This window comes from Colias eurytheme, chromosome 13 (assembly GCF_061535395.1).
Source record: "Colias eurytheme isolate Ceu_HAF_F1 chromosome 13, ilColEury1 Martin Lab GWU primary, whole genome shotgun sequence".
Taxonomy (NCBI): domain Eukaryota; kingdom Metazoa; phylum Arthropoda; class Insecta; order Lepidoptera; family Pieridae; genus Colias; species Colias eurytheme.
Window position 1 is genome coordinate 6,102,677 of NC_142992.1, and position 548,924 is coordinate 6,651,600.

The following is a 548,924-nucleotide window of genomic DNA, read 5'->3' on the forward strand; positions in this document are numbered from 1 at the left end:
ACATAGAAAGATTTAACATTTCCTACAGCAACAGTATTTTGTATCCCAAATCTTTTTTTGTATTTTATCAACGCAATGTTTGAATTGTTATGTATGTATACGTAGAATTTAGTCCTTCAAGACCTTTGTAGATTAATCTGAATCTTTAAGTCCTTTGATTAGCGCATGAGTCAGAGAGCTACTTAATGTTAATATTATACATATATGTATTTGAATTACTTGCTGACTATTTATCTATCCTACTAATGTTATAAATGCGAAAGTTTGTGAGAATGGATGTATGTGTATGTGTAGGTGTGTATTTTTGTTGCTCTTTCACAAAAAAAAACTACTGAACCGATTACAATAAAATTAAGCACACAAATATAGAGGGTAACTTGATTTAACACATAGGATAGGTTTTATCCCGGAAATTCTATGGGAACGGTAACTTTGCGGGTTTTTCCATGAAAACGAGGGCGAAGCCGTTGGCGGAAAGCTAGTATTATAATAAAATACATAACAACACTATATATAATGCTGTGACCTAAATAACGCTTGTCTAGATTTTCAATAGTTCACAAATACGTAATCTGTTAATGTGTGTCACTGTGTGTGTCACATTCTTGGTCACATTTGATTGAATTACAAATACATAATAACACACTATATTGAAACTCAACGAAACGTTACATACAGGCACACCTTACCCTAACCTTTGCTGATGATGATAATATTTAATATTTCATTAATATTGAACAATAGAGCGTACAAAAAAAATACTTATAAATAAATGAAAGTAGAGCTAATGAATTATGTGTTTATTTATTTATAAAACCTATGTAAAATGCAGTTTGATCAAGAGGTTATATTAGGTATAAATTGTATATTAAATGATAGCATGTTGTTTGGAATACGTTTGTATCTACTAAGTATTCGCTGCTAGAGCGAGCTTTCAAGGCAACTCAATAAATTCACTATGTTTTGTGACTTTATCTAATATCTATAAAATTCAAATTCAAATTCAAATTCAAATTGCTTTATTTGCAGAATGTAGAATTACAAAGATGTTTGTAGATACAGATAATATAGATCCTTAAACATTCTGCTCGTAATTGAGCGTGCAAATATATTATAAACTACATTAAATACAATATTATATCCCACAACACTTATATGATCGTTTATTTTAAACTCAAGTTTTATATAATATCACAGTAACTTGTATTTAAATTATAATTAAAGACAACAGTAGAAGAAAGAAGTGGGTAAGACTCGTAATAAGCTTATAAAAAAGCTTCGATCTGGCAGAACATTGAGGACCGACTACGTTCTACATAAAAAGTTAAAAATAATTGTTACTCATATTCAATTAATGATTTATTATATTATAACGATTAATTATACAATTTTTAATTGAGTAGGTTAAAATAATAATAAAGTATCGCTATATTCCTCTGGTAGATAATAATTATGCGCAACCAATTCAAATAAACGAAGAATATTTATTTTTATGCAGAATCTATAGTAGTAGATGATTAGTTTCAGCGCAGCATCTGAAATAAAATAAGAAATCTAGGTTAATGTCAAGAAAAAGGCATTCAAAGTTCATTAAAGAAATGCATTGAGAAAAATATTTCATAAAATTCTCCTAAAATGGTTTACGTGCAACTACCGAAAGTACTGTGACCAAAAAAATCATGCGAGATCCAAATTAATGACGGACCAAGTCTTTATCACCTAAAATCTGGCTGCATTTTTAGTCGCACTGTTTAAGAGACCACTAGCGCCCATTGGTCAACCAATTTAAATTTATTTCGTGCCTGCCACATCGTTAAGTCAAGGGCTTGCTTAGTGCCAGCGGCCATTAACTTAATATATGGGCATGAACAAACTTTTTGTTGTCCGAGTCGGCCGCTTTGCTCCTCTTATTAAATGTTAATGGTTCATATTACACCAATTACTAGTCATATTTATGGGGAACGGTTAGCTTTCGACCTCTGTGCGTTGTTTTACGTGGATAGATTGATTTAAATTGTTAAATAAAAAAGTACGCACTTAGGAGATTTTATGGTTTTTGTGAAGGCATTTATTAAAGAATACACTTACCTAATATAATTTGTTAAATGTAAAATTTTTGTTTGTTTCATAAACGCGAAAATGTGTTTCCATTGATGTATTCATTCAGACATTGCAACATATGCATACAAGCTAACTACCATTAATACATTTAAATATTTGAGTTTTAACGCGTTTTTTAACGAATCGTAAATATTTGTTGTAGATTGATTGCATCTACCCTTTTCACAATATAATGGTTATGTAAATTTCAAACAAGCCTTTTCGATCACACGGATGCGTCCAATTCGATAGTGGAATGGTTTTGAAATTGGAAAAATTGCTCCGAGCTATGTGTATTTTAGACCGTGGCAGCGTCTTTACCCTTAGTTGAATTTGTAATGCATTTAGTGACAAAGGCAAGCTATTTGTAGAACTGTTGTTTAGTAATTTTAATTTGTTTTGTGATAAAATTAAATTATTTATTTGAATTGTAATAGCAAGTCTAATTTAAAAGATTTATGAAGTTTATGTACCTTGTAATAATAAGTTGTTATCTGGTATAATATTGTTAGTGATCGTTATGTCTTTCACCAATTTATTTTAATAGGTACCTGTCCAAAATAAACATGTTTTTTAATTATTATCGCTCTAATGTAAATTAATATCTATACTTAATTAGGTTTAAGATTGACTTTCTATTAGAAATTCTAAGGCAATAAGAAATTTCCAAGAATGCAATGCAAAATATTTCAAATGTGTTTATGTTGCTAAAAGATACAATATGTTAATAAAATATCAATATACATAGATACTTTAGGGGCGAAAATGAGCCATCTACTACTAATCATAAAAACACACGACACCACACATTCAAATGTAAAATTTTATCACATTATCTTCCGTTTTATAAATAATTTATACGTTACGGAATAAGGAGTGAAATATTCATGTAGATAGTCAATTTCGCTGGCAGCTTTTTGCTATCGCTCGTACTCGAATCGGATTTTATTTTCTATCGCGAGCTGATGGAGTAACATCAGCTTGACTGGCGGTGTGGAACGGCATGTTAAAGTTAGTAGTTATAGGTGAAAGATCCATGGAACATTCGAGAATGTATGATGATAAACGGTGTTTAATGTTGTAGAATGTAGGGTATGTTTGTTAAATGTGACTTAACATTTATTTAATTCGGTGCTGTAGAACAGATAAATATTCTAATTACATTTTGGAGCACGATGGGCATTTTAACACAATTTAGAGAAGATTTTTCTTATTATAATACAGAAAAGACTAAAGCAATTGGTTCTTATAAGTTTCTTAACAATTTTTAAAATAAGGTCAACCCAAAGCCTTACATTAAACCATGTATTTTGTTTCGGTCAAAGACCTCCTATAGCGTGATATATTATGTCCTTCCTCCGGGTTTAAGCCGTCGCTATATATTTGAAAATTAGTTCTGCGTCTTCGCTTAGAGTAAGAAAGACAAAGGTGAAAATAATTTTCTGATAAATTGAATTCTGGTATAGTAAATCACTTGCTGGGATGTTATGAAAGGAAAATGTTGTTTAACACAACTATTTACCAGTAATAAATGAAGGGATTCACGACAGGTTCAAGAAATGTAAAAAGTCACATGTCACATGTACACATTCGTTAGAATAATTACTTAGACTTAAGTCAAGATTTTTTGTGCAATCTTTCAAGAAATAGAAAATACATTATTATCATACCTTTTTTGTATCAGTAGATAGGTATTATATTTAAAGTACCAAAACTTAATACTATTAGTAATGGATACGCTTAACGTTCATTTACCCTGTCGAAAAAATTACCATGGCATTACCTTAAAGCTCATTCATCGAAGCCTTACATTTAAGGGGTTGCCTGGTAACTTAAACTGTTCACCTCACCGCTTACATAAATTCACATATGAATCCTTATAAAGATTTGTGATTAACTATAAAACTGTCAACTAACTTTAGTTACCTAGTTAATTATTAAGTGACTGACATTTTTTAATGTTTCCTAAATATCTAAAAGTTATCCAAAGTTAATTGGTTGTTTTAGAGTTACATTTATTTTGTTAATCACAAAGTTTATACGGAAGAAGAGGAACATCAATTGGTAAGGTCCTTTATTTTTCTGGAGGAAATTTCAAAATTCTTCATCATGATTCAATAAGCCTTGAGCCAATATTTGAATTAAAGTTTTAAAAGTATTTGAAAACAAAACACGACCCATGTTACTCTATTGCCCCTCCATCGCATAGCGAGCGTCCAACGTAGCATGTCACGCGGCACGGTGTTTTTTTTGTTTTTAATTCACATTGTCATGAAAAATATATTCTATTCTCTATTTTACCTTTCTTAAAAGGTAAAGGTACGATAAAAGTATCCAATTGTTCTCCAAGCTTCCATCAATTTATAGGTGGTAGTGACAAAATCAACTGAGTGTGAGAACAGACGTACATAAGAAGTTATAACGTTATTAATCTTCACTAAATTCATGGAAAGGATTCTAGCCTACTACTACTTATTATTGGTTATATAAATGTTCGTCTTTTTTGCCGAAACTTTCAAATTAAACTTGCCGCTGCAAGCTTTAGCTAACACACGAAGTGGCTTCGTGGTATTGTAAGTTTGATAACTTTGCCGTGTTTATTGAATACACAATTACGTTTAAAAGGAAAAAGTAATTTAAACTCACATCTGCATCTTCATACGAGTGGCATGTAGCGCCATCTAGTTAGCCTTAATTTAATTTGGAAAATGTTTTCTTTATGGACTGTATATTGTTAAAAGTTAGCGGGAACTTTTAGCTAACTTGCTAGACAAAAAGTGTTAACGCGGAAGTTATTTTTTTTGCTGAAACTTTGCAAGTGTACCAGGAGTGCTAAATTAACTTTAAATTAGTTTCTTGAGAAATTTTCCTCGCGTATTAACTAACGTCAATCATGATTGACATAATTGATTTTTCTGTGTGGTAAGGAATTTTCTATAGAAATGGGAAGTAATTAATGTTACTATAATATTTTCAACAAATTGAATATCTAAAATAAAAATATTGTAGCAATATTGTGTTCCCTAGATCAATGAAGTATAATAATAGGTTTTTTAATACCAACTCCCAAGTAATATTTATAGAATGTATGTTCAAATTATCAAATAGGTACCTATCGTATCGGCTTACTATATTTATTATTTATTATTTATTTATACTCTTTATTGTGCTGCCAAAATACATAAAATACAAACAAAACTTATTCTAAGAGAAAAACAGCACAGAAGGCGGCCTTATCACTTAAGAGTGATCTCTTCCAGGCAACCAACTGATAGAAAGGATAAATAATAAACTAGAAATAGGAGGTAGGTAGGTAGAAAGTATACGCAAAGATAAATAAATAATAATGTTATACAAAGATAACAAAATACTATTAAATAAAGATTATAGATAAACTAAACACTATAAAATAAACACATACATAAACAAAAATAAACATAACATAAGTAAAAAAATATATACCTATATATATATATATATATATACATTTACATACATATGAATACATATACATATAAAATAATAAAAGACAAAGGACAAGGAGTCATTAAAGAAATAATATACATATTATAATACATATAATGAGATAAATATGCTATACCGAGTCAAAAGCCAAATTTAAATAGTGATTTCGGACGAGATTTTTAAAACAAGCAAGGGATTGGGCTTGTCTGATGTTTATCGGCAGTTCATTCCATAGGTTTATAGCAGAGACTGTAAAGGAATTACCAAAGTAATGAGTGCGACGAAAAGGAGTAGACAGAACAAGCCTATCGACCGAACGAAGAGAATAGCTTTCACAATGCAGGAAGTTGAATTTCGTTTTAAGATAGGAGGGGGTCTTAGGGTCAAAAAGGATACGGTACAGGAGAAGCAAATAATGCACATTCCGGCGAAGACGAATTGGGAGCCACTTGAGTTTCTTGCGGAAAGAGGAGACGTGGTCGTATTTACGGAGACCAAATACGAACCGAATACCGTAATTCTGAAGTCGCTCAAGTTTGTCTAGTTGCTCAACTGTTAAATCAGGAAAGCATGCATCAGCGTAATCAATAATGGGAAGGAGTAGGGACTGTGCTAACATAATTTTTGTCGGTATGGGTAAGAAGTTACGCAGACGTCGTAGAGAACTAGACGCGGCGTAAAATTTCCGACCAAGTTCTTGAATCTGGTGAGACCAAGATAAAGTTTGATCTAAGTGAATACCTAAGTTTTTAACATGCTTACTAAAAGGTATTATAACACCGTTAATATGTACAGCAGGCAATATACCCCAGTCAACCTCAGATATTTGGTAAGGACTACCAACTACAATAACCTGGCTTTTTGCGGGGTTGATCTTAAGGCCGAATTGATCGCACCAAATGACAATTTTAGCCAGTTCATTGTTAATAAAATGAACAGCATTTGGTAGTTCATCGAGCGTAGAATGGGTATAAATTTGTAAGTCGTCAGCAAACATATGGTAGGGAGAAGTTAATTGAGAAGTGAGATTATTTATGAAAATGGCAAAGAGAAGAGGTGACAAGACGCCACCCTGAGGCACACCGGCGGAAACTGCGCACCAAGTTGACTGTTTTTCATCCAACAAAACACGCTGCCGCCGATCGCCCAGGTAACTTGAAAACCAATCAAGAACTGTCGATGAAAAGTTAATGAGACGAAGCAAACTCAGCAGAATATCATGATTTACCATGTTGAAGGCATTGCTAAAATCAAGAAGTGCTAAAACTGTGAGTTGCTTGCTATCCATACCGTAACGAATGTCATCTGTAACTTTAACAAGTGCAGTGGTCGTACTATGACCAGGACGGAAACCAGACTGATAAGGACTAAGGATATTATTAATGTTAAGGAAAGTGCTAAGCTGGGAATGGATAAGGCGCTCGAGTACTTTGGACAAAAATGGTAGGATGGAAATAGGACGGAAATCGGATAAGTTTGATGGATTAGGTTTTTTGGGGAGGGGAATGATGTGAGCATCCTTCCAGGAGCTAGGAAAAGTTCCGGAGATGATTGAAAAATTTAGGATATGGGTAATGACGGGAATAATGATATCAAGGATAGGAATGATCATATTACGACTGATAAGATCAGTACCGATGGCATTCGACGATATGGACAGGATAGCCCTCTTAACTTCATCAACAGAACTTTGTTTAAAAATAAACGGAGGAAAATCAGGAGTAGAAGCGGTAGAAAGATTATTAAGGGTAGAGTTAATTTTTACAGTGGCGTTAAGTGAAGATGAAGAAGCAAAGTGAGAATTTAAATTATCCAGGTTGATGTTACATGAAGGGAAGGTATGGGAAGATTTACCAACTCCTAGAGATTTTAAAAATTTCCATATTTTAACAGGGTCGCCGTTCTCGACCGACTTGTGAATATGACGTCTTTGTGCATCCCTACACAATACGTTGCAACGATTACGTATAGTTTTATATTTGTCCTGCATCTCAGTGGATTTGGCCATCTTCAGTTTGGTCTTAGCACGATGTTTTTTACTAAGAAGGGATTTTATTTCTGGAGACAGCCACGGAGCAGGTGTGTGTTTTTTCCTAACAGGTCTTAAAGGAGCATGTTTATCATACAGTGCGAGCATAATATCGTTGAATAAGTTCACTTTGAGATCGATTGTATCTGCGTCAAAAACTGTTTGCCAATCACACTCAGAAGCATCAAGTCGAAGTTGGTCGTGATCCATACCGGCAAAATTACGCAGCAGGATAGATGAAGGTTTGAGCTTAGGAGGACGGAGTTTATAGGATAAGAAGATGAGGTCGTGATAGGAAAATTCATCAGCAGAGCACTGACCATGTTTGGATACGGAAAGGGGAGAGGAGACAATGATGAGATCAAGAAGGGAAGGGGAGCAGCCAGGAGAAAAATGTGTAGGATTAAGCGGCAGTATATGGAGATTATGTGAATTTAGGAGAGAGTATAATTTCTTACTTCGGTGGTCATTCTTAAGTAAGCATGTATTAAAGTCGCCCATGAGAATAAGATGATTATACTCAGGAGTAAGGTCATCAAGGAGAAGGTCAAAGGAAGAGAAATAGTTATTGGTCAAAGAAGGACTATAGAAGACGCCGAGGAGAATTTTGGAATGAGGAAGTTGGACTTCTATAAGGAGATGTTCGGTAGTATTGCTTGGAGGGGGTTGGGAGGAAGATTGGATCATTTTGAAGGGGATATGAGTCCGAAGATAAATTGCTACTCCACCACCACCTCTGCCAATACGATCGTTTCGGATAAGATGGAAACCGGGAAGGGAATAATTGGCTGAAGGAAGGGAAGGCTTGAGCCATGATTCGGAAACCAGGATAGCGTGGATATTATTGGATACGAATGATGCAAGCATATCAGGAAAGTGAGCCGGAATGCTCTGTGCATTAATGTGAACGACATTAAAATTTTTCTGAAGATTATTAAACAGAGTAGGGAGAGCAAGGGAGAGGGGAGAGGAAGCACTATGAAAACTATTCTCATCGCTGCTTAAAGAATCCGGTGACGTTGTTTGACTGCAATCATGATACTCGGAATGTTCAGAACTGATATTTAACATTATAAAAAATATAAAGATTAATAATAATAATAATATACTACTTATATAATAAAAAATAAAAATAAAATAATATTTAAAAAAACAGAATAGATAACTAATATCAGCTAAAAAAAAATAAATAAAAATAAACGTATTTATACTTTACACCTCGTACTCTCCGGAATTTATCTATAAATTAAACAAGTATACAAGCCAAAAAGTAATAAAATAAAAAAAAAACGAAACTTAAAGGTAAATGACAATTCCAAGAGCTAATTTACAAATGGCAACATTATCTTAAAATAAGAATTTGACATTTGACAGACTTACATTGACAATAAATTGACACTTGACAGTTGACAACTTTTAACAGAATACAAATTGTAAAACGTAAACAAATAAAAGTAAACGCAGTTAATTAAAAAGAAGGTAGTAAAACATAATTTAATATAGCAGAAGGTAGATAGACGTTGAATATTTATATAGTAGTATCAAATGGTGGAACTAACATATAAAGACAATTGATAAAAACGGTAATAACTAATAATACATAATAGAAGAAACGGAAACATTGAAAAGGATGATCATTTGAACAATGTACATAATAAATATTATATTATTTGGTACTATTGTTATTTGGTGCCTTTAACAAGCCTTTTTGAGCGAACGACTATCTTACTATCTTTGGTGGAAATATGGGATGAAGCAGAGGTACCTGGATTGGGTTTGTCTTGTGATGCAGATATAGGCTTAAAATCAGCGATACTCTCCACGCGATGGCGAACACCTCCGGATCCGATGACAAATATGTGGCCATTTCTTGTCCAGCATTTAGTGACACCAAAATGTTCCCGAGCAGCCATAAAAACCTCATGTCTGCTTTTGGTAAGAAACTCCGAGAGAGTGATTCCCGTACCCTTGAGACTTATTTTGGATGACCAGATGAGCTCCTTGTCGGACAAGTTACGGAGTTTACAGAGAATTGGTCGTGGTTTGTTCTCTTTGGGGCTTCCCAACCTATGGCAGCGACTCACTCCATTGCTTGACAAATTAGGCAATTTTAAGTGGGTGGATAATACATTCAAAGTTTCAGAGGTCACATTTTCATCTTTGTGCTCCGGAACACCATGCAGCAATAAAATCTTCCTTCTACTTCTCATCTCCTGATTGTCATATAACTTATAAAGGCAATCAACCTGAGTCTGTAGACATTGCAGGGATGTTATAACGAAGGAGCGGAAAGCTGTAAAATCGGATGCCAACCTAGTCGGGGGACTGGCCAACGAAGTGGTAGTGGATGTTTTTTTAAGATCCTCTTGGAATTCCAGCATTCTTTTGTTAAACATCTCCGACATCTGTGCCATGGATTCTTTAATTGACAATAAATCTGTGTTTTCATTCATTGTACAGTTTGTAAAAGTGAAGTCCAGAGAGGTTATGAATGACAAAGTAAAAAAAAAAAAGTAGTGAAATTGTTGGTTTATACTATGAGTTTGAGTGTTAATTTTGTGGGAAAATGGTCCGGTAAGTACGTAGGTGGTTTATAGCATTATTTATTATACTTTTAAAAATAAATACCAATTAAATAGCATGGAGTAAATTAATTGTGTGTGTACTTTTTTACGCCTACCGCCCAAAAAGCTACCCGCTATATTTTGCTTCTACTACAAAAAAATAAAGCTTATTAAATTCAAACTCAAAAAAGTAAGTTAAAAATAACTTCTTACATTAACTTCTCGCTGTATTTAATATTAATTTAAAAATAATTAAAGAACCAAAGACATGAATACCATAGGAAGGATCAGTTGTCGGCGTGTGGCCGCCCGCCCTGCACCACGCTTCACTTACCGTACATTATACTGCTAAGTGCAGACTATAGTTGCTTTTAAGAGCTAAATATTGTAAGTATTTACTGGATAAATTGCAAGAGATTATAAAAGTTTAAGTTTGGTGAGTACTGATTGTCTTGTATTAAACTAGAAATCCACTACCAATTCAAACCATAATTTATGACCATATTATAATTCATTTTTTTTTATTTGAGAGAGCTAAACATATTTTGGCTTCAATAGGATTGCTCACATCTTTAACTAACTATTACTTAACATTAGCTTGAAAGATAAAAAAAATATGTCATAAAATGAAAATACATGGTCGTGCAAAATTATGCACCGCATCTTAGATCTCTTATCATTCTTGCTCTATGTATATCATCAAAACAAAGTATAACCATAACCTATACTATTATATTATCTGTAGTATAACTCAGTCTGTAAAATAACACTAGTATGTTCTTACCTTAGTGCAAATTCAATAAAAGAAAAAAAAAGCGTTCGTTATGACATGACAGCTTTAATTTATAGCGTGGCGTGGCGTGCGTATCCGGGATCGTGTGCGGTGCGCCTGCGACGATACGCGTTATTACATCGAGAAATTAGTAGGCATTTTGAATAATTACTTATTAGAATTGACCGCTTGTTAGGTTTTAGCGAGAATTAGTGTATTTCAGATCTGATAGAAATTTGCTGCTGCATTGAAGTTCTAGGAACGAATGTATTTGTGTTAATTAATTTAATTTGCACAGTTATTCCCGGATTAACGTTTATTACTTTATTAAAAGACACGTGAAACACTGGCAATAAATGAAAACTAACAAATCTAATGTATTATTGTTATTATTGTACCCGAAGACTTATTTACAGAAAAGGTGTCAGTTACAAATAAAATGTGAATTGAGAATATTATATTGTTCTTTAGAACATTGCCTAAAATTAACTTGTAAATGATTCAGTTTTAAAAACGGTTTGAAAACAACAACAAAGATAGGATTTGGATCAAACCATCCAACCGATTAAACTTAGGCTTTACGTCCTCAGCTTACATTTTAAGTCATTCTACAATATCTCAAAAAACATTATACTTAATGATAAACGACCGTTACCTTATTATATTATAATTTTAGAGCATTTTTATACAATAACATACAACGTATTCCCACTCGATTTCGTAAAGAATAAAAATACGTTGATATTTTTACGAATCCAATACCGTGTTTGACCTTTATCAGCAACAGGAGGATCGAAAAAATGATATTAACGTAACACCCACTACTAGAACCAATACCTATATCCGATCGATGCCGGAAGCCACCAGTCGCCAGCAAAAGGAACCGATGCTGAATAAAATTAAATTTATTTTATGACAACCGTGTGCTCGAATGAATTGCCGTTATGAGACCCTCTTTCCATTATAAGATACTATTACGATCGCTTTAACAATTTCACGATATTTTCTTGTTATCGCAAACGCTCATGTAAATGTAATGAATTTATGTTTTGGAGTTTTCCTCGGTTCGTTTTCGTTTTATTGCTAAATAGAAATATGCGTATGTTAGACGAGTGTAGGTAATAATGTATTATTTTTACAAGCATAGATAAACAGAGCTATTGAGTCAATAATGTTTGAATAAGTTTTTGAGAAATAAATAGATTGTACTTTCAACATAGATGTAACAAGTTTAATAATATAGAAAATCTACGTCTTGGTATTTTTTTTCCTTTATGTGTCATTTAATTGCAATTTTCTTATATCATCATAAAATATTAGAAATATTTTTATCTCCTTTTAGATTTTTGCTTACATATAATTGAAACTTTTTGTCAATATTTGAATTGGTATATTACAGTTCTCGGTTTATAAAAAATATACTCGATATTTATAACAGCTATAAGATAAAAAGCTTATTAAATTTAAATGCTTTCAATATAAAAATGAAAATATATGTATTTTTTACCAACCGTTAACTGCTTACAGATATTAAAATTTAAACAGGTATTTCATAAATCACATGAATTTCTGTTTAAAGTTAAAGCCAATAACAAAATCCATTACAAACTCCATTACTTTGTGCATATTTACATGCATTTTCATTATTAAAAACTGCCCGAATTTTATAGAGCTGGATTAAAGCATTTCACATGACTGACTACTCTTATATGTGTTTATAATCTCTTTATGAATGATGAAAAGTAAAATCAGAAGAAGTTAATGACTTCAATAGACTACGAAATATTATTGTTGAGTTTAATATAGCACTTTGAAATAAAATTAAAAAAAATCCCAAATAAACATTTTAAAAAGTTTATTTCTATTCTAGTTCTATTTAAAAATAAACACAAAATAAACAAACAAATTTAACTACATTTTTCGTAGTTTAACAAAACAGTCACTTTATTTTTTACACATTAAAACATTTCTATCTACAAGAACCCGAGTCTAGACGATGGTATGGATAAAAGCAAAGTCTAGTCACCGTCGATTAGAAAAGGGTTACAGTTAGTGCCATATCACACTAGCGGATTGCGAGCGGTTTCAAAGCGGAGCGGGTGCGCAACGAATACGTTGCGGGCGCGCAACGAACACGCCGCGGTTGCGCAGCGAATTCGTTGCGGACGCGTCATTTTGTATACTCTCGCACAAAAGCCAGCCCTTCCGCCTTGCCTAACTTCCATTCAATATTTCCATCGTTTCTGTAGCACTCAATTTTTTAACCGTACTGTGGAAATGCACTTACTTAACAGTTAACTAAAGATGTAATAACAACTGGAGTTGTTAAAAAAAGGTGCTATAAAATTGAATTACTAGGACTTTTAGAATGTACCATACATTCCAAAAGTATGTAACGACTGACCAGTATAATCTCTCCCATAGCAACGTATGTTATAAAGAGATTTTGTGAACCTAATTATGAGCAAAGTGATAGTGAGTTGCTGGTTGCTTGATAAAATTTTCTATTCACTGCTATTTATCTAATAATAAGATAGCCCTGTTTTAGTTAAGGAGCTTTAACATTTATTTCACTAATGAACTTTCTTAATGAGCAATTAAGTTATCTGATTGCATTTCGACCAAGATTTAATAGATAAAACAATACCCTAAACATTAACATGTTATGAAACTCGTAAAAAATAATGATCTCATAATTATTATACTATCACAAGTTATAAGTAACAACCAGCACGGATTCCATTTTGTTAATGAGTGTACATGACTGCGACGTAAACGTTGCGCATCTGCCACGCGTCCGCAACGAATTCGCTGCGCAACCGCAACGTATTCGTTGCGCACCCGCTCCGCTTTGAAACCGCTCGCAATCCGCTAGTGTGATATGTCACTTATTTGGCAATTACTTTAATACGTTATACGCAGTGTTCACAAATTTACAGGGAATTTATTGCGCCCTTTATTTTCAAGTGGAACTTAATTTAATTAAACGTAGGTACTCTATAAAACTGTTAGGTTGTTAACAAAAAATCTATATCATGTAGACTTACACGAATAATTTGAAAATTAACACTGATACTATTTGCACTTTGTAAATAATATTATTGTGAGTAGATTTAGTATCTATGTATGTAATAAATATAAAAGCACATGCAATTTTAACAATTGTTCATTAACTACATGGTACTTGATTAATGCGAAAAATAGTTAATGTAGACGTTATTATAATTTTACAGACATGTAAAAAATTAATGCGATTAAAAATATTTATAAATTTTCTCCATAATGACGTTCACAGTTTGATGCTCATTAAAACTTATGCTGGTCTGAGGAGGGGAAACTTTCCAAACGTGGTTCGATGCGTACTTGACCGTTTTCATTATTATTTGGCCTTGAGTCCCTCGTAACAATTGGATAAAAGGAGCTTCTTGAGCGGAATCCCTTTCAGGCCGTTCTTTGCTTTCGACTTTGCGAACCCAACGACACTCCACAAATATTAAAGTATGTTACATGCTCTGAATATTAAAAAACCTCTGTAACTTTTTCCATGTAGTATTTGATATACTTAATATTACGGCTCTTTGATGCTACCTATCAGAGCTGGGCTTTTAAAGGAATGTTTCCTTATTCCGAATGTCATATCCACGAATAGGGGACCCGGAGAAAGGAGCTCTATGTTGTTAGTATACGGTCAGTTTTCGCAGTGGAGACGGGGATTGTTATGATTATTAAGGTTGAATTTAATAGAGCTAAGTGTCGGAAAATGAGGTGCGACATTTGGGACGAGGAGTGTCTGGCAATACAGACCACCGCTTGACCCAAATTTCAGCGCCCACTCGGCCACTTTTATGTTAAAGAAGTGGATTTTGTACAGAGGTACAAAGAAAATGCTCCTCTCATGAATGTCTGCTACTTGCTGAATAATTTAATTAAAAAGAGAATTCACTTTGAAATAAGTCTTTTCTGCAGGATTTAAGTCTTTTGTACCATAATTATGGTCCTTTTAGCCATGAAGTTAATTTAATCGTTTGAATGGCGAAGTAAACTATTTGTCATATCACACTTTAAATTTAATAAAATAATCTCGGAATAACGATCTCAAAACTCAAACACTAAACAATTATCTATAAATTCGAATTCGCAAGTTCGAATGTTCTAGGTACTCCAATCCTCATAAACGCTCCAATTACAGTTCGTGAATTAATTATTACCACTGTTTTACGAACTTAGACGTGATTTTGATATTCCCTGTCGTGGGTGGTGTCTGTTAGATTACATTCTCCGCCAGTTTAATATTTACCCTCCTCTTGGCTTCTGAGGGAATATTTTCAAACACGCTATCAAAGTTCTGTTACAAACCCTTGCTAATGACGTGATAACATCGTACCAATTATTAAGTGGTAAGTCCCTGGAGATCTCCGTTTCGAATGTTGAAATTAGAACCGTCTTGTCAAGATTAATTTGCTGGATATAATGAGGGTGAATTGTTTACATAATTACCGCGTCCTTTTATTTAGAGCATTAAATCAATATTTTGTACAATGTGATATCGGCCTTGAATAACATCAAATAGATTTATAGCTTCTTTTAATTGAAACTTAGTTTGAAAATAGCAGCACATATTTTAATCCCGAAAAACTTCGCTGTCAACTCTTCTCTACAAATATATCTACAATTCAGTAAACCCACAAAAATCCCTTCATATGTTTGTCATATATTTCGTCAGTCTTTTTTAGAATATTCACAGGAACGCGTTGGGCAAATAGAAAAAAAGGAATTCAGATCACGTATTTGAAATCAATCTTTACCTCACTCTGAGCAAACTTGCTCGTCACATATTCCCTGAAATACCTTAAATTTATGTCTCTTCTCATTTCGTTCTACCTTACCAGAGCTATTTGCTCTGGCATCAAGCCAGCAATATCTAGCTGTACGGACCAACTAGGCATCGAATTTTTACAACCTAGATAAGTTTCACGTCAATATTTTTTTTTAGATTTTTACTTCATAGCATTTTAAAGGCAGCACTTCAAGTATATTTTATAGTAAGTGTTAATAATACTTATAATGAAATCTTTAGAAGAACATAAAAGAAGTAGGTAGAAGATTAATAGGATTAGTACAGCGTTGAATATGATTATAATTATCTACTGAATGCGTTTGGAATACTTGACTCTGATTTTGTCACGGATTTTTTCTAAATTTGGTATTATACAAAAATGAAAATTTAAAAATATTATATTAGGTATTTTACTATGTAGGATTTATTCGTTCATTTACTCGATTTTTATTTGAACTAAAGCAACATCTTAAGATAGTATGCATATTGCCTATGCATTCAGTTCGAGAAAGTTCTAGAATTTCAGAGTCTGCATATCACCGTTATATTGATATGCCTGCGGCCCTACATTCACCAATATTGTGAGGTGCGAACCAAATATATTTGTTGTTTAGAGCTAGGTCAGGAAGAAATACAGAACGGTACATAGTTCCTTTGATTTATATATCACAGAACTTTGAAAACAAGTTGTTATCCGAAAGTGATTGCTGTATGATAAAAACAACACTTTAATAAACAATAAAATATGTTAAACAACAGTATTTTCATTTATATAATTATAAGCGGGCTAATTTCTATTAGCGCTAGATCTGTTAAGTACTTTTTCTTACTTTTTAATAATCTATTGCTGAAGATGATTGTCAAAAGAAAGTAAAACAAAATTTTCCACAGCTCATTTCGATACCTATTAAGTTTTTGAAGTGAAACTTCTAGGCGCGTAGAGACTAGAGAGTAAAATTTCAAGGTCGCGTCATGGCAATACCGTCACGTCATGGAGTAAGGCGACGTTTTTTGTATCTTTGAGTCTTGCCAAAGAAATTTCACTTCTGACACGTGTGCTCGGCACACACGCTATTTTTTATTTAAATAAAACCAGATAATAATATTATGATATTATTTTATCATCCGAGTGGCTTTTGGACACATCAAGTGATAATTAACGAAAGATCTCTTCAGTTAATTATAGCCTTTGGTTGAAAACTGCATTAATGCGCCCTTATATTATGTAGTATATTATAAGCTATTCCATTGTACTCATTTTGTATGCATTGCATGTATAAAGGTCAATTAGCTTATTGAAGATTGCACTTGAGAGGTTGCCTAGGCGTATAATCAAATTTTAATATATTACTGAAAAATCACGAATGTAAGATTTAGATCTATTTTTAGGTTTCGCAAACTACATTTTATTTATCATCTTATATTTATTATGTTACATTCCGTATACTTAAAAGCAAAATTTCAACTGATGATGGAGCGAAGTGATTGTATCTATTTATCCCTTTTTTATGTTTCTATTTGTAGGTATAGATTATTCGAACAAATTTAATTTGTGTTCGATTATAATTAGTTAAAATTAACCATATTCCAAGTTGATATAAAACAAATATTTACAATTTTTGCAAAAGGTTAATAAAACTATTCAACAGTTAACCTTTCAAACCTTCATATTATTTTACAATTCTTCTCAAATATAGACAACGAAGAAATCTCACGTTGAAACTTAAAGCATCAGTATGTAACACTAAAAAACTGTACCATGAATAATTCAAAATGACAACTAAATGGAGTTATACTGAAAGGAAAGCGGGATGCCAATACAATGAACCGACGCTAACTTTCTTCGCATTTTAGCAACTAGAGAAATACCGTACGTTTTATATTAAAAAAATTTATGATGCACGTATCATCAATTCATGACTATAATAATTAATATAGTATAAAACAAAGTCACTTTCTCTGTCCCAATGTCCCAATTTTAATGCGGTTTTTTTTAATAGATAGAGTGATTCAAGAGGAAGGTTTTATAATATAATTTTTTAGGTTTTATACAAAGCGGGCGAAGCCGCGGGTGGAAAGCTAGTACGTAATGTAATATACGATGGATAAGTTAGATACCTTATTTCTTGTTTATTGTTGTGTTTATTTATAATAATAAGTTATTATAGTTCGATTTGGATAAAAAGATTACGAGCAATTAATATTCCAAATTATGCTTTTACAAAAGTAACTTATAACATTCTTGCACTGTATAGTTTATTTATTTACAACTAGCAGTGTCCCGCGGGATGTCTGTGTTTAAGTTTATAAACAGTCGGATATACTTACCAAGATTATAAGTAGCTTATGCGATAATCCTGGATATTCGCTGTTTCCATGCCAATTTCTTCAATATATGTTGAACTGCTCATGTGGGATGTATCTACAAAGATCACACACACAAACACATGTCTATTACTGAAAAATAATGGTGAAATCATTTTGAGCATTCTAGACTAGCTTTCCGCCCGCGGCATCAACCGATCCCGATCCCGTGAGAATTTCGGGATAAATCTTATCTTATGTCTTTTATCAGCTCTTAAGCTACATCTTTATGAAATTTTATCAAAATCTATTCAGTAGTTTACGCGTGAAGATGAGACAGACAGAGAGGCAGTGTCACATTCATGTATGAGTTGGGATTTTATGCCAGCCTGTAAAAGCATTAATCAAAGCTTTTTAGTATGTTGCGTAAGTATAGAGTGTCATGTGTATTTCGCCAGATATAATTATAGATTTCAGAAGTCGTGATAAATGAGGCATATTCTAGTACCCCCAGTTTCTGTATACAAACGTTAATTTTACGTAATTAGTTTGAATGCACGTATTCACAGTAATTGGCCCCGGTTGGTTAGATTTATAGCTCTTCACTATGCACATTTGAGGACTCATATAAAAGGTCATATATACGTGATATGCTTATTTGAGGACTTGTATCAAAGGTCATATAATATACATGATCGCGTATTTACGTAATTAAGTAGCGACGCACTTTTTTGAAACCTAAATAGTAGGAGTAAGTGTTTGTGCATTACCGGTTGATAGAGTAGATTTTTCGAACAAATTAAAGTAGGTTTGACTTTCATTAATTACTTTACTCTATATTGAACACAAGAATGGTTGTAATTTGATTTCTATATGGTTTGTAACAACTCATGAGATTTTACGCACAAAACATAATAAGCGAGCAAGAGGATATGAATGTTTTCTTAATTTAATTAAAAATATTGAATGGAACTCATTTTTTTATTAAATACTAGCAAACCCGGCGAACTCCGTTTCGCCACCAGAGACACATTTTCTTTGCTATAAAACTCACGGAGCCCGAGACCTTTCCAACGAATGCAAAACCGTGGAAATCGGTTCGTGTGTTCTGGAGTTATATCGTCAGGAAGGAAAACCCGACTTATTTTTATATAGAAGACATACGCCATAAAGTGACTAAAGAGAAGATATCTAATGAAAATAGACAATATTATTATACACGATTGAGCGAACATAATTCAACTAAATATTCATCCATTGACCAAATCAATCACGTAAATACATCGCTAATTTATTCGCAATCGTATCTCTATAACAAGATTATCTTCATGCCATTCAAAACGCCTTGAACCTAAAAGAGGACCGAATTCAGTCGTCATGAAACAATTTTCATTAGAGCATATTACGTGACTGTGTTACTAAGAACATGACCGTTCTCGCCTTCGAAACTTTTCCATTATGTTTTACAAAATTATACTTGCATTCAAACTTAGTTGTTGCGAAACATGATTTTAATGTGATTCCTTTTCCATTTGCATTCGCTGTTATGTTTTGACTGTGAAATTAAATTATTTTCTCTACATTGCTAGGACGTTTTACAAGTAAAACGAACGTTTTGTTACGAGCAGTGTACAGTGTACTAATGGTGGGTAAGATATTAAGGATTTGCAGCAGATGGACAGAATTGTACTCGTCTGTCGATAAATGCACTTTCCGAAAAAAGCATGTTAATTTTTAAAATATAGTACAATAGGACTATGGACACTAAGATGGTTTTATTTTCTGTATATCTTTGATGTTTCAGGATTATAGAAGTATTTATTTTACGGTAAAAATTTCCGTGAAATTTTATTTCTTAATTTATAAAGTTTAAATCCCTTGAAATAGTGACAAATACATCTACACGCAAGTATAAAACAATATAAAGAAAATAACCGCGTCCCGGTAAAATCCGCGTAAATTCAACAATTATTTTTAAATGATATATCACCAAGGTCACACCATTAAAATCTGATGAATTTTATCAGTCGCCTTGTCCCTTGATGACCTCTGCCTCATAAAACATATTTCTTATTCTACGTAAATCCTTTTTTGGGTATTTATTTGACTAATAATGAATGATTTCACAGTAAACATTCAAATTCAAATTCAAATTCAAATTGCTTTATTTGCAGAATGTAGAATTACAAAGATGTTTGTAGATACAAATAATATAGATCCTTAAACATTCTGCTCGTAATTGAGCGTGCAAATATATTATAAACTACATTAAATACAATATTATATCCCACAACACTGATAGATCCCAATACAGTAGCAGAAAAAGATTAAAATATTAATTTATGTCCCGATATGATATCCATTAATTTTATATTACTATTTTTGATTTGTCAAGTCACTTATATCATAGAATTGTTTTGTGATTAGCCAGTTTACTAACCTCGTCCGGAATATATGTACAGGTAATTCTTTGAAATCGTCTGGTATTTTATTGAATATTGTAATGCTTCTAAAAATTATACTATTTTTCGCAGTATTTATTCTACACGTCGGAAAATAAAGTTTGTTTTGAAATCTGGTCATAAATTGAGTATTGATTTCTCCTTTTTTCGTGTAATACTCGGGATGCTTTCTTACAAATAAGCATACATCTCTAATATAAATACATGTCAATGTTAATATACGAAGCTTAGCAAATATGGGTCTACAGCTGTCTCTTTGTCTCAATCCTACTATGGCCCGTACGCATTTTTTTTGCGCTATAAACACCTTTTGTCTATCACAAGATTGCCCCCATAATATAAGTCCATATGAGAGAATTGATGACACATATGCATGGTAAGCATTTAGGGCCGCCTCCATGGACACTGTGTTCCTTAGTCGTCTTATGACATAAACAAATCGGTTTATCTTGTCACATATGTATTCAATGTGCACATTCCATTTTAAATTTTCGTCCAAATGGATACCTAGAAACTTGTGGCTTTTTTACCTGTTCTATGGTTTTGTTTTCATAATCAACTTTTAATTCGAATTGTCGACTATTTTTAGTGCAAAATTGGATCATTTTAGTTTTGTCAAAGTTGATTTGGAGGTTATTACTTTTTAACCACCCTACTATATCACATAATGCTTTACCTATTTCTAATTTGTAAGAAGTATTTCTTGCATTGCCTTTCACAATAAGTGTGGTATCATCAGCGAATAAAACTGCTTTATGTTTGGTTATGTGTGGCAGGTCGTTTATATACATGAGAAATAGAAATGGACATTGCATGTAATATTTAATGAAATAGCTTATGAATTTTTAATTGTACGTGCAAAACATTGTTAAAAGTTAAACAAACGAAACAAAATAAAGCGACTAAATAACGAGCAACAATTAACAAAGGCTTAGTATTTTATCCGAAAATTTCAAGAGGCTTCTGCTTTAGTGAAAAATTCAGACTGGAAATGTATTTGCAAAGAATTTTCAGGCATTACCGTAACCTAATACGAGAGGATATTTTTCATTCATTGAGAAACAAATACCTGTGAAGTTTTAGAAACGCATCCATTATAAATTTATAAATTTATAAAGAATAGAAAAAATTCGATCACGAGGCGGGACTCGAACCCGCATCCTTCGCGCCATTCCGGGGCGGATGCCTTACCAACTCAGCCACTCGTGACCCGCCAGAGCAATCGAATTTATTCTATTCTTTCAGTTTTATGTGTCTGAAGGGACACACCGCGCGCCATCTATTGAGATGATTAACAACCATTTCAATGTTGGAATGGCGCGAAGGATGCGGGTTCGAGTCCCGCCTCGTGATCGAATTTTTTCTATTCTTTATAAATTTATATTTATAAAGCATTTGAATGCCATAAAACCAAAAATATAAATTCAACGCATCCATTATCAAGAAAAGCTGTGCATTAAATTAGTAAATACCGTTTCTGTTTGTTTTATTTTACAAATTTTAAACAGATTAAAAATAATTATAAAGAATAGGTAGGATATTACATTAAAATAAAGTATTAAATCCAGTTCTTGTGAATGTATAAAAATACAAGAAAGAAACAATTCAGATTACAAAAATATTACAAACATAGTTAACAGTACAGTGAAGTATTCTGTATAATTAAAATTAAACATAGCGTCTTTCTCTTTCTTTACAAACTACAATACTAACTTTTACTCAAGTTTGTTGTCCTACTTCTAAATTGTATCTTAATATTATTAAATCCATGAAACTTCGCGAAAATGTTTGTATATTTTGGTTTGATTTCAAGATCAAGGGTAAACGACTATATACAGTCACTGTTCTATAAAGTTAACTAGGTGTTACATAGAACATACTAATATACTAAAAAATTGGCGGTTAACATTGTAGAAAAACCTAATCATAGTCATTATATTGTGTGTATTAATCCGTATAAATCCTACATACATAATGTAAAGAACAAAACATCAAGGTACCTTAATTTGAAATATCAGATTACGTCTTGAATTGAAGCCCGCTATAATCAAGGCACATCTAAACTCGGCTCAAACTTGTCCCTAATAAAACCTGACTAAATTTTACTAAAAGAAAATAAACTGGACCGAATTCTGTTTCAAAGAAAAATAATGAAGTTTTGCTAAACATTTCAATAGGTTTTCTTAAAAAAATGTCTAAAACTTACAATACGATTGCTGAATCTGGAAACAAAGGATTTTTATTTATTTGTTAACTGGATATTTTACAGGGCTAATAAGATGTGCTTGGAATACTCAGATCTAAAGTACTCTTTACCTCCTGGCAGAGCCCTGAGGGTTGTTCCCACTCAATGATCATCATCAACTCGTTTGCCACTCGAGGTACTAACAAGGGTTCAAACTTACTCCACCACCACTATTATAGTAATATTTTTATCAGGAAGAATCTTCAAATTTCATATTTGTTAATTAGCTTTTTAGGGGTTTATAAAAGCTGTCCTTTGTTTTGACTAACCTCTAAAAATCTAAACGGATTGAACATAACATAGTTGAAAAAAGTAGCTACTTCTTTATATAAGCTTATTTTGTCAAAAAATGTAAAAACGGTCGTCGCAAAATTTAATTAATCCCATACAACAACAAGTATATCTAATTTTAGTTCCAACACATCCTATTAAAACACGCCCAAGCTAACTAATAGAAGGAAAATTCAATAACAAGAACAAATGCCTGTAGCGTTTATTGTTACAAGCCCGTTCATTATTATTATAATTATATAATACATAGCCATAGGTATGGTGGTTGTATTAATTTTGTTTCGTGGTTTTCGGACAGCCCCCGTCGGCTTATGCTAATGCCCAGAAGCTGTTGTCTGTTTATTAATCTCTTGTGTTTATATTTACCTCGTTCCGAACAAGCCTTCCTTCCTTGTCTTAATTTTATACGGTATTTTTCCTCGAGGAACGAATTATGCTTGAATAAACTTTTGTTTAGCGCAATTAACATTTTATTTGAATGTGTTTCATTTTTTGGAAGAGTTTGTGAAACATACTGATATTTTTTGGAAGAAAATGTTCTTTATTTTTTTCTCTGTAATCATTTTTTTATGAAATGCACCTTGTACTATTAGTCTAATTATAAGGTATTATTATTGCTAGTACATAAAGGTAGGTTATTTTGGAAAATAAAATTATTGTTTATTATTTATTACATCCACTAGTACATAATGACAAAAATACCTTCTTATTTTTGTCATTATGATTGTAACTTATATATGCTTTTTTGAAAGATAGAAGCCTTTTTCACATAGTAAATTTTCACACATAAATTCATTGTACGTGAGTAAAACGTAAAATCGTCTGCAATAAAATTGACTTTTGTACTGAAAGCGCAGTTTTAATTATACAAATCATAGATTTAGTCACAATAATTAATAATATTATTAAACACAAAACCAGCGGTCAAATTGTTAAAATAAATGAAATAATTAATTAGCAAAATTACCAATAACAGAGCGTCTGCATAAAGCTTAATCAAACAGTTCTAGTTATTCAATATCGGTTAATATACATACAATATGATGCACTGTCTGTACGTCAATCCACAGAGACCGCCACATATTTGACTCTAATTTATTGAACATTCGCTATTCGTTTGAATAGTTCAAACAATGCGATCCAAGGTATAAAGCTAGTATCACATAGACATAGCGATAATGTGTCGCACTTAAAAAGCTCCGATATTGGAAGAAAAATCCTACAGTAAAAACTGTAAGTTACCGCGACTTATCTACATCTGGTTTGTGATTTAGTGAGTCATCAAATACAATCTTTATGTAGGTATGTTAGTTTTCGTACTAATATGTCCGTTATTTTATCACTTTTTTGTTCAAAATAAGATATGGTAATAAACGTGCAGAAAAACATTCATTCCTTAATACTTTTCTTATTACTGCCTAACACACATAATCATTATCACAATGACAAACTTTAATCTTCGTTTTCGTCGTAGAACCTTAATTTGCATTTATTTTCGGTATACCAATAGAGCATATTGTTTGAGAATATAAAATTGTCTATTACATATTACATATATGGTTTTGTAGCAAACAGTAGACCACAATACCTACTAAAAACTAGCTATCGCCTAGCATCATCCACCAATCCGTCCTATCCCACCACGTTATGCTACAATCCGTGCGCGCTATATTGATATTAATTGGACGACACAGAGACCGCTCGGATGGGAACGAATAACAGATTAAAGCCGATCACAATTGCAGGAATTTCCTTTGTGAAGTGAGGTATGCGCGTGTCAAATAAATCCCAACGATGAGCACAGGTCGGAAGATGAAAAAGTAATATGAATTGTTTGTGTCGTACGGGCTTATGATGAATAATTGGGGACATTTTGTTTACTCTTTCGTTTCGTATTTTTATTTGCAGGCGCTTGTCTATATCGCTTGGAGTATTAGGGAGGACTAATTACATTGTATTACGATTCAAAGAGTTAAATCGAAACATGTCTCTTGTACTAGTATTGGCCCAAACCAATTATCTTTGTTCTCTTTATCATTTAAAGTTACAGTAATAAATGCAAGTCTTACAACGTATAATAAATTAAATTACATTCAAAAATAAAAATGAAAGTCGCATTTTCCGAAGCCCGTATTTGGTATGCACTAGGGATGTAACGATACCGATACAGATACCGATATATCGGCCGATATATCGGCAAGCCGATATATCGGTATCGCCGATAATAAATCAACCGATACCGATATTTTTTTATTAAATTCTTTCTTTTCTTTTACGTTTTTGCATTGTATTCATTCATATTGTTTTATTTCTGTTTCTGTAATAGTGTTAAGGAAGAGCGGAACCTCCTGACACAAGCATTTTATTTGCTTACTAGGAGTGTTCCAAATTCCAATCACAAATTTGTTTATGTAAAGGAAAGAAATAAATAATTTTGAATTTTTTTAATTTTTAACGTGATAACGTTTTTAAAATCGTTTTAGTCGGGTGACATGTTCATAAACTTGTGTCACACCAAAACCTCACGAACGCGATCGCAGGTATAACGAGAGAGAGATGGACCGATCTCCCGTTTCATCTCGAGCGCTGCCACTGCATTATGTTATCACGTAAACATCTCGATCGTAAACCTACTTTACAAACAACCAATTTTTTTGATATCAAATAATTCAAAAAATCCGCGCCCAATGAACGATGCGGGAGGCCGCCCGCGCGTGCGCATTTTGTTTTCTGAAAAAACTCTACCAATACTGCCGTCCTTTAACTAAAAAGCCGTTAACCATCAAATGGTCAATTTTCAGTTTTAAATGTAGGGTGATAGAGTTCAGAATTCTCTATCTTTCTGTCTAAGAATCATTAATAGTTATAAATATATGAAAATATTGTAAGCCGTTAAGTAACACAATTTTCAGCGATTCCATAACTTGAAAGCGTCTAACCAACACTACTTCGCTAAATTTCCTTTAAAGTACCTTAACCGCCAGATTTAATAATTATTTTTTAGCTTTTTACTTGACTAAAAGTACGTTATCAGATTATACTTGACTATAGGGACGCAAAAGGACTATAACTGCTTTATGATATGCTTTCATATAACGATTCCAATGGAAATCCTTACCTTATTTGCAGTTACTCGCCCTTAACGCTTTTTTAGTTAAGTAATTTTATTTAGGAAAAAATCTAATAACACTTTTTTGCTTAGCTACAAAGCAGCTAACCCTCATTTTTTAGCTAAAAGGCAGTTATCCGATTCTGGTGATGCATCAGTTTTGGGGATGAGAGTGATGATGAAATAATGTCGCTCCCAAGCAGAGTACCGATTGTTTTTGATTTTCTTTTACAAGACGTATTGTTTCTGATCAGGTTTACTAAGTTTTAAACAATCTAGCAGCTAAATTACGGAAAATATAAAAAGTCAAAGTTACGAAAATTTGGTAGGTAATGGTTACGACAGTGCAAACTTTCAATTGTACTTCTCTGTTTAGACTCTGATTTGTCACTGTAACCGAGAAAGAGAAGAAAGACAGTCTGTACTATTTAATTTTTAACCTCCTGGGGCCTGCGGTCATATAGGTATATATTACATAAACAATAAAAAAATATTGCAACGCCATCTTTTGCGTATATGCGGGAATAATACCTCAAATCGATGTAGTGGTATGTCATCCGCCATACAAAACGGTTTTTGGTTTTATAAGTGACAGTGATTTCAAGTATTCTCATTTCAAAGTTGACGGTGGCTGTGCGACGGCAAACACGTGGTCAGTAATCTTACATTTCTAGTGGAACCATTAGTATATTGCAGTATATCTTTGTATATCTAATTAGAATAGATATTATTTCTGCAACCGCAATAGTTATTTGGTAAGATAAATCTAAAACTTGTGAAAAATATGAATGTTTTCTTTTATGTCATACTGGTACATTTGGTCTCAATTCTTGCCAAATTGGTATAGGTTACAAGGGCCCCATGTATTACCTATATGACAATTTTTAGTTTACGTTACAGATTTTATTATAATTTTCAAGGATTATAAGAAAATGAGATCTACCAACACCTGGATGAGTCAAATATTGACCTATATGATGGACCTATGGAGTTTCTTGCCGGTTCTTCTCCATAGATACTACTTTCCGAATCGGTGGTAAATGTTAATACAGTTATGACGATTCAAAAGTGCTTTTAGAAGAAGTCTAATTGAATAAATAAATGTTTGAGATGAAGATAATCCCCCAAATGATACCGATGAAGCCACCCAAACACCAGAAAATGATTCTTCTTCCATTCGTCCAATGAGTATGAGTCACGTCAGAACAGAATCGTCACTATGTATGTCATCTTCAGTTGTTGGCTGACCATTTCGGGGACGCACATGACGTGGACCAAGCATTAGAGGAGGCTGACCGAGAGGATGGATTAAAATAAGACCTAGGAGTGGACGTGACAATATAAATACACCGCCGCGCCGGTCCAAAATACTTGAACTGGTCGTTTCTCACCCTTAAAAATACCTATCTTTGAACCAAGTTACAAAAAATAGACACAGAACGATGGATAGAATAATAAATATTTAGATTCAAGTTTAAAAATATATAATAACTAAAAAAACATGTAGTTTTTCTTCATTTTCATAAACTTATTACACTTGGAACTGGGACCCCCTGTAATATATATATGACATAAAGAAAATCCAAGTTTTCCACGAAAGATTTTTTTTTCCATTTTTTTGAATAACTATAATTGCATTAGAACAGATACAGCTAATTTTTATTAAAAAAGAAAGAAAAAAAAATCCTGGGTCTCAGGAGGTTAAAACTATTTATTAATTATGTAATTTACCCCTTGGGTGGAATTAGTAATCGACTGTCAAGCAATGTACTAGAGATGGTGATACAAAAATTGTTAGGAGTACACTACCTTTGACCCGCTGACGGGGAGTCCATTTTGCAACTATTGCTATTTTTACTTATCTTTATATGTATTAGATTATTAAGATTTGTATTTTTTACATTGTAGCAAATAAAAAGTTTTCTACCTCCTGCTATTTTCCACATATTCTGGTATATTATATTTTCTGAATGTGGATGAAAGAGTCTTCTAATCATTTGATAAGCGGTTCTACATTATTTATTAAGAGCATCCCACATGTAAGAGCTTGAAGCCCTATTGAAACCAGGGTGTATTTTTTCAAAAACCTTGTGCACAAGTCTTAATTTTTTTTTTCAGGAAACGATTTATGTTTACATTGTTTGTGGTTCTATATGTACTCAATATCCGTGACTCGTATGATGGCTTCGCAGAAGAATATTTATAAAATAACGTTAAAATTGCAATTCTAAATGAATATACGGTTCCAAAAAAGAAAAGCGAGAAGATTTATCTCAATCTTAACCCATTAATGAGCCACTGTAATGAAATAAACGTGAACATGACGAGAAATAAAGGTTAATTTTATCGAAAACTTAAAAGAGTCATTTAGTAAAAGAGTTTAAAATACTTGTTACTCACAATAAGACGCTAAAACCATTAATTTAGATAGTGTTTAAATCCTTAATACTTAAACCTAAACGCTTTTGATCCTTTTCCTTTCCATTGGTTGACCTAGAGGATGTGATTCCCGAGAGCAAAGCCTCAGACAGCAGCAAATTTTTAACATTATTAAGATTAAAATTTAGTACAACTATATAGAATCATAGTACAAAAGCATCCAAAAGCCCTTAAACGCTGATTATAAAGTTTTTGAAATTTAAATTAAAACGAAAGTCATAGCTTAAAAGTAGTTATAGTAGCTTAACGACGTTTTAGGTAAGCATTTTATTAATAAATAAAAAAAATCACAAAATGAAAATAAAAATACTAAATTACTTAGCTAAAAAGTCGCTATGGTATGTGAACGGCCGTCTTGTCCAGTAAATAGTTAAAATTTTCAGATTATATAAGGATGTATGTGTTTGTAAGGATGTATGGATGTATGGATGTTTGTTACTCTTTCACGTAAAAACTACTGAACCCATTACAATGAAATTTAGCACACATATAGAGGGTAACTTGGATTAACACATAGGATAGTTTTTATCCCGGAAATCCCACGGGAACGGGAACTATGCGGGTTTTCCTTTGCAAACGCGGGCGAAGCCGCGGGTGGAAATCTAGTGCTGAACTAAACGAGAAAAAGTGAATTTAAAAATAAATTATAACAGTTTCTGGGTAAAAACTAATATTTATATATAATATAATTAAAGGTCGATCGATGTATCTCACAATAATTATTATTGTAAGTGTCATAATTTTTAAGAAATAACGATTTCCGTGTTTTTTGCCATTTACTCGAAACTCACTTCGTGGGCTTAACGGCTTTCTAGTTAAAGGACGGCAGAATAGTAAACTTTTATTAGGTACTGATTGTATGTGTATTACTTAAAGTTTAACTGACTTCGTAAAATAATAATACCTACTAAAATAAATGGTTTTGTTGTTTTTTGATTTGGCATTTTTATTTAAAAGAATACGATTAACAGTTGTCTCTGTTAAATGTTGGTAACTTTTTATGCATAATTCACTATTTATTTTTCTACCAAGCCATCGATATCGGTATCGGTATCGGTATCGCCGATACATTACTACAAATATCGGTATCGGTATCGTATCGGCAAAATCATGTATCGTTACATCCCTAGTATGCACGTTCAAATCTAAAACACAGCCAATTTAACCTTGATAGGCTACTTTTAAGCTTGCAAATATTCCTTTGTACATAAAGCAGCTGTACATTCATCGAATTCTCGGCTGAATAGCTTCGATTTTTATTTTTATTGGTAATTAAACAATTAAGCCAGTCGAAGGTACAAAGGGCCTCTTTCCGATCCCCTTTCAGAGGGAGAAATTTTATCCCCATTGTAGGCATTGTGGTGTATTTTAGGTCGTCTATTCATCAGTACAAACATGAAAGCTTTGGCACTATAAACCGAGCTGCACCTTTATTTGCCAGAAAATAAAACGCGGCCAGCGCTAAAGTGTCTTCCGTTGATGACGAAGCGTGATGTACTTGTCTTTTTCAGTGATTGAATGGTTATAAAGCCAAATCAATAGATGGTCGAATGTATAGGGACACTTTTTTAATATACTTAATTGAATTAAGGTCAATGCTCGCAGTTTGTAAGCGTGTAAAGTTTTCCTGTTCAGCAGTATTGACATAAATGATTTTGGGTAAAAATATACAATAATGTTATGGCCGTGTTATAAAAGTAGAACAGAGTTTCAAACAAAATATTATCTAGTATTTGTTTAATATTCATAAATGATTATTAAGTATTCAATCGAATCCGAGTATAAACGGTCACACATAAAAAATGGAATGTGTATGAAATAAACATAATTACTTCGATAAAATAATTAAAATACGTATAAATATTTTGTAAAGTCTTGTTCACAAAGTTTAGTTTGCGAAATTATCTTAATTTCATTTGAGTGTCTAATCTAAATCAACTCGAGGATGAGTCGATCTACAAAATACGAACGCCTGGAAAATTACGTAATTGGGAGTTTTGGTTAAAATAAAGTTAATTTCGAGGGATGTTAATTGATAGGTTTCTAATAACTAGAATCTCTTAACTGGTTCAAGTTCAATTATTACCTCGGTAAAATTGTAGTTATTACCCTGAAACTGTAATTTTGTTTGCTAAGTAATAACATTAAATTTCATGTTACATAGAGAAAACACGAGGAGCTAAATCATCTTTATATTTTATTAGTAAAAAAGGTTTATAATTGTGGTAGGATAAAGCTTTGGAATACGGAGATATCCTTGTTCAAAATTAAGCCATTAGATCAGCAGTTGGGCTAAATGCTTCCTAAGTCGTATCTATTATTTTCAATTCACGAAGACATTTGCTTGTGAGTATGTATCACTAGATTCCAATAAATACCTATTTATTATCCAACGAAAATATTTAACAAAACGAAGGAAGTGTATTGTGCAGGGTGGATTTGCGAAACGGGTCATTAAATGTTATTAGTACTTATTAATGTCATTTTCTTCAGAGCCACCTTCATGTAGCAAAAAATTGAGAGTAAGTTTACTCCTAATATATTTTAGTGTTCAACACATTTGCAGCAGCTAATTATAAACTTATGTTCGTTAAACACAAACAAACTATAACAAATTGAAAGCAATATTGCTGGAATGCGGTCTATCCTGTGATAGATATGCAAATAGCCATCATCGTTAGTAACAGGTTAATCGTTAGATAAGATTGATTGATATTAATTTATATTATCGACGACTAGTTTAACCGGCAACGTTATGTATAACGCTTAAGATCTGTCTACGGTGTTTATCAACTGATTATATAATATATACCTAATGGTTAATGTACTTGGCTATATTGGTTATCTATACTGACTACAACAAATATGTATAGTTGACTTGTTTTCAATTTATTTCCAAAGCATACAGCGTGCATATTGCATGATGTGGATATCTAAAATGTGGAGAATAAAGTATAAAAATGTGAGCTTTATATAGCTTTATAGAGCATATGTCGGTCAACTAAATACTTGTAACTGCCCAGTTATCATATTAGGCTAAGTTATCCATTTTGATATAAGCTATGATAGATATGATAAATGGTGTTCAATCGATATAAAAAAGCGACTATTCTAGGTTCGAATAATTTTAAGGTATGTTTACTGATTCCTCCCACAAATGTTAAATGATTTGAAAAAAGTTTTCGTTATTCGCAAGCATAAATTTATGAATATCTAAGGTAGTTTTTCTTCTTTTTGCCTGTTTTATCAATCCACTTTAAGAATATATTTCTACGTAGGCTATAAGTTATATAACAAACTAGAAAGTTTACCAAATGGATAGAAATTTTTTGCTTTTCCTCTGTAAAAGCAATAAAACGTATTCTCAAAAATTTATGATATTACGACATTGATTAAAATATAAACTACTTTTATCAAAGTATTGAGCTCGGTCGCTTGTATAGCTTTAGGCTAAAATTAGCCTTCATTATGATACAGCGATTAATCTACTTTAAAAATAGACTATAGCGAGTAATTTCTGCGATAAAATTTTGTGTATAGAAATATAAATACCTGCTTAATTTTCAGAAGCGTAAGTCCTCTTAATCATAATTTACTAAATTAAAAGCACTGAATCATTTACCTGTCACATAAAAATTATAATATAAGGAAATGCCATTTACCTAGAATACATGTATTTTTCGTAGAGCGGGAAAATTTTGTAGGTATGATTAATAAAACATTTTCTATATTTTTATTCTGAGACACTTTCATTCACAAAGCAATTCATTTTGATGCTTTTTCCTTTGATGATATTCAACCTCTTTGACTCTTACGTCATGAACATTCAGCCTGTGTTTTGTGATAAATTAATGCTTGATTCATGAAATTTTCAAATGACTACAAAAAAGGGAAGAGGTTCAAAATTCGACTGTAATTTTTTGGGTTTGTCACCTCAGATCTTTTTACTCTGTGAACCGATTTTGATGTTTTTTTATTTATTTGGAAGCATTTCAACTTTTTCTAGGTTCGAAAATCTGGTTAAGGTTTTTGTTAAAAATAATTATTAAAATTATTAGTAACAATAACTTCGACTCATGCACCGAGATAACCGTAGCATCAATTCTGAGGGACTTATTTTAGAGGAACAAATATTTTCAGTTATTTCTATTTCACTCGGTAGTATTTGCATATTCCTTGATTGATTTTCTATCGAGTCGAAAATTATGAAAACACAATAGAATATATTTTGTATTAGCTGCTTGTCTCTGCTTCGAAGATTGACCTGGAAAAAATTCAGATTTCAGAGAGAAGAAGAATTTGTAAAATCGGTTTGTAGTTTTTGAATTCATTCATTAAACAAATAAACTGTCCTGGGTTTTTCAATTTGATAATGTTGGTTTACAATTTATACAATTTGCTTTGCTGTTTATAGAATTTGTCAGTACAACTGTTAAATGTACGAATAAAAAGTATTCTAATTATAATAAAGTCAAAGTCTAAATTAAAATCAGGCATCTAAAGGTCGGTTTGAAAAATGGTTTCAGCTTGTTAGCCGGCCTCTTTTCTGTGAATCGACTTCAGATATCAAGTTAAATTAATACTTTAATATATCCGATATTCTCATTACACGAAGTTTTGATGAAGGTTTTATATTACGTTATTTTATTCCCTAAATAATTTTTGTAATTTAACTCTTATAGTTCTAAATAAAGCTTTGGAAGCTGTATGATATGGGTTATTTTAAAAATTTTCTTTTTTTTAACAAAAATTTGCACAGGTTTAAAAGCAGTTACTAGCAAAAATTAATGATTTTTAGTTTTTAACATTATCTACCTGTAAATGATACGTATAAGGGTACGTGAATAAAGGTAACAATTAAAACAAAACAAATTGATTTTTAATGTTTATTTAATAAAAATCTCTTTTGACTTGAACACGATCACTAATTACAGACAAAAATTTTCGTGTAACATTGATTATTATTTATGTAATATCAGTCGAGTTACTTACGATACGTACAAAATTAATAACTCGCTGATTAAAACAAATATAAATATTAATATTTACAATAATTTACGAAAAGCGTGTTGGAGTATAAATGAATGTATAATATATACAAATCTCCTAGATTACTTTTTATTTAAAACATTTCATTGTTAAGTGCTCTTTTCTAATCCACACGAATAATTAAGGCAGTTAGCCAGCTTGTGATGGTCTGTATTAAAATGCATTTATTATCCAAATAATTGATTACATTTACACTACATGTGATTATTTGTTATTTACAAAAACATTTAATGTAATAAATGTGTGCACCATTTCTATTTATATTTACAAAATATACAAATAATGTAACAAATATTAACAATGCTCAATACGTGAAAGAATAACTTAGCACTCCTCTTAGGGCTTTATTACAAGTTTTATAAATAATGGGTTGGACCATGAGATTCATTACATGTGCAAGAGTATAATATTTCGACTAAGATTTATCTATTATTTTGATAGTACTAAGCACCAAAACATAGGTCGACTGTTGTACAAAAATTAGCGCCAAAAAATAGTGAAGTGATTTGCCTGTTTACATGTTTATTTACATTTATAGAAAATATCACTATGTAATTAAGTAGATTTGTGAGTAAAAAGCCATTTTACTTTTAAATAAATAGCAATTTAGTAATTTCTTACGCTTTCTGTGCTAATTTAACTAAAAAAGGTGAAGTACAAAACGTCATTGTTCAGCCTTTTCTTGTACCCTAATATCATCTAAAAATTGATAAGTAACAACAACATCCTCTCTATGTTTCTATGAAACTTGATGTAACAATGCAAAATATCATTTAGGCTATCATTTCAACGTATACTCGCCTTTTAGTTTTATTTACAATTTTTACACGATGTTCGTCCTAACCTTCAAGATGCGTCTTTAAGACCCATTGAGGTGCACATAATATTCATATTGTTACTCATATAATATGTATCGTTTGGAATGTTATTTCTAAGCAAACACATATAATACATCTAACACAAATAAATTTACATTAAAGACGTAATGTATTCTGGACAGTCGATGTCTCTGAGATTGATAAGATCCATGGTAGAGATGGAGGCGGGCGTGACGAGTTGTTTCCTCACTCCCTTAGCTTTGTGCTAGGGAATCCAGCGGCACCACCAATTTTCCGTTGGAGTAGCTAAAACAAACAAAAAATTAAAGCAACAACACGAATTAAACTCTACACATACTACTAGAGGGCCTACTTCTACATTGGTTCTAAAACAATTAGTGCATCAATAAAATATTTCGTGCTAAAACCTCAGGTGAATTAAGAAAATATTAACCTGTATGGTATAGTAGCAGTTCTGGATTTAGCTCTGCTTGGCCTACAGGCTTCATCTGTAACCAATAGATAATTCTATTTGAGTGATCGAGCTTCGCGTTTAACAAAAATAACACTCAAAACATAGTCAACTAAAGAGATTCAAAAATAATAAAATAGTGTTGCTTGGTAGAACTGAAGTTTACTTTCGACATGTTCAAAAGTTCGTATCTATTTAACCTTGTGTAAAGTTTTGCCTGTTCATAGTAAATGCGTATCGATGAGGATTAATTAAGTGGAAGTGCATGCTGTTGTCGAGTGTTGCAGAACAATACTTAAAGCAAAGTTCGAAAGTAATATCTACGATACCTTAATGAGATAACTTTGTATGGACTTTGTTAACGGATCTTCCTACCGCATCCTTGTTTGTTAGAGATTCACTTGATTTCGGAACTTCGGCGTACATAGATGTACTTTAATGTAATATATACCTATCCTGGTTTTAAAATAAAACTTTGTAAAGGTTGTGGAAATGAAAAAGAATGGACGAGAAAATGAAATTTCTCGTTGAAGGAAAGAAAAATGTAATGGACGCGCTTTTAACTACATTGAAACTAAAAATAACAACGCAATTAAAGTTCTAGATATAATTTTTCGAGATAGGAAACCTACTGTCCCTAGATATCAATCTCATTTTATGAAGGTGTGTTTTAAGACTGTCTTAGGGCGCATTTAAAAGGCATTAGCTTTGATAATTTTATTCTCAAGTGATGTATATTTGTATGTAAGTGAGCCTTACCATAGATCGGCTAACATCGTTGGGAGAGGCACGCATCGCATTTGACGGGCTCAGGTCTTCGCTTGCCTTGAGAGCCCTGCGAGCCGGACTTACGCCGGAAAGTGTACCTAACGAGTAGACCTGCAATGAAACGGCGCACCGTTAATATCTCCCCAAGACCCTATTCAATCTAGGAATTAATGGAACGTATATGTTTTCTCTTCTTTCTCCTAATCCATCCACAGGTCTCGAACCCGAGATGCTACTTGTAAATCAATTGCTCTACTTCTACTGGATAAGGAGGCAGTTAACAAAATAAACAAAAATAACATTGCTAGCGCGTCCATCTGAAATACGCCCTTGGGCAGACGAAAGCGGGCAAAAAAAACAAGATTTCATGACTCGATACCGCTCGGATTCATTTGCGTTCATGTGGGAATGTAATGTATGTCGAATTTTTAAAGTAAATAGGAGAGATTTAATGTCTAAAAAAGTATAAAATTAAAATTTGAGCTAAATTCAGAATGTGAACATAAGCAAGATGAGATGGGAGTTTTTTGAAAGTAACTGTGGCTTATGATTTTTAAAAAGATAAATAAATAAAAATAATAAAAAAACAGCCCAACATTGTAGGTAACTCACCAGTTAAGCCAGCTTTGTTGATGCTATTGGAACTTGAAAAACCAGAAATTTTTTTCCACGCTTTCTTATTCCAGAAACCGCTTGACTTTGCATCGCCACAACTGGAACTTCGAGGTGACGGAACATCTCTAGGGCAACGTAAATTACATTCATCAGCACCCAAAATACGCACTCCAGCGCCGCGCGTTCCATACGCAACTGCTGGCAAATGTGGAACTGACCCTGTCGGTTTTCTCCTCAAACTGCCTACGTAACTAGCACCGCTACTACTTCCACTAAAACCGCTGTCTAAATCTGGAGGATTACAACTTGCAGGGGATAATAATTCATCAGTTGGACCCACCCTTAATAGTTCTTCAATGTTATCCCGATCCTCCGCTCGTTCTGAATCTGGCGATTCACATTCGGGCATGAGCATTGCTTCAACGCTTAGATTTAACTCTCCTAATATCCGTTTATGTCTTGATTCTACTCGACGTACTTCTTCTTCAACGCCACTTCTGTCGAGTGAAATAAGAGATTGTCTCGGAGCATGTCGATGTTTGGGGCATGTCCTAGAGCCATCAGTTATTTCCTCATAAATATTTTCCTCTGTTCCATATCTAGTTACGTAATTGTGTCGAGCTGATCGATCTCGTGGTAATCCCCGTCCGCGTTGTCGATTAGCCTTTCTCGACGACGAAGGCATGGATAAATGATGGTCATAATATGCGTACGAATAATCGACAGGCTCAAATCGCTCCATAGTAGCGGCAATATTACTTCGGTTCCATGATTGAGATGGTTGATCACGTGATAAATTCATGCCAGCTAGCCGTGCGGGTAAAATTTCGTCGAGATCTCGAGCACATCGCTCATCAAGGGATTGAGCACCATCATCTTCTTCCCGTCTATGTTTTCTATAAGGTCGACGGCTGGTTTGACTTCGAGGGTGTCCCCTATCACTATCTGATCCATGCTCATGATAGTCTGGAGTATGACTACGGTGAAATTCTGAACGATGTTTATTGCAGTCCACCGTGTGATGAAAATTGTGTCTTAAACTATAACTTGAGTTTCCCTCATAATCAGAGCGGTCATAGCATGGGCTATCATCTGGGTTACTGCTGTGAGCGTGTGGACAGTCTGCTGCAATACCAGATTCTGAAGAAGGGTAATCATGTACTTCGGCCGTGGTGAAAACTCTTTCGTCCGTTCGTGCAGGCTCTGATACCGCATGACGATGGTGAGGTCGGGGCCTGGTGGTTTCCCTGCAGCTCGCAAAGGCCCTCTGGAGAGATGGTTGGTGAGGATATCGACCACAACGAGAATCGAACACCGCCTCCCCTGTTTCGTCGGGGCTCGGCGGCGCACTGCGTGATTCCATGGCTCATCGTCTCATAACCACGTAAGTACCTGAAAATAAACAAACAACAAAATTAATGTAATCTACAGAAGAACAAAAATACTTTATTTTTACATAAAAAATGTAATATAAAAGACGAAAGCCCGAGGGCATTGAATCCGAAATTACATGCCCGTGATAAGGGTAGGGTAAGTGACGATCAACACAGCAGCCGACGTCGATATATCATCATCAGTCGCCGCGTAATAAATTGGGGCTTCACGTCGTGTTTATTGTTGCATTTTATACTTGTAGCAATAATTTTATGTGAATTAAAAATATTTCAACAAATATGCGAATACCTAAGTAGTAAATAAACATGAATAGTAAGAATATACAGATCACTGCAATTCTACCAGGTACCCAATTAAAAGCAGCAATCTTTAAAAGACTATTTGTGTAATTAAAAAAACGTTTCAATTGTTTCTCATATTGCTCTTTAATAGCAATGGGAGCGTATGAAACATTCAAGCGAAGCACAATAATTACAATAAATCATATTTTATCATAGCGAAATTCCACATCGCAATTTTATTGCGATCTCGCTTAAAGTTATTGCACGCATTCCAGACCAATTTATTACGATAACGATAATAAGTGTCCGTGAACTAGACGCCGAGGGAGCGAGGTTTACCCTCTAGCTCGTGTCCCGTTGCTATGACAACCGATCTGTTCCCGCGGTTTATCGTTGCGCTTCCGCCCGATATTCCTTGCATCTAAATCATCATCAACGCTGGGAATCGCTCGTAAAGGGCCCGTTGACCGTCCGGCAATGACTATAATTTGTTGTCCTATTGCAGCGTCCTGAGATTTCTCGGCCCCAATTGGGTATAAAGATGTCCTATCAACACTCTTCACGATTCTTTCTGTAGTTTGGGGGAAATTGTTAACGTCCGACTTAATAGCTCCTTGTTTGTTTTTGCGTCTATATAGGCATGAAGCCAGAGCCAATTCTATTAATCTAATTTTATTGCTTTGATCACGATGGCATAAAATTGTAATTTATAGCTTGTTTTTATGCGGACTTTATGAGACGATGTTTGCAAATTTTTAAAAGCGCAATCGTAGTATAAAATGAATAATTCAGTATTGCTAATATTTTGTGTATCTAAAAAACACAAAATACATTATTTAAATTGCGATATCAGCACATTTGGCTCCCCTATCCACCCTTGCCATATAGACAAGTTATGAGTGGGGTTTGGAATAAAAATATGCAATATTGCTTTTAGAGTCACATTCGCTACCAAATATATTATTTTGAATTAGTCTTTAACTTTCTCCTTTCTGTAAAAAATATAGGTATGCATAAATACGTTTTTCATGTAATGTTTGTTTCAATTTTACAACTATATTCTTAAATTTCATGGAGTTATAATTCCATGTCTATTTTAATAATTATTACACAATATGTGCTGAGATAGGTACAAAGAAGTTATATTATTTATTTTAATCTAAAAATTAATAAACATTAATTTCAACAACTCGAGAATAATTGTTTCGATTTAAATAATAAAAACTTTACCAAAGACTAATTGTCTCGATTTAAATAATAAAAACAAATTAATAACAATCCATAAATCGTACAGATATAATTCTGTAATTACTTAAGCTTTAACCCATGTGAAAGGAAGCAATTACTCTTTATTATAATAAAAGAATCATCCATCATTGTATGATAAGATAATAAGTGTTTTATATTTGTATGCACCCTCCGTTTATTTTATTCTTCAGGAATAATGAGTTTGTGGCATGGTGCCATGGTGACATTGACGGCTTTTCACTATTTTAGTTATTTAAAGTTCGCGTGGAATAAATGTTATTTTTTGTTTTATATGTGTATACTGAACGTGTTAAAATTTCCTCTATTTAATTAGTTGGAATGAACAACTTATACGTCCTTCTTCAGGGTATCAAAATACGTCATAGTGGAAAACAGAGACGTTGAACAGTATGAAAATAGTAATCATATATTTTATTAGATGTGGATTTTCTTTATAAAGACCAAACGTTTCAAATTTTCACTATATTGCACTAACAAAGTATCTCTTCAACTTGATGCAAATATATTGTAGAAGATAGAGGTACCTATAATCCGTTACCAAGCGTATTTTCTGTTAATTTCACAGACTTAGCAGCATGAACACAAATAATTCATACCAATATTAACGCCAGATTAATAAAAAATCTTATTATTAGGTGGTAAATTACATGACACGGTCAAGAATTGTATTTTTTACAATAGCTCTATAATGAGAGCGTGCGTGACGAATTCCAAGTTAAGAGCTTGCTGAGTCATTCTATGATCGTGATTCTTTATACGTGACAGCTTTTGTTGTTCATTGGTCTATATTTGATAGCTATTATTATAGAATATCGTCGGCATTTGGTATCGAGTGGCATGGGAATGGGGTAATTAAATATTATTATTAGAGTTGTATTGGCAGTTTATTTTATACTTTTTAAAGGATGTTATTTAAAAATTTATAAAAATCAAATCACTGTTTGCATATTTTGCATAATAATTAATTCTGTAGCTCATATATCGTTATAATTCATAAGAAATCGACAAGGGTCAATCCGTAATACCTAAGTACATGTAGGGCAGTTACTAGATACTTACCTACTTAAATACTGGGAAATAAAATATTTTTTAAGTTTGTTTGTGAACGAACTTCTGATCGATATTGTCAGTATTTAAAAAGCATTTAAATGAAAACTATACGAAAGACATTTCCGAATTCCTAACACCACATTTTCTATTGTTTACAGTTTCTTTATTGATAGCAGTATAGAAACCATAAATACGAGATAAAACAAAATACAAATGCGGTTAGTTAAAAGCCTAATAAACTATTTCCGACAAGGGTTACAGGGAACCAGTTAATTTTAGCACTAAAACTGCTATTTGAGGAACGCAGTAGAAATGGTTTAGAGGCACTTATGTAGATATAATATAATGTTTTACTACTTATTTGTCTCAAATATAAGGAAATATGAATAATGAAATGATTGTTTATGTTCCAAATAAATCCATTTGATCACTTAATAAATACATAGATTGTCATTTAAATAGTACCCATTTATTGTTAAATTAAATGTTACATTAGTTTATAATAGCAATATATCGGATTATTATTAAAATGACAAGCAAACATCTCGTTTTATTCTAATTATACAAACAATTATAATTATTTTCATGTATTATTATTTACATTAAAAATAATTTGTTTTGCTACTGAGAGAGTGAGCCAAATAGAAATATCAAATATCTACTTAGAATTAAATATATTTATTTAACTGAGAGCGTGCAAAGATAGAATCGTAATATTTTATACAATAATCAATATTTATATGAAGTTTAGTTATCGTTAACTATTACTAACACCCGTTGTAATACCCTGATTAGGACAAGTCGTAATTCAGTTACTACGTTCCAGTATTTTTTTTTTTTTTTTTATACTTGATAGGCAGGCGTTTGACCACTATCCCACTACACACAGTATCCAAATTTAGAGTCACACTCACAAGAAAATCGGTCCAAATTGAAAAGGCACACATAAAATGGGTACATATTATAAAATCATTCGTTCGTTTTACGGCTTAGGTCTCCGTCGAGTCTAAATATCCGTCTATCTTGGTAAGCCCGGCTCAGGTCACAAATAGAAAATTTATATCACTTGGCTTGAACATTGATGCGATTTTTTATACTGGAAATTTTATTTATAGTACGGAGTTTTAAATCACATATTGGAAGAATATGTTTTACAATCACAAATTGGAAGTATGCTTAGAATTTATGGCGCGAAACGTGATGGTTACTTAGTGGCAAATGTATTTTCTTCTAATTCGTAGTGTTTTTAATTATAATTTTAATTTGCCTATGATTAAAAACATATTATGGCTGTATTGTATATAATTAATATCAACAATCAACAACTTTTATGCAGCAAACGATAAATAAATAATTAAAGGCACATACAGATCACATAGAACTAATATGTCCAAATTGGTATTAAAAAAACCCAACAGAAAAAAGCACTTTAAACTTGGAGTGACATCTCTCCAATAGCGTCATGCTAATTTTACCAAGCGTTTAATCAATCTAGGTTCTGTGGAGTAACTTTATTTTAAGACCTGTATTCTATATTCTACTTTCATCCTTTCCAAAGCTAATATTATCATAGGTTACCTATTTGTAAGTGTCCCGAAAGTGAAGTTGTGTTGAGTTTTTTGTTTATGTAAAGTTCTTTTCAATATTCACAATATTTTTGACCGTTTAAACTTAATTTGTTCATTCACGAATATACACTATACACATTCCACATAAAAACTCACACGTGACACACAACTCAATTTTTTATACACCTACCCACCTTTAAAAGTATATAAAGTAAGTATAATATTATAAGAGAACAATGTATGGTTATAAAAAGTACCCATGATACCATTGTTTAGAAAATAATTACCTTTTCCACTATAAACATTAAGCATATCAAAGTGAAAATTTGACGGCAGTTCCAAGGAAACGGACCAACAAATAGTCCGAGCCATAAAATGTAATGTCACATTCATTTGCAATTCAACAGTCCTCACTCTGTATTATGCCTAATAAAATTAACATATTTAAATTAAACAACGATATAACAAGGTACTCAAGCATCACGGCCCGAGATTATCTGAATATCATTCATTTTGTGCCATTATTGTAACCGTTTAACGAAAATTGGGTATGAACAAAATTGTTTTATATTAACATTTTATAGTAATAAACAAATAATGTATGACGACGTACCTATTTCACTAAAGGTAACTAACTTCTTTCTTCTAAAAATAGTTGACCCATCTAATTTAATTAATGTTGAAGATAAATTAATACTTAACTGTTGTACATTGTATCAAATTTCTAGATTATTTGAAAGGTCCTGTTTGACACAGTTTTTTAAACATTTGCAAATAAAGTATCAAACAAATTAAATTAAAATATCTTTACATAAATACTATCCGGTACAATTGTAGCATAAAATAATACAAACTATTCTGATTGCATTCCAATATCTGGGCCTATAGTTTTAGGAGACAGAGTTTCTGTAGAGTTAATTATTAAACTAATCGATAGTAATTTCTCTCTAAAACCAAAGCGAAGAGAGATAGAATCGCACATAATTGTAACTAAAAATAAACAGTGACCGAACAGTGTTATTGAAAATGATTCACCAACAACCAATCATCGTAATGATAAGCTAAGAGCTATTGATAAAGCAGTGCGCATCAGCTGATGTGACCTTTGACTCTAATCAGTCTGCTATACGATAATACTGTGATTCAAATGCCTTTGACATGACCATATATGTATTTCTTGTAAAAGCAAATAGGCTTTTTATGAGTATTAAATAATAAGGTGCGTATTATTTTGTCTTAGTAAGTTTTACGTTGCATTTATTGAGGCTAAATTATTTTTGAAAATGATCTTACACTATGAATTTGAAACATTATACATTTTAAACTAAATGACTTACTTACTTAATTCACTTTATTTTCATTTTATTACAATATATAATCTCGGTTGGTTTTTAAATAAAACTGATATTACAGATGAAAGTTGAAGCTTCAATTACCATACAATTTTGTTTTAAATTGTATGTCAAAATAAACTGGCAGATATAAACTCAGCTTTACATGATTTCTATTATGCGTTATCTAGTTCATACTAAATCAAAACGTTTGAATTGTGGCACACATATGCGCTAGAATAATTCAAAATTCCAGTTTATTTCAATAGAAATTAGAGCTTCAGTTTTTAACAATGAACTGGTAAATAGCAATGAGTATTTTGGCTGTAGAATTAACAATTCTATAATACTAGAATTTATCCAAAAATAAGTCAATTATCATTCATAATAATTTCATAATAATAATTTATAGACATAATGCGTTCAAAAGATAACAATATAAATCAACATATTCGGCACAAAAGGCATGCATATTATGTCAGCTCTACGTAATTATATAATAATAAAGGATAGTAATTCATATCACTTATTTAATGTTAATGAGTATGATATATATCATATGATATCTATACAAATGATTGTTTTATTCATAAAGATATCTATTACTTACCTAATTAAACTAGTCACGAAAAGGTCGTCGTATTTGTAATCACTACATAGTATAAAACAAAGTCGCTTTCTCGCTGTCCCTTTGTCCCTATGTCCCTTTGTACGCTTAAATCTTTAAAACTACGCAACGGATTTTGATGCGGTTTTTTTTTAATAGATAGAGTGCTTCAAGAGGTAGGTTTTAGTATATCATTAATTAGGTTTTAGACAAAGCGGGTGAAGCCGCGGGTGGTAAGCTAGTTTAATATAAAGCGGATTCTAATCATAAAATATAATATTAAATTAATAATCTATTCACGAATTTAATTCGACGTAGAAGCTAAATATAGTTTTCGCGTTGGTGTTCAAATCAGCACAGACAGCATTAAGCCTTACAACGTCAAAGATGAGTGGCACTTGATTATTTGGCTGTTATTTTACATTAAATTCCAGTAATTTTGTTAATAAAAGTTATTCTTTTTAGCTTATTTACAGAAAAGAGATTAATGTACTATTTATTATAGACAAATTTTAGTTTATCACTACTGGGAGTGAGATGTGATAATAGCTTACGTATGAATGGCCTTTTCTGATATTTGTGCAAAGTTCGTTCTTTTCAATACATAATATATATTTCTATAGAATAGGGAATATTAACCTATACTGATTATTAACTAATACAAATTTAGCATCAACCGAGCATGTTCCATTGCGAATTGGGTAGCATTGCCGCGACCACACCTACAGCTCAGCAGATTGACGTCATGGAATAGAATAATTAGGCAGTACTAGATTTAGGCTGCGTCATTTGCAAGATTTTTCGATATAAATAACAGTAGACCCGTAAAGTTAGTAAGTACAATCAATGTTTGGATGTATCTTTTTGCGTTTGCAAACTTTCAGAAATGTGTTGATTCTAAATTATTTAGCGACAGAAGATGAACTTTGTCTTTAATAAAATATTCCAGTGTAATTAATATATATTATATTTTTTTTAGTATTTAATTGGTACATTATTTGAGAATTATTATGTCGTTTTTATTACTATTGCTCTTCAATGATTAAAGGTAGGATGATATAAAGATAGAAGACAATTCATTGCCAACAACAAATTGCAGTTGCCACATCAAAACAAAAGTACCACGTGACATGTAATTTTTTTTTTAAACAAATAGATTTAATCACGTAGCAAGTACTTAGGGTCGAGTGGAACCATTAGCCAGGTGACTTGCAGTAAGACCGTGTGTCATTGGACACACCCCGTACAGGTGAGCACCCTTGTTTACAACCTTTGGACCTAAATGCATTAGTCTGATTACGTGAGTCAATATTTACTTTTTCGTTTAATGACCCGTTCGTTTTAGCTGGTGTTTCGGAAATTGGTAGTTTTTTGTGGATTTTAAGGTAGGATTAAGTTTTTGAGACAAATAAAAAACCTATCTTCGTGTAGATACGCTTAAAGCTTAATAATTTTATTAAGCTGTATAAAAAATACATACAGTAATTATAAGACTATTTGTCTACATTTACATCTATTTATTTAGGTACATCTATTTATTTTTATTTCAGACGTATAGGTAATTGAAGCATATAATATAGAAATTATTATGAATAGCCCTTTCACGGACAGTATATTAGAAACACGTTTCAGACTAAGACTGAAACGTGTTTAATAAACACGCTATTCACAAAAACAATAATCTTTCAAAACCGATGCAATATTCGCGAAGGACATGAAGTAATATAATTTTGGCTCCCAAGGGCTCTTACCAAAAGGGCTACACAAAGTTGCACTGAATTCAGGTCAACTTTGTCATTTCTTGGTAAGGTAACACGGAGATTTTATGACAAGTGGGTGTAAGTAGGCTCTTACCTTTCGAATTGCTGTCTTATTAAAGGGACAGAATATTAGTTCCAGCTTCACACATTTATGCGGAAATGTTATTCAAGTATTGTTTAACGAATTATTATTATTTTGTTTATTTATGTATGTATCTATTCATATAAAAACGCAAAAATGACTGACTAGCTGAAATTTTGTATGCAGATAGTCTATGATGTAGGCATCCGCTAAGAAAGGATTATGATAAATTCTAACACCATTGGGATAAAAAAGCAGATGAAAGTTTGTTGGGCAGCAACTAGTAATGATATAAGTCTAAATATTATTGTCAATAATTATACAAGAATGTTATGCATACGTGCCGTGGAAAACTACTTAATCAAAACATTTCAATTGCCATATCATTAAGCCACACTACCTAAATGCGCGTAATAAATTCCTCCAACTTTCATTTTATAACCTTTGCTTCTATTTATTACCCCAGTTTACACTTTGCTTTACAAACGTTACGATCACGAAAGGTTAATACAGTATAAGGTAATGAGCGCAAATGAACTGTATAATAGTCTACCTACGCTTAGTGAATCAATTTTACTACATTCATCACAATGTGCGATAATAAAAGTGAATATGACTTAACGTAGTACATTGCTCTTTTTACACGAGTTTTACGGCATATGCTAACGGATTTTCTAATTTAAAAAGCAATGTACTGCCTCTTTGTTTGCAGCAAGACTAAATCACGTCGAGCTTATCCATTAGGGCTACATGCCACACCGTCAACTCGGTCGAATGCAAGTCACTAAACTAATGAAGGCGGTTTTTCCTGATGGGCACCTTTGTCTATTTTCTTTGTCAGTTCATTGATTAAAGGAATATTTACATTTACTTTTTGTTTATTCGTTCAGCTTTTGTTGCTGTGTTGTTATTTTCGGTTCCTTCTTTATACACTTCGTAATAAATGTTCAAAAAAGTATTCAATTTATTTATAAATTTTTCTTCTAGTATAAGTATTTACAAAAACGTTTAAGGGCTTGGTCTAGTAGTGCAAACAAATGCATCCTGTCATCCTATATGTAAATAATACAAATGTACTAAGGGAAAGTTGCTCCACTTAATTTTTAAAAATTAAATCATTCGTATGCATAATTTAATATTCGTAATAAGTACCAAAAATGACAATTTGAAACAATTTTCGTGAAAATTACACCGGGTGATTTTTTTTTATCAGTACACAATATTTGCGAATACTTTCTATTGATATCTTCAACTTCATGTTTATATAACTGATCAACTTTTACAAGGAAATTTGGACGAAATATAAAAAAAATAAGCTTTCCATACAAAATGCAGAACTCTATACATTTTTTTCGACCTAAGTTTCTTAGTGAAAGTTGTTCAGTTTAACTAATACGGATAACAAATTTTGTATATAATAAAAAAAATGTAATGTTTGTGTTAAATGAAAACAAAAGATATTTATTTCTGACTAGCTTCCGCCCGCGACTCCGTCCGCGCGGATGTCAGTCTTCGCGTCTTCTACAGATTTATTATATTATGTGTAATATATATTTTATTGACGACGCGGTTGGCGCAGTGGTAAAGTAACTACCTACTGAGCCGACGGTCCCGGGTTCGATCCCCGGTCAGGGCAAATATTTGTGTGATGAACTCAATTATTTGTTCTTGGGTCTGGGTGTTATTATCTATATATGTATTTATTAAATATTATATTTATCGTCGCCTAGTACCCACAACACAAGCCTTAATTGAGCTTACTGTGGGACTAGGTCGATTTGTGTAATAATGTCCTATAATATTTATTTATTTATTTATTTATTTATATTGATAAACCTAATAAATCTTTTGCTAGCATTCTGATGCTTTATCGGTTGCACTGGATTTATCTCTTTTTTTTCAATCGCTTGAATGATATAGGATGGGTCCTTGATGGGCATCGAATGCTGAAGTCTCGAATCAATCAATTCTGACAGTAGGCAATTTATGTAAAATCTTGATAATGGTCCATCATTTTATTTTGCCTAAACGTTACATACTTTTTTATATATTCTATTTTTAACGAATTATTCACTCCAGTCCAAACAGCAAATAAGCAGACTTCTGCTTCTGCAACGTTTAGTTGTCCCTGAATTTAGAAAAAATAGTCATGATTCTTATCTATGACAAAAGTGTTATTTTTTGCATTGTATTTCAAATATTAAATTTTTTTTAACCGCATCTTCCGCATTCATGTCTTTTGCCGGAATTAGACATTTAACTTCTACTAGTCCCATTTCCCCTTTTTGATATGGGAGTGTATAAAGTAAATTTTTTAGATATTTCTCGTTATACTTTTAAAAAGTTATTATTGTCATTTTGCTCATTAGGTAAAGTAATTTCGATATCAGTTTTAAGTTTTTTGATACCTGCAATAATAACGTCATAATCGCCTGCACATACTTATCGATTACACCCTGTATACAATCCACCATCCACATTCATAATGTTTTCCTGTCCTCCTCTCCTTTACGCTGTTCACCGATACATTTGAAATGAGTAAATCTGCTACCTCTGAAGGATGTTTCATTGTGATCAGCAAATTTTCACCACTGTTGTCGATTATTTTTTTTTTCATTTTTAATCAGCAATTGGGAATCATCAGTTTTGTTTTTTGCAGATTGGTGGTGTACCCTAACAATACGTCGAAAAGGGAAAGCATCAACGAATTATCGTTTTCGTCCTCTTTTTTTATTTTTCGCGTCTCTGTTACTTCTGTTTGTTTAGTTCTCAACACCCACTGAATTTTCTATGTTATTGTGATCTTCCATTACATCTGAGTTTTGATGATGTGATGATAATCCATTCGTTTTAATATTGGTACATAGAGTTGGTAGACTAAACTAGAAATGGCGGACTAAATTTGTCAGCGCGTCTGTAAGATCAGAATATAAAACCAACATCCTGTATTTAAGTTACAAAATTAATAATCAAACAACATGCCGCTACGTTGAAAATGACTAGAAGAAAAAATTAAAACACCTCGGATCAATTTTGGAGTAAACAAATCATTTTCCCCGTATGGGGATTTCCCCGGATGAACTTGGGAAGTTCAAGTTCTCAATACAAGTTTATATTATATTTCGTATTTCTCAAACCAAAAATAAACATTTTTGGTACTTCAAAAAAATTATATTATAAGAAAATTTATGAGCTTACTTTAGTTTTAAAGAAATATACATCCCTTTACTGACACCCCGTAAAATAAAGAAATTGTTGCCAATCACCTTTGCAATCTATTTGGTTTCATTAACTTTATGTTCGAAGATAATTTTTTTTCTAGTATGTAGTTACAAGCGTATTTTTTTCGTTTATTTTCCATATCGAAATCAAATGTTAAAAAATACGAATATTTGCACAAAACTAAGATAAAAATAATCAATTAACAAAAATATTAAATTTAATGAAGTAGAGCAACTTTCACTTCGGTATGAAGGAAAATCGAGCGTAGAGCACACGTCAGAACGCTCCGGCCCAAGGAGCGCGACTAAAGAAATTCGCTAGAATTTTTCCTAATTATTTTAAATATTTTTTTAATATTTAAAGAATTATCAAAATTCAAAAAAAATGTTTTTTAAAGGATTAATACTCATTGGTCTTCAACCAACTCGAATAAATTAATGGAAAAAATAACTTTTAGCAGTATTTATCAATAGATTTTGTAAGGCAAAAAATGGGAAATTTAATGAATTTATAACGTTCTAATTAAGAAAATCATAAGTTTTTCGGCAATTGTATTCAGCAGTTTTTAATAACGACTATATAAGGATAATAATGTGCTGATCAGATTGTGTAAATTGTAATCGGTTGCAACGTAGTGAGTGCACAAACTTAGCTCGAAATGTCTTTGGGGGAAAGAGACTTATCTTGAAGGCCTGATTAAGGTAACATAAAGTAACTTTATAAATGTGAAAAAAATCACGCGCATTGCGTATATAACACTAATTGATAAACAAGAAAAAAAAATTCAGTTTATCATTTCATTAGCCGGGAAAAAATTGTCAAATAACTTGTTGAAAACGCAATTTTGCTAGACTGCAGCCTTAACAGATGGATTATTCAATTTATGTGAATCAAAAAATTAGATTAAAAACGTTATTAATAATGATTTCTGTAAATTCGGCCGATTTGAATGAAGCAATACAGGTAAATAAATTAAATTTTATCATATCATTGCCATCATGTCATTTGTATTATATTAATTAATTTTAAAATAAACTAACAGTACATTACATTGTGCACCTTACTTTTACATCTCGATTAAAATTAACACCATTGAACATGCACTCGAGCTCCTCAGTGTACACTACAGTCTACAATGCAGTGAGCATTTAACTCATTTTATTCAATTACCCTTGCTATGTTGCTATTTATGGGACACAGAAGTTACTGCATCAATCATTTTCTCATCCACTTTATGTCAACATCAAATTTTGATAGGGACGTGATTGATTGCCCATTTCACGTCGAGGAGTAACCCTTGGCTTCATGAATTTGATCATCAACTTCAACTATCCTCAAGAAATTTGCGATTTGCAAAAGTAAACACAATTTCCAGCACCGCTTTCGGCCATTAACATATAAATCAACGTTCATAAGTCGCAGACTTTGCTTTACGATGTAAAAACAAAAGTGGAGTGGACCGCCGTCAGTTTCCGTCGGCAACTACTGTAAAAGGAAGAAATAATATCGCCGTACAAGAAACACTAAAGACCCGAGGTCGAAGCACGCTGTTTAGAAAAAAATTAACGGTACACATTATCATATAATCGATACGATTATTATCGCAAACTAAGCGGATAATTCGAAACTGTCAAATTCGATTTCACAATTTGTTCCATTCGACTTACTTTTAGCTTTAGTTGCGATTAATTTTGATAGCGTCCATCCATTGGATTGGAAAATTCAATTTTATTCGTCGTAAACAGTTATTATATGCTTATTACAACATGTTTCCACGTTACGAGCTCTCTGTAAACTAATTAGGAAGAGCTATAGCATGTTACTGGATAAGTTTAGTGGAAATGGTTTTGAAGAAGTTACTAACAACACTTCAAATCTAGAATAGATCGGTTTCTTGAATAGCTTTCTATATAAAAGTTAGAGCATCAAATTATTATAATCCAAAATTACGCAAATGAATAAATGATACTGTATTCTGCATATTTAATTCACAGTTAGAAACATGAAGGTACCAACCACATTTAAATGTTGGCCAACAACGCTTATTATTTAAACAATTCAGTCATGCAACGCATGTATTTGTTTGATAAACACATTCCTACGACAAGCACATATCAAATCGATATCTCTGGTACGTAGCCAATACATCCAAAGTATAAAATGGTCAATTACCACGAGATAGTCGACCACAGCGACGCGCGTGAACGGTCACGCCTTTCCGGAAAAATGAACTTCTCATGAAATTTAATGTGGAAATGTCTTGAAACGAAGCCAAACCTACGTCTGAATTATTTATGTGGCACTATTTTAATAGCGTCCTCGTTCATTCATTACAGTAGAAGTGTTTCTTAATTTTATATGCAAACGCGCCACTTCAGACTCTATGCTGTCATTAAAATGAATAATGAACAGTCGATTATGTAGTCTTTGTTTTGTCTGGTAAATTTAGTTTTAAAAGACTATGAGCCGATTTTTCAATGCTTGGATACTTCTTGGATAAAACTTATCCGTCCAATAAAGTATTACACGATATTATTAAAATGTCACGTAAACTGTCAAATACGGGCAATTAGAATACGTTTTTAAAATGGTAGTTTTGTACATTATTCGACGAATAAGTTTTATCCAAGCATTGAAAAATCGGCGCTATGAGAATCAGTATTATGACAAAGTTTATTCTAACACACAACAGTCGACTTATTTCGATAAAGATATTTAATCAATGCTTAACAAAAATCGTATGATTCGACAGATTATATTGTTTACCCATAAACCCCGTTTTATTGATCTTGCATCTTAAAAAACGTAAGCATTTTATTTGAAAACTGATATCTGGAGTAAAGTTTCACGGTAATCCTTAGTTCAAACCTTCGCCTACTTACATACAAGCAATAAACAACGTTCAATAGCATATTGTTCGCTGAAATTTATGATCACACATAAAACTTATGTTAGCAATATCTGTGAATACTGGCAGTAGTAAATAAATGTTGATGTAGGTAACACGAAGGGCTGCGTAGGTAAGCTGGCGATCTATCGATGTAAATCAATCGCCTACGCGCAAGGATGCGTATGCGCATTCTGTCATACTATAAATACGGCGCCGACGTGATCGCACATATCAAACTGTGAATTATTTGCCCATATAAATTGTGTAGATATTTAACTGTGAACTTGCTAGTGTTTGTAGAGAACAAATTGCATTCTTGGAACTGTTTTGAGATTATATATTTGCATCATATAATCGTTAAAGTGAATATTTGTAGAAAATATTACGTCAACATTGGTCACTTTCACTTAGAAACTAACTAATTTACTAACGTTGCTAATATTACAAATGAAGCATTTTTTTAAAGATTGAATTTTGAAGATTTTTTTGAAGAAAATACTTCAGCTTTGTTCTGTAAATTTTGTATCTTTTGCAACTTCAGCATGCCACATAAAGTAATAAACTATTAAACGAATTGTGCCCAAACGACCGCGGACACAAACCACCCATAAAAGTTATCAAGGGCTTTGAAGCGGTGCCAGGCCATGTTTCTGATGCCGCTTTCAAGCCACTCTTTTTCTCTATGAATGATCCCTTGACCTAAATCACGTATAAGTGTGAAAACATAGTAGTAAGTGGCCGAAATAATAGGAAATATAAACCACACTAAAAGAGGTATTGTGCCTTTAATTGCTGTAATTTTCTTCAGAGCTTATTACTTGGTCGGAAATTAAGGGGCGAAATGTATTAGCTTAATTATATATCAGGGCAGATTTACGTTTAGTACTGTTTGTTTTCTTTTATGAACCTGAAAGTACTAATTATAAATATGTAATTTGTTTTCTAATCATACGAACCTTTAACGTACACAATATAATTTAAATCAAACTATAGAAAAAACAATTCAATTCCAATTATTAAAACACAAAAATGCGACACAATCACAGCTCATATATTGTTCATTTCAAGAAAAGGTAACACGATAGCATACCCAATATAGATTCAGTAAATAATTCGAGGTCCGAAGAAATATCGGCAAGTCAACGTGGCAAACACTGGGACGAAAATGTTATGTAAACAAAGTATCTCTGCCCTGGCCTGGGGTCGTCCTACTGAATAAATAACGTTGTAGCGAAAGCAAACTCAAACAAAAGTAAATTTATTCACCAAATACGACGATTAATACTCGATCTCGGGACAGACTTATTATTTTGCTCCGTATTTACTTGTGTATATGTTTGACAAATTACATGTGAATATACATACTTTGAACGAAGTCAGTCAACCTGTTATATTCTACCAAGACGCTCATATGATTGTCTCCTTAGTACAGTATCGCTTAACCCTTGGTCAGATATCTATGCTAGTCTTTCTGCTCGAATTCCCGGCGAAAATACAAGTGTCATTCCGGTGATAGGTTCATAAAACTAATTAAAAGTAGGTCTGGTAGAGTTCACTGAACTTTACATTTACACTATTGTCAAGAAAAAAGTATATCAAATTTCGAAGAACCAGCTTAATTGTGTACATATGTAATTCTAGTAACCGAGTCTATTCCAATTCTAGATACTACAATATAACTATTTATTAAACACGCTTTTAGACGGCCGCAGCGTCTTAAATTTATCAACAGGTGGGCTCTTTAAAAATGTATTTATCTTATTATATAAAAATGCCTTATTTCCTGCGGCAGAACGCACAGAATTATTTTATTGTGGAAACAAATTTAATTCTTTGTTTCCATGTTTCACGGTTAACTTTGAAGTCTCCGCATCTGATTATTTATTCTTCCCGTTGTCTTGGTTATTTCATTTGTGTTTTGCTTTTACCTACTGCCCAAGGATATGAGATAATATAAGAACGACAAATAATAAAGAAATGTATTTTTATAGGGTTCTTCAAAAGACAATGTATACGGTAACGTTTATAAGTACATACAATCTGTTATTTTGAAGAAAATTAAAGCAGTATGTAAACGTATATAATATTTATAGTCAATTGTAACAAAAAGCTTTGTTTTTATTGCTTTCAAAATATCTTAATTTGTATTTTGATTGGTACAAAATACGTGAATATATTAGTTTATTCAAAGATAAACATCCAATGAATTACCATTTCCATTTACATACAAATATAGTCTCGATTATTATATATTAAAGAGAATTGAGCGAGTGAATGAATGAATGAATGAATGAATGAATGAATGAATGAATGAATGAAAGCTTTATTGTACACACCAAAATAATGAAATAACAATAAGTAAAATATACATCAAATTGCACAATAGGCGACCTTATGGCTACAGAGCCATCTCTTCCAGGTAACCCAACCAAGGAAAACAGTAACAAAGAAAGAATACAAGTAGGTGGTGCATACCAAAGCAATATATATAATAATAATATAGTAATACTAAGAAAGTAGGAATATAAATAAGACATAATTTACAACAATAAAGAAAATAATATATATAATATATAATAAAATAAATAAATACAGATAAGAGAAAGAATATATAAAGTCATCACTTAATTAAGGACATGTGGTAATCAAAGAGCATGTTTTTGAAAACATCAATGGATCTAGCTTTGCGTATGGCTATTGGTAATTGATTCCATAGTCTAATAGCTTTGACAGTGAATGAGGTGTTAACAAATTTTGTTTTATGTATAGGTACATTAAGGAGGCAAGTATCGTTCGATCTCAAATTCAACCCATGATTACGAGCGTATTCAAAATTATTTTTTAAATAGGGCGGGGTTCTGGGATCGAATAAAATTCCAAACAATAGATGCAGCACATGAGCATCCCGGCGATATCTGATAGGCAGCCATTTCAGCCTGTGACGATAAGCGGAGACGTGGTCAAACTTGCGCAATCCAAAGATAAAACGGATGCACAAGTTCTGAAATCGCTCAAGCTTGTCAAGCTGGATTCCAGTTAGGTCACAGAAACTGACATCAGCGTAGTCGAGGATGGGAAGAAGGAGTGATTGCGCTAACAAAATTTTGGTCGGAATCGGAAGAAAGTTTCGTAATCGCTTAAGGGAGTGGTATGCCGCAAATAACTTTTTACTAACATGTTTCATGTGCTCATGCCAGGAAAGTGTAGAATCTATATGGACACCTAGGTTTTTAACAGACTGACTGAAAGGGATTTTAGTGTCGTCAACGTAAACAGATGGTAAATTATCCCATACAATTTTAGACATAAACTGCGGACTTCCAATAATAATAGTTTGCGTTTTGTGGGGATTAATTTTAAGGCCATACAGCTTGCTCCACCTAACGATAAAATCGAGATCAGTATTAGTTGAGTGAATGGCTGCAGGCAAATCCGACAAAGGAGAATGTGTGTAAATCTGGAGATCATCAGCATACATGTGGTACCGGGATGAAATGTTGCTCGTAATGGAGTTAATGAAAAGTGAGAAAAGAAGAGGAGAGAGGACACCGCCTTGTGGTACACCTGCAGTCAGATAACTCCAAGATGAGATAGACTCGTCTAGCTTTATCCTCTGCCGGCGACCATGCAAAAAGCTACGAAACCACTCTAACACCGACGCAGATATGTTAATAGAACGCAGCACACTCAAAAGTACGTCATAGTCAATACAATTAAATGCATTACTAAAATCTAGTAATGTTAGTATCGTGAGCTGCTTATTATCCATACCTAACCGAATGTCATCAGTTATTTTTACTAAAGCAGTAGCCGTACTATGCCCGGGGCGGAAACCGGATTGTAGAGGATTGAGTATGGAGTTGGAGTTTAGGAAAATACTTAATTGGTGATGGATAAGTTTTTCGAGAACTTTGGAGAGGAAAGGGAGAATGGATATAGGACGGTAATCAGACAGTGAGCTAGCATTCGATTTCTTTGGAAGTGGGATAACATTGGCGTCTTTCCAAACTTCAGGGAATGTGCTGGATGAAATAGAGTGGTTAAGGATGTTGGTGATTGTAGGAAGGATGATGTCAAGGATAGGAACGATCATAGCACGGCTAATATTGTCACAACCGACAGCTTTAGAAGATATGGATAATATGTTCTTCTTAACATCGCATTCGGTGAAAGGTGAGATGTTAAAAGGGTTTACAGGAGAATAAGGTAAGGATGAAAGGAAATTAAGGGTAGCCTGTTTATCGACACTGTCAAATAGGACAGGAGGAGTGGAAAAGTGTGCATTTAACTGGTCGATATTCATGTTCGTAGATGACACTTTAGGTTGTTTGCCTACTCCAATCGTTTTAAGAAATTTCCACACAAAACATGGATCACCATTTTCAATGGATGAATGAATATGGCGGCGCTGTGCATCCCGGCACACAGTATTGCAACGATTCCTCAGTCTTACATACCTCTCCCTCGCCTCATCAGAAGGACACGATTTTAAATGAGATTTGGCTTGGTTTTTTAAATTCAGTTGCGATTTAATTTCCTCAGTGAGCCAAGGTGCAGGCAAGTGTTTTAGCTTCACCGGGCGTGCTGGAGCGTGAATGTCGTAGAGCTGCGTAAGAAAGGAGTTAAATAGCATTACTTTTTCGTTAAGGTTTTCACAGCATTGTACTGCATTCCAATCCATCTTAATCGCATCAGCACAGAGACCTTCATGATTCATACGACCAAAATTTCGCTGCATAGCAATTTGGGGCTTGGATTTAGGGGGACGGAGTTTGTAGGAAAGGAAAATAAGATTGTGATAGGAGAAGGCATCTGCTGCACACTGTCCATGCTTAGAGATAAAGTCTAAGTTGGATACGATCATAAGGTCAAGCAAGGAAGGTGCACAGTTAGGGAAATAATGCGTGGGATTAAGAGGGAGGATGTGAAGATTATAGGAGTCCACAATAGATAATAGTTTATTAGAGCGAGAGTCATTTTTTAGCAAGCAGGTATTGAAGTCACCCATAATTATGGTGTGACTGTAAGAAGGAGAAAGATTAAGAAGGAGATCTTCAAAGGTAGGAAAATAGTCTATTGAAGAGGAAGGACTATAGATAACGCCTAATAGAATTTTTGTGTGGGAAATGCAGACCTCTAGGAAAAGGTATTCGACCGTGGCTGCAGGTGTGGGTTCTGGCGAAGAGCTGATAATAGTGAACGGCATGTGATTGCGTAGATAGATAGCGACACCTCCTCCGCCCCTGCAGGCACGATCGTTACGTATCAGATGGAAACCGGGTAAAGAGTAACAGGAGGAAGGTAAGGAGGGCTTCAGCCAGGTTTCGGATACAAGGATAGCTTGGACATTACTCGACTCGAATGAGGCTAAAAAATCAGTATAATGTGCCGGAATGCTCTGTGCGTTAATATGTACCACATTAAAAGTTTTAGAGGTTGAAGGAAAATTATTATTAAGTGTCGTATTAAGAGGAATATAGGACGTACTGCTGAGAAAACTTTCCATTGAACAGTCAGAGACAGATGGTAATGACACGAACTCGTCGCTCATAATGCTCTCGTTGGATGACATTATTATATATTACAAACCTATCAATAATAATAATTATATAAAAAAAGAACAAATTAGATTAATTTTAAATAAATAAAAATAGACTACGGTCTACGATTAAATATATGCAGTATAATTAAATCAGTAAAAATGTATATTAAGCAATAATACGTACTAATAAAAAGTATAAGTATTACTATATAGTTTTAACAAATTAATATAATAATAAAATAATCAATAAATATTATGTATGCAATTTACCATAAACACCTTCCAGTATTTTTATACAGTGGTAACACCAAGATACAAAAGCACGAATTGAAATGACATATGACAAGTAATAAGTGACAGAAGATATATTAGTTTGTTTACAAGTTTAAATAAATTAGAAGGTAGTCTAAAGATAAATTAATATAATAAATATACGAAGGTACTGCGTAAGATATTCCATTATTATTTAATAAAGTATTGTACTATACGAAGACACAAAATAAAACTACACTTGTCTGTCACTTATCATAGCATATGTCGGCGAAACAAAAGCATAATTTAAACACAAATTAAAGATAGAAAAACAGAACAAATGGCGAGAATACATTATGAATTAAATGAAATATGAATTATATGAATGAAGAAATACATGATGATGAATAGAGACAAAGGAAAGAAAAAAAAAAATATATTTACAGTATGCAAAAGTTATCGTACCAAACACCAACAATTTAAGACCATACACCATCATTGAATAAGCGAAGAAAATAGAAAAAGTTTGTAATAAAAAATAAAAATATAAAACTACTTATGCTTGGGAATTCTTCTGGATCTTGCCGTTTGTTGTGAAGAGGTCTTCTGATTATTGCCAATAGTAGCAGCAGGAGGTTGCATCTCAGTATCAATAGTATCAGGTTTTATTGAGTCTAAGTCAGCAATGGAATTAATCTGGTTGCGAACTCCATCAGATCCAATGACAAAAATAAAACCATTCCTTGTCCAGCACTTGGATATACCGAACCGTTTCCTTGCTGCTATGAAGAGGGCATGGCGAGCCTTTGTAAGGAATTCAGATACGGTAATATTAGTACCCTTGAATGCAGTCTTGGCTTGCCACACCTGGCTCCGTACCTGGATATCCTTAAATTTGACAAGAAGTGGCCGTGGTTTGTCTTCCTTCATCATCCCCATTCTATGGCATTGGCTAAACATTTGTGAAGTAACCTCAGGCATTTTAAGATGATCGGATATAACTTTGGAAACAACAACGCTTGAATTTTCATTCTTGGATTCTGGAATACCATGAATCAAAAGGTGTTTGCGCCTGCTCCGCATTTCTAGTTGGTCGTGCATTTGGGTTAGCAGCTGAATTTGAGATGTAAGGCAACTTAACGATGACAGCACAAATGTTCGAAAAACAGCAAAATCTGAAGAAATCTTACTGGTGGGACTTCCAGAGCCATTATTGCTACTTTGCAGCTCACGTTGAAATTCCTCCATTCTATATTTAAACATTTCGCTCATATCTGCTACAGTTTGTGCAATAGTTTCCATTTTGGAGGTTATGTTTAAACTTCTGAGTTGTATTTTCAATAGGTCTTGGTGAAAAGTGAAAGTGATTTTGTGAGACACTTACTGGATGGCAAAGGTAATTTTTAAAGCATATTATTTATGTAAACAACAATCGGAAACAAATTATTCATAAAACAAATCAAGAGCAAGAAAAAAGACGTATGCACTTTACACTACCCTCGAGTTGAAAACGAGTATGTCCTCGTTACAAATGTAATGAGAATTTACCATGAATATGGAAAAATAAGTTGATTCATCCATTACTTATGAGTGTGGCTTGAATTATTTATTTACACATTAACATTTGTGTATACAATCGCGTGTTTTTATTATGAGAATAGTTTAATCCCAGTAAAACCGTTTTTGTCTACAAATGGAAACAGTAAACATTATTACTATACCTATACAAAATTCGTAGCAAAAAAAAAATATTTATCAAAATATAAAAAAAAAGCTTTAAAGTAGTCTATTGAATGATGATTTTCAAACGCTTATTTAAATCATTAATATTTACGATCTTAATTGGTATGAAGTAATTTATTGAAATAATGTACCAAATAAGGAATATCTTTCAGGAAGATATTACCATTATCTATTCTACATTATATACTTGGGTATATTGCTTTTGTTGTTACTTTAGACTAAGGTACTTAAAAACTTCCTTAATTCATGATAATAATAACAGAGAACTTTAAAACAATTTAGAAATACATTTGAAATTTGATGTAGTTTGCAAAAATTGAACTCCATGACCAAGAAATGTATAACTGAAAAACCATACATGATAAAGATTGAAACCCCCCTTTATGACCTCTAACGACTCAATGAAATAGACGTACTAAACAACCCGATAAAATAGTTATAAAATTTTATGATATTCCATTGGAGCGCAATCGCAATATTATAGTTATAATAAATCCGGATTATTGTTGAACTTGCTAAATAAAGCTACTGTGAAGATATCTCTCAGACTAAAAAATATCAACATCTTTGTACAGGATCTTTGTACAGGTTATAATATTATAGTACTGGTTGTGCCCCGCGGTTTTACCTGCATTGCTTCGTTCCAATTTGTCTAACCGTGATAGCCTGTAGCCTTCCACGATAAATGTGCTATCTAACACTGAAATATTTTTTCAAATCAGACTTGTGGTTCCTGAGATTAGCGCGTTCAACCAATTCAAAAACAACAACTATTCAGCTATCAGTAGATTTGTCTTTTTAATAATGACATGTAATATCTAAGTGTAATATACACTTTCTTGGAAGAACAATATAATATATCATCATTATTTTTTATTACCAATACTACGTTCTCAGTAATGTGTTTTTCTAGAAAGATATAGCATTTATAAAGGTTCATTCACACAATATGATTAAAGTTTGAAATACGTTTATTTCTTTTCTCAAGATACATTTTGTTAATATAGGATTTAAGTCAAAATGGCTACAGATAATAAATTCTCTGGAATATTCGGAGATAATATAATTGCTTTCAATCATTAATAAAAATAGAATTTTAAAGAGAATAGTAATTTATCTTTGTAAACTGAATATTAATTAAAATTTGTCAACCTTTTTTTATTTAATTTAATTTTACACCCCTTCCGTGTATATAATTTCATTACCACAATGGACGAGTTGACTTAGTGGAAGAATAAATACCGTGTTACTGTCATAAAGGGAAAATCAGCTTTGGCCCGGAAATTGAAGTTCCGCAGCCCGGGGCGCGGGCGCACACCGGAAGTGACGTCATTTAGTCCTCCTCTAACAGTATATGCAATTATAGCAATTATCCTCCAACATTAATATTCTAAATACATTTTATTTTTCAGGTTCAAGGATGAAGGTAGTCTTTAAGTTACCAAGGATAGAGAAGACAAGAGTACCGTACCAGTAATATTGTTTAAGAGGTGAAGTCCCCGTAATGAGAACAAAATCCACGGTGAAATAATTGTCGATTTAAAAAAACTAAAAAATCATAATAAATTTTTCAGTCGTAAATACTGAAATTGTTATATTAGTTAGTTAGGTTAGTTTCCCTGTATACAAGAATCTCTATTAGTTAATATATAAACTAGATATGAAAAGTAAATACCTAGTACCTGTGATATTAGATAGTACGTTTCATAAGACGTCTCTAACCATCACATATTTGAACTCGGTATTAAAATGTTTTCCTGTAAACGTAGCGATAAGTTCCACGTACAACCACATAACTGAGAAACAGTATAAAATAAAGCGTGCAGTATTCAGAATTGTTTATTTATTTATATAAACAAGCACCCGTTACTAAAAACACCAATTCAACTCTGTTTTAAAAAACAATAAAAAGTATTTTCTCACACACAGCCGTTATACCCACCCTATACAATAACCTTGTGCGGGTTAGAATAAATAAATTTTTGTAAAGACCATGTGGTATTTTATTTGTTATTCAAAACGACCGAAACTTTGTAAATAGCGACACCACATGTGACTTAACACGTTAAAATTGAAACCGCTCTGTGTTTGTATAAATCAATATAACGCTACCAAATGTTCCTACAACTTTGAGAATTGGAGCAGCATTCGAGCAAACTCAATCATATCTTCGCATTCTATAGTTCCCAACTCATTTATTGCAAAATTGTAATGTCAATATGTATACTGATAACTTTCCGAAGCAATAAGGAATCAATATGATGCATGCTTGTTCACGTATCATGTCTTATACTGTAGATCAAATGTTAAAATTAGGTACAATAAATCTCAAAGCTTCAATGGATCAAAAGTATTAAGCTTGATTAATTATTCACTCCGCATATTTTGTGCCAATTTTTTTTTTTTATTCCAGCTTAAAGTTAAATATCATTGACCCATATTAACTAAACGTGGAAACCTTACATTTAAATTTAGGTTTAAGCGTACGCTAGTTAGGAGCATTTACTAAGTCGAGCGGTTGGTTTGTCAAAACAGATTTAGGGCACAGTTGGCGGTCTTCGCGAGTTCCCGCAACACTAAACCACTAATGCCCTTTATATTAAGCCGAAATAATCTTTCGCGTTTTGTTCTAGTTTTGGGGAATTAGGATAATGACACAATTTGTTGTTCACGCTCGTGCGGTTTCGACGTTATTATTTTCGTAGCTATTTAAATAACCATTTAAACTTAGGTGAGCTCCGCTTCGCTTTGTAAACTTATGAATTATATTGTAAAAGAGTATTCCACCCGAATTCCGTTGCCATAAATCACTTATTGTTCTAATAGAAAGCGTTGTAACGAAATAGTCTTAACGTTCTAATTTAATTAGCTCTACTCAAATTAAATTCGCCTCAAACTATATTTAGTAAATACTTGCAGCATTTTTATAAATAGTTTGGAAAATCCAAAAGTGCACGCCTCATAATTTTTTTTAAATAATTATTTATTAATTATTATTTTTGTTTATTTAATAACAATTAAACCACATCGAATCAGACCCTGAAAAATGAAAGGGTTCTATTCCTGAGCATACTCAAGCGTAAGAGAAAAAAAAAGACTCGATTAGTAAAGTATTTCGGTCGCTATCGTGTTAACAAGAAAAAGGATCCGCACATACAGACACACGGACGTCCAAGACAGAACTTTTTTAAACTGTTTTTTAACTAGTTTAAATAACAAAAATGACATCAAAAATATCATGAACGTTAAAAATAGTGTTTTTTCTTAATATGAGTGTGTATGTATTATCTTACAAGTGCAATGTATGATACATAAAGACATTTTAAGTTTGAAAAATCTGATGTTTTGCGCGAAGTGACAGTAGTACCCACCTCAACGCTTCGCTTATGAGGCGTGCAATTGCCGCTGTTGAGTTTCTAGCTGTACTTATTTTATCTTTTATCATATCAATTTAATACAACCAATTTTAAACATAAAGTGACCTTTTAAACAACTAATAAAACATGAAAAAGAGTAGCCTAAGCTTTTGACTAAATTACTTCAGTTATATTTCTAAAATTAAAATTGTACCTTGATTTAATATAAAAGAAACTCAGCCAATTATTACCTAACCGTGATGTTTGCATGGATCTTCATTTAATTTGCATTAGTAAACTCATTTTTCGCTGACCCATTTTTAATTTAACTTATAATTTATTTAAAAAGATATTTCCGGTATAATTAGGGGAGAACAAGCGAATTTAAGGGTCATTAAGATAAAAAATAAGGATTGGAAAAGTCGATAGTCAGCAGAGGCTGGATACAAAGCGATTTAGGTATGAGAAAGGTGGATTATTCCTTAATCTCGACAGCCGATGCCGAGACACGTCTGACTCCAAGGCTACATTAAAGGTACATTAGCGAATATCGATTATTGTAATGTTTTATGCAAAAACGTGAACATGGAGTGCATATAAACACGGTTTAAAAAACATCCAAAGAAAAGAAATGATTTAATATTTTGCTTTATGAAATGTGCCATTTTGTATTTAATTTAAAGCTATTGTAAACCATCTAAATCAATTTTTATTTATTTATTCCATTACATAATCTATATAAGCCTCTATCTACGCGTAAATATCTATTCTTTACATATATTTTATTCTTTGTGATAAACTTCCTTTAAAACTCGCAATTTAACAAAACCTTCAAAGTATATTAGTGATTCCTTTGTTGTTTATGACTTCTTATTCCATCTTATTTTATACACTCAATGATCAAAATAATTTCAGGATACTTTAATTCGATAGAAATTATGATACCTCGACAAAGCTTCGAACCATCTATGGTTTAACGAAAACCAAGTTTTGAATACAAACACAGATACAAACTTGTATAATATTATATTAGAAAGTATCTAAAATGTTTACAGTTACTTATTAGTTAATACAATTATAAAGTATACAAATAATGTCGCAGTATAAGGAGAGTTTAGGAAAACAGATTTAGAGCACACTTGACGGGCATCGGCTAGTCTCAGCACAAAGCCATGGCAAGCGGCTTACTAGAAAGGGGATTAGGGCATAATCTTCAACCGAGCGGTTGACATATACCTCCAACTATTCCGTTTATTAGCACACACGATGCAGCTAGACTTATAGGAATGTTTTAACATGATTGCGCACTTACTATAAATTTTTATTAGGTGATAATACGACATCCAATGTACTAGCGATTTGCTGATAGCCATTTAATGGTCCGAGACATATTTTATTGACGTTTTAAAACATATTGCGTGTTTCTTGGCACGTTTATAGGACACTCTTGAAATGGCAATGTTCAGTTTTTACGTGATTAAAAGCGATTAGGTTTGTAAAATGTTGCTAATTTTATGGAACGAAAATATATCTTGATTATGTTATTTGTATTTTTTTCTTTGGTAATGTTTTGTAGACATTAACATAATATCAGAAAATAGATTTATTTATTATTGTTAAATGAAAATCAACACTAGGTACATTTGGAACTAATATATGTACATGTTTAACTACTGTAGACAGGAATTTTAAATCGTAATTACAATTTAATGATTGATTTTGAAGAATGTTTAATCAATATACCGGCAATTTAATATGCAGAAAATCCCAACTATTTGTATTAATTAAGGTAAAACTAGGTCTTGCCCTAGATTGTACCTTTGCAATTAATGAAGTGACCTCTTAATTAGAAACAGAATATTAGGTAATTAATATGTACGATGATATGGTATTGAAAAATAATGAACTAATAGCCTTGTTATTACAAACATGATTATCATTGACAAATTGCTAATATATAAAACTAATATTTTTAATAAGTTTCAAAGCTACTATTACAATTAAAAATTCACTTAATAATTAATTCATATTATATAACAATTTGGAGGAAAAACAAATAAAGAAATTCGAATTACCTTACGACATGTTAAGCTGCAGCCATGCGAGTCAACTGAAACAAACAAATAATAATAATTAGAGCTTAAACCTTACACAAAACCAGCGTTATGAGATGCACAAAAACAAACAAGTTGCAAGTAGCGTTGTTATAAAACTATTAATAAATAAAAATTAAAAACAGAAACAGTTGTCCTGCAAAGTTGCATTTACAGAAATAATAATAGCAAAAGTGTTTCCCAAATTTAAGTTTCCAAATGGAATGGAACTTTTTTTTACATAAGACAACATTATTAGCATAGATAATATACACAGATGGTATCATCTTCAATTATAAAGATGTAGGAAATCAACAATCCTTAGCCACTACAGTCCACTCCTTAAGGATAAGCCTTCATTAGCCATCTATAAAAAGTGATATCAATACTGTTTCTTTTCATACTCTAACAATGTTGTTCAATGTAAAGCAAATTATAATCTTACCCATTAGGAAGCCACACAATACGAAGAATACAGAATATCTATAGAGAAGTTTAAACTGACCAATGGTCAGTGTTGACCAATTGACTAAGAATAGGGTGTACCATTTATACATGCGGGAGTATTGATTGACAATAAATGTCACATAAGTCCTAATAGACGCGGAGTGTTTCAATTGAGTCGAGCGTTAAGTTATCAAAAGGACCGCTCTAATCCCCACGATATCTGTACTAAGAATAACACGATTCAATAAAACTCAATTAAACTATCATTTATTAAGACCTTTTATCATTGAAATGATAACTATTAGAAATAGATAAATAGCTAAACTGCAAATAAATTAAAATATTAAACATAATTTTACTTAACTAACTCCGTATTCAATCGTATTAAACTTTAAATACATAAATGTGTCCCTACATTTCCAAAAGATAACAAATATAAGCCAAATTCCCTCCATTGATTTTTAAAGAACGTTTTATTCAAACAGTTAAGCGCATTAAGGTTTTTATTAAGAATATTAATTTATCTCCTAAATCTCATTTACCGCAGCGCAGGCTAACTGCAACTTTAACATGATATGATCTCGGATTTACATACAATATTATAAGTTGCAGAGCATTACAACTGGATTTGCAATTTTCCATCTACAATCTCCAAGTTAACAAGCGCTTCACAATATTATAAAAAGAAACTGTATTTTCTATACAGTTGAATTTAATAAAAGATAATAGAGACGCAGGAGTTGTCATTATTTAAGTAAGAGTACACTCATTTCCGCTCCATAATGAGAAATGTTCACAAATGCTTGAATGGGTTGGCTGCGTAAAAATATATGTGGACTGTGGACACGGAAGGGATATTCTATGATTCTGTATGATTATTTTTTTGGAACAGATTTTGTTTATTACTTCTTGTTGTGCGTTTTATTGCAAGACTTGTAAGAGCTAAGAAAATTAATTTATTAAAGTTATAGAAATGTAAAATATTTAATTTTTAAATCGTTTAATAATAATTGAAAATGTAAGTACCTATTAAATAATTATATAACCACGGTAAATGAAGACAAAGAAGACTCATTTCAATCAAAATTAGTTTTATTAAATCCATGATCATATAATGCCAAGACATAAAACCACGACGAACTAATTGCAGCAGTGTAATTTAAATAGCAGCAATTAAGTAGTAAATAGTAAAAGGAAATTAGAAAATTAAATGAACTATGTGAGGCTTAAAATTATAATTGATTTTACGTTAAATTTGAGTTCGCGTGTCTTCCGCTAACCGCTTAAAGTTGTAAATTCATTATGTAATTTAAAATGCTTATAGCCTGTCGTCTACGAAGGAACGAATGAATAATGAAACGAACTTCTCGTATGATTGGGGGAAATAGATTCGTTCGCACACACCCAAGCTGATATTCCTAATAGTTGTCTGGTATTAAGACCCGCTATACTAAATAACTAATGAACTCGTACTGTGCATTAATTCAAACCTGTCTTATTCTAGCGCTCACGGAGCCATTGTAGTCCTATCGGATTAGTTCATGAATATATGAAGCTAAGGATTAAAGATTCAAGCCTGTTATGATATATCATAACACTATCTTACATACGTCTTAAAAGTCTTTCATCAAATTTAGGTACCTAAAAATTAATGTTCCCTATAAAAGCAGTTAAAATCAACGATGCGCGTGACGATATATCCTGTTCGCTGACCGATGGCATCACAATAAGCCGGTGCTAGATAAAGCCCTTTTTCCATTTAAGCGGCAGTGATAAGCGACCCTTTTAAATTTCGATGTTAAGCCGCGCCTACGCTGCGCACGAGACGCTAATCGCTCATTTGGATTACGATTATGTAGACGAATATATATGATGGTCAATGTTATCATGCTATTGCCTCTAAATGGAATTAGCCGTTGAAAGAAATTTACGATGTACGCTTTTGTTCCATGCGTCAAGCGATTAGACTTGTGATATTTCGTGAGCTTATGTCAAAACGTATCGCTTTTAGTGAAGGTTAATTTCCTTTTTTTGTTATTGGGTTAATTATACAAGTACATGGGTTGATTGAATAATTTGCGGTTGTTCGTGTAATAACAAAAATGTTATTTGAATTTCTGGAGCGTTTTGCGGAATTGTAAATGGACGAAAAGTGAGTGCTTTGCTAGTTCCTTACATATAACGACTTATAACAATAGTTTATAAGTAATTAATTGTATTGTCGAAAGGAAACCACAAGTCGATATTTAAATAAATGTCCATTGTTGCGGTTTAAGGGCGACTGACACCGCTGAGACAGGCTTGAGGCCAGATAATTTATATTCTATGCAACGTACAAACAACTGCTACTTTATTGATTTTTGTGCCAAAGAAAACAATCCTCTTTGTTCTATTTAAGTACCCATGTAAACATTTGTATTTTATTCATCGTTGTTATTGCGTTTTTGCGCTATGTAATTAAAGTATGCGTTGGTTGGATACAATTTTCACGTAGCACAACAAAATATTTGGAGAATGTTTGCAAATATTTGAGCAGTTTAACATTAAATATTTGTAAATTAATTTTAGAATTTGTGCTTGTTTTTATTGGCTTAATTTGTAACTTCTTAAGATAATTTGAATTTACTTGACGTTATGGAAAAATAATGGTTAAATTCTCCATATCTTTAAATTTCACTATACCTACATTACCTTAATCAATTGAGTCATTTCATCAAAATATTTTATCAAATACTGAAAAGCTTCATTTTCAAAATAGTTACACATTACATGCCAATTTGATTACAAGATGTGTATAAACTTACAGCTATACTTGCCGTAAATACAAAAGCAACCTCTGGCCAAATTATTCAATACCCCTTCACCTAATTTCCTTCACCCATAATAATTAACGTGGAACCGAACGTGACCACCGACCAGCCGATACCAAGAACTGTTTTCATTTGCTGTTATCACGTGCGAATGGGTCGTGATAATTTTATTCATACGATGTCTATCGAACAAAAACAAGGTTTCATGTGCTTTCACTTAACTGCTGAGTGCACTTTCCCGTGTTTTGTATCGTAAAAAGGTTGATTTATTAAAATGTTGTAACAAATTTTAACGAAGGTTCGAGTGATCGGCTATCTTCGTTACGTTAAAAGTGTAGATAAGACGCACGACAGCTAATTTGATTATTGAAGGGTACCGCTGCTTTTATTATTTTTACAAGTGTTAATAAACTTTTCGTTCTCATGTTATCATAACGTGTATTGAATATTTTTTATGTTTTGTCTTAATAATCAAAATTCGTCGAAATAATACATCCATCAAACGAGTCAGTAATGACTTTTAAGTTAGTAAATTAATTGTAACTGGACTAAATAATATATTCTAAATACATATTGCATATTAGCATAACCAAATAGATGAAAATTGATAATGCCCAATTTAGAACAATTGTGTCCATCAAATGCCCAAGCGATTTTGAATCGATATTCTGTAACAAAATAATTCAAAACGTCTATCATAACGGCATAATTAAAAATATTCTGAAGTAATGGGAATATCTTCATTAAATTATGAAAGGAAATTCAATAAAGCTCTGATAGAGTCACGCACTTTGAAATAAGTTTTATACAAAGAAAAAATATCGTGCATTTAATTTTATGTATTTCATTCATAATTATGTTTCATTTTTCATGTTTGTTTTTACTTTCGAATGATATAATTAATTATTACGTGAAAAAGAAAATCATAATAAATTGTTTCACTAACAGTGACAGGTTATAATTACGGTAAAGGCTTCGAAAATAATATTAATTAACACTCCATAACGTTGTTGATTTCCAATTAAAATCGAAATTAATTCATATTCCGCTGTTCACAAAACGAAAACAATATTCTATGGCACAATGGCCAATAAGGACGCTTCCACATATGTCTGTGGACGCTTCATTATAATAAAGTAAGATTTTCTATTATAGAGTTAACGAGAGGCTTCTGTAATTTATAATGTTGAACGATAGTTAAGACTTAAGACAGAAATCTGATACCAAGAACTGTTTTCATTTGCTGTTATCACGTGCGAATGGGTCGTGATAATTTTATTCATACGATGTCTATCGAACAAAAACAAGGTTTCATGTGCTTTCACTTAACTGCTGAGTGCACTTTCCCGTGTTTTGTATCGTAAAAAGGTTGATTTATTAAAATGTTGTAACAAATTTTAACGAAGGTTCGAGTGATCGGCTATCTTCGTTACGTTAAAAGTGTAGATAAGACGCACGACAGCTAATTTGATTATTGAAGGGTACCGCTGCTTTTATTATTTTTACAAGTGTTAATAAACTTTTCGTTCTCATGTTATCATAACGTGTATTGAATATTTTTTATGTTTTGTCTTAATAATCAAAATTCGTCGAAATAATACATCCATCAAACGAGTCAGTAATGACTTTTAAGTTAGTAAATTAATTGTAACTGGACTAAATAATATATTCTAAATACATATTGCATATTAGCATAACCAAATAGATGAAAATTGATAATGCCCAATTTAGAACAATTGTGTCCATCAAATGCCCAAGCGATTTTGAATCGATATTCTGTAACAAAATAATTCAAAACGTCTATCATAACGGCATAATTAAAAATATTCTGAAGTAATGGGAATATCTTCATTAAATTATGAAAGGAAATTCAATAAAGCTCTGATAGAGTCACGCACTTTGAAATAAGTTTTATACAAAGAAAAAATATCGTGCATTTAATTTTATGTATTTCATTCATAATTATGTTTCATTTTTCATGTTTGTTTTTACTTTCGAATGATATAATTAATTATTACGTGAAAAAGAAAATCATAATAAATTGTTTCACTAACAGTGACAGGTTATAATTACGGTAAAGGCTTCGAAAATAATATTAATTAACACTCCATAACGTTGTTGATTTCCAATTAAAATCGAAATTAATTCATATTCCGCTGTTCACAAAACGAAAACAATATTCTATGGCACAATGGCCAATAAGGACGCTTCCACATATGTCTGTGGACGCTTCATTATAATAAAGTAAGATTTTCTATTATAGAGTTAACGAGAGGCTTCTGTAATTTATAATGTTGAACGATAGTTAAGACTTAAGACAGAAATCTGCTCAAGGCGTAACGTTACTCCATAACCTTTACGACTCGACTTTACCGAGTAAAGCTATAAACATTTCTACATTTCAGCAATTTTAATAAGCATCACGGGAATTATTATGAAAACGTAACGTTATTTCATTGTATTTTTTGAATAGAGGAAGCATTCGCAGAATCTAACTTCTCAGTTGCAGTTATTGAATATTAAAATTAATTATTATTATTATTCATCGTTCGTTATCTTTCGCTAATTGTTTAGTCTCAGAATAGCTGATATTCATGGATTTATCCGATACTACGCTTAGGTATCTTCTTAACTTGACGCATTTTTATTCTTTTGTGGATTTAACAATTAAAATAATCCCTTTATAATATACAAAGGGCTTCTTAACAAGTATTTATGGATGTGGTTAGCCCGTAACTAGATATTGGTTGTAAGATGATATGTTTGACAAAGAAAGAAGACGACGTCCATATTAGATCTCGAGTTAAACTATAACATTTAGCTCAAGCTGCAGCTTTTTTTGTTGTGAGTAATATGTTATAAGGAAAGCATTGTATTTGAAGATAATGTGAATTGAAAACGTAAACGTTATATTTAGGCCTTAACATTTTAAGATAGCTTACCAATTTTTACTCACCCTCTGACGTCACAGTTAGCAAAATGCATATATTTATCACACATCTATTATGTTGATATATTTACGGCCTACTGAACTAAAATAACTCTCATATTAATAGAATGTAAATCCACATTCTACACAGGTACACACATTTCATCGGCTGCATACTGCAGGTATACTTCCTGATCCAGTACACACAAACATTGAAAAAAAAAACAATTCAATGTCTTCATTACAATGTTCAGCACTCGTTAAGGAACGAAAACGCGTGTAATATTTTATCATTATTCGTGGAAATGTTTTCGAGAACGCAACGAAACAGTGCTAGTAATCCGAGAATATCGCGTGACACGAAAGCAAATGTCACACGTTTTATTTCAATTATCTCGGTCCACATTTACACAAAAAAATGGAAGTTATTATATTCGTAACGATATTTCATTTGGTAATTTACGTCGAATTTCCTCGTGAAAATAAAGCGCTCATTTGCTTGTATAACGATGTGTATCTTGATACTTTGGCTTTATCAGAATGATTTATTTGTACGCAATTTATATTTTGTCAAGTCGCTATAGTTTTTGTCAGAATTATACGAAAATTTAGGTAAATAGATTATTTTAATACCGGAGAAGAGCAAACGACTTGCGACACGTGGAATTTGCAGCGTTGCAGAAATAATTGCAGGCGTGATGCCATGATGTATGTAATAAGTGCTATTATTATAAAAAGTATCATCAAGCCAATGCGTTTCTAGCCCATTATGTTCTTGAGCTACAAACGAAGATAGCAAATTGAATGTATGACACTAATCTGCCCTGATTAGGTATCACATATTATAATATAATATGACTTTCTAATTTATATTCTATGTAAATTAGGAACTCTTGTATGTATTACACTCACTACACTCTTTTATGCAATGCGAAGAATCAAAAAAGGTTTTACAAGCGAACATTATGGAACGCAGAAAACCAAGCAAACAAGTCGTAAATGAAATCCTCACCGCTGCAAACTTATAGCAAATTCAATTCTGAATTCGTGGAACCTAATATACGGAGACCTCATTTGAGTTCCCCTTCAAATAAGGTGGAGCTGCTCCGAGCCAATAATAAAGTCTGAACCACTCCACCTTCGATGGCTCTTCAACGGCTGAGTTGCGTCTGTGATGACGAAAAAGCGTATTATTCTTGTTTCGCACTAAGTTTAACTCGCATTGATGGAAAAATAACTATCCCTCCCTCTATTAACGCTCCCCAAAAATCAACCCTTCAGCTATGATCTCAAAATCCATAATCGAATCCATCGTTTCCAAGGTCGCTCCGCAATATTCAATTTAAGACAATTGGTACTTTTTGAAAGCCTAGAGCAAGTTTATGTTTCACATTTAATTCGGGATACCGGACATTTTATGTCAGAAACAAAAAGACAAAACCGCTCAAAGCTATCGCAAACAATTTAAGCGGTACATTTTTATTTGATTTGAAAATACGGTTGTATTTTTCGATTGAAGTATAAACTACGTTACAAACAATTTGAATTTTGTGGGCAAAAAAGCTTTTATAAGTTTAGTGCAGCCGACCTGTAAATAAAAGTTTCAGTCAACTTAATTCTATTCATCATTTTAAATTGTTGACTATATAAATATAATTATAACAACTGTAGAATTGAAATGAGATTAATTTATCAATAATATTTGTGTTGTTCTTCCACACATGCATAATAATCATGTCCTAAATTCTCCGAAACCATTGCTATTATACATACCATAGTTTATAGTTATTATTGCTTTCCCAAGCTGTTGTTCAGAGAATTTGTATACACACAGAGAATATACATATTATATTATCTGAATGTACTTTTGTAAAGCGATACACCTTTTGTTTTATAAAGCTACGTCCAAAAAATGCAAAAGAAGCCGCCCAAAATCCCCTTTGAATTGTATTCCAATACGCGGCGATCAACCCACAAAATGTAAGTATTTATTTAAATTATACCCACAGTACATTACACAAATTTAAGGTGTGCGTAGCTGTTACGAGCGATGAACACACCGATACGAACAAAATATTTCCTGGCGCTGTGTTTCAGTGCCCCTCAAAATAATGATCTACACGTCTTAACTATATTTTGATGAAAACGATAAGCCGTTATTAAGGTAGGCGATGTTAACAGGAAAAAAGTCATTTCATACACTCGTCTCATTGTTGATTTGATCACATATTTTGGGAATATATTTGTTTGAATATATTCTTTCTGTATTTGAGCGTTAAATTATGATTCTTTTAATTCGTTAAGAGTTTTATTTTTGTGGTATTTATTATTCTTACTCTCAAACAAATTCGTATAGTTTCTTTGTTAATTTGGGCTAGGTATAAGCTACTCTCCTAAGTATTTTAAAATGTACTCATACATTTCTTCTATACAAGCACATCTTTCTGTCCAAACACGGACTAGTTAAATAAAAAAGCTTGGCTTCTCCACCATATTTTACTTAAATATATTCGTTTAGCCCCTGGCATTAGGGGAAATGATTAATGAAGCGTTTCTTAGGTGCCTGATGGCGTCTGCCCCTGATTCGTGCATAAATAAACAAGATTTAAAATTATAACTGGATTATGGGCACGTCGGTAAGAAAATATTCCCCTTTTTATAAGAAAGACTGATGATACACGGATCGACTATATTAGATACGCATTTAAATAGATATTAATTATGGTGGTCGTCGGTTTTATTGTTTTAATGTTTGTTGATAATAATTAGAGAGAGAATTGCATGTTTGAAAGGTGTAAAGCGGAATTGTAATTTTAAAAGTGCATAGTGATAATAATCTACTTACTATTTCAATTGAAGTAATGAAACGTTTATAATACCAACATAAAAACGTTAATTGCTACAAAAATTGAAATTCTTACATTTAATTAAAATAACACTCCGCTATCGCTTCGTCGATATCGTTTACGTTAAAAACTAACATACTTAAATATAAATGGCGAAATCGCAATTGACCAGTTTAAAATATGGGTATGCAACCGCGTTTATCTGCTGTGCCTTATTAGGGCTGAACGATCCGAGATCGATGGGGACTAAGTGTGATACCTCTTTTGTTTTTATGGGAGCCTGGTACGTCGTAAATGAGACGAGATTTGCTTGCTTTCTATTTCGAATTGGATAAAAAAGCTTTCATTTTCGAGAATGTTAATTAAAAAAATAAAAAATGTCGTGATCTTTTTAAAAAAAATTATGTTTGTTTAAATTTTATACAGTTGTGAACACTGGTAGAAAACTACGTCTTCAGTATCGTTCGTAGGAGGAATCTCTACTTATTATTAGTTTTATATACCTAAGCATAAATTAGTCAATTTTGTAATGCTTTGTATAAGCGTTTGTTTATTTCCTATCTTTCTTTCAAGGACTTGGGAGTTGGGGCGGTAAAGTAAACAATATTATGTTGTTATTTACGTATATGTATATTTACGGAAAATTCTTAACGTACCTACCAAAATATAAACGTATCTATCCTACACATAGATATAAAATATATTGATCCTCTATTGTGGCAACAAATAAAAATATATAGTATTTTGCATATCACAGACTTAACTCTAATGTTGCTTACATAATTCAGCATCGCGTGCATTGTAAGCATATTCGTAAGCATTTGTTACCCAAATGCTTTCCTCGGCGGTTGTCAGTTGGCAAATTGAATACGATTTATCATGCGATACGCAGAGGGTTCAATGTTCTGATATATTTTATATATTTTTCACAAAATAATATAGTTTACCTTATCCTTTATAATCATGCCCATTTTTCGTTGGGCGTATTGTAACGTGATGAATGGTTGAGGATTCAAATATATTATGGACGTAATATGGGGATTGTATGCTCATTATAAAAATAGAAAAATGAAGAGAAATTAATAAATGTGAGTATGCAACATCTTTATTTGTACGATAAAGAAGAATTTACATGTAATTTGTCTGATCGCTTACAAGTGAGATAAAATTCAATAAATAAGTAAGTACCAATAGATATTGATATATTTACAATATACAGTTCCGCTACAAATGAAAAAGCATCCAGAAACTTTTTCCATAAATATTTTCGTACATTAATACACTTATTGTACTTTAAATTCCAAACTTTTAATGTTGTAAGTAGATTGTATGTAACGAAATTTCAGAAGTTGCCATTATACTCACAAAAGATGTTTACTTAAGAACTCAATTGTAGCATATCATGATATTATAAAGTCGTGAAGATGTCGAAAATAGCAACGTATTATTACAGCTAACAATGTTATTGTAGAAACAGTACATATCCGGGAACACGCTCATACAGATATCATCAAAAAATCCTAGTGCTGTAAACTCGCAATATCTCAAACGAAATACCGCACTTTATGTTGCTTCCTACAAAATGAAACTCCACTGAATGTCTGTTGAAATTAAGCTTAAGTATTTCTCTCCAAGAAAAATATCAAACATACTTTTCCCTTTCTTCTCTTGTACACCGTGATTTAGTTAAATGGAACGTCTTTAAATTCACAATTGTGTTTTTGTGAACACTTGAATGTGCACAAGCACAACATTTTTGAAGAAACGTTTACTTATAACACGAAATTAATATTGTGAAAACGTATATATAATAGTTAAAGACAGTAGGTAAACTACACGAATTAATTCAAATCACATTACCAATCCACTCTGAAAAAGTAATTTAAATATGAACAATTTTCACACCCCAAAGCAAGTGACATGTCAATAGATTTCAAATCAAATATCGATGTATCGTTTAATCGTCTAGAAGTGTTTTATGTAATAGTTGCGTCCACAATAAGAAGTCATTAGACTCTAGGGAGCAATTTAATGGACCATTAAACGAACCTATAAATTTAACTTAATCATGACTAATTGAAGTAGCACAAAGGGTACACACATATCGGCTTTAGTTTAAAAGCATCCGGGTGGTCTCATACACCAAAACTTGCCTTTTAGTTAGATAATAACGCACGCGAAAGGCGCCATACATAAAAATGTAGATACGACAAGAATTTATAGATTAAAACGAATTAGAGTCTGTCGTCAGGAACATAAAACATGAATTTTAATGGTTACTCCGAAGCAGTGGCCATTATAATAAAATCACGTAAACGCAGACCAATAGGATCACCAATCAAGGTACTTCCACAAAAGGATCACCATTTAAAACCCTTAATTAAAGTTATCCGAGTCGGATCTAAGCCGAAATCCGTGTAACGTAATCGATTTAGAAACGAGAAGCCGCGAAGGACAAAGTGCGGTCACAAATTAACATATAAATTTAGTATTATTTTAATTTAAAATGCATTTTGAAAGTTTATTTACATATATATGAGGGTCCATTACCGTTTCTTTGTCGCGGTCGGCAAATATAGCAGTTCAGTGAGTTTACGCATTACGCTTTGAGTGAGGGGACGGACGTGCTGTCATGAAACACTTCATAAACACGAAACTCGTGCGTATGGCCACTTAATAAAATTAAGTAATTCGTCAAGTGCACTGCGCCCTTATTGATACAAGGAGGGGGAGTAAATCGTCTTGAAAAAATGTTTCATTTTCATCCACCTTCTGCTTCTTTATAATAAACATTTATTTAATCAACCGAAACCTCCGTAAGCGTTTGTTATTGTGGAACGACTAACAGAGACAACTTATGACCTGTTTTTAATCTATTTCTAACAAAAATCAAAATAACTAACAGCGTTAAATCTTATAATACTAACCGTCTTAAATGTGTTTCACATTTACATTTACATCAAAGCTTGACTTTAATTGATTGCGGCAACGATTGGAGCGTGGTGTTAAATCAATCAGTGAGTGATCTCGCGATACGATTTTAGGGGGAAATGCAAGCTAATATTTGTTCTTGTTGCGCTAATAGCTCGTAAATATTTCAGCGCTAGCGGACACATGCGCTTGAGACAAATGGCCGTTTATAAAATATACGTGCGCCGTCACTTTGAACCTTTTGAACCTTTGAACCTTTGAACCCATTCGTTACGTTTCCGACGACTGAAATAACAATACAGCACCATTATTGAGTTGGGTTTTAAAACTCAAACGGAAACCAAAGCTGTCAATTACACACACGACGCACGAATGCCGACCTTAAAACGCCTAGCGTAGAATTTAATTTTGAGTACGTGCCAGAGTTTTGGTAATTTAGTCATGAACACTTTGACGTGTCAAAAGTTCAAGTTTAAACATTCGAATTATTTGAAGTTATGATTTGAGTGCTTTTCCGAAATTTCTCGTTAGCAATTAATTTGTCAATTACAATAATTAATCTCTCTAGAGGCTAAGGTATAGGTTAAAGTATTACGTGTTTTTATAAGGTCAACGTCCGCGTTGGTAACGTTAAAATCGAAATTTCGTACAACAAATAAAAATGCTTCAATGAAACAAAGTAAAACAAGTTAAAATCCTTTTTTATCAACATTTTGAACAGGTTTAAAAATGTAAGCGTAAACGGAATAAAAAGCAGTTCTATTTATTTATTTGTTTCTAGTTGCCATACAATATTTGATGAATGAAAAACAAACATGAGAATTGACAATGTAAAGCGAAATGATTCAAAGCACATTTAGCGGGCTATAAGAAAAGTTGTGGTGGTTCGAGGGATTTATTTGTCAACTTTGCTCAGATAAAACTTCGTTTGACATTTGATTGTGAGCTCGCCGTACTTTGGCTGGAGATAACTTTTGAGAACCACCTCTTTCAGCTCAAAATTAATATCTCTTGAAAACGCTGGCATTCAGAACGTTTAAGCACTATAAAGTCGCATGATAATATAAGAAGGAATTCCGCAATGCATATTTTGTTACATTACACTAAAATCTCTTTTGCAACAAAATTATAAATAACTTAATAGGTAACTATAAAAATACAGACGATAAAGTATTTTTGTAACCAGGTTATTATGATTGAAAAATAACAATTTTATTGAGTGGCGTGTTCAAAACATCAGTCTATGTGTGAAACTCAACATAAAATATATCGAGGGCATAAACCGAGAGAGTTATAAAACTATCAACACTTGGTGAATAAAATATGTCGGAATACATTTTAATTTAAACGCAGATTAATATCGTTAAAGAAAAAATGATATTAACAAAGACCACCCTAGTTTCTGAACGATATTTCACAGATGCTTAACGTCGCATTTACATGGGAGATGGGGAATAATTTCAAAGGGACGCAGCAAAGGATCGGAAGTTGACAAATCTTTCGCGTTATTTCTGTACTAATTAGAAGCAAACGTGGGTGTCGTCTGACACTCGGAGACATCGAGAGGCGGGTTCAGATAAATCTATTGTGGAATGTTTGGAATACCTTGCGTGATATTGGAATGCGCCCGAAAAATAAACCGTTATCGGAAGTGACAGAACATATTGAGATCCGCTCTGGGGTGACGTGAGACAAAGTTGAATGTGACAATTATATTATGTGTGTCAATCTTTTGTACTTACATGTGTATTTGAAGTTACGCTTGAATTCAAATCGGGTGTTTCATTAATACTGGAGCACGGGGACTGGAGTAATGTAAAGATTTTATACATTTTTTGTTGAATAAAATATTCCTACTTATAAATCATTACGTACGTATTTTTTAAAGAATTCATTTGAATATATTTTAAAATATTCAGCAATTTTTGCACGTCTCTATTTGTGGACTTTATTATTACAAAGTAGATAATTAATGTGAATATGACAGATTTAATATATTTATAGATAAGAATAGATTAATGTTCAATGTTCATGTTATATCGTTATAATATTTTAATAAAATAAATGAAAACCTTACATTAATAATAATGAGTTAAAATAAGTGGAAAAGTTTGCTATAATAAAGTAATTACACTGTGTCTTTATACTGATTACAATTAAATTTCTTTTTGGAGTTTTATTAATATATTATTAATATATACATTGAGTCAAGGAATTAATTATTCTGGTATATGTGTATGAATCCCGTTATATTCGCAATTACATTGGGCTTAGTCTTTGACCTCGCTTTTGATTAAATTAGCATCAAAAAGAGATGAAACTAATTTGACAACACACAAAAATTCTCATGAATTTAATTTAAATAAAAATACTATAAAAGGTTATAAATAGTGTCATAGATTTATATGTGTTATTATGTTTTTTTTAATGACCATAAAACTTTGATTTATTTATAAATAAATAAGGGATTTATAGTATTTTAATAACGATAAATAAAATAAAGACCTTTTCATTTATCTGTGTCTTGATATGGAGTAAACATTTCACCAACAACTATTGCCGCTTTACCTGTAACAAAAAGAAAAATTCAATTAATTATCAGCTTATTTTCACAACTATTTTAAAAGATCAATGGACACTGGCACGCCGACAAATACGCGATTAAAAAAGAAAAGATTCCAAATTAAAAATGAAATAAAAATATTCCATTTTTAAAAATAGCATAACAAGCTATCCATGCTTCCATCAATTCAGCTTAACGCATCTACTTTCATACATTCCCGTAATCCTTAAAGAGATTATAAGGATATCTGATTACGGACTCTGTTGCGTCTAATGAGAACGCGCCCTTAATTGGATTTAATACTAGACGTATATAGTAAGGCACATGCATACCGGATAAATAACATAGTGATAGCAATATGCATTTAACAATTTTGTTCCTTATCTGTATAGCGTAATATAGTGGTTGTTTCAATTTTTCGCAATAGATTTACAGTTAAAAACTCGCGTTTTTTTTGTAATTAATTTTCATTTTTTATTGTCAAAGTAAAATACGTGTAAGTAGAAATTTGCTTATTGCTATTTAATGTCAAAAACCAAATAATTTCAATAAATACCAAGTATCTCTACTGATAATATCGTTTTTTTTTTTTAATTTAAGTTACTTAAATCGATCCTTGCCTCAATGTTATTCATTACAATATTTTTAATTTACTTCTGTATGATGGACTGCAAGCAAAACAAAAAAACATCACGCAGCTTTTTTGGTATAAATCATTGTAACTAAACGATACTATATTATTCATTAAAATTACCGTTTATAAATAAAACAATACAACAAGGGGGATTTTGTGTACACAATCTCAAGTCGTGTTTTCTTGAGAATGAATAATATTAAATGTTAAACGTGTACAGGTAAATAAATTTACATCTCCTTCGCTTAACCGAGACGATAGGGGTTTGCATACGTAATTAAATGTTTTTAAAACAAAGTATTCAAATGTAAAGAAAATGCTAATATTGCCCTAAAATTTATTACTCTGTTTCGGATACACGGATGGATTTATGTTTATGATATCTACGCGGTACGAATGACCGGCTGAAGACAATGATTATATATTTATAATAAGTCAGTCTTTTGCATTCAAATATTGCGTAGTATTTCTATTCTGATAACTTTTCAGTATCGTGGCTTTTTATCTACATAAAAAATACTTTATAGTGTAGTATTCTTAAAGTAAAGTACTTAACTAGTTAGTTTAGGGAAACTTGAAAGAAGCGTTTGTTTATGTTATCTTTTATTCTATAACATTTATCGATAGATATCTTTTTAAAACATTTCCAATATTAATAAAAAGGTAAAAATATATCAGACGTTTCGTACTTACAAATAGCTAATATGTAATAGATTTAATCAAAAGGATTACAGTATATAGGTAATACAAGACTGTGCTCTGTTTCAGTACACCCATAATAGCAACAGGGAGCTTATTAGACGGCTATTAAACTCCGTATCAACGAAAGCATAGCTCAGATAATTATCTACCAGACAATAATTGAACGTCCCGGGCTCATATCAAATTTATTGTGAAAATATCCCATGGCAAAATGAATTTTACCGGCGATAATTAAAAAGCTATTATTGTGTGTAATCAAAACAGTCTGGAGCGTTTACGGTCTTCAATATACGGGAATTCAACAAATTGATTATGTAATATTAAACATTTTTCTCGGTATCGCGAAAATATGAACGGCTCTCGGAAATTAATATTTGACTGTATCGTTTACGGGTATTCGGGGATAAATTGTGTAATACGGAGTTATCTAACGATGTGATTTTAGCTGAAAGTGAAATTTGGAAAGCGGTTTATTTGTACGTTTAGTTCGCACCTTATAATGTTACGGAGAGTGTTTGCTGAATAATAGTGATGATTTCTATAAATAGACGGAGTTTATTTTGTACAGATAAATTAATTTTAACCAATTCTTCTTTTTCATATGCCTACTTACAACATCTTAGAAAATATGAATAATCAGTATCTACTATGTAATGATAGAATTTAATATGCTGAGAAACCCAACTACCTAAAACCTTTCGGCACATAAATAACTAGTTAGGTATGTAACAAAATTGATTTAAATTTTATAAGAACACAGGCAGGTTATAACTTATAAGAGTAAGAATAACCAAATATTTGTTGTATTTTATATTGACCGTCTAATCTGACTTAAGTACGGTCTAGCCGTTATTAATACGAATATTATGAACAAAACTAGTGGAGTAATACAATCCACTTTATTTTCTAATCATGTAACCCGTGCCTAAGCATCGAGGTCAAACACTCGAGTGGTCTTACAAAAGTTTTCTTGACTTTTGTAATTTTCCCAGCTTATAATATTAGGTTAGAAGTAGGCATCAAAGTATCTAGATTGGTTTCTATCCCCATTGACCTCCAGTCAAGTGTTTTTGCTTCAGTTAATATTTCATTAATTATATTTGAGCGCAAAAGTTTTCGTATTACTTATCAGAAGTAGGTAGTGGAAGGTTTTGTGTTTATTTGTACGGGTAGATTTATTTGCTAACATAATATAAATATTATTCACAAATAGGTAAGTACAATAAATGTTTTCACAAACTACTTAAAAACGTAATTTTACAATGTAAGAGGCAGCTTTATTCGAGAGAGCAGTTTTAGGCAAATTCGTAACTAAAACTCTGCACCTACTTTAGAAAGCAATAGTAACCAAACTCTTTATAACAATAATTGTCAAACCTAAGAACAAACTATCTAGTTCTTATTAATTCAGTGGGCAGTGAGCAATCCGTTTAGCCGTGTAATTGCTAATTAAGTAAGTGTATGCTCCGTAGGAATTAGCCGCTCAATTAGAATCGCATTACTTGGAACAATTTACCGCTAACCGGTCGAGAGGCGCCCGATACGTTTGGAATAACAAAATGGCTGAACTTCCAAATTTGCAGATATGAGCACATTTAGAGCACGATGGTTTGTTCATTATTCGGATATGGTTCGAAAAATTTGGGTTCACGTAAAAATATAATAAAATTGTAATGCGTAAGCTTCACTTTTACTGTTGTAATTAGTTAATTACTGCTTATTTTCTATGTAAGATAACATAATAGAAATATTTCTGAGTTTGTGTTCTTTAGTTATTGAATAAATATAGACTAAATTTTTACATTAAGGAAAAGACGTACCTGCTTACATATTAACACCAATTTCATTGTTACTTTAGAACATTAAATGTTGCATTTAACAAAATCTAACAACAAATAAATCTTACATAACAAAATGAACATCAGTAGATACCCAAACTATCAAATAACAGTAATTTTGTTACAAGAAACCGTTTATCGCTTACATAGTTCTATGGTACAATCAGTGGAACGTATTGGTGAACATCATCCCGTAAATCGTGATCGGACCACCCACCGGCGCTGTGAGAAGGCAAATAAAATAAAACAACGATAAATAACAGTGATCACGCATAATTGATCACAAATTAAAACTCGACTCGTTTAAAACGAACGCCGTCGCCGAAAGCAAAATTAGTGTCTGTGTCCATTCGCGGGCCGCGCACACACACACACATACCAATACGTGCTATACTCTCACACATACACATATAATATACAAATACACACACTAATCAACGCTGGTACACATATAAATAATAGCGCTGTCCCACGAGTTTTAAATCTCGAAGGTGTCGTGCATTATTTGCGTAATCTGATTTAAAATGCTTCTTAGAAATTTAATTCGTTATAATGTGACAAAACATTATTTATGTGTTTGAGGTCTTTAAATCATTAATATTATATCGAAATATTCTTGTGGTAAGCTGCTGATTAAATGATTTGATTAATGAAAAATGTTGTCGAAATTAGCCGTTTTATTAATAAAATTGTGCTTTTTCTCTCTCTTACTTTGCTCTTAAAGTATTCTTAAACCGCCATGAAATAATTTTATAACCTTTCTATACCCTACCCTGTTAATAATGCAACACTACAATTAATCAAATTTTTATTACACGTAAAAAAAGAACGTACGGAACTCTAAAATTAATATCGTTCACATGTTGAACATCCGCCGAGATTCTTCAAACAATGATCTTTGTTCCAACACTTGCGTGACAATAAATTTATTTTATGACAAACTGTTCAGAGAGGAAACTATATTATATCGGCTGTAATTATTCTGACGTATAACAAAACGATTGTTGTGTTGTATGATTTATGATACATTTATTAAGTTCTTAACAATGCCAGTTGTTGGAAGCTAGTGACGCTAATTAAACTTACATTGTTTTGATAGGCGCTTCTATCTATGCTTTTTTTTTCAATTTTTGTAAATAAACATTAAGAATACAAATACGAAATAAAAAAAACACATTGTAAAATTACATTCCTCTATAAATTAACAGATTTAATCCGTTCAGAATGATCTAGCCTACACCTAAAATCTAATAAAGAAATATTCTCTATAACAATTAACATACATATAGAATTCAAAACGATCATTAGGAGAAATAAATAATAATTATCCACCTACTTTGTTTCACGCGCTGCATACTAATCAATACCACACAAGAAGTCAAAGCACTTAACAAACGATAAATTAATGAGATCTTCCAATAATAAAGCACAATGCGTATAATATGACAAATAGAATTAATTCTTGCTCAATTGCAAGTGCATTCAGTCAATCACTTCGCCCACGACCGTATTCAATAGGCGTGATTCTGAATCGAGAATGTCTCGCTTCAATACATTAAAATTCATTGAAAACTTGTCTAATATGGTAGTACGTGAGGCGATTACTTGCGCGTCGCTTCGATGGAATACGAAAATCTCCTCAGACTTGTAGATGGGGTTACATGACATACCCGCCATTTTCACATATTAGAAAACTTCGACGGTAGTTTTATTGCGTAATCTTAGATGAATATAAAAAAAGTGTATAAGACATAAGTAATGAAATAAAACCCTCAACAACATACATTATTGTTACATTTGACATAAAAATATTTTTTTTTTCTAAAAACGAACACAGCTGGATATAAGATATATCTACATTTCATCTTATATGTATGAATTAACATTTAATATGGTAGTTAGTCAAAAGCTGACCAACAACTCTTGTTAAGTTCGTAGTCATTTTAAATAAACACGATATTTCATTTTTATGTCGCACCCGTTGACATTCCACACTGCTTTGTGCATAAGATACGATGCTTACAGCTTTTTACATTCAAAGGATTTCTAGGTTCCCTTTATTCGAGCGCCCCTATACAATGGGATCAAACTCTTCAAGACTAGTAGTTTCTGGGACAAGGTGCTTCCTTTTTAAATTTGCAAAATGCAGCTTTTATTGCATTGATAATGTTAACTCCACTTGTACAATAATGCCTCAGAGCGATCATGTCAGTTCATTTAAACATTTTAAAATTAACAAATAAAAAAGATTCTTATACTAAACTAGCTGTACCCCGCGGTTTCACCCGCATAGCTCCGCTCCTGATGGTCTTAGCGTGATGATATATAGCCTATAGCCTACCTCTATAAATGGGCTATCTAACACAGAAAGAAATTACAAACAAACTCTTCAGCTTTATAATATTAGTATAGATTATTAATGCGTTCAAATGTACAGTCCCCTCATTCATGTTCTCGATTTTCACATATTTCTTTAATATATCACAGTATGTTTACTATAAATGAACTTAAAATTTCGCCCGACACCTTTGTTATGAGTTTATGACACATTAATTGTAAACACGTTATTTGAAAGAAAATCTTTCCCACGTTATAAATTCTTATAAACATCCAATACATTGGATAAACAACAGGTATTAGCCCAAAAAACACACAACATTAAATTAAATGGTTTTATACTTATCAATTTTAATCTCACTATCAAGATAAAAATACCAAAGCACATACAATCTTGCGATACTAAAATATTTATCAAAGAATCACAACACATTAAGCAGACACATAAAATATATAAGTACCTACCGCTTTTTTGTTTGTAAGTCCGACACTAACATAATCACTATCAAAACTACAAATCAGAATTGTTGCACAGATAAAGAAAAAAAAACATAAGCCGACGTTCCGTGTCACGTATTTCGTAAAATATGATTTGTTATTTATTTCCTCATTATAATATTGTATAGAGGTTGGAAATAAGAAAATTCCTCACTATAAAATTGCGCATAAATTTATGTTCAAAATATTTAAAAGCGTGACTTGCTGCACTTGCCACAGGTTACGTTACATTCCTCTCCAATAAATTCAGAATTTTTATATGCTTAAGAAGCACACGGCTTAGTTAAAATACCTCACTCTATTCAGTTGCGTTTTATCACGCCATGGCGATCTCTGTGAATACTATTTTGTTATTTTTGCAGAAGTAATGCAGATGAGGAAAGAAATATTACGAGCTTGGCCATTAAGGCGATATTTATAGCTTGAACACTGCCTTCCTAGATTGTGTTGATATTATTTATGATGAATCTAATATTTTTATTTACCTTGAAAGTTCAATTTAAAAATGAAACTCGTTTATTTAAAATTAATTTTAAACGACAAAAAAGGCTTGTAATAAAACCTTTTGTGTTTTCTTCGGTGCTGGCCACCGACACAGTTCAAATTAGGAACAATAAGAATGTGATGCAACAATGAGAATCTATTATCGAGAACAACTGTTCGATTTTCAAATAGAAAGCGGGAAATTTCGTAAACAAAATAATTCTGGCGCACATAATTTTGAACAACGTAGAAACAAATCGTTCTTTTTACCCATAAAAAGTATGAAGGGAGCAAAAACGGTATTAAGTGAATTTATGGTGATTATTCTACCAGATGACAGCGATGGATGTATGAGGTCTTGTCGTAGCTTCATCAACACAACCATTGTCCGTCCATCAAGAACAGTTTTTATGGGGACTAAAATAGTAGGATATGACAAGATTACGATTAAAAAGTGGCATAAAAACAATTCAGCTTGTTAGTTTGAGTGAAACGATTTCCACACACTACGGCACGAGCACGACTATATACCTACAAGTGAGTACAATTTCATTTTAAAACATTTTTTATGTGATGCTCTCATGTCATATATTTTAAAGACATATAAGGTAAAACATCAAAAGAGTAAATAATATATAATTTTGGTGCAACATTTACTTTAAGTGACAAAAAAAGAATATTTAATTATTTAAGTTTTCACAAAGCAAGAATAGTTTTTCAGGAAACTAGGCGCGGTAGTTAGTTTAATACGCACGACGTCAAAGGAATTTTTTTTTGATGTCAAGTAAGTACTCTTGCCAAGACTAACCTATTGGTACTATTTATTGTACGCTAACGTTAAATTGCGCTTATCTTTTAGCTATTTCTATGTATATTAATGTCGCTATACCGACGCAAAATGCTTACATATTTGATAATTTTGTAACTAAAGATGTTCGATAGAACAAATACATGATATTATAGAATCAAAGATCATAGTATACAGTCAAAAAATAAATAAACAATTTAGTCCTTTATATTTTAATTTACTATAATTTTGCATTCCTCTCAAATTATTGACAAAAGAGTGAGACTAAAACATACATTACTTATAATAACGAACATTAAAATTTATAGCGTGGGTGTAATAGTGTTAATACACATAAACAACGGAATTATGTTAACCAGAGCATTCATATTTTAGACTAACGTGTTGGAGGTTAATAAAATAACATTTAATTCGCTTTTCACATTGTTTTCTCTTTTGCTGAATCAAATTTGCAACTATTGGCGGCGGCACTAGGCCAAGCGGTTACATTGGAACGGTGCCATGCCGCCGTCCTGCGGGTTGGCGGAATTCTTTGCTCTTATTGCCGAGTAAGTGAGAAACATCGCATAATTGTCGAACAACCGACTTAAATAGCTATCGCCTTATCTCACTGAATTAATTTTATATGTGTACGGGGAACATCTAAAATTCGCAGCGCGTTGTTAATTTTAAGACGTAGGATTCTGTGTAGCTAAGTATGAGTAGATACTCGTACTAATAGCTTTAGGCGAAATGTGTCGAAGGTAAATTAATAATATAATATATATAATATATATTTATATTAATAATAATTGTGAATAATATTCATTGTAATAATTTATATTGTACTTGACTACGTACATGATAATAACATTAATTGTTGTTTGAAACATTGGTAATTTCATTTTTAATTTAATTTTTTTTTTAAGAAAATGTTGATGAAAGATATACCTACCTTAATACCAATTATGTGGAGGTTTAGTATAACATAATATATTCTGGATCCACATAAAATGAACGATCAACTGAGCAATAAAAAAATTAATAACTCCAACTTCCTCCACGGAATAATTTCACATTAAATCGTTCATAATGAACTACTGATCTTTAATCTACATTGAACTTTGATCTTAGAGATAACTTCGAGGGTCCCACTGATTTATGCTAATAGAAACAAAATTGAAATTAATTCCAAAATGAAAAATGATGAACGTAATGTTTAAATATGCTTCCCTTTTTACGAAGCGGGAAAAAGCTCGAGTTTTTTCCACGTTCCAAAAGCGAGTGAATTTAACGAGGTTTCGTTCATTGTGTAGTTCGCGATTCGGAGGTGTTTTATGAAACTAGTTAATGTCAAAGACAATGATTTACAGCTATTTTCGGATATCGTATCGGAAGTTTTTATTTTGCACTACAATCTTTTGATGAGATCTCTTGACTCCTTTTTTATGTTACACACTGAGTTTGAAGTATCCAGACCATGAACAGACGTGCATTTTATTATAAGTACCTACTAGTGTACATTGTCTATGGTGTGGATGATATAATGTTCGTTCAGTTCTTTCTTTTGGATAAAAAATATTAATATTATAATTATGAACATACCTAGTGACTATAGATATACAAAATACAAAAGAACAATTTCTTCCACCACAAAAACAAGAAAACTTTCCTATCTTACAAGTTTCAGCTATAAAATACATCAAGGTAAAAAATGTAGTAAATTAATCACAACACGGCTACCGAATCTCGATACCATTTTATGGCGCAGACAAGAAATAATTCCGGAATCGTTATTTTAATGCGCGTGGGCATTTAGTCACGGGTCTGGCCCTTCCCATCGTAACTACAGTCCCTTAATAAACGTATAGTTCATCGTTGAAACTATTTCTCCGGTAACCGGTTCCAACCCGACGGTCATTACTCTAGTGTGGACATACCTTGAGATACGTTCTATAAAGATTTCATATCTAATGTCACAGGTCAAAAATGTTTACGAAACATGACAGTCAATTAGAGGCTATGTAGCGGCGAATGATAAAAAGGGAAAACAAAAACATTAAATTACCCTGACTTTGATAACGGTTACCGTTTTTGTTGAGTGAATGCTGTCATAATATTATATCAGCAATGAACATATGGTCAGCATATATGTAATTGCTTTTTAAAATATAAAATATTTTTTTTATATACTTTTTAATATATTTTTTATTGTAGAATTACGGATATTAAAATAACATATTGAGCACTCGAGTTGCACGCCAATATGCGGTAAATCTCTGACCACTATTTATAATTGATGGAAGAAAAAGCTTTCCAAGCTTTAATTGAATAAACATTATGTGTTTTTCTATAAATTATTAACATAAATTGAATATTTTATAAAATTTGTCGGTCTAAAAACAAAATACAACTTTTGAACATTATAAATAAAGACCATAAAGGCATCCATGGCTACGCAATTAACCGGAACACATCAAAGGACCTTAAAGACGGCATTTTTTGTGAAACAAATACATTTATAATAAGCTGCTATGACAGTCGACTCCAACGGCTGGTTTCAACATGACGAGAGCGCAACGAGAACTGTTTTCATCCTATGTTTTTTTAACTACAGGTGAAGAGGCAACCCACACTTTAGCCGACAGTAACCTGTAATCTAAATTCATTTCCCGATCGACCCACCGCACCATATCTCTGTTTTTATTATAGCTCCAAGGCCCATTTGCAGGTTTTTTATTTGTAACAAATTAGCTATTATTTTCGTGACGGCCGGATCCCATTACCGGCTTAGTTTTTTCCATACAAAGCTGAGAAACTAGAATTCGATTTCGGGTAAGGTCGGTAGTTATCAATGTATTGATCGCTGTTACACCCCATAATTGCAATGATTCCCTTCCGAGAAAGCGGAATTTATTTTATCCATCGTGGAGACTCTTTGATTGTCTTTATTACTTGTGGTAAAGGATTATTAAATATGTATTAGGCGCCGGTCTGTGTCGCACTGAATAGACGATACCAACGTATGAATTATTTAAATACTGCCATCCGTAAATATTCTTTTCATATCGAATTTTTATATGGTATTAAGCAGGCAGATATATTCAGACTACTTGAATTGTAACGAGTTAGTGAATCGATTGTACAGTAGCTTGTGTGAACTTAAAGTGGATAATAATGGAAACTTAAATACCTACATTTAGTAGAGTATAAAAATGCAGCAACAATTACATATGTCAATTATCAGGCGCATGCTTGCCGTTTGAATTAATTATACGAGCAATTTTGATAGCCTTTGTGTAACATTTGAACAAGGAAACAGCGTATGCACTCCGTATCTCAACAGACTACTTACCGTGAACCCCTAGCCGAGTATTCTTTGATCTAGAGAACAAAGTCTTAAACAAAGCTCTAATACAAAGGAAACGCCTTTGCACGTACCCTTTCCACGCACGTATCATTTTGAAGCAATCAGCGCCGCGGTAGCAAATAGTGAGAAAACTAGTGGCTTCCGTGCACTTGAAGCGGCATTTTCAAAAAATCCAATGTAATTTATGTTAGGAGCAGTCACGGTGTATTGTAGACGAAAGCATGCGTGCTGACACTCATTATGCTACATTACCAAACGTTTTAATGCCGTGAGAGCGCGTTTTAATCCGTTCGCCTCGCTGAACATGCACCAAAAACTCGCGTCATTGACCGTATGTAAAAAATATGTTGCTAATTGCGACGTATGGGACCATAATTTGAATAATGTTATTCACACAAAATTGGTTTACAATTACAATTGTAATTATTTCATGCAAGCCAAACTCATCCCGTAGAAACGGCATCTTAATTATCTAGAGTTCGAACTAAGCAATCGGATTACTTGTTGCTTGCAACACAAGCGGTGTCCGGCTCAAATCTTATTTGCACCAATTGCAGCTACATGCTTTTAAACTTAACTAACTCTAAGTACTAACACAATACACAGAAGAACGCCACGCTAATGAAGAAATGTGCTCAGTGCTGGATATTAGTTGGTAAAACTATTTCTTCGCTTTTGTAGCTTGTGTTAACAATACTTTTTAATGAGTGTTAGTGGAAGAGTAAATGAGCGGATTTAAATATTACAAAGCAAATAGATGAGGTACTGATTAATTTTACTTATTCAGCTTTAATAATTATGAAAGACGACGTGTAGAATTAATGTTAGTATGTACCACTCATAATGTGATGATCATTTTGGTCCGTCTCTATAATTTTCAGTAAGGTTGGGTCGCCTAAGATCGGACGCATATGCCGAAAATTTTATACGTACTGTATTTTTTATTTTATTTCTCATGATTCGATGTCGTTTTTCTGTTGCGGTCAACTGTAAATTGATGACAAGAAAATATTGTTTAACCCCTAATTTTTTGGTTTGTGTAGATGCTATCTATCTAAGCAAATTTAGAGCCTAAAAATCAGACTTTTTTCGACTTACCATAGTGAAGAAAATAACAGTTCGGCCGAAGATCGGACTATGTAGTATCTTCACTTCTATGCGTTTAATAATAATGTTAACATTAGGAAAACATCCGGACTTACGTCCATACATTGAGCATCAATGATTGAGTCAGGAAATTCCTCAAAAAATTTGACAAAGAAGTTTTTTTTTTGTATTGCGTTTTTTTAGTCCGGTCTTCCCTCCTCATCCTAATTAAGTTTCTCAAACTTTTATCCTCCGTGTTCTAGGACTAAATAATGAAAATGTACCTAAGGTCTGATAGTCATAGCGTCATTGGATAGTTAAATATATTAAAAGTTAATAATTATTGCGCATTATTGCATAAGGCGCAGTCAAGAGCTAAACTTCGGTCCGATCTTCGGCATTGGGAGGGAAGATCGGATCTTGGGTTGTGAACGTCCTAGGCGTACCTAATCAAAGTATACAGATGGAAAGAGGATTCGCTAATTCTGCCCCAAAATAATTAATTACATTATTTCAATGAAAGTACTCTCCACAATGAGCCATCAAAATTTTGTAGGTAAGATCGGATCGACGATTTTCGCCACAAAATACACCTTTTCTGCTGAATCACCTGTGTACACGTCCCGTCTGGTCGCTGGCCGGCCGCAGAGTGAAGAGAGGGGCAGAACAAAATGGCGGATCTAGTAGTGTTGGTAGCAGTAGAGAATATTGCCTAGTTTGCGAGTTATTCCATGCATCCGATCTTATGTCACATCCGATCTTAGGCGACCCAACCTTATCCCATTATAGCATAATACGTATTCAAAATTCAAGCCGCACGCGTGACACACGCACTTGAAAACTCCAGCAATCATTTGAGGGTAGCAACATAGCGTTTCCACTTGACCTACTTTACAACATCCATTTGATATACAACTTTTCATCCGATACTTTAGTTATATTTGTAATTAAAAGTTGTGCATTGTAAGTTTCAAACGGTGCTCTATTGTGAAAATTGTATCGAAGTTTTCATTTAATGCATGAGAACAATAAGAAATACGCAATGTTATAGGTTATAGGCGTATTTATTTGTTGCAAAATATAAACAAGGTTGGTCTAATTAGGAGAATTATATTTAAATTCTAGCTTTCCGCCCGCAGCTTCTAGTGCTCTTAAACTTAACAAATTACCTATATATCAAAATCTTCGACAACCATTATTGTAATACTGTGCAACCACGCTATCCATTACTGAAAACAGAATGAAAATCGATGCAGTAGTTTTTGAGTATACCTATCGCGAACAGACAGACAGACGCAATCGGATGATTTTGTTTAATAATATCACAAATATTAGTAGGGATTGTAGTCAAAGCCTGTGAATAGGATGCTATATAAGATAGACTGGCGATATACAGAAATGGATGGCTAATCCAAGCAAACAAGAGTAGACCAGCATGTTGAAGGTAAACACACTTGTCATGCATACGCCAGCGCACTCATGCCCACGGCGTATTTAACTTACCAAAATATCGAGGATGCGTGCGTATGATTTAGTCGGTTGGTATATTATGATATCACACGTGTTAAAGATTCAAGAGCAGATCAAGTTTATGTCTGAATTCTTGATGATATAGGTAATGTACTAAGTAATTTCTTATAAACTTACGTGAAAGTCGTAAGTACAAATTTTATTTAAAATCAAGGTCAAGAAAAAAAAATAATTACAACTTTTTCATTTTTGCTCTTTTAGTTTGCTGTTTATGTTCAAAGTCTTATCAGGTTTTTTTACTTCTGTATCAAATATTCTGGTGTAATTTTTTAACGTTCACGTTAATCCGATAAAACGTTAATGTTAATAATTAATTAAAAAATTGTAAACACGCGTTTAAATACTGACCAAAAAAGCAATTAAAGAATCAAAAAGCAGAAGAGTAATTTCATGTAGTAGTTACTTTTTATAACTGTATGCTCAACTCATAAATAATAAAATATTGTCATAAACTAGTTACCTAATTATTTAGTTACCTTTTACCCGATCAAAATCCGCCGCATTAAACCACATTAGTGAGTTCGGTAAGCATCATTTTATTTCTTTATAATGGTCGATTTTATAAGCTTTATAAAACCAGTAAGCGCTAATTTGAATGGTGGTTTAAATAAAAGCAATGCGGTATAAACAAAGAGTGTTCCCAACCAATCAAAATTTGGTTTCTGAGCTGGGCGTGGCGTAATCCTTAGCATCAAAGTTGCCCGAAACAAAAACCTATACAATTCTAGTATAAAGAATAATTAACGCACATTTTTTATAAATTTCTTATCGCGTTAGCTCTCAGCTATTCAAAGAATCCGGTTTTTGAATGGGCCTTTAAGTCGTACGGGATGTAGGTATTAGATATCAATTTACTAGCTACTCGAGCATAAATCCAATCTATGATGCGCTATAAAGTTGATTAGAAAACGATTAAGAATCGTTATAAAATGAGAACATGTAAGTGACCAATAATATTAAATGCAAAACCTACAATGCGTCCGCTTGTAATCTTAATAGTTGCTTGCTCTATAATTACCACACCCATGCACTTTAAATTAATTTCCCAGTGCAGTGAACCGATGGACGTCGCTATTATGAGTTGATATTATATTAGTAGATAATGACGGGCGCTAGCGGCAATTAGACCTCGATTAGTTCCTTGTTTTTGTGTTATCTCATATATCTTGGCAGTAAAATGAGACGGGAATCTTGTTAGGACGCAATGTATTGTAATATTAATACCATATTGTTGTGGTAAAAATGCATGTCATAAATGGCGTTTTAATCTTTTTCAACAATCTTTTCGTGACAATGTTTAGATATTGATACCGAACATCAGTTTTAACAATCCTTTCTGATGATATTTATAGATATTGATACTGAAAATTTATTTTAATACATATTCACAAAATTCCTACCTACAAAAATGTAGCTTATGTAGACATTTTAATATATTTGTGGCGTTTGAAAAAATGTCCTCTCGAGCCCTTTATAAGCTCATACAAAACATAAGTGACGTGTACGAACAAACTTTTACGATTATTAAATTACTCTCATACGACAACAGGTGGTACATGCGAGGAAACTCATACGTTGGAGGTGAATTGAATATTAATGATAGGTTAATGCTGTCATAACATTCATCTTCAACTTAAAATACCTGTAACATTGGTTTTTTATCGCTTATATTGGTATTTTATGTACAGAAATTATAGTATAACCATTTAAGTGGATATTTAGGATTGGATAACATACGAAAGCATAGACTAATGTTATTTAAACATTCAACTGTAATTTGCTGTTGAATAAATTTTCGGTTTGTTTATAGAGAATATCTAATGTAACAAACAAAACATCGTTATGACAAAAATATACATAATAATTAATGCACGTGTTCTGTATAATACCGTATATATATGAATTATTTTGTGTAATATCACTCATATAATAACAAAATATGATATTCAAAAAGGTAAACGTGCAAACAGCTTGCATGAAAAACTAGGAATTTCTATAGAGTTTGGGCACGTTATTACACTGAGACTGAATACCTTTTAATGGGCTGACTGCATATTAAATAAATTATATCTTGCACACTACACCATAAATAGTTTTGTGCGACGGTGCGTGGGCGTACGACACTTGAAAAGATAATTAATTTTCTTGTACACTTACAAAAAGCTTTCACTGCTCCTCATTTAGAACTGCAGGCTTACATTTAATATGAATAAGATACATTTAAATTGGTGTAAGGAGAAATTATAGTGAAACACGTACCCAGCTCATTAGGAAATTCTGAATATCTATTAATTAGCGTACTTTATTTGTTCAATTCACTTATAATTTTAGTAAAATTATGAAAGATTTACGGTCGTCCTTGTCATCTTTCTTTTAATCCAAGTTTGTGACCAAATATTAGATTTTTACCAATAATTTCAAATTAACTATTTAACGATTTCCCCTGTTCAAAGACCACACAGATAAACAATACCAATTGTGACTATTCTAAGCAGAGGCCCTAAAAGCATTGTCACTACGTTAGCGCATCATGTCATGTAAGAACTTGTACCGGTAACTGTATGTTAATCACGTTGGGCGGTAACGGTGTCGAAACACATGTCGGCGGCTATTGTTAAAAGGAACTTGATATTAATATAAAAAAAAACCTATGAATAATATCGAATGGTTCGTAGAACAAATATCACTTTAAATTGAATATCCTATTTGGGACGTGACTGATCATTTGTTACTATTTATTTTATCACGATGTGCGTTATCGGAAATATCTCTTTTTTAAAGTCTATAGATACTTATCCATCTCATTAGAATACAGAACAAAGATAGAAAAATAATCATTCGCCTTTTCGATCGTAGATATTGCATTCTTCCATAATGACACATGCTTTCAAACCAATTATAACTTAAAAATCCCAGATCTGAGATATTAAAGTATCAAAACAACATTAAAAAGTATTTGTTCAAATTAATTTCCAAGCGGCGGTTCAAGTTTAATCTTCTTTATCTATAGACGTGGGTTGTGCATTTTATGCAAAACTTCAAACGTAAGTTCTCCCACTCGCAGCGCCAGCATTAGCTTCAAGCTTACGTATTAATTCAGGTTTTAAGTCTTAATTCTCCGCAAATTACCGTATACTGTATAGTGTATATTCGCAAATATTTTATATTTAACTCAAATTTATTATTAATGCAAAAATATGCAACTTTATACCAAAAGTCCAATTAACTGATGAGTCATATTGCATTAAAGCTTGTTCTATTCTCTTTTCACAGAAAATACGATAAATCAAGTTTTACATTGATGACTCATATCTCAAGTTTTCCATGCAAAAAGCATTCGCTTAAATTGCATAATAAACTGCAGCCCGATTTCCGCATTCATCGTCGCTCCAATTTGAGTCTGCAATTCCCTGGCGCAAAGTTCCTCAGGGTCTCAAAAAGCTAAACCGAATTCAGTGTAGGGAAGTTAGATCAGCGTGTACGAAGCACTCAGCTTCCACTTTTAACTAAATTGAAGTTGCTTGGTGAAGAGTGCACGTGACGCATCAGTCCGTCTGTCCGTTTGTAAGCTACGTGATTGGATTAAAGTGGACTTCTTCGGTCTGTATGCGTTTTTGAAAACTGCTTCGTTTCATGATCGATATTCCGAGTGCGGTTTGTTAGTCACTGATTTCGTCATCTCTGCGGTTTGCGGATATCTTATTGATATCGAGGAAGTTATGGCCATTCTTATTCCATACGCAACATTGAAAAGAATGGGAGTGTAAATTATAGTGCCATATAAGGAGCATATAAAATCTGGACGTGTTGAGCTTTTTATTTTAGAAACGTGTGAAAACTCTAAATCGAACTCAATTATTTGTAACTAACCTGAAAAATCTGTGCTAGTATTTAGACAAAGCACTACTTATCTAGTAGTCGTTGAAGTAGAAAGTATTACACAGCCAAAAACTTGTTGTCGCCTCAAACCCAAAACCAAAACATGTAAATAAATATTAGCCGAGACGTACCGACCTCTTTCTATATTTCTTTTAAACACTCAAGGAGACACGGTTATCTAAGCATCAAGTGGAGTACACGGTGGTGCACACAAAAGTACGTTAGAATGTGTAAGAGGGTGAAACATGTGAAGCACCTATGATAAGAAACCCGCTTGAAGTTTATGAACCTTCCGCGGATGATATTCAAAACCGTAAACGTAGCGTTTCTAGGAAACGAGTGGTTTTATATCTCTCTATTCTTATATTTGAAGATATTGATGCTTATATTTTAAACGTACAGAGTTCTTCAAATTATTATAAGATTCAAGAAGCTGTAACTCTTTTCACTTGAGTCACGAGTATATTATCACTTAATAAGAAATTAATAAGGATAGCATAAATTACTAATACGACATATATTTAACTAAAGCCGTTTAACAGCTTATTTGATCACTATCTACTTTGACTAATGGAAAGATTTCTTTTTTAATGAATCATTAATAAACTTCACGAAAACTTATTTCTTACCTCTAAACGATACATTGTTAACATTATAACAGAGTTATGACCATCATATTATCTTTGCAACTGACCTCTTGCATCTTGCAACCTGTTGTCTATTTAGCTAAATAATACACTCAAGGGAAGTACAAATGTAGCATCAAATCTATATGGAGTTTCAGAAACTCCAGAAGGTATGAAGTATGAGCTATGCATGAAACGTTCAGTCTACGTGCTATTGTGTTCCCAGTTTGGGAGGAACTTTGTCGACTAACCGAAAGTTATAAAGACAAGAATAGTTAGATTATTCATTATGTACTTAGTTGTCTTAATTAAATAAATTCGTATTTATGAATTATCTTGTTTGAGTTTACTGGGAAATATCGCATAAGTATCTACGTTCAAATAGACTCTATCTACATAGTTAGTATTATAGTAATTCACCTAGTCCTAAATATTTCGCTCTAATTGAAAATTAGGTTATAGAATATGTACTAATTAATCCTTTTTGTTTATATAAATGTATATCTTAATAAATACTAATATATTATTAATACAATTACGTATTAGCATTTTGAAAGGGATCTGCGTATTGTAATTTATTTAGTTTATTATTTTTATAAAACATAGTTACATATTTAATGATTCATCGTGATGGGTATGCTATGGAAAGCACCTGAGAATCGATATCTCGATACTGTAAATATAAATATTAAATATCAAAATTAAAGCTGTTATATTATCATTAACAAATAATTAAATCATTTTGAAAAAGCTTATTAAATTACCCTACACAATGAATAGGAATACAGCCTCATTTCCAATTAATATACAATCAAATAGATGATATTGCTGAACTACGAAATTATACAAAAGGCCATTCAGCAGTTCGCGGAACATAACAATAGATACTCGTATAGATACCCATAATCAGTATATATAGGACACAATGTTATTCCGTATTGTACAACTGTCATACACACCATTTTGCCTATGACTGCAGTGGACACCAGATACTAATAATTGACAGTTCTGTGACATGTCTGATAAAATAACAAAGTTTTTAGGATATCGAAAAAGCTACAATATCGCTACACGGTTCCAAATTGTTCGGCTTGCCGAGATTGTTGTTTTCGTTCGTCTTCATTTCTATTATTTTATAGTGCTTTTGAATGTGGAGTAATTAAAAATTGGGTTGATTGAAGCGTTCTTAAAGTGTAGCCTTCGATGCAATATATTTTTGTATAATTACATTGTTTTACAGGAAATAATCTAAGAATATTACAGTCGCTACATTTACCTCATCTAGTACACACCGCAACATTTTCTCACAATTCAATATAAATATAAAAGTATATCAACGCATCGAAACAAAATTTCTTTATCTAAATCCCCGCTCCTCAATGTTTATAACCGCTTTTACACAAACAATAGCCTTACTGGAGTAGCATGGAATCGAAATGAAATCCGAACGCTTTTATAAATTGATTTCTTTGTTGCGCCCTTAAAGTATGTAATCCGTTCAGTAAGACGGGATTTTACAACAGGCAAATGCTGGGTGGCGGATGGGCTCATGAGGATTCGAAATTAGTATAGCGATGTTGCATCCCCGTCCCCCTTTATGTTATGTAAGCGTATGTGCTCTCGCGGGGACTTTACCCGCAAGATCACCCGTTTCTCATGGGAAATATTAATTGAAATCCATACTTTAAGTTTATCTTCGTTTAAATGTTATATTGTTGGATAAATTAGAGATCGAACTAAATGTGACAATGATCGTTTTTAATTATTCACGTCTTGAGATTCTATTAGATTTTGTATGATATTTAAGCTATTTTATAAAGTATCTTGAGACAGGGAATTAGTTAATTCAGAAATAAATTATTTTCTTTCATAATTTTTAAATATAATGAAATTAGTACGAATGCTGATAGCAACTGGCTTTCTAAATAAATCAACAGACAAATTATCAAATTGTTGAACATTTTATCAAAAGCGGATACCGATCAATTTCATACAAACTTAGGAACATATCACATGTCCTGTGGGACGGCACGAAACCTCGCCTGATAATTTTATTTTATCTTCTACTGGTAAAAGCCAATATTCCAATTTTAACTTGTTCGCAAAACTGAGTCGACTGTTAAATCCTAACAGCGGAGCATTATCTGATATGTTCTCTTGCACAAGTACAGCTCGATTTCGTGACACAGAGTCCTTATCGCTCGACCCGACCGCCTGACCTGTATTTATCAATTCAAAGGAAAAGTGAATCGGGCAATATTGTATAGCATAGCGTGAGTCACTTAAACAATTACCCCTGTTTGTGTTGCCAATAACAATAACATTTATCAAATTACTCGAACAGTAAGGAGAGAAATTGACAAAGCAAGCAAAAGGCTTTCAAGAGTCGCGTGTTGCGACGTGTTTGCATCGGTAATTTGTTTGCTGGCAGCACCACGGCACCACCGCTGGCTACATTAATGGATGCACGGCGCACACGCGAAACACGCCACTCCTAAAACGCTTAATCTTTGAACGTCTTTCTTAAAAAGAAAATGGCGATTCGCCTCGTACACTCGATTTGTTAACAAGCTCCGATACCACAGACGTCTAGACTGATCCATTAATTATTGGGTCCTGTACAAAAGAATTCACAGTTACTCAAGAGTTCTGAGATTAAAGTTTGACAAAAGGCTTTGGAACTTTTTTTCATCTTAATAGTTACAGGGTTGAAGGCTTTCTAGCCGTGACGAAGGTTTTTCACCCGGTGTTAACCTTGAGTTGAGATAGAAGAATCATTAATTAGTGAAGAGAATGAACATTCATTAAGTTGTTGAATATCTTATAATTTTAGTAGAGCAAGAGCGAAGTTTAATGAAAAACAATAATAGTTATACCGTAGACCACTTCGTGTAACGAGTTAAGTTTCGAAACGTTCGAGTCAGTGTGCAATCGACTGAATCTAACCTGTGTCAGAGATAAACAAACCACAACTATCTTCAATTCCACTTGTAATAATACTAGAGAGGTCTAGCTTACATTTGAATGCGATCTAACGTTCAGAAACAACAGTCGATAGAACGGAAATGATAAAACGCATTCAATACTACTTTGTAAATCTTATGGTAGACTCGATAACAAGGAAATATGTAAATAGATTCTAGCTGGTCTATTTTTTCTTTTTCATATTAGTTTCATCTTCAAAGTAATACCTATACAAACATACATATTGAAACAAAACTAAAATAGTAGCGTAGTAATGAATATAATACAACCACATTCTTTAAAAGTTCAAATTAAGCTCTTTACGATGTATGAATTCTGTATAAGTAGGCGGTTTTCGTGAGAAAATATACTCTTAATTGGCATAGCGGACTTTATGACTATACAGAAAAATTAAATAATTTTACATATTATGAGAATTCACCTTCCGTAAAAATTTCAATTAGGTAACTATTTTTTAATTCCAAATGCATGTGTATAAACAAAGTATATTTAATGTTTATACGTTAAGGCTTAAGTCATCGCTGTTTTGTTGTCGCAGGAATTTTAAGGAAAGTAATAGGAACAATACAATCGTACGTGCTATCGGTGTTCTTAATACATACATTCATGCAAATTTTAAACGAAATAATTCATCAAACTATAAGGCGATATGAATGCAACGCGTTATGAAAAATTTTTTTGCTCAGTGATCGTTTTCAGTCTTGGAGCGTTACATATTCAATAAAAATGTAAACTCTAATATTAACAATTATCTATAGGTACCTAAATGTTATAAAAGCTCACAAAATGAAAATCTAAAGTAAACACACCGTTTCCCAACCAATAAACGCTAATAGCCGTTAAAATGTAAGTAATTACGTTTGAACTCCAACCTAAGCGAAGAAAATTTTGTTGTTCGTATCGCATCTCAGTATTATTGTAAATAGAAGTGTGAAATGCCGTTTAATTGGCTCGGTACTGCACGACGTGCCAAGCATGTTCCGATAAGCACACGACACACAACTGCTAAATTCACCCCTTATATAAACTCACATATTGCTACAGAGAATGCTATTTAGAAACTTAAGAATTTAACTAACGTTGTTTATAGCATTCGTTATCTTTTGTTTAAGCAAAAAATTCACAAGAAGTTCTTTAGAATTAGGGATGATTTGGTAACAGATATGCCAGTCAATATTATTCACGAATTTATGTATTCTATCAATGCTAACCTATTCTATTTCACTCGCAGACGAAGCAAGTTTTGTTTAATATTGATAAAGCAATGGTTTGAAGTAAATTCATATCTCATTGCTTATTCACAAACAAATTTAAGAGCATTGTTGCTCGGTGCCTTAATTGAGAGAGTTGCACTATAATCTAATAAGCTTGAATAAACATCGAGTTCCGAGGACGTGCTTCAGTCGTCTTAGCCGGCAAGCGCTCGCAAATACTTATTGTAACAAAATATGCTCCTTTCATCATCTCATCGAGAGCTTTTGAATTTATTATGGTAATTTGCGGTACGTGTTTCATAATTTCACGTTCCGGCTCAATCAAGAATGCATATGCATTATAATCTTACTTAGTGCCTTACATGTGCAAATTATGTTTTCGTTTTATATGTTGGTTAGGCCTCTATGCCATTAGGGATGTCCCAAAAATGCTTTCAATCATTAAAAATATTTATTTGTTTATTGTAAGTTATTGTATAGGCGTTGATAAAAATACACTTGAAACTAAAATTTTCTAGGAAGATCAGTATTAAAATATTATTAGATAGCTATCACTGAAAGTGAATAGAAAACACACGGAAAGTGAATAAGAAGACAATTTCAAAGCAATTACAAGAGAGGATCGGTTATATGCATTAAACCATACCGCCGTGAAGGCAAGCACCATACAAACTCAAGAAATAATTAAGCCTCATTCAAAGGAAATACGTAGGTAAATATTTCTACTTTCACGTCTCAATGATACCTTAAAGTTCTGAATAAGCTCGCGTTTAACTTCGGGCCCTTAAAGTAACCTATTCACATGTCACTCGAAATAAAATATGAGACGTCGGTGCGAAATTTTATTTCGCCCTAAATATTCCATTGTAGTTGAAGCTGGAAAGGCACACACATAAATCCGGTAAGGTAAGTCGAGCGGCGATTACTCAGCGGCACAAAGCCGCGGTACACAAACATACGGTAAATGTTACAGTAGGCCGAAAAACGTGTAAAGCATTCTGACGTTTATGACTCTACAATACGGCGAGTTCTCGCTTTGATTAATTCTGCTTTTAAATTATAGGCGCGAGCATTTCGACGGATGATCCATATGAATACACCTTTCCTTTCAGCTTTTTTAATGATTGTAGGAATATGAATTGTTGAATACAGGTGCAAGAAATAAGTGCTTCGCCTTCGTAGATTGTGGTTATGACGCATAAAGTTTTTATAACCGTTGATAAAAAAGTACATAATCTGTAATATAATATCAACACTTAACTCTCAATAGTGTTAATAATTGTTGGCCATAAAGATGCTACAAGTCCCAAACGAAATAGGAAGAACTTTACATTGAATTCTTATCGTAATGCTTATCTAATACCCATCGTTTAATGGTTATATCTAAGTCATGTCCCGTCCTTGCTTATCTGAACTTTAAATGATAATTTTTGTCATAATTTAAAAGTTCCATTAAAGCTGAAAGGTTTAACAAAGATTAAATTATAAAAAAAACATTTTCAAACCCATTCAATTGATTAATCCTTTGGCTTAAAAATTTGACTTGTCCTTTTATTAATTTGTATGAACTATGAATACAATATTTTATTTCTAAATTTAACAAAGAACTGATCATTATTTTACAAAATATCTTGTAATAACTCGTAAATGGCGTTTATAAAACTGTAGAATATTTAGTACAAACTGTCAACTTGTTGGATTCTATCAGCGACTGAATGTTTAACTTTGTAAAACAAAGTATTAAAATGCCTTGTAATATCGTTCACGTCCCACTCTATTGTGAGATAAGGGCAGTAAATCGCCTGAGTTAAATACGGCAATTATTCAGAGAAGGCACAAGTTTCATTGTACGTGACTCCACAATGTAGCCACGATTTATAAACGTTCACTAAATTTGAAGATTCATGCCGTGTCATCCTACGGGCAATGTCTTATTATGACTCGTAAATTCATTAAAGGTCGCGTCAATCTTCAAATGAACTGAAAACGGTAAGTACCTATAGTAAATTATTTATTGTTAATTAAGGAGAAGTACTAAAATAAGTTAACGTCATCAGTATAATTAATAACTATTATAAAAGTGGAATATTTTCCATTCTTACTGGACACAAATAATCGAGATAAAACCACAGATTATTTCTATCAATAATATACGTAATATGAAAAGATTCCAACAGAATTGGATACTTCCCTTTGATGAGCGGAGGAGATAAGAAGTTGGTAACCAGAGTCGTTATCGGCTCTGTTAAGCTATCTACGCCAATATTGGAGTCAGACAATTCACAAAAAATGAGCACTGATCCCCGTCTAAGAGATGTTTATCGCATTAATATAATATGGCATTAAGATTACAATGGGCCGACTCAAGAGAGGACCAATATAAGGCGCTCGGAGACCCCTACGCTTTGTTGTGAAAATAACTTTATGCCTCGAATGTCTCGAACATTGTATACCCTATGAGCATGGGATTCAATAAGCTATCGGCCCATACGGATTTTACACTTTTGTCGTATACGTCTATTGTGAAAATAAAGTATTTCTATTAAAACCTTTGATGTTCTTTTGTTGCGAAATAATTCTAAGATATAAACGCTCATGCAACATTTATTTTTACTATTATTTGAAACAGCATTCTGTTGGAACGGAATGGATCTGGTAGGTACCTATATAGTATTAACTATCCATTTTTATATATCACCAAAAAATAAAAATAGGTGTAACATATACCTACTATTATAACATTATGTACATTTTAGGTGATCCTTGTGTTATAATAAATAACGTATGAAACCTAGTTTTAAGCTTTAATATTAGAAATTAGTTTGTGGAAGGGTGCAATGAGGTTTAACCGGCTTTTGCCTTATAACGACCACACGCAAAATAATTTCAGTGTAACCACTCAATAAAGTTTTGATTTATTAGGCGCCCGGAGCATAATAAAATTTATCGTATTAACTAATATAATTAGGAGTAAATTATTACTGTGTATTAGATTTACACGGGTTTTTAAATATAATAGTAGGTACGTCATGACACTTGATCCACTTTATAAAAACAATCGCGGAGCGGTCACTCACTTTGACCTGTGTTATAAATAAAAACGTGTTTGTTATTTTGTTTGTTATTAAGATATTAATTCGTTGACCGTTATTTAACTAGATCTTGTGAACAACTGTACCTACGTAGGTGTTTAAAAATTAAGCTATTTTTTCAATTTAGATTTTTAATTTTTCACGAATAAGCAAAGAAAAAGTTCCATTCGAATTCTAAATGAGGCAACATTTTAATGTCACATAAGTATAAATACGTGTAAGCAATTTATAAACCGCTTGGTGTTAACAGTGTATTTCCTTTAATCTAAAGAAAGCGACGATAAAGAAATGGCAAAAGGCATGAAACTCGCAGCTGACACGACGCGATAACTATCTGACAGCTTCCTCGCTTATAAAATCAGTACTTCGATATTACAAATAAGTTAACACAATCGCGCCGACCGTAGATATTTCCAGAATAGCTATTTTGCTCCCCGAGCCATTGATTACGAATACATTATAAGGATGGTGAATAGAAAGCGTCGTATGGAACTGGAGTTTCAGTTTATTGTACTTTATTAAACGTTCTAAAGCTTCTTACCGTTGAACCCTACGTTCAAAACATGTTTACTTATATGTACACAATTCGAGTAACATTTGTTTACAAATATATCACAATTTATATAGGTAATAATAATCAGCCCTTTATTGTGTAGTAATCAAATTACCTTGGCAACCGGCTATCTCCGATTCATTCCATAGATGCCTATCATTATGTTTTACAGCAGGGGCTCACTTCGTTAGTGTCTAATTTGACACCACCAAATAAAGACGTGTGAGTATATTTATCGAATTATTTATTACATAAACGGTGTGTAAAAAAATATGTGAAGCTTGACTTTTCGTATTATCTTTCACTTTCACATCCAATCTTCACTGATAGAGCCAAAACGCGCACCGGTTATGAAAAGATCGAATTTATTGCTTCATAAGTCATGAGGGTTAAATAATAATCGTCGACAATGGGCTATAAAGATTTTATAGGCAGTAAACTTCGATCCACCCGACGTCCGCATCCTGGGAGTCACACCAACCTTGAATTTTGGCTGATAGTAAAGCCAGGATTTTAGTGTCCTATCCTGCCGCAAATGGGAAATTATTACTATCAAAGTCGAACTCTAACTATTGTTATTACTGACTGAGACTTGTTTGGTATTTTATTGCTAGATATAAAAAAAACCAAGGCTGCTAAAAATGCTTATCTATATTTAGTCCCATGTTAACCTTCAAGCAAGAAAACTATTGATTAAAAATATGTAAATGTAATATAGCGTGTAACTATCATACAGGTGTTAACGAAGCTTTGTACGTAGCCGACAAATACGTAGAATATATGACATCCTGTTACCTCTACGCGATAAAAACAGGCAGTCCCGACACTTGATGTCACGTAATGATTCTTGTTTAAAAGCACCTGCATTGTCCTTGCGCAAGTGTTACCCCCCTTCATTTTTAATTGGGTAGGATTATAATAGTTTCCTAATTTTTTTAATTTACTTATAGTTGGATCAAATAAAGAAATAAGTTGTTATATTTTTTCTAAGTTTGCAGACATTGAATAACCTTCATTTCTTAGAAAAGGGACACAAGTAGAAGTATTTAAATACCTCTAAATAAAAAGTTACATAATCAAAAGAAATATTGTCAAGTAATAAATTAAACAAATGGAATAATATTATTGTTCTACGTCCTACGTGTGAGAATTTGGTACAATTATAACAGTAGTAACATTCATATTTCATATTTATTGCTGCGCTCGATGGAAGCATTTCTCAGAATTTGAAGTGACAAAAACAAATTTACTAAGAACGAATCTACTCGTTATTTATGTTTTTGTTCAACAGCTTAATGTATTATGTGAAATTAAATAACATTTTTTTTAAATTCGTCTTCAAAAACTACTCTACTAAAATAGTAACAGTCTAGCGTTAGAACTTTGATACTGTTAATGCACCTTTGTGCCTTAAGGAAAATGTAATTTTTCAGTCCTGAGTCTGATCTTTTCCAGATTGTGTCAGATATTCATTTTGACTTTGTGAGTGATGCGATGCAGAGAGCACTCATGTTTATATGCCCTGTATAATCTCATATGTAGATTAATTTGATTCGTATTCTTCAAAATATGACGAACACATTATTATTTGATATACTTATGTACATTATGTTTGAACTCAATTTCATGCTGTACATAATGGAGACTGATTGACAGAGTTTACACGCATTAACGTTAAGATCAATGCTTATCGAAATATTACTGTTTGATTGATCGACCACAATGCTAAGCAGAAATCCCTTAATCATACATTATATTAGGTAATAGAAAACTGTTTATTCTCGTATTAAGAATATGATAATAATATTATGGTTTACTTTATAATTGGAAAATCTCATGTAGGTACTTAGGTAGTTACTTAAATGTTTCTAATGTTGTTCAATTGCGACTAATAATAGAATTTCAACTTTATTTTATTCTAAATATTTCAATTTTATGTTTCTCGATTATATTTCAGAGAATAGTAAGTCCATAGGAAAAAGAAAAGACATCAATAGTTGTATATCAAGATTTTCCAAAAATCCGCTAATATGTACTTTCTTTAATAAAATTAATATGCCATATAGAACTAGCCCACAAATTGTTATTTACAATAACCAAAAGGAGGAATAGACAATCGGATACACAAATAGTAGTAACCTCCTAATAAGGCACCTCTAATTGCCGACTGCCGTTTATTTAAGATAGTTAACAATTCATGCACATAAATGGTACAAAATGCATTTCAAACCAATCCAGTTGCTTAATAGGAAGTCACTTTACTTATTAAGTTCTGTTTTGAATTTTGATCACTTGGAATAGGTAAGTAATGGCTTTATAATATGCGTATGCTTAAGTTATACTGGGATCATATTCATTTAAATAAACTATTTTAGGTTAAATTCATGTTGGTCTTATTCCAGAATTATTTATCGAATTGGTAATGTAATCAACATTTTTAACATGGGCTTTATCGAATCCTAAAATGAATGTTTTATAGGCACAAAGTTCGCATTTGTTTATTATATTTACTAAACAATCACAGCTTATAACTGAATATTTTATCAAACAACAATCGAATGCGTTATCAAACAAAATTTATCAGTTCGAAATCTTGTCTACCACAATAAATATAAATCAATAGATATCCAAACAGAACATTTTTCCAACCATTAGAAAGAACAACGCAATCGTTATTTCTTCCGATATCATAACGTGCACCTGCCCTATGAACACTTCCTTCAACCAGCTGTCGAATGTTGAAAATAAACAAAGGTCCGTGGTCGCCTCCTATCATAACATCGTTGTTATGATTGTCGGACCGTGGGTAACCGTAGCTGAGCAAACTCTACGCTCTAACAATATTTTACAGATGGAATAATCTAGTAATCTTAGTTCGAGAACTTTCCTTGTAATAATACGGGGTTGTGTTACAGTTTTCTTTGTTAATTGCTTTCAACAACGGTTACTGTTTCACATTACAAATAACATAAGTACGGAGACACTAATGATACCAACTTTACAGGAACTCTTATAATTTATTTTGAGTAAATATCCTTATTCATAACATCCGTATGCATAAGAGAAACACAATAAATCGCCACATTGACACTAATCATTTTCAATTTAAAAACAGGCCGTTTACACTTGGTCACGAAATATCACACTGGCTGTCAAAATTATATTTGTCACGGCCGGCGCGGGCGCAGGCGACCCGACTCTTTCTCACACTTTGAGCATTTACCGCCTGCCTTATTGACTAATAGACTATTGGAATGGTAAACAGTATTTTTAAACAGCCCATAATAAAATATATATTTACATAAGATATACTGGAGTTGTTACCGAGAAAATTTGATTACCAAGTTACATAAACTTGGGAAGCAATATATTTACGATATCAGCTGTATTCTATAATATAAAATATATATATCTTCCGCCAAGATAAAATCTAATATAATTGATTTTAATATTTAAGCAATAATATTGAATGACAAAGAGCATGGATATCAGCGTATAAAAATTAATTTCCAATCAAATACAATTTACATATATACATATATGTATAAACATGTCCAGATTTTAAAATGTCGTTAAGCTTTTATGAGTTATAATGATGCATAAATTTGTATTAAATTTATATTAAAGTCCAACACCCTAATCACATTATACATATCCCATAGGTATAGGTAATATACATTCATAGTCCAATCTATTGAACCGAATTATTAAATGCAAATTAATTAGACTATCAATGATACTAAATAATGTCCACTTAACTTTGTGGCCGAATCAAAATATGAATTAGGTAGTCTATATCAAAATTCATGATTTTAAATTCGACGTTAACCCTTAAATTGTCACCCCTAGATAACTTGTGTTTATAATGTCCAAATTTGGAGGATGTGTTGGAATTAGGATAGAAAAGAGGAAAATGAAAAAAATAATTAAAAATTTTAATTTTTTCTATTGTTTTCACTATGTCACATAAAACGGACATTGCCAATTATATGTACATGTTCGAACCGTCACATATAACGGACATTGCACATTATTCCTGCAACCGTGGTACACATATACAATGCACATTTTCAACTCTGTAATTCAAAATTATTATCAAATTATAATTATGAACGATCTAGAATAAGCTTTTCAAACATCTGTCTTAAAATGTTGGTTAAAACTTTAACGATATCGTTAAAAATAATGTATTTTAAAAAACGACACTACCAAAAATCACAGCCTAAGAATATGCTAAGAATTGGAATAGAAATAGTATTACATAGCCTGAGAACTTATCTAATACACCAAGAAAGTCCTCTTCCCATTCCTTATATTGTACAGATTGAAATGTGTTTGCTTCATCGTATGCAAAGAAGTCGTATACCATGCTTGAGGTACCAAAACAAACAGGAAATTTAAATCGCTTTTTTTGGATTCTTTGGCATATATTATATCCATTTTCTGCCAGTTTTTTTAATTTGTAAGGTATTATTATTTAAATTTTCAAACATTGGGTGGTATTTCTGGTAAGTAACATCATGCTGTGGCTGAAGAACTACTGAGAAGTAGGGAAGATTCATCTCGCACCGCATGTAATGGCTGTAATTCTGCAGCAATAATATTTTGTTGATGGTAAAAATACTGACTTTTTGGGTCTTCATTGTGTCTCAAATCAATATGTCGTATAATTCCGAAGGTATGGTGCTGGGGGTAAAATGATTGACACTGTTATCATACTGAAATCACTCCCGTAGGTCTACATTTCCTTCAAAATCGTCATCTCAACTCAACGCCAGACTCTTCAGCTTTCGCCAGAGGTAGGGAGGGAATTTTTTATTGATTGCGAAGTCATGCTCCTCTAAAACATATTAAAAATAGAGAAAAATATATCAAAATGATGACGTTGAAAATGGAGGGCCTTATTGGCAACGTCCGTTACATAGGACATGTGAAGAATACCCTAGTATATACTCCAAGTTGTCAACGTCCGTTTTATGGGACATCGTATATAAACTAAGATTTGTATTCCAAATATTGTAAAATATGTAAAAATTATGTCAAAATACTATACTTACAATCGTATTCTAACTAAAAATATAACATTATAAGCAAAATAGCCAAAATACTTACAGTTATTATCAATTTCATCGGGAGAGTCAAGTGATCCGTTTTTTGCAATTTTCAAATGGTCACCATTCGCGACTGTACTTCGCTTTGGTAAAAAAACCTACATGTACGCGAAGGACATAGCTAGTACCTTCCCAATATACCGATTAGCAAAGCTTAGGTCTGCTATAACAGCGCCAGCATGTGTGTAAATACTATGTCCTTTAAAACTGACGAAATCAATTTAAGGGTTAAGGGTTATACTACCTAAAAAGTAATTTAATTAATCGTAAGAATAATATTTTTGTTGAACAATTCGGCCTTTTTTGTTCCCAACCAAAATCGTGGTACATTGTTATAGGACTAATAATAATAAAATGCAAGAGCACATGCTCTTGTAAAAACTTTACGGTTATAAAAAATTAGTACCTGCTTATTTTGTCGTAAGTAAAAAAGGGGCCGAGTGATTCTTTCAAATCTATTTTAATGTGAGAATTTAAAAGCAGGCTCGAATGGCACGTTCTGTAAACAGTTGTGGCTTAGTCGCGAAACATGTGTTGCGTATAATAATAAAATTTGGAAACGCGTTTCGGAAAACAATAAAAATTATTTTCACTTTATGGTTATGAACGAACTCCTCCGCCGCTTATTATTTTATCGTCGGAACGCAGCTGCATGTTTTCAATTACCGAACAGATGATTGATGTATCTAGTGCCTTTCCACACACCGACAAATTTATCGCTGCCATCGATAGCTCGACAACTATTAATTTTATCGAAATGTAGGCTCAGCGCGGCGATATAATAATGCAAAGTCATTCACGTTGCTCATACGGCCCCGGGCGGCTAAACCCTTCGAACTCCTCGATCGGTCAAAATAAACATCGGTTCTACGAAATCTTTGCAGTGGCTGCTCGTTTCATAATAGTCACACAAGAAACTGTTTGATTTATGGATACCTGTAACTTAACACATCTGTCGGATCGGCGGCGGGCCGTTGTTCTTTGATTGCGCACTATAATTTGAAGAGGCATTCCGAGCGGCTATCAAAATCGAATAATGTCACTTGTTTTAAACATTAAAATTTCAAATATTTTTGTTGAAGGCCGTGGGAGTTGAAATTTAATTTCCATTTGTAATCGACTAATAAGTAATGTTTAAAGCAGCTGGAATCCTAGCAAGAAATCCGACGGGCGGCGCCCAGCGGGACACCACGACAATAGCAACCAAATTAAAAAGGAGTGTAAGCGTTCGGCTTGAGCCTCGCTAAATTTATTACTCTGAGTTTTTACTCTTTGTTCCTGTCGCTAATGAGATTCGAATGCTGCAGCTCTACTTTTAAATAAATTAAATTGAAAATAGCAATCAATTACATTTTGAGTTCATTTAATTTTATTTTTGACGTTTTAAAAACATCTACGAACCCCGTAAAGATTTCCTTTAATATGGATTTCTGATTACAATATAATAGTAAAAGATTGCTTCAATCTTGGCCGGTCTGCTCAAAGCTTCAATACGACTGGTCATTTATGAAATTATTTACGCAAGTATTTACGTTAAGATGATTATAGAGAATATTGCAGTAAAATAAGTGGCCTATAGAGCTCTAGATAAAATGAATTCTGTCGCATTGCAACAAAGTCTATATTATTATGTTGAGAATAACCTTCGCGGGTGGTCTTCGATAGCGTTGACTGGAGAAAAGGAACAGTATTGCTAATTTCACTGTTTCTAATCACTTACTGGAACTAGATTGTTTAACAGCCTGGGACTCGGGTAAAAACTGAAAATCTTCCTCACAATGCCCTCTCGAACCTTCTCCGGTACGAATAGATTATAATCATTTTGTTTTTTGTTTTTCCGATACCATTATAGGTATGAATTATCTATAAGTCTTTGATTGCCTATTGTAAATTTTTTCTGTAATGTAAAATTTCATGCATGATTCATAAATATAAGACCAAAATGTAGAGTAAGAATTTTCATCGTAATTCTAATGGTACCTACCTAACATACCAGATATGATTTATGAACACGGTATGCCAATTTAGTTTAATTTATTTAATTATAACTCCTAATTAGAATGACAGAATTAATTTGAATTCCCATAAACAAGTCGTATTCAGATATAACTTTATAATTTAGATAATTAAAAGTTTAGCACGAATTAAACATAAAGTTTAAATTAAAGTTGGATCCGAAACAAATAGCATAAATTGAATGAAGTGCGGCAAACTAGATTAATTTAATGGAGATACGCTCTTTTGTGATCCTGAGGAGGCCGAGTATGAACAAAAGGACAATTGTGAAAGAGCAAAGTAGTGGAGCGTGGCGATCTAGCGCCTATTTCCGTAACGTGGGAAAAACCATTTCATCAATAATTCCTGTGACGCTTTTTATTCACTCAAACCTGGAAAAACTTGATATCGACTCTCATATTGCATTTATCTCACGCATTCGTATGAATAATCGATCAAGTACACCTTATTTAAATTAATTCACATGGGTATTTAAAACCGCAGTTTATTTCCTTCTATATATGGTAAGAGCGAGTCGATAAATAAATAAAAAACACAGTAATTTACCAGGGATGAGGCGTCTAAATAAAACACGACAATTTAATCAACCTCACGGACATCCCGTGTCACTTCCGCTCAAAGGTAAACTTAGCCGTTGTAAACCATCCCGATTTTGTTCATTAATTGAATTTAAATGTGGAATCGATAAAACGCTGGGCCGTTCGTCCATTTAATCAAAGCTATGCTTAATCCGGGATCCAATATCAATAGAGCTCGGAGTGCGTACTCGGCAGCCACGCGTCCTAAACAATACTTCATCAAGTGTGAGCCCCGACATGTCATTTCACGGCCCATCGAGTACTGGTCCATTTAGCACTTCCCATTTCTTTGCCAGTACCGGACCCGAATGCCTTTACGGTCCTCTGGCTTTTATTACATTGAAATTTCCGATCTAATTTTTTAATGTATCGGATATTGGGACGTTAGATCGGTATCTCATTGGCTGATTACTCGCGTTAATCAAAATAATGTCAGTGTATTTTTCGTTAATAATTATGTAAGAAATGGACTCTACAAATATTTAATAATAATTACCTATATTGATAATCAATTAGGTAGTTTTAATTAGAATAAGAATTGAAAAAAAAATAATACGCAAGACAAGAGTAGGTAATAGGTAACTATCTAGCTTATTAATGTAATAAATTACAAAACTGTCAATGAATTATTAAAATCAAAACCATATAACTCATAAATTACATAAACAATAAAAATAAATTAATGTCAAAATATCTAGAAAAACCGCAAAGGATCTAGCAATAATAAATTAAAACTAATCACAACCTTCAAATATTGACTTCAAATATTGAAGTCACGATACCGCTACAAAAGAGCCGCCTGTCGGATTAAAAGAAACAGTCTCCACCGTATGCAGCTATTACTTTGAATTTTCCGCACCATTGATTGCAGACATTAGATAAGAATATCGAACTAGAAACTAAGAGCATCGTATGCCAAATACAACCCCAACGTTGGATGCGCGAGGAAAAACATGATTTATTGGTAAAACTTCCACCATTACTCATCTCACCATTCGTTACTTCAATAAAAAGAATGTCTTGCGATAATTTATTGGGAGCGATATGGAATTTTTATTACATTGTCAAAATGCGCTTCTCCACAGATATTAAACTATGATTTACGAGTTGAAAACTTTAAAACATTTAGATATGTTGTAACGGCCATGTGTAAGTTATAAATAAAAGGTTGAAAATATCCGACTAGGACTTTCCGATGTCTCTACATCGAAATTTATTGTAACATCAATAACAAAACGAAACAATGAACCCTTCTTTAACTATTTTAAAAGCGTTTTAGAATTATTATTATACCCACGAAACAGGAATGTACGAATTCAATTTCTTATTGAAGCGTAGAGTTGTGTTAACATAATACGTAGAGTAACTTTTATGGTTGAATGATTTGATAATCATCAATTTAAAACCGTTTTGGCTTTAATTCCTCGTAAAAAACTACTAAAAACTACTATCGCATGAGTAAGTTTATTTTATTTGATGTGCACATAAATTACATCTATGATTAAAAGTTGGGTAAATATTTTAATTTGCTGTCACAGCCTGAATAAAGTAAAACCTATAGATTTTTTCAAATATTTATAACAAAGAATATTTATAATAAAAAACAGACAAGAATTGTTTTTGCTACTCACCTTTTTGTTTATGACCACAAGCAATCAGCTTATCACTGATATAAGTTCACCAATAAAATTAACTATATTATTAATTAACTTTTACTTAATCTGCCAACAAATCCAGTATGAGTAGCGACACAAAACCACTTGCAACAATCTTGAAAAGTTTCGAGTTCTATAGTAACTTTAAAAACTTTTCAAACACTTCACGAAAGTACAAAAACACAGTTGTAATCAGGTTCAAATATCACTAGTTCACGTTATAGTTCGTATAAAAGCACTGCACGATAATAATACTTTAGAAGTAACATAATCACATGTACCGAAAACAGGTTTGTCATAGGGATAGGGCGCGCGGTAGAGTCGACGTTAGCCCGTCGCGAGCGCGCGAGGCTTTCTGCATCGAGAAGCCGGAGCGGGCGAGGGGCGCTGATAGACGAAAATGGCTTCACAAGTTAATTTTTTTCTCTTTCCTCCTTGAATATTCCGCATATGCCGTGCACACGCATGCGCCCCAACCCCTAGGGTTGTAACGCGATGCACCCGCGCTTTACATAACTTATTGGGCCGTTTATCGAAGCCACTGTTTAATAGTTAATACCCTTTCCATGTCGCCTTTGTGCATAGTTTCCTTGATGTTCTTATTCATACCGGGTTAGAATATTAATCAACGCTCCGAATACTTTAATCCACGTGAAACCGATTCCATGCCATTAATTTTAATTTATTTACCAATTATCTTTGATGAAGTCAGAAGCTGGCTTTCGGACTATGTTTTAAGCAAACTTGAAGTTATGATAATATGGTAACAGGTAATGGCACCAGGACCAAAGTAAAATAATGTTCCAGTTATAAATCGGCATATAGGTAGATATTTTTTTTGTATTTCAACTTTAAAAGTTTCTCTAGCACATAATTTTAATTTACAACAAGTAAGCATTTTTGCTCACCTCGGAGCGATAGTGCTCTATTGTCATTTTTTTGCAATTTAATTGGAACATTTATACCTACTCTTTTGAATATTTTATAAAACTTACAACACTGCAATGACTTATTGACATTCCTCGTACTGCATTTTCCCACCGGTGATACTATGTGATATTTATTTACCTCTCAGTACTACTAATCGGAGACGATATCGAACAACAAAGATAAAACAATATCGTCCTTTGCGGCACTATTGAGATAGTGTTGAATTGGGTATATTAAAACGGAATACTCTAGAGAAAGACCCAACATGTTTAACTTACCGGTGGGACTGAGCAGCTGTATATGTTTGTATTGTATAATGTATATATCCTATATATTATGTATGTGATACCTAACTGATAATATTATGCTTATATTATAGGATGTGAAGAAACCTTAGAAGGAGTTGTTTGTATTTTAATCATAATATTATATCAATGCGTTAAAATAGTTTGCAATAGAGCAATATAATTGCGTTTTGAAAAAAAGATTGCAAATATTTCTCACAAAGAGTTTTTATATTCCTAATTCCTGTAGGAACACACATCGTTTGATGCAAAATTTACCTCATCAAATGCGCTTTGAAAGTTACCAACAAATAAAGTCATTTGCAAATTTAAATTGTAACACACTCATTAGACAAAGTCAATCTCAATTACGATCGCAATTGTTCACTTCTACGAAAATATCGACGGTAAACGACTTTTAAGTTTCAGGAAGCACGGAAGTTGAATTTTGAAGTGCTAAAACATTTTGATGTGCATTCATCAGACCCGCCGTGATTGTCGGTTTGCGTGTTTCGACTTGATAACGAAGCTAAAAGCAAAATCCGAAGCTATTTGTGGATACGCCTGTTCATCGCCTGACAGGGTCTAATGTGTATTCAATTTATCTTCCTTATATTAAACGTAAGCTTCCACGTATTAATATAAGTTTGCGATATGCTTCCCCAATATCATTTTTTACGTTCAGTGTTTGTAAAATATTATGTGGATTTTAATTAATTACCTACTAGGTACTTATGAAAGTTTGATTCATCGGATAATCATAGGTAGAGTAAGTGAAATATGAAGCTATAAAATCTAAATTGACATAAACTTAAATATTAAATACATATAATATAGTATACACCCATTAATTTAATCTATGTACCTACGTATTTGACTCATTGTAATGTATTAATTTTAATGATATTTCATTCATATAAATTGATAGAATCCAACTCCACTAAGTCCATTAATAACGGAAGCTTATTTTAAAAACTCTAAATTGATGTTTAGATGTACAATGTAGGTCCAAAATAAAAACTTACTTTAATCTTTATAAATGTTTTAATGCTAAGAATGTTTTGGGATATTTATGAAAATCAAATCCTATTAATTCTTTCCTTTAATAGGTAACATATAATTAAATCGGTCGGTATCACGTGAAAATGAATAAATATATTGTTGTGTAATTTATTCGTCCCTATAAATATCTTCATTAAGTTATAAATATGTATACCAAGAAATTATACATTATTAGAATATAAAGTCATTAAATTTTGGAATTATGGTTATGGACGAATAGTATGGTACAATATACCTACAATCTACATTACTACTAAATGATAAGTGGATAAAGTGGATAGTTTATGCTCTTGTAGAATATATAAATATTATATTTTAGTAATAAACTTATTATTGAACATGTTAGTTACTTTAAAATTAAACTATAACTATCTCTCAAAATGTCCATACTAAAAGGGAAGGTAAGGTATACTTAGTTTGGTTAAATAAAAATGTAGCACATAAATAAGACTTAAAGCTTTTAAGTTTTCATTATAAGATTTTCAATTATAATTTATAATGTGTTTTATCGTCCAGATTAAAATGACGGTCACGCACAACACTTATCAATAAGATTGAACTTTTTAGAGATCCTTATTCACAGAAGAAAATGTTGAAGAAAATTAGATTTATTATGTAGATTTTTACATTCAGTTTTTAAATAAAAATGTAAGTAAAATTCACAATGTTCAAAAAGACTTACAAGCGTATTAATTAAAAGTTAAAATATTAAATGTATCCTGAGTACAGGTACACTTTATACATGAAACTAATGATATTAGAATTATTTTTTTAGTTGTATGTATATCAAAATCTTAACTTCTAACACAACATTGATATGTTTATCTAATGTTAAAATTCTAAACATAGAAACTAAATAAAATTACAAAAATAAAAATAACAAAGAATTATTCTAGAAAATTAAGAAAAGTAACATCGAACAGAATAGAACTGGAAACTAAAACAATACTGTGGAATTATACGGAACAAGCCCACTTACCGCTCGATCGCGTTTTTAATTCGCTGTATCTTCAGCCAAGTTGTAAGTTTGTCGCTCAAGTTTTGCATAAAGGAACCGATGTCAGTCTCGTTGATATTCATGACGGTGCCGGGCCGCTGCTCGGAGCCACGTCAAATAAATTGCTTTATTACCCTTACTAGGTAGCAACGTACCTATGTGACTTGCAAAACTTCCAAATAAAATTATTATTTATGTACACAAGTAGAAGTAAATATTTACAGATTGTTCTGGATTACGTATCTCAGTTACATAAAGGTTTTTGATGTTTGTATTACATAGTTTGAAAAAGAGTGTCATTGCTGAATATGAATTTTAAGTACCTTCATTTACTCATGTACATAAAACTGCTCATATTGTATAACATTGGAACATAACGGATATTAAAACGGAAATATTTGATGAGATAGAAGCTAATAAAAACATCTTAAAAACGTTATAAAGAAAACGAAAGCAAACGAATTTCGACTTCCTTTTTAGGAGTCATTCGAATCTTTAGTGTCATTTCAGCTACGATAATATTTTTCCGCTACGCGATATGAAATGTAAACAAAATCAACATAACAAAATTGCAAATAAACGAAAGTATCGTCTTGCTAAAACTTTTGTGTTTTACGCGCAGTTTTATTAAACAAAACAAAGAAATAGGTAAAGTTTGGGACGTGCTTATTTTCCCGACCCCATGATGTGGCTAACTTACTAAATACTTTCTTTAAACACGGTTAATATAATGTCGCTGCCATTTGTGTAATCGGTCATTAAATTAAGTGCGTACTCCGTTAAGTAAACGGAGCCATTCAATCATTGACCCATAGTTGACATACGGTGAATATATTCAGTAAATAGACTGAGCAATACTGAGGTCTCGAATGTCAATTCATATTCCGTTGCCTCGGGCATTTGTTTTTATAAGAGCTTTAAGAATTACTGTTAAAAGCTCTCTTACAATAGACATGCTGTAAAACCTATGTTTTGATAGTTTACACTTTGTTGATATGATGATACATACGTTAACACTTAACACTACTTCAAACTAGTAGTATTTTTCATTTGCTGTCTTTTAATTAATGACAGCATTATCAGGGAACAAATTTATTCGATACAAAAACTAAAACGTATTTGCTCCCGCATTGACAGCAATTACTAAAAGTAATCAAAAAACGCTCGTCGGTACCGGGTTTTTCACATTAAGTAACATTTTTCGAGTGAACAATTATGTTTGCATTGAGACAGGATCATGAATAGCCATGATTGCTGGTTCGCGTGTGCTTTTCGATTGTTTTGTGTCTGGTAAAAACGATTCCCGGCTATCTGTACAGGCTTTTGAGCGATCATCGCAAATGGCTATCATTGTTCGTGACTTCTTTTCGAATGCTTTTCACCTAGTTAGTGTAATGTTTATGTCACTGAGACTTCTAACAGAGTACCAAAAATGTTGAATTCATTTGAATCAAAATTTATTTGTAACTCTTCTTTTATAAGATAGCTTTACCTTGCCTTTAGAGTAATCAGAGGTCGAATATCTTGATATTTTCAAGCTAACAAAATATTATAAGTGTAAACAAAATAAAAACTAAATACATATAATTTGCCGAAAGTGCATGTAACCCAAGAATAGCATCAGTACCATAACCGCAATACATCGGTTACAATATATGCGACAGAATAGGCCGAGAGGTCGAAAGTATCAAATGCGATAACCGCAGCATTGTATATGAACCTTTTGCGAACTAAATCCGTTCGTACGTCAGCTAATACAGATGTCGAGTATAAATCTTGTAAAGTACTAAGCTTTTAAGTTATCCGAACGTATACAACATACGTGGAAAGCATTGTCACAGTTGGCTGCTAGTCCGACTGCTTCAGCCTTGCCAAATATGTCGCAACAGATACTGAACTGTCGTACTTTCCCGCTAAGATTTATACGGCCATATCCACTTGTATACAGATCAGACTCAATGTATGGAACATTCAGCGTTTTTCGTTTCCGATCGCGTTATAATAAATACATTTTATTTTTCAGCTGTCACAGCGAGAATTTGAGTTATGATCTCAGCTTTGTTTTATTTATGGCAAGACAATATATCGTGGTAAACTCTGGCAGCCTAGGATATTGTTGGACAATACTTAATAATGAAATACCTCTTCCCAGATTATATTGTCGTTTTGGTTTTATTTTGTACAATTTCATTTAAAATTTATCTGATTTTTCTCAATATGAAACTTTATTCATTAATGAACACACGTGACTGCTTAAAATTACTGATTAAATTAGTAACTAATAGTTCACACCGAAGGGTAATATTAGCAGGTATATAATATGTTCCAATATAATATGTAAATGCTGATAAAAACATAAAACTACCCGTCACATACAAATCGGCGACGTGAAAAGCGTATCATTAAAATATTAAACACGTTTTATCATGCGTGAAATAAAATATAAATTCGTTATTTCTTTTAAATTTAAGTGTGTTTACGTAAGAAATAAGAAACCATGAAACTCATATAATTTTACCGTTAGTAAAAATAGTCAAGTATTGCCTCTAGAGAGCTAGACAACGCTCATTTGTGGATACAGTCTAATAGACCCGCTTGCTTTTCCCAAGTACTGAAAAACTTAAATAAGTATTCTTAAGGGCTCTTGCCAAGTAGCGAATCGTCTAGAGATATATTTCAGATTTACAAGTGCTCATGAAACGTCTACTCGACTTTTATCCTTATGAAAATCATATATTAAATTTATGAGACAGTATTTTATTTAAAATGTTATTTACTTGTATGGAAATACAAATATCAACGTAAACCAAATTCAACTTAGAATTTTCACAACGTGAACAACTTGAATAGCGGTGAAGCAGTATTTTGTAAGTTTATATAGTTCGAATGTTTATATTCATTTCTAAAATACAAAGGTTTGAATTTCATAAGATAGTACACACAAATTTCATATGTATGTAATATGAAATTTGCTCAAAAAAATAAGTATTTATATTAATTTATTTATTTATAACACTTGCACTTGCATTTATGCACAAATTGAATTATGACAAAAAAATAACAATAATACAAAAGAAATGCATAGTTTGTACAAGCAGCAATCTCTATCAGGCAACGTGTAATATGTACGGACTACGGAGATAAGTGGTAAGTACATGGAATACTTCATAATTGCTGAAAGTATACAAGGTAATATATTCTTCACAAAAACCTTAACTGGATAGCCACACATACATTACATAATGCAAAAGTAATTCAAACCATTAACAAATTTTAACGACGCTATCGCAGCGAATGAAAGAGCCGACATTATTGCACGCTTTAAAGTGTTTCAGGAATTTTAACTTTCTGGTTTTTAAGCAAAATGCTATTTTTTTATAATTTGTTCGCTCGTTACTTGCAGCGAGCGCACTGGAGGTGACGTTATCATAATATTTTCCGCCCGACTCTAGCTGGAATACGGTCGACCGCTCCTCAAAAGCAACCAACGTGCCGCACAGCGCACGGCGCACCTACCACCAACTCAAACTGCTATGCTAAATTCTCACCTCATTATTTCGCTTCTATACCGCCAGTCTGCCTCCTTAAAATGTTATTAAAAGAGTAATACTTTTAAACTACCTACGAGCGTGTTCGCTTTGTAATTTATGCGTAAATCGAATACGTACGTCTCTCTTTTAATCTCTTAAAACATTTGAGACATTTTAATCACTCTCCGTTATATATTTTATCATATGTATGTAATGAGTTTAACATACGCGGGTTGTATTGGGGCACGAATCGTTTTTCAATGTCCATACACAGTTAAGTGAATAAAAAAGTTAACGTATCTGAAGGCGACCATTTGGAACAAAAAGCGTGCGCGGCTTCGTACACCGACAAAAGGAAAATTCAATAAGAACGAATTTCCCGTGATTTACAACCACTATTTCCTCGTTAAGACTTCGCAGACCCTCGAGGTGTGTCCGTTTTGCGCGAGATTTTATTGTAAACACAACTTACTTTACGTAGTTCATTTCTTGTGACCGCGTGACTCGAGAATTTTCGTAACAGCGAACAGCTTTTGCATTTATCTCTATCAGGCAATAATTCCCAATTTGAATGTTTGAAAAACAACATGACTTATTACCCTACATTTACCATTAAAAACTGGAACCTAAAGTAAAAAAAGAGCTTGTGTGCCGAGCACTCGTGGCAGAAGTGAAATAAATTTCTTTGGCACGATTCAAAGATACCAAAATCGTGGCCGTACTCCATGATGTGACGGAATTGCCATGACGCGACCTTGAAATTTTACTCTCAACGCCCCAAAAGAAGTTTCACGTCAAAAATATCTATTTAGTACCTATATAAGTATCACATTACGCAAACTTACATAATCGATGTTTATTATTATATTATGTACATATGTAAATATCAATCTGAAATATACTTCCATGTATGAAATAAGTAAATTTCTACGAAACAAGTACAAAAATATATTAACTTAATATTCCCAACATGAACAATGTCACAATGAAGATATTTAGGATTTAGAACATCACTTGTACTCTCTAGGTAGAGCTTGAATCTCTGAGTTAAAACAATATCATAATGTCAGCAAAGGCACTAACTTATACGAAATTTAGTTGAAAGAACAAATGTTATAATGAACTTAAGTGTCTTCATTACGAATCGTTATTTGCGTTTCATTATACATTTACGAAATACGACAACCTAATAGTGAATTAGGTGAAGATTAAGGAGAGCAAAATAAAAATAAAAACTTTTACGTCTTATAACATTTAGCTAATTTATTAAGATTTACAAAACGACATCAAGATAGCTAAAGAAAAATTATAGGCCACTTGCAAACGTTGTAAAAAGTATACGCAAGCGAAAACTTCAGTGAGACCAAATAATGGCGGATGAGAGCGTATGTGACGTAATTTATGTGCAAAATTTTCTGGTAAAAACTTCGCCTGTCGCATACCCGGAGTGGCTTTTGAGACCTCTTTGTATTTTGTCACTGTCTCATTATTAAACTGGATTTCGCATTATTGACACTGCCTCAAAATCATTCTGATTGGCTTGTAAATTAAGGATGCTTCAAAATTGTCGAACAACAAACACCTTGTCATGTTTAATTTTGTTACACTGGTTATCGGTAACAAACTTTGTAATATCAATGTATTTGTAGCACAACTAGATTACAATGTTTATGGACGGATGATTCGTTTGATAAAAGCTATACAAATATTTAACCTAATGTTTATCGAACGTATAATTCCAGATAAATATCAAATTCAATAAATACACCACAACACAATATCTGTACTCCGAAATGACACAAACATATTCTAGTATTCGTAGAAATGAAAATGTATTAAATTCAGGGCCATAAATTCGAATATTGCATAAAGCTACTTATTACATAATGTTAAAATCTAATATGATCGACGACATATAATATTTATGTATGCAAACATGAATTTATAGTAGACGAAGTTTCGCAGTAAAATACGTTGAAAATTCGACGAATTGGCGACTGCTTGTTCCATTACTTTTCCGTTTTCAATATTCTCTCGATTTCCCGCAAACTATATCTTTCGAAACTCTTAAAAATTTATTACGTACTGAAAGCAAACGAATAACTATTGCTTTTGAATTTTCAAGTAGTGCAATCATTGACTTTCTTTTTATTCCCTTCAAAGTTTGATGACATTGGCGCGCTTGAAATATATATCTAGTTTGTATTGGATCGTATAGTAAGAATGGAGCAGTTAAATAGAGAGTTGGAACTCATGGGGTAAAATACTTTGTCCAATCGTAAATATCAATTCTTCTTTATGGTAAAATCTTACACAATATTTTTTAAGGTTACATAGATATTTAAATTGCGAAAACCTACCTATAACTGTATATATTCAACTGTCTATATTCTATCCATCTGTCCACCTACTCGTATCTGTCTCTTCGTCTATTTATATATCAATCATTCGCAGAATTGACGTTAATTCAGACGTTAATTATTTTTAATAAAATAATTAAACAATAGAAGTAAGTACTTACCTATAAGAAAAGGTTTCTAAGCATGAAAGATGAATTATGAACCAAAATTATAAATACACATCTAATAGGTACGAAGCATCCAACATGCACATAAACAATTCTACAGGTTATGATTTGTATTGCTATTAATACTTCTAGAATGAAAATAACTATTTTTTTACAGAATTCATTTTACTCTTAAGTTTAACCTGTTTATATGATTCATAGTTCTCTAAAAACTAACATTATTATCTCCCTTACAGATATTCACAGTTCAATACACTGACACGCATAATACCTATCTATCATTTACAACTTTAGCAAAACAAAAAAGCGCGCGAATAATTTATGTAAACAATTCCTAGTGAAACGTTCAAGGTGAAAGGGTTCCTCTAAATCACACCTACCACGATTCTGTTCAACCGTCAAGACAAGAGATAAACAATGTACAAAATCCGTAAAGCCATCTTTCCGATACGCAGCGACTTATTTTGTCTCCTTACAAGTTTAATGCGAAAAGGCGAAATATTTGGAAAACACTATTACATCGGTTTCAGGAAGTTTTGTTTTATTTTATTGGTAGAATGTGTTTAGGATCAAAACACTTAACACATTTGTTAATTTATAATCACTACATAGTATAAAACAAAGTCGCTTTCTCTGTCCCTATGTCCCTTTGTATGCTTAAATCTTTAAAACTATGCAACGGATTTTGATGCGGTTTTTTGTAATAGATAGAGTGAATCAAGAGGGAGGTTTTAGTATATAATTTATTCGGTTTTAGACAAAGCGGGCGAAGCCGCGGGCGGTAAGCTAGTATCATTATAAGTAAAGAACAAACGAACCAACATTTAATTAATAACTTTAAAAAAATACAGTATTGCCTTTGTAGTTTGTATGCCTCTACAGAGGATAATAAACAGACGATGTAGCACTAAAAAATTACCAATGTTTTTTTTTGTATTGTAGCATGCTATTTTTTATCGATTTACTGTTGTGACTTAAAAAATTAAGGCAAATCAAGCGGTACTTCTTAATCTAAAGTTCATCAAAATTTTAACATATTACATACCTACATAAAAACGATTTTTATATCGCCTTTCATTTGATGTAGATATAATAAAAAATAAGTTTACTATCAGTAGAACCATTCTCCCACTATGCTTTACCTTAATTAAAACAATATACATACTTTAAAATACTAATCTCAAAGGTTAGCACTAGTTGTTAATTTTGATGAGATATTTTATATGCAGATAAAATAATAACAAGTGCAACTCTACAATTTCTCGAAGTGCAATTAACATAATATGACAAGTTCAGATTTTCTTTTCACTGACTCTGTTGTTGCAAGTTCCCATATTCTTTGCTTTAGTCATTGAATTAATTAAACCGGCTACTCACTTACCTGCATCAGGGGCAATATTGAAATTGCAACCCTTAATATGCTCCTTAATTGTGTTCTCTAAATTGCCCCTGCTTGACTCAAATTCACAATTAAGGAGCCAATTAAGGATGCACATCCAATACTGCCCCTGCTGCAGGTACGTGAGTAGGTAGCGAGCTTTAGAGAACAGATGAAATTGCTCCGACCGTCATGCAACCGAGATTGTTCCAATATTGCCCCTGCAGCAGGTACGTGACTAGCCGGCTTTAAACCAGCTATATACTACTGAATTCTATAGTCGCCTTAATTAACATGGTAATCAATTAGGCTTAAACACGTCTTTGATTAAATAATTAATATTTTAGCTTCATTACGCAGTGGAATACAGATTAGGAGTATACCTAAATATTGTAGAAATCGATACTAGATAATATAGACGAGACATAGCAAAGTAATTAATGCAACATTATGTTAATTATTGGTTCCTAAAATTCGTCTTCATCGTCGTCTTTATAGCTCATAGTTATAAATTATGACCTTTTTTAATATTTTGAATTAAAAACAGCTATTTGGCCGCTTCGATTATTATTGTAGGAAAAACGATCGATATACATAAAATTGTAATCAAAAGAACTAATATTTCAAATTATTCTAAAAATAATAGGCAACAATCAGTTCCCTTAATTCATCAACATGTTTTCACCATTCGAATGGATAATGCGTCCGCGGAAGAATTTCCCGCCAACAAAAGGTGACAAATGTGGAAAAGAGCATGGAACCCTCGTTGAAGGGTATTCTGAGTAAAAAACGTCCTTTGTCCTCCCTTGCTTATGATTAATGCACTTTCCGCTTGTTACAGACACATTCCTATTTCGTTGGTAAGAAATTCATTACCACTGTCGTGTTTCAAGCATTTCAACTATCAATAAGATATGGGAGAGGGGCCACGACGGAATTAAATGAAAATTCTAATATGAGCACCCCTGATTCCTTGTTTAATCCGCTTTCTTTGTGAACTATTTTAATATGGTCTCCTATTACCATGCAATGAAATTTAACGTTTTTTCATTAGATTCCTACGCTGAAGGAGCGAATCTAAACTTAAAATAATAAGATAAAACTTTCATTGATATTTCTATCTTTAATATAAAAACCATATAGTGCTTACTAAATCTTAGGCATTCACTACTTAAAAATTAAGGATTTATATAGAAATGTATACCAGCTTAAATCTGGAGGCACGGCAGTGCCCCACCAAGTCGACCAATATACTATTATACGTAAATAGTACAAAACAGCTCATAGTAAGTTGAGACACATAACATTGCGAGATTACTGACAATTGTGTCTTATTTACCATCTATTACCGTTTCACCACTCTATACCACTTACCAGACCTATTTCCACCACTAAGTACATAATAATATAATGTTTGATGACTGCTGATGATGAAAGCAAACACGTTCAATCAAAAAAATTGGGACAGCGTTTCATTGCTGAGCCGAGGGTCACCGTAAGCCGACTTGTACAATTGCAGCTTTTGAACTCATTAAGAGCGGATTAACATTGACTTTGACAGATAGGATCCATTCGGGTACCGGCGACGATCAGATACGGCGACGGGACTAATCAATTTGTCGAATTCGTACACTTGCCTCGATTGCCCTCGATTAATACTGATGTAGCGTCGATAACTCGTCGCTAAATTACAGATGGATCCGAACAAACAATTGTTAGAGCACTTTGCGGTTGGCAACTTAAAAAGTTGCTACAAACTCGCATCGTAGAAGTTAGATTTTATCTAGAGCACCAGGGAATAGCCTAGGTACGGTCTTCAGACTGTGTCAATATTGAATCAGCGCGGCTCGTGTTTGTGAGAGGAATAAATTGCGGCGAGCCACCAGAAATGCTCGCGTCAGGCAAATAATTTTCTTAAATGTCTCTTTTTTCACTTTCACGAATAATGTGCGGATCTTGGCTGTAGGCTATTTTAATTTCGTTGACGTAAATACGACTTCTTGTGAACTCTTTCGTTTCTTATAAGGTGTCCTTCGTTGCGAAAATGGGAAAATTTGAATTACTCTGGAAATTGAATGACGTTATATTTTTGTGGGGTTTCTTTTTATTCTTTGTAGTAGAAACAAGTACAATGTAATCATTGCTTCTATTGTCATCAGATTTACATTTAACAATTTGATTAAATTTGATATAGAATATGTGTACTAAAATGCGAAATATCTGAAATTAATGCAAATTATTATGAGTAATTTCATGATTCGAAAGACTTAATTCTTAACCATTTTCTAAAATATCTATAATAATATCAAAAATTTACAAATAAAACAACAGAGTTGGCTTGTTAATTATTAACATATTTTTATTCATTATTCATAATCTAAAATCACCAGCGCGTAAATTGTTATTATAACGTAATGCAATTTTTACCATTCAATCAAACCACACCACGATTGACGATACATAAACAAAATTGCACTGTATCGGTATTCGCAATCCTATAAAGCTCTTTGGGAATGATAAATGCTTGTACATCAATTTGAAAAACCTTCCAATCGTATCTGAGCCCAATTAATCTATCGCCAACCCGCAACTCACTATCAAGATTACGGCCGGAGGAAAGTAAGCGATGACCTATTTTTTATTATACCAATAGATTTTTAGGATATTACTTCGGTAAATAGTGGCAACCGTTTACTTTTATTGGGTTTATACATATATTTGTTTACACGCAAAAACATACGCAAACAATTTTCGCGATCCAAAAAATCCAATACCTAAGGTATTCGAATTGTATGTTTTGTGATGTTTATGTTATTTATAGGTACTGTCATAAAATATAAATAAGTTTGTTCAAACAACGACAATTTATACGAAATTGCACAAATAATTACCTACATATGTAATAAAAAAACAGTTACATAATATTATGCTATTAATATGCTGTGTGTAAAGCATATTAATTGACGCATAAAGCATTCAGCCGTATTACAATTAACTCAAGTGATACCTTGATATTCAACCTAAACAATTGCTACAACCTTTAATGAGAACACTACAGAAAAATACTCTCAAACAATACAATTCTGGCAATCAGTCGAGAGATCGCAGAGTGATCGATGTCACATAAAAGAGCGAATTGATAGTCTCTCCATTTATGGAATCCAGAAAAAAAGACACTACAGCTCAGTTTTTTTCCAACAAAACCTTCAGCAAAAATAATTTAGGATTTTTAATTAAATAGAGTGACTTCGCCCATGGTTTACGAAACACTTCGTAAAGTACATTGTCAAAGTATGATACTAGACGAAATGCTGGAGCTATTCCATTCACCGTGAAACAAGAAACGGTGCCTCGCTAAAGTTCCCCCGTATTTGGGATAAATGTTTTGCAAAATTCATTTGTAAGTAAAAGCCAAGACTTCTTAGTTAAGAGTTCACGTTGCTTTGTTAACAAATTATTTTACTTTGAGTACTTCAACTGAAAAATATAAAATTGAGTTATGAATAAACGTGTATTCAGTTTATTTTGTTTGAGCTCGAGTGTTTCATTTGTTGGAACGATTTTATTTACATGTTTTACTAACTTGGTTCTTAGAAAAATTTGTAATTCAAACATAAGAAGGCTTCCCATGAAAAGCCGACGTATAATAAAATTATACCTATTATAAGTCTTAGGGCCGATTTTTAATGCTTGGATAAAACTTATCCGTCCAATAAAGTATAATATTAAAATCACGTAAACTGTCAAATACGGGCAATTTGAATACGTTTTTAAAGTGGTAGTTTTATACATTATTCGACGAATAAGTTTTAACCAAGGATTGAAAAATCAGCCCTTAAGTATAAGAAATGACAGTGAAAGCACAAACATTCATAGTAAAATAAACTATAATAAGTACATTATACTAATTACTGAACGTATGGGAGAGATAAAAATTGCGAAAAATATCGCAAACAAATCTTCAGTTCTTTGATTATACCTATATCAATAGAATTAGAAAATAGTTTGAGATCGAAGGAGTAAATGTATAGGTGGTTGTAACTATATCTACAATTCATAGTTTCTTTTTTTATTTTAATCAAATCATATTTTTCACGAGTAAACCCTCGCAGACACGTTTACTTATTTATAAAAATAGAAATATCTTCATGCTTAAGACGGTTACTGGTAACATGATAACTGAAAGTAATTTCCCTGTAGAAATCTCGTATTCATTACGCCTCACAATGTAATATTTCGATATTCCTCTTAATTAATTTTTGTTATATGAAAAATACTTTTGTGAATATTTCCTAAAGCTGATGAGTTACTAGAGGCCTCTCAGAGAATTTTTTGCTCGAATTTTCTTTTAAATTCGGGGTCTTTGTAATATTTCGATATGCTTTCAAGTACGTTAATAAAATATAATGATTTATAACAAGCGTATTATGTAAGGTTTTATGGAATAAATATAACATTGTGAATATGTAATTAAAGTTTAGAAATTTATTTGCGAGAATAATGATTTCTTTTTGATATTTACTTCATTAAAATAGTTTCCCATTTCTTTTAAAGTAGAGAATATCAGGGAATCTTCCCACTTTGTCTGCGATCGCATTTCCTCGTGGAGAATTTATAACAAGTGCTTCGTAGTCTTCGGTTTTCTTTTGCTCGCGTAACGTCGCGCCGTCAATCGAAAATTCTGTAGATAAGTCATCGTCTTTATTGTCTTTTTGTTCGACTAACATTCTCGATTTTATTTTTATCGAGAGAATACTTTTTACGAAATGACATTTTTTCTGAGATCGGTTCTTCTAATGTCTTGTTATGTCGCCTAAAAGACATTATCTCATCAGTAAAGGTGATCTTAACCGTTAATATTTGTGTCATAATAACAATTTATTTTATTAGCCACAGCTCTCCAAAATACATAATTCCTAAAGTAAATTTAAACAAACATATCCAACAGCCGAAATCAGTAACAGTTAATAGCAATAATTTGACGTAATCGATGTAAAACACGAGCGTCACATGATGAGCGGCCATCTTAAGTGCACATATCCATTTCGGGCCGTAATGGAAGCTTTCACCGTTCAACCAGCAGGATAAATGTGGCATACTTGTGCAATTTGCTTTTGAAGTTCAATGTGTGCGATAATGCACATGGAGCAAACTTCAAATGACACGATAATGCACTAAAGAGCCCGCCGCCAATAACTTACCTTTTAAATTGCCTATTAATTGTACCGGGAACGTTTTGTTTATTTTCGCTATTGCTGAAATTATACTTTATAGTCTAGTTTTCATGTGATTGTTTGATACTTATACAACGTTTAATTTCGTGTAATTGACGAAATTGTCTCTGGAAATTTTTTAACGAATTCTTGATTTGTTGTGTTGATAAAAAGGAAATAAATTAGGCAAACATTTTTAGTATTATGTTGTTATTAATCACGAAGAAACCCGCAATAAACGGTACTGTTTGTCAATCCAATTAACTGCTTGAAGTTTGTATAGCCTGATAGGATAGCTTAACCTAATTCAGATTCTCCTCATAATAGCAACTTTTTCAGGGAGGTATCCGCGTTATTATTATCGTTCCCTTTGTATTGTACATACTTTATCATTAACATTATATAATAAACATATTTCATGTATAATATTCAGTAATATTATACATGATAATAAATAACATAATAATAAATAAAATATTTCATGTATAATATTCAGTATTCACTAACACAAAGTATTTTATACTAAATATAATAACAATGGGACCATTGATTCTTGCATCTTGTAAAAGTACAGGAAAATAGGTGTATCTATTATGTAACTGTGAAATATCTCTTCGTACTATTTTGTCCCAAGAAAAGAATATCACACCGGTAATCCGACGTTATTCCAGTTTATTCCACAAAATATCCTAAAAAAAGGGAAACTAGACAAAAATTCCAATACCCATAGTAATCCCGGGAAATGGGCGAGAATTCACGAATATTGTTCGCCGAAAATGACAATAACCTTAATTTATATTTGTAATTATCCGTGGTAATGTTAGAAAGTAATTATCGCAGTTGTTTCGAATAATTCACATAAAACTCGCGTTAAGTCAAAGTTAGTAGCGTCATTTTGAACTCAATCGAGAACGGGTAAGTGTTTATTGGAGTTACTTCGTGACAATTTATATTAACGGCGTTGATTTGAAAGTAATTACTTATAAGAAAATTATCGGAGAATTATTAATGTAAGTTCAAACATAAAGGCTTAGATTATTTTGTGTGTGAGGTGTGAGCAATTAGCACCCAATAATTAAGCTTGTTTTATTAATCGACGTTCCCAAAAACGACGGAAAGTTCCGAAAATCGTAGCGTATTTATTTAATTTCTTTCTAAGATTGTGCTTCAAGTTTAAAAAATAAATGGTTTCATCCTTTCATAAATAAAAGATAAGAGTAAAATTGTATCTAACGGATTCAATGGCATTGAGTTCGATGTTAAGACAATTTTGAGTACCTTTATTAATAAAAACCTTTTCTGCCAACCTTATACATCATACAAAATATGACAACATACTGAAAACAAGCTACCAATATTCTGCGAAAGTGTACTAACTATATTATGAAGGCGTTAACGTGACCTAATTTGTGTTGAAACATGCAACTCAACTAAAAAAGCAGTATGTAGAATTTTAGCTTTTCAACTAGCTTTACAAATAATGTGGATTTTTTCTAAAATATCCAACAAAAGTACTTTATCTACACATAATATTCAAGGCTGTTACGCTCGCAAATCGCGTTTTAACTAAATTTTAAACTGCGTTAGTTCGCGTGCGACAAACAGGGTTAGTTTAATCGAAAAATATTTCTGTATCGCCCAGGGGTGTGAAACGGCTTGGCTCATGCAATCATATACATTTTTTACCTTTAACTCGACTAGATTCAATTTTATTCGACCTGCACATGCAAGTTGCATGCGATACAGTTCCAACCTGTTTATAGAAATAATGAATGAAAGAGGTAAATTATTGTGGTCTTTATAAAAATCATTAAAATGCCAGGCAAGCTTTATTAAGTATAGGTGACATAAATCAAAGGCTTAGGTTAGAGGCCTGCGAATGTTATTTTGTATGTGCGTAGTACGATTGATGTTTATCTGTTGTCTCCTTACTGTATATATATGTTGTTCTCAACTTGACGACGTACATTATAGATTATGGCATGTTTAGTTGGCGGCTTGGCGCAGTGAATTATGGTGACCCGAGTGGACCTCATTTTGAGTTTGATGCTTATTTACCACGAAAAAAAAACATAATTTTTGTTTTGTAACCGACAGTTTATTTACAATTTTAATAAAATTGAAAAGAATATGTAGAGCAACATTTTACGAGTATTATAGCAATAAATAATCTAAAAATAGCATTGGTTTACTTAAATAATACAATTAATATTTAATAATCAAAATATGTCTTCATTTTATATCGAATAGAGTAAATTAGCTTCCAATAACAACAGCCACAATCCTATGATTTGAAATTACGAAATTAAATTTCATCGCCGTCTGTATGATATTTGCTTTTACCAAAATACTATTTCATTATCACACGACGCCTAACGGTTTATTAACATAGATTAATATTATATTAATTAAAATTGAGTTTGTAACAGGGGAGTAATGTTATTTCGATTATTGTCTATGGTACATTAATAGCATAAATTCGAATATGTTTCCTATTTGAAAATGATAATGTGAATATCGAAACATAATAACGTTTAAAAATTGATAGAATGTTGTTTCAATGAATTTGAATGATCAAAAAACATTCTCGTGGTTTATTTATCTTAAAAAAATTCTATTTGAGTTTGGTATAAACTCTCGTATGTACGTAGGTACTAAGGCTTATTGCCGACTATAATATAATTTATTGAAGTGTGATTGTGAACGTAGAAACAAGGGGTCTTAGTATCTATATCTGATGAAGACTATCAAATAAAAACTCTCTGTGTTCGAAAAGCTAGAAGATAAAAAAATGATCACCTATTAACTATTTAGGTATGTGACATCTATGTACCTTACACACTCCTGCGTCTAACAGCAATGTTTCGAACGCATCATTCAAAACTCAAAAAACATACCCCTATACGCATTTTACAACTTTGATGTCTCGCAAGTAAACCGTATGAATGCAGCTTGATGAATATGAGAGGAGTCATTTGAACTCGATGGAGGAACGAACTTATTTCGCGTCAACGGGTTCACTCGTGTGACGCATAACCGATACAGGTGGATGCAATGTCACTGAAGTGGGCCACTCAAACTGCGAGCGAGGTAAGATGGTAAATACGCCTGTAAGTATGAGACATAATAGACTGGTAACATAGTATGTCTTGAATGAAACCTCCACGTAACTGTTTACATGATTTTTGAATAATTTCAAAGCTATAAAATTAGTATTTAAAAAGGCATTCATTAATAAATAAGATCAATCTGTCAAATGTTAGTTACAAAACAATTGTTATTTGAAAAATAAACAAATTAAAAAGCTCTTTTTCGTAAAATGAAATAAAAATATTAAAATTAACAACACATATTCATTACATTAATCATCATAAAATAAAAACCGTAATGTTTAAATACTTCCACATCTCAACGAACGCATGGATAGTTATATAGATCAAAACTGCTGAGATAAGCTTTATTGATTTAGCTCTACGAGTTTGATAACTCATTTTTTCATAGAAACTATCAAGGATTAGCTAGATTGAATCCGAGAGATTCCAATAAAGACACCTAGAACAGGTGCACCGGCTTTATCTAACGGCTTCTAACTATACGTAGATATAGCCAAGATAGAATGCCACAGTTAAAGATATTTATTGCATTAATAAGCAAAATTACTAATACGACTTTAGTACAGAAATGTCGAATATTATAAACCAGTCAATTGCTGCTGACCATTATAATATTTTTAGAATATTGTGTACTTATTCTTATTGAATGTTTTCAACATGTTATAAACCTATATTATGATAATAATTTGTTATAGAAACTATATTAAGTAACAAAGTTAACAAACACCGGCTGGTTTAAATTAAAAACCAATGTTAAGCAAATTGATAATATTTTACGAGCTAACCGTTTATAATTAACTTTGAGGTTATTAAAGGAAACGACCACCCACGACCGGAGGACCGCCGCGAAATGTTCGCACAACAAAATATTACGACCTTGTCTTGGCAAGGTCGTTGGTTGCCGGGCCTTTATACATTTACTTTTTCATCTCTCAATCACCTTAAGGTTAATGGGAGCGAATTCGTTTTGACGTTAAGTATGCTTTTCATATACGTATATATATGTACTTAATGTTATACAGCTTTTAATGGTTAACATGCTGTTAAATAATCATAAGTCAGAAGTGGTTTACGGTTCTTTATGAGACGCGCAGGACAAAAATAACATTGCTAGAATTTTGGCAAGTGATTAACGGCCGGATGTGAAATGTGAATGAAGACGAATGTCACGCAAATATTTATACTTACAGGAACTTAGATTGTATAAATATTGATTCAGTACGATGAAAATAACTTACTCGTAATCTCACTCTACTCCGTAAATAAGCTCATGGGCAGTGGTGATAGATTACTATTTTAGCGAGATTTTCATTACCCAAGAACTAATTTGATAGCAAAAAAGGACACTTAAAAAGCTTTTCTAAATACCCATTCAACAGCTAGAAAAGCTTTTGTATAAAATAATTATCTAAGCTAATCTAGATTATCATTTAAAAAGTACCTAAGTATTTTAAATCGATCCCGCTAATTTCCTTTCAAAAGCTCTCAAACTACAGGAGGTGAACAATGACCAAATAAACCATAAATAGATTCAACTTCCTTTGTAACAGCTATTGAGACAATAAAAAAGATATCAAAGAAACGTAGAAACAAAACAAGCGCTGCACCCGGAAGCTATCATCACTATAGCTTCCGATTTGGACGGGAGTATCCGGAAGATAATATTTCTTTTGAAACTTCTCGTAATTTATTGATGTTCTGTGATATCGTGTTTCATGGAAGGAATTATGTAGTTTTATTGATATGTAGTTAGCTGTATTCAATGTTCATAATATTTTAAAAAGTCCCTGGCTAGACGGTATTGCAGCATGACTCACGTTACGTGTCATGCATGAAGGATCGTTTAATTTAAGATTGAAATGAATGACATGCAAACTACGTGCTGGTAGCTGATTGATGAACCTTTCCATTTTATATCCTGTAAGTATGATCTCTTTATACTATGCTGATATGCAGCATGACTATTCACGTAAACGTATGTTATGTTTGCATTACCATCTAGGGAGTACATGAGAGTTTAAATAATATTGTGTTGAATTGTAATATCTAATTAAATTAATATACTAAATGGAGGTTATTGTTAATTTCCTTAGATTATTTTACGACGAAAGTTTTGCAATGAATAACTACCATAAAACTTTCTAATTAATTTCGTATAGTATCAATGTAAATTGTAAGCTTTAAAACAGTCACTGCCGGCGTTTCTTTGAAAATTGTTTAAGTTATAAAATAATTTAATATTAACGATAAATACTACGCAGCTTATATTATATATTTATATTTTCAAGCCTGAACCGATGAATTTATTGGAATGTTTTTTGAATAAAAAAATAACAGAAAATAACTTTGATGTAAGTGTTATACGTTGCTACAAATATAAAACTTGCAAAGGCTGAAATAGGGAATGTCAGTTTGTATGTAGGACGAGGGAGGTGTGCGAAGGACGCACAAGTGAACCCGAGGGACATAAGCTAGTATCTATCCTGTCACTTGAAATCGAATATTGAGGCAATACTTTTTTGGATATCGACTTACCAATCAATCGGATTACAATTTATACTAGCTGTGCATGAGCTGTGCCCTACAATTTAACCCTTTTGTTTGACCCTGTTGTATGAAGCGCTATTTACACTGAATGTGGGCTATCGACTGTTTTTAATTCCATATTTCTACCAAATGTGACGTTTCGTCTTTACGGAACTTTTAACCCAAAATTCCGCATTTTTCGCGACAAAATAATTTCCAGGCTTATTATATTACTTCATAGTTATGTTAAATAAAGCAAGTGTATTATCACCCTTAGGAACATTTTAATCGTGCTATTCTAAAGTCGGCCCACGTCTCGCACTGAATCAATTTTGCGTCAGCCTTCTTCGGTAGCTCTTCTTAGCTCGACAGCGCTGCGCCTTCCTGTTAATGTTATAATATTTAACCGTATTTAACTATGTTTTTCCAGTTATTTACCAAATTATTAATGGCGGATTAAATATTTGCGCCAGTAAGATATAATACATTAAATATCGAAATAACACAATTAGATTTTGTATTTAATAGACGTTTTCCAATATGTGTATGTGTGGAAGAAAAAAATAAAAGAAGGACATAACACTTATTTCATTTAAAAAAATTCTCCAATTTATGTACCGCCCCCAAAACCCTCCACTAAGGTAATCAGCCCCCTTAACTTGCTGATAAATGCATCGCTGCAAATTATTGTTTTAGCTCATATAGAACAACCAACAAATAAAAAATATAACAATAACAATATTCAAAATAAATATGAGTACCTAAATCATACAACTTATAAATACACCAACCAACCTTTACGAGAAACAGAACCCCGTTTCACTTACCACCATAGCGTGGCAATAAATTTTACCTAGAGCGTGTATCTTTTAATACTTACTTGAGTTCTTACATAATAAAAGATTTTTCTGCTCTACATACTCTGAATACATTTATTTGTATTTACAGACCTCCATAAAGCTCTGTGTATACAAAAATGTATAGGTACTATACATTAAATAAATTTTTTAAAAGCTTTTTTTTGTTTCGCCATTCAATTGTCGCTTAGATATTAATTAATATTCTAATTATTAGAAAAATGTTTCCAGTTTTTAATTCACTCTTCAAATGTTCAAATCCTGAGCCGAATAGACTTTTTTGCGATAAATTAGCCTTTTTTGTTGTTATTATATTCTGAATTGTAGCCTGTAGGTACGTTTAATTTGGCTATTCAAATTACGACTGAATTCAATTATTTGTTCTTTTAGTCCGACTTAATACAATAATATAGACTATTGAAATAAAAATATTATAATTATTATGTACATTTTATCACCACGCTGTGATTGGTACACGGGTTGTAGATCACAATAAACTCCGGTGAAAAATTCATAAGTATTGCACAACGAACAAAGAGAACATGCGTGCTTACATTTAAACAATGCACGTCATCACAACTACCTCAAGTGTTAACGGTGGCCCTAAAATGGCGCTATGCTTTTGATTAATTACGAAAATAAAAAATTTCTTGCTGGAAATAAGTGTATAAGCATATGCTGTAGTCGATGATAAATGATAATATGCAATTGGGGAAATAATTAAATAGCTCTTCTATTTTACTTAATAGTGTTTATTTGATAACTTTTTTTTATATGTTTTATATTTATACCAGGGATTCAGATATTATGTTACTATCATGTCTTGGTCTTTAATGAATTTTACATAAAAAAGAATCAAGGCAAAAAGAAGTGATAATAATGACAGAAAGAACAACAACTTCCATATCCGATTTCATTTCAAGAAGATTTTTTTAAATCCATTAGTATTTATATTAATGTTTGTATTAAATTGATGTTTTCCATTTAAATTTCTTACCAAGTGGTATTATGATGTCTTAATAGAAATCAAAAATTTCATTTGAAGAACTAATTAATAGCGTTCAAATCGTTGGTTCAAATTATACATAATTTAAAGAGCTTGTAAGCTTTCTCAAGGGAGCTTAAATGCTTCATTACTCAAGTCTCTTATTATCTAGAACAGACGCTCAAAAATATTCCACAAAACATTTTAGCCGCTGTTGATATCAAACAGAGAAGAGCCCCTAGAGTACACGGCGTGCATCGCGCTCAGTAGCCCACTTACGTAAAATTAGCTTCTTCTGTGAGCAAGAAACACTATTGGGTGTTTTGTACCTATGATACTCCCCCATTTGACGTCCCTAGATTAAAAGTAAGGGATGAGGCGTTTCCCGATAAGCTTTGTCGTGAGTGTACTTTCAAATTCCCTTTGCATTTCTGAGTACTGCACGATTCGGATGGTGATTGCTTTGTATATTTTACAGGGAATGCATTTCTGTATTCGTTTCTGAGAATGCGTTCTGGAAATGCATAGTTTAATGAAATTTTCATTGCAATAATACCAATTTTGTTTTGGTTTAAGCTTCCAATACCAATAAAATTAGATAAGTCGATTCATGTACAGTTTACAAATGTATTATAGTAGGTAATAGGTAGTTAAAATTTAAAGTTCGATCAACGTTATCGATCGAATGGCTTTTAAAATTTAATGCCGATATGAAATAACTTCATTGAGTGTATGGCCGGGTCATATTATATTGCTTTTTAAAGTTTCAGCGCATATAGGAAGCAGGGATTATAACTCGCCGCTTGATGCCAATATAAAGAAATCGATGATATTTTAGTTACAGGCTAGATATTTATTACAATTTCCAGATTTATATTAAATAAGATACTGCCACTGCACTTTCAAAGGAAGAAAGTAAGTATTCAAAGTTAATGTTACATACATACGCAGCGGAGCTAGTCTTGTAAGGATACAAATTTTTTCCTCATAAATATAATTTTAAATTCACTTTCAGATCGTCAATTAACAGTAAAGCTGTCACAAATCGTCAAAGAACAGATTACAAAATTATTCACATAAAAAAATTAAATCCAAATATTGCTAAATAAATCACAATAAAAGTTAAACTGTGTTGTTCTTCTGGTCGGGATCCGGCAAATCCGTATTTACGGCAAGCGCCTGCGATTCAATTACAGGCAAGTGCGGCGCGGTGCGTATTGCATCGTAAACTGTTAGCAATAAGGCGTTATGACTCCCACTAAGACATAAAACGAAATACATACCTGTGACCTGAATATTCCATTTCACGTGTTCACGATTATATTACGGTATTATCTATTTTTTGGTGTGATTTGGATGTCATTAAATACGGGATGTTCTGCAGGATAGAATTGTATCTTCCACAATGAAACAGTTAAATTTTGCTTTATATGAAAGAGAAGTATTATATAAGACACCTATAAAGTAACAGTTGATTTAATAGAAAGTTTCAATAGGTAGTAGAATCATAGAATAGTGTTCGCATAATAAACGACAACTACAACTTTAATGTAGCTACTCGTAGTTGCCTAGATAATATTATTTTCATACGCTTTCTAATAAACTTATTCTGTTATATCCTTAAGCAATAAGCATGTTTAGCCTTTCCAACTGATTTTACTGCCATATTCGTTTTATGATGAAAAATGTTTAATGTACCAAGCAGGTTATAATTTATGACATTAATAACACTTATCTCTCACACTTGAGAAATCAAACGGCAACATAACATTTCCTTTTTTATATCTCTCGCATACTTATTTTCCATTCCAGTGTAGGGTTCCTTAAAGGTCGAATCTGCAATAAATTATTAATAAAACTTGGGATTTGTTCGACTTCCCAGATTTAGGTTAACGTAAAGTGAAAATCCCATTTATATTTTGATGGTTGCGCGTTCTCGAACACTCCCACGGGATTGCCGGCAATAAACTGCTTTGTATTGTACCTAATTTAGTTTTGTCGAAAACTTCGCGCGCCGCGGGAAGTAGGTCAAAGTTTTAACATTTGTCGTATTGTAAAATAGATGACATGGGTGTAACGACCGCGTGAAAAGTTGCGATTACGTTATAAGGACTGATTGTGCAAACTCACAAATCGTGGTGCTTTCTCCGGGATTTTTTACACACAAACTTTTTTGTTGACATTAATATTGTCAATTGCTGTGCCTAAATTAAAAACAGATACAATTATAATTTGAGTAATGATAATAATATAATGCTATGAATTATAGATTGAACGGGTAGAGATTTTATGCCAAATTATTTATAAAGAGTTTAAGTTTGTAACTATAGTGGATACGAATCTTTATTTTTACTTTTATGTAAAAAATGCTTAAATGTGGTGATTCCAAATCAACACTGTTAATTGAAGACTGAACTAAATATCCATCATTTAACGCAATCATACAATGAGCTTCATTTTCCATACCTCAACTGGTCAGCGGGCGGAGTTTAAAGCGATTCAATAGTTATCTATGAGTAGCAATTCGTCAACGTCCCCCCTAATCCCCTACTCTCAATGAGTTCTAAGCCAGCCTGCGGGGATGTCGCGTCATCCATCAACCGAGTAGCCGCGACCCCAGGCTTTATCCAGCTGTTTTTAAGAGCATCGCTCCACTAAAACCATCCATTTATATACGTTCATTGCAGGCTCGGAAGTAAAAATTGTCCATTAGAGGAAGTTGTAAAAGTATTATCGTAATTGCGGTATTTTGGGTTTTCCAGAGCAGTTGTAATGTAGCTTTACAAAATCAAATAGTGCGTTGCATGTTTAGTGCAGTTATGTAGTCATAAAAAATAGCATCTCTGATAGAAGCAATTCTTAAGGTCAAACCTGCAATTTAAAATATAAATTATCGGTAAATGCAGTTTAAAAATGTTTACGGTTTTCAAAAGAGAATTGTAATTTTAATACGCCACCGATATAAAGCTATTCAGCGGTATTCGGTCCGTAAAGTGAACGCAGCGCGCCTACACAATTTTGTCAATAATTTCCAAAAATAATAACGTAAAACGATATCAAAATATGTGGTTGTGTAAGAGCACATCTGGTACAAAATCAATTTATTGTACAAACGTGATCTTCGTTCACTTTACGCGTATCCACACTTCTATCGTATACCGACGACCTAGTTAAAATAATATTATATCTTTGACTTGACATAAAATAAAGACCAAGCTTTGAGTGTACCTCGTTCCTTTAGGATACTTTAAACTGAATTATTTTTAACGTAACTCGTGTAAAATACTTAACTCGTGTAAATTTTAAATAACATTTGCATGCAATTTTAATCATAATTTTCCAAGTTAAATTTGCAATTGCTTTGACGTTTTTAAAGACATATAGTAACATATATTTTAGAGGTAATTAGTTTTTTATTTTATTTTTAAGCTTTTGCTTTTACACATCAAACAAAGCATGCTATAATCCACGACGTATTAAGAAGACTTATATTCTTTTTGAAAGGTTGATTTAATGTTTTTTTTTTTCTAGTTATAATGACAGCTTGTTGCTTTCAGATACAATATTGGTAAAAGAACACATAGCATTTACGTGATTAATTATCTCACGACTCTTGGTGTTAATAATTGGAAAATAGCCCAGAAATTACACAGACACAATGATAAGTTCACCAAATTACAACCAAAAAATCCTCTTAGAATAACCAACAGCACAACAAAAAAGCGAAAACAACTACAAACCAGCAGTTAGCAGTGAACTACATACATTAACGCGAACGTAAGCACATACGCTGTGTTTGCCAAGCCCGCAATAAAACATTAAATACGAACCGAAAAGTAAATAACACGTGGCACACGAGATAAGGACATAACAAACAAGCTGACACGCCGGATACGAGGCGCTCCGTCAGAAATCCGGTGCAGCCGGCGACGGAAATCTACCGCTGGCATTAGCGTCGTAAACAAAACTGCCTTGAGTGTGCAGCCGTTAAATGGGCGATAGCGATTTCTGAAACCCTAAGTGTTATTCATTGATACATGCACCGTATTCATTTCATGTGGCCATTTACCCACAAGAAATGTGAGCAGAGAAATCTTAAACTCATAATCAAATGTTTATTCATAAATCTAGAGCTCATTCAAAACCATTTTTAAAAATCATATTTCCGCTACCTCTTTCCCATGGATGTATCATGTAAGGCAAAGAAAATTCATATGGTCTTTATGATCTATTGCATGGGTTATATTACTTGATAAGTTCATAAGTTTCTCTGACTCTACCTCACTACACAATTCAGTTTTCATCAAAGTACAAATTGGAACTGGTATTTTTTTTTTCTTGTTCAGTCATAAGTATTAAACTCTTCCTAGAGGCTAGATCTCTTCCACTCCATACAATAATAGAAGCTCCTCTACGTTATCTATTCTGTAACACAATTTAAATCATAGGTACCTAAATCAAGTGCTTAAGTTTACTGTAGAATGTTCGCGTATTTTATAGCCGTATCACAAGTGGCACAGAAATTGCCAATCCTACAGAACGATATCATTAAGAGAGTGACTCTTGACCCATTTTATGAACACTAAGCAAGATGAGGCTGGCCGATGAGACCTTTCTTTTAATCTGTTGGCGGGGCTTTTGTTTTTAACTGTCAAATATGCGAGATGATAGCGAAGTCTTGTAAATTGTGAGAACGAAAGACGGCTTTTGTCTAAAAGTAGTAAGATAAATAAATTGATCTCAATACAATTTCGACGGAACTCTTTGTACATTAAAATTCATATTAAATGGAAACGCAAAGTAGCTCTACACGTGGGCTCATTTTTAGATAAAAGGAACAATGTTTACTTCATACAATAATATAAAACGTTCTTCGAGATTGTAACAAAAACATCACATAAACAGAGGGTTATATTATTTTCTTATGATATCAATAGTTGAAGTACAAAAAATCTTTCACTACGCAATAAAGCTTCCATCGCAAAATGTTTATTTTGCTACATAAAAGGTAACTTTTATTCTTGGCCATAATTTTTCCTTACATGTGGCAAGTAATAGGAAGTTGCAGTTGCAGACAACATTGTCCTGCAAGCAATAAACCGTTCGTCGTAAGGCGTTTAATGCCGTTTTATCACCCATTCGAAGCCAGCCTAGTTTGTGACGCTTGTCATACGGTTCTTTATTACTTTTCATGTTATTGGTAATCTAATGTTACTGAGTACGGGAAACTCAATCTGTTTGAAGGGTGATTACAGGAGTCTTAAGGGGGCGCATAAAGCAAAATAACCAATCTTCTATTAGATGATACGTGTAATATGCAAGACCAAATCTAAAAAATAAAATACATATCAAACTAGATGATATGTTCAACGATTCTGTTTAATCAAAAACATAAAATATTAAAATTTACTCGATAAAGAAAAATCACCAAGTTAGCTCTAATTTTCACACTTTTACGTTTTCTACTTGACATGGTAATACTTATTATGATTTTTTTTTCATAAACAATTATATTAAAACATTTGCAAGATATTTGTCAGAGCATTTTGTGTAATTACTTTTAGTTTTGGTTTAATCTGCGATAAACCACTTTTATCGTGACAAAATCAAACGTTTATCTCGAGAAAAAAAGAGCGCCAAAAGTGGTTTATCGCAGATAAAACCAAAACTAAAAGTAATTACACAAAATTCTCTGACAAATATCTTGCAAATGTTTTAATATAATTGTTTATGAAAAAAAAATCATAATAAGTATTACCATGTCAAGTAGAAAACGTAAAAGTGTGAAAATTAGAGCTAACTTGGTGATTTTTTTTTATCGAGTAAATTTTAATATTTTATGTTTTTGATTAAACAGAATCGTTGAACATATCATCTAGTTTGATATATATTTTATTTTTTAGATTTGGTCTTGCATATTACACGTATCATCTAATAGAAGATTGGTTATTTTGCTTTATGCGCCCCCTTAAACACTGACTTAGTTTATCAATAAAAATTCGTCTAAGCATTGATTAATATCAAATATGTACAACAAGGAAAGTTCTCCTTCCGCATTACCAATAAAAATGAATGCTTTAAACTGTAAATGATATTTAATATCACGCGTTTATCACAAGTTTTACAAAAACAAACTTTTGACCCCTCTTTTCAACTAAATAAACTGATTTCCTTGAAACATGCATTGCTATCTAAATTATATGTAAACATAAAGGTGATAAAGAGAGCATCCGTATTCAAAAGAATTGATTAGAAATACGTAATCAAATATACATAACTAGTTAACTCAGGCAACTTTGTCTGCTCTAAAGAGGGTTCTTTTTCCTTCATTTCACCAATATTTTTCATTCATGCTACGAACTTATTTGTGATTGTCTGTTGTTTATATAACCTGCAATCATATTTCTCCGTGATAATGTTAATAACCTGACATACAGATTGTACCAGGATGTACAAAGTCGACGAAATATTCTTTTTCCTGTTACAAATGTGAAAAACCAATCTTGTTTTTCAATACTTATACACCTTTAATTAATGATATTTTTTCAGATCAGCGGTCTCCAAAGCTGTAAACATTTGACGAGCCATCATGGGGAGTCAATGGATTACCTCGGCAGGTTGACACGATTAATAGAATGATAAATGATGTCAACAGTCAACTGTCCTTTGCTGAAACGCTTTCATCAGGTAAGCCGCGGTATCAAACCCTGCCGTTGATATTTTAATTACTTATAGCCATTCATTATTACTTTATATTTTTCGTATAATTTTATATTCCATCAGGTAGATTATCAATTTCGAAGTTCTATAGTGCTCCGGATTGTAAATTAACTTCCTACCAGTATGTTTGATAAAAATTAGTGCGTTTTGATTAGTTGTATAAAAAATTCATTAATGTTTTAATTAATATAACCTGTTAGACAAATAACGAAACATTTTCTCGTCACCTTTTTTTTCCATACAAATGAAAGTAATTGTATGTGTATCAAAAACATTACTTCACTGAATTTTTTTCACAAAGCGCTAAAAAGTCTTTAATGAATGTTTCTTATCGCGGTGAATATTAAAGTGAACCTAGTAACCTCATTAGGGTCGACGATATGACTGCACTTGCTAATTTTTGGGCCAGGCGTATATAGCACACACGTGACATCATTTCACGACATATTTCAATTTTTTTACGTTGATTATGTAACATAATATTTAACATTTTATACTTACCTAAACCTTAATGATAAGTTGTTTATAGATTGTGTTATAGAACTATGCTGCTTAGAATGCAGTGCTATGAAAACAGTCAAAACCAATTTTAATATTCCTTGATATTATTTCTTTTCAGGCACTGGCAAGCAAGAACAGACTAGGCAGCACTACCTCTTAGATAGTTGGTACTTGATATTTTCAGTAAAGTTCTTCAGACTTTTTAATAATGCCAATATATCCACTTTAGTTTCAGTCTGTTTTCTTAACGTCTATGCCTTAACTGCACAAGAAGCTTTTGTTTTACCAAACCTATCTTCAGTAAAATAAATAAATGGAAACAAAATACAACATTTCACACAGCCATTCTATTTTCCATCAAATAATCATTGCCTCCGTTAGGGAAATGCAATCCACGTTCAACAAAATTACAGTGGAAGACGTTAGAAATATTGACAGGTAACAAATTTGCGTTCCCTACGAGTACAACGAAACATGGTTTGTGATTGATTTCCGGCGCATACGTTCTCTCGTGTCCTCGGGTGCCAGCATTACCTCGCCAATAGTTTTTTTATTGAGTTAAGATTGACGTGCGAAGTGAACAGTTTGCATTCGTTTTCCTGTACTGCCTTTGAAGATAATATTTGTTTTATAAAATCGTGTTCTTTGACTTATGTCTTGTTTGATAATAACTTTAGATGTGGATGCTTAGAACACACAAGTTATATGGGTAACTAAATAGATGACGTATATTTTCGGCTTGTCACTTCATCTCACTTATCGTATACCGTGACATAACTTAAAAATTATCTAGATAATGGAATAGATGTTAACGATAATATTGCATTCAAAATGTATGATGTGATTATACACAACAATACACTTTACTACCATTTTTTGTTCATCAACAAAATATCCGCGTAGCAACATGATAATGTACTAATCATGATGCCTTAAAGCATTTTAGGCATTTAATTAAGGTTTGTGGCAATATTGCGAGCGCATCGGCTTGCTTACAGAGCTAAAGCTGAAGCTCATGCAACAGGCTTACGGCTAATTAAACACCGCACCGAATTCTCTCATTATTGCCTCAATGTATATTCATAATTATAATCGTGTGCACTTTAATGTATTATCGTGGTTTACTCGTGCTTTTTGCTTTTGTTTTTCGTTGATGCTCCACATTGTTAGCTGCAATAGTGGTTTATAATTTGGTTATATTTATAGCAAGCATGACGCTTGTGTACATCATTTCGACAAAGTAATATAAATAAACTACATATTACGAAGTTACCATATTAAATATCAAGCTCGAAAACTCCATTAGCAAAGAACAGAGTGAAAATGCACCGAAAATATTAAAGAGCATATCAAGTTCATTCAAAATCATTTACAATTGCAAATGTGCGCTATCCCTGCATATGAGATTAGCACAATAAGACTGTTTCCTTTGTTAAGTTCCCCGAAACTGTTATTCGTGCCACTTCAGTTATTTGAACTGCAGCGTTACTACTGTGTAGTTCCGACGTTCGTATAGCACAGCCCCTGGAGGTCGATTTAGCAAATACAGCCGATACGTGAACTATACCGATATGTAAACTTGGCTAACTGAGTCAATTCTTGTGTTTTTGGATGGATAAATAGTAATTGTATATCTGTTTGTTGTTACAAGTACAAAGCATAATGAATAATAAAGAGATTGACCACACTTTTATGTTTTATTCCATTCCACTGCAATTAAAGAAAGAAAGAAAGAAAGAAAATACATTTATTTGTACCGATGCACATTAATACATAAAAAATAAATAAAATTAACTTATAACTAGTTACAACGGCACAAAATGGATAATATCCACTCAGTGCTTTGAGAATCTAAGGACATATACGACACTTAGATTCTCCACTGATTTTCAGTGGACACCACATTGACATCCTGACAGTGGCAGTGTACATATTATGAAAAAATAAAAATAAAAATAAAATAATATTTACCACACCACCACATAATATTAATTAATATTATGTGGTGGTAGTTTGTTGGTGGTAAACTCACAAAAGTATACTATAATATAATATCTTGATTTTCTTTCTTTTTCAGAAGAAATGCTTAAATTCGTTTAAAGCATTAGGTTAATTTCTTCATCAGAATAAAAATTAATGAGCTCATTTTGATGAGAAATTCCTTTATGAAAGTGGGTGTTAATAATAAAAGAGATTTTATCTAAAATGTGACGGTAACGAAAGCAATGAAATGACGATAATACCACAGTTATTATAATACTATAAGTACTTACTACGACAAAAGATCTTCATAATATCTTCCTTCTAAAAGTGATCCTCATTACATGACAACAGTTTCCAGATTTCTACGAAAGTAGAATACATCTACATAACGATAAGGCTAGATTATACAAAAAATACATATTGTATCCACACTAAAACAAAACTAATGCATGCTAATTTACATTTACTACGAGAACTCTACATTTTCTCTGTTGAAATAATAAATTGTACGCAAACAAACCATTGTTTTTCCAGTTGCGATTGCGGTATAGAAAACAGATTTTAGAGTGGGGATCTTCTAGGAAATACTTTTAATTAAATCGAGCTACCGTGGTTCAAGTGTTCTTGCGATAATCTTTATTACGAAATCAAATAATACCTGATGCTGTATCTTTGCATTTACTGCCAAGAAATTATCTTCGCATTTGTTGTGAAATTGTACTTTGAGAAAAGTGAAGTAAATTTCTATTTTCATGAAACTTTGATGTACGCGAGAGTGAATTACCTCGGCTCTACAACATACAATTATATGCATTTGTATTATTATTTTAATCTGAAACTATACCTAACAAAACTTTATCCAAAACTTAGATCTAGATCAAAGGAAGAAAGAAAAATGAAGTAATGAAAACAGGATTATACATTCAATAGATGATTTAACCATCACTAAATTAATGGAAAATAAAACCTCTTTATATAAAGAAAGAAAAATATTTTAGCGTTACAAATCTGCAACTAAGAACTTTATGCGTAATATAACTGCTTGGTGAAACAAAATTATTACTATGAAAAGCATGTTGAGTGCGGTTATAAAAACGACAATGTCGCTATATAGGGTGACCTCAGGAATTTAATGTCTCCTTTTATCGACCATTTCCAACAAATAATAGTGCTCTTTTGTTCCAACAGAGCCTAATCTTTTAAGTACTCGTTCACTTGATACGGGTCACTGCTAAAAAAGAGGGTCAACTTGAAATGGATTAATGTTATAGTAATTTCCCAAATGCGAGTGTTCGCTTTCCATGCAAAGGACAACCTTTGCATACATTATTTTTTATAAAATTATTTTTTGTTCGTAATAAATGTTACAATTTTATTCATGGCTATTTAAAAAACAGTATTATCTACAAATTAAAAGTATTGCTATTGCAAAATACTATGATAACAAATATTTCTTTTTAATGATTGTGACATTTAAAGAGCACGTATTTAGAACGGTCCTACTCTAACATTTATAATAACAAGCAAGTAAAACTAATAACGCTTAATAGACCGTTTTGGTTCATTTTTTGGCAAAATTCTATTTAAATTAATAGGTATTCAGGAAAAATGAATATCAAAACACTAACATAACTAAGATTGCTCATCTAGCTTAACCACGTAGCACCTGAAAGTTGACGTCACGTAGTCTGTTCCAGATTACGTTACATTCTTTGATCATTGATATACAAAGGCATGTTGCAGTAACACGGTAAGTTTTCCGAGCCCATTTACTAGTGAAACTACGCTGTTCGTTATATCCTGACACGCATTACAGAATTAAGCTTTGCATATTCCGCAGAGAAACACCCGACGTCGGTGCAAACGTTACCTACTCTGATTACTTATTCAAGTGAAGCAATAAATTACCCAGTTACCTACAGACACTTGCAAGCCGCACAGTTATGTAACAGATATGCAAAACTATATCATGTTCATAGAATACACCTTGATGATAATAGTTGGATGCGAGATAGAGGACAGTTCTGAGGCTATCATATTAACTTGTATTATGTAAAATGGTCCAGTTGCAATATCTAGTAACAAGCTCTCAGTTCTGTAAATCACTACAATACTGATTAGATTCGTCCAATATTCAATAGCTGAAGAAAGACAGCTGTGATACGGCATAGTGCTTAATTCATAAAACGTAACAAAAACTTGGAAATAATTAGGTGTCACTAACAAATAAACATCCACAAAATATCCGTTTTATATTCATACATGTCGTTATAAACAAACGTACAAACTATTTGAAGCTTGAGGAAAACTTATTATGAGGGATAGTTGTTATTTTTATACGAAAGACCTCGAGTAGCCTACAAATCAAGATAACAAGCCAGATAGACACTAACGGAAAGAATATTTCATACGATAACTCGATTAGGCTAGAAGGTCAAAGGTTATTGTATAATTATATAAATTAAACGTTATTTTTTGTATTATAACGATTTAACGGCTGTACGATATTCATATCTTGAAGTATTTTGTTTGTGTATTTCAATTATTATATGATTTCTAAAGCCTTTAGCCTTAGCCTTTTTAAAAAAGGGGTGCGCTTTAAATTTTCTGTTTTCAAGCAACAAAAGCTTTGTATATTATAGTAAATTATAAATAAAATCCTTAATGCTGCCTGTTAAAATATTTAATTCTCGAATTTAGATTTTTAACTTTAGAATTCATGTTCTTTTTTCTCTTAGTTTTTTTGTGTTAGTTTAATCATCACTACATGGCTAGATAGCAAAGTATAAAACAAAGTCGCTTTCTCTGTCCCTATGTCCCTTTGTACGCTTAAATCTTTGAAACTACGCAACGGATTTTGATGCAGTTTTTTTAATAGATAGAGTGATTCAAGAGGAAGGTTTATATGTATGATAACATCCATTAAATAGTGGAGAAGTACTGTTATTTTTTAGGTTTCTAATGTGATGTCGTAAATAATTACATTTTTTCCGGTTACATTGCAAACGCAGGCTGAACCCTACGAGTTTTATCAAAATAATGTACTAAGTATTGTACACATTGAAAAGGTCTACAGAAAAGTCCGTTAAATGGCTAATTTTCGAAGCGATTTTAACCAATACAGCATTAATCCTTAACCAATATACCAAATACCAATACCAATATACCAAATACCTTGAATACATTGTTAATTTATTATAGATCTATATGGCCCTTTACACCGTATGATTTAAGTGAATATTTTAGAAGATATTACAGATTTAAAAATTGCGGGACGTAGCGTTTGCGGCGGTACCGGCCGGCCGCCATTGCACCCGTGCGAAGCCGGGGCGGGTCGCTAGTAATCTAATAACGTAAAAGGAAAAATTGTTTATGAATAAAACAAAGGGAATTTCGCAAGAGATTGAATAAAAATAACTATATTTTGACAAGGTATTAACTAAACTGCCATACAAATCAACGGGACCCTTTGTAATTGCCACTTAGCTATAAAAATAATTGGGAGACGATAATAATGAAGTTTATTTGTTTTATAAGCGACCGTCGACTCATCTCCCATTCATCACGGGTTCGACACAAAATAAGAGGGCCGTCAGTCAAGGCGCGACTCGGAGCGCAGCGCATCGAAGGAAAATTAATTGGAGCAACTTAGCTCATTCTTCAAACCCGGCCTTGCCCAGTGTGCTGCCTTCGCCTCACTCTCTTGATTAACTTCGTAATAAAGCAATTTATTGAAAGAACAACTTTATTACTTTCAAGTTTCTCGTGAATGCGAGGAGGTCCGTGAAAATACAGCCGTACAATGGCCCCAATTGTAGAAAAGATCGTTAAGATTTGGAAAATTTTACCAATTTTCGTCGTTCATCGGCACTTAATCTGTTCGCAACTTTCGGAACTAGAAGTTGGACGAGAACTTTGTAAATGTGACGATGATATTAATCTCGATAAATTAAAGCCTATTAAAAACATAATTCTGGAGGTTACGACTTCATAGAGCCATCAAGTAATTTATACTCACTTAACGACGCATTGTAAGCCGCCCCTTTGCATATTTTCTCAGTACACAAGACACGACGACTCAGAAAACACCGTTTGTCCCAATGATAAATGTCAGTTTCCCATGTCTGGCCACTTTAACGTTGTTACCCTATAGTAGAATTTATAATGAATTCGTCGGCACTGGAACGTCGTCGGTGAGGAGTTGGCATTATACCTCGCTCGTTAAATTGACGATCGTTGTAAGCGATTCAATGAAGCTTTGTTTTACGAGTGCTATGGCTGCAGCTATTTGTCAAAAGATTCAACTAAACGTTTATCCATTATCTACATAAAACGACGCTCAGGTATAACGAGATAATAGCTGGCAATGCCGCCACCGAAAGAGAAATTTTACAATGTCGATATTATGATGATTTTGTTATCAGATTTTTCCATCTCAATTTCTCGTTTGATTCCCGTCGAAAATAGTAAAATCTGTGGGGCTTCAGCTGAAAACACGATATCGAAAAGGGATTGAAATCATATCGCCGTATCGGTGTTCAATTACAAAATCATTTCGCTGAAACGAAGTGTGGGAGCAGGCGTAAAAAGCGAAATCCTTGTGTACGGTGAAACTTTTTATGGATTTGGAGAGGAGAATTTATATCACTGTATGCTTTATAGATTCTCTGAATGCGACGTTGGGTTTGAAAATAGCGCCCTTGTTATTTCGAATACGCATTGAGAGGGATAGAAGTACGTGGAGACAGTGTCCCCCGCAATTTCTCTGCTTCCTCGTTATGCGCCGTTTGAGATGCTCTGATAACAAACCGCAGGTTAAGCACGCGTCCCGAATAAAAATCCAAAATCTTTTATTTGCTACTGGAATATTGAAGAGTACGAATACAGGTTGGAGGGTAATCATCCATAAAATTAAAAGGTTTCCAAACATATTTATGTGCTAGGCTAAGTTGTTATAAAAGGAATATTATTTCTTAAATTATTATCTCCAGATAACATAATATATCTCTAGATATAGGTATATTTGATTAAAATTTTTGAAATAAAGGCTTCGTTTTAAGATTAATTTAAGTAAATGAGAAGAAAAGTGTGTTAAAAATTTTAACAGAAATTTATAATTTTATTTTTCTTACCAAGACAGAAGTTACGAAACAATGAGTAATATTCTAAGCAAATTATACCAAGATTTATATTCTAAGAAACAAAGCCACGCAATTAAAATGAGGATATTAGAAATCAAAGCAAAGTTAAATGGAGCGTAGCACCGTGCCTTCCCGGCGGCGCGAACTAAGGCCAAACTTGTTATTCTACAATTTCTACAAGATAATTTTGGCTGTAAGACTCTGCAAACTACAGTTTGTGTAATGAGAATCAGCTCAGGTTGGAACATTTTCTCCAAGTATTATTATATCATACATAATTGTTGTTAGTTTAATACCTACTACTTATTATATATAAACTGAGGTAGAAGCGGCATACGGCATAAAAAACGTTCCGTGTGAAGTCTTTTGAATTTAGCTTTTGTGTTTAGTCGGTTACGTTGCTAACTCTTTTTAGCTAATGGTTTAAATGTAGATATTAATTATCTTTGTCTAACGCAGAACGGCTTTAACTGCTAAGTTTGTTCGCATATACCGCTCTACTTCAGTTTATATACCTATGTATTCCAAGCCTATTTGTAATCTGTTTATGGTAAGTTCGTAATAATTTCTTTTGCACAAACTCTAGCTAATTCTTATTAGATCATTTATTTTGACTGTAGTTTTTTAATTGTTGTAGGTAATACCTTATAACTTTAATAGCGTTCTGTTCAACATAATATGCAAAAGAATAATTTTAAGTAACAAAAATAATAAATAACAGAAAATAAAGCTGTTCATTCAATTCGCTGAAACTTCACTTGTAAAGAAGTATATTAATTCAGTAGGAAAGTTGGTGTTAAACCGCCCCATAATTCCACACTACGTTGTCGACTCAATGTTCGCACGTAACATATAAATCATTACACTTACTCCCTGCAGGTTTCAGACTCGACGCAATTGCATACTTATTCCGTAAGCTATTTATTAATTTGTTTGTCTATAACATGATTCATACATCATTGGATCTTTATGTCAATTTAAATGCAAGGCATACAGTAGTAAAGCTTATACAGAGGCTTTTTTTTCAGTAAACATGGCACGATTTTTACGTATAAAAATACTTAAATAATAATGACGGGCATTTCTCCGCAACTCAACGTCAAGCGCCTATTAGCGTGAAATAAAAAAAAATACTTCTTTAAATATTCATGGAATCAATCCAACCAGACGTTGCTTATCATATATCCGAATTGCTCAAAACCTCTTTTAGTAAAAAAACTTTCAGCATTACTCTAATCTAAATACGTAAAGTTCCGAACAACTATACTAACAAAATTCTTCTCCCATAAGACGAAAATTCATTTTTATCCAAAATTTTGAATGGCTAAAGTTCGCACGACTGTAATTTTGTCTTGTATTTAGATATGATTTGTGTTACTTCTTAAGTATTTGCATAGAATGACGCTTTGAATAATTTATTAAAAACTTGAAAACAGCATCACGCTAGAACGGTTACAAAGAATAAGTTAAAACCAAACTATTGTTTTAAATCTCTTATGATAAAGCGGAGTCGTAATATATATCCCGGAAAGATCCACTTCAATAAAATATGCAGCATTAAAATTTTGCAGGTAACTGTTAAAATCTGAGTGAACTGTATCGTATGTTTTACATTTTATAAAACTCTTACAAATGCGAACGGGATGCAAGCAAATAATGAATATTCCAATGTGTTTCAATTGAAAGCACAGACAATTTAAATTTTTGATGACAATGTTGTATTCCCAATATAGCAGACTCTCTCACATGTATGCTTTAAAAATATCGTCGTCACATGTTTAATTTTATGTATGACATCACTATTATTCTACGTATACAAAATAAACATATTTTTTAGTTATGGGTATTATTATTAGCTGTTATGGGTATCTTATAGAGAGTTTGCGGATTAATATCACGGCTTGATGATTTTATTTGCTTAAAAATATACATATTTGTGTAATATAAATATTTTAAATTTTATAAAACCTAATACAGGCTGAGGCGAAAGAGAAAACCTTAATGTTCCGAATCAGTCTATTCATGAGATTAGAGATAAGCTACATTTTCTTGTCCAACTATACTGTCACATGGTATCTCCAATAGAGCTCAAATAATAAATAAATCCACAATTTAATTATATAGTTTTAGAATACGGAGTTATCACAGTTACATATTTTGTTACTAAAATTGTCTGATTAAAAGAATAATCAAGATTTGTTTAGTGATTTTTTTAAGCTATTGCATAGCTTCTATCGCGGGCCTTGAGCGCGGGGACCGAATCCAGAAATCGCGTAACGAAAAACCCTAACGCTCCCCACTCCGATGGGCGCGGAGGTGTGGCTTGAAGGCATGCTACGTGCATGCTACGCAATAGCTTTACCGCGGCAGTCCCCGAGTGCCACACGTCTTTTTTTTCATTCATGGTTTCGTTGAAGTCCAGTTTCATTAATCCATTTTCCAAATGAAAATGATAAAATACAATTGAGACAAATTGAGGTGTTTACGGTCGTCTCACTATAATATGTCAAATAGCAAGGTCTAAATTACTGAAAGCGTGTACTTCAAAGAAAGGTTGTATGTGAAAGAAATGAGCAAATAAATCAATTACACACCGGCAGGCGGCGCTTCGAGTAATAATTGGATTTGTACCGAAGAGCCCTGGGGGCCAATCGCCAGTATATTGTCTAACATTCCACGATCCCGGCCAACGTTGTCGGTATTCGGAAAAGAATTGTAGATTTCCTTCCAAATAAATTAAACATTTAATTCATCTTAACGTACGCCCAGTCGGAAACGAAATCCTGCTCTAAGTTTGAGACTTAATGAGAAAATTTCCAAGTTTTAATCCAGATTCGGGGAACACAATACAAAGGACCTTTTTCCGAAGTTATAAACATGTGACTCAAAAGAAATGTACATCGTTAATTCCAGGTAGCCATTGAGAATATAATAAAGAGAAACATCTAATGTTTGTATAAAATAGATTTTTCCTGGTAAAAAGTGCTATTTCGAAATATGTCATATTATAAATCTAGGAATTTTGCAGTATATTTTATTGAAAATATTGCATTTCGGATTGGATATTATTAATTTAATTTTTACTAGAATCAAGAGTGAATTACATCTGATTTTATAGGTTTTGCAGTGTTATTTCTTTGAGTAATTTATTACATGCTTATAGTATTATTAATATGAAAGTCTGTTTGTTTGTTTGTCTTTCTTTCACGTAGTAACAGAGCAATTTTATTATGTACGTTTTTTTAGCTAGAAAGTAGAAAATAATATAGACTTCTTTAAACCTAATATTATTTCCATTTGGCTTTTGAATACGCGATTGAAGCCGCTGGCAGAAAGCTAGACAAGTGTAAATTATCTTATTTCTAAGCAATACGAGGCTTTTTAATTAGTAACCATTAACAATATAAACTAATGCGGGTATAAAGTTATTGTAACTTCCATAAACCAGCGTGTACCTTACAAAGTAATTGTCAGCGAAGTCAGCCAAGCCCTCTTCATTCCACAAAAGCATACAAGTGTAGTTTGCGTATGAATCAAGTCCTTGTTATCCTTAAGCACCGTATTTTAAATGCAAATTATTTGCAAGAGAACCGTATCTAATTGGATGATGCTCTAATGACTTGAGATCTCGTTAATGTTCAAAAGAAATTGCGGAATCAGAAGCTGCGGGGAATAATACATTACCTACTTTTTGTTCGTCATAAATATGCTGTAATTATCGTTTGTGTTTTTGGTTTGTGATTTGTCAGCAAATGTTTTGTGATCTCGGAATACGACTATATTAATTACGCAATGTATTTTATTTGTTGCCCCAGGGAATGTTGGTTAAAAGACTATAAATTGATTGCAAAATAATAAATATAGAGTTTAAAGACTATTTTTTTAATCGCGAAAATAAAACTAGGGGGTCCAGTTAAAGAAAGAAAGAAAGAAAGAAAGAAAGAAACATTTATTTATCAGAGACAGCACAACACACACATACATAGACATAAAACATAAAACCGTACAAGTAAAATAAGAAAACATCGCAATAAGAAATAGTTACAATAAAAGAAGCAAATACTTAAATTAATAACATAAAAACACGTACAAAAAAATAGAATGATAACTACATTTATTAAGGTGTGTCCTACGACCCTGACAAAAAGGAGGCAGCTCAGCATATGCTGCAACGTCCAGGAACATTGGCAGCGCTGTTTTTCAGTGCCCCCTTTATAATAAAGGCTTCGAGTTGGGACGAAAGGAGTTACTTATGACTACATATTATATACATAAATATATAAAAATAAATAAATAAAGGAGTTATAATAGTTAGAGGTTATTTGTACATTATTTGTCTATCGCGGGATTATATGAAGCGGTCGAGAGCAAAGCCGTGGGAGGAAAGCTAGTGCTACAATATGTACGCCAACTACCATTCTTATTTTTTATATTATCACGTGTGACATACGACATTGGGGTATCTAAAAAAACCTAAGGAAAGTGGAAGCTGTAATCAAGATAATGTGTACGTACCTACTTTTTGTATTTTGTCTGTGTCATTAATTTCATTATTTATACATATTAAGTAGTCATGGAGTCAATGGCCAGTGGTCGTTGTATTTACCACATCATATTTAACAAATAGGTATTAAGGAAGAAAATAAAAATAAACTTGTAATTTTTAGCTTTTTAGTAAATAATGATGAATATATATCAAATTAAAAAAACGTATTTAGTAAAGAGTTCTATTATAAATCATTAAAGTTAACCTTGACCTTAACATTGACATAGTCTTTAAAATCTATGTTTGCATATTATGATTAAAACGTAACGTAATCACGTCTTCCAAACAAAGCCCGTAAATATCGTTATGAAGGAATACCACGTTATTGGTGCCGAAGGTTTTAGATTATTAAAAGGTATAATTAAATGAATAACTAAGTACTTGAAAATTAATACGTCTTTCAAATATTGTACGATTAATTTTATATTTTTATTTAGTTTCAGGAATTTTTAACACTCCAGATCGAATACCTTCATTTTTAATTTAAATATAAACTATACAAATATAAACTATTCAAAACGCTTTAAAATTTCTATTTATTTTGATAAAACATAACAAGTACTCTCATTCAATAGAAGTTATAAAAGCTAGTTCATGTTAATCTCATTACTGTAGAGCCTACTTACCGATAATGATTGCAAGTCTCGTTACTTGATTTTTTCTACGCTATGTAGTAAGTACATTAACACCGCAAGAAAAATACGCTCCAGACGTTCTGAAAATTGCAGTAGACCAACTTCTATGTTAAACGAACTGTAAAAATAATGGTCACAGTACCATGCGTCTTAAATCGACTAATGCACTTACAGCTTAGTCATTTCAACCATATTTTAGCACGCGATATTTTGCAGGGAAAATCGGACCTGCAAATTGACTGAGCTTAGCTAATAGGCGTCGTGCAGCGACGCTGTAATTTTTAATTAATGATACTTTTTTTACTTCTTACAATTTTTTATGTCGTTAATTTTAATTACGGATTGTGCCTTAATATTTCTCATAAGTGACAGGTCGATACAAGCTAAACCATCGTTACAATTGGAATTTTTACAATTTTTTTTTGTACTTATTCTTTCTGGTAAAAGTCATTATGTTTATTCGGGTTCATATTTATGGAGTGAGAATATATGAAAATTAATGTTTCGTACCATTCTAAAATTTAAACTTCCGTTTATTTTCCCTCGGAAATAGTTTCGAGGACCACAATTTATAGACATTTGTTTCCATTCTGGAAAGCCTTGAAATGTAACCCTTTTTACTTGTACAAAAAATATTACGATTAATTGAAAAATAAACTGCATGAAATAAAATTTCATTTTCACGTTTTTGAATTATGTATAATTTATATAGCTAATGTAATTTATTAAATGTGTACGACATGTTAAATTATTTTTACGATGCGCTTGTAGCTATAATATAGTTGTCTTCCACGTGTATATAATGTTATGTATTAATTATTATAATTTAAAGTTCAGTTGGATTTAACCCTTTAAACAGACATCTTTAGATTACGCACATACCACGAACATATCCCCTTATCATATGACTCATAATATATAATCTTGTTATATAAAAACCCTTATTCTTGCCCGCGGCTCCACATACGTAGACTTCATACGATAGACACAGATTTTTATTAAATAGTCACTGCTATTACGTGTTTGCTGTTCCGACCCATACAATATTTTAATTCCAGTAAAAAGAAGCCCATATAGTACGCTATATTCTTATCAGAATTTGTCATAGTTTTTAGCGTTAATGCACAGATAAACATAAAGAGACCTTTGGCATATCGACGAAACCTGAAAGATAAGCGCATGCCAGCTTGTGAAAGACAGTAAATTTCAAGTTATTTGGGTGTATTTAATTTATGGTAACAATATCTGTTATTTATTATCTACTAAACAGTCCATTAAATTTCTATGGAATAATCTTTACAGCACCTGCTTACAAAATATCCTTCATGAAATTTTAGGTGGGCAGCCATGATAGAATGATAGAGAAAAATGTTAAATTTATCTCCAATAACAAATCTAAAAATGCACTATTTATACAAGTGTTGTTTCCTATCATTATCATCATAATTTAAGATGACTTTGAACTTCTATGTAGAGGTTATCAATGGCATTGAATATATTCCGCAGTGCTAAAGTAGATATCGATATATTTCAACGTGTTTTAATTAAAGTTAACGCATTTTTCTGAAACGGGGATATTTTTGTTTATTGATGTGAGTCACTAATATTCCTCTTATTAATAGAGTCAGTTTAAAGTACCCTCTTCATGCAGATTTACTAGTTGTTAAATGTATTTTAGAAGTACATTAGGTAATTATAGTTTACGTTATTCAGAATAAATCAAACAATAATACATCAACATTTATATTTTATACAGAATATACCTATGCAGCAATCACCATTGTCGTACCTAATAATGATGAGTAACTCTTAAGCGCGTCACACACGGTGAAGATACTATAATATTTTATCTTAAGATACTGTAATTATTATTTTATATTACAGTATCTTAAGGTATCCGCTATCAGCGTTCTGACCATCATTTTTCTTTTTGTCATTGCGTACTACGACCCCTGTAGAACCGCCATCCTGTTACAAATGACTCGAAATTTTGTGGGTCCTTTGTAATATAAAATATTACAGTATCTTAAGATAAAATATTATAGTATCTTCACCGTGTGTGACGCGCTTTAATCTAGTAAACTGTAGACATCTAGTTCAGGAGTCATTGCCCTATTTCCATTAATTTCACAGATACGCTAATTTTATCTTTTAATTTAAACATCTCTAGACTTTCAAGTTTCAATCGTGTATTGCAACTTTTTAAGATTACTCGATTTACATTACATAATACATTTCATACGGTCATGAAGCCTATTTTTCAACCATACTAATATGCATATTTCATTAACTGATAACAAATAAACATAACACGTGCATCATTTAAGGCAATAATATACGTTTCAAACATAAAATACACGTTTCAATATCGCTTTCCACATGGTAAACACATTACAGTAGTGAGTAGAAGCGCTTGTGAATTTAAAATGTCATTTGTCGCCAGCCGTCTACGATCTTGTATCTAACGACGGAGCCATCGATTTTGTAGTTTGTCCATAGGGACTGGGGATCATACACATAGTCACGACGGGATCGGAATCAATTTACGCAAGCAACATCGGATTTTTCCTATCCTCACGTCTCAATCTCATAAGATACACGATGTGAACTTACACAACGTTTGGCCTTTCCTAGCTAAAGAATACTATATAAATACACTTAACACTATATAATAATAATAGATAAGGTATAATTCAAACTTCCGTGAAAAAACGGATTATTGTAAAACAATTCGCATTATTATGCGTTATTTTTTCAATTGACTTTGAAATTTGCTGATTGGTTGATGCAGATTCTATTTTTAACTCGATCTAGAAGAATTTACTAATTATCATTTGTCACGTAAACCGACAAACAATTTAATAGGTGTCCTAATTTCAAACGATCTGAACGTCCTATAAGGAAATAATTGTAAGAAATATTTTTGTAACAGATTCCATTATTTAATTAGTAAAGATGTTGGTTTCGCCGCCTATAATAGAAGAGAGAGAAATTCATGAGCCATTGTTTTGCGGGCCCGGACCATGTAACTTATTACCTTCCGTTAGACAGGCTCTAACTAAGCCCGTTATGTCACCAATGTGCGATGCTTATTTTGAGGTAAGTATGATCATTATTAAAATGATAGTAATATTTATTAAATTATGAATGTATACATAATATAATAACTATGGTCTCGACGTAGCTCTAGTATCTCATACCTATTCAAAGTTTAACAAATTTTACAGTGAAAACTTAGTTTGAAGGATTGTAGAGTACAGATTAGAAAAAAGAGTCATATATTATTATTTTTTTTACCACAATGTTATAGTGATATCTAGCAGGTAATCAAAATATAGGAATATATTTATATTTCGATTTTTCGCAAAATCGAGCATCCTTCGTGATAACTCAAATGTCACTTTCAAGCTGACCCTTACTTAATAATTCTATCAATACGATCCAAAAATACATTCCTGATGCGCATAGTTTATCCTTATATCCCTTTTGCGTATGGTAGATAGGACGGTATTCCAATATAATAATTTAAAAATGTTAATTTCATTTCTTTTAATTTCATGTAATAAAATTTTAATAATCCCAGGCAATGGCAGACATTCGTGCGGGGCTTAAATACGCATTTCAAACTAAATCGGATCTGGTCCTCTCAATAAGTGGGTCCGGTCACAGTGGCATGGAGACCGTCATCTGTAATCTCCTTGGCCCTGACGATACGCTTTTGATCGCCAGTCGGGGTATTTGGGACCAAAGGGCGTATATTATGGCTAAAAGATATGGTGAGATATGCATAAATTTGAATTACATATATCATGCTACTAAAATTTTAATGCATAACTTAATAAATTACTAAACCGGTACTCAATTTTTGTGGATAATAATACTCTACATTATATAAAATTCACGACACTACTCTTTCATACTAATATATATATTTTTTTTTTTAATTACAAGGATCGATAAAAAATTGGTGAATTGTTGATGGTATTTGTACCAATGTAGCACTTTTTTTTCTTTTTGTTTGACGTAAATTCCTTTAGAGATAAGTAAAGCAATATAAAATTATGCATTTGCAAATGTTTTTTTATTCATGCGACACAAGAAAACAAGATAACATTTTCTTTGTATTAATTTAAGGCATAAAAACATTTAAAACTGAAGTACCAATTAATGCCACGTTCAGTTTTGAGCAAATTGAAAATGAATTGAAGAAACTGAAGCCAACAGCACTTTTTATAACACATGGGGACTCGTCTACGGGATCTGAACAGAATTTGGATGGACTTGGTAAAATTTGTCACAAGTAAGTTATACTTAACGCAAAGAAACATGACATTTTATAATACACTATAAAAGTAAAGTGAGTTAAATTTCGAAGGCATAGTCCTATATATAAAATGAAACCCGTTTCGCGTTGTCACGGCATCACGTATGAACGGCTGGACCGATTTCGATAATTATGTTTTCATTATATTCCTTGAAGTACGAGGATGGTTCTTATGTAGAGAAAACGTAAATATGTACCACGGGCGAAGCCGGGGCGGACCGCTAGTATTTTATAAAAAATGGTATATGTAATCTTTAGAAATTTCTACCGAGTGAAAGGTAAATTTTTGATAATACAAGTCAAATTTAATCATCAAGTTCATATAAACAATATTCAAAATAATCTTGTAGGTAACAATGACTGGATATAATCATCTTTTTTATTTTTTTCTGTGTCTGATAACCGATTGAACCGAATTCATTTGGTACAACACTAGATGTAATTTAAAATTTTAATGCTGCAATCCATACTAATATTATAAATGCGAAAGTAACTCTGTCTGAATCACGCCTAAACTACTGAACCAATTTGCATGAAATTTGGTATGGAGATATTTTGATACCCGATAAAGGACATAGGCTACCTTTTATTGCGAAATATGTACCACGGGCGAAGCCGGGGCGGACCTCTAGTTATACTATAGTTAAAACAAAAAAAATATAAGATTTTTTTAAAATACGATTGTAGTACTTTTCTACTGTCAATGTTATAATTTTCTATTAATTATGTTGAGAATATTTTTCTTCCAATTATTTATGATATCAAATATCTACAACCGAATAATATCTATCTCATTACAATAAAAAACAGTTCTTTATAGTATTGATTCATAAAAGGTTTGCTAAGGATTCGATTTCCGTGTGGTTTCATTGCATTGTTCCACACACTGAAGTAAAGCCTATATGAGTAGGATAGTTAGACATTCCATTCATATCTGTCTCTGTTAGAATTAAATCAGAGCCGTAAACGTCATGTTCATTGAAGGTGTCTGAGTCTATTTGAACTATGAAATCATTCACTATGCAGTCAATTTATGTCCTCCAATTTATAAAATTGATATTCAATTTATTCTCCTTTTCATATTTCAAAGTTTAAATCTCTTATATGAGCAGAAATATATCAAACTTACGATTTTCATTCAAATTTGTACCCAGAGCGCTTATCATGCTAAAATAATTATGATTTGCCGTTTAGTATTAATTAAACGCGAAACCCTAGCAGGTAATTATTAAAGGTTGTGTTAATTTACCCTCAACACGTTTTGTTAATTACACAGTATGTGAACCCATCTACACGAACAAAATTATGTCAGGAACCTCTCGAGAGTGCACTTTTCAAGTTAACTTAAAAAGAAAGCAAAGTTTAGCGGAAAAACTATTCGATTTTCCAAGCTTAAACGAGACACGGGTTCCGAACAATTTAATTACATCCCCCATCCCTTTCCCTCATGACTAGATTTTTTATTCTTATGTCTTACAGTCTGTGTAGAACTCTTCCCAACTTAAAACTCCTTTAATTACAACCTCTCAAGAAACCCGCAATTAGCATGCGGCTCAAAATAACAGGAGCAGTAAAATTTCAAAATAAATACTTGCTTTGAAATCTTCTAAGTGCGTTGATATTTATGGAACGTAGACGCCGCCTGCTTTCGCTGTTTCATTATTTAATGAGTTCGCTTTGACATAAATTATGAAAAAGGGATTTTCCAACATATGTTTATATTTTCCCTTAGCATATTTATGTAGTGTTACTTGGCAGAAAAGTTCACAAAAGATTTTGAGTATTATTACCTTATTATATATTTTTTGCATTGTAATGTAAAGAGCTCAGTAATTACGTATTTAATATTTATGATTAAACGAAAAGGTACCATTTGGAATTAAGTATCTACTCTATATATTATATTAATGAAACAAATAGGTATATTAACTCTTTTCACAGATATGGAACACTCCTATTGGTGGATACTGTAGTATCGCTTGGTGGGGTACCATTTTTAATGGATGAATGGGAAGTAGACGCAGTGTACACTTCAACACAAAAGGCACTAAGTGGACCAGCTGGTATCGCGCCCGTTGCCTTCAGTCGCCTTGCTGAGTATGTTATTTTTTAATTGCTATTTAAAAAAAATATTTCTTACAATTCTTTGGAAACAACACAATATCTTCTGAAAGTTAACCTAGTCCTTGCTAAGTGAATTGGACTCAATTTTCATTACAATAGAAGAGGTTAGACTTAATAACTAATTGGTTCTAGAAAATCTTTAAATGTTAAACTTATTTTATGTGATAATGGTTTTCAGACAGAAAATAAACAAGCGAACTCACGAACCGCCTTTTTACTTCGATGTAAAACTTCTCGCAAGGCAGTGGAATTGTTACGGAGATACAAAAGAGTAAGTGCACATTTATTCGTATTCATTATTATTTCAAGGATCTTTTATTATTATAACAAGGTGGAATATGAATTTTATACCTATAGGAAAGTAAATAATTATTACAATAGTGATTTAAAACTTTGCACTTTTTGTCATAAACACACATGTATGTTAAAAATCTCTCTAAGCATCACATTGCTTATTAAAACTTTAACACACAGATATCTTTTTATTCCGACGAAATGTATTCTGTGCTAGGAAAATGAAAAACTTTTAATCCAAATGTATTTTTATATTTTCATGGGAATGTTTTTTATGAGCAAAATATAAATTAAGGCAAAACTGCTTCATCTATACTAATATTATACAGCTGAAGAGTTTGTTTATTTGTTTGAACGCGCTAATATCAGGAACTACTGGTCCGATTTGAAAAATTATTTCGGTGTACCATAGCCCATTCATCGAGGAAGGCTATAGGCTATATATCATCACGCTAAGACCAACAGGGACGGAGCCACGCGGGTGAAATCGCGGAGCGCAGCTAGTTAGATATTTATACCTTAACACTTTTTTAAGGCAGTCATCATTATTATTTTATTATACCACGTATATCGACTTCATTAACGTTACATTACTGACTACAGCCTCACTAATTAGTTATCCCTGCTACTGTGTAAAACTGATATATTTTAATTTACTTCTATCCAGATACCACCACACGCAAAGTCCGCCGATGATATGGGCGCTTCGATGTTGCCTCATGGAGCTATGTAAGGAAACTCTGCCAAAGGCCTGGGCTCGCCACGCAGCCACCTCATCACATTTCCAAAAGAAACTTCAAGATTACGGCTTCGAATTCTTCATTCCAAAACCAGAGGACAGACTTGGAACCGTTACGACAGTTCTCATTCCAAAAAGATGTAAAAGCGAAGAATATTTAAAATATATTCGGGAAAAGTAAGTTTTGTTGGTCGAAATTATTTCAATTGCTTTTTACGAAGGATAAATAGAAGGCATTTCAAAACAAATAAGCTGCATTATTTGAATTGTATTTACGAAAGATTAATAGAAGGCATTAAAAAACAAATGCTTAGTTTTTTTAGGGTTCCGTACCTCAAAAGGAAAAAACGGAACCCTTATAGGATCACTTTGTTGTCCGTCTGTCCGTCCGTCCGTCCGTCCGTCTGTCAAGACCCTTTTTCTCAGGAACGCGTGGAGGTATGAAGCTGAAATTTATATCAATTACTCAGGTCTACTGTCCCTTGAAGCTGTGAAAAAATCAAACTTCTAAGCCAACGCAATCAAAAGATACAGCCGTTTATGCCGCAAATTTTCGACACTTGCAAGGGAATCAAAACCTACAGGGTGCTTCCCGTGAATTCAGAATCTTGAAATTTGGTCCGAAGCAACGTCTTATAGCATAGATAAAGGAAAAATTACGAAAACCATAAATTTTTAGTTACATCACATACGGAACCCTCGGTGCGCGAGTCCGACTCGCACTTGGCCGGTTTTTTTTATAGAAATAAAATAGATAAGACGCGTACATAATTAGTTTGCAGTTAATTATCGATAAATTCTAGTTTCAGTAAATAAGTATTTCCTGTACTCACTCCTCATCGTAAACGATTAATCTACTTCAGCTGCCCATTTGAAAGGATTGTAGTAAATGCCTATAAACTTCACCCTACCTACCTCCCTAGATTAAGTATAAGTCTCTCTAGCCTACTAACTACTTACTTGATAGGATTTAAAGTGTTAGTGTGCCCCAGTTTGGCTACATTTAACTACTCTACAAATATATACTTGATATTTAATTAAATAAACAAGATTTATTTTTTTAATTTACACTAGTACTACACACTATATTATATTAGTAGTAACTAATTTTGCAATTGTTTTCAGACACGGTATAATAATGTTTGGAGGCTTGGGCCCCACAGCTGGTAAAGTTCTACGTATTGGATTAATGGGAGTTAACGGCCATGTGGAAATAGCTACGAAGGTTGCAAATGCTATGGCGGACACCACACGAGCTGTTATGAAGAGTTCCCTATAAATCTTTTGTCCTGACTCCTGTTCAATTTTTTAGTCATTGTAACTATAAAGTTTACGATAGGTGTTAACTGTTTGTAAGTTTTACCTAATTTATAAATAAAGAGTGCAACATCTTTACTTGTTTTATTACCTACTGGAAACCATTTTTAAGCTAATACCACTACCAAATGAGTAACCAAATAGCATATAAAAACAATTTGAAGCGTTAACCAGCGAACGATAGCTACGAACATATACGAGGCTGGCAAGCGACGTCCGCCCGGGGCGGGGCGAACTTGCCAAATGTGCCATCCGATAGCGCCAGAACATTGTAGCAAATTTACAGCCACCCTATTAGCACTAAATCTAAACATTAACCCGATTCCGGTAACCAAACTTCACTGTTACTCGCTACGAATATCGGTCACAGCGAGCTGAATATATTTTCGCGACACTCGTGCTTTTGGCGACCAACGCTTGTTATTAATGTGTAAATGCGTATACTAGGCTGTACTACATGTATATAGTATAATGTTCATTGTATATGAGCAACCAAGGTCATAAGCATGATTCATGAATTTCAGTGTGAACTGAAATTTAGAGCACCCTTTAAAATAAAGTAGAATTGTGAAAAAGAAAAAATATGTAGGTGAATAAATCTACTTACTCTTTTTGTGTGTTCTTTGATAGTCAGAACAATATTCTAATCACCTGTAAAACAAACGAATTATACATTTTGTATATTACATACCTACTATCTAACTTATTAATAAGTAGATACCTTTATTTGTTTTTAAGTGTTTCTATCTAACCTGATTGACAGAAATTGAATTCCTTTCAAAAATTTAAATCAATCTTTGTAACTAATATCATCATCATCGATCATTGTCATGTATCTCAGCTCATTTATAAGGTACTCTACCAAATAACTGTATTTATTTCAGTAGTATTTGCCTACTACTTACAGGCCTATTATGTGAAATTATTATAACATCGTACGAATGAATAGGTACGAGACAAATAAGACTAGAAAAACGACAAAAAATAATCCTTGCATAATAGTTCAGGATCCATCGCCCATTTTTGCAAGTGATTACTATCATGCTAATTTTCCGTGAGTAGCTTTATTTTGATTAGACGCCCAATAATTTCCTGTACGAAACTCTCGATTGTGGTAGCTAACAGAGGTAACAAGGATAAAATGTTTTGATTTGATGGTTCTCCAATATTTAAGTTAAATATTAAGTAATCACTTGCGGAAAAGAACAGCATCCATGTTGCGCCGTGTCCGGCAATCGTCCAGCAGCATCCTATCTCTCTTCGTGGATAGATGGGAAAGCAATGTCTTGAGACATTGGAATAAAATCCATGTCTCAAGCACATTATGATTTAAAATAGTATTGTTGATAATTAATTGTGTAATTTTAATACTAACATAGTTTTTAAGGTAACAAGATACTAACAATTATATGGATATTGCAATTATCTGAATTAAATCAAATAAATAAATAAATAAATAAAAATGGGCGAAGGAATCTGGACTATAATTCAAATAATTAAATGTCAAGTCAGTGTTAACAGAATCCAATATTTTGCACTCAATTTCTGCCTCACACAGCGCATGTTAACATTTGCATGGCATGACATTGTAGGTAGATTTTATTGGAGACCTAAATTTACAAGTTTCAGACATATATGCTAATTGCACGAAACCTATATTTATAGTTTGAAAAAATTTAATAATATGGTTGTTTATTGCTCTATGTTTCAAATACTTACTGAAGAAATACTTTTGTTAAGTGCATGTAATGTATATGAGAGTGCAAAATACGAAGAGTATTTACGATACAATTAGCTATGTCTAAATCTTTAAAGTCTTATTTATCCCTTATACTTCACTTGAAACTGTACACAATTTTCTGAGGTATTTATAATTTTATAGCACATAAGTAGTACCTATCCCGTGAATAAAAAAGTATTTTATTTTGAAATAAAATGTATATGTTGATATATTCTATAGACTACGAAACTTGCATTAGAATACAAATAGAAATAAGATCAAATAAAAAACAAAGACACACACAAAAAAAGGAAAAAGCAAATAAAAGTCATTTTGGATTGGACAAGTAATTTAATGTATAGTAAAACGGTATGATGATTTACATAATATTGATAAGCTTAATCAGCCAAAATTATGCACTTTACATGATAAAAATAGTATAATATTCTGATATGTATATTTAACACTGAAGCCAAAATTTAAAATACCATATTCCTCCCTTTATACACTTGCAGGAAGTTTAACTATTATTAAATAAAACAATGCAATACAAGCATATTCATAGTACCCATTATGGCTATTAGTTATGTTATTAGCAAGCCATAGGTTTACTCTACTTGTTAGATAATTAAACAAACTAAAACCGTAACTCGCGCAAGGAATTACAATAATCGTACGAAAATAAAATACAAAGTTAGCCAATATCAGGTGAGTGACTATAATACATTTACAATTTTGATGGACTAGAACCCACAACAAACACGACAAAATACATCAATTTCACATTTTTTGGCAATGTCTCGTGATATCAAAATCCATAGAAATTCGTGCCGTAAAAGCAATCCATTCTTAAGAAATAACTAAGACAGACGTACTACCTAGATGGCGTTCATCACATCATCATATTTCGACTAGCTTCCTTAATTACGTAACTATAACACTATTTACTTATAGTAATTAAACAAAACTAGTCACCCTTCAGATAATATACTTACACTAGACATCTTATATCAGCAACATGCTTTAAATAGAACGTATAGAGTAATCTAATAAGATATATAACATATCTAATATTTACAAGCTCTGGCCAACATTCACAATAATACATTATACTTATACTAAAAACGTTAACACAGATTGATTAAATACGGTAATATTTAACGTTCAAATAAACGCTCGCATTACACAACACTAAGCAAATGCACAATAAATATAACCAATTATATAATGTGATGTTTCCAATAAAAATTACATCGATTCGATTTACATGAAATTCCTTAAATATGCACATAGAGCAGGTAAATATAGATTAATAATTTATTATTTACATTTAAGAAAATATGGCACATCTTAACATCGACCGCGCTCCGTTACATAGCAAGATGCCCACGTGATCGAGAGACGAGTTCTTATTAGTTCCGAATTTAATTTGATATCACAAAACTGTCAAAGAACAATATCTTATAAATAAAATCAAATCTTTAAAATTTTATAGAAAATAAGTTAATAAATTCCGTTAAAAAATCTTTATTGCCATAATTTAGAATTCCATCACATCGGGCCGTTCCATGCGCCTAATTTACTGGATACATAATACCAATTATAATATTTACCGGTGGGAAGTACATTGAAATCGCCTAAAGTTAAGGAAAGGCAAAGTCGCGCGGCCGAATGCCGCATCTTAAAGACGCATATTCATTGCCGACTTGCGCGACAAACTTGTATAAATAATTTTATATATACCGAAATGTTGAAAAGATTTAGAACCAATCGTTTTAGGATTGAAAGAAAGCAGTAAGCTTCATAAAGACCTAGTAAAATATAAATACTATGAGGACACTATGACAGACGTTTACTCCGAGTATAAATCAGTCTTTAAACTTAAGCTATAGTTACGCAACACCTAAATAACCTGAACATCAAATTGAGTAAAGGTCTGTCGTTACAACATCGTCACTACACTACACTACTGAGTTTGTAACTCGCTAAGTCGGCAACGTTACAACTACGCTCTCTACCCAAAGATATTAAGCTTTACAAGTCATTACTGCACGATCCAACTCAGAATAGAAACATCAATAGCCTTGTGTGTCAAATGTCATTAATAATTATAGAAATATACTATTTGCTAGAAACCTTTTTGCATATCAAAAACGATTTTTTTATTTTGTCTGATTTTCACATAAGATGTACATACAAAAGTTTTAATTGGTTTGAATTAACAACAGTGACGTCTCAATATGGCGCTATATCGCTCCCATTCTCAGTTGGATCGTCTAGGAAATATCTTCGAGTACTACTGTAGCTACAGCTCAAGGCTACGGGCGCCAGTCTAACTGTTCGCATTAGATATAAGGCACTCGAATGTTCCGCAATCACTGATCACAACACAGCTCCAACTAGTGCTTAATACACGCATATAAAGGTACGCGCACACTTGCTCACGCTCACGCAACTTTGTACAAAATAGCGAAAGTAGAATGTTACCTTTATCGAGTGGCGCGTGCTAAGTATCGTACACTTGAACAACAATGTTATTGAATTTTAATAAAGGCCCGCGTAAACAAGCGTTAGTAGAACTTGTCGCGTGTGTTGCGTCAGTACGCGTGGTAAGAGTCCATGTACACTAGCACTATTCTTAACACCAGTTGATAAGAGCGTGTCGCCCAAGAGTCCATGTAGACTATCACTAAGTTCATACTTGTTGTATACAGCGTTGCACGCGTTGCATATATCCACGTAGACCAGCACTACTATTAAAACCACTTGACAGTGAGACTTGAGAGTGTGACGCCCGGCCTGTAAAAGTACATGATTATTAATTAATACAGTTCATAAGTTGAAAATGTAGTTACTAATAGTTACGTGGTGCTTAATTACGCATCACGTTAGTGTTTACCAGTTGACCTTACAGGGCAATACTTTGGGATTATGATTACGATACAAATATTACGTAAAATTAGAATAGAGGAAACGAATTTCCGAACTGGCTGTAAATGGTGAAACTATTTTATAACCAAAGTGTGTCTTATCTATACTAATATTATAAAGTTGGAGAGTTTGTTTGTTTGAACCGCTAATCTCAGGAACTGCTGGTCCGATTTGAAAAATTCTTTCGGTGTCGGATAGCCCATTCACCGAGGAAGGTTATAGGCTAAATATCATCACCCTAGGACCAACGGGAGTGAAGCCACACAGGTGCAGCTAGTTGACTATATGTGAGTACTAGGCTTCCGCCCACGACTTTGTACGTGCAACCCGTTTTTCCCCGTTCCCGCAAGAATTTCGGGAAATCCTTTCTTAGCGGATGTCTACGTCCTAACATCTACCTGCATGCCAAATTTCAGCCCGATACGTCCAGTGGTATATATTGTGATATATATATATAGTGGTGTACTCACGCTCAGCTGGGCGGGCGCGGCGCGCGCTGGCGGCGGTGTCGTGCACATGCGCAGCACGCGTCGCCGCGCCGCCGCCGCGCGCACGCCGCGCGGTTGCAGCGCTTGCGGACGCACGTCACTTCGCCGTCCTGGATACAACAGTTGGTTAAATATTGAGCGTACTATATAATACGACATGCAAATTTTAAATTTTTTATGAATGCACAAATTTCATGAAACTACATGCTTACGAGCAAGATTACATAGGTTTAAAAAGTCAATAGACATTTTTAAAGAAAATAAATAATTTTTGAAAAATAGTCAATTTCGTACGATAGAATCGGAGTGATTTAAAATTATCGATTCGAGCTGAATTAACTTTTTTATTCTAAATTAAATTGACTTATTGGATAGTGGACAGTAAAAGGGTGGGACTCGAAGGACCAATAGCCACATTGATACATAATATATGAATACATAGTAATGTTTGTCACCTTGCAGCGGCAGGTGACGCAGCGCTGCTCGCCGTGCGAGTGTATGGAGGGGTGCACCTCCTTGCCGTTGGGCAGCGGCCCGTCGGGGAACTTGCAGCCGCCCTCCGCCAGGATCTCCTCCGCAGTGCGCGGCGCGCCTTGGTCTTTGGGCGTTTCTTCTTCCGCTTTCTTTGCTTTCACCTGGGGATTCAATGTTTGTATGATAGTTAAGTCAAGTTTTGCTACCTGGAGGGTTTATAAGTGGACGAAATAAGTATATTATTTTCAAAAAGGAGATCAAATAAATACATATTTAATAATTGACACTTTTACAAAAAAAAAATATTCTTAAAATATTATTAATGCACGGATTCATATAAGCTTATTTTAATACCTAATGGGCTAATGATAACTAGTTTCACTACTTCTAAAATCGGTTGTTTCGCTTATTTGTCAGCAAAAAAGTCTAAGTCGTATAAAATAAAAAAGAAAAATTTTAAAGCGATAAAACAGGACCCAAAAAGTCACATTTAATAAACATCTGGTGAAGCTACTCTTCATAAATTTGCGGCAACCAAAATAGTGATAATTCAATTCTTACCTCAGGACAGACCCTACAACAGGACTTCTTATCCGGTCGATACGCGTCCTTCTCCGCACACCGCAGCGGGGGACACTTGACCCGGGGACACTTGACCTGCCGCGTCGCGAACTCGCACGTGCAGACCGCGCACGTGTCGTACCCGCCGGGCACGAGGTACGGGTGCCACGAGGAGCCCGGCGCGTGGTACTGCCCCGCTAGGTGGCAGCCGTGGGATTCGTTCCAGACAGCTGTTGTTGAGTCTGGAAGGTGGTGGTTTAATGTAAGATAGGAAATTACAAGTAATAATATATGATGTTGTGAGGTCTGGTTGTTTGTTTTATTTAGGGATTTTTTTTTCATATCTTTTTTTAGGGTTTTAACTGGAGATTATGAAAGTTCATCAGTAATTATGTCCCTTTTGGAAATCTCTTCACAACTGTACAACACGCATAGAAGCGTCAAACAGCGCAACATCGAGTAGAAACGTACCTACTAGCGCGCGTTCAAGCGAGCGTTCAGCACCCAGAAACGTCACTTCTAACGCACGCAGTACGCAAAGAAACATCACGACGAGTGTGCCGATACGTGTGCATACAGCAACGTTAGAAGCGTCCCGAGTGCACCCTCGTGTATTGATGCAGCACAACTAACTAATAAAGCGTAACTCACTGGTGCAGATGGGGCAGCACTGGCCGGGCGGCAGCAGCGTGGGCGCGGCGCAGGGCGCGGGCGGGCAGCGCACCGGGTCGCAGCGCAGCGCGCCCTGCACGCACCCGCACATGTGGCACGACTGGGGACAAACAACATATATTAATACAAAAAAAGCGGGTGGGTCGACACGTGTCAGAAGTGAAACTTTTATGCCAAGATTCAAAGATACCAAAAGGGACGAGCACACGTGTCAGAAAACTTTTTTGGCAAGATTCAAAGATACCAAAATCGTCGTCTTACTACATGACGTGGCGGTATTGCCATGACGCGACCTTGAAATGTTACTCTCAACGCACCGTAAGAAGTTTCACTTCAAAAAGGTTTTTTTTTTTCACAATTACAGAGACTTTTCGGAAACGGCTATACGTATGAGAACAAAAGCAATAATTTCAGTTCAAAATGGTTCAAATCAGTGTCATGATTCAAATTAAAACCAACTATCACGACTCCTACCACTACATCAAGTACCCTACCTCAGTCGCCATCCATTGCGCGCCGTCCTCATAGGAGCGTCCCGCGTAGAAGCAGGAAGCAGTATTGGATAGCGAGTTGTCGGGCGGCACGTTGACGTGTGTGGGCGGGTAGTTGGCGCTCAGCTCGTTGTCCACTGTGTACGGGACGGACGGCAGACATGATGGTGGCACGCTTATCTAGAAAAAATGTTCAAGTGTGAACATTATTGTGGGTAGTTTGTATTTTTTTTTTTTCGTAAAATATATTCGCTTCGCGATACTGCTATAAATAGTACATCGCACAGATCAAGATTTTTAATAGCTACAAAAAATTAACTCACCTCATCATAAACATCTTGAAGCATGAAAAAAATATTTTTGTTTAAAATTTTTGGTCTTATCAATCGTAATCAACGTTTAATAAAGGTTAATATAAAGTTAAAAGAAGTGAACTTAGTAGCCATAAAAATAATCACTTACAAAAAAGCATTTATAATATTTATGCGACATCTAAAAGATGTACAACTATTTTTTTTTAGACGTAGAACATTTCCCTCACCTGAGGTAACCGCGTGCGCATAAACTCAGTGCCATTATCCGCAGCCCGTATATTCAAGTAGGCAGCACCAGCGTGTAAAGCCGCAAGTTCTGAGGGACTCGGCTCCAGGATAGACCCTTCAGAGCCTGAAAGTGCTCGAGGTCCAGTACTGCCGATAGCGTGACCTTCGAGCCAAGATGACCAGGCGCTATTGTAACCGTTTACGAACACCTGAAATAAAGTATTGGGGTTGAATTGACTCATTTTTCGCATTTAATGATCGTTAACGTTATAATATGTCATCTTTCGATATATCCAAATTCTCTTTCAACATAATATGTATTTTACAATCAAAATAAAGTCGTTTGTTATCACAAATTTTTTGGTCGGGAAATTTTCAGATTAAATTTTCATTTATCATACGTGTCACGTAAGTGTCCAATCTTTTTTTAAATCTCAAAGTGACAGACTTCTATTAAGTTTGTTGGATGGATATTCAGTTCTCCTGATGAAAAAGGACACAGTGATAAACGTATACTTAAAAATAGCACAAAGGCTATTCACAGAGATTAGGCAAACTCCAAATTAAGTAAATATTCAAAAGTCACTCACTTCATAATTAATCCCACACAATGCATCCACAGATACCCAGGCTAACCCAGCTACTGGTGTAGCAGAAGGTGGAAGACGAGCATCAGTCCTCCGCAGTAGCGCTGGTCCAGATCCCGCAGCATCTGGTAGAGAACGGGAGAGCAGTCGTCCTCGGAGGAGAGGTGGACCTAGATAAAATAATAATGATAAGTAAAATGGCTAATGATGATGAAAGATCGCTGTATCCGTTTGCTAATCTTAAGATAAATTTTGTAATGTTGTTGGCTGTGTTTTTTGCAATAAATTTATTTTCTTTCTTTTTCTTTCAAAGATAGAAGAGAGAAAAAACAAAACATTAGATGAAAAAAACACGTGAACGTGAAATTGTTATAGCTGGTAAAAGGTAAATTGCTAAACAGAATACCTAATATTATATAGATGATATAGACACTGAGCAGAGCAATAAAAATTCTTAATACAGTAGTAAATGTGTTATCAGCAGATAAAATTATACAATTTTATAAGTCTTATTAAACGAAAAAAAAAGTATGAAAGAAAATAGACGAATGCGAAAAGCACAAACAGCTATACGAAGTGAGATTTGTTACGTATGTACTTACTTAATTACTAATAAAAAATACAATAAAAAAATAACAATAGCATATTATGTATAAAAATGCATTACATTAACATTAATTTATTACATTTTATTGATATTGATATGATTGATAATTTTAATGAAATGCGAATCACGACTATAATATTATCCAATTATGATACTATTATACAATAACTTACCAGTATCAGATCCAATATGTACTGCAAGTTGGTCCTCATAAAGCGGAGGGAATATTCTAGCACTTGGTCGAGCCAGTACTCCCATCCGAGTATCCAATATTTCAACTTGAGAATGACGTTTTCCTTGCTCTTCTACAAGAGTTATCTTTGGATCTGTGAGGCCGAGATTGTCTATCTGTAAAATAGCAATATGACTTTGAATTATTTTTTTCTACATATTAAATGCGCAATACCGCGCCTTCATAGAGAAAACATTAACTTCAAATTGTAATCAAGGATCAGTATTTTTTCAGATTTTATAAATAATAGATTTTATAAAAAAATATATAGCGCATTATGGCTGAAGTCAGGAAAAATCACTTATTGTAGACACGACGCACGATGAAGACTTTCCACTGAGAGAACTAACTTTTGCCTTTCCTAAGCTAAAGATTTTAACCGCCCAATTACTATTGAAACTTACTTGTATATCATACACCAGGGAACCTTCCTTGTCAATATACAGCAATGCCAATCCTTCTGGTACAGGCGCAGCAGGTAATCTCTCAGCTATCAGTGGTGCGTGGAACACTTCACACGCCGCACGTTGTCGCACCGCTCCTGATATACGACGTTCCGGACTATTCAGACTTTCTACTGAGAGTAATAGCCTGCCTCTGGCTAACGATCTTAACTCCGCTGCAGATACTGGTGTGGACACTTCTATGACGTTGAACTCGTAGCTTGGCTTGTTCATTTTCTGGATCTGGAAGGCGAATTGGTAGACAAAAGTTTTTGACAGTGAAATCTTTTTAATTTTACGCCTATCATAAACAGCACTTATAGTAAGGTGCATTTTGATTGAGAAATTATAGTAATTTTTGATAGGAAAATCAAAAAGATTTGATTGATAGCATACATAATACATATAAAATTAAAGAAACGTAACGTTGTAACGTAAAGAAACGTTGATATTGTGAAAGACACAGCGTTATACAAAGACAAAGGTCAAATACAATCAAGGCGCCACTTCCGCCACGCCAGTTCAGTACATGTCCACCAAACTCACCTCATCAATGATAGTCTGGTTCTTCTCCGGTAGAGTCAGCAGAACACGTATCGCCTGTTCCCTCGAGCCGGGTTTGAACACCCCATTGAACACAATCGCTAGGTGCAGGCTAGGAGCAGCTCCAGCCGCGCCTGTGACTACAGCAGTACCGCCCCACCAGCCCTCCTCCTGTCCCGGCACGCGGTAGTCGTCGCACGCGCCGTTACCAATGGATAGCGGCGCGTGTTCGGGCTCGAGGAGAGATGTGAACATCTCTGTTGATAGTGCTGGGTATCTGTGAAATGATTTTGATTGTGTAATTTATACTTCAAGTTAATTGTTAACTAATTTTACTTCTAATATACATCGGTAGATAAACGAAAATCCTTTCGAAGTAGTTTTATTGATAACGGGTGAATCGATAAATTAATATTTTTGAAGCGAAATTTTTTAATTACACCTGTGATTACACACAAAATATTAGAGAATACGTTATATGGAATGCACACCACAGTATGGAATTGCAATAAATTATTTAAAAATAAAAGTTGGAAGTCTAGTTAAATATCTAATACTAGGAAAAACATCAAACAATTTGATGGAGGTATATCCCATGAATAATGATAGGAATTAATTAACGAGGTTCCACTTGAGTGAATTTCCACTGTAAATATTTGTAAAATAAATAGCTTCGTCTAGACTAACTGCTAATGAAGCCAAGTGAGTTTCCGTTATTAATCATACGGTTAATTTAATACGAACAATGAGGCTCGTAGCAATATCCTTGAAACAATATTGCAAGGTTAATTCTTCTGCATCGGAATTGGGTTCTGATTGCGCCTATTTATCAACATGATGTAAGTTACCTAGTTTGATATTTTGATTCAGATGCTAATTTCATTCTAGCTAGAATACATTTCCATTGTATAACCCTATAAAAATAAATAAATAAATAATACCTACGTAAAAATAAACTTTAGGTACGATACCATTTTAACTGATGAAAAAAAGAGAAATATTGAGATAAATGCTAACAGATCAGATACTTTGTCTCTTATAAAGTTCAATTCTACTTAAAAACATGACACTAAGAAACCCGGATAGTAAAGTTAATTTGTATGAATAGTGTTTGAAAGCTGCAAAAGAAGATTAGAGTCCGATTTCAGTTAATTGTATGCGCACTTCCCGACTGGTTTAATGTAGTTTTAAGCGCCCATACGCATTCACTAATAACACAGTATCGAAGTGAATCCATTCTAGCTTCATTACCATACAGCAATATTTCACAGAATTATATTAAAGGAATAGCGGCTTAGGTGCAAATGGGCCATACGCCGGTATCGCAAGCAATTGTAATGCATCGGAAACATTGCTGCATATAAAGCTGCATTACGCTTCATGAAAGCGCTCATATAAACTCTACTTTACGACTATACTCTCGGCTCTTACAAGACTTGAATATATAGACTCTAAATTTAACACAATTTAAATCTTTAGCGCGCGATAAAGCCCTGAGGTATTTACTAGTTGCTGATTATATTATAATAATGATGTTTTCATTTTGTGAAAATATAGTTATAGATTTTGTATAAAAAACACAAAATACAAGAGGTTCAAACGAAATAAGATGTTGTAGTTAATGTCATAGAGTCGTAGGCTATCCAAGGCTTAAACCTTGGATAGTTCAATGGTTCAGTCTTTTCTATTAGCACAAATAAACAAAATAAATATTTCTCTTACCTGCTAATCCGCCCACTGAGCGCACTATCCATAGAATTATTCCTCTCATCTCCCCATATGAGGGCCACGTAGAGAGAGCCTTCTCTTAACAAGCGCTTGTACTCTCGTGGTACTCTGCGCCACACACCACATAGCTAGAAAAGGTATATACTTAGTATAATAATGTTTAATGACCAATTAGCATATTTTATACAGAAAAGAAAGGATAAGTCACACCTTAGATAATATTGTAATACCAAAATGAAAAAAACAAAATTTAATGGAACTATGAAAAAGAAGACTGGATAATGAAGCGAAACAAAAACATTGTTACTGTAAATTGAGGGGATACATAAAGAAGAAAAAAATATGTTAATGGAAATAAAACAAATGCTAAGCTATTTCTATAGATCAGAAACTTAAAAGCTTTTTGACTCAACTCAAACTTACCTTATCCGTTTTATCTTCATAAGTAGCATGTATACCCGGCGACTTCTTCAAAGGGTGCTCCAAAAGCATACGTCCTCCTCTATCCAAAAAGGCCAGAGCTCTCGGCTGATTGGCCATAGACGGTCCCAATAGGACAGACCAGAAGAGATGGCGGCGTCGAAACGTGAAGCGGGCTGTAGCAACCCCAGCCGCTACAGGCACGCCTGTCATGTCATCGCGCCGAATGCAGAGAGGGGACCTACCCGTTAAGAGTGCCCCAAAATCTGTAATGCATTTTGAAATAATATGTCTTACAAACAGCTCGCATAGAAACAAAACTAAATATTTGCAGAAATAGAATGATGAATCAACAGTGGGAATTTGGTTATTGATAAAATAATCATTAGAATCGAATGATAACTAGAAAAGATAAAACAATATCCCAGAAATAATAGATAATAATCTATCAAATAGAAATAGTAATTTACTGCATTGCTATTTAAAGTAATATGATTCATACCTACCAAAACAGATAGATATACTTAGGCATATGAAAACTTGAGTAAATACGTACGTTTCATGCTCAATTCTTCTTCTTCTTGTCCAATTACGATGGTAGGACTATCTTCTTGGACAATATCGGGAGCTAAAACAAAACACCAACATTGATTTAATAATAATCAAGCAGACTACAAACAAGTAAATTAATCAAGGTAATATTGCCATGAATACTCAAGCCAACTGATATGGATGGAGGTAATAAATTAATTAGTGCATACGTGCATTTGCTCTGAATAGATTTATCTAATCTTTCATTAATATTTATTGCATTTGCCTAAGAATTTTACTTTACATTGTAAGTGCTTTCTTTGGCACACATAAAGCAAACCAAAAGGCTTAGAAAACAAGATCTTTCAGTTAATTGACTAAAGTCTGCGAGAAGAATAGGGGCCGATTGGTGAGACCTTCCTGACCTCACTGTTCTGTTTGATTGGATGAAGTTTCATTCAATCGTATCAGAATCATCTGACGTCTAGACGGCGACATAAAAATTAATATTCTACATCGCTTTCTTATAAAAATACAGCATTCATATACTTTTCATTAATTCATGGCATTCACCTCAATCATTGCTTCATATCAATCGCTTGCGAGTATAAAAAATAATTTATTAGTAATAATATATAATATTTCAATGACGCATAAATTATAATTAGTTACTTTATACTTTTCAAACACAATCGACTAAAATGTGTTCCCCGACGAGTACAATTTGGAGGTCTTCAATAGGAGAGTGAACAGGTACATTTTAGGGAAGCGCGCTCCATCTTAGGCCACATCTCAGCTTACCATCAGGCAAGATTGTGGCCAAGCGCTCCTCTATTGTACAACTTATTGTACTTCTTATATTATGTCATACAGTATGAAAATTGTTGTACACATATAGAAACGATTATTTTGTGGATAAATTACAACATTATCAAATTTATTATAAGCCTACCATTGATCCGAAAGTGCCTTAAATAACTACTGCTCAAATATAAATGCTACAATTTGAATTTATTGTCTTTATAAATTTATCCAGAAGCAGTTACAGCCAGTCGGCATAATAAATAATTTATTAATTCTAATAAATACGGTTTCACGCCTTGCTTAAACACTGCTATCTCTACGACACACTTCTGAATAAGGATAGATACGTTGCATCTTTGGCTATAAATTATAGACGCAGTAAATCCTCTTATCGTACCTGATTATGCCCTCTGTGATGTGTTAAACAAGCAATTTCCACACTAACTTTGGTAAACATTATTACGAGTGGACTTGTTTGCGCAATCAAATCTCGAGGCAGATTATGATTTACTAGTGCAGGGTGGCGCCAATATATTTATAACAATCTGTGTATTCATTTAATGTTTAAGACATGCTCAGATTTATAACGAAGTGGCGCCAATACAACGTCACAATATGCGTCCTATACGTATTACTCATAGTATTCTTGTGTTCATAATATAGTAGATTTCATATCCTTCATTTTAATTTTTAGTTTCAACTACAGCTTTCTATGCAAGGATATTATGTTTTTTTTTTTTTTGTTAGAATAGCTGTTCAAATGGGGGATGAAATTTCAAGATATGCAATGAGGTATCGGATGATAGGCGTCGGTACTCTACATTCTTCTTTTCTGAACGGTTTGAGATGTGAGCGACGGCGCCGAGCCGACACCTTTGACTCGACCGAGCGCGACACGGCGCGGCGCCGCACTTTGCGTTTGTGTGCGCAATGAATATTTATGCGCATTCACACACACAATAGACGGAGAAAATCCACTCCACTCAAGGTGTCACAGAACGTTTCCACTCGTTAATGTCATTTAACGTAAATTTAAACTTTTGAAAGCAGCCTTGAGTGTACAGACGTGACGTGACTAGAGCGGAGACGAGTTCATTCCCAGTCCAGTCGCGGTCTAACGTCTTTGGGCCTCTTCGACGCGGCGAGTTTTCCAATCGTATGATGTAACCCGGCGCCGTATTGACGACCGATACCATGAATAGACCGGCATACACGACACTTACGATAATACATAATTCATTCTAGAGTAATGTGTAAAAAAAGCCAGTCTCTTACGTTATGGGTGCTATTCGCAATTCCAAGAATGTATACCAAGATTCAGCTCTGTCATACTGATAACTAATCCTCAATCTTACATTGTTGGTGTAAATCTCGTGAATCTACATCACGCCTTTTTAACAACACACTAAATCATATAAGTTAAAAGATAACACTAAGTAAAGAGAATTTTATCGTTTAACTTTATAAAAACCGAAACAAAATTGACAACTGACGTTTAATCTTGTTCAAAAGTTTATGATACATTTTTATCTTAGTGTGTCGTAACTAAGCTAATTGTAATATTTATAGCAAGGCCTCGGCATTGGATATGAACGTCAAAAATGCAATGAAATTGGAAAGCGCCTTGGCATGTGTACAGTGTCCGATGTTTGTGTTCGTCTTTCGGATGTTTTCTGAAGAGACATTTGAAAATAATATTATAACCCTTTTTGATGTGATAAGAAGTCGCATTCGTGAAATAAAGACAAAAGGGAATAGCAGAACTTACTAACAATAAAATTCGTGTATAGGTTATTAAATTTATTCATAACATTAAATTAATAATACCGTGTATCCTTTTGGCTTAGCAAAACAGTTGGGTTATAAAAAATAAGCTAATATCTATATTATTTCTATTAAAGTTATTTTGGGAGGAAAATGATTGGCATGGAATACACTCTATGCGTCATTCGTCATAGCAAATATATACTAGGTAATAATAATTGAATTATTGTGGGGGTAGAATTAATTAAAGTCAAAAAATGGTTTTGAATATTTTTAAAGAAATGACAAGGTATTAATTATAGTAGAGCCAATTTAATAGGCAACATTTGACGTCTATCAATTTTATCTTCATAGGGTGGTAACCTGCTTAAAAACATCGATTAAAGTGAATTAATCGATACGGACTTGAAACATTTGTCAATCGAACTTGAAACACATGTCAATTAATTTTTATTCCCAAGTAATCAATGCATTCGATTCTAGATGTCAGATTTCGATTTTTAGAGTAACGTCTCTGGTATTTAAAAAGAAAAAAGGTTTATTGACACAAAATTGGAGCGACGTCAGTTCTTTAAATCAGAAATTGTTTATTATGTTTAGAATGGTTTATCGGTAAAATCAAATCCTAAAATTACTGGTATCGGTCATTATTATTATAAATATGTAATCGTAATTGAAAAAAGTTAAACAAATGTGCAGTTCTAACAAAACGAACTATCATGTTATTCTATGTCGTGGTTACTAGGTTACGTTGTTGAATTTTGTTGAACTGTCAAATGTTGCCTATTAAAATGGCTCTACTATAATGTTACTTTACATACTAAAAATGTTTTGAAATACTTTCTCGATAACATTTCTCTTATAAAGCATTATTATCAATAAATCTCAATTATTAAACGCTTGACCTAAATGCGTTCACAATGCAAACTGAAGATACAATAATTGTATTGTTTCCATTCAGAGCAGATACTCATTGTTTTTTACTTAAACAATTTATGAGTAAAGAGTAGGTATAAGTCATATTATATACATAAAGTAATATGCAGTTTGGATTTGCAGAAATTACCTTATGCCTCTAGGGTTCAAAAATAGACTATCGCGTATCAAAGGAAATTTCTATGGAAACAAGATGTTTCGCAGCAGTAAAAAATTACACTATATATATATATATAAATTTTTAGTCTCGTAACTAATCTACCCAGTTAAAAATTGTACCAACTTATCAGCAACTTGACCCGTTGTTTGTTTCTAAACGTAAAAAAGAATGCATTATACCTTGCCTATTATCAATATGCAATTGTATCTAGATGGCATGTAAATTTTTAATTCAATTACTTTTAATTGACTTACATTTGAAACTGGTTATAACGAACATACCTCCGCATAACATAAACAATCAGAATATTATTAACACATAATTATCACTGTCAGCCGTAATTTACAAAGTTCAGCTCAAAGTCTAATTGGCACAGTGAATTGTAAGGATTCCACGTAACTGCAACCAAAGCATTGTGATTTGTAACCGCGCGTTATTTCATTGAAGCTGTCAACAATGACACGATATGGGCTACGCTTATTGCGTGTGCATTACCGGCTTGTTTGCAGTCGGCTTGCATTAATTTATAGCTAACGTATATTTTGCAGTGATTATGGCGAAGAATGTTGGAAGGCGCGGTCTTATTGTTGTAGATAGGCACGCCGCAGCGTTCGTGTCTGCACACACGCCCTCATATCTGTCGCTATGAGAATGCAATGAACGTTGGCTCAGTTTCAATGTCCATTTCCATAAAATATAATTCCATCCCGATGCTCTGGATGTGCTGATGTTAATGTTTTCGTGTAATAAAATATTAACGCACTCTAATGTTCGTTGTGCATTCGCACAGAGCGACCCACGTTTTTGAGCGACAGCAATGATCGACATACTCCCACGCGTTACATGTACCGCGGGCGGAAACCATGTTGGTAGGTACAATACCGACGAATGCGCAAATTCAATGTTCAATAAAACGGTTGTAAGTACGTGCTTTCGAAAGATATACCCACATCAGAAAATCCATGTTCACGCCCGCGTGTTCCATGTAAGGTGGCAATGAACGAGGTATTGTACGGCCGCTGGTATTTCTGCGGCTGCCTATGCAACGCCGTTTACGGAAGAGCGCTTACCCAAAAAAGTAGAACAACAAACCACGTCCGCGCTGTTTACAAGACGTGCAACACTTCGACCGCATTGTCCTTCGGTGAAACGCTAGCAATTTGCATTTAACGCCTACAAGCCTTGAGCCAAGTGGAACCGTTGTTGTCTCGGTAACCGAGGGCCATTTTCTTTTATTACTAAACTAAGTGCGTGTAGTCTCTGAAGAAAGCTCTTAGTTATATCGGTAGCTCTTTATAGCTTTACCAGTACCTTAGCGGTAACAATTTCATTTAATTTTCCTTAAAATTCATTTGTTTTAAAGAATTTTTTAACATTATATTGTGAGGTGAGTGAAATAAAATGCAAAATTGTCTCAATGAGATCTGAACTAAAAATTGCTATATCTAGGTATACCTACATGGTATTTTGCAAAATATGTCTATTCATGAAAATAAATGCAATACAAAAATTACATTAAATCCTAAGTTACCTTGATAATTTATTAATTTCAGTTAAAAAAGTATTTGAGTAACTGTACAAAATTACGATACCTATATAATTAACAATGTATTTGTATCGACAACACGATGCGAATACAACAGCCGATCGCCTGATAATAAAGAAAATGGTGTGAACGAGGTCTATTGGCGAATGACATATCAAATTGCAAAGTAGACAACGAGTAAAGGTATATAAATGTAGTAAGGTAGCAATCAAGTCTGGTCTTTACTTCTAGTTCGTTAAGGTTTATTTCAGCCGGCCAATTTATCTAGATGTTACCTTTAATGTGTGAATACATTGTAAATCGAACAGCGAGGACGCGCACTGAGATCAAAGGCGATCCGTTCTGAATATACAAGTCGAATACACTCTACAAGTATATATCGAATGACTAACGTTCCTACACACAATTGTAGAAAACTTTTTAAAGTGAAAAGATACAACTGATCGTATCAATTATCTTTAGAAAAACAACATGAAATAAATGATTAAAATATGAAAATATCAACTTGGTATGAGTAATATCTTCGTAAAAGAAAAAATCCTTGTGTATGTGATTATAATTTGCTACATCAAAATGAAAAGCAAGAAATATAATGTGATTAATAACTACATGGAAACAGATAAACGATTTCTAAGAAATGTAGTCGTAGAATCAAGATTAAAGTATATTATTCTTTATTAAATAATTACATCCAAGAATATATGTGCGCAAATACATGAGGATTTGACGTTGATGAACTACTTTTACTAATTTGAAAGCGAGATCATATATTTTTTTATTTTTCCGAAGAAATCCTGTAATTATTACCTACAATGACAATTTATATTTTAACGTTTCTATTTCCTTCCTTTTCATTTTGGCATAGTAAATACTGAATTTAAATCGAGGAAGGAAGAAAAATAATCCTTTTTTGACAACTAAGATGCTGTGGATTTCAACCAGTCAATCATAAAGGAAAAAACGCGATGATGTATTTACCCCATATAGAGGTACTTACTGGAATTACTTTTTTGTTTCGTCGGCATAATTCACTTTATAAAAAGGTGCCCTTTAGAATGAACTCACGTCATCCATCGGACTAATTACGTCTATTAATCATGGTTTCATCTTACAATAAAATTAAATGCTTTCTCGTTTTTTTAATGTCTCTCACTTTATTATTGTGAAATCCGAATCATAGAGATTGCAAAATATTGGATTTTTATAACTTTGGTACTTATTTGAGTCATTAAAAACATATCGATAAAATATGGTATAACTAATAACGCTGATATATATTTACCTAATTGAAAACTACTAAATCCTCAGTAGATACAATTTTACATCGGCTCATTCAACGTCACTTGACGCGTCAACTAAAGATATAAATCGATTGGATATCGTCCCTTCCGTGATGATTGAAACGGGGAAACAGGAATAAACAAGTAACTGTAAATGTTAACTATCTATAACCTTGATCTCGGCACGAACAAAATTTTAATTGCAATAAACAATAATAGATACCAAGCCCCAGTTCATGGATTGGTTGTGAATGCTGATCATTGTGGGGAAGCCATGTGGCCGCCGGGCTATGGCGCCAGTCTGACCATGAATTGTAAGATACCAAAGGTTGAAGGTCTTCATCCCTGACCTTTGCTTCGATTTTTAGAAATGGACATAATTACAACCACAGAAAAGTATATAGATAATGCAATCTTAACCACAATACGTTGTAACTTCCAGACACGAGCCACGTTATAAAAAATAAGAGGAATTATTACTACTACTATTATCGACACTTCATTCATGAGTATAAATTTCATAGCCTGTGATTGTGTGACTTAGATACCGAAAGAAAAGTAACCCAGTCATGCAAGTAAATTGTTAAACTGTAATCACAATCACAGTGATCTATCGTGATATGAATGGCTTATCCACTTGACGAAGTAATTTTCCACAAATTTAATTTACATCATAAAGTTTGTAAACAAATATTTGCAAAACATTACCTAGCAATATCATAATTCTCTACAAAGCTGTAGCGCTTATAAAAGAGTTTATCTAAGATTAACGGCTTTTAAGAACAGTTTAAAAAGAAAATGTTAATATAGAAAATAGAAATATTCATATTTACGTATAAGGAATTATAATTAACAAGAAAAGCTTAAACAGAGGTCTTCATAAGTTGGGAAGGTTTAAAAACAGAACTAGAGCAATCAATGCAAAAGCTATATTAAAGTGTTAATAAAGTATGTGTAAATCTGTATTAACTCTAAATGTGGCGGCTCTAAATGTTTTGAAGGCTAGTTAGCTTTTTCTTCGAGCTACATGGTCTTAGGTCTAAGAAATAGTTCTTATAGAATCCAGAATACCATGAATGATTTACAGGATTTGTTGTGTGTTTAGGTTTTTTATTTGAAAGTCATACAGCCCCATCTTAGGTAAAAAAATTTTCTGGATGACACCGTTTTTTAAAGTTTTTAAAGAAATTCAAGAAAATGTAGAGCTCGATATAGAAAGAAATCAAAGTTATTTTATACCATTAGTTTTAAAATTTATATGAAGATTTAAAATATTATATATTATTGTAAAACCATGAAAACGCTGCGAAACGCTGTATATTATGTAACGTAAATCGTATACGTTCTTGACATTATTCTGTAACCAGATTCACATGTTTTATGAATCATAGTACAGATGCAAATACAGCGCTACTTATATCATCAAATGCAAATTGTAAGATATGTAGTATAATCCTAAAATATCGAGGTTCATTATTTTATTATTTTATGCTGTAGATAAAATGTTTATAACATATAGTAGTTATAATAAGTATGTCACTATAAGTGAATTGGTTACAAAGGCCGCAGGTCAAGCCTGTAACATCGAATCAATTGATTAGCTTGGATACTAATCGTGTTTCTTAGTTACTTCATCCAGTGCTAGGATTTATCGCTTTAATTAAATAGATTTTAATGCCTCATAAAACGGATGACCGTTTCAAGAGCACGAAAGGTACACTAATAATAGAACGTGATTCAATCATTGATAATAATGGCTCTATAAGTGTCATAATATCACGACTTGTGTGACATAGGAACAGCAACATATCAATTAACATTACAATACATTGAAGGAAACCCTGAGATTTACATAATTTTCTCTTCAAAATCTATCCATTGTCGAAGGTTTTCAATGTCAGTGTGTGTTTACTACGTATGAACGTCATGTTTTACTCATTTTCACCAATTTATATTCATATTTGTGCTAATTCTGTTAAATGTTACATTTAAATCGAAGTCAAATAGCTATATCAACACTATATTACATGTTATATAAGAACGCTGAATTAGCAAGGCAACAGCTCAACATCTACTAGCCAAGAATACACATTTAATCATACCTACTTTCAGTTTTTGTAAAAACAATAATTAATATGTAACTGTTAACAGTCCGATATTTTAATAAAAATATCAGACTTTTGATTGTTTCAATTAATGACAGACTTAGTAGTTTCATTGTTCATCTACTTCGGTCTATTAAAACCATTTGCGATGTACAGCCGGCCAATAATTTGTACGACCTCGATAGATCAGAAACCGCAAGTCATTTTATTAAACATTATAAAAGAATATTATTAAAATTTAAACAAATTAAGTAATGCAAGCATTCCAAGACCGTAAAGAATACCCAATATGTCGCATAGGCATGTAAATGTTAATAATTTCTTATTAACTTAACTTTTTTAAAGAAAATACACATTTCGCTAATATAAGTAGTTTGTTTACATAAAACTAATCACGTATATCATCAAAATGTATGTATCAAGCAGTGAGCGGTAAATTTTTCACAGAACCAAATAACAGGCGATGTTTATGAATTCCTCTCAGCACCTTACCGCACGCACGTAGTTCAATAAACATCTATGTCATCGGATCTACACTATATCTTACAAGTGCTTCCAATAATAATTACATTTGCCACTTCATATATATATGCTCTACATATTATGAAATATTGATGTGCGTAACGCACGCGGGTGAAAATGCATTATCAATAATTGTTTCAAAAGTGTTTGTTTAAAAAATATCATAATAATAAGCATACTTTCTCAAAATTATCATCTGGTCAAAATTAATGATGCATGATGTGTTTATGACTCTACCAAAATTTAGTGATTTTTATAGAGCAAATATTTTGCAAAATTTTAAAACATTAGTGCAAAATTTATTCCGATTGTAAAAGTTTATTTAAAACTGCCCTAATTATACAGATGTGACTAATAATAACGATGGTTTCCCTAAAGCACTCTTGCGATATTTATGGTCTGTTTATTGATTCTATCGATGCATTTCCGCTCATAAGAGAACAACGTGCTGGTATGTCCTGTCATATTTAACACTTTTCACGGAGTAAATATATTCCGAACACGCATATAACAATCATGAATTATTACAGTTTAAAAAGGGCTGTTTGTGGACACCGTCCATTCATATTCAAGCGGCAACAACAGATGCAGAAAATAGCAAACGATGTTCTGATCATAAAATTACGTACTAGCGAGTAAGTGCTGGCGCCACATTTCTATGAACAATAGTCGTATGGTAATAGCGTCAAACGTTCGATCATAACCTGCGCACTCGACGCACATAAATGTAAATAATAATATTTACGGATAAGTCGCTTCACTTTTGTCAATCATCTTAAATACAATATATTTGTTGAAATAAATGTTTTAAATTGAAATAAATATTTTATCTGGAATTAAATACAAGAGTGGAATAAAAGAGTAAACTTTACTTTTTAGTTTAAACTAATTGAACAATGCACATTAAACCAGTATATCTCATTTTACACGCTAACGTAATGCAAAGTGATAACCTCGTGGTGACAGAAAGACGTCATCTACAAGCAATATAATATGATTACATGTACCTACAATCTAGTCCATATCGCGAGTCCATTTATGTCCTAGACACAATAAATTCCTCACATGAGCGAATTGTAAACAAAAAAAATAATGTGAAATAGATAATAAAAACTTTAACTAAAGCATTATTCAACGGCTAGGTAAATCACAAACGTGGGGTTAAACCTTTTGCTCTATTATAGGTACTATTTGATTATGGAATTCCTGGGAGTGGTGATTGTATAGTGACTATGAGGTAAACAGTTATCAGTGTATTGGAGGCAGTACCGGTAGCTATACCCATTCTCACCAAATTTGCCTAGAACCGCCGTCGGCACCGGCGCCAGTCTACTTTCCAAATAGCCTTCGTGTCTCGCCTGTGACCTTTTACGCACACTTGCCTTATGGGCCTACTCCACTCCTAGCTTCATAGATTTGAGCTGACTTCTGACAGAAATATTTTAATTGCGCGCATTATATTTATTTTTCTTATTAGTTCGTACCTTAATCGGACAGTAATTATAGGAACCGATGCAATTACGCGTCCGACGGTACTTCAATTTATCCTAATAAAATACGCTATAGCCTGCCGAGCATATTTTCTAATTCTTCGAAATTACACAGATACTCTGACCCGATCATAAAGCAATATGTAATGATGTCAATAGTCGTGATTGAATAGAACAGTTATTTTAAGAACAAGCTAATAAGTAATAACATTATATCAAATTTAATACCTAGCGTGCAAAAGATAACGATAATGGTTCGTCGACATGAATAAATAGGTAGCAGGCTAGCAGCTAGTGAACAGTAGTACTACAAATATGCGGATAACTATGTCGCAGCTAAAATGTGACTCGACAAGGTAAATTTTCATTAGTACGACAAGCGAGATAATAGCCGTCCTTGTGACGAAGTGGCCTTTCTGATGACTTGAGCAAAGAGAGTATTAATATTGTTTATATTAAAAGGTTTGTCTACTTTCTTCAATGGCACACACAAGTACTTTTATTCTTTTTCTAAAATTTATTTTAGACTATTGACTATTGCCACAACATCTGGTGCTATATTTTTTGCAAATATATTGTTGTCAAGCTTATATTATGCTTTTATTTTATTTATCCAAAAAAATAATAGTATAATCGAAAAACATAACTATAAATATAAAGTTAAGTGTAAACCACTAATAAAATTTCACACATCAACATTAACAGTAAACTATAAAATTTATAGATGTGCGCTTAATTTTAAACTTTAAAGTCTAACGTAGCATCATATTCAGGAATGCTATGTTGATAATTGCGACGTAAAATTGCAATATATGAGGTAGCTAATAGCTCCTGCCTATTCTGAAGCATATGAGCGCAGTAACCGTCAAAATAGTTGCAATTAACTTGGTAGATTATGACTATTGCATTTTCACACGTAATATACATTCTTCTAGAATACACGCACACCCACATTTGCTATCGTTTGATCTGCATGCGGTTGATAAATGAAAATGCAAGCGTGCGTAATTTCAGCCGCACTAAGCGATAACGCCTGTGGCTGTTATGTGCACTGTGTACTGCTTTTATTTTATGAAATAAAATACGTAGTGTCAGAGGAAACTTGTGCATATACTACATTTGTGACAGTCGTAAACAAATACGAACTCGTGAATGAAATAATATCTTGTTTAAGGCCTTTGAGCATTTTATTATGAGTAGATAATAATATTACAGTTTTATGCCAAATGTTCACTACTAAGCTAACAAACATTCACATTGAGCTGGTTACTGTAGTCAGAACTTAAGAAGCGGGCTTAAACTGTCAGTCATAAATAACGGCTTAGTTAATTTTACTGTTTCAGTTGAAATAAAATGATTTCTGAATTTGAATAATTGATCAAAGCTAAACAAACTTTACGTGGGAAACATATAATGTTAAGAATACAATTACTATTTTTGTCATAGTTAGGTAGAGTTTATTAAAAAAAGTTAAATAATATATTACATAAGTAAGAGCTTTACCTCTACTTGGGTGGAGCAAGTTTTTTTTTCATAAAAGACAAATTAACACAATTTCAGTAGAGTATCCTATTGTAGTATCATAACTTTCCATACCAGTTTCTTTTTCCTGAACAATCTCATTATATTGTTTCATTTATGATTGAAAGGCGAATCTTACCGATAACCATAGATCCCTATCCTCTCAGCATCATCGGAATGTATCGCTAGTTTTCAATAAAAAGACAAAAGGACTAGATGAAAGATAGATGAAAATAGCCGTAGTTGAAAACGTGGCGCCGGCGCCGGGCGTCGCGACGCCGCCTTTGTTTGCATATCGCGTATGTTCTCTATTTACGCAATTACGTTTCATCGTTTCAACAAACATGTACTAAAAGGCTAAATCAAAACGACATACCTGATAGCGCGTAAATCACTTCAAACTACGCGAGGCTGAAACACGTCAATGTTCAGACTGAAAACCTAGACAAGAACAATTTTAACGCATTTTTGCGAACTGTCATCTTCCTATATAATATAATAATTAATAACTTATTTCGTATTCTACAAAATGCGACAGTGTTAATTATTTTTTATGCAATCCGTGACTAGAATCGCTTTAAATCTAATGCATTGATTATTATTAATGTTCTAATTACATATTTATACATATATGGATAGCATACTATAAGACATTCTTAGTAAAACATAAAAAACGGTCCAAGTGGCGCCAAAAGCGCAAGGAGCCATCGCTCACTAAGGCGGCAAGTCACGTAGGATTCCCACCACAAACGATGTTCCTATTACTCAGTAAGCTCGCCCACTAACCGCAATTGACTTGACTCGTCTTATTATCTACTATTAAAATAATAACGGATACGCTATCCCATTCGTCCCATTTAGAACGAAATTATATCGCGCAAGATGTCGCCGCTCGCACTAAAGTAATTGCATCTCGTAGCACGTAAGTATGCAAACGGTTATATGCACTCGAGTGAACTCACTCGAATTGAGAAAAATCATTACTCACTATATGATTTCGAACATCAAAGCGAAAGAAAATAACGTCACAGTTAAAAAAGCGCAAACAAAATTATGCACTGCGGAATGCATCGCTGAGGCAGAGACACCGATCTCACGAAAATAAAACGTCGATTGTACGTGGCATCGGCGTGCAACAAACAAATTCCTCAGAGGCACATACAGCACACTGAATTAGATACACTCGTGATCGACTGGATACGATGTGCGATGAACCGTGAACGTCTCACGAGCTCACGCACCCCTCATTTCTGGTTACTGTAGTCGGAACATAAGAAGCGGTTTTAAATTGCACTAAGTACAAATTACATACTCAAAGCTGAAAGCACCGTATGTCGTAGCTTGCAGCTACAACAATTTTAATTCTAAAATGTACCCTAAAGCATAACAGAGAACATAATAATGGTGGCGTACTATCTTAAATGTTTCCCTATTACGCGTACAGGGAAAATAGGAAAAGTACAATACCAGGAAAACATAATTGAATTGTTACTCGTGTGTTTCTTATTTGAATTGTTACTCGTGTCTATATTGTTAGAAAGTTATAAGTTAAATAAATAAATAACCTCACTGAATATTTATCTGTAGATTGCTCTAAGATAGATAATAGATTGATATCACATTAATTATAAAGTGTTAAAAATGGTAGTAAATTTACAATCCTTTATGTTCGTGTTATTTTCTTATTGCACAAAGTTATAAAGCGCGCCTTTAGTTTATTACTTTGACACCTGGCTCATTTCTAAGATTCAATTATAATTAAATCTTTTACAGAACATTTCGCGGTAAATTTATTATGAACGTGATACGCTATAATATTATTATATCAAAGGAAACCGGCAAAGGGCAATCCGTTGAACTAGAGTTCTGCAAATCAATAATATTTGATAGATTTTATATTAGGATCATCAAACGGAGTTTACGACTAGCTTACATCTTAGTTTTACTGAGGCTGAATGATTCAAAATGAAATATATTTAGATTGCATTGCGATAAATAGTATTATATACTTCATATAATAAGATAAACCTATAAAACAACAGCAGACTGTAGAAACAATATTAACTTGGTAACCTTATATCTGTCGAATATAAATATAAATAGATTGCAGTAATTTATACTATAATAGTGTAGGAGGATACAACATCGACTATGAACTATCCTTGCATGCGGAATTTGGGGAAAATCGAAAATATATTCTGAACTACATAATTTATTTTTAATTATAATAATTTACTTTTTAGATAACTTAAACGGTGCAACAGTGGAATATTTGACATAAGTGATTAGCACTCGCAACAAATGGATATTATAAACCACTATTATAAATAGGTATAATTATCAATTACTCAGACTTTGCATTGCATACATTAAGTCCTGTTTTTTTTAAATTAGGACTGATCAAACTTTACTTAATTCCACGAAGTAATAAATAAATAATTCACTGCATACGCGACAAATTTAGAACTGCGAGCGCTAAGCCAATCAATTAACGAGACAGTGAACAAGGCGCGTTGTTTACTAACTCAATGTTTGTAAATTTGTGATCCTGAGAATTTTGGGGATTAAAAAAAGAGATTCGTACATTGACATCGTCGATATTTGCTCGCAAAAAATATGTGCGTTGTAAGTAGAGTTCGCTAAAAAGGCGCGCAGACGGCGTCGCGGCGAAGGGTCGACGGCCGCGCCCGGAATAACCACCAGCACCAGCTATATTTGCAGCACGCGGGCGCGGGGGGACCAGCGCGTGCCATTTCTGCACCAGCCCGGTGCATCTGAGTAATGCCATTGTAATGCTCTCGATATATCCCTCTCGCAGGCCAGCAGACGCGCTGTCGGCGGCGACGTCGCTGCCTGCGCCTCCGACCCACGCCGAGGCGTGCCCCGGAACCGATGTCGCTTGCGAATTAATTCACGCAATTACTTTTCGACTACGACTGAAAGACGTAATTGTGCATTGCACATTAGCGTCGGCGAGCATTATTATCCAGATCGAATGTAGACATCCATATGTAGGTAATGATGAGAATCAGTCGTGGGAGCGAGCGCGCCTGTCCACAGTCATTTGTCATCGCCAGTTCCTGTCACTTCGTCTGTACCGCATGCTTTCTCATATTCTGCAATTACCTTTTAAAGTCAACTAATTTGCCGATCCTCCTATAATTATATTAATGAAGAATTCAAATAATGTCACCAGCGTGGCACTTAAATGAAGATTTACTACGTTCAACCTGAATCGTGATGCTACGAACAAAATATTTTTTAATTTAAGCGATTATTTTGCAAATGAATATCATGCCAATTATTTTTATTTTAAAACTAATACATAACATTAAAACTGTCTTGTTTTAAAATCATACCGAAGGTCGAAAAGAACACTTGTGACAATCGTTCCAGTTCATTAAATTTATTATGGATATCATAATATTAACTAAACTGTTGAAGTCTCGAATTTCAAGCGAGTCAAGTCGACCGAAGACGGCATATTAATAACGATCATCAAACATAAAATACAAAAAAACGTGTACGTATATGTCATTCATACAATTTCCACATGTGCGGATACTTTTCGCGACAGATGGCCTATGAGTCACTAACCTGCTGCCAATAATATTTATTTCCACTATTATCAGATTACACTACCATTAAATATTAACGACCGATAATATCATAATTAAAATGTCATCCTCACTTTTATCGAACCGTTTTTATGTTTTTTTAATAAACTAATTTCCAATAACCACCCTACATACGCCTAAATTGTGTTAATAATAATTTGGACTCAGTATCATAATATCTGAACGTGATTGACACAATATTCTAAAATCTACTTTACCGTAGATCACTTTCGACGTAGACAATCAAACTGAATAACGGTTCGGAAAGACACTAAAACTAACGGAAGTCAAATTGAATACAACTCTAGGATAAAATATTACATAGGGTCATAGGACATTTTGCAAATTAGCACCGAAACTTAAATCGGTAAAAGCATGACATCAGTCGGTATATCTTTAAAGGCTCAAAGCAGGAATGACATCATCAATTTAAGAAATGGAATTGAATTGGCAATGTGACGGGCATGTGATGAACGTGTCATGAAAAAGATTACGTCGCAAGCCACTGAACGGGCTAAAGTTGCTTTACAAATGGTTCGTATAATCTGATTATTTATTACAACTCTTCATAAATATTTTGACAGCATTGTTATGTTCTCTTTGTCGGCTGTCGGTTCATAATGCGTGATTATTATGCAGAAGTTTTGTTTGCCAACCATGAATTCTTGATGATTGTTAATATCTTATTTATGGTTCGCATTTTTAATTTCCTTCACAAATTAAACACATTCACAAATTAAAAAGTAATGCTGTCGATATTGTAGTACATTTATTACCGAAACATTGTACGATACACTTCTTCGATACCTACATCGTTTGGAAAATTCTTTCGCATAAAATTTCAAAATATAAATGATAAGTACCTAATCTTTATTGCGTTCCAAACCACGTCTGGTTCAGCGTTATAAATATAACTTATTAATTAGTTTCGTCATCATTATATAAAAACTCGTAGGTATAAGCACTCGTTATTATACAATTAGACATGGTTTTATTAACCACTATTGTTAGAATTAGCTACTACGTCGTAACCTAACGTCACTGTACGGTTATTTATTTAAATGCATACAATACGTATTTACCAATTATTATTATTGCACGCTTATAATGAACAATTGAAACAAAAGACCAGAAAAAGCAAGGTAATATTTAAATAATATTATTTTTAACGTTCTTAACGTTCACATGAACTTTCAGTCATACAAATAGCGTTACCGTGAGATCAGCCATAAAATATTTAGTACAAACAATCAGAAAATATACAGTATCTAGAAATATGAGGATTCTTCTAATAAATAGTACTTACAGTTAACATCCCCAGGGCATGTTTTGCAGCAGCGGCCGGGAAGCAACTCCGGGGTGTCACAGGAAGGCTCTGGACATTCATTCTTTATATTCCGACAGTGGACCTTCGCAACCACTCGCCGCTTCTTTTGTACCTGGGAGAAAATACAAAAATTATGAATTTAAAAGACAAATCCACTAGGATAAGTATAGGAGCCTTTTTTGAGCCGAGCTTTTATGATTTGAGCTTTTTTAATGTAGGTAAGTCGTTTATGTAAATACATTTTATTTGTATTTACAACAATTGGTTTTAAATTACATTGCGCCTAAAATTAAACAACCAGTATTTAACGATTATAATAACGCTCAATCTGCAAATTCTATATTTATACATTTAATTAAAATAAAAGCTTTACTTAATAATGCAGTAAAACCGCTTTAAGTAGAACCTGCACATTCATAGAAAAATGCCGCCCTTCAAACATGCTCTTCATTACACCGTTTATCACCGTCTTGGCTTATAACCAGCATTGTTTTTTAAACAATTTAAGAAATGTTGTCCAAGTTGACTATTTTTTATCTTTATATGTAATTAAGGAATGTTATGATGAACTAACCAACTTCATACTTAAGTAATAAATAATAAACAAAACTTTTTACGTTATTTCAGAGATTGCAAAAATATTAAAAACAATTAATTGTAAACTGACAGATAATAAGCGATTGATATTATTAGTCAAAAATTAATTAAAAACTAGTTCCAAATTCTAACCGATGAACAAGAATACCTATACCTAGTATTATTTTGATTTTTATGGATAGTATCAATACCTATATTATCTTAAAAGAATGTTGAAATTTAAAAGAAGAAATACGTACCGGTATACACTCACATTTGATGCAGTACATGACACCAAACGGAGGACCTAAGTCAGCAAACCACGTAGATCCAAGCTCTTTTGCTTGCTTGCCAAATTGACATTCTGAAACAAAATTATTAACTCATAAGTCATTATTAACACCAATTAATTATACATTTAAAATGATAATACATTTTTTATTAAAATATCAAGATTAAAAACAAAACTCGCCGCCAAATTTTAAAGATGCGTCATCTATCAAAAATTTAAAAATCGAAAGCATAGGTTATATTAGAAAAAAAAATTCGTTCAGCTTACGTCATATACAAAAATACAACATTTACCTTTAATAGAATGTTTTTTGGTTGACAAATTTTTTAACTTAATAATAGATTAAAAAATGCTATTTTAGTACTTTGGTTCATAATTCATCTGAGGATCTATGAATACGTTTTATGACGCATCTATGGTATTTTTGTTATTTATTATCTGTACGCTGTAAATGTTTTCCTCGCTGTTGACGCAACGTCTTTGATTTAGATTAAGTACAAAACAGCATTAATTGTTTAAAGCAGATTTATAACGTTGCAAACTATGAACAGAACAACTTTAAAGTAACCCTACAATGATAAATGTTTCACCAGCGCTGACAGTTGTTTTAACAGTTGGAATTTTATTATTAATTAAAATTAAATGGTCGTCACGATTTTATGCGAATTAATATTATATTTCATTAAAGTAAGTAAACTAATGCGTAAACAGACCTTGTTATTTAAATTAATGGGAAGGATTATTAGACTTGTTTAAATTACGCAGACTTCTAAATTAATATTCGAAGTCAAATTAAAAAATTTTAAAGCAAACATTGCGATATTACGATGCTTTCGATTTTTATGTATTAAGTAGTTCAATAGTTGCAAATATTAATTCATATTTCAATAATTTAGTAGTGAAGTATTCCTTAATTTCTCTGCTAAGAATAACACAGATGTTTAATGCTTCCTTATGGATTCTCATTTATGTATAATATATGCAGAACTAATACATTTTATTGGTTATTCTACACCGCGTTTATTACAAAACAAATGAATAAAAGTGAGTAATTGTTGATAGGTACACGTGCACAATTATAACTAATAGTTGAGCACCCGAAGAGCAGCCCGAGTGCGACTACGAGTTAACAAGTTGCATTTACATACCGCACTCGGCAGTGGACATCTAAAAATAAAAGTTGCGAGTGTTGAAACGTAGAAATATCCAGGTAGTTATACCTTAAAGGATTAAATCGCAAATCTATGCCTGATCAAACAGATACCGTTAACTTTAAAGCATATAAACTGCGGTGTAATATTTTACAAGTTTGTACTATAATGAGTTAGAAATGTTATTACATCGATTATTTAGCTGCGTTGATTATTTCAAAACTTTAACGTTACCTATCTATTAAAACTCACAATAATTATTATGTAATTGAATTTCTATTTCGTCATGTTATAAAGTACTAATAGTACATTGTTAATACCGATTCGGAATTAGAGAGATCACTATCAGATGTCTTGGATCGATAAGGTGGCCCGGTCTCTATAAATAGGCGTTACTGTTATCTCCTTCTCGTAACTATTTAATTAACCTCACTCCACGAGTGCACTGATAGCAGCCGAGATTCGTTGCGTGAGAATTTATTGATCTTTACGTCAATTGAGTAAACAATAATCTTATTCAATAAATATCTATGCTAGAGGAAGTTGCTGTTCTTTAGAAGCACTGAATTTAAACGAACTTACGATATTTATAGATTACGCCGAGATACATTTCATGGTGCATAATTTAATAAGGAAGGAGGGTGCGACGGCGCTTAGATAAGGATGCGACAATCACGCCTCGTTTTACAATATAAGTGTCAACGCGTCCGTTTATTCATTCAATTGAAAATAATCAAACCAAAAAGACGGTTAAATTAATACGTCTCGGCTTGCAATCGATCATGGCAAAGATTCTCTTTCTTCGACTGCGATCGCTGCCAAAACAAAAGCCATTACTCAACTCGTCACAACCCTTTACACTCACTCCTCCGTCGCGTTTTATACGATATACGAGAGTTAAATATCCGTAAAAATATGATCTGTGAGATGATTTAGGCATATAAAGTGAGGCGAGACATCGCGTAACCTTCTGCCTCGTTCTCGGAACCGCTGGCCGGGCGCCAGAAGCGCCTCGCCAGGGAAATGAAGTATTGGCGACGCTCGTCTTGTACTTCTTTCGCGATCTCTTTATGGAAATTCCTACCAAATATATATGCACTTGTTTAATTTTAAATCGTCCAATATCGATAAATTTGCCAAAATCACCACGATCTCACTTGAATAATATGTTTTTAAGTAATAATGTATCCAATTTAATACAAAAACAAAAATTCAAGTGTGTCATTTAAATAACTTTCGAGCCCACTTTGAGGAGAGCGCATAATAATATTGCAAATATATTATGTTACTCTTGAGAAACTGTCGATTCGAAACTGGTAGCGCTACCTAAATACAAAACATAGCTTCCATCGGTAATCTGCGGAGCATTGCATGCATGACCTCACGGTTGGAACTGTATTGTCATGTCATAGATCACGATAAGTATGACTTACATGTCATAGAGAGAGGTACGTGGCCGACTCACTGAACGAACTTGACTCTAATAAATCACAAAGGGTTGAAACAGCTTAACATTTTAACATTCTAAATTAATAAGAATTGCATTGTGCCGAACTGTGCATTCTGTTATTAATGTCATAATAGTTTCTTAAGGCAGCAATATAGCCAATAGTCAATTTCATCATCTACAAATGTGGAAAACAATTCCCACACTGGATCCTTCTTGTTAAGCATAAGTACAGGAATATGCATGAGTTAAACAAATCGTTTAATTAACTTTACCACTGTACCGAGAAATACGCTCCCATCTAAGGTGTAGGTACAAACAATTTATCGTGTGACAATCCATTATTTATTTTATCGGCGTCTCGTTTCTTATAGAAAACTACATACGTCTGAGATTTATAAAAATTAATGAAGCACTACAGACCTCTCGTCTGGCTACAAGTAATGGAGTGTACAGACTACCATAACGTGTTTATTATAATATTACTGATGCCTCTTCATCGTAATATTAATATAGAAAATCTAATAGAAAAACGAAAGTCTCGCTGTGTAATCGAAACTATTCTAGTTCCAAGACAAATGTGCATGAAAGTTTTATTTAAAATAAGGAAATATTTTTATCATATTCAAATAATAATTAATAATTTTCCTTATGTAGCTCGCTTCCTTCACGATGGGTGGCGTGGTTGATCTATCGCGATCGGTACCGACGATTAAATCGATGCGCAACGATAATTCTTATTAGCTACAAGAAACACCTGTTGGTGATATTCGATATACCCAGTTTTATATCATAATATGTATCAGAAACAGAAACACCTGACATTGAACGTTTTTGTACCAAAATTTAAACAAAGATATAAGCAAATTAATTATGCAAGACTTGGTTTATTTTTAATGATTACTGGTCTGGTGCTATAATTATTTATGCCGCGATACTTAAAAGATTAATTGGCTAAATGTGCCTTACGTGAATATAATTCAGTGACATTTGACAAAAAATACGTTTTTGTTTAAATTGAGTTATTAAATTAACAGCATTGACAGTGGTTGATAAGTTTTTTTATTTTATCACACGATAATAATTATAAGTACAGTTATTATTATTGGGTTTTTGAAAAGATAATCTCAGTTAACTGGACAATATAATAATTGTCCAGTTAACTGAGATTTTTTACTTATGGTATCTTTTTAGGTAATATTTATTTTTAATTTTGGAAAAAACCTTTCTCAAAACATTTTAAACAAATATTATTAAATACGCTCAATAATTTTAATATTGAAGTAGATATAAAAAAGCTTTCACTTTCACTTCAAAAATCAAACTGTAAAGGTTGCACGAAATCTTAAAAAGTAATGGATTTTTAGTCGTTTTTGCCCGCGATTTTGCAAGCAGTTGAATCCGCATGGTAGGTACATTTAATGTAAACATAAATATTACATCAATAGCGTTTTAATGCAAGAAAAAATCAAAACTGCTGATGTAGGTATGGTACGTTATGGACAATTGTGACGTCATCGAACGCCATTAATTATATTTTCCAACCTCGTCATAAACATATTATTACAATATTTAATTAAATTCCTCTTTCACTTACTGTTCTATAAATAAATAATTGTACATCAATAACCGATATCTCGCCTTACTTTATAAGTCAGGGTCGTTTACTTATTATGGAATTTACATAGCTATACTTTTTTTAACAAGTAGGACATAGTTTTTTGTTATTTGCAATTTACTTGGTTAAACAATGCGAAATATGTCCTGCAAGGTTGACAACCTTGTGTTTCCTTACTCTTCGACGTTGTAAGTTTCATTGTAGTGATTTTTAAATGTGATTAATTATATATACTAATCCACTATAGGTGTAGACTTCCACCTCCTTTTGCGGATCTAGAACATAATAATTCATCACTATGGCTGGGTTAACATATTATGTGCGATTTCTTCATTCCTTTTGGTTTTACAACATGCCGATTTCATCAAGATGTTCCTTAACCAATTAAACGGTGGTAATATGAAATATAGGATACCCATTGAAAATTTTCAATTATTTTCTAATTCTTCTTTTTAATAATTTTACAAGCTCCTCTAGATTAAAGCTCTCTTTTAAATAAAGATAGAGGCTTTGAATACTCATCCACTATTACTCTTGATCAAAAACAGTTTATTACTGGTTTCTATGTACATACTAAGTATTATTTATATGAATGCTTTTACTAATTGACAGAATTAATAAAATGGCGATTTGAAAATAGTCTACGTTCGCGTAACATGATGAATGGAGCGAGGAATATTTATTTCCTGTACCTATATTTTTTAAGCAAGGAAACCTTAAACATATTGGATATGCAGAAGCTATTGGGGCCTTAAATTTCTTATAATTTTCTTGTATGTACTTGTATGTAGATTGTATAATCTAAATTGATGTTCTATGTTACTAAAGTTAAATAAGATTATATTTGTTTAGCTAATATTATTTATTAATAGCTGTTTATTAATATACTTTATCCTTATATTTTATCCTAGTTGCATTGATAGCTGGCGCCTTTTGCGAGCATTGGTGACTGGTTCGTGTCGTTCAGTGTATTTACATTCAAGTCATATGCTAATTTCCACGATAAAATATACATAACGAAAAGCCAATATTGACGACCAATTAGAGGAACATATATGAAATGAAAATATTATATATACGGAAGGTGGTTGGGTAAAACAAATTATAAATTATACTTAAGCGTATACAACTAAGACAAATTAAACGTAGGTGGACACATTCAATTGAGCGAATTAATTTATAAAAACAGTTTACTCATTGTTAAATGAAAAACAACCAATTAGCTACAAGAAAATATAACTGCTTCCAAATGATACACTCAGAATGATTATATGAATTCCTTGTATCATCTTTTTATTTAATACAGTGTAAAAGTAACGAGTTCTTGTCTGTATAAAAATAATAACCAAAATAATCACATTTTATGGCGATTATTTCATCACCTAATCGATTATTATTAGCTAAATAACATAATATCTAGTAGCAAATAGTGGATGGGAGCCAAGATACTCCACAAAAATATCGCATATAATTTATTAAGATTCTTTCTACAAATAGTTGTAGGATGAGCGTATCACAGTTGCACCTCATAAAAACATAGAATATTTTTACAAAAATGAGTCGCCGCGCCGCGGCCGTTAAGACACGAAATTAGATGGTGCATGTTACTTTCCACGACTACTCTCAATTCTCATATCTTCTAATGAATACCTATTTAATTACTACCCACAAATGTGAAAGACATAGGACCTCAAATTGTATGCTGCATAACTTAAATAATAAATATATAACTGCCAATCCCCCATAAGTGTAGGTACATCGCTTTTAATAAATTCATGTTTAATTAAACACAAATACGCCGCAATCGAAGAGCGGCCACACACCTATAACAATGTTATCAATCAGGTAACATGAATGCAAATTTTAATTGTGTACAGAGCGCGTCGATCTCGCGTGATATTATGATCGCAATATGTTTGAACGACAACGCATGCGACGGGCGGGGCGCACTCAGTGCGCCGGCCGCCGGGGTGGGCACAACCGCCAATTATGAATAAACTAGCTTTTCTACTATGTTAATAAGACTTAAGATTTTTCCTTAGCGATTTCACCGACGCAAAACTTTCATTAATGGTTTTGTGTTTCAATTTTATCGGAGTTAAAGAGCTTTTCGATCGACTGACGCGTTCAAAATACCGAGTCTTCTGCGCAAACTTTATGAACATATAAATTACCCAGGCTCCAGACTTTAAAGACTTCCACGTGAGTGAGGTCTAGCAATTGAGTAACAAGTTTATGCGTCGGAAAGGCAGAACTACGCCCCTGGCGATGTAGAGCAGAAGGGTAACGATGATAAACGCGCCCACCGACGCCGGCGATCGGATTTATTCTCCACACCTAGTCAGTAAAGTGTTCAATGAATTCACTCCGCTTGCATGTAATGTTATGTTGTGTCATCGTCACCTCTCGCGGGCGGTCTTGTTCGACGCTAAGTTCTCGTGAGGTTTCCACTATAGTTTGATGGCGAAAGAGTATACGACGAACGACGCGGACCCGGCCTCGTTTACTGAGCTAAATATAATTTCACTTGATCATTTAATTATATGGAGATAAATGGGCGAGCAGAGATGCCAACATTTACGCTAATAAAGTATACAATATGGCATGCAACGATTACTATGGGTCGTGAAGCGCATGCTCCGGTTACTTCCTTGATTTTCATAGAGCGTCCAATCGTATTTCAATTTTCATTTAATGCCATAAAACTCTTTAAACAATTTAATAATCCGTTTTATTCATTTAGTCTTTGAATAAAGCATGAGTATTGAAAATAGCCTCGTTGATTTTTATACAGAGCGACTATTTCTAGTGGAAATGATACATCTCATTGGCCATGTATCTACCGTACACGCTAACATAAAGATAGTCTCCGTATTTAGTTATTTCACCAAACTAGTATAACTAGTACCAGATCGTTTCATGTATCAACACAATATAGGAACTTAATGTACTTCATGCGCAGATAATTAATTAGTGAACCATAAAATATAATGCGCAGGCTCCGTTTCGGTTAAGAAACGTTTATGAGTACCGTAAAATATATTAAAATAACTGCGTATTTAAATAATGCTTAAGGAAAATGATCTTTGAAAATATTTGTTGATATAAAGCATCCCCGGTCGCCTCTCGTTGACCCAATTACGATCTAAATTTGGTATCAAACTTTTGGACCTACCTTAGCTATATAAATTTCCTAATTTTAATCCTACGTCTTTACCGCTCACTGCTCAGACGACCTAAAAATATGATCAAAGTAAAATTGTAGTTTTATGTTTCTTGTAAAATCTCGAATGTACAAACGCCAAGACAGTCGAATTACAACGTTTACAACAGCTTGAAGTATATAAATTTTTAATATAAACCGTAACCTTCCGGACGATTTGGTTGCATATCAAATCGTACGCCAAAAGTACATTCATTTTACAAATACTTTCATGTTCAGCGTGTGATACCGCCTTGACTTCTCAACGAGCCGAAAGCTCAGAACATTGCATGGTTATGAACGACGCCACTTATGGCATGCTGACGCGTCTTTTCATTTGAATACAATACCACATATTTCTCAGGGCCGTCCGTATGCACGCATGCATAATCCTCGCGTTTAAACAAAATCTGCCACATCCTCGCTATGACGATTGCAACACAATAATATCTCCACATAATGTCTAGCGAACTTTAAATGCCAATAATAAAGGATTTACTGCCAATTGACTTTCAATTGGGATTAATAAACGGAGCGCTGCCAACGAGTACTTATTGATTTCGTGACTATATTTCTCCCATTGAGCACAACGATCGATCCCCAAGGCTGCATTCCATCGACCGGCGCTGCGCTTATTCGCAAGCGCATATCATAATAAAATTCTATTCCGTCAGAAGAAATGCTAGTATAAATATGTCTGAAATAAAGATAAACGTACAGTTAAATCGCTTGAAATATTAGTAAATGCGGTTACAGTGGGTGTAACAGAGTCCCACGAGAGAGGTCGTACCGGCAGACTGCGCCCCCGCACACACTATGTACGAGTATATGCCATTTATCTCGACTGACGCCAGAGAGGGTAACTGGAGGTCACGAAGTGATAGTATTCAGTCACGAGCGATTAGTCAATGCCGTAGATCACATCATTTTTACAGCCTCCACGCCTCGTACTAAGTCCATATTGACCCATCGAATTCTTGGCACTTTATATTTTTTGTCATAGATTTTAAAATAATTTCACAAAATTACATCTTTGAACATAAAGGAACCTAGACATGATATTTAAAACGAGTTTACATCGAATTTGACGACAAACGAACGGTGCACTGACACCGTCTATAGATAAACACTGGACGTCCTCGATGAAGATGCAATATAGGTTTCAGAGAGCAAAAACGTGTAGACAATGGAAAATGTTGCGTCCTCGATAGTGGCGCTGCGGCCTGCGATGCCGGCAACCGTCCGACTGTTGCCTATTTGGGAAATCGGGCTCCCTATTTGGAAAGCTGCGATTCGAGTCGGATCGATATCTTTCCACCGCTATGGTGCACAATTACTCGTCAACCAGCCGTCTACACTACGTTTACGAATATATTCAGAAAAATATTGATCAATTAAGATAAAAAAGCGTTCGAGTTGACTTCTAAAAATATTGTTCAAAATTTCGATTCCTCTACTTTATTTGCTTTCTTTCTGTATTTAACGCCACGGTGCTTAAAAAATATTTATGATGGTACTTTATCACTTATAAAAATAGACTCGCCACTGTCTCGCCGGTTTAAAAATGAACTGTGTCAGTAGACACACCTGAAAAATGTTGACACAAACATAAAACACACTCCCAATGTGTCGAACAGTTGTATATCAACAGAGTAGTTTTGTAGAGACTAAATTACTACACTTTAGTTTTCATGCATTCCATTCTAATACCAAATACCTCGTAAAATGTCTGGGTATTCGCATAAAATGCGATAATAAATTTATAAACAAACACATGTACACTATAATATTGCAAAATAAACATATTTAATGTCGTATTGATAATGATAATAGTGTTTATATTTTCTATTTAACGTAACGAATCGAGAATGTTTACTTAGTGTTAATTCAATTAAGTTTTAATTAATCCATGTTCAAACTCATAATTATTTTGATATACCATAAATACTTCAATTATTTTGTTTACACATGCCCATTTGTTCTTTTATAGACATGAAAAGATGGCCGTAAACAATGTCGCGCAGTCATAATATCTGACCGGAGCCATTAAACGGCATCTATAAAACAAATACATTGCGGTGTAGGTGTGACGAAAACGCGTGCCCATGATGTTAAACTCAATGAGTGCTCGTTAAAGACAACCCGTTTAATCCGCGCCGACGAAATATAATGCAGCGGAAATAAAATGCCCCTGTCCCACGGCCTCTGGGTGGCTCGTGACTACTCTCACGGATCTATCACGAAATTTTACACTCGTCCTGTATCTTATTAAGTGTTATGAAAGGTTTCTCGTAAGTGACAACCTTTTAAGGAAAGCCGGGCCTTTGCGAATTCACGCGCTGACGATGCAACGGTCAGCACCTACTGGTATTTAAACATTCTGGGCTAATGACATATCCATTACAATGCAATTAAGAAATAGATTGCTATTCAGTACAATAACCTTTTGATAGGTACTTATTGTTTGCGTAATCGTGCTCTTATTCAAGGAAAAGTGTTGATATGAACGTTCGTTCAGTTTTAAAAAATTGCTCAATCATTAGCAACGAAGCGAAAATTATAAAAGTACATTATAAATAACCTTTCCGCGTACAACCAAAAGAGATAATTGCTCTAGCACATTATCGCATCATTACCATGTCAGTATGGAAGCTTTGTCTCAATTTAGTGATAATTTCATAAAGACGAGGAGGCGGCGCCGTGCGAGGCAGCTGCGCGGGAGGTCTATACTTGCGTCGTTTAACAGCAACCACTAATTGCAAGCCGCTTTAAGGACGCTGATCGATACGATAATGTCTTTAATGTCGGTCTCGTGTCGCTCTTAAACATTTCATTTTGTCTCGTCGACGTGCTTAAAAATTACGGCGCTGTGGTTAAACGATTTACAGTTTGCGACGAACTCTCACCTAACATAGGTACTATTTTCATTGATAATACAAAAGAGACGAGATTAGTTATTCACAATGATGTTGATTTTTTGTTTTATTGTAGCGTGTAGAGATAAAAGCTCTCCCCGTTTTAGTATGCGATGGACGCGCCTGTTTAAGATGGAATCGATATGAATGAGGTGCGAGTCCCTACGTGCCTTCACGCTCTTTTTTACCACACAAACCCTTAATTAACAATTTCCATTACAATTGTTTGCATCGGCTAAGGATAAACTTAAATAATGACGCTTCCTTCAATATCAAAGGTAGATAGTAAAGAAATAAGAAAATATAAAAATTCATTTGAGTGTATCATAAAGCGATAACAAATCTGCATATTTAATTGCAAGCTTCAATAAGATCAGATATTGCAGTAATTTAAAATATTTTTTACAATTCCGCTATAGGCAAGACTGGTTAAGGCGGCAGTAATCATAGTCAGTCAGCAAAACTATTTGCAATGCATAATGCATATTTAGAAACCGCTCCGTGGTCGGCTCGACCCCGCGGCTCAGTTTAGCGCCCTCATGAGAGCACAAATTGCGACCAGTTACATTACATGCATTATTTAAACGCGACAACCTTATAAGAAAGTAATAATGTGATAGAGAGTACGTATGTCGCGCGCTGACTCACAACTCGGCGCATTGACCCGACAGCCACCGACGCTCACTATTCCTGTGCCTGCTGCACACTACGTTACACACTCGAATATTGCATAACATACTCAATTTTGAGGGTATTATATGACCAATAATTCAATTCACATACGTGCGCCGCAAGTGCGCACTTCGTTTTACAGTTTTCGCAACATCTGGTCCGGATAACACAAATCAGAGACTTCTTTATTCCTCAAAGTAATGGACTGTGGAAGCAACTACTAAATATTATAATGTATTAAAAAATATTAAATGCCTAGTTCTTGCAAAAGACAAGAAGTTCACAGTCAAGAGAAATGGTATTAAAATTACATGCAATACTAAAAATACCTCATAAAATATATAGGGTGATGAATATTTAAAGGCCATAATAAATGTTGAACTCGCGATATCTTGGCAGCCGGCATTAGTCTAGCAGACGGAATAAAGCGTCAAAACAATGAAGTCATTAAATACAGAAAAAATTATCCGGCGCGATATAAAATAAATATCTATAAATATTTATTTAGGTCGACGACATTACGGTCATCTGCGCGATCGTTGAATATTCACGTAGTGGCAAAAATCGTCGGGAGCGGGATCTCAAAAGGAGCGCTGTACATCATTCATCAGTCGTTCTGTTAGCGTGTAAATTTGCATACGAACGCGGTTTGGGCTCGCGGGCATCGATGGAATGAAAAGAGGGCCGAGAGGGCCGATCTCATGTCGATAGTGTCACATGACTAATGGAGCAGGCGCCGATCACCGATATCGGCAAATAAAAAATACCCAGGCCACCGCCTCGGGTGGTTTCGCTTCACACCAGTGCAAAATACAATAGTATTTTTGAGTGTTTCTATTAATATTAAGAAAATTATTAATTGCAAGTCATCCTCACTGACGAAGAAAGCTATGAAAAGCTAGATTACTAGCTAGATCTAATATTTAATGACTTACCTACATGTAAATTAACTATTGTCTACCATTGCACCATGTATTTTGCATATTCTGCATTGACAAAATGATCAAAGTAGGTAAGTAAGTTTCATGATGGAATAACATTTGATAAACGCAAGAATTTCTGAGGTTTGTGATTTTTCTATTTTTCACCAAAATTGCTGATCCGTCTTAAAGGAACCATTGCAAAAGTCCGTTATATTCGAGTAGCACATAGCCAATCTTTATCTGAATACCACCCGTGAATAGTGATGAATCATTCAATCACACATCCTTTGTAATTAAAGATTCAATTTGCTCTAGAGGATGTTTGATTTTTTATTTAGAATTAGGTTATTTAATTTTTGACACCTTATTATAATTTTATTATTGTTTAAATCCATACTAATATTATAAATGCGAAAGTAACTCTGTCTGTCTGTCTGTTACTCAATCTCGCCTAAACTACTGGACCAATTTGCATGAAATTTGGTATGGAGTTATTTTGATACCTGAGAAAGGACATAGGCTAACTTTTATTGCGAAATATGTACCACGGGCGAAGCCGGGGCGGACCTCTAATTTATCATAAGATTAATAATTGTTAACAATGTAGCATATAACAATACGAAAACACTTTACTACAACACCGTGTGGCTTCATTTGTCATGTAAAATACGTCACAGGCACTTTAATTAAATGTCATCGCCTTCATTTGCAAAGCCAATGCAACAATATTTATTGCATATTCAGAACTAAATTAAAAGGTAAAAGAAGTTCGTAATGTGTTTCATTGAGCCACCTTCACCGCTTGGGTGGTACAATGTCACCTTATGTAATTGGTACAGAACCAATTCAGTTTTAACCAATTAACGTCGGATAATTGCTTTTAAATTCGTGAATAAAGAAACACAATTATTCTTGTCCTCACTCATTCCTGGATATTTTTCAATAATCAGATAATGTAAGAATATGGTGGGTAAAAGTCCGTAAAAGAGCATACGCTATCATAACTCGTAACGTGTTCATGCGAAGGTAATTTAAGATAAGACTTTATAGCAGGTTTAACCTAGATTCCTCCCAGTGACCTAATGTTGGTTAATTTTTAACTTTTATAGTGGCGGAAATTATGTAAAAATAAGAATGTTAAGATTTCGTGTCAACTAAATTTATTATTGTCAAATCTATGATGATCGACGAAAATTTGCGATAACGTTTATTACCTAACAAGTAATATAAGAATATATCAACACAACACATCTTATGATATTGACTCCCACTTGATAGACATTTATTTTGACAAAATACAAATAAGTAAATTGGTTAGCAATAAATGAAGGCGAAACTTGACCGATGACCGCTAGCCCGTGGGCGGCGCGTGGGCGGAGCGTCTTCTAATTATTATCTGATAATAGTCAAAGGGTCAACCGATGCACTAACATGTAACGATTACAATAATTGAATCCGAAACGAATCTCTCATAAATAACAATCGCTATTATTGTAATCTGCACTTGAAATTAAGGGAGAGATGACGTCAAGCGATAACGTCAAGAAGTACGTGGACGTGACAGTTCCCAGGCGGACCGGACACGCGTAGACTCGCAGAGGACCTTGCCAAATGACTTGCATGGGCGCTGCAGCGGGGCGGGGCGCGTGCCGTCATCGACAGACACTTCCGGTCGGGTGTGTGACATTCCATCATCGCTAAATATACCCCGCGTGACGGCACTGAGACACCCCGCCGCCGACCCATCGCGCTTTCTGAAACTGAAAGTCGCCGCCACCCCAACTCCGCGTTATAAAAGGAGGTTCAACAACCGTTCCTCGAATGTATATGACGCGACGCCTAGATATAAGCGGCATGCGGTTTAATATCTACCGAGATTGAAATAAATCGCTAGGATTATTGCCAAGTGGAAAATCATTATAATTTATTGGACGCGTGGAATTTACTTTGACAATATTTTGACAGTGTGCGGTCTCGAGGATTTAGTGATGTTCGCATCGAAACACATAGTTTTTGTAACATTTATATCAACATACTTACTCACGATATCTTTTTGAGCGTACTACTGCCAAAGGATCTATTTTGATGCTTGTTATGATACACATGCTTAGAGAAGCGACTCAAGTCTATTTCTATTAATTATAGATCGGTATTTATTCACACCAAAGGGGAACCGATATGATGATGCACGGTGAATATTTTGTTAATAATAATATAACGTAACAGTAACGCAAGCTCCTTTGAAATTCTAATGACTTGGAAACATTGTCAACAGTTATCCAACATCCAAAGTACCTATATCTAATTATCTGAGCTGTTATTATTTGCTTAAATTTTCCAAGCAATCATATTTGTGGCGCAAACACAGAGTTAAATTACAATTATGTATGTAGTAAATACGTTTAAGCTGAACATAGATATAATATTAAGTTACGGAACGGTAATGTGGACTTGAGAGAAACAGGAGATGTCGCCCATCTACGGAGAGCAACAGACTGTACAACCGGACAGTCTCACCAACTTGAGATTAACTAAAGTGTTCATATATAAGAACATTTCTACAACAAAAACCTTTTACATAATAACTGTTGTCCATAGAATTTGATTTGAGATTTGAATTTATCCTAAGTTTATAAAAAAGAATAATTAGCTTGAATAAAACAAAGAGTGATAAACAATGACAAGGATGAGCTGTTGTAGTTACAATGACTCCAAAGTTTTCCGTTAATGTCAATAACTTATCAGCATGTTAAAAAGAAGGGTTATTAAACCTCAATATTTGCTTAATAAATCCTTAAACATTAAAAATGCATGCTGCAAATGGTAAACAAGCGTTTGAAAGTAACACTAGTGTTTATTCATAAACACGTTATGCGCGCGATTGAGAAGAGTGCTCAGATCCATTACTTGTTAAGCGAATCAACATTCTCTCTTCAGACGATTATCGACCCAAGTGCTGATTGATGTAAGCACTACATTTCTCTGCGGAACAGTCAACAGGCCTGTTTGTTAAGGCTGGCCGGCGGGTAATCTCTAGAAAATTGACATTTGGCGCCAAAAGGAGCGCACTGAGTGATTGTAAGTGCACCATTTGGCGCGATCTGGGTATGGATAAATATTTATTGAACCCGGATCATAAGTGGCACCATATTTGTATAGAGGTATTTTATTTCATATACCGATGATTACTAACACAAATAATTGGAAATACTTTGCAAATACGCGTTGGGAAAATTAAACATAATCGACACCAATGCAGTGAGCATACAAATATTGTACAATTAAATCGCTAATCTTTATCTACATTTGCCTTGACGATATCTACTTTTCTAATTGGCTCTTTATCTTTGTCAACATAAAAGGAAAAACACAAAACATTAGTGATTGCAAATCAATTATCTTGACTATTAATTTAATAAATATGATAGATGTAGTTACGTCGTATCTGATTTGGTTTATAAATTTGAATTTTAGGCTTTTTCAAATAAATTTAATGATTTTGTATTAGAGAAACACAAAAAAATTACAGTAGTCTATAAAAATATAAAAAGGGTTAAGTAGACAAGTAAATATTTAATTAGCAGCGTAACAGATACTAATCAATAACAAAGTGATGAAATAAACCTGACACATTACGAAACATGACAGACAATTTGCATATTTTAAAAATAGGTACATGAAAAGTCGGGAAAATTATTGATTCTGAAGACTTTTCAAGTGTCCTTTATTACGGCAATTATTAATAAAGTTATTATAAATATACTAACGTCATACATAAAATTTTCCTCTCAACGTGTATATAAGTATTATTTAATGAAAATAGAGATGGCATTGAATTGTTTCTGTAACAATATAGCATGATGTTCAGTGTAGCAGGACGATCACATTTACAACAAGAAACATTATACGAGAGGGAAATCAATACTATAAACTTTGCATTTATATTTCAACTTTATTTTAATTCTTTATAATATCTATAATAAAAATATCTTAAGTAATGCTAAGAATAGGTAGATGATGTATTTCTTCAACACACAATTTCTTTATAACAATCAATTATGTTAAACAAATAATAGGAATCATAATTATAATAACTTATTACTAATTTATGCAATATTACAGTAATAAACAACTATCGGTCCACACCTGCGGTCATGTAATTCTTAATCATACTTCTTCAAAATACTATGACTATGAACTAATCACACGAGTATGCAACATAATATTCAATTTTATTTATTTATTTATTTAACTCTTTAATAGTTGTACAGAAGCCTTAGAACTACTTACACAATAAACATAGAACAGAGTACAACTATTTTGGCGGCCTTATCACTTAATAGTGATCTCTTCCAGGCAACCACGGTAAAAGGTAAACAAGCAAAATGATTCAATCTACGCAGAAACAATGGATATAACCCCTAAATCTATATTAACTTAATTTTGTGTACAAAACCAGTAATTATAAATTATTTTGAATGAAAGGCTAGGCATGAGCACATGAGACTTGAGAAAAAATTCATCTAAATAAAATAACGCATATTATTCCATCTCTACTTTTTATATCCACACTCGTACCACTCATACGCTATTACATTTTCCTCCTTTACTTTGCTGAGGGATGTTTACAATACCAAAATGATATCAATAAAAAATCTTAACTGTTAAAAATCTGATATGTGTCACGTAAACAAACCGATTCGGTGTGCCAAAAGGTATGTAGAGCAAAATATTCCAGCGGAAAATGATTCATTAACGCAATAGCATGCTTTAATTACGTAAACATACGCAAGATCGCAAACAATACCGCTCCGCCCCGCGGTTCCGCCTGCCACCTGACACCGAGCCACGCCGAAACAATTGTAGACAACATTCGCATATTAATGCACAAATCGTTCTGAATTTATATTTCTATGCTAATATAGGTCATCAAATTAAAATATCAATTTTAGGATGCAATGAAAATTATTTTCTTTTTATTCTTGCAGTTTCATTAAACTTCTACATAAAATAATTTTCTTACCAAAAACAAAATATTTTTATTATTACCAGCGAAAAGTATAGTATTCACGAAGTTGTGACTAACCAAACCTATCTTGACAAACTTTATATTTTTTCAATCTCAATAATATGAGCTAATATTATCTATACTAATATTATAAAGCTGAAGAGTTTGTTTGTTTGTTTGAACGCGCTAATCTCGGGAACTACTGGTCCGATTTGAAAAATTCTTTCGGTGTTAGATAGCCCATTTATCGAGGAAGGTTATAGGATAGATATATATCATCACGCTACGACCAACAGGAGTGGAGCCACGGGGGTGAAACCGCGCGGAGCAGCTAGTCTAGCATAAAAACCATATAAATATCTACGCAACTAGCACAGTAAAGTGCACCATAAAAATTCCTAGATAGATATAAGAGTAACATGAAATTTCCTTACATTTTATATAATTTTTCCAGATAATCGCTTTGCCTTCCACTATTGTACCAACATCAAGACCTATTCATATAACGAGTATAATCTAAATTGTATAATAAATGACTGTATAAATATTTACCTATGGATCGATGCCGATTGGTTCGATTATTGTACCCACCTATGTATAATGATTGATAAACTAATCGATTGAATTATATTATAATCGCATAATGAAACAGTTTATTCTCAGAAATTATTGTATTGTTTTTAAAAATACAACACCATTATTAATAATAACGTGGGCTTTAAGGCCGGCTCTTCTCTACAGAAAAAGCTTTCAGAACTAGAGCTACCAATTTCTATATTTTCATATTATAATGATTATAATGATCTATGCGTTTATGCAAAACGATAGTTTAATAAATAAATGATTTTTCTAACCGTCTCATAATATTAATCTTTATATGTAGTAGGTATGTAAATTAAGTCTTTTCATAAATTGCATACACCTGTATTTAATACATTTCAAAAATGTGTTATTAAAAAAAAAACAATAATCATTAAAGGATGAAGTATGAAGACTTCTTATAACCGCAATGCGTTTTTATAACTTTCAACTTACTTAAACCGCATTCCCCGATGATTTCTAACATTATAATAAAAACTTTGTAAGCAAACCGCACGTTTATTGTTAAGAACGCGAAGCCCTGGCCTATGAATAATATAATTGATGTAAGACAAAAGCTATAATAGTAATGGGACATTTAAACATGCCCACGCATGACGCAAACGAACCTTTCAAAGCGACTTATGATCGCTTATCATAAGTGTCCCTTTAAAAGTTATATGTCATAAAGTTTTCAACTACGCAGGTGAACGACATTGTGACAACTCATACTTATGTGCCATACTGAGTGCATTAATCTGCATCAAGGTGTCCTTTTACCATGAGAACCGCATTTTCTTCAGCGTTATTTCATAACAATGACAACTTCTCAATAACATATAATTTTATGATCGGTTGGTCATTATTTTTTAATGTTATAAATATTGCGATGCATTTTATATGCACAATGAAAACGAAAACGCTTAATCACAATTTTTTACAATACTTGACATTTTATTACGCAGCTCGCAGTGGTCATGTTAATTTTCGCCTTTCATTCGTTATAACAACATTTGTTTACGTATTCTTTTTAGCCTCATGTGTTGAATATTCGAGACAATCGTGATAATATAGAATATAACATAGTGTTTAGCATGTGTTGTTGTGTGTTGTGTAGGGTCGCGGTGTGAGCGCATCGCGTTAGCAGGGCGGATGCACGTGTGCCGGCCGATGGGCTAGCGTGCTGAAACACCGTTCGCGCTTCCGACTCACATTCATTGCCTCTCCATTCATACATGCGTCATTCATTTAATTCAAGTTCATAACGAGCCGGCGACCGAGCGGCACGTAGGTGGCACTCCATAACTCACTCGCGACCCGCACAAAACTGCCTTATCTCGGATTCGAATCTCAGATAAAGATAATAATCGACCGAACTACTTTAACGTTCCCGAACATCAGTGCGGAGCCGAAATATTCCATAAAATAAATTCGATCTTTCGGGCCGCATTACCGCTTCTCGGTATACATCGAGGCGACAAAATTCTTTAAGGAGCGCAATAATTCACCGCAACTTTACACATCTAATTAAAATCAGGCGCCTGCATCTCAACGGGCGGATGTACTCCGAATCTCTGGTTACAACACGTTCGGTTCGATTGGCCGTAGGTGCGTCTGGGGATCGGTAGATGGGCGAGATGGTATCGCGAGTGAGGCATCTCGACGTGCCACACATTTCTAACTTTTTGGTTTGTCGGGTCGCGCGGGGGCGTATTGTATGCAATTGTAGCACGCGAGGGCACCTAAGGCCGACGACCCGTCTCTCGCGCCGCATAATCCGACAGCGTTATGGTCAGCCCGGCGCCTTTGTTGGCTACCGGCTTAATTAGAACCCGTGGGTGGCTTATGACACGCCAGGATCTGATCATAAAGGCGCTAAAAATTCTACCTGCTCGAATCTGCGCCGACGACATTCCTATCTCGCGTTTTTCAAAATTAATGCCTATTGTCCGAATACGATGGGCGCGAAGCGATTACGAATAACACAGAATCAAACGAACCGAATCGACATGAATAAAAAACCTATTGTTAGTGTGTTTAACAAAGTGAATACGTTTTAGAACGTTGCTTATTCATATGTAACAAGCGTCCACTTTAATTGAGATGTATGCACTCAAATTCTTTGACCTCGATTAATTTCATGGAAGCGAGTTGTTGGGCGGTAATTGAGTGCACTAATATTTAGTGAGAACATACGGCAGTGGTCATTTCAATTAGCTCTCTGATAATAAGCCACGTTAAATTAAATATCAGAAACAACCATTTGTAAAAAAACATTCGTAGACTCGACTTCTTAATTATTAAAATAAACAGACTGTCAGTAAATAATCGCCTTTACTACTAGTAATAGTTTGCCAAGCAGGAATTATATTTTGTATGCTTTGTTTTTACGCAGTTAGTTATATTTTATGAAATGGTAACGTACACTCTTCTATGAATCAATTAAAGGCTATTTATCCAAAGAATAATTAGATTATATGAATTGCTCTACCATTCGTATGTTTAAGAGTTTTTTTGGCTTTTCAGCATTAATCGATGGAACCTGGACTCTACCGATTTCTAAATGCTTTTACCGTTGGAAGCTGGAGCTAACCGTTTGTATACTATACAGTCTCAGTCTATGAAAACATATTTTTAATCATTGAATTTCAAGAGCTTTTATATCTTATGCAAGATAAATTGCATGCATTGATATACAAGGTACAGAGAGCACCGCTTATTTCTAGTTACATCCTGAACATCAAACAAAATAGTATCTGTCCGTCGTCCTGTGGCGCCGTTTGCCAATACTGATCTATGAGTAACTGCGAAGACGTCGCATCTCAAGAAGCGTCCTTGATAACACGCGACTGATGTACTTCACACTCATCTCGTTGCAATTTGAGTGCATTGCACATGCCGTGACGTCACACGCCGCATCGTTTGTTACGAACGGGGCAATGAACCAACGACTGAATTGGACATAAGTGTCCTGCTACATTTCGCCGGCACAACGCAACACTCACGATTTACGATATGCATTTGACGCTATGCAACGATTATCATTTTTAATCGCACTTACGAATTAACTTCCTCAATTAGCCGCTCGTTTAACTTCATTGTTTTTGTTAAAAATAATATCTAATATGTTATATGTGAACTTCTTACTGTACTGGCTGGTTTGGTGATATAGGTATATATATATGTTTCAAATAATAAAACTTGTTAGTTCTGTTCTGCACTTCATTCTGTTGTTTTATTATAGGTTATGGGCCCAGAGAATCAGTAAAAAAGCAGATTTTTTTAACAAGAATTTCGTTTTGGTACGAGTGTTAAAAAGCTTTTTTCAACACGTTTTTTCATTGTGTTGTTGGATATTCGTGAAATAAAATTTTTTATTTGGAATTACGATGGCGGCCAACTACTTGATAAATGTACCTAAATTACGTGGACGGGAAAATTACAGCGAGTGGTGCTTCGCGGCAGAGAATTTCCTAATCCTTGAAGGCATGAAACATTGTGTAAAGCCAGAAGGAGCAATCGTAGGAGCTGCAGATGACGAAAAAACCCGATTATGACAATCGATCCGTCTTTGTTTGTACATGTAAAAAGTGTAAGAACATCAAAAGAACTCTGGGAAAAATTACAACAGTTATTCGATGACAACGGTTTTTCAAGAAGGATAAATCTGTTACGGAATCTAATTTCGATAAGACTGGAAAACTGCAGTTCAATGACGTCCTATGTGACTCAAATAATTGACACGGCTCAAAAATTATGTGGCACAGGTTTTGAAATAGATGACCAGTGGACAGGCTCATTGTTATTAGCAGGATTACCAGAGCGGTTTTCACCGATGATCATGGCAATAGAGCATTCAGGCATTAACATAACGGCTGATTCTATAAAGTCGAAATTGTTAGACATGGAGTCAACCATAGAGGAACATGATGAAGTTGGCGGAGCATTCGCAGCTCGTTCGAAGTACATGAAAAATAAAATGGCGTCAAGAAAAAATGTCAATGTTGGTAACATTGTCGATCCGTCAAAATCAAACGTCAAGGTGAAGACAGTGACATGTTACCGATGTAAACAAAAAGGACACTATCGAAATCAATGTACAAATAACGAAAACGCGTCGAACTCCAAAGAAAAACCCCGAATGCAGTCTAATGCTTTTAGTGCTGTGTTCCTAAGCGGGAATTTCAATAAAAATGCATGGTATATTGACTCTGGAGCCAGTGTACACCTTACGGCAAATGAAAGTTGGGTTATGAATGCGTCTTATGATCAGAAACAGGAAATTATCGTTGCAAACAGTGAAAAGTTGTCAGTTTTATGTTCTGGCGATGTGAAGATTACAATTACAACTGGGGGTTCAGCATATTTATGTTATTGTACACTTATCAATATAACATTGTTAGATATAGTGGGGGTGTTAAAAATAATATCTAATATGTTATATGTGAACTTCTTACTGTACTGGCTGGTTTGGTGATATAGGTATATATATATGTTTCAAATAATAAAACTTGTTAGTTCTGTTCTGCACTTCATTCTGTTGTTTTATTATAGTTTTGAACATAATGGGACTGTAATGTTTCGCTGCAAACGTTTTACTCTTCACAACTGTTTACTTTGAGAAAAATGAAATCATAAGTCATATAGATATAATATATGCTATAATCAGAAGCTCGACAATTATTTATTTCTATATCTTATGAATAATAATAATATCAATGATATAAGTAATATGAATAAAAATAAAGTGCTTTATGATACATTTTTACATCATATTATTATGGCCCTAACCTATTAACATTAATGATGTAATGATAAAACTTTTTATTTTAAATCTAAATCATAAATATGGCACATGATAAATAGCCATATGACAAAAATATCTCATTCGTTGCATATTATAAAATAACGTGTTTACACCGAGCGTGGTCGGCGTGTTTAATGAAGTAGACAATAGTGTTAAAATAATATAAACAAATATATGTAGGTGAACGGTTACCCACGAGTATTACAATTACTTACGATATACAATGTCGCGCAATAATCAGAAGACCAGCGCGTTTTCATTCCTTGCACGATGCGCGGTCACACAACACAAACAATCTTGTATAATAAAACGCATAAATATTCCACAAATTAGAATTATTCTTGTACTCAATTATACGTATACATGTGAGGATATGTATTTTATTATGTAGTGACACATTCCACACGTCTATTATCATTATAGAAATCAGCCATCATTACTTTATGTTTGTGAATACCGATTTGCTAGCTATGTAGCTACAATATAAGAAGTTGACCATAATTTACTTAAGAAGGTAGAGATATCAAACATTATTTTATATTTATTTTCATCTCCTAATAATTGAAAATATGAGCATTCGAACGTACTACTTTCCCTTTCAAATATTTTGAATGGTTTCCGAATTTGTTGTAGGTATTTAAAGCCTCATTTACATATATTCTTAAATCGAAAAACAATTTCCCGAGCTAAAAAAAATGTTGTGTGGTTTTATGAAACCACGGTAAAAGTGAAACTGTTCGAACGGTTCCGAACACTGCATTGTGTAGCGCATGTCGCGTGATGGTCGGCTGCCGAGCAGGTATACCTACTCGGCAGCCGCGATACACGCGACATGCGCTACACAGACCAAAAAGTTTGAGACGATGTAATAAAAGTTTCACTTTAAACGTTAAAAGCTAGTATCGTAAAATTACTTTAGACGTTAAATCTATTTAAATAGATTTAACAAATTAAAAGCGATAAGTATGAAAGTATTGCCTAAAGTTTTAAAGATCTCATTTAAAATATGGATCGTCCTTTCAAGCAGTTTCAAAACTCATTTAGTGATTTATCTTTTAATCCAAATCTATGGCTCAAATATAAATGACGCAACATAAGTGCCTGAATTTTTTTAGGAAACACGAAGTTCGAATACATTTTCGTACCCTTATAAATTGATTAATATTTAAAATGATTCCACACATTAAAAGCCATAATATGTGGATTTATTAGATATAATTCAAATATCTTATGGAATCAAAAACAACTTTAATTAAAATTTAAAACACTAACCCATCATATTTTTGTGATTAACATCAACCAACAAGACATAATATAAAGGTAAAAACTAAAAATATCATGAGCGAGTAATTTTAACGTGTTTTACAACCCGTGTAGTAACAACATAATAATATGCAGTGTTCAGAAAAAATTTATAACGATATTCGCTAAATGTTTCGTTTGCACGTATTCACTTTATGTACATTGTTGAGATATAATCAACTTGAGAGAAAAGATATCTGATAATTTTGGTTTTAAATGCTTCTGTTTAAATTTCATGCAATTTAATAAATCCCGAGGGAGTAAATAACACTAGACGATAGATTTACATGCGGTTTCTGCGGTTTTTCTATGCTATAAGACAATCGTACCTAATGGTAAACTATTGATTTCATTCATTAAAAGTTCGAAGTGTCAACGTATAAAAAAACAAAACGAAGAGATAAGAATGTAATTTGTAAAACCGATATTGGCGACAGTAATAATTAACATATTATTAGCAACACGACTGCGGGTTACAAGATCATCTCGTAAACATCAATAATTTAACCAAAAACAATTGATGACTCAGCGATCAATTAGGAATTTACATTTATAAATGGTTTTTACTTCATATGAAGATAAACGTAGGCTACATTTCCTAAATACAGCTATTAAACCTAAAAAAAGAAACGTATGTTAAAGACTATAACTCAATTACATATATATTGGCTACTACTCATCAAAAAACAATTAATAAATTGTACTCTACTACCATACTTTGTTGTTAACTTCTCGATGGAAATGCATATCATTATACTCAATCATTAAAAGGTTAAACCACCTAATATTGAAACATTTTAAAGTATTTAAAACGTGTTTTTTCAATATCTACTTTAGCCCATTGTTTAGATATTATAGGTGCCAAAAAACAGTTTAATTTTTGAATGAATAATACTACCTAAACCAAGACGAAGACATTTCACACACACAGAAGAGAACTTTTACACAAAATTAAGAAAAATGAATATCTTACAAAACGTCTTATCGATTTTGGTTGTAGCTTTTAAATTTACTAGGTACCTATATTATACTTTTTAAGTTCATAGCAGTTTGAAGTTTATTAATTTGCAATTTAAAGAGAAAAGAGAAAGAATTTCTTTAATCTTTAAAAATCGCGACTCGTGATCTTCAAGCCAAAACCTTGATCCAGTTCAAAAATAATATATCTATTATATTAATACCAAACTATAGGTTTTACAATTTCAGATTTCCACTACATTAATTTGAGGAATAAATAACTAAGTATTGGAACGCATCGCACGCAACGGGAGGTTTCTAAAAAGAACATTTTACAACAGTTCTATTGCTTCTCCTCTCTGATCTTAGCGTGATGCAACATTTCTTCTCAAAAAGCTTTCCTCAATACATGGAATATTAACTTGTAAAGAATTTTCCAATTCACATAATGAGTTCCCGCGATTAGCGCGTTCAATCAAAGAAACAAACTCAGCTCTACCACGGGCTCTACATCAGTATAGGTAGGAGTTAGGACTATTAATGCGCAAATGCGTATATTTTTAAATATATTCGGCGTCCTCCGCTTAATTTACACAAATAATATTACGCTGTGACGATTACGCAAACGCTCATGGAAATATAACTTTTCCTAGCGTTAAAAACGCATTCAAAGTGATTATACAAACAGAGCGTCAGGTAAGTCTCCTTGTCACGTCACGTCTGGATGGGCCGTCTAGACGACGATGACAGCTTTTTTCTCTTCTCGGTAATACAAATTTTGGCACGCTCGTTAAGATATTTTGGCAAACATTCCTGACATTAATCTGATCCGGAAAATGAATGAAAGTTGTCGGGAAAGTGACTCACTTACACCTATCGCTAGTCGCCACCCGCTCCGCCGGCCGTCCTTCGCATCTATTAAGAAATATTGTCATAACACAGGCCTCCTTGTCGACAAGGTTACATTTTTTAAATTTTAATCCACTGTCATTTTATGTTTATTAACACCAACTTACATTCATGCAAAATTCCAAGGTAAAACTCGTAACGGCCGCATTGATATTTTAATAAATATTTGACTTTAATATTTTACAAATTCTTTCACTTTCATGAAGGTTGCATTTTAAAATTAAGAAATTATTAATAAAATCCAAAAGTGCTGAACAATTATTTTAATTATATAAATTACTGTTAGGATCGAATGTAAATAATTAAGTGTTGTTTACCATTGAGTTCAAAAATAATTGCACAACTTAGTCTGAATTTAATAATATATAATATTATGTATCTTACAATTATTTTAAAGAATAAAAAGTAACGCTTTATTTACGTTGTACACACCTTAAACCTCTACCGGCGTTGTTAAAAACATACATTCAATCAGATAAGACGAAATATTTTTTTAAAAATTCTCGTCATATTCGCAAAATAATCAATAAGTACATTAAACAATAAACAGCATTGTAAAATATTTTTTTTTCCGATTACATTTTGAACATAGTACATACTTACAGGTAAATACTTTTTAATTTTAATATTTTCAAGAACCGCTTACAACAAAAATAATAAAACTACTCTTATTATTCCAAATGAACGAAAGGATATACTACATAAATAAATTAATTAAAAAAATACATCCTCAATATTGCGTATAAACCAGAAACAGTAAATTTTTACGCACATAATACAATTGTGGCAATGACTTAAATCTCAGATTGTATCATGTTATACAATGGTGATAAGATATTGACTATCAAGATTTAAAAGTTAAAGGCACTGAAAGTACGAAAATCTTTTGCAATACATTAACGTTTTTGTCGTAATCAGTAATCACACAATATTCACACGATAAGATTGCAAAATCGTATGATATCCCACTATCAAACTAACTCTGATATTACGAAACAAAATTTACTATTCCTGCGTATAGATATAATGTACAAAACAGTTTTGCTTTTTGAAAAGTCCTTATTATAATTTCCTTCTTAGTTTATACGAACAATACCTACCTATACATAGTTCTATATGGATTATCAAATATCAATGCGCTATAGCAAAAATATTAACAAAATGTGTACTTACTAAATTCGTTAGACACATTATTATTTACCTTTTAACAAAGATATCATTTGATGGATAACAATTATTGTAGTTATTATTTTAATTGTTGAGGAAAATTTTCTCTCAACAGACATCAGAATAAGTAAATAAAATGTTTAATGAAAAGTTCTTTGAAGAGAGCGTCGCACGTATTTATCTTGGCAATCGTATTTAAATATAATAAGTTTAAAAAGTTTCTCAGATGCGCAATAAAAAATTGTTACTTATTAATATTTTTGTGTTTCTGATAAAATAGAATAATAAGTGTCTACAGGAAAAGTTTTGCTTCTAGCGTTTGTATTGACAAAATCGCAATAGTTTTCATTTTCTTGTTGACATAGGCATTATTTTAGTATGACTGCGTTGTTTTTATTAATTTACTTTTTTTGAAGATACTGTTTAAATGCAATCTTTTAACATGTTTTGTTTTTCTAAAGCATTTTTATAATAAAAATAAAATTAGCTTATTCGTGACGAGCTCTACATTTATTACTTACAAATGAAATGACCCTTAGATATTAATTCTACAAATAAGCAGTATTTTATCAAATGGAAAACAAATTCCAAGTTCAGAAATTCTGATATAGATATTATGTTTATTCTAGCTTTGAGTGACATATCTGCTGAAATGTCTTTGCCCGATAAAGATTGTATCATAACGGTATTTGGAACTAAAATAGATCACTTGACATTTCAGTGAGTTTGTTTCAGGGAGTAGAGCCGATCATGGCTCTCACGTGGCATTGTTTTTATTATCCTATCGCATCGACACGATATCGATATTATGATAACGATACGTATATTATAGCTCGGTCTCTCGGACGCAGCCAGCGACTCTACGATCTATGTATACTTCGAGAATTTCTATATTTGCATCGCATGCGATTTGATTGATTATGTAGTTAAAGCGACTGCGGTCGCTTTAGGTTAGAAAATCGTATGTTTATACCGCTTGGGAATGTAAAGAGTTTACGTAGAGCTTACCAGCGGGTCTAGTAGTGCGACGTGCGGGCTCATCTTCCCGCAGGTCGGGAGCGTGTCGCCTCGCCGCGGCCGGCCCGAGCGGGGCCAGCGCGAGCAGCAGCAGCGCCAGAGCGGGCACCATGCCGGCACCTACCACTGGTCCTCGCACCGGGGCAGCAGGACCCGGTCCGAGCTCACTATTTTCGCCGCGAGAAGCGAGTCGTACGGCAGAGGCGCGAGTGACGGGTGAAGCACGCTCGCACGCGTCGTAGTAATGCGACGACCGAGCCAGACTGAGGCGAGTAGAGAGCGTTTTCCCGGCGCGGGGGCCGGCCCCTCTCGGAAAACGCGGCCCACGGTGCGGGCGGGGAAAACTGCATAGCCCCATCCGCCCGCCCCCGCCGTAATCACGCCAGTTGCACCTCCGCCATTGTCGATTACACATGCACTATTGCAATTTACATATTACCTCTATCTGCTCCAGTGGCTAGCTTATACACATGTTTATTATTTTTCAATATCGTGCAATCTGTTACAATTATGTGAAATTATAATTAAAAACATAACGATTCATTTTTATGAGATCATATGGGTTTCTACTATAATTTATATTATTCTAAGACAACATAAAAGTGCATGCCTAGTTAGTTATTAAATTAAGTTAGATATTAATTTACAAATTTTCAATGTTAGGTACGTAGATCTGATAAGCACGAAAGTCCAAAGCACTGTGCCTAAATGTATTTGAGTTTATGCTACGTAACGTAACACAGATACTTAATTTAACTTACAATATCATTAAATGTTTTTAAATGAATAAATTTATGGCCCAATTTTTTGTTCAACGTACTATTTTTATTTTCAAAAGCGCAAATATATCCTTCCCTGCTCTATATTTTTAAAGTTCATAAAAAGACAAAATAATTAAGTATCTATAAACAATAACCTAGATAACATTATGAATATTCAACGAAATAGGTACACCGTACAAGTTGCAGTTCAGTGAAACATTGATATACGTATGGAATTAGAGTGCCTCGGCTGCCTCCTGTTAAATGTAATTTACAAAATTTAACATTCCAAATTCCCTAAAAAGTATAATTTTATGATTTGACGTCAGTGCTCCAGCGCGTACTAAAAAGTCGCCAACATAACTCTATCGTGTTTTTTTTTTTTTTTTAGCATTAAATTGTTACAGACGTAATTCCTCGGATGGACTTAACAGAAATTTACATAAGAGTATAAAGAATTTAATATTTTATCTTAAATGTTAAAAATAATTTGTAGAAAACATTGTCATAACAAATTGTAGAGTCTTTAGAATCATGGTTTAATCAATTTATTTAAACGGTGAATATAAATTCATTATTTATTTCAATCTATATATTATTAATGGTTGAACGTGAATCACTTAGACATTTTGATTATTTCATTATCAGGTACAGCATCAAATAGAGCTATCATTGGAGCAATACTTTATAAACGACCACACCAAAACAATCTCTATACATCATGCCTGCGAACTTGCAGTTATCCATCTTCGGCCCTTTTTGTTTCGCTTCTAGTCTTCTAAAATTAATTTCAACAACCCTATCTCCAAATGATATAGTGTTCCCAGCTTAAGAAATATTACCCTGGCACTTGCTCGCGACACGATGGCGCTATCCTGCCTCAATGCTTATTAATCTCACAGAAATTATACCTCTGTTGTTTCGATCCACTAATTTAATTTTGTACATACTCGGAGATGATGTATGCTCTTGGAAATTGTTGGCAGTCGATATTCTGATGGTTGATATATTATCTCTACGTGTAGGATACCTACCGCATATTTTACACGAATTTATCGCTTTAGGTACACCGTACAGTGCGCGTTTATTGTTCGACAAAATTGAAACTATGCGATGATTGATTTATCGAGCGTGTGTGATGTAAATTGAAATAGAGCATTATAAAAATGAAATAGAACACAATGAATGATGTTAGAGTAGATCAAAATCTTTATATCTATTCACATTTACTAAAATTTTGGAAAATCTAATGAACCATCCTACTATTGACCAAATAATTAGGATTTCACTTTGATTTCCTGCATAATTTTGATAAACAAAGCAATGTCGGAGGTGTGTAACAAAATGGCGTAATAATACTTGTTTATGTATTTAATATTATCGAATTCAATTATTTGGATGTTTTAGATCAATCAATCTTCTATTCAATGAATATAGCTATAATTTAAAATCCTCAAAATAAAAACACAATTTGATATACCTAGAGATTTTCTAAGAAACTACAGATATTACTTTAAGATTAGAGCTTAATTTGTAGATATTACTTTTAGATAAGAGCTTAAAAGTATAGATTACTAGGTTTCCGCCCGCGGCTTCGCCCGCGCAGTCAAAGAAAAACCCGCATAGTTCCCGTTCCCGTGGGATTTCCGGGATTGCGTCATTTTCCCGGGATAAAAAGTAGCCTATGTCCTTTCTCGGGTATTAAAATATCTCCATACCAAATTTCATGAAAATTGGTTCAGTAGTTTAGGCGTGATTGAGTAACAGACAGACAGAGTTACTTTCGCATTTATAATATTAGTATGGATTTTATTAACAAAATATATATACGATTTCAAAATCACTCAAAAAATATATTCCTGAATTTATTTATAAGTAGATAATTGCGTTCATCCGTACTCAATTTGTGTTATCGATGTTAAGATCTTTTGAAAAGCCATTATACCTTTTTGTCCACATGCATATAATTCGATCGCATCCTTTAATAAACATGTATAGGTAAACTAAATAAAAATATTGTCTCATTTATTAAGGGCATCAATATATTTTTTTGTATTAACTAACAATATATGAATTCAATTATTTTTCAAGACTAGCTAATAGCGATTCGAGGAAGCGGAATCAACATACCCACCTACATACAATACAAAATGGTATAGGAAGGTAGATAGCCGATAGGTATATGTATTTTAGTTAGTAAAACATTATTATTAGTAGAGTCACAGATTAAGCAAACAGTAAATCTGTAGATCATAATATTATATTATGTAGATATATTTATACTGTAGAATGATGAATAAAACAATGAGCAGAAATCTACACAGTACTTGAGTTATGAGGTCCATGTGGGGTATGGGGCAGATGCATTAGGTATACAAATTTCTCTGATCGATTTTCTTTACGGACGGATAGGTGATCAGCCGGGAATCGTACGAAGACTCTTCGGTTCTAGGCTTGCGCGTTAACCACTACACCAAGGAGGAGTATTTTAGGTATTCGTTTTAATATTGAATTGAAACCTTTAAATCACTTGGTTTCACCCACATTAATCTAAGGAAGCTAAAACTGTGATATTGCAGCCTTCAAAATATTTTTTTATATCGAGCCCGTAGTTTCTGAGGCTACGCGTTCAACCAAGCAAACACTTAAGCTTTGTAATAGCACAAATATATTTATAGTACATTCTATATAATGTTTATATTTAGATAATCAAGGCCCTAATTTTTTTTTCATTATCATTCATTATGTTAACACACAGATTACTAAGTTACCAACTAAAAACGATTCTGTTTGTTCTACTAATTTATTTTTTATTTTACAAAGCTTTTGTAAATTGAAATGCAACACCACCTAAAATTTCACGTTTATTCCGATACGAACGACCGCGTTATATTATTTTATTCGTGTTACTCCTGTTTTGGAGTAGAAAATAACATATATGTATTTCTTAAAACATAAGTTTCGGAAAAAGATACTTATAGACCGGGAGATACTGACACAAAATTTCGAATCATTTGTAACAGGATGGCGGTTCTACAGGGTTCTTAGTAAGCAATGACAAAAAGAAACATGATGGTGTGAACGCTGGTACCGGCGGCTTAGTCGCGTGGGCGTTAGTCGAACTCGTCGGAAAATAGCGAAAGTCAAACGATTTGTAACAGTATGGCACTTATTTTTCCTGTAAGTTTGAGGATTAAGGAATATAAATACAAAATTTCAAAGATCTAGGTGTTGGAAATCTTCACTTATATAAATTAATAATAAATTTATTTTTCAAGTATGACAGCACTTTTTCCCCCTACTAGAAGTATGGCAAATATAATAATGGTCACATTTTATCAAATACTCTCCAAAAAGCCAAATGCAATACTGGTACAAAAAGATAGGCGAAATAAAAATTTTTTGCAGATTTTCGGCGGTATGGCGACCATTTGGAATCGTCCGAAAAGTATGGCATGGCGATTTTCGTAAATGGCTGCACGACGATGGTTACCTGTGCAAAAGTTAGCTTGGTATCTACAAATGGTTGAATAATTGTTTTTTTTAAATCAACACATTCGCGTCGGTATGGCGGGCTGTAAGTCATACCGGAAAAGTATGGCATGACACTACCGCCTACTTCTTTTTTATGGGCTATCGGTAAATTCTAAAATTTTTGTGTTACAAATCGTTTGACTTTCGCTATTTTTCCGACGAGTTCGACTAACGCCCACGCGACTAACCCACCGGTACCAGCGTTCACACCATCATTTTTCTTTTTGTCATTGCGTACTAAGACCCCTGTAGAACCGCCATCCTGTTACAAATGACTCGAAATTTTGTGTCAGTATCTCCCGGTCTCGCTTTTTTTACTTTATTCGATTACTAGTTTTCCTCCTGCGGCTGCGCCCGCTTTTTTCTAAAACTTAATCTAGACTAATGTTATAAAGCTGAAGGGTTTGTTTGTTTGTTTGAACGCGCTAATCTCAGGAACTACTGCCCCCCTATGCAAGTAGATACGTTTATCTACAGCTTACGTCAATCTCATACATTCGTAGTCTATTCTATTGAACGCTACGCTAACAGAAAGCCACTTGCATAGGGGGGCTGGTTCGATTTGAAAAATTCTCTCGGTATTAGATAGCCCATTCATCGAGAAAGGCTGCTATACTGCCCACCATACACTAAAGTGCAGTAACAGCAAAATCACGATTTCGAGTAAAACGCATTTAAAGTTAAGAATTGATTTTAAAAAATCAACAGAATGATATAAGCAAAAAAATTTGAATGCAGAAAGGTTGTAAAGGCATAGGTTCACACGTTAAAGCAATAAAAAAAAATATATCTTAATAACTGAATTTATTATGGCCATTTATTCTTTTTGGTGCCTATTACTGCATAGCCTTTTTTGTAAAAAATACCATTTTAAACTTAGTAAAATGCAGCAAAAAGCCCTATTACTGCGTTTGGATCAGTTATTTTGTCAAGAAACCCAACTAACATGCAGTAAGGTCAAAAAAATACTGCATTTTAGTTAGTTTTTTAAGAAAAAAGTGTTCAATTTACTAGTGCAGTAAGAAAAATAGCTAGTTCACAGTTGCAGTATTTAAAACATTAACTGCACTTTAGCTAGGAATAATCATATCTGTGTCATTATGCTATCCAAACTAATCTGCAGTAATGCTGTATTTTACTGCGTGTTAGTCAGTTTATAATGATAAAAGAATGTTAAGTATTCACAACTAAAATGCGACAAGCTTTGATTTTACTGCATTTTATTTGGGAGTTCGTGACAATAAATTGTATTTTCTTAATTTGCAGTAAAAATAGCTTGTATGGCGGTAAATTTTACTGCGTATTAATTTTTTTTTTAATTTTTTTCCAGAAATATAAAACTATCTAAAGAACTGTAAAATTATATTGCTTACTGCATTTTAGTTATGAAACCTTAAAATTTAATCTGCAGTATAATTTATACTGTATTTTAGTTGGGAAATCACGCCAAATTGTTAATTTTTTTCGTTTGCAGTAAGTGAAAACTGTTAAATAAAAACCATTCTTATAGTCTTAGAAATAAGTAAGTTAATTCAATAGAAAGCTTAAGAAACCCGCTTTCAGAATCACTAATAAAACGAAAAATCACAAAAGGGCTGTTACTGCTCTTTAGTCTCTGGTGGGCAGTATAGGCTATAATATAATACCTATCATTAATATCATCACGTTACGACCAACAGAAGAGGAGCCACGCGGGTGAAACTGCGGAGCGCAGCTAGTAAATTATATACTAAAACCATCCTCGAGAATCACTCTTTATTAAAAAAAACGCATCAATATCTGTTGCGTAGTTTTAAAGATTTAAGCATACACGGGGATAAAGGGGATAGAGAAAGCGACTTTGTTTTAGGTATACTATATGTAGTGATAATAGATACACAAATTAACACAGAAGATCTTTTTTTTTTTCAGAATTAACCACTGTGCACCTCCCGGAGCAGCAGCAGACAATGTCAATGCTTTATGATAGATCTCAAAAATCAAATTAAAAAAATTTGTAAACGATCTGCAATCAGTGGAGAATCTTAGTTTCGAAAATGTTCTTAGATTCTCAATTCACTGAGTACGGATATATCCAATTTCCATGTTGTAGTAAAGATAATTTTAATTATTTTCTTGTTATACATGTTATACAACTGTATTTATATGTTAACGGTACAAAAAAAATGTATTTTCTTTCTTTCTATCTAAATTCTAAACCATTTCTTAAACAAGCCGGGTAAATAATAATAATTATAATTATTGACGTAATTTCCGCCTGGCACAAAATTAATGCCTAATACCACAGACTAATAATAATATACCTACTACGTATACCTAATACTATATTAGTCTACGGTCTACGATATTTTATATCAGCGAAAAATAAATTTCATATTGATGCGTGATATGTAATTTGTTGTGCATAGCAGTAGTATCACTACATAGTATAAAACAAAGTCGCTTTCTCTGGCCCTATGTCCCTTTGTTTGCTTAAATCTTTAAAACTAATCGTTTTTTTAATAGATAGAGTGATTCAAGAGGAAGGTTTTCATATATAATTTATTAGGTTTTAGAAAAAGCGGGCGAAACCGCGGGCGGTAAGCTAGTATGATTTAAGTTAAATGATATAAGTAGGTAGGTAGGTAGGTCCTAGAGATCCGCACCACACTTCCGCACCGTCTTCGTCTTCGTGAAATACATTTGTACATTCAACTAGACTTATTTCAGAACTTTGATTGAAAATTATTATGTGCCACCGATAGGTTTGATAAAACCAAAATTTTACCTGATTATTATCCCTTCATTTTGTTTTATGATCGAGGTCATTTTATTAAAATATGTATTGTATTATGTATTATGCCCCAGTATAATTCATTTTTGTACGAATAATAAATTATTCTAGTGTGAAAGTCATCTTTCAAAGCATAATAAAGTAGCATTTAGATATTTATAAAGCTTAAAAACAATTCTTCGGTATTGGTTAGGGAGCCAGGTGCAAATTTGGTTAACTATTTCCTCTCAAGAGATAATTCGTCAGACGCATGAGAGTATAGTATTATAAAGCCTCGTGAACGTCAGCTGGCGCTCGGTTGGGGGGGTGAGCGGTTGTAGCCTCCCACGCACATAGGAAAAAAAATACATTCATTCATTCATTTCCTCTCAGCTAAAAATTTGTCAAATTGTAGCTAACCCAATATCTAAACGAAAAAAAATAGTCAGCTGGTTACAACATGGTGTATTATACGTCAGCTGGTGTCTCGAACATGAAAGTTAAATTTAAAGAAAAATTTATTTTCCGTTATTTCCTCTCAAACAAAAATTTACCTGATGATAGCTTATATGTAACTGTGGATAAATATATATGTCAGCTGGCTGTATCTTGGTGGAAAAACCGTCAGCTGATACGGGAGGCTACAACCGCTGTTCCCCCCAACCGAGCTCCAGCTGACGTTCACGAGGCTTCATAATACTATACTTTGATGCATTTTACTAATTACCGCTTGAGAGGAACTTGGTCATAAAATCTGCTGCTGGCTCCCGGACCATATTGAGTGTCTTGACGGAATTCAGATTATTTCCTAAGATCGCTTAAACTATGAATACTGAATCTGAGGCAAGAATCCACATGTGTGAATATATCTAACACTAGCTGCGCCCTGCGGTTTCACCCGCATGGTTCCGCTCCTGTTGGTCTTAGCGTGATGATACATACCTATAGCCTTCTTCGATAAATGGGCTATCTAACACCGAAATAATTTTTCAAATTGGACCAGTAGTTCCTGAGATTAGCGCGTTCAAACAAACAAACTCTTCAGCTTTATAATATAAGTATAGATTACGAAATTTCTATATTTAATTTACAAAAAAGAAAACATTACATCAAGTACTTACTTTACCAGTTGAAGTAGGTAGTATTTCGCAATATTGATTTTACAGAAGATACTGTCTGATTATAATGCAAATTATTTTAATGATTTTAATTAACGAGTATAAGGATATGAGCGAATGCCTAAGATATTCCTTTATTTATTTACGTGTATTATAGTTTATAACACAACACTTCATTATATTATACTTACACATAATAATCGTTCTTTTGGACTGCCTGGTGAGTGGTGCCTGCTGGTTGTGGTCTGCCAAATCACGATGCTCACAATGCTACGTTTTTAAGGACAAAATCCTATCTCTTATACCACAGACTAATAATAATATACTACGTATCTTATACGTACACATAATAAATAAAACTGTATATTAAATAAAATCTCTAAAAAAAGCCCTACAAGTATCACATTCCAAAAATTGTCAAATTTTATGTAGTCCGGATTTTACACAAAAACTACTGGACTGATTTTGATAAAACTTTTAAGTCATATAGCCATAGCTTGTCACTACCCAGTAGTAGCGCGAACGAAGTCACGAGCACAGCTAGTTCACTATAAAAATGGCCAATCTAAGCATAATAATATAGTCCTTTATTCTTACAATCAGAACTGTAAAGTAACATGACATTTAACTTTAATAAACTAGATTACAATTTACAATAGTAGCTTCCTAGAGTAGTAGTAGATCATTGCTATACCTACTTAGAATATATTCCTTTTCTCCCAAGAACTTTTCTGTCCTAAAAATTCACACACAAAACACTATTACACTGAAAGGACTACAATAATTCTTCAGAAGTTTCATTTCGTGTAGGCACTTTCCAAATTTTTTATAGTTATGTTACTAGCGGTCCGCCCCGGCTTCGTCCGTTGTATATATTTCGCAATAAAAAGTAGCCTATGTCCTTTCTCGGGTATCAAAATGTCTCCATAACAAATTTCCTGCAAATTGGTTCAGTAGTTTAGGCGTGATTGAGTAACAGACAGACAGACAGACAGTTACTTTCGCATTTATAATATTAGTAAGTATGGATTATATTAAACTGTATACAGATTTATTATATTAACGCCGTTAGTACACCGACGCATTCGCGTGCGGAAGCGAATCTCTGCGAAACTACTGCGTAGCGAAATATCTGCGGAACCTTAGTAAACAGCAATGTTTTCGCAACTTTTTCGCAATGCGTCTGTGTAATGGCCATTTCGCAGTTCCTTGCGAAACAATACTGACAAGGACGCAACTATTTCATCTATCTATGTGCTAGAGTGAGACATATCATATGCGAAAACCTGCCATACTACTGACAGATTTTTCGTTGTTTCGCTGCCGCACGCGAATGCGTCGGTGTACTAACGGCGTAACGGCGTAAATCTGTGATATCAGAACCTCCGTTGTTTTTGGGAACTATGTTGTACACAATTTTTGTACTATGTCTATTTATCATACATAATAATATTATATCACATCAAAATCTGCTTTTTTATACTTACTTATAAGTCCCAGCGTTCAGGAAATAAATCGTTAATACTTCCCAAATCCCAATGAGGCATTATTAGGGCAACTATTATTACATTTGTAGGCATCATATTATCTTAAATAGCATCCAGTAAATTTACCTACTTTCTACTGAAGAATTTTACCAAAGGATTTTATTGACAGCATATAAGGTGTAGTTTGTAGCAGAATGTTTATTTAGGATCATATTAATATTACAATTTACATAATTAGTATATTTATTAATGATTGCGTTAAGGTTAATTGTACTAAGATCATGTTATATTTTAAATGTAAATTCAGTTGATTACAGAAAATAATTAAATATTGTAATACAACTTGCTCTTACAAAACATCATTAGTCTTTTTGAAGGTTATAAAAAAATCAGAATTCGATTAAAAAATAAGGAGATTTAGAAAAACGAAATTTGGTGAGGATATTTTATTCCATAATACAGCGTTAAGACAAACCGGAATGTCACATTTTGCTTTCAGTAAACCTTTTGATATCCATAAAAATAAAAAGAAATCTCTTTACCACACTTGCCTCATAATTATATCCTTGAATTGTGTTTTAACAATCTCTTCTAAATTATTATAAAAATGCTAAGTTATAATTAATTGTGTAAGAGCAAAGTACCATTGAGAATTCTGAGCACTGCTTCCCTGTACACAGAAACACTTCTCCGAATGACACTGTGATCGTCTAATACATAATACACCTAAATTAAATATTATAATCGGTTCGTCATGAGAAGTCAACTATAAATGCGGTCCGCGGAGACGATCGATTCGATAACGAAGATCGCCAAACAGGTTTCGAATGTAAATTACATAACAGCTTAATCTACCTAGTTAACTTCCATAAAAATAAACTATCATCATACAATACGTCGATCAAATAATAAATTGGAATATGCACAAAACTGGTGTTTTACATCACCGTATAATCAAACTGGAGAATATTAATCTAAATAGTCACAAAGCGATGTGAATAGGTCGAAGGCGGATGCTACTGAGAGTCGCCTATCGCGAGCTGCGGACGAGCGCCAAGCGACACGGCTCGGGTCTCCAACCTACCTTATGCGCTAACGCTAATAAATCAAAATCATACATTTCAATTAACTTTAAATACTTTATTACGACAACTTATTCCACATTATTATAGTATACTTATAAAACATGTTATGCTGCGATCCACACTATCACGAGTCGTCTGAATACCTATCCACATCACGATGCGTAATTAATGTACACGTTCGTTACGGGTGAAAAGAAAAGAGAGGTCGCTTTACGATCTATTTGTTCGGCGACCGAGCGGGCCGGCGGGGGCGCGACGTTGCATGGATTCCGCACATAATACGTTGTATTTATAGCAAATAAAGTGAACATATCTTAAACCATAGTCTCTCAGTGATGCGGGCGCACGTCGGCGGTTAGCGGTTGGCGTTCTTGAGCTGGTTGGAGAGCCAGTCGAGGCCCTCGTAGAGCCCGTCGCCGGACGTGGCGCAGGTCGCCTGGATGTACCAGTTGCGGTTGCGCAGCGAGTGCAGCCCCAGCTTGTCCGTGATCTCCGCCGCGTTCATGGCGTTCGGCAGGTCCTGTCACATGCCATACATACATTTCGTTATGTTTATTGTTATTTCATAAAACTACAGTTTAATTGAAACTTTTCTAAAGTTTTTTTGGGAATTATGCAACTGAATGATGTTTATTCCAATAGTACGGGTGGTGTATTTACTTTACATTTTCATTATAAAAATAATATAAATACACAAATCGTGTATTATGCATAAAAGTGTAAAAATAAATTAATACACTATGATTTGATTATATACCTATCATCACTGTATTTAAAGCCATAAAATAATGTATGTCACAGTAGTTATCACTGAACTTGTAAATCTTTATGATATCACATAATTTCCTGCTTACTACACTAGTGAATAAAAACATTGGCATTATCCATTTATACAAAGTAGGACAGAGTACAAAAGAGCACAGAATTAATAAGACCACACATAATAAAAATATATAAATACAATGATAAATGGAAATAAGTATAAGAAAATATGTGATAATTTATTTAAAAGTAAAATGAATAAAAAATACACAGATACATAATATTAAAATTAAATCTAAAATAAAATAAAATTGTATATTACAAAAGCATTTTAATATACAATTTAAATAATCCTAGATATTTTTTGCATATATTGCACGCCTCATAAGCGAAGCGTTGAGGTGGGTACTACTGTCACTTCGCGCAAAACATCTGATTTTTCAAACTTAAAATGTCTTTATGTATCATACATTGCACTTGTAAGATAATACATACACACACATATTAAGAAAAAACACTATTTTTAACGTTCATGATATTTTTGATGTCATTTTTGTTATTTAAACTAGTTAAAAAACAGTTTAAAAAAGTTCTGTCTTGGACGTCCGTGTGTCTGTATGTGCGGATCCTTTTTCTTGTTAACACGATAGCGACCGAAATACTTTACTAATCGAGTCTTTTTTTTTCTCTTACGCTTGAGTATGCTCAGGAATAGAACCCTTTCATTTTTCAGGGTCTGATTCGATGTGGTTTAATTGTTATTAAATAAACAAAAATAATAATTAATAAATATTTATTAAAAAAAATTATGAGGCGTGCACTTTTGGATTTTCCAAATTATATTTTTTGTATTGACAGAGAAGTATAATATTTGCAATATCTTTGAATAGTTTTGATAAGTAATTATTATGTATTTTTTGTTATTGTATCATATAGATTTATGAATAATGTTATCATTATCAGTCTTGATGAATTTAATACTAAGAAATATGACTCATTTATATAATATAGTAGTCAAATTGCAAAATATATACACATAATAAATATGCAATGCTAAGAAAAATTGAAAATGATTAGTATGTTTTTTATTTTGTATTTCTGTCTCCTAAATTCTGAACACAATTTATAATACAACACAAACAACAACAATTTCAATGTCCCAACTCCCAACCTGGAATACTATACCAAATAAAGTCAAAATGTATCTTACCTGTTTGTTTGCAAAGATCAAGAGCACCGCATCCCGCAGCTCGTCTTCACTTAACATTCGCATTAGCTCCTCGCGCGCTTCGCCGATACGTTCTCGGTCATTACTGTCTACTACAAAGATGAGACCCTGCAAATTATAATCAAAATTTATATGTTTATGAATTTTTCAAATTGGACCAGTAGTTCCTGAGATTAGCGCGTACAAACAAACAAACAAACAAACTCTTCAGCTTTATAATATAGATAGTGTTAGTAAAGAGAATTTTTTATTGATGTGTGCATAAAACTGAAATAGTGGTGATTAAATTTATACTACATAAATTTATTGTAGTCGCCCAGTTACTACATTAATTTATGTATGGAAACTAGCTGATAATACATTTTACATTCCCAAAGATCATATCAGTGCCAATCAAGTGCACATTTATATGCTCATGTTTTGCATACAATAATGCTAACCTGTGTGTTTTGGAAGTAATGCCTCCACAGTGGTCTGATTTTGTCCTGACCACCGACGTCCCATACAGTGAAACTGATGTTTTTGTATTCTACTGTCTCCACATTAAAGCCTGTAAACAATTGGTATAAACATTGTTATAGTAAATAACTAAATTAATGTATTTTTTCTAATTTGTTGAAACTTGAATGTCTAAATCTAAATAAATGCAATGAAGAAAATTGTATTCATGGAATTTAACCTTATTATCCTGAAAAGAACAGCTCTAATAAAATCTAACAATCCACATTCATTCTCATCCTAATGTAAGTTTGTGTTGTGAACTGAATAAATTTATTTATAATATAATATAAAATTAAAAAGCTAAATTAAAATACTTCCAAAGGCTTGACAAAGTTGTATAATTCTTTATAAACTAAAACTTAATTAATAAATAAGATCTAAAAACCTTCCAAATTGTGTATTTGATTGAAGATTAATTTTATCTGATTATATTTTAACGTAAAAAATGTACAAACTTATAGTATTTATAAAGTCTGACTCAATTTCCCCCACCCATGACACAAAAAAACAGTAATTTATAGTTGAACAAACTGTATAAAATACAGTAGAACTCCAATTATCCGAACTCCGACTATCCGAATCGCCGATTATCCGAATCACAAAAAATTGTCCAAAAAAAGTCCAAGTGCTCTATTATTCTTCCCCTAACAAGAATATGGAGAGGATGATGATGATAAAGATGCGTTTTCACTAGAGGAAATAAGAAAAATGATTGCAAAAATAATGTGAAACATGTGAAAATTTCATATTTCTTTCATTTAATTCAATAAAAAAATAGTGCAATATCAAAACGTAGCTTTTATTCTTCCCAATGGCAATATTTTTTTTAAATCCGATTATCCGAATACTTGATTATCCGAATGGGTCCCGGTCCCCATTAATTCGGATAATTGGAGTTCTACTGTATAAGAAAATAAGTTATAGGTTCAATTTCACAACTTGATAATAAGATTTCATTTAGTTACCTTTCCTTTGAAACTTTAAATTCAATGAAGCAAATGCCTACTTCCCTCATACAGACAGCCATTTTCAAAAATCAATATAATTAATATTAAAAGATGTGTAAGAAATTTTTTCTATGAACATCCTTCTCATACAGTTCATATAAACATATGACTGCTGCAGTGTGCAACCTTTACACTTCAAAACAATACTTGGGTCAGTAAATTGTCTACTATGACATAACTTTATAGGTTTTGAGGCCATCCACTCTAGCTTTATTAATCATTATTCTCGACCTACATATTTATATTTAATATTTTGCATTGCATAAAGTCTAAAAGAAACAATATTAACTCAAAACTACTACTGGATCTAACCAAAAAACTAACTACCTAATGTTTAGAAAAAAATTAGTCACTAGCAAGTGTTTAAAAATATGTGCTTGAATCAAAATGAAAATGAAAGTAATTGCCACATGCAATTTATTAAATCACAAGATTTAATTATTTGTTTTATATAGTTTAATATAAAAAAAAACTTACCAATAGTAGGAATAGTTGTAACAATTTCTCCTAATTTGAGTTTATATAGAATTGTGGTTTTACCAGCTGCATCAAGTCCAACCATCAATATTCTCATTTCCTTTTTGCCAAATAGGCCCTTAAATAAATTTGCAAACATATTCCCCATTTTGCTGACTTAAATATATTCTGAAAAGTTAATTTTTAGAGTTATTAGAAAAGACATTCACTCTGACTCATCAGCTACACAACGTTACTATAATCAATGATAATGACATGGCAAGTCAAATCTAGAATAAGGCGTATAATAACATTTATTACGCATAAAGCTCATTTGAATTTAATGCATTATCAAAACCACATTTTTATTTACAGCACACACTTTTTTATAGAATAGCTCTAGTAAAATAAAGCTTTGATTAACAAAGATTAGCCGACATCGCTGTTGGTATTCTGTTGCGGTCACCACCCAGAGATTTTAATTTTGTTAATTTGAATTTAATCTATCAAAATATAACAAATTTGCACTAAATGGAACAAATCAAAGTTGTACTCACATTTTTGCACACTTAATAAACGTTATTTAATGAAAAATTCTTCAATTCAATGAAGTCACTACTATTCGCTGAGTGTCAAAATGGCGGCGAACGTGGAAGTTATTCGTGCCTATGCCACGTATCGGAGAGAAAATGGCCAGTTATAAAAATAGTCAATAGTGCTATGCATTATAATCTAAGATTATAATAGACTTCCAAAATGAACTGCTCACGACAAATTTACAGCAAAGCTGTAATGAAAATATGGGTGGGTTTAATATTAGATATTATTGCATGATACGTAAATTTAAGTAGATAGATGTGCTATTTTTTTAACGAAATCGAAAAAAGGGGGCAGTTTCTCAGTTCAACTGCATTTTTTTTTGTTTGTTAACCTAAAACTTTCGACTGGGGGAACCGATTATAATGATTCTTTTTGAAGTGAAACTTCTTTTAAATCGGGGTTGGACAAAAATTTAGTGTAACATTTTTGCGTTACGCCGTACGCGTGACATTTTTGCGTTACGCCGTACGCGTGACATTTTTGCGTTACGCCATACTCGTGACATTTTTAAGGTCATAAAGAAGTTTCACTTCTTACGTGTGTACTCTAGTACACGCATACATTTTTTTATTTGAAAGCTACTGCATTCAGGTTGGAATTAATGTTCCAACCTGAATGCAGTAGCTTTCGAATCGTAAATTTTTTTTCTGTTCTGACCATTTGAAGGCAGATTTTGTTATTTTATAATACATAAATTCAGATGATTTGGTTAGGCTTGCCGACGCATATCTTTTAGCTGATTCTCTTATTTTATTCTGATATTGCAGTGCATGAGAGACACAAATATTTTAGAATTCTGTTAGGAAACCTCGCTCATTTGGGGTATTGCTAGATTCGACCGATTCGATGCGGGCAAATTTACAAGAAAATAGTATATTTTATAGTTCCGACGCTGTGTTCCGACGCGACAGCGAGCTGAGGTCGAAAGTTAGAAAAAATTAAGGAAAAAAATATGTCTGTCTGTGTCTATACATATTTAGTAATCTGTAGTTAATATAGTAACCAAAAGTAACTACAATAGTTAATCTGTGCTTACAGGTAGTTTTGACAGTTGCAAAGTGTCACATCCATGTGTGTGGTTTATTGTTTACACCTTAGGTTTACACTGTTTACAGAATTTCTGTCAAATTTTTGTTATTCTGAAACAATTATATTACTCTATGTTCTGAAATCTGAATCGGCTCGATCCGTAGTTCGATCCTTAGGTTCGAGCTTAATAAATTATTTTTATCCTAAATTCTATACATCCTGACTTCAGTATATTTTAATTTTAAAATTAATAAAACATGGTCATGAAGCTGCCCAATTCAATTCAGAATTGGCTTGAAAAAACTCCAAATCATACGTGCTTTCGCGTAAACAAACTTAAAGTTTTTGATATTCAGAATCTAAAAAGTATATTTGTTGACGTGAGTATGGAATTAAATGAATTTAACTTATCGTTATTTAATGAATCAATACTTTATAAAATTTATTGAAACAATGTTTCAGCAAAGCGAAGAATTGAACACCTCTACTTTACCTGAATATAACTTTTTAAAAGGCGATTGTTTAATCGTGAAGCCTTGGTCAGACAATGTAGTTGTTAAGCGAGATAATTCTAAAGTGATGGTGGATGCATCATGTGGAGCTGCGGTCTTAAGAGGTTCTCACGTTTTTGCTCCCGGAGTACTTGGATTACAACCAAGTGAGTTTTAAAAACCCTTCATATTTTGTATGTTCCTTTCAAATGAATTACTTTATTCAGAGGAGTCTTAAATTTTAATCCATTGAGCCCCGAACGGCCAGATCCGACCGCGACACAAAAGATTTTCTATTGTGTCTGTAATTCCGGGGCCTGATGGATTAAAGCTTGTACCATTTTTTTATAACATGCATTATTTGCATTATTGTATAATTTTATTATTATCCATTTTTAACTAACAGATCAACTTAGAGAACTTAAATTTTTAATTACAGGTTGTCAGCTCAATGATCTTGTGGATATTTATGCACATCTTGATGGAAAATGCAAAAGGGGTTTAAAAATAGATTACGATGGCAAGAAGGAATATGTTGGCACTGGGTACCTTAAGAAACTGCGGCGTGATCTCTTTGATGAAGGTATCCAACCTAGGCATGTACCTCTATAAGCTGTTTAAAAGTTAATAAAAATAATTTCAAATACAGTAGAACCCCGTTAAGTCGAACCTCGATAAGTCAAAAACCTCAAAATCTCGAAAAAATGTTTTGTTCCCTTCCCTTCAAACACCAAAACCTCCATTACTTGAAATCTCTACCCTCTGTTAGTCGAAATAATCACCGAGTCCCTCTAAGCCATTTTGGTACATATTTTCACTCTATAACTCGAAAAATTAAATCTGACCTCTGTATGTCGAACATAGCAACGTTTTTTTTATTTTACAACCTTTACAACTTGATCATTAGGAATTTATCACCTTTATTGTTTGAACAAAAATAAATTACCGACTTTAAGAACGTGCCGACAATGTAAGTACACTATTGTTTCTTAGAAAACATTTTAGGAGTATTTGATAATAAATCTATGACTCACGTAAACACATGTTTGCTTGATTGGTGTCAGGTGTTCAAAATCCTCCATAAGTTGAAAACTCTATAACTCGAATTTTTTGGCGTCTCCCTGGTTATTCGACTTATAGAGGTTCTACTGTAATATAAAATTATAGATATAAACCAAAGCATGCTTCCAGCAACTGATAAATAATTCAGATGAAATTTTTTATGGGTCCTCTAGGAAAATACTTGAATACTGCAGGATATACTGAATTTTACTGAAAGGAAATTCCTTTATTTTTAAAGAGGAACAGAACAGCCTTTTCAAATTTTCGAAAATTCAGAGCACTGCGGGTAAAACCACTCAGCACAACTAGTTTATTATATTTTTCTATAACTTATCTCAAAGAATCTGCTTCATCACATAATATAAAAAAGCATTATTCTATAACTTTAATAAATATTTTAACATCTTATTTCCAGTGGTATCGGTATACAAACGTTACTCCCAGCATCCAAGTTACCTGTTATAAACGAATCACTGTTTCCACAAGGGCAGGTGCTCTTACAAAACCTGCCATCGATTGTCTGCGGCTGGGTTGTAAATGCGAAGCCCAATGAGCGCATACTAGACATGTGTGCGGCTCCAGGCAATAAAACAACGCATTTAGCTGAAATGTCTGATGATAAGGTGGGTAGGTCTTTATTATCCTTGATTGAAACAAATGTTTGTAAAATACATACCTATATGGATGTGTGTTGATTTCTCTTTCGCGCGAAATCCAATGTATTTTGATGATACTTGACAATGTAGCTTAATCCCTCAGTCCCTGAATCACAGACACAATAGAAAATCTATTGTGTCGCGGCCCGATCGGGCCGCTCGTTGGTCAATGGGTTAAGAAGCAGAATAACATATCAAATACTGAAAAATTAGTTTGCCTGTGCCATGAAATGGCACAACTATTTAAAACTAACAACTAATAAAAATTATGTTATTGCTATTAGTTTGTGTATTTGCGTTAATTAAGTAACATTAATTATTATAATTTCTAGGCAATAATCACAGCAATAGACAAGACAGAGAAAAAGGTAGATCTCATAAAACAAAACTGTGAGATTCAAGGTGTAACATGCGTAAATGCATTCACATTTGACTCCAGACATTGTTATTCAGAAACTGCAAGTAAAGATACAGAAGGGCCTCCATTTCCCGCCAATACTTTTGACAAAGTTCTGTTAGATGCGCCTTGTAGTGGACTAGGTCAACGACCTAGATTAATCAATAATATGACACCAAAAATGTTGCAGTCTTACAAATTTATACAAAGGAAGTTGCTAGCAGCGGTAAGTTTGGGGAACTTTACCTATATATGATATTGCCAAATTGTAGATTTGTTCATAAAATAAGCCATTTCATGAACTACTCAAACAATTTTTTAAGTGAGCAAATCTACAATGTGGTCACGAAATATAATATATAACTAGCTTTCTGTAATGAACCTGATGTTTATTGTCAGTTAAATATCACAAAATATGTAAGAGTTAGTTGCATCGGTGCAAGTGATTTCTTATCAAGTCATTGACATTTGTTATCACTTGATCGTAACACATATATTTTCCTTGTAAATTTGGTATGTCCTTGGTGCATTATCAAGAATTGCATATCTCTGATAAATATTTGCACTTGCAAATGCAGATATAGTATTATGAAGCAGTATATAATATTATCTATGCATCTCATTAGTATTGTATATAGAATAAAACAAAGTCATGTCCTGCTGTGTCTTTCCGTACTATTTGATGTTAAAAACAGCGTTCATACAGATTTTGATACGGTTTTTTTGTATTTAAAATGGTTTTTGTATGTAATTTGATAAGTTGTAGACAAAGAGGCCAAACGGACGAATAGCTAGATATGCATAAAACAAAGTCCTCCGCCGCGTCTATCTGTTCACGAAAAACTATAAAACTGTTGCACCGATTTTCATGTCAATCATACTCATTATTGTCACAATTTCTTACGTATCTTCAAATAAATATTTACGAATTCGCAGGACCAAAATAATAGGTTAATAGCGTTAACTATGTTTTTCCTTCAGTTTTGATCACTTCTCAGATGTAAATAAAAAATATTTTCAGGCGGTCAAAGTTTTAAAATCGGGCGGAAAATTAGTGTACAGCACATGTACAGTGACATTAGAAGAAAATGAGGAAATGGTGAAATGGGCTCTAGACAAGTTTCCATGCTTGCGGTTAGTGCCAGCAGAGCCTTTGTGTGGTGGGCCTGGATTACCAGATTGTGGTCTGAATGATAATGAAAGGTAAACCTAAAGAATATCTATGAATAAAAATATGGATGAAAGTTTAATAAATAAAAATTAGTAGAGAACACACGTAGGTTTAAGAAGGAAATTCCATGGAGAGCAGATGAAGTTGTGAAGGTCAGCTAGTTTATATTACATTATGGTATAACTAGCTGTGCCGCGCGGTTTCACCCGCATTGCTTCGCTCCTGTTGGTCTTAGCGTGATGATATATAGCCTATAACCTGCCTCGATAAATGGGCTCTCTAACACCGAAAGAATTTTCCAAATCGGACCAGTAGTTCCTGAGATTAGCGCGTTCAAACAAACAAACTCTTCAACTTTATAATATTAGTATACATAGATATGCGTTAAGTAGCCTTACTGCTTATTATAATCCTTGTCAGACTTCAGAGAAACTGATTCCATGTCAAAAGCGTGATCGATTATATTATTAAAACACGTTGCGTGAACCATCTTGGATTTTTACCATTGTGTGATATTTAAATAAAATAATTGTTTAGTTTTTAAAATAATTTAATTTTATCAATAACTAGCGGTCCGCCCCGGGTTCGCCCGTGGTACATATGAAAAATAGATGTTGGCCGATTCTCATAGATACCAGATAAGCACAAAAAATTTCATGAGAATCGGTCAAGCCGTTTCGGAGAAGTATGGCAACGAAAACTGTGACACGAGAATTTTATATATTAGATTGACTTGAGACAAGTATTCACATTCATTTATTGCATTGCATTATGGACCTATTTTTGAAATAGGAAACAAATACCGAATACAGGGTTGTATACAATCATCAGTAAATTTCACATACATATACATTAAAAATAATATAATAAATTAAAACTAAATTTTTGTTTGAAGGCTAATGGTGCAACGATTTGGTCCTGAAGAAGATCCGTTAAGACCAGTCGACGATATATACAGGAATTCCATTGGTTTCTTTATAGCGGCTTTTATAAAAATCGAATGATGAAAATTGTAAAGGTAATTAATATATTATGTACAAAATTTAAAGTTTTTCAACTTTAACCCAAAGTCCCGCTTTAGCTTTAAAGAACGGTGCCGTTTCTTCAATTCGAATGGGATATTCAGTTTTAGAACACGTTGAAAATTTGAAGTTCTTCAAAACAGTTACCATGGCATGTTTCGCGGAAACCATTGCAAAACGTAATCCTGAAAAAAATTACATCAATTACTCCATTTTTAACAATCCCTTTGGCTGAAATTGACTGAGGATACCTATATAAAGTGCAATGTAACTATTATCCCGATGTACTTAATATTTTAATTTTTTAGTCTGCCGAAATTGTAAAGATAACTTACCGATACAGTTCCTAGGTCCGGCCCCAAAGGCTAAGAACAAATGCGAGGGCTTTTCCAGCTTTCCATCACGTATAAACCTTTCGGGCTTAAATTCCTCAGGTTCAGGATAGTGGTCTGAGTCCATATGTACTCCATACAGTGGTACAGCTATCATTTCACCCACATTTATCTTAACAGATGTCCCCGGTAAAGTATAGGGTTTTGTACAGACTCTGTCTATCCTTGCAATTGGTGGGTACATTCGTAAGGTTTCTGAGAAAATATATTAAGAAACTTTAAGTCTGATAAAAATTAGAACTAAAGTGTGTTTCTTTGTTGTTGGCTGTCTTTGTTCAATTTGTACAATTTAAAGATCATCCATAAAATTAATGTGCAAGCTAAAAAATTATTTTTTGAATATTTTTTACATCGAACCATTAATCTACACACCTATATTCCGTGAAATCATTTAGAAAATCGGTGCGAGTAGATAAGAGGTTTTATAACCGCTTAGTTGTTTTGGATTTTTCTTCAGTGATAAGAATATGACTAATTTATACATAATACGATACAATCGCTACGATATATATGATGCAATAGCTTACCTAATAAGAATGCTTCGAGATAATCCAGCTGTGAGAGTACATCGTAAGTGATTTCCTTATCTTTAGTTATCTCTACCACATGGGCGCGGAGTTTGTCTTGAAACTCTGGGTTGACGGCCATTAGGAAAATAGCACAGGACAGTAACGTACTGGATGTTTCATATCCAGCTATAAAGAATAACAGGCTTTGAGCGTCGATTGTGTCTTCGTCCAAATCTAAAATGATTATGATATTGATGAGGAATCTCTTAGAAAATGTTATATTTTATTGAAAAGATTTATCAACCCTGGATAAAGAAAATTAAAGAATACTTACGTATTTGCGACTGTGTGTTGCCAACTTCTTCCCTTTCTTTTTCTGCTGCATCAAGGAGCAATTGTAAGAAGTCATTATGTCTAAAAACAGAAATTCGTGTTAAAATAATATCTATATTTTGCTGGCTATGAAATATGGGTATAATATAAAAATTATATTTTAACCTACTTCGTTTTGGACAATTTTCTTTCCGCTTTCGTTTTTTTCAACATTTTCACAAGTTCTTCGATAGTTTCGTGGTGTAAGAATGATATGTTTATGAATCTTAGTGCTTCAGGTATAAACATAATTATGAAAAATATACCTATTCTCTTCGGCAAGGGAAGGTGGTCGTATTTTTCTGCAACCTGAAAGTATGTTTTTAACCGAATTAATATCTTGACTGTTTTTTATGTCATCGTCGGCAAAGGAGCTTGTGTGGCGCCTGATGAGCGTAAGCTCGTTTGCAGACCCTACAAATAGATTGTCGACGTTAATGGGAAAGGGATTAAGAAGAGATTGACAAAAGGAATTAAGGAAAGGACTGGGGAGAATAAGGAAAAGGACATGGGCCATTGGCTTCCTCTCTCACCGATCGAAGCCTTACGCCGATCTTCTGTGAGGTGTTGTATCTTCCCGGTGCAAGCTGGCCCAACTCTTATAATAGAACCATGGTAAATACTTATGAACAAACCTTGACAAAACGTGCATTTTCATCAGTCAACGAGTCGGATTTAATTCCAAATGCACAGGCACCAATTACTTCTAATGTGAACCTTCCCATGGTTTCCTTCATTTCGATTTCAGTGTTACCTATAAATAACAACATTATAACCAATTTAGCTTTAATATAGTAATACCATTTTTTTTATTCAGATTATTCTCCACAGAAAAATATTGTTATTAAATATTTTGATGTTTCAAATTCGAATAGAAGAAGATAAATAATTAATTACCAAATTGATTTAAAAGCCCAACCATTTGCTCTGAACAATTTTCTATAAGGTGTAGCATATGTTTAAGTCGTAACGAACTGAACGATGGAGTTATGATACTTCGGACACCTTTCCATTCACCAGACTGCAATACACAAAATTTCAATTAATAGGGTACTCCCATTAATACATAATTTAACATTTTCAGTCATTATTGTATCGACATTCGTAAGGGAATCAAAACCCGTAAACCCTTCAATTCTTGAAATTCACAAAAAAATTGCTAATAGCCATAATTTAAAGTTACACCTGCTACAATATATGTAATAAAAAATAGGCTTGTTCGGAGCCCTCGGTGCGCGAGTCCGACTTGCACTTGGCCGGTTTTATCTATTCCTTGCAGTTATCTTTTGTTAAAATCGAGATATTTTTAAGCAGAATAATATCATAATTATGAGATTCAGATTTCGCTCATTTCGTAATGAGAATTCAAATAATAATTAATTGATTGCTGTCGATAAGAGCATTACATAATATCTTTTACATAGATATTAGACCACCACTACATACGTATTTTTTCTAGTATTTTTCCGTGATGGCAGTATCGCCTTTATCTTAATTTGGCAATATATGTATAGCCAAACCAAGATTAAAACTATGTGTCTGTTAACTTCTAGTATTTTTAAATATTTCAATTATAGTTTAGAATAGATACTTAAGATAGTCGTTATGACGCAAAGGATTATTATTTTGTACGATTAACAGGTGGTTATCAATTATTTGCTAAAATTTTATTGGGTAATCAATATTATTTCCGGCCATTCAAAAAATACAATAATTTTTATATAACCAAATACATATTAGATGATCAACGACTTCGGAAAAGCATCAACAAACACCCTTATAAATCTGGATGATTTTATATTTTCTTCGATAAACGACACCGGATGTACCTATATTCATATTATGTACATATTATTAGCATACTTCATACATACCTTTAGGTTCAGAAGGTTTCGTTTTAAATATAAAGGTTCGTTACTCGGTAAAGAGTATCGATCTATAAAATGTTCAAAATCCCGAATAGTAACTGCTTTAATAAGTTCTGGATTCGTAATGTACAGAACGGGCTGCCTTCCCAAGAAGACTCCTGTAAATGTTATATTTTTATTTTTGTTAATTAAAATATCAAATAAAAATATTGAAACCTGCAATAAATTCAGATTTTTGTTAAGTATTTAGTTAATTTGAAAAAAGTTGTAATTTAGATATTTGTTTCACAAATCTGAAGAGAATTATTTCTCTGGCTGATTTATATCAGTTTATAAACAATAAAAATATGTACAGGCTATATTAGATAGGTTCTTAAAACTTACCGCCATATCCGATCTTTTTGAAACGGTTATAAATCTCTCTTTGAAAATCATGAAATGCTTGTTTGCCTAGTATATTCGCACCCATATTACCAATAACAATGGTAGGCTCAATATAATCGATGCCACGTTTTTTAAAAAAATTAAACGTTCTCGTGAAATGGTAATACAACATAAATAAAATTGTCAAAGGTAACGTTAATTTCCAATACTCCAAAATAATCGATCCAAATTGTTGTAAAAAATTTGCGGACTCCATTTCGGATGACCTGTTTTAAATTTTATTTTTTAATAATAGTTTTCTTGTGCTAAATAACTTCACGAAAGAACGTCTTTTAACGACTGAATTTTTACTATTGAATTGTAATTTGTATTTTTGGTAAACAGATATATCTTATCTCAATATATAATACTAATGCACTTATCTAGAATTTAATGGTAAATCAGTGCGATAATGAGGGCAGTAGGTATTAGTTAGTTCTTTAAAGAAACGAATCTTCAATGGCGGCGCTTATCATTCCCTCTCGCTCACACACGGCCGTACAGTATGCAAAAAAAAATGGAAAAATAAAATCACTAAAATGTATTTGATTTTCCCTATAATAGTTTTTATCATAAATTTACAATGACAATTATGCATTTGCGAAAGTAAATAATGTTTTATTGGAATTTGACAAAATATGTTCTTTGGGAAAAGTTATTCAGTTTTATGGGGTTTTATTACAAGTATTATGGGGATTTTATTACATTCTGTATACGTAAATATGATAATTCATATAAATACACAAATACAATAACAAAAAAGTTTGTCAACAAACAATTTGAAATAATTAATAAAATAATTATCAATTTACGTTATTTTTATTTTCTTTTTTGATGATCCTACCATCTGTCAAAGTCAGCTTTGGCCGCCATTGAAGATTCGTTTCTTTATTGAACTGACTAATATCTATTTAAAAATGGGTATTTTATCATTTTTCTTAACTTCAAATGTTTCAGCTGGTAATAAAATGTCATAAATTATATTGAATATAATATTAGAATGATTGTCATCTTAAATAATATGCATTTTAATTATTACTTATCAATACTCTTTATTAGATATTCCTTCAGATAAAGGCTTAAGCAATGGTTTGTAAGGAAATTAAAATTACTTAAATCGGAATTATGTAGGTACTTGAAACTTGGTATGAAAATCTGAGGAAGTCTGTAATTGGTTAGATTGAGAGACGAATCGTGGAGGTACTATATTCGCACATATAGCCATAACCGCGTGGGTATTAAAAACGAAGCGATTAGTAACATTATCAATTTTTAAGCGATAAAATTTAATTAATCAAGGTCACAGCAAACAATTAATAAGTACAGAAAGATTGTAGGTGGAAACAAAATTGTCGGACGTAGGCAGTAGGCACTTGTATAAATGCCTTAAAATTAGTAGGTCTAACTCAACATATTTCCACAAAGATAAACCATTTTTTAATTTAATTTTTTCGTCGGCCTATTAGAATGTATCATGCCAGGAAAATTAAGAAATTGTTATTACTCATGAGGATTAGTGATAGTTGATTCCAAGTTCCAAGTCCAACTAACGTAAAGCCTAAAGGTTCCGTACTACTTATATCACCACAGATATTATAATAACAAACTAGACTATTATCTACAAATATAAGTAGGAAACAACGGCAAAGAACATATTTATATCGGAAAACCCCTTAAATATATAACAGAAATATAAAAGGCAATCATTTCACTATATAGGTAGGTGTTATAAAATAAAGTCCTTCGTTTTCCATTCTGTATTGAACTGTTTTGTAGCCTGGTTTTCCAGCAGAAGGAAAGGTTGTATACACATTGTATGTGTATACAACCTTTAGTTCCTTTTTTAGTGTTTTTCCTAAATGTAATATTAAAATTATTGATTGACCTTCATCACTTTTCATCCAAAGTTCAAAAAGATTGTGATTTTGATAATACATATTTTTAGCTTTTAAATATTGATGTATATTATGAAATCTGAAATCGATTAATGTAATCTGTGATTAGTGTGAGTGCATTTTATTAATTTATGCAATTATTGTTATGCAATCTTTAAAAAAAAATATGATCGAAGAATGCAATTATTGGTAGTTAAGTATTTTTTTATTTTAAACTTTATTAGGCGAAAATGGTTTATATGAGGATAAATTAGGAATACCGGATAATTTGAGAATAAGTTACTTAAATTAGGGCCGATATTTCAATGCTTGAATAAAACTTATTCGTCGAATAATGCATAAAACTACCACTTTAAAAACGTATTCTAATTGCCCGTAATTGACAGTTTACGTGACATTTTAATATTATCGTGTAATACTTTATTGGACGGATAAGTTTTATCCAAGCATTGAAAAATCGGCCCTTAGAAAGGTAATTCAATATCCAACACTCATTTTTGGCAGAGAGATAACATAAGTTTAGGCAAAACGACATTATGGGTTCAAATAAAAATAAAACAGTTTATTACCTTTTCTTATACAAATTTATTATTATCAAAAATATACTAATATTCGATGATTCATAACACCTTGTACCTACTATACTTATATCTAGAATGTTGACTTTACTTAACGTAAATCGTCACATAAACTATTAAATTTAAGAGTACTGAATTAGTTAATTGTTTTTTTTTGCATTTATAAATAAAATTATTCGGCAAACATTAGTTTAGATCAATTTTTAACCAATACCTTTGAGTATTACTTAAATTTAGTATATAAAAAATATGTTGTATAGAAATCTGTATTTCAAGTACATGTAGGATACTGTAAAGAGTTTACTCTTTACAATTAATTAATTTTTAAAACATTTGGCAAGCAGGATGGCCTATTTACAACTATAGTTGAAATCAACTTATTCTTACGAGTCATTAAATCTCTTAATATTTATTCAACTTTACAAATCTCATTCTTGTAATCCATTGATAAAAATAAAACTATGGATGAGCTCAAATAAAATAGTTGTATGAAAACATACAACTTTCTCTTTTTTGACATCGGTTTAAAAGCCAGTTATTTAAAATAAGAAATTATTCAATTACCCAAGTTAATGATATCATAAACGTGTAGAGTTAAAATATTCATGATATTAAAATTAACACTTTAAATGTAAATTAAATTAATGATTTCAAATAAAACATGTTTATCAACTAATTGCATATTTTATTGTAATGTCTTGAAACAAACAAAAAAAGTATATCGCCCAAATTTTATAGTGTTTTTGCTAAAAAATAGTAGGTATTATTTCCAATATTTTAAAAGAGATTTCGATAGAGACCGTCATAAAAGTGGGAATACTGTTCTTTGTACTTTTTAGATCACAGAATTGATCATTATATTCATTTTTTTATTATAAGCCTTTGTTGGCTAATAGAATTTAATATTATTGACATGAGACAGCATAATAATATTGGCGTATTACCCATGGTCCCATTTAATTATGTTTTATTGGAGTTTGCAATAGGAATTTTCAAATGTATTATATTAGTTTTAATAAAATCTGATATCCGCAACCGAAACTATTCGAAACTAACGGATAGTTCGAAATAATTATGCAGGACATAAGAAGGGAAGTGCAGATAATATCATAATCCTGTCTCTTTAATGGTCAAAGCATGTCAGCGGGGACCACGGGTAAAAAGTATTTTTAATTCAAGTGCCCGTAGACCCACCAGTGGGTCATAGCGCGGGCACCACGGGTAATACGCCATAATAGGCGTTCTGTTTAAATATTTTTTCAAATGTCAAAATGTCTTCCTTTCGCTTATAGTATAATAAATAATAATTATTCTATAATTTTATAATTTGTTACTGGTACATGATTTCCATTAATTTGCGTGCTTTTCATTGCGATTCGAGTTTTTAATATTTTTAAAGGCAAGAGCAAAGTAAAATGTTACTACATACACACATACAATAAAAATTGATGATAATTTCATTACAAAATAATATAGCTACAACTTAAATTAAACATTGTCTTATAAACTAAAACATACACCCGTAAATTTAAATAATAATAAACAATTTGTATATTCAACTACACTTGATAATTTATATTTTTTCCACATTAACATATATTCCCTGACTAGCCTTCAGCAGAAAAGCACGTTTGTCGAATTGCACCGGATCCTGCGTTTTTGGACACGTTTTAAATCTAAAGTTTTTCAACACAGCTACCATTGCCAACTTTGCGGAGATCATAGCGAAGCGAAGCCCTGAAATATAAATTGAGATTGTCTTCATTTGTTCCATTTTACACGAGTTGTATCAATTATAAAAGAATCGTTTTAACTGGGGGTTAAAAACCTTGAACATTAGATTTTTTTATTTAAAATGCCTTATCAATATTAGAAACACTATTAATTATTGTTTGAGCTTTCAGAAAACTTTATTTTACGATTCCGATAATTCCAACGCTTTTGTCAATTTACGTGAAGTCAAAATGAAATAAGGGCATGATTCTTCCTTTACCTATGTCTCTAATAAGTTTTTTTGAACCATTGCGATATATTATGTAATTATATTTCTCTATGTCATTTTTTTTAATGACAGATACGCTAAAGAGACCATCAGAAAAGCACGTTAAATGACTCACCAATACAATTCCTGGGTCCAGCGCCGAACGCCAGGAACAAATGCGACGGTCTATCTTTCTTCTCGTCTTTCATGAACCGTTCGGGTCTGAACTCGTGAGGTTCCGGGTAAATATTCGGGTCCATGTGTATTCCGTATATTGGTATCGCCACAGCTTGACCTACATTTAACTTAATAGATGTTCCTGGTAGAACGTATGGCTTTGTGACCACTCTGTCTATCCTTGACGCGGGAGGGTACATGCGTAATGTTTCTGAAATTAAATATATTTTTCGATAAAGCCAATTTATTCAGTCTAGACCGCTAGAGAAAGGGAAACAATGTTGCTAAGATTACAAAATAAGTTAACTAATCAACATTGCGGGATCAAAATCGATCAATTCTTTTCGTTATTGCTGCCAATTTCGGCAACTATCCAACTGCGCAAAAGAAGAAGTAAAATAATGAGAGATAAATTATTAATAATTTAGTTCAGTGATCGAGTAATTAGTATTTAATATATAATTTTACGTGATATAAAGGCAATGCTCTCTGTGGCTTTCAATATAACAGATAATATAATTGTGTTCTCTTGACTTATACTCCTACATATAATATAGGATATATAGATAACGAAGATAATTACCCAGTAGAAAACCTTCCAAATAGTCGAGTTGTGTAAGAAGATCATAATTCATTTCCTTCCCTTCAGTTACGCTAATCACGTGTTCTCTGAGCTTATCCTGAAGGTCTGGTTTCGTGGCGAGCACGTGCGCCGCAAACGATAGCAATGTACTAGAAGTTTCGAAACCAGCTACAAGGAATATTATACTTTGGGCGTCGACTGTGCCGTCATCTAAATCTGAAATAGGTATATATATATTACGATTTTAGGGTGTATTCATATAGTCAAATACATAAATAATATAAAAGTTAATTTCAATTTGTTGGTTGATAATAAAATCTTTTTCGGCATTATGGTCAAACCAAAAAGAGTATTAAGATACCAATAGATATGGTATATTTGTTGGGATAATTAAATTGTAAGCGAGTTTGTTATCGTAATTAAATTATTTTTAAGAAGCTATAATCTATTAAAATATTTCACGCATTTATTTTCACTTTACAGAAATTAGCAAAGATATTCTTTAAATTAATTACAAGATACAATGTAAAAGTTTTATATTGTCGTTGACATGGTGATAAAATTTCTGTGTGATATCTAGTTAATTATTTATTCTATTGCGAAAAAATTCAAATGACTACAAGCTTAAATGCGATTACAATTATTAGTGAAGTCTCTATTAAGATGTGTTGAGAGTTGAGACTTAGAGCGTATACGCACTATGCGGGTAGCCGCATTGCGGGTAGCCGTCCGGCTGACCGCAAGCACAATTATGTACGTAATATTCATTTCTATGCGCACTGCGATGCGGCTACCGCAGACCGCACAGTGCGCATAGAAATGAATATTACGTACATAATTGTGCTTGCGGTCAGCCGGACGGCTACCCGCAATGCGGCTACCCGCATAGTGCGTATACGCTCTTAGTTGAGGCAGTTCAGGTGAATCGTAATTATTGTCCTAAATTTAAACTAGGTTAAGTAGAAGTCCTCTATGAGCCTACAAGATCGCAACATTATGAATTATGAGCGAAAAGGACCACTCAGCTGGTAGTGCACATGCCCAAGCACATCGATTTACTAAATATTTTAATATTTAGTAAATGAAATTTAATTAGAAATAATTTATTATTTCTAATTAAATTTCAAAAATTGTCTGGTGTCTTCACCAGGAGTCCTTTAGGAGTCATACGCCTCAATGCTAAGATGTCCTTTACCATAGTGTTAATAGCTGTCAGCAAAATATTTGATAATAGAATGTTGTTGAAGGATAACTTCGCACGATAGTGATATTTATCATTGAATTAATGAAATTACTACGGATATACGATATTACATCTCAATATATTGCAACATTCAAACAGGGCCGTAGTAGTATGCTATATCAGGGGTATCAGATATACGAAGCCCCCTAGCGTGTGTATATCATATTTAAACTATTCGATACATATTTGGATATATCGGCCAACCAAATTTTATATGGGACCCCCAAATTACTCTACGCCATTGCAAATATAGATATCTAGGTGACAAGTGAGTTTTCGTATGAAGTGCTTTATCTAGATACTCTAGAAACTTGTTAATTTACGCAACTATTCCCTCGTAGAGATACATACGAGCCTCCATGCATTGTATATATTATATTATTTATACTCGTCTTATAAAATATAGTTTACCTTTTACACAAGTTCTCTTAAAAATAAAAGGAAAACAGCAAATTCGGTTAATTTGCTGTTTTCCTGTTCAAAGAGGTTTAGATTTTTAAAATAATTAAATAATATTTATTATACTTACGCATTTCTGAGTGATTATTCCCTAACTGTTCTTTTTCCTTTTCCGCTGCATCCATCAAAAGTTGTAGGAAGTCATTGTGCCTACAAAAATAAAAAAATAAGTTTTTCTAATAGGAAAGGAAGTGTATCCTATAATCCACTGTTAAAAAAATATTAAAAGACATTAATAAGATACCTGTGGATAATTATTATTACCTACAGTACATGACTTCAAAATATTATTCTTAAAAACCAACAGATATTTCATAGAATATTGTTGTGAATCATAATCTTGTTTTGAGGTATTGAATGACGGTGCAAAAAATATAAATAGTAATTATAGTATCAACACGGTTTTTTTCGGAATTTGCCCATTTAAACAACAATGTATATTATACAATACAATAATAAAAAAATCACAACGACCTTTGGTCGTTAGACAATTATTTTGACTGTACACTGTTTTGTTTACCTATTCTGTTTTCGTGTTCACAGGTATCATTCGTATTTGATTTACTAATCAAGAAGATATTTTATCATCAAAGTCATAAAACACACAAAGAATGAACCCTATACACAGTCAACAAAGACTGTGGTTATATTTTATTTATTTTAATATTATAAAGGATAAACCTATCTACCAAAGTAGATAGTATTTTATCTACATGTCAATAATCTTCTACAAGTACAATTGTATTGCTGCCTTTCATGGAAATGAAAATAGTTGTAAATCAACATATTATCTAAGGAACAAAGGAGAACAAGATGATTCTGCATTTTATTCATAAACTAGAACTATGGTTAGATATTTTAGAATATTTAAACCTGTATATTTCCACTCTATGTGAATAAGTATCTCTAATTGTGAATTACCATTTGTTTAAAATAAATAGATAAATATGTATATTATATTTTCAAACTCACTTTTCTTTTGATGCTCTTCGTTGTGCCTTAGTGACTTGCAACATATCATTTAATTTCTCTACAACTTCACGGTTTAAGAATGATAGGTTAAAGAATCTAATAAAAGTTGGCATAAAAATTAATACGAAAAATATTAACATTCTCTTGGGCATGGACATGTCACCAACTTTTTCTGCTACCTGTAAATAATTTTAAATTTATTAATTAATTTTTTTTTATTTATTATTTTTATCTAGTATAAAAATATTAGAAGCTTTATAGTTACCAGTTACCACATTATATGATAACTAGATATGTATTACCATTGTTAACTTTGTTATCATCACAGTCCAAATGTATATGATTTATATATAAGTGTAGTTTATTAGCTTCACCTGTATGTTTGTATGTTTGTAACCGACTTCTTTGGGCGCGATTTTGACCCACTTTAAATGGCCAGATTTCGTTCAAACTTTGAAGATTTATTGAGGACCGATGACAATACATTAATTTGATAAAATTTTCTATTTTTTTAGTTCGGTTTTCTATAAAAAGCGTGTTTTTTAGTTTTTTTAAACTATTATTTTTTTTTATTTTTTTTTTATTGTGTGATAGGGAAGCGCTTGACCACGATAAACTATTATTTATTTATATGATGACTGATATGGTTATGTGGTTCACAATCACATATTGTAGAGACATACCTTTACAAATTTAGCATTTTCATCAGTAAGAGCATCTGATCTGATACCAAAAGCAGAGGCCCCAATTACTTCCAATGTAAAGTGACCCATTATATCTTTCATCTCAATATCTTTTTTATCTGTAACATTATAAATATATTCAATAGCTATCCCTCTTTTAATATATAATGTACAATTAAATGTAGAAGTTCTTTAAGTATGTCAATATTTTAAATCTCAGTTGGATACTAAAACCAGTTATGTGCAGTTTAAAAGCAAATTTTATAAATATTCACAACTATACTATACTACAGTTATTTGACACTATTAATAAAACATCACAGTAAAAAGTTTAGTAAGTAAGTACCAAATTGATTTAAAAATCCGACCAATTGGTCTGCACATGTTTGTAAAAGAGGTATCAGGTTCTTAAGTCGAGATGAACTAAATGTTGGTGTCATAATACTGCGGACAGCCTTCCATTCAGCTCCCTAGAAAATATATTACAATAAACAAAATAATAGTATTGATTTATTAGTACAGTAGACCCGTGTTTCTACGCAAGAGTACCTTATAATTTCGGCATATTACGAATGTAATAATAAGATAAGACTTTACAGGTAGTTCTATTTCAGAAGTAGGTACAAATCATGCTTCATTGTGTATTATTATTTATAAATTAAATCAATTAGACAAGTCGGATTATAGGGGCGACGAATAGGCCAGGGGCCGGTGTAATGTGGGTCTACTGTACATGAATAAAATCAAGCTTTGCTTTTTGTAGATGTTATCTTTATTAATTTGTATTTATAATATTGTAATTTGTGTGGATTTCCACTCAATAGAGACAATATTAAAAATAAATTTAATTTACCTTTAAGTTTAATATACTTCTACTTAAATATCTTGGTTCTCGACTTCTAAATCCACTTCTATCTGTGAAATGATCAAAATCGCGAATTGTTACTGCTTTAATGATTTCGCTGTCAATGAGATACAGGATCGGTCTTCTCCCTTCAAATATACCTAAAAAAATATTATGCAAGATTAAAGATGTTACAAAAAAAAATTAAGATGTTATAGAAAATATGAAATTGGTGCAAATTAATGCAAAATTAAAACTTACCACCATATGGCTGTCCTTTGAAATAGTTATAGATTTCCAATTGAAAATCATGGAGTGATTTCATCCCTAAAAGTCTGCCTCCAAGATTACCAACTAAGAAACGAGGTTTCATGAATTTTATTCCTCTTTTTTCAAAAAAGTCGTGAGTGCTAGTGTAGTAAAAATATAACAAAAATATAATTGTTAAAAACAGCAAAAGCTTCCAGTCTTCTATTATAAATTTTACAAGGTTTTTTGTGCCCGTGCTAAGCTCCATTATATAAAATAACGGAAATAACAATTATTTTATTGTATTCAAAAATAAAATATACACAGTCCCCTAATAATGTAAAATACTACTACGCAATATTTGTAAAGATAATTTTAATAGTGACCGGGCGTAATTTGTTTTCGAAACGAATTAACCTGCTCCTCACAAATATCTAAATGACACTGAAAACACTGAAAATTCAAAATTGAATATGAATTACTTTTAAGAATTTGCAATCAACTTGAAGTATTATCGTATTTCATTTGGTTCATTCTCATTGTGTGATTGTATCGAACTTTCGCAATGACATTGAAATAACATTGTCATTGATACTAAACGTCAATATATTGATGAATGACAATTGACAAGATAATCAATGATCTTCTTGTGAATGATCGTTAATGACAATCCCCGTTTTCCCTCAGAACGTTTTCCAATTACAGCACTAGAGCGCATTATGCGGCATAATGCTTAACGTTGAATGTTCCAACTACAGCAACGCTTCGCACAATCGAGCACTAGAAAAAGTAATGCGCGTGAAATGCAAATTGATGCGTGCAATTGATTTATCGTTAATAATTATTAATTGTTGGAAAAAATTTTAAAGCTTTCGTTTCATTGTAGTTTTTTCGAAATAATCAAAGTTAATTCAAATTGTGTTAAAAAAAATAAATGAATGAAGGTACAAACATTGAAAAAAATGTTAATGAAATAATCAAAATCCAAATTACTTAAAATAACCGTAAATTATTTTTCAACCAATTATTATACATATTGTATACCACTTTATTTACACATTAATGAGGTTATTGCTAACTCTATGAATATTTTTTTTTTTCAACACTGAACTTAGCGCAACCTGCTGGTGCGTTTCACGTTCCAATTAAGCATCAGCATAATTAGGCATTGTGCGGCACTGAGTCGCATTATGCTCTGCCTAGACACAATCTGTGGACACAACAAGGGACACAATATTGGTAGAGTGTAGACTCGTTCCGTGTTTTCCAATAACAGCACTAAAGCGCATTATGCGGCATAATGCTTAACGTTGAATGTTCCAATGCAACGCTTCGCACCTGTGCTTCGCACAATCGAGCACTCTTAAAAGTAATGCAAGTGAATTGCGTGTTTGCCAAGAAGCTTATATCTAATACACAGTAACTGTTTTTGTGTGTATTAGATATAAGCTTCTTGGTGTTTGCCTTACGCGACCCGCGTCGCCCGACCCCCCGCCAGTTCCCCTCCGTTTCTCTGCACAAGTCTTAGGGCGTATTCAGAAAGAAAGCTTGAAACTTATAAGCGCTTATAAACGCTTATCGGCGCTTGTCATGTTCATTGTCTTGCTTGTCATATTTATATGAACATGACAAGCGCCGATAAGCGCTTATAAGTTTCAAGCTTTCTTTCTGAATACGCCCTTAGATTATACACCTATAGATGTAACCACTAAAATGACCTTCCTTGAAAGAGCGAGATCGTTAATTGTCAAACCCATGCAAAGAAACAGGACAGAATATATAGTTTTTGTCTTTGTCGACATGGCCGGTTTTATTGTTTGGCAAGAACAGATTGTGACAAACAAACTTGGCGTCTTTTGGATTTTTCTGTGATTGTGTGAATTTACAGTGTTTATTGCGTATAAAAATTGGATAATACAGAATATTTAGTGTACGTGCGATGGTGGGTTGCAGTGTTTTGGGTTGTAAAAGCCGGAGTGAGCGAAAAATTGAAGGAATAACATTTCACACGTAAGTAGGCGAAATTATCATTTCTTTCGTTATTACAACGCCAGATGATCACCGATTATGATGTTTTGTGATGAATTCAGTGATGTGATGCCAAGAATATTGAGTTGTGATACGTGTTTTCACTATCTTAAAATAAAATAACGATTAACGATGAACGGTTCAGGGTTGCCATAATGGGCAATGGCTACTTTAATTTACCCAAATAAATCATATTTCTTTATTGTCAGTACATACTTACATACGATTCGAGGTCTTGTTTTGTGAAGAGAAAATAAAGATTATGATTATAATTAAAGATTATGATTGTTGGGTTTGCTTATCATGGTAGGTACTCATCCTACTTATATTATAAATTCGAGGGTTTGGATGTTTGTTTGTTACTCAATCACGCAATAACGTCTGGATGGATTTCAATGATATTTTGCACATGAGTAGTTTATTACCTGGATTAACACGCGGATGAAGTCGCGGGTAAAAGCTAGTAGTATAATAGTATAATATTTTTATTGAGAGGAAATTAATTCTTCTGTACGTAAACTTTAATTTTAGTTACATTTATTTAAGGGCTTTATTGTAGTTTATTTAACTTATTACTCAATAAAGATAAACTTTCGTAACATGCGAATAAAATCTTCTTTTTTCAGGTTTCCATCCAATATTGATAAAAAGAAATGGCTGGATGCCACTGGACGAGAAAATTGGCTGCCAACAAAATATTCAAAAATTTGTTCCATTCATTTTGATGATGATTCATTACTGTATAAAAATAAAATAAATTAAAAATAAATCATTCAAAGTGTTGGTAACGAGAGGACAGTAGTGACTTCCGGTTTTCTACTCTTTTTTGCCAAGCTGTACTTATTTCATTATGTATATAGTAATAAATAATAAACATGTTTATGTTATAGACTGGTTTTATTTCATCATTGAACGTGTCGTGTGTGTTTTATGTCGTGTCGGTCGATAGATGTCTATCATTAAAGTATTATTAAAGAGAGGACACCACGAACAAAATCTGTGCAACAAGCACGGCGAAGCGGGCCGGCTAGTGAGTCATACACTTTGTAGATATTCTGCCTCTTAATACTTATTAAAAAAATATGAATAAAATTATCAATTAAAACCAATCAATGTAACAAAAAAAAAATTGTCCGAGACGATTGACTCTAACTCGTGTTACAAATATGTAGTTTAAAAGCGATGCCCTCTCTAGTACGTAGTACGTGGTCAATGATGTCCATACAATTCTCCTTACCTACCTTACGGAGGTTTTATTAAAGTATTTCGTACGACTACGACATAAGAGTTACATTATTGAAGCTAGCATTTAAAATATGCAAATTCAGAATTTTTAGTTTGCGAAGTACTTACAGGTATTTATAAAGTCTGTTCGCGATCAAGTAAGATTCATAATATTTTTTACCTAATATGTGGGAACTGCCAACTTATTAGGCAACACCACAAAATTCTATTTCTGTTTCAAGTGCGGCCACGCCATGGTTACATCTATAGGTGTATAATCTAAGGCACAAGTACATTCGTTTCCGTACTGTATAGATCTCAGGTATAGATATTGTAATACTGTGGTACTTCCATGGAAATGTCACTGAGGTTGTCACAATTAACAAAAATGAAATGAAACATGTCAATTGTCAGTGATGAGTGATTGTGCCATTGTGGATCTGACTTCTGAGTGATCTTCATTCTTCAATAGTTTGTGGTCACTGGTTTGTTGACAAAAATCAAGACTTTGTTTTTCTTTTTTAATATTTTGGGAGATATTGAACAAACATGGGAAAAACATCAAAAGATAAGAGAGACATTTATTATAGGTTAGCTAAAGAGGAAGGATGGAGAGCAAGAAGTGCATTTAAACTGATGCAAATAAACGATGAATACAAAATTTTGAAAGGCGTAGAGCGTGCTGTGGATCTTTGTGCAGCACCAGGTAGCTGGAGTCAAGTTTTGAGTAAGGGGCTAAGACAAAACGCGGACAATGTAGATGATGTAAAAATAGTAGCAGTTGATTTGCAAGCAATGGCTGCTCTGCCAGGAGTCAAACAAATTCAGGGAGACATAACCAAACTTTCGACTGCAAACGAAATTATTAAGGAGTTTGAAGGCTTAAAAGCCGATTTAGTCGTTTGTGATGGAGCACCCGATGTTACTGGCCTTCACGATATTGATGAATATGTGCAGTCCCAGTTACTGTTAGCGGCTCTGAATATAACCACACATGTACTGAAAATTGGTGGCGTCTTTGTAGCCAAAATATTTAGAGGAAAAGATGTAACACTGTTATATTCTCAATTAAAACAGTTTTTTGAGTTGGTTACAGTTACCAAGCCCAAGAGTTCTAGGAATTCAAGCATTGAAGCATTTGTGGTGTGTCAAAATTACAATCCACCACCTGGATATGTTCCTACTATGGTTAATCCCCTATTAGACCATAAGTACTGTGACTTCAATCAATTTACAGGCGTTAACAGGTTTATAGTCCCATTCAATGCCTGTGGTGACATCAACGCTTATGACTCGGATACATCTTATCCACTACTATTGGAAGGACAGGAGCATTATGAATATAGAGAACCAGTACAAAGCCCTATCGATCCTCCATACAAAGACATATTGGATAAGACAAGAAATAAATAATTTTTGGTTTAACTGCCCATTTTATTTGTATGTGTCCTAAATAAAAGTCTATACATACATAATGTTAATTCTTACAATTATTTATATTCTGTCTCTGTAATTGACTAATATAATAAAATTTATGCATATGAGTCTTTGAATGTGAATTTTCTTAATTAATGTTGGATCCGTAAGAAATAAATAGACTACTGTACTATGTATTCTCATTATATTAGAATAATCATAACAAACATTACAATCACATAAATCACTGTCTGTGTTGCATGATTTCACCCCCAGGCAAAAATAATTATTTTTATAGGTTTATATATTATTATGTTATTCTGATACTTACATAAGCTTCAGCCCTGCCAAATATCATCAAAATTGGTTCAGTCATTTTTGAGATAGAGGGTTAAAAAGCATTCACCCAAGAAAAATAGTGTTGTTATAGCTTCCAAGCCTTCTTCACACGACAGAATTGATGAAGGCGGTTTGATTTGAAAATTACTATCCTATTAAATAAAATATTTAATTTTATAGCATCCAAAAAAAAGACTGTCACGAGGCGGGATTCGAACCCGGAATGGCGAAAAGAAGCGAGTTAGAATGCCGCCTCAAGATTGAATTTTTTCTATTCTTTAAAAATTTCTCATAACTACATCCCTACAAGTTCCCTACTTGTTCAATACACACAAAATACGTCAAAAATCAAAATATTTGTACAGCAAACTTTTTCCTGATATTTATAACTGGCACTGTTATGTTTCTCTTCTTCAATTAAATATGTAACTAGGTATGTCATATTTTTAGCTAGCTTTCAAAATTTTCGTCTTTTCTCATTAAATTTATCAAAATTCTTGTTTATCAATAATTGGATAAAATTTATGTAAGGATCAAGATGGGGCCTTACAAAATGCCTACATTGCAACAGTTTCTTAAGAAAAAGGTTTGTAGATATTTTAACGAGCTAGGGTAACCTAGGGTTAGAATGTCACATACATAGTATACATAAGACAAAGGCGCGAACGATCTTTTTGTTTAAATTCGCTACTTATAACCATGTGCCATGGCTCATAACTTGATCGTTGTACTCCTCATTACACACTATCGCCCAGTGTAATCTTTTAAAAATAGGTCTAGCCGCTGCAAAGATTTGGCGGAAAAAAACAGACGGACAAAAATAGTTAAAAATATTAGTTTGATACGTTTGATGTAAAATGATAAGTTAGTCCATAAATTTAGTATTAAGCGGCTATTTTCAATATATGTATTTGCAGACTTATTACCTACTTAATAGCGTTAATTTAATTAGAGTTCTAAGTAAGTATAAGAAGTAATATACCTATTTTTTGTTTTAGAAAATATACGATAAAAAAGAGCCTGTATGGGTTTATTTAGAAAGAGAAATGCGAGAAAATATTGATAAAAAGCCATACAACGAGAAAGTAGGAGCTTGGCTCAAGTTTTTAAAAGAATTAAAGTTCTTTTTTTACTGCGAAGGTAATAATTTTTAATAATATTATTATACCTAAGTAGATATGTACATATAATAATTATATTGTGTACTTACTAAATTCCGCCAGCGGTTTCGCCGTTTCGCCCGCGTAGTCAAAGAAAAACCCGCATAGTCATGGGAATGGGATCCCATGAATTTGCGGGATAAAACATATCCCATGTTCTTTCTTAGTTCTTAACTATCTCTGTACCAAATATGAAGTAAATCAATGCAGTACTTTTTTTTAAGTTTAGCCCGGAGATACATACTTACAGACAAACAAACAAATATTCTAAAAACTATATTTTTGGTTTCGATGTTGATTGTAATCCACGCCCCTATTTTAATAAAATATTAAATGTACAGACTTTCCTATGATTTTTACGAAATGTGTAGAATGTAGATTCTAAGGTTGCTGATAGACTTGAATATATTTTGCTTTTTTACTGAGCATTCATCGTTATTCGATAAATAAAGCGCAATCTCGGTTATTATTTAACTCTTCTGATTATTTTAAACAATTACCAGCAAAACGGAAGTATAAACGGCTTTGCATTGAAGTCGGACCGCCGTGGTACTACGAATTGTCAAGCAGCCAAAGAGAAGTTTTAAATGATTTGAAGGCCAATATTCATCAAGATTTACTCGAAGATTTACCGAGAAGGACGAGAAAGTCATTGTCCGATTTGGGCGTTACTTTAAAAATACCAAAACCAATATTGATGAAGGCTATGACGGACTCCATTGAGGATCCTGGTGTGTTTATCTGGAATTTATACACTGCTTACTACAAAAAACCACCCAGTGTTTTGCGGCCAGGTAAAATAATTAATATGGTGGCTATTTTCTTCCTATCAGAGTATACTTATCGTTTAAAAATGCTATTATTTTTCAGAATATGACATGAATGCGATGATATTAATGTCATGTTTAGTTTTTATTGATTTAGAAGAATGTGTACAGAGGTTGGAAAAATTAACGCATGCGGAAAGGCTTCCAACTATAACGAATGAGAAAAGTGAGTTATTCAATATTCATATAGATGTATTATACACTATTCTTCTTACACCTATGCCCTACGGTTGCGTCCGCATTGAAGAAAACTAAAAAACAATATGTTCGATCCAGTAGGTAGAGCTCTCAGATTAGCGCGTTCATAGCAAACAAGCATGGGAAAAAATAAATGATAAACTTACAAACTCCAGAGCTCTCATGTATAAATTTGGTACTTATATTAAAATGCATATTGCAGAACCACCGAAAAATTCACAACCCAATGTGCGATATGGAGAATATTTACAAAAATGCTATGTGCCATGTTTTAGCACACATTCAAAAAGTAAGACGGACAAGGACAAGCCGCTGCCTTTGGGATATAAAGTGCGACTACGAAGTGTAGAAGTAGGTTTATTTAGGGTGTTTACAGATTTGTATATTGAATACCTACCTACATAGTACATACTTAAAATTTTATTTCATTACAGAGTTATGAAAAGCTGTGTTTGGATAACGGATTTGTAAGTAAACGTTATTATAGGTACCTATATTAATACTGGTACAAAATACGAATGCACCTAAAATCACAAATAGAAAAAAATACTTTTTTTATTTGTACTGGCTATTTTTTTACATATCAAAATACAAAATCGATTAATTTTATTTGATTTAATTGATTAACCACGCATCGTTTATCATAGCTTGAAAAACGTAAAGAAAGAAATAAGAAAGAGAAGCAGACAGAAAGAGTTTGCAATTATAAATTTTGGGAACCCCCGAGCACTTTACGTTAGTAAATATATATAGGTATATAATATTCATTATTTTCTATTCAATATCTTCATTAAATCACTTTTTGTAAATATAGGAAACAAGAACCCTAAAATGGTAGCCTATGCTAACAAATTGAAAATGCTGAAAAATAAAGCCAAACCAAAATACAAAGCACCGTATAAGAACGTCCAATATAATGTTGGAGGTGTAGCTTTTACTGGCGGCAAACCTACTTATATTTTAAACGGTGAGTCTCTAAGCAATTTTTTCATTTATTTGACTGTCAAAAATTTATTTCACCTACGTGAGATTAAGCCGCCAGATTAGAAAAAACAATATAAATTATAATGATCTAATTTTTCTTAGTTTTTACCTTGAGATTATATTGGTCCATGGTTTTTACTATGTATTTAGCTTTTTCGCTTCGTTAATGGCAGAGCAATTGTATTTTATTTGTATTGTCAGGAAAAACATTGATATCCTTTCAATTTCTGATGCTAATATATAATGTATTTTTCAAGGTGTGTCGCTATTGCCTACTGGTTATATACCAATAAACGCTGGTATGGTGAATGTCGATGGTGACTTGGTCACCACTATTTGCGGGTATTGGAAGTTTCCGCGGGTTGTTACTGAAAAGTGTGACGAGACATGTGACTGCATTGCTAAATGGTAATTTTATATCGAAGAATATTGTATTTGTATGAATATGAACTTTACTATAAAATAACCAAGTTTTCTCGGATTTACCTACATATTTTCAAATCAATGCAAATGAATTATACGAATTTAAATATACTTAGGTATGTATTAAATGGAATTCTGATGCCTATGAATATTTTTTATATACATTCATTGTTACATTTATAATTTACTAGGGAAGACTCTGTTATGGAATATTTAAATAAATCGAAATGTACTTGTGGTCATCTGTATGACTTGTATCATGAAGGAAAATCTAAAGAGAAGTATTTTTATCCACCCACGAGACACGGAAAGCATTGGTTTGATAATGCGAAAATTTATCAAATGGATCCGATGGAAGATTTTATAAGAGATACTTTTCGGGACGCACTAATGTCTCAAGAGCCATCGGTATGTTTTTTACTTGAATCTCGTTTTGTTTTTAAAATATATTTTGACGTAGAAGTAGCTACAGCTCTAAGAAGTTATAGCTCTAATTAACTTGGGTTACATTGAGCCTTTACTAGTTTACCCATTACCTATACTTAGTAACGCCCTCATTCACTCAACTTATCAAGTAACATAAAAGGTGGGAGTCCGGAGTTGGGACGATAGCTCATTTATTTACCTACTTACTGACTTTACTAATAGAATGGAAATGATATAGAAAATAACGTAATTTCCAATCGTATTCTTGCAGCGTGAACCGTCTATGCCAACGATAGTACCTTCGGGTTTGAAGGAAAAGGATCTGCTGGCAGTATGTATCCTTTGAAAAACATTTATTATTTAATGAAAAAATCTTGATAATGATCTTAATATTATTGAATCTTAGAATTGGATTTTACTTATATTCAGAATTTTCAAAATATTGCTTCTAAAAGTTCGAAATTTACTTTCAGGCATTTTTGGCAGAACTATCAGACACTCCTTTATTGATTCCACATCTGCCCAAAGCAAATCTTCTTAATAATCTTCAAGAGTGGGTCAGAAAAAGGATTAAAGGCAAAATTTCACCCCAGGACCATAGTGAGTTGCTAAATAAACCCAATGAAAATTATGTAAAATTAAACCTTTACACTAGTATTGCTTTAGATAGACAATAGGTGTGATAAGAATTAATGCGCTAGGAGGCAAATGTGAGATAATGCAACTGTTAATAGTAAAATTAAACCTTTATATAGATCTCGCTCTACCCTCAATATGTACTAGCCATAACCTATAATATCATAATAAGAGTGTCAGGCTTAACTTATATTTTCAGAAAAACTGCTTCTACAATCACAACGCAGGTGGCTTGATTTGAAACATATGGATTTTAGAGCTAGAGCATATAGAATACCATTTACTCTTAAACAATTAGAGCACATGAATTGGTCACATAGACAACTAGTACAAAAACTGGTGAGTTATTGTTTATTGTTAATATTAAAATAAATAAATCATATAGACTACTAGCCTAGCTTTCCGCCCACGGCTTCGCCCGCGTTTTCAAAGAAAAACCCGTTCCCGTAGGATTTCCGGGATAAAACCTATCCTATGTCCTTTCTCGGGTATCATAATATCTCTATACCAAATTTCATGCAAATTGGTTCAGTAGTTAAGGCGTGATTGAGTAACAGACAGACAGACAGAGTTACTTTCGCATTTATAATATTAGTATGGACTAGATTTCCGCCCGCGGCTTCGCCCGCGTTTTCAAAGGAAAACCCGCATAGTTCCCGTTCCCGTGGGATTTCCGGGATAAAACCTATCCTATGTGTTAATCCAAGTTACCCTCTATATGTGTGCTAAATTTCATTGTAATCGGTTCAGTAGTTTTTACGTGAAAGAGTAACAAACATCCATACATCCATACATCCATACAAACTTTCGCCTTTATAATAGTACTAGCGGTCCGCCCCGGCTTCGCCCGTGGTACATATTTACGTTTTCTCTACATAAGAACCATCCTCGTACTTCAATTAATATAATAGAAAAGAATTATCGAAATCGGTTCAGCCGTTCACACGTGATGCCGTGACAACGCGAAACGGGTGCAGACCCGCCGCCTTTTTATAGCTCCCGCCGCGAAGCGCGTCGAACGCGGCAACTGATACACAAAAATAATCCTTATGACATGATTCTGTATTCACGCGCGATGACTTATAGCGTATTTCATGTATAACTTTGGTGTTTCTACACCGATTTACATGATTCTTTTACTATAACCTGCCCAGGAGTATGAAGAATAATTGTGCCAAATTTGGTTAAAATCCGTCGTGTAGTTTTTGTTTCTATAACGAATATACAGACAGACAGACAGACAGACAGACAGACAAAAATTTTACTGATTGCATTTTTGGCATCAGTAGCGATCCCTTATCACCCCTTCATAGTTTTTTTTTAAATATATTTCATGTACAGAATTGGCCTCTCTACAGATTTATTATAAGTAATAGATAAGAGAATAGAGACTAGAGTAGGTAATTGGAAAAATTATTTGTTGCAGTTTGAAGTACTTCTGGATGATTTTGTTACAAGAAATAGATTGAAACAGCTAACTCAAACCAGACTTTGGTGGTCCACAACTAAATACGATGTATATCCAAGTAAAGCATTTTTGTAAGTATTTACTGTACTTTAAATACAAATTATAAATTTTTCTCTAGGTACCTACTAAATTTTTTGCTTTTAAATAATTATTACCAAATTCACTTCCATTAACATTTAAATATAATATTAACTTTATACTTAGCTTATATACGAAACATTTTATTAATTTTAGGGACATATACTTCACATACATGCCTGGAAGAATGAAAGATACTTTCCTGATCAATCCATACAGCTCCGAACTGACGCCAAAACATGGTGGTAAAACATGTCCGCTCGATTGACGGAATGAAAAATATTGGAGTTTCTGTTATTTTTATTGAAAATAAAACAAAATATGTGGGCGTTTTGTGCAGTGTTAAAGTTTCGGTTGTTCTCATTAATTATTGTTTAACGCGTTTGGCAGTATTGTTTTATATGTTACTTAACTATATAATTAAGAAAAAGTGATTAAAAATAAACATCTATCGTTATTCCATTATTTTATTTTTATTTTACTCTGTTTCTTTTCCTATTCTATAAAAATCACATTCATATAAGAAATACAATTTTATTATTTTAAGGTAGAAAGGTTTGTTGTTATGTTGATTCAGAATTTGCCGCTTTTATGGTTGCCCCACAGGCTACCGGCTACGGTAATAGCCAATAGGTCCACCGTGGTCCACCTGTACTGTAGGTGTGTGGTAATAGACTTGTGCAGTTTTTTGAGCCTATCTTTGTTCGGTTGACCTGCGCAGGCATGCAGTGCAGGTTTATAAACCTGTATGTCAGATCGTAGCGTGTATGGCTTATATATTATTACCAAACACCAGAAAATGAAGAGCTTTTTTGTTCATTTTTGTGAACTGTACTGTTTTTTTTCTCGCATGGCAATAAGAAGCATTGTCAGCTTTGATTGACATTTGCAATATAAAATGTCATTTGTCATTAACTGTCAAATGTCAATTGACATTTGAATTAGGTACATCGCAAGAAATGCAGTGGTTTTATTTCTAATTTCGATAAAAACTTAGAAAAATGGCTGCAAGACAGGCTATTCAAGTTGGTACCAAAACCGTAAGGCCTGTGCTTTCTTTGAATGAAGCAGAAGCAAGATCAAGAGTATTAAGCCTTTACAAAGCTTGGTATCGACAAATTCCATACATTGGTTTGTACCATGTTATGTCATCAATGTATTTTAAATATAACCAAAAATATTGTTATTATTGTCGTCATAAATGAGTACATATTAATCGCAAAACCTTTTTACAGTCAAGGATTACGATATACCCAAATCAGAAGAGCAATGCAGGGCTAAACTAAAAGAAATCTTTCTGAAAAACAAAGATGTTAAGGATGTCAGAGTTATCGATTTGCTTGTTATCAAGGTAAAATGGACTGTAATATATTTTATAGGGAAATTCTGAAATAACAATTATTTTTGTGTATATTTATTGCTATACATGCTCATATCAATAAGAAAAAGAGGAGTTGTGTGTCCACTATTGTTGATGTACTGTACAGCTGTTTTATTTATCTACAATCTACATTGTCTCATCTTTATGAATGAATAATCTTATGTATCCTTACAAAGTAATACTTTCCTTATTTTCTTGTGGGATAAAATTCAATGTGAAATTTTAAAATAAATTTACATATCTTTCTTAGTTATTGTACCTATGCTACAGCATACAAAAATATGCAAATATTGATTATACACATCCCTATCCACTATTTATAAAAGATGTTAAAAGAATTAATTGATTAGCTGGATTTCAACAAAATATCTCTTTTAGTTTACTTTAGCGATGGCCTTGACTGCCACAGCAATGTAATTGTGTCTTTATTCTTTTCTTAAAATGTTTAAAAAATACAAAAAACATTATTTCCATGTCTCTTAAATTCGTCATTATAATGCAACAATCTTCTATTTACAGGGTCAAATGGAACTCAGAGAAACAGTGAATATTTGGAAACAAAAAGGCCATGTGATGGTTTACTTCAAACCTACTGAAGAACCTAAGCCAAAGGACTTCCTATCGAAATTCTTTTCTGGTCAGGAATAGAGAAATGTATATTGATGGATTGATCCTAATTATAGATATTGTATAGTTATATTATGTGTTGTTATTTCAAACTTCTTAAGTATGATTCACATATAGCAAGTGCAAGATTAGCCTCATATATTTTCACCTTATAATTTTATATTAAACTAGCTTTCTGCATACAACTTTGTCCACATATAAAAAAAAATGTGTGCGTGTGCTAGTGTACACACGTAAGAAGTGAAACTTCTTTATGACCTTATTTTTAAAAAAAAAATTACTATACTTAAGCAACTTTACAGAAATACGTCGAATCACGCGTGGTAGGGATAAGAAAAAGATGGCGCGTAACGAAAAAATGTTACACAAAATTTTTTTCCAACCCCAATAAAGAAGTTTCACTTCAAAAAATCCATATTATAGGTATTATTACCAACTAAAGATTGATATCGCTGTGTATAGTCCACAGTGAAGTATGCGTTGCAAAAAATAATCAGGTGGCATTCACTTTCTAAGCTAGGTACTTGATGCACTCCGAGTTATAGTTGCATTTATTGATATTGTTGTTTTTGTTGAGTTTGATTGTTATATTGTTTGCGTTACAATTGATTGTTATTTATTTTCGTTAAGTTTTGTTATTTTAAAAACAAATGGATGAATCAAAAAAACGATGATATGGAACTTAATTTGCCAACCCTACCATAAGTACCCGTCGCCATCAGATCTATTCTCTATGCTCGGGTTATACGCATTTTACTGATACAGAGATCACACAAAAATAATAAGGCGAAATACGAACCTCTACCTTTTCTGATGTCAAAAAAAATATTGTTTAGTTGATGAGATGTCAAGTTACTATATATTTTTATCTGGGATCAATCTGATGTCTAGATATTCAAATTCCTATAAGATAAATTATTAACAACTAACAAATTGTATTTTAATAATTATTATTTACAACTATATAACGTATATCAGTAATGGCCGATAAAGTAAGAGCTGGATGTAAATGCGTAAAACCACTTTTGTCTGCCAATTTCTGTGAGGCTCATACACGAGTAATCGGATTATATAGAGCATATTATCGTTTTATTCCGCATTTACGTAAGTTGCATTGCTCCCGTATACGGAGTATTTGTAATAGGGATTTTTATACAGATATTAAAAAACATTCAACCAAAATAAAAATCTCTTCTGCTTAAAAAAAATTAATATTTATACACCTAGTCTGACACCTAGGCTTATCAGTTATCTTTCTTTTACTAATACCATTGACCACCGAGCGCCCCGATCGGGGCACGACACAATAGATTTTCTATTGTGTCTGTGATTCCGGGGACTGATGGATTGCTTGTTTGTTCCTTTTTCACTTCGCATTGTGGATATCTAGATATTATTAGCATACTAGCTGCTCCGCGCGGTTTCACCCCCGTGGCTCCACTCCTGTTGCCCCGCGTAGTGTGATGAAATATAGCCTTTAACCTTCCTCGATAAATGGGCTATCTAACACCGAAAGAATTTTTCAAATCGGACCAGTAGTTCCCGAGATTAGTGCGTTCAAACAAACAAACTCTTCAGCTTTATAATATTAGTATAGATGAGTTGCTAAGTACTTGCTAGTTTTACTATAAAGTACCTGTAAAGTTATAAAGATACCCACCTGTAATATATGTATTGGTATACGGTATCCATTGAATGAGCCAATTTGTTTCTATCGTATGATATTAAAACCAGTGTCAGGAAATTTCAATTTATCCTATTAAATATCTCTGGCGGTACCTACTAAAATTTGCGGTTTTCTCACCTACTTATGGGGAACGTAAGTGTCCTTTTTGCCTTAGACCAGTAGCTACCTATATCAGGTTTTCAATCCTTTGAAACCTTAGAATGGTACACTGTATAAGTACCTCAAGCATCGTAAATTGAAGGCTTATTCTAGTTTTAAATATCTTCAGTGAAATTTTCACATTGTAGTTGAAGCTTGGAGTTATTGTATCTTTAATCATGATAAAATTCAGTATTTTTGTATAATCTATAATAGTTATTCTTTTTATATTATCCCTTTACAGTAAGATTGTTTGACATACCCAAAAATGAAGAAGACTGCCGTTGGAAATTACGAGAGCAATTTTATAAAAACGCTTGTGTTACAGACATTCGCGTTATTGACATGCTAGTTATAAAGGTATAAGCACAGACTAATAATAATACGTATAAGATATTTGTTTTATTTATTTTATAAGGTCATAAAGAAGTTTCACTTCTTACGTGTGTACACTAGTACACGCACACATTTTTTTTCTTCAGGGATATATGAATCTAAAAGAGATGACTAACAACTGGCAACAGAAAGGGCATCTTATGAGTAATTGGAACCCAACAGCAGAACCGAAGCCATGTGACTTTGTTGGAAAATTTTTGGCCGGCGTTGATTAAAATATAAGTAATTTAATTTGTTCAATCTCGGTTTTGGGAAATAAATGGTTAAATAACAACATTACATTTATTTATAGCATATAATTTACATCACAATATACCTTTCAAAGGCGTCAGGTTATAACGTCTATTGCAAATTAAGTATATAAAATTTATAGGTATTTTGAGTTATGAAAAGGTACATAATCCACCCGCATTCATTCTACACATCAAGCAATATATTTATATTTTGTTATATCAATAAATAAATAAAAACTCACTTAAATAGTATAAATCAATGAGCTAAATTGTTATAAAAAATTCATGTTACTTAGGTGTATATTATGATGTAGGCAGGAAGTCCACCTATGAATAAATATAATATATAAATTAACATGATACATTATTTACAAATTTGGGTTTAAATTAAGGCTCACAACCATAAAATTACAATATGATGTAAATAATCGCATAAGTAGGTACATACATATAAATTTTCGTGTATTTTCATACCCGTGACATTTACGGTAAACATAGGTACGTATAGACTATCATTTATGTTAGAATATCATCGATACACAGATAACTTTGATAGTACCTAACTTAATTGTCTTTATATCGATCGTTCATCGTATAATATAAATAAATCCAATAAGTTGTAGTTACAAACGTGATTGAAAATCTCTTAATATAGATACATTGTTTACATTTATACATCGAGTATCGACACGAATGAAAAATAAATAGCGCAATTGTTAAGTAATTTTATATATAGCGTAGGTTAAAAAAAGGTTCTTTTTTGGATTAACATTTTTTTTCTGATATGCCTAGTCTATAGACTACAATCTTACTATTACATTTTAGGTTCTAAATTTACCTTTAAATTTATCCTGGTTTATTAATGCGGGACAGATGTCTTCTTTAACATCTATCTCATCGTCTAAAGAAGGACACCGTTAAGGAAAATTTTGAGCCTAAAAAAGGTTTAATCCTACATTTATCTACAGTTCAAATAAATATTATTAAAAAACGACTTAGTTTTTACTCTAGTACCAGAGTTTTTTCATTTACATGCTTTTCCTAGCTTCTATCACCTGCGTAACAATAGATAAGACAGTCTTTAACCATACTTAAAATTTATCACGAGATTAGGACGTTTAAGCTTCGATTGTATCAATCACAAGTAAATTTATAAAACCGGAAGCGTTACAATTTGTTTTCTTGTTTTCAATAAAATATGGAAGACGCAACTGTCGTCTTAACGTCTAGATTCTAGAACATTTTTATTAATATTCCTAGCACAAACACTTATCAAAAATATGGTCCAAAGATTGCCTTAAAATACGCAGTTCTACACTATGTTTCTCTTTCTGCTGGGGTTAGTCATTACACAATTATTTCCAATACACTATTATTACATCTAGTGAGGTCTTTCTTAATCATAGAGGTACAGGTTACAATAGCATCTTCACGAACTCTGAAACAAGAATAAGATGATTAAGTAATATAATTTTGTTTTTGAAGATATATATTAATTACAAATGTAAAACCATTAAATTATACGATCGGGAAAGACCTATACTGAAGGCCAAACTCAAGTGAATATTCAACATCACTGAGCGGTAAATACTTGAGTGCTCCTCTCTACACTAAAACTAAATTTTATAAAGCCTATAAAAGTTGGTGTTAATTTTTGTACATGTTTATTGCAATTACTTTTAAAATTTTAGTTTTCGTGTTATTTGGAAAAGTTTTCTGTATCGAAATATTTGAGAAATCCATTCATTTTATGGACATATATTTCAACGCTATAGAAACAAGATGGCATCGTCATAAAAATTGAGCGTGTTTCATAAAGATAAGTAGTTCCGGAGTTCACGCTTGGTCTATATTTTACATGCAACCGAGTGCGATGTTACTGGCGTCTGGCCTACATTTATGGTCATATACTTAGATTACAAAATAAAATACAGATGGAGCATGTCAATCATTCATCGCCCTTGTCAAAGAAAATACGAAATCAAAAACGAATACGTTCCTCCGCTAGTGCTATAGCGATTCTAGTGTCATGCAATACGTCAAAAGGGGTTTGATATTTTAGTAAAAAAATGCTGTCTTGTGATATTAAAACGCTGTAAAACTTGTTCCCGAAAACAAACAAAAAGATAAAACATCGTTTTACAGATTTTCTGTAGATTATTTGGCTTATTTAATTTTGTATACAAATAATAATTTTACAAATACGAAGGAATTCAAAACTTCAACGTATGCTGCCAGTATTTTGAAAATGAATTTGCCATTTTTAGGGGTAAAATGGTTAAAAGATATTCGGGGTAGTGCTGTTGGATTTTTCGATCGTGAATGTGATTATTTGTATAGTGCAATAAAAGTTCATGGTCATTATTAGATTATTTTAAAAAGCATTATACATTTTTTTTGTTACTTTTATAAAAAGCGTCGTTTTCGCTTGCGATTTAATTCATGTGAACACATGATGGATATGATGAAAATAAAATGTCCCGCATTCTCGACTAAAAACTACCGCTATTCGCATTCATATGTTTTGAATAATAAAAACTTTTTTTAATGTAATTTATTTAATAAATTTAATGTAATTTATTTAATAAAAATTGAATAAAATTATTTTGTCCATGTATAACTTTAGTAGATAGGTGATAAAATAATTTTTACAATATTATAAAATAATATCAAAAACCCGAATTTATATTAAAATAAAAATTAAAACATGACTGCTAATAATTTATGTAGCCTACGTCACTACCACCACAGCTACCTTCATAATTCAGATGATTGCAATGACACCTCATAAGTCACAACTCAAAATCGATCCAACAGTTTATACTGCAGGGCGTGTCAAAGAAATATATTATACATACATACCTACACTCGAAAAACATAACCCTCTTTCTTCCGTAGTCGGGGAAAATTTAGGGAAAATTTTCAATATCTGGTAACATAACACCCACACAGAAGCACCGTGTACGTACAGTGCAACGGCGAAATGACAGCACACATAGCTTTATGGAAATGACGATAAATTATTCGGTTTAGTTCGGCAACGCTCCATCTGTCTTTTATTTTGTAATCTAAGGTCATATATATATTACTTCAATATATGGACATGTACAAGCAAAAAGCCCCAACACTTAACTTTCGTTAAAATGCGTTTTACATGAATATGCAGATCATTAAGCATTTGTCTCGATTACCATTTAGGTCATCATCATTATAACCAGCCCAAATACATTATTTCTCATTCACTGCTGGAAATCGCACCTCCCATCAGGGTACAGACTTCTGCCTATCTAGGTAATCCACCACGATGGCCAAGTGTGTCACATGTCGAACTTTTCGATATTCGACGAGTTGGTTTATCATAAATCTAGACAAAAAAAGACGGGTTGCCTCCGGGAGTGCCGGCAGAAGTGAAAACTTGATTATTAACGTTGAGCATGTTTGATATCCATCCGTCTTACGCTTTTTCGATCAGGTCGCGTGTCCTGACGTGAGTTTAAGATTTTATACCCAACGCCGCTAAAGAAGTTTTCACTTCAATAAACCAACGATATTTACCTTCATAATCAATCCTTCCGTCATGGTCGATGTCGCCGAGCGCGAGCACCTGGTTGAGCTGCGCGTCGGTGACGGGCTCGCCGATCATCTCCAGCGCCGTCCGCAGCTCGTCGCGCGTTATGTACCCGTTGTCGTCGCGGTCGAACACCCTGTACAAATATAATACGTTTATTATAGTAGAGGAGATCGTGGGGATCGACCTTCAACTATCTGATTTTTTATGAATTTATAAATAAAGGCAAGTGATCATAGGCACATTTGTTTATAAATTATATTTCATAAAAAATACGTCACACGTTTGAACAAAATTATATTCTTCACTAGCTGTGCAGAGTTAATGTCGTACTCTGATAGGTAGGTAAGTTACATCACAGCCAAGTATCATCAAAATCTTTTCAGTGGTTTTAACGTGAAAGTAAAGTAAAAAACATCGACACATTATGAAACACTTTCGCGTTTAAAGTATTAGCAGGTACCTTGTAGGATATTCTAAGAACCGAGTAATAAAATAGACAATAGTTTAGTCGAAAGAAATTTGGCGAAAAAATTAGATAGAAATGAAGATAAAAAATGTTCTCCGAACTTTAAAATTTAACGCTTGTTTTACAATTGAATTGTAATCCATTCTAAACAACCATACAATGTCACCTTCTGGCTTCAAAAGCTATTCTTTCGTTTTGTATTATTTGCTCAACGATTGGGGGTTAATTTGTGTACATATCAACTTGGTATTATCATTCGATACGTACTTAAATGCTGCCAGCAAATCTCTTGTTATTTCTTCTTCTGAATCACCACCACTCGTGGTGACATCCAACCCTTGTAACGCCTGTATTTTCGTCACCCATTGCATGAAATCATTCTCATCTATTAGGCCATTACCTGAAAAAAAATCTCTATCTAAATTCCTATATTCAACTGAAATCCGAGTAAAACTGATCGAAATATTTAAAACTTTTAAATTATAGAGCTAATGCTGAAACTCTACAATATTAATTCTCGCACTCATTACTTTATTGCATCATTATACCGCACATACTAGGTACATAATATATTCGTTTTTCCAACCCATATTCTTTTTCCCAAAATCTATAGCAATATTGACACGAAAGATCAAAACACTTCATTCATCTTATACTTTGCGTAATAAAGGTAGAATGATGGATGTAGGTACCAATATCTAAAGAGTACCTTATAATTAACGTAAAAATTTGACCGTAAAGTCTAATTTATTAGGTACTCAAACTTCTTATCGAGAAACCAAAGCATTGATCTTGTTTAATTTCCATGACGTAGTACAAAGCACCTGGGCCGGATAAAAATACATAGTCGTAGCACGCAACCGTGCCCGTAAATGCGTTCCTTATCTTACATCAAAGCTACTTTCATTACATAAATTAAATCTTATTCATGTGTTGTATGTGAAATTTACGCGGCTCTATTATAAACAAGTTGAGTCGAGAAGCTTATTAGCTGTGCTATTTCACAGCATAAATTATTATGATCGTGACTATTGGTGCCAATTCCAATTTCGCTTTAACCCGACTAGGTAATCCTTAATTAATAATGGAAGCTTGTTGGATGTAGGTATATAATGATATTATGGTAAGTAGGTATATATCATATCACTATATTAATATATTATGTAGCTAGATAGTGTCATATAGATATGTAGATACAAAATATTTTTCCATCGTAGGAAAAATATAATATTCTCGGGTGGGGAAATTTTTAAAAATATTTAAATAGAACGTAAATTGGAGTCATATTTTTGAGTAAACTTATAATAGAACTAGCGGTCCGCCCCGGCTTTGCCCGTGGTACCTACATGTTTAAACTATCCTATCTATCAAGTTGGATCGAACTGCACATGGTGTGCGAATTTTATTATAATCGGTTAAGTGGTTTAGAAGTCCATTGAGGACAAACATTGTGACACGAGATTTATATATGTCACGGCTAAAGGTAGGTGAGAACATAAACTTAAGATTAGCCGGCTAAACTTAGGTTTATTTTCGACGAGGTGTTAATGTTAGTTTGTTCTATCTTTAGCCGGCTAAACTTAAGTGTAACCGCAGGCCCGTGGCTAAAAATGTCGGGGTGGGTAGATTTGGTTAGCGCCGGGCCGGTGGAGGGCTTGAGGGGCCCGCACAGTGCCAGAAAACACTCGCCCTGTTCCTTACATGTATTATAGTAACCAAATCTACCCACCCCGACTCAGGGCAGAAAGCTGGTGGCTAGGTTAGGTTAGGTTAGAACTCTTAAGACCCGCACGAGCCGAGCGAGCGCAGCGAGCGTGCTGCGGCAGCAGCCGGCGAAGTGCCAGAAAACACTCGCCCTGTTCCTTACATGTATTATAGTAACCAAATCTACCCACCCCGACATTTTTAGCCACGGGCCTGCGGTTACACTTAAGTTTAGCCGGCTAAAGATAGAACAAACTAACATTAACACCTCGTCGAAAATAAACCTAAGTTTAGCCGGCTAATCTTAAGTTTATGTTCTCACCTACCTTTAGCCGTAACATATATATTAAGATTATATGTTTATAGAAATCAGAAATACATTTTATTTCTATTAAAATTAGGTATACTTAATTAGATAATGTGGATAGAAAGTTGATATCGCACACGTGTTTATAGAATTAAATATAGTTCGTAGATTTATAGATACAATCATCGGTAGATATGCTTTGTAACAATCTATTATAATGAACATGTTACTCTTATCCTACACTTATAGAAAGTACCTACTCAAATCGATAATGATATATCTACGCCGCAATTTGTGCTGTTTTTTTTATATAAGAGAATGTAAAAATGTGAAAATAAATATTAACACATGCAGTCAAGTGGCTTATAAATTATAATTGCGTGATTGTAGGTATATTAGTTTTACTATTATGTATTGATATAGGTAGATCGATTTATTAAGAAACCCGATTTGGATAAATAAGAAAAATAAGTTTCTTATAAGTAAGAAAGTCAAATTTGCCTTTTCAAGCGCAAAAATTCCGTTTCCAATGAATCTTCTAAATGCCTATGTCTCTAATAACAAATGGACGTAATTAATCGCTTAATATATTTACTACGCAGTAGTAGCTCTGTTCTATACTAAGTAGTACCGCGATTACGCTTTAGGGGTGTAAGGGCAGTAAGGGTAGGCATGTAAAGGCGCGAGGTCACCGGAAGCCGCCGCCACCAACACTGAACACGCCATTTCAGTCCCCTTCGAATGCTTCCGACAAATAATCTCAATTGATTCCATGAACTTTTGTTTATTTGTTTTCAGGAGTATTTATATCGATTAGTAATTGCCGTCGCTGCCAAGTAAAGAGACGCTTTAATTATATAACAAATTAACACGTATTTGCTGCAATATTTCTGGGACATTTTTTATGGATGCACTTTGATGACCCATTTTATCTTTATATGAATAAAAACTAACATCAGTATATTTCTGGCAAGTTTTCAAATCGAAGTGTAAAGTGGGCGATGCTCTGTACCTATAAGTACTAAAGCAAGGACATTTATTTTAAACTGTAATCAGATTTTGGCTACTAGCTTACGCGATAAATCATAGTTAATAGATCGATTACTACGGTCTACGAGAGATGTAATATACTAGTGTTCGGTAGGTCAAGAACGTACCCAGTTTTCTGGTGTACTATAATCAAAACATTATAGACATACACGATTATAGTGTGAAAGTAGGTTGGTAGATATTTACTATACAGTCTATACAACCTAGAACGTGTTACATGCAAATCTTCGATCGAAACGATTGAAGATAGGATAAGCTACATTCTACGTTTCATTATATACATACGTTAATATACAATTTGATTAGGTAGTTCTTTTATATTTTTTCTAAAGATCAAGGTAATTCATTAATCCTATTAATTTATATCCATACAAGCTATTAATTTAACGGCGTGTCTTCACCGCGACTGAAGTATAATCGCCGGCCAAGCCTTACAACGAAACCTAATAAAAGTATGAGTATAAAAGGCTTACCAGTTTTACTCGCGTCCTTAATAAGTTCCCCTATAAGGTCATCGCTGACCTCGATACCAAGGTTTCGCAGCATAAACTGCAATTCAGCGGGAGTCACGTGACCGTCGCTGTCCCGGTCCAGGAGACCGAATGCTGTCCGCAGATCTATAAGAAAACAATATATTATATAGTATTCAAAAATATTTGGCTCTTGGTTCACGTAGGTTCGATCCCGATTGATAAGTGGTATGATAAAAGACTATAAAGCCATCACAGGTTTGATTACTAGCTTAGCTACCAATTTTACAGATCAATCGATACAACGTTATGTTGATGCTGGAGATACTATAACAAATAGACATATAACAAATATTTATGTTTATTTCAGCCACCAATTGCTAGTTAAATTCAGAAGCACCTTTACTACTATAACCGCTATAAATTTTACTATTTAAATTTTGTTGTGCCGGATTTGCAATTTACTCACAGAAATCATTATCTTTTTTTAATGACATGTCACTGCTGTAAACTTTACTTAATTGTAATTAAGAAACTAATTGAAACTTTCTAACAAGAGATTGTACACTAATAGGACTGGTGTACATCGTGATGATGTTTTTATGAAAATGAGAGGCTTCCCATAATGATACCTTATACCGTTAACAATATTGACAAAAGATTAAGAATGTTACGTGCGGTTCGTCTTCTTATCTTTAGGCATCGTCTATCGCACAGTTCTGCGTGGCACAAGCCTTCTGAATTTAATACAAGTCTACATTTTATTAAAATTTTACTTATCATTCGTACTACTAAGAGTTCATTGCCAAATTATACTTGGTCTAACAAAAATAGGAAATACGGAACGTAGAACCAGGTTTTGGCACTGAAACTTAATTCCTGACCTTTCGTATAAAATCCTCGAAGTATTAAACTGTCAAATAAAAGAGTCAAAATATAAAATAAATGTTGGTTATGTGTGTTGATATAATTAACGTCCGGGAATATGTTAAATGGTTATCAAGTATGCTTGGGCACAAATTGGATCACGATCACGCTCGTACGGCGTTTATAAGAGATTATTTTTATTATACCTTCACAGAAGACCGGTGTCATAATGATGGTGCACCTAGTTAGGTACTTTTATATTATCGTATTGTAAACATATGTGAATATACTCCTAATTTATTTTTTTTTTTTTTTGTATTTTCTCTCATAAAAGATGTTTATTTCCATGCCATCCAGATAAGATAATATGTCAAAATATAAGATATAAATAGGCACTATGTAACTTCAAATAAGAACTATTTATATTCTTAAACTAAACTCCAAGCTAATTCAAAAATACATCCATTGCTTGATATCTGGAACCTACGCAACTTATAATGTAAAGAATATGCTCCGGTAAAAGTATAAAATTCTGAATATCAATACAATTTTTTTGATTAAATATATGTATATTTCATGCTTCTACGATTCTCAAGTGTTCAGTGAAATTTAATTCAACATCATAAATTAATTTTAGTAATTTTCTCTCGTCAAATATTCCGCCGTATAATATTTATAATGACTAGTAAACGTTAGTATTATTCTCGGACGTTTATTGCTTCCAAAAATATCACAAATGTATATAACTATATTGTGGAATGTACTCGGTAACCGGAATTTTTGTGCGACTCAAATTTATTTCCTCTGATTTTTTTATACTTTCGACATTCTTCGGCTCACAGCTGAACGGTGTCATTGATCCAGAAATATTGAAGTTTATGATTTGCAAACAATTAAAATATACGGATTGCCAAAGATTTCACAATGTTACCTAAGTCTGAATTCTGCATACAGTAGCTCATCATTTAAGTCAATATTTGTCACTGCTCTTTAAATAAGATGCCAAAAGTGAAAAATGTCTTGGAAACTAGATTAGGAGATGAATCTTTCAAAGACATTTACAACGTATAATTTTGCCTAATTTAGATATGATTAGTGTGTAATGAACTATTCATACTAATTGACAATTCATTTCAACATTTTGAATTATGTTTGTGTTAATTTTAATAATTTATATACAAACATACATTTATTACCGGAATGATATTTCCTATGTATATGTTGTGTGCAAATAAGCATTAGTTAATCTATACTTATAATAAATCTGTAGAGAGGCCAATTCTGTACATGAAATATATTTAAAAAAAAACTATGAAGGGGTGATAAGGGATCGCTACTGATGCCAAAAATGCAATCAGTAAAATTTTTGTCTGTCTGTCTGTCTGTCTGTCTGTCTGTCTGTCTGTATATTCGTTATAGAAACAAAAACTACACGACGGATTTTAACCAAATTTGGCACAATTATTCTTCATACTCCTGGGCAGGTTATAGTAAAAGAATCATGTAAATCGGTGTAGAAACACCAAAGTTATACATGAAATACGCTATAAGTCATCGCGCGTGAATACAGAATCATGTCATAAGGATTATTTTTGTGTATCAGTTGCCGCGTTCGACGCGCTTCGCGGCGGGAGCTATAAAAAGGCGGCGGGTCTGCACCCGTTTCGCGTTGTCACGGCATCACGTGTGAACGGCTGAACCGATTTCGATAATTCTTTTCTATTATATTAATTGAAGTACGAGGATGGTTCTTATGTAGAGAAAACGTAAATATGTATCACGGGCGAAGCCGGGGCGGACCGCTAGTTATAATAATAAGGCGAGACACGATCATAACGCAATTTAATATAGAACATAAACAAAGCTCAATAAAATCTCTCCTTATCATTTATCACGTTGATGAGATCGTAAGTCACCATAATGTTACTGCAAACATAGATAAAATGGCGAGTTATTGCCAACCTTTTAAACTGAGTGTGTCAATGAAGGTAAACCATTATTCATTATATTCAGACGCATGAGAGTCGCGTAGGTTAATTCGTAGCACAGGTTTGAATTACCGCTACGTAGGTAGGCTTTACGGCGCGGCGGGTTCTTTACTTCTTAGTAAATACTAAATAGCAGAGGCGGCTCGCCCTAAGGAGCGCTGGTGCAGTGAACTCCCATAAATAATTATAATAAAATCATACTCCTTAATTTCATTATTAATATTAATTATAACTATTTAAAATCAATCGTAATCGTAAAAAACTACTGTCAATACCAATGAATATATCCATCATTCCTTCATTCCATACACTTGAATAATATTGTATTTATACAGTAACGCGCGAAGCGGATGCGCTCCAATGAAAAAATATTTAGTACATTTCCTAATACGAAATCCAATAGGAGTGAAAGAGAGGGTTTGCCAGTGCCCTGCGCGCGTGAAACAGAAGATTTTCTATGGAAAGATAGCAAAATTCGGAGCGCCGCTCCCGCAAACGTTGCCGGTTCGTTTTTACCGCCGCGCGCGATGTTGCCACTCTCTATATTATAAACAAACACTCGACTCTCGAGTCAACTTCAATGCACGTGCGCGAATGCAAATTCGGGAATTTTCTAATTAAAATCATAAGATACGTGTTGAAATAGTCTGTCGTTATCAGTATTACTATTTACTTGTGAGTGTGAAAATGAACAATTATAATGTGGCGTTCATTAAAAAGTGTGTTAAAACGTTACAAATTCGGCTTGAATTGAAAGCAGGGACTGCCACGGCCTGAACTTGACCTTACGCAAAAATGTACGACAAAAACGAAAACATATACGCGTGTGTTTAAATCCGAACAATATTATGTGAAAACACCGTGGTTGTGTGGTTGTGATGAAAGCAACAACAGACATTTACGAATGTCTTGTCGCTTTAAGTTATAGATATTTTTGCACACCAAAAAGAAAGACGTATGTATTTCCTTTATAAGTAATTTTTTTGATAAAATGTACTGCTTTACACCACGTATTTTCAGTGTTTTATTTCAAGTGAACACCCATAAAATTTTGTCACGAGCCGCCTCTGCTAAATAGTAATGGCACAGTCTAACAAAGCATATTTCTGTATGTTGCAGTTAAGGTTGCAGTGATTTGTATCATACTTAGTAGGTACTTATGTGATATAATATATAACAATCCGCACATGAGCAGCATGGTGAATGTAGAACTAATTAATCCTCATAGAAAACCCATTCCTGTAAGTGGCTACAAAAATGGCCTAGCTATAATAATAATTACAAATAAATATAAAAGGCAATTTATATTCTGTCCAAACTCCTATAAAAACTATAAAGAATAACCGTTACGAAGTTTAAGAGGAAAGCTTGTTAGCAAACGTGTCCTATTAGGATTCATTGACGTAGGTAAATCCAGCTGAGAAATTAGCTCTACTTTTCAATTCGTATCGACTAATGTGGTAGTTTATACAGTCCACGTCGTCACTGAAGTGAAATGTGAGCATAACGTCAATGTCAACTGTGTTTACACCCCACCTATAGATAACATTTTTCACCAAACAAAGCAAACATCGCACATTTCGAATTTTATTTTCCCTTTCGATCGTTTACTCTACTGGCTCTACATTATAATTAAACGATGATCTAATAAGAAAACTTTTACGTAAACATAGGTAACTAATTACAATATTTTCTATGAAAATATTTAGTAGTGTAGGTACCTTTTAGCATTAATCATGAATATCATATCGCAAAACATATAATAGTCGTATCTACTTTCACCTTATATAAAATATAGTATATTCTGATTTCTTCCAGAGATAATTCATAATACTTATACAAATTCAAAAGAAAAGAGGCGGTTATTTATATGGCCTACTAGGGCCTACGATCAAGAAAAAGACAACTGATGACAAAATAATTTATAATTTTTCGTTTTCTAAATTTAAACAATCTTAAAGGGAACTTTCTTCTCATTATAAGTATTCTGCTTAAGATTCTACTCATTTATTTGTTTTCCGGTGGTTTTCCGTAATACAACGCGTTTTTGTTTGTTACTATAGTTGTAACTAATTGTCTTTGTTGCAACAATTTCGCGTAAACGCAATAGTAAAAGTAATACAAAGTATTAAAAATCTATTAACAATAGGTACCTACAATACCAACAATCTGACATTATAATTATCTACATATGTAGTTCTATTTGTTCCGCGATCAAATTCGATTAAAAAAGCTTAAAAAAGATAGTGATCTCTCTGGTTGATTACGAACAAACATGAATAATGGGTGTGGACTCTAATATCCGTCATAATAGAAAAACTCGAGCACGGACGGACACTTATTCTGTCTAGACTAGACGGTAGAACTCGGGGTAAAACTTTATTAAACTCGATTGTGAATATCCCATATTATCATATGTCAGTCAGTCAGTCTACACAAAAATGCACGCCACACAGTTTTGAATCTATTACAATCAATTAAGCAAGACACTAATGTCTCGATATTCACAAGAGTTTTAGTAATAATAACAAACGGTTGATTGATGATGATGAATGGAGATGAATAACTGTATAATTATTAGGTTTATTTATAGTCACTTTACTCAGATGCGACTTACTTTTGAGCATAGCATCGCTGGGCGCGGGCACGACGGGCCGGTCGTCCACGGGCGACTGCTTCTTCTTTTTCTTTTCATCGTCTTGCTGCAACACACAACCGTTTTCCTGATCAGACATACATGACACCTCCGCGTCGGTCATAAATACAGTTCTAACAATAAACAAACACGATAGTAATACTGGAATACAAAGCATAAAATGACTAATAAGTACACTTTTTATCAATTGTAGAATGTTATCAATTTTGTCCTACTCTTTATCATATATTGATCAGTTAACTGCATTGTACTTTTGTATCAGCTTGAAATTTTATCAATTTACATAGAAATTTACAAAATATTCATTATATAATATTATAGTAAGTACCTATCTATATTAGATAAACTTTTCTTTGTTTAGGTACTAAATAATACAATTGTAACTATTTTTAATGTTCTTTTGATTGTAGGTAATGCAATCAAGTTTCTAAAGCAGATTTTCATTAAGTATATTTTTTTTAATTATTAGAATTAATAGATAACTATAAATAACAGAGACCAACTATTTATAAATCTATACTAATATTATAAAGAGGAAAGGTTTGTAATTATGTAGGTAATTATGTATGTATGTGCTAATATAGGTATATCTATAGACCACCCAAAAGCTAAACGAAAAGAATGAAAACCATTATTCCACACTTAAATGTACACACATTAGTTTAACTGATATGACCTTTCATAAAGTTCAATAACATGACTGTGCTAACCAAGCCAATGTACTGGTTCTAAAATAAACCAATTTCAGTTTCTATTATTAATGTTGCCGAAATTAATCAACGTATGACAAGGTTTGTGTTCAACGAAAAATCGTACAACCTTAACCTTAAAGTATATCAATTTCCATAACGTAGGAGGAAAATTATAGGGTTACTTTGTCTGCACAATAACGTCATCAAAATATTAAAGTTTCTCTACACTCTATTACTCTACTCAGAGTTTGAATAAATTATTTCGAATAAACAGGGTATTTAATTATTGAATTAAATTTTTTGTTGTTCTGACTCTTAATTTTTTTAATATGTTTTAAGTATTAAGTAGTAAGCTAGCTAGAATGGTTTTTAAGCTAGTATTTATTTAGAAAGCAGATTCAAATTCTTATGTGACACTATTTCTTTTGTAGTTTCGAAAGTATGTAGGTGGCGAGTTGTGCAGACTGCAGATTATGTTTTCTCAACACCACTATGTAACCACTTTTCTTGCGATTAAATTCATTTCATTTCATGTAGGTAGGTACATCAGGAAGTTGCAACCTATTAAACCGAATTGATATTTTAAACACACTTCTAATATGAATACAAGTAAAAATACCATAAATTAAACAAATATAAGCATGAAAATGTATCGTCGTGTAACTGCCAAGAATTCTCGAGGACAATATTTGAATACATATATGTATTTAATAGGGCTACCGCTGACCGCTCACTATCAATATCAAGGGAGAAACGCAAATTAATTATAAAATAATTTTACTGGTGCAAATGGATTTGTATGGAAATAGCTTATGTCGCGTTTGGCACACTGTCAATTCTCACATGGCTAGTAAACACCTATTGCGTTCCAAAAAAATATGACATCGAAATGCAACTTTGTACAAAATATGTAACACAAAGTAACCGATGTATAACGCCACCATCTTCAAAGAGCACATTCACAGCACATTAAATCAATCCGTTACATACACTTCAGCATTTCGAGGTTAACACGTTTTATGCTGACAGTTGTATCCGTGGCCCGCGGTTTCGGGAAAAATGTTTAAATAACAGTTTACATAACCGTCGCAATGTGAAAGAATCACAACCGTGATTGCGATGACCAGATACAATACGATTCGGTATTAGCAACGAGACGTGTCGTTTTTAGGGTTCCGTAGCCAAAATGGCAAAAACGGAACCCTTATAGTTTCGTCATGTCCGTCTGTCCGTCTGTCCGTCTGTCCGTCTGTCACAGCCGATTTACTCGGAAACTATAAGTACTACAGTGATGAAATTTGATGGGAATATGTGTTGTATGAACCGCTACAAAAATATGACACTAAATAGTAAAAAAAAGAATTGGGGGTGGGGCCCCCCATACATGTAACTGAGGGATGAAATTTTTTTTTTCGATGTACATACCCGTGTGGGGTATCAATGGAAAGGTCTTTTAAAATGATATAAAGTTTTCTAAAAAACATTTTTCTTAAAGTGAACGGTTTTTGAGATATCAGCTCTCAAAGTCGTAAAAAGTATGTCCCCCCCCCTCTATTTTTATAACTACGGGGTATAAAATTCTAAAAAAAATAGAGGTGATGCATGCTAATTAACTCTTTCAACGATTTTTGGTTTGATCAAAGTATCTCTTATAGTTTTTGAGATAGGTTGATTTAACTGTAATTTATTATATTTGCTGCTACGGAACCCTTTGTGCGCGAGCCCGACTCGCACTTGGCCGGTTTTTTAGCAATAAGACAGCCAATTTGTTAATACTTTTGCGATTCCGCATAATAATTAATAACGAACACTCGATACATCTCAAAGACATTTATGATTTAGTAGATTATATGGAACAATATTTACTTACAAATAAAAAGTTGTTTTCTTTACAGAATTTATAACGATTCTATAGAATACTTATGAAGTAGAGCATAAATAGAATACCTATCTATGAGCACATAACTATGCCGTGTCCTTGCTAGATATTTTTAAATTCTCTAATTTTATCAATAAGATAAAATGTGCGATAAAGTGAATTATATATAAAGAGACATATCTTTATGAGATTCCGCTTGGGCATATTCTTAAAACAACGTATTATTATTTTAAATTGATAGATATACAGGTAAATTAGTGTTATGACCGTGTAAGCCAAGCAAATATTATTTGAAGTAATAGATACCCCTAGATACTTATGGAAAGAACGCATAATAAAACAAAATATAATCTGATATAATTCATTTTGGATAAGTAATAAATCTAACGGGGGTTAATTATTAATTTTTATACTGACTTAAGCTCTCCACCATAAAGCGCTTATATAAACACAGGGAAGCCATTTATAAGTATACTACTCCATCGTCATCATCAAAGCATGAAAAAGATTAAAGAGCCAAGTTCAAAGTCAAGGTGACCAAACAATCTCCATATTTTAAACACATGAAATACTTTAGTCGAGTTTACGAATGTGTGAACGCATGCTCTAAGATTCCAAACATTTCGTAAATGGGTCCTGTGGCCTGTGGGCAGGAATGGCATATAACGAAATACTTATTCAACTATTTCCACTGCTCTACAAAGCATTTCGTAGCCGCACATTTTCTAAATTATTTAGGCTCTACAGCTTCGTACGTACTTGTCGACTGTAGTAGATGTAGCCTGTAGGTACTGTAACATGTGTATTATGTACATTGTACACACTCATAAAAAATTGATTAAAGTTCGTTTATATGATATAAAGCACAGCGCTACCTAATCGAGCAAAGCGCGCAATAATAAAAAAGTACCTGTGCAATAATAAAAACGTGCTATAAAGCGAAATTCACTTCTTTTATTATTTATTAGGTATCTTTGTTATTTATCATCATAATTGCTTACCTTTTTTCTACTTCTGGAAGTAGTAGCCATTCCCTGTAATGAAAAAATAATAATAAATGTATGACTTAAAGCTAATATTATGAGGGGTTTCTATATCACTCTATAATTTTATATTTATGTAAATGACTACAGTTGTGAATCGCACTGTGTATACAACTACCATTGAAAAGTATGTAATTTGAAAATTATGAAATTACATAACTAAAAAAAATTTTTTTGAAAAAATATCGGATGAAGCCGCTTTGCCCTTTTGAGTTATTGAATACACTGGTTATAAATTTAAGGTCCAGAATAAAAAAATAGGTACGTCTTATTTCAAGGAATTCTACGAAATCTAGAGGTAGCATCAGTACAATTAAAAATTTGGCTTGTTATTAGTGGCCAATAAAAATGAATATTGGAATCTTTCCAAGTAAACCAGATAAACGAAAATCTACATAATTCTTAGAAATTTTGACGAGTTTTATGCACAATATACATATAAACAAAAATATAAAATGTTCTCTATTTCTGTTTATTCGTCTAACAAAATGGGTCACCAAGAGTTTTTCAATTTCCTTCTTACAAACATTTAACATTCATTTGTTTAGTGCGGTTAATATGTAAATTTTGCAGTAAGTTGTTAATTTTTTTGTTATTATCAAATGTTACAAGCCAGATCCATAATTTAGTTTACTTACATATCGCTTGAACCTCAGCAAGCCCTGTCGAATGTTTTTAAGTAAGCGAGCCCATTGACAATTGGAATTCATAGCAAACAATAAATTTAGACTGACCGTGTTAATGATTTACTCTTGATTCAAATTCGGAATAATGGGGGTAGTGACCGACTTGCCTATCTTCTAAAAATAATACATCTAAATTCTTAGCCACACCGTCGAATGTGTACTACTGGCTATTAGTGTTTCTGTTCCACTGAATATTCTTTTTCCTATTGTATATTAGTCATCGAATTTATGCAAGCTTTTTCTGAGAAGAAAGTTTGGAACGACATCAACAATACTGCCTACGCAGGCGCAGCTCTCGTAGAGACAGCGCTTATTATTTTACCCACTTCCATTAAACTTTTCGCCTTTATTTATCTTGAAATGTATATGTACATACATATATTATAAACGTAAATTAATCAAAATTATGTTATAGGTACCTTGGTACTAAAAGACGTAAAGATAAAAAGTTAATAAAAAATCTCTGAAAATGTAATTTTTTCTTGATACCTATTATAATATAAGGTCTTTAAATATTTACACGTAAGAACTATAAAACCAAGCCCAGATTTCTGCTCCTAAAACTAACAAACTTAGTTCATTAATAAGTTATTTCATAACACGGGAGTAGACGTATAATCTCTTCGCACTGAAGGTTTGCATAATATGAGCGTTAGGCCGTTAGGGCATACCTACATTACCTTTAAATCTGTCCTAGAATAATTTGTTTAATATTACAAAGAGTTTATATTAATGAAGTTTCGTATAGCTTATGGCAACTTGAATACATATCTTTAACTTTGCCTGACAGATAACTTTGATTTATTTTTTATTTTAACAGATATCTTTGCATTTCTACAAATAATATAACGACAAAAGACGAATTATATCGGTTTAATATCTTTGGGTATGTTCGGTACAATGGAATTTTAATCTCGAGTAAGGAAAGAGGGCAATGCCGACGTCGCGTTACTCGATCGATGCGGTCAAACCTTTCGATGTAAAAGTCAACCTTGCACCCTGTCCCCACTATAAACATACCTACGGAGTACGAAGTATGTCGTCAATCGTCACTCGTTTCCAAACATTATATGTATTCGCTAATTAAAACAGAATACGTAAACAAAGCTCACTTTTAATTGGGCTCTGTTGATACAAACAATAAGCCGAAATGGGTAGATTGAGCACGTATTTCATAGAATTTAATGTATCGTACAATTCGTACAAATATGTAATTTATAAAATTAAATTAATATTTATTGAAAAATGAAAAAAAAAATGAAAAAAAAAATATTTACAAGAATTGTGGTTACCAAGGTATTGTTGCAATATTTATGATATCTTCCTAATTACTAATATATTATTATAACTTTCATTTCGTTATAAGATTAATTAACGTACGTAGGTAGAGCCTGATTGTGTTGTGATAGGTAAATAGGTACCAAACAAAATTAAAAGGAAAGAAAATATGTTGGCAAGAAAATGAACACATAACTAACGTGAGAATTTAATTACACGTATTGATAAGATGTTTCACGAAAAAGCTTTAATTTTATTAAAAAGCTCTGATATTTTTATGCTATCTGCTGTCAGAAATTTTTAGCTTACTGTTAAAACTAACTGCTTACATTTACGTTTTATTCATTTTAGACTAAATTACAGATCGAAACGCAAAAATAAGGTCTTCGCTTTACCATTTTTATTCATATTATTCACTTCATGCAATGAAATATTTAATGGACGTCCATAAAACGGCACTCACGTAAGTTACCATTAATGACATTGGCTGATCGAAATCAATTTACAAACGCCAGCGGCCAGACCTCAAGCCCTATCATATTCATAAAATTTTCTTGAAAATATGCTCGGTAACTAATAAACTTTTATGGGGTTAAAACATATTACAAACATCGCACCACAAATACCGTTTATGGTTTATATTAATAGTGTAAGAATAAATATACGTATAATGCAGCTTATAGATGCCAAAAACTGTGATCATTAATATCTGTGTTAATATCATTTCGATGATGGACATTGGGCATATTAATATCATCGTGACAAAATACTCAGGATCTTGTCATGGTTCGTCAAAATGTTTAATTATTCTGCGTTCATGCCAACGATAGCCAAATCTCTTATATTGCCAATTATGTATTCTGCGACTGTGAGCAAACTTTTCCATAGACTCAGAAGCTTTAGAAAATTATTAACCACATCAATTGTCCAGCGTTGGAAATTCTTTATTGGTTTTATTAAACTTCGGACATTTAATTTTAATTATAAATTCAAGAAGATCTAGATATCATGACAAAAGCTTCTTTCAAATCCATGATTTTGAGAAAAAAATATTCACACTTTCAGCCATCTTTCAGCTAGGCAGTCGGCAAATATTCTCATTAAACTTATTTTAAATTTTAAAATCAATAATACACTCCCAAATGCAATTAAGATTTTAGTTTACGACGAAATTTTCATGTTAAATTGTATGTCGCACTATCCAGCTCTACCTTTTGAAAACGAATGTATTACTTTATTTTTAACATTCCATATGTCTTATTATTACTACATATTAAGATAATAATCAATATGCTTCAAAGCAGACGTTGCAGGCTAGTCTTCTGTTAGGTACGTACATTTAAGAATGTCCGATAGGTACATTTTATTTTCACCTTTCGCCTCGTTTCGCACTCCGCCGTGCGACTATTTCATTGTATCCAAATGGAAAATATTTTCCATGTTAGTCAGTTACTTTCCAACATGATTGGGAGAATATAATATAGATTTTCTACGGAATCAAAATAATATAGGTAATAGCCACGTAATAGCACATCATATTAGAGCATCAATTAGCTGTTACTTCTGAAATTTCTAAAAGGCGGATAATTTCAATTTCACATATTGGAAAACTAAATAGCACAGCTTACTACTTAGGCCCCAATATCTATAACCCGCTTCTGCTGTTAAAGGACTGAATATGTCCATTCAAATATAAGAATTAAAGTACCCGCCAAATGCTCTTTCACTTTCTTACATAAAAACTCCACGTTACAATGGTTGGTTACTATTATTAATTGTATGTCCACATTACAAAGTATGGTATTCTTAAGTTGCACTTCTAGACCGAAGTTCTAGATAGATAAATGTTTCAATCATTATCATAGAAAGTTACGTTTAACTCGACAAACTTATGGGTTAAAACTTAGTGTTATTAATTATCGCTTAAAAAGTGCAAAGTTAATTTTCATATGGTTTATACACAATCCACACAGTCACCCACAATTCGACTGGATGTAAGTCCATAAAAATTTATCGCTGTATCGCTGCACAATCAAAAACTCAATCCATTTGAAACACACATCACTGTTCGAGGATAAACATCGTTGAATTACATAAAAACCAAGTGATAGAACTTTTTATTCATGCACACTTATCAGTATTGTCATAGATTTAAGAAGGAGCGATAGAAAAGTAATAACAAAAGTATATGTTCCAAACTTGGTACCTATGCTTTAGGCGAGTAAGGAAATTCAGGAGCGTGGACGGCTCGTTGACGTCCGCGTCGCCTTGTCAGGAGATGACACACGTACGGTGCCGCTCGTGGTAACCGACTTGCAGAGTTCGTTTGAATGTCTGATGTCGCGCCAGGCCTTTGTACGTCGCGTTGGCTGTTCGTTTATTGCGCGAGTATTTCTGTATATCACAGCCATCGGACAAATCACGGCCATGCGACCCGGCCCGAACGAGCGCTCTAATAATAAATTTTGTTTATATTTTCTTCCCTTGATGTCTTTTCCGATTCTGTATTATCGCGAAACTACTAAAGCCTACGGATGCAGACTTCACTAATGACCTGAGAAGCACGTGCGTCTATAAATAGATCGCGACGCGAGCGCGACACATCAATTTGCCACATTATCGTATTTTATTGGAATACTTAGTAAATAGCATGAAATTGAATTGTGGCGCCAATTTGCCAAATAGTATAGGTGTAGAGTGTACGTGTCTGTGTGCGGTTTCAGCGTTCATGGTACGTGTAGAACGAGTTCGTTACGTACCGAAAACGTCTCAGAGATCGCGCTGCAAAAGGCGCCAAAGCCGGATTGCGCGGGCGGAGTTTGCGGCGGGGTGCCGCTCGCGCGGTCCATGGCGCGGTGTGGCCCGGCGGTCGGCAGAGCACTGCCGCTCGCCGCCGCACGCCGCTCGCACTCGCCTCACGCTCGCGCCCTCGCGCCCTCGCGTTACATAAACCCGGCCGCTTACCCGCTGCCCGCTACCACCTGTCTGTTGTTACTATGTTTTGGCATCCCATGCACTACACGATACACAACAATAACACTACTAAATAATTATAGACATTTATTTTTGTCTTCATGTACAAAGCGTGTGGCTATGATTAATTTCAAGTGGCATCTCACAACTTTTTAAGGCGACCCAACTTCAAGACAATGTTTAATACACTTCTAAAAGGAAACATCTGATTAAGATTTTTAAGAAACCATACCTCAAGCATTCTTAATCTTATCTTCATAAAAATATTTCCCTGATCTTCTTAAATAAATCATTATGTTCTGTAACATAGTAAATTATAAGTATAATCCAAGCCGCAATAAGCCGTCTTTGTATTGTTATGAGTGTTCTTAATTCTTCTAATCCGATATGTAGTAATTTGTTATCACACATAAGAATATTTGTATTTTATAAATGTTTTGTTTACCTAGCATAATAATATTATGTGCATTTCTATTCAAAAATATATCAATGTTCTACTTGCTAAAATCAAGTAAGTAGGTACCTAATTATAGTTGAATTAAACGAAATTGTATATACAGAGAGATTCCTCTTTTGGCCAAAATTTTAATGAAAGGTATTTTGTTTAACTAGATAGAGATTTTTTTTTCCTTTAACTGGTTACCATAGAGGGTAATTGTTTCCACTTTCCTCCGTGCGATACTCATGTTCTCGTTATATGTATATTATGTAGTATTACTACTCTACTGACCGCGACTTCGCCCGCTAGTTTAAAAAAACTAGCTGGCGAAGCTAAACCTTATAAATAGGAGTGCCTACACGATATAGTTATATGTATTTTATAGGAAAAGAGTACTAAGTAAAAGCCGAAGGCTATTGCATTCAAAATATTCAAATATTTAGTAAAAGTATGATTAAAAACAACACCTGAACATATATACGTCATGGATTTCTACAATACCTACGTAAATAGTTACGGAAGAATTATGGTTATTTTATTAGTGTTTTAGACTTTAAGTGATAATAATCGCACGAAAATGTTTGGCTATAAAACCGTTCCGCAAATATATTGGTTTGCTGTGTTTAGTGTTTCGTGTTCGTGTTTATTTATAACAGAATGTCGAAGAATTAAAAGGGTAATTGGTGGAGAGGAAGTCGCATGTGGTATTTCTATTTAAATTTCTTGCATACACACATACAACACGATAGTAAAATTAATGTCAACCTTCCTGAAGCAATAACTGCTAACTATTTTTTTTTTTTCATTTTATACATATTATACATAACATAACTCTCATACTCTATATCCATAATATGAAATCGGACATTTTTTTGTAATTTTTACTACTATACATACTCACAATCTTGTAGGTACGCAAGTTCGAGTGGCTTCTCTTAGAAATTCATCAAATTCTCATCATTTGTGTGTTGCCACGGTAATAACCCCTCATCATGCCGTCACAGCAGCTCATTGCGTGGAGGAAACTCCTCAAAGCTACATGTTACAGCTAAATAACCACTGTATAGAAAGTCAAGATGTCCCTAAAGCTCAAGTTCTAGAGATTATCAAACACGACCTTTATAATCCGTAAGTTGCTGATGATTATATTTTAACTGCAAAACTCTATGTACCTTAAGAACGTGTTCCACGAGGTCTTTACTTTTAAGATATGTCTATTGTTTAGACACACGCCCTGAGTACTATCTTCCTATTCGTGTGTAAAATTTGATGCTACTGTACATACATATTAACAATTTTATTACATATTCAAAACACATAGCTAACTAACGAAAATAGGAGGCGCTAAAATCTAATCTAAACACTAGCAGACCCCGCAGAACAGTTATAGAAAATTGTGATAATGCATGATCATGATAATGTATTAAATTTCACAGATGTATTACAGAAACCTCAGAAAATTAAAAGCTCTAGTGGTTTGATAGCAATTTCTAACATTTCATCAAATTAAGGTCACCATGCGAATGAGATCTTCCCACTAAACTACAGCTATCTCTACAACTGTTGCGTTTATTTTTTCACCGTATAGGTATAAAAATATCACTAACAAATATTTTTTTTCTGTCTGCCAAGTGTGAATTCATAAAACCATATGCACATTGTCGTATAATCTATATTACACACGCAACTTGTACGGTTTCAGGTTTTCTTACGAGCATGATATAGCTGTGTTACGTGTAAAGCTGAATTTTACTGATATGACGTCGCTTAATGGGACAATATTGCCCGACTCCTCGTTCGGTATATCAGGTAACTGTGAATGAACTGATAAAAATGCTTTACCTTCAAGCAATCAGCGCTGTCAATTTGAACATGCTATTATTAACCCAATTCTTGAGAGCTTGCCAAGCACATCAATTAAATTAAGAAAGTGACATCGGTACACACAACGACATTATATGACAATTTAATGCTGATAATTCACTGTTAATGAAGAGATAAATGCATGTCCTATTTTTACTGATATGTATAAAGGAGAGTGATGTATCTTTACGTCTACTCCACGGATGCGATAAAGACAATGGATTGGTACCTATAATTATACAACAAAAAAATCTACAAATAAATAAATGAATATTAATCAATACGTTAGAATACATAATATATAAACTTCAATACTAAGTAGTCATCATCATCATCAGCCCATATACGTTCCCACTGCTGGGACACGGGCCTCCTATGAGGGTACAGGCCATAATCCACCACGCTGGCCAAGTGCGGGTTGGCGGATGACACATATCGTCGAACTTTTTTTGATTCTTCGACATGTCGGTTTCCTCACGATGTTTTCCTTCACCGTTCGAGCAGTGGTGATGTTACAACACGCGCAGATAAATTGAAAAATCAATTTATTTCCTGCGCGCTCGCCCGGTCTCGAACCCCGGACTTATCGATTCGAAGTCCGAGGTCTCACCACTGAGCCACCACTGCTCTGTGGTGCACTGCACTAAGTAGTATTGAAGTTTATTTCAATACTAAGTAGTATTGAAGTTTATACAGGATGTACCAAAAAGTAGTGATGAACGGAAGCTGGGAGGTAGAGGACCTAGAGGGCTATCCGAATCACCCCCCATGTATGTTATGCGATTTTTCGTATTTTAGGAGTTATGACGTTTTTTTCAATTTTTCATCTATCGCCGAGTACGATGAGATTTTTATTTATGGTGATGTGAATTATTGCGCTAGATGCTTGATTTTTTTTTGTCGCTAAGCTGAAAGATGGGCCAATTCAGTATGGTAACATTTACCGTCGTTAGATCTTCGAATGGATTAAAAAAAGAATTAAATGCCAAGAAAGATAAAATTACCCAGTATGTTCACAACATTCAAAGGCACATAAAGTCACATAAAAAAAGTTTTCCATTTGGCTTTTAAAAACTTGCTCTATCTATCAGGTAGCTACCCTAAAAAATTCATTTTATTATTCAGAAGGCTTCAATCGAAAAATTGAAATCTAAATGTGGTTAATCTTTCAGCTTAGCGCACAAAAAAAAATCAAGCATCTTCCGCAATAATTGACGTCACCATGAGTGAAAATCTCATCGTAATCAACGATAGGCAAAACATTGAAAAAAACGTTATAACTCCGAAAATACGAAAAATCGCATTACATACATGGGGGTGATTCGGATAGCCCTCTCTAGGTCCTCTACCTCCCTACTTCAGTATATCACTACTTTTTGGGACATCCTGTAGGTATATTACTAGAGGTCCACCCCGGCTTCGCCCGTGGTACATATTTCGCAATTAAAGGTAGCCTATGTCCTTTCTCGGGTATCAAAATATCTCCATACCAAATTTCATGAAAATTGGTTCAGTAGTTTAGGCGTGATTGAGAAACAGACAGACAGACAGAGTTACTTTCGCATTTATAATATTAGTATCGATTACTACTAAAATATGTAGTTAGTGACATATTTTAGTGATTTTCACGGATATTAAGTTTCTGCTTTATTCTCGACTAGCGGTCCGCCCCTCCTTTGCCCGTGGTACATATTTCGCAATAAAAGGTAGCCTATGTTCTTTCTCAGGGTCTAAAGATTGTCTGTGCCAAATTTCATCAAAATCGGTCCAGTAGTTTATGCGTGAAAACCATACATACATACATACACAATACATAATTACATAATTACAAACCACTACACAAATTTCATCGTTCACGTTTATTTTTCAAACATACCGTACTTACTCCATCGCTTCAGTTCTTGACATGATCGTTTGATGCTATAGAAATTAACAAGATGGAAAGTAGCAGCTTTTTGGAACGAATTTAATCTGTATTACTTTTAATTCCCATTGGTTTTTCCCACGTATAGATACATCTATAAAACGTCAATGTTATTTTTAGGGAACTGTGGAATATACGGCTACGGATACAGAGACATGAGTGTACAAGAAACATCAGAAACTTTGCAATCCGCCGATGTTCAACTCGTGTCATTAGATGAATGCACTATGTCACTTGGACCAGGATTGGCTCCTAATCCACTCGGCGGAATGTTGTGTGCTATGGGAGATGGCGTTGATGCTTGCCAGGTATTGAGTTGACCGTGAAGTCGATGTTTAAATCATACAGTATAAAGTAACGAATGCAAAAAACGGTAGGTACGTATGGAAAGATATTTTTGCTCTATTTTCGATGTCTCAAAAATATATTTACATGAGACCTTTACAGTCAAGATCAAAAATATTTCCATCGCTGCATAACTACGAATGGCTTGTTCTATTACCAACATTATAACATAAAAGCTTATTATTATGATACAGAAAATATAAGACGTTATTTTAAATTTATGATCATGTCTGCAAGTGGGATTTATATCATGATAAAAAGATAAGTGCGTAAAGCAGGATTATTTAAATAGCATTAAGTACATAATACGAATATGTTTTTACAAGAAATGTAGAGTCGTAGAGCTAGGATTTTATTAAACGCGCAGCTCTAAGATCGGTAGAGTGTGATTTTCCTTGGTTCATATAAGACCAAAATGATTTCCACATCCCATTATCTTAATTCTTATCGAAGCTATTTGGAATTATCTCGGTTGCAGAAATAGCATAAGAGAAATTTCACAGATAGATTTGACAGAACTGTTTTGTTTATTTTTATCTTCTTACAAATTACATTAGAATACATGATGATAATCGTTATTGCTAACCATAAATTAAATATTAAAAAGACCTATGTAACTTAGTATTATTTGGTACCTTTCAGGGGGACTCTGGAGGCCCACTCATATGTGCAGACAAAGTTGAAGGCTTGGCTAGTTACGGGCTCAGTTGCAATGTTCCTGGAATGCCCGGAGTGTATGTCAGCATTGGTGCACATCTAAAATGGTTGCGCAGTATTATTTATTGAATAAAAATGACTATTTTTTAAGCAATATTAAACTTGCAACAGATTTGTAGACTATTATGATCTGGGTCTAATTAAAAAATATGCTTATAACAAATAGTTGAGTTTTTTTTAAGCCTTTTCAACTAAAGTTCAACGGAAATCTCATTACCCGGGTTTCTTACATTTTTGTTATTGATTGCCATCCGTAACCGTAATATGCGAGTCTACGGTTGGTATTCCTCTTATGTACCTATGTATTATTAAGTCGAACTCAAGTTTCAACGAACGAATTTCAATGGAATCCAGAATAAAGGAACTACAGACTACACGTAGCGCAGCTTTCATAGTAGGTACCTACATTATTAAATTCTAGAAATATTTGTTTGTTCACCAATATCAATATGAAGTTTTCTTTCTCTATATAAGAGTATTTATAATGAATATTTATATGTTTATAATAAAAACGTTATGACTTATGAGTTATGACTAATGGATTATACTTGCCTTGTAATCTATAGCTTCCGGTGAATGCAGATAAAAGAGACTGTTATCACGATGTCTGAAGATTTAAGATAAGTATTATTGTTTACGTTCCGAGCCCATGAAGGCCGGCTGACATAGCTAATTGGTTATTTTTCAACAAAACTAACGTTTTTTCAAAAGCGCATGAAAAAAATTGACAACGGCATGATACCTACCTACGCTTTGGAAATACAGTTTGAATTCTTCCCATAACCATCCAGGGTCTGTAAACTGTATGTTTTTCATTAGAGTAGGGACCGTAGCTAATGCCGTATATACTTATTTATTTTTATAATATTTACTTTTATTTTAAGTAAAAATATAGATCAATTCGAGAATCATAAAATAAATGTTGAACAGTACGAATGTCACGGTATAAAAAAAAGGTTAAAACTTAAAAGTACTAAAAAAAACAGTAAATAAAACTCGGTACTATTCTTATAATATGTATTACACTTAATAATTCTTCATTGAATGATATGAAAGCACGACGTCAATAACAATTCTCTATTACATAACACATACATTCAACGATAGTAGGAAATAACCGAACAACTGTATCGATATCAAATAATAGACAAATAACAAAATGCAGAAAGCTCTTTTTTGGTCACAAAGTAACATTCCAACAAATCTAATCCTACAAATATTGCAAATGCGAAAGTTTGTGAGGATGAACGTTTTTTTACTCTTTCCCGCAAATACTACTGAACCGATTACAATGAAATTTTGTATGTAGGTAGCTGAAGACCCAGAATAAAACATAGGCTTTTTTATCCCGGAAATTCTACAGGTGCCGATACACAATGCCGGTTTTTCTTTGAAAACGCGGGCAAAGCCGCAGGCAGAAATCTAGTGAAAAACCATGCTTCTATTTGTGCATTTCACGATATGTGCTTGCATTTACAACGAGAGTTAAAAGGAAATTCACAAACGCTATAATATATGATCCTGAGGAAGAAAATTCGATTCGTGTCTTATTTGTAGTCGATGTGCGTCCTGCAATAAGAAGAGCAATAGTGGAAGTCCTATCACATCTGCCGATCGATTTTCATCAAGTAGGCAATCATTATTGTATGAGCATTGAGCATAGACATGAAGACATACATTTATACATTGTTTTTGATGGGGAAACGAACCTTTTCCATTTTTTTTTTATTAATATCCCACTAAAGCGGTGGTCATTTAACGTAGGATAGAGTGTATCAATTCTTCCATCACACTATATCCATTTTTATTTAGTACTAGATTTCCGCCCGCGGCTTCGCCCGCGTTTTCAAAGGAAAACCCGCATAGTTCCCGTTCCCGTGGGATTTCCGGGATAAAACCTACCCTTTGTGTTAATCCAAGTTACCTTTTATATGAGTGCTAAATTTCATTGTAATCGGTTCAGTAGTTTTTACGTGAAAGAGTAACAAACATCCATACATCCATACTTACAAACTTTCGCCTTTATAATAGTAGTAGGATATTAAGTTTGATCAGAACTAAAATTTTGGAATGTTACCTTTAACAAGTACATAATATTAAATGATAACTTTGGATTCGAGACTATTAAAAAGGTTTAAATGTGTCATATGATGATAAAATTCAATTAGTACCATCCATCATTGACGCAAAAAAGCTTCATAAATTAAGCATTTATTTAATAACATAGAGAAATTCACCTATTCAATTATTATATGTACTTAAAACTAAATTCTATTTCTACTGCTAACAATAATAGGTAACTTGAATAAAAATATCAATTAACAACCCACTCTTTTCAAGCCTATAAATACTCAATTTAAAGCAAACAATTTTAACTACAAACCCGCTGTAATCTATATTCTATACCCGCTTATTATTTATAATAAATAGGAAGTTATTCTGACCAAGGAATGATAAAGTAACTCAATCTCTCAAATGAACTGACGGGTATTCTAAAGTAATTGCATAGTATAAAGAGAAAAGGAAGTTATCTTCGAACAAAGGTATATCGCGCCGTTTGTATGTACGCGGAGCGCTTGGCCACGCCCCCTATTAATGTACGTACGCAAGCTTGACGAACGCACACAACGCCGCCGCTCGGTTCCTTCTCACGGACCGTTCTCGTGAGGGTCGCGCCATTGCTGTTAGCGGTCAGTGTTTGCTTTTACAATTATTTAACCCATTGAGCCCCGAACGGCCCGATCGGTCCACGACTCAATAGATTTTCTATTGTGTCTTTGATTCCGGGGCCTGAGTTATTAAAAAATCTATGGGACAAGTGACAACTCTGCGCCTCGCCATTTAGGGTACCGTGCACTCCTAAACGTCGGGGGTAGGCCTCTTTGTCTCTTTATACGATGGTAATTGTCTCAATCTCACCAATTTAACAAACGAACGGGTGACAAAAAACAATTCATCATAGAGTGTAAGAACTCAGGTATATGTCCTTACTAACATAAAACATGTAGGTAACTATGTATTTGTTATATTTACCTTTTAAAAGAAAGCATCCCGTCGAACAAAACTACTAATATAAAATTCTTTCCTAGCTTATACTTCATATGTGTAATAGACATAGCAATTAAATTCAAGACAGAATTTACAAACGAAATCGCATACGTGAAAAAGTTCCTTCAAGACAAATAAATACGTTCGCACTTAACACTATTACTAATTAATACATAAATTCTTTTAGGCCCAACTACACACCAAAATATATTTGAAATAGTCAATTCTTTGTACTTTTTATGAAAACTCCATATTAAAACCAATTTCACAACTTGCTGCCGACATTATTAAACATTAACAGGCATATTTAACATTTCTCCACTCATATTTCATTGTATATCGTTTTTATTAACAGGTAAACAGGACAAATCATCAAGTTGTGAAAATGGCCATAAATATACTTTTTCTGTTAGTCAATATGTAAATCTATGAATCATTTTATACGTCAAAATATATGAGAAAAAAATATGTCGTTTTTCCTCCGAGATGTTATCAATAATGGACCAATCTTACAACATAGAACACGCACTATCACGCACGACACGAATATCATATAAGATAAATACGTTCATACTTCTATAATTTACAAACTAACAAATTGAATTCCCATTATTTGTTCATAGTATACATTATTTGATCTTTTAAAAAAAAAAGTAATTTTATTATATGAAAACTTAAAAAATGGACGACATAATTGCCTGAACCCTTGGCCTGTATAAAAAGCTTTGGCTAGAATCACAAACAACATAATTCTTACACTGTTACCCAATGATTTTTTGGATGCATGAATTCTCATGAAAATTAATTAACCCATTCTATTCTACACTTTCATAGGCCGTTCCTTCCCTTGTATAAAATAGATAAAGATTAGAAAATACTATAAGATCATTGAACTAAATGTATAATTTAACTACAAGTGCAATCAAGTTACAATAAAAAGCAAATAATTGTGCTAGAAATCTCAAAGTGATAAAGTAAGGAATTTTACATAGATTCTACAAAAACCCAAACTAAACCCGGCATACGAGGAAATTAAACTATAATATCATTTATTTATGACCATGAAAACCATGATTTTGATTCTGTTGGCGTTCCAGTAGCCGACGGAGATTTAGGTGTTTTTGGTGATTTCGGAGATTTTGGTGTTTCTGGTGATTTCGGAGATTTTGGTGTTTCAGGTTGTGAATTATCGCTTGTTTCCTGGCCCTCTGCGTTTTCCATAGCCGTTTTTACCTATGAACAAAATAAAATGGATCTAAAATTAAAATATAAAGCTCTAATGAAATTGCAAAGTTAAATTGAAAACATGATGCCATTATTTCATGGCACAAACAGCCATTTATTTTGCATGGCATTTAAAAAGTGAATGTAATGCCAACTTTAGAGAACTTTGTAGCCAAAACTCTTTTGAGTATTTAAAAATAGCTACTTCAGAGATATTTTATATTTATACATTTAAAAATAGCTAAAATATATTTTTAAATTCTATTCTGCTCCTTTTTTTTCTAACTGAAAAATACTTAAATAAATAATAATTACCTTGATATTTGTTTTGGCTTGCATATCTTTTTCATAATTTCTCACATCCTCAATCTGCATGTTGAACCACTCGTCCATCCACGTAAAAGCTTGTCTATGGCCAAGTAAAAGGATTTCGCGAATTGCCTGCATTTCAAATATTAAATGATTGTTTTATTAGGTAAGTAATAATTTAAACTGAGTAATTTCATTATGTTTTTATTAATTCAAAGTTCAACTATAGACTATCAGTAATTTCATTACTTTATAGAGCAGGCTCCAAGGAGATGTTCGTTTGCAAAAATCGCGGACCTAAATCTGACTTCTGATATATATTGTATAGATCCCAGACATCCTATAGACAGATGTTGCCAACCAGTTTTGTGGTCCCCCTGCCCGCACCCCGGTAATTAAATATGGCATACAAAGAAAAAAATAAAAATTTCCAAAACATGCCGTGTGGGGTATCAAATGAAAGAGCTTATTGAGTAGATCACGAATATATAGCATACTATATACATTTCTTACACTTTCTCTAAGATTTTTTAGAAAATTTACGAAAATGGTCCATTTTTGAGTTAACTTTAAACCACTATAGATTGAAAACTCATCAATATATTTTTTAAATTATTATTTTAAATAATTAACAACAGGCCATGTAAGGGGCAGGTGCATTATACATCTGTTTCAATGATCGATTTTGTTTAGGGACAAGTAGGTGTTCAGCCTTCTGTGTCCTACCAGACCAAGACATTTTTTTTCTTCGTCTTAACCGGGAATCGCACCCAGTACCCCTCGGAGCTACGCTCACATCAACCACTATACCAAGGAGACGGTCCCTTTACATTTAATACCTCAATAATATTGACTGAATCTAATTACTTATTTCATCAAAAAATCTATCTAAAAAATTATAATTACAAATTCATATGACTTACACTTTGAACATAATCTTCCACTTTAGTCTGTAAGCCCCAAACTTCGAATTTAGCATTGACAAGCTTATAGCAACACATTATAGGCTTGTGTGTGTCCCTCCACCCTTCAACTAATGGTCCACGTCCAGTCTTTTCCGATTTAAACAGCTTTGGATCTTCATTATCTTTATAATGATGTGGTTTTATTTCATCATAGGCAATATCCAGAAAATCAACTTGCCGTAGTGCTAATTCTTCATCAGTGAGATGTAAACACTGAAATTATTAGAATTATAATATTCATTTTTTTTCTTTATTTAATTAATATGAAAGTAGCTTCTTCTTGTTTGAAAAATTAAATATTATAATAAATAATAATGATATACTTATCAATTATTTGATAAAATTATTTTAGAACTGAACTATTATGACTATATAATATATTACTTTTACATACATTTTCTGTAGTGCCATTGTTATCCTCATATCTGGTTTGTATTGACACTGAAAACTTTGGTATGAAGGAGCACTGAAAAGAAAAAAATTAATGTACAATGGTAAGAACATCTTTTGGTTATACAAAAATAGTTGTTTAACTTGTGTTACTTACAGTGTATTCTAGAAGCAGTACATGGAAACAAAGAATAATATGTGATTAGTATTCACTAATAATCAAATTTCATTGTAGCTTATAATGTGTCTATTAATTTCATACAATACATATAATAATACTAAACTCACCAGTTATAGTATAGGGGTAATAATTCCATGCCTTTTCAGTTACGTAAAACAGTTTAGGAATAATATTTTGGACCCAATAAGGTAAGTGACTGTAAAGATATAACCAATAAATGAAATAGTGTCAGGGTTTACACACATTACATTAATTATTATATGTATGAACTATGAAAGTTACCTAGAAAGGTGTATTCTCTTTTCGGTGAATTGACCAACCCCATTTACTTCATCGTTAACTTCTTCATTCGCTATCACCTCTACACCTTCGCCAGTGGTGGATTGTTCGTAGCTGTGGCGAGCTATCATATACAACTGCCCTATTCGGTACTATAACAAAAGAAAATAAATCATTTATTGTAATGAAGATCATTATTAACCTTTACAATAATATTTAAGAGCGTTATTTACCTCTTCTACAGTTAAAGGCATGCATATCCTGTATTCCTTAGTCAGAACCATTGTGGAATAAATAACTTCCTGAATTACCGTAAATATATATTTCTATACGTGTCGGTTTTTAAATTCTTAAATGTTACTCAAAAAATTTTGTGAATTAAGCTCTTGGGATATTGAACAAAGTATAATTTGATAATTTCGTCTTTCGAGTTTCGACAAGTCAACAGTCAACTATCAAATAATTCAAATATCAATGTCAAATTAAAATAACAAAAAGTTAAAAGTCAGTTAGACAGAGTATAAATGACATACCTATTAAAACACACAGACTATATAAATAAACTACCGAACCTAACTAATACATATTATAAATGCGAAGGATGTGTGTGTGTTTGTTACTCTTTCACACAAATACTACTGAACCGATTACAATAAATTTAAGCACACATATAGAGGGTAACTTGGATTAACACATAGGCTAGGTTTTATCCCGGAAATCCCACGGGAACGGGAACTATGCGGGTTTTTCTTTGAAAAGGCGGGCGAAGCCGCGGGTGGAAAGGTAGTGAACTATATTTGGGTCTATCATGGACACTGACCTGTATAAATAAAAGTACTATTAGAGGTCTGAGGTCAGTGATCATGGATGACTGTGTGGATGATTTACATGAAATGTCTAGATTACAAAAATGCATCTATAATATAATTTAATCAGGGACTGTGTTTATGCTATATGTGTCCTCTAACCTCTTCTCTCCTCTATCGATTTATATTTTAATAATTAGGGTATGTGTTTGAGATGAAAAAAATCACAAAACAAAATGAATTAACAAGAAATTCAAATAATACATATAGATTTTATTAATTTCATAATAATAATAATTTACTTATCATTAGTTCCAGTCCTACTAAATATAGCAGATAAAAAACACTGAATATAAAATAAAACTGACTTATCCTTTTAAAAGCAACTAATAATGTTTAAATAGATAACTTTCGACAAATAATACTAGGCTACTGTAATATTTACTGAATTGTGATTCTAATACACATAAACAGAAGCCAAATCATCATAATCATAGGTTCTTTTCAAAAACAGATCCATTAAAGAAATTCCTGTTATGCTATGTAGCCCAGTGTTTATAGGTAAAGCAGTCAAATTAATGAATGTTATATTTCCAGGTTCTAATGGCCCCAATTTTCTATTGGAAATGCCACACCAAATTAAGCTGGAGTCTTGATGTGAACGAAGCTTCAGAATTAGGTCCAATGTTCTCTCACTGGCATTCACTATTTTACATTTAAAATTAAATGGTTCATCTATAGGGATCTTACTGGGTAAATTTTCATATGTCACCCGTATGTCACCATACTCTGGAGTCATCCTCTGAAGCTGACTAGTCTGTAACCTCCCCTTTTCTCCCAAATTAGACCTCCACACAATATCCAATTTACCAATGTTCTTTGCTGCAGCAATAAGTTTTATATCTGAAGCTATGTTAGGCTTTGGTGAAAGGCAATATAGGTACTGGCAGCTCTCTTGAGGTTGAAGTAGAGTAACCTCACCAAATACAGACTTGCCATCAGATGTTTCATTTAATGATTTAACTGCAAACTGTTGTGAACTGTCAAGGGAAACTTGCTCCAATATAATTGGTCCAGATGTTATATTCTGAACTTGAGCTTCAAGAAAAACTTCATCTGATTCTGCATTATAAAACTTAGTTTTAACATCCAGCGGCTTCAGAACTTCAAACTTGAAGAATTTCCTGAATGAAGCAAGAGTATTGTAATTGGACATATATGTTACTTCACAAACTAAAATGTGTGTGCCCAAGTCTTTTACTTCGTGGTGGATCACATCCCCTAAGGTTTCATCAATATCCAACATCACAGGAGATTGATGTTGTTGGGTTGCTAAAGGGATCCTTTGAGAACTAGTTTGTAAGTCAGCCTTAACAGATACGCTTTGAACAGGTTGATTTGTTTCATTATGGACACAAACATAACAAGAAAATGTTTCACCTAAATAAATATTACCAAAACTTTGAGGCAGCAACAGAAATTGTCCAGCAGCTAGAGTTTCCATTTGAACAACAGATGTAGCATCATCCTTTAAATAATTGTTCAGTATATTCCCCGGTAAATCCTTGAAGTCGCATGTTACAATCTTGGGGCTTATAAGTGCTGGCTTGGTAAGCCTCATTACTTTTAATGCCACTAAGTGGTCTACACCTTCTTTATTCTCCATCGTTACTTAAACTATTATCTTTTTATGAGAAAATTCAATAATCCCTGTAAGCACAAAGATCTTCCACAGTTCCACTTTTCTCAATATCAATAATATTTTGTCATTTTAGAGTTTGGGCTGTCAAGTGTCAAGTATCAGCTGTGTGTGACATTGCACCGATTGTCACCATACTACCATAGAGATTGTCACTTATACAGCCCGAGCTTGGGAATAATTAATAATTATGTTATCCATGCTTTTGTCGCTTTATTATCTGCATAAAGTAACTTTGAATAAAAATATATAAATTACACAACTGTGCAATTCATGAATTTATTTTATAAAACATAAACAATTTTCCACGTTAATATGTTAGTTGTTTATTTATATATTCTGTGACTTGCTGACATTAGCTGTCAACGTCAACTTCGTATGTAATAAAATGTCATAGCTGTTGCAAATTAATTGAAAATATCCTACATTCTATTTTCTAAAATGAATTGTAAAAAATGGCATCTCACTATTAATTAATCATCTGATAAAGTATTTAAATCTAATGACTTTATTTATTTCTATATTCGTAAGATAATAAGTGTTAAAAATATTTTGTGTTATATGCATTTGTACTTGTACTGCCTGTGTTCTTTACAGATATTATTTCGATAAGAGTGATGTGGCCCAATAGTGTCGCGTTATAGTATTCACATAAACTTAATAATGATTTTGTGATTTCTAGTTGTTATTTCATTTGAAACCAAAATGGCATATCAATCTTTACTTCAAGAATACATGCTTATACCTCCAGTAACCAGGGTATACACTACAGCTTGTGTTATTACTACTCTGGCTGTCGTAAGTAGTTATTTTTTAGAATATATTAAATACTAGTTTTCCGCCCGCGGCTTCGCCCGCGTTTCCAAAGGAAAACTCGCATAGTTCCCGTTCCCATACCAAATTTCCATATCTCCATACCAAATTTCCCGTGGGATTTCCGGGATAGCGTCATTTTCCCGGGATAAAAAGTAGCCTATGTCCTTTCTCGAATGAAATTTCATGAAAATTGGTTCAGTAGTTTAGGCGTGATTGAGTAACAGACAGACAGAGTTACTTTCGCATTTATAATATTAGTATGGATGAGTGGTTATTAGCTTTATAATAATACTTTGTGTTCCTTTCAGCAACTAGATCTGGTTTCACCATTCCAGCTTTACTTTAATCCTACATTGATCCTCTATAGATACCAGATATGGAGGTTTATCACTACATTCCTTTTCTTTGGGAACCTAGGGTTTAATTTCTTTTTCAATATGATATTCACATATAGATATTGTAGAATGTTAGAAGAAGGATCATTTAGAGGGAGGACTGCTGATTTTGTTGTGATGTTTTTCTTTGGTGCTGTGCTGATGATTGTATCCTTTTTCAACTAATAGATAATAAATATTTATGTAATTAATGTCATATTATAAAGATAAAGAAGTAATTTATTATTTGATTTATTTATGTTAAAATTTCATTTTACATGTTTCATAGTACATAAATCCTATATGTTTCCTTAATGTTTTACAGTTTTGTGCATTTTTCATTAACTTATTATTCTTAGGACAAGCGTTCACTATTATGATTGTGTATGTTTGGTCTCGACGAAATGTATTTATAAGATTGAATTTCTTTGGCCTCATGAATTTTCAAGTAAGTAATTTTGTCAAATGTATTTGGAATAAGAAAACTGTTTTGATTTGACATATGAATATGAAGTTATCTTAAATACAGAAAGTCTCAGGGTTAAATATAACATAAACTTCTATATATATATTCTTCTATATATATGTATACTTCTATATATATACTTCTATATATTTACCTTAAAAGTATGTTTAAGATTCACTTCCTTGCTTAAATTGTCATTCTCTCAGAGAACATTTCCATTTTAATGGAATAATGTTGATATAGCTCAAGCAGTACTTACAAATAACTATGTAGAGATTGTCTAATCTAAAAATGAACGCCCCTCCACTAAACTTAATTGTTTCAATGTGTGAGGACAAATAATTATTGAACCACTTTATATGTGTGCGCGCGTCGATTCTAATGCAAACTTTGACACTCGCGCACTGATTTGTCAACTAATCGGGCGATCAGTTCAGGTGCCTAGCATTGTATGGCGGGGAGAGCGCGCTATGTACGGAATGACACGTCCGTTCTGTCGTGCATCGCGTCATTTATGCACTAGTTGGCCAACTGGTCCTGTCGTTCGGGCATGGACGGGACTGGAGGACTGAACGACCAATGAGGCAGACCAATTTGTGTGTATTGCGTCTATACACGTACTTTGAATGTGAGCGTAAACACAGTGGAGGGGCGTTCATTTTTAGATTAGACAATCTATACTTAGCTACAAATAACTATGTTCCTAGATATATCTATTTTACAATTCGTCTAAATTGTTGTAAGTATACAGTTTTTAATAAGAATTACTTTATTTACAGGCCCCTTACTTGCCATTTGTTCTACTTGGATTTTCTGTGCTCCTTGGCAATGCTATATCTGTTGATTTGGTGGGGATGGCCATTGGACACATATATTTCTTTTTGGAAGATGTTTGGCCGCGTCAATCAAGAGGACAAAAGTTATTGAAGACACCCAAATTTCTGTGAGTATTTATAAAATGTTTTCAAGCAATTAGTAGCCAATTTCATCTATTACATAAGTGTACATAATAATCATAATATCACAATGACTATGTTAAATATGGGTGTATCTATATTCTATACATATAAAAAAAATATTAAGTGGTATGTCAGTGATTACAAAGTACATAACTTGCTAATTAAAACAGTTCATTCAGTTGATCATTTCCTTACTACATCTTCAATTACTCTTTGGCAAAAAAAACTAATAATTTGACAATACCACATCTTCAAACATTTGCCATAATATATTCAAAACTTCCTTCCTCCTCATAATACAAATCATTGAAATGTTTCGGTTTCATTTATTTTTTTGACTGACATTTATTATTTTCTAGAAAAAGACTGTTTGATCCTGAAGCTGAAAGGGAGTATGCCCCATTGCCTGAATTAGCCAATGTTCGTCCCGGAGGGTTTGACTGGCGTCGTCGGGACGAAGACGAAGGGAATGGATAATATGAGTATAGAACCATTCGATTTTCTTAGTACAAGAGGCAAACCAAAAACCTGTTTTTATTTAGATCTAAAATTTCATTTAAAAAAGGGACATTAATATTAATAAAAAAAGTATCAAGCACAAACCATGCCCCATGTTTTTGCAGTGTGTTAAATAATTTTATGTAAGAATAACTACTTTTAGACTAGAGTAGATAATTTTTGAAACAAAAAAAATCGCAGTCGGATGAAACCCATTAGAAAAGGAGGGGAATATGATGAAAATTAAAGGAAAAATAAATTACGGTCAATCCGAGTTCGGGAAAAGGGAGGGGGGAGCTTTTAAGAGAAAAAAATGGTTTCTCTTGATTTCCGACAAAACTACAAGTCCTACGGAAAAAAGTTCAATGGCAAAGTTGTAGATAATAAAAAGATCTACAACTTTTGTATTGACAATTTTTTCACATAACCTCAAAATTTAGGTGAAAAATTCAAAAAACCAAGTTTTTGGTTTTTTATTTTTATCTACTTCAAAATTTATTTTTTTTCTACGAAATTTGGTGGAAACTTGCTTTATTATTTCCCAAATACACTGTAATTTATTTGACTGAAAATATTTATTTTTTCGCCTTATTTTGAATTAATACCAAAAAAACAACCTAATTTTCAATCGAAAAGTCACCCGTCAAAATATCAGCTTTTTTCAAAAACTTGGGGAGCCTTTTATTCATTGAAATCTCTACTTTCATATAGTGTAAAAAAAAATAAACATTACCATAGTAAATGTTCTCAGAAAATGCATACAAACAGTGTGAAAATGAGCTTTTACTAAATCAGGCACACTTCTCAAACTACCTGAAATGTTTTTATCGACATCATTTTGCTTTTGAATATGCTGTAAAATATTATACTTAGAACAGATAATTTTTTTTCTTTTGAAATATTACCGAAAAGCCGATACAAGAGAAGATATAGAGTTCGAGAAGTGTGCCTGATTTAGTAAAAGCTAATTATGACAATGTTTGTAAGCATTTCCTGAGAACATTTACTATGGTAAGGTTTATTTTTTTTACACCATATAAAAGTAGAGATTTTGATGAATAAAAGGCTCCCAAAGTTTATGAAAAAAACTGATATTTTGACGGGTGAATTTTCGATTGAAAATTAGGTTGTTTTTTTGGTATTAATTCAAAATAAGGCGAAAAAATAAATATTTTCAATCAAATAAATTACAGTGTATTTGGGACATAATAAAGCAAGTTTCTACCAAATGTCGTAGAAAAAAAATAAATTTTGAAGTAGTTAAAAATAAAAAACCAAAAACTTGGTTTTTTGAATTTTTCACCTAAATTTTGAGGTTATGTGAAAAAATTATCAATACAAAAGTTGTAGATTTTTTTATTACTTACAACTTTGCCATTGAACTTTTTTCCGTAGGACTTGTAGTTTTGTCGGAAATCGAGAGAAACCATTTTTTTCTCTTAAAAGCTCCCCCCTCCCACTTCCCGAACTCGGATTGACCGTAATTTATTTTTCCTTTAATTTTCATCATATTCCCCTCCTTTTCTAATGGGTTTCATCCGACTGCGATTTTTTTGCACTTTTTATTATTTTTAAAGGGATCTACCCCAGTGTATTTTTCATGAAATAAATTATGTATATAATATAATGGAGTGTTTTAAACCATAGGAATAAAAAATTATATTATCATTTATTCAAACATTTATTTGTCATTCTTCTACATAATTTACAATTAATTGTACATAGAACTATCAAAAATCTTAAGACAGAACAACTACGTACGTATTTTGTTGGCGCAGTTGTACGAATTTTCTACTATCGCAACAATGTTTATCGCTATGCCAGCACAATCTCAAACTCCCACTTGCATATTTATTATTTAATTAATGAAGTATTATTTTTGTTATACATATTTTTAAGGTATAGAAGATATAATTTATAAGATCGTTACAATGAATGATGGATCAAAAAAAAGGAATTTTTAAAATTGTAACTGTGTTCTTGAACATTTAATGTACCTATACGTCTTTAGATAATAGATGCTCATAATATATAATTCTAAGCATGAAGTTTAACAATTTTTCGAACATAAACCGAGTAATTTGAGACATTTCTTAGATTTTTATTTTCCATTTTGACTCATGTTTAGGGAGATTCTGTTTAAAATAGGAATTTCATCTATAAATTGATCAATGTGTAAATTGAATGGTATATATGTATTAGATGTTACATTAATGAATTATGGATGAAAGGAAAGTTAACAATATTTTTTTATTATTAAAAAGGGTGTAACAGTATTTTTATCGTGTGTGTTCAATTAACTTAGCACTTAATTTAGTTTGGAAATATACAAAAACAAATGATAATAAAAAATATTTAAATAGTAGCGCGAACATAAGACAATATGAACATTCTATATATTTACAACAACACATCAGTTATGCTAGAATCAGTCTTCAATCAAACATTGATACACACATTGTAAACAAGTATTGACATTTTTTATATCAAAATAAGTAATTAATTTATAAATTGCATCAATTGCTTTCCATCTTACAAAAGACACACACCCATAAAAATACATAATAGTTTATGCCATAAAATAGTATACATATTAGGATCAGTTTTATTCTCGTTAAAGATATTGCATAATGCACGGAATTTCACAAAAACAAAGAATTAATAATTATTAATTAACAAAGGCATAAACGCGTGTATTCCAATTCAAACCACAAACTATAAATCACAATTACAAATCCCAATCAACACATATATTATGATAAATGGATAACACCAAGTGACTAGTGTTCTCTGTTCTAATGGTGATATTACGATAAGATATTAGACCTCGAAATTGCATTATTTTGCAAGAAATTAGTACAAGATGACCAAAATAAAGATAATAATAGAATAACCAAATATTCGTTTTTTTGGTGTCGTTTATATAAACTAATTTTGTAAGTGGTCCTTGTTGAGACCAAGTAAAATCTAAACTAAATAAATCACATTGACATTTTCATAGTGCTACTATTGCTAGGAGCACTGTTATGTCGTCCGGCTTTCCACCTGAAATGAAAAATTATAATTATAATCCCATTAGAATTATACACATAATATGCTTTATTTTTCTATAAGCAGAGGTTTAGGTTATAGCATCATTTTATATTACAGTTTTCATAAGAAAATAGTTCAGTAGAATACATAATAGCAAGATTGCGTGCCATCCATGCGTTAAAGTAGCCATAGAGTTACCCACCGCTTGCAACTTCTGCGCGTCATCCCCACCTTACCCCTGCGACTAACTATAAGACAGCCTCCACACATAACCACCAAAGACCCACCTATAGCATCGATCCCGTTCTGGCGGGCGCTCTTAGCGAACGGCGACATGTAACACCCATCGAAGGATAGATTGCGCGCCATCCACGCGATAGAATTAGCGACCGCTTGCAACTTGTGCGCGTCGTTATCAGCCCCGTGCGCGCGCCGCATCTCCGCGACGAGCACCGTCTCGGGCACGTTGTCGAACACGCCGTCCGTGGCCACGAGGATCACGTCCCCGCACTCCACTTTGAATTCCGCCGTCTCCGCCGATTCGGGCCTGGAATTGTTTTGTTTTATTTATTTTAATTATAGTAAAAATCATCATGTAAAAAAAAAGTGAAGTCCCGTGTCCCCTAGTGGTGTAAGGGGCAGATGCATTATGCATACATCTGTTTCACTGATCGATTTTCTTTAGGGACAAGTAGGTGATCAGCCTTCTGTGTCTTGCCAGACCGAGACATTTTTTTCTTCGTCTCCATCAGGAATCGAACCCAGGACCCCACGGTTCTACGCTTACGCGTCAACCACTGTACCGAGGAGGCGGTCTATGTAAACATCATCATGAGTTTCATCTAAATTACAATTCAATTTCAGTTAAAAAAAATTGCAGAATGAGAAGTATAAAAATAAATTATAGCGCCACATGTGTTAATTAATAAGACAAACAGTTACATAAAGACTTTTAAGCTATTACATAAAGGTTTCTGCTACTTAAGTACACTCAAATTGAATCATTTTCTAAAAAAAGTTAATAAATAAATAATACACTTTATTATTAATTATATATTGAGTAGTTCGGTATAACCTCCTTTATTTTATCTTGGATACTCGTTATTAATTCATTATGCTGGCAAATTGCAATTTACATAAACTGAACATGTCTATAAATAACGTAATTTGAGCCCGAGGTTATACGAAACAATTAAATTTCACATTCGTCATAAGTGATAAATAAAACGACATATTGTATTCTCTCGCTCAATGGTGTTTCCAATTCCAAATTAGATTTATTCAAAATACATAGATAGCGGCGGAGAACAAACTTTTCCATTGGGACAAGTCAGTCAAACAAAACCCAAGTGAAATAAATCTGACAAAATATGTGGGTCGAAAGAACTTGAAAAATTGAATTCGCGACATTTAATTTAATTTCACCTTAAAAATACAGTGTCAATAACAAGGGCGGATCCAGCTTTAGTGCCAGGGGGGGGTCACATAGACGTGGTCAATTTTCAAAAGCTATATTTAGGTAATTTAATTGATACGTAGATTTAAAAAAAATGGTCAAGTGCGAGTCGGATTGGCGAACCAAGAGTTCCGTACAAACATTTTTATATGTTTTAATATTAAATTTATGCTTTTTGCGATTTTTCCTTTATCTGTGCTATAAGACGTAAGTTTCTATTAAATAAAGATTAAATATCAAGATTCTGTGTTCACGGGAAGTACCCTGTAGGTTTTAATTCCTGGCAACACTTGCGAATGTTGATATTAAGCATGAAATGTATGTTTTAGCAATTTTTCCTCCATCTGTGCTGACATTGCTTTTAACCAAATTTCAGAACTCTGTATTCACAGGAAGTAGTACAATACCTATAGATTTTGATTCCCTTGCTAATGTCGAAATCCTACGGTCTACGGTCCCTTGATGCTGTGAAAAATTCAAACGTTTTAGCCAACGCAATCAAAAGATGCAGCTGTAGGTAATTGCTGAAATTTTTCGACACTCCCTAAGAAATCAAAACCTACAGGGTAGTTCCCGAGTACACAGAGTCATGAAATTTCGTACAATCAAACGTCTTATAACGCAGACTAGCTTACCGCCCGCGGCTTCGCCCTCTTTCTCTAAAACCTTATAAATTATATACTATTCCTCTTGAATCACTCTATCTTTAAAAAAACTGCATCGAAATTCGTTGCGTAGTTTTAAAGATTTAATCATACATAGGGACATAAGCACAGAGACAACGACTTTGTCTGCAGGGAGCACCCTGTCCCGTAAACACAGTCTTGAAATTGAGTAAAAAGTATCGTGTTATAGCACAGATGTAGTAATAACTGCGAAAACCCTAATTATTTAATTAAATTAAATAAAAATATTTTTTTAAACATGTAATTTTAAACTTACAAACCCTTTACTCATGAACGTCTACATGTATTTAATTGATATTCACATCAGAACTCAGGTCTTTATTAACTTAAATCTGTTATTTAATTCAAATTCTATGTCAACGCAATCTGAAGAAAAAGCAATTAGAGCCGCATATTCGTAATTCGCAACTACTTGCAAGGGAATCATCAATCAAAACCTACAAGCAAGGGCGGATCCAGCTTTAGTGCCAGGGGGGGGTCACATAGACGTGGTCAATTTTCAAAAGCTATATTTAGGTAATTTAATTGATACGTAGATTTAAAAAAAATGGTCAAGTGCGAGTCGGATTGGCGAACCAAGAGTTCCGTACAAACATTTTTATATGTTTTAATATTAAATTTATGCTTTTTGCGATTTTTCCTTTATCTGTGCTATAAGACGTAAGTTTCTATTAAATAAAGATTAAATATCAAGATTCTGTGTTCACGGGAAGTACCCTGTAGGTTTTAATTCCTGGCAACACTTGCGAATGTTGATATTAAGCATGAAATGTATGTTTTAGCAATTTTTCCTCCATCTGTGCTGACATTGCTTTTAACCAAATTTCAGAACTCTGTATTCACAGGAAGTAGTACAATACCTATAGATTTTGATTCCCTTGCTAATGTCGAAATCCTACGGTCTACGGTCCCTTGATGCTGTGAAAAATTCAAACGTTTTAGCCAACGCAATCAAAAGATGCAGCTGTAGGTAATTGCTGAAATTTTTCGACACTCCCTAAGAAATCAAAACCTACAGGGTAGTTCCCGAGTACACAGAGTCATGAAATTTCGTACAATCAAACGTCTTATAACGCAGACTAGCTTACCGCCCGCGGCTTCGCCCTCTTTCTCTAAAACCTTATAAATTATATACTATTCCTCTTGAATCACTCTATCTTTAAAAAAACTGCATCGAAATTCGTTGCGTAGTTTTAAAGATTTAATCATACATAGGGACATAAGCACAGAGACAACGACTTTGTCTGCAGGGAGCACCCTGTCCCGTAAACACAGTCTTGAAATTGAGTAAAAAGTATCGTGTTATAGCACAGATGTAGTAATAACTGCGAAAACCCTAATTATTTAATTAAATTAAATAAAAATATTTTTTTAAACATGTAATTTTAAACTTACAATCCCTTTACTCATGAACGTCTACATGTATTTAATTGATATTCACATCAGAACTCAGGTCTTTATTAACTTAAATCTGTTATTTAATTCAAATTCTATGTCAACGCAATCTGAAGAAAAAGCAATTAGAGCCGCATATTCGTAATTCGCAACTACTTGCAAGGGAATCATCAATCAAAACCTACAAGGTAGGTACTTCCCGTGAACACAGTCTTGAAATTTGGTTAAAAGCAACGACTTAAGCACTTACCAGCACAGATAAAGAAAAAAATCCTAACAAAATTGTAAGATACAACATAATGAAAAAATATGTTTGCTCGGAAGTCGGAGTCCTCGGTGCGCGAGTCCGACGATTGTTTGTTGGCCGATTTTTTGTTGTAATTTGCCTGTATTTTATAGGGTCATTTGAAAAAAAATTTGCTATTTTATGTCTTATCCACGAACTGGGATATTTCGATATTTGAGGTTTTGTGTGAAAAGTGTAACAGCAAAAGTTGTAGAAAAAAAATTAATTACATACAACTTTACCATTACACTTTATTCCGCAGTTATGGGTTTTTTTTAATCGAAAATCCTGTTATTTGTCCTTAAATTACGACCACAGGTCAACTCTAATAAACTTTTTCTATAATTTTTGTTATATTCTCTTCCGTTACCGTTTGTTATTGATTTCATTGTTCTATATTACTTTTATGTCTCAAAATTCAATAAAAACATCATATTGAACAGTATTAATTTGTTAATTTAAAAAAGTTAATATTAAATTAGTGGTCCACTTAGGTCGTGGACCTAGCCCAGGGGGGGGGGTCATGACCCCGTGACCCCCCCCCTGGATCCGCGCTTGGTCAATAATATCTATCAATATTGATATATTGTTTTTTGATATATGTAATTTAAAAATCTTGGAACTTTCAGACGAAACATGGGACACTTGTTTATACTTATTATTGAACTGTAAAAATACGATAAGAGATTAACTTGATAAACATGTATTTTTCACGTCAGTGACTAGAGATAGCTCTTTTCGTAAAAAAACATACATATCATTTTGTTACTTTTGAAAAAGACTGCCTGTTTCAGACTAGGGATCCCACCCGACTACGCTTCCCCATGTGTAAATCAAAATTATTTTGTGCCAATTGTCAAGGAATGGCTATAAAAATCTATAATCACTTTCCCCCAAATATAAGGAGTTGTAATCTTAATAAATTTAAATGGAGGATTACTTCATTTCTGAAACAAAAATGCTTTTATACGGTAAATGAATTTCTGACATGTAAGATGAACGAGGACTTGGCTTAGGCTTAAATATTGTATTGACTTTTGTATCTATATTTATTATAATAATATTATGTAAAAAAAACTAATTTCCGAACCGAATATTCGACCGAAATATTTGTTTGTAAAAATTTATAATAGCTGCTATAATTTAATATATATATAATGTTAATGGGATCTAGTGTTGTGTAATATAAAATTGTTTATTGTAATTTATAATATATTTGCATGCTCAATTAAGAGCCAGAATGTTTAAGAGCCTATGTAATATGTATCTACCTAACATCTTTGTAAATCTACATTCTGCAAATAAAGAAATTTGAATTTGAATTAGACTTATTAGGTGCAATGATGAAATATTCGTTCAAAGCATATAACAATTGTTTTTTCCTCTTTAATATTTTTAATATAGTTACAAATATGAATAATTTATATGTGATGTTCAGGCTTCTAGTAATGTATGTTAGAATTTGGACATAAAAATAGATAGCACGTTGAAAAGGGACGTGGATAACTTTCGTCACGGACAGAAAACTTGCAGCAATTGAATTAAGAAATGAAATGAACGGGTGGGAAGTTAGTAATACCTACTATAATAGCATTTAGAAGACCTTAAGACCTGGTGACCACCACAAATAGTCCGTAAATTAGATTTTACTATAAAGATGATATTCTTTCAAGTCTATTAAGTATTTACTATGTTTGAAACCATAATAATATACAGGAAGCCATAGATATTGCGTTTTGCGGTATCAACATTAGTCAACCTTGATTGTGATTAGCCTATAAAAGTTACTTTCATGTAATTTTTAGTAGTTTAAGGACGCTGTCACAAATCTGCGTTACTCAAATTTAGGTATCTAACGACGTAACTTTGTTCGCGGCAATATCACGCTCTCGTAAACATAGCGCATTCCATTTTATAGACCATCTTCATACTTGATATTATTTTTAATTTTTGATATTATGTATTTTTATTGAAATTGATTCCAGAAGATTACTAGGAACTTTAAAAATTCATTTTGTTACTTTTATTAGTAGGTACGATCCTAATAAGTATGTTAGTATATTCAAACAACTTAAAAAAGTGTGACTATTTTACATCATTATTTCATTGAATAATAATCTATGAATTGTATACAATATCAAAGCTTTTTAAGAAATGTAGAATTATTATCATACATATGATGTTACCGGCACTGTATTAAATCCGGCATTGTATACAATTCTTAGTAAATGTATGTTATTCCGAAAAATAGTCGGAATGAAATAAATTATAGGTATTCGTCACATAACACATTACCTAGGATACTCTTAAATCTGAACTTTTCCTACGTAGCAAACACATTTGCAAGTGTGGGTAGTTTTTGGGGTAGCTATTAACCAATATGAGGTCAAAACTAAAATCCAAGATGGCGCCGACGAAAATTTTACATCTTTTCGTCATGGGTGTCATTTTCAAGGTTTTGGAGTAGCTCTTAACAAATATGAGGTCAAAACTAAAATCCAAGATGGCGCCGACGAAAATTTGACTTTTTTCGTGATGGGTGTCATTTTCATGGTTTTTGGGGTAGCTATTAACGAATATGAGGTTAAAACCAAAACCCAAGATGGCGCCGACGAAAATTTGACTTTTTTCGTGATGGGTGTCATTTTCATGGTTTTTGGGGTAGCTATTAACGAATATGAGGTTAAAACCAAAATCCAAGATGGCGCCGACGAAAATTTGACATCTTGTCGTCATAGGTGTAATTTTCTTAATAATAAAGAAGTAAACTAAAATAAAATAACAGATTTTCGTCGGCGCCATCTTGGATTTTATTTTTGACCTCATATTGGTTAATAGCTACCCCAAAAACCATGAAAATGACACCCATGACGAAAAGATGTAAAATTTTCGTCGGCGCCATCTTGGATTTTATTTTGACCTCATATTGGTTAATAGCTACCCCAAAAACCATGGAAATGACACCCATGACGAAAAGATGTAAAATTTTCGTCGGCGCCATCTTGGATTTTATTTTTGACCTCATATTGCGTAATATCCACCCCAAAAACCATGAAAATGACACCCATCACGGTAAGATGTAAAGTTTTCGTCGGCGCCATCTTGGATTTTAGTTTTGACCTCATATTAGTTAATAGCTACCCCAAAAACCATGAAAATGACACCCATGATGAAAAGATGTAAAATTTTCGTCGGCGCCATCTTGGATTTTGTTTTTGACCTCATATTGGTTAATAGCTGCCTCAAAAACCATGAAAATGACACCCATGACGAAAAGATGGCAAATTTTCGTCGGCGCCATTTTGGATTTAAGTTTTGTCAAATTGCTTTACCCCACCAATCCGTTCAACAACCCATAAAAAAAGAGGATCTCAGTCAACATAATTTTTAAAACATAATTTTAAATTACAAATAACTGGAATATGAAACTTATACAGTTTACTCTTATAAAGTATCAAATATTTCAAATCACGAAAACGACAGTATACGCACAATAATCTTTTTCTAATTCGTTTTTATTTTTGGGACGAGGAGCGATACACCCGTCCTTCCAAGAGCGCTTCTGAACGCGGTCTGACGACCCGCGAGAGCAAAATGTATGAAGAAATCGACAAGTATTTTTAATTTAGCTTATAATTGAAATAAAATTTTGATTTAGATACAAAAAAATTATCTTAATCTATAAAGGACTATATATCCCTCAATAATTTATAGGTAAGAAGATAGATTAGGCTTTTAATTTTCTTAAAAGTGTACCGGTTTAGACCCCATTTTTTTGCATTTTATGCGATCATTGTGCTGGGAAAATCGTATTTCAGTGACAATTTTGTATGACGTCGTACAATTTTTATAAGATGATCGTAGAACTGAATATATTATCTTTAAATTAAGATATTACTTTGTTCTCACGTGTAAGTGCTTTGAGTTAAAATTGTACCGTAAAATAGCGGTTTTTGTTAAAAAACTGTTATAGCACCCTTAAAAATACACAATATTCCCATTTTACAAATTACACTATGCACGTGAGTGTAAACTGGCAGATATCCAATGAGCTAAAAATTCTAATATTAGACTGTTCAGAAACAACAACAGTGGCTTTGGAATGAGCACATGACCATTGGTCCCGAGAGGCTGGACTCGCGACAAGTCTTATGACTTGTGGAAATATAACAAAAATATACATTTTACGATTCAAACGTAATAAAGGATACCTAAAATAAAATTTCCACTTTCGTTTGTTTATGCAAATTATTCACGAGTTTCCAAATCTTTGAAAATAAATATGTATCTTTCATTTAACATGTAATTGTATGGCTTCCACAAGGCTTTCGCTGTTACTTTCTATAATTATTTTAAAAGATATAAACAATTTCATTAGAAAAATATATCTAGGACTCTAGGTACATTGTTAAATTACAATTTGTTGCTTTTAGTGCCGCTAATTTCGAGGGCGCAGTAAAATTCATGTTGCAAACTGTATGACATTCATCAAAAAGCCTTGACTAATGTTTACATATATTATTATCTCTATTAATATATAACCTTTTGCTTTTCTAATATGTCTTGTTTAGATAACGAGTTGTCAATAATATACGGATTCAAACAAAATCAGCGTCATAGATTTTATAGTACATATAGGTATGGCATTATTCATACTTTATACCTATTTTTTTATTAGGTAGTGTCATAAAATCGTGTTACTATGACGAAACAAATTTGGAAATTAATATTTGCCTCCCAATAATAACTTGTACTTGCAAAATACTTGTATATGTATTAAATTCTACTATTATAATAATTTAAAATTGATTTGTTGCTCTCAATTAGTTAAGAAATGGGGTACGATTACAAGTAAATGCAGTAATCTATATATAACAAGAAAAAACATAGTCACCTGTCACTCAGTACATTTCTATCGTGTCCAGGCGGCGGCAGACTGAGTTGGTACGGCGTATTAAAGTAATGTTGTTGTTCGTGCGACCTGTGCACGATCCGGGATCCTCGGACCACCATGTACCCACTGTCGCCGATGTTAGCTGCCCGCATTATACTCTCGTTGCGGTCCAGTATCATCACACAGGCTGTGCTACTACCTGATAAACGAGAATAACTTCAGTGAAATCCTTACTAATATTACAATTACTATGTGTTTGTTTTTCTTTATTTTACGACGCATTTGTAGTATGATTTTCGTGTCTAGATATAGTTAGGCTAGAGAGTAGCATAATTATTTTGTATGCTTCTATTTATGGTGGTGAAACATGGAATTCTCATGGAATAAGAATCAGAGTCCATTGAACATGTGGCCATAGCCACAGTCAGAGAGCTTGTAATTATCATATTTTGAGGATGTTAATGTTGCAATTGAAAATTCAGTTAATGTTATATTATGATCAATTTGTTAATGTGTGATTTCAATATATTTTTAAGCTATAAAAAATTAAAATAGTATATAGCTATTTTAATTTTTATATATTATGTAAAGATCACATAATATTTGCGAAAATAAAAACATGTTTAACTTTAATAACGAAAACAGAACAATGTTAAATGCTCTTTTAAACAATTTGAAATGTTATTAACCGACTTCATTAATAGAAAATAATATTAAAAACAAACATCATGAACCTATTCTCAGAACTCCTCAGACTTGCCAAATGAGGGCTATTCATTTTCCTTTGTACATTTCAAAGAACAAGCCACAAGTTCTTAATAATCATTTAAATTCATATATAATTAAACTTCATTTAGACAACAAAGTCAATCTATTGTGAAGTATATCCATTAGTTCAAATTAATTTAAATGAAACTAAGTTGTTCAGATTTAATGGGTAAAGCTATTATGCATACTAAATAAATTTTATTACTATTTTTATACAGGTCAACCAACTATTAAACTTATATTAGGTACAAAATTACCTAAAATAGGTTTTTTATGCTCCAGTAATTCATAATACGACTTTGCTAGAAGATCACCAGGTTCAGACAGTTTGAAATGGCCCATTCGCACGAGCCTCTCGCATGTCTTCATGAGATATGATGAAAACTCCCCTGGATCAATGCCATAAGCCCTCCATCCACCGACTCCATCAGCAACACCTGAATAAATGATGATAACGTTAATGTTTTAAATATAACACATTTTTATTTGAAGTGACTCCATTTTTTAAAGATCCTTTAAAACAATATCAAAACAATTCAGATTTTTATGAATATGTTCTATATCAATTGACATGTCAAAGTAAGAACTTTCATACATATTATTTTCACATTTTTAAATAATTCACCTTTATTGTGATTAGCCTATTTATTAATTTATTTCACTCTTCAATAATACAATTATTAATTAATTGAATATATAAAGCTTTATTGCAACACATGTATATTACGATTTTTTGAACAGTATGAGAGAAAAAATAGGTATCAGGCTTTAATATTTCCATGTTCCCCTAAGTTACTTAAATCCAATTGTTTCATCCAAAACACCACTTGGTTAGATTCATTCAATTGGATGATAATGTAGCAACTCTGTAATGTCAGCCAAAAAAATTGACTTGAAATAGGTATTCATATATAAATAAAATACATATATAAATAAACGACTGGGATAATTTACATTCAGTTTATATTTCTGAGATTCAAGACTTGGTGTTATAAAACTGATGTAATTCAATGTGTGATAATGCATGATAAATAAAAACTTATCTTAATATTTTGATAATAAATATGAGCAGTAAGTTAGAAAATATCTTTCAAATATGTAAATAAATTGCCAATAGTATATTATGATCTAGATTTATGTCGATAATAAACACACATATTATATTGTAAATTGTAAACAGTATAATATTGATAAGAATGGATAATATTAATAACAGAACGATTTTTATACACTCAATAAGTTATTATATAAATGTGTTTTGAAACCAAGTAATAAAGCTCAAACTTTGATTAAAGTATGAGGCAAAACAATATAATAAAAAAAATGTAATAAGGAGAACAAACGTATAGTTAGTAACAAACCAATAACATCCGCATTGTTGAAGTTTGTAGAGAACCAAGCATCGTCGCCAAATTGCCCCTTATGTGACCTTCCGTTAGCAATGTCTTTTGGAAATCCACAAACCACTGACACTAAGTACGGATGTTTTTTATTAGAGACGTTTAATTCAGTAGCACTTGATAAATTCGAAAGTCCATTTCTTATAGCACGTGATAACACTCTGCCTGTCCAAAATATAGAATGCATCATTCATTCGTAATTAAATCCTTTAATATCAAAGGTAATTCATAAATAAATAATACGTATTAGTGAACCCATATTTATTCGTTCAAACAATCACATATCTCCGTTCGATGTGATAATATATTATAATAATGAGTGCAACTACACAATAAAAATTTGAGCGCAAATCAAAATGACAAACTCGAACCAATGTCCAATGGTCTTTTGACGATAGCTGAAAAACTATAGACAATTTCGTACAGACAAGTCGCTACAGACTAATTGTTATATACTCTACATGTCTCGATTTCAAAATTTTATTTATAATCATATCATATTAAATGAGGTTGAAATAATTGTGACGAATAAAGAAAATGGTATAAAAACCACTTAAAGAGAGAGAACCTACTAGTTGTTGAGTTTGTTGTGGTATTTCGATGATTTAATATCATGTTTCATTACTTGATGACAATTGTCCGATTAACTTTAATCAATTAAGTATATTTTAATCATCAATAAATTTATCTGATAACAGCTTTTGATACTTTACAGTTGTGTATTCTGGATTTTGATGGAAAAACCAATAATGAAGTCCTAGCCTAACATTATTGATCCATAAACAAAAGTTCAACGAAACTGACATTTCAATTTTCATAGATAATGTGGGAAGGCGTTGTAGAAGAAAGCTCAGAGACAGAGTCTGAGTATTTTAACTAGATTTCCGATATTACATTTTGCTGAAACTAAGTCAAAAGTCTAATTTCTTTTCACTTTGTGTTATTCCTACAACAAGTAGAGTGCAATATATTTTATGTAAAAGGGTCACAAAAGGCATAAAACTGGTGTTCGATAAGTCACTTGGCAATATGCCTGCCGTCAGGGGAGATGGTATGCGAGGACTCGCAGTCTTTATATCAGACATAAGAAACTGTAAAAGCAAAGAAGCAGAAATAAAAAGAATAAATAAGGAGCTAGCTAATATAAGAAGCAAATTCAAAGGCGATAAAACCCTAGATGGATACCAGAAGAAGAAGTACGTATGCAAACTTCTGTTTATATTCTTACTTGGTCATGATATTGACTTCGGTCATATGGAAGCAGTAAATTTGCTGTCCTCAAATAAATATTCTGAAAAGCAAATAGGATACTTATTCATTTCTGTCTTGGTCAACACCAATAGTGATCTCATCAAACTTATTATTCAAAGCATAAAGAACGATTTACAGTCTCGAAATCCTATCCATGTTAATCTTGCACTCCAGTGCATTGCAAATATTGGTAGCAAAGAGATGGCTGAGGCTTTTGCTACTGAGATACCTAAATTGCTTGTCTCCGGTGATACTATGGATGTAGTTAAACAGTCGGCTGCTCTTTGCCTTCTTAGACTGTTTCGTAAATCACCAGAAATTATACCAGGTGGTGAGTGGACATCCAGAATCATACATTTATTAAATGATCCACACATGGGCGTTGTAACTGCTGCTACTTCTTTAATAGATGCCCTAGTGAAGAAAAATCCTGATGAGTACAAAGGTTGTGTCACATTGGCTGTGGCAAGACTGAGCAGAATTGTAACTGCTAGTTACACAGATCTCCAAGATTATACATACTATTTTGTTCCTGCGCCTTGGCTGTCAGTGAAACTTCTGCGTCTTCTACAAAATTATACACCTCCATCTGAGGAACCTGGTGTCAGGGGGAGATTATCGGAATGTTTGGAGACCATTTTTAACAAAGCTCAAGAACCTCCCAAGTCTAAGAAAGTTCAACATTCCAATGCTAAAAATGCTGTTCTCTTTGAAGCTATAAGTCTAATAATACATAATGACAGTGAGCCTAATTTATTAGTTCGAGCTTGTAATCAGCTTGGCCAATTTTTAAGTAACCGAGAAACAAATCTGCGTTACTTAGCTCTTGAATCCATGTGCCATCTGGCTACTTCAGAGTTCTCACATGAAGCTGTCAAAAAACATCAAGAAGTTGTTATTCTTTCAATGAAAATGGAGAAAGATGTATCTGTACGACAACAAGCTGTTGACTTACTATATGCAATGTGTGATAAAACCAATGCTGAAGAAATAGTGCAAGAAATGTTAGCTTATCTAGAAACAGCTGACTATTCAATAAGGGAAGAAATGGTCTTGAAAGTTGCTATCTTAGCTGAAAAATATGCAACAGACTTCACTTGGTATGTTGATGTGATACTTAATCTTATAAGAATAGCAGGAGATTATGTTTCAGAGGAAGTATGGTACAGAGTTATTCAGATCGTAATAAATAGGGAGGAGGTTCAAGCATATGCAGCTAAAACAGTTTTTGAAGCTTTACAAGCCCCTACCTGTCATGAGAATATGGTTAAAGTGGGAGGGTATATTTTGGGTGAATTTGGAAATTTAATTGCTGGTGATACTAGATCATCACCTCAGGTTCAATTTGAACTCCTTCATTCTAAGTATCATTTATGTTCAGCCGCAACAAGAGCATTACTTCTCTCCACTTATATAAAACTTGTTAACCTTTTCCCAGAGATAAAATCTCGAGTTCAGGAAGTATTTAGAGCAGATTCTAATCTACGCTCAGCAGACGTGGAGCTGCAACAGAGAGCTTCTGAATACTTGCAGCTGAGTATTGTTGCTAGTTCTGATGTATTAGCAACAGTACTGGAGGAAATGCCAGCATTCCCAGAAAGAGAATCTTCAATTCTGGCTGTTTTGAAAAAGAAAAAACCAGGACGTATTCCAGATGATGTCAGAGAATCAAAGAGCCCTCAACCAACTGCTACTCCGGCACCTGTTATTAACAATTCTGCTAATTCAGTAAGCTCCAGTGCAGATCTTTTAGGCTTGGCCACCCCTCCTGGGACTACAACAACCACTACAGGAAATGGTTTACTGGATGTTCTTGGAGATTTATACACAGCTCCTAAAATGAGCCCTACAACAGTCCAACAAAATAACATCAAGAAGTTTCTGTTTAAAAATAATGGAGTTCTTTTTGAAAATGACCTCATACAAATTGGGGTCAAGAGTGAATTTAGACAGAATCTTGGAAGAATTGGCTTGTTTTATGGAAATAAGACACAATTTGCTATTCAGAATGTGCACCCAGAATTAATTTGGACAGATTTGCATAAACTTAATGTGCAAATGAAACCCATGGAACCAATTTTGGAAGCAGGTGCTCAAATCCAGCAAATGCTGACTGCTGAATGCATTGAAGATTTTGCAGATGCACCAAGCATGTCTGTGTCTTTTGTTTACAATAATGTTCCTCAAAAAATAACCATGAAACTCCCTCTTACATTGAACAAATTTTTTGAGCCAACTGAAATGAATGGTGAATCATTTTTTGCAAGGTGGAAAAATTTGGGTGGAGAACAACAGAGAGCACAAAAAATTTTTAAGGCACAAGGTTCTATTGATATAGCTGCAACCCGTACAAAATTATCTGGTTTTGGTATGCAGCTTTTAGATGGTATTGATCCTAATCCTGATAACTTTGTTTGTGCTGGAATTGTCCATACCAGGCTTCAACAAGTAGGCTGTCTTATGAGATTAGAACCGAATAAACAAGCTCAAATGTTTAGACTTACTGTAAGATCAAGTAAAGAAACAGTTTCTCAAGAAATTTGTAATCTCTTGGCAGATCAGTTCTAAAAAAAACAGGCAGGTATAATTATAAATCTATTCTATGTAATCAAATCCAAATGCCATTAGAGATTACATTATAAATATCTGTCTCAATACTGAAAGTATTTTATAAAAATAACATAGAATGGTTCAATAATTGGCCATTATTTTCATAGATAATGCATGCTCGGTTAAATTTCAGTAAATATTAAGTTTAAACAAATTTATGTAAATTTTAGTTATCATTTTTTTTAAAGATTCATCATAAAGTACATAAAAAGACAAAATAATATATTGAAGTTTATTTTTATGTAGATATTTTGTAAATTTATGTAAGTCATTAAAATGATCTTAATATTATTTAATAACTTATAAATTTGTTATTTATATCAATTTTGGTTACTGATTAACAGATGTGGATGTATTAATGTTTACTTATAACATTTTAAGTAAAAAATTAAGCTACATACCACATAGATAAGCTTGTTTTGAGAATGAAAAGTATTCATAAGAGTGTATTATGTTTATAAAAATTGAATGTTAATCATATCTATAAGTGTAACTTTTGGTGTATATTTCATGTTAAATTATATATTCAAACAACCGGAACTTTGCTGTTTATTCTGTAGCTATAATATTAAGCAATGTAATAGATTTATTGTTATGTAGGTGCGAACAACCAAAGTTAATGGCAATGAGATGACACTATACTCCTTTGACCATTTTTGTAATAGTAATGTATCTTGTACAATTTATATAAAATTAAAAATGTTATTTAATTGTGGTTTATCATGTCAAAAACTAGCATATACTAGTAAACATTGTACTTTGTAATGACAAACTATTTAAGAAAATAAGCTCTTATTAGGATTTTGAAGTGTTACAATTTATTGCTTTCATATCATGTATCATGGCAATAACATTATGGTTATATTATTGATTAAAGTACTTTTATGTAAGAGCACAGGTAGTAAATTCTTGTATTGGATAAATGTATAGTGTATCCGCCTAATAAACTATATACTTACAAATCAATAACACAGCAATGCACATATTGTCTTTGTCCAAATTATGTTCATGTATAAAGAATATCCATACCTATGAGATTTGATTACTGTTGATACTCATAAGCTTCCGTTGTTCCATATTCAAACAAAAACTCTACCATATTATGTATATTCTTATTTGCTGTATGATGTTATTTCATTTGAAAAATAACTAACTTTTATACCATATATTATCTTGTATATGAGGTATCAAAATCGCTCAAAACAAATTCACTTACAATGTTTGTACATATTAAGAAAATAATGCTGGTTCATGATTCCTTAACTATTATTATTGTTTACTTTTAAATCTGACGTTATTGAATTCAATGGCTTCTACTGTTAACTGATTGATTGCGGCTGTATCTTATATGTTGGTGGTGAAGAGGTTTTCACAATACTGTTAAATATGATTTCATGAGAATATGAATCATTGTTGTTATGCATTCCTTAACACATGCTTACTGCAGATATTCCTTGATTATGTATATATTTATGATATTGTAAATGTAAAATAATTTTAAGACCATGTAATATCAAAGATTTGATATGAGTGGATATAAAATTTGTTAAACATATAAGTTCTGAGTTTATGGAATCTCATGTAGGGGTTTTTATTAAATCAAGTACCATATTATTACAACAATATAGATTAGGACATTTGGTAGTTTTATTGCATATTGAATGTTGTTATTCTACACTAGAGTAGGTATGCTGAACTTTGAGTTGCATGATAGATTTGGTAAGGTATTAGAAAAATGTTTAAAACTGAATTTAATCCTATATTTAATATATATGTATATTACGAAATGGTTAATATAATATTATAAAAGCTTTCAGGTACATAACTAGATGTATTGTGTGATTTATGTGTACAATTTGCATGAGATTTTGAGATAGTCTCAAATACGGATTTATAGTTGTTTCCCTTGTGCTTCAAATCATATAATAACTATTGTCTTAATAAAATATTTAATCAAATACATATTTAAGAACTCTTTTATTTATAAGACTTCTATAATATATTATGAGATACATGGATTCAGAAAAACAATTCTTATTGGTACATTTTTTCACAGGATTGAATGTGTATGAATATATTAAAATCACTTTCATAATATCAACCCTAATACAGTCACAAACTACAAAAGTACCTAATTTTAAAATAATTGATGTTCGATGTACTATAAAAACAATTTCCATCGAACTTGTAAGATATTGTTAATCAAACCACTCCTCCACATTCGGTGAATTTTCCAGAACATCATTGGATTCACTGAAAAAAATAAAATATACTTTCAGAATATTTATTCAAATAAATAGTTTATAACTAATATACCTAATACTCATTACCTGTCTAGAGATGGATCATTGCTAAACATCTCTGTGGGCACAGTTGGTGGTGCACGTTCAGGTAATAACTTTAAATATGTTTGTCTAGATTGTAGATGACGTTCTACTTCCTCAGGAGTCATGTGGCCATCACTCGCTGTTAGTCCAAATCCAAGGGCTGGTGATGCTTTGGCCATTGAGTTTGTACTACCTTGCTGCAACAATTCAATTCAATGTGAAAAGCCTTTGAAAAACATAATAAATAATGAAATGAAATTATTTAAAACAAAGTGTACAAAAAATTTATATTCAGACTTGGTTCTGTAGGTGTTACTGCAGGTGTGAACAGTCTTTAGGCTATAGATAACTTTTATAAAAATCCTTTGTTATGACTGTTTATAAAATATTTTCTTGGTCACATTTAAAATGATCATATTTTTAGGATAAAATAATTCTGAATGTCCTAGGATAGTGTCACAATAAAAATAAAATGTGTGTTCTAATTTGTGAGTGTATATTTTTTTTCTTTTGAATTTATGATTGGCTCTAGGTTGAATCGGTAGAATCAGATGTCTTAACACAAAAACAAAATTTAAAATTAAAAGGGTTTAAAATATTATTTTGTTATAAAATGTCAAAAATAATAAAAATTTTAATAAAGAGGGTTACATAGTTTTGACTCATTTAATGCAATATTTACAAAGCAATTCATTTTGCTTCAATAATACAAACTTTTTATGTCTATATTACATACTAGGTATTCTTTGAATACACAAATACATAATTATTACTAAGTCTAAATATAAATCTAATCAGACATAAACCTCAAAGACTAGTAGTAAGTAACTTCTCATTATTTTACCACCTATAATCAGTTTTTAAAACATTTCTTAGGCATATCATTTTTGTCTTACAGGATGATTAGCATTTGTAGGTTTTTTAGGAACAACTGCTCTTTTCCTTTTGATATTACTATTGAGACCTTTGTTCATTGAAGATGGTGTTGATAAAGCTGGTTGACTAGCATTGGCTTCCATTTTCTTTCTGTAAGTATAATGTTTATTTAAAATTTTAGTTAGTATGTAAGGTAATATAATATTATATGAATTAAGTAATAGCCTATTCATACCTTTTCACAGTATCTATATTGGTACAACTTGTATCATCAGATGACTCTGTATCTTCACTTTCAGATGTAGAACTATCTGGCTTTTCATACTGCAGTAATCTATCTAATAAAAAAGTTCGATCTCTTGATACTTTTAATAACCTTTTTTGGCTGGACCTTAAAGCATCTTGAAAGCATTCATTTTCCTGAAACATTAAGTAGAAGATTTAAAATAAGTGTTAATAAGTATGGTATGAAATTCTACGATATTGTAATTTGGAAACTCACATAAATCAAATATTTCAATTTCTTTTTTAAAGCCAAGTATTGAGCTCTATAATTCGGTTCAGGCTCTGGATCACTACTGCTTTCACTAGAATAATCTTTATTTGAATCTGCTTGAGAGGTGTCAGCGACAGCACTACTACTATTTACACTTGCTTCTTCATTAGCTTGCATATTAGCCATAGAGCGGCAGTACCACCCATCGAGCATCTTCTATAAATTAATATTAATAATATGTACATAAAATATATAAACTTTATAATGGTGAAATTATAGGTAAATATTTGAACTCTTTTTTTTTATAACCTTGGGATAATTTTCGGACGCCAGCTTTAAGATTATGAGAAATCTTGGTAATATGCGTAAAATGTGAAGATTTTTAGTACAAAACTTTGTGTACCTATCACTATAAGTGGAATAAGAAGGGGAATGTAATTTTATGTTTACGTTATTAGCACTGAATGAAATTAAGGTAAATAAAGCATTAAGGGGCTTGAAATTACTTATTAAAATTTATACGATGATTCGAATAAAGGTACTTATTTTATGTTTGTTTAAAGATAGCTAAATAATAGAATTTATTTTTAGCTTCTATTTCTAAATCTTGGATGTCGATTTTCTAAAGCTGACGCCTGTCGCCTGACATTTGTTAATGTTATTTGACATGGACATAAATTATATTATGTCATTGACAGCGAGATTTAGGTTCTGACATTTGTGGCAATTTTGACTGAATAAAAGGCCGCGTTCCCATCTGCAAGAAAACTTCCGCAAGAAATGTCCGACAGTCTGTCTGACAGAAACTTGCAGGTAGAAACGCGGAATTAGACTTGCAAGCTGCTGCCTTACATTTTTTTTTTTAACACAATTTGAATTAACTTTGATTATTTCGAAAAAACTACAATGAAACGAAACCCTTAAATTTTTTTCCAACAATTAATAATTACTAACTATAAATCGATTGCACGCATCAATTCACGCGCATTACTTTTATGAGTGCTCGATTGTGCGAAGCGTTGCTGTAGTTGGAACATAATAAGCATTATGCCGCATAATGCGCTCTAGTGCTGTAATTGGAAAACACGGTATATCTGCAATTAAACGAAATATTAGAAAACAGTCATGAACTTGAGTTTATAAAAATGAAATTCAGTGCATAATATTATTTAGTAATTTTCGAACAGATGATAATATTCGATTTTGAAATTAATCTTAAAATGTCATCACAGAAAATTTACGAAAGTCTGTAGTTTAATCCTATTAAATATAAATGTTGATAGAATCTTTGAATAAAAGCTGAGATTAAAGTCATTTTGACTTGGGCGGTTTATTCTTCTGGTTCGTAATATATGATTTAGGAAATTGAACTCTATCTGTACCGCATGTGCTCTTTCAGCTGAGCGTGGAACCGTGCTGGTCGCGGTCAGTCGGTGCCGGATTAATTCCTCGTGTTGTTATGGCTCTTGGTAGTGAAGTGAATGACGATAATTCTTCAAAACATACATCTCATAAAGTGAAAAAATGTCCAGTTAATAATAATGTGAACATTAAAAGTGGTAGCGAGAATGTTAACAAAGGTAAAATTTTCACTCTTTCCTTGTTATGTAACATTATGATTTATAGAAACTTATCCCTTTAATAAATTCTAAAATTATACTCTGGAACCATTTATGGACCTTTTATCATGTGATAATATAATAAAGCATGTGATCGTTTTGATAGGCATACCTTTGACTATATAATATACTAAATCTAATTAGATCAATGGTGAGACACTTTCATTCCTAATTTTTCATGTTAAATAAGTGAATCTCTCTTTACAAATCAATTTATACATACAAAATGTTTTAGAAATAAAATTGAAATATTACACAATATTATTGTATTGTTGCACTAAATCTTGGTGTCTATTCTTTGGAGTGGTTAATTGACAAAAAATATTTACTAAAAAAATGATTTCATGCATACAGAAATATAATTTATAAAAATTAGGCTACCTAGAAGGTGTCATTTAGCCATGTGATTGTAGGATTGTACCTACATAGATCATAGATGTAGGTATGAGATATTAAATAAGATATATCTATAGGTACTAAATATGTAGTTTAATTTAATAAAATAATAATAACTTTATCTTGTACCACATATATAAATAAATCTATAACATTCTCTTTCAATTTAAAGTAGGTAGGTAGTTAGGATTAGTATAATTTAAGAAAGAGCATATTATTTTATAAAATTACTAGATTCTTCGCCCGCGTTTTCAAAGGAAAACCTGCATAGTACCCGTTCCCATGGGATTTCCGGGATAAAACCTATCCTATGTGTTAATCCAAGTTACCCTCTTTAATATGTGTGCTAAATTTCATTGTAATCGGTTCAGTAGTTTTTACGTGAATGAGTAACAAACATCCATACATCCATACTTACAAACTTTCGCCTTTATAATAGTATTAAGATAAGATATATTAATATTATATTAGTTAAGGCATTTTGATTTTTATTTCATAAAAAAAGCTAAGTATGCTAGGTATATACCACATATAAACAAAAAAGAATTACTGAAATAGATACTTACTGTAAAGAATATAATTTAAGATACTCTAAAGTTAAATAGTTCAGAACTTAAATGCTATGACCTCAATGGTGCTCTCGACGTGTGGGTTATCTCAATAATTGTATACTATATGAACAACCAGTATTTGGGGCATCCATAGAACATAAATTAGATATTTATAGACTGAACATGTTCTCTTGTATTCTTATTGAATTCTTATATCTTCAGCTGATGAATGACTTAGGATGAAGGATACATATTATGTAGATGTAGTTTTGGTTAGGCCATAAGCTTATTGTTTTGTTGCCAAAACTAAAGTAGATTGAATAGATGATGTGAAGTTATATGAAGAGCAGTTGTAATTGTACTTTCTAGCACTAACCTAAATACCTAAATGCATGTTGTATAGGTTCCTCTCATAACACACCAGGGAGGTGTAATGGTACTACTGAGATGGAAGCTAATGTATGATTTAAAAAAACTATGTAAAATAATTGTATATTTTAACTTCTGTACTATAGAAGTTGGCTCATCTCAAAATAAACTTATGATTTTATATTTTACCATGAAACAATTTGTACCCATTTAAAAAATAATTAAACAAAAAATTTGCCAGTTTTTTTGATAACAATCACCTGGGTTTAGTTAAGTAAATAAACATTTTTAAAATTTATATAACATATTCTCAGTTAATATAAAATTATAATATTCAGTTATTATTACTTACTTATATTTTTACTTAAATTATCTTTTTATTATTTACAAATTTAGCGGAAACTTAGATATATATTTATACTGTTAATATTAATAATTTTTATGAATATAAAAGAATATATCAAATCTGATGCATACAACTTTTGCTTTTAATAAGATTATTATCATGGTTTGCAAAAAAATTTTGCTGTTAAATATCCTAAAGCCTTCATCAATAAACAGACTATCCACCACAAAAATACTTTTCTGATTGAAAAGGTATACAGTTAAAATTTTGATAGAAGAATAAGTTATGTTTATGTTATTCCTAGCCATTATCTTCTTTTTTTTATATATAAAAATGAATCGCAAAATGTGTTGGTAAGCGCATAACTCGAGAACGGCTGAACCGATTTCGATAATTCTTTTTTTATTGTATTCCTTGAAGTACGAGGATGGTTTTTATGTAGAAAAAACGTAAACATGTACCATTATGAAACTGAAAGTGAAATGATTTATTATCACTATCACTACATAGTATAAAACAAAGTCGCTTTCTCTGTCCCTATGTCCCTTTGTATGCTTAAATCTTTTGATGCGGTTTTTTAATAGTTAGAGTGATTCAAGAGGGAGGTTTTAGTATATAATTTATTAGGTTTTAGACAAAGCGGGCGAAGCCGCGGGCGGTAAGCTAGTACCTAATACATATATATAATTACATGTCCCAACTCCCCATTTAAATCTACTATTTGATCAAGTGACTAGCATGTTCATTGAAGCGTAAATAACCTTATAATCTGACTAGCTTCCGCCCACGACTTTATTTATTTATTTATTTATTTTATTTAATTATTTATTGCACACACAAAAGAAATAGAGACACACAAAGTACAGCTATATAATAGGAAATAATGTGTACAAACGGTGGCCTTATCGCTAAGTAGCGATCTCTTCCAGGCCACCGTATGTAATAAGTAAGGAGAGACGTTAAAAGGAGGTGGGTGAGCAAAAAATAAGGCTTTAGGAAAAAAGAAAAATATAATTATAAATATTCAATATATATTATAAATATATGTATAATATCATATACAACAACTATATAGTACCTAGTAAATAGCAAGAGAAAACATAATTATAAATATTTAATAAGTATATCATAAAGAACAAATATAATATAGTAGTAGGTATATAACAAAGAAGAAAATAAGGTAACAGTAAGGAAATAGAGGAAGAAGCTAAGCAAGAGAAAGATAGTGTGACTTAAGAAGGTGTTTAAAACTCCTTAGGGATTGCGCTTGACGTACTTCTAGTGGAAGTTCGTTCCAGAGTTTGGCAGCACGAACAGCAAAGGAATGACCATAAAATTTGGTGTTCGTGACAGGGACACGCAAAAGTAAAGTTTTGGAAGGGCGAGGGAAAGGAGAGGTAAAGTAATCAAATTTATCTTTGAGATAGTGAGGAGCTTTAGAATCAAACAGGACGGAGAAGAGAAGATGAAGGATGTGGGAGTTACGACGGAAGCGGATGGGAAGCCAGTTGAGTTTTTTGCGATAGTCTGACACGTGGTCAAACTTACGCAAGCCAAAGATGAAGCGAATGCAAAAATTCTGAAGGCGTTCAAGTCGACTCAACTGGGCTTCGGAAAGGTCAAGGTAGGAGGTATCTGCATAATCAAGATGGGAAAGAAGAAGGGAATGAGCTAGCATTATTTTTGTAGGGATAGGCAGAAAGTTGCGCAGGCGCCGAAGTGAGCCAGCGGAAGCAAACATCCTCCTGCTGACCTCCTTCAGGTGAACATCCCACGACAGGGTTTGATCCATTAAAATACCCAAGTTTTTAACGTGGGTACTGTAACCGATCTGTATGCCGTCCAACAAAACATCCGGAAGAGCTGCCCAATCAATCCTTGACACGTATGACGCACTCCCAATGATGATTGTCTGTGTTTTAGCTGGATTTAATAATAGTCCAAAATTCCTGCTCCAGTTTACAATGGTAGACAAATCATTGTTGACCTTACTGATTGCATTGGGCAAGTCTTCCAGAGTCGCTTGGGTGTAGATTTGGACATCGTCAGCATACATGTGGTAGAGAGAAGTTAAAGATTGAGTTAAGGTATTAATAAAAATTGCAAAAAGGAGAGGTGACAAGACGCATCCTTGTGGCACGCCGGCATTGATATTGCGCCAAGACGAGGAAATGTCATCAAGCGAAATTCGCTGCCGGCGTCCATGTAAATAACTATGGAACCAATTACACGCAGATGGAGATAGGTTAAGCGAGCGTAGCAAACCCAGCAGTAAGTCGAAGTCTACAGAGCTAAAGGCGTTGCTGAAATCGAGTAACGTGAGCACTGTGAGCTGCTTGTTGTCCATGCCGAGTCTAATATCGTCAGTGATTTTGGTGAGCGCAGTAGTCGTCCCATGACCAGGACGGAAACCGGATTGGAAAGGGTTCAATAAATTATGTCTATTAAGGAAACTACTGAGTTGTTGATGGACTAATTTTTCAAGGACTTTGGAGAGGAAAGGTAAAATAGAAATTGGCCGGAAGTCACTGTGGGAAGAGGGTTTGGGCTTTTTTGGTAAAGGAATAACCTGAGCACTTTTCCAGGCGGAGGGAAAAGAACCCGAGGAAATGGAGCAGTTTAAAATATGAGTTAAGATTGGGATAATAAGGTCAAGGATAGGGATGATCATGTTACGACTGATGCCATCACTACCGACTGCATTAGACGACACTGACAATACGCTCTTCTTAACATCTCCATCAGCGAATTGGCTCAGATGAAACGGTGGAAAATTAGGAATTGATAAAGAAGAAAGATTATAAAGTGTGTTTAATTTTGTATTATTATCTAAAGTGGGTGGAGAATCGGTGAAATGTTGATTTAAAAGTTCTATATTTAAGTTATCAGGAAGAGAGTTACTACTTTTATTACCAATTCCTATGGATTTTAAGAATTTCCAGATTTTACTGGAGTCGCCGTTCTCGACAGATGAGTGAATATGGCGTCGTTGTGCGTCTCTACAACATGTATTGCAACGATTCCGAATCCTGACATACTTTTCCCTGTTCAAGTCACTATTATTCGCTTTATATTTGGCTTTTGCTTTCGATTTTAAAATTAACAGTGACTTGAGGTCATCCGTGAGCCAGGGAGCTGGTAGATGCTTAAGTTTGACTGGTTTGAGGGGTGCGTGTTGGTCGTATAGTTGTGTCAGAAGCGAAGTAAATAAATCGACTTTGTACGTGCATCCTGGTTTTTCCCCGTTCCTGCAAGAATTTCGGGAAATCCTTTCTTACACTTGTTATTATCTATTAGCTCTACTAGAATGGTTTGTCGGAATTCCACTGATCATAAGCTTTAACTCAGTTTTAAGCACTCTCTTATGGCTCCCGCCTCCCTCAAACATCGTCTCATAGTGCTCTGTTAAAACGCTAGTACTGTACAAGATTGGTAAAAAAATATATTGAATAAAATGGTATTTGTGAAGATTTGAATGCCAATTATAATTTAATCTTTATCTAGGTATATATTTATTTATTGATAGGGCACTACTAGCTACTTTACTGAGATACGTTTTGATAATATAATGTTATCCTTTTATTGCATCGCATGGAAATGTATAATCGATATAAATATATTATTTTCGTCAAAGTTTTATTTTCTACTAATCCATTCAGAAATCAGAGTAGTTACAGTAGGTACATCAAATACTCATAGGTTGATAGGTACGTTATCTAACGTAATTTTATGCGTAGTAGGTATTTGAGTTAAACAGCTACCTGCTGCTACGTTAGAAAATCGCACAATTCTTAGACTTTGTTTTATCGTATCAGGTAGGTATTTGAAGAGGTAATTATAATGATTATATTACCCACAGGCAATGCAATGCGACCACTCTGTAAGGTGAGACTCGCTCCGTTTTGTCATTTTTGTTACTAGGCAGCCCATATGCATAGGCACTGCAATGTTGTTTGTTATGACGCTCCGTAAAATTATTTGCAAATAATTATTGACGAACTAAATCATTCGCTTATTAAAAGGACTAAAATAAAACGTTGTTTTTAATGATTCACCAAAAAGTGCAAAGCTTTTCGAGTTTTTCTCGATATATATAATTCATTGTTCTAAAACTTTGAGTCATTTAGGTAGGTACATATGTATGTACTTATTTAAGACATTAAAAAACCCGATATGCACACAAAATTTCATGAGAATCGAAATTAATAGCCTGTAGGTAGGTATGTACTCAGAGAGTAGTGGATTAAAAGAACTGTAAGTACCTATGTGTCGCATAAATAATAATATTGATGATATAAGCACTGTATCAGACTACAGCTGTGCGTATATGTATACTTGATGTAATGGCGATTCTAATAAAATAACACTTTCAATAAATAAAATGAGACAAAATAAATATTGTAAGTATATGCGATGCGCCCGTACGATTTTAGAAAGTTCTGCATAATTTCTTTGGGATGTCATTATCAAAACCTGGTTATCTCATCATCTTATCATTACCACTCTGTCCAACAAAAAATAATCATCCAAATCGGTCCATAAACGCCGAAGTTATCTCCACTCAAAAAGAAAATGTATGGTCGAATCTTTCTCCACTTTTTTCTAAGTCGGCTAAATATCATTGGAAAGCAAAAACTCTACGCTATTATTAGTTTCTCCTATGAAATGAGTTTCAGGAATAAATATCATTAATTGATGATGGATCCATGGGTTTATTTTTAGGGTTCCTCACTTGGTTCTTTCTATTATTTTGTTAATTTGTAGGTATGTAGTTAAGTATTTATTTTCTGTGACGACTTAAACTTATTGAATGCGATATTGAGTTTTATTCTTAATGAGTATTTAATAAATATTTCTAACGACACCTTAAAAATATATCCATTTTAAACATGACATATTTTTTGTTTACATTAGAATACTCGAATTCACCTCGAATGGCATATAAATGTATATCAAAATAGGTACTTAGGTTTTTCGTTGTTGAATGAACGACGTTAAATATCGTAAGTACCTACATACATCGATCGTGATGAATGTAAAGGAAGGAGCATGTTTTCCCTGGCAAGAATTTGCGCAATTTACAAAGTATTTTACGGTTTTTTAAAAATAAATCATACGGATCCCACGTTGGGCAATTCGGTCTCGTTGTTGTTGACCAGTTTTTTCAACAATGCTTGGGACATGTCATTTTCTCTAATGACGAAAACCCCACGTGTTCGTCACGTGTAGAGTTCCAATGACCAGAATATCTTATTCAATAATATTTTTTTAGTCTACTTTTTGAAACATCTATGTGGAAGATATATAGTTACAGTGTCTCTTTGATGTGTTTAATTTAAGACCAGGATCTAACTATAATAAGAGTTCTTCTTTTTTGTGTCTCAGGCACTTCGTAGTTCTAACCGAGACGGATTCTATCAATGTCCGGGAATATATAATAAAGTTACGAAATTGAACTTGGGTGTACCGATTCAAGTCACGACAAACTTTCAATTTCGAAGGGGGTTTTGGGTCTCCCCAACGACGCGACGTCATGGTCTCCCTAACATATTTTATGCTTTCTTCCCCTTAGGCCTGACGTTCATTTACATAGCGTTCAATCAATAATATTTAAAATTGATATTGCAATGGTAACTAAACATATAGTTATCTGTTTTCCTCAATAAATATAGTCACTAGTGTAACGATGAATCGTACCTTATAGTTTCAATCTGATTTATTGAAAACTAGCCGCTTGCCCTGGTTTCTCTTGATTGACCCGGGATAAAAAAATAGCCTTTGAGTCTTTGACCCCTTCTGAATTAATTTTCGTAATCGACTTCGACCTTCAAAGCAGTATTACCTCCTAAAACATAAAAAGTTCTAACTTAATACATAAGTACCTCTTTTGTGAAATGTATACAGTATTAGTAGGTACATATATCATATTATAATATCAATAAATGTTTAATAAGCCTGTACACAATATAACATCACAATAATTTTATTATAATGTAAATGAATCGCCATTAAACCATAAGTCATTTATAAATTGATTGTGATTTGTGATGTAAAAACAAACTGTAGTAAATAACATTTAAATAATGTACATATTGTTTAATTCTAACGTCATGTTATTTAAAATTGTATCAGTTAAGTCATTAACACGCGCCATTAATAAAAATAAACACGCCAATTAAGTCTTAACTATGTGGGCTTCCGTTAGAATCTTATTAGTTTTACAAAATATATTGCAATTTTTATGCTGAGTATAAATTTTTAAGTAGGTATACTTTTATAATAAAGGGTTGATTTTTCCATCCTTGGTTAATATTTTATTGGGCGAATAAGTTTTAACCATGGATTGAAAAATTGGCCCTTAATTAAATATCGTCAGTGAATAAATATTCAAGGTATAAAATGACGTCAGAGGCAACAAAGAGTAGCAATTTATTCATTAAAGTTTAAGTAGAGATTTGACGCTAATATAAAACTTAATTAGATTTAATTTTAATTCATAATTTAATCAAATATTGACGTTATTCAGTATTTATTCATATACATATTAAGTTACGTTAAAAAATGAAAACTAAAAAATAATTTCACAGAACCCCTTGACAGGTTCTTGATTGATAAGCTAACATAATATCGAACTGATAAGGTTGAGTGTGATGTGATTTTTGCTTGGGTGATAAAAAGCAATGTCAGTGGTCATATACCTGCTATACTTTGCATTCTAATAATAACAAGTATTTGAAATGCTATAATTGACTTCTACGTGAATAATTTGTAGAGAAAAATAATGGTAAAAAGAGAAACGAATGTAGTGTCCCTCAAATGTTTGGGTACAACATATTTCAACATATTTGAACATTGTACAGTTACGAGACTTTACTGTGCCGATGTCGTGATGATCTAATTGGACATAAACATTAAACATGCACCCAGTGAACTTGTTGTGTAAATTTTAAATATATCTAAAAACTAAACCTTAACAGCTTTATCGAGATTATACATTTGGCATTAGAATTATCCTGTTTATAAAACGATTATTGCTTAAACATTGCGGTTAGGTTATACGTAATGTAACAAAAAATATTTAAATAAGAGAACAGAAAAAATCTCACATTTTAAAACGATATTTAGGACGATCCTTTAATGATGAAAATAGAGTCAATATTTTTTACTTCATATTTTGTTAAATTTCGGCTTATCGTAATGGAGTGTCAACGGAAGAAAGGATATAGCGTAGAGTTTTTCTGACTAAATTAAATTTTAAATTGTTTGCGTTTATCGGTGATCATATGCCGTAAACGTCAAGTGTGAGATCTTCGTGTCTATAAAGAAGAGCGATCGCCGGCGCGTGGCCAACCGGCGGAATAGTTGTTAGTACTTACGTAACATGATTTAGTCTAGTTGCCATGCTCGTTGCAATACAACAATTTATTGCAGTAATGACCTTTAAAATGATTTCCATCTCGACAATCGATGTTAAAGAATTTGTTTACAATCGTATCAATGAACGTTATTTATCTGCTACGAACATATTGTAATGGGTAGACACTATACGTTATACATGTATGTTATCTTATGTACATACCACGTACAATGTACATACGCTAGGTACCTTAAGTTAGTTATACAAATTAAAATGTGTAGAAAAAACACTCTTCATGTGCTCTTCATAGAGCTCCTAAATAATAAAATTCTTGTTTGTGGTGTAATTGACACATAAATAATAAAACGTCGAATATTAGTGTCAAAATTTTAGAAGGTGAAATGAATTAGGTAGTTTATTTTCTTAAAAAACCGTATACCATATGCAAAATTACTAAAAATGTTAGATGCAATTCTTCGGAGAATCTCTAGAAAAGGTCAAGGGAAAAAAATCATTCAGTTATCCATAAGAAAGAGGTTAAACATGCAGAGATCGTAGCAACGCAACAATACTCAAATCTTTTACATAATTCATTGATGGGTTTCGTCGTCTGTTCTTCGCCAACAAAATACACAGTTGATCTGAATTTTAAATTATCCATATTCCATATTATCTGTTGACGTCAACGTGTAGATACAATACGAACTTACAAATACGAACATATAAGTACAAATGTTTTACTCAAAACAAACTCAAACATTCATTTATTCAATTAGATAGTAGCACTTTCGAATCGTCATTACATAGTATTTTTAACATTTACCACCTTTTTTCGTGAGAGTGTCAAAAATCTAGTTGTTTCTACGTAAGATATTGCAGTCCTAACGCATATAATATAAAAACGTTGACATCGAGGGACAAGTGTCCTGCAATCTACATCATTCCGCCACTTTGCAGTAAATGATTAGTATAGTATTTCTCGTGTCATGGTTATAATGCATACAGCTATTTCCTATACTATACGTTCATTGTACGATAGCGTTCACACGCTACAAAAAATTGTGTCAAGCGCTTATCAGAAATTTTGATTTAATATCTCGGGGCGCAGGCGTCTTACGCTGTTATCTTGTTTGTTAGAGGCTACAAAGATAAAATCAACATATTTTCATTTCATATCTTTCCTCAGGCCTGCTTGTACTTTATCGTGCATCACTTACGAAGTCTTCCAAAATTGAGTTTTATTGTCGGACTTCATTATTATCTATGATAATGTCTATTCCACAGGTCTATTCATATTAGTGTATTGTTCAAATTCAAATTATTTATTGTTATCACACACACCTACTTTTGCTAAGATTTGTAATGACTATTTTATGGGTCATAATTTTATTTCGTTGAAGATTACGGACGGATTCTATAATCCTCCACACTAATTTCTGCTAAAATATCATATGTAAAGTACGTAAATAAACTAACTCAAAATTTGTATAGAGCGTTAGAAAATCGAGAACAAATCGTTTTGCGTTAAAGTAGAGACGATGGCGTCTATTGTTGGCGGCATCTCGTTGCCATCTATTATTGACTCCCCGCTGGAGATAGTTGGCGCTGCGCCAACGCAGACCACGTGTTCAGTAGTCACGGGACGAGACATGCGTGTTTTTAATCTCGATGCCCCTAGAGCAATGTGCATTACCCATGCGTAATACGTATTGCAATCATTAATATTCATATGCATGAGGTCTGCGTATTATTACAATGCGTAGTTGTAATTTTATTATGTATATTTAAGCGACCGTACATAAACTTGAATGTCATATATAGGATATTATTTAATAGTTTTTAACTACTTATCTACATTTCATTTGGTAGGTATAGTAGCTAAATTTATAATTTAGATTCTATTAGAAATTATAGAATACCAATATTAATGTAAATATTTTTTTTTTCATTAGAAAAAGCGGAGAAGCATTCGGCAAAGATGAATAAGGATAGCGGGACGAAGCCAGTTATATGCAGCAATGGGAACTCAAGTACACCGAATGGCCGAGCGGATGACGAAGGTGGCGGCGGTGTCTCGTCCATACCACGTGTATCATACGCAGCCGCCGCTAAGAAAGCTCTATCGCCAACCATCAACAATGCTCCCATGCAATTCCCGACGGCTGCGGGTTTGTTTTACGCTTTAATTCTTAAATCTAACATCAGTAATAAGATATGTTTTTTAACATGACGGTATACTTTGTTTTTTTTTGTACACAGAATGCCAGAAGGTTAGCAAAAGTGAGAAATCTTTAGAAGGAAATTCTGGTGATGCGACAATAAATATGAATGGCGAAAAATCTATATCTAATGATAATCACTGTAAGAAAGATAATTTAAGCACCAAAGAACCAATAATTACTAACGGCACTGAAATAAATAGCGTACACATTGTTAATGGTAACCCACAAAAAAGTCCTGATTGTGATATTAGTAATAGTAATAATGCTAAACTAGTTTCTAATGGTATTAACAGTGATTTGGAAGATACCAAATCAAATAACTCAGACGAAAGAAGTACAATTTCGTCAACTGATGTAACACCAAACGTTTCGGATGTAAGTCTTAATAAAAGAAAAGAAAGTAAAAAGGGAGCTGAAAAGAAAAGTCAATCCGAAAAGTCTAAATCTCCTGAAAAACGTAATGATGATAAAGAGGATGAAAGTAATGATACAAATGCCAACAACTGCTCAGAAAAGGCTAACGGAGATACTAATAAAATTGTTAACGGCGATAAAGACAGAGAGTCATCACCGAGTGAAGATGGTGATGATAAGAAAAGAGACGCCGAAGTAGTATTTATACAGGATATGGGTTTTACTGTGAAAATTGTAAGTCCAGGCGCTGAGCCCCTCGATATTCAGGTATGTTTGTGCTTAATACAAAATAACGATATTACTAAATTGTTTAATGCACGTCATCAAGGATTTTTTTAATATTAAGTTAAATTTCTAGGTGTCTAGTATGGAATTAGTACAAGAAATTCACCAAGTTTTAATGGATCGGGAAGATACATGTCACAGAACGTGTTTCTCTCTACAATTAGATGGTGTAACATTGGATAACTTTGCTGAGCTAAAAAATATTGAGGGTTTAAAAGATGGATCGATTATTAAGGCAAGTATTTTAGCCAATCTAATTATAATTCTTACTTGTTGATCCGAAGGACTTGAATAATTAAATAATAAGAAAATATTCATTTTAAAATTTAATGAATTTAGTTTTATTAAGTTGAACCGTTATATTATTTCACTATTTATGTTTTTAAACCCGCCTTATAAATAGAGAAGAATGTTTTATTTTTTCGACTTCGTTACACAATTTTTATTCTAATTATTGGCAATATTTTATTATAACTATATTATGTTCTAAATTCTAAAATGATCGTATTATTAGCGAAAGTTAATATAATATAATGTATACAGGTTGTTGAAGAGCCGTACACAATGCGTGAGGCGCGTATTCACGTCCGCCACGTGCGGGATCTGCTGAAATCAATAGATTATGTGGATGCCTATGCCGGTCAGGAATGCAGCTCTTTAGCGTTTTTAAATGTTATTACACAGGGTGATATTTTAGGTAAGGTGTTACAGGTTATTTATGTTACAATTTAAACATACGAATAACATGTTTTTGTTTGAATATAAATTCCGTTTCTTTATTAACTCATGAACACTATAATTATCTTTTTTTCGCAAATCATCTATTGTTTGCATAATGTTGACTAATACTTAATACTTTAAACGGTTTCAACCTATTATGACGTCAGTTATCTAGGAAGTATGTTAAAACATTCGTTTGAATGTCAGTAAAATATATTTTTACTTGCAATTTTAATACATTGCTGAAACACTAATGATTTTAAAGTACATATTTTAAACTTATGGACGATGATATGGCCTTAAACGAGTTGTTTTGCGCATTCTAGAGCGTATGCAATTCGTTTCATCATTATCTGACGCAGTGATAAAAAAGAGTTAGATGCAGATAAGATACCATTTTAATTTTTAGACTTTTCTTAACATGAAAATGTCCGATGTTTTTACTTTACTCTTTAATAGCAGTAAAGTAAGAAAAAAGCTGCATATTAAATATTATTTATTTAAATATTAATCTAAACACAAAAATATCCTATTTAGGGTGCACTCACACACATCAGTCACCGTCACGGCACGTCACCGGACAGGATTAAAAAAAAATATGTATCAATAGTTCTAGTATGACTCTGTTCCCACACGACAGTCGCCGGCACGAAATCTATCAGTGACGTCACCGGTCAGGCACGTCAAATAATCTTTCCATACATGTATCATACTTTTATCCCCACTCACCCGGTGCCGTCACGTCTCAGTTCAGTCAGCGTCGTGCTACCGTCAATAATTGCTACATGTTCTCTAGCGTGACACACGTCTAATCACTGACTAACCTGATGTATGTGTTCAATGATTCAGTCAAACCGGCGACGTGACTGACGGACAACATGACGGTGACTGGTGTTTGTGGATACGTACACAAACCGTCACCGATCAGTCATCGGTGACTTGACGGTGACTGATGTGTGTGAGTGCACCCTTAGGGTGCACTCACACACATCAGTCACCGTCACGGCACGTCACCGGACAGGATTAAAAAAAAATATGTATCAATAGTTCTAGTATGACTCTGTTCCCACACGACAGTCGCCGGCACGAAATCTATCAGTGACGTCCCCGGTCAGGCACGTCAAATAATCTTTCCATACATGTATCATACTTTTATCCCCACTCACCCGGTGCCGTCACGTCTCAGTTCAGTCAGCGTCGTGCTACCGTCAATTGCTACATGTTCTCTAGCGTGACACACGTCTAATCACTCACTAACCTGATGTATGTGTTCAATGATTCAGTCAAACCGGCGACGTGACTGACGGACAACATGACGGTGACTGGTGTTTGTGGATACGTACACAAACCGTCACCGATCAGTCATCGGTGACTTGACGGTGACTGATGTGTGTGAGTGCACCCTTAGAGTATAATTATATTACTAATATACGTTTTTTTTCATCATGCAGACCATAATAATATTATACTCATATTACAATAACACATGCATGAAAATGAAATCTTATTAAATACACACAAAAACATTTACTTTTAATACAACCAACACGTAATTTTTCAGAAAAAAAGAAATCTAGACCCGAGAGTGTGGACTGCACTCCCCCAGACTATATTATGCCTGGAAGCACTGAACGGCCCCTACTTCCGTTACACCCGGGCTTAACAAAGGAAAATAAAGCCCCACAATGTTTAAAGGTCTGTTTATTCTCAACTTATATTTAAAAAAATATTTATGGCGATTTTTGCGTAGATTTTTTTTCTCTTGCTTTTTTTAAATTCTGGTTAATTTACATCGTTTATTAATTTTAGTTAGCTACCGTATACAAAATAGCGTCGTATGTGTCCAAGAAAATAATTGCACTTTGTGATAACAGTATTAGTAACTAAATTAATTGTGACGTGTATACGATTCTAAATTATAATCAAGTGTTGAATCTGGAAATTTTAAAGAATTTTCCATATAAAAATTATCAAATATTAGTTGCTTTTAACTTTTATATGATTCGTATTTAAAGGTGCTAACAACATCTGGCTGGAATCCGCCGCCGGGACCACGCAAAATGTGCGGAGACCTGCTGTACTTGCACGTGATTACATTGGAGGACCGGCAGTTCCACATCACTGCTTGTCCTCGCGGTTTCTACCTCAATCAGTGAGTTTTAGGAAAAAATTATAAAAAGCCCCTAAGGACGAAGAACTTAGAACATATATAGAAAACGTCCTTACTTCTAAAAACATCTGTAATATGTTAATGTCTCTTTACTTTTTTAAACTGTTGAACCTTCAAACTTTTATTAATTTGTATTCGGGTAATAACCCTCAATTATTATTAGCTCTAGAAATATTTTGTTGTCTTCCTAATAATGAATTTTCTACACAGATCCACCGAAGAAGTGTTCAACCCCAGACCGTCTACACCGTCTCTATTGTGTCACTCGCTAATAGAGCTGCTTAGTATCGTATCGCCGGCGTTCAAACGCAACTTTGCGCTAGTACAAAAGCGACGCATGCAGAAGCATCCTTTTGAAAGAGTGGCCACGCCCTATCAAGTCTACCAATGGGCATCGCCTATGCTCGATCATACAGTTGACGCTATACGGGCTGAAGACAGTAAGACAACACTAAATATTATACTAATTTTAATAAAATTCTATTGACCTGAAAATCTATCAACTAATATAACCTTTTGAAAGCGTAAATCGATCTACTTATACACTTATTTTGATCATAAGTCTGTACCTTCATTATTTTAACACTGTCCTTCCGGTCATTATGCAAATTGATGTGCATGAAATGCGCAATTGACTCGCTCGTAAAAGGCCTCGTTGCGAGGCCATACTTTCAATCATTGACAAATTTCTCTCTATACCTTTATATCTATCATCTATAAGTCTTTTCTTGATATTGATTTGTTAACCATGAAATTTGCTAAGTGACGTAATTGTATCCAATAAAATGTAGTGGATACAAGTGACTAAATGATTAGGGTTAAGTTGTGTACGTTTGTGTGTAGCGTTCTCTTCCAAACTGGGTTACGAGGAGCACATCCCAGGTCAGACGAGAGATTGGAACGAAGAGTTGCAAACCACAAGGGAACTGCCTCGCGCCACTCTGCCTGAGAGATTGTTGCGGGAACGAGCCATTTTCAAGGTAAATTATTATTAACAAAAAATAAAATTACGAAACATCTAAAAAAATCTTCGCTTATAATTGATATGACTATTTTAATTTGCTTGAATTATTATTTATATTTGTGCATGTGCTTTGTAAATTTCCATGTATAAAAAACATCTCAATTGAATACAGTATGACATAATATAGGCAATGTTACGTCTATATTAGTTACAGAATGTATAAATTTTAAACTATTTTTATGGTCTTAGCAAGCTCGTCAGATTAAATTCTAATCATTCTTATAAACGTTGTGGTCCGGGAGCCAGCAGCAGATTTTATGACCAAGTTCCTCTCAAGTGGTAATTAGTAAAATGCATCAAAGTATAATATTATGAAGCCTCGTGAACGTCAGCTGGAGCTCGGTTGGGGGGAAGAGCGGTTGTAGCCTCCCGTATCAGCTGACGGTTTTTCCACCAAGATACAGCCAGCTGACATATATATTTATCCACAGTTACATATAAGCTATCATCAGGTAAATTTTTGTTTGAGAGGAAATAACGGAAAATAAATTTTTCTTTAAATTTAACTTTCATGTTCGAGACACCAGCTGACGTATAATACACCATGTTGTAACCAGCTGACTATTTTTTTTCGTTGAGATATTGGGTTAGCTACAATTTGACAAATTTTTAGCTGAGAGGAAATGAATGAATGAATGTATTTTTTTTCCTATGTGCGTGGGAGGCTACAACCGCTCACCCCCCCAACCGAGCGCTAGCTGACGTTCACGAGGCTTTATAATACTATACTCTCATGCGTCTGACGAATTATCTCTTGAGAGGAAATAGTTAACCAAATTTGCACCTGGCTCCCTAACCAAGTTGTTATTTTCAACATTCGGGTATTCATGGCTTCTCAGATGGTCCCTTAAAAATTGATCCCAATTTAAAGAACATTTTATGAACTTTCTATAAGTATTACGTATTTAATTAACTTTGTGTGCATCTCGACTTGTAAACTTCAAAAAATTATAATTTCGCTTTTATTCAACGTTTACATGTAATTTTATACAGGTACACAGCGACTTCGTGGCTGCCGCTACTCGTGGAGCGATGGCGGTTGTAGACGGCAATGTAATGGCTATCAACCCGGGCGAAGAGCCAAAGATGCAAATGTTCATATGGAATAATATATTCTTCTCGCTCGGTTTCGATGTGCGCGACCATTATAAGGATCTTGGTGGGGATGCTGCCGCTTTTGTTGCACCGGTAAGTTAAATTGGATATAATACTTAATAGACCTGCATAATTTGCATTGCCTTTTCAAAATATGTATTTATATTGTGTGTTTTATAAAAAAATAATCATTTCATGCGGGTACTAAAAAATATTTTATAAAAAAAACTAACACATCCAACTTTGCTCAGGACTTTGACTTCACTACTTTTTTTAAATGTATTTTGTAAAATTGATATGATTTCAAAAGAGCAACTAGAGTTTTATATCGGATCTTCCTTATAATTCAAAGCTTTCCAAATCATTGGTATATATTATAATGTAGTTTGACTCAAAAGCGTTTCTATAAGAAGTCTAGTTGAATAAATAAATATTTTAATTTACACTAAAAAAAAAATCATCACAACTAACTAATTGTCCACGCACAGCGCAACGACTTACAAGGCGTGCGCGTATACAGTGCAGTGGACACCGCAGGATTGCACACACTCGGCACAGTAGTGGTGGACTACAGGGGATACCGAGTGACCGCACAGTCTATCATACCGGGGATATTGGAGAAGGAGCAAGAGCAGAGTGTTGTGTACGGCAGTATTGACTTTGGGACCACGGTGCTGTCCCATCCCAAGTATATGGAGCTGGTGAGTTGGTTAAAAATTTAAATATCTGACGAATTTTAATTGGAGATATTTTATTTTGCTTTATTTGGGAAGTTGGGAATGAACTTTGATCCGCTTGTTACATACACTTTGGTTACACTTTGTTTTTTAGGACAGAATATTATAATTAATTATTATTAATTGTGAATCGACGATCGAAACACAAAGTTACCAGTACCAAAGTTCAAAATTTCTATCGATCATTAATTCTGGATTAAGTAGCAGTTTTATTTTTATTACGTCTCACTGTTCGCCCCGTAAGAAAAAACCTAATTTACACACATAATAAAACATTACAAATTTGTAACAGCTCAGTAAAGCAGGCCAGCAACTGAAGATAATGCCGCACTCAGTGATCAGCGCGAACGGTGAAACAGTAGAACTGTGCTCCAGTGTAGAATGCAAAGGCATCATTGGCAATGATGGCCGCCATTACATCCTCGATTTATTGCGCACCTTCCCACCAGATGTTAACTTCTTGCAGTGTAAGTTTGCGTAATTGATTCTCTTATGAACATTTTGTATATTTTTATGCCACTGGCAATGAGTTGTTTTCATAATGGGTTTATTTCTTTTGTAGTGCAAGACGATGATCTGAGAGAGGACATAAAATCGATGGGTTTCCCAATTATTCATAAGCACAAATTATGTTGCCTTAGACAGGAATTGGTGGATAGTTTTGTTGAGTAAGTGCATATTACATTACATACATTTGCCTATAATATTTAACATAAGAAAGGAAATATAATAGTTTTCTGTTTTACTTTACAGGGCTCGTTATTTCATGTTCATTCGCTATGCAGCGTTCCACTTACAACAGTTAAGTGCAAAACGTAGCAAGGCCACAGAACAAAAATCCATTGAGGCAAATAAAGAATCTGAAAAGCAAGAGGCTGTAACTGAGACTGTAAAAGAAAAGAGAGACACTAAGAGTCAGGAAAAGGAAACGAAAGATAAAAAAGGAAAGGATGCTAAGGATAAGAAGGCTAAGAAAGAAGAGAAGGCTGAAAAGGCAGAAAAGGTTGAAAAGACGGAAAAGGTAGAAAAGGTTGAAAAGGCAGAAAAGGTTCCAAAAACAGAAAAGGTTGAAAAGATTGAGAAGGTTGAGAAAGTTGAAAAGGAAGTTAAAAAAGATGCGGAAAAAGATGGTGAAGATTTGCTTCTAAATGAGAACCTTTCCGAAATCGATACAGATGTTGCAAAGAAAATAGTTGAAAGTATTACAGATTCTATTTGCAGTGGAGAGAAACAGGAAAACGATAGTAAGCTTCAGTTATTTTCATTACAATTTTAGTCCCAATTTGAATTACTTAGAAAGTATGCAAGTCTTCTTATTTTATGTTCAAATAATCCAGTTAATATTTTTTTTTTATATAATATGTATATAAAATACTAATAAGACTGCTATCATCACTATTAAGATACATTTAGCATTTTTTATGGAGTTCTTAAAAGACATTGCACCCCAAATAAGTGATTTTTTTTTCTGTCTTAGCTGGTGAACGTTCACGCGCAGTGGTGGCTGCAGCAGCTCGTGCAGTGGCCTCTTTGAAGGAGTCAGAATTCGATGTCCGCTTTAACCCCGACGTGTACTCGCCGGGCATCAAACACGCGGCCTCACCGGAACAGCTTGCTAAACAGCGGCATCTGGTCAAGGAGGCTGCTGCCTTCTTGCTTACCACACAGATTCCTGCTTTTGTGAGTTTGGATTTCTTAGATATTATTATAATTTTTGAGAAATTTGATAATTTATGAGGTCTTACTAATGAAGAATGTTACTAGGTATGCCAAATCCCTTGAAATTGTGTCTCAGTAAAGCCTGTATGTATACAAATACACTAGTTTTTGTCGTAGTCAAAAATACCAAGTAGTTTTGATTTTATACGCATTCAAAGTTTCGAAAAATATCGAGTCCCGCTAATAGTCACGTGACCGCTTGTGACGTCACGTCACAACGCACCGCGCGGCCGCGTCCCCGCGCGGTGTGTATAAAGCAAAATTACCAATCTTCTATTGGATGATACGTGTAATATTCAAGACCAAATCTAAAAAATAAAATGTATATCAAACTAGATGATATGTTCAACGATTCTGTTTAATCAAAAACATAAAATATTAAAATTTACTCGATAAAAAAAAATCACCAAGTTAGCTCTAATTTTCACACTTTTACGTTTTCTACTTGACATGGTAATACTTATTATAAAAATAAAATAAAATAAAATAAAATAAAAATCATTTATTGAACAAGGTTCCTTACATCAAAATATAGACCCCAGACTCCCAATATAGCTTTCGCTGTGTTTCAGGAGTCTGTGCCTTCCCGATACAATACATTAGAATAGTTCAATAAAATACATTAAAATAGTAATTAGTTACAAAGAAAATTTTACTTAAAGTTGACACAAGAAGAAAATTTATAAATCATAACATTTAAAAAAAAAATTTAATAAATTAAAATATTTAAAACAATTTACATTTCATAACATAATATTTAGTTCCACAATATTTACTGTTTAGCAATTAAATAATTAATACAATTAAAATAATTAATACAATTAAAATAATTATTTGATTAGTATCATTTATAATAAACGAAGTAATTAAAGATTAAAAAAAAAAAGTGTATTTTGAAGACGTAGTGCAAGTAGTGTGTGTGTGTGTGTGTGTGTGTGTGTTTGTATGTGCGTATGTATGTGTGTGAATGTGTTCCAATGTCGTTTTTAAAACATAAAAGAAAGCAGATATAGTTAAAAAAAAACATATTTTAAACTTATCATTATAGGTAGATAAATAAAATTAAATAAAATAAAAAATAAAATAATTTATAGGTATATTTGGTAATTATTTTGTATATGTGGGCATTAAAAGGTGCTCTATTTCAGAATAATCGAGTGGTAAAAGCCATTCTTTTAGTTTTTGTAATATTTTATGATTAGTGAGAGCAAAAGCATTTTTAGTATATAAACTGAAACGATTATAAAGAATGGGTGCTAGATAATAAAACTGCCTTTGTGCAAAACGAGTCTTAGTGTAAGGTACAGGTACACGATAGGTTCTTTTAGTATTCAAGGGATTATTATTTTTCGGTACCTCAGTGCGGTGAAACCGTTTAATTATTTGAAGCACAAAAATCTTACGAACACTCAATACATTAGCCCTCTTGAATAGCAGCGATGTTGGAAATTGGAACGGTAGTTTGAGCGATACTTTGAGCAGAGCTCTAAGCGCACGTTCTACTTGTATCATGTATGTTTTCGCAGCTCCACCCCAGTTAACAATACAATATGAGATCACACATTCACCCAGTGCTTTGTATGTTCTAATAATTAACTCTTGGGTTGCAATGTCTCTTAGGGTTTTAAAAATAACTATAAGTTGTCTGAGCCTGCTCGACGTGCTAATAATTTGTTCTTTCCAGTTTAGTTTCTCATCAATCCAGATACCCAGGTATTTCATATTGACGGTCCTATTCAGTATTGGGCAAGAGCATACGATAGATTTGTTATGGCGGTTACATGGAAAGATATGTAATTTAACATTGACGTTACCCCTTGGCTGCATAGATGAGGTTTTGCTAAAGCAAATATAATTAGTTTTTCCCGTATTTAAAGTCAATAGACTGTTTTCTAACCATTTGCTTATACATCGAAGTCCATTTTCAGTTCTATCAATGGCTTCAGACCAAGTCTTTGCATTAAAGAGAACAACAGTGTCATCAGCAAACATAGTAACTTGACCACATCCAATATTGAGTTTACATAATTCGTTGACATAAATCAAGAACAGAGTAGGTCCTAACGTACTGCCCTGCGGTACTCCGTACGTACACTTATACTCTGCACTAAGATTGTTGTCAACTCTTACTCTTTGGGTTCTATCGCTAAGATAGCTTTGGAACCAGTCTTTGGCAATACCTCTAACACCTACATTTTCCAGCCTACTTAGCAGAATAGGTATAGAAACTGTGTCAAAGGCTTTCTGTAAATCAAGAAAGACCCCAATACATTTCTTATTCGAGTCAAGATACGAGGTGACCATTGATGTTACTCGTAAGGTTGCGTCTTCAGTAGACTTGGCGCTTCTGAAGCCAAATTGGTTAGAGTGAAGTAATTTATGTGACTCCAGGTATCTCATGAGTCTTTTATTGACGCATTTTTCTAGTATTTTGGAAAGGGTGCAAAGCAATGATATTGGTCTATAGTTTGAAGGAAGAGCTTTGTCCCCGGTTTTATATATTGGGCAAACTATGGCTTTCTTGAATACATCAGGAAATTTTCCGCTTGAGAGGCTTAAGTTACACAAGTGGGCTATAGGTTCCGAAAGAATATCTTTGAAAGTCTGAATTATAGGTGTGGGTATATTGTCATGTCCCGAAGCATTCGTATTTTTGAGACCAGTGATGATAGTGTTTACCTCATATTTATCTGTAGGTGTAAATGCAAATGAATTGGTTGGACTATCATTGTCTCTAGCTAGAGTAGCTAGTTCGACTTCTGATTGGTTGAGTTTCTTGAGACTTTCATTGGCTAGAGCTGATCCGATTGAGACAAAGTATTGATTAACAGCATTAAGAGATTTGGTAGGGCAAGGGTTAATACTTAGTAAGTTTGTACAATTGTTGTTAATTTTGGTAATATGGCATGCTTCTTTGATAATTTTCCAAGTTTCTTTTATATTGCCAGTCTGCTGTTCAAGTTTGTGTTTATAGTAAGTATTCTTTGCTGTCTTAATTAGTTTGTTACATAAGTTTCTATAATTTCTATATTTTTTTATGATTTCTTCATCGCACGGTGATTTTTTAGTTTTAGCGTGTAATTTGTTTCTTATTCTTATGCTTTTAATTAGTCCTCGTGTAATCCAAGGCTTCAAAGGGCGTTTACGATTGGGTATTCTTTTTAAACATTGACTTCTTTCGATAGCTCTACTTATTGTGAGTGTTAGAAAATTAGCTGCACTATTCGGATCTGTAATTTCATAAAAATGTTGCCAATCTGTTTCATTGATAATATTTGATATAATTTGTTTGTCGTATATTGTTTTGTAAGCTTCTGGTTTATGTTTATGTAACTGAGTTTTGTTTAATACTAGTAAAATAGGGGAGTGGTCCGTTAAAGCTTCAAATACATACGTTTGGCAAGATTTCTTTGTTTTGACCATAAAATGGTCAATACATGTAAGCAGTCTAGTAGGTTTATCGACAGCTTGTCGAAATCCTTGATAACACATTACGTTTAGGTATTCACATGCATGGTTAGATAAGTTCGATGATAAAATGTCTATGTTTATGTCACCAGTGAATATAACATTATCAGATTTAATTGAGGATAAAAGATCACAGATTGATTTAATGTAATTGCTAGGGTTCGAAAAAGATGGTGGTCTATATGAGCACACAATGGTGGTGTTATCAGATACTTTTAAAATAAGGCAGTTACCGTCATCCAGTAAGGGTTCTTCGCTTGTAAATTCTATATCTTTTTTAATATAAGCAATAACACCATCATTTTGATTATAGCTATTAAGTGTATGTGTTGAACGGTAATTGTCTATGGGAGGTATTAAGCTATCCTTATTAATCCAGCATTCTGTGAGAATTACTATATCCGTATCCACTCCCAAACTCTCCATAAAAACTACTAATGAATCGAAGTTTTTATGTACGCTTCTTATATTGACAGTGAGAATTAAGAAATGATTATGATTATGATTTTTTTTTTCATAAACAATTATATTAAAACATTTGCAAGATATTTGTTAGAGCATTTTGTGTAATTACTTTTAGTTTTGGTTTTATCTGCGATAATAATAAGTAATATATATAAATAAATATACCCTGTTTTTGTTTAATTCTTCCCCCGACCAACTTATATTTTAGTATAGTTCTCCATATCATTCTCAACTTAAAACAAGAAAAAATCTTACTAGCCATCTACCTATACTTAGCCCATACGAGCAGAGCAGAAGCACAGTCTAGTATACAAGTAAATAAAAACAAAACAATATATATATATTACAAGTAAATAAAAACAAAACAATATATATATATTACAAGTAAATAAAAACAAAACAATATATACAAGTAAATATAAACTGTATATTAAAACTTGTATAGAAAACAAAGGATAACGCAAAACAGCTGCAATGTTCTCAAAATATTATAATATGTATGTAGCTTACGTCCTTTGCAACTATAAAAAACAACTTATCCGGCGAATTGGTAGTTGTATTTTTACATTTAGGAACAACACATGATTTTCTGGTATTTGGATTGGACATTTTTAAAAGTATTTAATTATAATTTCGACGGCACGGGCGCGCGATCGCTAGCGGACTGAGTGAGCCAGATTGAGCGTGTTGTAGTGTGACGTCACACCATCACCGGGCGTTTACAACTTCTTTTACTTCTAAATCGGAAACTAATTGACGTATCGAAGTAATTTTTTCACTAGTATTATTTATTTTTGACAGAGAATATGGAGTGCTAATAATCAAAATTAGTGAACATTCTCCATTGTTGGTTCAAAAAAATTTGAAACTATATTTAAAAAAAAATACCTTGATATTTTGCGTATTCTAAGTAATAAATAAATTTGCCTTGTTAAAATGAAATGTCCCTATTAGGATTTTATTTTGGATTTAAATAATATTTTTTAAATAAATAACATTATCTCTACAGGTACGCGAATGCCTCGAGCACACGTCCGCTCCCATGGACGGCGCGGGCCTGACTGAAGCACTACACGCACGTGGTATCAACGTGCGCTACCTCGGACGCGTGGCCGTTGCGTTGAGACCGCACGCGTCGCTCAGCTACTTGCACGCTATTGCCGTCGCTGAGCTTATACTGCGTTCTGCTAAACACGTTTATACGACTTACTTGCAGGTAATATAATGTTTTTATAATCTAAATTGTTAGAAAAGCAGATTTGTTCACTAATATTTGTGTTCATGTTCAAGGTTAGGTATGTCAAGTGCTTGATACAAGTATCGGAAAAAATCATTCAAAATATGCACAGAGAATAGACATTATCAAATAACTTCTTATAGTCCATTGAATGAGTCCCTCCAAGGGGGGTCTAGAGTGCGTGAGTTAGTAACGTAAGATGTTTCTTCGGTAACATGTCAGGTAACGCAAGAGTCCCTAGGTAATAAACATACTAAAACCCCGGGACACTAGGAGGAGCCCCGAAGTGGGCGGAGGGGGGGAATGGGTCCATTTTTTCATTTTTCGCTTAAATCTCAAAAACGGTACATGTTAGAGAAAAACTTTCAAGGAAAAGTTAAAAGGCCATAAAATTATCTACAAGTTGTACCTCAATCATTTTTTTCTATTCGCAGCCGTTTTCGAGCTACATTCCATGAAAGGTGAAAAATTCAATTATCGTAATTACCCTAATAAAATTCAATTCCTCCTAAACGCCTCCATGGTGGAATTTGGTATTTCTACCAATGATAGACCTAATTATAAGCAATCTATCTGTACCGGTCACAAGTTGCACTTTTGAGTTTTTTGGAAGAAAAAAATAAAAAGATCAAGTTCTCAAACTACCCTAATATAATATTTTGACAATCGATTCCTCCTAAAGGCTTCCATGGAGGAATGTGTTTATTTTACCAATAATAGACCTAATTATGAACAATCTACCTGTACCGGTCATAAGTTGCACTTTTGAGTTTTTTGGAAGAAAAAAAATAAAAAGTTCAAGTATCGTAACTACCCTAATAAAATTCAATTCCCCGTAAACGCCTCCGTGGTGGAATCTGGTATTTTTATCAATGATAGACCTAATTATGAGCAATCTATCTGTACCGGTCACAAGTTGCACTTTTGAGATTTTTGGAAGAAAAAAAATAAAAAGATCAAGTTCAGTAACTCAAACTACCCTAATTTAATATTTTGACAATTGATTCCTCCTAAAGGCCTCCATGGAGGAATGTGTTTATTTTACCAATTATAGACCTAATTAAGAGCAATCTATCAGTACTGGTCACAAATTGCACATTTGAGTTTTATGGAAGAAAAAAATAAAAAGATTAAGTTCAGTAACTCAAACTACCCTAATATAATATTTTGACAATCGATTCCTCCTAAAGGCTTCCATGGAGGAATGTGTTTATTTTACCAATTATAGACCTAATTAAGAGCAATCTATCAGTACCGGTCACAAGTTGCACATTTGAGTTTTATGGAAGAAAAAAAAAGGTCAAGTTCAGTAACTCAAACTACCCTAATATAATATTTTGACAATCGATTCCTCCTAAAGGCTTCCATGGAGGAATGTGTTTGTTTTACCAATTATAGACCTAATTAAGAGCAATCTATCAGTACCGGTCACAAGTTGCACATTTGAGTTTTTTGGAAGAAAAAAATAAAAAGATCAAGTTCAGTAACTCAAACTACCTTATTATAATATGTATTTTGACAATCGATTCCTCCTAAAGGCTTCCATGGAGGAATGTGTTTATTTTATCAATTATAGACCTAATTAAGAGCAATCTATCTGTACCGGTCACAAGTTGCACATTTGAGTTTTTTGGAAGAAAGAAATATTTTTTGATCGATTGGAATTTTGGAAATTGTTTGAGCCAAAATCATTTTTTACTGCGTGTAACTCAGAAACGGTAGGATATAGGAAAAAATGATTTAGGTACAACTTGTAAATAATTTTATGGCCTTTCAATTTTTCTTGAAAGTTTTTCTCTAACATGTACCGTTTTTGAGATTTAAGCGAAAAATGAAAAAATGGTTACTAACTCACGCACTCTAGAACTTTTTATTCAATGGACTATTACCTGAGTTACTTTTTTGTAAAGTTAAAAAAATAACATGCTATACAGTAACCATACATATTTTTAAGTAGGTCACTGTTTTTGTTCGATCCAATATCTTATTGCAATGAAAAAAGTGAATATAAAAAAAATCAGTTTCTAGACCAAATTAATTAAAATAAGGTCACCCAGGGCTATTGCAACTATGGGGCTATGGCAACTCCTTATCATAACTAATTTATTAGAGTTGTTGTAATATATCGCCACCTATGATTCAATAACTCAACGACTAATAAATCTTACAAGTAATAGATGGTGCCACTACGATGAAAACTATTTGATTGATAGGTCATTGTGTCAAACCGCTATTTTGAAGTTGGTGTGCGTAAAAACAGGTGTCGAGTTTTGCAGACAAAAAAAATTGTTTAGGAGTAATTTTTTGCAGGTGTTTTTGATTGGACATGATTATCACAAACCGTTAAGCTTATTTCATTTACATTTTTAGTGCGTTAGTAGTTAGTAGTCTATTTTGTGTTATTGATGCAGTTACATTTGCCTCATGAAAATTTCACTGTGAGGTTATTGCAACTGTGAGGTTAGTTACAATAGCCCCTTATATTTTTGTATGAAACTAAAAACACTAGTGATGTGACAGTGTCGATTTTTTTATTATGTATCCTTCTTGGTAGTCAAAATATACTTTCTTTATGATTTATTAAAGAAGAACCATCGATTATTTCTTCGATATTATACCCTGACACGGGTTCATAAGTAAAATTCAAATTAGATATAAAAAAGCGTGGTTAAAGAATATAACTAAAAACGATAGGTAGGATAGTTCTGTGATTGTTCAAGTAATTTTTAGTAAACGGTTGATTAACTAATAAACGTATTTTGTTTGGTTTACGTTTTTAACAATATTTAACACAAAGAATATTAATTGTTCTGACCAAAAACTAAAATTGACTTAGTAGGTAGGGGCACTGTAATTTTTTTTGTTGCGATTTAAAGTGGTAAATCAAAGTAGGTACATGAGTTTTTCCTCTAAATAATGCGGCGCCATCTACGATCGCAACGTTATTGTAGCAATAGTTCCCTAATACACAATAGTACGATACAAATCACACGCAGAATAATAAAAAAATATCGATGAATAAGTTTTTTGCATTCCCCACACTAATTCTCTAACAAATAGTTGCATTTGCCCCACAATTTTTCTGAAAACTCGTCCTTGCTACACGGTAATCCAGTTCAAAATCCTATGAATAACATGAAATCTCATAAATATATTCTATATTCGTTGTTTTATATGAAATAGAAGAAGAGCTATGGCAGTTAGTTGCATTTACCCCCGACTAGGGGTTAATGTAACTTTTTCTACCAATTTTAGGAAATATTCTCACTACCAGTTATTTATAAGACTGTATTTTATATACTGTATTGCTTGATTGGTTTAAAATTATCTTGAATAAATACAAAAATCACTAAATGGGTCAAATAAATGACCAAATATAAAAGGAGATAACTGCAACCGATCAAACTTGAAACTTGTTATTTTTTAGTTGCATTTGCCCCGGTTGACCCTACACGTTTCTTGTCCAGGGCTGTGAGGCGATGTGCACGGGCGCGGCCGTCTCCCACTTCCTGAACTGTCTGCTGGGCGCATGCAGTTCCCCCGTAGCGTCTGCTATAGAAGCCCCCGCCGCGGCCCGCTCCACCAGACCCCGCGGGCGCCGCGCCAGACGCGCTCGTCACGCGTCTCCCCCCTCGCCCGCCTCCCCCTCACCGGATTGGCAGAACTTGACGCCCAAGACGCTTTTCGCGCAGATTAAACAGGAGCTGAAGGTATGTGAGCGTTGACACTTGAGTACGAGTAGGATATATGACTGCTAGGGGAAACGCAGTATTTTTATGGACGTCGTATGTAACGCCCACAAAATTATGCGTATAAAAGCATAATATAGCGTACTATACTATGCTTTTATACGCATCTTTTATTAACTGATATATTCTTCTGATAAAATGAAAGCTAGCACATTCTAACAAATCCACCTGTGATACACCAATATACATTAAGCCTTAAATATTAATAAAAAAATGAAAGCGCACAAGCATATAAAAACAGATATAGAGTGTAATTGACGAATAAATAATCATTGATTACTATACGTAAAATTTGTTTTATTTTCTTCACAGGCATACTGGGGATATGAACTGAATGCTGATAATATGGATGCAGTTATAGAGAAGCATGGTCTACAAAAAATTTCTCTGCTCAGGTAAATTCTTTCAAATGGGATACATACCTTTCAAATTTATAATTTGTTCAATGTCTAATTTTTTTCGTTTATTCATTTTAGGTCATTCGCACTTAAAGTTGGCTTGCAAGTTATGCTTAGAGAATATGACTTCGACAATAAGAACAAGACTACATTTTCTTCAGCCGATATTATGAATATATTCCCAGTTGTCAAACATATCAACCCCAGAGTAAGTGATATATTTTTCAATTATTAAAAATTTTATTTCAAATAAGATGTGTTTTTTTTTGTAACTGATAAAGAGCACTTGAATGATACTAAACTAAATATCAAATCAAAAATTATTTTTCCAATAAGTATTTATTTATTTATTCTTTATTGTACATAATATACCAAACATAAATAAGCTATACTATAATTAAATACAATGAAAGCACACGGCACATACGTACTAAAAGGCGGCCTTATTGCTCAAAAGCAATCTCTTCCAAGTACATATTTAATCTAAGTACATATTTAATAATTCAAAATATTTATTCAAGGCCTCAGACGCGTACAACTTCTACACAACCGGCCAGAACAAGATTCAAGCGGGCGCCGTATCCGAAGGCCACGAACTCATTGGCGAAGCCCTAAACCTTCTCAACAATGTATACGGAGCTATGCATGGCGAGATAGCGCAGTGTTTGCGTATGGTAGCTCGCTTGTGCTATGTGACCGGAGAGCATAGAGACGCAATGGCGTACCAGCAGAAGGCAGTGCTTATGTCCGAACGTGTTAACGGCATCGACCACCCGTATACTATAACGGAATATGTAAGTTTGAGTTACTTTTGTTTTGGGGTATCATTTTGCATCGAGAGATAGCACAGTGTTTGCGTATGGTAGCTCGCTTGTGCTATGTGACCGGAGAACATAGAGACGCAATGACCAGCAGAAGGCAGTGCTTATGTCCGAGCGTGTTAACGGCATCGACCACCCGTATACTATAACGGAATATGTGAGTTTGTGTTAATTTTTTTTGGGATATGGTTGTTTATGGTGAGATAGAGCAGTGCTTGCGTATGATTGCCCGCCTGTGCTTTATATAGGACAGGTATTTGACTTCGTATCAGCGAGATTGCTAAACACCAAGCAGATTAACAACAATATGATAAGAGAACAATCCCAGGACTCTTTGAAAAGGAATTTTTATTTAAGGAATCAAAAAGTACACAACATTTATAATTGACATATAAAAAATTATTTAATACGAAAATATAATGTGAATCTAATTATTTTTTTCAGTCTCACTTGGCGTTATACTGCTTCGCAAACGGGCAAGTGAGCACAGCGCTGAAGCTGTTGTACCGCGCGCGTTACCTCGCTTTGTTGATTTGCGGTGAAAACCATCCGGAGATGGCTCTCCTTGATGTATGTATATTTTAATTGTTTGCTGTGTAATTTTTGAAGATGAAATTTGTATTTAAACAATTTAAAGATAATGGGAATTATTATAATACACAAACATATCTCACTTTTTAAATTACTCTGAGACTTAAATTCAATAATGTGGCAATATTTGGTTTAACTGAATTTTGAATGCTCTTCATATATCTTTGACCAGTAGAACAACACAGCTCTACATTAAAGCAACTCCACAAAAAATAGCGCTCATGTACATATATTTTTAACACATAGAGAAAAACGGCTCTACAGGGTGTAATCGTTAAGTGTGCACAAGTAGTGTATGGGAGCGTTTAATGTAACATTTTTCGATATTTCTCGTTTTATTTTTAAAAATTTATTACGGCCATTTTACTCATTAGGTTAAGTACTTTCGAAATCAGTTTAAAGTTTTTTGGTATCTGTAATAGTTACGGAATAATCGCTTGTGCACACTTAACGATTACACCCTGTATGTATGACCTATAGAGAAACTTAGCTTTACATTTACACAACTGCACAAAAAACAGCGCTCATGTACATGTATCTCTAACACATAGAGAAAAGCTCTATATTTAATCACTCCATAGAACACAGCACTCATACTCTCTCGATCTCCACAGAGCAACATAGCGCTGATCCTGCACGCGGTGGGCGAGTACGAGCTGTCGCTGCGGTTCGCGGAGCGCGCGCTAGCGGTGACGAGCGCGACGCACGGCGGCCGCTCGCTGAAGGCGGCGGTGGCGCGGCACCTGCTCGCGCGCACGCTCTCCTGCCTCGCCGACTTCCGCGCGGCGCTCGCGCACGAGAAGGAGACCTACACCATATACAAGACGCTGGTGGGTACACTGTAGCGAGTCGTCCGCAGACACCCTTAATATACGTCTAGAATTGATTATTCAGAATACATTTTTAGACTACTAAATAAAATATTTTTTTTTTAATGATATTTAGTTTGTTGGATTTGTCCGCTTGATTTTAAAATATGTAAAAGTAACAAAATTAATGTACTTAGCTAAAAAAAAAACCTAAAAAACACGCTAAAACTCGTGAAATTATTGCACTATCACCGATCCTCGATAAGTGTACAAAGTTTGAAAAATCTGGTTAAAGTGGGTCAAAATTGAGCTAATATTTACAAATGAAGCAAAAGCGCGTGTTAAAAAGTACCCGTACGGACCCAGGGTGAACAATTAATGCGTATTAAAACGACTTGTCACCTGTAGCTGGGCGAGAAGCACGAGAAGACGCGCGAGTCGTCCGAGTGCCTGCGGCACCTGACGCAGCAGGCGGTGGTGGTGCAGAAGCGGCTGGCGGAGTGCGGCAAGCCGCTCGCCCCGCACCCGCCCATACACATCCAGCCGCCCGCCATGGCCTCCGTCATCGATATGCTCAACCTGATCAATGGGATACTCTTCGTGCAGATTAGGTGAGGGATTCAATTTTTGGAACTTTGTAGGGCAAGATATACAAGTGGGTAGAGACTTATAAAATTGGATAAATAGCGAATGCATAAAGCTTCACTGCCCTGTCCTGTCCTTCCCTTAAAAGTTTAACTACACTGATATCTGAAATTAATAAATATCAAAAAGAATGTCCCTGGAAATGTGTCATTTTAACTGACAAATAAGTTAAACTTATTAGGAAACTGTGAAACTAACGCTTATAAGATATCACATAAATTAACATTGACGTTTTGCCAATTCCTGAGTGATAAACGCGACTATAAATTATGTTCAATTTTACATGCTTCAGCTTTAACATTTATTACATTAATAAATAACGTTACCAACTCCCATTCACAGTCCCCAAGACATAGAGCAGTTCAAAGCGGAGATAGAGAAAAGACAGTTGAAGGAGCTGCCGATACCGAGCGCGCTGAACGAGCCGGACAAGAGCGACGCGCCCAAACGTGCCGACAGTTGAACGTAGCGGGGCACATAGCCATAGACACCCCGTTTTGTATTGTCTATGGACTCGAGAGTTGTGCACTCTGTGCTTGTCTAATGTCTATGCCTCAATGAGTGAACGAATTGGGAATGAATGACGCGGGATTTTGTTTTGGATATACAAAAAGTGCAATAAAAAATTATGTAGTCTTGTAGCAAAGTGTTAAAGTATTTTTTGCATATTAAGTATATGCATTTATTTGGAAATAAACGCTTGGTCAATACAAAAAATATTTCTAAAATATTATTTTTATGTTTAAACTACTTCTAAAATGTTATGGTTAATGAATAATATATAGTGGTGTGGTCGTTTATTTACAAATTTGCTCACTCATTTAGACATAGAATATAGTTACCAATATTATAGTCGTTACTACAGTAACTTTAAAGCTATTTGACTAATCAATTGAAATGAATCCTATGATCTATATTAATGTTGATGGAATTTTAAATATGTATCGTACTTAGTTCAGAGGTGTGCCCAATGCAGTATGATTGAAGAAAATTGTTAATACCTCCAGTAAACTTTAAAATTCAAAGGTATATGTATTTTCTGAAATATGTATAACTTTTAAACTAAGTATTTTCTATGAAGTCGTCCAGAGTCCGTTGAAATGAATGCACAACTTTCGAGCCCTTTAATTTTATCGATTGATGATATTGTTCCTTATTATCTATGAATGTATGCTGTAGTGAATAGTGTGCTAAGGTTTGATGTAGTTTTTTTTTTGTTAGACAAATTTTGAGAAAATTATTTTGATCAAATATAATTAAGTGTTATTTTATAAATTCTCGCAATGCGCAATAGTGTCTATGCATGAGCGTTATATTCGGCGGTAATAATGGATTTATTTCGTATTTCGACGCCTCCTTGCAATCACGGTCGCCCACAAGTAGTGCAATTTATGTAGTGATAATAGCAGTAAGTTTTGGTTGTGATCCCGAAAGTGCGCGTCGCTGTAATGCTATACTGGTGCTACTGCCAATTTGTCTAATATCAATTATTATACGATGGTTTATCGATTGTTAACGACGAGCAATAATTATCTTAGGGCCGATTTTTCAATGCTTGGTTAAAACTTATTCGTCGAATAACGTATTATACTACCATTTCAAAAATGTATCCTACTTGCCCGAATTTGACAGTTTACAGGTGACATTTTAATATGTTCGTGTAACACTATTGGACGGATAAATTTTAACCAAGGATTGAAAAATCGGCCCTTATTCGATTGTGGGTAAAGGTATATTGTTGGAGTACCGATAGTTGGTAGAGGATTGAATATATTGTCATTGAAATGTAACAGGAAAAGGCTCCCCTAGAATGTGAAATGGAAGTTTTGTTGCTACGGATAAGCAAGGGTACTTGTGATAAAGCGCCGATTAAATACTGCCTTAACGAATCGTCTTTAGTTCTCTGATTTTAGCGTAGTTAGTGCCATATGTGTAGTGAAAGTAAGTTTTTTTATTAATGTTTCTGTTAGACTGTGATATGGTGTCGAATCATCGAGTGACTTGCCTTGTCGAAGCAATGGAGCTTTTGCCTATCAAATTACGCTTTACTATGATTATGAAATTTTAATGAAATATCAAATACAATTTTAGAACTGTAAAATGATGTAAATGTTTTATTCTTCAAATTATTCATATATCTGTGTGTTATGATTATCGTCTTTCTCGAGATATGAATGTAAGCACTTAGTATGTCAATGAATTTTAATAAATATCGTAAAGAACGATGATGCCCTGTATACTATAATGTATTTTTATATGTTACGTTTTCCAACTCGAGCGAAATATATGTATAAAATTTCGAGCACAAAATTTTGCAATTATGTATGTTTACGTTTTTTATGCTTTATTTTAGTTTTGATTTTTTTTTGTATCAATAATTATGAGACTCTGCCAACTAACATTAAATATTGTTTAATTGTCATCAAATGCGGGATGTAAGTTTTGGATCACAATAGTGAGGTACAAGTGACGGTACATTGCGTAGATTTAGAGCCGAATTATAGCGATGCGCATCGCATTCTGGTGCAATAAGTAAGTTTGTATTGGTGTTCACAATCCTATGGTTATATTACCTTGTTCCGAAGATAAATGTTATATAATATAAGGTGTTGGTCGATACGATACGTGCCTAAACTTACAATAATGATGTTGTTGTTGTTACATTTCTTTAACAATATAACGATCATGTAAATACGACGCTGTTCGTAGTTCACTAATAAAGTTCGTTTTTAATTTAGACTTGTTTTAATTTTTATCCCTATTCTTCCCAATACACTGGAGATGAATGAGTACAACACATTACAAATAACAGAGTATCAATCTGGAGTATAATAATCATGCAACTGCAATTTATGGCTGTTTTCCAATTACAGAGCATAATGCGGCTCAGTGCCACACAATGCCGAATTATGCTGATGCTTAATTGGAACGTGAAACGCACCCGCTAAGTTCAGTGTTGAAAAAAAAAATATTCATAGAGTTAGCAATAACCTCATTAATTAATGTGTAAATAAAGTGGTATACATAATAATTGGTTGAAAAATATTTACGGTTATTTTAAGTAATTTGGATTTTGATTATTTCATAAACATTTTTTTCAATGTTTGTACCTTCATCCATGCTTATATTTATTTTTTTTTAACACAATTTGAATTAACTTTGATTATTTCGAAAAAACTACAATGAAACGAAAGCTTTAAAATTTTTTCCAACCATTAATAATTACTAACGATAAATCGATTGCACGCATCAATTCACGCGCATTACTTTTTCTAGTGCTCGATTGTGCGAAGCGTTGCTGTAGTTGGAACATTCAACGTTAAGCATTATGCCGCATAATGCGCTCTAGTGCTGTAATTGGAAAACGGGGAATGCTTCAATGCAATAAGTTAATTAATTATGTTGTATACTCTCAAAGGTTTATTTTAAATGTGGAAACCAAATCTGATTAATTACTTATATGTATTGATAAAATATTTACTGAAATACCGACACATCATACAATATTGAATATTCAATTGCTTCTATGATTTTATACACAATTTTACACAATGAAAAAATATACCATAGATATTGAGTTTTGATGCATACACATAAAAAATATCATTTCATGCGCGCTGCGCTTTTTTCAATGTTATTTCAATGAGGACAATGGCGACAATACTTTGTCAATGAAAAAATAATGCTGCGCCGCGCTGCGCTTTGCCATATCTACTGTCACCTTATCTATGGTTAGCAGTGATGCAATCAATGAAAGGGCACACCTAAAGATATGGTCTATTCAGTCTACCATTTAATAATATATAAATAGGTATAATAAATTTAAATTATATTCCTCTGGGAAGATTGTTTATGAAAAAGATGGAATGGTATTGCCTGCACTTATGTATTGTATGAAGATTGTAAAGTACATATACCTAAATATAATAATGTATGAATGACCCCAATATAAACTCTGGTTGTAACAAAATGTATGTACCTGCAAATTAGATCTGCATATTTGATATTCCTTGTTTGTATTTCTGAGTCAAATAAACTTTATTATATTGCTAAGTTCTTTCCCACATTGATAGAAGTGCAAGCGATAGAAAAGTTATAGACAAGTAATCTTACTATTATCAAGACTAATAAATAGGTTACTCCATTAATGGCAATGGTCCGAGATACGTACTAGCTATCCAGGCGAAAAGTGACTACACTACCTACTCACACGTGATCGAATTTATGCGGCTATGGATTTGAAAAAAAGTACCTATGCATTCGAAGAGTCTACCTAGTAACTCGAATGGTCAGATACTGTAATCGCTACTTTTTAACAGTAAAAATACACTGAGCTAAGTGTGCTATTGATAAATTATTTTTTTACAAATTGAGTAACGATGAATTAGCACAGTTGAGAATGCCTATGCAAGTCAAGGAATGGTTGAGAAAATGTAGTAAAAGAAAAACACCTTTTATCTCTAGGTATAATATTTATTGATAAATAACAAACATTTTATCATACATACTGTATGTTGTTTAAAAACGTATACATAAAAAACAAGTATAAACAGTAAAAAGAAAAATATTCCGTTCTACCTTTGTAGATGGCGGCACATATTTTTATCCTTTACAAATCTAGGGTTATAGTGTCCTTAGTTTACAAAAAAAATACACACAAGACTATATTTTGATACAATGAAAATATCTACCATAGACAAGCACAAATGAATTTTTTCAATTGGAAAAAAGAAACAGCATTTTATATATATACAAGTGTCTATAACTAAGATAAATAAAAACTATTTATATAATACTTATAACGTAAAAAATAAAGATGATAAATTAAGGCGGAAAATTTTGATGTAATGGTGAATATTATAAGAGACTTGTCACAATTTTAATCCTAGAACCATAACTGAGCTTAAGTTAAGTGTTATCTTTTATCTGTGTCGGTGTATAGATTAAAAAAAATTGGATACAAGGTAAGTGTGATTTTTTAAGTATATGGATGGCCCATCTATTATTAAAATATTTAAAAAAAAATACGCAAGCGCTATCTTTACATTTTGACTTTTTAAATGTAATTAATCAATATCGTTACATTGAGAGTATAGTAGAGAATTGATGGAGCACTGGATTCCTAGTAGGAAGTTTGGTATATTTCACAAATTCAAATTCTAAATATGTCTCCCTTTTTAACGCGTATTATCGTGGGCGGGGCTTCGTGAGGCCGGGTACTTGTCATAAGCGTTCACCAATCAGCTACATACTCGCGCGCGTTACGTGCTAGAGGCATCCACCAATCAGCTACTTTGTAGCTTGCGGACGTGGGCGGGGTCTCGCTCGACGTACAATACGTAGCGAGATTCCACCAATCAGCTAAACAGTCGCGCGCGGACGTGGGCGTGGTCTCGCTCGGCGCACAATACGCAGCGAGATTCCACCAATCAGCTACTTCCTAGCACGCGGTCGTGGGCGTGGTCTAGCTCGGGGGCGGGGCCGGGGCCGGCGTCGACGCACGCGCGGCGATCGACCACGTTCCAGCTGTGCCGCGACCAGCTCCGCAAGCACACCGCGCTCCGCCAACATCGATAGAAATGTACATATGAACTCGTCGTAGTTGTGCGTCCGCCGGCAGTCGTCCACCTGTAATATAGGTTAAAAAATAACATCTTATAATATAAAAATGAATCCCAAAATGTGTTGGTAAGCGCATAACTTGAGAACGGCTGAACCGATTTCGATAATTCTTTTTTTATTATATTCCTTGAAGTACGAGGATGGTTCTTATGTAGAGAAAACGTAAATATGTACAACGGGCGAAGCCGGGGCGGACCGCTAGTTTAATATAAAAATTAAAAATATACATATTAAATAAAGTTGTTTTATTTGTGTTTGGTCAAGAGGCACTCCTCTATCACATGGGATAAGAAGCATTCTTTGAACTAATAATACTACGTAATTTCGTAGGATTATTAATCAGAGATAGATGATATTTCATATTTTGCTAATTAGCATATAATATATACTGGGTGACTATATTATCCATATGAAACTGACTATAACGCAATGCTATTAAAGCTTTAATATACTAAAGTTGTATTTGTGACCATTACTCAGCTATGTGATTTATCACAGAAAATATTTTTAGAATGTGATTGCGGATTGAATATCTAATATAACAAGATGACATATATTTTTTTTATTTGTTCTAGACATAATCTATACTAATATTATAAAGAGGAAAGGTTTGTAATTATGTATGTATGTATGGTTTTCACGCATAAACTACTGGACCGATTTCAAAAATTCTTTCACCATTAGAAAGCTGCATCTACACTGAGCAACATAGGCTATGTTTTATCCCGGAAATCCCAGGGGAGCGGGAACTATGCGGGTTTTTCTTTGAAAACGCGGGCGAGGCCGCAGGCGGAAAGCTAGTATAAATATAATAAAAAACATAAATTACCTTATACATATCCCGTTTATCGTTCTCGTCGTTCAGAGCCTGCTGACACGACTGCACCTCGCTCACAATACTGCTCAGAAACACATTTAATTCAGAATGTGTAAACAGTATCTTCCTAAATCTGTACGGTTGTTCCGGCGCTACTTCACAACACATGATTATGGGCATGTTGTTACTTTTCAAAAGGGCTGTAGTTGATGTTGGGTGTAACTGAAATATTTAATATTAGTTAGTTCTTTAAAGAAACGAATCTTCAATGGCGGCGCTTATCATTCCCTCTCGCTCACACACGGCCGTACGGTATGCAAAAAAAAAATGGAAAAATAAAATCACTAAAATGTATTTGATTTTCCCTATAATAGTTTTTATCATAAATTTACAATGACAATTATGCATTTGCGAAAGTAAATAATGTTTTATTGGAATTTGACAAAATATGTTCTTTGGGAAAAGTTGTTCAGTTTTATGGGCTTATTACAAGTATTATGGGGATTTTATTACATTCTGTATACGTAAATATGATAATTCATATAAATACACAAATACAATAACAAAAAAGTTTGTCAACAACCAATTTGAAATAATTAATAAAATAATTATCAATTTACGTTATTTTTATTTTCTTTTTTGATGATCCTACCATCTGTCAAAGTCAGCTTTGGCCGCCATTGAAGATTCGTTTCTTTATTGAACTGACTAATATATGATATTATTAATTTTAAAGCGCATCACACGGTGAAGATACTATAATATTTTATGTTAAGATTCTCTAATATAAAATATTACAGTATCTTAAGGTATCCGGTATCAGCGTTCTGACCATCATTTTTCTTTTTGTCATTGCATACTAAGACCCTTGTAGAACCGCCATCCTGTTACAAATGACCCGAAATTTTGTGTCAGTATCTCCCGGCCTATAGATGGCTTATCGCTTGGTATTTTAAGATATTGAAGGTAAAATATATATTATATTCGTCGTGTGTTATGGCTCATAGGATTTGTATGGCGAGCGATAATCGGAAATATGCTCTAAGATATATATTTTACATTATCTTCCCCGTGTGTGATGCGCTAAGTATGAATTTAAAATCTTATTCAAGTGAAGTATTAAGAGATACTTACATTCGTCAATATTTGATTTTCACCATTTATTGTGAAAAATTTACAAGTAGCTGTCTGCTCTACAGGATCAGCTGAAAATTAAATGATTTATTTTAAACAGATTTTTAATTATAAAATTATACCACTTGTATTTGGTTACACTATTCCCTAATAAACTATGATTACGGTGGTTACAATCATCAACAAATTATTTTTAAGAAAAAAAAATACATTACAGGTTGGCATATAGTACCAAATTTTAAAATTCGACTGACCGGTTGGCTTAGTTGGTAGTGGCCCTGCCTGCAAAGCCAGAGGTTGTGGGTTCGATTCCTACCCGGGGCAAATATTTGTGTGATGAACATAGATATTTGCTCTGTGTCTGGGTGTTTATTATCTATATAAGTATTTATTTAAAATATATATGTATGTTTATCAGCCATCTGGTTTCCATAACACAAGCAATAGCTTAGTATGGGATCAGATCGTGCCATGTGTGAAAATTGTCCTGAAATATTATTATATTAATATATTGAAATATTATTATATTTATAGGAATTTTTATAGGAATAACATTTTTATAGGAATCCATTCAGTTATCAGCTATCACATGTGTTGCTCATTTAAACTCTACATCTACCTTCATTGGTACTAACCTAAACTAATACTTTTATCCTGTTGTGGTCTATCTGAAACACCAATCTCAATGGTGATAGGCTGAATATAATCTAAGTCAAAAGATGGAGCCTCCATAGCATCTAATGCATTTATAATTGCATCTTCCGAGACTTGGTTAGAGGTATCATTTGATAATTCCTCGCTATTGTCCTGTGATATTGAGTCTTCTGTAAAAAAAAAAACTATATTTATACCTACTTAAATTTAATCTTTCTTGGTATATAATGCAAATGTAATGCAATTATTACAAGGAATTTTTCTATGAGATTAAACCTTGTTTTTAATAAATCTGTACAAATAATATTACACACAATTAGCTATAATAATATTAACCTTACCATTATAATCTCTCGGCTTTGAAAGCAAATGCCGCAGATGTTTTCCTATTTTAGAAATGGCTTCTTTAATTCTCTTTTGATTCATTTCAAGTGCATTCAGTTTTTGTGTCAGGGCAATTCTTCTATCGGGAACAACTGCCATAAGATTAAATCTGTAAAGTGAATAATTATATTTGTTTATACTATGTTTATCTGCACAAGCAATAATCAAAATATAAAAAATTATGGTTGTCAACTTAAGAGTGGTGTTGCCTCCATGGGTAAGAATAAATTAAAATTATCCTGAAGACAACAGTGTGATCCTCATCACTTTAACTACATTCAGTATTAGAATTAATTGAATTAAGAACATAATATAATGAAATGTAATAAAAAAACTTTGCTAACAAAATTTGCAGTGAGTCTAATTTCCAAGTATTCATTTGAAATATTAAAACAGTCATTAGAGACAGTATATTTTGTTATACCTTATATCATGGACCTGTTCACCAGCATCCCGGCCCAGCCGTTCAACCATGACCCTTCTAAACTTTTCTGTCCAGTCTTCATTAGCTTCCCAAGGTCCGTGATCCATTGGATATGGTTTCAGCCCATCCAACTCAAATAAATGACCATTTATTGGCACAAAGCTTACAAAATGGTATGCTTCTCCTAAAATTAGATAAAGTATTTTAATTTTCAACTCTATTAAATGTGTAGTAGCATTGTAAAATGTACAAGTAATGTTTTTCTTTTCCAATTTATTATTTTTTAAAGACAAAAGAAAGTATAAAGTTTATGGTAACCATTTATTATAAATTATTATTAGGTAATTGCAATTTTTATTCATCATAGTATGGAAATTATGACTTTAAATATTTGATTAAGCCACAGTTAATTTAATAGTTATGTTAAACCTGTAAATCGTCCTGTTGGAACACCAGCATTTTTATCGGTCTTCTTACGAGCTTGTGGAATAGCATGTGAATTATGAGCACAGGCAAGTTCTGGTGTATTTCCAATCGCCCAACCTTTGTTTTCTGGATTCATACCCAATGTGTGGTGCTAAAAAATTTTCTTATTAGATACAGTCGAATAGTGATCGCTAATTGTATTTAAAATAAAACATACTTTCAATCTACTTAATGTCTCTCCCAAATGAAGGTTAGGACAGTTCAATAATATTGATAATAAAGCATGTGATGCACAGCTATTGGGAACCATTTGTTGAGCAAAAAATATATTGTTAATAGTTTCTTCATCTCGAACAAAACTTTCGATTTGCTCTACAAATTTCCGTCGCGAACGTCTTTCTTCTATCCATCGAAACAGAAATATAAACCCATAAACGGGACTTTCCAAGGGTTTGTGTAAATCATAGATTTCTTCAACTTGAACTCCCTTGACACCAAAATCTTCCAGCAGTAATGTAAATAACCCCGGATCACTCTCTAATTCCAACCAACCTTCGGTTAGGCTGTTCAACTCTACCGGCATATTTCTCATGTATTTTAAGTGAAATACACACTTTTAATATCAGACAATATCTACTCTTTGGTATTTTATGTAAATGCAATATTAGCAGAGTGAGATATTAGTTAATTAGTTTAAGTAATTTGTTGTTGGAATCAATTAAGATTTAACACCGTGTTTACTGTTGACCTATTTGACATCTGACAATTGACTTTGACAATTGACATTTTACATAGACATAAGCACAGATGATATATTTATTTTCGCAAAGGCGATATGTAGTTTAAAATTTAAATGGAGAAAATTATTATCATATGAGATCATGTGGCTTAGATAGAAAAATATCTTTAAATATGGTCGGTTCAGTTGCAGAAAAGGTCAGCTATAACGTTTGAAAGATATTTTAAGAAATTATAGACTCCAGCAAATATGAAATATTTTTTTTTTACAAATTCCTCTCTTTCTTTTAACTTTATCCAAAACCTTGCCTATGCTCAATGCTATACGCTGGCCTTACAAAATGGAACAAAAATGTTCAATATATTTGTAAATACCGCATAGTTCCCGTTCTCGTGGGATTTTCGGAATAAAAACTATTCCATGACAGTTTTCAGGTATCTTTAGCTCTTTAGCTCTCTATCTTTGTACCAAATTTCATCTAAGTTGCAGTGCAGTGAAATTTACACGAAAAGTAACTTACAGTTACATATAATCAATAATATAGTTATTACAAGAGACATAGAGAATGCGTATTATGAGGCGGAAAGATAGTTTCAGCAGTTATTACCTATTATTACAATCTCTTGCAATACGGGAGCGGGGAGTGGTATTGGGGTACGATTTTAAAAATTTTATAGAATCGGAATGGTGTATAATATATTATATAACTTCCCCAATAAGTAGACCTTAATTATTATAGGTAGGTATAAATTGAAATCCAGAGGTTTCATTTTTAAATAAAAAACAGATGTTTACAATTGGAACAACATTTATTTTGTATGTACACTCAAATTTCGTAGCATTGTAAAATGTACAAATAATAAATGCACAACTTCAGCATTAAAAATCTTCAAGGATTACCTGGCACACTTAAAAGAAAATTTTATAAAGTCGTAAAAGTACATCGTATTGGTCCCATTCTTAATTGTTTTTTAACGCATGACTTAATTACGATACCGGGGTCTTATTGCGTCTTTATTATTAAGTAGATGAATCAATATTAAGTCTTGAAAGAGATATTTGGTTCGATTACTCACGTGGAGTTTAAGCGATTTATAAGTAATAATTAAGTAGTTTTTGATTTTATTTTTTTTTCCAATTAGGATTTAATACGAATAAAGAAAGATAGGCACTGAACTTTAAATCAACTGCTACATGTGTGAACATAAAAAATTGCAGTTTTGATATGTCGATTTTGATATGTAAAGGATAAACGATAAGAAATCTAATATCAGTATAAGATAAAACTACATACTGTTGGTAAAAAAAAAGAAATTTCGAAAATCCACATTAAAATAATGTATTAAACAATGAATATATTGCAATCGTTTGCAATTTAATAACCTATTGTTATTTCATCAAGTCTTAGGTACCTGTAAAACGATTACAATTCGATTGTCAACATTATTAAACAAATAAAATTTAGTTTCAAGTTGTGCAATGAAAACCTGTACAAATACAAATCATTATTCTTCACCGTGAATACATTAAGTCGTTTATTATAGTCGTTACTTGAAGACTAGAATGGAAATTAAATGGAGCGATAAATTATTAAATATAACACTAGTTCTAATTTTACGATAAGCGCGACTAAGGGTCGACGCAAATACTAATATGTTGGAATCTTCTTTAAGTATTGGTATCACTTTGCAGTTAAATCTCATATAGATACATCCACTCTAATCAATAGTTTTAATTAGATTATATTTTATCACAAGTCACTAGCTACGTCGTGTTAATTACATTATAAGTGCCTCTAGGGCTACTGTTACCGTTGCCTAATTTATTGTAGTCTTTGTTTATCGAACGTGGAATATCTTATATAACGTTAGGTCAAATATAGCGAACATTTACAGTGAGTTAGTCATTGAAAAAATATAATTATCCACATACCGTCCTGAACAATGAACACACAATATGTTTTATAAATTGAGCAAATAATTTTTATGAACGTAAGAGGAAGTATAGTGCCGTAATTGTATGTTTCATATGTATTCGTGTATACGCTAAAAAGTTAATGGCACAAACGTACTCTATTCGAGAAACGGGCGTAGTCGGGTTTTAGTCGCGGGCGGGTTCATGAAAGTAAAGTGACTAAAAGTACATAAAATGAGTTGCTTATTATATGAAATATATTAAGGATATGTATAAAAGATATATACAGAAAAAAGCTTTGAAGTGTGGAAGTAATTTATCGAGTAGTGTAACAGTAACAACCCCCTTAACTGCCCCCCGGCTACGCCCATGATTCAGGTGTATATTATATGATCTATGCTCGTTCTACATAACCAGTGGGCAAGAATTTCTCTACGTTACATACAGCCCGTACAGGTACATCCTCAAAAACTCTAACAAATGGAAATCGTAACATCCAACATTTTTTTGTAGTTTTAACTTTTAACAGAAATAAATACAAAATTTTCTTACGAGGTAATAGGTACACGCTCTTATAAATATATACAGCAGGTAGGTAAATTAAGTAACTAGTTTAATCATTAATAACAATTTTAATATCACATAAGTACGCGTCGGTCTCGAGCTCAACATTCTAATATTATTCGATTAAACAATTAAAACGATTCCACGCGTGGATATTTATGGACGTATAATAAAATAATACCGCAACGTTTCAACTATATCTATACCTACGCGTCGCCACGTAAATGCTCGACTGGGCTCGCTCCACAATATGTACAAGTCACACGAGGCAGCAGTCGATCTAAGGGAGCGCCTGCGGGTCGCGCGCGTTTCATCTGATGGCGTGCGGCGCGCGGTACGGCGGCGGCGGCGTCTTGGGCACGGGCGCGGGCGGCAGCAGTGCGGGGACGACCGGCCCGGCCTCCAGCTGCCCGGGGATGGGCGGCGCGGCCGCGTGCGGCGCGCTGCTGGTGGCCGGCAGCAGCCGCGCCGGGTTCAGCTTGATGGCGTCGTCGTACGTCGGCGGCGCGCCGGCCACCGTGTCGTAGTCCGGCGGCTTCTGCTGCATCGTCTCTTCATCCGGCATCGAAATCACATGGATTGGGTCGTCAATCTGTAACGTGCACGATGCAAAATGAATAGCTATTCTAATGAAATTTTAAAATTCTGAAATAGTTGTTAGTTTTAATGGTAGGAATACCTATGAGTACACTACAACTTGGTGTAACATTAAGACTTAAGTTATAGTAGTTAATCAACATAACATAAAAAAATAGTTTCATGTTTTCGCATATCGAGTTGTCCCTCTGAACGGACGAACCGAATGTGCCGTTCATCAATTTAAATTATATTGAGGTTTTGAGACAAAACCAAATTTAACCTTGTTATCACATCTACACCTCGCTCTCAAACCATGCTAATTATTTAAAATGCCACAATTTGCTATACAATGACCGCAATTTGTGCCCCAAAAATGGTTTAGATTAGTATACTCACTTGATGGGTATCAGGCGTAGCGCGGTCATTCTGTGGTTGCCGGGCCGGAGACTGCAGCCAGCAGCACATGGCAGCGCATATGAGCAGCGCGCCTGCGACGATGCAGGCCACGCCCACATAGCGCACCGGCTCCGCGTAATCTTCGGCCAAGCCCAACCAATTGATCAGGGCACCCGCGCACAGCAAAACCATGCCATATCGGTATGGACGTTGTGACTGTCTACCTTCGTCTAAGGACATGCCTGGAAAGATACAAAACAATTATATTATTTTTTGCTGCTTTATTAAAATTAATGTTGTATATAATTTATGATACCACAATTATAATTTTATGTGCATATTTTAATTCATGTTTGTTTTTTTGAAATAGCGTTAATGGATGTTTTTGTTAATTTAAGTTAAAAATAATGATGAGGTTCTATAGAAAGCCTACTGACATAATTATTATGACTAGCACTTTTCCTTTCGTATACAATTTTAGGCAGCAATTTAGTGAAACGATCAAAGCTATAGAAAATGACTGTCATTGCTCACTGGTACATAAGTAATTGTTATAACGGGACAGTTTGCAGTTACCGGTGGTTTAAAAATGAAGCCAGAGAAAGTTTTTTTGTTAAATTAGACACAATTACCGTGAGTTTTGGGTCAAAATATTTCCTAAAAGGAGTAATCGAGGCCGTTTGAATTCTCATAAAATGCGTTAAGGAAGAATGTTTGAAGCCTTTGAATAACTTTGAATTGTTGGTCATCATGGAGGTCAGACACCAAGACAATGGATTCTCAGGAGATGTAGGTCAAGTTCGAAGCGTGTCGACTTGAGCGTCACGCACAACCGCAAATTGAGAGTAAAAGAAAATACAGGTATCATTTTCAGAGGACTTGTGTAAAATTGTAATATTTTTGTTGTAGGTACCTCCTAGCATTGAGTTATTTTAGTGACAATAAGCTTCATTATTGTCGTTACGTAACGCTGTTTATGCCAGATATACCTACTGCGTATTGGGAGCGTAACTTGTATGGCTTCGCAAATTTGCATCTTATAACCATGAACTGATTATGTAAATTAGCGCCGATAAATGAAACGACACAAACAACGATACGATGCATAAGTGAACAAAAACTTTATGAACAATGGCAAAGGTAAAAAATACAATCACATTTGCGCATGGTAATTTTCTACAAAAGATTCTAATTGAAACGGCATTGATATTATGTATGTAGGTACGTACGATGGCTACGTGACAAACAGCGTGCAAATCTTGAAATGGGATCCGAAATGTCTACGCACCTTTTAAGGGTTGGTTAGTTGTTATACGTCATTAACATGACCTAATTCTTTCGGCCATGCTCAATTTACACTTTTTAAAAAAGGTTAAAGATATCTCGAAGCTCGTTGTTTTTATAGAGTTCAGGTACGCTATTGAAAAAAAATCGAAGTTAATAAGTGACTTTTCCTACATTAATTATTATGTCTCCTATATTAATAATTTAATAGTATGTAGGAGCCGGTACTTTTGAACAAAGGGTCTAGGTGCCGAATTATAATCACAAAAATTAGGGAATCCCCTGTCAGCTTTGTACTTACAGACTTCAGTTCGTCTCCGATACGGATAATCTAAAGTCATAGGTAACATTGCAACGGCCCATGACATTTTTGTTATAGAATTCACTTTTATCAATAATTATTGTGCGCGAGTTAATTTATATTGATCACTTTATGTGACTTGCGAGTATATTTTTATTTCACTGATATTTTCACATAACTGATGAAATGTAACAATAGGAAGTACAATTATACTGGATATTGAGAAATATTTATCTTATCAGTAAGATTGAAGTCTAGAAGCTGTATATCATTTACATGATAAAAAAGAAAACAAATGAAATCCTGCATTTCACGTTTTATTTTTCGACTTCAAAAATTATTATACTTAGGTAGTAGGTACACAACTGAATTTATTTTAAAAAAATTACAAAAATTATAGGGAATATTTTTTTTATCACAATTTTCATAATTAAATATTAAAATTCCTTTATTTAACACACCTAACAATAAGGCGAATTGGATATCAATACTAAAAAAAATAAATAAAAAAAAATGAAGAAAAATGAATATTATTACAAATCAATACCTGTATGGCGATCATGTTGATGCATCGATTTGATAAGGCACAAGTTTCGCGAACAAAGCAACTTCTATTTACAAATAAACAAATTTTATTATATCACGCGTTACTCAACCGTTATAATGGGCTACAAACTTGAGTCATGGTGGTCGACTAAATTAGTATGTGCTTCGTAACTTTGCAAGTGACACTTGTACGTCGTCCCCTCGCCCACGCACCGTAGGTACTCATATGTACTCGAAGGGCTTCTTTGTCCGTCAATAACTGGTGCTGCTAACGCGATAATATTCGGTAACTGGATTAACCTACACCATCTAAGTAACGTCGATATATATAGCTCGTAGAAAATCTTGTTTGCCATACAATAGATGCCTAAAGGTTAGCCGACAAAAGGGTTTCAATCCGCAAGTGCGACGAACGTGCCATTTGTGCAGCTCCGATATACCTAACTGGTTTTGTTGCTTTTTGTAAGAGATCAAATTATAATTTGAATTTTGATTGAAAGGAAAATTGTTATATCCATACGCCATACGCCTCTGTAGCTCATATAGCTGATGTGTTGCTAGTTTCAATTACCAAAACAATTGTAAAAGTGGAATAAAATAAAACAATTTGTTAAAACGAATAAGAACCAAGATTGCCTATTCATCGCTTTTGAAGAGAATGAGTATAAGAATTTAATTTAAGCAGCCTTTAAACCTACAGCGACAAATATTTAAAATTAGATAACCTCCAACTTCCTCACCCATGGTACAAATCACGCTAAAAATCTAAAAATAACAAGAACGTGTTTCCATTAGTTTTATACAAGGAAGTCGTATAGGATTGAAAAAAAAAATCAAAATTATAAACTTGGCCTTCGAATAATAGCATTTAATTCTTAAATTACATGCACAGATCATCATAGTATGGAATTTCATTGGAGTAGAAATATGACCTACACGGTAAAAAGTATAATTTTTGTTATAGTAGCAGTATCATTGGTATTAAATTTCCGTTAGAATACTCGTATCTAGGTAATTCCCACGTGTTCTACAATCAACAATGCACTATAGCACCACTTTGCAACAATAATAATGAAGTTTATCCTGTTAATGCTTACGTTCTATAAAGCAATTAAGATTGCTTTTATTGCATAGGTATTATGTGCGTAAATTGAGCGATAATAATCGACGTCAAACTTAAACATTATACTCCTATGCAATATGCAAAATTTTTCTCATTAAACTAAAGCTAATAGACGGAGACCCAAGACATCACTATGTGTTATAACTTGCAACTATAATGCAGAAAAGCGGACAATCCCTAAATAATATTATAGAATTGGTAACGCTACGTGAAAATATATTTAATCAATCTAAGGGCCGATTTTTCAATGCTTGGATAAAACTTATTCATCGAATAACGTATAAAACTACCATTTTAAAAACGTATTCTAATTGCCCTATTTGACAGTTTACGTGACATTTTAATATTATCGTGTAATACCACAGACTAAAGGTAAATTAGCTTGGAGAAATTTTTGCGTTTGTAGTAGTGTATGGTCAGCAAATAAAATAAAACAACATTTTATTTTTAGTTTTTATGTTATATATATAAGGGATTTTAAATTAAACTATATGTGTTTCTCCTCTGAAAAAGATGAGACTTTATTTTAATGTTACTAAAATGAAAAATTTACTAACCTGAAAAAGAAACGACATTTAAAGTTTAATTCTTTAGTTTGAGAAGTCAAAGGCTTGCCTCGACCATGTTTTAACACTGGAGCCATTTTGAATTAACAATATAAAGTTACAACACTTACACACAAATTAAACACTAGTTATGGCCCTGCCTTCATACAAAACTGCTGAATACGCCGTTCGCACGGGAATAGAATGTGGATGCGATTTCCCTTAGTTAGCATCCAAGCTTACGTCTTTATAATTATTAAACTGTAGAAATTCATTCTTTAACTCCGGTCTGCATCGTGCAGACATGGGAGTAAATGTCTCATTTTAGCTATTAAATGTAGTTTTTAAGTACATCTGAGTTTTCATTTGGGGCCTCCGGCTGCGGGACATGTAATTCACTTCAACAAATATTATAACAATAATAACAAATAATAACAACAATCAACAAATACAAAATTTATCAATTAAACTACGTACATAATAATTATAATTTTTGAATGAAATGTGTGCTTTATGTTCTAACGGTACCAAACGACTGCACGTGGCACCTGCGGACAGCGTAAACTGGTTTATTCTGGTTTTGTGCGTGTTTCCACTTTCCACTATCAAGTGACGATTTATTTATTTGTTTTGTTTCGTAATTATTATGGTCAAATATTAATTATGAAACAAATTATTATGGACACGATATTTTATTGTTTCACGGTAGTCGCCTTGTCGTTTGCTCAAGGACGTAAAATTGAATGATATATTTTTTTTTATAAAGTCAAAACCATTTTCTTTCAAATAAAAACTTGTTTTTATTGAAAACAAAAGTGTTGCTAGGAATAAGTATAAAATTAAATAGTAATGTTAGGATATCGAAACATTTTTGTATAGGCCAGAACGATATAGTGGAAACGCGCTCTAAGATCTGAGTAATATACACACCACTACATATGCAAAAATTTCTCCAAGCTAATTTACCTGTAATAATAATATACTACGTATACGTAATACTTTATTGGACGGATAAGTTTTATCCAAGCATTGAAAAATCGACCCTAAGTGAGGCTAGGGCAAGCGACAAATACGTACGTATTGAATATAATCGTTATAAAGGTAGATCTAACATTATAATAGCTAGATAGACTTCCCACAACTATCTATTATTGTCAAATCAATATTTGATACTGACTATAGATAGCCCCAGACCGCACGTGTATTTGTGTTGTTTCTCTATTTCATACCTGTTTCCTAACATAGGTAGGGTAGACTGGGTACGATTGAAACAAAGGACGGTTGAAACAACACGAATATCTCGCAAACCGTTGGTGGGGGGGTTAGGGGTCCAAGGGGAAAAAGAAGCGTACAACTGTTCTAAACACGAACCACAATATTGCGTCGATCTCCGCGCGCTTCAGCTGATTTTATAAGACCCTATTGTGTTTTTATGACCATAAGTAAGTATTTTTGCTTGGAGATTTTTCCAATTATTAGCGTTTCTATTTAAGTGACATTATTAAATGTGCGTTTTTGTTTGAAGTGAATCTTGTGGAATATGACATTGTGACTAGTTTTTGTGTACCATTGTTTTTACAATTACTATAACTGTATTTTACCTAAAGTAGGAGTTGGGGACGGTTGAAACATTTTTTTTGGGTACGGTTGAAACATTGTTTTAATTATTTTTTGTTTTTTTAAATGCCGATAGTACGTGTAAGAGAGATGTCGGGAAGAGAAATAGACAGTAGACTTATCGAAGTACAAAGATGCATATGAGGAGGTGAAAACCGGAGAATCATTGCGAAAAGTGGCAGAGAAGCACAATTATTCGCTTCTAATGTAAATTCGAATGCGAGATGACTCTGGCGAGCAAGAAAATAAGAAAAATGGGATATAATAGGGGATATAACAATATACCTAAGGTATAATAATAGAGGGCGAAAAATCAGGAAGTCTACTATTTCCACTGACACACCAGATAAGGAAGAGATAAAAAAGAGCAAGAATTAATATTGAAACGAACAAGAGCTAAGCAAGTGAAGAAACGATTGGATAGAGGAAAAAGGAAGATATTTGATGGAGGAAAATGTAAAAGAAACACCATAAAAGCAAAAAAGAAAAATGTACAAAAGGGGATATCATCACAAGATGAGGAGTAGGTTCTACTGTCTTGTTTTTATGTCACCATATTTAGAGAGCAGACCTTATTGTAAAAGAGTTACTTAATTATTGTTTGATTTAAAATAAAAAATCAATAAAACATATTTTAATGCTATATTTTGTATTATTTGCATATTTTTCAACTGACCCCAATCACTGTTTCAACCGCCCCTGGTATGGGGACGGTTGAAACAAATCGGATTCATTTTTTTAATTTGATCTACTATTTAAAATAATACACCTGGAACTAAAACCACAGTGCCTATTATTAGACAGATACATGCTCTTTTATTTAACATATGTTTTTCATCGCTCGGGTTATAAAAAGCAAAGTTATGGTCGTTATAAGTGAAATTGTTTCAACCGTACCCAGTCTACCCTACATTGTATCACATGTGAAAGTAACACTTATTATAAACGATTTAAATAGATGTTGCTATCATATGCTGGGTTCGTGATAATAGGCATTGTTATAATATAAAAAATAATACCTAATATTAAATTGTATCTTCGCAGGTTACATATTTTATAGAATAAATAATAATTTCAATATCAAATTTTCTTTGTAATCTAATTGACAAAAGGTAGGCATGCGCGTTGTGCAATGTACATAATATTATGTAGGTACTATGTTAATATAAACGTTTATTTGCTTTCTAGCCTTTTATTTCCATGCATGATCAGGTGTTCAATGACCAGATGAATTACCATAGAACACGTTTTGTTTATTGTCTGTTTCCGTAACTTTCAATGGAGTAAAAGTTCGATGACGCTGGTGCGTGACGATTAATCAGGATGCGGGTTTCCTGTAGATATAGTCCTTTAAATTACTTATAGAGATATTATATCGAATGTGAGGACTATAAATTAAAGTATGGTGTTAGAACTTAGAAGGTAGGTAAAGTTGGCAATACATGCGGTTGGAACAAAAACCTCTGAGGCAATATGTATAACAGCACAACGACCTGCTTGAACTTGGTGTTTTAATTTGTCTAAGATACGCGGGCTAGGTACGAACAATGGATCTGCAGCAAATTAGTTCTGGTGGTCTGGTGTGAACTCAGAACACCGTAAATTCGCGGGGGAACTGAACTGGTACCATGCCGTTGTTCCCGTGCTCACCTCCATGACCGTTTGTATGGGTTGTTACAGTTTTCTAGACAATGTATTTCGAAATACGATTTCAATACCTACTGTTAAATGTAGAAACAAAGGCTTGAATAATGATAAAGAGAAGGCCACCGGAGCCTAAAAACTGGCCTACTTTTTTTTAGATGATTTAGTTTATTGTTGCTTAAACGATTGAAGTGTCAATCGATAAATTTGTAGATTATAGCACTTCAATTTCTAAATTGAAATAATTTGAATTTCTGACCATAACAAAGAAAAATTAATCTAAAAATGACATCATTATGTTTTTTATTAATCTCCAGACAGTGAAACTTTCAAATCAGTCTAAATTTGACTCCTCTATGGTAAAAAGCATTTAACACATATATAAAATAGTCATACCTAAAATTAAAACTACATTATTAAAAGCATTCGAGTTGATAATTATTTATTATTAATTTTGTAGATAGGACATGAAATAGAATATAAGATATTACGAAATTAAATAGTAGGTACTAGCTACATAAAAAGGATGTTATATTTGATACAGTATTTAATATAATATGTATTTCATGTTGTGTACGATTTTTTAATAAAACAACATTTCAACACGGTAGTGACCTTTCGATAAGGTACCTACTTGGCAGGTAGTAGGAATATTCAACGTCTGTTTACGCATAAAATTTGACGTAAATTCTGCAAATTTATGTTTTTTTTTATTAAAAAATGAAAAGACCTATTTAAATTTTTAAAAGCCTTTTTGAAATTATTATTTTTAAACAGGTCTTTAAACTATAAAAATTGTTTGCGACTTGAATTAAAGGAGGAGGATATCCATTCGACTAAGTATATTTTTTCTCTTATTTAAAAAATTTCCATAGGGTAAACCTATTTTCATGATTAACTTGTAAACATTTTCGATTATAATATTTTTTATGTAATTGTCCTTTATATGTATACAAGATTTGTTTTCTAAAATTAAATTCGAGCAGTAAATTAAGACTAACAAAAACATGCACATAACACCTCCTTTAATGTAGATACTCGTATTATCTATGTATTTGCAAAAGAAGATATTCATATTACAATATATTTTAATCGAAATAAAGCTCTCACACAGTGACTAACGAGACTTAATTATTATATAATGATTGCATACTTTCTATTGTTCAAAATGAATACAAATCATTTCGTTTAACCCCGACATATTTGTAGAGAACCAAAAGAGGTATTGTACTTTCACTGAATTAATTACTTTTCTTTTGTAAGGATAAATAATGTATTCACATGACAGCGCTTCTCTAAGCCATAACTGTAGATATGTAAAAGTATAAGTAATAAAATGTATCTAAAATCTAATAAACTAAAATAATAATAAAATTAAAAAATTCACTTATATGAAAATTTAAAACGCTACAATGTTATGTATTAAAGGAATGTTAAGTACTTTAAAACGTTTAGAAACCAGTAATTAACTGTAAAATTTAAAAATAAAAAGCAAAATAAAATAAAAAAAAAAACACAACCCGTCCGTTTGTTTGATACGTAGGGGAGACCGGGTACAAAAGTAACACTTTGTACTTGTTCCTTGATTTCTGACTGGGTGTTACTGTTGTCATTAAATTTATATAACCATATATAAATTTAGTTTATATTCTTTACACTAGCAACTCAATTTATTATATTATGTAGTGTTTTATGTTAATAAAGTAAGTTTAAAAAAAAATCGTCAGTTGTTACTTTCGATCCCGTAAGCAGGTCGAAAGTAACACGTCGTGGGTCGAAAGTAACAAGACAAAGGGGTTGGTAATTAATACAATATTATGATGGTAAATCAACAAATTATTTGTTTAAAGACTTTGTATTAATAACACATATCAACTCTTGTATTTTAAATATAATACTTACAAATATAATACAAAACAATCGATAAAAAATATTCGAAGTTCAAGTAATGAGATTAATTAAGGGAATCATTCTTTTATAATTAAAAATTCTGCATACTGCATCCATCCACTAGCATTCCCAGCTCCAGCACAACCAACAGGACCCTAGGCAATTCGAAAAAAGCGGAAAGTGTTCTCCTAGCAAGCATTAATGGCAACAGCAACAGTTACTAATTTTCCAGGCTCTGCTATGGTTATGGCACCTACTTGTTTAATCCCTTATTAATCTACAATTTTGCTAGGTTTTTGGACAGTGGTCACCCCTGTCTCATCCATATTCAAAATATGTTTTGGCTCAAATTGGTACCTTTCCCAATACCTCAGCAAGGTTATCAAAAAAATTATTTTTCACATTATGCTCGTTGATGGAGATAACTGAAAATAAACTGCAGAGCACTCGATTAAATAGTCGCGTAGATTACTTTACTTGTTATTAGTAAATCTCGATCGACGCAAGGTAGCTGCACTAGTATTACCGGCTTTTATTTTTTTTACAAATCTATACATATTATGTTACATGGCAAATATTATATTTTTGCAAGGCCTCTAATTGTTGCACCATCTTTCAAAATGCTCTTCAGCCGTGTCGGTAATTCCTCGATCAGTTGTCGCGGCATTCTTTTGAAGTAAAGATGTACATAAAAATATACATAATTATAAAGAGACAAAAATAACATGTTACTTTTGTACCCATAGGGCTATGTTACTTTTGTACCCGTCTATATTTTTGCCAAGACGTGCAACATAACTTTAAAACGGAACGTGCTACATAAAAATGATTATGAGCAATGTACAATTACTCTAATCAAGAATGGATATGCAAACATTCAGATTTCTATCATCCTTTTAAGACTACGTAAACGTTTAATAAAAAAATGTCGAAAATCTTATTTTTGATTCGTGAAAACACTTAGCGTCCTGTCACACAGCCTAACAGCGCGTGGCGCACGCGGCGAATGAATACAATTAAGGGGGGCGCTCTCGGCTATCGCCTGACAGAGGCTAAGCGGTGTTCGCCCATTGGATAAATCTAGAGAGCATTTGTTACTTTCGACCCACCGTTACTTTTGTACCCGGTCTCCCCTATGATGAAATAAAAGCTTAAATTGATGTGCAAACTGCAATATCTCATACCTTTAAAATGCAAGGTTAGCGTAATTTGACATTTTTTTTAGTGAGTCACTAAAAAAATATTTAAGATTAGTGGGACGAATTAACCGAAATAATTCGCTAGAAAAATAACATTATAATATATATTAACATGTATTTAAATGTATAAACTAAGGTAAAATATAGCATATAAATAGTTTATAGTATAACCAAGGAAAATACTGCAACTATTTACATAATTATATCGCATGTTGATAGTTAAATGCAATTAAAACAGACAGTCACGTTTTCACTATCATTGAGTCTATATTCATTGATATATTGATAAAATGATAAACTAACAGAAAGAAAATAACATTACTCAGATGATTATTTGGGTTAATTTTAAATGTTCAAGGTTAAAAGGTTAAATAAAAAGAATGAAGTAGAAAACTTTATCTTATATACCTACATATTAAGTTTGCAACGTAGTTGCAAACTTTATTTGTATAGAGCATTTTTATCTTGTTTTCGTCTGTGAGATTTTGTGATATATGATAAAATAATATATATATTTAGACAAACATTAAGCGTTCACAAAAACATGTCGAAAATAGCCGATCGTAAATAGAAACTGCGACCTGCGGTTTTAAAAATTCAGATCTTGTATCGGGAATAGCTTCAGAAGTGGGAACGTTGACATTGCTCGGACAATATTAGATTATAAACAATTTATTTTCAGTATGGCCTAGATTTTCCAGAATCATTTCGTTATGATACATCTAAAGTCTATACTAAATCGTTAATCTTATTTATATGATTATAAAAAATAAATGGGAAAGTGTGTATTCCGAATTCATGCAAAAATAACCAAACAAGTTTAAATTTTCGTAAGCAGAGAGATTATACATGGTGTCCCAAAAAGTATGGATGAACTGAAGCCAGGAGGTAGAGGACCTAGAGGGCTATCCGAATCACCCCCATGTATGTTATGCGATTTTTCGCAGTTTCGGAGTTATGACTCTTTTTTCAATTTTTCACTTATCGCCGAGTACGATAAGATTTTGACTCATGGTGACGTCAATTATTGCGGTAGATGCTTGATTTTTTTTGTGTGCTAAGCTGAAAGATAGGCCAATTCAGTATGGTAACATTTACTGTCGTAAAATCTTTGAATGGAATAAAAAAAAGAATTAAATGCCAAGAAAGATAAAATCACCCAGTAAGTTCACAACTTCAAGGGCCCGTAAAAAAATAAAATCACATAAAAAAAGTTTTCCGTTTGGCATTTAAAAACTTGCTCTATCCATCAGGTAGCTACCTTAAAAATTTAATTTTATTATTCAGAAGGCTTCAATCGAAAAATTGAAATCTAAATGTGGTAAGTGCAAAAATTTAATTAACATGATGATTATTAAAACAAATTAAAACCAATAAAAAGGTGTTCAATTACCAGAAATTTTTAAAATAACCCCGCTGTTGGTCAATTCAAGTGCGACACCACCATAAAAAGTTGTCTTTTAAATGTCTGAATGCCCATTTATCATTTTAATGGTTTCTTCTGCTATTATGAATTTCCGGGTTATTTCGTCCAAATTGTGGCATTCTCTCAAGTAGCCGAGGTATTTGTAGTATCCCCATTGAAATAAATGAATGGGGTTTAGGTCGAGGGACCGTGGAGGCCAGGCTTAAGGCAGACGTCACCAGCGCATGCGCAGGCTGCAACGACCAATCCATCTTTCAGGGTATCTTTGCCCTTTAGCCTGGCCTACACGGTCCCCAGACATAAATCCCATTGATTTTTTTTCCGTGGGAATACTACAAAAACGAGAGAAAGCCACAATTTGGACGAAATAACCCCGAAATTCATAGTAGCAAAAGAAACCATTAAAAATGATAAAAGGGCATTCAGACATTTAAAGACAACTTTTTACGGTGATGTCTCACTTGCATTGACCAACAGCGGGGTTATTTTCAAAATTTCTGGTAATTAAACACCTTTTTATTGGTTTTAATTTGTTTTTATTAATCAGCATGTTAATTAAATTTTTGCACTTATCACATTTAGATTTCAATTTTTCGATTGAAGCCTTCTGAATAATAAAATGAAATTTTCAGGGTAGCTACCTGATGGATAGAGCAAGTTTTTAAATGCCAAACGGAAAACTTTTTTTATGTGATTTTATTTTTTTACGGGCCCTTGAAGTTGTGAACTTACTGGGTGATTCTATCTTTCTTGGCATTTAATTCTTTTTTTTATTCCATTCAAAGATCTTACGACAGTAAATGTAACCATACTGAATTGGCCTATCTTTCAGCTTAGCACACAAAAAAAATCAAGCATCTACCGCAATAATTGACGTCACCATGAGTCAAAATCTCATCGTACTCGGCGATAAGTGAAAAATTGAAAAAAGAGTCATAACTCCGAAACTACGAAAAATCGCATAACATACATGGGGGTGTTTCGGATAGCCCTCTAGGTCCTCTACCTCCTGGCTTCAGTTCATCCATACTTTTTGGGACACCCTGTATAAACCTAAAATAACATCATAGTATATAGAGAACATAACATCCTTCTTTATAGGTATCCGTGACTGAATCCTGACCAAAGCTGAATCTTGGAATCCATAATGTTAATGCTTCTCCGAAAATTATGAAAGCCAATAATGTTCCCACAGAAACTTGTATTTTTATAAGAATAATAAAAAAGCTGAAGTTCATTGACTCAAAAGTCAAAACCATATTAACTGTAATATATTATTTTATCCTCCGACTTATTTTCGTGCTTTATCTCTCCACATGAGCTGAATTTCAAAATGAAAATAGCATGATTTGGATTGCGAAGTTGCGTCATTTGTTTACAATAATAATGCTCCTCGATACCTGATAGAAAAAACACGTAGTGCATAATGCATTTGTTTAATAAATAATTGGTTGGACTAATTGCTAGTAATATTTAAATATGACGTCCTTAATGCTGTATAAATGACTATATTAATAGACCTATGTTTAATCGTTCGTCTTAAGTGTTCGCGGTTATACCCAATCATTTAAAATTTGGTATCAGAAAACCATTTCCAATAAAATATTTACATAGAGCAATATAATAAAATGAATTTAGTTATTGGGAGAAAATAAAAATATGTACGTTCATGCCAATTATTCTCGTATTTATTCATATTGAAGACAAAATTAGATACGTTCCCAATGGCTTGAATTCTTCGTAGCATTGTGTCTGTGTGAATGGTATGGAGTATGAAGAGCAAACGCAATGGCATCATTTTTATCCATTTCCTTGCTCTGGCCTTATCCGGATTGATGAATGTCGCATGTCTTAAATTATTTGGCTCTAGGACACATGCCGGTGTTTTTCCTTCACCTTATTTAGGTGATGGTGTTTATATATTATGTATTTCGTTTGAAGGTTGAAGCGTCAATCTAAATTCGCATTATCAAATAGACACAGTTATCAAACCATCTACGTTTTCAAAGTTGATTGTCCTGAAACCTTTAAATACAATGTCACGACATGACTAAAACGGATGTACCTATCATTAACTATTGTGAAATTCAGAGATTTAAAATGACAAGTAATATATAATTATGGTTTTAAACAACTTCTCAGTAAAACAAAATGAACTCGGTATAAGTACGTAGTCATCCGAAGTAAAAATGATTCATGATTTATTTCCTCATATTAGGTATATCTCGTCTATATCATCACGGGAAAAGCACCTCAGAAATCTTACATAATTCCAAGAACCATATTTTGCAAATAATATTTGCTTGCAAATATTGTTATGATTTAAAACATGTGTACAATCATCATCATCAACTTACCTATGAATTTTCTAATTCTTGTTTTTTTAATTCTGTTTTACGCACAACATAACCTTGTTTCGGTAGTTTATAAATTAAATAATATCTTCTTTATCACCGGGTAATATTTATTTATATTCACGTCCAACTATAGATTACATTCGTAATTTATAATCTAGATTAACATTTACCATAACCTTATGTACCATGAAAAGGCACAGCATAAAACAAAGTCGTTTTTTCTGTCCCTGTGGCCCTTTTAAAACTACGCAACGGACTTTGATGCGGTTTTTTTAGTAGATAGAGTGATTCAAGAGGAAAGTTTTAGTATATAATGTATTAAGTTTTAGACAAAGCGGGCGAAACCGCGGGGGGTAAGCTACTATATCATAAAGATTCGATTTTTTGTTTGTTTAGTACAGGCTTCGAAAATATTGGTCCATGCACATGGCTGAAAGCTAGGTTGTGTGTGACATAGGACATATATTTTTATTTTATATTTATCCTGGGTATCCCGGGAGGAGCCGCGACGTGCCGCTAGTATATTATATGAAATAAATTTAAAAATACGAACTTTCGGCGCCTTGATAGCGTCGTATACTATACTACACAGCAAACGGGATATCCGGCAAAAGTAAGGACAAAAGCCCGCATGTAACCTGAATAGCAGGTAGCTTTTATATTATATATTTTATAAAACCTACTTGGCATATCTAATGAAGTTGCCATTAGATTAACATTACCCTGAAAAAAATATATTGAAATCATTTTTATGAAACCTCGTTATGAAACCACATGTTCAATTGTGTTTTCAAGGATATTTATGTAAATAAACTTTTAATAAATTTAATAAATAATTACCTGCTTCGTGTAAAAATCCAAAATATGGCACAGACACTTTGTTCCTCACAAACACACACGTTTTATAAATATAAAACAAAGCGTTGAAGTGTCTCTATCACAGGTAACTCAAAAGTACTTAATATGATGTCAACAAAATGCACTTAATTCACGTTATCAATTAATTGTATTGATAAGAATTGAAGCGAAACGTCCGACACAAGAGACGCGGTTTAAACGTATGGCGGTAACGGATCAACCAACGGGCTTATTATTTGGAAACCGGTGTGGCGTACAAGCCTTCTATGACGTAGGCCACCGTGGACGGTTTATATGATTTGAGAACAGCCTTTGGTCACAATTGGCGGTTATTTTACATTTAATAGAGTGATTGCGTAATAGATTGCAATTTCCACGATTAGTAAATTACACAATGCCTCATCAGATTACCGTCCATATTTTTATAAGGATTGCTATAATTCGCTTCACCGTTCTTATGGTTTCCTGACATCAGATATTCTGCCACAGTTGTCAATCTTAATCAGTTGGGTATTGGGTAACCTATAGTTATAATCATAAAAGTTATTTTCTAGTACATACGTTATATTTTAGTAGTCGGGGGCTACTTACTTGCAAGTTGTAATGAATGATCAATATTTTTTCAATTAAGTACATCCAATCTTTAAGTGGATTACGATTCACTGGTTCATTATAGATACATTCATTATAGTCACAAAAATAGACAAACTGATGAGAGTAAAATAAAATAAGATAAGAAGGTACTGGACTTAATTAGGGTTATAAAATGTATTGACGACGGATATAAAGGAATGGAATGGGAAGTGTGAGGGAAAGATACCTGGTAACAGCTGCTCCCCCACTCATCGTACAAAATAAAGATTTACAGGTTGTTTCAATCCGTTTTTCTTAGGGGGTCTAAGTTCCTTGATGCAAGCTGGCCCATTCGTGACACATTAAAAGATCCTACTTATAGGTAATTCATTTTAATTACTTACATGATAAATTGTGGTCACGATTCACGAATTTTAATACGTCGAAAATATTCGTCGCATAATGCTTTGCAACGTAATACTGCGTAGTTTTGGACCTATATAATATCGAAAGTATTTTTAGTGTGATTTAGTGCCTTATTAATTTTTTATTAAACAATGCACTGAAATAAAGGTGCAAATATTATAATTAGTTAATTACCTAATATGAGTGTCCGGACACAACTGTGCGCTTAAATTTATGCTTTTTGAATAAAAATCGATTGTTTGACATATAACATAACGAGTTTTTCGTGTTCAAATCATATAATATGCGATATTTTCGATGCCTTATCCTGATTTTCCGGTTCTCTATCATAGTTCTGTTTTTGTAAACACTTGCAGCTTGTCGTTATTCTTAAAACCACTTTCTATCCAGAGCCCGTGGGAGATCATCCTTCACCGATATGATAACCAGATGAGACGTATTTTTCGAAAAGTGGTCATGGCTATTTTTAATTAAATTAACTTTTATCGATATTTTTTCATCACCTTCATACTTTGGATAACCAAATGAAATTTATTTGACTGATAGTTTTTGGTACACAGAATATGCCTAAGTGTGCTTCTTTTTTTTTCACCTATTTTGACTTACCTGTTTACACCTGCTTGCCAGGTAGTTTATACACTGAAATGAGTAAGCAAGCATACCTAGGCATATTCTGTGTTTCAAAAACTATCATTATATATTTTGTATTTTTAGTTATAAGCTCAATCCTATAGTCGAGCCAATTTAATAGGCAACATTTGACGTCTATCAATTTTATCTTCGAAGAGAGGTAACCTGCTTAAAAACATCGATTTTAAAAGTGAATTAATCGATACTGACTTGAAACATTTGTCAATCGAACTTGAAACATATTTATTAATTTATGATGATTTTTATTCACAAGTAATCAATGCATTCGATTCTTGATGTCAGATTTCGATTTTTAGAGTAACGTCTCTGGTATTTAAAAAGAAAAAAAGTTTATTGACACAAAATTGTAGCGACGTCAGTTCTTTAAATCAGAAATTGTTTATTATGTTTACAATGGTTTATCAGTAATATGAAATCTTAAAATTACTTGTATCGGTCATTATTATTATAAATATGTAATCGTATTTGAAAAAAGTTAAGCAATTGTGCAGTTCTAACAAAACGAAATATCATGTTATTCTATGTCGTCGTTACTAGGTTACATTGTTGAATTTTGTTGAACTGTCAAATGTTACATATTAAAATGGCTCTACTATAAATTGAAACATTTGTGCTGATTAATTTAAAATATATTTTTTATAATTTTAACATTCAATAATTATGGACGAATATTAAAGTTTTAAGATGAGACAAGGCCAAGCATTAATTAAAACATAAATGCTAAAAATAGAATCGATCGCGTTTTAAATTATGTATTTGTCTAGAATACTGTTAAATTTGTAAAAAAATAAATTGTTTAAATCCGTAGAACAACCCAATTTTCGGATTAGTGAAGAAAGTTTCTCATTTACGGAACATCTGTAATCACTTTGCGATTAGAAAGTTTAAAGTTTAGTAATCAATTACAAGGATTAGTGACATTTAAATATTTTGTGCCCAATTATTCTGTGAGTTAGAGCTACATTTATACAAAAAAGCATAACAAGGATTTCATTTTACGATATTCGTGCCAATCAATAAAAATATTTTAAATCTTTGAGGGGTTTTGTTGAGAAAATATTTGTAATCGATTGAGGAGGAGAAAATGCAAACATAACATTTATTTTTCAATTTTAATCTCCTTTGCCAAACTGAGCGACCTAACAACGACCGCATAAAATAGCTCAACTTTGTAAACCGGTCAAGATTCAAGAAACAAGCTTCTGACTAATAAATCATTATTCTTTACAAGTAGCGTCATAATTGCACTACCTGTTCTATTCAATTGTTTTCTTTTAACATAGCGTAATGCAATCGTAGTGAGTAATTCTACGTTCCTTTTCTTAATATCGTAATATTAATCGTTATTTTTATTACGATCGTTTCATCATTGTGCAATTGGTCTCTAGAAAATCCCAGTCTTGGTAGCTAGTTGATTTCCATCTCTTAAATAACCATACTGTAGTATATGTACCTATTTTCTCTCTAAGGTATATTAACGTTAGCCCCCTTATCTCTATTATAGTTATCGTTTTAATTGCTAGTTTTTGTCCAATAGCCTTTTGAGCTATTAATAGAATTACAAGTGCCAATTGAATGATAAACACCCGAAGAATAGATAACCATTAGGTACACTTAGCCGGTTATAGCACTCTGAGAGTAAATCACCGCGATAGCTGTTTCGAGTCACGTAGTATGTAATATCCAGGTATTAAATTATTATGTCGTTTATGAGCTGCTAAGATTATTGGCTGAGTCACAACGCCCGTTATGGTCACATATGATACAGGAAAAGATTCGTACGCGTTTTGTGTAATCTGTGGATGGGTTTTTAAGATCAATATTTCTCGAATAAACTAATTAGGGCTGTATAATATAAACTGATGAGAATACAAAAAGGATCAACAAGATTAGACACGTAATACTTTTTATACAATTTCCTGCATTTTAAGACTTAGATAAGGATAAATAAAAACAAGGTAATAAAATGGGTAAAACACTGTAAATAATGATTGTTTTACTTATCACATACATATACTCCCACTCATAATTTCTTATCTTAATTATGTTAAATAGCTAATACCATATCAAGCAGTAATTCATGCAAAACAAAATTACTATCTAGCATGACAGTAAATATAATTGTGGTGTTTGTTTATCTCAAATCTTATTTAAACTGCAAACAACATATAAACAAAAAGAAAATGTAAGTACTTCCACTCGTAGGTAGGTACAATAAAAATTACTGCACTAAATTAAAAATCTGATGAAGTTTACTGTCTACATTATTTTGTTTATATAATTATGTATCACGACAAAACAAAGTACCTATCAAACATTTATCACTTTATTAAATGAACTTTTCACCCATATTATATCGTGTTTGTTTACTTATTTAAAAATCTCAATGGACGCAACATCAGATTAGTTGGGGCAACAAAAATAATAGTTAAATCTTAATACATTTGTAAAGTTAATATTTTAATATAAATTCTGGCAATGACTATTATTTTATATACACACGGTCTTTTACGTTCAAAAGGTAACAGTTAACGTAATGCTTTAACAAAACGTGTCCTTGATAAATCGATCGCTCTGTTGTATTAACTTTTTATATAAGTTAATTACTAAACGATTACTAATGGTAGAGCTGCCTCGTATTTAAGTAAATTTTAGTATTTGGAATTCATTTTCTATCCGAATTTCTCATTCTCATAAAACTCTATATAGCGCCAACCTACATACGTATTATATAGATTAAGCAATTCAAGTTACTAATGTTATAATATTTTTTTGGACCTTGATTATTCGTATAATGTTAGTATAATAATGTCCTTTTCACTAAGTTCTATCCCGACTACGACAGCCAATCTAATTGGATATAAAGCAACTGCAACATATATAAAGACACAATATGATAGCGCATAATATGTATGTGAAAACGAGTGCACTCCCCATCCAATGATTTTCATAGTTCGATGGGTCGAAAGGACAGACAGCTTCCTTTAACTTTGTGCCGAGATACAGGTTGTAAAACGACTAAACTACCCGATTACATGTTGGTCGAAATTAGAAAGATAGCAATTGAAATTTTTGGTCCTTCAGCTACCGGAGCTGGTCCCATTCCCAGTCATCAAACATGATGATCTCACTATAGAAATTTTTGTTTGTTACAGCATAATAGCAAATTAGGCAATGGTACCACTAATGACTATAAGCTATACCATGGCTCTACCTACGTAACTCGTCAGCCTACGTCACTGTGTTAATGTATATATATTATATTATGTATATGCGGAATCAATAGTTCTAATGACATAGTCCTATTGATTCCGCATCGATCAAGTACGCATCCGCACAAGTCCTGATATAGGTTGTCCTACAGAATATTGTCAAGAATTTAAAAAAAGTAACCATGATGGCAACATTGTATATATAGTATATACGTAAATACTTGTACTTTTCTATCATACATACAAGATAAACGCGTTCACCTTTAACTCTGAACGTCTTGTTTTTATTGCATGATAAAACGGAACTTCAATTAATCTTATAAGAAGGAAGTTTTTTTTAATTAGAAGAAACGTCGAGGTGAGCACTGTGAATTATAATAAATTCTAAAAACTAACTAAGTTACTTTTATTTTATGGTCTTTTACATTTCATACCAATTGAGAACTTTGGACATGGAATCCTTCTAATAAGTATTATACAATATTATATAAAAGTTTGTAAGGATTTTTTGCCTCCCTCGTAGTTTTACTACCGCATTTATAAGGATGAAATTCGACGCAAGATTCTACAAGGCTCTATACTGTTAATATCAAAAAATTCTCCAATATCATCGTACATTTTATATTTTTTTTAATTTTTAAAATACCTTTTAATTGTATTTTTAAATGTTTTTGTACACTATCAAGTATCATTTCTATAAAAACTGAAGGTTATATGATCGTTGATACGATATAATTTATTTCAACTTTTTGTAAGTATATTATTCAAAGAGCGCCTTTTCTGGAAACTACAGATATTTTACAGTATCTCTAGCAATTTTTAATGTCAGTTATTTACTGCGTATTTAAGCAGAGAAGAAGAATAAGAGTTAAATGTGTTGTAGAAGTAGATTTAAATCTATTTAAGCCATTAATGTTATCGCTGTAAAGAGACAAATTTGGGATTGGGTCATCGGCCACTGAGCTGTCTACTAAATTTGTTTTAAAGATAGTCTGTGGGCTTCTGATGATTTGAGATCATGCGTCATATTTAATAGTGCTGGCCCAACGCATCTGATAATTCGGTATAAAGAACTTTATTTATCTCATAAACAAGAACAATACAATATGATCTTTTACAAATAAGAAATAAGAATTTTGCAGTTAGTATGTATAACACAATCAGCTATCGAAATTAATTAAGTATGTCTTTAATTTATTTTTAAAAATAGTAATTGATGAGGATTCTTTAATTGCTTTAGGCAAGCTATTGTACAATTGTGCTCTCTCAAATCTTAAGTTTCTCTTACCGTATAGAGTTCTTATAAATTTATGGTAATTCAAGGTTATCACTCTTTCGTGTGTGGTATTTGTGGGATTTTTTGTTTAGTGTTATTTGTGTTTTTATATTATTAGATACAATATTTTTAATCAGTATGCGTGTGTGATATTTATATAATTTATTTAAATCAAACAATTTGGTACGGAAGTATAGATCCGTAAGATTAGTTGGCGTTAAAAAATTAAAGTTAAAAAGGATTTTTACTAGTTTGTTTTGCGTAATTTGTAGTTTTTTAAATTAGTAGGCGCCGATTGCCCCCAAACTGGGATAAGTAGTATTAACTTAGATCTCACGTGGTTTATGTGTAATTTAAATGTTAATTTATTATCCAAGATTAGGTCAAGATATTTTTCTTCATTAGATCTGTTTAATGGTTGCGAGTCTATTGTAAGAGGTGGAAAATAAGACATTTTTTTTATTTTTGGCTGCATAGATTACATAAGAGGTCTTTTTTACATTAATTTTATATATAAAAATGAATCGCAAAATGTGTTGGTAAGCGCATAACTCGAGAACGGCTGAACCGATTTCGATAATTCTTTTTTTATTATATTCCTTGAAGTACGAGGATGGTTCTTATGTAGAGAAAACGTAAACATGTACCACGGGCGAAGCCGGGGCGGACCGCTAGTTGTCAATAAATTTAATTTAAACCAGCTATTGCACGCCTCATAAGCGAAGCGTTGAGGTGGGTACTACTGTCGCTTCGCGCAAAACATCTGATTTTTCAAACTTAAAATGTCTTTATGTATCATACATTGCACTTGTAAGATAATACATACACACACATAGTATTTTCTGATCGCTGTAAAGTGTTCGAAACGTCGGGAAAATAATAGAATGAATAAATCGCGTTTAAAATCCGTTAAAAAGTCTTTAATTTCTATACACACACATATTAAGAAAAAACACTATTTTTAACGTTCATGATATTTTTGATGTCATTTTTGTTATTTAAACTAGTTAAAAAACAGTTTAAAAAAGTTCTGTCTTGGACGTCCGTGTGTCTGTATGTGCGGATCCTTTTTCTTGTTAACACGATAGCGACCGAAATACTTTACTAATCGAGTCTTTTTTTTTCTCTTACGCTTGAGTATGCTCAGGAATAGAACCCTTTCATTTTTCAGGGTCTGATTCGATGTGGTTTAATTGTTATTAAATAAACAAAAATAATAATTAAAAATATTTATTAAAAAAAAATTATGAGGCGTGCACTTTTGGATTTTCCAAATTATTTAATAGATTAAGATCATTTTGAGCAACTTTAGTTAAGTTGACTGCTGAATCCCCGAAGTAGAAGAGACAAGTATCATCAGCATACAGTGATATATTCCCTGAAAATCCAGTGCTACGATATAACATTGATATACACCAAAAAAAGCAACGGTCCTAAGACAGAGCCCTGAGGGACTCCATATTTTATTTCTTTTTAATTCAAAAAGTATTGATTGTGTTTGTAACAAAATTATAATTACTTTTATAAGAATCATTAGACAGGTATTCATAAGCTTCGATTCTTATAAATAAAGGTCTAGGTTGTATGCAGATGCAAAATCACTCAAAGCAAAAAAATTACGTGAACGTTTTTGAATAGAAAAATTAATAGTGACAGGTGTCGTGCAAAATATAATTTCTGACACAGCGATTGTGGATTTTTTGGATTTTAGAAATAACAATTGAATTCTACATTTTGACTTTTGAGTGTCAAAAGTAATGTCGAATATGATGATCATTTTCAGGTTAATCACCTATATAATAAATGTGACCCCGTTATAACAAAAAGATTATTATTTTATAACGATTTATCATTGAAACAACCTCACTGTCAAACCTTTTTCTTTACTTCATTATAAATGAAATGAGTTACGTAAAATGTGGTAAAGTCAATATTTAATACAAGAGGACTACCTACCTAAATTAATTAAACGATGAGTATAATATTCGTGTGTATTTTATAGTAGGTACCTTTTATATATTTTATTGTACTTATTTTATTAGTAGAGATTTTTCACGATTGTGGCGATTAAAACGTACGTTTGTTAGGTATTTAATATTTATTTTAATCAATTATAATAATAACCTTACTATGCGCTATTAATCTTTCTTAGAGGTTATAATTACCGGTGCATTTATGTGCATTTGAGTGCAAGTGCACCAGACACGACGGTGTTGTTTTATTCATACTGGTTTGAACGACGTTAGAGTCTAGACAACTAGTTGTATGAAAAATTCTATCATACTCAATTGTGGATAAATCCATACTAATATTATAAATGCGAAAGTAACTCCGTCTGTCTGTCTGTCTGTTACTCAATCACGCCTAAACTACTGAACCAATTTGCATGAAATTTGGTATGGAGATATTTTGATACCCGAGAAAGGACATAGGCTACCTTTTATTGCGAAATATGTACCACGGGCGAAGCTGGGGCGGACCACTAGTAACTAATAAGTGCTAATAATTTTCTTAAGGCTATCTATGATATTGTTTTTCTTGATCTGGTCATAATTTTTATGCCCTTGTATGAATAACTTGACGGCTGTTTTCTTATTCCGTTTTAATTTATAAATCGAGATATTTAAAGGTCGGAATAAATAAATGAGCAAATAACATTAATTGAATTAATTTTGCACCGATCAGGTTATGATTTTTTTTATTTTGAATGTATTTTCACTTTATTAGTATCCATTCTTACAAAAAATTGGATTCTAATGAAAAACACTAATGGATACCGCAACCACATTGGAAAACTACGCTACGATTCTAAGTAATGACGTCATGGCTAGCATTTATTTAAATCAGCTGTAAATATTTGATTAATGAGTAAACAAGACGATATATTTGTTTTTGTTAATGTCGGCGTATTGGCGTAAGCTTCCGTGTGATGGAAATAGCCCGGTAGTAACTATACGTGCTAATATGCGACACACACCTTCAATTTCTAGAGCTCAATCTATTTCTGAGCGGTGTTAATGACTTCACTCGGGATATATACAGATGTATCGTAATATGACATTTAGGTCATTATACACACATTGTATAATTTTGTCTTGTTTGGAATATGAAATGCTACTTTCAATCTTCAAATGTCCAGTATTTCCAATTATGTTCAGTGTAAAGACCACTTTCAGTCTTCTCTTATGCGTAATCATTTTTCCAATAACTTTTTGTGTGTTAACTGTTTATTACGAAAGACAATGCTAAGTGTTGGTGAAATGTATTCATCCTAGTCCTGTACTTCGAGACAATATAGGAATTCCCACATTCATTTTCTCCTGAAAGAAAACCAGCTTGCAATTTCACAAATAAAGTATTTAATTACATCGCATGTTTTACACTCCGTTGCTTCATCTTGTTACCACGATTTTTTCATATTAATTCAGATGTAGTTTTATTTGTTAATAAATAAAGTATACAGTCTGTAATTGACGCGTCATTTTTGAACACCCACCTTGTCTGTATTGCTTGATGAATCACAATTTATTCCATTCCTCTATTTAGGTCATTCTCAAAAACTTTAGATTTATTTTTAATCAAGCTTCATAGCTTTTTAGCTATGTATAATTGTTGCTGATTTGTTTATTCCTAATGAAAGAAAATACACGTCGCAGTAATGGCGTGTCTCATTGAAAATGTATGTAGAAAGCGATAAACGGCAAGATTCAATTATTCAACTCTGTCATGTCACATGTATAATTCGAATACGTTCTACTGAATCGTCTACAATCTATACTCTATAATTGTCTATTGTGACATTGATGCGTCTTTCTTAAAATTGCCGCTCATTTATTCCCGTGCATTCTAAAATGTTATGCAGATGTTTGTTAATTAAGTATAAAATATATGCGAATATATTATAGCAGTTATGCAGTTTGTTTCGGTCAATTTATGAATTAGATATTTTTGTGTCTGAATGTAAAATTTGCTTTTATTCTTTTACTTCCATCTATGCAAAATTCCATAAAATCTTAGAACAGTATTTAATTTTATTCCCTAAAACTTTACAATAATGAATTAAAAAAAAATAATAAGTGCCTATTTGTAAAAGGCGATTAAAATGTTCGACGGCTGCTGACAGTCTCAAGGGTAACAATTAGTAAAGGATTGTATAATAAAACCAACGGCCCATGAAATAAAGCGTATGTTTCAAAGTTTTATACTGGCGCTTCTGCAGTAGATCTTGATAATATTATATCGTTACAGCTACTGAATCTCGAAATCGGCCTTCACACAACGAAAATAGGTTTCCTTTACATAACGTCTATTTGAACTATGTACGGTCGAATGTTTATATTTCGGGATTACTACTACTATACGTGTATCTGTTACCTAGTTACCTACATTGATCATCGAATAATTGATTAGTGAATTGCAACTCTTATAGATATTATTTTTTACTTCATTTACAGTCACACATCATCAGTTTAATTACTTACAATTTATGAAATTGATAACTACATATTAAATATTAATTATTATTACGGCTGAATCATAAAAATAAAAATTCTTACTTATTAAAATCAGTTCTTTATGCATATATCTCTAATCTTTTTAACAAAATTACTCTAAAAGAGTTGACAAGAACGAGTAGGTCAAGCGGGACATATCGTAAATCTGTTCCGTGTTTGAATGAATCATAATATAGGAGATGAGTACCTTCGTACAGTTACGATTGACCTGAATCACGTAGAATAAAATTTAAGTCACCTCGGAAATGTTTATAGCGACATAGTGCAAGTTTGTTTCATTAGTCGAGGCATAATATTTTAATAGGACGACACATAAACATTTATTACTTGAATAAACCTCGTTAGATGTTAGGCTTTGAAATATTTCATTCACAAGTTTCCTGAAATTCAGGAAGATCCAAAAATAACATTGTTTTATTGGTCCCGGAGGTAATATTGAACGACCAATAATGTCTATGTCTCACAGATAGTCGTGATATTCATAAATATATGCCAGGAAAAAGTCATACTATGTACTAACATATTACCTACTATAAAATTAACAGGAAATAAAATAAAGGTTAATCAAGATGATTTAGTACCGTAAAACATAATACATATAGCAATTTATAAACATGACATCACTTAATAAAATTAAGTAAATATAATGGAGACTGCTCATAGTTGATATGAACAAAAACTTGGCGAAATATTTGCCACTCCCAAAACAATTATTGCTGACGTTCGCTAAGAGAACGATTCAGTAAATGGATCCTCGTTAAATTTGGTGACAGCGAGAATTTTGGCCAATCGCGATAATTCAAAATTTAGGAATGCACTTAGTCACGTTTATTTTCGTTGAAAGGGGATGAAATAGCGACAATACTGAGCCTGAGTTAAGCAAGGTAAAATGCGGGCCTTTTGGTATTTGTAAGCTGGAACCTAATTAATATTTTTAAATTGTGCTTGTGTATTGTTATAGGTAGTCTCGAACAGTACATGTCTCTAAATATTCCCAAGAAAAAATTCTAAACAGAAATAGACCGTTACGGCTTGCACCCTTCAATGTCCATTGAAGTGAAGTTAAAGGTTACTTAATTAGTCGGACCCTAATTGCTGCTTGATAAAAGGGACGGTTGTACAGTTAGAAACGCTCCTAATTGGTGCAATTATTTCTTTCACAATTATATGTTAAAAATATATATCTATAGAATCTACCCTGAACGGACCAAAATTAAAGCTATTAAATTCTAAAAAAAAACAATAACGTTTTTCTCTTTTTAAAAGCCTCTTGAAAATTGTTGGTTATACTTTAAAGTACCTACTGAAATTAACACCAACTATAAACACGTGTGTTTTAAACTGTATACGTACTATATAAAGCCAATGCCGAAAGCAATGAGTTTATTTTTATTTCAAAAATCAATGTTACGACCATACGCAGCCCACTTTTTTAGTTTGCGAATTCCTGTTGAAATTGATTGATCCAGCCTATCCATTCTTTCATCTGTCCAAAATTCTATGATTTTTTTAGCGAGAATTGGTATGTTCTTTTAATTTCAGATTTACAAATATTGACATCGTAGTAAAAGCGCAAACATAGTAATAGAAATTATAAATTGGACAACCAGCTAAGATTTAATTAAACTTTTCATGGATATCACATTTACCGAAATTGCTATAAAAACAGATAGCAAAATGAAATCGAGGCTAAATGGTTCGGGACACGCGAATACTATAAACACTTCATTTTGAACTGTTTTTAGATATGCTCGCATTTTAATCAAAAACAGCTTTTTGCCATTTTCATTTGGTTCTTTGCGTAAAAACTTAAAAAGTCACGCAACTTCTCTGCTTTCTGATCTATTTTAATCTTAATTTCTAATGATAACTAACTAAAAGTCCGCGATCAATTTTGCGTGGTTATTATACAAACAGACAAGCATTCTAATTCTGCAAATAATAATTTTGAGTCAAGGTCAAGGGCAAATAGTATCTTACCATTTTTTAACCAAAATATATAAAATTAAATGTCGGATTGGTTTGTGGTTACTTGGTTGAAGAGAGGATGATGGTTTAATAATTTAAGACGGAATTAATTCCATCCACATTTAACAAGGCGCTTACTAATAGTCTGGAAGAAATCGCTTTATAGCGATAAGTCATAACACCATAATTTATTTTAAGTAATTAATACAATAATAATAAGTTGCGTAGACCAAAAACAATTAATTGAAATGCTTTTCTTGGAAACAACAGTAAACCGAAACAAGAATGTAAAGAGTAGAGCTTATTTAAACAACGAAGAATATTTGACGCTTGTAGAGAAAATATTACTTATTGAAAGTTCAACGGCACGGAAAAGATTTTTCGGATAGTTTCCAAGTTTTACACGGGATTTCATCAAATAATGTTTCTTTGTTATAATGGTTATTCAATTTATTTTCATATCAATATTAATAATTCAATATGCGGCACTTATTGTTAAGTGTCACGTTACACGTATTGTTTATAATTTACATCATATGACCAAATTTTACATTTTAAAAATTCTAACGGCTTAATAATTTTAATGCACACATTGAAATATAAATCTATTCTAAAACATCGCAAAAAACGAACAATGTATGTATTGTTATCTTAAAGATGCGGGTCACATTACACATAACCTCACCTTGTCTATAATGTATGAACTAGCTAACATGAACACATTTTAAAAGAAAACATCTTTGATATAGATTTTTATCTGGGCTTATTGATTTCTTCTCAATATTATTGAAATGAAGCACGATAAATGCAACCACATTTTGATTGAATAAGTAAATAATTACAAAGATCCTATCAAAGAAAAAAATTCATCGAGAAATATCATATATACCATTTAAAATGAAAGTAATTATTCTCAATAGTCAAGGACGTCCATCTTTCAAAACTAATTTTTATCCACGGACTTTTACTTATGAATAATCATGATTCTAATCTAGCACCGGAACGTTCATCCTTATCTATTCTATCTATGAATTTCACAAATGAGATGATATTTTTTATTAAATACACAGGTAGTTGTTTGTGAATGGATTGTTATTGTATTAAAGAGCGTATCATTGTAACAGATGAAGTAACTACCATCAATAAATTGTTCTCCTCGTTACGTAACGGTTTAACAGTTTTATATCATTGTCCATTGTACGTAATTTATTAAATCAGATCCACTTAGTGCAACCCGCGCATGACTCAACCCTGTAGAAATTGTATTAAAACATCACGTGATCATTACTCATAAGCTACAGATTAAACTCAAAATTTCAATGCAATTTTCACTTAATGCCGCAAAAACTCCATAAGTTCAGCAGAAATATAATATTTTAATCATGAAAAAGGTCTTTCCTGAATCATAGAAACTCGGAACAAACGAACACCTATAGTGTGCAGATAGCGGTTTTATCGTCATAAACAACCTTTACAACAACCCGGAAGATAGGGTGAGGTTTAGTTTTAGGTGGTGGCTTATTGCAATTAGCGTTTCATTATAGAGGTATCATAAATACGAAACGTATAATGCGGTATTTCAAATTAGAGATTAAATCATTAACGTATATCATAGAACAGTTTGCCATTTTCTGTGGTAATAAAGGCAAGTCACGAGCTAAGTGTGACAAATGCATTTTCTTAGTGACGTTTTCTTAAATGCACTCAGCTTGAATCAATTAGTTACAGTTCAGTATAAATTAAATAATATGGAAACGTGATTCTGAACGTGTCTCGCTTTGTCTAATAGTGAGCAGTTACGAAGTATCGAAACTTATTGGCCAAATTACTATGATACTAAATTCCTTTGTACTGACACTGGTGGAATATCATAGCCTCACGAATACAACCTTTGTAGTATGATTACACTATTGTGCTGTACAAATTTAAAACATACGATTATATTTTAAGGGGTTCCGTACGTCAGAAAGTTAAAACGGAACCCCTATTAGGATCTATAACTTTGTTTTACCTTTGTCAAGTTGCCTTTTTCCCAGGAATTAAATTTCTTATGTAAATTTTGGTAAATACCCTACAGCCTATACAATCCTTAAAAAAAATTAGTGTTCCTTGAAAAAAAGTGGTGACATTCATTGCCTTCTGTGATGTTTTATCATAATAAAAGGTAATGTTTAAGTTTTAACTGTGATAATTCAAAGATTATCATACATATCTGTGATCTCCCTTGATCTCTGCACGCATCAAAATGTAAACTATGGCAATACCCAGTTTTAAATCCCGCTATCATGTACTAAATTTCACGTGCAATTTTGTCTATAAACTAATTAACTTGTAAACTTTATTGGAGCCTCATACCTACCTGATAAAACTTTTACTAGATCTTGTAAATTCTGATACATTTCTAGAAAAGAACATTCGAACAAGTTTGTTAACATGAGACAAGCGATTATATTATGCATGATTATAAACAATATGATATTGTATACGTAATTGAAATTATGAAAGTTGAATTAGCGGATTATAATTTGGAACTTTGGAACTTAATTCACGTATAGTACGTACATACCAATGTTTAATTTATATCTTGGTTGAATTCACTTAATTAAATTACTGTTTATAATTATTAATTACATCTTTAACGGGTCAGCTTCGTAGTGGGAATATTATGATAATACCACTTTACATATATGTGTCACTACCTATACATATACTTCTATCCAAATAATCTTTTATTTACGATAATCTTATGTACAAACAGTCTTGCAAATGTCAAACGTGTTTGTGAGAAAATCTACCTACTTATCATGAGAATATTCAAAAATAATTGAATATATTCTTACTTTATCCTTTACAAGTTTTCCCTTTTGGTAGTTTTTAAAAATCAAGCTAGTATAATAATTTATTGACAAAAAATCTAAATCATGTTACGAGAATTTATGTATGGCAATTTTAAACTAATAAACCTACATGTAAAATATCGGGTAATAATATTGTGAAGGACGTTGAAAATAGATTAGCGATAATTGACTTGTTTATAGCAGCTCGGTTCTTCTGGAATCGTTTTCATTATAACACTTATGAGAACACAATGCGTATAACGAAGCTAAAACTAAAGTGCTCGAATTGAAATGATTGATTTTTTATCATAGCGTTATTGAACCGGACTGAATATGTGTATACAGTAGGTACTTTATTTTTAACCAAACTTTTTTTGGGTTGCTTACAAAGTTTAGACATAGATACAAAAACCATCATTTATTTATGATTTATTATCAAGTGATTACTATATTGGAAAAGGTTGAAGTCGTGTTTTGTATAGTGGTTCATACTTCATGTGTAAGTGTAGTACCAATAAGTTCAGGTTCGAATTTCGATCCTCGGGAATGGTAAAGTTAATACTATAAAAATGTTTATAGGAATATAATATAAATAACCTGTGAAAAAGACCATTACGAGAAAATATTAAAATATTCTAAGAAATTCATCAATCATCAATCATCATAACTCATATTTATGTCCTTTCAATATTGGGCAAGTTAATTAGTATTTTTTTAGAAAACCTCTATGAAATAGAAAGTTAATTGAGATAAAACAAATGAGTAAGAACCAAAATACATTTATCTAAAATCTGTTATTATTAATTGCAATAAAAATTATTAAGTCCTTTGCCAAAGCGTAAAAATATTATTTAGATTTTTTTTTGTTTTTTTGGTGAATTGTTTAAATTAATTTCTTTTTAATTAGACTATTTACGTGAAATAATATATTTCTGTCTTAATATAACATGAAATAGACAATTATTTTTTAATTAGATAGTAAATATTATTTTGCTTTCGAAATTGTAGATACATTTACAGTATAATGAATTATACAATAAAATTTTCAAAAGTCACATTATTTTGCACAAACATGACAAAAACTGACCAAATAAATTTTAATAGTTACCTATGTAATACAACATAGATACAGATATAATATGAATATTTAGAGTATTGGATAGGTACCTTATAGTCTTACAAATCAATGAACATCATTATTTGGACGAGTTTATCATCCGCAATTTTATCATTGAAGGTCAGGTATTTTGGCCACATACCAACAAACTTTTCATAGTATCTAATATTCGATAATAATTAATGGTGAGAAAGTTATTTAGAATATTGAATTTAATAAAGATGACTTAAAGATGATTTCATTTTTATAGCAGGAAAGACTGTGTTACATATTCTTCCCACTTTATTCTGATCATCATCAGCAAGTAAAGTTGTGGGAACGGTCCTTAATTTGAATTCATCGTATATACCTACTCCTGTTTAATTATACAATAAAATGTTGAGTGAACTACAGCAAATTATTTTGACCACCCTCCGAGACCGCCTGCAATTCTCATTATGCAGTTCAAATTGCAAAAACCTATACGAGCGTTTGTGGGAAATAGAATATCGCAATTCTTATTGGATTACTGTTTTGTTGCCGTGTGGTAAGAGTGTCAAGGTGGGACATATAATACGATTCTGTCCCTAGCGACTACTTAGAGAATAATGCTCTTGCAATCTTATTTTAAATTAAATCCAAAGCCTCGAAGCGGATATAAAAATGGTATCCATTCATGATGTTGGTGACCCTGAGTATCGAAACGCGGAACCACAATCTCTTCGGTAAAAGCGAATTGATATTGCTTTTAAATCTGAGTATAAAAACTTTGCTGATTATTGAGATTTTCTATATAGGTACCATATTCAATTGTTTATTGAGCCTTGATATCTTGGCAGCAAAAATTTGATGTGTAATTGCTGCTTGCTTGTTTAGCTATTTTAATTTCATAATTATGACCATTATACGAGCCGATTTCTATAATTTTGATAAGTATCTTAAAATTATACGAGATCAAAAACGTAACGCATATTTAATAACTTGTTTTACGCTTATGTTGTGTTTATAGAGCTACCTACAATCTTAGTGGAAAAAACAAGGTTATCTGTCTGCGAAAATCAGAAGTACGTAATCGTATAACCTTAAACAAGTTTACACTGCAACAGTTGAGCTAAACATTTCCATTCTCACCTGCTCCACATGAATTCTTCCAGAAGTCGTAAAATTTGCTACACGAACACATCTTTTATCCTCACTTTCCACTAACGTCAAAGTATTTTTAAACTTCACCGTAAAGTTTCGCAACGACTCAGTCGATCAGCTGGGTACAGAGAGTGTTTATTACTGAGGAACTTTTATTCATCTGCTGGAAAGCAGTGTATGTAAACATGTCAGTGTAACGGATGAGATCGCGGTCGCTTTTGTACCGTTGGAGCGTAGAAAGCGAGGAGCGCGTGTCTGCGGTCTTGGTCAGTCATCGTACCGGACAGTACGACGAGGACGGCCGGTCGCGAGTCCGAGCATATGGTTCGAACGACAATGGCGCGGCGTGTTTACGATGCGAGCGCCCTCCAAAGACTGCCGGTTCAGGTTGCCGCGGCGCCTATACAGACTACTCACTACAGTGTACAGACCCGAGATCTTACACTGATTCAATCGGATATAACCAGAGGGAAATGAACGAATTTCGGTGCCATATGATGAGATTATTACTGATGGAAATGACGGCACGTCTGTGATATACATTAAATTGCTTATTTAATATGCGTGAAATTACAATTTGAGAAGCGCAGCCTCTAAGAGATTAACGTTCGCATTACGTTTATCATAACTTCAACCACACTTTACCCAACTGTTTTTCTCAGCTATCTTCAGTAATTTATCACAAGTATTGCAATATGTCACTTTATACATATTCTCAGTGATTTTGTATAAATTTTGCATATTGTTCCAATAACACAATACGCAAGTCAGCATTTACAGTATCCTACTGGTATTCCCTACAGGCTACAATGATTGTTATACTTGGTCACAGAATAATAACTAGTAGCTAGCTAACTTGGTACTTACCTATTTTAGTTATGTTCAAAAGTAACTATAAGTTCAGTCAACAGTTTCTTTAATCTAATATGAAGGTACCTACGATTAGAATTGTATATTATATTATACGTTATTTTTCCAATTAACTAAAATATTAGAAATGTACATTAAACAGCTTTTAGGCTTATTCAGTTTTTTATATTACTTGTTAATTTTTATCTTCTAATTAATAATTATTTTGTACGAAATTATCTTTGTAACTTAATCATGACATTAATTCAACGTAACGGTAAAAATTAGAAAATACTGTAACGTTTTTCTTTAGCGAAGATACAAAGCCTGAGGTCAGGGCTGTTTAAGTGTGTTAATGTTCGAGGACAAATGGATTTCTTGTAAAAAAATAATACTTTTCTTATTAAAAAAAATATTTAAAAAAAATAAAGATTATTTGACTCAAAAACAAAAACACGAGGAAAATACAGATCATATAATTTGTAGGTACATATTGAGTTAAATAAGACAACATCCATAAAGACCTTTAGGGTAGGTATTTAAGTATTATAATATTATGCTATAAGGCTTAGAGTAATAAAATCAATGGCACATTTTGTAATATGTTTGTCAAGATAGTAATAAAACATCGATCGGCCAATTGTTTGTCGAATTATACACAATGAATAGTTCCATAATCCATACACGTCCAAGGTTATAAGAACACAGGATTGATGATAATTTACAACCACTAGGTACATGAAGCTTTTGTATCCCAAAAAATAGTAAAAAAGCCATTTAGATATACATATGGAGACGACACCGCCTACATCACTTATGTTCCGCTCAACATAAGCCATATGGTTTAACTGCACGCTCATTTTTATTTGTTTTAAAGTGAAATGCATCAAATATGCCTTCGTGTGTGTTACGATATTGCACAAATAATACAAATAATACGGAAAAGTGACTAACATAACTTAACATCGGTAAGTACCTAACTAGATAATAATTTTTAAAACTTAGAGCAAAAAAATGGCGCACAGATTTTGTTCGTGGTGTTTCCTCCATACGTAGTAATATAATCTCAATGAAAAAAGCACGTATTAATAAGACAAACATGAAATTATTGCCTTGCCACCGATCCTTGATAAGTGTATAAAGTTTGATTTATATTCGTTTAAAGTGGGTCTTGCTCTTATTTTAAAACAGTCGATTTCATACAAGCATACAAGCATAGAAACATAGATAAAGCTAATAAAATCGTGTTAAAAATGCAGGTAATACACATGATCAAACAAAATAAACCGCGTAACTTTATCCCGGATTAAGGAAGAAGCCGTATGAGGACCATCCGTATCTTTCACCTGTCCTGTATGCACTGCATTCCCTACGGCCTACACCATGCGATGGCATGTTAAAGAAATATTCTTCACACTTCGACATGCGAGTTTTACATTCTTTTTTTCGCTTTATTATGGCTTCAATGGTAGTTGTTAGCTTCGAATAATTGGAATTTCTTTATAATTAGCCCGAAAACGAATTATTTATTGATATCATCGTGTTTTGGCTATGAATCTAAATTACACTTTTCGTAATCATTTCATTTGGGTAGTTATAAATAATATATATATATATATATATATACAGGGTGTCCCGCTCTTGGTATACTAAGCGCGAAGGAACTTGTAGTTTTGCATACACTGATCACGTAAGAAATACTTTAAAAAAAAATTACGTCCAAAATTTTTTGCTAAATTTTTCCTGAAAATCCATGTTTTCTTCTCTAGCTTCGCGCAGCCGGCATATACCGCTTCTCTAATATGAGCATTTTATCTATGAAAACATAATCTTAAACGATAGCTCACGTGCTGGTGGCAAAGTTGGGCGGCTCGCTTGTTATGGGTGTACACATAGAGTTTTAAGAATTCATCTATTTGAAAAAAAAATGCATCTGGAATTTTTTAATTATTTTTTACGTACTCAGCGTATGCAAAACTATAACCTCCTTTGAGCTTAGTATACCAACAGTGGGACACCCTGTATATATATATATATATATCTACATATATAATTTCCTCGTTTTTCATTGTAATAGTAGGTAGCTTCATCCTGCAGTTATATTCATTACCCGGAAAATAAGAGAGCCTGTGTTGCTCTAGGTCCCAAGTCCCAACTTTCATTCATGTGCTTAATTTTATCAAAATCCATTCAGCTAATACACTGACATGACGTGATGGACTAACTATTATACATTCGTCCTTTCATTCGTGTTTATAATATTATAAATATTAAATTAAGAACATTAGCATGTTCTTGAAATTAATTATTATTGAAATTCATAATTTCTTAGTTATTCATTAAGCCTTAAAATTAATTTTTCTTCCAGATACAAAAGCATTACACGGCTGGTAAGAAAGTTTATATTTTTTAAACTGATAACAACGTTATGACGCATGCGGCTTGACTCTATTGCACCTGTTTGATTAATTAAATAGTACTAACGGAAAATGAACTAAGCATAACTCCAACGCGTTTGTATTGGCACTTGGCAGTATTCAAGGTTGGCCTACCATAAGATATTATAATTGTATTGTCATTTATAGATCGGGAAGTATTTAGCCGTTGGTGACGTAGCCGCCTGCCCCGCCTACCGGTAGAGAATTACCATTTATCTATTATATTTACAAAATTAATTTAATATAATCAGTTGACACGATACATTTTGCAAATATGAATAAATCTGACGTAGAGAGTTGAACGTGAAGAAGGAAGTATAAAAATTGAGGAATGTACGCATATATTTCGATAATATAACAAAGAAATCCTACACAGGATTTCGAATGGGGTTCCTACTCATTTTTGATGACCGTTTTAGATAATTTTAAGGTCTCAACTGAAGAAGGAAACAATATTTTACTTCTATTTGTAGAAGTATTCAATATTCACACAATTTCTGTCACTGACGTTTTTAAAGAATAATGAGATTATTTTCGGATTTATGCTCATATCTAGAATGACTTTTAGAGCAAGCGCGCATGGGCTAGTATGAAAGTGCGCGCACGTAGCGACGCAACTCCCCATACAATTGATGGGAGAGACAAAATAGTTGCGGAGACAAAGTTGCTCGGGCGCGCTAGCTCTTAATTGTTGTCTGATGATGTCATTTGGATTGGAGGTAGTTCACAGGGCCTTTTTACTTAAAGGTTCAGAATATGTTTGTAGGTTCTTTTACCTACGTATTTTTTCAATACAATTTGGAAGGTGAAGTGAAAGAAATCGGGAATATAAAATTCATTAATCAAATGAAAGGATTTTTGCCATCGTATGAATTCGTTAAATCCATTAACGAAATTGGTGATATCGCTAACCAATCCATTATATAATTTCTACCTACCATGTACCACCTCTCTTTATATGTTCTGTGCACGTACCTATAACCACCTATAGGCTATAACCCTATAAGCACTTAAACAGAAAAACACTCGACAATGACATTGAGTATGATACACAATACAAATCGCAACACAAATAACAATATCATATCGTAATACGTAATATAATGTAACAAAGCAAATCATACGAATAAACTAAGACTTTTACTCTTCATGGCTCTGTTTACGATAGATTTTCCATTAAAAGATAGCTCCTACGTAACATACAACATATCAAAATGTACAACGTATTCATATTCCGCATTTCATGTGTGCATTTCAATTAATTGATTAGTATGGATAGTGTATAGCAGTGTGTAGTAACATTCAGACGAGAATACACAATATGACGTACCTAGCTGGCAAACGTTGAGGTGTAGGGAGGGACCACCATGCATTCTCTCATGATGGCATCTGTAAGGTGTCTCTGGCATGCCACTTACCTGCAAAAAAAGAATTTTATGCTATGAACGATGTGGTAGCAAAACTTAAATTTTAATTGTAAATTCAAAGTAATTTAATGCTGAAGGAAGGCTGAAGGTAATAAAATATATTATTATAATTAATGATGTTTTGAATAACCTCTATACAATATTTCAGCTGCAGCAGTTGCAGTAGTGTAAACTACAATAATTACAGTATTTTCATAAGGGCGCGTTCCCACTATGTCGTAACGACTAATTTATCGTTCGACGACTGTCGTCTCTACCTGTTCCCATTATAACGATTGTTTGTCGTCAACATTTTTATCGTTAAGCGACTGTCGTATCTAGCTGTTCCCATTGGATCGCGACGACATTTTATCGTTTCCTGGCAGTCGCTTTGTCGTTTACACATCATAAGCAAGCTACAAATCTAGTCGCCTCTGCGTTCGCTTGTTGATTACTAGTGCGTTTACTCCCCTGAGTTCAATGGACGTCATAGAGTTGCCGTCCACGATTTTTTTATCGTTTTACGACTGTCGTGTTTGCCGTTCCCACTGTCACGACAAAGTGTCGTCACTGCAAAAACTGTCGTAGACGACAGTAAATTGTGTCGTTCTAAATGTGAACACCTCCATTTAAACATATAAGCCACGACACTTAAAACTACACGATTATCTGTCGTCACGACACGGTGGGAACGCGCCCTAAGGGTTTATCAATATTAGCGTTTACAAAGTTAAGTGTTGTATTGTAATTTTACTTAGTTTTATAAAGAGTTTAGTTTGAGTTTGAGTTTGTTTGTTTGAATTCTTAAAACATCCAGCTTGAGATATTATAATTTAAGGGTAAGTTAAGTCAGATAATATTGACACATGATATTCCTCTTTATTACAAATGTTTGCAAATTTTATAGATGATGACGTACTGAAGTAATAAAATGAAATTTATACGTGTTACGTGATCAAAGCAAACATGTTAACACGTGATTTATATACACAGGTATAATATAGTTGACAATTTAAAAGCCTTTTGTTGTGTCTGCCTAATAAAATAATCTAATACACACAACCGTATTTGGTTAAATGAACATTTATCTTTAAAAAGTAAATATTTTTTTAACGAATTACAAGGTTTAATTATATCGCGCGAGCGTATCTGATACACATTGCGGAATATTTGTTATATTACATATAAAAATATATTTATGGATATAATTTTTTTTTGGAATCAGCTAAAATGTGCATCGTCAGGTCATAGTTATCTCTATAATACTAGCATAGTGCGGCTCGCAGACATGACATAATGTGCACATAAGTGTGAGATAAGTATAAAATGTACGTTATAGAAATAATATACGTAATTAACATTTTACTCTACAACCCTTCATGCATTCCGCGTGACATATAATGTAAAAGTAACATAACGTAGGAATATAATATTAAACTGTCGCATACAGAGATTGAAATTGAATTCGTAGTTCGTGCAGGCGATTCAATTAAAACAACGGTGCCACGATATTTGCTTAACCCACTGCTAGCCTAGGACGGTTATAAAAAAGAAAATTGGCTCTGAAACTGTAACTTGGTCATATAGTTGGAGGTTCGTATTTCATCTTCGAAGTAAACTATCCAATGAAACGCATGACGGCAATTTACTATACTTATCATCAATTTTAACAAAATTACCTTTTGATAAGCTCTTTTATTTATTAAATAAAGTATATTATTATATAAAACTTTAGTAGGTAAATAATTAAGTATCTTATTTCGAATCAAAAAAAGTTTGCTTTGATTAGAAAGTCATTTTTTTTTTCAGTTTTAAACACAAAAAATAATCGGCAACTAGAAAGCATTATTTTTTCTTTATCTAATTGATCCTTAAATTTAATGAGGTTGAAATTTTAATTGATGAAATATGAAGACTAGTTTTGAGAATCCAAACTTTAAACTTGATTAAATTATTTGTGGACTTAAAAAATCTTTCATTAATCGAGATAAAAAATGTAGAACGATTTTATTATTGGAGCAAATACTTAACGACGCAAAACATCTTTGCCTAACATACAGAACAGGAGTAACGTTTTATAAAAATGAATCAGGTAAATCGTATGGTTATTTGTTGTTGAGCATGTTGTTAAAACATAAAAGCATACATTAGGATATTTTAATACAGTGACCGCTGACCTGGTGTACGATGACCTCGATAACCTACACTCAATTTTACTATGTCATTTCAGGGTACGCTGGCTACCATAGATCGATACCTACTCAATGCTTTGTTTAAGAAATATTGATCCCTTCGAAGCAATATTCAATTTGCTTACTTCAAAGTATTTGTTAAGATGATATGGAAGTTGACGTTTGAGTTCATTGCCCATAATATTTTATAAGACAATGTATGCCTCGCAACGGTTAATCACCTGTTAAATGATAACAGTATTTACTTTAAAATGTAATTTATAAAATCTTCACCTATTAGAGAAATCAATATTTACCTAGATCCTACAATTTAGTACACGAGAATAAAAAAAAAATTGAAACAAAAAAGTATAAAAGGTTTAATTAATAAGTAATTATATAATAATTAACAAAACAAACAAACAACTATTGATCGCTCTATTTGATTAAAAATTATTTTTTTTGTACTTAAATCGTCCGTTTTAGCAGTACACACATAAAGTGTGAAAGGTTGCCACTGTACCCGGAGTATATTTAGAAAACCGTTTCTAAAATTATCTTTAATCGATACATCCTGGTTTCGTCTAGACCATGAGTATCGAACCTTTTGATTTGTAAGTATATTTTAATGTTTTCTTTTTAAAATATACCTACACTTAAAAGTACATAATATTCTTATTATCGACTATCGTTTTTACTGAAAAAAAAAAGTGACATTCATCTTTGCATAAATATTCATAACTCATTGTGCTAAGAAAAAAAAATAAACTTATTAACGATGAATTTAACCAAACCTAACTGTTAGTTAATATGTAGGGTATATGTTATATTTTTTGCATAATACGAAATTGTTAATTATTAATAATTGTCAGTTGGCTCTATGATGTTTATAAACATAAAATATTTAATGATGCTTAATTATTGACATAAGATCATTACATTTCTTTCGATGATTAATTATTGTAGTTAAACGCCTTTTAGTTCGGGTTGGAAGGCCTATGTCGTAAAGGTTTTACACACCTGACTAAGACGGACAAATACGATGTGTAGAGGGAAGTTCCCTGATTTACCTCACACATAGGGACTTTACACTGTACACACGATTTCATAATTTATTATTTATTCACGTATTATTAATACCTACGTTACGTATGTAACTACGAGTCATATAATTAGTAAATCACAGTCATCTTTCGTCGCGTTTATCGGTTAAATGATTATTGATATATACCTCGTAGAAGTTGTAGATAACAGATAGGTACATACTTACATAGTTAAAACTTTAAATGGATATAATATTAAATCCTATTGTTGATCGTTGCCTTTTCCATATAGCAATAACTGACCGCATTGCCATAAAACATAAGGTTATTAGAATATATCTAATTACACAAGATCTAATTTTAAAAACTCTTAGCAAGGCACTTATTTGTTAGAATAAGCCAAAAACCTTATAATGTTAAAATTAATAAGCTCTAATGATGAAGGTACTGATTATATATTGACATAATAAATAAATCATTATTGGCATTGAACTTGACCGGACACACATACGCTAGCGGGTCAAGTCTCTTACCATTAAGCTGTCGATCAGTGAGCGTGTCTTCTTCATCCCACCAAGGCTGTTCCTGAATTCTTCTCGTAGACCGATCCAAATTCCCATAATATTGAAACTCCATAGTCAAAATTACACTTCGCGATTCGCTTATACAAGGACACGATGTACATCACATCTCGCATAAGGTTTACGCGATACTGATTTGTTATTAACTTGGAGACTAAACAGAAATGAGATAAAAGTGACACTATTGGCGCTGATTAATTAAATAGCGACCAGCTATGCAAGTCAACGAGTCAAAGTAAATTATGCACTTATTCGGAAGTATTTTTCTATACATCGTAGACTAGATGTATAGCCTTGGCAGTAAGATAACATTTGAACCGCTACATAATATTGTTGTCGATCGACGGCTCCTCAAACATTATAAGGCGCTACAACAAACACGATCTCTTGCTTTTACATACAAAGGTTTCTTTGACACGATATCTGTTTACACTACACGATAGTTTTCTTTGATGTATTTTAATATGAAAGTAACGATTTTTATGGTAAACTTGTATGTAGATATATTTTAAACTTTGATGAACACTTCAGACGCAACGTCCACTAGCTAATAAGCGACGCTTAGACCTCATTCACACGAGAGCTTTTTTAACGTCCGTTAAAAAAGCGTCCAAATAGAACAAATGCATTCCCAAGTATATGTTCACACGTCAGCGCTTTTAAAGCGCGACGCTTTTTTATCGCGCAGTGTTCTATTTTCAACGCTCGGCGTTGGGCGTTAAATAAAATAGACCATAGGAAACTTCTTACTATTATTCAGACGAGCGCTAAAAAAGCGCCGGCGCTGCGTTCAGTATGCCGCACGCTCGCTCAGCGGTAGCACGTGTTTGTTGTGCTTATAATCAGAGGCGGCTCGTGACAAAATTTTATGGGTGTTCACTTGAAATAAAACACTGAAAATACATGGTGTAAAGCAGTACATTTATCAAAAAAATTACTTATAAAGGAAATACATACGTCTTTCTTTTTGGTGTGCAAAAATATCTATAACTTAAAGCGACAAGACATTCGTAAATATCTGTTGTTGCTTTCATCACAACCACACAACCACGGTGTTTTCACATATTGTTCAGATTTAAACACACGCGTATATGTTTTCGTTTTTGTCGTACATTTTTGCGTAAGATCAAGTTCAGGCCGTGGCGGTCCCATAGCTTTACATTCAAGCCGAATTTGTAACGTTTTATCACACTTTTTAATGAACGCCACATTATAATTATTGTTCATTTTAACACTCACAAGTAATACTGATAACTACAGGCTATTTCAACACGTATTTTATAATTTTAATTAGAAAATTGCATGAATCGCGCGCGAGCATTGAAGTTGACTCGAGTGTTTGTTTATATTAATAGAAGTGGTAACTGGCAACGTCGCACCGCGCCGCGCGCGCTATCGCTGTCCTGCCGGGCGGTAAAAACGAACCGGCAACGTTTGCGGGTGCGCCGCTCTGAATTTTGCTACTTTTCCATAGAAAATCTTTTGTTTCACGCGCAGGGCTTTGGCAAAACCCTCTCTTTCACTCCTATTGGATTTCGTATTAGGAAATGTACTAAATCTTTTTTCATTGGATCGCAATCGTGAGCGCACCGCTTCGCGCGTTACATTAATACAGTAGGTATTATACAGGTGTATGGGATGATGGAATGATGGATATATTCATTGGTATTAACAGTAGTTTTAAAGATTACGATTGATTTTAAATAGTAATAATTAATGTTAATAATTAAATTAAGGAGTATGATTTTATTATAATTATTTATGGGAGTTCACTGCACCAGCGCTCCTTAGGGCGAGCCGCCTCTGCTTATAATCATCAGAAAATCGATACGATGTCGTGGATTGTTGATCCCGAACTATTAATTATAGATGTGGAGTCGCGTCCGTTCCTGTATTCAAAATCGTTATAGACATTTGAAAATAATTAAAAAAATTCCGGGGTATTGCCTTAACTCTTCGTACAGTGTCACAAACTGCCCTTTTAAGTATCTCTGTTCATTCAGAGGATGTACCCAGAATGCCTTTTGTTTTCTTTTTCGTCTTTTAATAACACAAATCGCTAGTGCCAATCTTTCTTTCTTTCTTTCTTTCAAATATACCTAACATATAAAAATTAAAACAGTAGGTATTTTTATCATATTCCTTTAAGTAACATGTTTATCGATGACGAGTTTGAACAAATACCTAAGTAGGTACCTACAAGTGGTTTATTAAGAACAAACTTTCCGAGGAATTCTAAGCAAATATAATAATATAAATATCATAAAGATATTACGCAACTGACATTACGTAATTATTTTAGCAGAAACCATTTCCACGTCTTACTGAAGCCAGAGACGAGACATGAGTGATTTTAAAGCGTTAGTATGAACAACCACAGAGAGAACGTTGCGTTAAAACCCGGCGTTGGCGCTTTTTAAACGTTCTCTCTGTGGTTGTTCATACTAACGCTTTAAAATCACTCATGTCTCGTCTCTGGCTTCAGTAAGACGTGGAAATGGTTTCTGCTAAAATAATTACGTAATGTCAGTTGCGTAATATCTTTATGATATTTATATTATTATATTTGCTTAGAATTCCTCGGAAAGTTTGTTCTTAATAAACCACTTGTAGGTACCTACTTAGGTATTTGTTCAAACTCGTCATCGATAAACATGTTACTTAAAGGAATATGATAAAAATACCTACTGTTTTAATTTTTATATGTTAGGTATATTTGAAAGAAAGAAAGAAAGAAAGATTGGCACTAGCGATTTGTGTTATTAAAAGACGAAAATGAAAACAAAAGGCATTCTGGGTACATCCTCTGAATGAACAGAGATACTTAAAAGGGCAGTTTGTGACACTGTACGAAGAGTTAAGGCAATACCCCGGAATTTTTTTAATTATTTTCAAATGTCTATAACGATTTTGAATACAGGAACGGACGAGACTCCACATCTATAATTAATAGTTCGGGATCAACAATCCACGACATCGTATCGATTTTCTGATGATTATAAGCACAACAAACACGTGCTACCGCTGAGCGAGCGTGCGGCATACTGAACGCAGCGCCGGCGCTTTTTTAGCGCTCGTCTGAATAATAGTAAGAAGTTTCCTATGGTCTATTTTATTTAACGCCCAACGCCGAGCGTTGAAAATAGAACACTGCGCGATAAAAAAGCGTCGCGCTTTAAAAGCGCTGACGTGTGAACATATACTTGGGAATGCATTTGTTCTATTTGGACGCTTTTTTAACGGACGTTAAAAAAGCTCTCGTGTGAATGAGGTCTAAGTTTGTCAACTCATTATATTATTTCCCTAGGTATTGTATTATTAAACAACTACACATAGGTAACTACGTACGTTTTGTAAGAATCTTTTGTTCTGAGGTACCTACTCGAGATAAAAGCTAACAGAAATACAGATTTAATATGTTTAACATCGCTAATATTTTAACAGATACGAAGTTAAGAACAAACAAAAGAGCCGTTTTTCCATACAAACGTCCCTGTTTCCTCCCTGGATTGTGCCACTAGAGCAATATTTATATTTTGTGGTAACGATTTTGATGCGGTTTTTTTACAGAGTGATTCGAGAGGACCACAGACATAGATCTATGTCTGTGGAGAGGACGATTTAAGCGCTTGAGCTTGAGGAGAGCTAGTAAATAAAATAATTTATAAGTATTTGCTTTTTTCCCCTTAGTTATTGTGATGAAAAGGTATAAATATATGAAACATATATAAAAGATTAAATAAATCGTGTGTTTTGGATTATTTACAAAAGTATTATTAATCAGCTTTGCTTAATTACAATACTATTTTATTTTAGCGGATCACCTACCGTAACCTTATTGTTCTTATCTCTATGAGTGCGTTCAACTGATTTTCAGGAGAAAACAATAAGAGCGTAGACGCACTATGCGGGTAGCCGTCCGGCTGACCGCAAGCACAATTATGTACGTAATATTCATTTATATGCGCACTGTGCGGTCTGCGGTTACGTACATAATTGTGCTTGCGGTCAGCCGGACGGCTACCCGCAATGCGGCTACCCGCATAGTGCGTATACGCTCTAACTGGGCTAATCAGCTTATATCAGTCAAGACGTAAGATGAATCATGCGTCACTACCATAGAAATCTAAACAAGACACTAGAACTGCTATAATGTCATAATTAGTATGAAAACCACTGTTGCCAAAATCAACACATGTCTTGTTATTTAGATTGACTATGGTCACTACTCACTGTGGCATTAACATTCAATATTAAATAATACTATTAATCCTATACTGGTAGGTATTATAAATGCGACTATCTGTTTATTTCTTTATTTGTCCGTCTTTCACAAATACAAAGGAGCTGTCGTGGCCATATCGTACATTTGCTCATTTCATGAAATGGCCAATTTAGTTTGGCCACAATAATATTATATATATATATTAAATATATATATATATATTATAATAATTCAAACCAACCAAATCGTGAAACGTTGACGATTTAACGATTTGATCAAACTATGTTGGCCATTTCATGAAATGCGGCCATTTCGTGAAATGATCGATCATATCATGAAATGAGCAAATCTACGATATGGCCACGACAGGGCGATAATATGATATGTTTGTGTCTGGTAATAGTTCAAAAGCTAGGTAGTGACATAGGCTAATTTTTACTATGCTGAGCGATCTAATTTCTAATTCCATAAATTGGAATCAATTTTCCTTTGACTACGCGAGTAAACCCGCTAGCGGAAAACTACTATTTTTACTTCAAATTTAAGTAAGTACCTATATATTATATACATATTGTATATATGTACATTATTAAAATGATTTGTTGAGTAAACATTTTTTTTGAACGATGGTATGATTATATTATGATATATAAATTATTTTCAATATATTATTATGTACTACATTATAGTCTAAGATCCCACTGCAGGATTACTTTTTTCATACTTTTTTTTACATTCACTTCATTCATAGCTTTTTGATGAAACCAATATTTTATGTAAGTACATATATTTATAATTAGGAGAAAAGTAATATATCGACTAGATTTCCAGTCAAATTTTGACCGCAAGCATTTTTAATTAATATTCATCGTCTTTAACATCCAGCAACCCTCATTTGCGGCTGGATTTAATTTGGCAAACATATATGATAATTAAAAGAAAAACCAATAGCTTTAATTTGATATATGATACATAAATGTGCATTATGAACGTGTAGCGTATAAATGGGTTGAAATCATACCTGTTTGCACCAGGCTGCGTAGGTGTTGCGGGCTGCGGCCAGGTGAAAGACGGCAACCGTGGTTTTTTAGAATCTTTATGAAATTTGCCGTGATGTAGACTATAAATAACAAGTGAACGGAATTTTTTTCCTAAAAATCGCTGTGAATTTTTTTTATTAAACATGCTTGTGGCCAAATTATGATTGGCAACCTAGTCGATATATTATATTCTCCTAATTATGAATATACCTAGGTACATAAAATTTTGGTTTCGTCAAAAAAACTATGAACGCACTAATCCTGCGGTGGGATCTTGTACTAATATTATACTTATTGAAGCTTTTACGTCAATATCGTGACTATGCGTTATTCGTGATTTATATGTATAATTTCGAATATCAATACAGAAATATCTACTTTAAGGAAAAAAATATTTCAAGCGTTAATAGTATCGATAAATAATTGCATTTCTGTTTTCAAACTCATCTTCATATGCTGCGACAGGGATATTTAGACACATGATTTCTTAAATTATCGATATCTATCTTCCGTGACTTTTAAAATTACCTTTACAAACTACAGAATAAATAAGGTACGTAAAGCTGGCGATGAAAAATTAGCGAAATTAAAAAAAAACAACACCAGAATTTGTTGCTTATTTGTTGCTAATTAGTTGCTATAATGACGATTTTGTTGCTCAACCCGTTCGCTGAAAATCAGCAACAGTTCTAGCTTAACGTTAAGGTAGCGTGAAGAAATCGGAAAAAGGGATGGATCGTTGCAAAAATGCAGGTGAATTTGTTGCTAATTTGTTGCTGCATAAAAACAGTGAAAATTTTGAATTTTTTTCATTGGCGCCAAAAATAACACTGGCCACGTCAACTTAATTGTCGATTTTCGGTAGTGAAACATAAAAAAAAATTTGTTGCTCCTCACATCGTTCACTGGCACAGTGTACAGAGCCAGCAACAAAATAGAAACCGGAAGTAGAGTTAATTTTGAAACCGGTTTGCTAGAAATTCGTCCACGCCAGCTTAACTGTCGATTTTCGGTAGGGAAACATAAAAAAAAAATTTGTTGCTCCTCACATCGTTCACTGGCACAGTGTACAGAGCCAGCAACAAAATAGAAACCGGAAGTAGAGTTAATTTTGAAACCGGTTTGCTAGAAAATCGTCCACGCCAGCTTAACTGTCGATTTTCGGTAGTGAAACATAAAAAAAAAATTGTTGCTCCTCACATCGTTCACTGGCACAGTGTACAGAGCCAGCAACAAAATAGAAACCGAAGGTAGAGTTAATTTTGAAACCGGTTTGCTAGAAATTCGTCCACGCCAGCTTAACTGTCGATTTTCGGTAGTGAAACATAAAAAAAAAATTTGTTGCTCCTCACATCGTTCACTGGCACAGTGTAGAGAGCCAGCAACAAAATAGAAACCGGAAGTAGAGTTAATTTTGAAACCGGTTTGCTAGAAATTCGTCCACGCCAGCTTAACTGTCGATTTTCGGTAGTGAAACATAAAAAAAAATTTGTTGCTCCTCACATCGTTCACTGGCACAGTGTACAGAGCCAGCAACAAAATAGAAACCGGAAGTAGAGTTAATTTTGAAACCGGTTTGCTAGAAATTCGTCCACGCCAGCTTAACTGTCGATTTTCGGTAGTGAAACATAAAAAAAAATTTGTTGCTCCTCACATCGTTCACTGGCACAGTGTACAGAGCCAGCAACAAAATAGAAACCGGAAGTAGAGTTAATTTTGAAACCGGTTTGCTAGAAATTCGTCCACGCCAGCTTAACTGTCGATTTTCGGTAGGGAAACATAAAAAAAAATTTGTTGCTCCTCACATCGTTCACTGGCACAGTGTACAGAGCCAGCAACAAAATAGAAACCGGAAGTAGAGTTAATTTTGAAACCAGTTTGCTAGAAAATCGTCCACGCCAGCTTAACTGTCGATTTTCGGTAGTGAAACATAAAAAAAAAATTGTTGCTCCTCACATCGTTCACTGGCACAGTGTACAGAGCCAGCAACAAAATAGAAACCGAAGGTAGAGTTAATTTTGAAACCGGTTTGCTAGAAATTCGTCCACGCCAGCTTAACTGTCGATTTTCGGTAGTGAAACATAAAAAAAAAATTTGTTGCTCCTCACATCGTTCACTGGCACAGTGTACAGAGCCAGCAACAAAATAGAAAAAGGAAGTAGAGTTAATTTTGAAACCGGTTTGCTAGAAAATCGTCCACGCCAGCTTAACTGTCGATTTTCGGTAGTGAAACATAAAAAAAAAATTTGTTGCTCCTCACATCGTTCACTGGCACAGTGTACAGAGCCAGCAACAAAATAGAAAAAGGAAGTAGAGTTAATTTTGAAACCGGTTTGCTAGAAAATCGTCCACGCCAGCTTAACTGTCGATTTTCGGTAGTGAAACATAAAAAAAAAATTTGTTGCTCCTCACATCGTTCACTGGCACAGTGTACAGAGCCAGCAACAAAATAGAAACCGAAGGTAGAGTTAATTTTGAAACCGGTTTGCTAGAAATTCGTCCACGCCAGCTTAACTGTCGATTTTCGGTAGTGAAACATAAAAAAAAAATTTGTTGCTCCTCACATCGTTCACTGGCACAGTGTAGAGAGCCAGCAACAAAATAGAAACCGGAAGTAGAGTTAATTTTGAAACCGGTTTGCTAGAAATTCGTCCACGCCAGCTTAACTGTCGATTTTCGGTAGTGAAACATAAAAAAAATTTGTTGCTCCTCACATCGTTCACTGGCACAGTGTACAGAGCCAGCAACAAAATAGAAAAAGGAAGTAGAGTTAATTTTGAAACCGGTTTGCTAGAAAATCGTCCACGCCAGCTTAACTGTCGATTTTCGGTAGTGAAACATAAAAAAAAAATTTGTTGCTCCTCACATCGTTCACTGGCACAGTGTACAGAGCCAGCAACAAAATAGAAAAAGGAAGTAGAGTTAATTTTGAAACCGGTTTGCTAGAAAATCGTCCACGCCAGCTTAACTGTCAATTTTCGGTAGTTAAACATAAAAAAAAAATTGTTTCAAAATTAACTCTACTTCCGGTTTCTATTTTGTTGCTGGCTCTGTACACTGTGCCAGTGAACGATGTGAGGAGCAACAAATTTTTTTTATGTTTCACTACCAAAAATTGACAGTTAAGCTGGCGTGAACGAATTTCTAGCAAACCGGTTTCAAAATTAACTCTGCTTCCGGATTCTATTTTGTTGCTGGCTCTGTACACTGTGCCAGTGAACGATGTGAGGAGCAACAATTTTTTTTTTATGTTTAACTACCGAAAATTGACAGTTAAGCTGGCGTGGACGATTTTCTAGCAAATCGGTTTCAAAATTAACTCTACTTCCGGTTTCTATTTTGTTGCTGGCTCTGTACACTGTGCCAGTGAACGATGTGAGGAGCAACAAATTTTTTTTTATGTTTCTCTACCGAAAATCGACAGTTAAGCTGGCGTGGACGAATTTCTAGCAAACCGGTTTCAAAATTAACTCTACTTCCGGTTTCTATTTTGTTTCTGGCTTTGTACACTGTGCCAGTGAACGATGTGAGGAGCAACAAATTTTTTTTTATGTTTCACTACCGAAAATCGACAATTAAGTTGACGTGGCCAGTGTTATTTTTGGCGCCAATGAAAAAAATTTAAAATTTTCACTGTTTTTATGCAGCAACAAATTAGCAACAAATTCACCTGCATTTTTGCAACGATCCATCCCTTTTTCCGATTTCTTCACGCTACCTTAACGTTAAGCTAGAACTGTTGCTGATTTTCAGCAAACGGGTTGAGCAACAAAATCGTCATTATAGCAACTAATTAGCAACAAATAAGCAACAAATTCTGGTGTTGTTTTTTTTTAATTTCGCTAATTTTTCATCGCCAGCTTTACGTACCTGAATAAATATTTAATAATAATGGTCATAGCAATATTTACTGTATTTTCATTAGTCATTACCAGTATAAAATAATTAATTACTAAATAACAGATACTGTATTGATATACGATTATAGCTACTCTGTAAACATATTATGTAGGTACCTTTTGCAACTGTTTCACTTAAATTTATGAAAATAAAAATATTTCATATGTTGTACGCTGGCACGAATTCTCGTGTCACAATGTTAGTCTGCATACTCCTCCGAAACGGGTGGACCGATTCTCATGAAATTTTCTGTGCATATCGGGTAAGTCTGAGAATCGGCCAACATCTATTTTTCATATGTACCACGGGCGAAGCCGGGGCGGACCGCTAGTATACATATAATATTTTATATATGTAGGTATATATGTATTGTCTATTTACTTTTCGTTTATGACAAAGTGACAAGTAATTAAATACTAATACTACTAATAGTAAAACATTAATTAATTTTGCTTGAATATCTACAGAAATTTAATTATTAAAAAGAAAAAGATAATACATATTTGTTCTGAAATTAATTTTACCAGTTGCGGCTGCTTATCCTAAAATACGTTACTGAGATTTTTGAGCTTGGCAACACAATTGGAACAGATAATAATATATTTCCTAAATATGTATAACAACATTTCCTATATTTGTGGAGGAAATTTAAAATTTTTCTTTATAAAATATATAAAATACTACTAGTGTTTCTGTTAGCACCTTTATTGTAATAATTAAATAAATAAAACGCGTTAATCATAACTATTAATTAGTTTCTCTTTAATTCATCATCATCATCAGCCATATTCCCACTGCTGGGACACGGGCCACCCGTATTCAGGCCGTAATCCACCACGCCTAGCCTGGCCAAGTGCGGGTTGAGTGTTGACAGATGTCACAATATGGCGTCAAACTTTTTATTCTTCGACATGCCGGTTTCTTAACGATGTTTTCCTTCACCGTTCTCTTTAATTGACCTAATTCAATTTTTATCTCCAACATTAAATAGCAATCATTTATTAAAAGGATATTATGTTATCTATATAGAGGCGTGATATCAATGAAATCAATTTATTTAATGAATTATCTGTTACGGGAAGCTGTGGTGCGTGAGCTACTATTAAGTATTCTGTGCTGTGGTTAGAGATCTCGCTGGAACTGTATTTGTATACTAACGTGTTAAGTGATAGCTCTATTAATGTTTTATCATAACCATATCTCAATTGTATTTACCGAACGAATGATACCTTATGTGTGAAGGCCATTCATTGATAAAAAATATTTTATATATACTACATAAATTCCTTCATCAAATATGATGGTAATTCAATAAACACTAGCCGCTTGTCCTGCCATCTCCGAGTTGACCCGAGATAATAAAAAAAATGTGTGCGTGTACTAGTGTACACACGTAAGAAGAAGTGAAACTTCTTTATGACCTTATTTTTCAAAAAACAATTTACTATGTATGCAACTTTACAGAAATACGTCAAATCACGCGTGGTAGGGGTAAGAAAAAAATGGCGCATAACGGAAAAATGTCACGCGTAACGAAAAAATGTTACACTAAATTTTTTTCCAAACCCGATAAAGAAGTTTCACTTCAAAATTAAACTTTTTTTTGAAGTGAAACTTCTTTATCGGGGTTGGACAAAAATTTCGTATATACCCAAAAGGTACGTATAGACGTATTATATGACTACTACTTTCATGAATGTGCTCAGCTGTCAGCATTTCCTATGGGTCAGTTTACAGCTAGGTATTTAATGCATTAACAATATCAATTGGAATTTATGTGATTGTTTATAATTTTGCATAAATTTGACCGTACAAGCAAAAAATGATACTCGATAGTCGTTCATGTTACATAAGCTATGATACGACATACCTACCTATACTCACTTACCTAATTTAAAATAAAAAATACAACTGACATGCTATTCTTCGAACGAATTACGTATAAAATGATACTAACATACAAGGGAAATACCTAAATTAATAAGTGTCACTTATGAAATATTTTTCATTGTCTAATAAAATAATGGTAGGTAGGTAGATATTCTAAGTTTACATAAATTTCCTGTGAATGTTGCTTTAAAAATATATGTTTAAATTTAAATAAGAAACATTAACTTATTCGCATTTAACACATCAATTGAAAATTAATTAAATAATTAATACGCCTCGTGATCGATTTTTCTATTCTTTAAAAATTGCTCAATTATAGCATTTCATTGACCTATTTGTTGAATAGAAAAAAAATGTATGCGTGTACACACGTAAGAAGTGAAACTTCTTTATGACCTTATTTTTCTAAAAATAATTTACTATATGCAACTTTACAGAAATACGTCGAATCACGCGTGGTAAAGTTCAGGGATAAGAAAAAGATGGCGCGTAACGTAAAAATGTCACGCGTAACGAAAAAATGTTACACTAGGTAATTTTTTTTCCAACCCCGATAAAGAAGTGTCACTTCAATAAATTCTTGAATAAAAAATATGAACTATTAAATATCAATTGAATATCGGTTTACTATTTATGTAACAATTTTTTCATCAATGACTACTAAGTAGGTATAAGTTGTCTTATTATTTTACTCTAAAGTACTACTACCTTCCTCTCTTTCCAAAATGGCAATTACGTACTACCGCAAAGTTCTTCGTTAAGTAGTAAGTACCTACAAACACCAAATAAAAAATATATTTAGCCTGTATTTTATAAAAAAATAAAATCGCGCCTTGGTTATTAAATTTAAAGTCGAATTTAATATCCTAAAGACCTAAACTAACAAATAAATGTTTCATAAACGCCGAAATATACGCAATCAACTTAAAACGAAAATAAATACGTGTTAACTATCTTAGTATATCGACGCAATTCTTCATGCACAGCGATCTAAATTAAATTAACTTGGATTTACTCAAAAATACACAAATGTATGACACAATATTACTATAAATACAAGGAAATTTACTCACGCCGGTGCTAGTAAACCATCCGTACATATTGTCACGATACACAACAATTCATCGCAAGAGTTCACAATCGCTTGATACACCGGGTGCAGTGTTCACTATTCAGTATTCACTGACGATGCGAACGGAAAACTTAAAAAAAAAACCGTGCGAGCGCAACCGACTGGACGTTTCCGAAACACTGGCGTTTTAGCTAATTTCCGTCGTTTACGTTGCGCCAAGGCATATAGCTAGCCTTCGATAAACAATTCTCATATAAACAGACGCAGCACGCTAAATATATTAAATACTTTAATGATAAGTCGTGGAGATATTCAGTTTGTTGTTGAAACATAATATTTTATGTTGAGCGTTTTTAGAGCAGATAATTTTCCCGAATAATTAAAACGGCTTCAACTATCTTATCACTCGTACAAATAACCCTGTGTCCTTTGCAATTATTGTGTACAATGTTTCAGTTACATATATGTCAATATGTGTATGGTATTTGGTCTATAACGAGCGCTACCTACTCTGCCTACTTGGCACTTTGGCACTAATCGGAAAAAAAATTATAATCACATTTTAATAACATATCACTACATAGTATAAAACAAAGTCGCTTTCCCTGTCCCTATGTCCCTATGTCCCTATGTCCCTTTGTACGCTTAAATCTTTGAAACTACGCAACGGATTTTGATGCGGTTTTTTTTAATAGATAGAGTGATTCAAGAGGAAGGTTTATATGTATAATAAGATCCATTAAGTAGTGGAGAAGTACTGTTATTTTTGAGGTTTCTAATGTGATGTCGTAAAAAATTACATTTATTCCGCTTACATTGCAAACGCAGGCTGAACCCTACGAGTTTTATCAAAATAATGTACTAAGTATTATACACATTGAAAAGGTCTACAGAAAAGTCCGCGATGGTATATGTCTATCTCTTATGGATAACCCACAATAACTTTTTTTTTGTCATTTACTTTTTACGACAAATAATGGCTAATTTTCGAAGCGATTTTAACCAATACAGCATTAATCCTTAACCAATTAAATACCATGGATACATTGTTCATTTAATATAGATCTATATGGCCCTTTACACCGTATGATTTAAGTGAATATTTTCGAAGATATTACAGATTTAAAAATTGCAGGACGTAGCGTTTGCGGCCGCCCGGCTATGTATTAATTTATACCCGTGCGATGCCGGAGGCCGGAGCGGGCCGCTATATTTTTATACCTATACTTACAACGTTCACAATTTTTCTGTAGTGTATTTAGTATCAGCATTGCACCCGTGCGAAGCCGGGGCGGGTCGCTAGTGATTTATATGACGTGTATATACGCACTATAAACGCACTAAGTTATTCAATGCACATTCCTTAATTTAAATACACATCTATAGTCTACTGGCCTTACAAACGTTTTGTTTAATTTATGATATCTTTGACATTATTTGCATTAATTGCTCCACAGTGATATGTTAAAATACGCAAACCGCAAAAACAAGTAAGCATTTATACATACTCCAATATTTACTTGTACTAGTCGCACTTACTATCATGTAATTACACAAGATAATGAAAAACCTAACGAGATTTTTTTACGGTCAGAGATAACAACTGTCAAACTTCCTCTTACTACAAACAGTTAAGGCCACGAATATGTAAAATAGGTTAAGGTATCCTTCTTATTTACTCTATAGGAAATTATGTGTACTTCAAAGTAAATAAATCAAAAACAGGTCAAGTATGAGTTCGATCCGAGGCTTACGAACTTTTGGGATTAAAAAGTTTTTAAAGTGAGGGGAGACTCGATGGGAATGCTTACAAGTGCAACCATTGATATTAACATAATATGAATGATGTAAATAGCATACGTATACATGGAAAAAATAATATTTTTGTAAACTAGGTACCCCTCTAATGTTTGCAAAAATCTGCCATGAAAATATATAAAATTTGTAAAAAAAACTAAACGAAAACTAATTTAAAAAATCACCGGAACCCTCTGTGCGAAGGCCACATGCACGCTTGACCGTTCTCCTTTTTAACCAGAGCAACAAAAAATGTACTTACTAGTGTTTAAGACATAAATATACATATTGTATGCCCAAGTAATAAAATTATTTTAATATTTGCATAGTTTATCAGCATAATGCGAAGATCACGAGTGCTTTACGTCAGTCAAATAATAAGAACGTTTATGGTTATTATACAAATCTTAAAATATTTTTCAGTTTTATTTCGTAAGTTTATCATAAAAAGAAAATGACTGGTAAAAATATAAAAAATATGCTTAACTTTTACAATGTTTTTCATACATTGTAAAAGTTGAGCAAAACTGGACGTAGCGGAGATGTGGGTCGGACTTAGCCAGATTCGAGCGTTGCTGCCAGTACAGATGAGCCAGGAGGAGGAATTGATGAGGAAATGAAATATGAAAAAGAAATTTTCAAAAGAAAATTACAAAACATAATACATATTTTCAAAAGATTTAGGAAATCTTGTACGTCAAATTTTTTTGGATAAGGTATTCGTTTAATTTTTATTTATAAAGTATATAACTTTATTTTTTATATATTACATATTACGTGTGGGAGGGTACACTCATAAGTTCAGAAAAATAGGAAACATTTTTTAAATTAATAACACGTGACAATTGTTTTCGTATTTAGTAATAATGCAATTTTTTTTACAAATAAAAGGAATTTCTAAAATAGTAATAAAATATCCAAGTTCCATTGCGTATCATAATATTATTAGTCTGTGATATTATGTTATGGTTATGATAAAAAGTTAAAATGATTAAAAGTCGCGTTTTGATTTCAGTCCAAAAAAAAAAGTGACCAAGCAATTTTCCAGAAAAATAGGTAAAATAAAATATGTTATGTAATCGTGTGTTAAATTTGAATTTTCCCTATTGAGAGTTACAAAAAGTAGGTAATTCAAAATGGATACGAATATAATAAGCATGTAACAATGAAAAACTTATTACATCATTTGTAATCCTTATTTTGAATAAAAAGTGGCACAGACTATATTGTGTCCGGCTATTATGATCCACGTAGTTGTATTTTGGTATACATTGACAAATCGTGAAACCATGCTTCGAAATCACTCCTTTATGAAAAATAGCAGTGGAAAATATTTACAATAGCTTTTATTTATTGTCGGTTCAAAAACAACTGGCAAGCCTTAAATCTACCATACAAAGCATTTATTTTCCTATGCATTTTTGAATTCATACTTTTTGAGACATTAGTAACCTAAAAAAAAAGGCTTACAATGTCTGTAGTAAAATGTTCAGCCCATTTTGATAACAATTGTTCGTTTAAGCCGTTGAGGGTCGGACACACTATGGTTTTGGAATTGTAAATATATATAAACTAGACTAGATTTTATAAATGCCAGACGATTCCATTTATTATCTTCACTAAAGGTTGCTTACGAGCGATAAGCCCGCCAAGGTACATCTGTGACATAAACTTGACATAATATGTAATAACTGTTATCTTTTTCTGTATGTACTGTACGGTAAATAATATCAATAATTCATAACAATTTAATTTCGTCCGTATATAACGGCTTCAGTGAAAATTGAAAATTCATGGTCCATGGACCCAAGCATCCTGTGTTTTGGGAACACTAGAAGTAATTATTGAGTAACTCAATGCGGTAATGAATTTGTAAACCTTAAATTATTACAGTTTTGCAGATTCCATTAAAGTAAACCAATCATTCTAAAATGTTAGAAATCGGTTAAGTGCGAGTCGGACTCGCGACACTAAGGGTTCAATATTTTTCCCCCGGAAGTCGAGAAACCGTAATTTGTTTATCCTTTTATTTTTACTGTTACTTTTCTATTTTGTTGCAATTCTTAATTATTGTACTAGTCTATAATATTATGTATCTAGTACATATTCAGCATTAATTATTATTAGTTGGGGAAAATTTATTGTTGTAAAACGCGACATCTAGTGGGCTGTTATTCAACTTAATGTTTCACAACCTAATCTAAGTGGGTATAATAGATGTAAAATATATTATTTTAACATATATGTATGTATATGAATTGAACGCATCCCTAATAATTAATGTAAGTTTATCATATTTAAGTTTATCATTGCTATGCCGGCCAGAGAGAGAAAGTATCTACACATCTATATCAATATGTACGAATATAAAGAGGAAATATTTTTTTTATTTGTTTGTTTGTATGAAATAGGCAACTAAGCTAATTATTCCATTTTTATATTTTTTTCGCTAATATAAGAGAAAGCTTCAATTATGACGATACCTATCATATAAATTTATAAAGATATAATTTATAAAGATACCTATCATGTTCATGTGCCTATAACAGATAAGCTGTAAAAAGTGTTTTTATAACATCAATATAATTTCAAGTAGATCATTTATTGGCTTTACATTATTAAATTAGCTGTGCAGATATAATTTAATTATGAACTTTTAATTCAGAAATTTTCGAACCGTTTGCACGCACGTGGGGTAGCCATTACTATGCCGAGAGGGGATAAATAGATATAAAAAGTAAAAAATATATAAGACAATACAATGTGAATAGATGGCGCCATGTATCATCAAAGTTTTTCCTCAGAGTTTTGCACATGTTCACGAATCCGCTAGACAATAGATAAAATGAAACAGGATGAACTGAATACAGTATGAACTATGATATGAAACAGGAATGCTTTTAAAAGTCATAAAATATCCAATACATCATAATCAATAGGTAATCATACTTGTATTAATGACTAGGTACGTAGGTAAGGTGAATCTGAATCGAATAAACTTTTTTATATACCTAATCAGTTAGTTACGATTCAGGTTAATTCCAAAACGTTTGAACGTTTCTTATCCAAAATATAAACTTTTGGATAACAAAAAAATACAGATGCTACTGCTGAATAATTGACATATTGAAAGTTTTATTGGGAGTCGTTTTCAATCACCGCTGTTCAAAATTACTCAGATAGACTACATCATTAGTTATTAACACAAGCCTTCAACTATAAGATTTACCTATGTATCGAATGCTATCGAATCATGCGTTTTGTTTTACGAGAACGAGGTATGGAGCTGACCACAGAACACTTATATGACAGAACTTTTATATTATGTTCTGTGGAGCTGACATTTACATAGTTCCAAAATTTTCAGTGCGTGGCGCTACTATCGCCTGTTGTACAACAAACAACCATCGTTAGATAAGTATCAAATACATTATTGGTATGATGAAGTAATTAAGTGAATCTTACCGTCATAATCCTTTCCCATGCCAAGCACGAACGCACTTCTCATCAGATGTCCCATTCTTGATTACAATGCTGAATTTGCGCGAAATTAAAGTGTACAACTATATCTATCATAAACAAAAAAAAACGCTATTCTACATAGATGTTGAAATAAAACAATAATGTAATACAATTTACATCGAATCGAAAATTAAATGAATACGTAACAATAAGTAGTAAAAAAGCTACCGCTCGAGTCGGTTAAAACGCTAAACGGCTACATCTCTGCTACGATTAATTGAAAATACGCGCTTTCGTAATAGAAGAAAGCCTGTTAAATGTAGATTGGATCGTCACTAAAGTATAAATGATGTAAACTGAGCGCCAACCGAAATTATAGGTCGCGATTCTCGGAGGAATAAGGAAAGCGATAGAGTCATGTTGATGTTACAAAAATTAGATCGTTATCAGCAAGATTTTTGTTTGTACTAGATAGGATTTATATTTTGGTGTATTTCCAATGTATTTCTATGCATTGTAAAGTGACATATTTAAAATAAAATTATTATTGATAAAATAAATTATTCATTCGTTTCTGTAAACTCTACAATGTAGAGATTTCAAATAAGAAAAGAATAATTAGTAACTGAATAATTAATGTTAAATCCAGTTAAGATTTTTATTATTTTTAATCAAATATCTACTCTACATATGCAATAGTTATTGTGTACTTTGTTGATTTTAGCCGAGTAACAATGAGTTATCTACGTAATAAACTGAGACGTGTATGTAAATATGGGTATAGAATACGTGAGCGGTAGTGTAAATCCTTACTATCGCGCCGAGGTGACTCCAAACAAAGAAGCTATTTATACCTTAAAATAATATTCAATATTGTAAAAGATCATTATTTTAAGCAATATTTACTAAAAGCTTTAATAAATAAAATGTAGATATAAATATATAGTATAAGTAATAGAAATAAATTGAAATAATGTACTGAAGACTATTATAATATGCCTGACGAATTTTTGGTATATTGTCTAGAATTTAATTAGTATAACATTGTGCAGGTTTCTTTCTAAAGACAAATTTACATAACGTAGGTATACTAGTTAACCTTACGTACCTAGTTAGCGAAGGTCGGGAAATCTAATAAGATAAGCTCTTGCAATTATATTAATGTTACTGCTACTACACTATATAGTACAATTTGTAGGTCCAATTAGATTAATCTAGCCTTAACTCGTTTAACTAAGAAGGATTCGGAAATTACTAGTTTGTTAGGTACCGGTAGGCGGTAATGGATTTCAGTTTACTCGGATAAGAATTGAGTATTTGAATTAAATTTTTTTTTGTGATAAATGGAAAGATTATATATTAGTTTTATAACAAAACTGTTTTTATTTTTATTTTTTTTGCAATAATTCAAAAGTTATTTCAAAATAAAAATTAGTCTTTGAATCCAGTACCGAAGACACGCCGACAACTCCCGAAGCGTCACCCGATCGCGTGTGACGTCACAATGTTAGTTTTCACTCATTGCAGTTGGTAGAAAATTAAATATAGTTTGAAAAACTAAACAGGATAAAAAGATAAATTCATGAAATTATTGTATTGTTACCGGGTTTTTATAAGTATACAAAATTTAAATTAAATCCGTCTGTTTATAGTGGGTCTAAATCGAATCGAAAGGAGAATTGGTTACATACAAACATATGTTTTAAGCTGATCCTGGCGATCCTTATCAGGATAAATTTATGATATTATTGTATTGTCATCGGATCTTGATAAGTGTTCAAAATTTGAACAAAATCCGTCGGTTTTAAGTGGGTCAAAATCGAGTCGAAACTTTGAAAGGAGTCGGTTACATACAAACATACAGGTGAAGCTAATAAAAGCGTGTTAATAATAAATACAGTGATCTATTTAATTTTGTTGTCATTATTAAATTACATATTAATTATATTAATTATTGTTAATTATATTATTTAAATTTATATAAAAAATGGCGAACCTCAAAAGTTATCGTTTTGTACCATTATGTACGAATACTACAAAGGCAACTCCTGACAAAAATCGGTGATCATAAATATATCAACATCAAGAATATTATTCGTAACTAACTAACTAATTCGGAACCAACTAACAAATCGTATGTAAACGCTATGTACTGCAGTTAATAATAGCTATAACATTATGACGTCACAACTGTGGTGACCAGTCATGGCGCGTTTTTAGTCACGTGATTCTAACTTAAATTTCATCAATTTTTAATTGCTTATAATTAACGGAAAAAAAAATTTTTGAAGTTATTTGCATTAAATATCAATATTATTGATAATAAAGTTTCAAAATACATAAAAAAAATCAATAATTTTTTTTTATTCAAATACTCAATTGCTAATATTGCTTTATAAGAATCAATATTCACAGAACAGTATTTACAAGATTTCTACATAACATGCACACTTCATTTCAAAATACAGACTATATGAATAAATCTTCTTATATATAAAAATGAATCGCAAAATGTGTTGGTAAGCGCATAACTCGAGAACGGCTGAACCGATTTCGATAATTCTTTTTTTATTATATTCCTTGAAGTACGAGGATGGTTTTTATGTAGAGAAAACGTAAATATGTACCACGGGCGAAGCCGGGGCGGACCGCTAGTTCATAATAGAGAAAACATAGGTACAGGTGTCTATCTATACTAATATTATAAAGAGGAAAGGTTTGTAATTATGTATGTGTGTATGTATGTATGTATAATGTATGGTTTTCACGCATAAACTACTGGACCGATTTTGATGAAATTTGGCACAGACAATCTTTAGACCCTGAGAAAGAACATAGGCTACCTTTTATTGCGAAATATGTACCACGGGCGAAGCCGGGGCGGACCGCTAGTATTCTATAAACGCATAATATGAATTGGTAGCGTAACAGCGCTACTATTTATATTCAGCAATAATCTGAGTTTAATTCTATTCTATGTTTTATTCTATTCCATTCAGTCCGATTGAGAATATGAATAACCCGCATTCTATAATGAATCTTGTTCGAAGATTGGATTACTCAAAATTATATCTTCTATAATATAAAAATGAATCCCAAAATGTGTTGGTAAGCGCATAATTTGAGAACGGCTGAACGGTGAACCGATTTCGTTAATTCTTTTTTTATTATATTCCTTGAAGTACGAGGATGGTTCTTACGTAGAGAAAACGTAAATATGTACCACGGGCGAAGCCGGGGCGGACTGCTAGTTTTTTACTTATAAATTTTCAATTGTAATCAAAACAAAAATCTGTATGTATCGTTGTATGAACGTTTTCCATCTGTTAAATATGTATTTATAAAGGTTAAAGTAAATTGAGTGTGAAATGATGGCACCCTTCAATTCACGAGACACCTCATTGGTTTACTTTTGAATTTAGGTCAATTTTCTACCCTAAGTGACCTGATTCCTTCGTGTTGCTATTTACCTTCGTTATTATACTTCTAATGATTTGTTTCCAATTGAATTTTGATTGAAGATAATTAATATAACTTGTTCATAATGCGATTTCTTCCACAGAGTACCTACCTACCTACATAATATGTTATGTAACTGGCATTCGGCGATTGCTATGCATTGTTCAATTATTTATTATCAATATAATTTTATGTGTATAGAAGAAAATCATGTTAATTTCACCACTAACAATTCCATAATAGCAACACCTGAAATTGAATCATTTTTAATTTTGGGATTTGTGTCCACCTTGATTAAGATAATAACTTTTAAAATTTAGAATAACTTAAAAAAAAAACAACTCTGCCCGGGCGAACATCTGAACACCAATAATAAATCAAAACTGACGTAGTCGATATAATATATCTTTGCTCCACGCAAATAACATATTATGTATTATGTATACCTATACCATAATAAAATATCTACCTGCTTAAAATTTTCTCCGTGCTATCTTTCATGTTGACTATGCCTGAGAAAGGATCTTTGCAATTCGCACCATAAAAGAGCATATAAGTAAACAGTTTTGAAGAAATAACGAAAAAATCTTTAGTACCTATAAAATATTTCATTTCATTCATAAAGTGATGTCTCGAAACTTTACAAAGGAGATAAGTAGGTATTTGTTTAATAAATGATATCTACTTATGCCAACAAGATTTTAACGACTCAAGTCCTTTTTCTGATATAAAGATTCAGCAAAAATTCAGTCAAGACGTTAGAGTAGGTATTATATTCTATGGTCAAGATAACAATTTTTACCATATCCCAAACAAACCTAATCCTAATACATATTAATAGTAAAATAATATTATAAACGTCAAAGTTTGTAAGGATGGTTGAACTTGGATAGATATTATATCACGCAAAAGGACCTGGATCTGTAGGAAATTTGAGAAAGGTGTAAGTGATAGTAGTCACATAGTTCATAGACTTCTTTTATCTGGATAGCACGCGAGTAAAACCGGAAGTGCCCCAGCTTTCTTTGAAAATATAATACTGTTAAGAGTTGCTTTTTATATTGGCAATGGCACACATCGAGTTCGTAACTGTTACAGAATAATGTAGGTTTAGAATAGTAGCAATTAGGTCAATTTTGCACATAAGAGGTTTCATAACCCTAATAGATCAGCACTATTATAGGTAAGTAGAAGATTCGTATTAGAATGTATTAATAGGTTTAACATTGTGTATGATATATACCTTATTTTGAACCCTTAAAAGTAACAGTATTCATGGCAAATGAGTTTTGTCAGAAAAGTAAATTTTAATAGTCCCTAAGTACCAAACTATGTTGGCACTTGGCAATATATACGCAATATAGACGCACAGATAATAGTGTGCGCTATTATTATTCCTAATTGCTATACCATGATGCAGTGAGAACTGAGAACTGCATCTCCAAATTTCGTATATAAATTGCAAACCTATGTATGGTGTAAAAAAAGTAAAACGACATACGGACACGGTCTCTATTTAAAATTCCTTCCTTAATGCATCTACAGACGCTCCGATTTGGTTGGTGCCAACCATCCGACCACGACCAAATCGGAAAGTGTAGAGAGCGGTCGGTCCGACATAATTATTATTAATATTGGTTTGACGTGGTCGGATGCGCCAGCAATACCGACCAAACCAACTTCCTATCCGATCCAACCAAATTGGAACGTTTGGAAGCTTTGTTCCGACCAAATCGGCTCATTCCATAGAGTAATATAGGTAATTGGCTCATTCACATAACACATTTGCAACGCCGCCGGTGTAGGACGTCAACATGAACGCCGAGGGAGTTACGGTCACCGAACGTGACATATTAATAAAATTACTGGAACTATATAAAGACTTTCCCTGTTTGTGGGACTTAAGTAACAAAGATTACGCAAATAGAGATGCCAGAAATCAAGCGTATTTTATTATGTTAGAAGTATTAAAAAAATTGACAGTGCGGCTACATTAAAAACCTTAAAAAATAAGTTATAAGAGCCGCATATGAGTGTAATTTTCTCTATTTCTATAGTAGAATTTAGCCCATTCTCTTCGTACTATGGTCAACTGACATATTACTCTATGGTCAACTGACAGTTGGAAGGCCAACCGTCGGACAATCTGTAGCAATGTTGGAATGGTTGCCATGTCGGTTCCAATATGGTTGGCACCAACCAAATCGGAGCGTCTGTAGATGCTATTAGCTTTTAAACATGTTAAAGTAACAATCACGAAAATAGCTTAATTTTGTTTAGTACGCGTTACTATGGAAACGACCTTGTTGATGTTGATATGGTCGCCGCATTATTTTTTATGGTAATTATTATAATTCACTGAGTTCGTTACTCCAATCAAATTTGTATTTGATGGCGGGTTTTCGATAACATTAATAATTTTACAGTCATTTCGACCAATATAAAATATGTAATAATTAAAATAATTAACTTTGTTTCTGTTGTCCTAAGGGCTAAGTCCCAAAAGTCCAAAGTTGAAATCCACTGTTAATTGTTTGACCGACTTGAACGCAGTGGCCTTATTGGTACCTAATTAATAATTAAGCCCACATATTTTATCACAATGAAACTGAATAAAGCCCTAATGCTTTGATTTACGAGGCTGATTATATTTTATTTACTTGTTACATTTTATTGCTCATAAGTACATACATTAAAATTTAAAATACATAAGCAAAGAAACAATATATGTAATACCAGAATGATGTAGCCTTATCAATTGGCAGTATTATCACTATTCAGTGATGAATAAGGAGGCACAATGAGGAATGAGGTATAAGAATTTTTTTTTACAACTGAATCTGATGCATTGTTCGAATTTTACAGGAATCGTTTGTGGTTGGTCTCCTCTGCCAGAATGCTATTTTATGATTTCATGAAAAAAATACACATTGAAAGCCTCTGTCTCTTTTGGGAAAGTTGGTTAAAACCACTTCTGATTGCGTATTCGCTCAGGCAGTTCATTGCTTTGTGATTAAAATGATGTTAAAATGGTGATGACGATAAAAAAAATATAGTTACCAATCTGATACATTTTTTAATATTTGTGCACTTTGTCTCATATGGTAGGTTAGATAATGCATCACGTTAATACCGGTATTTGCGGAGCATGATAGTTTTTTTTTTAGAAATTAGGAAAAATATTACTTCAATTTTTAGTATGCTTCTGCATACTAAAAATTGAAGTAATATTTTTGCCGACGCAGTTGCGAAGATCAAAAATAAAAATAAACCAAGAATAAACCTACCTATAATTGCAAGGTTTTTTTACGTTTAAATGTGATGACAGAACAAACTTAAATTGTCATGTCTCGTCTAATTTAGTTTATTGTGTGGACATGGTGTGGACGAAAATAATACGAAAATAAATATCAGAATATATTATAATTACACTTTATGATACAATAAACATACAAATTATAAATACATATACATAGATATTGCAAAATAAATATTGTTTTACGCTATCCAAGGTAACCCAATATCAGCAAATAAGAAAGCACTTAATTCACTATTATAATAGGCTTCAAGTTCCCATGAACTTACATATACCTCTATAATACTTTCGTCTCTACAATGTGCGAGATTTTCTGTAACAAAATATGAAAAAGAACGTGAAATATAATATTGAGCTTACCTATAGCAAATAGTTTATTTAGTAAATATTTCATTATATTATGTAATTATTATTAACTTATACATTTTTTATTATAAATTATAATCTCTTTGAAAATAACCATTGTAAATGTAATAATATGTTAATGACATGTTTAAACTTTAAAATAATAAATATGAATGTATAATCTATCTAGGTATACTATAATAAATCTGTAGAGAGGCCAATTCTGTACATGAAATATATTTAAAAAAAAACTATGAAGGGGTGATAAGGGATCGCTACTGATGCCAAAAATGCAATCAGTAGAATTTTTGTCTGTCTGTCTGTCTGTCTGTCTGTCTGTCTGTCTGTATATTCGCTATAGAAACAGAAACTACACGACGGATTTTAACCAAATTTGGCACAATTATTCTTCATACTTCTGGGCAGGTTATAGTAAAAGAATCATGTAAATCGGTGTAGAAACACCAAAGTTATACATGAAATACGCTATAAGTCATCGCGCGTGAATACAGAATCATGCCATAAGGATTATTTTTGTGTATCAGTTGCCGCGTTCGACGCTCTTCGCGGCGGGAGCTATAAAAAGGCGGCGGGTCTGCACCCGTTTCGCGTTGTCACGGCATCACGTGTGAACGGCTGAACCGATTTCGATAATTCTTTTCTAGTATATTCCTTGAAGTACGAGGATGGTTCTTATGTAGAGAAAACGTAAATATGTTCCACGGGCGAAGCCGGGGCGGACCGCTAGTAATTAATAAATAATAAGTGTAACAGAATAGTATTGAAATAGATAAGTTTGTTTATACAAATACTGCACAAGGGCTTTCATTATTATTTTTTGTAAAGCAATTTGTAATAATGGCATTTAGTAGTAGATAAACTGTTATGTAAAAATGTCTATTCTTTTATCCACTTCATAGTATAAACCTATATCAGTCTCTAATAAAGTGTCATGCTTATTTTTCTCAATTCATAAAGCCTCAAAGAGTTATATTTAATGCCACTTAGGGTTTAAACAATATCTCAAGCTTGGGCCATTCTGCTTCCTATATTTTTATAAAATCAATATGTTAAATAAACAAAAACCGGCCAAGTGCGAGTCGGGCTCGCGCACAAAGGGTTCCGTAGCAGCAAATATAATAAATTACAGTTAAATCAACCTATCTCAAAAACTATAAGAGATACTTTGATCAAACCAAAAATCGTTGAAAGAGTTAATTAGCATGCATCACCTCTATTTTTTTTAGAATTTTATACCCCGTAGTTATAAAAATAGAGGGGGGGGGACATACTTTTTACGACTTTGAGAGCTGATATCTCAAAAACCGTTCACTTTAAGAAAAATGTTTTTTAGAAAACTTTATATCATTTTAAAAGACCTTTCCATTGATACCCCACACGGGTATGTACATCGAAAAAAAAAATTTCATCCCTCAGTTACATGTATGGGGGGCCCCACCCCCAATTCTTTTTTTTACTATTTAGTGTCATATTTTTGTAGCGGTTCATACAACACATATTCCCATCAAATTTCATCACTGTAGTACTTATAGTTTCCGAGTAAATCGGCTGTGACAGACGGACAGACGGACAGACGGACAGACGGACATGACGAAACTATAAGGGTTCCGTTTTTGCCATTTTGGCTACGGAACCCTAAAAAAGGCATCTTAATCACTCTTTACATGCTTTCATCTTTAACTTGCTAGTACTACTTTAGAAAGGATTTGAAAAAAACTTACCAGTGATTACTTGTTTCAGCTTAATTTCTTTTTGTAAGGCATTGTAAATTTCTGATACAGTCTCTGCAATTTGCCCAGCAGACCAAGTAAAAATGACACCTTGGCCTGAAGTTTCAAGCTCAGAGAGTGCTTGTAACTGTTTCTTTATCAAATGGACACCTGAAAATTGAGAAAATATATTACAATTGTATTGTTTATAATTAAGAACATTACAGATTTCATATAAAAGTATAAAACAATACAATAGGCATGACGAAAGATTTTGAAATCCTCTTCCATAATGTGTGTATACGTTTACTATACAAGAAAAACCCTATATTTCGGTAATATACTTAAATTTAACGAAGATTAAAGCCATTTTTCAAAAAATATTTAATATCTGTGCCAAAACAGCTCGCAGGTGTCATGGCGTAGGCGTGACGTCAAACTTTGGTAAATACGTAATTATTTGTACGCATTGTGAAGAAAATTAAAAAAGTCTTTATTTAATATGTGTTATATAAACGAATTTCAAAGTTTATGAGTGGTGTGCAGTATTGCAGTATGAATCCACATAAAAATAATGCTCAAAAATGTGTTAGTAATTATTTCAAGCGAGAAATAATAAGAAATGATTGTATAAAGTTGGTGCGGAGAACCCCGAACCACGTATTCGTGAATTCCCAATTGTATTTCTGTTCTGAGTCGATAAAGCATACGTGAAACAATAGAAAATAAATAAAAATGCGTATTCTCAACATATTCATAACAACAAAACACATCTGACGCGAGTTGTTTACTTATGCGTGACGTCACGCGTGTTTTAGTCAAAATGGCTAACTGCAGAATTTCAATGTTTTATTTTATTGATAATCTCATTAATCTTAATGGTTTTAAGATTTCTAAGTCACTATATTGAATTTATTTATTGTACATTTTCCCTTAAAAACACTAATACGATCATTTATGGATACTGTCGTCATGCCTATTTCATTAGTTTGTTTAGTGTATTTATCTGATGAGACTTCTATGATAGACATCTCAAGTTATTAGTGGATTAAAGTTGTTATCAACCTTCTATAATTGAACTGTTTATTAACTCGTAAAATAGATCATAATATGTCAACATACATTCAATAGGCCCTGAGTTTATTGATGAGTGTGGAGACAAAAAATAACATTTAAAGGAGGTTTGGCATGATATGGAAGGTGGAATACAAATAGGCCCCTACACAAATTTATTTATAATTTGTCATTCCTGTTTGTCATTTGTCATACTGGAAACAAAACATAGAATTTCACAATTCCAATTGAAGTTATTATAATTTATACGTAGGTAAAGCTGCAAATATCTTATAAAAATTACTTTACCTTGTACAATGTTTTGTAAAGTAGCATATGCTTCAGATAGGCTACTTATGAGTGGCCCAACTTGATGAGGAAAGTATTCATCTGTACACTCATATAACTTCAAAGCTGATATAGATTTACAGATTTTTGTACCATTTTCTTTAATTTTCTCCCAGTTACACAGTAAATTATGCAAATTCGAAATATGAGTGTGCACAGTTTTCGATATTCCAGGGCTGTCTTTATTGGGTGTTGTTATTTCTGTAAAAAAATCCATTAATTTAAAGTTTAATATTATTGTTGTGAGTACTGTACACAAAATAAATAAACATGACATACCTTTAGGAATAAAACTATAAGAGTTTTCATGACTTTTTGTAGGTGTCTTTGACATAGTTACTGATTAAAACATAAATGACAAAAATAAATAAGCTACATATATTTGGTTTTCAAAATAGGTTATGTAGGATGCTTCAAAATTTATTGGTATCAGGTAAAAGTGCAGTAACTTCAAACTAAGTTAAAATAGTGAAATTTATGAATTAAATATACATATGAATCACTTGAACAATTTAACTATTTTAAGCTATTCATATTTTCAGGGGATTTGAATTGTGCCATAATAATTGTGCCTTGTGAGAATATAAACAAAAACATCGTAGACAGAGAAATCTCTGTCTACGAAAAACATTAATTCAAATGTCAAGTGTCAAAATTCCTGTCAAATTTTGCAATATTCTTTTTTTTATAGATTTATTGGCCTGGTTACGAAACCTTTAACATCTTATTATTGATCTTATTATTATCGCAATATTTATTTATTACATTGCATACAGTCAGAGGCAGTGGCAACAAGTCTTAATTGTTATTTTTGTATAATTGATACACAAATACTTACTGTTCTGTGATTTGACATATCGATGAGAGAAATTCACTGTCATCCCTGTCATCCTACGCTGTCATCAGTCATGCCATGACGTCAAATGTCAATTAATTGTCATTAGTTCTCTGGTATGCTGAATGCTGATACAGTATACCATAGAGTACAGTATACACTGTAAACTTGCTGTAAACTTACAGGTACAAACAACAGCGTATGTGGTATTTACTAGAAATAATAACCTGTAGCCTAGCCTAGTTTTCAATTATTTAAACTTGTGGAGGAATTGCTATGGCCGGACCTATACAAGACGTAATCGAGGAAGATGCAGCCGATTTACAGTTTCCCAAAGGTATATCTATTTTTTATATTAAATCTCAATATTTATAATTAAATAGCTTTTTTTTAATGAATGTATGATTCCAGAATTTGAAAATGCCGAAACTCTGCTTATATCTGAAGTGGACATGCTATTAGAACACAGGAAAGCGCAAAATGAGTCGGCCGAAGAAGAGCAAGAATTTTCAGAACTGTTTATGAAAACTTTAACATACACAAATATGTTTAAAAAATTCAAAAATAAAGAAACAATCACTGCTGTACGAAAGTAAGTATTCAGCTCTTTGTATAATATATTTCTTAGTTGGTCTACTTTAGATGAATGGCACTGTGAAACTTATTGAAATCAATCTCTTGATTTTTGTATATTCTATAGACCCGGTAAATTCTTACATATGCATCCATGTGCCTTTAGAGACATAGTTTGGTGAAACAAAATATCAATAATAAAAAACAAGTGTAATGTACAAATTGTTCAAGTCTTGACAATTGATATTAGGTTCTTCATTTATTATATTATGTACTGTAACAAAAACTAATTAAAATTGTATTGTTTTCAGTTTGCTACAATCTAAGAAATTACACAAGTTTGAAGTAGCTAGTTTGGCTAATCTCTGTCCTGAGACTCCAGAGGAAGCAAAGGCACTCATACCATCTCTAGAAGGGAGATTTGAAGATGAGGAGTTAAGAATCTTATTAGACGACATACAAACAAAGCGTAGTATTCAATATTAAGCTAAACAACAATTAATAATGAAACAATATTTCAAATTTATACTCATGAACATGTGTATTATGGCATTGTCTCTACAATACCATTCCAAGACATACCCTTTAATTGCTGTTTAAATAGTAGATAGGTACAATATAGAAAATAAACCCTAAATGTTTATAGTTAGTATGTCATAATGTAACACTCTTTTATTTCCATGTTAAATTACAAAAGCAGTTTTGATGTAATATTGATCATAGCAGTTTCTAATTATATTAAGACTGATAATTTTATAAAGCATTTTAATTAAAGCCTACCTTTAAGCCAAATTTTAATTTGCTTTTTTTACCTAGTTTCATCTTATTCATTTTAAATATAGTGTTAACATAAATACATTGACCCAAAATTTTATATTTGTAGGACGTCTGAGATTTCTTTGATTTTTCTTTAACACACTGCTCGGACATTTGACTGCCATCTCACCTGATGGTAAGTGTTGATGCGGTCTTTCAGGTTAGCATGCCTGATCATATTAATGTTTTTGTCATAATTTATCAAGTTTAGACAACTTGAGCACCTTGTAATTTCTGTTGAACATGAATCTCAAAAATTATCTTTGTCTCATAAAAAAATTAGACAAAGCGCAACTCCACATTTTACAAATATTAATGATCTTGGGACTTTAAAATAATTGAGTTAACACTTTTTTAAAGGTCGGCTACACAATTGCTTGTCACTCTGCTAAAATATGTAAATGGAATTGGGCGACATTCATTATTTACCTACGAATCCTCAAAATAATGCTTTGTAGTAAACCGTAAATGTCATTGGGTTGGTTGGCAAAATAAAATACAAATGTTAAATCAGTCTGTATATTGGATATGTCTGCAATACAGCAAGATACAATACAATGAAAACAGGTAAAAGTGATAAAATATTGGAAACAAAAATAGTAATTAGAATTTCTTCTCTGAAACAAAACTATAATAAAACCATTCTTATTATTACTTAAAATCGATACTATTATTATTGATGTTAATCAATGCCTCTGAAAACAAGCCTTTTGTAAAGCACTGTAAGTAAAAAAATTCAATCGTTTTTTTTTTCAATAAACCTCAACAATTTGATAACTAAAACTCAACAATCCGTCGATAATTTTCTTAATTACTAATTTTGAACGCCTAAACATTATTTAATAACAAAATGCTGAACAAAAGGCTTGCTTTATATATAAACTTATATCAATGGGCACTTTTGGTTTAGTTTAAACGTTAGTATTTTAATCTAATATAATAGTAATAAAAATTACAAACTTATCAATCACCTAAAAGCAAACTTTAAAATAATAATTAACCTTCTATAAAAGAACTATCAAATCTAAGTTTCTAGCAAAGTTATTTTTATGGTACATCTCGCACAACTCCTACCCTGAACATACAAAAATATCTTTATGTACTTTTAAAAAACGTTTATATTTCTACATAAACTTGCTGGAACAACAAAGATGTTTCGACAATCTTGTAATTGTGTAACACTTTTATGCAGAAATCTTTTACAGTGGTTCACATAAAATTAATAAATAAGTAAGGGACCATATTTATAGCACACATTTATTAACAGCTAAATTTTTGGGTCACCTAAAACTTACTAAACCTTAAAGTAGGTAACGTCATTGGGAAAGATAAATCCTAAATTACAACCTGGACCTGTGACATTATCTAAGTATGGTAAGTATTATGTCAAAAAGCATAACATCGTTTTGGGTTCCTAATGTGGGGAAATCTATGTATACGTCACGGAAGCGAACAGGAAGCGATTGCATGAATAAAGCTCACAATAATTACATTTAATGTACATTCGATGTAAATGCAACCTAAAGACAACGTGAGAAGGAAGAGAAAATAAAAATCGACCATCATAAACATTAATCGTCGAGGTTACTCACTTACACTGATGGCTACATTACAGCTAGATATTGCACTTATGAGAAAAATCTACACAGAAATCCGGTTTTTAAATACTGGCTCGGTTTTTTTCCACAATTTAATATTTTCCATTTTTGCTCAGCGCTCACTATAGTAAGTTACAACTAATGATTTTGAAATCATGCATGTTTTATACCTTTACAATGATACACATTATGATTACTTAATTCTTACCAACGACCATATTTTGTACATTACAAAACAGCGTTTACTATGCCTTGATTATTATTTGTCGTATCCTTTCAATCAAAGAGTCGAGTGACCGTCACTACACAAGGGCTGTCACAAGCCAGTAGCCAGTAATAGCGAGTATGTTACACACCTACAATGTCTAATCACTCCACAGCACCGTCGAAAGACTTCACAACTAATGGTTACTGTTCACTTTGTGCCGCGCTGTGCGCCGTCCGTCGGCGCCGGCTCGCTTCAGTACCGGAAGTTGCCAAGTACGCTCAATATTCACTTACATATCACATTCATTTGTTAAACAATAATTAATAGGTTATACATACATATGTTAATTAATATTATTATATACATACATATTATCAGCGACTTGAATTTTACGATCACAATGTTTACACTTTCAAATTCGGCACATATCATAAGTGTGGCTCTTAATAAAAATTTTGATTGAGCAATAATAGGATTAAAATTACTCTATATTCCAAAGGTGAGCCTTCCAAAATATATATTTGCCGTCGACCTTTACAAATCTTTAAAAAATAATAAAGCAGATCTAACTATGTTTTCAACATTCTACTTTATCAGTCTCGATGATAAAAATGCTTTTGGCCAAAATGAGAGATCCAATTGGCGTGGTCCTTTCTTTCCTATCCGAATGATATAAAAGCAAATACCGTGTCTAAGCCAATATACTCAATACAGATTCTTGACAAATGTTTATCCTCGAGTTTTGTTTATTGTACCATTATATCTAATGTTTATTCAGTAGAAGCTAAATTTAAGGTCCTAATGCCATATTGTATAAAAATGGATCATATTATGAATGAAAAACTGATGCAATATAAAGCTTAGAGTGTCTGCAGTAGCAAAGGTATTTAAAATTTCGTTCTTAGGTACACAAGCGACATCGTAAACGATAAAAGAATATTTGAATGACATAACATCTGTTATTATTCTATATTTTACAACTACTCTATTACCAGTATTTTAACACATGCTTAAGTTATCATACAACTTTAACTTGTCAAGATACCTGTATCAAAGTATAAGTAAAGATTTAAAAAATCAGTCTATCTTAACCACTTTTCCTTGTCAAATCCAAGTTTTAAAGCTTTTTTCATATAGAAAACCATCTTACAGTCATCTCAACCTCCTAGCCTTCTCTGAAGTTTGGTCCTAGTTCATACAAAAAAAATATACAAAAAATAAAACTTGAAATGTATGATACTCTTCATAAAAAAATAATCGAAATAACTATTGAAAAAGGCAAAATTATGTACAATAAGAATTGAGATCAAATTGAATATCCAGTCATGCTGAATATATTTTGGAGAAACTTATATTTTATAAGATAATTTTATCAGTTTATATTTAACATATTATATTTATGTAATACAATCATTTAATGACCAAATAACATCATTGACCATTAAAAGCTGTTAATCTCACTCAATGACCATTTCAATTGACAAAAATTTTAATATTATGTTAAAATTTCAATTTTAATTTGTTTGGTGAAAAATACTTGGTGGATTTATAACAAACGTTATTGTCACTTCTAATCAAAGAAATGTTGTTGCTACACATTTATAATACAGGGAAGTATGCAGTTTCTACATTGTCTTTGCACTATTTTTTGTAAATCTAAATGTTTTAAATGTGTTTATACTTTATAATATGTACATATTAGATGAATGATGATTAATAATAATGAAACAATGAGAGGGTTCATGTCTCACAGTATGAAAGTGCAACTCATCAATACGATTGAATTCTCATATTAAAGTTTCTTGTTCATGGCAGTTGTACCATTGCAGAAACATGAAATATGAAGCAAATATGTCACACATTCAACATAAACATTTTGTTTGTCATAAAACACACAGCAAATCTCCATCATATTAATGTGAATACTCCACCTACACATTATAACTATACATTTTATTCAGCATCAAGAATTCACTTTTACATAAAGAAAACAATAACTAAACATAACTGCCTTGGGGATCCTAACTGTTTTCAGAGATTGACAGTTGGTTGAAATCAAGGGAACTGACCTGAAGTATGATTGTACAATTATCGCCAATCTTATCGACCAATTTGACTGTATGTCAAGGTCCTGCTTGCGGATTATACATTTGGGTTGCATACAATGTATGTGAGTGGGTACATATAAAATAATATGGTATAGAAGACTACCAAATATCCCGTAAATAATATGAAGTTAAAAGTTATAATTGACAGTAAATATCTACATAAATAAACATCAGAGTTCAAATTTGTAAAAAAAAAAGTTATTAATACATATTTCACTTTGAATAATCTCAGCTATTATTTACACTGTACATCATTCAAAATCATACAAAACCTTGAAAACACTGCTCATAACAAAAAATCTTCACTTCTAAATCCCATTTTAAGTCGGAGTATATCATAGCTCAACAGAGGTAGCCTTCTATACCCACTATCACTGCACTGTACCGAACACAACACATTTATCGTCCATATCGCCCCCCAAAGCATCCGAAGCCGCAGATAAGACTGGCGAACGTACAGAGTGCGCGGTAGCCCCACGCGCGGCGTGGCGCGAGTCATTGAGGCGGGTGTTGCGCGTGCGGCGTGTGCGCGAGCGGCGTGTGCGGCGCCAGCGGCGAGGGCGACGTGAGCGGCACGAGCGGCGTGTGCTGCCCGTGCGGCGTGTGCGGCGGCGACGGCTGCGCGGGCTGCAGCGGCTGGAACGCGGAGCCGAGCGACGGCCGCAGCGTGAAGCCCGGCGCAGATGGCTTCATCACGGACAGCGCCTCGGTGTATGAGCCCTCGCCCGCTTTCAAGTTAACCTGGAACATGAGATTACATGTTTAGAACAAAAATTCGCTTTTATATTCAGCTATTTGTTGGTTGCGTAACAAATATTTAAGATGAAAAGTGTGAACTTATTTTTTGCATTGTTAGTATACTGATAAGTCATTTAAATATTTTATAGATTTTATTTGGAACAACAGAAAATTGAACTGAAAATTAATAAAAGGTTACCATGTAAATTTTACATATAAGAATGAGTAAACAATATTAAAATATACCTTTTCACAACCATCTGGAGGTTCGCGCGCTAAGAATCTATTGATCTGGGGTGATGTGCCAAGCTTAGAACCATCAAGATCAGGAGAGGAACAAACACTCCCACCTGTAAATTAGATTGCATTAAACATGGTCTTTAAACGATGAGTGTATAGTCTAACTATAGCCTATGTTCTAATTATGTATTATAATATTATGGTCTATATCTAAAACTTAAAATAATGCCTACATAAATTCTCAGTGCTAAAAATAAGCTTGCAATGTAACAAATAAAAATAAAAAATATTATATTAGGTATCTAATAACATGCTCCAAGTCAATGTATGTGGTGCATTCATGTTTAGGAATAGCATTCCTAATCTCGATGCTACGTTTTTATCGACACACTATGCGACAAAAGCACTATCTTTGTTAAAATAAGCGTTAATATATTATTTTGAATGGTCAGTTGTTCAAAATAATAAATATAAATGCAATGGTATTAAAATCTGGTGAAGTATTATAAAAACGTAGTTTGATTAATTGCAAATGTGTAAATAATAGTAGTAAGATAGTGAGATATTGTCACAAAATGGTTCCAGATTGAAACAAAGTTAAACCTGCTGCTAGAAGCTCGGCAGAGCCGGCGCTCGACAGTGACCCTCGGGACGGTGGATCTACATGGATGTAGATTTTTATAATTACCCATTTTCTGATACACTTTTATCATACACACTATTTTTTTATACACATAATTATAACTTATAATTGTATTATCTATGTTGTATATTAACTAATTCTAATTTATATTTAATCTATGCTATTTCTGTATGTCTAACTCATAAATTGATAAATTATTAATATATTATAACAATTTCAGTGCAATCATACACTCCTTATTGACAAAACTATAAAATTATCTAACAATATACCAAGACAGTGCATTTACCTGAAGAATGTGCGGTATGACAAAGATCGTGCGGAGTTTGTGTGTTTACAGACCGCCGCAGGAGTTCGGCGAGTGGGGCTCGGTGACCTTCAGGGGTTACCTGAAAGTTATGCCAATATTTGAATATGTATAGAGATTATCAATAAATTTATACTTTGTATTATTACCTCTTGATGGAACTGCATGCAAGATTTTAATTTAAAGAAACACAATTCACTAGTTTCCCTTTTATGTCGATTTTTATTACAAAAAACTATGATTGTTTTTGTTTTTGTTGTACCAGTGACCAATAAAATACCTCAATAGAAACTTCTATATGACATAGATAGTTATTAGTTACTAGTTACCATAAGTTGCTACTCCACAACTATTCTCGTTTTTTATTTTATTGAAAACTAGTTATTAAAATTTTTTTTTGTATAAAAAAACATATATTACAACGCGTCGGCTTATACAAATAGTAATTTCTATGGCTTAAAAAAACATCTTTTATAATCATTCCTACTACTTTTAACTACTTTATTGTTAACTAGCGAACCGCCCCGGCTTCGCACGGGTGCAATAGCGGCCGGCCGGTACAGCCGCAAACGCTACGTCCCGCAATTTTTAAATCTGTAATATCTTCGAAAATATTCACTTAAATCATACGGTGTAAAGGACTATATAGATCTATATTAAATGAACAATGTATTCAAGGTATTTAAGTCGTTAAGGATTAATGCTGTATTGGTTAAAATCGCTTCGAAAATTAACCATTATTAGTAAAAAGTAAATGACAAAAAAAGTTATTGTGGGTTATCCATTATTTAATGGATGTTATTATACATATAAACCTTCCTCTTGAATCACTCTATCTATTAAAAAAAACCGCATCAAAATCCGTTGCGTAGTTTCAAAGATTTAAGCGTACAAAGGGACATAGGGACAGAGAAAGCGACTTTGTTTTATACTATGTAGTGATTCAAGTTACATTATTTACGTAAAATACTACATGAAGCAGCAATTTATACTTGAGCAATAGTGAATCACGAGACAAAACAATATGCCTCAATACACAAATGAGCTTTAATCTTCATGTATATTGGTCACATAATTTTTTTTATATTCTTGGCTATAGTACTCATTTCTTTTCATTACTATGTTAAATACAGTACATTTTACAACTACCGAATAGATTAAAATAACAATATTTATATTAAATATTGCCCTACCTTATCTCTTAGCCGATCAAGATGGGGAGTCTGGGTACCACTAGCGGGACATAGTACAAGTCTCTCTATTTCCTGATTCAGTCCTTCCACTGAAGACCGCGTTGCCCTCAAAGGAACACCACCGCCGCCGAATCGTGACCCTAAAATATATAAAGTAATGAAATATAAAAAAATAGTGAAGTTGTCTCTAGTCTATACTCAGACATTTCTAAAGTATATCTATTATCTGCACCATAAAGCATCAAAAACAGAGATATATCAATGTAATACCATTTCTACACTAACATTATAAAGAGGAAATGTTTGTAATTATGTATGTTGTGAATAAAAGAAGTTTCTTGCCGATTCTTCTGTGTAGATACTGCTTTCCGAATCGGTGGTAAATGTTAAAAATATGTACTTAATGACGTTTCAAAAGTGCTTCTAGAAGAAGTCTAATTGAATAAATAAATGTTTGAGTTTGAGTTTATTGATGTTAAACATTATTTAACTATCATTATTATTTTACCACTAGATTTCCGCCCGCGGCTTCACTCGCCGTTTCAAAGGAAAACCCGCATAGTTCCTGTTCCCGTGGGATTTCCGGGATAAAACCTATCCTATGTGTTAATCCAAGTTACCCTCTATATGTGTGCTAAATTTCATTGTAATCGGTTCAGTAGTTTTTACGTGAAAGAGTAACAAACATCCATACATCCATACTTACAAACTTTCGCCTTTATAATAGTATTAAGATACTGAGCACAGCACATGGCTAGTTGTTGATAATGAGTAAAAAAATTAAATAACACAATATAGTTATGCATATGTAAAGTGCACTTACAAAGCCCAGGGCTCATAGAATGGGACGAGTAATCTCCAGATCCAGAAGGTTTGTGAGGCCTTTGTAAACGACTTCTGAGAAAACGGTCAAGCTTGTCATCTTCGGAACCTCTTGATGATCGACCAGATATACCACCGCCATCGTCAGTCTGTAATTATTATTAATAGTAAAAAAAAATAAAAATGATCTTATTGTATTAAAGAAAAATTAATTTCTGAACATAATAGTATGCTAAATAAAATGTATCTTTAGTAGTTCTATAATATGAGCATGGAAGAGCATGTTATTACATAGGTCCTTATTAGTTATCATTTTGTAGATATTAATTAAGGATTTATCTAATACTATTTTTGAAGTCATACTTCTTTAGGTGTGTTGAGAGTAAAAGTTCAAGGTTGCATCATGTGGCTTTGAATCTTGCCAAAGGAGTTTCACATCTGATATGTGTGCTCAGTACACACACTCTTTTTATTAATATTAATTTGTTCATAACAAATATAAGTTCAGACACAAATAGAACAAACAGTTATTGTGCACCTTGAAGTAGAAGAATTACAAGCAAGTATATATATTTATATAAAAACATAGTTTTATTTTTAGCAAGCTGCTAGCAGTAATAAGTACCCAATACCTTTGCAAAAATAAGATTTGAAACAAGTATTCTAACAAAACAAGATACATTCTTGTTACAGGCATTAATATATGAGTTTGTAATAAGGTATGTTTTCACAAAAAGAGTAGAAACAATAAATAAATCATAAATATGAATTGATATTAATATTGACTATACACCATTCATTCTAATGAAATGTTAATATAATAATGCTTACTTGAGTGGATTTATCAACTTGGAGTTGTCCAGCATGGAGGTAATAGTCTCTTGACCATTGTCCTTTTTGATACAATGTATCTAATGAAGCTGTGCGTCTGATAACACTGGACCCAAATCTGCCTTTACCTAAAAATAAATAACAATTAGAACTATGAAAGGATTTCTTTATATAAACACAACTATTTAAACATGTGGCTATTGTAATGATTTCTTGCAAAGCACATTTAATTAAAGTCATGTTAATAATATAGATGTATTAAAATAACCAGTATATAGATCCATAACAACTAGAACTTTTAAGTCAAATGCTTATATATAAGGTTACTGATGTGGCAGTTTAACATAAGGCAATATTAAGAATACGAACGAGAACCCGCAGGTAATGTCATTAGGTTCCGAGGGTAGAAAACAAAACTTACCTTTGTAGTTGACAGCACCCGGGCTCCTTTGGCCGGAAAGAGCGTGATCGGGGGAAATCCGCCGCCAAATATTTGTGGGTGACAGAGTGGGGCTATTGCCAGCATTCTTTTTAAATCCGCCACCTTGCTTCATAATCGAAGACACCGGCAAAGTTGCTCTCATGGGACCCTGCTTGCCCACAGGGCAGTCAGTTTGCTTTCTTACTCGACCCGACATTTTCACTTCCGATTCACTGGATTTTTAATCTACTTTCGAAGTTTGAATATCATCTAAATGCAACTAGCACTTCAATGTCAAACAAAATAATAGAAACCGCCGACGCCGCACGGCTTCTTTGTAAAGAGAACTTGTTAGGCCGTGTAAACGACTGTGTTATGTGCTATTATAAATGTTTATTTTCGTATGTATATAAACGAAGAAGTTCTTAAAAATATAAAGAAACAAAAAGTGGCCGTAATTAATCTTCATCTAGCACTTATTATGTGAAACAGAAATTAAATCAAACAAGTCACATTTTTTTTCTGCACTACAATGGATGAATGAATAAAATTGACAGATGACAAGGGACGTCGCGCCATTCTTTAACTTCACGGATCCGATGATTGTAAGATAGAATATTTTATACTGCAATTTGGAAATTAAAATATAATAAGATAACGGGAATAAGTTAGAAAAGGAAACAATTTAAAACTGCTCGTTGGCATTGCAATTAACAGCTGATTACTCCGCCATGACAGGTTGTCTGTGGATAAGATGAACACAAAATTGCCATCCTAATTTGGAGATCTATTTAGCCTTAGTATTTAGCGTACCCTCACTTTCATCTTTAAATATTTTTTTTATTATTTTATAAAATTTATACAGATATTTATTTAGACATTTTTTTAAAGGATAATATATAATATTTAAACATTAATGTTTTGTACTTTTCATTGTCTTTGGCTTATTAACATTTATAACCCGATTATGTCCATGTCCATGAACTTTGCATTGTTTCTTTGTGATTTTCCAAATAATTTGCCCGCGTTTTCAAAGGAAAACCCGCATAGTTCCCGTTCCCGTGGGATTTCCGGGATAAAACCTATCCTATATGTGTGCTAAATTTCATTGTAATCGGTTCAGTAGTTTTTACGTGAAAGAGTAACAAACATCCATACAAACTTTCGCCTTTTTAATAGTATTAAGATATTTTATGCTTCTACCGAAATACATATACATATATACATACCTCTACATCCTCAACAATATAAATTATTAGTCCACTCATAAGTTTCCGTGTAGAAAAAGATATTATATATCCTCCTATAGTGGTCCTATATTATAACATGTTCTACTTTTTTAGGTTTTCATTATAACGTTATTAATGATATATCTCATTTTTACTAGATGGTAAAATAATTTAAGCAAAGACTGGGGTTAAAGTATATAAAAATAGTCTGACATGCAATTTAAATCATCTTTAGAAAAAATATGCGAATGTTTATAAAGATACCGGCGAAAAAGTATTTGTGCGAGCTTATTTTCGAAAGTGCTACAATTTTTACTGACAGCTGGTCATAATATGTATATGGAATAACACTGCCTACTTTTTTGAAAAAAGGAAGGGATTAAAAAAGGGTTGCCAGTTTAAATCGCGGAAAATATATTTTAAAATGTAGGTTTGATTAATAGGCCATATCAAAGAGACGTCTTTAATAATCACGTATTACAAATTACAATAAAGTAAGGAATATTTATTACATTCTTCTTCATTCAAATACCATACAAATAAGACAAAAGGGACAACAGACAGTGGATTGTGATACACATACACACAACAATATTGGTACTTGGTTTAGTATTACATGTATAATATATTATGTAGTAACGGGCAAGTATCTGCACACATAAGAACTTAATCTATCTCAGAAAAGTTATGGGATAAAAGCATTTTCCCATATTTTATCAACCACAACATTAAAGAAGACATAGGTACCAGACTCAAGAGAGTGCAAGTTCAGGTTCAATTTATTTACCCATAGTATAAGAAGTAATTACATATTATTGTACTTGTTTTACTTATCGATTTCCTTCTTTATATTGTGATTTTTTAAGTCTTCATATGATATAGATCCTAAGATTCTTGAGTTCTATGCTTCATATGCTGGTCAAAATAATTGTTATTAATTATCCGTAACTAATACTAACATTTAGATAAAGTCAGAAATCGCGCGAACTTAATGAAGCAAAAAGGCAAATCATACCTTAATTGACTTAACTTCTTCAAAGGCGTAAAATAGTTACGTGTCCTGCCCATGTGTGTATACAGTCGTATATATTAATAATAACTAATAACGTGGTAAATTAAATGGAAAAACCAGCATAAAATATTATCACATTGGATTTATATAGCAATCTAAATCTATATAAATAAATAAACCAAAAAAATAGTAAATACTTCTCTTGGACCAAAAATAGTTTATACTATTTATAAATTCTCAAAATAAAACAACCAAAGAGATTAATTATTTTGCAATTAAACTCGACTAAAATATAAACTCATATCTTAGAGATATAAAAACAAACCCAAAAATCTGCAACCATAAACAAATATCTAGAATGTTCCACCTTATCCGTAGCACACACATCAAGAAAAGTTTTATACAAAAAGTCTAATGTATATGGTATACTTATTTGTTACATTAAAAAATGTAAGAAACTAGCTAGCCTAGTTTAACAGTTAAAATGATTTAAAAAACGCTTAGGTGTTACTGTCAGGGTTTTGAGCAATTTTCTGTTTCTGTTCGGCAATCCAGGCGTGTACTCGCTCTTTAAGTTCAGTGTTCGATTTCACCTGGTCCATGGACAGCGGAGAACGGTTGAATGGATCGGATTGATCGCTGAGAAGATGCCTAAAAATTAAAATATTTTTTTCAAATCAACATTTATTTTCAATAAACCACAATTGATTATAAAACTGTCTTAGGGCCGATTTTTCAATGCTTGGATAAAACTTATCCGTTCAATAAAGTATTACGTGATAATATTTAAATGTCACGTAAACTGTCAAATACGGGCAATTAGAATACGTTTTTAAAATGGTAGTTTATAACATTATTCGACGAATAAGTTTTATCCAAGGATTGAAAAATCAGCCCTTAGTGAAGTGAGAGGGTGGAGAAGACACACATCACCATTAATCTAAGAAGTATTCTAAAACGAACATGAAGGAAAATTACGGATAATCAATTTACAAACAATCTATTTCTCTCGTTGTACTCCTATATGTCATCAAAGCATCTCACTCTATTTACAATCTTCTTCTTATATATAAAAACTAGCTTTCCGCCTGCGGCTTCGCCCGCGTTTTCAAAAAAAAACCCGCATAGTTCCCGTTCCCGTGGGATTTCCGGGATAAAACCTAGCCTATGTCACTCAGAAATGATGTAGCTTTCCAACAGTGAAAGAATTTTTCAAATCTGCCAAGTAGTTTCGGAGCCTATTCAATTCATACAAACAAACAAACAAAAAATCAAACCTTTCCTCTTTATAATATTTGTATAGATATTGTATAGATGAATCGCAAAATGTGTTGGTAAGCGCATAACTCGAGAACGGCTGAACCGATTTCGATAATTCTTTGTTTATTATATTCCTTGAAGTACGAGGATGGTTTTTATGAAGAGAAAACGTAAATATGTACCACGGGCGAAGCCGGGGCGGACCGCTAGTCTTATATATAAAAATGAATCGCAAAATGTGTTGGTAAGCGCATAACTCGAGAACGGCTGAACCGATTTCGATAATTCTTTTTTATTATATTCCTTGAAGTACGAGGATGGTTCTTATGTAGAGAAAACGTAAACATGTACCACGGGCGAAGCCGGGGCGGACCGCTAGTCTTCTTATATATAAAAATGAATCGCAAAATGTGTTGGTAAGCGCATAACTCGAGAACGGCTGAACCGATTTCGATAATTCTTTTATTTTTATATTCCTTGAAGTACGAGGATGGTTCTTATGTAGAGAAAACGTAAACATGTACCACGGGCGAAGCCGGGGCGGACCGCTAGTCTTATATATAAAAATGAATCGCAAAATGTGTTGGTAAGCGCATAACTCGAGAACGGCTGAACCGATTTCGATAATTCTTTTTTTATTATATTCCTTGAAGTACGAGGATGGTTTTTATGTAGAGAAAACGTAAATATGTACCACGGGCGAAGCCGGGGCGGACCGCTAGTTATATATAAAAATGAATCGCAAAATGTGTTGGTAAGCGCATAACTCGAGAACGGCTGAACCGATTTCGATAATTCTTTTTTTATTATATTCCTTGAAGTACGAGGATGGTTCTTATGTAGAGAAAACGTAAACATGTACCACGGGCGAAGCCGGGGCGGACCGCTAGTTTACAATAAAACATAACATAAGTATTTATAACTAGATTTCCGCCCGCGGCTTCGCCCGCGTTTTCAAAGGAAAACCCGCATAGTTCCCGTTCCCGTGGTATTTCCGGGATAAAACCTATCCTATGTGTTAATCCAAGTTACCATCTACATGTGTGCTAAATTTCATTGTAATCGGTTCAGTAGTATTTGCGTGAAAGAGTAACAAACATCCATACATCCATACAAACTTTCGCCTTTATAATAGTAGTAGGATTTCACACACACCTTGCAATGGTAGTCCTATCTACCGTGGTCCTAGAGCTCGGCAGTACAACGGGGTCCAACATGAGCGTGCTCATTATGGGATCGAGGAATTCCTCCGGTGCATTGGCGAGTATCTCCTCGTCGCGTTGTCGCTGCACGGCGATAGTGCTCACGCGGGTCGCCACTTCTTGCAGTGATGTTATTAGACCACCGCCTCCGATTCGTACTGTGAATATATTTTTTGTTATGCGTGTTTTCAGATTATTGAGTTAATATTCTTGTAGGTTTTTAAAATTTTGTAATATAATGCTGCTATGGAGTTTAATATTTCATGAAAATATCTCATTTATTTGCCAGAAAAAAAAATATACCTATCTTATAAATCATATTATTTTAATCAAGTAAAAATACAAAACATTATAAAAAATTCAAATAAGTCATTTGAATTTTTGAAAAGATATGTAATATGAACTGCTATTAAAGCATCAGAAAGAACATAAAATGATGAGATACTACACTACACATTATATTGGAAATACAAATACTAACGAATACTAAAAATGATATATTTTATCAATTTCAGTACACACATAACTAGATAAACTACAAACATGTAACCATATAAAATCCTATTCCTAAACAAAACACATACCCAAAACAGCTTCAGCCAGCGTGAACAGTTGCGGTGAGTAAGACCTTCCATCATCAGACACGGCGGCACAGAACCGCTCGTTGTTGCCGAGCTCTACATACATACGGCAGATATCCAGTACTGTGCTCGCTGGATCGAACTCGAACTCTTTCATGTCTTTTACCTGAAGATAAAAATATATTTAACCCATTGACCACCGAGCGGCCCGATCGGGCCGAGACACAATAGATTTTCTATTGTGTCTGTGATCCGAGGACTGACGGATTAAATGTTAAAATAAAATGTAGTTATATTCAGATTTTTTGCAATTTTTTTTTGTATCGTAATAAATACTAAATAGTAGCCGCTCTGTCCACGTTCAACTTCATATTAATAGATTAATGTTATATTCATAGTAAGCTGTATCATTTCGTTATTGTATTATGTATTCTTGTTCGCTCAACCATTGCAACAACGAACACACGATCTGTCACATTTATGTGGGGTGACGAAACACTTTACTAAGAAAACAGGATAACTAAAATATTTTCAGGTTCGAAGAAGCTTTGACAAGTTCAAAAAGAGTAACAGAAAGATGGTGGATATCTGCCCTATAACTCATTTTAATGATAACAGCTAACAGCTGATCACCTTAAAGTTCTTCTTATTGGGTCCAACCAAGTGCAGCAAGAAGTAATTCAGCATGGACGCGATCCGTTCCACGAGTGTGGGGTGACAGAACAGGTGCGGCGCGTGCGCAGTGAGGCGGACGAGTGTGCGGATAGTGTCCCGCCCGAGGATGTTGTCGAACCGCGCGAGCATACCGGTGTGCGAGAGGTTAGCTAGGTTCTGTTCGCGTTCTTGAGCTGGTAAGTTCGTCCAGGCGCCGGATTCTCTGCAATTTTATATATAACTTGTTATATGGTCCTTAATGAATGTATTGTTAGTTCGTACGTAGCACTGGTGCACAACCAAACGATTCTAAATACATTACTTGTTGAAAAATTCGCGTTTTTTAGCTCAACTTATAACCTTAAACCAATATACACAACCAGTTATTGAAATGTTATCATTAATTTTAAATTGTAATTTTAAAACACATAACAGAACTATGAATAAATTTTTCCACTATCGTATACATACTGCGCAGTTTGTAGTGTCCGTATTTGCGCCATATTTCCCAAAGCTTCATCAAGCAAGAAGATGGCGTCATTCATCAACAAATTCACAAAACGTAGGAATATTGGTGGATGAACTGCCTCCATGTTTGCTTGAGCTTCGTTTGCTAAATGACTGCAAAATAATTTGATAATATAAATCATTTTTATAGGAATGAACTCAAATTATATAAATATTAGTATTATGATTAATTAATTTAAAATTAAATCAATGACATATTATAGTCGGTTTCTGTATTAAGAATGGATTTGATTACAGTTTGAGAAAGCTTATGATGTCACACATAACAAAATATTTAACCCGCATTTATGTATGGTTTGAAACATTCTTAAAGTCAAATAGTCAATTAAGAAACCTGCCAACTATCTTTCTTAAAAAATTTCTTTCTCAATCCCAAAAATTTACATAAACAAAGGAGAATGACCACGGGTGGTATCAGTAAAATTTTAGTTGTGCCACGTATTTGTGATATTGTTAATTCCTATTTGTATTTATAATGATCATATGTATCACTATTAAGTCTTAATTATTATACCGGATAAAATGAAATAATAGTAAAAGATTGTGTTGTGAATCATGTATGACCACCTATGTAATTGGTAAAATACTAGTTGTGTCACATGTTCGTGATATTGTTAATTCCTATTTGTATTTATAATGATCATATTTATCACTATTAAGTCGTAATTATACCGAATAAATAGAAATAAAAGTAAAAGTTTTTGTTTTGACACATATATATCTATCTCTCTTGCAAGCGTCCTGCGTCATACGTCATAGTTTCTATTTGAAATGAATGAATGTGTTCGACGCATTGTTCGACGTTATTTATTTTGAAATCATGTTTATTACGATTTACTTTTCACATTTGTCTTGTAAATTAAAATATTACCTGTGTAATAAATGTAAAACTTAACGTTCATCGTTAGTTTAAACTCGATAAAGTATTTTTTGAAGTGTTGAATAAAACTATTGTTTTATTTTTATCGTCGCGAACTGCGGCTTATTTACATAAAAACTTTAATCGTTTCTAAAAGTACTAACATCAAGCTTTAAATTGAGCTATATTTCATCTTGACACAATAAGTTTGATTGCGATACCAAGTGCCATAGTCACTTGGGCAATCTCCTTTAAAGACCCAACACATTTATAAGGAAAAAGGTTTCAACAACATTTAACTTACGTAAAAGCATCTCTATGTTCCTGCATTCCCCACAGGAACTCCATAACAAGGTACATGGGTCTGCGATAGTTGAACTTCTGTTCAAACTGTACACTCTGGCCGGTCATTTCGATACCGACGAACACATCCAAAAGACATGGCACCAACTAAAAGATAATTTGAAAATTAATATGTGTAAATAAATTATTTAAAAATAAATCAATAATTAATTTTGCAAAACGATTAAATAGATTTCATAAACGAAAAAAACTTAAAGTACACAGGTACATTATATAATCAGCAGGTTATTTAAAATTATTATATTTATACCTGTAATCGATGGGGGTGCTCCTTAAACAGTTGCTCTCTGTAGAAAGAAGCCATGTTGCTTAGAGGCTGTTGCTCATCCGGATGATTTGGCAACATGGCCTCCAAACATTCGGCTAAACGCGCCCTGATAATTCAAGAAAATTAAGCATATTAAATATATTCGTTATTTTTGTCGAAGATTTTAAAGAGGCATATATGTGTAAGAATATGATTATTACTTTTAGAGCTAGGTATGTTGTCTTTATTGAAGTCAAGATAAGATAAGCAATTTGATACATTTATATTAAATCTTGATTTATAAATCATTTATTATGAAATTCAAACACAATGCAGTACCAGCAGATTTATGGTAACAAGACTATATAACACTCTGAAAAAGTATACTTTCTGTTAAGCAAAGTAATATTATAATCTATAACCTTAAATGCGGGTTATAAGTCCTTGAAGAGTCTCCCATAAACGCAAGCACTAATGTCAGAGCTGGTTGCAGCAAGCCAGCCAAGTCCGCCTCTTCAGTGATGGCGCCCACCGTACGCCGAGCCATTGTTATTAGAACAACTATGTTCTCTAAAACGAACTCTGGAATGCATCTGGAAAATATTTACCATTTTAAACTTTCAAGTATATTACTGATATATAATTTTAATACTAACGTATTTATTATACATTTAGTTGTTTTTTAAATAAGTATGTTTTATTATTTGCAAAAAGGATTTAGCAGAAATGATTGTAATACAAGTCTAGAACCGAAATTGCAATAAGAATTTATTATAGATGTAGGATTTAGAGTATTTATTCCTATCAAACAATATATTGTTTATTATTCTAGTGCTTAACTTCACCAAATTTCAAATATCACGCGTGTAAAAGTTTAATCACAATTCCAAAACAACACATTTCACATGACAAAATAAATTTCAAATAAAAGGTATATTCGGTTTATTAATTACATTACCTTAAAGTATCAGGCGGTGGTGTATTTATAGGCATGTTAACGGGCATCAAATTCATTGGAGCATAGCAAGTCCTTTCAGTATTGTCTCGTATCGCGACTTGCACCAGCCAAGTGCACGTGGTTGCTTGTAGACGGTGCAAATTTGTCAACATGTCATTTTCGAGAAGAGCACAGCGGAAACTTACGAATCTGCAAAAAAGAGTACACTTTTTCAATGTAAAAACAAACCAGCTTACAGTATTGACAATTTAGATATTATATGAATCAACTACTTTGTAGGTTAGTTAGTAATTTAGTATAAACTTGAAATTTACGTAGCTACCTGTACATTTCAATAATAATTTCCAATGCGTTTTTTATCACTCACATTATTTTTATCCATGGGGTAAGAAATAAGTAGTTTAAAATCAAATTCTATAAATAGTTTAAATATATAATACAATCCACAGAATGGCTCTTATAATACAAACAATATTCATATACACAAATCCAAGCTACAAATAATAAATTATATTAAAAAATTGCATAATAACTTCGTCATAAGATGTTGTGCTCGCTGTCGCAACGGATCAACCAGATGATGTGAGCTGGCTGCTACATCCGACAATGCTCGTTGCGCTCTACCCAGGTCTTGACCGACACGATACAATTTTTCGGCGCAAACACGAACACCTGTATGAAAGAAAAGTTGTTTTTAATTTATTATTAATGTAAGAAAAGTGTTTCTTAGCAAAATTTTAATCTATTAAATAAAATTGAATTTAATACTATATTATATATGCAACAAAATATTAAATACATAAGTACTAGGTGTTTACAGTACTAGCTGATAGCTATTTTAACTATGTAATACAGTTATATATAATATTAGTGTTATAGTTTTCATATTTTTCATATCCATTCAAACCTGTATATCTTATAAAATTCAACCCAACATTATCAATAACTTACCCAAGTCAATACATTTCTGCGTCATAAAGAAGCACTCAGTGACAAAATTATAAGTGTCAGCTGTTGGCCGTTTAACAGTTTGTCCATCTGCACCCTCACGAGCTGGTAGCAGACATGTCTCAGTGTGGAGACAATCTAAATGAATTGCTTTAGCTGCACACTCTTCCGTCTGAAATATATGATTTTTATAAAATACTAGCTTCCGCCCACGACTTTGTACGTGCATCCCCGTTTTTCCCCGATCCCGCAAGAATTTCGGAAAATCCTTTATTAGCGGATGCCTACGTCCTAACATCTACCTGCATGCCAAATTTCAGCCCAATACGTCCAGTGGTTTGGGCTGTGCGTTGATAGATCACTATAATTTTGAGTTTTATATATATATATATATATAGAGATAGATATTAATGTTAATGTCAAATTAATAAAACTTACTAACAATACAAAACTATTCTTACTTCACTAAGCAAAATTTCCAAGATATTAAAGAAGGAAAAAGAAAATATTTAAATTTTCTAGTACTCTCAGATATAAATGAGTAATGTGAGCTTAAATAAATATCTATTTCAAAGTATTTAGTAAGTTACCGGCACTGCTGCATATGTTGGATCAATCTTCAATGATTTTGGATCATTTGCCGATGTACAAAACGGTTGACAAAGTTGTAATAGCACTGCGCCCAAATTCAACATGAATCCATCAGACACACATTGTAGTGAAGCTGCACTTATATCACCAGCCTGAGAAAGATTACAATATTTTAAATACACAATATTCAAGTATGGATTTCAAAACTATTCTAAAGTATATATTATATAATATTGTGACTGTATGAGTTTTCCTAAGTATTGATCATTACTGAAAATAACCCAAAATATTTTCTATTCTGAAAGAACAAAAAACATGCTTTGCTTTGGAGATAGGCATAATACATAAAAATTTTGGTTATATTAGTTAGTTCTTTAAAGAAACGAATCTTCAATGGCGGCGCTTATCATTCCCTCTCGCTCACACACGGCCGTACGGTATGCAAAAAAAAATGGAAAAATAAAATCACTAAAATGTATTTGATTTTCCCTATAATAGTTTTTATCATAAATTTACAATGACAATTATGCATTTGCGAAAGTAAATAATGTTTTATTGGAATTTGACAAAATATGTTCTTTGGGAAAAGTTGTTCAGTTTTATGGGCTTATTACAAGTATTATGGGGATTTTATTACATTCTGTATACGTAAATATGATAATTCATATAAATACACAAATACAATAACAAAAAAGTTTGTCAACAAACAATTTGAAATAATTAATAAAATAATTATCAATTTACGTTATTTTTATTTTCTTTTTTGATGATCCTACCATCTGTCAAAGTCAGCTTTGGCCGCCATTGAAGATTCGTTTCTTTATTGAACTGACTAATACTACTATACCTGAACATTCCACAACTTTCCTCTAGCAACATTAGCCTTTAAGCATTTGCCAATCCAAGTCAGTAGACGATTTTTAATCTGTGGCCCTCCTTTCAGTAGAGTGAGAAATACCTTGTGCATATTATTTATAAGATGCGATGATGCATTCCAAATTGATGATTCAACCATTGATATAGAGGACTGTAAACAAAGAAATTAATTTACTCATCCAATTTGGCAGACATTTTCTATATTTGTGAATTCGAAAGTTTGATATGGGCTGATGTTTTCCTTTTGAAGAATATAAGCTCTTTATAATAGGTTTTGTCCACCTTTGAGGAAATGTGTATTAAGTTATATAAACTGGTATTATCATATATTAATCCTGACTTACTTGGTCCGTTGGGTTGTCAAAGTACTCATGGAGTGATGTTGCAGTTCTCGGTAAGACTGACAGCGAAAGTAGAGCCCCAAGTACAGAATCCTGATAATGTCTTCCTATCATTTCATTTTTAGGTTCACAAGCTTCCATCAAGATTGGGGCCAAATATGGACTACCTGTTAATTAATTATTATGGTTAAGTAGTTTAAAATTAGAATTATACAATAATAATATATGATTGATATTTTAAAACTATATCAACTTTACTATACTAATTGCCTGGCAGAGATCACTGCTTAGTGATAAGGCCGCCAATTGTAATACGTCCTTCTCGTATCATATTCTCGTCTTTTTATTGTTTTTTTTTGTTATATAATGGTTGTATTACAATAAAGTGTAATAAATAAATAATTTCAGTCAATGAAAAAATGCAATAAAACAAAAATCTATTTAATCTTTTCATTTAACTATAAATAATATAAGCATTTTACACAAAAGAATATCTAAATCGAAACAGAAATAAATCTATACTAATATTATAAAGAGTTTGTTTGTTTGAACGCACTAATCTCAGGAACTATTGGTCCGATTTGAAAATTATTTTGGTGTTAGATAGCCCATTTATCAAGAAAGGCTTTAGGCTATATATTATCACGCCTCCACGCTCCTATAAGACCAAGAGGAGCAGAGCACTGCAAGTAAAACCGCGGAGCAAGGCTAGTAATTAATACTTCCTTTACTAATAATAAACAATTATATTAAACAAAAACAAATAAGCTTTTTGCCTGTGAAAATGAGACATATTATGATTGCAATTAAATGTAGCCTATAACTTTATAGCCTGATAATTAACTCTAGACACAAAAATCATAAAAAAACTAAATCGCTCCTTTGCAATGTCATTGTTTGACAAAATACTTTCGCATTTATTATGTAAGTAATATTTTGTATGTCGGTATAATATAATTATACTTACTGGCAAATATGTGAATAGATGGCAAAATGTAGATGGATAAATTTATTAAATTAGACTTGTTTACATCGGTGTGAATTTTCTTTAAAACAGGTATCATGGTGTCTCTTAGCTGATTTTGTGAATCAGCATCCGCTGAAAATTCATAGTAAATTTGTTTTTATAAAATTATAACATTGTGCATTCAAAAGAGCATGATATTGAATTTAAAAAAAATCAAATTGTTGCAATAATGTATTGAAATATTTAAGATACAACTATGCCACCAAGGTACAAATATATATAGTTATTTCATTAATTACCTTCTGCCATGAAAGCCTTCACTAAATCTATAAAAAAGGTGTGGCTTTGAGGATCAACATGTTGTAGAAGTTCAATAAGTTGACTAGCAAAATCTTGATCTTCAAATAAAGCTGGCTGTTTCAGTGCAGTCACTGCATTTCTGAATATAAGTTCCCTCATTTTCTTTATACCATTTCTAACTGTAATGTCATTTACATAGTCATATGTTTGAAGATTTTGCATGGAACTAAACAGATAAGGAAATACTTGTTTTTGTACAACATGTTCCTTGAAAGCTTTGCATGTTTTGGGTATAACATTCTCACATACATCTTGCAGTAACAATCGTTCAAAAAGAGCTTGCTCTAAAGCTTCCAAATCAATTCGAATTCTTGGGTTCATAGCTTGTGCCAATTCTTCCAAATAAACAAGTTGTTTGTCGGATTTTTCATCCACAGCATTCGCGTTAATTGTAAAATGAAAAACATTTTCCACTATGTTGTTGATGGTTTGAATTTTTTCGTCTTCTTTAGCTTCTTTCGCCGCTATTTGTACAGGAACGGAACCAGACGTATATTCAACATCATTGCTGCTTTTACCTTCATGAGTTCCTATTAAACCAGCAAATGGGTTGTTTGGTTCAGACATAATTGTTCAGACACAACAACAACAAACTATGAATTGGTACACTATTCACATGATCTTGCTAATTGCTGTAGAAGCGATTTTTGTTAAAATGATGTTAAACACATAATTAGATTTATGTTAATTTATAACGATTAATAAACCAACAATAAGAGTGTATGAAAACTGCTGACTGTAATTTCGTTATCAAAATTGATAAAACATAATTGACAGTGACAATCAGTATTGAGTTGATTTATTGATGGGTGGTCAGCAAAATTACTTTTTCAATTTTTTTTTCTATATATACTTAAATATCTTAAATATAAAATGTTTACAAAAATTATTTGAAAAGTAAATATTTTCTATTAACGAATAAATTACAGTATCTTTCAAATAACACGTATAAATATTATAATTTGAAAGATATTATGAAGATTCAACATAGAATTATTCTCTAATAAATTACATTTTTTTTTAATGTAAAAAATGGTTTGATATTGTGAATAATTAATTAAAAATATATAAATTATAAACATAGGTTATTTTTTTAATTATTGTCTTTGTCATGGTTTATAGTCAATGTGCATGAGTCAAGAATGTAATTTATAAAATAATTAATGTTAGATATTCCTTAACTAACTCAAATAATGTTAGAGAAAAATCCACCAATTTTAAATAGCGACTTGTATGTATAAATTTTTGTTTCTAGGTGCATAGGAATATTTTTTTATAACATATCAAACCAAAATTATTTCCTGAATATTATGTTGGTAGCACTGTATCAGCACTAACGCCACCAACCGGTTTGTGTTCAAAAATAGAACTAAATATCTACTGATTCAGCTTTTGTTTCACCGCAGTCGACGCTCGAACCTGAAATTGAAATCATTATTGCGTTGTCGATTTGTTTCGTCTTTATGCAGCAATGCTATGAAAGAATATCTTTTTTACATGGCGTATAGTAGTCGCACATAGTGAATTGTTCATTAATGTAAGATTGGTAACACTTAATTATAATATTTACTTGTTAGGTCATAACTACAAATGCGTGTCCCCTAAATATTTTATATATATTATGCATAGTGCTCAGTAATTTAATTGGTTAAATTTAATTCAATTGAATGTGATAAATGCTACACATTTGAATTGTATATCATGACTTTATTGTTAAAGTAAACATTTTTGTTGAACATACGTAAAACAAAATGGCGAACTTCCATTTACCACTTAGTAATGGACATGTTATTTTTGAAACATGCATGCTGCTAGTTTTAGTTTTACTATATTTCGAATTACTTAACTAAATCGTTGGTTTAATTGGCTTGTGGTGAAGGTTAATAACTTATGTACTAAATGTTATTTTTCTCAATTTCATTGTCATAAATTTTATCAATCATCACAATAGCATATAATGCTTTATGCTGCCTCCTTAAATTACCAGGGTTATATTTGTGTTAGTGTGACTGTGTGAGTCACTATACGCCATTTCTTTGTGTTTAATATTACGTGTGTGAGCGTTCAGCGTTGCTCGATTCGTGACCTCGTTAAAGGAAGGACAAAGATATCTTGCCGTTCTAGAAGGCTGACGTCATTTATTCGTGGCGAGAGCGTAGCGCATACCCAGACATTGTGAAATGTGAACGGCCACTCATTGCTTGCATATCTACTCGATTATAATAATTTACTTGAAAGTTGTGGCCAAGAACAATTATTAGTCTACTGTATTCTGCCATACACGTTCAATTAATTTTATAACAATTAAGTGACATTTTTTTGGAGATAATTCCTAATGACAATTGATTCGTCGATTATTAGGTATAGTATAAAATGAGAATTCGGAAGTAGTCCTCGCTTGAAAATAAGGACGTAGTAATATATTATGTAATTCAAAGTTATTTTTCATACACTTATTATAATAACATACTATTAATGAAAGATAACGTCAGTCTTCTATATACGCTGCAACTTATGTATCTGTATGTGTGAGCTATTTCCATCAGTGTGCGTAAGGTCAACGAAAGCAGTCTTTTTGTTGTGCATTATAAGGTTATCCATTTTTAACATGTCCCGGTTCTAGTATATTAATATAAATTAGATCCCTTTATGAAAACTGAGTTGGTTTCAATTTGTTAATTAAAGTCGTGCGTAGTTTACAACGCATACGGTACCTACAAAGGCTACACAATTTGGTCGGGTTATACTCGGTGTCATGGCGTCTACAGTACCTATCACCATTGTACTGAGGCAACCATTTATTTAACTAAATTCATAGAAAATATATTTCGATAGATGAAATTTCAATGTTACTCAACATTTTGTTTTTCTTAGGATTTTACGATATCTTATTCCTCTTCTAATAGATTTATTATTTTTGTACGTAATACCTACTACGTACCTACAATATAAAAGTATAAAATGCTATCTCGCGTGTAAGTTTCCTTTTTTTCATGGATCTTGATAAAAAGGTTCGATAACTTAAAAAATAATAGGATGTCCGGCCCAAGAGCTAGGCAGTGATTTTTTAACATGGGTACAGGGTACATATCTAATATTAATTTTTGTTAAGTTGATGGCCAAAAGAGAAAATGTACTGTATTGTCTTTATGATAAGATGTATTTTATATTGGATGACACTAAAATTTATGGGTTTACGACGATATAATGATTACATATTTTTTTAATATCTTTATGCACTTATCGTACGTATCGTATCACGCATCGTAGCCACCCCTATCTCCCCTTACCTTACATTCGTCATCACGCGAAGTTTGACCTAAAAATTTAAGTAGTAAATTGTTATATGTATAAACATTTAAATGACTGATTTTAATACCAATTCTTATTAATTCTTACTAACAGGATTAATTAATAAATATAAACGTTAAATACATATATGTTTTAAGGTTATTTAAGTAAAATATTGTTTTAATATATTTAAAACAAAAAAAAAATGTAAAGGTAGTTTCACGTTTTTTTTGCAATATTGTAGGTATACTAGACATGTTTTAATATTTTTTTTCTCGATTTTCAGTGATACGTTGAAAATGGCGGAGCCAACATCAAATATCGACTTGGAAGATGGGGAAATCGAGAGTGATGGTGAAACAACGGAATCCGCGCCAGCAGAGAAGAACGAGGAAGTGGCTGACAAAGAAGAAAACCCTCAAGACGAAAACGAAACTCAAAATTATTATTTTTCAAAATCAGGTAAAAGGAAAAAGTCTAAGTCAAGTAAAAGTGAACAAAAATTTAAAGATAAAAGTAAGAAATCGCGTAAGTATACAAATCCGTTAGAAGATGATTTTGCTGGAAACATAGAAAAGGCTATTCGGAAAGCTATGAATAAAAATGACGATAGCGATGCTCATGAAGACGAGGTTGAAGAACGCCGAAAACATAAGAAAAGAAAGAAATACGAAGGTAAGGATGGGCCTAGCAAGAAACGAAAGAAACAAGAATATTCTGAAGAAATGGATGAAAATGAGATGATGTGCGTTCGTGGCGCCTCTCCGGTGAATAAACAATCGCAAGATATTGTATTTCCAGAAGACGATCGGGATTCTTATGCCTCCGATAGTAGTCAAGATTCAAGGGGTCATCAACAGCGTTCTCAAAGGCACAGGCCGCCGCAGAGAGATAGAAATAAAAATAAAAATGATCGGCGAAGAGGAAATCATAACATGCAAGACTCGGAAGGTGTTTGTTTATACTATATGCAAGGAAAATGTCATAAAGGTGATGATTGTATCTATTCACATGATGCACAACCACCTCGCAAGATGGAATTATGTAAATTTTACTTAATGGATTGTTGTGCAAAGAGGGATAAATGTTTGTACATGCATGCTGATTTTCCTTGTAAATATTATCACACTGGTCTTCCGTGTATATATAAAGATGACTGTAAATTTGCACACGGAAAACCCTTAAATGATGGTTTAAAAAATATACTACTAAAACATATCGAATCAGCTCCTAAAGAGATTTTAGGAGATTTTCCTAGATTAAACCGTGAAGATGCTATGAAAATGATACAAACAACTCAATTAAGGTTAAAACAACAATACCCAGAGGATTCTGAAATTCAGGAGAAAAATATACCTTCTCTGTTCGAGTTAAATATACCTAATCCACAAAATAATTCTGATATGTTATCCAACAACTACAACGACCGACAAAAAATTTCACCGAAAATTCGGCAGTCGAGGTGGCAAAACGACAATAATAGTAATCAATGCGCAATTGCTAGTTTATCACCGAATAGTAACACAAATATGTCGACTGTATTAAGTATAAAAAACTTAACAGGGGTTTTAACACCACGACAGATTTCAGATCTAACGAAATTGGGTATAGAAAATTTGGATCAGTTAGGACAATTAACAGTATTACAGTTAAATAGCATTGGTATATCTTTAAAACAAATAACGGAAATCCAATTAAACACCATGAGTATACAAAAATTAGGTTTAATCAATAATATGGAACAACAGTCACAATTTACAGGAAATAATGCAGGTGCTAAAGATTTAGATTTACGTGTTCCACCCACAGCTCCAGTCTCAAATAATATGACTTTGCCAACGGATTTTCCTGGCCAAGATGTCGATATGCGTTTTCAACCCTCTATGGCGGCGACAGCGAGTGATGAATCTTTTAAAAATAATACAATGAAACAAGAAATACAGCCTTCCAAGGATATGATTGATATCGATCAATATACAAAAGATGCATTAAAGTTTGCTTCAAAAGATAAAGAAAACATAGATATATCGAATGACACATTTGATACTGATAAACCTATTTCTTCCAATGAAATAAAGGACGTAGACCATAGAGTGCTTCCTTTCACTGATGGCGATTCAAGGATTCAAAACACGGAGCGACAGCCAGTTCAATCAGAAGGTGATACAGACATCCGCTTCCTCCCGCCAGATCCCTTTTTCAAGAGTCCTGCAAAACGAAATCGTCGTTCCACAACTGACGACGACGAAGAAAATAATTTATTAATTGATGAAAAGTGGTATTCCAGCGACGAAGAAAAAGGTTCGAAAAAAAAATCTCCGTGTGCGTCGCCACAAAAAGGTTTCATGTCTCCTCCAGCCCCAGCTCCGGCACCTCATGTAATAGAACCTTCGACTGTATTGAGTAAACTAGGGGATTTATCTAAAATAGATATAAGTGAAGAAGTAACTAAATTATTAAACACGATGAAGAACAATTTGCAAGAAAATACCTCAAGTAACAACGAGAATGTTTATTCAAGTCCTACGATTTCACGTGATCCTAGATCTCGTAAATCACCAGAAAAAATAGTTGAGACACCAAAAACAACAAAGAAAAAACCCAATCGAATTTCTATATATGAATGTGTTGATGGAGAACCTACGGATGGCCGTCGAAGGACAGATGTAGACCTTAGGCAGCCTGACTTCAAACCTACCTTTGGTGATACTGATTTGAGGCAGAGCGCAAGTGGAGATATAGACTTACGCCTCGGTCTACCATTTAAGCCGTTGCCTAATTACACGCCTGCATCAGAAATAAATGGTTCAATTAATAGCCATCCTCCTATTCCATATAAATTAGTGCCTATAGATATACCTAGACCAGATTATACTGATATTAAAAATAGTACTGCAAAATCGCAAGCTCTCGTAGATCCTAGGTTAAGAAAAGTATTCCGTCTTTCAGTAGATGAATCAAATAGTGATAGCGAAAAATCCTCTGCCAAGACTACTACAGCTGCAAGTTCTGGACCACGTGTTGATCCTCGAAGGAAACCTAAAGAACCCACAGACAGCAGTGTTATTGAACAAAAACCAAACGCGTTAGAGATACAATCGATATTACAAAATTCTAACTGGTACAAAGAATTAAGTACAACTCAAAAAATATTTGTTAATCAACACTTGGCCCCTGTGACTCAAATGATAAAGCAATACCATCAAGATAAGACGCCTGGAAAAAAGTTTGATCATAATGCAATTCAAAGTAATTCCGTACTTTGTAGTATATTTACGAATTTAGGTGTTTCTTTATCTGAAAGTGGTGAATTTTCTTATTTACCAAAACCCAAGGAAGCTTTGTTAAAAACACCGCTTAATTTCAATCAAAATTCGAATCCATTCGGCAATAACATGAATGGTCCACCAGGAGGAATGGAACCGAACATGAATATGATGAATGTCGCTTCCATGAATATGGGCGGTGGCATGAATAATATGAACGTCGGTCATTTACACGGCTTCAATCAATCAATGGCAGATCCACGCAACGGCCCAACACCGGGCTTACTAGGAATAGCTCCAAATATTCCACATAGCTTTAATACTAATAAATTTGGTCCTCCAAATAATTTCGGCAACATGGGATACAACGGCCCAGGGAATGAATTCAACTTTATGGAAGAACAAAATTTCCCGAGATTTCCAAATAGGGGCGGGCATCGCGGTCGCGGCAATGACAGGTGGAATCGTGGTGGCTCTAACCGAGGACAAAGAGACAGGAAAAACTTCAATGATCGTGGTAATTGGAAGAAATAAATAATATAAGTTTTATTTCAAAGTATAATATGTAAATAAATTAGACTCATGAGATAGTTTTAGTAGCTTTCCTTCCACATGTTACAAAATGTGATCAAGGTGATACATAATTAATTAATAGGGACTCCAGACTCCTATAGGCAGTCTTTTTATAATTTATACAATGTTCTTATTACTATATTATATGATTAAGAATTTATATTTTATGTACAAGCCGAAATGTAAATAATATTTTGTTATATAAGAGATACGAGTATGAAAGCATAATCAGAGACAAGCAAAATGTATTATTATGAGGTGTTACACAATAGGTTCATTTAAAAGTACTCATTTTACGAGCCAAATGTTTAAAGACTGAGTGCGGGTTTATGAATGAGTTTGTTTTTGTATGTCTGTATTTATATTTCTATTTGATTTAGGTTATGGGATATTACATGATTAACACATTGTAACATCTATGAGCGGTGATGCTAGGTATGCGAAGTTATTGATATCGACAATGTACCTAAATTTGTCTTAATATGTAAACGAAAGCAATAAAAGCAAATCGTATGTTATAGTCTAGAAGACCATAGTCTAAAATCATTTTTATAAGAGTAAGAATCATATTTAGTTTTGTGAATTAAAGCTGTGTAACTGAAAGCCCATTGGACTTTAAATAAATATATTTATATTTATTTTTAATGTATTACTTATGCACCTGACACGAATGATTATATTACAGGTATGGATTATAAAATGATAGTAAAATATTCGAATGCTACAAAATAAATGAGTGGATGTTTTTCAGTATGTATGTTATATGCATTGATCCTGAGGTGAGTAAACAAGATCAAGACGTTTAAAGTTTACATAAGTTTAAAAAAACCACACCTTTCAGTAATCTTCAATTTTATTAACGGACTGCACAACAGATAGAATAAAATTGGTAAAATCAATTTTTAGACGATCACTTCTTGTTTTCACATTTGTTGCCACTTGAGATACTCTCGAAAATGTAGGAGCTAAAATAAATTACATTCAAGGTTAGAAAACACGGTCAATTGACAAATAAAAATAAACAATATATTTTACATACACAGGTTTAAAACATCAATATCGTCTTGATCATCGAAGCAGTTATAAAATACTACACATTGTTTCAAAGATAATTTAGGCTGGGAAACAAAATAGTTGTATAGAAGCTCTAGTTCTCTTGAAGCTATATTTGCTGTGTTTGATGAACCGACGAGTATTACACCTTTAACTCCAAGGCGAAGAGCGGGCCAGCAGGACTCAAATCTGTTTTAGAAAAAAAATATATATATCCGGTGACGTATTAAATAACACGCACTATCAGGGTGATAAAGCGACACATTTTTATCTTACTTTTGTTTGTCCGATTATTTCGAGATAGCGTAAACAAGGTATACATGTAAAAACTATTATTACCTTCATGTAGCTAAACTTGCCTGCAGATTAAAAAGTTTTACTTATTTAAAAAAGTTATGAAGCATAGTTACGTTTTAACATGGGACCAATATTTAAGTTATATCGCATTTCTGTTGAATACTAATATTTTCGCTGAAAAGATTAGTAAATTATTGTCATTGAGCCAATTAGGTAATCGACTTATTAAAATAACCGATAGAGTCATAGTAATTCTATGAAACAAACTTGTGATCACCGCTACAATCCCACAGTTCGATGTCGACTTTAGTTTGCTTGCCATTTATATTTAGATTAGGTACTTCGAATTCCACAATTCTTACACCCTGCGTCGGTCGTGTTTCACATTCTTCAATATTTACTGATTCCGATATAAAGTTTGCAATTGTTGATTTGCCACTCTAAAACGAAGGCTTGATTAAAACTCATTTAATTAGGCATACTGAATACGAATTTATCTGAAAATATATGCTTATTGCTGAAGATTGAAAATATAGCCAAAAATTGATTTATCAACATGATAATATTATCTCTTATATATAAAATTCTCGTGTCACAATGTTAGTCTGCATACTCCTCCGAAACGATTCTCATGAAATTTTCTGTGCATATCGGGTAAGTCTGAGAATCGGCCAACATCTATTTTTCATAATATGTACCACGGGCGAAGCCGGGGCGGACCGCTAGTAGATACTATAAATTAATAGACGCAACTTTATTACATGTAGGTACATACTTCAGAGGGTCCAATCATCAAAATTTTCAGCTTCTGAAGGTGCATATTTGCAGAATAATCACAATCTGACCACCTGACTGAGGTCCACACTTTTTGATAACATACGATACAATTTGTTTGTCAGAATGATTGCCTAGGCAACTACAATACAAACACAATACAGACGAAATAGTACCAAGTTGATGAGGTGGTAAAGGCGTCATTCCGTCTGTTCATAGGTCGAAATCACGTCGAAATGTTATATTTTATCAATAAGCTGTAGCCTACAAAAACTGGCTTTTCCCCCACCAACTACATTAGCTATGAAACATTTTCCTATTGGAACCTTTGAAACAATAAGTCAATCAGAATTCTGAGAAACAAAATTTTTTTATTACACTAGTTAACTACTTAGTGATTTGACTAACTTGATTTAGAAAATTGGTTTAAAAAATAGGTCCCACCGAGATTTGAACTCGGATCGCTGGATTCAGAGTCCAGAGTGCTAACCATTACACCATGGGACCACACAAGCATTGTTCAAAATAATATTGTAAGATATTGTAGATTATTTTTCGATAACAGAAATTATTTAAAACCCTATACATATTATGTTCCAATTGGAAACCGTAAACTAACTAGCATGTGTTTCGAAACATGCTAGTTAGTTTACGCATAACGCATGCAAGTACGTAATAACTATCAGATCAGAATAAGGTAAAGTACTTAAATTCATTTTTATTAAATTTTATTTATTTATCTTCAAACAATACAAAATTTCTTTTGATAAATAAAAGGTAAAAAACTATACACATAGCATCTAAATTTCCAATAAAAGTTCTTTCAATATAGAAACAAATCCAGCTACATTTGCCAATGAACGTACCTACATATTATATACTTATGAAAAGAAGAATGAATACAATAAAAGAGCAGAAGTTGCATTTAACTTTAATTTTTTTAAGGTTTCGCAGAATAAGTCAAGGATATAATCTATGTAATATATAGTCATGTATATTACATAATCATGGGACAAAAAATATAATTTGCACAAATATTATACTAATTTCACAAACAATGTACATATCTTGTGGTGCAATAAAAAGTAATTGAAATTGTTATGAGGTCGCGATTTATGTGATATCTTATTTATGTCCGATTCTGGTCCAATAACGGTAAGCTATCTTGCGGTTCACCACAAATCTTATAACGTTTTAAAAATACAATTGTAAAGATTTGCATTAAATTTGCAATCATTATGAACCGTTATGGTTCCATACTTTTTAGAATCGACTCGTAGTTGGTGAGGTTAATGAATCTTATTTATTATCTTGTTTCTTAGATATATATCTATCTTATATGTATTGTTCAATTAAAACTAAATAACGAAAAAGTTATGTGTAAATGATTGGTGTACCTACGCACAATCAATAAGGACAATCTAAATAACAAGACACGACATTAGCTTCGTTTTAGTTATCCTTACTCCCGTAAGATGGCACCACTGCATCTATTCATTTTTAAATATGAAATGGTTTTATTAAAGTAGTACATGTTAATCCCCATATTATTGTATTTAAGTTGTAAAGTTACGTTACAATTATCTTAATTTACCTACTTGTTATCTATATCACTTTCTTTACGAACATACTCGATATTTTAAAAATAAACCTTTTGTTTGGTGAAGCAATTTTATACATCGCAAGCATCTACTGCAATAAGTCACTTCACCATAAATAAAAATCTCATCGTATTCGGCAATAGGTGTAAATTAAAAGAAAAAATCGTCATAACTCCGAAAATACAAAAAATCGCTTAACATATACATGGGGGTGATTCGGATAGCCCTCTAGGTACTCTACCTCCTGGCTTCAGTATATCCTTACTTCTTGGGACAACCTGTATAATATCATATTTCACATAATATCATATTTCACTACGTGTGTAACCTGAAATAATTCAATATTGCTATGTTAATGTGCCTATCACTTGTAACGATCAACTATTCTTAGGTAAGTATCATGCTTATGCATTAACTAATTCATATTATAATTATAAAATTTATATCATATGTTACAAATTTTTCATAAAAACACGTAGTTACAGATTATAAATGTTTTTAGTGAACCCATAACCTAAAAACATATAGTACATCAGACATAGTCATTAGCCAAGCATTTATGAATGCACTAGCTTAGCTTTCCGCCCGAGGCTTCGGCCGCGTTATCTAAGAAAAACCCGCGTAGTTCCCGTTCCCGTGGGATTTCCAGGGTGAAACCTATAATCCTATGTGTTAATCCAAGTTACACTACACTTACTTACTTACTTACTCCTGTGGCGCTGAAACCCCGAAGTGGGTCTTAAGTTAAGTTAAGTCTTAAGTTACACTACATGTGTGCTTAATTTCATTCTAATCGGTTCAGTAGTATTTGCGTGAAAGAGGAACAAACACACATAAACATCCATCCTCACAAACTTTCGCATTTATAATATTAGTAGGATAGGATGGAAAGGGAACGGATGAACTAATACAGCGTTGACATAAAGCGTAATCAATTTCGTATTGCAAATTGAGATCGAGCTAGAACGCTAAACGGTGGATGTTCTCGACGGGAAATGGATTGTCGTTGTGATCCAATAAATATTTCTCCACTTTATTATACAGTATACACGGAATTCCTGATAGTAAATATGTAGGTACTTCAATTTAAAAATTAATCTTCCATAAATAAATAAGTTGGCTGGTATTCCATAAATAAATAAGCTGGCATATATTTGCAGAACATTCATCGGCCATAGAAAAATATGAAGCTGATGAGTTTGTTAACTTTTATTAAAATGAGCATTATTTTTATTAAAAACCCATCCTCTATTAAATATTCAAACCACGAATTAATTTTATATCCCTCGGTTATAAATATGGAAGTCATCTCTAAAATATAGCTATATTAAATTAATAGAAATGGTCTGAGTATCCATCCATCTATTATCATAGAACATTCATAAAATGATGTACATATATTGATTAATAATTTCCGCCATTCATTACTATTCCTATAATGGTCCTTATTATCTATCCTGTAAATCAAAAATGCATCCGGGTTCGTCGCTCTATCCTGCTTTACACTATACAAGGCAGAAACCTAGGTATCCTAACGCTGTTCCTAGGTCGTCGACCGCTTCGAGTCTTGGAGGCGGTAGATTCGCAGGATACGATAAATTTCAATACTCAATAGTATATTGGCTATTGCATTTGCTGAATATTATTATATTGCTAATTATTTTTTGTATAAATTGAGGACTTTTCAGAAAATGTTCTGTTTTATATACACAATTAGTATTTTGGCTGTCAAGTACTTTGGTGCCGCTATATCGCTATATTCACTTATAGCAGATATTACCTTCTAATATAAGGTAGGTAGGTATAATTATTTTGTAATACTGCTTCTTTAGGCAACAAACTCATTTAATTGATTTATTAAAAAATCTAATCACGTTCGCCTAGAAAGCAAATATTATAAATTATTTATTAAAGTTACTATTGATGGAATGAGCTTTGGGAGGTCTCACAGTGACGTGGTGAATTTAAAAAAGCATAAACCAAGCTTGCACTTTAGTCTCCAAACGACAAAGAATGACTCTACATTAAAGTTATATTTATTCCATGAAACTCGTATGTTGTTGTTCTTGTTAATAATTAAATATCAATCTATATTTAATTGAAACGTGTGAGGTTTAATACCTATATAATGAATGTGTTCATTAGATAGCAAATTACGCTCAAACACCGAAATATTGTGAGTTGGTGTCGAGGTCCAATCTGGAATTAAATAGAGGCTTCTTTATTACTACTTTATTCAATACAACTGGTGACTTACTAGTCACCTGGTACCTTTATTGCTCAAATGTTGTGTCTCCAGTTTTTTTGAACACAGTATAATAAAATCTTATAATGAATGTGTTCATTAGATAGCAAATTACGCTCAAGCACCGAATTATTGTGAGTTGGTGTCGGGGTCCAATCTGGAATTAAATAGAGGCTTCTTTTCTACTTTATTCAATACAGCTGGTGACTTACTAGTCAGCTGGTAGGTACATACAGTGGTGGACGTTTAATTAGAAACACGTAACAGGATGAAGTAGACATCAAATTTATTTACTTTTGTGTATTAACGTTTTAGAGATTAAGCATTATTTCATATGTAATAGATCACCCGTTTATCTAGTTTTACAAGACATTGCTTAATTTTAATCAAAAGTTAGCTTACATTAATAAAATTAAACAACTTTAAGTGAAGTCTGATTTCCGAGTATTTTCAGTCTGGACAACAAATTAGAAACAGTACGGTTCGAGTGTTCCAAAGTCAAAACCTGTTGAAATGCCGCCAATATTTTTTTCTTCTACAAATATTTGCACCGTTTTTTAAACATTCCATCTAAAAGTTTCTGAAAATTAATTTGCTTTGCAGTATAAATGGGTAAAAGTAAGATTTGAGATCCATCAACAAGAAAAATAATTTTAAATTTACATTTTGACAAAAACTGGAGTTACAGGAAAATTGCAAATCATTTAGAGTGTTCGATAAAAAGATATTCAATGATACCGTTTATTTAAAAGAGCATGGTACTTCTGATTAAGTCCCAAAAGCTCGACCATGAAAAACCACTGCTTGCGAGCATAGGCAAATAATTCTTTTCGCAAAGATGGATCCATTTAATGGTTCCAATTCTATTAGAAAATATGTTTTTGCAAACGTCTTAAAATCTCATACAATATAAGCCACGACGTTGTAAAGCCGTTGTTGTCTATAAAGATTATAACAGTCTAAAAACAACCCCATACATGCCCATACTATAATGTTTCCTCCGCCATGCTGAACTGTTTATTTATTATCTAAGGCCTGGTTAACTGAACGACGCGCGTATCCTTTGCCATCAGAATTGATTAAATTAATTTTAGTTTCATCCCAAAATAAAACATTTTCACTGGCGGACTGTCCACTAGTAATATTTCTTAGTAAATGAAAATCGTTGTTCCCTGTACTGCCTAGTAAGAAGCTGTACTTTTCTGGCGTCTCTCCCAATAAATTTTGCCTCGACTTACTGCCTGCGAATCCATCTCATCGACACATTGCGAGTTTCATCTTCGGAAAAAACCTAATTTAATAATAGAATTTGAACTTTTAAATGGATCCATCTTTGCCAAAAGAATCATTTGCCTATCCTCGCGTGCAGTGGTTTTTCATGGTCGAGCTTTTCTAGGCACTTGATCGGAAGTACCATGCTCTTTTAAATAAACTATAGCATTGAATATATTTTTATCGAACACTCTAAATGATTTTCAATTTTCCTGTAACTCTAGTTTTTGTCAAAATGTAAGCTTAAAATTATTTTTCTTGTTGATGGGTCACAAATCTTACTTTTACCCATTTTTACTGCAAAGCAAATTAATTTTCAGAAACTTTTAAATAGAATGTTTAAAAAATGGTGCAAATATGTGTAGAAGAAAAAAATATTGGTGGCATTTCAACAGGTTTTGACTTTGGAGCACTTGAACCATGCTGTTTCTAATTTGTTGTCCAGACTGAAAATACTCGGAAATCAGACTTCACTTAAAGTTGTTTAATTTTATTAATTTAAGCTAACGTTTGATTAAAATTAAGCAATTTCTTATAAAACTAGATAAACGGGTGTTCTATTACATATGAAATAATACGTTAATACATAAATGTTAAATGAATTTGATGACTACTTCATCGTGTTACGTGTTTCTAATTAAACGACCACCACTGTATATTGCTCAACTGTTGTGTCTCCAGTTATTTTAAACACAGTAGGTATAATAAATTCTTATGAGAATGCAAAACACGTTGCACTTCTATGTTTAATGCCCATTAAATGAGCGTTGGTTCATTAATTTCCAGAAAACAAAATTAGCTTTAAGCGTATAGCTTCATCCAGTATGGTATTTACAATGTAGGTAGGTACTGTTCTATTTATTAATCTTATTATGTTATATGTAGGAAATACGATTTATGTACTAGTTAATGTTGATGGTAATATTTTTTTAATAAATTGAAAAGATTTTCAACTAAAGCTCAGATGAAGTTAAAACACCTAGGTACTAATTTTTAAGTGTTTGACCGTAATGAAATATATGAAAATATTATCTCGATAGCATATGATAATAATACCTGCCATAAACCGTGCAATGAATACAATAACAATGCAATAAAACTGACTTCTTTTTAAAATGAATGAAACAAAATCTTGAATTTAGCTTTTATATTTAATAAGTGTTGTGACTATGGTACATTTCCTAATTTATTAAAGCTTAGTAAAGTTATACCTCTATTTAAGAAAGGCGATCAAGAAGACTGTAACAACTATAGACCTATCTCGATTTTACCAACATTAAGTAAGGTATTCGAAAAGTTAATATTAAACCAATTGACTAGTCACTTTGCATCTAATAATTTGCTGCACACCAAACAGTTTGGTTTCACAAAGGGGCGCTCAACCACAGATGCTGGAGTTGCACTACTAACACATATATATAAGGCATGGGAAAACTCAAAAAATGCTTTGGGGATATTTTGTGACCTCTCCAAGGCATTTGACTGCGTTGAACATTGTACCTTATTGCGTAAACTTAATCACTATGGGATTAAAGGACAAGCTCAGAACCTCATAGCCTCATACCTGCATGATAGGATACAAACTGTAGTTGTTAATGGAGAACGTTCTAGCGGTGCGTCAATTAACATTGGTGTTCCACAGGGATCTATTTTAGGACCCTTCTTGTTCTTGGTATATATCAATGATCTACCTTATTATTTACAGGATAGGTGTGAAATAGTTCTGTTTGCAGATGATACCTCATTAATATTTAATGTGGATAGGCATGACCCAAATGTTGACGAAGTGAACAGTGCTCTTTTACACATATCCGACTGGTTTACTGCTAATAATTTATTATTAAATGCCAAAAAAACAACTTGTGTTGAATTTTTACTACCAAACGTTAAAAAGTTAAGCAGAAATATTACCTTGAACGGGGAGGTATTACACCCTACAGAATCGACTGTATTTCTTGGGTTAACATTGGACGAGAAACTACAGTGGGGAGCCCATGTCAACACCGCTGCAGGTAAGCTCAGTTCAGCAGCATATGCAGTCCGAAAGGTAAGGCATCTCACCGATGAAGATACAGCTAGATTGGTTTATTTCAGCTACTTTCATAGTATTATGTCCTATGGAATTCTACTATGGGGCAGGGCAGCAGATATAGAAACTATATTTATCTTACAGAAAAGAGCCATTCGTTCTATATATAATTTACGTGCTCGGGACTCACTAAGAGATCTCTTTAAGAATACTGGTATCCTTACTGTACCATCACAGTATATATTTAATAATATTTTGCATGTACACAAAAACGCCGACTTACACACAAGAGTAGGAGATAGACACTGTTATGGCACAAGGAACAGAAATAGAATTGAAATGCCATTTTTCCGATTAGCTAAAGTTAAAAATTCATTTATGGGTCAAGGTATACGCTTTTACAATAGAATTCCTCATAATATTAAAGAGTTTAGTAGTTCTAAATTTAAAACTTATATAAAAAATGTACTAGTTCAGAGAGCGTACTACAGTATTCAGGAATATATGGACGATAAAAACCCATGGAGGGTTGTCGCGTAAAAACCACAGGACAGTTCTTTGGCATGTTATTACAATACTTATATGTTGTTACATATGTATTTTGTAAAATTGTAAAACTGACATGATTTAAAAGAGCAACTATGGAGTTTCTTGCCGGTTCTTCTCCGTAGATACTGCTTTCCGAATCGGTGGTAAATTTTAAAATATGTAATGACGTTTCAAAAGTGCTTCTTTAAGAAGTCTAATTGAATAAATAAATGTTTGAGTTTGAGTTTGAGTTTGAGTTTGAATTAAATTAATTATTTTTCGAGATATAATTTTATCCATGACTTAGCATGCGCCATTACGATAGTAATTCATATTATTTCAACGCAGACCCGATGAATATCTGATGCAAAACAGGGCAGAGTATGATATATTATTGTATAAAGTGATTAAGTGATCTCGTTTTGTTTACTAATGCTCGTGAGTCAATAATTTATGAGCATGCTTTCTTTTATTTTAAAAGATAATAGCGTCAACGCTGAGAATTTCTAGTTGATTTGATTAATTGTTCAAACACAGATGAAATATTACGCAGAAATTTTATGAAATATGGCTACAAAATTGAGTTGAAGTATGATTTATGTTATCTGTTAATAGGGCTTATTTAAAAATGCTCCCTTATTCATTTTTTGTGGTTTATTACAGTAAAAGTTCCTTATTCGCGGGTAATAGGTTCCGTAAATGTGCCGCGAATAGAGAAACCGTGAATAAGGAATGGTAATTTGTATGGGGTTATAGGGAATACGTTCTTAGGTGACGAAATAAATAAGCAAATACATAAAGAAACCAGTTTAATTTAAGTTTTTGACCAAACATATTTATTAATTACCATTTAATTAGGTATTATCTTCAGGTTTAGGCAATGGCTTGTCACTTTTTACTCGTTTTTCATTTTTTTTAGTCGACATTATAAATTCGTAGTTGTAGTTCAAGCGTTTACTAAGGATAACGAATGGTTTTTATTTAGGTAAATACATATATGTATGTACCGATGTACCGATTCGATCCGCGAATAACGAATTTTAGGCCGCGAATACAGGATTTAGGTCGCATTTTTTCCATCCGCGAATAGTGAAACCGCGAATGAAGGAAGCGCGAATAAGGAACTTTTACTGTATAAATAAAAAAACGTTGATAAACGTGATATTGTGATCGGTAAAAATGCATTTGGAATTTAGTACCTACCTACCTACTTACTTAGGTACCTATTTCTAAAAAACTAAGTCCAAATAATACGTTATTTTAAATTAAAATTATGTTCAAGGTGTTAGACTAAATATTCATCGAGTGTATCAAAGGTGCGCAAACCTGTGTGCTTTATATTTTTTATAACAATTTAAGTTATATTTATGTCACATTTGCTTGTATGTAACCGCTCTGGTATTACACTTTTATAGAGGCGATCGTGTTTTATCTAATAAAACTTTACTTTAAAGCCATATTATCGCATTTGTATTCAGGGGCATATTTCCATGATATGTTCAAGAATTTTATTGCGAGATATTTAACGTTGAAGTCACAATTTTATATTTAAAAGTAACATAATATAATTTCGATATAAATTCGTTTCAAGGGTGAAATCTACTTAGGTATCTATATTTTTATTTCCAGTGGGTTAAGTACCTACCTTTATATTTCCTGTAATATTCTCAATAATTTTAAAGGAATAAATACTGGAGATATAAATTTATAACATAAAAAACACAAGGACGAAGTCAGCATTCAAAACAAAGGGGAAAAACAAGAGTATTACATAAATAAACATGTCTATCGTGATTTTATTCAATATTATTATGTACAGACTAAAGAGGTCGAGCCTGTGCAAAATCGTGACATTTGGATAGCTTATTCCAGATAAAACAAAATAACGGTCACGATTGGAATACTCAAACCGAGAGAAAGTAAAATACTTACTTATAGCTTTTAGGCATTTTATTCCAACATAAACTGTATTCAGAGTAAACAAATGGGAAATACTAGACCGGGAGATACTGACACAAAATTTCGAGTCATTTGTAACAGGATGGCGGTTCTACAGGGGTCTTAGTACGCAATGACAAAAAGAAAAACGATGGCGTGAACGCTGGTACCGGCGGCTTAGTCGCGTGGGCGTTAGTCGAACTCGTCGGAAAATAGCGAAAGTCAAACGATTTGTAACAGTATGGCACTTATTTTTCCTGTAAGTTTGAGGATCAACAAATATAAATACAAAATTTCAAAGATCTATGTGTTGGAAATCTTCACTTATATAAATTAATAATAAATTAAGTTTTCAAGTATGACAGCACTTTTTCCCCCTACTAGAAGTATGGCAAATATAATAATGGTCACATTTTATCAAATACTCTCCAAAAATCCAAATGCAATACTGGTACAAAAAGTTTGGCGAAATAAAAATTTTTTGCAGATTTTCGGCGGTATGGCGACCATTTGGAATCGTCCGAAAAGTATGGCATGGCGATTTTCGTAAATGGCTGCACGACGATAGTTACCTGTGCAAAAGTTAGCCTGGTACAAATGGTTGAATGATTGTTTTATTTAAATCAACACATTCGCATCAGTATGGCGGGCTGTAAGTCACACCGGAAAAGTATGGCATGACACTACCGCCTACTCCTTTTTTATGGGCTATCGGTAAATTCTAAAATTTTTGTGTTACAAATCGTTTGACTTTCGCTATTTTTCCGACGAGTTCGACAAACGCCCACGCGACTAAGCCACCGGTACCAGCGTTCACACCATCATTTTTCTTTTTGTCATTGCGTACTAAGACCCCTGTAGAACCGCCATCCTTGTTACAAATGACTCGAAATTTTGTGTCAGTATCTCCCGGTCTATACGTAAAACACTTAATAAATTGAAGTGGACTCATCTCAGTTCAAGTTTCGCAAAGCAAGCGCTCACTGATTCATTTACAGCCCACGATAGCATCTCTTAGTTTATTGGACATTGTGCTTACGGCCTGATGCTCGATAAAGTGATATCAATGCTCACTACATAAATCAGCTCCTACCACACTGAAGCGTACAATGCAAAGACGATTTTATTGCGTCCACCGCGAAAATTAAACACTACTTCAGATCAACGATAAGTTTGTAATTGGATTTCAATTGCCATGTTTTATTTATTTATCGTGTGTGCACTGGCCGCAGTTGAATTGTTAAAATCGTAATCAGCAGCCTATAGAGAATCAATCGCAAGTGAGCTACCTACTCAATAATTGAAAAGATTTCGCGTTATAGCGAGGAAGGGGATATGTTCCTTGTTGGAATAAAATTTCGTCATACATTTGCATTTATGTACGTTTAATGAATATTTTATGATAGTTTTTTTTGGGTAAACAATCAATTGTTAGCATTATTTCGAGGATTAATGCATATGAAATCTCTTTTTTGCCAATGAAAACTAATAATAAGGCTGGAAGGTTACATATTTTTTGATAAAGTTCAAATCAATTAATTAACTACTGACTAATTGAGGAATGGATAGGATTTTTACATTTAAATTTAAATGAATAATTAAATGTTGATATTGTTGGGATGGAATTAAGACATTGATTAACTTTAATGGGGTATCGTTACTGAATGAGCAGGAATTAGCGTGCGATTCCATTGCGATGCCAGTTTAATGTACCTACCTATTAGTTTAATGTAAGCACAAATGTAAGACAGGACACGGAAAGCTTTATACAAGCCGATGTAATATTTACCGTTACCTATATGAAGCTATATTTCCCATTATAGAGACGATGGCCGATGGTTATTAATTACAAGATAAATAATTTTGCATGACATAAATAATGTTCGATTTGTATTGGGAAAATACACTAATAAATATTATGTAAAGTTAATTATTCACTCGCAATAATAATCTTTAGGGTGAGGCAATAGGGTTAAATTATTAATTTTTTTAAATAACCTTTGGTTAAATTACCTTTAAATTATTGTTTATCCTAAAACAACATGAATTATTTACACATAACACACTGTAACACTTTTATCGAAATAAAATACTAAAACAACCCAACTAACTGGAAAGAGTTTCTTCTAAATATAGAATAAGTAGTGACGAAAATAGCGTACACGATGATAATGTAATAAACATTAATTTGCAGATGTGTATAAATTGCTATGGCAATTTCTTCGGATAATATTGTCGTCTTCGCCGACATGTGAACTCATATTCCCACACGTTAAAATGACATTACAGATTTATTTCGTCACGCACGATTATTGTTTATTGTACACTTTAAATCTGCGATTATATATTTTGTGATTTATTTATGGGGATGAGTATTATTAATACACCAAGTTATGAGTTAATCGTTAAATGAAATACTTATGTGATTTTATAAGCTATATTATAATAATTAACTTTGAAAGTTGTTTAGATTATTTGAAATCAGAATCACTCTGAATGATGTGTGACGTGTTAACAGAGTTGTAGAGTCTTATAGAGCACTAGCGGTCCGCCCCGGCTTCGCCCGTGGTACATATTTATGTTTTCTCTACATAAAAACCATCCTCGTACTTCAAGGAATATAATAAAAAAAGAATTATCGAAATCGGTTCAGCCGTTCTCGAGTTATGCGCTTACCAACACATTTTGCGATTCATTTTTATGTATATAAGACTAGCGGTTCGCCCCGGCTTCGCCCGTGGTACATACATATTTACGTTTTCTCTACATAAAAACCATCCTCGTACTTCAAGGAATATAATAAAAAAAGAATTATCGAAATCGGTTCAGCCGTTCTCGAGTTATGCGCTTACCAACACATTTTGCGATTCATTTTTATATATAAGATTAGTTGGTTTAATGCTCTAAGTGTAGAATGTATAAAATTAGGTAAATGAAAAACATTCTTGAATTTTAATTTTTATTCATCACGTAAGAGAGATCTCTAATAATTTCAATTAAAGTTCTCTCCCATAATATTATACAGGTGAATTCTGATTTCTGACGATAGTCGGATGTCAATTCAATCGGCTGATATTTATAACATGTCCTTTTAACTTTACATTCATAATTCATTTAGGTCTTACATTTATCGGACCCAATCCGACCTGTTACATAATGCATATATTTTTATACATAAGATAAATTCATACCGCAGACTAAATTGTATTGTAAATAAGAGGTCAGCTCCTAAATAAAATTTATTGGGTTTCTATGACAAAAATTTGTTTCTTTCTGGGATATGGTTGCCAGCTGGCTAGTAGGAAAAAACCATATTACATATTTATAAGTAGGTAGGTACACGAACTAGTTAGAATATTCTCCTTTACCACCCACTTAATTTCCAGTCATAGGTAATAAAGAGTAGATATAGATATTTCTTGGGTTTACTAAAATTAGTTTTTAGAGCGGTTATTAGTGTGATAAGTTAAATATACCTATATCTCGTTTTACTGTGTTTAGTTTGCTTTCTATAATATTATTATCTAGGTATCATGCTTGTATAAAATTAGAGAGGAAGTTCATGAAACGACTTTAGCCGTCCTCTTAATCTCTACCATAAAATACCACTTTGAAATTAATACATTTTTAATACTTACAGATAATTTTTAATTACGTAGGTACTTTGTGTGTAAATGTGATTAACGACATACGAACAGCGAACATTCATTATGATACTTAACAAGTTTTCTTTAATTGGTTGAGCAGAATTAGTTTAGAAATAAATACTGGTTTAAGTCTCATATATGGGATATGAGAATCTAGATAGAGTCGTAAAGCTCCACGTGTATCCACTGTGGATAATTTAACGTTTGAGAACTTATTCTCAATATAAAATACGACCTCAATGTTCAATATTTTATGCTTCAATAAATATTGGCGTGATGAATGTGAATGTATGAGAAAAAATGTAAGTACCTAGATTCATGTTACATTATCATTATTGATTGAAGTAGGATTTATTTGTTGGATAATTATTTTTTAATAAAAAAGTGACAGAATTCAAATAGTTAGAACTGTACAAAATTTATTAGGGGCTATTAGGAAGGCACCATGTTGAAAAGAAAAGAATGATGAAGATTCGCTCATCCAGTCAAAATTTTGAGGTAACATATATAAAAAAAAACAGTCGAATTGAGAACTTCTTCCTTTTTTTGACGTCGGTTGAAAAAGGGAAATAAAACGCCCATATTATGGAATGATATTATTATTTGCAAAGAGCATCAGCAACAGCGCGCGTGAGACGTCTTTTCAGGCGCAACGCGGAGCGGTCGACTTTCGCGCGCCTCACGTACTGCCAACATTCTGCTACCATTGTTTCGTTGCACGATTCCTGTTTACGAAAACAGTTTATTATTAAATATTTTAAAAGGTTCAGTTTGGTAAATGTTAAAAATACTATGTAATGACTAATGACGATTCGAAAGTGCTACTAAATAGTAGTCTAATTGAATAAATGAATGTTTGAGTTTGAGTTTGAGTTTGAGTTTTGATGTAATTTGGGTACTTTTTTGAAAAAAGTTTAATTGATGATATGTCATAAAATAATTTTTATATCCACACTATCGGAATATGTTCTAAACTTGTTTTTAAACGTTCATATTCAGATTTCTTCAACAATAGCTGTAATGTAAATGTTATTATGATAAAAAGTTGCCAATAGGTAAATTAAATTGAATTCATTATCCTAAAACTTTTATTTCTATAGCTTAGAAAATTTATATGAACTAGTGTGTATGAAAATAAACACAAAGAAAATTAAGTACCTTATAATGATTGAGTTGAACTTCTGTCAAAGGCGCCGCCCATCCTGTAAAACCCGTTGTGCCAATGCTGGCTAAGGGATAGTGATTAAACGCTGTTAGAACCCTCTTCGTAAGCATAAAACTTTTACTGTAGTGTCCTAAGGGACTTATTGTAGCAGAACTTATTAAATTTCGTGCTATTTTTGGCAACGGTATTGCTTTTAAACATCTACTATCATATGTATTTTTAGCAATAGAATTATTATTATCATCTTTGCTTAAACTATTCGTATCATCTACTAATTCTACTTCATTTAGGTTAAAGTTATTAGGACCATCTATTCGGACGTCATCTCGTTTCACATAGATTTTCTTATCATTTCTAGTAATACTAATTGCTTTATTTGTATATAAATCTTGCATGAAATCGAAAAAGAATACATTTTTCACTAAAATGGCGGAATGCTGATACGGATCCCAACCCAAAAATGGGAGTCTTTTTAACAATCCATGCCAGGTATATGCTATTTTAGGTAGCAGTATTTCATCAATATCCAAAGGTATGATAAATTTAGATTCTATTATATTTCTGTAGAGGCAATCATTGTAAGTTATAATATGATCGCGCCTTCTTTGCCACAACGACCGTTGAATAGTATTTTTAATAGGAACTTGAAATAATCTAACCACTCCTTCGGACTGATAACGTAATAATACAGTTTCAGTCTTTTTATTTACACTATCTATATAAATGTCTACCAAATCGGCACCCAAAATCTTGTTAGTTTCGATCCACTCGGTTAAACTGTGGGACACGTCCTCATGAAAATTCATATCTTTGACACAGACCGTGAAGGATCGGATATACTTAGTGTTGCCGTATGGTTTGATATAAAATCCATTTGCAGGATTGTCACAGGGCTCTGTAACCACTGACACAACTGAAGTCTGATTTAAGGGCTCCCGTAGAGGACAGGATAGTAAAAGAGGCGTGTCCACTTCTGATGAACTTCTATCCCATTCGTGCCACCAAATTTCTAATGGCTTCGCTGCAACGACTTCAACTGAATTTTCATTTTGATTAAAAGAGTGCGTTTGACAAAACATTTCTTCGAGAGAAGAAACATCCCGACCTGCAACAAAAAAAATATCTATAAGAACTAGGTACTTACAAGATAAATTCTTTAAAATATATTCTACACTCTGGAGATAATGCTAATTATTCAATTTATTGAAATACTGCTCGCGCTATTGCATAAAATTGCAGCTTTAAAGCTGCAATTTTTGTTGAATACCGGTATTTTATTTCTATAGTTAAGTAACAGGACCGTCATTACAGCGACTTATATAATAGTTATTTGCTAGAATCATTTCCTTCGAAGCTCGCGAATAGCGGTGCCTTCCTTCGGCTATCATTAAAACGGTTGTTGTATCGCAAGCCGGGATGACACTTCCTAGTTATAACTGGCTAGATTACAAATCAATCGTTTTCTATTTATGGCCGTAACGGAAAAGTCATAAATAAATTGCAATATCCTTTATACATCTTAAAATTATGCTTTGAAGCCGACAGTTTTAGTTGACATTTATAAGAATACAACTGCGTATATGTTTAAAAATATACGCTAAGAATTAATAAAAACAACGATGGAAAGTACAAAGGGAAAGGTCCTTTTTGTTAAACGTCCCATAAGAGAATGGGACGTTGCGAAAAAGGTGGTGCATGGTTGGTAGTGGTGTTTTAATCCGACCGTCACTACAATATGGGAGAGGCGTTTATCTCTCCCAGGATGGAATTTACACGACGCGTTCGCTCGACTCGAGTGACAAATGAGTGTGAGCTTATCGCCAGGGCCGTGTCGCCGCACCACACTCAAACACTTTTGTTTCTGCACCGTATGTTACCTTGATAAAGAGTATTTTACTGACTTTATATCACGTTTAGCACAATCTGATGTTTTAATGGCCGTTGTGATTTATTCAGTTTTGAGACGTGTGAAACGTAATTGCGATAAAATAACTGGTTCGAGGCATATATACTTAATACTTATGACTGTATCCAATCCAAAAGTGCAATAAAAATTAATATATTCATTAGTATAATCGAATTCGGGTGATTTTAAATTTTATTTTATATACTTTTGTAAATGTAAATTATTTTGTGGTTGTTAAGGATTAAGATAATAATATATTCATTCATTTTTTAAACACACAGTGATTATAAATGATGTGTTTATTTATTTATTATAATTATCGGACATATCTTGCGTATGCGCCTACGGCTTACGGGAGAATCAATAATACTCGTCAACTATGGCGCCTAGATCTGTCGAGATGAGTTATACAAATTGTGCTTACTATTTATCGATACATCTTCTTAAATTAAATGAAATGTCAGTAACATTATATCAGACATATACATCAACGAATGTGGTAAATAAGCAGTTGCCATTTCCTCTATTGGATGTAAATTATGGAATGCTATGGAGCTATCTCTTACCTACCAGACCAAATCTAACGAGACATACTTATGGTTGGGAGGAGAGAGAGCACTTGCTCTTACTCTTGCATTTCTACTTAGGAATAAGGTAAATTTTAATAATTTTTGACATTACTTTTGCTTAAATCATATATACATACAGATAGACATACATAATTATAGGTTGAACCTAGGCACATTTAAAAGGCGTATTTAAATTTATTACCTACTTATGTTATGATATGAAATAAGTATCAGTGTACTAATCACGGTTGTCGTTAGTAAGCTCATAAGATGTAAATTTTATTTTGCTTATACATAATAGTAAGACCTCAAGGCAGCAGTCGGCAGATTTACTTCGATACGGCTCACTCTACTGTGGACTTCAATTAATTGGTTTTCTTTATTTATATGGCAAGTAAAATGTGTATGGACTACGTACACTGTTAGATCGAAATCTCTGTCCTACGTGAGCTTACTTATTAAAACAAGAGGTTTATGAAGCTGTAAAGATATGTATCAATATTTTATAAGTAACATCGAGAATTTATTCACTCGATGATATATCGTGTAGGCATAAAATGCAACGACATTTTCGAGTCGGTAGAAATGAAGTCCGTATATTTGTTCAGCATGTTTTAATTTTTGGCGAGTATCCAAGTTATTTTTTAACAAAGTTTACTGAGAATTAAATCAACAGTCTGGACGTTCCCTGTGTTATAATAAATTTACATAAATAAGCCAAAACGTGTACCGTTTTGCAGTAGCTTGGGATATAACCTCTGTGGAATTTCTTTCTTTGCCTGTCATAAACAAGAGCTAATGTGCAGTAGTCATGTTCCACACTTATATCATTACAGAAACATGTAGGGTATGTACTTACTCACCGTGGAAAATGGCGAGAATGCGTATATAGTGTTGTGGCGCCCTCTCGTCGTAATAGGCAGCATATAACGACACCGATGTACCTCTCACTTGTTGCCATAATGATTCTTCAGCAAAGGGAGACCACGTGCGATTCTTGAAACAAACAGAATTCATTAGGTGCTTCATACCATCGTGATTCGTGAAGGTACTGAAAGTACTTAAGTTATTATCCAGTTTAAAATATCTCTAATATCTCTATTACAATTTTCATTTCACTTTATCATGTGATATGATCAGATTTCTTATTTCATTCAACAGTAATAAGGTAGTTGTATAAAATTTACATAAGCCTTATTCCTTCGAGAAGGTCTATGTTGGGGCTGATTTATTCTAAGTAATTTGAAATGAGCATAGCGAAAGGGCACAATTAGAATTTCACTTTATTACCCTTTCTTAAGGTTTAATATCTTACAACGAAATTTTCAAACTTGGCTCTAGAATGGATTTAATGGTAAAAGAGTCGTGCGTGATTAGCCATTGTGCTTTCTTAAACATCAATGTGCTTTTTGCGTCCCTCTTTCTCCATTGTTGGATGAAGCAATTTATTCATCACTGTTATTTGTAATTAATGATAAATGGAAGGAATAGGTTCTCACATAAATAATATGGAAGATAATAAGCCAATTTAAGATCTAGGTCATACGAGGTTATAAACAAAAGAAATACATTTTCGCATTATGTTTTTTACTTAACAGTTTTAATAAGAAATGTTCCGAAGAATAAATATAAGGTTAACTATATAATATGATTATCACTTATACATTTCCAATATGACATCCCTACTTTTAATACGTTACAGCGTTACTTATCATCTTTTTTAATAGGTAACTAATGTACGCGCACCTTTATTTTCGGAGAAGCTTTATTTGACAGCTTATTCAGTTATTACATACGTTGTTCACAAAAATTATACAAAAAAATGTAAAATTATACCGTCCTCACTGATATACAGCCGTACAGGGTTCAGTAAAGTGTAAATATCGTGATATTGCGCGCGTGCTTACATTAAACGTATTTTATTTACAGATTTACTCGTATGTTTTTGTATCTTCCATTCAGTTTATGAGGGCCGATATTTGTAAATATCTTCATATGAGTTTAAATAAATGATTATCAGGGGTTATAGTGTGAGTTTTATTATTTGTCATTCTTTAACATTTTGTTAGTAAAAGGATTCACAAGTGGGTAGGAATATATTATTACACTTCGGAAGAAACGTAATAAATCCTATATGCATTAGTAATGTCTTAATTTAATTACCCTGCTTATTATAATGGGTTTTCATGAGCTAGACTTAAAACGTTATTAAAAGCTCAGCCATTAGATTAAACAACAGTTTAAAGGCAACCACCATATTATGCACCATCAAATTCCTTTTCAGAGATAAAAACGTGACTTTTACTCCTGTCACGTTTATCAGCGGATGTTGTAAAGCAGTTTAAATAAAAACCTCTGACTGTTATCTCTGTAATAGTATTTAATTTGAAAGAAAATAAAGTTAGTATGAAAAATCGCTTGAATGTAAGGCTAGAGAATAATTACTAATGATAGTATTAGTGCTTATCTATATTAGTGAGACAAACTGGACTGAAGTTATACGACGAGTCGATGCACTTAGAATCTGCATAAATATAAGCAGACTGCAGTGAGAATCGATTAAAATACCATTGCAGAATCATTGAATGTTCATTTTCATTATTTTTAATAATTTCTTTGAATTTACAGAATACAGAAAAAAACCGCAGCTCTATGTCTCTATATAAATGAATTTATTTAAAATAGTGTTATTCTTTGGAATATTACATAATCAGAAATCGTGTCATGTTCAGTATTTTAAAAATAAACTCAAAACAAAAAAGTGCGCACACGTTGATCTGTAAACTTGCACCTTACATCTTAATAAGGTTTAAAATGTGCTAAATGATCCACTGAATGCAATTAAATAATTAAGCGTCAATTAATGCTGTTAAGACGATAAAGTTCTTTTTTAAAACGTGCATTTTTAGAATCGTTAATTATGTTGTTGTTGAGAAACCTCTGCATGTTGGGATACTTTGTCTTATACAAAATGTTTTAGTTAAATATGTAACTGTAAAAAAAAATCGAGGAGACATGAGAGGACTTTCTTTATTATTTAAATATATTCGTATAATTTAGTTGTTTATGTGCTCACAAAACTCTCATAATATTATAAAAATATCCATTTAAAAAATCTAAGTAAGTACCCATTTCGATACTAGGTATACTGACTGTCGTACAAAAGTTTTAAATTAAGGTTTGTCCGTTAAGCAGAATTTAAATATTACGATATTTTAAATTTTATTACAACCTTTGATCCCTTTGATCATCAATGCTGTAATAAATAAAATATAATCATCTCAGTTAAATATAATAAAATCTTTTGAATGACATAAAACCTGTTGTGATATGATATTCCAGTTGGATTTACAAGTATAATTATGATTAGGTAAACGAACTGACGCTGTGGGAAATATTATCGCCATACACACTTTACAACTGTTCTTATGGTTTGAGTTGAATCTATTAAATGCCAGTTTTGTATCTTTTTCAGACCATATTAGCTAAGTTATTGCGTAAAACGTACGCATCGTATGCAAACAATATGTTATCGTTTTAAACACCTGTGCAAAGTTTAGAAAAAGTAACATTTTTATTTCCAACATTTTCTTCTAAGGTTGTACGTAATAGATAAATTATTTTTTTTCAATAGGTATGCAGCGGTATTATGCATTAATGGCTATGTCTAATAGGTTGCGAGGCTATTGCCACAATCCTGGCTGCTTCTGAGTTGTTTTATAATTTATATGAATAGACCCAATAATACAATGCCTAACAGTCAGGACCTCAGGAACTAAAATCAAGCTTACGATCGCCAGGGCAATGCATTATGCAATACACTAAGACTACTATACTATAAATGCAATAGGTTATATTATATTACGATAATTTACTGACGAGTTTATATATGTACTTTCAGAAACATACATAACAGTGTTAAGAACAAAATATTTCCGTTGATATAATCTTAAAGTTAATGTGTTCTTATGTATATTTTCGTTCTTTGATGATTATGATTAATGCGATTACAATAATGTAGAGTAATAATACACCTTCGCAAAATAAGTACACAGACTCATTTTACACGAACCAAATATACCCATTCACATATTATAATCCTATCCGACTGTGGTAATGATATATAATCAGCATTGAATCTGATCTTAAGTCCATTATTTTATCGTACACTGTAAAAAATCGATAGAAGCCTCTTTCGTACAATTATTGTTTAAAAGCAATTTTCTTATAAATCTCTATTTAAATTACGATTTAACCGACTAAAAAACGGAGGAGTTGGTTTGTTAAGGCATATATTAATTCTTTATGAAATAACCATAATATACAATAAAAGTTCTGTGTAGAAATAACACTTTTGTACAAAATTATAATCTAATCTGATTAAACTTATTTTGATGTTTTTCGGAAAATTACAATAATTGGTACATCATACAAAAGTAATTCTTGTGCACTTACAACTCTTGTCACAATTTTATTATATTTGTAGGATGTCTTATGAATTACAATCATCAAACGGTAACGAAATTTGTTGTTTTGTGGTAATGTTATACGTTTGACGTGCTTTGCATTTTGATTTCATTCGCTTCGAATAATACTTTTGGATTTTAACTGACATTTTATCACTAAAAAGTTATCTTTACCAACAAGCGGTCTGCCCTCGCTTCGTCAGCGGTGATAGAATTCTATAAATTAGTTCAGGAGTATGGGGGATGTACGGAGTGCGGATATTAGCGCGTTCAAAGTGTTCAAAAAATTTAAAATAATAATAGTTTAAAAAAACTAAAAAACACACTTTTTATAGAAAACCGAACTAAAAAATAGAAAATTTTATCAAATTAGTGTATTGTCATCGGTCCTCAATAAATCTACAAAGTTTGAACGAAATCTGACCGTTTAAAGTGGGTCAAAATCGCGCCCAAAGAAGTCAGTTACAAACATACAAACATACAGGTGAAGCTAATATAAAGCGTGTAAAAAAAATGTTATGTTATTAAGTTTAGATTATGTCATTGTACTAATAAATATACATCTGTAAAATCTGTTGATATATGATATTCTAAAAAATCATCCAGCAAATAATACTTATTGTAGTCATTTTATAAATACAAATATTTTAAACTACTTAGAATAAGGTTCCATAAAGTGTTCCTTGCTGTTTATTATCCTTGAAAATGCCAGGTTTCTCTTATTTTATTTTAGGTTGGTCATACACTAGCGTTGAGATAAGCTTATTTTATCGTACGTTCATTTATGGCAATGAAAAAGGATTTAATTTTCAAAATAAGTATCCATTTGATCTACATGACACTCAGTCAACTAAAATATAAATTAGACTTCTCTCATAGTACCTAACTATATACATACATAAATCCTAAAAGGGGGCTGCCTGGGTAGTTAGTAATTTAGAGACAGATGTTGTGTTATTAGGATGGGAAAAAACACTGAGGATACGTATCCCTTAAGTACTAAGCAAGGAAACCGGTAAACAATACTTCAATGTTGTCTGCAGAAAATTGTACTTTGTGCGTACCTACTTATCTTTCGGTACGGAGAGTATTATCTCAAAATAGATTATGAACGTTGGATACTAAACGCCTCCGCTTGCAAAACGCATCGTATGTAGCTGCACTTAAGCTCTTGCTTATTTATATTATAGGAAGGGACTGCATTCGTGTGGGATCGGTGGCAGCAGTGGCGTACTATTAGAAATAGCCGCAGAGAATATTGATTTCTAGTTATTTTGCATCTTCCACTAGCTCTGCGATAGATTATCACAATTATACGATACTAGTTTTGCTTTTACTGAGAAATGATTATTGCATTATGGTTGTGATTATAAGACTAATAATAATTTACAATTAGAATTCCGACATTATTTAAATGTTTATTGCTTTATTATTTCTGAGATTGAAGTTATAAATCTGTGAAGATCAATAAAATGAACGTTTGATTTTTTGTTATATTTTCTATGAATGTTTTGGGTACTAAAATTTAAGTGCGTTAAGTATTAATACCTATAATAACGTTTAGATAAAAAATTTAAGCTTCGTTGCAATTCGTTTATTTGTAGTCTTTTTTTATTTTATTAATGACTGATATTCATATTATGTTCTTTGAGGCTTTTAATGGGAGCGGTCAGAAGCTACATTAGACTTAATTAGTGTATGTGATTGCATATAATAGGCGCGCACTGATGCGTTTGTTTCAAACGCTGAATATAAGCAATAAATGTGAATACTGAATATGCATCTGCATCTAAATATAGCTTGGGGGAGCAGGAAGTAATGTTGCATACAAAGTACGATTCACAATGCATCGTATTTTCTTACTAACGCTTATTCACGTATATTCTTGTATGCTTTATTTGCATATTATAAGAGCCACTTTATTTTATAGAATGTCTTCATTTGCTTAGCGGTTTTGAGAGGTTGACTTAAACTCTTATGCACGTCGAGATTCCCCTTGACAATTCGAGGAGTTCCAGGAAATAACCTTCTGGAATATAATTGCGTTTTATTGCAATTTTTATACAAATCACCTACGTCGTTAACATTTGATTAGAAAAAAAAGTCAATTTCTTTACGTAATATTTTATGAAAAATCATTTCCCGGGAAGGTGCAAAATTTGCATATTATTGCACCATTTGCATGCACACCCTGATCGTATCGCAAAAAATATGTAAAACAGGTATTGTTTATTGAAAGCATAAAAGCTAATTTCCGTGGAATCTCTGATTTGAGCTTAGATAATAACTGTCATAAAATTGATTTATTGGCCAATAAAATGGTGGGAGGAAAACTTAAATGGTATACATAAAGATAATGTATTCTTGAGCATATTTTTTTGAAACGAAAGAGCAAAAAGTTAATTGTAGTGATAAATTCAGATTAAAATAATAAAAATATAAATTACTATTTTTGGGACTTTCGGAAAAGCCGGTAAGCGGTCACATGTGACAGGCGACGGTCGGTCCATTTCAGCCTGCTTGCCTTCCGAGTATGCCACAATAGTTTTCATAGTGGAAAAGCTACGCTGAGGTGGTGGACTCCACCGCGCCCTGGTGTGCCATTCGTTAACAGCAGCAATCCAGCTCACGCAGAATATCGACACACCAGCCAACAAAAATTTCGTCACTCTAACAAACTTCCGAGTCGAACACATTTTTTTATTTTGTTGGCAAACTTTAAGGACTACACCTTCGACAGCATAACGAAGTACTGTGGCGGGTAAGCGCTGTGCGCATGCGCTCCGGTTGCGCTACCATGGCGAACTGCGCCGGATCAGCTGATAGCGTATCAACAATTCGTCCCTTACGGCTAATCGTTCTAAACGCGAAGCATGGAAATCTAGTTTTCTATACGAGTTCTGAGTTGCGATCCAAAGTTTGCTATACGACGTTACATGTACAAAAACATAGGCAGATGCAATCTCACGCGGAACAAGAAATTTTATGGTGTGGTGTCTGGTCTCGTTCACCTGGCCATTTGTCTAATTGCGTAAGATCGATTATAGACGGCTAGCTCTATAATTGTTAGGTTTACCGCAGCCACAGGCCTACGTGGATTATTTCAACGATGGCAGCCTCGCTTTGCATATCGGCGCTAATCAGATTAATCCAGCCAGTCCTGTGACTAATGAATTAATTGGAAACAATTAACATTGGTGAATTCTCGTGTATTTTCAATATATTGGCATTTGCTTTTACGGCAATTTGTCTGTATGATATTTTATTAAATCTTTGTTGTTTTAAAATAAAACTTAACGCTTGAGACCAACTTTTCTGATTTATCAAATCAAATATTGTTAGGTAAACTAAAGTACCTAAGTAACCTTAAGTAAGTATATATAGATAGATCGAGCTTTGCTGATTGGTGTAAAATGTAAATTCATTGCAAAAATTACGCAAGGTAAGTTTTCGAAATGAAATTTCGTACAAAATATACAAGCATATAATTTGTTAATTAATTAAATATGGCTCCCATTAGCAGTTTAAGTGTATCTCGTAACTCGTAAGTTTCCAATCTTTCACAAAAAGAAAATGCTCAATATGAATCTCGTTTGTATCTCTGAGTGGTCTTTAATTTTTTTGTGCCGTTTAAAACAATTATGATGAATATACATTCGCGGTTACAAAGGCGGTAGATAATGTCGTTGTACGCTCATAAATTACTTAAGACAATTTAATATACACATCAAGACTTAAACGCTTTTTCAATAGCTCTAGATTACATCTGAGTGTATTAATTTGATACGAACAGCTACTGTGTAATTGTAGACTGAAGCGGGCTTTTGTGAAGTATTGACGAATGCATGTACACATTATTTTTTATAAGGGTGTTTTACACTCTAAAACAGGCTTTATGAGTCAACTGGGCATGTGTTTCAACAAAAAAAGATCACCTATTGTAGGATACATTATACACAAATAGATTCATATTGTCCTAGATGATAATATCTATCTAATCTACTTAGTCATTTCGAATAAAATCTGTGCGGAAAGTTTATTGATGTATATTTTTTAAATCGAACTTATGAGTGCTTAGAATACAAAATTCCAAATGTAGATAATTTATTTATTTTTATTCGTAGGAATTTACGAAATTTGTAGAAATTAGTTAAAAACGATTTGACTCTAAATTATCATACATTATTAATCCCTTAATTTCATAAGTAAAAAAATTTAAGAAACAACATAATTGTATTATTCCTCGAATAAATTCAAAATAATTAGCTGGAATAAGCATCGTAAGCTTAGGTATATTTTACAGACGATTACGCTAATTTTAAGTTATTAACTTTTATTTTCGCATCGGAGCTCGATGATGGATAAAATTGCTTCCTGTGGGTTGAAGCCTGTTACAAACGAGCAGGCCAATTGTTACTTTGCGGTTTCTTCTCCTTACAAGATACATATTTTGAACCTCACACAACATTATTTAATCATATTTTTACAATTTAAACCTACAACTTTTAATAGAAAAAATGTTAAGATTAAATGTTACGATCTAGAAATACTGACAGTACCAGAGTAAAAGCTAATGTTTGTTAAAATAAATATTAGAAAGGCAATACAAAGTGAATGTGACAGGCTACATGGTTTGTCGAATAGAAATGCAGTCTTTATCGAAGCACGAGCATCTTGTTCGTTAGTCCCTAGTGCTAGGTCGAGTATTGAACCCTCTATCGGTGTTAGACCCTGCAGTGCTTAGGAACAAATATTCTTTATTAATACTTAAAGCTATCTTGCTAGACGTAAATTTATACTGCTTTCTTATTTATTGACGTTTAAACGGTGGTGATATTTTATAGGTTTATTGTCGTATCGTTTAATTTTGAATGTTTCCTAAATATTATGTGTTTAGTTTTAATGAGTGTTATTAACCTTTATTTATAATAGATCTGAATATAAAGCGATTTTAATGTATTTATTTGTATGTTAGTTATGTAAAAAGTTAAATACAAAATATATTGTTGCGTTCAGTATTCAAGGTTCTAGTATATTCGTTACGTATGGATGGGAAACATATCATTGCGAAAAGCTCGATAGTTTTGTTGACATCTGCGTGCTAAAAGTATTGTTTGTATCCCTCTTCCAGCTTCGCAAAGGCCAGCCTTTCTATGACTTTATTGGCCCATACACTAAAAGACCCGCACACTGGCCATGTCCTGTCAAGAGCTTTATAGACTTGTTAATTAATGTAGCTACGTACGTGTGAACGTAATTGATGTCGGTGTAAAAGAGTAATCAGGATTTTTATACTCTATTTCTACCAGTGGTGTGGGTTTTATGTGGGGTAATGGTAGGTTCGCTCGAACACGAGATGGATTGCCTACTGTTTGGACGTGTTAATTTAAGTTTCGTGTCGGATTTTTTTAATAAAAAGTCTAATTATAGTTATATAGCTGAATGGTTATATGCACTTAAATAAAGGTGACCATGAGAGCGTGAATGGGTATCATTAAAGAAATTATACTTTTTGTCTTTTTATGATTGAAGGTATAGATAGAGTCTATTGCTAAGATTGGCAGGGCTACGATAGAAATGTTTTATTTGATTTAATACTGTCCGTAATGAATTAAACTAATAAAATATATCTAGAAGCTTTTAAATTACAGTAAGATCTCATCAGGATAATTGAATTAAATTTATGATACGTCTAAATGATTTCTTGTGAAAGTCGTGTAGTTTATACGTTCATAGTTTTAAAATAAAAGCCTTCATAAAGAGTATCGCAGGGAGGTTAAAAGAGAGAATGCCCTGTGGTCAATATAAATTGAATCTACAATGCGGTATTGAGTGGTCGTTACAGTGATATGTGAGAGTGCGTATAATGGATAACATTTCTAGACTTATTCCACTTTGATCCTGTGTCCTTTGATTGGTTCCAGTTAGATTGGGAGGAGAAATCTGTTATACGTTACAATTCTCGTACTAATTTATTAATGTGTAAACATTTTATTATGTATGTAGTTGTGTATATGATAACTTAAAAATATGTAAGCTTTTACGGATATGAATCAATTAATTAAAAAAACAGTGTAAATTATTTAAAGTTTTTGTTTTTTCAATAATCAACGGCAAAACATAATATATGTGTACCGAACTACGATATGTACGATACTTGCAAACATTTTTTCGTGCAAGTGGTTGATACCAGTTTTAATAAATCGCAGTCACAATCTCAATAAACCAATTTGCGACGGGTCCCGATTCTTTCGATAGCGATACATTACAAGCCTTTGTTTCGGCTGTCCGTTACATACTCGTATATATACGAGATGGGAACGCAAAGCCTAAGGAATCACTTAAAAAGGCCACATATCAAACTGACAAAGCAGACTTCCATTTATTATCTGGCAGCTCTTATCGCGATTAAAATGGCGTTCCGCTAATTGTTTCATTAAAATGTGTAACAAATCGCATGTTATATCATTGGAGAGTTTAGAGGCGTTTTATTTTTAATACGAATAAGTAGTAATAATATAGATTATAGTATTTTTTATTTGTATACGACACGGTATTTATTTGACTTGTTTTTTTACACTTATTATTTTGTTAAATTACGTTGTAAATACCTGTATTTATAAAAGGATAATATATAATACATAAATATAAACTACAAAATAATTAAGATTAGGTATAATGTAACATGAAGAAGCAAGCATACTTACTTATCGATACTAACGATACTAAGGAAAAAGTAGATATGGTAAGCATACATTCATTGGTTTTTCACAAAGTTGGTATTTATTATGCTTTTATATTATTTCTTGGCAAAAGGGACAACGTTTCACATGGTACAATAGTTCCATTTAAACAAGAATTACTTACAATAAGTGGCAATTAGTACGTGAGAAGCTACAACAATCAAGTCGAAGTATTACCTATTTTACGTTACAGTTAAGTTCATGTTGTACGTGTGTCAACTCTAAGTAGAACACATACGGTGACTTTGTTTTGTTTACAGTATTAGCAGAAACATAAATATATTCTTATGAGTCATTTTCTTGTCGTCGAAATGAAATATTTTAAATTATGTTCAGAGGAAGGATGTGAGCTTTATGTTCGTTGTAAAACATTGGAATTCATTGAACAAGCAGTTGCGATTTTTTTTAAACCCTGAGTAGATAGTCTAATGTCTTGTTAACGTAATTAAAACTCCAGATTTAATGTTTGCAATTTTTATTTCGATAAAGTATTACGTTATGCGACAACTTTTTATGCTATTTTAATGGGATGAAAAAGTAAATTAATGAGTATAAACAAAAAATTATAAATTCAAGTGAGCAATAAGCTGATAATTTAAAGTCCGTTAACATGATGGATGTACCTATAGAAGATCAAGAAGACCTCGCGGAATCAAATTGTTGGTACGTAATCAAGTACAATGGACAAAAAGTTAATGCTTGCAAACCTGTAGCATATAATTTGTATCACATTGAATTTAAATTGCTATTTTCATATTATAGTATCCCATAATAATATTTTTTACCAGATAGAGGAATACACTACATTGTGCAGCTTTTATATTCATAAAATTATCTTAACTTAATTAAATAATATTTTCTTATAATAAAGCAGTCTAAAGTCTATATAAGTACTAAGCATTATTTACTGATACCTAACCAAAATGTGTTATCATAAAATTCTTGCAGGATATTTTATTTTTGGAGCTAAATTAACTAGATTCATGCAACGCAAGTAATTTATATTTATTCAGACCGTATAATAATCGTCCTCATCAGTGGTACATGTCTGTGGTAGATAATATCAGGTGCTCTAATATGTTACGATGTTTTCCATTGGAGTCCTCGTTTAGATCCAGTTTTACTTAAGCGTCTTGACATCTTAGCATATAAATTATTGTATAACTAAATGTCGCATGTTTGTTTCAGAACATGTTTTGTTATAACTCAGACGTTGGTACTTCCTTCGTTTAAAAGCTCCGATACTATGGAATTTGATTTAAAATGGAAAAGTGCCAACGTTTATAAATTAAACTCACGCACAAAGGGTTTTTACAGCCTAGGTGTGAATATGTAAAAGAGATTGTTTCAAACTTTTAGGAAGCTCTCGCGTTGTGACGAACGCTGCGAATTGTGTGACGAAAAATAAAATCAAAAGGTTGTCAAAGGAACGGCAGTTATGAATGGAAGCAAAAAACAAAGAGACGCCGCCAATAAAAGGTGTGAAGGCTGTGCTGGTTATATTAATTCAGTGGTTCCGATAAGTGATGTGATTATTATAACCTTATTTTGTAACTATTTACATAATTTCCAAATTTTTCTATTTAAGTGCAATTTATTCTGTTGCAATTTAAAACCTGAATTCCAGTTTTGCTATATTAAAGACACGTTATTTATGTTTTGGATTTATTTGTTAGAAAATCACTAAACACTGAGAAAATGGTACATAATAATATGATTGTTACAGTTTTATGATTTGCAGTCAAGATACAGCGTAAAAATATTTAATATACAGTTTTGACGTTCCTACGAATTTATTATATTATGGCATACTTTTGCTTAAGCTAACTCGTTTCAGAAAGAGTATTACAATCCTGCTTTACATTGTTGTGTAATTTGTTTCTAGCTTCATGTAAAGAGATACCAAGACGCAATGCATCCTTTTAAAGTGTATAACAACATTTCTACAGATATTTTATTTAGAATGCTCTAGTTATTTTGTATGTTTTAGTTATTTTGTATTGTTTAATTAATATGCCTCATATAAATTACACGCGTGGATATTTTTTATTCGGTCTATAAAATAAGACAAATATTTATTCCATAATCTAGATAGTTACCATTAAAAGACAATCAAGGAATTTGCATAAACAATTGATGACTTCGATGGTTAATTATTCATTTCTGTCATAGCTTTATTAAAAACTTAATTAATATGGTTGCTCCCACAACATATTCATTATAAAGCGGTGCTCGCGTTAATATTATTGCCAATTGATTGATCAAGCTTCTTTATGCAGGGTAGGTACAATAATTATTAAACCCTCATTTTTATGGATGGCTTCAAGACCAAATGAATCAATAAATTATATATACTCGTAAGTACCAAAGAGAATGTGATAGTGCTTTTTGCATTATAACATCAAATTTTTCGAATAATGCGTACCTATAGGAACATTTATCTCAGTTTTATAATACAGCTTTACGAGTACACAAGCTTGTAGATTCCATTTTGTATGATGGTAATATCGTTAATAAGTTACATTCATAACGTGGTGTATTTATAGAACCTTCCCGTTTCTTGACGGCTGTTGAACTTCCTTACAACTCCAAAGGGAAGCCACTTTTTATCCGTACTCAGTCTTGCGTAACTTGCCACCCGATAGTTCAACTTTTTATTCTAATTCTTCTATAAACGGGTTCCTAGTTACAAACACTTGTATTTCTTCTCTAAATGAAATAAACTCTATGCTAATGTAAGAAAGGTATACTATGGTTCATTTGGTTTCTATCCAGAAATCGCTGGGTACTTTTTACGTGTTTAACGTTATTGCATTTTTGTGACGCCCTTTTTATGAGAAAAAGACGTACAATAAAAAGTAAGTAGATATTATGGCCCTTATAGCTGCGTAACTAACCCAGCCAGAACCATATTTCACTTGTATGATATAAAATAATTTATTAATGAGGACAAGAGTGTCGATACTGTGACAAAAAGATATATTAAGGGTTATGTAAGAGTTAAAAATATGTGTTTATTATTAGCACAACTCAAATTAGCCGTTGTTGCTTTAGGCAACGCGATGCAGACATTCCGTTTGAAATATGTTGCCATTGTGAAGAACTTGCTGAATAAATATTTTACTTGGTGTACCACCCAGGCGCTCCACATTCATGGCTAGCTATGATTGATCATTGACCGGCACAATTGAATATTAAAGAATAATATGGACAGTTTATGTATGGCAACTCTTGTGGCTAGGAATATGAGTTATGATGTGAGATTCTTTTGCTATTATTTTCATTTCAATCCGCTATTAAAGTGCTATTTCCAGGTTATTTTATGTATACCTAATTGAAATAAAGTTATTGGATTTAAAGGTTAAAAATTGTTTCCTTTATTTACATTTTTAGATATATGGATATTGGTAAGTATTACGCCTTTGAGTTGCTCAAAGTGGGTAATTTAATTGCATCTAAGAATATTAATATAACTTTACAGGTAAAGGCTATATTTCACGACAAACTAGACTGTTTACATTAATTGTATACGGTAAAATTGCTTAATTGTAACATTTAGATGATAGTTAAATAATTTATTTAAAAACTCAGGACTCTATATAGACTCTTATGGACTAAAATAAATAAGAGAGTGCTGTTAAATCAGTAGGTACCTTATAGAGAACACGCTTGAAGTTGTTTGTTACAATTTTATTTTTTGGTTTATTTTCTCCGACGTAATGTTTAATGGAACAAAGTGGTGAGTATTTGTTGGGTGGGAAATAACAAGGAATTGTATCACTTGTAATTGTATTGATTACGTAGAAGCATCCACACTATAGTAGATTCAAATAAGAAAAAAACGAAGCTACGGCCAAAAATGGTTCACGCTCGTAACAGTGGACCCTTTGTGTTTAATATTAATGTTATAATTTCCAGTAACATTGAACATCATTAAATAAATCGACGGACGGCGCCTTTACATTTATAGCGCTTATGAATACGCATAAAGGTTTTAGTTATAGATGTATGAGCTACAAAGCCTGGGAGGTGACCGCAGGATACCTGCCATGTTACACTATTATGGTCATATGCCATATATTTGAGTCGACTTTACTTCTTTGTTTTAAAGATGATGTAGTCATTAGTCATACCAATTGTACGGTATAATTTTTAGAGATGCAACGAATAGTTGTTTGGCCGGATACCGGATACCGGATGTTCGGCCTGACCACCAGCCGAATGTTCGGTATCCGGCCGCCGAATATTCGGCCGGCGGCATTTTGAGTTTCGTAGGTGCGTGTCGCGCACCGGCACGCCGCCCGCGCCGTGCAGGTTTTGACTTGTTTCGTCGTGAACGTTCATGCGGTCACAGTTATTGGTAGAGACACTTTTATCGTGTCAGTCAGCACGAAACAATTTCGTTAAAAAAAATTCGTTTAAAATAATTAAAAGCTTCAATTACAACTGTGGCTTTATTTAGATTCTATTTATAAAATATACCAAGTTTACTATCCGGTATCCGGCCTGATAGTTCATTGCCATCCGGTATCCGGCCGGATAGTAAAAAAGGGCCGGATAAGCCGGATACCGGATAGGAACCGAATATTCGGTGCATCTCTATTAATTTCTGTTATAAAAACAGATATTGGGCGTATAGGATGATATTCCTTTTAGGTTTTTATTGAGCTAAGGTTTGGAAAATAATTTTTGTGTAGGGTACTGTATAAAACTACGTGGTGACGGTATATACTTAAAATAATCTTTATATTATATCGTTTTATTATCAACTAGCTTTCCACCCGCAGCTTCGCCCGCGTCAGAGAAAAACCCGCATAGTTCCCGTTCCTGTGGGATTTCCGGGATAAAACCTATCCTATTTCCCGGGATAAAAAGTAGCCTATGTCCTTTCTCGGGTATCAAAATATCTCTATACCAAATTTCATGCAAATTGGTTCAGTAGTTAAGGCGTGATTGAGTAACAGACAGACAGACAGAGTTACTTTCGCATTTATAATATTAGTATGGATTTAAGTTAATACCTACGTACCTAACACTGCACTTATGCATATTAAATATATTAAAAACAAATTTTACTTGCCTGACGAAAATGAAATATTTATTAATCTATTCACTTTTTGATTTGGGCTACACACAGTGGAAAAAGTTTTGATATCGTTGTTTTCTCTAAAAGGAAAAGTATTGTGCAGTGCGCGCGTCGAGCTCGAACGTCCGTATCTAATATTTGGCTAAAAAAATAAATAGTTAATCAACCCCGATGACTTGCTACTTTTTAAATGCACCACTGACCTTATTTCGTAAGAAAATTGATAACTGTCTGGTATGGTATTGTAACAGATATTAATAGCACATCAAAAAAATATAACTGAGATTGTATGCTTTGTAACAGAATATCTTCTAACCATGGTATAAGGGAATTTTGATTTCATAACTACATAATAACTATAACAATATTTTGAGTTAATCAATATAAAAGCTCTAGTAAGTAAAAGCATAAAAGTCCCAGCAAAGCAAACTAAAACCCGTCCTCGTAAACAGCGAACGATTCTCAAACACCTTCATTATAAGCAATTAATTGTAAAGCAATATAAACTGTCAGTTGAAATTATAATTAATTCGAGTACATAAATGTAATATTGAACATACATGCTCCAATTACGGGATTGTTTTGTTTACTTATTGGTCTCACAATTAGTTCTTGCTTGGCATCGGCGATGTCAATCAGTTGTTTTTTCTCGAAGCCCAGTAATTGCACGTCATAAATTCTCATTGTTGACGCGACATGATGAATGCGAAATGTGGAGTGCGTAACTAATGAAGCGAAATCCGTGGAGATAGTTATCATAAGATATTATTATATGTATTACGTTATTAAATAAGTAGCGTTAGAAGTTTTCTATGTATCTACATAGATTCGTATTATTGTGTAAAACATGTGATGATTGATTGAATCGAATTAATTGAATTTAATAAACAACCAAAATGTTCATGAAAGATTCATGAAAATATAGATGTTGTTTTCTATGTAAGCTTAAGCTTGGTATTTTTAGTTTATCTGTTATAAATAACATCACAAAAATTGAAATAATATAAAAAATCTGAAAAAACCATGAACATAGGTGTAAGAGACATTCAAAACATGCAATAAAAGATAATTCACTCTTATTTGTAGTGAGCTCTAAGTAGAGCTACGTTACAATGTATCGATATACATAATAAAAATATTTCTACCAAGTTAGCCGTCATTCGCAATATGGACAGCGGTATATTAAGTAGTTATAGTTTTCTTTGTCTCTATTACACGCACGAAATAATTGACAACAGTTTTACATTAACTTGGTTTTTATGTCTGCCTCTGCATCGCCTCGAAATTCGCATGTATTTACATTAATTGATTCTTTAACTCGATACAAATACATTCAGATCAACAAAGGTAAAGGCGAATTCCACTTCGATCATTACAATAAGAAATACAGTTATCAATGCATAATTAATAAAAAAAAATGCAAAGGCCACTTGTTTATAAAGCGTATCTAAAAACTGCATGTGTCATAAGTAGGTATGTGTTATTAATAGGTCTACTTTTGTTTTTAATTCATCGATAATTATTATGAATTGTATATGAGGGGCTGGTGTAATATCGGAGGTTTGTAGCCTTTGGGCGCTTTGTGGTTACTGTTTATGATAGTGTTAATTGAAAAGCATTTACAAGTATGATATAAATAACTATACACAAAAGATAATATTTTATTAGACACACGTATAATTAAGTTTATATATCTATATACATAATGTTATTAGATTGTAATTATTATGAGTGACGAGCTTAAAAGCTCTGCGTCTAATAAATGAACAATTTAAAAATTAACCATGAAAATATGCAATAGAATTCAGAATTAAATTTACTTATTTACTTGTAAAATGTATAAATTGCTTACATGGAACACATTGCACACCTCACAGAAGTAGTGCTGCTCTATTTTTATTATTTTAACTGAATACGATAATATCCATTCCTTGATTCCTGCTATCAATCGTTTTCATACGGTATAAACTAATGAACCTTACCTTTTAAAAGTGGGAAACGCATTTGCAGAGGCTCTATGCTTTGCAAATGTTCATCGGAGGTTGTGATCGTTTAACGTTATGTAAATCACCAGCTCGGTTGTCAGTCAAACACAAAAAGCTACCCTCGAAGCAGCTACATCATCATCAAGATTTTTGTTTTTTTTGTTATAATTTAAATGGATAGTTTCATACGAAAAGTCAGCAAAAGTGCAATAATAAAGTCGGAATTTATGAACATTGACTTAGAAATAGTGTGGACCCTAGGTACAATGTACCATCATAATCATATATCGATGTTATTGTGCGTAAGCTTCAACGCTCGAAGAATAACGTAATTGTTGTATATCGGAAAGCAATATTCCATTAACGAGAAAAACGTAGGCGAGTCACAAGAAGGGATAATTTGACACGTCCAGACAGATGGACAGACGTGCTTATCGTACGACATAAAGCAATAGCATTAATCTTGGATGACAGCTCAATTATCTTACTCTTGAGCATATTGCACCGAGCTTTTGATTTGTATTGCACCCTTCGTGATACAATTACTTTATGTCAGAGCGCCGTCAGCTTGATACCATTCGAGGCAATTGTCAGTTGTTTTATTTCTATTGTAATTTAAAGAACGCATTCTTATACACCTGCGTGAGGTAATAAAATTAACGTATTTTTATGGTAACACTTAATTAAGAGAAGAGATAATTCGAAATGTAGACAACTTTTTAATGCAATCAAGATCAGAATTTTTGTAATTTATTTTATGACTTTAGTAAATGACTCACTTTTATGCTGCAGAACCAAACATATACAAACATAGGTATTATACACATATATAGAGAGTGGTTAATAACAATTTTACTAGGTAATTAAAGAATTTATGCACGACTGTACTTCCATTCCTTTTGTAATGTGTTTTGAATACGAACAAAATGTTCTGTCAATAACAATTGTAGTAAAATAAATTTAAAAGCACCCTTTGTATAAATGCGCGCCCTCTATTCTATGAACCTCAGATTTCTAGCTTTCGAACTCAGCTTTAAGTTCAAACTAGAGCTTTGGTGCTTATTTATTTTACAACGTTGAGATAGTATCGGCAAAATTTATAGATGGCGCTGGCACCAAATTTCAGCCTACCTGTAGTTTAGACATTATTTTCCAGCTGAGATATTTCAAATACTCAAGTTTTTTTTTAATCATTATATTTTTCGATATATCGATTAATCGATGTGCCTTTATTTTTTATCTATTAAAAGGCCCTTATCACTTTGTAACAACATTGCCCTGTTTTGGCAAATAACAATAATACCTACACACACTACTCTTTAATCAATTACAATTCCCTTAGTCCTACTTCCTATCTTGTCGATATGGTATGGTTTGGTTGGCATCTGGTGTGTATTATGTAGGGTTTAAGTATGCAAGCAGGCAAAACATAGTATGAACACAATGTTTCATACAAATTAATTTATATAGAAGACAATAGACTCTGATATATTTACTACTAAATACTAATGTATACTAATGTCTTCAGGTGGCACATTCAAACTTAATTTCGCGTGAGGTAGATATATAAATGCTAAGTCTTAAACAGCGAGCCCATTATTTGCACGTGGTTTTAGGGCGAGTGTACAGATAGAAGAAAAAATAAGTAGGTAATTAATGAAGTTATATTTATTTCTTTATAAAAAAATGAATATAAAATATGTTATGATAAAAAATTAATATGAAATACCAGCATTTAATTTTGCCCAAGAGTTTCATAATATTTTCAAATAACAAATTTTTAAAAGGTCTCCAAAACAAATCCCTATGATCAATTCGTTCCTGTCGTTTTATAAGTAATTTGGGTTTTCTTTGTAGATTTTATTTCTCGTCTTTTTGCTTACCGTACCAGTAAGGTGAACGGTTGCACGACTGAATTTATGCTGATTTTATCACCGCTACATGTGCGAATGAAGTCTCGAAGGAATATGTCTACGCATACTGAACAATCGAATAAGTACGTTTAAGTAACTGAACTTATAGCCTACTTTTACCTCGGTTAGCAATAGTTTATTATCTATTCCCTATCGTATGTTATAATATTAGTTTAATGGTAGAGTCGTAAAATACAATAAAAGCAAGTGTTCTCATCGTTGTTGTTAAACCACACACGCACACAGCAGGATCCTATCTCAGTTCAAAACCTTATTAGAATATCGTACTATCTACTAGATCATCGACACAGTAATAGCATAGGTACTGGGTGTGATGTTGGTTAATGTTCTCAATTCATATTACATAAATTGCGTTCAAGTTCTATAGTAACTAAAGGTAAGATTACACCTTCCAACAACAGAACCTTTACTAAGAAGCGACTGAGACTTTGTAATTATGGTTAATTATTATGATCATGATGAAAAATATCCAAAAATTCCTCACTCAATGAATTGAGAACAGCACAAATTTCATTCGTGTTTACGATCGCAACACAAGGAACATTCGATAATACATAATAATAATAAAATTTACGTAGCCCGATGTGCTGTGAACTGAAAACATGACAGCCTTTATTTCCGATCGATGCTCCACAGGCAATGAACGCTTATTATCTTTTTTATAACCTACTTTATCACACCTAGCCATCGAGATATATTACTAGAGGGGTTATTCCAAACAAAAACATTGCGCGCGGCCGATGTGGTGGGGTACGTGTGGAACGAGCGAGGCGTGGCTTCAAGTTCAAAGATTAAGCAATGCGTGCAGATGCGACACATTGTGCAATCTGTTTACTCGGTACTATCTGGTGGTACTGATACTAGGGAATTAATAAAACGAGGATTTTATATTAAACTATGTATTTTAATTTCCTTTAAATAATATCAATTTATTAAGCTTTTGTCGTTTTGTGTAGTAATCAATAGTTTTATCAGTTTTTGCTTCATGATGTAATTTAAATGGATACGATGATTCAATGTTGATGGCGTTTACGTATAAGAAACTCACATTTTGAAAAATCTCACGCGAGATTCGAGGATGGGGGAGGGGTTGAATAAATTCTCACGACATCTCACCAGGGGGGGAGGGAGGTGCAGAACATTTTAAAAAACACCTCACGTAATTTATGGACGCCCCCTTACTCGATCACAATTTTTGTAACTTTACTATAAACGGAACTACATTTAAAAATATACTATATTTATTGAGTTATAAGGTTGCTTCCATTCTGTTTATTTACATTCTCAAAAACATCAATCGCTGCAGAGGTGGCTTGCGACAAAGGCGGCTTGTGTCAAAGGCCTCGGCGATATCATTTAAGAACATAATATTATGTACTTTAGGCAAACTTGTTATAAGATCTATTTTACTTTCTTATTAGTCCATTTGACAAGGATATTGGGTAAGATACCTATTGGAATAATTTTATTATTATGTATGTACTTATTAAATCCGCGAATAAAAAAAATTTTTAGTCGTGAATATAGAAATTGGGTCGCATTTTTTTAATCCGCGAATAGTGAAAACACGAATAAAGGAAGCGCGATTAAGGAACTTTTACTGTATTAGTTTCTGTGAATGTTGTGTTTATTTGTAATTGTTGTGCATAATAATTTATAAATCCTATTGGAACAACTATTGATTAGGCTTTTTTTAATAAATAAAAATAGGTAAATAAATAAATATTACTTAATATAACCTACCGTTTTACTTTGCGTAGTCGGGTAAAAGTATAAATATTTAGGTACTACACCACGGTAATCTTTCCTAGTAGATATTGTATATACATAGTTAAAAAAATCCAGTTACATTTTTTTAACAGACTCATCGATAGTGTCACGTCTGTGCTGTTAGTCTATGAAAAATGGCGCGAAACGCAGAACGCGTGGTGATTTTTCGCAAAATGATAACAATATTAGTAAAATGCATGACTTACTCATAATAAGGAAACTTACTGGTGAAAAGTCACTCCTCGGGCTTTGTTTGTATTATGGGAACTGTTAAAACAATATCTAAGCAAACACGAAGGCATTTTGAACAGAGCAATAACACGTGTTGACGCGGCAAGCGGGGGGCACAGTCCGACACAGACTAAAGAGACTTGTGATTCTTACCTCTAGCTCGTGTTAAAGAGAGTGTAGTAGCGATCGCCTCTCTAGTACGTAGTACATTCTATCTCGATGCACCTAGCTACTGAATATAAAATTTGCTTTTAGATTAATCTAGAATCGATATTGTTGTTACCGTCATCATAAATTATACGCAATGTTCAATATTTATAATATTTTGGACATACGGGATATCATTATTAACTTTATTGAACGCAAATAAAAATAACAAAAATAATTGTTCTGTTGTTTTTGTTAAAAAAAAACTCAGAACTAGTAGATACTAGACTTATTATGCGTATTGCAATACAATACTTTTACATGTAATTTATTCAAATTGATTGATTTGCGTACGTATTGTTTGCATTTGTGTACTAGTGTACTATTCAATACATGTATGAAGTAAAAATAACAGTTTATACCGTCAACGTGCCCGAACCTTCTAATCTAATTCGATTGAGGGTATTGAACTTTGTAAATAATTGAATTGAATATCTGATTATGTGATCATAGACTAATAAGAGATATATAGAATTTAAAAAATGTCTTGAAAGGAAAATGTTTCCATGCTCGCGAGATAACAGGAAGTCGAAAGCACGTGTGGAAAGCCATAATATCTGTAATTCCACTCAGTAACAAATTGAAGCGTATTGCCGCGGTTTTCTTCAGGTGACAAGTAAGAAAATGATACCAACAATTTATTATTGTCAAGACATATCGTCAGCGACGTCGTTTTTCTTATGATATTTGATACAGGGCATCTAGCGCTTACGTGAGAAAAATAAAGCCAGTGATAGGAATATTATATTCCAGATCTACATTTCCCACAAATGTTTTTAAGTATTTTAATCTTAATAACAAACTGCAATGATATTAGTATAAAGTGTACCAGTATTATACAATTTGAATAAAAGGAGAGCCGAAAGATGCGTTTGGGTTTCCACTAACTATACTATAGGTAACATCTAGGCTTTTTGTGTTAAGTTGGAATTACAATTACAAAATGCTACAAAAAATTATTCTCAAAAATAAAAATGTGTAGCTACTATCTATTGAATTAAACCTGCATAATATTGTGTACATTGATAATTTTAAAACATTTAAATTAAACAAGCTATCTTTGACGCAAATGGCTTTCAATCTATCATGAAAAATTATGCCAAAGGTAGACGCCTCGTTAACGTAGTTTATAGCATAACCACACCCCGGACACTCCATACAAAATGATCGTTTTGACAGTCACACTGTAGAGACTGCAAATGTGTGTGTTAACGCTTTATGGTTGGCACATTTGTGACTAGCGTAAAGAAAAATTCGCGTTTTTCTGATGAAATACATCCGTAAACAGCACAATAATTAACCATTTTCTACGAAAAACGATAATCACAAATCCAAAATAATAAAATTACTTTAAGTCAATTTGATTAATGTTGTCAATCTTCGTTGCGTATCGTCCTTGCAGAAAAATATGGCCCATTTTATGTCTGATCGCGCGGGGGTGAGGTAAGTTTAATTTTGGCGGGAGGCGGAGAGTGTCCGTTCTGTAGCGTTTAGCTACTATTATGTATTCTGTGGCATAACTTACCCAGCACGCTCGTTAATAAGTTTTTTTATGACACATCGTAAAAGTCCAAACGACAGAATACAGTTTACTATTCGCGAAGATCGATTTCTTTATTTCTCGTTGAAAACTTATCATCATATACACGAAAATGGGCTTTAAAAATATGAAGTAAAGTAAAAGATATCATTTATAAAATCAAATATGTGAAATTCTTTGATACGACGCGGCAGGTCCACTAGAGTGAAATAAATTAAATCATAGAGCTATCCGTCGTGTACGTATTGCTGTTTCTATACTCCCGACTTCTCTATCCCAGCTGTGACGTCACGTAAGCCTGATGAATTATTTAATAGGGACGCCTCCGTCAAGCATTTGAATTATTTTCAAGCTCTCGCTCGCAAATAATTAGTCCTTGGTCTCTAGTTATACTCGAACGTGATTGGTTTTTAGCGTTAATTTCGCCATTAAAATATTTTTTTTTTTTTTTTTTTTTAATATGAAAGAAGGCAAACGAGCATGTGGATCGCCTGATGGTAAGCAATTCCACAGCCCATAGGCATCTACAGACGTGTCCGAGGATGTGTTGCCGACTTTTTAAGGTGGAGGTATATTCTCTTTTTAAATGCCTCGATGTCATAGGCGTTCGGGAATATCGCCGAAGGCAGGCTGTTCCACAATTTGGTTGTGCGCGGAATGAAGTGGCGGGTAAATCGCACCGTACTAGAGCGCCAGAGGTCCAGATGGTGAGCGTGAAACTTGGTCTTATGCCGTGCGGTACGGTTGTGGAATTCCGCGGCAGGTATCAGCTCAAACAACTCCTCAGAGCACTCCCCATTATACAGACGGTAGAAAACGCATAAAGATGCAACGTCTCGTCGTAAATCTAGAGAATCAAGTCGATCGGTAAGTGCTTGTTTGCCAATAATTCTGACGGCTCTTCGTTGCACGCTATCAAGTGGCAGGAGCTGATATTGTGGTGCCCCGGCCCAGAGATGGGAGCAGTATTCCATATGAGGCCGTATTTGCGCTTTGTAAAGTAGTAATAGATGTTCAGGCCTGAAATACTGCTTCGCTCTATTTAGGACACCCAATTTTTTGGAAGCTAGTGTAAGCTTTGCCTTCCAAATGATAGCGGAACTGAACTCAGAAATATTGACACCAAGAATTCCGATACTAGACTTGATACTAAGGGGAGTGTTCTCAAATAGGGGCGCCGTGATAAATGGTGCTTTTTTAGCTGAAAAAAGACATACTTGTGTCTTGTCAGGGTTAAATCGGACAAGATTTTGTCGACCCCACTCTGAGACTTCTCCAAGGAGAGTCTCAATTTTGGACACAAGTATGTTACGGTACTCTTGGACGTGTTCCAGAGAAATATTAGTGCGGCCGGTATATATAGCATCACCAGTACTGTCATCTGCATAGCAATGAATGTTACTAATTTGTAACATGTCATTGATATGCAGAAGGAACAGTGTGGGTGAGAGTACGCAGCCTTGGGGAACGCCAGCGTTCACAGGTAATAAGTCAGAGCTTGATCCATCGACCAAGACTCGAATACTGCGCGCTGTAAGAAAACTGGCAATCCACTTGCATAATTTCTCTGGAAGTCCATAGGCTGTAACTTTCGAGAGGAGCGCCTGATGCCACACCCGATCGAAGGCTTTTGCAACGTCCAGACCAACCGCTAAAGCTTCCCCCTTGCTCTCAACAGCACTTGCCCATCGGTGAGTTAAGAAGATTAGAAGATCACCAGCCGACCGTCCATGACGAAAACCATACTGTTGGTCACTGATCAGCTGGTTCTCCTCCAGATAACCCAATAGCTGGCTGTTAATGATGTTTTCCATCACTTTGGAGAGCAGGGAGGTAATAGCAATTGGTCTGTAGTTGGTTGGATCCGATTGGTCGCCTTTTTTAGGGATCGGGTGCACTGAGGCAGTCCTCCATGAGGCAGGTACAATGCCGGTGTTATAAAAGTACCGAAACAGCTCTGTAAGAACCGGTGCCAGTTCGGGAGCACATCTTTTCAGCACAATGGCGGGGATACCGTCGGGCCCACTCGACTTATGTGTATCAAGAGAGAAGAGAGCTTTTCGCACAGCATTCTGTCTGAAATGCACATTCGGCATGGAGCTCTTGCACCGCAAGATAGTAGGCGGTACATTTCCTCTGTCATCTAATGTTGAGTTGGATGCAAAGAGAGCACCCAGAAGATCGGCTTTCTCTTTGGAGGAGTGGGCTAAAGTATCATCTTCCCGGCGCAAAGGTGGAAGCGAGGGCTTGCAGAAGTTTCCTTGGACAGTTTCTCGCCTATGCTGCTAATAAACTCCGACTTTGCTGTGGATATTTTCCTCTTGTAGGCCCTGGCAGCAGAGTTGTTCCGTTTTTTGAGAGCACTAGCATTTGGATCCTTATTAGACATTGCTTCTGCCCAGGCATGGAAACACTCTTGCTTCAGGCGAGCAGCCATTTTGCAAGGACGACCATACCAAGGCTGGGACTTACCGCCGACGGGTACTACAGAGTTTGGAATGAAAAGTTCCATTCCCTGCAGCACCACATCTGCAACTGAGTCAGCATAGTCACTTGGATCAGGTGCAAGGCAGACTTGCTTCCAAGGGTAGGATGCAAAAAATTCCCGCATCCCATCCCAATCTGCTGACCTATAGTGCCAAACGCGGCGGCTCCCAAGTGAACGGGGCCGTGATGAACGCAAGATTGGCACTGTACTCCGAATTAAACAGTGATCTGAAGTCCCAAGAGGGGCTTCGACTTTTACCTGATAATTAGCCGGATGGGAGGTCAGCAGAAGGTCTAGTATAGAGGGTGTGTGGTCAGCAATGTCGGGTAGTCTCGTTATTGAAGAGACCAGTTGCGTAAGACCGTAAGCACGGACATATATCAAGATAGACTAAGCGAGTGTATGTACTTCCCGTGTCCAAACTACGATTATGAAACTTACTTGACACTGGCCTACACTCAGTCCGCGCTTGCAGTTCGCCAAGGAAAGACGTGAAGCTGAATAAAGTAAAATGCCGAATTACGCCGTTATAAACTGTAGAAACTCCACAGCTGTGAGTGGCCGAGTTAGCAGAGATGTTTCCTTCCACCGGTAAGTAATTTTCTAATCAGAATATGCACTATTTATTTTAAAATCAAATAAAGAATATCTGTGGAAAACGATCGTGACAAACACGGATACCAAATCATACGAAATGATTCGGAATACATTGCGGCTTTTACTTGGCACGGTAAAGATCGCGTCGTATGATAACAAGCAATGAATAGCGTCTTCTCATTTTTCTGTTCTCATTTTTCTGTCCAATTTTGTGGTTAGTGATGTTCATTTGATGCAACAGTTCTCGATTCTAATCGATTTTATAATCGAACAGATAAATGATAATTTGAAGGAGCAATTTTTCAGAAAAAAAGGCATAGATTTTTTTTGTCATTTAATACGACTTGACCTAGAACTTTTAAGTATTTTAATACAAAGGTACTAAAAATAAATATTATGACATGGACGCCATTAGTTAAAGTGTCATCTTGGGAGTTTTTTAAGAAAACTCCTTATTGCTTAGACTATGTTTGTTTTTTCAGTTTTCCAAGTAACCCGAACATAAAAGGAAAATGGATCGATGCAACGGGACATAAAGATTGATTGATTGACAGTTTCATTACTTTCTTTCGATGGCCTCTCTAGTACGTAGTACATGGTAACTCAATGGGCATATGTAAGAAAAAGCTAAAACACATTAGTTTACTTGTTAGAATATTAAAAGGTTTATAACTTTATTTTATCATCCCTCTGTCTATGGTAATTATCATTTTTCTGTCTTGAATCGATTTAGTAATCGATTACGATTCATTTATTTGACTACCTCTTAGACATAGATCTAGTTTGATCTGATTTCTTTCGATTTACTTCGATGGGATAGGACGATACTAGAATCGCCGCGCGAGTGGCGGCCTAATCGATTTAGCGTAAAATGAAATTAACATCACTAAAAAGCGCTCGTGACGTCATAACGCGTCAAGGTCAGTACAAAAAATATGACACGCTTGGTTTTCATACAGATCGCGGTACTTGCGTTGTCTACTTATATATACATGTCTGTGACCGTAAGCCATCGCGAAGTTGTGTACAGATCTCCCCGCATGATCAGTGGTACGTGAACCCAACCATTGGGTATGATGGGCATTAAAATCGCCTAATATAATTATTTCTGCGGAGGGGATCTGTTCATGTACTGCATCAGCCGTTGTTTGGATGTGCTCGATAAGACGGTCGGTTTCTGCATCACCACTATGTGACCGATACAAACATGCGTAGATGCGGGGATGGTCACCACAGTCCGCACGGAGCCAGATAATTGATAGGTCAGTGCCCTCAAGACCGACAAGGCGACGATAGCTAATATCCTCCCTCACAAACACACACACACCAGCTCGTGGGATGAAAGTGTGCTCCAGTTTGTATCCTGGGTAACAGAGATATGTTGTGTCGGAGAGTGGACGAATTTGTGTCTCTGTCAGAAACAACAATGCCGGCTTTTCTGTCTCTAGGTGGTGATGGACGGGATTCAGGTTAGAATGCAGGCCTCTCACATTGCAGAAGTCTACGGACAATGAAGGTGGCACAGAATTATCTGCTCGTTTGCGCTTGGTGGTATTCTTGAGCGGGATTTTGCCCTCCCCAGAGTACGCAGGGCAGCCCGAGCATGAATGCTCAGGAAGGGATTCTCCAACACTGTGAAGGTTGGTACCCTCCTGAGGTAAAAAGTAATTTAATTCCGCTGCCATGTTGTTCATTAAAAAGAGGTAGGGATAGGATTTATGATGGGAATAAAGGAAATGATAGGTAAAGGAAGGGAATAGGATGGGCCTCCGGATATAGGATATTTATAAAGACGAATAAGAAATGCGATTACTGGAAACGGTATTGATTCGGTATATATTTCCAAGAGCATACTAATTGTTATTGAATACTTCAAAGGGTTTCCCTATTGTTTTATTTGATTTTGAACATCCATCGAAGCGAAAAATTCATCGTAAAGTTGGTGGACATGAAAATTTTAATAAACGGTAAATAAATGAATAAGAGCAGCTCACCTCAAAATCTTTCTATACGAATAGTTGATGAATGGTCGACATCTGTTGTGGCTTTCCACGAAATTAATATCGACCGATGTATACGAGTACGATAGCAAAATCGGTCTCAATTCGTTTCCGCGATTCATTGCTCTGGTGAATCGTATTTGCTCTCCAAAACTAAACAAGTCTAGCTTTTTATTTTATTGGTGAGCTCTCAATTTGTTTTTCACTTTTAGTTTCAACTAGACTCTGCCGTCGGCTCCGCCTGCGTGTTTTTTTTATTCCGAAATTGAAGAGGTCATCAAATGCTATATCTACTTGATATCCATATATCGTTGTCGCATTCGCTCCCATGAATAAAAACGTATTTCTACTAAAGCTGAGTATCTAACTTAATTCATACAAATATGGGCATTATAATATGATGTGTGTAGTTTGTAATGTGAAATAAATTTTGTAAATAAATAATTGTTGTTATTTTATGTAGAGTTTGTTTTTCCCCTTCGATTGATCCGCATTTTACAAGTAGGTATTCCATTTTATACAGACGATGACTCTTTAAACTGTTAATTCTGATAACTGCCAATTAAATACAAAAGCAAAGTTAATAAAAAGGGATATAATAAGAGTTACGGTTCCGTGGAACGGAATTATCTTCTCCGTCATTTTAATTGGAAATCAAGTTCTGAATTTCTGAAGACTTAGGAACTGTGCTATTTTAATTAAGTGTAATTATTACTCCACACTCTGTGGGGAAATTTTCCGCTTATTAGCTATAACTCCGAGGAAGTTACTCATTATACACATTCTCGTGGAGGCTTAGCTTAATATGGGCCTCTTTTTGTGGAAATACTTTATTGATACACTATGATAATTTTTTTTGGCGTCTGTGTAATAGTTAAATAAGAGTGATAAGTATTATAATTTGTAGACTCTATCTTACACATCAGAATACTTTCGTTTCATAACGTAGAGCGGATATGTTTGCTGTATGGTTTGCTGCAGAGAAATATGAGTTTGCTGTTATCGAAAAGATAGTTTTTATTAGTGCAGGAAAATCCTAGATAAAAAATAAATATACTACTACTTATATTAATAAGAAATCACATTATTCAAATAACGATTATTCTCCACTATTCTTTATATTATATGAGAATAATAGCGCAAAGCGCTAAAAAGATAAAGCTTAAAATATATGCCTATAAAAAACTAAAAGCGTCAGCTAGGTCACGGCTAAGGGTCTAGCGAGCACTTTAAAACGAAAACGAACTCGGTAACAGCATCGAATTAATTAAGTGGATTTTAACATGCTTTTGACCCAGTTGGAAACAAATTAATAATTTCATGCGTTTAAAATTGTTGTTCATTAACTTGGAGTATTTTACGTTATTTGCCAGAGGCGTAGCGTTTAAAACATCAGGTTAATAACATTAATGTTTACATGATTATATTATGTACGGGCTAAATTGAAACGAGCCGTAATCACATTTGCATCGTTATTTGCTATTTACTGATCGTCCATATTGATCCATGATTTGTTGTGTTCATTTTTAAATATTTATTAGGCATTTTAATAAGGGGTTTTGTATAAATATTTATTTTGCCAGTATTGCCAGTATTGTATATATTTTGCCCATTTGAAAAGTAATTTAATGAGTAAATCTGAGTTCAAACAGACTGCTTTATCTTTACTGTTTTATTTTACTAAGTTTCAATTTGCTTGAAATTCAGTCTTTGCTTTAAAACAAAGCCAAGACTGAAATTTCATCAGAACTGCAAATTTCTAATAGTAACGCAATTTAATGAATAACGATCGACTAAAATTCCAAACCGCTGAAAAAGTTATAAGTAATGAACTTAAAATTAATCCATACTAATATTATAAATGCGAAAGTAACTCTGTCTGTCTGTCTGTCTGTTACTCAATCACGCCTAAACTACTGAGCCAATTTGCATGAAATTTGGTATGGAGATATTTTGATACCCGAGAAAGGACATAGGCTACCTTTTATTGTGAAATATGTACTACCACGGGCGAAGCCGGGGCGGACCACTAGTATTAAATAATAAATATATTTACAGCGACACAAATGTATGTCATAAGTTGTAATAGGTAGAACAACAGACATCACATGAGTTCAAAACCAAACAATATTGTAATACCTACTATGAGTTATGACCATACCAACTTCGAATTCATAATGAAAGTAATGTATAATTTAAATAACCTAAACATTTTACAGATTATCCTTGATAGTTCTAGATAATGTCACGTAATATATCTGTCATCATACCGTTATAAAATAATATCTGAAAGTTGTTCTCTATCGTCAATCTCGTTAATAATATTAATATCGATAAAATATAATCAAACCCGAAGACGCGTGAAGGTAAACATAGCTAATCCAATTTGTGTTTACCGAAGTTATTCGACGAACTTCCCAAACTTATTTTAGTTATAAGCGTCGCTTCTTTTACTATGCCACTTCTGAGTTGTTTAGCAAAGTTACCGACGTAAACTATCCTTAAGATGACAGTCTTGCATTAATAAAATGCATAAGCAGCAGTGGGAGTTTCAGTTCTCGTACACTTTTTTGAATTTAAATTTATATAGCTAAACTGAATTGTGTTATAGATTTTATAAGAAGTATTGAAAAATTGAGTCCTACTGTCATTGATTGATTCCAACATAAACATTTATTTAATCAAATAATTAATTCATACAGATACTATATATACATATTTTTCCTATTAAACTACATTATAACACAAATTTTAAGCGACTGCAACTTTATATTAGCCCGCTTTTTGTTTCGTAGTTGCTTAAGATTGTGCGCTTATTTAACTGGCGTGTACACTAAAAAGGTCGTTAAAAAGCGATTACTAGTATATGCAAAGCCAATTTTCGAGGAAAGCAATGTAGCGCTATTTTATATTCATTACCCAATACGGTGTTATATCTCTATTGTTCTAGAATTTTCTTTTATCTGTACCTTAGTGCGAAAAGCGCAGAGCAAATAGTGAAAACGTGATTCAAGCTTTACGGATAGCGGGAGCGTGACCTAACTAACGTACATCCGATCCGGTATATGATGGCATCGTATTGAACACGAAGATTGCAATTCGGCTTTGGCCAGTAAACGTCTGACCATATATTTGAACCTATTCAATACGAGCTTTGCTTATTGAACCGTTCATATACTACTCGCCTTCGAGTAACCAGGGCTTAGGAACTCAATAAATTCAAGGGCTCTTCAATGTAAGTACTTAATTTATTCGATCCTGATTGTTGATGATTATTTAATAATGGCGCAAGCAGCTATTTGTAACGTTTTTACCCTTTTAGTTTTTTATTAGGTACATGTTTGGGATTCAAATAATTTCGACAAATACCTAACACTATTTTTAAAATATACTTAAATATACAATATGAAAAATATTATATATGGAATTAGAATAAACTCGTACTTGCCTCCTTTTTAAAAATTCAACATTCTATAATACCCGAAGCAATATAAAAGTTTGAAATTTTCACAACGAAACGAGCTTAATCCTTTGAACTAAAAGCTAAATTTTTAAATAATACTAGCGGCCCTTCGTCGCTTCAGGTATACACAATAATAAACGTTCTAAAAATCCTGAAAATAGGCAGGCCTTCGAATAAAATATTTTTAAGTCTAAAGTGAAACGTTTGAAAATCATAATATACTTAGTAATACTAATTCTCCCCCCGCGGCTTCGCCCGTTTTATCTACTAATAATAAATTATATACTAAAAAGTAAAAACATCTAAAAGCCTTCCTCTTAAATCATTCTAACTATAAAAAAACGCATCATTAACTCTACAGTTGTCGCGTGGTCTACATGTGTAACCCAGTGATACAAAATTGCAAACTTCTATACTCTGTCCATTATATTATTTGCTTTTTGACAGCTTCACGCCTATGTAGGATTGTATTGTCTATGTTAAAATGTCATACAAATAATTATCGTACTTCATTGACAGGTCCCGCCCACTTAAGGCCGCTGCATACGTGACGGGAAAATACCACGGACGGGACGTGAGCGGGACGGGCACGTGATTGCCTCGTTCACAACGGGAACGTGGAGCAAACGCATACGCACCGTGACGTGATTCTGATCTAACGTGCTAGTGTTGTGAACAACGAAAGATGGATTTTTCAATTCAAGAATTGGCTTTAATTGCTATTGCTCTAGATGACGAAGAAGCTACGACCGTCAAGAAAACATTAACATCTTTGTAATCTACATTCTGCAAATAAAGAAATTTGAATTTGAATTTAAACTAAACAATACTGTTTTTGATTTATAAGCTTAAGATGTTTCATTTTTATATTTTTGGTAATAATGCCGCCATAAAACAAAAATATTATGCACTAAAATTATTTTGGCATTTTAAACATAAAATACGTAATTCAGAACACGATGAAGTGTCACAGGAATCATCATAGGTGAAAAGGACTAAGTATAGTTAGGAATACCACAATATATTCATTAAATAACACTTACCGTTTTCACTGTATGACAATTTCACAGCAATTTTACGCCATAAATAATTTTTATAAAAATTATTTATGGCGTAAAATTGCCATATTTTGTATTTAAATATTGTGGGTTCGCTAAATTATACAACGCTGGATAAGAGCGTACACATTCGATCAGTTTTTCGTCGTCCATTTTCGATACTTGGAAGGCGTCACTATTAATCTCTCCGGCACGAACGGAGCGACTGTGCATACGTAGCGAAATCACGGACGGGAAGGGGCACGTGCGGGACGGGACGGGACGGGGACGTGCTAAACATCGTCGGCGACGATATTTTTCCCGTCCACGTTCCCGTCCCGTCGATGTTCCTGTGACATATACGTATTTGGATACATTTTGTATGCAACGATGTTTCCAAAACTTCCCGTCACGTCCCGTCCGGGTAAAATCCCGTCACGTATGCAGCGGCCTTTAGTGATGCCTACACAGAATTATTCAATGATGGGTCGATAGATTAAAATAATCGATAAAAATACTCTGTAAAATATATTTGATACAGAAAAACTCTTCTATTATGTTATATAATTTAAACGTAAAGACAACCAAATTGTAAGATAGAAACCAATAAATAATAAAATTTTAGTTTAGTTTAGTTTTAACATACAATGCATAGATATATGTGGTCTTATTATTACTTATCTTACTAGTATGTTTACGTTGTAATTATTATTTACGTACCTGATTCGATTTATGATAATATTTTGAATTTATAATTGAAATGGTATCACAATCGATAATCTTTTGAACATCACTTCTGGTATCACCCGTCGAGCTGTCAAAAAGCAATTCTTATAGTGGACAGACTATAAAAATCTAATAGCTCCAGTTGTTTCATCCTTCGTGTACAGGCTACTCTAAGTTTAATAATCGCCGCTTGCCGCATGCACTCAGTTCGACGCGGAGAGTCGCGTACGCATGGTTGTGCAACAGGAGCTCTGCAAATGCTCTGCAAACTACGTAAGTTTTTTGTTGTAACTGTTTCATTTATTTTTTATAAATATTATATTGAGATTTTAAAAATAATGTAACAGACTTATAAATTATTCATTTTATAATGTATTTCTTTATATTTGCAGGAAAAAATAGAGTTATTTAGAAAATTATGGACAGCCAGACGAAAGAGACTGATCGAGGCTTGGTTGGGCGAAGACCATTGTCGTGATGATCTTGGTGGCTAGTCAAGTTCAGATAGTAAAGAAGACCATGAAGAGTCGTCTATTGTACTAGTTTTATTTCACAAAGTTTGGAATAACTTTCTCTAGAGTAGATTTGGTTGAAGTGCAGATTTCAGGAATGCTCATTTTACATACTAGATAACAACTATGCGCTTGGCTGATTAGCTGTTACGAACATTTGGAATTAACCATTTCAACAGTTACCTAGGAATTGATATATTCAGGGGATTGGCGAATACAAATGGGCTTATTGAAGAGGTACAGAATGATTTGGGTCCTTAATCCTTGTCTCCGTTTTATTGGTCTCGGAAATAAATTTGTAAACAGAGGCGTATCTAATGATTTGTGTACAACTTAATGAATTTATCATTCCAAATGTTCTGACAGAATAAATACACTCTAAACTATAAACATCGTTGCTATAAATCGTTGCTTTTTTCTACTCATGTGCTATATTGGAATAAATAAATTCATTGGAATAAAGCAAGTAGGTCTTTCATAAATTGTTTATGTTTTCAATTTGAAGATTACCATTATTTTACATAAATGTTGTATATTCAATTGCGCTTTAAAATGAATACGTTAGTAGATTGTCCAATTTCTCAACTAGTACCTCGTGACACAGGCGATGTACACAGCACTTCACGATTTACTTGTATGCAATTACTGAGCATTCCAAAGTGTATCACAAACCATCATGTTAACTGCATAACTTAATTACTCACAGATCTATGTAGGTGAATTGTTCCGCTCATTTACAGCTTCCAGCAGATAGCTTGCATTATACAATTCAAGGTATTCGTGAATTCAGGCCGACCGTGGCACAGTATATTTAATGTTCCAGATTGCTAGGTATGTTGTCAACGGACTATTTACTAGACTATTTATGCTGAATTCTTTGAATGAGGATTTTTAAATTCACTCAGTGTTAAATTAACTTAAAGTTTTTTATTTGCTTTCTAGGTTAAAATTTTTAAATAGTCTAGATTCATTTTTTGTTCATAATTAGAACTTAACGTTTACATTTTATTTGTTAAGAATGCATCTTTAGTTAGTTATTTATAATACAAATAACTCAATGGTTGAAATGCATTTTTCCAAGTAGGTATATGCTGATTATAAATCTGCACAAACCAACGCACTCACAATAATCTTCTGCCTCAACAAAGAGTCGTCATACGTCAAGTCCCCGTAACACAAGGAGCGTATCGTAAAACATTATACATATATTTCGTTCGGATATCGGAACACGCTGCTAACAAAAGCTCAACTCTTATTGTGCTCTTTGCATTCAGATCAAACCAGCTGAAAACCTGTTAAAATTCATACACGGTTGATGGCTACGATTGATTCTGTTTTTCGGTTATTTTAATGTTTTACTTGTATTTTATCGTCTGAGTGTTTGTGTTCATGTCAATTTTGGTTGTTTTTGATTGATTGATTGATTGATTTATCGTCACTCTATGTGTGTCATTCCATTATCCATAGATGTTTTATTAATTAATAACCAACAAAAACTAATATATAAACAATAACGAATTCAATTAATGGTTAAAGATATTAGCTCGGATCGTTAAGCATAAGAATTAATTGTTCTTGGAATATGGAAGTGCCTTGTCACTAAAGCACGAGCGTGACCTATTTCCAGACAAACTAGGTCACGCTGCGGTGAGCTGTATGTCTGTTCATTTCCCACTGCGGAAACACGAGCATCAGACTATATAATTGAACATTAATTAAATTGTAACTTCATTTCATTAAAATCTTTATAAAATACAACGAGAAATAAGAATACAAGTACGTATTACGAAAGTTCAACAAAAACACGTTTAATTAGAATTTGCAATTTATATTAGATGATACTTTCAGATAAATCTTTAATATTCGTTACAGAAAGGAAATTAAATACACTTTTCCGGATCCAAGCCTTTCTCTTCAATCTTTTTTATACGTTCAAAAATTGTAAGTGTATTTAAAAATTTAAAATGTTCTTTGTCAATAAAATATGCTTTAGAACGATTTTTTGTGGTATGAGAGACGGGGCTTGAGACTTGACAGGGCGCCTGTCTGGTGTAGTATTCCTTTCAAGTTAGTAATATGAAATATATTAAATTCTAAGTGAATTCCCGGCCTCCTAGCAAAGTATGAAGCGCCCGTTTTTGCTTTGATCATTTTCTTCGGATAGTGAGCAAGTTTCCATGTTTTGCCAGAAATATTGTGACCGAGATGTTATTCAAACACATTCTTTGTTTAACAAATAATAAAGAAAATGAATTCCAATACTTTAATATTTTATATTAATTGTAAGGTGATAATGTATCTAATGTTCAAGTGTACCTTCCCATTAAACACTTCTATATTAATTAATGCCAATAATTTCAAAGCGTAATTAATTGTTGGTAACATAATTGTTTGTTCTGAACAATGGAAGAGCTTTCTATTATAATTATATCGGCATATTTGTAATTCAGTGTTACTTAATATTTCTACCAACCCTATAATGTTTAGTGGCTGTTACTTGTTACCAACATAAAGCATTTTAGTCTAATATACCTAATTTTTATCACTGGTCGAGGAAAGTTTACAATATAAACGATCGCTTCATTTAGCTCGACTCTTGTCCAGCGCTTTAATTAAAATTTTCTTTAGTTTTTCTTAGCTCCAGGGTTCATACATCAAAGTCAGTGTAGTTACTTTGATGCATAAAGAAAGGCGTTAAACAGGAAATTTATAATGATAAATCGTTGGATTATCGCCTTATACAGGGTGTCCCACTTTCGGTATACTAAGCGCAAAGGGACTTGTAGTTTTGCATACGCTGAGTACGTAAAAAATAATTATAAAATTCCAGACGCATTTTTTTTTAAATAGAGGAATTCTTAAAATTCCATGTGTACACCCCCAACAAGCAAACCGCCCAACTTTGCCACCCGCATGTGATCTATCGTTTAAGATTATGTTTTCATAGACAAAATACTCACATTAGCGAAGCGGTATATGCCGGCTGCGCGAAGCTAGAGACGAATATATGGATTTTAAGGAAAAATTTAGCAAAAAATTTTTCGCGTAATTTTGTTATTTAAGTATTTTTTATGTGATCAGTGTATGCAAAACTACAAGTCCCTTCGCGCTTAGTATACCGAAAGCGGGACACCCTGTATAGCATTTAATGAATTAGTTTTTAAACCAACGCACATTATAATATTATGCTTTTAAAATAAGAGTGTTGTGTTTTAAAGAGTTTAATGACATACATTCTATCTAATACATAGTTTAAATCATCGTTAAAAAAAGGATGCGACAGTGAAAATCTAACAATGAATCAATACCAGGAATTGAAGTTAAAATTAAAATGTAGTTACTTGTTATAATCAAATTGTATGGTGTACTTACCTATATAAATGTCGGTCGTAAATGATACATCGATACGACGTAATTAATAATGATTGCCCTAAGTGAGCTTTTCCTTCTTATTAAATTTCTTCCATAAGGTACCTACCTATTTCTACAACCAAGCAGGTAACATTCTTTTATATTTTATTTTTAAAGTAGTTACCATCCAAATTAGTTCGTCTTTATTTTTTTCATTAAAAAGCCGTAAAAGTTTACGGTCGTCGGAAAATAACTTAAGCAATAAGCGTTGACTGCTCCTTAAGAACCTGAAGCCAAGGGAAAAAGGGTCGTTCGCGCCTGATTGTAATTAGTTCCAGGTCGGCGGTACATCAAAGTGGAGAGTTTCTTTCATTTAATTGACCATGAAGTATGGGCTAAAAACGTAACATAGAAATTCTGCTATGAGCACTGAGCGTATTATTACGTTTTCTTTCTTCAATATTAATAATCATAATAAATACTTATATTAATGATGTTGCTGTAGGGTATAGCATTATCCTGTATATTTTTCATACTGACGCATTTAACGTGTCTATAAAAATAAGGGAAAGTATTTGAGTTGTGTAAATTTAGGGATTACTTGGGCATTGCGCGCCATGAAATCTTTACGGACATTAACAGGATTGTTCCTCAACAGCTGCCCAACCCTTAGTGAATAGTTAAAGTTAATGAAGGCGAGCAAACGTTGCCTACTTTTGAACTTCATATTGTTTCCGGAGTTCACTGTTTCTATTTCATAGCTCCTGTTTATTGGAGTTCTTCCAGATTGCGATTGTGGCCTGGGTAAAGTGGAAAAGAAATCGCATAAATGCTCAGCGTAACTTCTATTCGTATTAAAGTGGCTCTGGATAGTATAAAGGTAGGTAAACCATTTGCTTATAATGCTTTTCTCGTGTACTATAATTGTGCCCTGCTTTGTTTCGTAGGGCACTCGAAACAGCAGCTCTCTATAATTCAACTTCACTTATTGGTAATGTAGCACTTTTTCAATCCCTTTCTGTTTTCTTTCTAAAATGTCAAATAATGAGATATTTGGAGAGAATTCCATAAATAAAGGATAGATGTTGGATAGATGTATCGATGAGTCAAGTGTCAAATGTCAGAGTGAATTAAATATGTTTTCTCGTAAGTTACGTTTATTTATAGAGATACCCTCGAGAGCATTTGGTATGTGCATTTATTTTCACACTGTTTCAGTCTAACAACCCAATTACCTATGATTTTGATCTAAGAAATAATATCAAAGCGTGGGTTTGACGGAAAGGTCGTAGTTCAAACTGGTGTCTTACAGGCGTGGGATTAAGATGAAATGTTAATTCTAGGAGCGAGGATAGATGATATTTACTTTTGTAAATGTTACTTTAGAAGTTATTGCTTTCTTAACTATATCGATCATTGAATATGCCACAATTGTATTGTGGCTTATAATGTAAAGGAAAATGTAGAGTATAAAACTCACATGGATAAACTTGTAACATCTAAATAAAATTCAGTAATAACGAGTTTCATTAAGCTAACGTCGATGATTATCAGTTTCCCTTCCATTACCGAAAATCATCTAAAAAAAATTGCTGATGTACCCATCATAAAAGTTAACCATCAAGTGTGAGAATCTGACCGTAATAAAAAATAATCCCTTCACAAATAGCGCAGTCAAATTTTAATCAATAAAGAAAATCTCTTCCTCGCGAAAATTTAATGAAATTCAAGACCTCGGTTTGAATGTTCTACACAAATTAGACTGTACGGAATTGAGGGTACGTATGTCTTATTATGTACGATATTGCATTTGCATCTAGCTTGTCTATGGAGTATGGATACGACCGCAGCGGTATATATGGTATGGGTATATACTCTATCCGCTCCATTTAAACAAGCAGTCTAGTAAATTAAATTCGTGTAATCCGCTCAGGCCTTGCTCACCTTGTTAGTCAAATGCACCGCAATTCTGTATACATTCTTGAACTATTCGTTTATCTATTAATAATATAATAAATTAATAAAACTGATGGTTTGTTTGAAAGACAAATTATTTCATTGATAGATAATATTCACTAAGAAATAGGAAGTGCTTTGCACTCGTATTCACAAATAAATGAATAAGAACAAAACAGACGGTTAACAATGTAAATTCTAACGAAATAGAGCACGAAGTGATGATTTTAAATAAATGCCTGAATTAGCAAAATATTGCTGAAATGAAGCATGAAATTGGCCCATTTCAAAAAAGAGCAAAGAGAACTAGTTTCGCTCTTATATACTGCTAATCAAAGAGTATTGTGATCGGTCACGTAGCCCCTCATTGTCCACTGTCGCCGGCACAGTAAATAACTGAAGAAAAGAATGATTTTCCTCCCCCGAGGCGATCCACCCGGCTCTATCCACCCTCCACAACGAAATTAGCTCCGAGATTGCGTTTTAAAATACGAATAAACATACAAATTGCTAAGTTATGGCTATATGTTGTGTTAATTACTCTCTCGTGTCTGTATACTATGGAATATAGACAAGGGTGTATTCCCCGTATTAGCGTAATCGGATATGTTATGTTATTATAATTGGCATCGATAGATCTGATTCTTGGTATTGCTGAATGCTGAGCCGATATTAATGAGGTACATTAAAGCGCTGCGATAAATTAATTTGCGATTTTGGCCTCGGAAAATTGTGGAATAATGTATCAAGAAAAAATATGGATATCGCGCAAGTTCATTTATGTACAATGGATGATTAAACCAACATTAAAATAATTCAATATTCTTACCATTGCAACAAAATATTACTTCAACGTTTAGCGCTCTCAAAACGGATAACTTCTAAACTTTACTGCAAATTTTTACGAGGGATGTAAATGACGTCATAACTTTAGCTTCTCATTAGACATGGAACCGAATTCGTTACAAAGAAATTAAACGGGTCGCACCTGTCTCCTGAGTTTATTACAGCGACGTCTGCGTGAAGTAAAATATTTTCCAAGGAAATGACGGGTAGAGCTAACGTGTCGTAAAGTGAGACATTTATTGCGTTTGATAGTATCTGCGGTAAGATATTTTCATCCATATAAAGTTCGCAATGGACGCAACAAGTCGCCATATATTTTAGTATTAGATATGTTAAATCTATATTATTACTGTTTTTTTTAAGGTACGACTCTAACTTAGTTTTAAGAATTCTTTATACGGTGCTTTTTTAAAAATCAGTATTACGCAATTGGTAGTAAGTCTATCGAAAGATACTTAAGATACTTAAGTCAAATGTTAATAATAGAAATAAATAAAAATCAATTCATTTCACAAAATTATCAGGAAAATGAAAAATCAATATTTAATATAACAGCCCATGAAAACCTGCAAGTATATAGAAACAGGAAAATAATATTATCTTATTCATATTTTGTACAGGAATATAAAGCACGTGGCGTTTGAAAGGAGCTTAGGAAAAGAAAACAAAATTTCCACCGTCGGATTTTCATTTCAGTCACGTCAAAGATTTTTTGTTCGCAGCAAAATGAATTCTATTTGTACAAACAAATCACCAAAGATCCCATCAAAGATGCCGACGACAGTTGGGTACGTTTCATAAAGTCACAGTATAGAAAAATGGCAAAATTATACGATTTGTATTTCGCAGATTTGCTCAAAGTTATTTCTATAGCTATACCATCGGAGCTATACCATCCGATCAAAGAGTTAAAGAGTTTAAGTCTTAAGAGATAATCTAATTTCATTATTTAACTTAAATTCTTATCTACTCTATTTATTATAGATTAGTAATACCTAAACGTAATACAATATTTAAGAAATAATCTATATATGAGATCGGTACCCTTTACCCTTAAACATCAAACGAGTTCAACGATATTATATAAGTACTTAAGTAAATTTACGCAGATGAACCTTCCATCAGGTGCTGTATAAATTCCCTATGTAAGGCCTTTCAAGGGATCATCTAATCGATGTCCTGATTGGACGGGCTTATATATCGAATTAGGATTTACCAATAACCTTTGATTGTAAGCGGAGACCCGGCAAAATTAAGTTAAGGCACTATTCAATCCCTAATTTCATTGATTATCTTGCTCTTCTACAATCCAATAAATATATAATGAAAATAGTGTCACAAAAGTTATTGTTACTAATGAATTTTGTATTTAACAGAAGTTTAAAAATGGAAAGGTTCTACATTCGTTGAATATCTGTATAATTGTTTATTTTATATTAATTTACTTGAATGTTCTTAGTTTATGTTTTAAATATTATTTTGCAACTGTAGAGCCAAAGTTTGTTTAATGCAAAACGTTTAATTATACACGGTAAATATTGAATACTATTTGTTTCAATACGAACTAAGCGAACTAAACGAATATATTATTTCAAATGTGGAATGGAATGTTGTAACAGTTATAATTAAATGGCTAAAACCCACTAGTTTCCGAGCGCTCGCCACAAAGTAAACATAAATAGATTAAGCGCATGAAATGCCTTTGACACAGTCGTGATGGGATGCTGCAAAGGATTATTTATTCCGCATAACGTACTCGTAAACAGGATAAATATGAAAGTTATACGCTCTCATGATATTCTACGGATTTCATAACTAGTTCCCCACAGAACATCGCAAACAGCACAGACTAACGTTACGTACTTTGTTAATATTGGTGCACAGAGTAATGCTTGTCGGATAATAGCAGCTATGTATTTAGGCAAGCCTTTATGAAAATAGAAATAGTTAATAATAAATATTCAAAATTGGGAATAGCTTTTCAAAAAGCTTCCAAACAAATGCAAATAACACATTGATAATATTACTTAATTCACAACCCCTTACTTGTGAATCATTCCGTAACTCATCACATAACTGTACCTAATCTGTAAAATTGTTCATCTTGATACAGCTTACATAAGGAAGTACTCTCATAATAATTAAAATAAAACCCGACATGATCACGGGGTCCCCACGGAGCGACATCGCAAACAACATGATAAAACATTTTAAACAAAGCAAGGTGCTCCCATTTTCCACGGAGTTTAAAGATCTATGCAATCCTCTCCGTGCTCTTTGCTCTCGGATATTGAAATAAACATGTTACACTAGGTGTTTGAAACGTTTATTCTATGCGAAACATAACAAATCATTTTCTTTCATGTTTTAAAATATTCATATCGAAAATGTCGATCGAAAAATGCTACGTACGCTACGTCGATGCTACGTTCACGTTTTGAGTTAATCTTTTATTTTTCTTTCGAATTTTCAATTATTTAACAGTTAACGTTACATTATTTCTAAAATAATGAAATATCTTTATACAAAAGACGTGCTTTTATAAAATTGAACTAAAGATATTAAAAAATACACAAATAATAAATCAGTATTTTGTTAACCCTCAATAAAAAGTTTAATTCTTATTATTTCTTTGGGAAACATAGTATTTTTTTAACAATAACAATTTCACGCAGACCGCAGCCTTTGGTTAAAATATTTTTAAGGTCGTATTTACACAAAGGCTCCTCGGTCTATTTGACGCGTGCTTTGTAAACAAGTTAAATTGATTTCAGATTTCAGCCCCAGGCGCTCCGCTTTTTCGTGATATAAAAGTATCCTTCAGAAATACAAATGGTTATGTATTTTCAAATCTCTTATTAATTACGTAGATTTATTTGGTAGTGATAGAATAATTTCAGAAAGGCAAGTGTGATGTCGGCCTAATAAGTTGTTAAGAACATTATCATAATGGAAATCTGAGGATTTATAATATTATCTGTATGACATAATGTTATCGTAGTTATATAAGTAAGTAATTACTTCAAGGAAAGAAAAAATATTCCTAAGATAATAAGTGTTATGACATAGAGACACGAATGTTAAATTAGTTAGTACGTTTGAATTTGTAAAGTCATCACTACTTAGGTTTTTGAGGTACGCGAAAATTACAAATAATTTGCCGGCGAGAACACGCCGAAAGTGGGTTTCAATAAGTAAGCCCTCTGAATTTCCAAGTAGTTCGTCAGGGTTCACGCACTAGTGATTTTCAAATGAACTGACTTCTTAAAGTCGCCTTAACAACCCCTGGGCTTCGCGGGCTATTTAACCGACAATAAGTTCAGATTTCTGCAAAGAAATACCCCGGCAGTAATCATGGACTTAGCAATTACTTTACTTTCTCTGCTGATTCTAAATTTATTTTTGTTGTGAGGATTGCTTGACTTTATTTTTGGTTTAATTATGTGATCCAAGGATTTACACAATTAAACATTTATATTTCTTATTTTGTGAAGACACGTTTTTATATTAATTGTATTAATATAAATTATAATAATTGTAATTACAAGACGTTGCACATAGTGGTAAAAAAGGATATTATCATTTTTTAAAGTAGATAGGTAATTCATTGAATTTTTATTTGCTCATAGTACAGATAGTATTCAACGTAATTCATTTTAATAAAATTTCAGAAGATAGTGAATTCAAAATTTGAAATAAACCTGCAAAATAGCAACAATACAAAACATTTTACTTCCTTTGATCTGATCTACCGCATGTTGAACATTAACTGTACGGAAAGAAACACATTTCAGTAAATATGTTTCTGCCCGTACACTGTTTATTGTCTTACTCAGGATTAAGGGCGCCACGCAGTTGTATACCAATTAACTTTGTTTACGACATGAAACTGGAATGAACGCAATTTTAAAATAGTTTGGAAAATCCAAAAGTGCACGCCTCATAATTTTTTTTTAATAATTATTTATTAATTATTATTTTTGTTTATTTAATAACAATTAAACCACATCGAATCAGACCCTGAAAAATGAAAGGGTTCTATTCCTGAGCATACTCAAGCGTAAGAGAAAAAAAAAGACTCGATTAGTAAAGTATTTCGGTCGCTATCGTGTTAACAAGAAAAAGGATCCGCACATACAGACACACGGACGTCCAAGACAGAACTTTTTTAAACTGTTTTTTAACTAGTTTAAATAACAAAAATGACATCAAAAATATCATGAACGTTAAAAATAGTGTTTTTTCTTAATATGTGTGTGTATGTATTATCTTACAAGTGCAATGTATGATACATAAAGACATTTTAAGTTTGAAAAATCAGATGTTTTGCGCGAAGTGACAGTAGTACCCACCTCAACGCTTCGCTTATGAGGCGTGCAATAATTATGCTTTCATACATTATTGCGTACATTTCAGATACAGAATTGGACTTTTATAATTAAATATGTAAAAATTATATAAAACTCTTGATTGCAATATATGTTTATGATATGATATAAAATTACTTATGAAAGTCATACATATTTAATTATTTTTATAAAAACAATTCATAGAGTCTTACAGTAATTTCGTTATTGTCGTCTCTCTGTCAATCCATCACAACGGTAGATGCTCTAGATCTTTACATTTAAAAATAATAAATAAAGTGGCATCTGATAAAGGCTGTGCTAAAGATATAACTCAAATGCTTTTGAGTTTTTACATATTTGGAGTTTCAGCCAAATGTACTCATTACGTCCTCAAATACTTCTTTCCCCCAAACAATTTATGAATTGATATAAACAATCTATTTAAAAATTAAAAATACTTTCAGAGATTTACTCACTTGGGCTCACAATTTCAATATAGCTATCCTTTAAATTCTAAGATTAATGGACAACTTTTCAATTTACATATGACTTAAAAGCAATCAGAGCCTAGCTGTAGCCCAGTCCGGAGTGCGGCAGCTAAGCTGATGGCAAGCCGATAAGCCGGCCACGACGAGACGAGACGCCACTTACGATCTCACTAAGCCAGACCACATCCCAATTCAAGTTTTAATCATCGATTTGCATCTTCCATCGGTGTTTAAACAACGTTTTAACTTAATGGATTGAAAAGGACAATTGGCACAGCAAACAAACACGTATCTTCACATCAAAACGTATTTATCTGTAAAGGCATTTTTTGTCATTTATTTCATTTTTCGATTGGAAATAATATCTATGATCTACTTATATAATTTAACGAATTAATATTTGTGAAACATATCGGTTTTAACTTTTGTACAAACGGCACAATAAAATAATAATAAATACAATGAGTTTTATTTTTTATCGCCACCAAATAATTGTTACAACGACAATTTAAATATTTATAGATTTCAAATCATTTATTTGTTATAAATTGTTATTGATCAAAAGCTCCGTCTTTACAGTAACGTATTTATTAAACTTTTACATTACCCTTTAGCTAAGTAATATATTGTATACCGGTGGAATATCGTAATTTTAGAAAGCAAATACTTCAGGGAACAGTTTCAGGTGAGAGCTAAGTTGCCAGAGGCTTTATAACTTAGCGACGTGTCTAGTGCTCCCACTAGTCGCTTCAGCAACTTCGAATGTTTTACAGCTTATATTTATGTTTATTAATTAATTTATTACTTGCTGACCTGGCAAATGTTGTTCTGCTGGTGACTTTGCACTTAGGGGTATTAAAATTATTTACCACCTGTTCTCAGAACTACTCAATATATATTAATTCAATATGGTTTTCTACATAATCGAACCGACATGTGCAGGAATGGAAAATGTAACAATGTTTCACAATTTACCTGATTGTTTTCATTCACTGGCGCGAGCCTTTAAAAAATACAACTATAAAAAATTTGCGGCTCTTCTCTGTAAAAACCTGAGAATTTCACGTCCAAACTTAAATCGATCGAGAATAAAAGCAAAATAAAAATATTGGATTACAAAGTAAATTCGTTCACCACTAAAAGTAATACATACTATGAGATTTAAGATCAGCACAAAAGACGTAATTACTCTTTAGACTTATCTTCTTAAGTATAAAATGGTTGGGATACTAATATAATTGTACTATTGTGTTGTGCTTAAGAGATTTCCACTGGGTATAAAAAATAGGTAGATAGTGTATTTCTTTATTCTTTGCTCGCCTTGGTCTTAACATTCTTAATGTTAAATTAAAATTATAATTATTTTCGTTGCTACGTCTCGTTAGATGCTTTATATATTAGAAATCTTTATACATATAATACCTAATGAAACCCGTTTTCCTTGGTCACGGCATCACGCGTGAACGGGTGGACCGATTTCGATAAATCTTTTTTTATTATATTCCATGAAGAACGAGCATTATCGCTAGTATTTAATATTATTTTATTGATTAAATGAAATGCAAAGTTGGATGAATTAAATTCTAGTTATGTTAGAATTATATTTTAAGCCCATGTGGGTAGCAGTGTGGAATTATTATCATTGATCAAGTGAATGGGAGAATAAATCATCTCTCAAAAAGTATCCCTCAGGTAATATAATGTAATCGTATTGCACATGAATATTGTAATAGGAAGAATTCACGAGGGTCTTTGTACGTACGATGACCAGAGTGAAACTGTGCTTTTACCGAAACCTTATGAATATATTATATCAAAATATGCTTGGGGGCAGCGAATTGTATTATGTGTCCATATAGGATACAACTCAGAAAATAAATATTTATCATAAATTGAGAGTTAAGTGGAGGTAGGTCCCGACTATTAATACATTACAATTTACAATATAAAGAGAAAATCATATTTTTAGTTTTTTTTTGTCTCAAATTTATATAATTAAGTTTTTTAGATGATATCACTACCTTTAAATAAAGATAAAGATAAAATATATTTTCTGTTATAAAAATGTTTGTGTATAAGTAAAATTTATTACAACAACTCACCTGAGTTGTTATGTTGATATACCTTTATCACAGATTTATTAAAAGTGCGAATATATGAACAAAGATGTATGGAGATAAAAAACAAATAAAACGCGAG

At 32.9% G+C, this 548,924-nt stretch overlaps 31 protein-coding genes, 1 long non-coding RNA gene and 1 other non-coding gene across 50 annotated transcripts; 13 read left to right on the top strand and 20 right to left on the bottom strand.

Moving 5' to 3' along the window:
- Positions 1–33,489: 33,489 nt before the first annotated feature.
- On the bottom strand, positions 33,490–64,799 carry LOC149903401 (uncharacterized). Of its 4 annotated transcripts, XR_016457373.1 has the most exons (5): positions 64,763–64,799; positions 36,337–37,731; positions 35,716–35,835; positions 34,939–34,993; positions 33,490–34,790 (listed from the first exon to the last, which is right to left on the bottom strand). XR_016457373.1 is itself a non-coding variant. In XM_090108346.1 (4 exons), the coding sequence occupies exons 2-4, from the start codon at positions 37,700–37,702 to the stop codon at positions 34,739–34,741; spliced, it is 1,473 nt and encodes a 490-aa protein (XP_089964472.1). In that variant the 5' UTR covers positions 37,703–37,731; positions 64,763–64,799; the 3' UTR covers positions 33,490–34,738. The 4 variants fall into 4 exon arrangements, 3 of the variants coding, with proteins under 3 accessions (XP_089964472.1, XP_089964471.1, XP_089964473.1); XM_090108346.1 differs by lacking the exon at positions 35,716–35,835; XM_090108345.1 differs by lacking the exon at positions 34,939–34,993.
- On the bottom strand, positions 56,865–59,090 carry LOC149903402 (uncharacterized). The gene has a single exon (XM_090108867.1). The coding sequence runs from the start codon at positions 58,888–58,890 to the stop codon at positions 58,141–58,143; it is 750 nt and encodes a 249-aa protein (XP_089964993.1). The 5' UTR covers positions 58,891–59,090; the 3' UTR covers positions 56,865–58,140.
- A 93,918-nt stretch (positions 64,800–158,717) lies between the features above and the next one.
- Positions 158,718–166,080, top strand: Agxt (Alanine-glyoxylate aminotransferase). The gene is made up of 8 exons (XM_090108592.1): positions 158,718–158,800; positions 160,141–160,307; positions 160,792–160,984; positions 161,343–161,508; positions 163,474–163,629; positions 163,835–163,927; positions 164,618–164,866; positions 165,815–166,080. The coding sequence occupies exons 2-8, from the start codon at positions 160,164–160,166 to the stop codon at positions 165,966–165,968; spliced, it is 1,155 nt and encodes a 384-aa protein (XP_089964718.1). The 5' UTR covers positions 158,718–158,800; positions 160,141–160,163; the 3' UTR covers positions 165,969–166,080.
- A 4,308-nt stretch (positions 166,081–170,388) lies between these two features.
- Positions 170,389–224,864, bottom strand: sog (chordin short gastrulation). Its single transcript, XM_090108390.1, has 17 exons — positions 224,582–224,864; positions 196,885–196,988; positions 196,028–196,160; positions 179,002–179,073; positions 178,449–178,711; positions 178,020–178,153; positions 176,301–176,574; positions 175,716–175,997; positions 175,253–175,427; positions 174,476–174,642; positions 173,885–174,094; positions 173,347–173,523; positions 172,832–172,952; positions 172,181–172,422; positions 171,601–171,780; positions 171,128–171,255; positions 170,389–170,525 (listed from the first exon to the last, which is right to left on the bottom strand). The coding sequence occupies exons 1-16, from the start codon at positions 224,700–224,702 to the stop codon at positions 171,130–171,132; spliced, it is 2,781 nt and encodes a 926-aa protein (XP_089964516.1). The 5' UTR covers positions 224,703–224,864; the 3' UTR covers positions 170,389–170,525; positions 171,128–171,129.
- Positions 224,865–234,673: 9,809 nt separating this feature from the next.
- On the bottom strand, positions 234,674–239,965 carry Arf1 (ADP-ribosylation factor 1). Its single transcript, XM_090108437.1, has 5 exons — positions 239,839–239,965; positions 239,303–239,470; positions 237,758–237,867; positions 237,300–237,425; positions 234,674–235,847 (listed from the first exon to the last, which is right to left on the bottom strand). The coding sequence occupies exons 2-5, from the start codon at positions 239,448–239,450 to the stop codon at positions 235,683–235,685; spliced, it is 549 nt and encodes a 182-aa protein (XP_089964563.1). The 5' UTR covers positions 239,451–239,470; positions 239,839–239,965; the 3' UTR covers positions 234,674–235,682.
- A 1,112-nt stretch (positions 239,966–241,077) lies between these two features.
- LOC149903406 (tRNA (cytosine(72)-C(5))-methyltransferase NSUN6) lies at positions 241,078–245,715 on the top strand. The gene is made up of 7 exons (XM_090108742.1): positions 241,078–241,290; positions 241,373–241,568; positions 241,841–241,997; positions 242,879–243,086; positions 243,452–243,742; positions 244,538–244,719; positions 245,583–245,715. Exons 1-7 carry the CDS (start codon positions 241,168–241,170, stop codon positions 245,689–245,691), a joined length of 1,266 nt encoding a protein of 421 aa, XP_089964868.1. The 5' UTR covers positions 241,078–241,167; the 3' UTR covers positions 245,692–245,715.
- Positions 245,715–249,504, bottom strand: LOC149903407 (cytochrome P450 9e2-like). Its single transcript, XM_090108741.1, has 9 exons — positions 249,235–249,504; positions 248,857–249,008; positions 247,880–248,003; positions 247,618–247,736; positions 247,113–247,291; positions 246,945–247,024; positions 246,629–246,844; positions 246,045–246,296; positions 245,715–245,894 (listed from the first exon to the last, which is right to left on the bottom strand). The coding sequence occupies exons 1-9, from the start codon at positions 249,488–249,490 to the stop codon at positions 245,731–245,733; spliced, it is 1,542 nt and encodes a 513-aa protein (XP_089964867.1). The 5' UTR covers positions 249,491–249,504; the 3' UTR covers positions 245,715–245,730.
- A 2,906-nt stretch (positions 249,505–252,410) lies between these two features.
- On the bottom strand, positions 252,411–259,428 carry LOC149903408 (cytochrome P450 9e2-like). Its single transcript, XM_090108527.1, has 9 exons — positions 258,950–259,428; positions 258,698–258,849; positions 258,191–258,314; positions 257,845–257,963; positions 257,162–257,340; positions 256,260–256,339; positions 254,488–254,703; positions 253,864–254,115; positions 252,411–253,483 (listed from the first exon to the last, which is right to left on the bottom strand). Exons 1-9 carry the CDS (start codon positions 259,203–259,205, stop codon positions 253,320–253,322), a joined length of 1,542 nt encoding a protein of 513 aa, XP_089964653.1. The 5' UTR covers positions 259,206–259,428; the 3' UTR covers positions 252,411–253,319.
- Positions 259,429–260,618: 1,190 nt separating this feature from the next.
- On the top strand, positions 260,619–261,852 carry LOC149903409 (uncharacterized). The gene is made up of 2 exons (XR_016457391.1): positions 260,619–260,947; positions 261,592–261,852. It is a non-coding gene; the product is annotated as an uncharacterized LOC149903409 (long non-coding RNA).
- A 789-nt stretch (positions 261,853–262,641) lies between these two features.
- Positions 262,642–263,614, top strand: LOC149903410 (tRNA (cytidine(32)/guanosine(34)-2'-O)-methyltransferase-like). The gene has a single exon (XM_090108653.1). It carries the CDS (start codon positions 262,739–262,741, stop codon positions 263,600–263,602), a length of 864 nt encoding a protein of 287 aa, XP_089964779.1. The 5' UTR covers positions 262,642–262,738; the 3' UTR covers positions 263,603–263,614.
- A 1,334-nt stretch (positions 263,615–264,948) lies between these two features.
- LOC149903411 (uncharacterized) lies at positions 264,949–270,584 on the top strand. The gene is made up of 14 exons (XM_090108750.1): positions 264,949–265,084; positions 265,608–265,898; positions 265,975–266,097; positions 266,332–266,480; positions 266,564–266,596; positions 266,777–266,864; positions 266,944–267,096; positions 267,371–267,521; positions 267,728–267,944; positions 268,234–268,293; positions 268,436–268,562; positions 268,798–268,937; positions 270,025–270,137; positions 270,301–270,584. Exons 1-14 carry the CDS (start codon positions 264,991–264,993, stop codon positions 270,410–270,412), a joined length of 1,851 nt encoding a protein of 616 aa, XP_089964876.1. The 5' UTR covers positions 264,949–264,990; the 3' UTR covers positions 270,413–270,584.
- Positions 270,585–271,063: 479 nt separating this feature from the next.
- On the top strand, positions 271,064–272,224 carry ND-B14 (NADH dehydrogenase (ubiquinone) B14 subunit). The gene is made up of 3 exons (XM_090108435.1): positions 271,064–271,275; positions 271,380–271,495; positions 272,045–272,224. Exons 1-3 carry the CDS (start codon positions 271,146–271,148, stop codon positions 272,171–272,173), a joined length of 375 nt encoding a protein of 124 aa, XP_089964561.1. The 5' UTR covers positions 271,064–271,145; the 3' UTR covers positions 272,174–272,224.
- Positions 272,225–272,358: 134 nt separating this feature from the next.
- On the top strand, positions 272,359–274,658 carry LOC149903413 (NADH dehydrogenase [ubiquinone] 1 alpha subcomplex subunit 6-like). Its single transcript, XM_090108436.1, has 3 exons — positions 272,359–273,256; positions 274,222–274,337; positions 274,460–274,658. The coding sequence occupies exons 1-3, from the start codon at positions 273,133–273,135 to the stop codon at positions 274,586–274,588; spliced, it is 369 nt and encodes a 122-aa protein (XP_089964562.1). The 5' UTR covers positions 272,359–273,132; the 3' UTR covers positions 274,589–274,658.
- Eip63F-1 (Ecdysone-induced protein 63F 1) lies at positions 274,642–296,122 on the bottom strand. 2 transcript variants are annotated; one of them, XM_090108433.1, is made up of 7 exons: positions 296,023–296,122; positions 291,258–291,290; positions 287,647–287,731; positions 282,178–282,321; positions 278,911–279,043; positions 278,162–278,310; positions 274,642–276,044 (listed from the first exon to the last, which is right to left on the bottom strand). In XM_090108433.1, the coding sequence occupies exons 1-7, from the start codon at positions 296,110–296,112 to the stop codon at positions 276,022–276,024; spliced, it is 657 nt and encodes a 218-aa protein (XP_089964559.1). In that variant the 5' UTR covers positions 296,113–296,122; the 3' UTR covers positions 274,642–276,021. The 2 variants fall into 2 exon arrangements, with proteins under 2 accessions (XP_089964559.1, XP_089964560.1); XM_090108434.1 differs by lacking the exon at positions 296,023–296,122 and adding an exon at positions 295,470–295,778.
- A 1,092-nt stretch (positions 296,123–297,214) lies between these two features.
- Positions 297,215–301,653, top strand: LOC149903415 (trypsin-2-like). The gene is made up of 5 exons (XM_090108432.1): positions 297,215–297,379; positions 297,587–297,803; positions 298,378–298,484; positions 300,583–300,770; positions 301,450–301,653. Exons 1-5 carry the CDS (start codon positions 297,253–297,255, stop codon positions 301,591–301,593), a joined length of 783 nt encoding a protein of 260 aa, XP_089964558.1. The 5' UTR covers positions 297,215–297,252; the 3' UTR covers positions 301,594–301,653.
- An 863-nt stretch (positions 301,654–302,516) lies between these two features.
- Positions 302,517–308,365, bottom strand: rdgBbeta (cytoplasmic phosphatidylinositol transfer protein 1). Its single transcript, XM_090108646.1, is given in 7 exon segments — positions 302,517–305,805; positions 306,112–306,237; positions 307,029–307,283; positions 307,465–307,536; positions 307,618–307,837; positions 307,924–308,072; positions 308,154–308,365. Coding segments are annotated over 7 exon segments (1,053 nt in total). The 5' UTR covers positions 308,205–308,365; the 3' UTR covers positions 302,517–305,625.
- A 619-nt stretch (positions 308,366–308,984) lies between these two features.
- On the bottom strand, positions 308,985–310,657 carry LOC149903417 (trafficking protein particle complex subunit 13). The gene has a single exon (XM_090108531.1). The coding sequence runs from the start codon at positions 310,390–310,392 to the stop codon at positions 309,184–309,186; it is 1,209 nt and encodes a 402-aa protein (XP_089964657.1). The 5' UTR covers positions 310,393–310,657; the 3' UTR covers positions 308,985–309,183.
- Positions 310,658–310,793: 136 nt separating this feature from the next.
- On the top strand, positions 310,794–313,693 carry Der-2 (Derlin 2). Of its 3 annotated transcripts, none has more exons than XM_090108535.1 (6): positions 310,794–310,914; positions 311,023–311,223; positions 311,550–311,783; positions 311,941–312,063; positions 312,861–313,024; positions 313,400–313,693. In XM_090108535.1, exons 2-6 carry the CDS (start codon positions 311,131–311,133, stop codon positions 313,515–313,517), a joined length of 732 nt encoding a protein of 243 aa, XP_089964661.1. In that variant the 5' UTR covers positions 310,794–310,914; positions 311,023–311,130; the 3' UTR covers positions 313,518–313,693. The 3 variants fall into 3 exon arrangements, with proteins under 3 accessions (XP_089964661.1, XP_089964663.1, XP_089964662.1); XM_090108537.1 differs by having other exon boundaries at positions 310,810–310,914; positions 311,108–311,223; XM_090108536.1 differs by having other exon boundaries at positions 310,857–310,873.
- A 2,504-nt stretch (positions 313,694–316,197) lies between these two features.
- LOC149903419 (protein phosphatase PTC7 homolog) lies at positions 316,198–327,826 on the bottom strand. Its single transcript, XM_090108532.1, has 5 exons — positions 327,418–327,826; positions 326,314–326,493; positions 325,289–325,487; positions 316,859–317,118; positions 316,198–316,583 (listed from the first exon to the last, which is right to left on the bottom strand). Exons 1-5 carry the CDS (start codon positions 327,644–327,646, stop codon positions 316,534–316,536), a joined length of 918 nt encoding a protein of 305 aa, XP_089964658.1. The 5' UTR covers positions 327,647–327,826; the 3' UTR covers positions 316,198–316,533.
- A 441-nt stretch (positions 327,827–328,267) lies between these two features.
- Positions 328,268–333,178, top strand: AP-2alpha (adaptor protein complex 2, subunit alpha). The gene has a single exon (XM_090108530.1). The coding sequence runs from the start codon at positions 328,486–328,488 to the stop codon at positions 331,273–331,275; it is 2,790 nt and encodes a 929-aa protein (XP_089964656.1). The 5' UTR covers positions 328,268–328,485; the 3' UTR covers positions 331,276–333,178.
- A 99-nt stretch (positions 333,179–333,277) lies between these two features.
- On the bottom strand, positions 333,278–335,655 carry LOC149903421 (uncharacterized). 2 transcript variants are annotated; one of them, XM_090108534.1, is made up of 6 exons: positions 335,523–335,655; positions 335,023–335,232; positions 334,756–334,940; positions 334,541–334,670; positions 333,648–333,841; positions 333,278–333,570 (listed from the first exon to the last, which is right to left on the bottom strand). In XM_090108534.1, exons 2-6 carry the CDS (start codon positions 335,227–335,229, stop codon positions 333,516–333,518), a joined length of 771 nt encoding a protein of 256 aa, XP_089964660.1. In that variant the 5' UTR covers positions 335,230–335,232; positions 335,523–335,655; the 3' UTR covers positions 333,278–333,515. The 2 variants fall into 2 exon arrangements, with proteins under 2 accessions (XP_089964660.1, XP_089964659.1); XM_090108533.1 differs by having other exon boundaries at positions 335,326–335,655.
- Positions 335,656–336,410: 755 nt separating this feature from the next.
- On the top strand, positions 336,411–370,960 carry clu (clustered mitochondria protein homolog). The gene is made up of 24 exons (XM_090109105.1): positions 336,411–336,596; positions 347,607–347,822; positions 347,914–348,557; positions 348,649–348,810; positions 349,119–349,272; positions 350,857–350,990; positions 351,311–351,447; positions 351,676–351,905; positions 352,309–352,445; positions 353,483–353,677; positions 354,073–354,285; positions 354,614–354,788; positions 354,884–354,989; positions 355,075–355,565; positions 355,799–356,001; positions 360,983–361,189; positions 364,678–364,920; positions 365,272–365,354; positions 365,436–365,565; positions 365,879–366,151; positions 366,623–366,748; positions 367,384–367,599; positions 367,987–368,189; positions 368,566–370,960. Exons 1-24 carry the CDS (start codon positions 336,476–336,478, stop codon positions 368,684–368,686), a joined length of 4,920 nt encoding a protein of 1,639 aa, XP_089965231.1. The 5' UTR covers positions 336,411–336,475; the 3' UTR covers positions 368,687–370,960.
- Positions 370,961–372,712: 1,752 nt separating this feature from the next.
- On the bottom strand, positions 372,713–378,431 carry caly (ubiquitin carboxyl-terminal hydrolase calypso). The gene is made up of 8 exons (XM_090108822.1): positions 377,902–378,431; positions 377,688–377,835; positions 377,259–377,442; positions 376,792–376,943; positions 376,432–376,620; positions 375,797–375,867; positions 374,675–374,884; positions 372,713–373,851 (listed from the first exon to the last, which is right to left on the bottom strand). Exons 1-8 carry the CDS (start codon positions 378,274–378,276, stop codon positions 373,657–373,659), a joined length of 1,524 nt encoding a protein of 507 aa, XP_089964948.1. The 5' UTR covers positions 378,277–378,431; the 3' UTR covers positions 372,713–373,656.
- Positions 378,432–379,213: 782 nt separating this feature from the next.
- On the bottom strand, positions 379,214–440,565 carry LOC149903424 (uncharacterized). 7 transcript variants are annotated; one of them, XM_090108727.1, is made up of 4 exons: positions 434,979–435,095; positions 418,980–419,067; positions 381,877–382,118; positions 379,214–381,493 (listed from the first exon to the last, which is right to left on the bottom strand). In XM_090108727.1, exons 1-4 carry the CDS (start codon positions 435,003–435,005, stop codon positions 381,212–381,214), a joined length of 639 nt encoding a protein of 212 aa, XP_089964853.1. In that variant the 5' UTR covers positions 435,006–435,095; the 3' UTR covers positions 379,214–381,211. The 7 variants fall into 7 exon arrangements, with proteins under 7 accessions (XP_089964853.1, XP_089964859.1, XP_089964855.1 ...); XM_090108733.1 differs by lacking the exon at positions 434,979–435,095 and adding an exon at positions 422,803–422,951; XM_090108729.1 differs by lacking the exons at positions 418,980–419,067; positions 434,979–435,095 and adding an exon at positions 440,240–440,565.
- A 6,520-nt stretch (positions 440,566–447,085) lies between these two features.
- On the bottom strand, positions 447,086–451,092 carry LOC149903425 (cyclin-dependent kinase 2-interacting protein). Its single transcript, XM_090108734.1, has 4 exons — positions 450,767–451,092; positions 450,449–450,688; positions 449,099–449,257; positions 447,086–447,324 (listed from the first exon to the last, which is right to left on the bottom strand). The coding sequence occupies exons 1-4, from the start codon at positions 450,819–450,821 to the stop codon at positions 447,194–447,196; spliced, it is 585 nt and encodes a 194-aa protein (XP_089964860.1). The 5' UTR covers positions 450,822–451,092; the 3' UTR covers positions 447,086–447,193.
- Positions 451,093–451,477: 385 nt separating this feature from the next.
- Positions 451,478–452,687, top strand: Polr2D (RNA polymerase II subunit D). The gene is made up of 3 exons (XM_090108736.1): positions 451,478–451,659; positions 451,734–451,914; positions 452,207–452,687. The coding sequence occupies exons 1-3, from the start codon at positions 451,599–451,601 to the stop codon at positions 452,379–452,381; spliced, it is 417 nt and encodes a 138-aa protein (XP_089964862.1). The 5' UTR covers positions 451,478–451,598; the 3' UTR covers positions 452,382–452,687.
- A 529-nt stretch (positions 452,688–453,216) lies between these two features.
- On the bottom strand, positions 453,217–462,573 carry LOC149903427 (protein FAM117B-like). Its single transcript, XM_090108735.1, has 7 exons — positions 461,821–462,573; positions 461,400–461,527; positions 460,570–460,717; positions 459,747–459,886; positions 458,536–458,635; positions 457,610–457,713; positions 453,217–457,366 (listed from the first exon to the last, which is right to left on the bottom strand). The coding sequence occupies exons 1-7, from the start codon at positions 462,035–462,037 to the stop codon at positions 457,121–457,123; spliced, it is 1,083 nt and encodes a 360-aa protein (XP_089964861.1). The 5' UTR covers positions 462,038–462,573; the 3' UTR covers positions 453,217–457,120.
- A 925-nt stretch (positions 462,574–463,498) lies between these two features.
- Positions 463,499–475,559, bottom strand: Ube4A (Ubiquitination factor E4A). Its single transcript, XM_090108546.1, has 16 exons — positions 474,736–475,559; positions 474,437–474,568; positions 473,473–473,636; positions 473,100–473,279; positions 472,252–472,404; positions 471,665–471,833; positions 471,247–471,385; positions 470,714–470,902; positions 470,178–470,348; positions 469,759–469,882; positions 469,450–469,595; positions 468,230–468,379; positions 467,738–467,981; positions 467,108–467,270; positions 466,477–466,681; positions 463,499–464,712 (listed from the first exon to the last, which is right to left on the bottom strand). Exons 1-16 carry the CDS (start codon positions 475,361–475,363, stop codon positions 464,562–464,564), a joined length of 3,108 nt encoding a protein of 1,035 aa, XP_089964672.1. The 5' UTR covers positions 475,364–475,559; the 3' UTR covers positions 463,499–464,561.
- Positions 475,560–476,183: 624 nt separating this feature from the next.
- On the top strand, positions 476,184–482,564 carry su(sable) (suppressor of sable RNA-binding protein). Of its 3 annotated transcripts, none has more exons than XM_090108376.1 (2): positions 476,184–476,333; positions 478,374–482,564. In XM_090108376.1, the coding sequence occupies exon 2, from the start codon at positions 478,387–478,389 to the stop codon at positions 481,885–481,887; it is 3,501 nt and encodes a 1,166-aa protein (XP_089964502.1). In that variant the 5' UTR covers positions 476,184–476,333; positions 478,374–478,386; the 3' UTR covers positions 481,888–482,564. The 3 variants fall into 3 exon arrangements, with proteins under 3 accessions (XP_089964502.1, XP_089964501.1, XP_089964500.1); XM_090108375.1 differs by lacking the exon at positions 476,184–476,333 and adding an exon at positions 476,879–477,157; XM_090108374.1 differs by lacking the exon at positions 476,184–476,333 and adding an exon at positions 477,243–477,388.
- A 108-nt stretch (positions 482,565–482,672) lies between these two features.
- On the bottom strand, positions 482,673–484,235 carry LOC149903430 (intraflagellar transport protein 22 homolog). Its single transcript, XM_090108377.1, has 4 exons — positions 484,052–484,235; positions 483,544–483,716; positions 482,966–483,168; positions 482,673–482,891 (listed from the first exon to the last, which is right to left on the bottom strand). Exons 1-4 carry the CDS (start codon positions 484,094–484,096, stop codon positions 482,764–482,766), a joined length of 549 nt encoding a protein of 182 aa, XP_089964503.1. The 5' UTR covers positions 484,097–484,235; the 3' UTR covers positions 482,673–482,763.
- Positions 484,236–484,485: 250 nt separating this feature from the next.
- On the bottom strand, positions 484,486–484,557 carry TRNAQ-CUG (transfer RNA glutamine (anticodon CUG)). Its single transcript has one exon. It is a non-coding gene; the product is annotated as a tRNA-Gln (tRNA).
- A 13,342-nt stretch (positions 484,558–497,899) lies between these two features.
- On the bottom strand, positions 497,900–508,241 carry LOC149903432 (uncharacterized). 3 transcript variants are annotated; one of them, XM_090108775.1, is made up of 4 exons: positions 507,864–508,241; positions 501,814–501,946; positions 498,469–499,580; positions 497,900–498,035 (listed from the first exon to the last, which is right to left on the bottom strand). In XM_090108775.1, exons 1-4 carry the CDS (start codon positions 508,110–508,112, stop codon positions 497,910–497,912), a joined length of 1,620 nt encoding a protein of 539 aa, XP_089964901.1. In that variant the 5' UTR covers positions 508,113–508,241; the 3' UTR covers positions 497,900–497,909. The 3 variants fall into 3 exon arrangements, with proteins under 3 accessions (XP_089964901.1, XP_089964902.1, XP_089964903.1); XM_090108776.1 differs by having other exon boundaries at positions 501,810–501,946; positions 507,864–508,005; XM_090108777.1 differs by lacking the exon at positions 507,864–508,241 and adding an exon at positions 506,073–507,809 and having other exon boundaries at positions 501,810–501,946.
- An 18,877-nt stretch (positions 508,242–527,118) lies between these two features.
- Positions 527,119–529,682, bottom strand: LOC149903433 (uncharacterized). The gene is made up of 2 exons (XM_090108923.1): positions 528,990–529,682; positions 527,119–527,658 (listed from the first exon to the last, which is right to left on the bottom strand). Exons 1-2 carry the CDS (start codon positions 529,680–529,682, stop codon positions 527,119–527,121), a joined length of 1,233 nt encoding a protein of 410 aa, XP_089965049.1.
- Between the last annotated feature and the right edge of the window lie 19,242 nt (positions 529,683–548,924).

Excerpts from the sequence above, each read along its gene's own strand:
- LOC149903401 (XM_090108345.1), bottom strand. The coding sequence starts at position 37,702 with ATGGAATCACGCAGTGCGCCGCCGAGCCCCGACGAAACAGGGGAGGCG. Across the intron at positions 35,836-36,336 it reads CAACAAAGCTGGCTTAACTG|GTCTACTCGTTAGGTACACT; the intron begins GTGAGTTACCTA and ends GTTTCATTGCAG.
- LOC149903402 (XM_090108867.1), bottom strand. The coding sequence starts at position 58,890 with ATGGAAACTATTGCACAAACTGTAGCAGATATGAGCGAAATGTTTAAA.
- Agxt (XM_090108592.1), top strand. The coding sequence starts at position 160,164 with ATGTTGGTTTCGCCGCCTATAATAGAAGAGAGAGAAATTCATGAGCCA. Across the intron at positions 163,928-164,617 it reads TGTTACGGAGATACAAAAGA|ATACCACCACACGCAAAGTC; the intron begins GTAAGTGCACAT and ends ACTTCTATCCAG. Across the intron at positions 164,867-165,814 it reads TTAAAATATATTCGGGAAAA|ACACGGTATAATAATGTTTG; the intron begins GTAAGTTTTGTT and ends AATTGTTTTCAG.
- sog (XM_090108390.1), bottom strand. The coding sequence starts at position 224,702 with ATGGTGCCCGCTCTGGCGCTGCTGCTGCTCGCGCTGGCCCCGCTCGGG. Across the intron at positions 179,074-196,027 it reads ATGCCCTGGGGATGTTAACT|CTCCCGATATTGTCCAAGAA; the intron begins GTAAGTACTATT and ends GTTTTGTTTTAG. Across the intron at positions 175,998-176,300 it reads ACCAGACTATCATTGATGAG|ATCCAGAAAATGAACAAGCC; the intron begins GTGAGTTTGGTG and ends TTCGCCTTCCAG.
- Arf1 (XM_090108437.1), bottom strand. The coding sequence starts at position 239,450 with ATGGGGAATATGTTTGCAAATTTATTTAAGGGCCTATTTGGCAAAAAG. Across the intron at positions 237,426-237,757 it reads ATTACTTCCAAAACACACAG|GGTCTCATCTTTGTAGTAGA; the intron begins GTTAGCATTATT and ends TATAATTTGCAG. Across the intron at positions 235,848-237,299 it reads TGATCTTTGCAAACAAACAG|GACCTGCCGAACGCCATGAA; the intron begins GTAAGATACATT and ends GGCATGTGACAG.
- LOC149903406 (XM_090108742.1), top strand. The coding sequence starts at position 241,168 with ATGGTCATGAAGCTGCCCAATTCAATTCAGAATTGGCTTGAAAAAACT. Across the intron at positions 241,998-242,878 it reads GATGAAGGTATCCAACCTAG|TGGTATCGGTATACAAACGT; the intron begins GCATGTACCTCT and ends TCTTATTTCCAG. Across the intron at positions 244,720-245,582 it reads GGTCTGAATGATAATGAAAG|GCTAATGGTGCAACGATTTG; the intron begins GTAAACCTAAAG and ends TTTTGTTTGAAG.
- LOC149903407 (XM_090108741.1), bottom strand. The coding sequence starts at position 249,490 with ATGGAGTCCGCAAATTTTTTACAACAATTTGGATCGATTATTTTGGAG. Across the intron at positions 249,009-249,234 it reads CAAAAAGATCGGATATGGCG|GAGTCTTCTTGGGAAGGCAG; the intron begins GTAAGTTTTAAG and ends TAACATTTACAG. Across the intron at positions 248,004-248,856 it reads GAAACCTTCTGAACCTAAAG|TCTGGTGAATGGAAAGGTGT; the intron begins GTATGTATGAAG and ends TGTGTATTGCAG.
- LOC149903408 (XM_090108527.1), bottom strand. The coding sequence starts at position 259,205 with ATGGAGCTTAGCACGGGCACAAAAAACCTTGTAAAATTTATAATAGAA. Across the intron at positions 258,315-258,697 it reads GAAGTATATTAAACTTAAAG|GGAGCTGAATGGAAGGCTGT; the intron begins GTAAATTAAATT and ends TATATTTTCTAG. Across the intron at positions 254,116-254,487 it reads TTTGGAAGGTTTTCTACTGG|AAACATTACGCATGTACCCT; the intron begins GTAATTATCTTC and ends ATTTAATTTCAG.
- LOC149903410 (XM_090108653.1), top strand. The coding sequence starts at position 262,739 with ATGGGAAAAACATCAAAAGATAAGAGAGACATTTATTATAGGTTAGCT.
- LOC149903411 (XM_090108750.1), top strand. The coding sequence starts at position 264,991 with ATGCGAGAAAATATTGATAAAAAGCCATACAACGAGAAAGTAGGAGCT. Across the intron at positions 266,098-266,331 it reads AACTATAACGAATGAGAAAA|AACCACCGAAAAATTCACAA; the intron begins GTGAGTTATTCA and ends TGCATATTGCAG. Across the intron at positions 267,522-267,727 it reads TGTGACTGCATTGCTAAATG|GGAAGACTCTGTTATGGAAT; the intron begins GTAATTTTATAT and ends ATAATTTACTAG.
- ND-B14 (XM_090108435.1), top strand. The coding sequence starts at position 271,146 with ATGGCTGCAAGACAGGCTATTCAAGTTGGTACCAAAACCGTAAGGCCT. Across the intron at positions 271,276-271,379 it reads TCGACAAATTCCATACATTG|TCAAGGATTACGATATACCC; the intron begins GTTTGTACCATG and ends ACCTTTTTACAG. Across the intron at positions 271,496-272,044 it reads TCGATTTGCTTGTTATCAAG|GGTCAAATGGAACTCAGAGA; the intron begins GTAAAATGGACT and ends TTCTATTTACAG.
- LOC149903413 (XM_090108436.1), top strand. The coding sequence starts at position 273,133 with ATGGCCGATAAAGTAAGAGCTGGATGTAAATGCGTAAAACCACTTTTG. Across the intron at positions 273,257-274,221 it reads TCGTTTTATTCCGCATTTAC|TAAGATTGTTTGACATACCC; the intron begins GTAAGTTGCATT and ends ATCCCTTTACAG. Across the intron at positions 274,338-274,459 it reads TTGACATGCTAGTTATAAAG|GGATATATGAATCTAAAAGA; the intron begins GTATAAGCACAG and ends TTTTTTCTTCAG.
- Eip63F-1 (XM_090108433.1), bottom strand. The coding sequence starts at position 296,112 with ATGGACCGCGCGAGCGGCACCCCGCCGCAAACTCCGCCCGCGCAATCC. Across the intron at positions 287,732-291,257 it reads CTTCCAGAAGTAGAAAAAAG|CAAGACGATGAAAAGAAAAA; the intron begins GTAAGCAATTAT and ends TGTGTGTTGCAG. Across the intron at positions 279,044-282,177 it reads TAAGGACGCGAGTAAAACTG|GTAATGGCCTAATAGATGAG; the intron begins GTAAGCCTTTTA and ends ATTTTTTTTCAG.
- LOC149903415 (XM_090108432.1), top strand. The coding sequence starts at position 297,253 with ATGTTTGGCTATAAAACCGTTCCGCAAATATATTGGTTTGCTGTGTTT. Across the intron at positions 297,804-298,377 it reads AAACACGACCTTTATAATCC|GTTTTCTTACGAGCATGATA; the intron begins GTAAGTTGCTGA and ends GTACGGTTTCAG. Across the intron at positions 298,485-300,582 it reads CTCCTCGTTCGGTATATCAG|GGAACTGTGGAATATACGGC; the intron begins GTAACTGTGAAT and ends TGTTATTTTTAG.
- LOC149903417 (XM_090108531.1), bottom strand. The coding sequence starts at position 310,392 with ATGGAGAATAAAGAAGGTGTAGACCACTTAGTGGCATTAAAAGTAATG.
- Der-2 (XM_090108535.1), top strand. The coding sequence starts at position 311,131 with ATGGCATATCAATCTTTACTTCAAGAATACATGCTTATACCTCCAGTA. Across the intron at positions 311,224-311,549 it reads TTATTACTACTCTGGCTGTC|CAACTAGATCTGGTTTCACC; the intron begins GTAAGTAGTTAT and ends TGTTCCTTTCAG. Across the intron at positions 313,025-313,399 it reads TTGAAGACACCCAAATTTCT|AAAAAGACTGTTTGATCCTG; the intron begins GTGAGTATTTAT and ends ATTATTTTCTAG.
- LOC149903419 (XM_090108532.1), bottom strand. The coding sequence starts at position 327,646 with ATGATGCATTCTATATTTTGGACAGGCAGAGTGTTATCACGTGCTATA. Across the intron at positions 326,494-327,417 it reads CAACAATGCGGATGTTATTG|GTGTTGCTGATGGAGTCGGT; the intron begins GTTTGTTACTAA and ends TCATTTATTCAG. Across the intron at positions 317,119-325,288 it reads AGAAATGTACTGAGTGACAG|GCCCGAATCGGCGGAGACGG; the intron begins GTGACTATGTTT and ends AAACAATTCCAG.
- AP-2alpha (XM_090108530.1), top strand. The coding sequence starts at position 328,486 with ATGCCTGCCGTCAGGGGAGATGGTATGCGAGGACTCGCAGTCTTTATA.
- LOC149903421 (XM_090108534.1), bottom strand. The coding sequence starts at position 335,229 with ATGCTCGATGGGTGGTACTGCCGCTCTATGGCTAATATGCAAGCTAAT. Across the intron at positions 334,671-334,755 it reads AATATAGATACTGTGAAAAG|AAAGAAAATGGAAGCCAATG; the intron begins GTATGAATAGGC and ends TTATACTTACAG. Across the intron at positions 333,571-333,647 it reads AATGATCCATCTCTAGACAG|TGAATCCAATGATGTTCTGG; the intron begins GTAATGAGTATT and ends TATTTTTTTCAG.
- clu (XM_090109105.1), top strand. The coding sequence starts at position 336,476 with ATGGCTCTTGGTAGTGAAGTGAATGACGATAATTCTTCAAAACATACA. Across the intron at positions 354,990-355,074 it reads TTGGTGGATAGTTTTGTTGA|GGCTCGTTATTTCATGTTCA; the intron begins GTAAGTGCATAT and ends TTTACTTTACAG. Across the intron at positions 366,749-367,383 it reads CGGAGATGGCTCTCCTTGAT|AGCAACATAGCGCTGATCCT; the intron begins GTATGTATATTT and ends CGATCTCCACAG.
- caly (XM_090108822.1), bottom strand. The coding sequence starts at position 378,276 with ATGAGAAATATGCCGGTAGAGTTGAACAGCCTAACCGAAGGTTGGTTG. Across the intron at positions 377,443-377,687 it reads TCCAACAGGACGATTTACAG|GAGAAGCATACCATTTTGTA; the intron begins GTTTAACATAAC and ends ATCTAATTTTAG. Across the intron at positions 376,621-376,791 it reads AAAGCCGAGAGATTATAATG|AAGACTCAATATCACAGGAC; the intron begins GTAAGGTTAATA and ends TTTTTTTTACAG.
- LOC149903424 (XM_090108733.1), bottom strand. The coding sequence starts at position 422,889 with ATGGGAATTTGGATCGGTCTACGAGAAGAATTCAGGAACAGCCTTGGT. Across the intron at positions 382,119-418,979 it reads CCTCAACGTTTGCCAGCTAG|GCATGTCCTTAGACGAAGGT; the intron begins GTACGTCATATT and ends GTATCTTTCCAG. Across the intron at positions 381,494-381,876 it reads CTACGCCTGATACCCATCAA|ATTGACGACCCAATCCATGT; the intron begins GTGAGTATACTA and ends TGCACGTTACAG.
- LOC149903425 (XM_090108734.1), bottom strand. The coding sequence starts at position 450,821 with ATGTCAAAGACACCTACAAAAAGTCATGAAAACTCTTATAGTTTTATT. Across the intron at positions 449,258-450,448 it reads TTTACAAAACATTGTACAAG|GTGTCCATTTGATAAAGAAA; the intron begins GTAAAGTAATTT and ends CTCAATTTTCAG. Across the intron at positions 447,325-449,098 it reads GCTGAAACAAGTAATCACTG|AAAATCTCGCACATTGTAGA; the intron begins GTAAGTTTTTTT and ends ATTTTGTTACAG.
- Polr2D (XM_090108736.1), top strand. The coding sequence starts at position 451,599 with ATGGCCGGACCTATACAAGACGTAATCGAGGAAGATGCAGCCGATTTA. Across the intron at positions 451,660-451,733 it reads CGATTTACAGTTTCCCAAAG|AATTTGAAAATGCCGAAACT; the intron begins GTATATCTATTT and ends GTATGATTCCAG. Across the intron at positions 451,915-452,206 it reads ACAATCACTGCTGTACGAAA|TTTGCTACAATCTAAGAAAT; the intron begins GTAAGTATTCAG and ends TATTGTTTTCAG.
- LOC149903427 (XM_090108735.1), bottom strand. The coding sequence starts at position 462,037 with ATGTCGGGTCGAGTAAGAAAGCAAACTGACTGCCCTGTGGGCAAGCAG. Across the intron at positions 460,718-461,399 it reads AAGTTGATAAATCCACTCAA|ACTGACGATGGCGGTGGTAT; the intron begins GTAAGCATTATT and ends TAATAATTACAG. Across the intron at positions 457,714-458,535 it reads TCATACCGCACATTCTTCAG|GTGGGAGTGTTTGTTCCTCT; the intron begins GTAAATGCACTG and ends TCTAATTTACAG.
- Ube4A (XM_090108546.1), bottom strand. The coding sequence starts at position 475,363 with ATGTCTGAACCAAACAACCCATTTGCTGGTTTAATAGGAACTCATGAA. Across the intron at positions 471,386-471,664 it reads GCAGAAATGTATTGACTTGG|GTGTTCGTGTTTGCGCCGAA; the intron begins GTAAGTTATTGA and ends TCTTTCATACAG. Across the intron at positions 466,682-467,107 it reads GCTGGCTGAAGCTGTTTTGG|TACGAATCGGAGGCGGTGGT; the intron begins GTATGTGTTTTG and ends ATATATTCACAG.
- LOC149903430 (XM_090108377.1), bottom strand. The coding sequence starts at position 484,096 with ATGCACCTTCAGAAGCTGAAAATTTTGATGATTGGACCCTCTGAA. Across the intron at positions 483,169-483,543 it reads GATTGTAGCGGTGATCACAA|ATTTGAGTCCTGCTGGCCCG; the intron begins GTTTGTTTCATA and ends TTTCTAAAACAG. Across the intron at positions 482,892-482,965 it reads TATTGATGTTTTAAACCTGT|CTCCTACATTTTCGAGAGTA; the intron begins GTATGTAAAATA and ends AATTTATTTTAG.
- LOC149903432 (XM_090108775.1), bottom strand. The coding sequence starts at position 508,112 with ATGTGTTCGACTCGGAAGTTTGTTAGAGTGACGAAATTTTTGTTGGCT. Across the intron at positions 499,581-501,813 it reads CATTCTCGCCATTTTCCACG|GTCGGGATGTTTCTTCTCTC; the intron begins GTGAGTAAGTAC and ends TTTTTGTTGCAG. Across the intron at positions 498,036-498,468 it reads TTCAACTCAATCATTATAAG|GAATCGTGCAACGAAACAAT; the intron begins GTACTTAATTTT and ends TTTCGTAAACAG.
- LOC149903433 (XM_090108923.1), bottom strand. The coding sequence starts at position 529,682 with ATGGCAGCGGAATTAAATTACTTTTTACCTCAGGAGGGTACCAACCTT. Across the intron at positions 527,659-528,989 it reads TGGCTTACGGTCACAGACAT|GTAAAAGTCGAAGCCCCTCT; the intron begins GTATATATAAGT and ends GCTAATTATCAG.